Below are 530,396 nucleotides of genomic sequence, written 5' to 3' on the forward strand. Positions count from 1 at the left end.
TAAGGAACGCTTAATAGCTTAAACTCAAATTAAAACACCTTGTCCAGTACTTGACCTAACCCACCCACCGGCAGAACTGAAATCCCCATGCCTGGGCACCCTCCTGTTCTTTAATTCTATTCCCCCCCCCAGGGGCAATGTAACCCTAACTGGCTCTGAGATTAACTTCAATTACATCGATTCTTTGTTTAAACGCCTGTTGTGCGTCCAGATCTGGACTTCATACTTACTTCGTAATAATTAGAATCACAAATTATTTACAATTATATTTTCAGTGAAAAGCCTGGGAGGGATCCCGGAGGAAGAAAGACAATGAATTGGAGGGTTCTCCAGGCCAAGCAGGTGAGGCCATAGAGGCCAAGAATATAGAGGCATGGGGGATGTGGCTCGGGATACAGAAGGCAGGTGGGCGTGGTCCTGGAAGGGCGTGGCTCTGAGAGCCAGCGGAGGTACGCAGGGGTAATTGAGAGGTGCCGCGAAAGGAGAGCGAAGAGGGCGGATGGTGCTGAGAAAGGGGAGGGGGTAGCTGGAATAGAACCTTCGAGAGGGCACTCTAAGCCTCCAGAGGGGGCGGAGGCCTCAGTGCGCTGGAGACACGCACAGGAAAGACCTTTTGCCTAGCTTGCCCTGCCTCACTTGCGATCCAGATGTCTAAGCTGTCCATTAAGAAACCTACCTCAGCCGCGTTTCTCCGCTGAATTCTAGGCTATACCAGAAAGGAACAGACGATGCCCACCCGAAGCCTGAGCCGCCGCCCTGGACCTGCGCAAGCGCGGAGCACTCCAGCTGGCCGAAGAGCACGCCCCGCCCAGGCCTGGGTGTCCTGCGCAAGCGCAATGTGTATAAACTCGGTGTTGGTAGCTGTACAGTCTTGAGACAGGGGTTTTCTCTAAGAGCTTGTCACTCAGCGCAAGCGCATTTTCAGTCCCTGCTTCCGGCCGGTCGCATTGGGCCTTAAGGCTGCAAGACGCAGGTGAGGAAGTGTAAGGATCGACTTACCGGGAGATTTTTGGGAAGACTGGACTTCGGGTCGGAGGCCACAGGTGGTGTAGACCGCGCCCCCAGCGGATTCGAACCAAGGCAGCAATTGGCAGGCTGAAGCAGGAGTGTGTACTAGTGCTGTCCTGAGTGTACCTGGGACTGCCGGTGTGTTTGATGCCCTTCTCCGAATGCCTAATAACCTAGTTTTGTTCTGAATCAGCTTCTGCAGAATGGGACCCCCTACAGGATCTTGGACCAAGTTTTGATCGTGGAACCAACATAGCTACTGAGACAGGAGACACACCAGAGCCCCCACATCCTGAAGATCCTGTGCTGAAGGGGTTGGGGGGCGGCGGGGGAGCAATGACACTGACATCAGGTGACCCTGAGCAAAGTTTCTTAAGCTTTCTCCACTAGCAATCCCATCCTACTCAGAAAGTTTTTCTGCGACTCTAGGTATCTAAAATAGGCATAAGAATCAAACATTTACTGATAAGTGAATCAGAAAAGAATTTATTGTAAAACTCGGCATACACACAATTTTACCACTTACTAGAGACAAAAGCAGATTTGCATACTAATTAGGTGGATGTGTTTGTCCAATATAATCTAGACACTCTAATACATGCTGAGGAATGATAGGAAAATATTAAAATTCTTTGTTTTCTATAATTAAACCATCATGCTTCCGTGCACGCAGTAGAAACACCACAGCTCATAACATAATCGTTCCAAACCTGCTGTGAGGCATCTCAGGGCTTGCAAGGCTTGTGCAAGCCACACCTGTTGTGCCAGTCCATCGGTGTAGTGGATTCCATTCTGCACAGTGAGCTGCAGCCAAGGGATGAAAAGTGTGTGAGGACCTGTCCTTTTTTAAAATCTGCCCAGTTTTCCATGTCCACCAGATGAGGAGGGCTGAAGCTCTGAGGCAGGATGCCACAGGTTGAAAAGAGTTTCCCACAGTCTTCCAGGGCAGAGAAAACTGTCCTCAGAGCCCCCAGTGTGGCAGGCCTGAGACCTATTCTTGAAAGCCTGCTGGTGCCACGAAGCTCAGGCTCCAGGCACTAGGATCCACCCTTGCTAACCTATCATAGGGTACCTGTGGTGGCTGAATGAAGAATGTGGCTTTGTGAGGGCTGGAGATGGCTTAGCAGTTAAGAGCAGTTACTGCTCTTGTAGAAGACCCAAATTTGGTTCCCAGCACCTATGTTAGGTGGCTCACAAACCACCTGTAACTTCCAGCTCCAGGGGACTCACTGCACTTGGGAGGCCGGGGCAGACGGCTCTCAGAGTTCAAGACCAGCTTGGTCTACGGGGTGAGTTTCAGGATAGCCAGAGAAACCCTGTCTCAAATAACCAGAAAAAGAAAATTCTTTTTGTAAAAAGTGGAGTGTGATGCCTGCAGAGTTGTCTCAGTGGCTAAGAGCACTGGGGCGCTTGCAGTGGACCGGAATTGAATTCCCAACATCTAGATTAGGCAGCTCACAAACACCTGTAATTCCAGCTCCAGGGGCTCTGATGCCCTCGTCTGGCCTCCATGGGCACTGGAATGCATGCAGTTATACATACAGCTAAGCAGGCACACCCAGGAGTTATTTTTAAAGTGGATTCTAATGCAGCTACCTTCCTTTTCATCCCTGGTTGGCTTGACAAGCTGTCTGTGAAAGAAGACACTGTAACCAAACGTGTAACGATATGCAATAAAGATAGAGATCTTGGTTAGTGCAAAACTACAGAGTACAACCGAGAGCAAGCAAAGGTATATTCGCCGCAGCAACTAAGGGGAGCACTGGAGTTATTCCCAAGGCAAGGACCACCCACCCGCCCCTGTCACACACCCCTCTCCTTACTCCCTCCCCTGAGAAACTGTAGGGATTTTACTCAAGGGGCCTGCAAACTTGATACACAGAAGCCCTTCAGAGACAGAGCACATTTCTGAGAGTGCACAGTTTAAAGTCACAGCACTGGGAAAGACAGTGGTCAAGTTCCTGGGCATAATTAGCCTGAGATCACGGCCCATCTGTGTATTCTAAGGTTAGGGTGCTGAGCAAGCGGTCAGGTGTGTGGCCATGCCTTTAATTCCAGCAGTCAGGAGGTAGAGGCAGACAGATCTCTGTGAGTTTAAGGCCAGCCTGGTCTACACAGAGAAAGCATGTCTTGAAAAACAAACAAACCCCTTACTCTTGCTCTCTTGCTTCTCACTTCTCTCTTGCCCTCTTAGGCTCTTCCCACCTCCCCTTCCCTTCCCCCTCTCTCCATGTGGTTGTAGCTGGCCTCTATTTCTTGCTCTCTCTGTCTCTCTCTGTCTCTCTCTCTCTCTCTCTCTCTCTCTGCCTTTCTCTGCCTCTACACTCTCCTTACTCCCCTCCCCATGCCCTGAATAAACTCTATTCTATACCAGAAGAAAGAAAGAAAAAAAAAAAAAGAAAAGAAAAGCAAACAAACGAAACAAGATGGACAAGCAGGAACACTTCTGAAAAGGTTTGATTTTTTCCGCAGAGTTTACCATGAAAGGACCCCACGAGCGTGTGCTTATATAAGTGTTAGCCACTAAAGGTGCCTTCCTTGCATGGCGGCTAACTAAATTCGGCATGGTTCCTGGGGCTTCGTTACAAGAACTCAGAAAATGTGTACCTGGTCTTCCTTAGATGGCCCTCACCCTCTGAGACAGCTCCGTGTAAAACAACCCAGCATGCTGAGACCACATTCCAGCCTTCCAACTATGTATCCTTCAGACCAACTCAAGTCCCAGGTCAGTAGTACCAGTGACCTCTGTTGACACTGTGTGGAGTAAGCCAGCCCAAATCTGAACTCCCTGAATTCATGAGATTTAATACAATGTAGTAGGGTCCCCCCCCCCCCACTCATCCACACATTTTGGGAAAGCTTGCAGCAATAGCAACTGTTAGTAACAATGTATGTTTCCTACTGGAGCCTGTAAGCCACTGGTGGCAAAGGTCTTTAATCATCTGACAGCTACGAGGAGAACTACATTTAACTTACTAAGTGGAAGACTTATGATTGATTACTATTTACGAGGGGCCCCGCAAAGCGCAGCGATATAGGCTACCATGGAGGTCATCCTACTGAATTGTCGAAAAGCTCTTAGAAAAAGTGAGGCTTGAGGATTCAAAGACAGCTCCTCTGTACTAAGCAATAGTGGTTCATTCGGCTCATGGTTCTGGAGGTGGGAAAGGCCAAGAACAACAGGCAGCAGGCAGCAGGCTTCCTGCTGTATCACAGCCGCAGGGGAGAAAGCTAGAGAATGCTGAATTCACTTTCATAACAAACATACTCTGGGAACACAAACACATCAGCAATACAGGCTCCAGTCCTTCCTTTCAGGGAAAAGAACTGTCAAGGAGAGCCACCCTTCCAGGCCCACCCTCGTACACATCTTCTCTCTTTTGGCCATTCTCTTTCTTACAGGACTTGCTTTAAGTAGAGAAAGAGGTTAAGGGCTGGGGACATAGTTTGGTTGGTAGAGTGTTTAGTGTTTGCCTAGCACTCATGAAGCTCTGGGTTGATTCCCCAGCAACTGCATAAAACAGGTGAAGTAGCTTATGCCTTCATCCTGGTCCTCAGAGGAGATGGGCTGGGCGGTGGTGGCACAAATAATCCCAGCCCTTGAGAGGCAGAGGCAGGTAGATCTCTGTGTTCTAGGCAAACCTGGTCTACAGAGTGAGTTCCAGGACAGTCAGGCCTATTCAGAGAAAACATGTCTCAAATAAATAAATAAATAAATAAATAAATTATTTTTTTTTAAAAAGCCAGGCGTGATGGCACATGGTTTTAACGCCAGCACTCAGAAGGAAGAGGCAGGAAGAAAATCTCTGGGTTTGAAGCTAGTCTAATCTGCTTAGTGAGTTCCAGGATAGCCAGGGCTATGTAAGGAAATCCAGGCTTACAAACAAACAAACAAACAAACAAACAAGATAGGCAGTGGTGGTGTTTGCCTTTAATCCCAGCACTCAGGAGGCAGAAGCAGGCAGATCACGATGAGTTTGAGGCCAGCCTGGTCTACATAGCTAGTTCCATGACAGCCAGGGCTACACAAACAAACCCTGTCTCGGGCTAGAGAGATGGCTCAGCAGTTAAGTGCACTGACTGTTCTTCCAGAAGTCCTGAGTTCAAATCCCAGCAACCACATGGTGGCTCACAACAATCGGTAATGAGATCTGATGCCCTCTTCTGGAGTGTCTGAAGACAGCTACAGTGTACTCACATATAATAAAGAAATCTTTAAAAAACAAAAACGGGGGGGAGGGTATGGGAGACTTTTGGGATAGCATTGGTAATGTAAATGAAGAAAATACCTAATTAAAAAAAAAACGCAGTTTTTATATGTGCTACTGGAGACTGGATCTAGGGCCACACATATGCTGGATCCCGTCAAGATTTTGTGTTAACAAGCAAGAGTCATCTTGGAAGACGACCATCAATTGATAAAACACTTACCATCATAAGTCTGCGGGCAGTTCTTGACTATGGATTGTTTGGGGAGGGCCCAGATCCCCGTGGGTGGTAGTGCTACTCCTGGGCAGACGGTTCTGAGGTCTATAGGATTGTATGAGTCAGACGATCAGGGAGTTTGCTGTGAGACTCTGTCTCCTCCTGATGTCAGAAGCTACACCCAGAAAGTCTCACCAACATGGATGCCCAAACATGAACTGAAGAAGGAGGACATGGATGGACATGCCGGAGTGGATGGGGGCAAGCCCAGGAAACCAGTCATATACAAAGAACAATAGACAGCTGAAGAAAGCTGGGAATGGGAGAAGTGGGCTATCTCAGGGAAGAGCACACTAACTGGTTGTCTAGTGTCCCGTGATCATCCCTGAGAACATACAAGTAACATTCTAGGGACTAAGTTATATTTAGAATATATCTTTATCTATATACATATGCAGGCAATAACAATTATTGAAACAAGAGGCCATGTACTTAAAGGAGAGTTGGGAAGGGAATATGGGAGGATTTGGAAGTAGGAAAGGGGACAGAGAATGGTAATTATATTGCAATCTCAAAAATAAAAACAAAAAGGGGGAAATGGGTTAAAGAATCCTATACCGAGAAATGATCTGTAGTGTTTGATTAGCTGGAGCTAAAGAATCAGACCAGAACCACTCCAGCGAAGCCTTTGTTTTAATGGGGACAAAAACTGATGCTGGTTAGCTGGGGTGAGAAGTTAGCAGTGATTAAGAGAACAGCATCATTAAAGTGAAATCTGGGGGTATTTCCTTAGGGTCAACACACAGAAGCTATGGTCCAGAGTGGGTAGTGCTACATCCTATGCTGTGGCTGAACTTGATATTGTGTAAGACTCACTCAGGCAGTGCTGGTAAAGGCATGAAGGGATCACGGAAAGCGGTTGAGGCATGGCACTGTGTGGTGGGCCTTGAGGTCCTGAAGAGAAGCCAGGAGAGGCCAATGGTAACGGTGAACTTCAACAGCCATGGACCTCAGCATATTGGAGATAGCAGTACAATGGGATGACTTCCAAGGACAGTGGCAGCCGTAGAGTGGAACTAGCCTGAGCCTGTGAGGTACGTGAGCTGTGGAGGGAGGACAGGGTTGAGGAAGCAGAGCTGCCCCAGGCCCTTTGGAGCACAGAGGATATGAATGGCTCCCAGACACCAAGCACAGAGCTTTTTATACTGTAGGACTGTAGGACTTTGATTTTGCTTTGGCCTAATTGTGACTGTGCCCTTGTCTTAGTTAGGGCTTTACTGCTGTGAGCAGACACCATGGCCAAAGCAACTCTTATAAGGACAACATTTAGTTGGGGCTGGCTTACAGGTTCAGAGGTTCAGTCCATTATCATCATGGCAGGAGCATGGCAGTGTCCAGGCAGGCATGGTGCAGGAGATGCCGAGAGTTCTACATCTTCATCCGAAGGCTGCTAGTAGAAGACTGGCTTCCAGACAGGTAGGATGAGTGTCTTAAAGCCCACACCCACAGTGACACACCTACTCCAACAAGGCCATACCTACTCCAACAGAGTCACACCTACTTCAACAGGGCCACACCTTCTAATAGTGTCACTCCTTGGGCCGAGCATATACAAACCATAACAGCCCTGGTTCTTCCTTCTTGAAGAAAGCCTTCAATGTATCCTTTATTTTATAGGGGCCCACAGTTGAGAGACCTTAGACTTTTAAAAAGACTTTCAAAATGACGCTTTTTAAAACTTGGATTTTTTTACATGCATTGGTGGTTTTACTTGTGCGTATGTCTGTGTGAGCGTGTCGGTTGCACCCCTTGGTGCTGGAGTTGCAGACAGGTGTGAGCTGCCACGTGGGTGCTGGGAATTGAACTAAGCTCCTGTGAGAGAGCAGCCAGTGCTCTTAACCTCTGAGCCGTCTCTCCAGCCCTCGACACGTGGACTTTTTAAAGTGTTGAAAATGTAAGACTATGGGACTTTTAAAGTTGTTTATGTTTTATATTGTGATGTTAATATGATACTGTGGGGAGAGACAAAACAGGAAGGGATATGGATTGATAGTAATGTGTTGGTGTACGAGACTAACAAGAGGTCAGTCATCCTGGTTAGATTTTTGTGTCAACTCAACACAAAACGGTGTCATCCTCAAGTGAGAAAAGTGCCTGTATCCATTAGCTTGATTATCAGTAAGTCAGTAGTTTAAAAAAATGTATCATTTTATGCATGTACATGTTTTACTTTCAGATATGTATATGCATACATGTGCACACTAATGTGTGTATATATGCACATATATATGCACATACATGATATGCATATATAGATACACACACATACATGTGTGTCTGTGCTTGAGAGCACATGCACATCACAAATGAATGCAATGCCTTCCCGAACAGGCTGTCAGATCCTAGCTACCATGTGGGTACTGGATATCAAATCGGGATGCTCCAGAATAGCAGCCAATACTCTTAACCACCCTGGGCATTTTATTAATGATTGATGTAGAAAGGTCCACTTCACTGTGGACGGTGCCACCTCTGGGAAGGTGGTCAATGGGTGGGCACTTTTAAACCTCCCTGTGGCCGGCACACACTTCCCTCCAGTATTCCTAACTTGACACCTTCTAAATCTATACTTTATCTTTGTTGCCCTGCTACCTTCTGGCCAAGCCCCCCCACAGAGTTCTTAAATCTGATCCCTCTGCCTGGAGTCCATTCACACACACACACACACACACACACACACCCCTTTGTCTCCTTGCCCAGTCATTGACTGTAAGGCAATTCTTTATTGCCAATAGAAGCTAGCTATGGGCAGGGACCCTCAGGTCTGGAAGGGGCTTTGGGAGCTGAATTCAGATAAAGCATTAGAACCAATTCCCAACACTGGGTTGGATATGAAAGCAGGCCGAGCAAGCCACAAGGAACAAGCCAGTAAAAAGGCTTCCTCCATGGCTTCTGCTCCAGTTCCTGTCTCCAGGCTCTTGCCTCGAGTCCCTGCCCTCAGTAATGAACTATTTCCTGGAAGCTCCTGAAATAAACCCTTTCCTTTCCAAGTTGCTTCTGGTCATGTTTATCACAGGAATAGAAACCTAGTAGGACAAGCTTTGACTTACAGCTCAGCCTTCTTTTTATTGTAGTTGTGTGTTCATGTGTGTGCACATGAATGTAGGGGTCAGTGGACAAACTCTTTGTGGACTCACCTCTTTCTTTTTCCTTTGAGACATTGTTTCGCATTGGCCAGGAACTTGGCTAAGTAGGCTAGGCTCTCCAACGCCTTCTCTAGTTTATTTTGAAACAGGTTCTTTCTTATGTGACCAGACTGGCCTTGATTTCATGATCTTCATGCCTCAGATTCCTGGGATCTGAGTAGCTGGGATTTCAAGACAGTGGGTGCCTAAAGACCCAGCATAAAAATCCTTTCTGTTCCCATACAGATGGGACATTTTTCTGGGTTGCAGTGTGCAGAGGTGGCATTACACCACAGTTGGAACGGGGACTCTAACGGAAGTCCCAAGCTCAGACCTTAGCTTTGACACTTACCAGTGAGGCAATGGAGTGATCGTCCTTTGAAACTCAGGTTTCTGCATGACAGGCCAAACCTATGACCTTCTTCCCCTGGCCAGGAAATGTCATGAATGCTTTGACAGACTGCACCATGAGTGCTTTGCTGCACTCTGGGTGCTCCTCTCTTAACAAATGGTGCAAAGCTCCCATGAGCAGCTTCAAGCCCAGGGATATGCCCATCAGTCACCATCTTTGTGGCTAGGACCTAGGGCTCTGCATTCCTGATCAGCTCTGCTGCCCTGATTGCTGAGCACATGGAGTTCCCTGCATCACACTATGCAGAACACTGGAGCCAGAGGTGGGGGGGGGGGGTCATCGTTACTCATGTTGCAAATTCAGCCTTGAACCTGACTTGCCTACTGGATTCAGTGGCCTGTCTTGTATCCCTACTGCACTGTCTAATGGCAACACACTCACACACACACCACATGCATTTAACATCCATAAACATATACACATAAACCACAAATGCACACAGGCGCGTGTGCACACACACACACTACCACCACCACCACCACCACCACCACCACCACCATCACCACCACCATCACCACCACCACCACCACCTCCATCACCACCACCACCACCACCACCATCACCACCACCACCACCACCACCACCACCACCTCCATCACCACCACCACCACCACCACCATCACCACCACCATCACCACCACCACCACTACCATCACCATCACCACCACCACCACCATCACCACCACCATCACCACCTATGACCCGGCACACAGACTGAAAGTGAAGCTATTGAAGTGAGGGCGGCTAAGCAAACATGTGACCTTTGTTATGAAGGCAGCAGGTGGCTTCTCTCTGGGAGAGTCAGCAGGCACTGGTGACTCTGATCCTTGGAGGATCCGAGTTTGTTTTAAAAGCTCCAATTACATAAAACCTGTCTTTGTCTGCCTCTGTGTGCTATGGCTCATCTAGAGGAAGCCCCCACACAGACAGGAAGCAGAAGGCAATGCTGTTCCAATGGGGAATGATGCCAGCCAGGGCCATGCGGGTATGACCCATGAGCTGAATTTAGAAATGTACAAAAAATCCTACTCAAGAAATCTTGAAGAATACTTCAATAGGTAAAGATTATATTAGTTAAATAAGCGACATAAAAATATTACATAAATACAATCAAAGTACATTATGTGCATGTACAAAAATGTCACAATGAAATCCATTGTATATAATTCGTATATGCTAATATACATCCTAAAAATTACATAAAATACATTCAGAAACACAATAATAACTAGTTTAAAATTCTGTGCGTGTTAACATGTCACGAAAATATACCAACGCACTCAGAGTTATTCCTTTAAACTTTATTGACCTTATTTTTTAGAGACAGTGTCTCACTAAGTAGCTCTGGCTGACCTAGAACTCACTCTGTAGGCTAGGCTAGACCAGGCACTCTGTAGGCTAGGCTAGACCAGGCACTCTGTAGGCTAGGCTAGACCAGGCTGGCTCTGAACTCACAGAGATCCACCTGCCTCGGCCTCCTGCATGCTGGGATTAAAAACATACACCACCCCGCCCAGCCGGCTACTTTAAATTTTAATCCCAAAGTCATTTGATTACATTCTCATTTTTCATTCATATTAACACTCGTTTGCACTGTTAGATTCTAGTAATTTTTTATTTAAATCTCTAAAGAAGGCCAACTTCTTCCCAGTTCCTGCCTTTTTTTCTTTTTTTTCTTTTTTTTCTTTTTGAGCTACATCAAAATCAAACTGTGGAAGTCTCAGTTTCCATCAACCCAGCAATCAATTGTTCACTTGGAAGGGTGCAGCTGACCGCTGCATGAGGTTCTGGAACCAGAGCATCCTACCAAAAGCGGGCAAAGCCACAATACTGTGTGACTGTGTGAAGAATAAAGTTTCCCATTCCGTTAAAAGAAAAACAAACAAACCAGATCGTTGAGCCTGAGGGTTTTTTCAACCTTAAGTTTGCCATGATTGGACAGCGTCTCCCAGAATTTTTTTGTTTGTTTTATGTTTTAAGAGTATAATTCAAACAGAAGCAGAGGAGTTTCACTAAGGCACAGTGCAGCTTGCCTTTCGATGGCTTCCACAGTATTGGCTCCAATATTTCTCTCACACTTTGAGAACTTTTATGAGTACCAAGAACACGAGGTGCAGCAACGGCTCACAAGGCAGCTTCATGTGACTGTGCCTTGTGCACACACACACCCACCTCCCCTGTCTCCAGAACTTAAGACGGTTCAGACACAAAGACAAAATCAATAGTCCTGTTGTTCTTGCTCCGGGCCCTTTTGTTGCCCTGGCTCTGTGGGTTCAGATAGAAGAAATGAAGAAACCGCAGGACCCTGCTTTCTGCTCCAGGCCGCTGGCTGCTCCTTTGTTCTTCTGGAAGGGTTTACTGACTTCCGAATGAAAACAAATGTTTTAGTGGGATGTGGTGTGGAGCAAAAAGAATAAACGGTGATACATGTTTACATGTGAGAAGACTCACATTCTATAACAATTTGCCAAAGTGTGTGGGGGTTGGGGGTGTATTCCTGGACTCACAACACTCAAATTGGGCCAATGACTCCGGGTGTGTCTGGCTCAGGAGGACGCTACTGTTATTTGTCCCTCTTTGCTTTCCCTGACTGAGGTGTCTAGATGGTCCCCGAGGTTCCGGGTTAATGACCATCCAGTGAGCGCACCAGGCACTTCATGCTGCATGTACGTCTGTGCCACTACATTGCACACGTGTAAATCCGTTTACTACTCAAGCAAACCCAAGTGGTAGCATGAGTAATCCGAGTCCAGCTCTGAGATGCTGTGGCTTGCCAGGCTGGGCAGTGGCTTCGTGCTGGTCCCGCTGGGTAGAAAGGCAGTTGGCTCTTGTGCTGACGCTGCTGGCTCTGCACACAGGAGGTTTTTGTCTTGTCCCCCACTTCCTTTAGAACACAGGTCCCCATTCTCTCCACCATGATCATCAGGCACTGTAACCAGCCTCATGAGCAGCTTGGTGGCGGGGCCTTTGTACGAGAAAACAATACTGTCTTTTCCTCCCGAGAATAGCAAGCCAGGGTAACCTCTTCTTCCAACTGAGCATATTCAGGAGCTAACTGTGTAGGGATGGGGCAGAAGGGAGGGTTGCTCTAAGACACCAGAAACAATAGTGGCAAAGGTGGCCGAGGCTCTGGGTATCCAAAGGAAGCTGCCTGCTGACCCAAGTCAACCATCTCGGTGGAAAATGCTGGCCCAGGAGGCAAAGTCTCTTTTCCAACATGTCAGACCTGGACTCTGTAGTCTGGGTATCTGAAGCCAACTTCCCCAATTCCCTGGGTCAGTATGGCCTCACTACCCAATCAGAGGTCATATGGGTTCCTTTGGCATCCATACATGTTGCAAAGCAAAGTGGGATTTGAACCTTCCTCATCATCTCCCAAACATCCCCCAAGTACCACAGACTGAACTGTGGGTTGGCTCTCAACAGTCCATGAGCGCGTGCATGGGACAACTCTGCTACGAGACAGCAATGCTCGATGGTCACTTTCTGCCCAATGCTTGCCGGTCACTTCCTGCTTGTCATTTCTCTACTTCTTGGCAAACACCTATGGTGAGTTTGGTTAGATCTCTAGCTTCTGGTTGGCACTTGGGCTCTTTGGCAATTTATGTAGCTGAAAAATAACATTTCCTTTACAAATGGGCTCTTTGGGTTTGCAATGTTTTCTTAGACGTGTTTGGGGAACTTTATATATTCAAAAAGCAACTTCACTGGTGGTTTCATGCCTGCCACATAAGACCTCAGAGTCATCCCTCAATCCACACAAGTGAGATGTAGAGCAATCAGAAACCACAGCTCCTCCAGACCCATCAAAGACATGAGGCTCAGGCAGAACAGGCATTGCAGAAAATGGCGACTTGGTGGTTAGGGGTTAGGGGGCTGGGACAAGGAGGCATGAACCACCACTGATGACCTCCCTCCTGGAAGCTTGCTGTGGAGAAGCCTGTGAGACAAAGGCTCAAGGGGACAATGGTAAGAACACAAAGCCCAGAGACATAGGCGAGCATGCTTGTCTGTGAGGGTTGGGGCCAGGGTCTAACCAGGCCACGGCCTCTTCCCGTCTGTGAATCTCTAGGCCTCTAACAGACTCCCCAGGTCCCCAGATTCCAGGAGTTGAGCAGGTGCCAGCCATAATTCTCATTTCCAAGGATGTGGTGGACAGAACACCAGACTTGAAGACATCAGAAGAGCTACCAGCAGCAGCATATTCCCCACCATATATATATATATATATATATAATGGGGCCTTTTAATAACCATGCCTCTCCTCCCTACCTTGTCAGAGCTATGCATTTCCTTCTGTAGAATTCAGGACACACACACTGGTCTCCATCACCTGGGGGTGGGGGGTGGGGGTATCTCACTACAGGAGTGCACTATGGTATATTCAGCACCTATATGAGATGAAGCCTCCCTTCCTCTGAAACCTATAAGGGGCCCCCATCACGGTGCCATATTGGCCCTGCTATGCTGTGTCCATCTTTGGTGTTATTAACTATTCTAATAAATCTCTTGTATGTAGCATTAATAACTAATCTCTTGCCTATAGCATTAATAAGTATGCTGATAAATATCTAACTCAGAAGGAGAATCTACCTCAGTGCCACTGGTACCCCAATCGTAAGCTCTCTCAGTGTCTTCTGACTTACATGGGCGGCAATTTGCCAGATACTCTTGTTTTCCTTGATAACCTTGGCTGAGGCAAACACAGGTTCTTCTATTTCAGCCTTAATGACTAATATTAACTGTCCGATCACATATTCCATACAATGCCATAAATATATATTCATATACACATTTATATAGATATAATTATATACACATACATTTATATAGGTATGATTGTATTATATACCATACACTAACTACCATCCCTTGGAACTAGAGTTACAGCTGATTGTGAGCCACTCAATGTGGGTGCTGGGAACTGAAATGAGGTCCTCTATAAGCATTACAAATGTTTATTCACTGAGCTATCTTTCCAACACACACACACATACACACCTGATACAGAATAGTTACAAAGAGTTAAAGATGTTTCAAAGAGGCCTAAGTTGCTAAAAGGCTAAAGCTAGGAAATGGAAACAAATGAAGTCTCTAAGGGGTATGATAACAACCCCGCTGGAGATCCATGGGCAAGCACAGCTACTGCTATTGTGCAACCCTGAGTCCCGCTGCAGAGGCAAAGGAGCAGGGCCAGGGCCAGACAAAGCAACAGCATGTATTGCAGGTCTAGGGGGTGGGCAGGAAAGCAGACAAAGAACAATTTGAGTAGGTCATGCCAAAAGCAGGCGCTAGAGAGGCTGAAGGCTAAGATAACGGGAAGCCACCTGGGATGTCAATAGCCCATACTCTAAAGTGTAATGGGAAGGACTAGGTAAGACCTGAGCTCTTGTATAGTTTTTGAAAGGCTTTGGTATGTGGGGATGAGGGGTGGGGGTGGGGGGTGTTTGTGTGGTGTGTGTGTGTGTGTGTGTGTTTGTGTGGTGTGTGTGTGGTGTATGTTTGTGTGTTTGTGTGGTGTGTGTGTGTTTGTGGTGTGTGAGTGTGTATGCAAGAACACAAGTATACTGCCTATTGAGCTGAATCCCCTGAAACAATAGTTATAATTGATTGTGAGTCACCCAATGTGGTGCTGGGAACTGAAATCAGGCTCTCTATAAACACTGTGACTTTTATTCTCTGAGTTATATCATTCCAACATATTTGTGGTTTTTTTGTTTTGTTTTGTTTTGTTTTTTGGGTTTTTTCTTTGTTTTTGTTTTTTGTTTTTTGTTTTTTGTTTTAAGCCCAGTTTGTTATCTGTTTTCTATTCTCAACGACTTTAGTATTTGGATATACTTTCATTCTAGGTGATTAAGACTATAAAGTTGTCAAAAAAACTAACTTTAAAAAAAAAATGTTAAGGGTGGCTTGGCTGTGGCAGTGTGCCTTTAATCCCAACACTTGGGAAGCAGAGGTGGGTTGATCTCTGTGAGTTCCAGATGAACCTGGTCTACAAAGCGAGTTCCTGGACTGCCAAGGCCACACAGAAAAACCCTGTCTCAAAACACCTAAATAAATATAAACAATAAGTAAAGAAAGAAAAATATAATAAAATGTTAAGGCCAGTTCCAGGGCAATCGATACAATCTGTAACTTACTTTCACTCCGTCTGCTGCCCGCATTCTCTGTAACTGGTATTTTCTGCCAGGGACCCTTAGGATCTCTACTTTCCTTCCAGTGGTAGCCATGTTGGTGTCCCTGCCTCATTTCTGTCTGGGAGCCTCAGAGGATCTCGGCTACTCTCACTGGGCTGTAGGGACTGCTTTTATGTCTCCTACTTCAGGTCTCCGGCTGCCAGACCTCGGCGGCCCATCTTGCTCTCTGTCACTTCATTTTCCTGAGTGTGTCTTCTTTCCAGGATGTAGAATTCTTTGTCTATTACACAGGACCCAGAGATGACCACCCTCACCCAAGACTCCTGTAACATTTGCAGGGGCTTGTCTGGGATTTGAAGATCAACACACACAGAGACACACACACACACACACACACACACACACACACACACACAGAGTAGAGTTTGAAGATCTCTACTTAAAGTCAGTGTTACTGATTGAAAAATGGCCAGAGAGGGGTTAGAGATGCCTTGATCGTCCAGTACCCTGAGCAACCTCACAAAGTGAGGTAACCTTCCCAGTCATGATTATCATGGTCTCCCTGAGTCTCCCTTTTATTGTCTACTGGGGACTAAGAAGAGTAGGGGACCTAATCTTTGGGAACCAGTGGCTTTGATCTCATGTAGATAAATGGTGAGTTGCCCCCTGTAATAGGGAGGAACCAGAGTAGGAGTTTATACCTCTGCCCCAAAGCTAAGAGACACTGCCCCCTTTCCTCAAGGAAAGGTTATACTCCCAGGTGGAGAAGCTTTACTCGAGCCCTAACATGTCTAGTCAACCTCTTGGTCTCTGTGATATTTGGGTGTCTTTTGTCATGTAGCTCTTCCCACAGACACTCAGAACACGAGGGGCAAAGGGACGTGTGACTAAGCTATCCTCTCTTGCTTGGTCAGCTTGGGCCATTGCTTCTGTGTGATTTGTCAAAAGGACTGCTCACTTCTTTTTTTATTTTTAATATTTTTATTACATATTTTCCTCAATTACATTTCCAATGCTATCCCAAAAGTCCCCCATACCCTCCCCCCCCCACTTCCCTACCCATCTCTTCCCATTTTTTTGGCCCTGGCATTCCCCTGTACTGGGGCATATAAAGTTTGCGTGTCCAATGGGCCTCTCTTTCCAGTGATCTTTAGATACATATGCAGCTAGAGTCAGACTGCTCACTTCTGATTTCTTTTTTTTATTTTTATTTTTTAAAAAGATATTATGTATACAATGTTCTGCTTGCATGTACACCTGTACACTAGAAGGGGCACTAGACCTCATTATAGATGATTGTGAGCCACCATGTGGTTGCTGGGAATTGAACTCAGGACCTCTGAAAAGCAGCCAGTGCTCTTAACCTCTGAGCCATCTATCCAGCCCAACTGCTCATTTCTGGGCAAGAGCGCACAATTGATGCCATTTGAAGCTCAGGTGTAGTGTTGCTGAAGATAGGCAGTTAGGAACACAAGACTGCTTCCTGGGGTCATTTTGTGCCTTAACAAGAGGTGCAACATTTCTTTCCGATGCAAAAAGAGCACAGCACAGGACAGGCATTTCTGGCTCTGACAACTCATAACCTTTGACCAGGGTAGGGAGAGAGAGCCCCAAGACAAGAGCTGGCAGGTCTTTCCCTAGGCGCAACAAGTACTAAGTATGTAACTAACTTACTGCATGCTGGTCCCTGAGAATACAGGGCTCAAAGAGGAGTCTGGGGGTAAACACTACCCAGCATCACCAGCCCCAGCCTGGCATACCTGCAGGAGGGGACCAGGAAGCTGGCAGACAAGCAAGATGTTCAAGAGGCCTCCTTAGAAGCCAGTCAGGGCCACACAGTCTCCAGCACTCAGCATGAGAAGTTTCCAGTTCTTGGCTGCAGACCTGCTGTTTAAATCAATTCACCCACGTTGTCTCTCTCCTCTTCCCAACCCCAGCCTTGCCTTTGGAACTGGGCCAATATTCATGTAATACATTTAAAAGGTACAGAGAAGCTGACTCTACACTTCCTACCCAACAGACCCGTATTCTTTCTAGATCAAGTCCAGTTGTGGCTGCCCAGTGGATCCCCAGGGTACCACTCAATGGGGCCCTGTATGCAGGCCTGGGTGTCTAACTCCTCCCTACCCTTGGCCCCCATTGGCAGCCTCAGCCTGCAGTGGACTGCGCCAAGCCCACACCCAGTTCTCTCTGGAGGAAGAATAAGAAGCTGTTCTGTCTACACTCCTGTTACTCGGACACTGAAGCCAGAGAGGACTCCAGCAGCAAAGGTGACCAGGAGGTGAGAAAGCCACTGACAGGACCCAAGAGAAAACCTGCTTTTTTCTTTCCTCAGAGGGTGAGGGGTGACAGGGATAGAATGGGAACTGAGCTTTAAGAATTTTTTTAAGAGACCTTTGGGGACGTTTGGTGGCATTTCAGAGCTGCTGATTAGGCTGCCCTTACTGTTTCCTTGTGACTTCGGTTGACACTGACTATGCAGCGTCTATGTTACAGCGGGGGATTGTCTTTGGTTTTGTTTTCATTAAGCCAGGGAAACCTTAGGTCATGGTTAGAGCTTCAGAATGACTACCGGTGTTTTCGGAGATGCGCACAGTGCTTCTTCTCTGAGTCCTAAGGGAAGGATTTCCTTGCCTGGAATAGGGTTACCCCAAATCTCCAACCGCAGCTCCCCTTTCTTCATGGCAACTTTTCCCGGGGTCCCTGGAGCACCCCTGTGAGCTTTTCCAGTTTTCCTATTCGAAACGCCAAGAGCTACATCTCCAGACACTGCTCAAAAAAGAAAAATCCAAAGCAGTTGAATCTTTTCAAATCATTATGAATTGGGACAGAGAAATGAAGGTTTGGGGGTGGCTCCTGACTTTCCTGTCATCCCTCCTAGGGAAGGGCGGTCTCTGTGGGGACCCCTCACCTTACAGGCAGTGCCATCCCAAGAAGCTCTAGCCCTGTGTTTCTTTATAAAGACTAATCCGTTTGTCTTAGAAGGCAGACAACAAACCAATGCTTCCTTAGTTGAAAGAATAGGGAGATTTTTGAATTTTTAATATAGTTATGAAAAAATAAAATTTTATGGAGTTTTTGTTTTGTTTTTTAGCCTATGGGATATGGTGTTTCACTATTTATTTTTAAGTCTTAGTCCTTATCCACAAAAAGATCATTTAGCTCTCCCTCCCCCAGCTGTTAGGACTTTGAGCAGTATCAGTATGACACAGAGTCTCTGAAGACTTTGTTTTTAAATCAATAACTGTGCTGGGTATGAGCCAACCCTTGGGAGAGTAGAGACAAGGAGATCATTATTTAGAAGAGAATCTGGGGACAGTGAGACCCCATCTCAATCTAAAAAGGAAAAAAAGGGCAGATAATTCTGTGCCTGTCCTCCCGGCCCCTCTCCTCCCTCCCCTCCCCATGGGACTAAACATATTTTCTTTCATAAAAAACAGACAAACAAAAACAGTAACCGGGGCTGTTAAGATGGCTCAGCCCAGCATCCACATGGAATTACTGACTGTAATTCCAGTTCCCAGTGATCTAACACCTTCTTCTGGCCTCTGCGGGCAGGCACCAGGCATGCACGCTACAGAGACATACCTATAGGCAAAACACCCAGACACATGGGATTTTCTTTTAGCTAAAAGACCAACAGTAACTAAAAACTCAAGTTAAGAGACTAAGAGAGAATATTCCATTTTGTCTATCTGGGTTGTTCTCCTTATATGAGGTACTTCAGGTGTCTTTGGAAAACATGAACAAACCAAAGAACCAGAGAGCCAATACAGGACAAAAACCTTCGTTTCTTTTGGGAGATCCTTAATAAAAATGTAAAAAGCTATGAAAGTTGTATTCTAAAATGTAACATGTTCAACCTGGAAATGACTTTTGAACCTTTGTTTAATTATGACAGTGCAGGTTCTGGTTTAAGGATCAGAACTCGAGGCTAGGAGCTGCCGAGTGTCTCTGCCTAAGAGGCTGGTTCTAAAATGATCCCAGAGCCACCCTTAATGGCTTAATGTTAATGAAGTCCCTCAGATAATCTAGTGGCCCTCCCCAAATCCCCGGGCTGTGGCTGTGGCATCAGGTGCCCACTGCAAAGGCTGTTTGCTTCTCTTAGGCATGCATGCCTGTTCACAAAGAAGCTACTGTACTCTGAGGCCAGGCCAATGAAGCAAGCACAGAACTCGGGGCTGGGCCTCCGTCTCCCTGTCAGGATGCCAGGAGAACCATATGACCTTGGAGTATGTGTTTCTGCAAGGTCACTTCACTGGTAGTTTTCAAAAACTTGGTACAGGAATTTTACAGTCTTTATTTATTTTTTATTTTTTTGGTTTGTCCCCCATCCCCCCCCCAAAAAAACCTCACTCATATTTTTATTTAAACATCTTAAACTAATATATTAATTCAAATGAAAATAAGCTCTTTGTTAGGGTTTTTATTACTAAGATGAACACCATAACCAAAAAGCAAGTTGGGGAGGAAGGGCCATTCAGCTTTGGCTTCCATCACAGATCATCATCATAGGGATTCAGGACAGGAACTCAAGCAGGGCAGGATCCCGAGGGCAGGAGCTGATGATGCAGAGGCCATGGAGGGATGCTGCTTACTGGCTTGCTCAGCCTGCTTTCTTATAGAACCCAGGACCACCAGCCCAGGGATGGCACCACCCACAATGGGCTCAGCCCTCCCTCATGGATCACTACTGAAGAAAATGCCCTAGAGCTGGATCTTATGAGGGCATTTTTCTTAATTGAGGTTCCTGTCTCTGAGAAAGGACTTTAGCTTGTGTCAAGCTGATATAAAACTAGCCAGAACATTCTTAATCTTGTTCCTCAGAATCTTTTGGAAGTACCTGCATTTTTCCTCCTAACCCCTGATATTATTGCTGTATGAGGATGCTGTTTACTGCATTTTAAAAATTGTTCACTGATACTCATATGTGTGTGTGTGTGTGTGTGTGTGTACAGGTAGATATTTACTTGTTACTAGTCATCTTAGTGTCTTTCTTAAATCCATCAGCTGATGGTATATCCTGGAGACCTCTGGGATTGGTGGTAGCCACCAGGAAGACATTCCCTAATGCTTTGTGTTAGCATCTTTGCTAGTTTCTCATTGGCCAAACCCAACCAGAAGCCAATGGTCTTGGAAACTTTGCTCTGTGGCCCGTGGGGACATAGAAGGGACAGGGTGGGCCTGGGCAAAAGAGGACGAACCCTGGTCAGCGTGGATCCCAGCCTCTCCCTGGTAGGCCTCTTTACCCCTCATCTGAGCTGAGGCCTGAGAACAACGTATCAAAGAACAGGGTAGAAAACATGAAAACGTATCCTTCCTCTGCAGCTCCCGGGATGTCCGAGCTGGAGAAGGCCATGGTTGCCCTCATTGATGTCTTCCACCAGTACTCTGGGCGAGAGGGCGACAAGCACAAGCTGAAGAAATCAGAACTGAAGGAGCTCATGAACAACGAGCTCTCTCACTTCCTGGAGGTAAGCCGTATGAGACCATCTCTGAGCTGCACTAGAAATGGTCCTTATGTCTGTTCCTGTCTCTGGATACCCTGAGTTGCTTCTGGATATTCGTTTGAATGGCTAAGCCCTCGGAGTATGAGCTCAGAGGGGCTGTTTCTGTCCCTTGAATCTAAGGATCCATGGGTAAGGGCAGCAGAAGAGAACAGTAAGCCACTCACAAGTGACACTTAGGATACGTCAGCACGCATCTATAGTCCTTGTACTTCAAAGGTGGAAGCAGGAAGCCAGCCTGGGCCATACAGGGATAACATCTCTCGAAACAGAACAAGGCCGGTGAGAACGCTTAGCAGGTAAATGCACCTGCCACCAAGCCTGATGAGCTGAGTTTGACTGCTGGGATCTACACGGCAAGACCAATTCCATGTGTGTACCATGGTGTGAATATACGTAGGCATGTACACACACACACACACACACACACAGACACACAGACACTTTTTTTCAAAGCATGAGAAGTTTCGGGAGGGGAAGAAATCTTTTTGCTTTGTCTAGCTGTCTGGTATTTCCTACAAAGAAATATCAGAAATTAAATAAACATTTAATGATCACTCAATAATTCAATATTTGAGATACAGGGCCTCACAAAGCACCCAACCTAGCATGCCCACGAGTGAATACTTGCCCGAGGCGAGGAAGGGCTCCCAAGAGCATATGACATCAGGGCCTAAGTTTAGTTTGGAGTCCACTTAGGGAGTTGCAGAAGAGTTCCTGGCAAGCTGCTCATCTTTGGGCACTTAATATTCTGGTAGTAAAAACACTCACTTCCTTACCCACTGTCTCCTCTGCCCTTGAATCAGCTTATTCTCGTTTCTACTGCCTACAAACCAAGTGCTCCCGTGGAGGTGAACTGTGATCCAACTGCCACCCAGTGCTCCCTTGGTCCCCTAAACCAAGGCTCACAGCACGCCTTGAACAATATGGAAATGCTGGTGGCATACAATGAATGTGCCCTGCCACCGAGAGCGCCCTTGGGTCACAGAGGAAAACCAGTCAGTGTTGGATCAAGTGCCAAGCCTGGGTGTAACTTGGGCACAGCCATGTCACATGGTAACAGGAAACCACACTCCAAGTTAACTGGGCACGTTGACTGGATGTCTGGCTGAGGTTGTCCTTTCTCCCATGTAGGCAAATTAATTGATGTGTAGAAAGGCAGTGGGCTTGTGGGCTTCTGGAGAAAATTTCCAATGGGATTTGGGGATTAACTCCTCAGGCATTCAGATATCGGGTGACAGGAACTCCGTATGCAGAGGCAGTTATAGTCCCATGCACTCTGCCTTTTGACTTAACAGAAGAGTCTGAATCTCTTCATCTTTCAAGAGGACTACACCGGGATGAGGTGGGCGGGTCAGGCTCTTCACATTTAGTGAAATCCCAGTTGATAACAGTTTAAGATATTTGCTACACCTATGATTTTATAACAGGAAAAAATTAGCCAGTAACGGCACATCTATAACTGATAACTCATGTACGATATCAAAATATCGTGCATGTTTGCTGGCCTGGTTCAACAAAAGCACTGGAGAAAATCAACTTGAAGGAGAGAAGGCTTATTGACTTATTTGGTTGGTTTTTGTTTTCTAATACAGGGTTTCTCTGCAAAGCCCTGGCTGTCCTGGAACTCACTCTGTAGAGCAGACTGGCCTCGAAGTCAGAGATCCACCTGCCTCTGCCTCCTGAGTGCTGGGATTAGAGGTGTGCGCCACCACAGCCAGGCAGGAAAGATTTATTTTGGCTCCTAATTTCAGCTAATCAGGCTCCACTGTTTGGGGGCCTTTGAGGCAGACCACCCCAGTGAGGACAAAGAAACAAAGGAAGGGGCATGGCTCAGTGATGCAGCTTCCTCCCACTCTGCCTGCCTCCAAAGGTTCTATCATCTCCCTGTGATGCCACAGATTAGCACCAAGTCTCCTACATATCAGCCTCTGGAGGCCATGTAGGTTCGAAATCAAAGCACCTGTGTTGCAACTGGGAGAACTACACTGCCCCCACCTATCATTTGGGAGATGTTTAAAAGCCCCAGTGAGCCCCTGGGAATCACCATCTTTTACATGGGAATCTTTGAAGCAGTTGGCTTGCCCACAGTGCTCTCCTGTCAGGGAGGTGGGGGGAGGTGTTAACTGAAACAGTCTGTCATGAAAACCTAAGCTCAGAGCCTGTACTCTTCTCACGGGTGTTTTGGGGCCTGCAACTGCTGGGGCATCCTTTAGGAGCTGGACTGTTCACATGCTTTGTGCATCAGTTGGTAGGAACAGCCTTACCATTCACCTGGCTCTGGCATCAGAACTGTCAGGGAAAAAGCCGATGACACTTAGGAAGTTACTCATGAAGAAAAAGAACAAACAGCAGCTCTGACACACCACCCACAAGTGTCATTTTAGTAAATGCTAGGATCCACGAGGCTCCCAAACACAGACGCTCAGGAGCGGGAGTTCATTTCTCTCACGTCACTGGCCCAGGCTGTCTGTTACTTCTTCATCTTTCCCCTGTTCTGAAGTAATCCAGGTCGCACCAGACCAAAGGAAAGAGGAGAACAGACTGCTTGCTCTCCACGTCCCTGTGGCTGACTGTCCCTGCGCACAGAAGGCTGTCAGGATGTCTCATTTCCTGAATCGGGACTGTTTCTGACGCAAATCAATCGGCCTGGTACTTTTAATAGCACTCTGACGGCTCCGTCTTATATCTAGAAAGATCACCCCCGCTCTCTCTTTTTCTCTCTTAGGAAATCAAGGAGCAGGAAGTGGTGGACAAAGTGATGGAGACGCTGGATGAAGATGGGGATGGGGAGTGTGACTTCCAGGAGTTCATGGCCTTCGTCGCCATGGTGACCACAGCCTGCCATGAGTTCTTTGAACATGAGTGAGACCAAAACAAAACAAAACAAAACAAAAAGTAGCTGAGCTGTTCCTGCAACAGAATGAGGGTCACAAGAAGAGACACAGCAAAGGCTCGTGGTGGGCTCCAAGGAGCTGGGCTCTCTAGACACATGTAACTACTTAGGAAGCTTGCTTTGCTTTGGGAATGAAACTCCAACCCCCTTCCCAGGGGCTGCTTTAAGTTAGCGCATCATGATTTCTGCTAGGCTAGGCATTCCTGTGAGCTGACTGGTCCCGGGAACTGTTGGTAAGGGTCACTTAGGGGATGAGATCAACGCTCTGTGGATAAAACACGTGTTACTGACCACCATGCCCCTGTAGAAGGGTCACCTGTAAGAATCAAGGCAGACTACCAACGGTACTTCCGTCAGTCAGCTTTCTTAGATGTATGCTTCCCATACATCTACAGACCCACAGCTAGATCCGCTGCCACCCAAAGAGGCTGCTCATCCTTACACCTGCTTGCCATCTGCCTGCGTAAATGATGCTCCAGAAAGTAGACAGACTGATCGCCTACACCCTCCCCCAGCTCAGAGGAGCACAGCCACACTTAAGTCTCTTCTTCCACAGTGTGCAGTGATTCGTTACAAAGTAAATATTCAACGCCAACAGTTTTAACTGGGGAAACAATTAGATCTCACAAACTAAGTATGGACATTCTAACTCAAGACGGAGAATCAAAATTCTGCTCGCAGACTTCTCCTTTCAGGATGATAGCTTTGTTCCTGGAGGATTCGGACAGAGGAGGGAATGGCCGAGTCTTTTTCTAGTTAGTTGTATCTTCTTTGCTCCCTCTGCTGTCCATAATGTGAGTGGCCGTGGAAGTTGAGATTCCATGGGAATGGGATTCCTGATGGGGAATGAAGGGTCTCTGAGGTGTGTCCTTTAGCTGCTGGGAGCCATGTCTGACCTGCTGGTGCCTAGGGCCTGCTTAACCCTTGGTGAGGCTGAGAGTCGAGGACTGTGGGAAGCTGGACTCGAGGCTTTCTAACTTGCATATTCAAATAGCAACGTTTCAAATAATCCAAGTTACATTTAAATAAAAACCGCATTGCAAATATTAAAAATTCGTTCTAGGAGAATTCTAAATTACCGTTACCCATCTCTATTTTGTTTTGTTTTGTTTTTAAGAGAAGAGACTTAGAAGTTCATTAAGTCAACTGAACAATGCCCTCGCATAAAATAAAAACCTTGTGAAAATTCTCCATCACCACTGAAGAAGAAATAAATATAAAGCACTTATGAGACAGGAACAAGGACTAAAAGTCCCTAAAGAAAGACTGCCCAGACCTCAGCCCGCCCTCAGGCAGAGCCCAAGGGTAGGTGAGAGACAGCTAGAACTGCCGGAGGCTCTACAAGGTTCAAAGGCTGCACAGAACCAGACTCACCCTGACTAGAGAGTAGGATGTGACTCTTGCTGGCCTGGCCTGGCTGGGTCACATGTTAGCTTCCTTGCCACTGTGACAGAATTCCTAACTTAACTAAAGAGGAATAAATATTTGCTTAGCTCATGCTCTCAGAGCTAAGCTCACTAAAGGGCAGGACCTAGAGCCCTGCCCATTTCCAGCAAATACAGTATCACTGACAGGTGGGTGGTTCATCATGGAGGGAAGAACATGGTGGAGGAGCTCACACTGCGTCAGATAGGAAGTAGACTGGACAGGACAGAAGACTGGTACACCTTCCAAGGCATGCCCCAGCCACCTACTCCTTCTGGTTAGCCCTCCTGGAGGCCAAGGGGCCTACCACACAAAGCTGTGGAAAATACTGAGTTTTTACAGGAGAACACTGAGGACCAGGAGTAGTATACTGGGCTGGACGCACATAGTAGGTACTTTGGGATACCTGAGCTAACAAGACAGAAGACGGGGGAGGGGGGCTATCTACAGGGGATCCTGATGTCCTTTTGTCCCCAGCCTCATGCCACAGTTTGACACACGGTCGGTCAGGCCATCTGCCTTTCCAAGCCTCCTGAAGCCCTGTAGGAAGGCAGACGTGGTGACTGACAGGAGGTTGTTGCCCATGAGCCATAGCGTGAATTTCACGCCAACGCAAGTTCTCCTGCTACAGATCATCCACCTGCCAGTGACACTGTGTTTGTTGGGCGTGGGCAGGACCTCGAGCCCTCCGGTGAGCAGTGCTTCATGTCCCAGAGGCTCCTGAGCCAACCCTGCTGAGAAGCTGCACTCTCAGCCTGGCCCTCTCTGTGGAGAAGCTCTGAGGTGGCCAGGCCTCTGCAGGAGTCCCGAGATCTGCTCCAGGAGCAGCTCAGGGAGGAAGTGCTAGCCTTTCACCATAGGTGTCCAAGAGGAGAACAGGAGAGGAGAGTTGAGCCCCTTGCCCAGCCTGGTGACCCTGTTAGAGGAGTAGTAACCAGTGCTGCTGGTGGCTGGGGCTGTGACCTCTCTCCCCTGTGGCCCTTCTGTGGGGTAATGGCTATCTAGGCACCACAGCCATCACAAACTCTGACCTACCCATGCTACAGGCAGAGCTGAGGCAAGGCAGACATGCCACTGTGGAAATCAAAGTAGGTACCAGGGAGGTGACTCACAGCAGGGAGGCGGTGCTGGCCCAACAGCCCAGGAAGGGCTGCATGCAGCCCTGCACAACTTACAATGTCATCATTAAGACATGTAAAGAATGTATGTAACAGATGCAAAAGTTTGTGTAATTTATTAAGTACAAAAGCGGATTATAAAAGAAGTATATGGTCCTAATTTTGTTTAAAAAATGTTTTAAAGGCTAAAAATCCCTGAGTTCTTAGCAATCCTAAGGCTGCTATTACTTGTAAGTAGGACTGTAGGGATTTTAAGTTTCCTTTCTAACACAGAAGTGTGTCATCTAGATTTCATACGATAAGCATAATTGTGTTTATACTTCTGAAAGAAATAATGAGTAATAAAATACATCCTATTTTGGGAAACTTTTAAAAACCCTTTCACACATTTCAAAATGCAGAATTAACAAAGTCAATAGCTTTTATTAACATGATATAAAAAAATTAGTGTGATATACAGAATTCCCAGAGAGTAACCTTAAAACATTTTAATATGATTCTTAAAATCTTAACTTACCAGATACGTTCTTACTGCCACTGAGTTTTCAGTACAAAAGTTTACAGGTGTTGTCTGATATAAAATGACAACATTGAGACAGTGGGTAGGTAGTTCGGGTCCCTTCTCAGCCGTCTACCCCAAACCCTACCAGTCTGCCACTAGACTCTGAGGCCAATAAGTTACATGGAGTCTGTACACAGTTATAACAGGATTATTACAGTTCCAGTATGTTTTAACATACTACACCACAGTTTGATACCATGAGCAACAGGGCTATGCCACGTCGTGTTTCCTGACGTGAGACACGAGAGTAGAACCAGTCAGCTGGACTCGCCGAAGCACGTGTCCAGGCTAACTCTAGAAAAAAATCTAGCTGTCTCTGTGAAGTAGATATGATTCATAAACGTCTCCATCCTTCCAAGTCCCTAAACCCCACCAACTTGATAACATTAATCTTTGATTAGTTATATAAAAATAATCTTAGATTCATGCTTGACTTCAAACTCTTATAAGTATCTAAAAGATTTTACATTCTCTTTTCTGACATAAGTACAATATTAGATCACTTGGATTTCAAGTTTGGATAAAATGAACTAAAAATGGTTTGGCCAAGTTTTATAGGCACATAACTCAAATGCAAAGCCAAGAGGCTGCAGCTATGTCCACCCTAGACAGACAAACTCCCATGGCGGCTCAGCTGTGTAAGAGGCCTGGCTAGCACAATGAGAAGACTGTAGGCTGCCACTCATGCGTCCAGATCTGCTCATAAAAATAACTCCACGGTGTGCTTCGTGAGAGGATGAATGCTGTGATGTCGTGAGAACTTGCAGCTTAAACGTCACTATGTTACAGGCTACAAAAGTGATTTTAAATCAAATGCTGGTTTATCTTTCTGAAACAGGATCTAACTAAACAGTCCAAAATGGCACTTGCTGAGCATTAGTGACGACACACACAGACGAGCAGGCACACCTGCTTCAGTAATCACACTGGACAAAGGAGGCTGTGCGGCTGCGTGGAGCCTAGGCTGTGGGCATGGAGAATGGGGCGGCTCTTTCCATCCGCCTTCCTGGGCAGGCTTGGCTCAAAAGTTCTCTCCAGCATAGACTTTACATATATGCTTGTTATTACAAGTGGGAATAAATAATCAGGAAATTATATATTTAGAAATCAGGAATAATTTTTTTTAGCCTAAAAAAAGTGCAAGTTTGCAGTATAGCGGAGAACAGCCACAGTGTAACACCAGGCCTTCCCTTCCCTTCCCTTCCCTTCCACCTATGTTTTGGTAGGTACACTTGGCAGATCCAAAACACTGGTTTAGCTGGTTCAGAGGATGTTCTAACGTGACATTCAGGACACTGCTGAGAGGAGCTGTGAGACCCCTCCCCCCAGGGCGGGAACCCTGCAGCTAGCTTTGCCCCACACCTCTGCTGGTTCCTACAGCCCGCTCTGTCCAGCCGGGCTCACATATTGTAGGCCACATAGATGGGGTCCAGCTGGTCAGCCAGGAAGCCATCTCGCAGGTGCATGCGTTGCTTCTCGCCCCGAGAGTTGATGGGGATCACTCCGGGATCCACGATGACCACCACGCCCACCACAAGGTAGTGCTCCTCCAGCACGACGTTGGTCACCAGGGCCACCAGGTCCAGGGCATCCTGCTCCAGCCCGTCCAGCTCCACCACCACAACCAGCAGGTTGGTCCAGGTGAACACGGCACTGGAGGGGAACAAACAGTCATGGAGACCGGCAGGCAGCGCTTGACAAACATCCCAGAGGCAGCAAAGACACCCGCGTATGCTATTAGCACAGTGCTGCTACTTAGCACCATAACTTCAAGGCCCAGCTAACTCTATCTTATAGGGATATCAGCTACAATGTTCTTGATAAGAACAATAACCACTTCTGTTGAGAGCTGTGCTTGTCCCAGGGCAAGCTCCCGACAGGGTGAAAAGATCCATGGTTTAAATGAGAAAACCACAAAATTTACACTAGAAATGCTCCAGGATGGGAACAGTGTCAGTCTCCTGTTTTACCTGGATGCCGGAGTCGACTGTGTGATTTAAACCTGACCGGGAAAAGAAAAAGATGGAGAGGCACTCTCTGGTACTGTTTGTAGAGAAATGTATTGTAGAATAGGTAGCTTGGGTCCTAAGCTCTGGGAGAAAGACAGGACAATCCAGCTCACCAGGGGCTGTAATTGTGTGGGCCTGTGCTCATGCTAGAACAGTGCCCGGTGCTGCCCTGTGTGCAGTGCTCAAGCCCAGGGTGGGGCTCACGGACAGCACAGGAGAGCCCTCCCTCGGCTCTTACCACTCTGCGATGCTCCTGTGTGCACGGATCACGGAGGTTTCTATGTCGATGGGGTGATACCGCATGCCTCTCAGTTCTAGCGTTTCATCCAGAGACCCAACGACATACAGTGCATCATGGCGCTCTGTGAACATGGGTATGTACATGCTGAGGAAGCGAGTCACACAGTGAGTCTGCCAGCCCTTTGTGTATGAGCGCCACAGTTGTCCTTTGCCACAGGGAGACTAACTGGGCTGGTGGAGATGCCAAAAACTCAGTCTTACCTCTGCATTGGTCAACAACCTCAGCGGTTACAGCAGTATATGCTAATACATTTTAAAATCATTTTTAGCTACAGAATGTTGCAGTGACCATAGGCTACAAAAGTTCTGACTTGAGCTGTTAGGCGTGGAGGGCCAGACTTTTGGGAAATGATCACAGTTTGGCTTCACTGGGGTAGAAAGGGTACCACACATGACTTTAGAACCATGCAGAGCACATCATGCTGATTAAAAAAAAAATGCAGTTCCTTGGATGGCTACATCACTTGGGAGGAGCCTCACAGCTCATGACCAATAGCTGCCATCCCTCTCAGCATCTCCTCCGCAGAGGTCAAGAGTGGACCGTGAGGGCAGCACCAGGAGGAGGGACAGTACCACCCAGAGAAGTGTTACTGGAGCCTGCTCTTCACCCCACATCGAGCAACACAAGTCACCACCGGTGGGGGACAATATGAGGTCACTCAGGGCTCCCCAAGCCTAGGGGCAAGGCCCACAGGCTACAGCAACCAAACCCCCAGCCCCTGCAGTGCTGAGGCTAGCCCTTCAACGAGGGGTTCTTACCTCCACTGGCATCTGTCAGCTCTGTCCTGCGAAGGAAGCCAAGGTAGCCAGTCCTTGCCCAAATGGTCTGGGTGTCTCCAAAGCTCAGCCGGGCACTGAAGTGGTCAGCATGAAGTGTCTCCTCCCCATAGACCGTGTAGTACCCAGTGGCATTGTGGGGACTGCTCACCCAGATCTAGGGGGCAGGGGTAGTCAAGAGGACAAGCAGACCACTAAGTGCTGATTCTGTCCTTCATAGTCTATGGCCCAAGATGACCTCAAGATTACACCCAAAGGGAAGGGTGGCATTTCAAGGATCTTATTTTCTGAACTAAATACAACTACACAGAGAGTAAACACAACCATGACTAATTACTATTATTCTTTCATTTTCTTCTTCCTTCTTCTCCCTTCTTCCTTCCTCTTCCTCCTTTTAAACAAGGTCTTGCTATATAGCTCAGGTGGCATCCAGTTTATAATCCCCAACCTTATATACATGTATATGCATACACACACATATATATCTATATATATGGGTGTATATCATCATGCCTAGCATAATCTCTTCTAAAACAAACTGTTCCTTTTTCCAGGAATTACCGGTATCTGTACGGTTCTGTCTGTCTGGATATGCTTCCACTTCCACCTATCAAGCGACAGTGAGAGAGAACAGGGAAGTCTGGTGTTCGTAACAGAGTCAGGTTAAAGCACACTCAGTGTGGAGAACTCTGTGTGTGCTCTCTCACTCCGGCCTAAACAATGTAAACAACACACCGGTGCCCACAACGACCCTGCGTACCTGTGCTCATGTGCATTCCTGCAGGATGCTCATATGACTTGATATGCATCCATGGATAGACCAAAGACGACAGGTGTGTGCCCCTAGACCTCAACAGTGTCAGGGGGCCCACCCAGAACCCATTGAGCTGCCCACACCAATGATGTCACACAGCAACTTCCAAAAGAGAAACAGAGAGGGGCAGCTACAGTGAAGAGCAATCTCCTATTCAGCTCAGACCTCCCAAGTCCTGTGTGTACTTCCCCTGGGGGCGCTCCTCGCCCTTCCCTGCTTAGTGCCTGTGAATAAGAGGCCTTACCTGCCCATTATCCATGTGAGGAGCCCTGTCTTCCCACTGTACACAAATGAGGGACCCTCTCCCCCCGGTCCCCACAACCTGCTCACTACTGTGAATGGAGGGCCTAACCTGCCACTGCCTGTTCCTGAGGGCCCAAGCTGCCCACACCCCATGGTGAAGTACCCCACCTACCCAGCGCCCATGAGTGATAGACCCACTTTCCCACTGTCTGGGAGAGGCTCCACCTACCCACTCTTCGTGGGTGAGGGACAGTGCCTGTTCACTGCCCATGAGTGAGTAGTACATCTACCTGTTACCTGGAAGCGAGAGGCTCTCCCCCCACCCCCAACCCCTGCTGCTACCCATGAGTAAGGTATCCTGATCACCCAATGCCTATGACAGGCCCTGGGTACCACAACTGACTCATATATGGCTGAGTTTTGGGGACACCAAGGATCCTGAGCCTGAAACAAAGTCCTGTGTAGTCTTGAACCTGGGGCCAGTGTTTGATTGCCATTGGGTCTGTGACCTTGGCTTTGATGTCAAGTCGATTTTTAAGGAGTGTCTGACCAGTTCTGTCCAAAGCAGGAGTTCCTGTTCTATGCGTGGCTGATGGGTCCATGTAACTCCCCTGGCACACCAATGCCCTCAGAACTTTGTTGGAGGGTGACCCAGGGAGAGGCCTCTTTCCCCACATACTGTGTAACCCTACTTCCTAGCAGGACCAGAGAGTTCAGGAGAGGTAGGGAGAGATCACTTATCGGATTCTTAAAATGTGGAAGTGGGAAGGCACTAAGAACACTTGCTGTTCTTCTAGAGGACCTGAGTCTGGCTCTCAGCACCTCCTCAGGTGGCTCACAATCACCTGTAGCTCCAGCTCTGGGAAAGATCCCAGCCTCTAGCATCCACAGGCCCCTGCACTTGTATGCTCACACCCACAGAACAAACTCACACAGACTGTAAAGAATAATAGAAATAAATTTTTAAAAAGACATATGAAGTTCCAAAAGGCTTAGAATTCCTAAATTCTAAGGGGATTCTGAAAGAAGGAGTGGGAAGCCAGGGTCCAGAAGGCCCTTGTTCTTCTGGGTCAAGCCCCAGCCTCAGGCAGCACTCACCTCACCCAGGTGTGAGTCTCCGAGGGGCCCTTTGGTCTCAGTGTGAGCAATGATGACCTTCACTCCGGGGAGGATCTGGAAGGGGGAAAGCTGCTCAGGCCCTGGTGACCTGGTGGTGCTGGCTAGACCCACGTCTCACACACTCGTCCCTATCTGCCACTGCAGAGCTGACTACAGATCAGGGCTTTAGACGCTGTCCTAATTTTGATCTGAATTTTAAAAGAAGGGACACTATCAGAAATACGTTGTGAAACTGAACAAAAACAGTCCAATTCCTGAAAGCAGGCACTGTATTCTTTACTGGGCGAGCATCTGAGATCCTCCAGCCATTCCTACAGGGGTTTCTCCCTGCGGAACACAATCCTTCTCAGGTTGTTCTCACCAGCAGCTACCAGCGAGAAGTCCTGCCCCTGTGAACTCCTCTGCACTAACTCAGGCAGTGGAGCGGCCATGTGCCCTGCTCAGCTTACCACATTCAGTCTGGGGGCCCTCTCGGGGCTTGGGTCAGATCACCCTGCTTCTGAAGTCCAGCCACACGCTCTGTGCCCCAGTGTCCCCATGAATAACACAGAGGATGATAACATGCACCTCAGAAAATGGAGGAGGGGCTGCAGGAACACATGAACTAATAACGGGTGCCAGGCATCTCCTAGCTCTAACCTGCTGAGCTACTTTGCGTCCTGGTACACAGATGGAGCCTCTACTCTCTCCCTCTGTGGCCCACCTAAATAAACCCTGAGAGCAAAGGACTCAGAACACAATTCCATCCGGCCCACGTTACTCCTGCAAAGCAGTTTGTAAAAATAACCATGGTGCAGCCATATAAGGACAAGGCGGGTACAGGTATAAACGGGATTCCTAAAGGATGGAAAACATGTCAAATAGCTATCTCTGATTACCTCCTTGTCTCTTAAAAAGCTATGGCCTGGGCAGTAGCCAGTGAGGTCTGCAGTGGCCAAACTCCAGTTCTTGCCTCTGGGGCTAAAGCGCACAGCCCTGGGAACCTCCGATAATCCTGGATGTAGCGAGGCTGCTATGAAGTTAGGCTCACAGCACATGCCCAGTCTACTGTATGCCTCTCCCCTACCTACTCATCCTTCCCTGACCTCTCCTTGCTTCCGAGGATGCTGGTCTCCCAGGATTTGCTCTGTGACAGTGGCTCACGTTTCTATTTGGCATTCGTGGGCAAATTTAGCCCCTCACAACTGCCTGGAGGTTTCTGGGACCTCACTAGGTAGGCCAAGGCTTACTTTGATGGCAAATGTCTGGGTATGCCCTGGTGGGGCCTGTTCTCTACTATCACCCTGGATTAGAGAACACCTTCTTCTCACCTTCAGTCTGGGATCAGAGCTGCCCTTTGTGACTGCAAGTGTGAGGGCCATTGATCCATCCATAGCCTACACACCCCACCCCCTGGCACTGTCTATAAAGAGGCAGTCTCTTCTCGCTTCTATATCTGGGTTCTACAGCTCCGGGCTCTATGCTCTGAGTATTCAAAGACCTAATCTCACAACTCTAGGCTTCAGTGGCCCAGCCTAGTCCCCACATATTCACTAGGAGTGTGCACCCCAGCACTGTCCACACCACAGGTGATAGCAGTCCAACTTCTACCTTTCCAGACTCCATCAATGGTAGACTATGTGGAGAACCCCGTTCCACCAGACGAACTCTAAAAATAGACAAAGAGAAAAGTTCAGAATAAAATTTACTCTGTAGTAATTCCTAAAGAGGCAAACCACACGTGTCCAAGTGAGCCCACAATGTCATTTCCTGGGTCTAAGTGCCCCTGCCCTGGCTAGCACCATTACCACACAGGATGCTAGAGATACAGTTTAGGCAAATCCAGCTTGTAGCCCTTAGTCAGAGCATGGGTGAACCATGCAGACAGGGCGGGAGCAATACCTGTCATGGCGCAGTGCCCGCATGTCCACGTAGACAGTCGTGGGGTCTGGGCCTGTTGTGCCCTGGAGGGAAAACAAAAGAGGACCTTCTTTCAGAATTCTCATGCTCTGCTCAGTTTCACAAGCATGGCTGTGTGGCAGCTGCTCCCAGGCCATCTGTGACACCCAGAAAGGGAGCCGTGCATCTTGCATCCAGTCTGCACAAGGGCTCATGGTCCCCACCCTAGGCAGAGTTGATGCTGTCCATCCAAACATCTACTTGGCCAGATGATCCTGAGCAAAACTATCAGTGAATGAAACATCAATCCTAGAATTTTTATGTCAGCTCTGGAAGTTTCTGTGCCTGCTGGCCTCTGCTGCCCTGACACAACAGTGCTGATTGGGACATTTCCACCCAGCGTCAAGTCAGGGCCTGGCATCTCACTAAGTCCACTGAGGACTAAGCACTGCAGACACTCAGCTGAGCCAGACAACTCGAGTGTCACCCTGTGTGGGCAGCATGTACTAGTGTGTCACTCAGCAGAGTTTATTATGATTACACATGTTTATCTGTGTTTGCGTGCACACCCACATGCCTAAAGCTCTTTTCCTCTGCCATGTGGGTCCCAGTGAGTGGCATCAGGTCAGGAACCATCTCACTGGCCTAGTATTGCTGTTTTATTGACAAGGGACATCAAACTAAATGGATACCCTGGTCAACAGCATTCTCTGAAGATTCTAGACAGCATAACCTCTCTCCAACCTCTGAAAAACTTTACATTTGGTTACAAAGGAGCTTTTGTAAAGTCAAATAATTCTCATTGTGAATGAACTAAGACAGCAAGAGAAACATGTATTCTGGAATCCACCGGAAGAGCACATGGACTCATAGAAGCGGGGGTGGGGGTGGGGTGCTGGAAGGGGGAAGACAGACATGGAGACACTAGCAAGGTTGAGGGCTAGGGCAAGGTCCTACCTGCTCAGCTAGTTTTCCCAGCCTGTTGGGCTGACAGAGGCCAGGGCGGCCAGCAGAGGGAGACAGGGAGGAAATAGCACAGGAAACAAACAGAAGGCCACAGGCCACATGAGAAACACGCGTGAGAGAAGAAGGCATCACTGTATCTTAAAGAGCAAACACAGACCTGTCGTTACAGTTCTGCCGCTGCACACGGCACTCACATCCTGACACAAGGTGATGCCCTTCCATGTATGGAGGTGGGACACTTTCAGAGTTAGAATCAGGTCTCTCTTAACTCAGTCACCAACTTGGCCTCTCAGGCACAGTGGGAACATCAAGCTATTATAGTACCCTCTGATCTCTCCTGGCTTCTCAGTCATCGCAGACTTAAAGCAGTACAGAGCCTTTTTGAGGTTAAGGGGACACAGGATGACTGACACCTTTTAGACAGGTATAGACTCTGGATCCAAGACCTGTCCTGTACATGAAGCCACCAAGAAGACAGGGTACATGCCGAGCACTGCTCTGGGAACCCAGAACGGGCACTTTGTGCTGTTTTCGGCATTTGCTATGTCAGTTATCTGATCAACATTTAAGCTATGCTGAGAAAGACGTGAAGTAAAGACTACTATAAAAACCAGAAAACAAGGGCAACGACTAAAAGAGACTGTGATGCTCACGTCAGTTCTAAAATATTTGTATCCCATACAAATTATCTTCCTTATTAGGGAACTTGCTATGTAAACACGGCTGGGCTCAGAGATCCACCTGCCTCTGCCTCCTGAGTGCTAGGTTTAAAGGTGTGAGCCACCACCCACAGATTACTACCGATTTCTTTAAAAAGCACCTTGCTTTGAAAAGTTAGCTGCCTTTACAGTTAACTTAGAGATGCTCATAGGTACAATAGCCACTGCTCAAAACCAAACTTCTTTCCTATCTAAATATTCTGTTCATCAAAACGAACAGAATATCTTTCTAAACAAAGCCCTCGTAGTCATCAAGGCTGAATGGGAAGGTCCATGTGGGAAGGTAACACCCACAGCTCCAAGGTGGAGCTAGAGGTAGAGCCACCTAGTGGCTAACTGGTGAGTGACTCCTGCCAGTCTACAAAGGCGTTACTCTCTGGTACAGGTGCAGGTGACCTTGGGTGCAGCCAACTTACCTGGAGGCAAATAGCCACATTGACCCTGCACCCAAAGGTGGTGCTCACAGCACGTGCAGGGAGGCCCAGGTCTTTGAACAGCTTGGAGAATGACTGTGTTAATGAGATCCGGGGCCGCTCCTCAGCCACTACCATGCATGTGCGCACACACGACAGGTTCACCCCCTTCATCTGTAGAAGAGCAAGAAGTTGTTCCACAGCACACACATCTGGGGCCCTCAGCACTGACTGTCTAATGGAAGGGTGTCTGTGGGATGTCCATGGGGTCTAGCTGTAGATCTGAGTACATGAAGGCAGGTTTGAACACAAATTGCTTCCTCCAGTTCTGCAATCATCTGGGGAATCCTAAGCACAGAAGCACTGCTGAGTAAGTGCCCTTACATCTATGGCCACCCCTGCCCTGCCCCCTTAGATACCCTCCTCTCTGGTTAGGGACCAGGGCTTGACAGAGGTGTATAGACTTGGAAGAACCCCATGGCTGTACAGGCTCGCTTTGCACTTACCCTAAGGGCGCCTGTCTGAGCACCCAGGCCCTTGGTGCACATTTCCATCACTGAGTAAGAACAGAAGGTAACTCGGGCCTTGTACTGGCTGACGGCAGACAGCCAGAGGGACACATTGCTCTCCAGCTCCAGTGGGGGAACGAGCACTGACTGGTGCCCAGAGTAGACGCTGTGGGGAGAGAGACAGTTGGAAAGGGGCACGGGCACAAGCTGCACACACCGGCTCCTTCCTGACACAGACTGTTTCTCCAGCTGGAACAGGCACCGGGGTGTTCAGAGGGCCACCGAGAGTTAGCAGAAAGACACTGTGGGCGGGGTGCCGGCCTCCACCCACACCTTCAGGAGCATCCTCGGGGACTATGTATGGAAGAGGTCTCTTAATTACAGAGGAAGCATCTTAGCATTTGACAGAACCACAAGGTTCTTCCCAACCACTAATAGTGGATAGTATTTGTATTTATTGGAAAATATTTTTCTTTTCCTTTTTATTATTGTGTGCACATGCGCACATGCATGTGCAGTGTGTGCAGTGTGTGTGTGTGTGTGTGTGTGTGCAGTGTGTGCAGTGTGTGTGTGTACATGTGCAGTGTGTGCAGTGTGCAGTGTGTGTATGTGCAGTGTGTGCAGTGTGTGTGTGTGTGCATGTGGCAGTCAGGAGACAACTTCATAGAGTCCTTTTATTTTCATGTGGATTCCAGGGACTGAGCTCAGGTTGACTTACATAGCAAAGTAGATGTCTTTACCTGCTGACAACTTTGCTGCAGCCCCTTCTCTCTCCCTTCCCCTCCCTCACTCCCCTCCTCCCTCCTTCTCTCCCTTCCCCTCCTTCTTTCTTTCTCTTTCTTTTCTTTTCTCTTCTCTTTTCTCCCTCCCTCCCTCCCTCCCTCCCTCCCTCCCTCCCTCCCTCCCTCCCTCCCTCCCTTCCTTCCTTCTTTCTTTCTAACAGGGTCTCATCTCAGTACATAGGCCTGGCTGGCCTCAAACTCAGAGGTCCTCTGAATCCCAAGTGCTGTGATTAAAGGAATGTCTCACCATGCCTGGCAATTTTTATTCTTTTATTAAATTAAAACCCAGACTCTAACCACCTAATCCCCAAACAGACACCCCCCCCCCCCGCCCATACTTCTAGTCCTCCTTGCTACTCAGGAAGCCATAGAAGAGTCTTAAATTCTGAGGAAGCACACAAGCCACCCAGGCCCCAGGTACCCTAACCCTAACCCTAACTCACCTGCACAGACACCACAGTGCAAACCCGAGGCCACAGTAAGGGTCCAGGCAGATGGCGATCTGCCGTGAGGGGTACAGCTCACACTGAAGCTTTATGGAACGGCACAAGGCACTTGTGGCTGCGTGTGACATCTGTAAGAGTGAAGAAAAGGCCTGCTCAGGGCTGTGGAGGAAGCAAGGGTTAGAGACCACATCTGCTATGCACTGTGGTTGGCTGGGCATGCGGCTCCACATTTCCACACACCAAATTACTTTCTAAGAAGATGCTTGGCTCATACCCCCATAGGCCTGAATAGTACCCATGGCAGTAAAGCATTCTAACCGCACTATACAAATGATTTATTTATTTATATGTATGAGTTTATGTACACCATGTGCATGGCTGGTGTTCATGGAGGCCAGAAGATGGCATGGAATACCCTGGAACTGGGATTCTGTGGTTGTGGGCCTCTGAAATGGATGCCAGGAACCTAGGTCCTCCCTCTGCAAGAGCAGAGAGTGCTCTTAACCCTGACCTCTCATGCATGCCACTGTAAGTGTCCTCTTAATTCACATTAAATAAACTCAGCAAAGTCACCTCAATTGAGAGACCAGACATTTCCATATACAGCAAAAGATGCAATCTGGGGCTTGATCAACATTTAACATATATTAAAAAAAATCAAACCAAACCAAACCAAACCAAACGTGATAATGCTGCTTTGTGCTTTGGACAAGAAGCATCGCTTAAAGTTACAGCCCACATCCTTCCCAGCGGCAGCCTTGCTCCTGCCCATTCCCTCAGAGTCCCCATGAGGTTAGAGCTAATGGGCGCTCTGAGGTCCTACCTTAACTCCAGCTAAGATCCCTGTCGTTGACACACTGAAGTCCAAGTATGCGAGCACGTCTGGGGAGGGCGGTCTGAAAATGCTAGCCACCTTCTTTTTTGGAATGTCATCTGTTAAACAGAAGATACCAGTGGCTAATGTCACACAGCCTGCACAAGGTAGAAGCTTCAACTTCCCCAGGCAAGAAACAGGCATGATCTGAGTCCTGAGACAGATCTGTCACAGAAGTCAGGCTACCAGCGGGCAGGAGGTGTATGCTGTTTACATGTGGGAAGGTTCTTTCTTTCAGGAGTGATCTGTGGTGCAGGCTTGCCACATCTATTCTGTGGGTCTGGAGGCAACAGGGAGAGTCCCTTCGCTGACACACTCAAGTTTATGAGGCAAACACTGCTGTTCCCTGCCCTACAAATGGGTGCAGGTTCAACAAGAGCCGACTGAGCTCAAGACTGAAAGACTCTGCCCAGCTGGAGCTCACAGCCTGACCCTTGGCCAGTGTCAGCTGCCCAGTACTAGTTCTTTATGCCTGCCGCAGCATCAGCTATTAGTCTCTGGTTTCCACATAAAACAGAACTTCAGATGTAAGGGTATGACATAAAAGGAGAGGTTCCTGCTGTTCCAAAGCCAGCACTCGGTCCTTGGCAGTACTGGGCTCCACTAGGTGGAGTAGTCTATATCTGCAGAGCTGTTCTCAGCCACCATGCTGACTCAAGCAGGGGCACAGCTTCTTCTCAGCTGAGCCGAAGGCATCTCAGGGGCATGATATCACTTACCAGCGAGAGTGATGGGGACTCTGGGGGTGGGCAGTTTTCACAATTGACAGGTAAGAGGCAGTGAAGAATAGGATTTCAGTCCCCCACACAAGAATGGAGACTGCTGATGGTGGGCACAGAGTGGAGAAGACCCCACATCCTGGCGAGGGGTCAGCTATGTAAGCAGCAGTGGTACCTAATGGCCCTCCAACAGTGTACTGCTCTACCAGGTAAACTCAAGAACACCTCTCACCATCTACACAAGCTGATCTGTTTATCCAAACAGTCATTGCTTTCAATGTTATTTTATTATGTATTTATGTATTATGTATGTATTTATCTGTGCACTGTATACATGTAGAGGTCAGAAGAGGGCACTGGCTCCCTGAGTACTGGAGTTATAAGCCTCCATATGGGTTCTGGGAGTCACAGCCAGTCCTCTGCAAGAGCAACAAGTACCCTTAACCACCGAGTCATCTCTCTTGCATGTCAACAACATAACTCCAGCAGCAGCAAGCCTACAAGAAAGAAAGCAAGAGTCTGCCCTTGCAGGGGTGGCTGCTGGAGACACATACCTGTATCTAGGATGGTTGGCCAGGTCCTGACATCTACAGCGGCAGCTGCCTCTTTGGACTTGAGCAGCCGTGTGATGGCCTGTGTGCTGAGGACACATGCAGATTTGCTGACCTATATCACATGGAAGCAAGAGCCCGAGTAAGCAGTGAGGCTAGCCCGTCATCTCCATACAACCCTGCAGAGACCGTGCGTGATAAGCACTAGGACTTCCCGCCCCAGAGGACAGGCATGGCCTGCCAGGAGGGTGAGCGTACCTCTACAATCATCTTCACAGTGGGCAATGTGGTGCCAAGGTTCTGGGGGTGTGGGGGTCGCACAGTGACAGGCACACAGCCGCAGTACAGGCAGCCATAGAATGCAGCAATAAGATCCACCCCTGGGGAGACAGGGCATGTGTTCAACACTGGGCTTCCGAGTGTAGGGAGATAACTTCAGGCCCGAAGAGGACAACTTTGAACATTTGTCCACGGAGAGAAAAGGGACAAGTGGGCATGATATCTTTTTAATACGGCATGGCTAACTCCAAATGATAGGTGTTTACCAAACCTGGCACTATAATAAGCGCAGGAAGGGGGCATCTCCTGCACCCTGGGAGGGGGTCTCAGGGGGAGCCATGGGATGTGGAGATAGGGACACACCAGATGCTCACATATTTCAGTAGGAAGATTCTTGCACTGTGCAGTAGACCTTTGTCCCATCAGACCCAGGAGCTAGCAGGGCTGGACAAGTCTGTCTATAGAGACCTCAGGGGATATCCTCAGAGACTAACTACTTGCAGTGGGCATCCTCCGGCCTCCACACCAAGGGGAGTCATTCCTTCAGACATCTACAAAGCCTTCTGACAGTCTATCTTAAAACATGTTAAATGCACTAGAAAATGATACTAACAGAAATTATAACTTTTAAAATATCAGACATTCTCAGGATACAGAGGCAGCGTGACAAAGCAGAAAACAAGACAGTCTTAAGGAAAAAAGTCAGGAATGACATTTACAACTCTGAGAGGGAAGAGAGCTAAGGGAAGAGGAAATGTCAGTTACTAAAGACAGAGAGAGAGAGAGACAGAGACAGAGAGAGACAGAGACAGAGACAGAGAGGCAGAGACGGGAGGAACAGAGGCACAGGAGGAAAAGCAGAGGCAAGAAGCACATTGGGAAGAGGGTCACTGGAGAAGGCTTCTTGAATTAAGACAGAAGACTTTTGTGTAAGGAGGACAGTGTGAAGGGGGAGCCGAGCTGTAGCGGAAGGGCATCTGCCGCAGCCCTAGGGAAAAGGGGGAGACAGAGTCTTGCTCAGCCTGTGCAAGCTGCCGGGTTCACTTCTCAGCACCATGAGAAAGTGGCTGGGGTATGAGTAAGCACACACCAAACACTTCAGCTTGTCCTTAAAATGTCGCCAAGGTATCATCGCAATTATTAGAGAATTCTGCGTGTCATGTGGAGTACCAAAAATGTGTGTAGTAACAGGACACGCCAATCTGCCTAGGTCCTAGAGTAGGGATTCTCAACCTGTGGGTTGGGACCCCTCGGGGAGGGAGACCTGAATGACCCCTTCACAGGGGTCACATATCAGACCTCCTGCATATCACATATTTACATTTCAACTCATAACAGGAGTAGAATTATAATTATAAAATAGCAACGAAATACTTTTATGGTTGGGGTCACCACAACTGAGGAACTGTATTAGAGGGGTCACAGCGTTAGGACAGTTGAGAGCCACTGTCCTGGAGAGTCTGGGGGTTTAGAGTGAGAAGAGGTTTAGTAAAACCCCACAGTTTGAACTTAAGTTGAAGGGACAGTGTGAACCAGGAGCTCTCTAAAGGACACAACTGTACTTCCAATTCCAGCTCTGCTCACAGCAGCCAGCAGCAATAGCTGCCCTTCCCCATCCCTTGATCTGAGATGCTGCAGCAGGGTGAGAGTCTAGCTCTAGAGTGAGGTGGATGGGCATGGGCACCTGCTACCCTGACAGCCAAGAAGCTGCCAAGTCCACTAGGAACAGAGGTCCTGCCCAGAGGGCTCACGGGGACAGGGAGGGGACACTGACATCACAGAGTAGGGAGGGCCTGAGCTCCTTTTCTCAAGGCCAGGAGAGGGCCGTGGGTGTGCGTTCACCTGGAGGGTACACCAAAGCCACATGGTCCCCAGCATCTAGCCGCCCCTTCTCAATCAGAGCGGCAGCCACTCTCTCAGCCCTTTTGTGCAGCTGGATACAGGTTGCAGTGCTGGTGACCGTGCCCTGGAGAAGAATGGAGTTCATTGGTGTGCTGACCTTCTAGACAGAAGAGGATCTGCTCTGTACACCAGGCTCCTGTGGTCTGCCAAGTGCCTGTAGTGGGGGGCTGGGCATCTCTGAGTGTCCCAATCTGAGCCTAGAAAGCTAAGTACTTCACTCATATATGTCAGAGCCAAAGACTGTGAAAAGCCAGAGGCCCTATGCCTGGGGCCCATCTGAATTCTGAATCCTTTCCCTGAGACCTGGTTTGCAGGCATCTGCACTTTGAGCCTGCAGGACATTGTCCTCTTGTTGCTGGCTAGAACCAGGGCTGCAGCACTCGGGATTCTCTCTACTCCACTGATCTGGGGGCTCTTTCCCACAAGCTGACTACATCTTTGTGGACGACTAGTCACTATCTGTCAGCAGGACTTACACAGCAAGATCCTGTCAGATTAAAAACAAATAAAAAGTACATCTTCCAAGGAGCAGAGAGCTCCCGGAATGAATTTGCATTGTCTAAGATCATGGTACCTGCTCTCTAAGTGACAAAAATCAAGGTATCTTAAAGCACATTTGGTGTAACTGACCGGGAGTCATACAAGGTTGTCACAATGCTTGGTTCTGTAACCTTGTGATGTGAGGGTTGCGGGGTCTCCTTTGATTCTAGGCATTCTTAGTATGGTGTAGAGCATTAGCAGACACTCAGACAATGTGACAGATCTTAGTCACAAAGGAGAAGCGGTTTGGAACAGCAAATAGTGTTTGTCATTTCAAAGATGTAAGCAAATGTACAAAGACTAAGTGTGTAAGTGTTACCATATAAATGTGTAAGTGTTACCATATAAATGTGTAAGTGTTACCATATAAATGTATAAGGATTACCATATACACATTTCCTTTTAGCTCAGAAACCCAAGAGCACTTACACAGATATAGTTCCTAACAAGAAAATAGAGCTGGTAAGAATTTTCCAGATAAATGCCAATCAACAGACTTTGTGTCCACTGTCTCTCCACAGAAAGCTGGCAGGCAGAGAGAACAATGCCACAGAGGGACCGATGGCATTCTACTCCCCACAGAAACAATGAGGACATGGAGGTGATCCCGAAAGCCCAACTCTCACCTTAGCATTCAGCAGCAAGAACAGAGGGTGGTCAGGAGTGGTGTGAGCCCGCCACTGCAGCACGTCTGCCAGGAACAGGAACTGCGCAGAGAGAGGAGCCTCGCACCTGCACAGTCTTGGATGCCACCTGCCCCCAGGAGATGCCCGGTACCTTGCGAGCCTGGTCACTGTCCTCCAGGTGGGCCAGCTCTCTCCCAGAGGCCTGTGCGATCCTTTTTCCAGCAACCAGGTTCCCAACAATCATTGAGGCTGGTCCAACTTCTGCAAACAGATTCCAAATGCCGAGCTGGGAACTTCTAATCCGTAATACCCCATGGCTTTACTTACATATATAACTGTTGTTATTTTAAAATGCACCTCAGTATTAATGCTTTTCTTTAAGTGTAAGCACTCAGATCACTCTCAAATATAAACTATGCCATGTACCATATTCTTGGGATGCTAACCAAATAATGTTTTATAGCTATGCTCTATTGTGTGTGTAAACCAGAATCCTTGAAGTGTGTTATACTTAGTGACATACTTATGTGTTCAGTAGTCAGTAAAAGAAAGCTAGCTTTTCCTAAATATTTACATATACAAATTAATAACAAACTGAATATGCTAGCTAAACTGGCCTTTATACTTATTTTTTTTGTGTGTGTGTTAAATCAGAAACATGAAATTAACCCTTGAGAAACTCTCATTCCTAAAACCCTAGTGGCTACCAGGGGCTTCTTGGATCCAGAGCCCACATCTCCTTGCAGACATTAATGTACCCTCGAATGTATCATTAAAACTGACTACCAGGAGGTAGGTGGGTACCAACAGGCAGCTGCACCAGCAGCATCCCATTTCGTGAGCCAGGAGCAGGTACACACACCCAGTCTGATCCTTAACTCAACCCCAGGCCCAAGGAGGTGGGGGTACTGACTCCTGCAAGATTCAATGCAGCTACACCCACTGCAGCCAGCCCATCAAGGCCAAGCGGCCTCACTGTTAGGTACTAACCTGGCTGTTTCTGGCGAGGCTTGGGAAGGTTGGTAACACACGTGTGAGGGCACATCAACACGTTACATGGGTGGAGCATCCCTTCCAGAAAGCGCTGCTTCGTTTCAGAAATGTGAATTCCTCCCAGAGGAGCCTTGGGCAAAGTGTTGGCGGGAACTAGGGCCAAACAGTACACACCCACCTGGTGGATGCTGTCGATGGCCTGGAAGGCAAAAGCTCTACTGAGCGTATGCTGCCAGCCTGGGCCAGGGAGAGCCAGAAGGGGACCCCACACAGAACAGAAAACTGAGGTGCAGAAGTCCAGGAGGTGGGTGACCTCTGACACAACTCCTCAAGCCAAGAAGACAGAGTGTACTTGCTTCTACCATGAGATACACAGAGTTTACACACACACACACACACACACACACACACACACACACACAAACCTATGGACCTGCTTGTGTCAAACCCACAAGGCTCAGGAGCCACAAATGCATGCTGGGGCCTCCATCAGGGAAGAGGTGAACCAAAACTGACAGAGGCTAGGTATCCTAAACTTGAAATTATGTTTATATTTTGAATAGAACCAACTTAATGATAAAATGCAATTCCTAACAACTGAAAGTGAAAAGAATGTATTGGATCAGAACTTAGCTAGTAGCACAGTTCAGGGCCTCAATTTAATGTGGCTTTAAACAGTCTTGCTAACTAGTGTCCAGGAAGAGGCGTGCAAAGGAAGAGAACTGTAAAATCATGTGAGCCTGTCTGGCTCCGCATGGATGGAGACCACACTGGGAGACACTGGGGCCCGGTGGCCGGAGGTCAATGAGTGATACTGCCTACTGTTAGCAACTACATTAACAGGCGGATGAGTTAAGTGGAGGCCCCATGTCTTGAGTTTGAATAAGAACTCTCATCATAAATTCAGAACACAGAGAATCTTACAAACAATTGAGCAGTACCATTCTCTCCTCTGTCCTCTGAGAAGGGCTCAGAGTGACTGAGAAATAAGCAGTAAGGTCAAGTCCACTATCCCACTTAGGACCACACAGGACAGGTGCCCTGTGTCTACTATGGCTTCAGAGACCCCAGGCTTTATCAAGGGGCTCCATTGAGCTCTGAATGATAGCAGTCATAGCTACAACACACTGAAACACAGACATTTAAACCCATTAGTTCATGATGAAACAAACAAGTCAACTTAGCGATCATCCCTAGGGATTTCATTAATCTGGAATCTATCCACCATCTTTTTTTCCCTGTATGTTCTAGTTAATGGTGAAGGATGGTTGAAAAAGTCACAGCATGACTTCCACAAAACCGACAGATCACAAGTGCAGATGTAAGAGCGGCAACAAACGGGAGCCCCAGGCTCCCAGCCATCTTCAAGAGAATCTTGCCAGAAAACTGGCCTGGTCCAAACAGGCCTCCAGATCCACTCACAGGAGCCACAGAAACAGCCACAAGACATGATGCACACAAAGCATGGTTGGGTGAGACTGGGGAAAACGCATGCTTCCTTCAGACTTGCCACAAAAGTAACGGGGGTATCTACAGGATAAAAAGAATGTGTCCCTACCAATCGTAAGGATCTTGTGATTCCGTCAAAACAACTAGAAAGTTGAGGTAATTTTAACAGTGGTCAGACACAATTATATTCATAAATTATTAATCTTAAAAAAATGCTAATGGTATTTACAGAGATACAAACTGGACATGAAGCCAAGTGACCAGAATGTAAACTAATATATTGTTTTGTTTATACGTGTATATCTGATTGCTCTGACTTTCCTGGCACACATATCTGACTCTCTTTTAACTACCTATCATCTGTAAGCCCCTGTGTGCCGAGATCAGCAGCCACAGCAGCATGCCCACCTGTAGCACACGGCTCATCCATTGGAAGCTGTCTTCCTCTGAAGCGTCAGGCCGCTGCTCAGCCACCAAGACAATGCGGTCATCGTGCAGCACAGTCACAGAGAACACAGCGATCCTGAGAGGGGACACAGGCAAAGTGACATCTCTGAGGAAGAGTGTCGGAGCCCTTCCTCTCTCAAGTCAGGCTATATGAACGTCACAATGATCTGTGGAGTAGACAAGACTACTTATTCTTAATACACCAGGGAGCCTGTCATTCTCTTCTCTAGTACTATAGCTAAAACAGTTTCAACTCACAAAAATAACAATTGCAGTACTAGGCACAAATTAAAAAAAATCTTAATAGACCAAATATTTCCAATGATGAGGCTTATTTCCTTAGGCTTATTTCTTCTACCTAACTTTACAAATTTCAACAAGTCCTCTTCCATCAAAAAAAAAAAAAAAAAGAAAAAGAAAATTCTAAGGCCTGAAGAAGTGGCTCAGATGGCTGCTCTTCCAGAAGATCTGGGTTTGATTCCTATTGCCTACATGGTAGCTCATGACCTGTCACTCCAGTCCCAGGGGCATCGGATGGCCTTTTCTGGCCTCCATGGGCACCATGCATACATGTGGTGCACACAAAATAAAAATAAGTAGATTTTAAAATGTTTTAAGAACTGGGTTTTCCCACATTTTCCTAGAGCATGTGCAGAGGTTAGACAGAAGCTCTGAGGCCAGTTCTCCCCTTCTAGGTAGGTCCAGGGTTAAACCCAAGTCACCAAGCTTGCTAGTAAGTATCTTTATATGCTGAGCCGTCCCCATGGCCTACGTCTCCTCCTCTTTCTCCCTTCCTTCCTTGCATTTGTGTGTGTACATGTGTATACTCACCTTTTTCTTGTTTATATATCTGCCTGTGTGTGCACATGCATCTTTTGTTGTTGTTGTTCTGGACTATCAAAACTAACAGTCTTCTCCCATCAAAGTTAAGAGGCTGGCTTTCCCCACCAAATCCTTTATACTAGAATGTCCATAGATACGCGTTCTCCTATCTTCTCTATCACCTGGTACGCCCACGCATTTCTCAACGTGGCATGTACAGCCCATAAGCACATTCTTTTATCCAGCAAGCTTTCTCGGTGTCTTTCTCCTGGGCGTGTCCTCCTGTAGCATTCCTAAATGTACTTCTCTGGTACCTTGTCCACACGTTTTTCAATATGGGATTTATTGTAACAAAACTTCTGAAATACATATGCCTGGGGTTCTACAAGTTAAGAGACAATGTGAACAGGCACTGTGCTGGTTAGGTTTCTGTCAGCTCAGGCTATCTGGAAAGAGGGAACCTAACTGAGAAAGTGCTCTACCTGACTGGCTTGAGGGTAAATCTGTTGGACATTTTGTTGATAATGATTGATGGGAGATGGCCTAGCCCACTGTGTGTGGTACCATCCCTAGGCATGTGGTCCTGGGCTATAGAAGAAAGCGAGCTGGACAAGACATGGACAGCAGGCCAGTAAGCAGCTGTCTTCTGTGGCCTCTGCTTCAGTTCCTGCCTTGAACTCCTGCCCCGGCTTTCCTGTGTGATGAACTGCTAAGGTGTAACATGAGAAAAACCATTTGCTCCCCAAGTTGTTTTTAGTCATGGTGTTTATCACAGCAAACTAGGAGAGCCATAACATTTAGGTTAGAATGTGCAAACATCATGCTCTGCCACCTTATCAAATCAGTTCCATGGTGGTTGGAAGTCTGTTCAGCATCCTCCTAGCTTACCAAGTAAGAACACCTGGCTCCAGTGTAGGGTATGCCAGCCTCCCATCTCTTTAGACAGCTCTTCAGCTCCATGCACACCCTCTGGAGCTGCTACCTGGATTCCCCTCCTCTCTCTCATCCTTTCTCCCATCCTGTCTCCCATCCTCTCTCCCATCCTCTCTCTCATCCTTTCTCCCATCCTCTCTCCCATCCTGTCTCCCATCCTCTCTCTCATCCTTTCCCCCATCCTGTCTCCCATCCTCTCTCTCATCCTCTCTCTCATCCTTTCTCCTAATTCCTTCCAATGTTCTGTTCCTTCTTGAGTAGCTTCTTAACCTGATTTTCTACATTTTCCCCTGTATTTCTCAAGTCCCTGGAAGGGACAGGCAAGCTCCTCTGTCACAGAACAAAGCCACCACACACAGTAAGTCACATGGGCTGGCCTGACCTTACCAAGGTACTTGCCTAGGGGGGACAGTAGGATATGAAGACACAATCTCCCCAACCTGTTTAAAAGCAGGGCGTCTATTTCCCTGACAAGTGTCCCGTGGACAATACTGCCTGCAGCACCTGAGTTTCTACTTCAAGGGACCACCCACTGGAAGGTGTCTGTGCCCACCTGGTATGACTCCTTAACTATTTCTTTAATGCATGTTCAAAGGCAGGGCCTGGCCCAGCTCACAGGTCCACACTGAAGGAACAAAGGCGTATACTCCCTTTAGAGAAGAATCAGACTTTAAAGGAGTTGGCTGGGCAGGCCAAGAGAAGACGAGCTTCTTCTGAGCTCGAGAGCTCAGGGCGGGGAGAGCTGGAGAAAATTCCTTCTCAGACCTTTCCCACGGTGTCTCAGGCAGAACCACAGGCGTCCATCCACTCACCTGAATGTCTAAAGTCCTCGCTTAACCAATGAAGACACTCGGGAGGACATTTTTATTCTAGGAGCAATGAAGTATATGATATATATTGCCTGCATATATATCTTATATCTTATGTACCTTGTGTGTGCTGGTGCCTGAAGAGACCAGAATAGAGTGTTAAATACCTTGGAAATGGAATTACACCTTCCATGTAGGTGCTGAAATTGAACCTGGGTCCTCTGGAAGGGTAGTGAGTGCTCTCAACCACTGAGCCACCTCTGCAGAGCCAGACCATGCTCTCTTAGAGACCTGAACAACTGCTGGAAATGAAGTAGTTTACCTCTGCTATCTCTGAGGCAAACATTATTTTTCTTTCTTTGTGTAACTTTTCTGGTATGCATAACATTTATACTACACAGACCTCCCAGATTTTGAGTACAGAAGAGATCTGAAAGCCAGGTACGGGGTCTCCCATGCATCACCTGCCTCTGTAGACAAACTTCATGGGCTCCACAGCCAGGGCAGTAGCCACAATGTCATCTGCATTGTGTCTGCGGACTCCTACGACCATCAGCCCGTCCAACTTGCCCACGACGAAGACCAGGTTATCCTGAGGAAAGGGTGTGTCAGGCCTCAGGAGAGGGATTGGAGAACACAATGAATACAGCACCTCACAGGGTCAACAAGCGACTGCACCCCTCAGTACACTCAGGTCGGGTGAAACAGATCACGTGGGTGAAGAAAGGGCAGCACTGAAGGGTGGGAAAGGGGTGTCAATGCTAAAGGGCTATAAAGTCATGGATGGGTGTGTGAACGACTCTGAGATGCTCCAACAAGGGCAAGGCCTCCTGACGTGTCATGTGACCCATGAGCTAACTATGTAACTACAGATGCAGCCACAGTACACTAGCTGGTACTAAGCAGTTCTGGCCTGCAGACACCCACAAGGAAGCGAGTCCCTCTCTGAGCTGTGACAACCAATGTTTCTGGGAAAGGACATACAAGCATCCACCTGAGAAGAGGTGGGCCTAGATGCTACAGATGTATTCATTTCATCATTTTAAATATCAAAACTGGAAAAAAATGATAAAAACAAAATCGCCCCCACTTCGTTTCGCACCCGGGGCCCACTGTGGGTCAGTGGCTGGAGAAACAGTACGTGCAGGTCAGAAGCAGGCCAGGGTGGTCAGCATGACAGGCCAAGGTCACACTGAGAACCAAGGACACTGGGGACAGGAGCGTGTCTACAGAGCAGCGTTCCTTTCCTCCGCCAGCGCTCTCTGCAGCTGGGCGGGTACAGGAGGTCACACTCATACTCACAGGTCCGATAAATCCCAGAAGGCCTGTCCTGGTGAAAGGCCGGTCAGAGACAGGGACTCCATCCCCAGTGACCGGGACGGTCTGCCAGAAGAGGGGAGAGGAGGTCAGGCAGCAGACAACTCACTGACTACTAGAAAGACAGGGCGGGCAAGCAGGAGGACTCAATAGTGGCCAGGCCAAGGCAGGCTCATGCCTCCAAAATGCCTCTTGGTGATGACGCAGGCTTCTTAAAGACAAAGCCCACTGTTACTTCAGCGCTCGAGGGGGAAGACATCTGTCAGGGAGCTAGAACATTCGGTAATGTTGTCCTCTTGCAAAGCTTAGCAGCGTTGTTTTTCAAATATACAACAGTTGCATTTTATTTACATTTCCTTAGTTGTTTCAATTTCAGTTTTAGCTTGCACAAAGATTTATTACTTTCATTAACATATTTGGACCACACTCCTGGTCACAGACAGCTCAAAAAGCATAACCAGGGTGGGTGTGACTGTTGAGGGTGGAAGGCTGAGACCTGTCTTAGCGGACACAAAATCGAGTTAGGGAAAAATGGCATTACTTTAGCCATTTCAAATACCACAAACCGCCTGTGCCCCAGGGTTTAGTGTCCCACAGGAAGAGACTCCCAGGGCACCTGGCCCTCCACAGACCATTCTCTCACCTTGTCTGCTCTGCTGAGTGGATATAGCACCTACCCAGGACTCCACCAACCCTCATCTATTTGTACACCCAGCTCCTGGTATCACCTGTCCTTACAGGACTTATCGTGAACAACAGGGATCATACAGTGAGCAGAGCTGGGATCCTATCGGTACCTCCTCACTGGCCGAAGCCATCTAAGCCTGTGGAGCATGTGAATCACTCTGGGTCCCAGTAGCTCCTCGGAGGCCTCCACTTCCCCCTGAACATTTGTGCCCATCAACACTCATGGGATTTGATTTCAAGATAAAGATCAGGAAGGGGATACGCACCTCAAATGTATTCTTCGTGATTCCAAGCAGTCCATAGTATGCTGTCCCAGTTGCAACAGAATTGACACAGATTTCTCCAATTTCATCAGTTTTACAGAGATAAGGGGCACCATCTACCTTCACAACACACACACTAGCTAAACAGAGAAAAGAATTCAAAATCATCAAGGTATATATTTAAACAGATCACTCACAAAGGTTTTCTTGCTCACATATTCGAGGGGTTTTTCATTTGTTTGTTTGTTTGTTTTTGAGAAACCGCGTAGCTCTGACTGGCCCGGACCTCTCTATTTGGATGGAGCTGGCCTGAGGAACTCACAGAGATCCACCTGCCTCTGCCTCCCAAGTGATGAGATAATAAGTGTGCCACCGTGCCTGGCACTGCTGCTATATTTGAAGTTATAGGAACAAAACATTACACAGGCTGCAAATTCTTATACAGAGAGTCATGGTGTGGACAGTGCTATTTAAGTACTTGCTATAAGCAGTGTGAGGGATACGGCTATAAGTGGTAACGAGCTCACTTAGGATATAAGGAGGTCTGGGTCCACTGCCCGTACTAGAAAGACAGACACAGACCACACAGACACACAGACACACAGACATACACACACACACACAGACATACATGCACACATGCAGACATGCAGAATGGGGAGGGTCAGATGTGATTAAAAACTAAACTACATCTATGTAATACTCTTTAAAAAAAAAGATTTATTTATTTATTTTATGTGTACAAGTAGACTGTAGCTGTCTTCAGACACACCAGAAGAGGACATCAGATCCCATTACAGATGGTTGTGAGCCACCACGTGGTTGCTGGGAATTGAACTCAGGACCTCTGGAATAGCAGTCAGTGCTCTTAACTGCTGAGCCATCTCACCAGCCCTATGCAATACTCTCTTGACTAACAGAATCTCATTTTCCCAAGTACACGGACATGAGTATTTACCTTCAGTGTGCACAGAGATGATTTAAAAGTCACAAAAATTGCTCAAATTACTACAAATTCACTTGATATTGTGTAAGTGCGAATGCTAGGAGGCCTGTACAGCACACTTCAGCACTGGGATAAGACTTATTAGATTTGACTGTGCCCAGAAGCCCAGTCAATTAAGCAACCGCCAAACGCTGGGAGGGGCCCCAACCCCAGAGAGAATGCCTAGGAAGTATGTGCACAATCAGCCATTGTATGGCCATTTCGTCAGAGGTGAGACATCTGTCTTGGACTGAAGCGTGTTAAGACACGGGATGTTTTCAAGGGAAGTGAAACATTCCACCCTTCAAGGAAACTTCACTAAATCCAAGAAATAAACAACTTAAAAGCTTCAGAAAAAAATCCCTAAAACTCAGCAGATTCATTAGGCTCTCTCCTCCCAAAGCTTGCATATAACTTGCAGTGAATCGGGAGATACATTCTCAGGGAAGTCCAGCTGCATAGAAGAGGCTCAGACCATTTGAGCTGCCTGAGCAAGCTCTCCAGCCTCTTACGCTGCCTGCAGGTTGTACAGCGTGTTCCAGGTCTCCAGCTTTTGTGAGCAGTCATCTAGGCTGGGGTTGGCTTTCAGTGATATGGCTGTCATGGGATCATTTCCACTCCTGAAGCTCACTGGTCCACTAAGTTGGATGTGGATGCTATCCTGACTTTGGGCTGTTATGGATTCCCTGTCAGGGGCGAGTAGATAGCTGTTCATTTGTTCTCCAGGGAAAGTGTCACAAAGCATGTGTGCACACATCTGGCAGACACATACACAGAGAAACACCTGGGAGCACATGTACAGACATGTGGGAGTGTGTGGGAGTGTGTGTACAGATATATGGTACAGAAATATGACTGGGCAGTGCACAACACAAGACAGGTTTGCATGCCTCAGAGCAATAAAGGAGAACAAGTGCAACTCTTGATGTATTCAAAATAAATAGTGAGGCTGGGGAGACAGCTGCTAGGAAAGTGGGTGCCAGGAAGCATGGGACCTAAATAAATCTCAGAGCCGTGCACAATGGGTTAGAAAGCCATGCACAATGTGTTAGAAAGCCATGCACAATGTGTTAGAAAGCCATGCACAATGGCATTTTTTTTTTAAGTTCTAGTGTTGGGTAGACAGATGGGCAGGTCTTTGGGGCTTGCTGGCTAGCCAGACTAGCCGAGTCAGAGAGCTCCAGGCCACTGAGACCCTATTTCTAAGTAAGGGTTAGAATGTCTAAGTAACACCACCGGAGGTTGTCCTCAGGCCCCTACGTGCACACGCACATACATGTGTCCCCTCCGCATACAAAGGAATGTACAAACTAAGTACTACTCACAATGCCCCCCCACACACACAATTTACAACCTACTTGAACAAGTAAAAAATCTTAGTGCATTGTCTGTTTTTATTTTATCATTTGGTTGTTGTTGAGACCAGGTCTACTAGGTAGCCCAAGCAGGCCCCAAACACAGGACTCCTCTGCTTCAGCGTCCTAAGTGCTGAGACTGTTGAGGTCATCCGCCATGCTTTTGAAAATGTTTTAACTACAAAGTCAAGCATTCCGCAAGACTGCTTCTAAGGGAGTCAAATTATAGGAAGAAATATAATTCCCATGAATTAAAAGGTGGAGCCAGAAACTCTAATTTAAACCTCTATGTTCACTCCAGTCAGAACTCTGCCTAGCCAGGGTCCAGTCTACCTGAAGCTTCTGTGTCTGGAGTTTAGCACCTGCATCAAGGCTGCCTGGGCCACAGACTGCAGCTTGAGGCCAGGACGCCAGGCAGCCAGCAGAACCCACACATCTGGCAGAAGAGGGGAGCACTGATGTTGAGAGTAACTGGGTATGAGAGATAGCACCCTACTTTTGAAACTAACAGGGTGTCCTGATTAGCCTTGCCAACTTGGCCCAGCCTACAGTCCTCTCAAAGGAGGGCGTTAAATCCCCCCAAGAGGCACGAGGCTAAGGACTAGGCCTGGTGTACAGCGAGTGAGCTAGCACTGCTGGTGCACTAATGCTCTTTCTGTTGTGTCAATCAGGGCAGGATACAGATGCACTCTGGCCGATTCTTACCTCCGGGCATCACCTGGCCGACATCCTGAACAGTGAGCACCGACAGCTTCTCCTCAGTGTCAACTCGGATCACGCCGTAGCTCAGGCCGTTCATTGACAGGACAGCCTTTCTTGGAGGAGGTCCTCCCAGATCTGGAGGCCTAGGCAACAAGAGCACCAGCAACCTGCTGACGAGGGCCATCACTCCAAGGAGCACTGAGAGTGAGCCTCGACTGACATTCAGTCCCTCACTAAAGCACCTGCTCTGTGTATGGCCTGGTCAAGACAGTGTACTCTAAAGCCATGTGCCTCTCTACAGCATGGCTTCAATACTATTATAAAAGGTGACTCAATTTCTATCTGGTTATCTTGGGACCTTAGCATAGAGTCCTAGGGTACCCAGGTGGGCAGACTAACTATTAGGAGGCCTCTGGGCTGCAATGGGCTGTGATACCATGCATGTGCAGATGGGGATCAGGCCCATGGTACCTTTATAACACCACCTCCCCACAGCAGATGGCCTGATAGAACCCTTCCCAAGACATGGGACGTTGCTTTTAATTCTATTATTAAAATAGTTACTTAAAGCTTAGATATTTGTAAGCACACACTATCTTTAAATTATAAGGAAAATGCATACATGACCAGAGCTGAGGCAATTCTGTAAGAGGATGCTGAGGACAGAAAGCTGAGGAGATGTCCTCTACTGTGAGCACATGGCCGGAAGCCCCACAGAATGGTGCCCAAGGGCAGGATCAGCAGTACCAGGAGTCTCGTGATCAGGGCAGGAAAGTGCCTTTGGGGCTAGCTGTGGTTTGGGAACAACATGCTGTGTGCAAGAAGTATAGGAAGGAACCCAGGGACCAGATACTAGGATACCTCTAGTGGGGATACCTTTTAGATGGGGTGGGGACTCTCAGGGCAACCTCAAGGCCCTACTCTACGTCCCAAGATGTGCCACAAAGAGCAGCTTGGGGTGCAGAGGTTATGGTGGCAGATGCTTCCCTTGGTAAGTTAAAGGTTCTCTTCAGGAGACCCACAGCCAGCAGAGCCTCTCACAACAAAGAGCTCTTGCTTAGTTATAACTTTTACATATGATCAGGCAGAAATAGCAAGCTCTTGATTTGGGAAGAAGCGTAAGGAGAACTAAATTGAGAGAATCCAGTGTAGTCCAGGAACCATGGAACTGTAGGCTGCACCCCCTCTGCTACCTGAGGGGACTGCGGCACTGATAGGAAGTCCTTCTTCAGGATGCCCAATAGTTAGAAATAGACTACAAACTTAGAGTCATAGGTAACTCCATCAAACATAGACTACTCGAATATGTGTTCACAAAAGGCAGCATGCAGCTCAGTTACCTGCGGATGGCTACTGTCAGCGCCTCAGGAGAACTGGCACAAGGACAGATGACCTCTGGCCTCAGACCTCTGGACTGGAAGACGTTGAGGAAGGCATCGCAGGAAGATATTGACCCTGTGTAAAGCATAAAAGGTGACTGGAGGGCCAGCAGGCCAAGAGCACACAGTGTGTAAGGCATCACACTGCTGATAGCCAGGCTGAGTCCTGGCTGCACATAAACCTGTTTTAACAAGATCACCACTACAATTTGGCAAAGCAGTCCTTCTTAGAGTAGCAGTGATCACCATAAGACACACACGATCATTCCCTGCTCAGCAACAAGTAAGAGTCTGGAAATCTTTCACAGGAGGCCTGGCTTTAGACTTGTGTTTGTTACTGTGGCTCAGCAAGGCCTGGCCTGACCACAGATGGCCGATGGGACAACAAGTTCAGCTCCTGCGAGTGCCTTTAGAGATGTATGATCTACATCTTCACTAAATATGTCCTGCCTCTCCCTTGTGCCCTCTCCTTTGGGTAGACTTCCGTCATTCAGTTATTCAAGGCTGGCAAGATGTAACAGATGTGTTAGAGAACTTGGCAACAAGGAGGCTCCGCCTGCTCAGGGCCCCAATAACTAGGGTTCTGCAGCCATGGTGACACTAGGGTTTCATTATAAACCTCCCCCAACACAGGTACATAGAAGGGAAACAGGCATCTACAGGGGCTCCCAGTTTCACATTCTTTGGGGGGGCAGGTATCCTTCTGTATGCCTTCTCCTAAGGAAAGAAGGCAACAGACTGTTCCGTGTTACCAAGACTGGATACGGCATCATAAAGGACCAGTAAGTGAAGTGCAAATCAAGGCCTGTGAAGGGAAGCTAGCTCTTTGGTACCTGGAGGGATGTGGATGGAGGAGACAGGGCAGAGCTATTAGGGCTAACATGCATCTCTAGAAAGAAAACGCTGGAAGGAAGCGATGTGCTCAAGTGACCACCGACTGCAGCTGAGTGCATAAGCAGAGAGCCAGGGCAGTTGTGGAAGGCTGTGGGTGGCTGTGGGCGGCTGTGGGCGGCTATGGGCAGCTGTGGGCAGCTGTGGGCAGCTGTGGCTGGCTGTGGGCAGCTGTGGGTGGATGTAGATGGCTGTGGGCAGCTGTGGGTGGATGTAGATGGCTGTGGGCAGCTGTGGTTGGCTGAGTGCATAAGCAGAGAGCTAGGGAAGCTGTGGGTGGCTGTGGGCAGCTGTGGGTGGATATGGCTGGCTGTGAGCAGCTGTGGGCAGATGTGGGTGGCTGAGTGCATAAGCAGAGAGCTAGGGTAGCTCTGGGTAGCTGTTGGCAGCTGTAAGTGGCTATGGGCAGCTGAGTGTATAAACAGAGAGCCAGGGCAGCTGTGGGAGGCTGTGGGCAGCTAAATGAATAAGCAGAAAACCAGACCAGCTGTGGGCAGCTGTGGGCAGCTGTGGGCAGCTGTGGGCAGCTGTGGGCATGAGAAGGCATGAGTTATCCATGGATATGGGAAGGAGACCTTGCTGTCTCAGATGTACACTAAGAGGATGAGAGGTGTTTAGGGGTGCTGTGTGCTTGTTCTGCTCTCCTGAAAGATGGGGTACAGAGAAGAATAGGGGTAACTATTTGGTACTGCAGAAGAAACCCCTTGCTCAACAAGAGGACACCCAATTCAGGCCTCAGGCAGTCCTGGGCCTAAGAAGTTCACGCAGCCACCAGAGCAGTTACAGCCCTGTTGACAGCAGCATCCTCACTGCTTAGGCAGATGCCACAGTCATTCCTCCAGGAGGGCTTGGAGTTGGCCAGAGATACATGGAGGAGGAATAGCTGGGTCCCTGTGAAGGAGGTTGGAGTTGAGAGCCACATCAAGGGAGCCTAACACCAAAGGGCAAGGAGTTCAAGAGGTCCCTAACAAATCAGAGATCCTATTTATAGCGTAATCCACTGACCTCTTAAAAGACAACGGTTCCCACTAAAGGTTCTGACAATTGTATTAAAATTGCTTGTAAATTTAGTCTTAATGAATACATATGCGACCCACCAATGGGTCACTAACAAGGGGTAGGTAACATGTCATAGAACGTTATAGGACACTGACGTTTCCTTATAGGACACTTATCAAAGTAGTGATAAAGCCTGAATTTTGTACAATAGGCTCCATCTCAACAGGCTGTTCAGTCCTCCTGGCAAGTCGAGAATCACGTGTGCCAATACCCCAAACCCACCCGTGGTCACCCAGCCTACTCACATGGGTTAGCGCCGTCTGCCACAATCAACATGCGCAGAGAGCTGAGACAGACATCTCTCTGACCTCGCTGCGCCAAGAGCGACCAGTGCATATCTCGGGACTTCACCAGGGCAGCCCGGGCTGCAAAGAGAAGAGAGTACCAATGTCTTAGTGTCACAGGGGCAGGCACGCCCACACTTCAAAACACTGCTGCACTCATCCTGTGCAGAGGCACGCGTGCAGAGGGTGAGGGACTGCTGCGGGGAACACACCCTTGTCTGTTTGACTACCATCTGTTATCTCGTGCGCTTCCTAACCCCTTCCATACCTTTTCTCCTTAAAACTTAATTTGAAGATGCAGTTTGGATATAAGATGCTTGGATCCACTTTCCGACCTTTTGTTTTTATTTTATATGTATGAGTGTTTTGCCTGCATGTATGTCTGTGTACCACAGGCATGCAGTGCCCACAGTGGATATAAGATGCTTGGATCCACTTTCCGACCTTTTGTTTTTATTTTATATGTATGAGTGTTTTGCCTGCATGTATGTCTGTGTACCACAGGCATGCAGTGCCCACAGTGGATATAAGATGCTTGGATCCACTTTCCCACCTTTTGTTTTTATTTTATATGTATGAGTGTTTTGCCTGCATGTATGTCTGTGTACCACAGGCATGCAGTGCCCACAGAGCACAGAGAGTGGCATAAGATTCCCTACAACTGGAGTTATAGAGATCGCTGTTAGCTGCCATGTGGGTGCTGGAACCCAAACCTGGGTCCTCTGGAGAATCAACCAGTGCTCTTAACCTGAGACATCTCTCCAGCCCCAGCCTTTTAAAAAGTTAATCTTTATTATTTTATTACTTTATGAGTATGAGGTTTTGCCTGCATATGTGTGTATGTACCATGTGTGTGCCTGGTACCCTTGGAGACCAGGAAGAGGACAAAGGATGCCCTAGAACTGGAGTTACAGACAGTTGTGAGCCACCAAGTGAGTGCTAGGATTTGAACCCAAGTCCTCTAGACACCAGTGCTCTCAACACCAGGGCTTTATCTCTAGTCCCTGAGACTTTTTTACTCTTTGAACATTGACTGTTTTCTCTTGGATGTGCGCTGTCCCTCCCCAAGGTGCTGACCCTTGTTTTGTGCTGCCTCATTGCCAGAACCCTCACATCACTTGGTCTGCAGGGCTCTGGCAGCCTCCGGATCAGGAAGTGAAATGAACTGGAATTTGAATGAGTGTGTAGAGCCCAGTGAATCCCACTGCCTTTGACCAGGCTTTGTCTTCCTCCATAAAACAGATGCCAGGCATTCTGTAACAGGAATGTTGATCTGGAGATGCTGGCAGAGTACAGTAAGTTAGTCTTAGTAGCTGCTGAGCTCTATTGCATAGGGACAAACAGATGCTGGAGCTGTGCAGTCACATGATCAGGTTTCCTGTTTGGTGCTGAGAGATACCCCAACCACTGGGAGGAAAGAAGAACAGGGGACAGGCCTCACAGATGGCCTGCCTCATTTATCCATCCTGCCTGTCACAGACTGTATCATTTGAACAACAGCCTTGTTAGAGCTTCAAAAACTCTAACCACAAATTAAAACCATCTCAAATAATATTAGGAACACTGATGTGATACTGAAGGAAACTTCAAAAGAATAGAATTAGGAGTGTCAGGTCCTTCAGTGAAGAGCCCAGCTATGCTGCTGCAGGTAGCGGTCCAGGCCCTGAGAAGGTCTGGACCGGCATGGCCTACAGAGACACCCCCAGGTAGCTCTACAGCCCACAGCTGCAGTTCTGTGTGTTGCCTTCATGTTTCCTTAGTTACTAAACATCGGTTTGTAGAGAATTCTTTAAAGCAAGACAAGGCAAGTGAGGGCAGGTTTCTGCTACCTTTATAGGAACACACTTTCTGAATCCAGGAGAGTGGGTTGACCTTCATCAGGGCATATGGGATGCTGATGACATGCATCCTATTCATGACACTCTGCAAAGAAAGAAATGGACTAGCTCAGAGGCAGGCAGGCTGAAACTATGCCGAACAAGCACACCAAACCTAACAAGCTGGAGCGTCAGTGTTCCACGGGTTTCGTTTATCTCTTGCTCCCACCCCAGCCACTAGCAAACAACACTCACTGTTAAGACTCCGTGCCACAAACTAGCATCCAAACAACACTCACTGTTAAGACTCCGTGCCACAAACCAGCATCCCTTTTGAAGTCCAGCACATTCGTTAACGTTTCGGCTGAAAGCGGACACAGAAAGTTAATACTGATGAACAGCTCTTTGCTAAGCTCTGCACACGTTGAGCGCGGTCCCAAGGTGAATACGTAACCAGCACACAAGAGCTTCAGGAAACAGACGGCACTTCCAAACCATGCACCGGTTAACAGGGAGCTAAGTATCTGCTCAGATGACTGGAAACACCGTTCTGGACTGGAGCGGAAGACCATGCCCATCTTCAATTCAAAAGCACAAGGAACACGACATACAGCAAGAACTACAGAAGGTCACTGTATGGTTGCACCATTGTGACGGGCTGCCCCTCAGAAGCAAGAGGCAGGATGACAAACTGCCATGGACACTCTTATTTCTCAGCTTCCTACCCAGACTCCCTCAGTTGTCACACCCACAGTGGGCAGTCTTGCATCATATTTGTACAAAGAAGTGACATGCATGCCAGGGATACTGTAGCACTCTGAATGACAATCTCCCTGTCCTTTAGCTGAAGAGCCAAACTAAAAGTGACATAAATTAAATGATGGCCTGAGATCGAAAGACCTCAAAGGACTTTGCTTTATAGAACTAACTTTTAAAATTCTTGGAAATACTTGAAAATCTCTACAAGGTTTGTATCACGATTGCCCACAAGCTAACCCTTGAGATTAAGCATCTTATTTAATATATATAATATATATAAATATGCCGCTCAATTTTACTTTCTAGTTTTGCCCAGTTCTAGTTCTGCAATGTAAGAAAACCACCATGCGTCCAAGTTTAGTACTTAAAATTATATATTTCCTATTGATCTCATAAGTATACACAATTACTATCTATCAATATAAGATAAGATTCATTTAAAATATTAATAGTCAATTGGGGCTCTACTTTATCAAAGATAATCTAAGATCATAAAGATTATACTTAAGCATTTCCATGCATGACTGCTCAAGCCACAAATACATTCACTGAAAGTGACAACGTTAGAGGAGAAGGATGCTCCAGGATGACTGTTCTCTACTGTTTATAATGCACACCGCACCGCCCTTCAGCATGCCAATAACTGATCCAGCCATTGTGCATAAACAGATCACTGGTGCACAAGTCTCACACTCCATAAAACCGTGTCAGTGTGACTTTATTGAAACTGTCCTAGGTGTGGCAGCCTAGGCTATGCAGAGAGGGACCTTCTCCCTAAGTCCTGCATAAGCCAACACCTTCTCCCAAGGATGTCAGTAGACAACTGCACCCACTGCCTGGTGCAGCTGCATTAAAAGTTAGTGCACCATGCACAGCAATGGGTGCAGCCATGTTCGTCAGATTCCTATGCAGGCAGTAAGAGCTGCAATCCAGAACGTGTGGCCTTACCTTCCGTGTACCCACACGCCTGGGTCAGGGCCTGGCACTGCGCCAGCAGGGATGAGTGGGATACGGTGACCCCTACTGTGCTGCCTTCTTTGCTGGTTTTATACTGTAAAATTTCAAGGGAGAAAAACAACAATGTATACTTCTGCACCACACCGGACAAGGAGGCTGAAGACTCTTAAGAAGCAGCTGCTGGCGTCATCCCTCCCCTTGCCTTTATCGTGGCTCTTAGGGGACCTGGGATAGTGCTAGAGGACAGCAGTGCACACAAACTGCATCTTAACTGCCCATGTCCTAGGAGGGACAGTCAGGGATGAGTAGGTCAGAGTAAATCCTGACATGACCCAATTACAGGTCTATAGGACACTATGTATATCTGGGATGGAGGTAAAAATTAGGAGAGCACTTAGCCTAAAAGGTATTAAGTAGTTATCTTTTTATAAAAACCAGGCCCGAGCCTGTGAGGGATGTGTCTGTGCAGTATTGAGGATGCCCTTACTTCAATGTACGCAGTCCTGGACCCTGTGTCCTGGGCCAGCGGGTACCAGTCCTTTGGAGGTCTCGTCAGATGCTTCCCATCAATCACCAGCCAGGCGAGTGGGGGCCAACCTGTGACAGCACATGGGATAAGTTGTGAAAGGCGGTCAGAAGGCTGTGCTCCACACATGTGGAACCTGTGCCCAGCAGGCACCCAGCAGCCCCAGGGAGCTGTGGGAGGCAAGCATTGTTTTCTTATCTTTTTACTCAAACAGAGAAGCACGGAGCATAAGAGGTAGACTGAATCAGACAAAAGCCCTGACAAGTATGTCCTCTGCTATCGACCCAGCAGCCTCTGTGGGTATAGTGTCTGGCACAGCATGCCTAGAAGGCAAAGCCAGGTAAAAGGCAGAGCCAGAGCACAGCCAGAACTGTGACCCAGGAGCCTCACCTTTGAAAGTGGCCACCTCGCCTGTCGGTGCCTTGGGCAGACCCTTCTGACAAGCATCTGTGGTCAGGGCCAGGGTCACCCCACAGCTGCCCAGGAGAAACCCAACCTGCTGGCTGCCTGCATCCTGCAGAAGACAAAGCAATGGAGGTAGAGGCGGAGCTGTGGCAGGGGAGCAATAGCCACACCCCAGCCCCTGGAGCACGGGCTGTGTAAAATTCTTCCACCCTTCATAAACCTTCTAAAACAACTCAGTCTCATTATTGGCAGGATACTCTATTTTCATGAAAATAAGACAAGTTTTTGAAATTTAGGGGGCACTTTTTTGTTTGGCTTCTTTATTCACAGTGAAATATAAAGGTCTGAATAGTGGACTAATTAATTTATTGCACTTTATTCTTACAAATGAAACTTGAATACATTTTAATGGACTCTAGACATAATCGTTTACACTGAGTCCTGACTGGAACCTACACATGACTCTGGAGGTCTGGCCTCGTCACTGTGCCACTGTGCACAGAAGCGCTTGCCCCCTTCTCAGATCCTCTCTCTGCATGTCCCTCAGCAATGTCAGTCACATAGCTTAAGGAACCCAGAGTTTGCTCTCTCAGAGTCACCGTCCCTGGAGAGGCATTGGTCTTGTTTGCAGATTTTACTTGTGAGATTCCTGAGCATTTGTTATTCATAGCACTCATGCTAATGACTATGTGAACACAGAAATGAGAGGGCAGGGAAGCCTGCTGTTCTAAGACACAGGAGTATTCTGCTCAGATATTTTTCAATAATCAGACTACTGATATTCATATCCAAACTGAGATAGCCATCTAGAGCAGCCAAGCCCCTCACATCAACAACTTATGAATGATAAACCTGCCCGCCCTGTAAGTGAACAGGAAATACATGAGAATATCTATCCCGTTTATTTGATGTTATTATTAATTTAATAAATAAAACCCAGAACAGCTTGCCTAGTCCAATTCTGTTCACTGGAATATAACGCACTCACGATTTCTTTTGGGAAATTCAGGCGGATGCTAGGACAGCTCTGCCCCGCTGGGGCTCGGCTGTGTCTGCAGGCAAACCCCATGGTGCTCTCTGGAAGGTCCTGGGAGGCCTGTTTGATGCTTGCCTCCTCCAGGGACCTGCTTACCCCTGTGAAGAGGGCACTAATCACACAGCACCTAAAGAGAGACACAGAGGGTGCCCACATCTGGGCCTGACCCACAGCTGTTACCTTTCTCGTTAGTGGTACTTCTATAGGGACAGGGACCAGCTCTGCCAGGAGACACCCGTAGAACGCAACCATGAACATGACAGGGTCACTATTTGGAAACACAAGTGCCACCTACATGTGGAAACAACAGCAAAAACTGTGAGGTTTCGGGAGTGACGGGGGCTTTTTGTCTTTTAGAATTCTGTTAATTAGATAAAGATGAGTGGGTTTTTTTTTTTTTCAAATTTAGTTGAAAAACATCTAATTTTGTTTAAAAAAAATCTAATGTTGGAATTCATTCTTTTATTTATACAATTTTGAATAAACAATTGTAGCTGCAGCCTTTACTGCACATGGAACAAAACAGTCCACAGTGGTAGGCTAAGGCCTTCGGATGCATGCAGACTGAGAGCCAGATCTAACACCCACCCACACAGACTGTCGCTATCAACAAACAGTCCCGTTGTCTGGTCTGGCGGCCAGTGCCTTGGCACACTAAGCAACCCTGCTGGCCCAATTCATAGATTTTGAAACACATATTTCCTTGCATTTGATTTTTAAAAATATTTAATGTCTTTTATTTCCTGTAATCATATGGATATTTATTTGGGACTACCATAATCCCAACTGTCAATTAAAAGCTACTCTCTGGCCAAATTCATAAAACTGTTTATGAGATAAAATTTTATAAAAACCCAAATATAGTAACTGGTGTTGTAATAAGCAATGAGCCAGAATAACAGTGAGAGCCCTTGAGAAGACAAACAGTGGTTTAGCTTGACCCTCCACTTCTAAGACAATACTTAAGCTATGTCTGTCTACTGATCTTCATTCTGTACCTCAGTTTACAAGCTACATGTCTAACAAGTTTATTGAAAAGAAAACCCTCTCTTTCCAAAAATGATTAAATAGTGGTTGCTTCAGCTGTAACTCTGAGACAAGAAGCCTGGTACAGAAGAGGGATCTTTAGCGAACGCTATGCAGGGATGGATTTATGCACTTTGTTGTTTTTTTTTTAAAGATTTATTTATTTATTATTATATGTAAATACACTGTAGCTGTCTTCAGATGCACCAGAAGAGGGTGTCAGATCTCATTATGGATGGTTGTGAGCCACCATGTGGTTGCTGGGATTTGAACTCTGGACCTTCGGAAGAGCAGTTGGGTGCTCTTACCCACTGAGCCATCTTGCCAGCCCCGGATTTATGCACTCTGTAAGTACACTATCACAGGAGTGTGATTCTTCCAGCAGACTGACGGCTCAGTCACTAAGAGCTGGTTCAACTTTCATATCCTAACCCTCTTTGTACAGATTCTCATGTACGTCAACTGTGAGAAGTCCCGAAGCCGCTGTGATGGCTGGCTCTAGGTACATATTATTCTCTATTCCCACCCTAAAGACCTTGGAGATGTTTGTCCCCGAAGTACACAGTTCTGCTGCATGCTCTGGCGTGGCTCTCCACACCCCCCTCGGCATGCACACTGTCCTGGTGCAGCGTGTCACTCTGCTCCTGCCACAGCCAAGTGGCTCTGCTTTCTGACCCACATCTTTTCTAGACTCACATCCATTGGGCGCCCAGTCTTGGGTGAGCCTGTAAATCCGTCCTGTTTCTCTCTCTGTATGCTGCACTCTCCTGCTCCCGTCTCTCCTGCCCCCTCCCCCTCCCTCTGTCATTTGTTAAAAGACTTATTTTTATTTTATGTGATGAAAGTGTTGCCTGCAGGTATGCCTACGTGCACCACAAGCCTGCAGAGAAAGCTGGACCCGCCCCCCGCCCCCGCCCCCGGAACTGGAGTCACACGTGAGTGCTGGGAGCCAGACCCAGGTGCTCCTTACCACTGAGCTATCATCTCTCAAGCCCCTCATTTTTGGTTTCCTAAGGCAAGGGATTCATTTGTGACCCAGGCTAGCCTGGAGTACAAGGTCTTCTGCCTCTCTAGTACTGGGACTGCAGGCATGCCCCAGGCCTGCCCACTCTCCACTTCCTGGTCTTTCTAAGTGAAATCCTTTCCCCATTTATGAAACACTTTAATTTCAGGCCTCAGGGGACATCAGTGCTTAGAGACCTTCCTTCTGCACCTGGTTGGTGTACAGCCCTTTCCTTTCGCCTTCCCTCCCACCCTTCCCTTTCCTTTGTTTTTGAATGGTTTTCCTTCACAGGAAGCCTCTTGTGGGCGGAGTCACATGAAGGTGTAAATCACAAAAGGCCCCTGGGAATTCGAGGCTATCTTATTCTGGGGACACTTTAGAACACCTGTTCCCAGGACACTCTCACCTTCCAGCCCGACTGCCTGGAGCACTTCAGCACACCAGAGCTTCCTCCATAGACGGAAACCCTCCACCCAACTGCATATGCAGTGACCCATTAGCCACAGGTGCCTGGCTGCTGGGTCCCTGGCTGGGCCACCTTAATTCTTACCACAACATTGTTTTCATACTAAGTAGCTTTCCGTTGCTAACTTTAAGCCTCTTGTGTCAGCACTGTAACTCTAAGCAACTGATAGGACATCAATTACAATAAAATATATCTTAAGGTCACAATCTGGCTACTTACTCTGTCTCCAGGGTTAAGCAGGGGCTCATTCTTACTGGTCAGTTTGTTAAGTAGAGTATACGCTAATTTTAGACTCCGACTCCAGAGTTTGCCTAAAACAAAACAAAAGTAATAAGCAATGTTAAGTTGTGAAAAAACTACTAGTTAACATGTGACATAGTGAGCATGTAGCCTCCAACAGACCTTTTCTCTATTGGTAGATTCAGTTTCCAACTGTGAGCTATTTAGTGCAATTCTACCAGGAACACCACAGCTTTCTCTCAAAAAATAACCTATAACTATTTTTATTTACACAAATAAGATTATATTACAAAAATCAGTCAGCAAAAAGGCCATACTATGTATATGTTGTACACGTGCATATGTACACACATGTAGAGTATGTATAAGTTTTCAAGGAACACGACCACATATCCAACTGGACGCTTTTTCCAACTAACACTGCATTGTGGATGCCGTCTTCTGATGTTAAATGCTCACTAATGACGTCACTTGAGTGGTGTGCATTCAAGAGCTGAATTACAGCTCCCACAGTTTACTTAGGAGAGCCGGCAACACCAGAATGGAATGTCTGCTCAGACTATGCTGGCCCTCGCGGCGAGCGGCTGCCATGCTTACACCTAGCCCTGGTGAGTTCTCAAAAGGAAAAAGCTTCGCTGAGAAAGAAAAGGACAAAAGAGAAGAGAAGGATGCAGGTGTGTCTGAGTGGGAGGCAGGAGGGAGCATGGGTAGAAATCAGAGGCCACTGGCAGCCTCACTGTGTCAGCTTCATTGTATCGCAGAAGAAACACAGATGCCTTTGGCCCCTTAAACACTGTGGCCCTTGTGGTGCATCTGGGGGGAGGGGTTGTTCTCTCTCTGAATGAATGCTCTCATGTAAATACTATGAAGCGGGTGCTGTGCTCACATGTGTTAACTGTGAGACCTGAAAAACCAGCAAGAAAAAAGATGAAAACCCGAACATGGTTTTAGCCTGCTTTAAAAGATCAGTTCTGAGCCAGGCCTGGTGGCACACGCCTTTAATCCCAGCACTCGGGAGGCAGAGGCAGGCGGATTTCTGAGTTCCAGGACAGCCAGGGTTACACAGAGAAACCCTGTCTCGAAAAGAACCCCCCAAAAACCCAAAAACAAAAAAACAAACAACCCGCCCCCCCCCCCAAAATCAGTTCTGGGTGTTAGAATCCATGTTTCCCAGCAGAATCTACCTGTCTGTCTCGAATGACGCTTTGTGATCAAGTCAGTTTTACCCCAGCCATACAAACTCTGGTACTGTCAGCACAATGTGCCATGTCAATGGGACAAAATGAAAAGCCAGGTAATAATCTCAATAGGTGGATGGAAAATAAATTATTCACAATTTTAAAATGACTATACAAGAACTGAGTCCTTACACTAGGCATAAAGGGAAACAAAGTTCCTTAACACGATAAAGGGTACCATTAAACCCAGCAGGAGGCATCACAGTGATGTAGAGAGTAGAGGCAAGGCCTTCAATGTCAGACTGAACACGTCAGCCAGAGGAAGGCAGAGAAGGCAAAATAACTGGAAATAAGACTGTTATTTGTGCACACTATGATTATGTACTTCGTGAATCGTTTACAAGTGAACTTAGTAAGGCTGCCAGATTTATCAACATATAAATGCCATCTAGCATAAAAGCTACAGTACGATTCATATAGCTAAGACTTAAGTGTCACAAGAAACACAAAAGACTCTCCATAGAAAGTTATACTTCATGGGCTAGCAAACTGGTTCAGTGGGTAAAAACACTTGTCGACAAATCTGACAACCCAAGTTCAATTCCCGGAACCCACATGGTATAAAGAAAGCAATGACTTCCACAAGTTGTCCTCTGACCTCTGTGTGAATGCCACAATAAGCATGTGCACACACATGCACACACACATTAAAAAGAAAGAACTATAATACGTTATTGACAACAAAACCTCATGAATGCAAAGATGTGCATTTGCACACAGATTCAAAGCAGTGCCCATCAAAATCTCAGATACAGAGATACCCAAACTATCTGAAATACATGGAGTGCAAACAGCTAAGATACCCTTGGTGACAAGAGAAGGTGCTCTAGAGTGTCAAAACTTGTCATATAAAGCGATGACATCAAAGTGTTGTGGTCATGCTGTGTGTAGTGCACACCTTTAATCCCAGCACTCCAAAGCAGAGGCAGGTAGATCACTGTGAGTTCAAGGCCGGCCAGAGCTACATAGTATGACCCTGTCTCAAAACAGAGACAAACAAAAACAAAGTCTGCCATGTGGCTGCAGTTTCCTGCTTTGCAATGTGCACCAAGCAGCGTGTCTGCTGTGGCACTCAGAGAACAGTGTAAGGTAGATCGGAGGCATGATGCTTTCTGCTGATACTTGCCATAGGTCAGGGTGCAGGTGGCTTTCCCCGCTGTGTCCAAGGCAGTCAGACAGGGGGCTTTAGGCTGTGTTGTGCCCCAGAGCTGCAGTGCAGCCAACAGAGACAGTGGCCCAGAAGTTCCCACTGACAGAGGCTCTCCCTTCAGCACGGCCATCTGATCCCCCTCAGGCTTGGGCTGATTCGGATCTGGTTGCTGAACTATAAGGCAACGAGACATTTCAGGGTGCCGTGTACACATCTGCTTGCTAACAGCTGTACTTTATGATTTTACTTTGTAGCCAAAATTATAAAACATTTATAATAAATAATCTACCTAGAGTCACAGACAGATTAAAGCGAGATCAGTTACAGATAATAATTTTGAGACAAAAAACTTCTCCGTTCTGTAACCCATAACCTCATATAAAGGCGACCCCAAGTCATTTCTACCTTCCTTCCTTGGGGATGCTCTCTGACATGGTGGTAGGTACTCCAGAGCTCCAAAGCAGGGGCTGGAAGGCTTTAGAGCATGAGAAACTGGTCCTAGAGACCAGCTCACTTAAGACCAACTGAGCAGAGCCACCTCTGAAGTCGGGCATCAAAACCACCAGCACAGGGGGCTAGCAAGACCACCAAGTAGTCAGAATCTATTAACTCCAGTTACCTTTCTGACCCCCACAGGTATCAACAACACAAATAATACATATACATATATGTAGACAAAACACTCGCACCTAAATAATCATTTGGGAGGACAACACGGAAGTCTATTTCTAGGGGTTATGCATCAGCTCTGTCACCGTGTCCAACAAAACTGCTCTCTAGGCTGCAGGCACAGCCAAGTGGTAGAGTATTCAGCTACAAGTTTGAGGTCCTGGCTTCAATTTCCAACTGTAAACAGCTAAGAAAACCGGCTGGCTGAGCATGGGGACAGCCATCTGCAATCCCAGCTCTGAAAAGGCTTGGGGAAGAAGACTGCAACTTGAAAGCCAGCCGAGGTTAGGACGAGCCCACTGCCCCCACAAGGCTGACATCTTGCTTTAAGAAACATACATACTGTGAACTCTGAACCTAAAAGGCACTGTCAGATTAGATAGGACAACCAGGTTCTAAAAACCAGACCTCATGTTCAGATGTAGAGGAGATGCCCATGCTGGCAACACTGCACAGAGGCAAGTGAGGATTAATTGTGTGGTGCCTGTTGTCTACACACACACACACACACACACACACACGAATGCACACATACATATATACACATATGTACACACACATATATGCATGCATACATGAACACATACACAACACATGCCTGGATATATACACAGGCCAGCACTGGCTTATTTCTGTGCCCTACAGGCTTTCTCTTACTCTTGCTAGTTTTCTTTAAAAGAAAAAAATTTTGCATTCTTTCTAAATATATACTCCTTTATAAATGAGAGGCGAGCATTTGGAAAAGAAGCCAAAGCTAAGTTAAAAACCAAATGTTTTAAAGCCATGGGATGACAAGTAGTTTGGACTTAATGTTTAAATCAAGATTTCAATAATCTAAATTAAATGAAACATCGAAAGTATTTTTATGAGGCGCTAACCACCGGACCGGATGCAGAGAGATGCTGAGTCACCTTACAATGAGTCGTATGGTTCCTACCTGCCCGTGCGCAGGAAGTGGTCAGCGGGGCTCCACAGTCACCACTGCACGTGGTTATTTTACTGTGTCACCGCATGTTGTGACTCACAGGAAATGCACATTTGCCTGTATTCAGACTCTCTTGGCCACAATATTCACCAAAACATGCAAGACCAAGTCAGGGTACTCTACCTTCCAGTAACTCCTCAAAATCATCCACAAAGAATTCCTTCAGAGGAGGGCGCTTTGGCCTCTTCAGGGTATTCAGTAGCTGCTGGATTTTGGAGGACACTCTGCTGTTCACAGGCACACCTGTCAAGGAGAGAACGGGAAGGACTGGGTCATGCCATGGCCACTGGAGCACGCGCCGGGCGTGAGGTCTGATGAGCAGCTGTTCAGTGGAGCAGACGCCACTGTAGATCCAGCCAGGTGCTGGTCCTATCGGTCGTGTTAGACTATGTCGATCCATTTGACAAGGATCTACTCGATATCTTTCAGGAAACAGGATTTGTTCTGAGCTAACAGTTTACAAAGTAATCCCGAAATCCTGTGGGGAGGAGGGTAACTCCACGGCTTTTCAGAGCACATGTCAAACTCATTGCGTGGTCTCATCGGAATGTAATCTGTGGATACTCGAGAGATGGTTCAGTGGTTAGGACACTAACTGCTCTTCCAGAGAACCTGGGCTCCAATCCCAGCATATATGGCAACTTAAAACCGTATATAATTCCAGGAGGATCCAATACCCTCTTCTAGCCACTGTGGGCACGGCATGTACACAGTGCACAGACGTTACATGCAACAAGCAATATACATAAAACAAAAACAGAAGGAACTAAAACCTTAAAAATGATCTTTAAATGGGAATATAAGATACTTTTTCTGCTCTGTGTCTGACAGCAGCAGACACCGGAGCCAGTGGTGGGACTATGATGCTTCTGTCAGGCAGACACCCACACAACAGCAACAGCAATGATGTCTACTATGGCAGAAATTCTTCCTTAATGTGAGATTTATGCCTACATGTGATGAATTCAATGCAATGAATTTACAGTATTTTAGTTCAGTGTAACCTAGGTGTGGTGACATACGCCTTTAATCCCAGTTCTTGGGAGACAGAGGCAGTAGATCTCTATGAATTTGAGGTCATCCTGGTCTTCATAGGGCCAGCCTTGACTACATAGTGAGACTCTATCTTAGAAGGAAAGGAGGAAAGAAAAGAAGAGAGGAGAAAAAGAAGAGATTTTTCAGTTTAATTTTACATTTTTAAAAAAAGTAAATTATTAGGGCTGAAGAGAAGGCTCCATGGTTAAGAGCACTGGCTGTTCTTCCAGGACCCGGGATTGCTTCCCAGTGCCCACGTAGGAGCTCACAAACGTCTGCAATTCCAGTCCTAGGGAATCTGATGCCGAATTTTGACCTTTGTGGACATAGTGCTGGAGCAGTAGCTAAAACTCTGCATCCTGATCTGTAGGCAGCAGGCAGAGGGAGAGGCAGAGGCAGAGGGAGGGGCAGAGGGAGAGGAGGAGGGAGCAGGCTTCTGAAACCTCAAAGCTCACCTCTAGTGACCCCCCTCCTAATCCTAATTCTTCTCCAACAGGTCCACTCCCTGCTGACTAAGCATTCAGACATACTAGCTTAGCTGGTAGGGCCTCTCTCACTCAAACTGTTGCACTATATAACAGATGAACTGAGAAAGACCTTGCCCTACTACACCAGTTCCATCTTGCTCCTCCTCTTAAAAGATGACCGTTTTGTTTGCACTGCTTTCTGGTTATCCTTCCTATGTCCTTCTACGAAGGAATACAGACGCAGTAGTGACTTCGTATCTTCTTTCTTACACAGATGTGGACGGCTACAGATGTCCTCAGACCCTGGTTCACTCTGACAAGTGCACGGTCCCCTGCAGTGTGAACCTATGACCTTTCCTGAGCCAACTTGTGAGACGTCAGTAATTTCATATAGTTTCTAACACAGTTAAAGCCAGTGCTGCAATGGATGACTCTGCACTCCATTTCCTTAGTTTTGCAGGAACAGGCTCAGACAAAAAAATTCCTAAATTGGTTCATCTGCTGCGTCTGTCTCTTTCCCTGCTGTTGTGACAAAATACCCTGACAAAACCAATTCACAGGAAAAGGATTTATTCCGGGACAGTTTAACAGGATACTTCTCATTGTATTGAGGAAGACTTAACAGCATGAGCTGGCTTCATTGACCCACAGTTTAGAAGCAGGGAATGAGAGCGGCACACCCTCGGTTGCTTTCTCCTTCCCATGCAACCCAGGACCCCAGCTCGTGAAATAGTGCTGCCCACGTACAAGGTACACCACCCCCGCCTCAACTAGCCTAATCTAGAAATCCCTCGCAGGCACGCCCAGTGGCGCAGGCACCCAGCGGCATCTTTAGAGCTGCATGAAGTTCAGTTTTTCTTTTTCCCCCCATGTCTTTGGTGTCACATCCAAGAAGATGCAATGTAATTACGTTGTTTCCCTAATGTTTCCTTTTGATGGTTTTATAGTATTAGGCCTTTGATCCATTTAACGTTTATATGTGGTGTTAGAAAAAGGTCTAAGTTCAGTGTTTTAATATGTATTTCTTGGTTTCCAAGCACCAATTGCTGAAGACTGTCCTTTCCTATCTAATGATCTTAGCACCCTTGTGAAAACTCATTGGTTAGCAGGAGGGCTCAGTGAGAAAGGAGCTTGCCACCAAACCCGATGGGCCAAGTTCAGTACTCAGCACTCATACAGTAGAAGGTTCTCCTTCCATACCTGACTGCACAAGTTGTCCTCTGACCGCCACATGTGTAGCATGGTATGTGCAAGCACAAGTGTGTACGCACTCATACAGAGTAGATAGATAGGCAGATAAAATGTGATTTAAAAAAACATTTGATCATCCACGTGAGGGCTGATGCATGAGTTTCTGTTCTGAGGACGTGGCGAGTTGTCTTCATGCCAGGCCTACAAGCTCTGAATGCCCCTGCCCTGAGGTCAGCTTTAGAAAGAGGGGCATCCCCAGCTCTGCTCTTCATTCTTAAGGTTATTATGAGCATGGATGTTTAGGGTAAGTTTATATTATGACCATTTAAGGTTCTATGAATTTTTACAGTAAGTTTATTTCTGAAAAAAAAATCACTGAGATTTTCACAGGGATTATATGATGAATTTATAGGGTGCTTTGAGTCATTTTAACTGGTTTTCTGTGATGGCTTTGTACCTTGCTACTTCACTGAAGTCACTATTGCTTCTGTGTTTATCCTTTGGTTTTGCACATGCACAATCGTACCATCTATAGAGAGACGCACTTCTTCCTTCCTAATTAGGACACCTTCTGTTTATTTTTTCTTTGCTAAATTTTTCTGGCTAGGGCTTCCACTTGATTGTTAACTAGAGGCGTGGCCACAGTAGGCATTCTTGCTCTGCCTTACCTCTCTGTGTCTTGATCCACTCACAGGACACTATGAAACTGCCTTCCCAGAAGCTATCCTTCAGCTCGCATCTCTGCTGTGTGTGCTCTATCTTCCGTGTGTGCTCAGTCTCCTGCTTAGTGTTTCTTTCCTCCGACCTCAGATTTACTTTGTTCTTCTTTTTCTACTTAAGAAAACGCTTAGAACACTTAGAACTCAGCCATTTTTAATTTCTAATATAATTATTTGAAGCTCTAAATTCTCTCACAGCATTCTCTGAGTCTGCACCAACCTTGTAGGCTGTGGAGGATCTGAGGTGTGGTACCCAGCTCACTCTGAGTACAGGAACTTTCCACAGTGGCCTAATTCCCCTCTCCTGTCTCCTAGCCCTCTCCAGTCACTCCTCTACACGATGCTGTCTATGGTAACATTCACTGCACACTGCTTTCTGCTGATGTGCAGGGAAGAATCATAGATGACGTGCTTAGCTGGAGAACAGGAGTGCATGGAAGGCCACGTTAAATCTCACAGAGACCTGCACTCTGCTGTTTCAGAAGAGAGAGAGGCGCCTCTCTTACCGTCCGCGGTCTCCAGCACGTTCCTGCCGTGCCCTCGAGGAATGCCTCGCACAGAGGCCATCTGGGGACGCTCATAGGGTGAGTGCTCCACAAGCCCAGTGGTGACATCTGGTGGGGCAGAGTGCAGATCTGGCGTTTGAGAAAACACACCCAAATAACAGTGATTAATTCAGCCGGCAGTGAGTTTCTATTCAGACCTGTCAGTCTAACGTTTCTCTGTCTGAGCCCTAAGCAGGGGATGAGGTGGCTCAGTCCAACTCCTCAAATCATACAGACCTAGAACTACCAAGTGCATCAGAAATGCACAGGAAACTTGCCTCTTAACAGGACTGACTAACAAGATCATAGTTGGAAAGTTTCCCTCAAGGAAACAAAAATTAATTTGAAATAAAATGTTAATAAAAGCTTTTTGTTACATTATGAAAAACAAACAACCTTCTAACTTCCCCTAAAGTAGGCTGGATATTATAAAGACATCATCTTTGTAGGCCTAAGAATAAAAGCACAACATATAGAGGATGGAGAGATGGCGGAGCAGTGATAAGCACTGGCTGCTCCTGCAGAAGACCCGGGTTCAGTTCCCAGCACCCACAGGCCAGCCCACAACTGGTAACTCCAGTTCCAGGAGGATCCAGCGCCCTCTTCGGGCCTCTGTAGACACTGCATGCTCATCAGGGCTATAGGCAGGCAAAATAATCATACACATAAAATAAAGATAAATCTTTTTCTAAAACAAAAGTACAAAACAGTCAGCCATTAAACATGCCTTTAATAGCAGTACCTCAGGAGACAAGGGCAGGCAGCTCTCTCTAAGTTCAAGGCAAGCCTGGTCTACGTATCAAGTTCCAGGGCAGCCAGAGTTACTTGGTAAGGCCCTGTGTCTGGAAAAAAATTTTAATTGAATACAAAAACTAAAAGTGTCCCACATGCTAGTTAAAAAATTTCTACAATGAGCCAGATGTACCATAAGTGCTGCACACCTGTAAGTCTGTTTGTGAGACATAGACAGAAGGGTCACAAGTTCAAGGCTAGCCTGTGTAGTTATAACACAACCCATCTCAAATAAACAAAATATTTTCTGTATTAAGAGACCACAGTCAACTTAATATATAATCAATGTTATATTTAAGGCAGATTGCATAAGATACCACTTGAATTATTACTTTCATGTTTTCAACATAATTTTTGTTTAATTTTTATGAAACAGGGCTTTGATCTGTTCCAAATACTAACTATAACTTGTTACTGAATTTTCACTACTGTTGGGCCTACTGCTATGAAAGGAATTCAGAGAATAACTGTAGAATGACGAAGGGAGTAAGGCGTTGTGGCTCACACTGCACGCACACTCGGTACAGCAAGCCCGTGTGATGAAGGCTGGTGATCTGCAGAATTTACGTAAGTGTGCTTCATATTCCCTTAAGATTCTGCCTATCTAAGGACTCTGATGCTTCGATTCTGACCATCTATCACTTCATTAACTTGAATCAAACTCAAAGAAAGATCTGAATATATAGGAAGAAAGAAAAAACACAGGAAAAAACACACACTTGCTATTTATATAACAGAATACACATTTTTGAAAAAAAAATCTAAAACTTGAGTGGCAGTTTTCACAGCCCATGAAAAGGCCTGGTGATGAGCAAGCTTTTAAGTATGACTCTCGGGAAGACCTTCCAGTTTATAAAGAAACATCCCTGTGCTTCCAAACAGAGCAAAAAGAACAATGATTGTAAGAGAATTTATAAAACTTAGGATAATAACTTATAATGATGATAACTTATATACTACAAAGTATATTATCAGCTACATAAAACTAAACTTTGCTTTACAAAACTATCACTATAAACACTGCTTTTGAAGGTAGATGTTTTATCTTTGTCAAAATGTTTAATGTATCCTATTTCTTCAATCCAAAACCTGAAACTAATACAAAAAACATACCTTTACCTAAAAAGTTACACTTCAAAATTTTTACCTACTATACTGTTCTTCCTATATTTTTCCTTCATTCAGCTGCAGAGCTATGTTAGAGTGAGAAGCTAAAATGGCAGCTTTGTGATGAGGACAGGGAAGCTGGGTACACAGTGAGCATCCCTTAGGCTGGCATCTCTGTGATGAGGACAGGGAAGCTGGGTACACACTGAGCAGCCCCTAGGCCAACGGCTGGGAGCTTCATAGTTCAGAAATCAGAGGAGTATAGATCTGGGACAGTCCCACACCTCACTAGTTAAGCACTCCTAACAGAAACTCTGAAATGTTCCAATGTGCTGCTCTAAATTGCAGACTTGAGATTAAGGAAGCTAAATCTGAATTCAGAAATCAAGTTAAGAGCCAATGAGACGGCTCGGCGGATAAAACTGCTTGCCGTGAACTCTGACCTCAGTTCATTCCCTGGGAAGGAGAGGACTGACTGCCACGTGCACACTGTGGCACATTCACACACACACACACACACAGTAACAAAGCTGGCTCTGCAGGTAAAGGCAATAACCACCAAGTGTGACAACCTGAGCCCCCTCTGCAGAACCTACGTGCTGGGAGGAGAGAACCAACTCCCACAAGCTTCCCTCCGACCTCCACCCATGTACCCTACACACACATGCACACAAAATAAATAACTTAAAATGCATTTAAAAGAATAAATGTAATTAAAAGAATAAACAAATAAAATTTAGAAATCAAACTAACTGTGCTCTTCAGTTATCCAGTAGCATATCAAAACTACACTTGCAGTAAGGTATTAGAATCCAAGTTGAGATCTGTTGTTTTAACTGAGTAGAATCAGCCAATGCTAGGCCAAGCAGGTCAGAAGGGAAAAGGGCCCTCATAGCACACCTGCAGGAGACAAGATGGATCACCCATCAGCACAGGCAACAATGCTACCTTATAAATACCTACAGCCACATCCTCTTCAAAGGATGAACACACCTAATGCCAACAGACACCAGGGTAAGTTCTTGTTAAGATATCCATAGCCTAACCATCAAAGCCCTGATGCTGTCTTACAGAATGCTGAGAGCCAGGGCGAGTTTAGCATGCTAAACAAGGAGTAACAGCCTGGCAGTGACAAGCCTTTCATGGTGTGTGCTCTTGGGTTCTGCCCTCTTTGAAAGAGCCTCAGACAGCAGAGACAGGAAACCAAACATTACTCAGAGGTAAGGGGTCATGCTCAGTGGTCTCAAGCCTTCATTCAGGACCCACGCAGGAAGCAGGGATGTGCGAGACTATAGTCGCAGCACTGACTGTTCAGTGGGAAGGCTGGCAGCCAGCCTAACTCCAGGATTATGGAGAGATCCTGTTTCAAGAGACAAGGGTAGATAAAGCAGGATAGTCACTGTTCTTGTCTAGCCTTCCAAAATGCCTGTAGAGGGGGTGTGTGTGTGCCTGCCTGTGTATGTGTGTACCTGTGTATGGTCACACACACACACACACACCACTAAACAAACAAGTAAACGTAGAACAAAACCAAAGTCAAAGCCTTCAGAGAAACAGGAAAGCAAAGCAATGGCTGCTTTCCTGCTCCAGACTGTCAAGATTCCTTAGGAAACGGAGACCACAGCCAACAGCCACACAGGAAACAAGCAAGCCACAGACCCTGGAGGCGGCTGCTCTAATGGCTACCTCCTCTTGTGGCTCCACTCTTCACACAGCATGGGCAAGAAGCACAATGTGGCAGAGGAAGCTCGAGTCTCCCAGGGACACACGCCGCATTGGAAAACAGATGTTCAGCAGATTACAGGAACTGTACTGACAGACCCCACAGAGGATGCTAACACAAGCCACAGGCTACCGGGAGAAACCCTGCCACTCACCCCTAATCCAGCCAGCACAGCAGACAGGAAAAGAACTCAGAAGATGGTCCTAGCACCACCTACTGTGGCTTGCAGGAACCCTTACTGCCTCCCCAGCCAGCCCTGATACACGGCAAGTGCTCGCCACCCCAGGTCCAGCAGAATGGAAGGAAGAGGCAGCAACAGCTCTGGTTCCAGCGCCCTCCCCACTAAGCACTGAGGTTCTAGGCAGGCTGACCTCGTTCTCTGTAAGATCCTGGGACACGGAGGTCCGTGGGCTTCACACACAGCAAATCACACAACCACTTATATGCTGGGTTTCAGATGGCCCAAGGCACCTTTCTAAGATGTCTGACATCCAAGAGCTTAGGAGTGGACTCGCATCTTGTTTTTAGGAAGACTATCTATAGGAAGAGAGTCAGATGGAAGCTATCACCTTAGCCCCCCCCCCCCCCAAGCAGGGCCGTGAACAAGGACAGCAGGCCGCCCTTACAGTCACATATGCAAAGCCCCAGGAAAAGCAGTGACAAGAGAGCCAGGTACAGGGTGGCCAGCACAACCACCTGGAGAACAGAAAAGGACCACAGGACATCAAGAGACCAGCATGATGCTGGGGCCTGGGACACACACCACCAGTCTGGAACTGCCAGGCCACAGGATTATAAAAGTGCTTCTGTCTCTAAAAGACACATTCCAGATAAGAAAGAGGTGGATCTGGATGGAGACAAAAATTTAGCAACAGAGACATTTTGTTCAACCTAATCTGGGTGCCAAGCCATCCGAATGTGACCCCATTGTGATCAGATGTGATTATTAAAAGCTAAAAGCAGCTGATATCTCAGGCAGACAAGGCACCATGTGACATCTGGATCATGACTGCAGTCACTTGACAGTGGTCCTCTGTCCAGGACCATCCTGACCCTTCCCCGTGAGCAGGGCTGGGCAGCTGTTACTGACCTATGTGGGCGTGGGCCGTGAGGCCTGCGAGCGCAGTGGAGGCACTGGGAGCAGCAGCAGGTCTCCCTCCCGGGTGGGATGAGGTGGAGGATGCAGAGGATGAGGTGGACGAGCCCTGAATGACCCTGTCGAGCCAGGGCTCGATGCCGGAATGGCTCTGGAGCAGAGTGGAGGTGAGTCGCCCAGGTCGCCGTAAAGAGCCCTCATCTTCTGAGGCAGATGACGTGTCTGTGGTTAAAATAATGATGACAAGCGTGATGTAGGGATGGGTCAAGAGAGGGAAAGGATCTCTCACTTGTCTCCAGGCCTGAAGCACAGTCCTAATCTGCACAGTAAGTGGGCACCTCGAAAGTCACTTCAGTTTAGAAGGGCACATAAGAAGTCCTACTTCTGGGAAGTGATCCCGTGAGTCCCAAGGTCCACAGAGAGGTCTTGGCCACTGGACAGCACACACGAGGAATGGAAACAGCTTTTGTCCCCTAAAGCTAAGAAGTCCCAACTGTGATGTGCCCTGTGAGCACCCAGCACTCACTGCCGTCCGTCCAAACAGCCTGGCACCACATCCACAGATCAGCACCCTACAGGGATCCAGCCACAGCCCACACCTCATGTCCTAGCCTGTGCATGAAAGCCGTAGCCCTGTGGTTGCTATGGGAGACTGCGGCCCTGTCTATGTCTATGTTCACAGGGAATACAGAAGTCACTCTGGAAAGAATTTCCTTCTTCAATATAATGGCTTCATCTCATAAAATTGTTTGTGATCTAAAGTCCCATCAAGTCAGCATGCCTGCTTTTTATTATGGGTTTACAGTTATTAAAACATTCTTTACTGTTGGCTGGTGCCTATAGCTTTATCAGCAGAAACAATAATGAGATAATAGTCCTAAAGACTTCCCTCCATCATAAGCTTTCCTTTAAAGGGAAGAAGCACACTACCAAAGCTACCAGGTCACCTTCAAAGCTTGGATGTCCCGGTCTTTACTGTTTTAATCATTCCAAATGTGTCAAGTCAAAAGCGATTGTCAACTTTTTTCTTTCTTTTTCTTTTTTTTTAACTCAGTAACAGGAGGGGCGGCTATGGACGTGCGTGGACGTGAAGCCGCCAGGCGTCAGCACTTGCTCCGGTTTAACAGGCCATTAGAAAGGACTTCAGCCACACATTTTCATTTCTAGTGGTGACATCATCAGTGACAAAATAAACGGTCCAGTGGGGCGGACTGGGAATGAGGTGAAGAGGCAAAGGCACAACAGATCAAGGGCAACACTAGAGTAGTTTTAAAATTCAGTTCGAGAACTCTGCACATTCCATTAAGCGCCTGGTTTTGGTTTATGTCCTTATTTAAAGTAAAAATCCAGACAAAAATCCTACTACGATACAAATATCTACTCAGATTAAAACAAAACAAAACAAAACAAAACAAAACAAACAAACAAACAAACAAACAAACAAAAAACCAAGGATACTAGAGATTCATAGGTAAGGACTACACACACATGGAAACATTTTTAATTTCTAAATTTCTCAAACCTGTACCATGGGCTATAAAGGATATTCCAGTTCAATGAAAATAAGTATTATACCAGCAGGCCTATGACATAGTCCTAAGAGCTCTTGCGGACACCATCTATCAATACCTGGAGGCGTGTAGGTCTCAACGGAGGAGTGCACAAGGGCGGAGCGTCTCTTTGAAGGCATGGGCATCTTCCTCTCCTTGTACTTGGCCAAAGCTGCTTGCACGGCTTCTGTGTGAACATCTGCACAGCAACAACAGGAGCAGTGGCTGGTTTTACTATATGGTTACAATCTGGTTTTCTGTTGGCTTACTCTGAGCAGGGAAAAAAAAAAATCGTCTGCCTGCCCACTTACCCCTATGCCTCAGACTTTCTCTAAATATTACTTTGCCTGAGGACTCGACTTTTGAACTTGATAAATACTTTTAGCTATAAGTTAAAAAAACAAAAAACTAAACAAAAATAAATAATAATTAAAAAAAAAGGGCTAAGGACTCCCAGAGGTTCACTGGCTAGGCAGCCTAGCTAATCAGTAGGTCAATCAGAAGGTTCATAAAGCAAGCAAGCAAGCAAGCAGCAAGCAAGCAATCAGTAAGCAAGCAAGCAGCGAATAAGCACAACAAAACAAGTAGACACATTTTTGAAAGCAATGGCCCTGAACTCAGTGTGAGCATCTCAGTCCTCAGGAGGTTCCCACTGAGGAGGTCTCAATGTTTATGGAACATATTATTTTTAAAAAGTAAGTGCATTGTGATTAAGGAAGACATCCAGCATCCACGCCAGGCCTCCACATACATACAAAGGCATGCACACCTGAATACACACAGCTCAGCTGGTAGAATGCTTGTGCATCATGTATGAGGCCCTGGCTTCCAACCCTGGCATCACATAAACCAGGCATTTTGGTGACCAAGCTGTTAGTCCCCAAGATGGAAATGAGAAGATCAGAAGTTAAAGGCTGCCAGGCAGTGGTGGCACACACCTTTAATCCCAGCACTTGAGAGGCAGAGGCAGGTGGATTTCTGAGTTCAAGGCCAGCCTGGTCTACAGAGTGAGTTCCAGGACAGCCAGGGTGACACAGAGAAACCCTGTCTCGAAAAACCAAAATGAAAAAAAGAAGTTAAAGGCTGTACTCCACTACATAGTAAGTTCCAGGCCAGCTTGAGCTACATGAGATTGAGAACTTGTCTCAGAATAAAGGGGGAGGGGGAGGGGATGGGCAAGTTGGATCAGCAAATAAAGGTACTTATGACTCCAAGATCCCTACATGCATCCATACACATAAACACACACACACAGCAAAACAGTTTTTAAAAGTAAACCAAAATCAAAGTAAATTTAAATATTATTTAAATATTCATAAAAAGTATTACCAAATAGTGGAAATTTTTAATTAATAGAAAATTTAAATTATATAGCTATGTCCATGTACACGGAAATCCCTGAGCTCTCCCAGTTTCTGGTGGAGAGGGGATAGAAACCGTAAGCGTGCTGTCCTGTTAGGCAGGAGGAGAAGGGTTCTCCAGAGACTAGAGAGATGGCTTAGTCAGTAAAGGACTTTCACTGCAAGCATACGGATCTAGAACTCCTATTTTAAAACTATCTGGGAATGCTTATAATCCCAATGCTAGAGGGGTAGAAACAAGAAGAGCACTGGGCTCACTGGCCAGTCAGGCTAGCCTACTTGGCAAGTTCAAAGCTAAAAAAGAAAAAGAGGAAAAGAAAAAGATGGCATCTGCACATGCATAAATGCACACACATGCAAACACATGCACACACACATGCATACATGCATATAACACACAAACTTTGCATGCAAGCAATATGTGAGAAAAGTGAGACATCAAAATAAACTATCTCAGCTGTGCCTAGTGGTGCACACCTTTAATCCCAGCACTGGGGAGACAGAGGCAGGCAGATCTTTGTGAGTTCAAGGTCAGCATGGTCTACAACTCAAGTTCCAGGATATCCAGGGCTACACAGAGAAGTCCTGTCTTGAAAAACAAACAAACAAACAAAAACCTATCTGAAGATACTGCTTTCTTGAACAACACGATGATAACAAGTGAAAAATAACTACTTCTTTGGTGGATATTCTAGCAGAGAAAATCCAACCAGAAGCCTCGGTGGTCAGAACACGAGTGTCCTGCCTGCTACTACCCACCTCCTGCTCCTGCGCTTCCAGAGCTAGGAACCTACCTGACCGGAAGCGCTCATCCCTGGAGTTGGTAGCCCGAGACTTCTGTGGTTTAGCTGTAGCTGCCGTCAGCAAGGGCCCGGGAATTCTATTCTCTGTCTGCAGACATGGGTCTACTCCTGAAACACAGTTTTATACCTTGTGTAAACAAATTGCTGTTTCCATTATAAAAAGTCCCATTTGAAACAGTGTGCATTTCCCTTCTATGGCCATACACATACATGCTGCACTACTAGTAGGGCTCTTAAAGCACAAAGAGCCTCTGGCTTGGGATTACGTGTCATAAACACGGGTCAGAGCAATGTCCGCATCCAGACTACCTTCTCCCTATGTCACGAGACCTAGTCTAGCCTCTGGTTCATAACTGGAATAACTACTCCCTCGGGATATCCTTGGCAACGTGGCAATCAGTTCAAGTCTCGTGTATCAGCCACAGCTCTCCCAGAGCTGGTTCCTGGATGCATGTAGGCTGTTCCATAAATCTAAAATGGCCTGTGCTGCCTGACACGATTATGGTCCACGGTGTCATTAAACTTTAAGTGAGAAACAGCCCACTAGCCATTCCTTGGTGGCCCTTAAATACAGGGGGAAAAGTGGAGAGGTAGAGAATAAAACACCAAGAATAATACTGAACAACTTCAGAGCACGGAACGCTCAGAGGCCAGAAACCTGGTTGGCGCAGACCGCTGTGGGCTCTGTCTTCAAATCGGGGACCGACAGAGCTTGTCACCTACAATCCACTCATCCTCAGCCAGTCAACGGCTCACAGTGATAGCAGCCACCCCCAGGATACACGGCAATGAGAAATAGCAGGGTATAGATACCACAGTCACTAAACAAAGCCTCTGGTCTCATTGCAATCCAAATCTGCTAAGACCTTCAGTTGAAACCTAGTACGAGTAAGCTTGATGTCTTAGCTTCATTTAAACATGCCTTGTAAGACCAGCTAGCAGACACTGCAATCTCACTGACTCCTCCTGTCCTAACCATACCCCCAGAACAAGCAGAGTCCATCCTGACATCCTGGGTCAGTGTCCCTCACAGGAACACAGCACTCCCTGACATCTAAGGCTGATCCCGTGAAACAGCCCATCTCACTCTACTAGGCTCAGCTTTGCCTATGGAGTCCAGAGTGCTAATCCTGGCACCAAAAAAGCCTTGTGGGAAAACAGGAAACAGAGGCAGATGAGCCCCTCGATCCCAGAAGCCAGAAAGGGGACCCCTCACAAGCCACCAACTCAGACTCAATCACTCGACTCTTGCTGTATCCACGAGTGCTGCTCTCTGAGCTGCTCCAAGCTGCAATGCAATAGGGCTGTGATGCTGTCTAGCAGGGCTGGTTATAGAGCACTTGAAAGAACATGTGCTTGAGAACAAGAAAGGCTGTTCTAGAAATCTGTGCTTCACTCTTCCAAGTCTGAGCACATGCACACACGCACACATATGTACATGTACATACACAGATCTATGACAATCCTGAACAGTGGCCCTACTGGGCAAAAGAACTGCTTCAGAGTTTCACTGAAGAACACTTAGTGTCAGACAGTCAGGATTTGGAAGTGGTACATACACAGTGATGTATAGACACCTTCCCAAATGTGGGTGCCTTTATCCTTTAGATAGATCCAACAAAGACAACAGAAACTAATCTGAAATTATTGCATAGAGGGAAAGATATTTTATTCATTTGGAGACAGTATCTCATTGTGTGTCCCTAGCTAGTCTGGACCTTGCTATGTAGACCACACTGGTCTGGAACTCACAGAATTCTCAAAGATCCACCTGCCTCTGCCCTCCTAAAGAGTGGGACTGAAGGATCACACCAGGTTTAAATTTGCTTTAAAGTATGTATATAAGGCATGGGGTGTGTGTGTATGTGTGTGTTTGTGGGTCTGTGGTCATGAGTTTAGGTTTTGTGTGTGTGTGTGTGTTTGTGGGTCTGTGGTCATGAGTTTAGGTTGTGTGTGTGTTTCTGTGGTCGTGAGTTCAGGTACCCACGGAGGCCAGAAGTCAGTGTCAAATCTCCCTGGAGCTAGAGTTAGAGGCAGTTGTGAACTCCCTGACGTGGGTTCTGGAAACTGAACTCAGATCCTGTGCAACAGCAGGCCATGCTCTTATTTGCTGAGCATCTCTCCAGCCCCAAGAAGATACACTTCTAATTGCAGCAGGAATCAAGAGGTAACTTCCCAGGAAGGCTGCAATGGTTCACACGTGTCCAAGCAATAGATGCAAGTACTGCATCCTCACACATGTCTCAGTGTGAGTTTAGAGAAAGCATGAGGATTCTTCTAACCTAAGGCGACAGTTCACTTTACTGTGCATTTCCGTATGTAGTGGTAAATCTGAGCATGATTTAGTGTTTATTACCCACTTACGCTTCCTGTTCTCTGAATTTCCTCCACCTAAGCAATTTATGTTTTTTTCATATTTTGGGATATTGGGTATTTCTTCTAAATATAGTTTATGATCCCAATATAGGTCCTTTATTTTTCTTGCTAAATGTATTAGTAGTTGACAATGTATTTTCATTTTAAATGAATGTTTTCTATTTCAAAATAGAAGCACTGAAAGATAAAAGCTACTAATGATCACATATTCTCCAAAGTTACAATCGCGATAAAACCAAAGCTCCTTGCTAACTCCAACAGCTACATAAAGCAGCCTTCCAAGCACACAGTAATGTCCCTGCACACAAAGGTTTTCTCTTCTCCAGTATTTACTGTTTTGTTTCCCACCTCATGTTATCAACAGTAACCAACAGAACTGTGGTGTGAGGAGAAAATCAGTATGCTTATCCCTCTGCTAGGGAAGGGAATGGCTAAGATACATAGTTGTTCTGGCGAATGGTTGGTAGTGACTTTTGGAAAAAATAGGCTTTACAGTTTCCTTCAATCCCAATTTTACTGTGGCCTTTATTGTTTGTTTGGCCGTCCTGGAACTTGCTATATGGACCACACTGGCCTCGAACTCAGAGATCCTCCTGGATGCTGAGGTTAAAGGTGTGCACCACCACACCCCCAATTTTACTGTTCTTGTTTTGAATGAACAAATATTAATATATAACCGGCATCTTCAACACTAGTGTCCTGCTATTTATCAATATGCAGACAGTATAAAGCACACACAGTTTAAGAAGTGTTACATAAGGGGAAATGTAGCCACTGCACTGTTTAAGAAATGAAGCGTGGGGTCTGGAGAGATGGCGCAGTGGTTATCAGTACTCGCTGTTCTTACAGAGGACCAGAGTTTAGTTTCCAGAACTCACATGACATCTCTCAACCACCTCTAACTCCAGTTCTAGGAGATGGACACCCACCTCTGGCCTCCATGGAGATATACACAGAAACACATACATAAGCAAAACACACACATAAGAAATAAATATGTTAGCTGGGCAGTGGTGGCGCACACCTTTAATCTCAGCACTTGGGAGGCAGAGGTAGGTGGATCTCTGAGTTTGAGGCCAGCCTGGTCTACAGAGTGAGTACCAGGACAGCCAGGGCTATACAGAGAAACCCTGTCTCGAAAAACCAAAAGAAAGAAAGAAAGAAAGAAAGAAAGAAAGAAAGAAAGAAAGAAAGAAAGAAAGAAAGGAAGGAAGGAAGGAAGGAAGGAAGGAAGGAAGGAAGGAAGGAAGGAAGGAAGGAAGGAAGGAAGGAAGGAAGAAAGAAAGAAAGAAAGAAAGAAAGAAAGAAAGAAAGAAAGAAAGAAAGAAAGAAAGAAAGAAAGAAAGAAAGAAAGAAAGAAAGGAAGGAAGAAAGAAAGAAAGATTTTAAAGAAGCAGCAGCATTAATTATTATGAATTATTTACAAAATATTGTTGTCATTATTATTAAAGCATAGGCTAACAAGATGAATCAATAAGAAAAGGTGCTTACTATACCACCTTATTATTATTATTATTATTATCATTATTATTATTATTATTAAAGCCTGGGCTAACAAGATGGATCAGCAAGTAGAGGTGCTTACTCTACTACCCCAACAAGTTGAATTTGACCCTCAGCACCCATCTAAACAGGCAGATGTAGTGGCACACATCTGGAACCCCTGCACACATCTGGAACCCCTGCATTCCGCTGGAGAGACAGGAAGCAAAACCAGGAAAATCTCCAGAAGCTCCCAGGCTGGCTGCCCTGGAGTGCACAGCACAGCAGAGACCAGAGAGACTCTGCCTCAGGGAGATAGAAGGACAGGCAACTCCAAGAGCTTTCCTCTTGTGTACATGCGCGCACACAAATACACACACACACACAAACACACACACACACACACACACACTCATTAAAGTTTAAAGAAAGAAAAAGAAACAACACTCTCGGGTGGCTGAAGATGATGTGTGCCCTACCCTGTCTGATTCCACTTCCACCGGGAATGCTGTGTTCCATTCTAGAAACTCCTTTCCTTTCCTTTCTTTATTCCTTCATAAGGGTCTCTGCTGTATTTTTTATCATTTGATTACTTGATTTATTATTATCACTACTACTATTGCAGACAGGGTCTCACTGTATAGCCTTGGCTATAACTCATTATGTCGACGAGACTGTCCTGGAACTGAGAGATCCTCCTGCCTCTGCGTCCCCAGTGTCTGTTTTCAGAGCTCATGCTGGTCACACCACTTTGTGGTGTCTTCAAAGCCGTCATCTCAGTGAGGGTCCAGATGCTCGGGCGATCTATGTCTGGGTTCTTCTGAGCAAGGCTGGTTGGAGGTCTTGGTAGTTTAGGGTCATGATGGACATTCTTGTGGCATCAGGTGACAGAGATACATCTACACTGACTCTAACAGGGATCTCAGGTTTTAATCTGCAATTCTCTGACTATCTGAGAAGTTAAGTGTTATCATCATCATCATCATCATCGCTGACTATTTTCTCCTATAAACATAGGAGAGACACCTATTTAAGACTTCGCCTTACCGGGCAGTGGTGATATACACCTTTAATCCCAGCACTTGGAAGGCAGAGGCAGGTGGATTTCTGGGTTCGAGGCCAGCCTGGTCTACAGAGTGAGCTCCAGGACGGCCAGAGCTACACAGAGAAACCCTGACTCAAAAAAAAAAAAAAAAAAAAAAAAAGAAAAGAAAAGACTTCACACAATCTTCTCAGCACATGAAGAAATCTGGACTCTTGGACAGGCTAGCCTCCTAGTGCTCAGTTGTTCCCATGCTAGCTCCCTCAGATGCCCGTCTGCAGCTGCAGAAAGAGCCACCAGGAAGTGCTGTCTATACACTCTGGGGCCATTTCTTACATCACTTGTATTGTCACCATCTGCCCCACAGCCTACAGCTTCTCGATCTCTTTGAGGTACCTTTTGATTTTACAAAGAGAAGCTATTAAGTTGAATGTATCCCAACTTGTACATCTTTTCTCGTATGTCGGCTGTGGTACCAGCTGCATCTCCAGCAACTGAAGAAACCTTTCTATCTAGAGATGGCGACACTCCCCCTAAGATCTTCCCAAGGCTCCACAGTCTCTGCCTCTGGCCCTTGGGCCTAACTCACCTGAAGCTAACTTTGGTGCCTTATTTTATATATTTTACATAGGTACTGGGATCTATGCCAACACACTAACCACATGCTATCTCTCCTAAACCAAGGCCATATGGGTGTGTGTGTGTATGTGTGTGTGTGTGTGCATCTGGGCCGGCCTTTCTGTCTCACTAGCCACCTGTCCTTGCAAAGTAACCTATTCTCAGGGATGATAGCCTGAGAAAACTCTCTCTTTTTAGATTTCTTCATTTTAATTGATTAATTAAATCATTTACATAATAATTCTTAATAACTAGCCAGACAACTCCTCCCATCATGCTTTAGATCTCTTGACCTTTTGTACTGATGACATACATTTTAGAATTAGGTCATAAAGTTCTATTAAAAATATCCAAAATAATGAATGTGCCAAATCTACAAATTAATGTGTAAAGAATCCAAAAATTTATAGTGTGTCCTTACCTACTAAGGAAATGTATGAGGCCACTCTGTGACCACAGAAATAGAGTAAGTGCTATTTGGGAGTGAGACCCGTATCAAGCCAAAGCTGTAAATTATAATCTATGCCTTTGGATTTTGTTATCTAAAAACAGACATACTATTCAGCCCTTAATAAAATATGAAATGTTTACCAATTTTAAAAATCCCAAATCAGTTCTTCCTTATTATCTTATTATAATCAGTTCTCTGCTTGCAGTGTTGGGAACTGGACCCAAGACCTATCCAGTGCTAGCAAGGGTTCTACCACTAAGCCACACCCATACCCCAGTATCAAGTTCTACAAGACAGTGTTTGTTATGACAACAGCAGAAGACCACGCTGCCCATACCTTGAATGAGGGGGATGTACCGAGCCAGCAGCTTTGCCCTCTTCTTCTCATATCCTTTCTGAGTGATGTCACCTACAACAACAGTGGGAAAAGAGAATTTTATCACTTGTTACATTCCGAAAACATCTGTGTGTATGTATGCACATGTGTGTGTATGTGTGTGTGTGTGAGAGAGAGAGAGAGAGGGAGAGAGGGAGAGAGAGAGAGAGAGAGAGAGAGAGAGAGAGAGAGAGAGAGAGAGAGAACATGCATACATGCAAGTGTGGAGGTCAAAGGTCAATCTTGGGGGCCTGTAACCATTCACCTTGTTTTATGAGAGGGGTCTGTCTCTCAGCCTGGAGCTAACCAAGGCTAGGAGACTGACTGGCCAGAAAGCCCCAGGAGTCCCAGGGAATATTTTCTTCTCTGCCTTCCCAGCACTGGATTTTAAGCATGTCCCATCACACGTGTCTTTTTGATGTAGGATCTCAGGATCCAACTCAGTGATCCCGAGATCCTGCTTGTAAAACAATTAAACTACCTCTCTACCAGTTTCAATTTTTTTAATGAAAAAAAGAAATGAGAATCCTGGGGTGGAAAACTGGCTCAGGGAGTAAAAGGTTTTGTGGGCGATGCCGAGAACCTGAATTTGGGTCCCCAGAACCTACACAAAGCGGAATGTAGTGCACACCTCTAATCCTAGTGCTCCTGTGAGGAATCGGAGACAGGATAGCCCCTGGAGCTCGCAGGCTAGTCTAGAGTATGCAGCAGCAAGCAAGAAGACGCCCTGTCTCAAAGGTCACACTCCAGGACTGAGACCTAGGACTGACCCCAGACCGCCACACATGCCACCTTGCCCCACTCCCTAGCACACTCAAGTTTTTTAAAATTTATAATCTAAAAACTACACATGGATGCCTCCCAAAGGAGTTACTAGGTAAGTAAGCTGGGATGAACCCAGGATGGAAGAATCTCACGTACAAGCCACTGACTGAAGGAAGCCTGGCTCAAAGGCTGTATACTATATATACATTATAGTATATATATATTATATATATACTATATACATATAATATATACATGTATACTATATATACATGTATATATACTATATATACATTATAATGACACTCTAGAGGAGGCAAAACCACAAAACAGGCACTGGTTGCCAGCAGCTAGGGAGGGGACAGTCAGAGGGGACAAGGAGTCTGGGATGGTGTAAGACTTGCATGACTCAAACCTAGCAGGAATTACACAACTGTATTCACCTGTCAGGAGATTACAGAACTCCACACTGGGAAACAGAATCTTACTGTACGTAAGTAATACTTTTATTTAAAAAAAAAAAAAGTGACCAACGTCTCCTAGAAACTTGTCAAAATGTAGACACCGAGGCTGGAGAGCCGGCTCAGCAGTCAATGAGTTTGGCCCGCTCTTCCAGAGGACCTGAGTTTGGTCCCCAGAAACCACGTGACATGCTCAGGCCTGATTACAAGTCCTGCTCCAGGGAATCCAATACCATCTTCTGGCCTCCACGAGCACACACTTGTAGTACACACTCATATAGACAGATGCACACGAACTCTTATTGAATCTTACAAAAGGCTCTGAGACCACCCCTCAGATCAGCAGATTCCACATCTGTTATTTATAAGACCCTTAAATGATAGTGTGCAGGTTGAAGTATCAGAAACAGCAGTAAAAGGGGCCCAGAGGCCCAGCCCTCACAACCACAGTGCCCTAGATGAGGTCTCAGGAAAAGGCCTGCTGTCTCCTCCGTCTGTACATATATTATCATATATAGAAGCTAAACACAAGCCAAGTCCACTTGTCAATGACGTAGGAAATGCCTTCACATTTTCTACTTGGTCCTGGTCTCCACGTCCCTGCACAGAACTGGGAGCGCTGGGAGCGGATCTTCAAGGTTTCCATGAAGATCTTACGCCACAAGCGTGCACTGCAGCAGGTTTTATTAGTTGTCTTCAGTACAAATGTGTATTAATACTGTTCTCACTACCACCAGTTTTTTCCTTTTTTGCATTTTTGGTGTTTTCTAAGTCCTCCTCCTTCTTCCTGTACTTTCTGCCAAACGAAAAAGTATTAGGCTGGAGAGTATCAGAAAATACTGCTGTTGAGTGTACAGCTAAGCAGTTCCTTTAGAAGAAGCCAAAATCAGGTCCTTTGGAGTGTCTGACACTTAGATTAAGCCTCATAAACATCCTGGGTGCACATGACTCCATAGCCAGGGGAAGGTCTGTGGGAGAGACAAGCAGCTGCCATAGTGTGAGCTGGGCTATCACAGAGCCCTTCCTGCTAGCCTGCCCTTTTGTCTAGAACCTGCTGGGTAACAGACCATGGAGGCAGGCAGGCTATCCTTCCCCATCTCACCATCCTCACGGGGTTCTGCCCTAGCCCTCACAAGCAGCTTTCTGTAGCGTTTAGTGTGTCCATAATAGAACATCTCCTGCCATGTGTGTATGTGAGTATGTGGGTGTATGTGGGTATGTGTGTATATGTGCACATGTGTGTGCATATGTGTGTATGTATGTGTATGCATGTATGTGTATATATCTATGTATATAAGTATGTGGGTGTGTGGGTGTGTGTATAAGTGAGTGTGTATGTGTGTGTTACATATGTGTGTACTGCTTTGTGTCTATATATTTTCACTTGACCAGAATTTGCATTATCCTATAATATAAATCTATTTTTCTTTTTGTTGTTGGTTTTTTTCCCACTAAATGCTCCATTTTAACACCAACCCACCCTCAATAATGAGCAAATCTGATTCGCTGCTCTACCGTAGGATACTTAAGAGGCACCATTCCCAACTCACTGGGCCCTAAACACACCACAATGATCCCCTGGAAGGGCACTATCATGGCACTGGACACTCAGACCTTGCTCGGTCCGCTTCACTATGACCACTGCAGCACAGAGGGCCATGAGGACCACCCTCAGCACACAGAGGGCCATGAGGACCACCCTCAGCACACAGAGGGCCATGAGGACCACCCTCAGCACACAGAGGGCCATGAGGACCACCCTCAGCACACAGAGGGCCATGAGGACCACCCTCAGCACACAGAGGGCCATGAGGACCACCCTCAGCACACAGAGGGCCATGAGGATGCTGATGCATGATTTCACTTAGTAACACTGCAACTTGTGCACAGGGCTAAAGCATAAGTATTTTAAAAACATCATATACTAATACTATATTTACTCCAGAATATATTCAAATGTGACTAAATCAAAATTTTTAAAAATTGAGGCAGGGTTTAACTACACAGCTGTGGAACTCACTAAGAAATCAGGTTGGCCTTCAGCCATGTGCCCAGCTATGGTCCTGTCTTAAATAGATTTTATGATGGTGAAGGTATCAAAGGGCACTGAGATATTACACAGGTCAGCTACCTGCTTGATGCTCACCATAAGATAAAGCAATCCCACTTTTATCAACGGAGGCATAGCCAGCCACAGATGGCTGTTCTCATGTTACAGCGGTATGCATCCCATGAACCCATTCTAAGTTTCATGAGTTCTGACTCAAAACTGCATTTGATACAGAGACTTCCAGCACCATACCTTACCCTGGGCTTTAAGCTCAGTAGCTTTCAATAGGATATTGTAAATGAATGTCACAAATGGCCAATCACTGGACTTGCAAAACTTGAGATCTGGTTGCTACTGAGTATGTATCACTTTTAAACCAACCTAAAGCTCAAAGATGTTGAGTGAAACCATTATGTCATTGGTCATCTGTATTCTGTGTTCATATGTAAACCAGCTGCCATTATTTTTATATGCCCAACATGATAGACATTGGTCCCAAGCACACACTTCAGAGAACACAGCCACATAGAGCAGGTAGGATCCCATAATGGAATCCTGGCACTGAGCTGGTACAGCAGGGAGGAGGGGACTCAAATGCAAGCTTTCTAAACCCAAGATCAATTCTTTCATGGGGAACAATAAAACACAAACAAAGAGACAAACAAGAGAGCCTTGTTCCCAACCACTACATAGAACTGGTGAGGCCCTGACGGAAGGCAGAGAGAGCTGTTTATGCCTGAACATCCAGGCATCTGTGAACTCTGGAAAGAATTGTGGCTACCCCTGAGCAGCCTTCTCTAGTGGTTGGAGGGCAGGTGGCTGCTCTTCCAGACTTCCAAGAAGGTACAACATGAAGCTGCAGCCAATCACTGCTGCTAGAGAAACAGACTTAGGAGTCGAGAGCCCATGAGGGCACTCACTCACCAAATGATGTCTAAAAACTTATTGTCAAAAGCACTTCATTACTCTACAAAGGTAAGACGTAAATGCTGTGGGTAATAGCCAATAACTGTGTACTGCCTAACTGTCCATCAGAAAAATATCCTGTCATGCATCTTTATTACAGACTATTGGCTAATGTAAAACGTCCTGGTACTTGACATGACTCATGAACTCCTACCAAATAAAGAGCAAGCCAAACAACAATAGAGAATGATCTTGCTCTGATAAAAGTAAAGGCACACACACACACACACACACACACACTCACACACACACACTCACATACTCTCACACACACACACTCACACACACACACTCACACACACTCACACACACACACACTCTCACACACACTCTCTCACACACACACACACTCACACACACGTCGATGTGAATTATCTGCATGTGCAGAATAGATTGCAGGGAGGAACACAACCCCACAGTCCTGCTTATTTGGCTCCAGGTAAGGTGTCAGACAGATTTCTATTTTCATTTCATACACTTCTGAACATATTCTTTAGCATAATAACCACATGCCCTTTCGTATGTGGGAATGTGTGGAAGATGATCTGGCAAGGCTTTGGTTACAGATGTTAGTGAAGAAAACTAGATAAATTCTATGTATTACTTAGGAAACTTCTTATGAACCTAAAATTATTTCAAAATAAAAAGTTTTAAAATATTTGCAAAAAAACTGTGTAGAATTAGCATTATTTCTTTTTAAAACTTACTTTGAGTTTATGTACATGTATGTTTGTCTGCATGTAAACATGTGTGTCATGTGTGTGTTTGATGCCTGCAGAAGAGGGCATTGTATCCCCTGAAACTAGAGTCGTGAACATTTGTGAGCCACCATGTGGGTGCAGAGAATCAAACCCAGATCCTCTGCAAGAACAGCCAGTGCTCTAACCACGGAGCCAGCTCTCCAGCCCCATGTTCCTTATTGTATGTATGTATGTATGTATGTATGTATGTGTGTGTGTATGTATACACACATACACACGCGCGCGCGCGCTTGCTGAGATCTGCCAGGAATACCTTGCCATCTGGAAGACTTATTTTCCAGAAGACACTTAAATTATAACTGCAATCTCTTTAATAGCTATGGGAGTAGTCAAGTCACTGCTTCATTTCACTGAGTCCGAGTGGTTACTGGTTATCAGAAATTTATTCTTTTTACCTGAGCTATTGAACATACACAGCATGCTCAGTCTCTCATCCGCTTAGCACCTGCTGGGCCCACAGCAACACTGCCGCTTCCGTTCCTGATATTGGTGATTGGTATCTTTGGCATAACTATAGATTACACAGCAGTAAAAAGAATGGGTCACAGACAGCTAATATGTGTGTATGTATGTATCATATATATATATATATATGACATTACACCAAATGAAAGAATCCATTTTCAAAAAGTGCATCTTTGTAACACTAAAAAAAAAATTGGTATGAAAGAGAAAATACCCACAATTGCAGGTGTTTGGGTTGTGGGACAGGACACAAAAGGGCGTCCTGAAGGCTGTTTCTAAACACAAGGTTCTAAATATAAAGACGTAAAACACAGAAGCAAAAGCCACCTTACTGCACAGTTTAAGTTCTTTATAGTCAACACCTAAAAGTGAATATCCACTATGCTCCCTAAGTGCTTGCAGGCCTATCTCATCCATTCTTAATTCAAAGCAGACTCCATACATGTTAAGCTTAATAATTATCTTCTTTTATCTCCAAGTTTTTGAAGACACGGGAAGATGTATTCACTAAATTGAATATTCACACAGGAGAGTTCCACTTACAGCAATAGCAGAAGTGTGGAGTCCTAAATGACCGCCCCACCTGCCCCACCAAAACAACTGGGAAAACTGGATTCTTAAAAGTTTTTTTTTTTTTAATCTGAGACATTATAAAATTAGAAAAGAAGTGACAAACCAGAGGTTAATTTTCTGCTGTAAGAGTCTGCCAATGAGGAAGTAGAAAGCAGGTCACTGGGCTAAGCAGAACTGTAACAGACACACAGCGCATTCTGAGCTCACCAAAGCACAGGAGCCCTGGGAAGTGCACAGACCATCTGCTGAGTAACTATACTTAAGATACGAATGGGCCCAAGCCTGGGAAATGGTTCACTGGGTAAAAGCACATGCCACCAAACCTGGTGACTTGAGTTTGACCCCTGGAAGCCACATAGTGGAAGAAGCACACAGACTTCTACAAACTTGTCCCCTGACCTCCGTATGCATGTTTTCCATGGCGCGCACACACACACAGAGACAGACAGACAAACAGACAGACAGAGACAGAGAGACAGAAACACACACAGAAACAGAGACAGAAATAAGTTGGGCTTTTTGGTTTAGAAAAAAGAATAAGGGCACTTTCAGGGGTCTGGTACCAGCTTTAACTCACATTACCACGAGCAGACAATGAGATCTTGGCTGGCATGTGCCCCACCCACATGCCAAGGCAAAAGTAAACCCGCTATGGAGAGAACATGGCATTAACTAGAAGCAAAATTCACACCACAGATACAAGGCCTAGTATTTGATTAGAAATGATTACACATATAGGGTAGTATGAAACTATAGCTTAAAAACCACGAAATTTAAATATAACCATGATCCGTATATTTTATGAATTAGTTAAAAAGCAAGAGGATAAATTTATATAGCTAAAATCTAGAATCAAAAGATACCATTGTAAATCCAAGAATCGGTTTAATAACTGGTGTATGTAAAACCATAAATCAAAAACATTGTGGCCGGGCGTGGTGGCGCACACCTTTAATCCCAGCACTCGGGAGGCAGAGGCAGGCGGATTTCTGAGTTCGAGGCCAGCCTGGTCTACAAAGTGAGTTCCAGGACAGCCAGGGCTATACAGAGAAACCCTGTCTCGAAAAACCAAAAAAAAAAAAAAAAAAAAAAAAAACATTGTGAAGATAAATTAAAGATGACCAAGGAAACATACAGCTATGTATCAAAACTGTAAAGATGAACAATGTCTTTAACATTAGCTATTTGAGAAGCTGTAGTAAGCCGGCCACAAGTTCAACGCCTACCTCAGCTACGCAGTGAGTTCAAGGCTAACCCCTCTGAGTGGACTATGGAAAAAAGAAAAAAAAACGTAGTGGGAAACTCATCAGGCCATCTTCTATTTGTTTTGGGATATACTCAGGAAGCTAGATGCTGTAGTGTGTGCCTGTAAGACCCAGCTACATTGCAGGATGAATGGGAGGAGGAATCACAGCAGCAGCACAGGATATACTTTCTACAGGAGTGGAGGACCAGGCGACGGGCACAGGGAGACTCTACCCCCTCGTGCTGTTTCCGTGAGGACACTTCGTCTGGCAAAGGCTGCTCCCTCTAGCAGATCAGCACCCGGCCCTTGAATCTCCTTTCAGCCTTCTGAGACCTACGTGCACGTCCACCTCTCTTGATAGAACTGGTTTGACCTTTAAGATAAAGGGAACCTAACAGACAACAGAAGCCCTCAGAGTGCACAGCCTGATCCACACTCCACTACCAAGGCTGACGGCCTGGCCTGCACAGACAACAGACTTCTCCCTTAAGAGAGAAGCCCCTGAAACAACACACTCCTTCCCCTCTGCCAGCAAGGGCCTGAAGTGAGACCCCAAGGCCGTCCAGGGGCCTGGCCAACACCATCAGAAGAGTATGTCAACTCTCTTCCAAGTCTAAGTCTGCCCTGAGGGAAAGATAAACACCGGGCTTGCTCCTGAAGACAAGGAAAAGGAGGGTGTCCCCGTCACATAGGAAGACAGCAAGCTGACGGTAGCTAGCTGGTTCCTCCGTTCTTCTAGTCGCTCTAATAGCAAGCTTTGTAACTAGCATGCAGGACCAGTCTAAGTCCAAACACCTTCAAAACTACCAACCACAAGCGACGTGACATGCGATGGCAATTTTCTAACCTTGCTGACATGTCACATACAAAGGACATTCAACTAACATATTGGATATGGTAACAGACACGTGCTCAAAACAGCAAGCAACTGGATAGCTGTTTTGGACACCCATATTAATTGAACCCCTGCTCTCGGCCTCTGGCCTCTTCCTGCTCTGCCAGTCTGTCTCATCATGGGAACAGGGTTTCTACACAAACACATACTAGAGAATTTAACTCTCTTCCTCTTAAAGTAAATGACAGTCCTGAAGGGGTTAGAGGGGCTGTGGAAGAGCCTTCGGCTCCTTCTGTCTTCCATGAACACGGTCCTCCTATGGAACAGGCCCTCACCTCTATGGGCTTCCTGCCTGAAGAGTCCTAAAGGAACCGTTCCCAGTTTAAATGTCACTCCTCCTTAAGAGCCTGTCCTGTTCAGCCTCAAGGAACCCTGGTCCTGAACAGACACGCTCACTCTCACCCCATCGCCCCCCATCAGCTCTCAACACTGGCCATGACCTAAACCCCCTTTTGATTTTACTAATATTACCGTCCCTCCAAGTCAGGGACATCCATGTCAGGGACAATCCTTCAGCACACACTTGGTGGCAACAATGAATGGAGCGTCCATCTGTGGCTCAAACCTCACTGCAGAGCTCAGACTGGCGCATTACAATTCACAGCACTTCTCTGGGGCTCTGTTCAGGCAGGTTCTTTCTCGAGAATCCTAACGTCTTCACATGCCTCTCCCCTCAAATTCTGCTGTCTGCGACTCTCTCCGCCTCGTGATTACACACCAGCACTGCAAAGCCCAAAGCCTTCATTTCTCGCCCTCCCTCCCTGCGCCCTCGTCGCCACCATCAGAAGCCACTGGAGGTCCTTCCGACTCTTCTGCTGCCTCGGCAGCCAGGGCTCTGTCTAAGCAGCCTTTCTGGTTCTGCTCGTTTTTTACTTTTGGAAATGAAGTCGGGTGTGGTGGCACACGCCTTTAATCCCAGAGGCAGAGGCAGGTCAATCTCTCTGAATTGGAAGGTAGCCTGGTCTACACAGTGAATTTCAGGCCAACTAAGGGCTATATAGTGAGACTTTGTCTAAAACAAAAGGTGGTAAGTGAAACTACTGGGTGGGTGTCTACTGTCCAAGGGTTGTCACTGGCTTTCACACATATGACTCGGCTTTAAAACGTTTCCTTTATTCTTGACAACCATACATATACTCAGTGAAGTATAGTCATTTCTGCCCCATTCCCCACTCCAACTTTATGTCTTTTTTTTAATAACCCGCTAAGTCCAATCACTGCTGCCTTGACGTGCATTGGTGTGGAGTTATCAACTGGATCACAGGAATCCAACAGTTCACATCTTCAAAAGGAATGACTCTCCTCCCCAGAAACTGCCAACTGCCATCAGTGTGTCACATTGGGGTGCGTGGCCTAGAGATCACCCACCCCATCTACGCCAGAATTTTGACTGGCTTACTCTTCTACAGGGCTTGTGCATGAGTGTCATGTGTGTACAGCCATGAGCAGACAGCACTGGAGTGCCATGCCTGTACAGCCGTGACCAGAAGACAGCACTACAAAGCACTCCGCCCTGTCTTTTGGTTCCTAAATTCTTTCTGCCTCCTCAGGCCTTATGAGAAAAGAAGGGAGAAGATGGGGAGAGATACAGATGTCTATACAGGGCTGAGCAATTCAGACTTTTAGTCTCAAGACTCTGACCAGTTATGAATCTCTCCACTGACTGCCACCCACTGCAAAAAGCAGCGTCTCTGACCAGCTAAGAGCAATGGATCTATGACTATAAACATAAATATTTAAGGGGCACTTTAGGAGTACCAGCGTTTGGCAGTTAACAACAGTCGGATCTACCCTAGGACCTGTGACCTATTCAGCTACGTGTTTTTTTATCAGGATTGTAGAAGCAAGCAAGAAATTTCCTCCCTTGGAGAACACTTCAAACCCAATTGTTATCCTATGCTAGACTATCATACCCAACAGGCACAACTTGACTGGCCAGTTGGTCCTGCAGGGTCCAGCACTGGGTAAGTCCACTGATGTCTTTTTCCCCTCAGTAGTCTGCCTAGAACCTTCTGGAACTATGAAAGCAAGCAGTTTCCTGGTCAGCTTGACATTGTCTTCTGTGTCCTACAACCAAAACATGTGATGTCTTCAGCAATGTAGTCTTACCATGTAGTCACAATGGGTGACCAAGAACAATGGAAATAACTTTGGTCACCTTGGAGACCTGTGGGACACGTGTCATCAGTAACTTGTAGGGAAGTTCCCATGCCTTACACCAAGATTTTCATTTAATAATCCATGTCCTCCAGGAGTAACACTGTCCACCCATGCAGGGATACTCTAGTCAAACCTTTTTAAAAGCTGTATTTTAAAATTAGCTTACAGGGGCTGGTGAGATGGCTCAGCGGGTAAGAGCACCCGACTGTTCTTCTGAAGGTCCAGAGTTCAAATCCCAGCAACCACATGGTGGCTCACAACCATCCGTAACGAGATCTGGCGCCCTCTTCTGGAGTGTCTGAAGACAGCTACAGTGTACTTACATATAATAAATAAATAAATCTTAAAAAAAAAATAAAATAAAATAAAATTAGCTTACAAATGGGCTTCCAGGGGCTTCTTCATGCGTTTTTGCTTAGCCTACCTACTACTTACTGTCCCTCTCTTTCATTCACCTACCCTGATCCCCATGTAATCTTTTCGCCTCAGTATTCCCTCCCCTCCTTCCAATTCATGCATCTTCCTAACGCTCCAACTACTTCTTACCTGGGTTGCTAGAGTTAGGTTGTTGGCTGAGAGTGTCTTCTACATGGACTTTTGCACACACTTCCTTTCTGCTCCCTGGACTCCCCCATTTTTTCCCCAGGCTCATCCTTGCTTAAGACTTTCCATTCCCAGAATTCCATCTCTCCACTTTCCTTCCACCTCTAAGCCACTGACCTGACCTTCTCCAGAGAGGGCTGCTTTCGCATCTCCTGGCTTCTGGTCGTGCACCAGGCTGGAGAGAGATCTGAGCTAAGCTCTGCATATGGGAGAGAAAACACAGCCTTCATCTTTCTGGGCCTCAGCTCGCTCTGTATAACCTTTTTCCCACGCTTCATCCACTTACCTGCAAGTTGGGTTATTTTACTTTTCCTTACAGCTGAGTAATATTCCACTGTGCATATTACCACATTTGTGCCTATCCATTTATCTGGATACAGACATTTAAGTCAGTTCCCTTTCCTAACTGCTGTGAAGACAGCAACAGTGAGCAGATATCTCTGTAGAAGGCATAAAACCTACTGGGTGTGTGCCCAGGAGTGGTATAGCTAGGTTATATATGTTCTTTCTCTCCCTCTCCCTCTCCATACACACTGCTTTTGCTGTCATTTGTGTTCTTGATTGTGACCATCTGACTGGGTTAACAGAATTTAAGTAGGGGTTTTTATATTCAAATAATTTGATGATGGTGATGATAATGATGATGATCGCTGCCCCCCTCCAGTCATCCCCTCCCACAAATCTCCCCCCATATCCTCCTCTTCTCCTCTTAGTGAGTGGGTGCCCCCCCAACACATCAAGTCACCCTCTCACACTGAGGCCACACAATTTTCATTTCTCTCATGGCTAAGAATGCGAACGCTTAAAAGTGCTACCTAGCTGTTTGTACCTCTTCTTTCTGAGAATTTCTGTTCAGTTCCTTGGCCTCATCTTTTAAAACCAGGTTGCTTATATTCATGATGTTTAGCTTTTTAGTTCTTTGTACATTCTAGTCATGAGCTCTGTGTCAAGTGACCGGCTAGCTGGCAAAGGTCCCCCCCACCCCCACCCCTTTCTGTGGCTGCCTTTGCTGTGTTTTGTGAGGTCCCATTTGTTAACTGTTGGTCTTTTTCTGTGCTACATCATCCATGCTTAGAAGTGGCTTATTTATTAGGGTTGCACTGCGGTTGTAGAGTACTTTTGGTAAGACAGTCATCTTCACTATATTAATGTTTCCAATCCATAACCATGGGCTGCCTCCTTCCCATCTCCTGGTGTGTTCTCACCTTTCTTTATCAACTCCAGTTTTTCATTGTAGACTCTTCTTATAAGCTGGCCATTTTTCCCCTAGGTCCTCATCTGTGGTGTGGCTACTGCAGAGAGGACTGTCTCAGTGACCTGGGTCAGCCATTGGTAATCAAGAAGGCTACTGATTTTTGTATGTTGACTTTGTGCCCCGCCACTTTGATGAGTGTCCTTGTAAGCTCTTAAGGGTTTCTTGGTGGAGTGTCTTTGGGGCTCTTCTCTATAGAGTCATAGCATCTTCTTTTCCTACTTGTATCCCTGTTATTTGCCTCACTTCCTATATTGTCCTAGCTAGACATCAATCACTACGTTGAGTAGTAAGTGGTGAGAGTAGCCTCCCTTACCTTGTTACAGGAACACTTTGAGTATGATGTTTGCTATAGGTTTGTCATAAACAAACTTCATTACACTGAGATATGAACCCTCCATCCCTAGTCTCTCTGTGACTTTTATCAAGAAGTATTGATGGATTTTTACAGGTTTTTCTCTATAACTAGAGTGGATCATGTGATATCTGTCTCTTAGTCCATTAATGTATTGAATTTCATTTATTGATTAATGTACACTGAGCTATCTCTACAGTGCTAGGATAAAGCCAATTTAGACGCGATAAATGGTCTTTTTCCCATGTGATGCTGAATTTCGTTTTGGGGAACTTTATTGAGGATTCCATGTCTTTCTTCATCGGGGAGGTAGGTCCGTGATTTCCTTGTTCATGCGACAGCTCTGTGTGGTTTTCGGTGTCAAGGTCATATTGATTTGGTCAGAGTTTGGAAGCTTCCCCTCCTCTTCCACTTCATGGAACACCTTGCGTAGCACTGGAATTGGCTATTTACTGTTCTGGTAGAGTTCTGCAGTCAATCCCCCTGGCCTCGGGCTTTTTCAGTTGGGAGACTGCTTCAAGCTCCTTGCTTGTTATACAGTTGCTCATTATAAGGTTCATTTACCCCATTTCTCTCATGACCATGACCCATAACCAGCCCACCTACTTAGGATGCCCTTCTTGTCACCCAAGCTGTCCACTGCCAATTTATGGCAACCTCCCCAAAGCCCCTCCCTCTCTACAAGGCAAAGGGGTGGACTGAACATTCCTCTCTTTGGGACAATGGCTCAGGTGTATATAATTGGGTGCCAGTGGGGGATTCTATTGCTTTTGTTCCACTCTGTTCCTTGGTTTTCCTGTATTAATTTATGTGTGTGAGTGTCTGGCCTGCATGTATGTTTGTGCACCACATGTGTGTCTGGTGCCCACGGAGGTCCGAAGAAGAGTGTTAGATCCTCTGGAACTGGAGGTACCATGTGAACGCTGGAAACTGGACCAGGGTCCTCTGCAGAGAAGCCAGTGCTTCTAACTGCAGCTGACATGTCTGTGCTGCTGTTGCTGCTGCTTTTGATTTATTTCAACATGTTCAAGTTTCAGGGCTGTTAAGATGGCTCAGCAAGGGAAAACGCTGATCAACCAAACTTGATGATCTGAATTCAACCCCTGAAACCCACGGTGGAATGAGAGAACGATTCCCAAACATTGTCCTCTGACCTCTAAACACAGACCGTGGTACGTGTACATTCATACCCTGCCCCCAACACACACATACAACATTCACAAACATACACACACACACAGAACCTACTCTGAGAGCCAACCCTTATCAACATGGTACATGATAAATACCATGATAATGTTGAGGAATGAGACCATGTTTTATGAACAAAAACAGAGAGGTGCTTCTTCTGTCTAGTCATTGATGACAGACAGTTGAGGGGAGAGCCACAGGATTTTCCAGATTGTCCAGGTAACACCAACTCTCCCCTGCTTGTGTGCAGCTGAGAGAGGAACACAACTTTCTAGACTGCCCAGGTACTATCTCCTTCAGCACTGTTTCCCACGAAGGCAGCCGCTTACCTGTATTGAGTTCTTCCCGTACCCACCAATGACAAACCCAGGTTGTAAGGAATTCTTCACTTAGACAAATGTGTGTATTATTAAACTGACATTACTCTATTCTAAACCAGCAGTTTTTCTCTCTGCCTTGAATATGGGGGTGGGGGGGAGAGAAAGTCCCAGGAAAGAGAGAATCCCATAGTGGCCCATGCCTACAAGCCCAGCATTTGAGAGACAGAGGCAGGCAGATCTCTGTCTGGTCTAAAGAGTGAGTTCCAGAACACCCAGAGCTACCCAGAGAAACCCTGCCATTTCAAAAGAAAAGAAAGAAAGAGGGCTGGAGAGACTGTTCAATGGTTAAGAGCACCAACTGCTCTTCCGAAGGTCCTGAGTTCAAATCCCAGCAACCACATGGTGGCTCACAATCACCCGTAATGAGATCTGATGCCCTCTTCTGGTGTGTCTGAAGACAGCTACAGTATACTTATGAATAATAGTAAATAAATCTTTGGGCCGGAGCAAGCAGGGACTGAGGGAGCGGGGTTGACTGGAGCGAGTAGAGGTCCTAAATACAATTCCCCACAACCACACGAAGGCTCATAACCATCTGCACAGCTACAGTGTATTCATAGACATAAAAATAAATAAATCTTTAAAAAGAAAGAAAGAAAAGGTCATGATCAAGCTATTCTGTACGCAAAAAAAAAAAAAATCAAAGTTAAAAGATACTGAAATACTCATTTTAGGACTATGACACAGTATATATGAAATACTCGTTTTAGGACTATGGCACAGTAATAACACATTCCTTTCGTTCATAAATAAAACACCTTGACTGTTTCAAACCACTTACACACACTGAGTAAACCTTTACAAAGACCTTGAAATGTCAGTAAAACGTTCACCTCCTTTTACGGCTGGCCAAGCCCAAGTTCAGACATGTTATAAATCAGTGGCTTGCCAGGTGACACTTACGAGATGCCAGCCTCTATGTGAGTTCTCCAAAGGTCTGCCTGAAACACAGTCTGTATCACTAGGCATCTCCGAGCCCAACAGGGACAGCTACACATCACAATAATCCCAAGCTCTAGGGTCCAGTGGTAAGGTGTGAAAGTTCTCTGAGAGCAGGGCCATGGGCAACCCTGCCAAAGTAATCATTTAACCTATGTGGCAAAATGAAATGTGCCAGACTAGAAGAGGGCAAGAAACTATGGTTACTGACTCTGGGGTTGCCGGCGCACTCTGCAGTCTCCTGCTATTAACTCTGAACTGTCTGCCCCCTTCCTCCACGTAAGCTGTTTTTTCAGATCCTCACCATGGCACACACCTTATACCCTTTCCTTACACAAACCCCATGTATGTCTAAACCAGTATCAGTATAAGTAGATTTAATTTACTTAAGAGGTACTTCTTCCGCTGATATACTCCAGTCCTGCCACAAGTTATGAAGTTTTTGCTTTGAGGAAATAATTTAATTAACTGTAAACTCCTAGCGAGCATTAAAAGCTATATAACCCTAAGGAACTGAAATAACTGATATTCTGGAGCCGTAATGAGGAGCAATCTGCAACAAAGTCTTTGATATGCAAAAGCCAAACTACAACTATGCGATTTCCCCTGGGGAGCCATATCAAATCCAGTACAATAGACCTTTTTTTCTCAGAATCATTCCCAACCACGCCTCCAAAGAGAATCAAGAATTCTCAAAACGGAGCTGGAGAGATGGCTCAGTGGTTAAGCGCACTGGCCGTTCTTCCAGAGGACCTGGGTTCAAGTCACAGCACCAACATGAATCTCTGGCCTCCAGGGAACACCAGGCATGCATAAGATATACAGACAAACATGCAGGGGAAATGCATATATTTAAAAGGAAAAAGAGAATTCTCAAAAATTCACTAAGCCTACCACAGCAAAGCTTAACAATCTAAATGGGGTGGGGGTGGGGGTGGGGGTAGGGGGGATGAATTCTAACAAGTTCTAACTGCATTTAAGTCTCAGAAGCAGAGTTAACAAGCACAGATGCTTTCCCACCAGGGTTGGGGGTCAGTTTATGGAGAACAGAACTCTTTTCTCAGGCGTCCAAATTGAGGGCGCCACTCCCCATCTCTGGAGTTCTATTATTTCCCTAGTCTGTTTCTAACAACCACTTATTTGACTTTTTAACTTTTTAAAAATCCTCACATAGAGAGGGCTGATGGGTTGGCCCGGTGAGCACTTGCCCTCTAATCTGACAACCTGAGTTCATTCCCAGAACTCACAAGGTGGAAGGAGAGCACCAGCTCCCAGCTCCGTGCATACTGACCTCTGACCTCCCCACGCAGGCACCATGACCCTTGCCTGTCCCCCACCTCCTCCCCCAGTGTAAAATACTTGTATCAAAATTCCGTAAAGGAATAAACCTCTTAAGTGTTAAACACGTTTTACATGTTTATAGGTTAATGCACTTCAGCCTCATAATCCACAAGGCGCAAGTGTACTTTTGCTTCGTTTTATAGATGAGGAAACTGAGGCTCACGAGGCAGTCTGAGGTTCCAGGGGTGGGGCTCGGCTTCTGCATCCCGGGCTTCCTGCTGGCCGACAGGCTGCAAGGCACACTCTGGAAGCCCGGACCTGGTCCGTGGCCTTGACGGTCGGGCAGCAAGAGTGCGCCTAGGCCCACCTCCCAGCCAGTCCCTCCCGGTGTCCTTCGGAGGCCGGGCACCCGCCAGTCTGCAGAAGCTGGCGGGCTCTCCGGCGAGCGGCCCAGGCAGGGATGCCGAGGGGAGGCCGGCGGGGATCCCGTATGAGGGTACTCGCAGGTTCCGGGGGTGACGCTCCCGGAGGTCTCTGGGCGGGGTCTCGGGCGAGGGTCCCTGGCGGGGTGGGGGGTAGGGGGGAACCCGCGGCTCTCACCTTCGGACAGCTCCAGCTCCAGCTCCGCCAGGCTCTCCAGCACCTCGGCGGGCAGCGGCGCCGCCTCCAGAGGGCATCCGCGGTCGGCCATGGCCGGTGGCTCAGGCGTTCCCCCAACCGAGGCCTGCAGACCCGCAGCGGCCGCCCGCAGCCGGCAGCGGGCGGGGCGCGGCCGGGGCTGCTTCGCAGGGGCGCGGGCACGGGCGCGAGCGCGGCTGGCTCCGGCTCCGGGAGCGCGCTGGGGACGCGCGTGCGCGGCTGAGGGGCGGGGCAACGCTTGCGCGGGTACGCCGGGCCGGCCCCGCCCAGCAACTTTAAAGGCTCGGTTCCATTGGCCAATTAAAGCACGCCGGAGCAGCCCGGAGCTTTACTCCCCTTCGGGGTGCGGGAGGAGTGGCGGGCGGGGGAGCTGGACAGAGGCGCCTCGGGAGATGTGCGACCCCACTGAGCGGACTTCAATGTCGCCCAGGAGACCCTCCTCCCGGATCCCCACCCTCTTCTTCCTCAGGAGCCCTGTTGGCACGCTTAATTCTGTCCGCGTTCCTGCTATGGTGTCAGCTAACTCTGGCGGGTTTTCCGCCGCCCTTAAAGTGTGTTTGCTTATTGCTTTTCACAATAACCCTGGAAGCACTCTGACATTGACCAAGAAGGAGCTCTGGCAGTGTCTCAGTCCTTGAGATGTCCTTGGGGCATGGAAGCATAGATCTGACATGTTGGAAACCTTAGTGGGATTTTTGAAGAAGCTATTACCAGAGTGGCGGTATATATACACATATACATATATGTATAAACATGCATATACACACACACATACATACATACATACATATATATACACGCACACACACAATTTTATTTCTAGTACTCATTAGCCACCCTCTTGCCACTGACTACATATATTAAAAATCCCAGGTAGGCAACAAAAAAGACCATTTTGGAGGCTTTCAGTGAGCCTAATATTACATCCACAAGGAACAGCATTGGAAGGTGTCCCCGACTGATTTTAAAACATCTGATCTGAGCTGACTAATCTGGTTATACAGGCAGGAGGTGTGGTATGCAAACGAGGGACTATTTATTTCCGCAGGTCACAGGTTTATATAGGAAGCAGTCACAAGCTTTGCATGAAAGCCGGTCAACACCTCTCACGTTTCTCCGATCAATGGTTTCTTCTAAGGAAGTGTTCCCTGTCCTCTTGAATGAATAATAGCTGCTGAAAGTTCACTGGTCGAGGAAAAAAAAAGCATGTGGGCTTCGCCTTTCGAGGCGGGTGCACTGTCTGGAGTGGGTGTGGCCAGAGCAAGGCTTCCTGAACCAGGTCTCCTGGATTCAATTGTAGTAGATTAGCTTGCTGCTGGAGTATTTTCACATTGACTGTAAAGTACGGAAAACAGCCACACTTGAAGGCATTCCAGCAGGTTGCTGGGGAAGGAGCTGCTTAGCTGACAGTCCCTCACTCTAGGCTGCCAGGAATAAGGAAGGGAATAATGTCCTTGTCCTTCAAAGAGCTGAACTTTTATTTATTGACGTCGGAACAAAAAAGTGTTTACAATAAAGACTTAAAAATTCAACACAAAACGTTTTAAGCAGCATTTAACAACACTTTAGAGCATTTAACAATTGTTAAGGTTTATTTTATGTGTGGGTGTTTTGCAGTACCTGTGCACCACATGCATGCAATACCAAAGAAGTCCAGAGAGGGCGCCAGATGCCCTTCAACTGTAAGACTGCCCTTAGCCACCATACTTCACCATACTACAAAAAACCCCCAGAGGTTTCTTCAAAAGCAACAAGCACTCTTAACTGGTGAACTGTCTCTCCAGTCCCCCATTTATCTATTTTTAAGCATTTAGCCACTGCTTTAGGGCTCTAGGGAGCATTGGATCCTTCTGTCTTTCTCCACAGCTCAACAGGCTGAACAGGGGTATAAACCCTGCATGGTGACCCAGTGAAACAAAATACCCAGCAGGTAAAATGGAACTTCTTAGTAAGAAACAGTGGGCAGATAATGGCAAACTACAGTCGATCAAGAGCCAAACCCTATGAAATTGCATGCAAAAAAAAAAAAAAAAAAAAAAAAGTTACCTGCAGTGGTATAATTAGGCCAGGAAGGAAGATCCCAAGTAACTCCAAACAGTAAAATGTGTAAATGAAACAACTCTCTGTAGCCATTGGGTCTTCTCTATGGTTGCCACAATTCCCTAATAATGACCTGGGGACTTACTTCTGAATTAATGCAAGTCCTTAAGCTAGGCTTGTTCCCCAACTGGCAGTACTCAATTATCCTGTGTAGACTATCCTTTATCTACACATGGCTAATTACCTCTCCTCGGGTTTATACATCCGACTTCCTCCAAGTCTGCAGTGAATCTCCCGCCTCTCCCAGAGTTCTACTCTCTCTACCAGGAACTCCCACTTCCTGCCTTTTCCTAATAGGCCATCAGCTCTTCATTGACCGGTGATACTTCCACACGGTGCACAAGAGATTACCCTACAATTCTCTAAAACCAAATCTGGAACCTTGTTTGAGGAAAAAAGCTGGGCCTGTGACATCTGGCTTGGAGGTGCCCGTGTATCTATTTTCAAAGATTTTGACCCCCTTAAACTGCCTGGAAAATTTTGCCTGTCCACAGACTAGGGTTCTAATTAAACCTAGCATTGCCTCCTCTTCCACTTGGCAGAAGCTAGAACCAACCAAGAGACACACCCATGAATGAGTCTGTGAGGAGAGGAAACTTTCTCCAGAGTGGGCTATGCCTTATAGTAGTATCTTGGACAAAAAGAGATGAATAAGCCGGGCGTGGTGGCGCATGCCTTTAATCCCAGCACTCGGGAGGCAGAGGCAGGTGGATTTCTGAGTTCGAGGCCAGCCTGTTCCAGGACAGCCAGAGCCATACAGAGAAACCCTGTCTCGAAAAACCAAAAAAAAAAAAAAAAGATGAAAAAAAAGAGATGAATAAAATCAGCTTTGCCTGCCGGCCTGCCTGCCTACCTTCTTGCTGGTGACTGCATGTAGCTGTTGCTGCTATAGGTCTTCTTATCATTCGTTGACATCAGAACCTAGGTCCTTCTTCCAAAATGGACTAACGACCAGTGACTGGCCAGGAATCCTCCGAGCCTTTAGCACCAGATCAGGAATCACAGAGACATCCAGTTTCTCAGACTGAGCAGCCATTGGCTCTTGGTCTCCCTGCCGGATAGCCAGTTTGGCTGCCCAAGTAATTGTGCTGTATATTCAATGCTAGCAAATCCCTTTTCAGTTTACATCCTATTAGGTCTGTACCTCTAGATAAACCTTACTAATACCCCACCTGCGGGATACTAGACATAGAATTATGGTTACTTCTGAGCATAATTCAGATAAACATGAGATTCAGAAGGGGTTAGGGCCCTGAGTCCCCACCTCTCCCTCCAAAAAGCTATGTGTTCCTTTGCTGCACAGTGGTAACGAAGGACTGGGAACCGAGCTGGCTCAACAGACAGTTTACCACACCAGAATTCTGGAGGCTCGAAGACAAGGTGTCAGACACGATCGGTTCCATACAGAACTATACAGGATAATCTGTTCTAGAGCTGTCTCCTGGCCTCTAGTGGCTGCTTCTAATCTTTGATGTTCCTTGCCTTATAGATGCCTCACCCCCATCCATGCCTTCGTGTTCATATGAGATTCTTATGTGCCAGTGTCTATCAGTGGACACCAGTCAAACCTAATATGAGAACATTCTAATTAGCTCACGTTAACTTAATCATCTGTAAAGACCCAATTTCGACTAAGGTCATAGTCATATGTACTTAAGGACATCCCTTTGGTGAGGGAACAGTTCAACCCATAAACATAACACACAGCCAACACGTAGACACTGGCAGGAGCTGAGGGGGCTACCTGAGGCTGGATTACTCCAGTGTTTAATGAAGCAAGCTGGAATGTCTAACTGGGTAGCAGGGTTCGTGGTCATATGAGGAATCTTTCAAGAATGCCTTCACGTCTGAAGAACCGTAGGATCAATCAATCAGTCAGGTGGGTCACATGGAGAAGGGGCTGGAGGCTGGTAATACACACAGTTGCTTCAGCGGGAGAGAGAAACCCTGCAAGAATCCAAGGGCTTGCTGCATCCTAGTCATTTTTAGGGTTTGGTGGTAAGGTGGTTTTCTATGGCATCCCAGAAGTAACAAACGTACCACACCTTCCGACCATCAGAAGCCGCAGGAGACATGGCCTGACAACTTCTTCCTGGAAACCTCCACTCAGGTGTAGCAAAGATCTTAGCGTGCCACAGACAAGAATCTTAGGACAGTTGGGTAAGAGGTCAATATAGAGGTGCGAGCTTGCTCTTTGTGGCTGGGATACCAAAAGGGAGACAGCAGAAATTATATCTGTGCTGAAGAGAAACTACTGAGAGCCGAACATCTGGAAGCCACAGCACAGTAGTAAATGGTGAAGGGGAGGAAAGTGGAGCCTTAGCAACAGATGCCCCTCAAGTTGGACCTTTAAAACAGGAGAGGAAAAATCCACACTCCGTGTATGAAACCACTACTACATTCAAACTGCGTGAGTCAGAAGGATCTTTAAATCAGGAGGTGAAAGACCACCGCACAGCCCAGCCTGTAAGACAGTGGGCAGATGGGGTTAGCCTGAATGACGTAAAAACAGAGAAATTGGGTGATGTAACTGCTAATTGGGTCGTTAGTCCTTGAGACAGATTGTGTGTAGTATGAGAAAAGAGGAGAGAGATCCTGATGGCTCAGCCCAAACAGGTCACTAGAGACACTCGCTTATCATCTGAGTTCCCCATGGATATCAGGGTCCGGAAGACAGTAGAGAGAGGGCGGGCATTATGGAGGGAACTGAGAAAGAAGAGATGTTCTATCTGAAGTCAGCTCACTGGGCCTGAGAGGACTGGGCTCACAGGAAAGGAGGAAGTTAGTCCAGGAGGTACCCCTGGACTGGCTGGGAAGGCACCTTGGTGGCCTTCCTGTACCCCAGGGTGGAGCATGGCCTAGATGAGAAAAGGCCCCGGTGGACCTGAGTGGCTGAGACCAGCATATACACCAATTCATACAGTGCTAAAGCAACTGACAGACGAAGGGGCTTATCCGGTCAGACACATGACAAGATTTCTGTTGAGCTGAAGCCTATTCGTTCGTTCATTCATTCATTCATTCATTCTTATTTGAGACAGGGTCTATGCGATCCTAGAACTATGTAGCCCAGGCAGATCTGAGTGCTGGGATTAGAGGCACGTGCCACCATGCCTGGCAAGCTGGAATTCTTAGTGTGGGACTGCACTGAAAGGCCTCTCCTTCTAAGTCTGCTGAGGTAGAATGGGTGACAACAGGCCTACAGCTATCAGACTGCGGTAGAGGTGTGTATGTGTGTGCATGTATGTGTGCTATAGGGGTGTGTGTGCTACAGGGGTGTATATGTGTGCCTCTAGCAGCGGACCCACCTCACCAGGACTTGGCCTTTGCCACGGGGGACTGGTTCTTTGAGTCCAAAGACAGTTTCAAAGTTCTTTGAGCACCAATATAGTGGCTCATCTCTGGGTTACTTTACCTTGTCTGTCTCGGCTCATCTGACAAACACTTAAATTCCTTCTCAGGCTGGAGAGATGGCTCAGCGGGTAAGAGCACTGACTGCTCTTCCAGAGGTCCTGTGTTCAAGTCCCAGCAACCACACGGTGGCTCACAACCATCTAGAGTGAAATCTTGGGCCCTCTTCTGGCATGCAGTTATACATACAGATACTCATACATTTAATGATAATAATAATACCTCAACAAATTCCTTCTGAAAACCTGCCTGGCTTTGTTTTTAGCCTGGGTGCTGACTGGTACACCACCACATATTTGATTTAAAGCATTTCTGGGCCAAACTTGAATTGAGCATGATCAACTTGTGCCCTTCTTATGTTCTGAAGAAGTCTTAAACAATATACCCACGAACTATATGTATGGTTTCAGGGACGTTTTGCCATGTTTCCTGAATCCATACACGCATGGGTGTCTGTGTGACACACCTGACCATACATTCATTGAAAGGTTCTGAACGAGATTCACCGCATGGTATGAATCTGAAAGCATTACAGAATGGCTGTAGCCGGGAGAAGCAAGTTTGACATAGTTTTATTTGTTTTGCCAATAAAAAGAATAAACTGAATGGATTTACAAAAACAACAACAATAATAATACAAGACCATTCATCCATCCATCCATCAGACAACAGTCCTTAAAAAATACATTCCTCTTTTCCTCTGTGTTCATTTGCAACTGACCTTCCCATCCTGACACGCTAAGAAAGCAAGCAGCTTCTGCCTAGGAGGAGGCAGAGAGCTCCATCATCAGGCACAGGACCCAGCACAGCCCCAGCTCGCTGGGCGAGGAGGAGCGCTGCGGGGAGGAGCGCGGTGGGCTCCCTCTATGTAGCAGTGTGTGGAGGTGGAAGCTCTCGGTGGTTCCTAGGGGCTGGTGTCACCACTCCCGAAGTGTGTGTTCCAGACTATACCATGGGCTTTCCTTAGGAAAAAAAGACCATCTTTCCTCAAATAGAAATGTCAAAGGTTAAGAGCCGCAAGGACTTTATTCACTGTTTATTCTTCTGGTGGCAGGATTTCTGAGTAGAATCTAAAATTAAAATAGAATAGAAATGTGTTATAAAACTTTTACAATTTTTTTTTTATAACTTCAGAACACCCTGACTGAGTTGCACTTTGGTAAAAATGTGAGTTATAATGAAAATAGAAGGTTAGGTTTAAGAAACTACTACACAAGCTGGGCATTGGTGGCACACGCCTTTAATCCCAGCATTCAGGAGGCAGAGGCAGGCAGATTTCTGAGTTCGAGGACAGCCTGGTCTACAAAGTGAGTTCCAGGACAGCCAGGGCTATACAGAGAAACCCTGTCTCAGAAAAACCAAAAAAAAAAAAAAAAAAAAAAAAGAGAGAGAGCCAAAAGAAAGAAAAAAAAGAAAAGAAAAGAAAAAGAAACAACTATACAAATTACATACAGGCCAAACGGTTATTGGTAATGATTTGAATGGGAAATATCCCTCACAAGAGTGTGTGTTTTAGCACTCAGTCTTCAGGTGAGAACACTGTTTTAGGAGGCTGTGCACCATTTAGGATATGAAGCCTCGCTAAGGGAAGTGATTTACTGGAAGCAGGAAGTGAGGTTTTTCTTTTTTAACAGCCTGGCCTCACTTCCTGTCCCTCCTCTGCTTCCTAACCCGCACAAGTGCAAGCAGCTACACGCATCAGCGTCCACTGGAAGCCACTCCAGGCGGCAGGCAAAGCCCAACATGATAATACTATTTTCTCAAACTGTGAACCAAAACAAATCGTTCTTGATTGCCTCCTATCAGTCATTAATTTTCTAACAGAAAACTGGTGCCAGAGAGCAGAACTCTTGCTGCGAGAACCTCGGCCACAAGCTTGTAAGGCCTCTGGCTGAAGACTTCACCTGAAGGATTTGGAGAAGTGTGGAGCTACAGGCTAGAGAGGCCCTAGCCACCCCAGACTCTGGCTCACAGCAATGAGAAAAGCAGTTAATATAATTATCGCTACATTCCCTAGCAGCCAGCGTAAGAGGACAAAAAGACCCCATCAGTGACCGAACCAGACCTCCCCACCACATACTGCCAGCTACACTGTTTACACCGCTGTGCAGACACAATTACTAACAATTAACAATTACTAAGCGGAGAGCAGAGGTTCTTTTGTTTTGTTCTGAGACAGCATATTACTCTGCAGCCCTAGCTATCCTGGGACTCACTTTGTAGCCCTGGCTAGCCCGGTACTCACTGAGTATAGTAGTCTGTTTTCAAACTGTTTGCACCCCTCCTGCCAGGACCTATCTAGTGCTGGGATTACTTGGGAGTACTGTCGTATCAATTTACTGGCAGTCTTTTCTATGTGGTTATGTCTCTAAGGTACAGTTTTTACCTGGCGGCAACCCCCCAAGTCTTTGCTGGATCATTTCTAAATGATGGATGTATTCTGTCAAGGAGTGCTCAGGATCCTGAGAAGCAGTTAGGGATCTTTCTAGCCTTGAACTTGGTGTCGAAGTTGATCTGTAAACAAAGAACAATATCAGAAGGAAGGAAAGAAGGAAGGAGGGAGGGAGGGAGGGAGGGAGGGAGGGAGGGAGGGAGGGAGGGAGGGAGGGAGGGAGGGAGGAATTAAGTTAACAGGTGACTATCCTCAAGAGTGCACAGGGGAGGAGCTGGGGTCAGCTGACCAATCAGGATGGGTCTCCATCAGAACTATTCTTTTTATGCCTGTTCTTTACTTCAAAGAAAAGGTATTTTTTCTTTACTTCAAAGAAAAGGTGTTTTTTCTTTGCCTAGAATCGAGAAGCTCATGAATACTAGGTAAGCAAGGTACCAACTGAACTATACATTAGCCCCATACAGTACTACATGGGTGTGGAGGTACACTCCTGTAATTCCAGGATTTGTGAGACAGAGGTAGAGATCGGATCTCTGTGATTTCAAAGCTAGCCTGGACTACAGAGTGAGTTCCAGGTCATCTAGGGCTACACAATGAGACTCTGTCTCAAAACAAAACAAATACCCAAAACAAAAACAAAAAATGAGATCAACTAGTATATCACACTTTGAAGTCGTAAGTGGCAATAATTATGAACTATTTAGTTCACTAAATTTTGAGATTATACTTGTTACAACTGGATACCTTAGCATCCTTCACCTGGTGACTGAAATGGTCTACCTATTATAGGCCCATAGATCCCAGGGCAAAACCCACCCTTGCCTAATTCCCATTGTGACTGTCCTTCCTGGCATGCCCCGTGTCCCCAGAGAACACCTTGTTCCTTTCCCTTTCCTTGAGCCAAGCTCCAAACCCTTCAGAGTGGGACACACCTCACGTACTGAACACAGGTTATCTTTTTTTGATTTTTTTCAAGACAGGGTTTCTCTGTGTAACCCTGGCTGTCTCAGAATCCACTCTGTAGACCAGGCTGGCCTCAAACTCAGAGGTCTGCCTGCCTCTGCATACTGAATGCTGGGATTAAACATATAAACCACCACTGCTTGGCTACATAGGTGATCTTGCCCTTCTGAGCAAGGCCAGGGTCCCCAGGCTCTTGCAGACTCTGCTGTGTCCCCTACCCTTCTCTGAGCCAGTCAAAGACAGAATTTTCAAACCAACATTTCTCTGGGCAGCCGTACAGGCTTCTGAATCTCATCGGCCTGATTTCTAGGGGAAAAGGCTGCAAGCAGCCTAACTGACCTTTCCTTGCCCAGTGAGACGGCTGCCGCAGATCTGGGGCTGTGCCGAGAGTCCTTGGTAGGCCCTGAGGAAGTGTCTCGAGTTGGCAGAGACGCCCTGGGTCCTGATGGAGAACGTTGTCTCTGGGATGTTCGGTGTCCTTCCCAAGAATGAACAAACAGCAAATCATTAGGAAAAGAAATTCACACTTTAGGAGAAAGTCCATCTGCCAAAACTTTAAGCTTATACAAACAATTTTAAGATTCAGCAAGGTGATTTCAAAATATATCAAGTTGTGATATTTTCAAGTTTTGATGACCTACATTTTGCTTGAATGACTCTGGCCCTGACTGGCAGCACTACTCGGGCAGCCCATGACTGGGGGAACCTTCGGGAGGCTTTAGGGAACGAGAGGTAAGCATTCCTGCTGACCTGAATTTGAAGGCACTGTCAGGATGTCGGGCAGCCAGTGGTGGCTCAGGCCTAGGCCTTCCATGTCCTCTAAAGTAGAAGGACAATTCACAGCTGCCATCCCTAGACACTAGGCAGAGACCCAGCAAAGACTCTCACTTGTCACTGTCCCCTCTGGAGTCCCCAAAGCCACTGTTATGCTTCCTGTGAGGAGGCAGCAGCAGAGAGCCCCAGAGACAAGGGGCCACTGAGGCTAAAGCAAGCATGACTGCTCACACTGGAGTGCAGCGGCACAAAGGAGAGCTCTCGTCGGTCAACACTCCAGAATCAGTGCTCGGCGTGCGCTCCCTCATGGACATTGGTCAGTCCGCGCTGTCCCCAGGGCTATAGGGTGGCTACCGACTGGGATTCCTAGTTTTCCTACTGTGCTTTAGGTCATTCCCACACCACAACGCTCAAGAAAATGCCGCCAGCAGCAGGCAAGGCAATGACCTGGGACCCACCGTGGCGGGTGCTTTTGGGGTGTACCAGGGCTCCCTTCCGATCCACTTCCTGCCACTTCTTAACCAAAAACCGCAACCTGCACCGAAAGGGGACAAAGCACGGTTAACATGAGAGCAAACAAGAAGGGAGGTCGCAGCAAACACTCCTGCTGTGACCACAGGCCACAGGAGACAGCCCCCACAGCTGTGTGGGTCCACCAACAAGCTGCCAACTAGCTGTGGACATAAGCTGGGGGTACCTTCATGCTGGGTAGGAACCTCCCACCTTCTGAAGAAGCCCCCTTTGGCTACGCCCTTGTCAACCAGCTGGTTCTGCCCACATCCACCACAGCTTAGCCACAGCCCATCCCGCTCCAAAATTCAGGGAAATTGGGGAAACACACCCCTTTTTTCTGGTTGCTTCTGATTAACCCAGAAGGGGCCTGTCAGCAGGACCATGCTAACAGTGTTGGGAAGGTGGCAGACAGGGTGACAGTACATGGGCACTTGACACTCCTTTGAGCATGGCTTTCCTGGCAAATGGCATGACCATAACTTTCCTCTTTGTGATGTGACAAACCATAGATTCTTCCAAAAAAGACCACCAGGCTCTGGAAACTTTTTCAGGCATTCTGATCCTGGGTCCCAATTATAATATAGTTCAGGCTAACCTAGAACTGTTGACCCTCCTGTCTTGGCCTCCTGAGGCCTGGGATGACAAGCCTGTGCCACCATACCCAGGGACAGCATGAATCTGTCTCTTTACTTGCATGCACACTTCGCCTGCATGTATGTATGCACACCACATGAACTCCTGACACCAGGAAGGTCAGTATGAGCCGGGACATCCCCAGGAACTAGAGTGGTGAACGGCAGTAAATGACCATGTGGGGTTGAGAGCCATCCCTCCAGGCCCCCTCCAGCCTGAACTCTTAAAGACCGGTTGTCACTATGTCTTCTTCACAGCCACGATGCCACTGATACTGAAGGAGAAAACACTGTCGTTTTAAGGACTGAAGCCACCACTGACACACACACATGCCATTGCCAACTGGCTTGGGTATGGGAGGGACTTTTACCTCAATACTGCGATGACCACTCGAACGGCGGTGCGGAACTTGGTGAAGGGACGTGACATGGTAATTTTCTTATCTGCTTTGGAAGGAAAGACCCCCAAGTGAGCGATCATGGAGAGCGTCTCCTGCTCCGAGTCCTGGAATCCACCAATCAGCAGTAAGAGATACTTCTTTTGATAAATCAGGGCTTTCCTAAAGCTCTCTGCTCTCAGGTAGTGCAGGTACAGCTTTTCCATCTGAAAGGAAGGCAGGCAGTAAGAACCGGAGGAGGGGACAGAGCCACGTTCCTGGTGTAGCCTGTTCAGTACAATAGCACAGTTAGGCGTTCATTACAAAATAAGGAAATTAAACCGAACGGCACTTAGCAAATTATCAGTCATCCATGCACACTGAAGCACTTCTCTTACAAAGGCACCCGAAGGAAAAACCTCCACAGCACTCACAAATGAGCCCCATGAAGACCATGAGATTTCGGCTCTGACGGGATATCTTCATGGGTTCCGCAGATGATGTGGGTGATGGGAAAAACTGAAACCAGACCTTGGATCCAAACCCTGAGAAGCACCTCTCCCTCATGGGCAAGTACAGGAAAGATTGTCTTCGCCTACAGAACCTGCCTCCTGATGCTCTGACCCATTCCTAGAGCAAACATGGTATCCACATACAACCCAACCAAGTCTGAGGGTCAGTTAAAGCTGACTGCCTTGCTCATAATGATCTGACCAGTAGGGCAGCAGGGCTTATGTGAAGAAGTGTGCTTGAACTATGTGTCAACAGACACACCAAGCTAACAAGAACCTTGTAGTAGTCAGGGAGGTCTTCCCACAGTGAACTAGCCCTGGCTTGAGATGCAGCTGACACTCTGCCGCCCATCCAGCATGTCTTACTTTGATATTGCAGGTGTTTGTGTCCCCACTTGTAGTCTGCGAGTGCCACTCTGGGTCTGGGTGCCGTAGAGAACTCTGCAGATCTGCCCCATCTTGCTTCAATGAAGACTTGCTTTGCCTCTGTTAAAAAAAAAAAAAAAACACAGCTGACAACTCTATAGAGCCTTTCTTTTACCGTGGGGGAGGGGCATAGGTGTGTACTTGCAGGTGAAGGTCAGAGGTAAACCTTAGGTGTGTTATTCCTCAGGATTTTTAAAGGATGGGGTCACTAACGGGGGCCTTGGGTTTACACATTAGGCTAGGCTAGTTGGCTAGTTAACCCCAGAGACCCACTAGTCTGTTTCCCCACGCAGGGATGGGATGGGTTACAGGTCCACGTGCCACTACAGCCTGCACGGTCTCACTGGGCGGCCCGTGCTCTCCTGGAACTTGATATCCAGCTGGCCTCAAAACTACCTGGCTCTGCCTCCTGACTGGTGGGATGACAGGGATGTGCCACCAGGCCCTAGCTCACATCTGTCTGCGGATGAGGGCAGGACCTCATGCTTGCACAGCAAGCACGTCACTAACCGACCCATCTCCCAGCCTTCTAAGGAGGTGTTCTTAAATAGGAACATCCTGAGAAAGATGACTCAGAGGACAGTAACGCAGGGGATGACTGCAGCATCTGTGCCAATCTGAAAGAAAAGGGCCATACTCAAACACGCCGTCTCTACCACAGCTGGCTGAGGACTACTGTGGGGTGGCCTGCCTCAGATGAGGGTAGAACTGGGAAAATGTCTCCCGAGGGCTGGAATCCAGGGAGGTATTACTAGCCATCAGCCACATGGCACCTGTGTTGTCCCCTGTCATGCTGGGCACTACTTCAGTTCTGCTCCAGTCTTCGGATCAGGGGAACACTCTTATTTACTGAGATATTGATGCACAACAGGAACTTTTTTTTTTTTGGTTTTTCGAGACAGGGTTTCTCTGTATAGCCCTGGCTGTCCTGGAACTCACTCTGTAGACCAGGCTGGCCTCGAACTCAGAAATCCGCCTGCCTCTGCCTCCCAAGTGCTGGGATTAAAGGCATGCGCCACAACGCCCAGCTCAACAGGAACATTTTAACAAGAACAAACAAGAAACAGTTGGGGGCACACAGAGGTGCCCCCAGGAGGAGAGTCAGAGGCTAAGGCGGCCAATCAGAAAAAGGAAAAGACCATATGATCTGGATGAGGTGTCAGTCACTGACAGAACACCTTGAACATGAAGAAGGGACTCCACTGGTTCATCTGCTGTCCCTCTTTAATCTACCCATCAAAGATAGCATTCTCAGCCAGGCATGGTGGCACACGCCTTTAATCCCAGCACTCGGGAGGCAGAGGCAGGCAGATTTCTAAATTCGAGGCCAGCCTGGTCTACAGAGTGAGTTCCAGGACAGCCAGGGCTATACGGAGAAACCCTGTCTTGAGAAAAAAAAAAAACCAACAAAGATAGCATTCTCATCTCTGTGCTAGCTAACCCTCAAGACCAGGTGCTACCCATAACTGTGACTAAAGCCCACAAAAAAACCCAAAAAGCCCAATGGGCACTCTAAACAAGGAGCCTTACAAGTGGGGCTCTGGAGTGAGGCTCTCACCAGCTCCCAGGCACGTCCTGGCCCTGCACACCCAGCATACCACGGGTCTGAGTCATCAGGCACAATGTCATGAGTACAGACTTTTCTTTACCTCGGTCTACTAACAAAATCTGAGAACAAAGGAATCCAGACACAACTGAAAGGAGAAACAGAATATCTACAACTCTGAGTGACAGAGCAAAGCAGAAATAAATCCAGTACGGTTGTGGACAAATTAAGCAATATTATCTGCACGTCTGTTGGGTGTAAAACACTCCTCCATCCCAGCTGGCTGCATGCCTGAGACACTCATTAAGAAAGAATAAAAGAGCTGGGTAGTGGTGGCACATGCCTTTAATCCCAGCACTTGGGAGGCAGAGGCAGGAGGATTTCTGAGTTCAAGGCCAGCCTGGTCTACAGAGTGAGCTCCAGGACAGCCAGGGCTACACAGAGAAACCCTGTCTCGAAAAACCAAACCAAACAAAACAAAACAAAAAAGACCACTGGGTCAGTTCAAAGGAGTTAAAGTTACTAAAAAGATCTGTCTCTGACAGTGATGGACTTGTGATCTAACACATAAGAGGATGGGAAGCCCTTCCATATTCGTGGAGTTTAAGAATTAATATTGTTGCTAGGTCTCAATCAAGCCCAGGATAAGTCTCATTTGGTACCCGTGGCTCCTCCCAGGACTCCTCACTCTATCCCCACCCTAAATCTCTCCCTCCCAGGGGCTGGACTTCCACCCCCCCCCCCACACACACACACTGCACTTGATCCATATATAACTCAGCCATTTGGGCTCCACTGCTCTGTTGGTCATCAGCTCCTCTCTCTCGCTCTCCCTCTCCCTCCCCATCTGCTGGCCATGCTCAGCCTGGACTCTTCCCTCAGCCTGCTTTCTCCCTTACACCTACACTAAAAGTCTCCTCCATGCTGTAGGGATGGCCATGTCCCCCCTTTACTTCATCCTTTCACTCAATTGTGAAACTGGCCATCCTACCAACAGCCAATGTGATGCCAATGGAACTCCCAGTTACAATCTCAGTCTTGAACAAAGAGAAAGAGAACAGATAACAGCAGGAAATATCACCACACCTGACTTTAAACGACACTATAGAACCGCAGGAATAAAAATAACATCGTGACGTAGTATCAAGGCCTTACTAGTAGAGTTCCTCAGGAAACATGCAGTCATACAAAGTACAAGTTAGCTAAAGGAGCACTGACTCCAAAATATCCCAAAGGTAAGTAAGTGGTGTGCTAGCCAGGCCTGTTAAGAGACAAGAGAAATTTAGGATACTAGGAGGTGAAAGATTAACCCGCCACTAGGCTCCACTCCTGCAACAAAGCAAACAGCCTTGACACACAAGAGACCTCTAAAGGGTAGCTCAGCAGCAGCACAGCCAAGTCTAGGGCCACCACTAAATCCTGTGTGCTCTTATCAGGAAAAGTATAATTCGCCATGTGGGCAAGATGACCAACCAGACCCAGACGACAAGTAATCAAAAGGAACAACATCAGGGTTGTACATAAAATAAGTCTGGCTATACACATTATCTTTTCTGCCTACATCTATCTGCTTTAAGCAGCCAAACTTGCAGTCTCCTCTCTCTGTTTACGTTTTTCAAAGTGTAACCTGGGCCTGGACCTGAAAGAGATTTAAGGATGCTGTGTTTATATTTGTGGCCGGCAGAAGCCTAAAATGTATATAAGTTAGTAAAATCTTCTACTAAAGGCTAGCTCTCCTTTGAGCCTTAGCCCCAGCAGGACAAAGGGCAATAAAGAGCTTCCTTCCATCATCTCTGATTTTCCTCAGGGAAGCTGTACTGTTTCTGTAACAAGAACACTGGGACAAAACCAGGTACTCTGATAGAAGAGAAGCGAGGACCCAGACACACACCCGTGCGATTACAGCTAAGACAGATACTTGATTTTTTTAAAAAACAAGGATGCCCAAAGTATAAAATAAAGAAAAAAAAAAATCTTTTTTTTTTTTTGGTTTTTTGAGTCAGGGTTTCTCTGTATAGCCCTGGCTGTCCTGGAGCTCACTCTGTAGACCAGGCTGGCCTCGAACTCAGAAATCCGCCTGCCTCTGCCTCGCGAGTGCTGGGGTAAGGCATGCACCACCACGCCTGGCTAGAAACAACATCTTTAACAAATGGTACTAAGCAACCTGGAATAATATCAACAGGCAAAAGAATAAAACTCAGTCACTATTTCACGCTTTGCCCAAAACTCCAAATTCAAAGACCTCTACAAAAGACTTGATACTCTAAACCTGTTAGAGGAAAAAGTTGGGTGTATGCTTCAACACATAGCTACAGGTAATGCTTTGCTGACTAGTACCCTATAGTACAGGAAAGCAAAAACAAACAAACAAACAAACAAACAAAAAAGGGCTGGAGAGATGGCTCAGCAGTTAAGAGCACTGACTGCTCTTCCAGAGGTCCTGAGTTCAAATCCCAGCAACCACATGGTGGATCACAACATCTGTAATGAGATCTGATGCTCTCTTCTGGTGTGTCTGAAGACAGTTCCAGTATACTTATTTATAATAATAAATAATAAATCTTTGGGCCAGAGCAAGCAGGGCCAGCCGGAGTGAGCAGGACTGTCACGAGCAAGCAGAGGTCCTAAATTCAATTCCCAGCAACCACATGATGGCTCACAACCACCTGTATAGCTACAGTGTACTCATATACATAAATTAAATAAATAAATCTTCTTTTAAAAACCAAAAACAAACAAACAAAACCAGACACATAGGATATCATGAAGTTAAAGGTTCTGTGTTACAAAAGAATGTGTCAATCAAGTGAAGAGGCAAGTCCACAGGATCAGAGTCTCTGCCAGCTATGGATGTGAGAAGATGGAGAGTCCAGAACAAAAGAACCCCAAAAACTAAACACCAAGAAAAAAAAACCCTGGCTAAGAATTAAACAAAGAATCCTCAAAAGAAGAAGAAGAAATAGAAATGAGTAGGAAACACTTTTCAATGTGTTTGACATCCTTAGCCCTCAGGGAAATGCAGATGAAAACCACTTTAAGATCCAGCTTGACCCAGAGTGGCTAGCATCAACAATACCAAGAACAACAAATATTTGGGTGGCTTTAGGAAAATGGCAGTCATAAACCCTGTTGGTGTGAGTGTACGCTAGTACTTCTTTGAAACACCATGTGCCCCAGATATCTGCACCACGCCTGGTCATAGAAACAAAGGATCCTCATACTACAGATACCTGCTCACCCACGGCCACTGCTGCTCTGCTCACAATAGCTAGCTAACGAACAAGTGGCTATCAACTGATGAGCAGATATTCAGCTTTAAAGAAAAAGAAACTGAAGTTTGCAGGGAAATGGATGGAACTGCACGAGGTAACCCAGGACAGAGGACACACACAGTGGTCTCTCGTGTGTGGATTCTAGCTCAAGCTCTTTAGTTCTACTTGTTAAACAGAGAATACCCGTAGAAGGAAGGAACATAGCGGGAAGGAGGGATACAGAATGCAGGTAAGCTGGGAGGGAAGCAGAATGAAGGGAAGCCAGATGGGAGACGGGGCTGCTGGGGAGCTCAGGAGTAATAGCCGAACAAAAAAGGAAGCCATCCGGAAACCTGCTGTCATGGAAACCAAATCAAAAATACAAAAAGGGAAAGTACTTTTTTAAAAGAATAAAATAAAAAGGATCAGCCTTAAATCAATAAAGGGCAAAGAACTATTCAATGGCTGGAGAGATGGCACAGTGGTTAAGAGCACTGACTGTTCTTCCAGAGGTCCAGAGTTCAATTCCCAGCAACCAGGTGGTGGCTCATAACCATTTGTAATGGGATCTGATGTCCTCTTCTGATATGTCTGAAGACAGCTACAGCATATTCATATGCATAAAGTGAATAAACAAATCTTTTTAAAAAATATTTTAAAAAAATAACCAGTCCATAGTCAATATCCTTTTTAACAGAGAAGACTTACTATGGACCAAGGCAGACAGACCAAGGCCATTCATTCCTACTTGGCAATGCACTGGAGATCCTAGGCAATGCAATGGGAGATACAGAGGGCATTCAAATTGAAAAGTGGCCAAGGTAATGGGGTACTGCCTGCCTGCAGTGGTTTGAACAGGTTTGGCCCCCATAGCTTTGAATGCTTGGCCCACAGGGAGATGTGTCCTTGTTGTAGTGGGCGTGGCCTTGTTGAAGGAAGTGTTTCAGTGTGGGGTGAGCTTTGAGATCCTTCCTAGCTATCTTTGGCTCAAGATGTAGAACTCTGAGCTCCTTCTCTCGTACCAGGTCTGCCTAGACACTGCCATGCTTCCTGCCATGTGAACCTGTAAGCCAGCCCCAGTTAAACGCTGTCCTTTATAGGAGTTGTCTTGGTCACAGTGTCTCTTCACAGCAAGAACACCAGAAGACACTGCCCTCGATGCTCCTATGCCAGACATCACTTTTTGATGACATAATCAATAGAAATGATGAAATCTTCTCAGACTGTGTCAGACCATGCGAATGTCTGTCCCTTAGTACCCCCTTTACCCTCCCGGACCAAGCGGCATTTATTTGGCATAGACAGCCACAGGCCTTCAGAGACCCTGCCTCTTCATATAATGCTAACCTTTACCGCTGTGCAGATTTGGAAAAGCATTTAGAAGGACTACAGAAAAATAGCAGCTAGTGAGTTTAAACCACTTTCCTACATAAGCTGGACAAGGAACTCCCATGAGCCATAAAACTGTTGAATGAAAATCCCAGTGCTACTGGTGGGCTATTTCCCTATGAGCCGTTGGCCTAGAAGGCCATAATCCATGCAGGCTATTACCATTACATTTGGGTGCATGCCAGAACTAGATAATAAAGACTCTATTCATGAAGGCACCATATAATCTGCTTGCAGGACATGGAAATACTAGGCGGGCACTGAACTGCCTCTCTTCCTGCTGGCTAGCATATGAAGTACCAGAGGTGCTATACAGGATGTTGGGGGGGGGGGGGAATTACTGCTAATAGTCCAGCCAAGGTCATGATCTTGCACATATCAACAAGCCAAGTAAGAGGTGCTTGCTAGTGCAATAGTAATATGACTGTTACATGCACAACCAACTGCTTTTCAATTAGACTTAAGGCCTGTTCCACAAGAAGGCACTTATATCTGGTACTTAGTCAGGGTAAAACTCTGTGTCTGGGGAGGTCAAAGGTACCCACCGGAAGGAAGGCCACCGGAAGGAATGCCATGGTTAATATTTTGTTAAACAGATAAGATGTTCCTGTCAGCTTGCCTTCAGCATTTATATTTATAGCCACAGATCAGATTCTAACCTCAATCATGAAGGGAAATATTTTTACAGTGGGTAGGCACTGCAAAGATTCATAACTGGTCAACTTACCAAGAACAAGTAAGTGGCTGTTGATTAGGCATAGTGGCCAAAGCTCAACAATAAATGAAAAAAAATCCACACATATCTCTATTACTCCCTCCAAAGCTGAAGGAACTCTGGGAGAAGAGGGGACAGAAAGAATGGAGTAGAAAGGGAGGTAGCAGGAAGAAGGGGTAAAATATATTATGTAACCATTTCTCCCAAATCCTAGCATTCTCTCCCAGACAGGAGAGAAAGGCTCATGCAACATACAAGGCTCAGGAAGTTCAGAAAGCTACAAAATTCACAAGGCTCCTTCCCAAGCCTATAACCCAGGAATTAATGGCTGGGGAGAGGCACTTATACTGCTAGTAGAGCTGTCTGTCTACAAGTATACAAGGAGCTCCGGGATACAGTGTTTGTTTGTGTGAGCTTCTCGGACAGGCGGCTACTTTGAGTCACCAACCATGAAACCATAACTAATCCCAATAAACGCACTGGTTAACCAAATGAGATTTGGACAGAACGGTTTCTTTGGTCTGTCAAAGACTGGTGCCCTAACTAGGACCAAGCAGACATCTGTTCACATCTCTTCAGGAAAAGCCACGCAGTATAAGACCGCATACATGATACGCAAACCATCATGGAGTTATATCCTTAGCTCTGATAAAACTATCTGCCCATCAACTGATGGACATTTGAATTACTTCTACCTTTTGCATAAGAATAATATTGTAGGGCTGGTGAGATGGCTCAGTGGGTAAGAGCACCCGACTGCTCTTCCGAAGGTCCAGAGTTCAAATCCCAGCAACCACATGGTGGCTCACAACCATCCGTAACGAGATCTGGCGCCCTCTTCTGGAGTGTCTGAAGACAGCTACAGTGTACTTACATATAATAAATAAATAAATCTTTAAAAAAAAAAAGAATAATATTGTAAAGTTTTAATGCATTTAACAAACTTCCATGTACAAGTTTCCTCCCTCGCCTTGGAGAAATACCCGAAAGGAGAATTGTTGAGAGACCTTTTGAGAAACTGTTAGACTGCTTTTGAAAATAATTGCACCTTATAGTCTCACATAATTCTGTACACGCTCATAGAGCTAATGAAATAGGAGTTTAAAACAAAAAAAGCAAGATTCTATAATTTTCTATAGAAATTTATAGTGAACTGCCAAACAGCTTGACAAAGAACAGAACTTGAAAACGGAGCAGCGGGTCTTGGATGCTGGAGTTCCAGGTCTCAGAAACAGTGGGTCTGGAGGGTGGCAATAGCAGCAGGAATGTATGTCAGTCAGCAGCTGAAGCTGAGCCTTGGAGGCTAGCGCCAGCTGAGTGGTATAGGGCCGCAGCCTGAGAGGCTGAGTGAGTTCCCTACCTACAGCACGAGCTGGCACACAGTGAACCACAGACAAGTACATTTCCTGCATCAATGTGCAATCCAATGAGTCTATCTGTCTGTCTGTCTGTCTGTCCTTCCAAGGATCTGCACAATCTGTGTTAGCCTTTGACTGGCTGAATGTAGGTGGCAAAAAAAGGCCAGTTTGTACCCAAGAGTTTCCATCAGTTTCTAGTTGCTATGGCAACTACAACCTGTGCTGCTATCACAATCTGTCAGGAACCAGGCCTGACCTTGTGGACCTCAGCCTGTTTCAGCCAACTGTAAGCAGAGCATGTTTTATGCTCCATTCTCTGCCACTGTGAGACGGCTGGGGCTGTCCACTTGACCTTGGAAAGGGGTTGTCAGATGCAATTTGCTCTCAGTAGCTCCTTGCCCTTAGGGATTGAGCCTCCAGGTATTACAAAGCACTGAATCTGAGACACCTCCAGGGCCCCTCTGACCCCATCACTCACAGACTCAGCATCAGAAAAACCCAGCAGAGAAACAGCACCATACACACAACTACATCCTTGAACAAAGGCAAATTCAGAGTGAAATCCCAGACCCCAAACTACAATTTTCCAGAAAGAACAAATTAATATATTGGATTCAAAAGCCTTTGCAAAGGAAATCATTCAGAGAAGCATACAGCACAGACCAGGAGAAAATATTTCACATTGAGAAAGGAGGTGACATACTAGGCAGTATAGGGCTACTTCTCTGTGAGTAGGAAGAGAAAGAAGGCCACGGTGAGAAATGCAAGGTGCTCGCATATGGCAATGAGAACAGATACTGGGATTATACGAAGATTAGGGGTTAAACACTGGGGAGGATGAATAACAAGGCTTATGGCGGAGCATGAGACCACCAAACTCAACAGGTTAAGAGGACAGAAAGGGTTCTGGTAAGTGATGCAGGCCAACTGGCCTCCATGAAACTCCCTTCTCTGAGGAACCAATGCACAAGGGTCTAACTCCTAATGTAGAAAACTGTGACAGATTAAACTGTAAGTAAGAAGAGCTGGAGCAATGGCTTGGCAGTGAAGAACACTGCTAGGCTGCTTCCCCAAAGGATTTCTGGCACCCATTTGGCAGCTCACACCTCTCCATAATTCCAGTTGCAGGAGATCTAATGACCTCTTCTGGCCTCCAAGGTCACCAAGCAAAGATGTGGTTCACAGACATATATGCAGGCAAAACACTCAAACACATAAAAATAATAAATACATCGTAAGTAAGGGTGAACTCCATCTACTTCAAGAACGAGATCCCTGACCATCCCCATAGATAGTTAACTTCAGTTACACCTACTTTTTAATAACCCTGACAATGAAGAGAGTTTAGTTTAATTAACTGCCCCTGAGACATCTCCAGGGTCAGAGGAAGGAACAGTTAGTGACAAACAGGTCAACAATGAGCAAGAGCCAGAGCTGGACAAGGGTGGGATGCTGGACATGTGTGCCTGAAGTAGAAAATTTGATGCTAAGATAGCAAAACACCAAAGAGTTGGGTACACAACTCGGCTGCTAAAGTGCTCGCCGTACAGACACAAGGACCTGAGTTTGGATTCCCAGCAGCAAGTGGGAATCTGTAGTCTCAGCACTGAGGAGGTAAAGACAGGAGAGTTTCTGGGGCCTGCTGGCCAGAGTGTCTACCTGAACCTGTAAGGTTCCAGGTTGAGACTTTGTTTCAAAAGACATGGTGGAGAGCGAGTGAGGAAGACACCTAATGTGAACTTCTAGTCTCAACCTGAACTGGGCACACAAGTACACAAACAACAGGTACACAGGCACACATGAGCATGCACGCACACAAACACCCCTCAAAAACACTGAACACTGGGTATGATGGCACATGGCTGTACTCTCAGCACTTGAAATGATGTGATAGGAGGATCAGAAGTTTGAGGTCAGCTGCAGTCACATGGGGAGTTGGAAGCCAGCCTGGGCCACCTAGGATTCTCTGACTCAATCCCCTGACTCCCCCACAAGAACCAAGCAAACAAAACGAAAGGAAACCCATAAAGCTTGGTTGGCAGTGCATATGTGCCAGTGGCTGAGTTGCGAGCAGTAACTAGCTAGGAGCCCCAGGGTCGACCAGGAAAAGTGGCATACAGGCCCATTTCTAGGAAGCAGCAGCCCAGTTCCCTGACCGACAGAATGGACAACTCTGACAGACCATCATGGTAAAGAGACGGTGGGTGGGCAGTGCTAGGCCGGGAAGAGGCACAGATACGCACATTAAGAACGCAGCCCTTCTGCGTGTGGTGCTTCAGGGTCTTCTCGAGCCGGGAGACGGTCCTGCACAGCTCAGCTTTCTCTCGGGTTGCCATGCCCACAGCTTTGGTGAGGGCATCGTTGTCGCTCAGCAGTTCATTCATGAGCTGGACCTGGAGTTCTGCAGTCATCTTTTTCTTCAAGAGGAGTAAACGAATTTATAAGAACTTTGTGCTTTATTTTTATTTATTTATTTATTTATTTATTTATTTATTTATTTATTTATTTATTTATTTGGTTTTTCAAGACAGGGTTTCTCTGTGTAGCCCTGGCTGTCCTGGAACTCACTCTGTAGACCAGGCTGGCCTCGAACTCAGAAATCCGCCTGTCTCTGCCTCCCAAGTACTGGGATTAAAGGCGTGAGCCACCACTGTCTGGCCTGTGCTTTATTATTACTGGCTGCCTTGGGGACTATAATTTTCAGAAGATTTGGAGTCTGAAACCAGGCTTGTAGTGCTGGGCAAAACAATATGGGAAGAAAACAATAGGCCAGCAAACCACAAATTTCTTTCCATCTTCTATAAAATAGCCCATACAAAACTATTCTGACACATAAAGTGATACAGGTCTGTTACAAGTGTAATCCTGATTTGAGTATTTCAAGAGTCCCATACCAAGGTGGTCAGTTGAAAGGGGAATGTTGCTGCTGTTGGGGGTGGGGTGCACACACATGTAATCAACTTACACGATGCCTGTGCACTTACAATGGGAACCTATAGTCCTACATGGAGAATTTTAGATCTTGGACACAAAGAGAGGGATGGGATAAACCGCATCTCCCTATAGCACTCGTTGAGTGGGGCAAGAAGTGGATGACATTGGTGGCACAGCTTCTCTAGTGTCTGATGACATGCTATAATCCATATCTACCACTGGACACTGGTCAGCAACAATGTCAGCATCTGGGACATGCAGGACCCGTGAGCAACCACAAAGGCTGCTACTCGCAGGGGGCTCAGAGCTGCAATTTCATTCCGGCTCTCAGCAGAAGCAGACCAGAAGCAGGCTGCTGTGGGTGGGTGTTCCACCTCCCAGGCATCTGTCCTCAGCAGGAGAACCCACCGCCTTCTGCCCAGTCTCTAGCTCTCAAGATGAGCCCAGGCCACGTGCAGTGAGCACTGAGTGTAGATGACCACAGAGTATGTGCAAACGGTGCAGCTGAGACCCCAAGATGTCAGAATCAGATGCTAGGATACCCACCAGGACACACAGGGTGTCACTCACTTGCCCACACCAACAATGGAGGAAGGAAGTGATGGTTAATAGACAAGATATAAAGAAGCCATGACATCCTCTACCAGCCTCACCCCACCCCCGAACTCCTCCCAAGACCACACGTGCTGGGAGCTTAGCTTCAGGCCACTCTCCGGTTAGAGCAAGTGTGCTGCACTCACGGAGGAGCCCAGACGCACCTGAAAGGAGGTGGGCATGCTCAGCTCAGACTTCAGCTCCTCTAGCGTGCGCATTAAGGATGACACTGCCTTCTCATTTGATGATGTCCAATCTTTAATTGTCCTAGGAAAACGAGCAGGTGTTTAAAAGGCTTATGTATACCCCGAATGACAGAAATCCTAAGCTATTCCATAATTCTTTGTTAGTGGCACAAAGAAAGTACGTCTGTGCAGCATTTTCTCTGAGAAAGCAAGCAGTCCAGCTCTGCGCTTCCATGTGGGTGTCTTGCCAGGCTGGTGTGTCACTTCACTCAGGGTTTGTGACAGTGGCCTAGGTAGCACTTCAGCCAGCATCCCTGCATCCCCACATCCCACTGCTTCCTGTTGGATTGATAAGAACGAAAGCATCCCCCTGGGTAGCAAGATGCCTTCGCTTGCTGACAAGCCTGACCACCTGTGCTAGATGTTGCACTTGGTGGAAGGAGGCAGCACACTTCCTCCACAAGCTGTCCTTTGACTCAAATGCATTCACCCACACAGACACAAATGTGCAAAAAAAAAAAGTAAATATAACAATAAAAAGCATCTAATTGCTGTCCTAAATGAGATCATGCTGTTCAGCAAATCAGATCTAGATATGGACAAGGAGCCATCTTAGCTGATAACAGGCTCCTCCCCGCTGGTAGGCACCCAGGCCTGGACGCTACACAGCTAGGTACATGAGAAACAAATGAACAAACAAACAAACAAACCTCAACACGACCTGAAACAATGAATAACAAGACTTTTTTGTAACATTAGAATGTAAAAATATGGTTTTCTTGGGATCCTTCAGAAGACCTTGCCCATTAGTTCAACTAAACTCATGGAGAGAGAAAACCATAGGACCCCTTTAGATGCAGTCCTGAAATCAAAGGTGTCCAACACTTCATTTTCTTGTCCACATAAAATAGCCTTGCTAATAGACCTTGTTGGCTTGGAACTCACTTTGCAGACTCAGCCAGTCCTGCCCTTGCGGTGGCCCTCCTGCCTGCCTGGTGTGGGAATTACAGGCACCGGCCATCCTGTGGACCGGTGGCCACTGAGGATCAGGTGCCCATGCATACCTGTCTACTGTGTGGTTGGTAAAGCTTGTGAGGAGGCCAGCTGCACACAGTAGCTGTTGTCGGATCTTCTCCAGTTCCTGTTGCTGCTCCTGGAACTGATCCCTCTCCAGAGAACCCCTGCCGGGGGAGCCCCAACAAGGGCCGTTTCCTCCGGGCGCCTCCTCTTTCCACCTCAGCTCCCTCACCAGACGCTGAAGCTGCTCGATCTTATGCTCATCACGCTGACGCTGTATCTCCAACTCTCGCTGTCACAACGGCAAGAACAAAGACAAAGACCATTACGCTGGGCATAATGAGTAGGGCAGGGGCATGCCCACAGCCAGCACTCAGAAAGTGGAAGCAGGGGATCGTGAGGTGATGGTCATGTGTGATGGACACAGTAGGTCTCACTAAGGCCAACCCTGGAAACATAGTAAGATTTCATCTCAAAACAAAACAAGTTTTAAACTAAGATCATCTGGCCAAAGACCAGCACTGTAATGCAGTACCACACAGGAGAACACCCTCCCCTCTGACCCCCAAAAAGCAACCACAGCACCTCAGAAGAAGGGGTTTACACGGTTTATTGGCCTCTACCCAGATCCCAACAATGAACACACCTAACACCCACCGTCAACACAGTCAGGCAAACTCCCATAGCAGAGTCTATACTGGAGTCTCATCTTAGGCTTCAACCAAGCCTAAGGCAAGCCCACAGGGTAACCAGCAGAGAAGCCTGTGAGGCTAAAATGGGCTGAAGTTCATTTATACACATATCACAACATACAAGTCAACAAAGGAGGACAACAACAGGTAAACAGCATGCCACTTGTAGCCCTGTGGCCTCTCAGCCTAGCCCTACAAATGAACGTGAGGTCATCTGTGAGTGCCATGGAACTGCAGAGCTGCTAGCCCAGGCCTGGGTAGAGGTCAAAAAGCAACCTGGACCCTCCCCTGACAGAGATGGAGTCACTTCACCAGGTAAGGGGAGGGGAAACAGAGGGGTCTCAGGGAAGGCCAAGAAGCCTTAAAGGGTAAAGTTGGATGGAGAGACATGGATCCACAAGTTTACTCTTTGACCTCCATGTGCCCACGTGACATGAATGTGCATGCAGGAAACAGAACACTCCTTTCTTAAGCCTAAGCTGGTGGTTCTACACTTCAGTGCCAAAACAATCAAAAACAAAAGGGCCTTGCTAGGATCTGTGAGTTCAATGGCAGCCTAGTCTACACAGCAGGTTCCAGACCAGCAATGGCTACATAATGAGGCCTTGTCTCAAAAAGACCCCAAAAACCAACCAAACAAACAAAAAACAAAAAACAAAATGGACCCTGCTATATCACCTAGGTTGATGTTAAACTTGTGATCTATTAACCTCTGCCTCCCGAGGGCTGGGATTACAGGCACTTGGGAGGCAGAGGTAGGCAGATCTCTGAGTTTGAGGCCAGCCTGGTCTAAATAGTAAGTTCCAGGATAGCTGGGGTTATACAGAGAGACCCTATGTCAGGGAAAATTAAATAAAGGGAGAACACTTCTCAGCCCAGCCTAACCCACATAGGTCTTAGCACTCTGATCTAAAACGAGAGATGTAAGAAAACTGCAGGCTAACATCCCTTCTGAATACAGATGCCAAGATTCTCAACAACACAATCACAAACTCAGCACAGCAGGTAAACACAACTGTTCTCCGTGGCCGGCTCACCTGCTGCAAACCCATCGCTGCAATAGTCTATCACAAAACCCGCAGGCGTGAAGAAAACACTGAAAAGACACCTAGCAAAAAATGCTTTTTGCAGGGGGAGGGAGCAGCGTTAGAGATATTTATGAGGCAAAACACTCCCCACTGAGCTATGTTCTAGCCCACTCCCTAAGTCTAATACTCTTTTGTAATTTAAAACAGATTTTTAAAAGACTGAATAACCAGAGATTAAAGAGAATTGCCTCTGACCAAGTGTATCCACAAAAATAAACACGGGTTCTAGGGAGTGATCCAAACTTCCTAAAACTACCAAAATTAACATCACACACAACAGCGGAGGCTGGATCTTCCCCAGGCGAGAAGGGAGACAAGTGCTCCCATTCTGCCCACTCTGGGCTGCCACACATCAGCCAGGGCAAGCAGCAAGATGAGGAGTAAAGGACCAGAGCTGGTAAAGCACCTCAGTGGGCAAAGCACCTGCCACACTAGTCTGACGACCTGAATCTGAGTGGGAGAAGCCTTGCCAAGGGAAGACAACCACACCCCAAAGTTCCCTCTCACCACACACACACACACACACACACACACACACACACACCACACACCACACACTCCAACAGAAAGACTTGAGCACTGAAGGGAGAGTTCAGTGTTCAAGAGCACCAGAGGATCCTCTAGAGGACCCAGGTTATATGACCAGCACCCACACAATGGCTTACAGCCATCTGTAGCCCTAGTTCCAGGGGCTCTGATGCCCTCTGATGCTCTCCACAAGCACTGCACACACACAAGCACGGACACAAATGAAGGCAAACCCACCAGATATAGAAAATAAAAATAAAAAATAAGTGAAATAAAAAATCTAAAAAGACATCAGACTGGACATGTGTTCACAAGTCAAGAGGACTTGAGACATCAGACCTCACAATGCAGCCTAGACAGCTCAATGCAGTTCCTGCCACATCAATGGCCAATCTTTAGCACAGCCATGGCTACATCGGACAAATCCATAGTCAGCATTGTACTAAACGGGAGCATCAGAGTGTTTCCTCTAAGATCTGGAATGAGGCAGGAGTCTCCACTCTCTCTACCACATTCAATATGTGCTTAAGTCTCAGCTACAAAAGAAATAAGTAAGAGGGTATAGGCAGAAATCAAATTAGTATTTCCAGACCATTTGATCCTACACTTGAAAGACCTAAAAACTTCACCAGAAAGCTCTTAGACATAATAAACACTTACAGCAAAGTGGCAGGATACATATAAACAAACATATATACACACGCCAAAGACCTCTACAATGAAAACTTTAAAAGACAATGAAGAAGCTGAAGTGGGCACCCTGAGGGAAAAACTTTGCATGAACTCAGAGAATTACTATTGTGGAGACTGGTCCTCACATTTAATAGAATTCCCATCAGAATCCCAATGACATTCTTCAGACAAGTAGGAAAAAGAGTCCTAAAGCTCGTATGGAAGCAGAAAGAACAGCGCTGGAGACAGCATCACCACTGACGTCAGACTGTATTACGGCACCCCAGTCATAAACCACAATAGCAAGGGCACAAAAAGAGCCACATGGACCAATAGATGGAACAGAGGACCCAGAAATGAGTCCACCTTGTTACAACCACCCAATCTTTGACAGAAATGACATATATCAGAAATAAAATACCCATTCTTTAGCAGTGGTGCTGGAAAAACTGGTCTCTCTCTCTCTCTCTCTCTCTCACACACGCGCACGCGCACACACACACACACACACACACACACAAGAGCAAAACCCTCCTAGTATAAGAGCTGAAAGCTGGGAACTCTAACTACTCCCTGGGACAGGGATAAGCCAAGGACTCCTAGGCACTAACAGCATCGGTCCCCCAGAGCCGACGATGACAGGAAGGAGCTTCGGCGACATGGGGGACAACGGAGTGAAGACAACACTTACAGGAACGGAGGGAAGACACTCACTGACTACACACACATGGGGAACGGACAATGGAGTGAAGACAACAGTTGCAAAACGGACGGAAGACAATCGCTGACTATACACACATGGGGGATTAATGTCTAGAATTAGTGAAGAACTGCAAAAACTCAGCAGCCAAATTACCCACTAATAAATGCTCTAATCCACTGGATAGGCAGTTTGCAAGAGAAGAAATCTAAGCAGTTAATGATCGTCCTGAACTGTTAGGGAAATGCTATTTAAAAACGCTCTGAGATTCTAGCCCAACACCATCAGAACGGCTACCAGTAAGAGAAAAATAAAGAATACAGGCCGGGATGAGGATGCAGGCCTCAGGATAATGGTAACTTGTACAGCTCTGTGGAAGTAAATCGGTGTAGCTCTTCAGAAAGCTAAATCTAAGACATAGTGTCACCGGGCTATAACTCCTGAGTGTACGCACACGTTAAGTATTCACGTCAGTACACCATAGAGACAGAGCCCTGCATCGCAATGATTAGTTCACTCTTCACAAGCCCAGGAAACGGAGCCAGCCTAGACGTACACCAATACAGGAGCAGATAAATAAACCGTGTTCCACAACACAACAGAATTGTGCGGTCATGAAGAAAAATGAAACCACGGGATCTGAAGGAAAAGGAAAATGAATGAAACTGGATGTCATTATATAGTAAGTGAAATAAGACACACTGTGGAAAATTAAAATTTACAAATATACCCGTGTGTGTGTGTGTGTGTGTGTGTATATATATATATATATATATATATATATATATATATATATATATATAAAACGTATATATTTATATGTACATGTGTAGTCTAAGAAACTGAAAGTGTAAGGAGATCCATGAGACATGAAAGTTGACTCCGTGTGTGGGGCAGGAATCCTGGGGAGAAAAGGCACCAAGAAGAAAGAGACAGAGAGAGAGTGAGTGAGCGCAAAATACCATGGCACACTGTGTGAAAACACCAGAATGATGCTCACCACACTGTCCGCTAACTGAAAAATTTGGTGAAAATTAAAAAACAAAGTAAATTTTAAAGAAGAATGAAGACGATCATTTTCAAATTCACAGAGAGCAGGGAGCTCAAAGAAGCGAGCGAGCGTGCTTGCACCTTTAACTTCAAAGCCTGTTACACAGCTAGGGTGAGCCACACAGTGTGGTGTCAGCATAAAGAGGAATGGGAGGGAGGCCAGGAACAAGTCCCTGAGAACAGTCACCACCTCCAGCCACTCAGGGGTGGTAGGTAAGGACGGAGGATCAGCTGCTGGAGGATTGCTCTCACCAGCGTCTCCTTGTCTCTCTGCCACTTCCTCTTGTCCAGATCTGCGCGGCTCGACTTCCTCTCCATCCTCCTTGCGTCCTTGCGGGCTTCTTGCTCTTTCACTCTGGCAGATAACTGTTCTAATTCTGCCTGCAACCAAGCTGCCTTCTCCCTCTCTCTCTGCAGACAGCATCCCAGCTCCTGTTTGTGGGTCCGCAAGGCGTCCACGGCTGACCTCAGGTTGCCACTTACCTCCTTCTCTCTCCTGAGCTCTACACAGCGCTCCTGAGCCTGAGCCTCCAGCTGCTGCTGGGTGTGGGCAGCCTGTCTCTGCACCTTTTCAAGCATGGCCTCCAGCTCCAACGCACGAGTCTTCTCTGCCTTCAGCTTTCGCAGCAGAGCATGCTGCGCTTGTGTCTCCTGGCGGGCACAGGCCTCCTGCGCGTTGCGGCTCAGCTGCTCCGTCAGGAGGCGCTCGTGCTGTAGGGCCTCCGAGAGCTCGAGTGAGTGGCTCCGCTCAGCCTCCAGGCTCTTCTGCAGCTCTGAGAGCTGGCCCTTCTCCTGCGCCAGCAACGCTTCGCAGCGCGAGGCCTCGATCTGCAGCTCCTTCTGCAGGTTGTCCTTGGCCGCACGCTCGTGTTTCAAAGCCACACACAGTTGGTTGTTTTGAGCAAGCTGCTTCTCCAAAGATAGTTTCAACTCCTACATGGGTGGGGAAAAAAACAAGATAGTAACAATTAATACTGATGGTTTTCTTATTTACACTTTTAATTCAGAAATGACAACTTTTGAAAACTATCCTATGGGTAAAAACCATACTCAGGACTATAGGGTGAAATACTATGTGGAATTAGTATTGAAAAAATATATGCACACATCTTTCTCCCTTTCTTAGAAATCCCAAAACACCAGAATGCTCAAAGACGTGGTGTTTACAGTCACGCACTGTAGCCGGAGACCATGAGCTACGGGACACGATGAACTCGGGGTACAAAGTCACCCCGTGTTTACCACATCTGCTTTATGAAGACCTTAGATGCTAAACATCATCCGGCTAGCTACAAGGAGGTTGTGTGACACTGGGTATAACAGCCACACTTGTAGAGAGACGCTCTTAAGCATCACCTGTCAATAAAAAAGCCTATGGCCAATGAGCTGAGGCAGGAAATAGGAGGTGGGACATCCAGGAATGAGAGAGAGGATTCTGGCAAAGAGTCAGGAAAGCAGGAGACTTGCCCCAGAATGCTGAGGAGATACACACAAGAAGACAAGGCAAGGAATCAGCCATGTAGCTCAACTCGGAAGAGAATAAAAGAAATAAGAAGTTAACAGCTACTTGGAGAACATAGGAAAGATTACAGCCTAAGCGCTTAGTAATAAATAACTAGTCTCAGAGTCATTATTTCTGAGAATTAAGTGACTAGGAGGAAAAGCTTCAGTGAGCACTACACTCCAGGGCAGGCCTCATGAGCAGGGGTAGTTGACCAAAACAAATCAGCCTCCATGGTTTTTGTTCTTTTTTATTTCTTTTTAAGAGAAAGAATATGATGTTAGGGTAGGGGGAAAATATAGTCAGAGATATTGTTTGAAATTCTCAAAAATTAAAGAACACTTTTACAAGTAAGTAAGTAAATAAATAAACAAATAAATAAAACCAATGGAAATGCAGAAGAACCTTAGCTGGGAACAATCAACAAGGCTGTAGACCATTGCCTTAAGTCAGATACCCACCTTCTCCCTTGCCAGGTATGGTTTGACTTAAATATTGCCTTGGCCCTGCTTACAATGTCCTTACAATGTTTGGCCACCCCTGCCCATACTGCAAGCTATCTCTAGGATTCTTCCAGGAGCTGTCTGCCTTACCTGCTACCATCCACAACGCCCTTCCATGTCACATCCTCTCCACCCCAGCAGATATCACACATCCTCTTTAGGGCTGAACCCATCAGTCTCTCTCAGCATCTCCATACACAATTTCTCTCCAGCCTGCCAGGTATAGCCCAGATCCCAGATCCAGTGTTCTTCATCTGGTAATTCCTGCCTAAGCCACAACCCTGATATAAGATTCTATCAGGACCCCCACCTACCTGCCACTACAAGGTCCCTTCTGCGCTGAATTCAAATGGTGTACTCACAGCCTTCTCCAAGGTCTAGATCTATGAGTCTCCCTAACCCTCCCCATTCACCCACTCGACCCAACCTTTGAGATCATACCTTGGCAGGTCCCACATCAGTGTCCTGCACTAACTAGTTTGACACCCTGCACAGCCACCAATCTCTATGCTTCTCACAGGATTCTATTCCCAAACCCACAGGTCCCTACAAACACCACTTCCAACTTTTTGACCCAGCCAGAAATACCCCACAGTCCAGGATTAAACCTGGAGGCACAACTGTACAGCAGCCCATTCCCCTCTACCCATCTGACTTCACATCACCCAAGCCATTTCCAGCCCCTCAGCCCAACCTGCCTGTGCATCTTGTCTTCCGCCCCTACCTACTTTATCCTGGTCAGACTTAGCAAGTCCACAGAGGCCCGATCTCATCACAGGAAAAGCAACAGTCGGAAATGTCAAGCCAGTGTCTTCTCTCCAAATTCTACCAGTCCTACAGATATGTTTGTCAACGGAAATTACCCAGAACCACAGAACAAGCTTTAAAAAGACAACCATTGACTTCATCTGAGAACTCAAAGAGTTTGAAGACACAACTCAAGGAAATGAAGGAGAAAGAACTTGAGAAGAAGAAATGCTGAGGGACACCCAGGAAAACACAAACATCCGGCTGACGGAAATGACGAAGGCTAGCAGGGCATGGTGGCGCACGCCTTTAATCCCAGCACTTGGGAAGCAGAGGCAGGCGGATTTCTGAGTTCAAGGCCAGCCTAGTCTACAAAGTGAGACAAACCATTTTCTTAATTAGTAATTGGTATGGAAGGCCCCAGAGCATTGTGGATGGTGCCATCCCTATACTGGTGGTCCAGGATGCTACAAGAAAGCATGCTGAACAAGGCATGAGAAACAAGCCAACAGCAGCATCCCTCCATGGCCTCTCCCTCCTACCTCCAGATTCCTGCCTGGTTTGAGTTCCTGCCATGACTTCCTTCAATGATGAACAGTAATGTTGGAAGTGTAAGCCAAACAAACCCTTTCCTCCCTAAGTTGCTTAGGTTACGGTGTTTCATCGCAGCAACAGTAAGCCTAAGACAGCCAGGGCTGTCCGAGAGACTCCTAAAACATCACAGGCTATTGCTATTGCCCTTGGCTGTTCTTCAAAGGGACAAAGGTAAGTCCCTATCGCTAAAACACTTCATACTTCACACACACGGTCTCAGTGGCCACTGAGCTGGAACTGACCCGAACATCTTCTCTTCAAGAACTAGCTTCCATCCTACCAGAGGCACTGTGCAGGCTTCCCATGGGTGAAGCAATGATAGTCCTAGCCGGCTGTGATGACCACTGACCACCATGACAACCAGCTTGGCACCACATCTTAAAGGGTGCAGCAGTGGCACGAATACCTTAATGGGATCCAAGGGCTTTCCTCTAATTGGTTCATGTAAATAGAGGAATATCTTGCCTGGTGCTGGAAACCTAACCAGATACCCAGGACTGGTGAAGTCACGGATCTTAAAGGAGAAAGTGCACCCTCTGTTTTACTAAACCAGCACAACCCCTACACTCTGTGCTATGTAGAGCATATCTAGAACTATGCTCTAAATATATGTCCTTAAACCCACAGGTCAGTGTGTAGCCTTCAGCCCTCAAGGGAACTTCTATCTGCAACAGATGGGGACACCAATTCAACTGCAGTGCCGGGGAACCCGGTTCCAATTGATACATCTATACAACCACACCCTACCCAAGGCTCAGGAAACACTGGGGAAGCGGGCACAGAGTATCTGAGCCAGAGATCAGAGTTTACTGTGAGACTGTGTCTCAGAGCAATCTCAGAAGCTACACCTCTAAAACCTTACCAACATGGCCACCACAAACATGAGCTGAGAAAGGACAACGGCAGACATGCCCAGGTGACTAGGGCTAGACCATACAGGCATGCCCAAGTGGATAGAGATAGACCATGAGGCCTCGACCCTACAAAAAGAGCAACCAAGCAATGCTAGGAGTGCGAGAAAGAGCCTTCCTCATAGAAGAGCCCTAATAACATATAGTCAAGTAACACCTTACAGATCGAGCAGGTTAAATTCAGGCCATGGATTTAAAAAAGAGCAAATCAAGATCTATGGAGGTTTCAAGGGAAACAGGTGGTAAGTGATGTAATTATTTTATAAACTCAAAGATAAAATGGATAGCCTCATATTGTCTTTAAGTCCTTCCGACTGAGCCGCCCACCACACAGAAGAACAAGAAAGGCAGTCACCTCCAGGGCCCTGGAGCTCTGGCCCTCCCTCTGCAGGTACCGCAGTTGCTGCTCCTCCTGCTGGGCCTGGAGAGCCTGCCCCTTTCCACGCTCAGACTCCAGCTCCTCGAGCACAACCTTCAGCTCCTTCTCCTTCCCGTCCAGCATGGCTCTGCGTAAGACACACAAGGGGACAGCAATGAGCTGTGTGGAAAGGGGACATCCAGGCAGGCGTCCCTCCCACCATGGTCACATGGAAATCCAAAGCCCCCACAGCACCTGCCGGCCGAAGCAGATGAAGTTCCACAGTAGGACCACGTCACATGGCCATACCTGAGCCGCAGGACTTCCTGCTGCACCTTGTCCAGCGACTCCAACAGGCTGGTGTTCTCCTGCTTACAGGCGTGCAGCTCGGACTTCAAGTCCTGGACGGCACTCTGCTCCACCACCAGGCGCTTGCGCACGTCGCTCGCCGTCTCCTGTTCTTTGCTCAAGGTTTTCTGTAACTCATTTGCTATGCACTTTTCCTGTTCCACTTTGTACGCCAAAAGTTCAACTGACAAGAATTAAAATGGTAGACAGCATGTTATCCCTGAGTCCGTAGTGTGCTGCATTAACTAAGGTACGTCATAAATGATTTCGATTTGGGGGACAGGAGTTCCTGTGAGTATTTCTGTGAACTGGAAGCCATTGTGTCTAAGGGAGCCAAGGCACTCAGGGACACATTCCTCTGACTCTTAGGTGTAACCTCCTGGTCAGGACACACTCTGTGACCTATAGCACCAGCCATCCTCACATACCATATTCCTACAACAGAGACAAACTAAGGTCCACGTGGCTTACTAAAAAATTCCCCCAGAACCTCAAAAGGACTGGTTCTGCACAGTCCTCTGAAAATCCAGAAGGGAATGCTGTGTGGTTCTTGCAAGGTCAGAGCTTTGCCAACATGAGAATTAAAAATAAAGGTTCAAGACTGCAGAGCAAGACTCTTATAAACAGACACAAATTTGAGTCTAGCCAAGACACATGCATGCACATGACCCAGCACAAGGGTGACTACCTGACAGAAACCCAACAGAAACAGAGACCCGTGCAGAAGGGAGAACACAGGACTGAGGGAGGCTGCCATGCTAAGACCTGATCAGTACACGGCCAGAAAGGAAACAGACCATTTGTTCACAGATGTCATGTCCATAAAAACCTTCCTAAAGGTGAAAACTTACATACAACAAGATCCTGAACTCCAGTGAGAGATTCCATACACTCCACTGAAAGATCCCGATCAGGGCTTCCTTTGCATCCAAGGGCCTGGCAGGGCAGGGATGGGGTGGGGTAAACTACACTCGGGGGCACCCACCTTGTCTTCGTAGCTGGTGCTCCCGCTGGCTCCCTCGGGCCTCTGTGCTTGTCAAGGCTGCACACAATTGCTGTAGCTTCTCTTGGTTCTGTAAGTGTGTCATGCGGAGCTGAGCACGCAGGGCCTGAATCTCAGCTAGCAGGCTGCTCCTGTCTGACAGACACAGGTGGTCCTGAACCTTCTGCGGGTCTCCCTAGAGGGCAGGGAAGAACACACTTGGGGTGAACGCTGGATGGTAAGCACCCAGAAGAGGAGGCAGAAGGCGGGCGTGCCTCATCCTGCACTACTGATCCTTTCAAACCCGAGCTTCCAGAGCCGCTGTGGTGAGTTTAATGGCTTTGTAAGGATGCAGTAGGTGCATAGGACCCAGGGCCTGGCCTCTGAGCACCTTCCTCATTGCCCAGGGCCTGTTGCATCGGTACCTCAGTCTCAAGTTTAGACTTCTCATCTGTGCCCAGGGACATGAACAGGATTCCTACTGTCCAACCATGCTAATGTCCTCTAGCCCATGTGCAGAGTGCTTGGTGGCCCGGGAGAGCCCAGGGCCCAGAGCTCAAAGAGTCTGCTCTTTTGCTAGGTGTGTCCCAGGGAGGAAGACTGAGGGACGAATCCACCAAGCACATTAGCACCTACACCTGACAGCATGACATTCCACAAGGCGTCCTCAGCCCATGATCACCACATTCCAAAGCTTGGAAAAACATGTAAGCCTCAAAGATGGACTCCCTCACACTCCCTGGAAGGTGGTAATCAAAGGCCAGGTTCAAGGCTGCTGCTCACCTGCTCTTGGATAACCTTCTCCAGCCTCTGGACCAGGGAGTTATAATCTCCTAGGTTTGAGCCATAAGGTCTAGGCTGCAGCTCAGCGTTCTCCTGCTCCCTGGCAAACACTTCTTGTATGGCCCGCAAAAGCTCCTCACTCCACGTAAGGTGTGTCTCCAAAGATTCCTGAAGGGGAAAACAGGAGAGCCAGTGCTGGGCTAGGCTGCAGGCTCTGTGGCAGAGGCTTGCCTAGCATGTGCAAGGCACCTGCTTTATACGCTCAACACACACACACACACACACACACACACACACACTCTATGTGCTCCTCAGTGTGCACTCAAGTGTGACCAACAAAATGTGTCTGTCCTACAAGTTCACATATCTGTCCCTAATCCTCACTGTGAAGAACAATGTACCACTCAGATGAACTGTGATCGTACAGTGGGGCTCCACCTGACAATGCTGTGATTAGGTATAGCTGTATGAGTAGAAACGGGAGAATACCTAAGGGTACGCATGCTCTCTGCTGTTCCAGGAGGAGGCAATTGCAAACTGAGTACTGGACTCTCACCAGAGCCCAGCTGGTGCTGAGCGCAATCGCCCGGCCCCCACACAGCCCAGCAGTAAACACCTATTGTCTAAACTGTTTGGTCTGTGGTGTTTTATCATGGCAGCCGAGAAGTCAGAGAAGAGCAGAAACCAGTCTGACTGAAGACTGGAATTGCTCAGCCTGACTCTATCACCAAAATACCGATACCAGTTCTCTGAGAGCACAGCACCGGTAAGTCGATGAAAGACCACTGTTACCAGGAAAGACCACTGTGGCTGTCTGAATGAAAATGGCCCCGGAGAGTTCGTAGGGAATGGCACTGTTTGAAAGGATTAGGAGGTGTAGCCTTGTTGGAGTAGGTGAGTCTTGCTGAAGGAAGTATATCATTGCGGTGGACTTTGGATTCCAAATGTCCAAGCCAGGCCCACTGGCTCTCTCTCTTCCTACCTGCTGATCCAGATGTAGAACTCTCAGCTACCTCTCCAGCACCACATCTGCCAGCTTGCTGCCATGCTTCACACCATGATGATAACGGGCTAAACCTCTGAACTTGTAAGCCAGCCCCAATGACATGCTTTCCTTTATAAGAGCTGCCGAGGGCTGGAGAGATGGCTCAGCGGGTAAGAGCACTCCTGAAGGTCCTGAGTTCAAAGCCCAGCAACCACATGGTGGCTCACAACCATCCATAATGAGATCTGATGCCCTCTTCTGGTGTGTCTAAAGACAGCTACAGTGTACTTACATATAATAATAAATAAACCCTTAAAAAAAAATGTATATTTAGAGAAAAAAATAAGAATTGCTGTGGTCATAGTGTCTCTTCACAGTACATATCCAAGAATATTTGGGCAGAAAAATTCATCTAGAAGAATAAATGAACACACACACACACACACACACACAGAGTTGGGTATATATAGAAAAAAGGTGATATGAACCTGAAAAAGAGTTAAGGATGGGGGTGAATATGATCAAAAATATATTAACTTCTATAAAATAATAATAACAACAACAATAGTTTAAGGCTGACGTTAGTGGCTGGAGAGGCAGGTCAGTGGTAAAGAGCCCCAGCTGCTCTTCCAGAGGACTCACATGTTAGCTCACTTCTGTGTGTAACTCCAGTCCCACTGGATCACACACCCTCTTCTGGCCTCTGTGAGCATCAGGCACACATGTGATATACAAACATAAATGCAGACAGAATACTCATACACATAAAATAAATTAATTAAAAAAATACTGATATCAGGGGCCAACCAGGTGGCTCAGCAGGCAAAGGCTCCTGTGCCCAAGACCTGAGTTCAATGCTCAGAAAACACCGTAGGAGGAAAAAACCAACTGACCTCCACATACGATACAGTAATCCCTCCACACATGCTACATAACAAACGTTATTTTTTTAAATATTTGTTGGTATCAGAAGTAGTGAGATGAAAAAGAGCAAAAAAGTAGTGGCTGGAATGAGAAGTGTCCCCCACATTTGAATACTCCGTCCCCAGTTGGTGGCTCTGTTTGCGGAGGTGTAGGTGGTTTAGCCTTCTGAGAAAGTACACCACTGAGTGGTAGGCTCTGAGAGTACAAAGCTTAGGGAACTTACAGTTTACTGTGCTTCATGCTTATGGCTGAGATGTGAACTTTAAGCTCCCTGCTCCTACCGGCCACACCTCTCCATCATGATGGACTCTATTCCTCTGAAACAAACCCTTCCTTCTGTGAGCTGCCTCAGTCACGGTGCTTGATCACAGCAACAGAAAAACCACAAATAGAATGGGCAACCTTTCTCTCCTTCTGCTACTGCTGCACCAGCTAGACCTGGGCTGGAAAGGCGCAAAGCTATATGGAGCTACCCTGCTGGGTACTCTGTGCTTCCTGGGGCTATGGTCAGGAGCAGGCTGGCTGTTCAAAGCCATCGCAGTGGTGTGACCATGTTATGGGCAGGTCAAATGGTTCCTTCTCATGTACTGAGCCAGCAGTCTCCTACCTTCTCTCCTTTGTCAGTTGTCACCTCCGAAAGGGTCTGACTGTCCCTCGGGAAGCCATCCAGGGGGTCACGTGGTTCACCCTTGCTCAGTGTGCTAGAGGGGTCCTGGCTTTCTGACAAGGCCAGTATCTGGTGGCTCTCATCAAACACCATCTGCAGCAAAGCCTACAGAAGGAAAAAACCATCAGGAAGCAGGAGGCGTCCCAGCCTGAAACCGTCATCCACACAGCCAACTACTACCACCTCAACTCTTTCCCCGAAAATTAAAACTTACTTTACTATTAGGCTGTTGCTTAGACAGAAAACATTAAAGACCTCTCCCTCCTGTGTTTTGTGTCATAAATAATTAAGGCACAAAGAATAAAGCAAAGATTAAGTGTACTGGTTGGTTTTGTATCGACTTGACACAGTCTACAGTCATCAGAGGGAGGAGCCTCAGTTGAGGAAATGCCTCCCTGAGATCAGGCTGTAAAGCATTGTCTCAATTCAGGGTCAACGGGGGAGAACTCAGCCCACTGCAAATGGTATCTTCCCTGGATGATGGTCCTTGGATCTATGTGAAAGCAGGCTGAGCAAGCCAGTAAGCAGCACCTCTCCATGGCCTCTGCCTCAGCTCCTGCCTCCAGGTTCCTGCCCTGTGTGAGTTCCTGTCCTGACTTCCTTTGGTGATGAACAGCAATGTGGAAGTGTAAGCTGAATAAACCCTTTCCTCCCCAACTTGTTTTTTGGTCATGGTTTTTCACTACAGCAACAGAAACCTTAACTAAAACTATCAAATCATTCTAATCTCTCTCTCTCTCTCTCTCTCTCTCTCTCTCTCTCTCTCTCTCTGTGTGTGTGTGTGTGTGTGTGTGTGTACACGCTCATATACATGTGTGTGGAGACTGTGTGTGTGCCAATAGAAGCTCTCTTCAGGAACCTTCAGCTACAATGGCAAACCCCAGCAATAACTATTGCTGAGATACAGATCTTATGTAAGTATTAAGATGACCCTCAAACCTTCATGTTAGTGTGGAATTTCTGGGAAACCCTCCAATCCCTTGGTTCCCATTCTGAAAGGAATAAAATAAAGCTTGCTTTAAACTTACTTTAAATTAATTTCAGAATTCTTAATGACATTAAAACTGTTTTATTTACTGGTAGACTGCCAGACAGGTGGTTCAACAATTAAGAACGCTAGTTGCTCCTCCAGAAGACTCAGGCTCAATTCCCAGAGCCCACAGGGCACCTCCCAACCATCTGCAACTTCAATATCAGGGGAGCTGACACCCTCTTCTGGCCACTATGGACAAGAGGCACACAGCGGTCCCCACAATCTCAGCACCAGGCAGGCCAAGTTAGAGGCCAGAATGGGTTACACCACGAGACCCTGTTACAAAACAAAACACTGTTTTGGGATACTGCTATTATTTGAATTAAGACGCCATACCGGCATGATACCATTGACTTACTCATCATGTTAACATCAATGTCTGTCATAAATGACTTAAGTGCTCAATAGTAATGAGTAGCTTTCTCCTTTCCTCTAAAGAAAACAGTACTCTCCCCCACAACCCCCGAGTTCAGACTCAACCAAAACAAGCCAGTTCTCAGAACCTCAAGCAAGAAGGTCCAAGGCCCTCAACCTAGGGGGTACACCACCACCTGGGGGACTGGCATAGGACCAAAGAGGAGGACCTTTAGTGGGACTCCTATACTGTGATGGCCCAGGATGAGTGTAGCCCACCAATGGGCTAAGGCTGACCATCGGAAGGGACAGGTTTTTCTGTGTCACTGGGGCTGCCAATTCTCTGGAACATTAGTACCTTCATTTGCTTTGCATGGATCTCCTTCTCCTTCATTGCTCCTGGTGACTGGACAAACCTTCTAGAGAAAGGAACAGCAGCAGCAGCAGCGACTAGGTCAGTGGTGGGAGTCTCAGATCCTTCGGAGCCCAGGGTCAACATCATAGCAATGTCTGGGCCATCACCTAGAAGCACACAGGGTCCGGGGTTGAAGCCACAGCATGTTTCCAGCTACAGTGACAGCAACTCATGGCACATAAAGCACCAGTTAGCACCAGGTTAAGGTGTCACCAATTTCCATAAAACACAGGTCAGAGGGAAAGGAGCAAGAAAGGAAAAGCTTACTTTGCATGTCTGACGTGCTGTCTGCTCAGGGTTATCTCAGCTCCTTACACGGCTGTACCTGCTCATCCCCACTGGCAACCACACCCCAGAAAGCACTGAGGGGCAGCCAGACAGTACCTAAGGCCTAGGTACTTCACACCCAGCACAGGGGTCAAGAATTCGGCAGACAGACAGGACACCAAGCCTAGAGACGGGGTAGGAGCAGCTGGGTGGACAGCGGTGCCTGGCTTGACCTGAGGTGGAATGGGGATGGGACTGCACACAGTCCAGTACCTGTGGCACTAGGCATCTAATGGGCAGGGGTTTTACAAGGCCTTGGGAGTCTAAAAGCTGGATCTTCAGGCCTACAGCCTGCAATAGCCTAAGAAAGCCTACAGGACCGTGCTGGCCAGTGCGGTACAGTAAGGGTCTGGTGCCCAGGGACTCAGCCTATAGAGGCAGCAGCCCTAGACCCACAGCGAGCAGAAGCATCAGGCCATCTCTACCCTTGATTGTGGTCAGTCTACATTCTCAGACATACAATGAAAGGATGAACACCTTTCATAATGCTGGGGAGAAAGAAAGTGCAGCAAATGGAAGGAAATCTTAGAACTCATACGTACTGAGGAAGCCCAGACCCTCATTCTCAAGCATGAGGTGGGGAAACGAGATGACACCCAGGAACTCACAGCCTTAACATGCTAACTCTTAGAAATGCGCCTGCCTCTCTTAAATCCAAATTCTGCGATTTTTTTTTAAAAGCTACTTAGTTGTTTATATAGGCACTGGTGTTTTGCCTGCATGTCTGTCAGTCTGAGGGTGTCAGATCTTGGAATTACAGATAGCTGAGGAGTGCCATGTGGATGCTGGGAAGTGAACCCCAGTACTCTGGAAGAATGGTCAGTGCCCCTATCCTCCAAACTAACTCTCCAGCCAATAAATGCTATTTTAACAGCAAATGTGATATGACAATAAGTTCTACTCAGGTGTCCCCACAGAGTCCAGCACAGGCCACTCAACTTTCCCCGCCATCCGCTCCATCTGAGTGTGAAGGGAAGGAACATTCACTGCACGTTTACATTTCTCGCATCTCATCGCTTCCAGTGAACTGCATGCTCTCCTGCTTCCAAACGCTTGAAAAAGGTGTTAAGCACTATGCTGGGACCTGGACCCGCCCCTCCCCCCCCCAAAAAAAACACGAAGACATTCTCAGGAGGCAAACAGAAGCACGTTGGCAACTCGTACTCAGGGAACAAGAAGGTGACAGTGCATTTGGACAGCAGAGGACCTGGTGGAACCTTTGTAGTATCCTGAACTCTAAACGTACACACACACACACACACTAATATATATAAAAGACGGACTCACTTTTCCTGCTCCCATCACTTCTTCTCGCTAACTCATGAGAAGGGGATGTTAACGATTCTTGAGAATCAAAAGATGTTACGATAAAGTCTTCGACGTCCTTCTCCTATTGGACAGGCAGATTTTTGTAAGGTCACAAAAACAGTAAATAACAACAGATGGTAACTTCCTAAGGTCAGAATATATCGTGCTGCACACCCATGCTGCCGACAGCTCAGTCAGCACTGGGGATAGTCTAAGGGACAGAGAAATGCCCAGTGAGTACAGGCAGCTGCAGCCACGCTTGACAACCTAGGTGTAAACTATGGGACCCCCAGGATAGAAGGCAGCCATTGCTCACAAGGCGTTCTCTGACGTCCATGTGCTGTAACCAAACACACATGCACACAAAATGAAATGTAATTTTAAAAACTTTTTAAAAATAATCTTTATAAAGCAGCCACTAGCAATATATCTCAAAAACTTTTAAATTTGTGCATAGATTATAATGTATGGTACCGTAGATAACATGTATACCCCAAAGTACCCTCATATAAAAAATACTTCAAAATAGAAAAATGCCAGGGCTGGAGAGATGGCTCAGTGGTTAAGAGCACCGACTGCTTTATCAGAGGTCCCACGAGTTCAATTCCCAGCAACCACATGGTGGCTCACAACCATCTGTAATGGGATCCGATGTCTTCTTCTAGTGTGTCTGAAGACAGCTACAGTGTACTCACATACATTAAATAAATTTTAAAAACCTTAAAAAAGAAAAATGCAATTAAACTAAAAAATAATAAATTGAAGTGTTCTTAAAATTAATCAGTACCACATGTACACTCACAGACAATTACTATAATAAATCTAGGGCTGTGGCTGCGCCTTAGTCAGCAGAGTGTGAGTCCCCTCCCCAGCTTCCCCACATAAAATCCCTGGTAGATGCTATGTCGCTACAATCCCAGCACTTGGAAGGTGGGGACAGGAAGATTCACGGGGCTTGCTGACCAGCCAGTCTGGGCCAAGCAGGAAGCTGTGTTTCAGTGAAAACCTCCGTCTCAAAATAAGATAGAAAGCAACAGAGGAACAAGAAACATTGACCTCTGATCTCCACATGCACACATACACATACAAAATCTAAAACAACTCAGACAATGAGGCCTTTTGTAAATTACGTAAGACTTATGACCGTGCTACTCAGAACTAACATCCATTAAGACCCACAACATAAGGTTCTGAGGAGTGCAATTATCCCTCATGTTTCAGAGGTGACTAAAACCATCTAAGGGTCCCTACAACAGTCAGCTGGAGGGCTGATTTCTTCTGGAAAGCCAGGCTCCTCAGCGACTCTGAGGCACATACTGTCAGATGAGCCAATAATAGCCTTGCTGTGATGCACCCTGCGAAAACACTGGCCCCCCCCCACAAATGTCTGCAGCAGGGAGTATGGGGAGACACTTACCGTGGCTGTCCTCTCCGCATGGTGCTTCCCAGCCGAGGGGGCCACTGCCCACAGTGGGGCCTGGCCTGATGCAGACTTGCCCGGGTAACAAAGCAGCCCCGACACGTCTGCCTGCAGCAGCGGGTCTGTCCAGTCTGGTGAGATGTCCACACTGTGCAGGCTCACTGTGCCCACGCCCGGGGTCAGGGGCAGGCTGTGCTGAGGCTCCAAGGATGGGTCCTTCCGGACAACTTCAGGGGAGCTCCAGGAAGACAGGTCCAGTGCCCTCACGGGGTCCTGCTGGGGCTCAGCCGCCTCCTCTGGGAGGAGGGAGCTGCTGTGCCCACCGGCTTGGGAAGAGAAAGGTCCACCTTGGGATGTTAACTTTTCTTGGGTGGGGAAATCTGGCATTTCAATTTGGACCAACAAATCCTGATTTTTAATAATATCAATTACATCCCATGTGGTTTTGGCAATATTAAGTACATCATCGGGAGGCGATGGCTTGCTTTCTTCACCGTTACAACAATGATTACGTGGCCCATTTTCCGACAGGTTTGGCTGCTGTAATTTACAAGTTTCCGAGATGGTGTCCCTGGAGGCCACGGAATGCACGTGGTGGTCCAGTTCCTCCTGAAGTTGTCTCACCTGGGCCATGAGATTGGCCTTGCCCAGGGGACAGTCTTCCAGTTCTTCCTTAGCCTGTGTGGAAGAATATGCAAATGAACAGGTGAGGTACAAGCCAATATTTCCCTAGTGTTTCTGAACTATTTTCAGAAAAAGAGTGCCTATAACAAACCTTCAAGACACATAAAATGTCAAGTTTATTTAATGGCATAGAAAACAGAACTAAAGCTTGAAAGTTAGGGGGTTTTTTTGTTTTTCATGGTTTTTGGGTTTTTTTTGTTGTTGTTTTGTTTTTTGTTTTTTTTGTTTTTTACCTAAAAGACAAAGATCATCATTAAGGGTTGTGAGGACTTACTCAAGATTTGGGGATTTTGCTTTGTTTTGTCTTGAGGGAAAAAGAAACTAGAAGGTTCTATGTGCACACACTGAGAGGCAGACAGCTGTAACTGCTATGAGAATGCAGAGCTTCCTTGTTGGCAGGCACCTGGCACTGTCTGTGGCGCCACAGGCAGAGTCTTCCTACAGTCACACAGAAGGAGCCATCATAAGATCACGGGGGAGTGGGCTGTAGCCCGCTCGTGAGAGACTTCCCAGAGCGTACTCCCTGAGGTGTCCGATGGGCTGGAGATGGAGACAAGCATCCCTCAGATCATGGCACAGGTCTAGGTCCTGCTCTTGGCCTAGGTCCAGTCAAGGTTAGTGTAACTCTGACCCTTTCCTGCTCTCAGACACAGGCAGGGGTGGAGCCTGAGTTTGGGGCCTCCACCTCGCAGCAACACTCAGGGCACGGGCGCCATCACAGAGTAATGGTTCCAAATGCCATGCGTGCATTGAGAGCAACCAGCTTTAGGAGTCTTTTGAGTCTTCTGAGTGGCTAAGGAGTCATGGGTTTGCTTTGTGAGCATCAGTGAGCAGGCCATGGGGCCTCACTCGCCAGAAGGATGCTGTTCTCATAGAGGAACTTATGACTGACACACGTAACACACACCTAGGGCGGGGAGCAGATCTGCAGCAAGGGCTGCTGGATACATGGGGCCTGGCAAGCCCTGCCACATGCTTCCTCATTAAATCCTGACCCTAAACAAGCCAAGATTCCCAAGGGACCCTTCTCTCCCAGAGTAAAAATTGACCCTTTCTTAGATTAAAAGATATAAGAAAAAGAAAGAGAGAGAGAGAAAGAAGGAGGGAGGGAGGGAGAGAGGGAGAGAAGAAGGAAGGAAAGAGAGAAGAAAATACAAGGCTCAAAAAATAAAAGAGTTCCAGCCTTTAATCCCAGCACTGGGGAGGCAGAGGCAGGTGGATTTCTGAGTTCGAGGCCAGTCTGGTCTATAGAGTGAGTTCCAGGACAGCCAGAACTACACACAGAGAAACCCTGCCTCCAAAAACCAAAACCAAAATAAATAAATAAATATAAATAAATAAAAGAGTTCCAAAGCTGGAGAGACACATTGGCAGGGACAATGGAAATCAATCATGGCTAAAAAAAAAATCTCAAAGATTTTTGGATTTGGAAAGTGGAGCAAATTGGTGTTCAAATGAACAGGAGTTACCTAAGCAGACTGCAGCAAACATGAATAAAGCTTGTAAGAGACTTCAGAGCGCACAAGGAGAGTCCATACACCTCCTTGTAGGGGGTTAGGGACTCCGAGGAGTCTCTAAGGAGACTTCTCACCTCTCACCTCAGAGAAGCAACCCTGTCATGATGTACCCGGCCCTCAACTGTAGAGCCTGGCCCAACTGAGCACGGGCAGGCCCAGCCCACCTTACCCCAAGCCCATGCACCCGTGTCCCTTCAAGAACCCTGCTGTCATCCTCTGTGCTCAAGGGCACCGCATTTCTCACTAAGAGCATCTCTGTTCCTAGCCGCCTCTGGCAGATTTCGAGCTCTGAAGTCATACTGTTGGCCTGTGGAGGTTGGCATCCTTTAGTGTCACAGGACTTCGGCAGACTGTAGGTTATCCTTAACCAGGGGAAACCAGAGAACTTCTACAGCAGTGCTCCTTGCCTTCCTAACACTGTGACCCTTCAATACAAGTTCCTCGTGGTGTGGTGAGCCCCCAACCATAAAATTATTTTCATTGCTACTTCATAACTAATTCTGCTAGCTATGAATCCTAATATCTGATATTGGTGTACCAACCCCCGTGAAAGGATCATTAGGCCCCCCAAAGGGGTCTTGCAACCCATGGGCTGGGAGCCAATGTTCTCAACTGGGTTAGTCAGGGACTCAGATGTGACTTGGCTGCTCCTCAGACCACCTGAGCAATAGAACTGCACCAAAAACAAGCAGAGACAATGGAGGGAAGCGCTTCTGGCTCTGCTCAATACCCACTGCCGGGCACAGCAGGTCGAGGACTTCTGGCTCTGGTAGAAGGATACGTGTGGTAGGGAAGCGCAGGGTGGGGCCGCTGGCAAGAGGAGCAGGTGGGAACAGTCAGGCAGCTAAACCTGCAAGCTCTTAAACTGGAACATTTTCAAAGCCAGCTTGGGTAGGGCCTTCGGCTCCACAATAAAGCCAGTAGGATTCACTAAGGGGAGCTACTGAGCCCCCCAGGCTCTCTTCTCTGCAGTGCCAGAAGCCAAAAGTGACAAGAGAAGACAAGTGTGCAGAATGAAAAGAAGTCACTAAAGATAAAAAGACAAGCAGAAGTCCCGATGCGGAAGGCTACCTACTGTATCCCCTAAGGATGGAGCCTACCTGTGCAGCCAGGCTGTGGGGAGCCAAGGCCAGCCTGTTGCTGACTCCCTCCTGCTCCAGTTCATCATCTGCACAAGGGTTTGCACAGCCAATAGATGCCACATGAGACTGGCGCTGGTACAACTCCATCCGGCACTTGAGGAAAGGCCGGTACAGCACTTGTAGCTGGTGGCTGAGGCGAGCACACTGCACTCGCAGCTGCCGGAGCTCAGGAGGCTCGTCCGGGGTGGCACAGGTCTGCTGTTCCAGAGCGTGACGGAAGTGAGCCAAAGCCAAAATGATGGCCTCCAGCTCCAGAGAATGGTTTACTTTCCACTTGTTCACAGCATCAATCTCTAAATCTCTCTGCTCGATGATTGCTTCCTTTGCCTTCAGGGTAGCTGCAAACTCCTGGATCTGAGAGGCCATGGCTTCCACCTCAGCCTCTCTGAGGGCCACACAGTGTTCTAGCTCAGCCAGGTGTCTTGCAGCAACCTCCTCTGCATCCTGGAGACGCTGCTGCAGGGCCTCCAGAGCCTGGCTGTGCCCATGGGCCTGGTCTGCCAGGAGCTGGCCAAAGACCTCCTTGGCTGCCTGTGCTGCCTGCAGCTCACTCCGTAGTGCCTGTCCACCCAGGCCTTCTGCCCGGAGGCAGGCCAGCTCACTGTGGAGGCTGCCAGCCTGAGGATCGCTGACTTCGTGCACCTTGGGCCCCATGAGGCTCAGCTCGCTCTGCAGCTTCTCAATGACTTCGTGGAGCTGCTCGATTTCCTCTGCTTTATCCTTCTGTAATTGCCTCTGGTTTTCCTGCAAGTTCTCGATGAGGCTTTTCAGCTCGTCAATCTCAGAGTTTCTCCTGTTGACAACCTAAAGAGGAGGCACAGGTCATGAGGTGACAGTCTCGCGTGAATTAGCCTGAGCGCCTCCCCTTTCCAGGACACAGAAGGCTGAAGGTTTGTCTCCAGAAAAAAACAAAGACAGGGACAGTACCCCCCCAACACACACACACTATCTTGATGATATTAAAGTTTTGTTTTGAGATTTATATGTTACAGAACATACAGCCTTGGTGACTTTCATCATCAGACATGCTGAACTGACCTGCCTGGACTCCTGATGTCTTGGTTTTCATCTGGATCCAGTCAGGACACCAGAGACAATCATTGGTGCGACCTTCTTAAGACCAACGAATTTTCCCATTTTCCCTACCTTTTCCCCTCTTCAAAAATATCCCAACGCCCATATTCAGCTTGAACAAGTTATGAAGCATCTTCGTCCCAGTTTCCTTGGCTTTGGGGCTGGGTTATTATAGGTTGTCTTTGATACTAAAAATTTTGAAGTACAAGGCTTAGACCCAGTACAAGACTTCTATTGCTGTTATTATAAACAGATCTGAGATGTTTAAGCCTGTTGAGTTAAGGGCCAAATAGAACATTCATGGCTCTAAGTTTATTGTTAGGGTGTTTTCAGTTATTTTAATCAGAATGGCTGAGAGTAGTTAACAGACAACAGTCTAGATTACTTCACATAGATAGTTGGTTTTCAAAAACATCAGAAGTCCACAGAATGTACCATTTAATGTTATTTATTCACTTGTTGTTGAGATCAGTCTGCTCCTGACAGCTTTCCCTGTCTCGGATTCAAAGAAGAAACTGAGCATCTGTGAGTTACTCCAGTTGTGGCAAAATGGCCACTAGGCAAGAATTGCCTCATTTCATCTACAGAAATAATGCTGTCCAAAGAAAGGACATAATTACAGGTTAGGACAGCTTGATTCTGCCAAGACAGAATAGGCTAGTCCTTACTATTCCTGTTTCTCTAAGTCTGTCAGACGACCCTGGCCAGTAGGCTAAAGACCAATGCTCCAACGTGTTGAAGTAAGGAAATGTCCAAGTGATCAGCAGTCTCTATAAAATGGCTAAATTTGGGAAGCTGTGTTAGGCTTCCTATATATTTTCAGTTAATATCTGTCGTTCTTGGATTTCTGATGGGGTTGAAAAACTACATAGTCTCCTAGCCAACCCAGGCTTTTTACTTTGAGAGGAACAGTTCTGAGAGGATGGTTTTCAGATGGCATCCAATCTAAAGCCAAGACAGCCAGATGTAGAATTGTAAGTCTTTTAAGTAAGAATAGATGACAGAGGTTCTGTTTAATTAACAAAAATATTGGACTGGGTATTAGGTCTCTTGTACTTTATAAATTACAAAATAGTTATGTGGGCATTAGGTCTCTTATACTTTATAAATTACAAAATAGTAATAGTTTTATGTTCAATTATACCTGAGATAAAATAGCCTTTTCAGAAAGGGGGAAGTATTGTGGATAGCCCTGGGGCTAATCATATTTGATGTCAATTCTGTTCTCCAGAGTGGTTGTGAACAAGGAATGAGTCAGCACTCAGGTGATTTCCTGGAAACCTGCTTCACAGCTTATTTGTAAAATAAAGGAGAGCTGATGATTGGGCAGAGAGGGGGACGGTGGAGCAAAAAGAAAAGAAAAGGAGGAAGTTTGAGAGAGAGAGAGAGAAAGAGAGGAGGAGGAGGAAGAAGAAAAGCAGAGCAGAAGCACATGGCCTGGAGAAACTGCAAGTTCTAAGGGGTCTCATGGATGTGAAAGATGGTAGAGTAGCGGCAGGTCTGCCCAGTCTAGGCGCACAGCATGCATTCATATTAACTGTGTTGTGTTTTCATTGCCCGGGCATATTTGGGAGGAGATTTACCGCAACAACACCTGCTCTTCAGGGAAAGGATGCCTGCCTATCTCAGTATAGCTCAACGCATGCCCTACCCTAAAGCCCTGTATCTCAACTCAGAAACGCTGAACTTTAATTCCTCTCCAGCCAAGGATGGCTATGGCTTTGTAGTCTTTTGTGCCAACTTTTGTGACACACCTCTGGCTACACTGAGACCCCTTACTCTGTTATCCTTTTAACTGACTTGTTTTCATTTTCCTGAAGCAGTAATTTAAACTTTGGGTGTCACACTGGCCGGGGGCTGAGTTATAATGAGCTGAATGACCCACAGCCGTTGTCCCTTCAGGCACCCAAGTGACCACTGGATCCATGGTGGCAGGCTCTGCGGTGTGTGACACGAACCCCCTTCACTAGGCATGAAAGCGCACACTCATGGCGTGCTGTGTTTCACCTAGTCCCCAGGAACTTTAAAGGAACCTAGATATGAAGTAAACCTACAACAACAGTTAGTGGGAACTTGGGATTGGTAGCCATGTCAATATGGCCCAACTCCATTCTCTGAAGACACCATCACATGCAGTTACCAAAACCAGGAAAAACCTAACTGATTCGTGTTCTAAAAGTTTTCAAATAATGAATGTCTCATACGTCGCTTTTGAAATATCAAGAGCCCCAAAACAACATGTTATTTGGCAAGCTCTATGTCATAGTTCATACACAAATACAAACAAGCCAGTGGGTGTGGCTAGGCATACACCTCTAATCCCAGGACTTGGAAGACAGAGGCCAGCTTGGCTGAGAATTGTCTTAAAAACCCAAAACCAAACCAAACTGAACCATGTAGCCCCCTGCCCCTCCTGCCCCCAATTTGGTTTGGATGGTATCAGCTATACACCACACACAGAGTACACTGGAATGTCATGCTCCATGGTTAACAGAAGGCTGGGTAAAAGACAAGATCCTCGGGGTGCTTCGAATGAGAATGGCTCCAGAAACTCATGTTAGAATACTGGGTCCCCAGTTAGTAGATTGGGAAGGATTAGGAGGTGTGACCTTGATGGAGGAGGTGTGTCACTTCGGCAGGCTTTAAGGAGTCAAAGGCACATGCCATTCCCGGTCTGTGAAGCAAGATGAAAACTCTCAGCTACTGCTCCAGAGCCCTGCCTGCCTGCCTGCCTGCCTGCCTGCCTGCCTGCCTGCCTGCCTGCCTGCCTGCCTGCCATGTTTCCAGCCATGATGGTCATGAACTCTAACCGTCTGATACTGTGAGCCCCAAATAAATGCTGTCTTTTCTAAGTTGCTTTGGTCATGGTGTCTTATCGCAGCAACAGAAAAGTAAGAGTCCTCTAATGCACAGAGAGCTCTGTTCTGCTCCCCTTTTCTGTGCGCTGCACATAGGCTCAGGCCAGTGAGAGGGTCTTAAGCATGATTCTGAGCACGTGTTCCCCCCACAAAAAACTATGCACGGCTCAATTTATCCACCTTATGAAAAATATAGTCTATCTGTAACTAGAACACCAAGCAAAGAGAAAATAGGGCAGGCCAAAAAAAAAAAAAAAAAAAAAAAAAAAACTTCAAGGAAGAATGGCTCTAAATTTCTCAATAGGAATTAATTTTCCTTGTTCTGTAATTAGTAAGGAAGTGAAAGGAAGATGCAATCAAACTGCAATAAAAAAGGTTAATCAGGCAGCTCCACTGAAAATTCTACTTCACAGCTGGGCACGAAAATGCAATGTCTTTAATCCTGGGCCAAGGACAGCAGAGCTCTGTGAGTCAAGGACAGCCTGGTCTACTCCAGGACAGCCAGGACCATACAGAAAGATCCAATCTCAAAAACAAACGGGCTGGAGAGATGGCGCAGTGGTTAAGAGCACTGACTACTCTTCCAAAGGTCCTGAATTCAAATCCCAGCAACCACATGGTGGCTCACAACCATCTGTAATGGGATCTGATGCCCTCTTCTGGTGTGTCATTAGAAAGCTACAGTGTACTCACATATATAAACAAATAAATCTTAAAATAAATCAAATAAACACAGATAAAAACACAAAATAAACAAATTTAACTTCACATTTAAGGATTAATACCAATCTTCAACTATCTCTTCTAGAAAACAGTAAAGAAGGGGAAAATTTGACTCAAAGAGGTCACAAGCTGACTGCTGTCCCTGGTGGGGACAGAGAGATAATATCACAGAACATCTGCACATGGAAGCCTACACCACAAGCAGGTGAGTGTGCGCTTGGGATGTGAGGCTGACTCCGTGCTTGAAAACGCCACCAACACAGTCCACCGTGTTAACATGGAGAACAAGGACGTGATTTAGCAACTCTAAGAAATATTGAAAGACACCGTTTCTGAAACTCCCTTGCGAGCAGAAACCTGGTGTCAATCACATCTGGAATTGACCTATTGCTACAAACACACTGGGAACTACAGAAATGCATGTGCAAGCTGGGAGATCTCTCTAGGCCTGGTCAGTACACTCCTAGTGCAGAAGAACCATGAGCTCATAAACACCTATGCAGAAAGGCCAAGACAGAGAAAAATGACAGCCTGCTCTTCATATACATCAAAAGAGCCTGAGTATATACAGAGTATATATACATTATATATACAGAATATATATAGGTATGTAATAATAAATAAAGGAACAGGTGATAGAGTTACTAGTCAAAGGTTAAGACTTATGCCAAGAAGTCTAACAACCTCAATAAATATACATCATCTTTAAAAAATGCACCTTGGGATTGCAAGCTGGAACAACCACTCAGGAAATCAGTCTGGTGGTTTCTCAGAAAACTGGACATAGTACTTACTACCTGAGGACCCAGCCATACCACTCCTGGACATATACCCAAAAGATTCTCCAACATATAACAAGGACACTCCACTATGTTCATAGCAGCCTTATGTATAATAGCCAGAAGCTGGTGTGATCATACCCATGGGTACTCACAGGACTTTCAAATCCCCAGTTCATCATCTCTGCTCCCACTGCCCCCGGGGACCAGTAGTATCAGCTGACAATCCCTTAGGGTAGGGAGAGCCAAAGCTGTTTGGTTTTTTGTTTGTTTTTTCTTTGTAGCCCTGGCTGTCCTGAAATTGCTAGGTGGACCAGAGTGCCCTTGAACTCAGAGATCCGCTTGCCTCTTGAGTGCTTGGGATTAAAGTCGTGTGCTGCCACACCCAGCTACTAAGTCATCTTTGATCTTCTCTAGCTGTTCTTTTAAGTCCAAAACCTTTCATCTACATGAAGAAGTATTGACATTCATATTTAATACTTATTAAAGTAGCTTTGGAAGGTTTCAAAGTCTAGGTATTATTGTCCCCTAGTGACAGAAACCTACAAAGTTACAAAGTATACACTCTGGCCACAGTGCTGCTGCCTGGTTTTGGATGGTGAGCCTTTATGCAGGAGGGCTCGGGGACATGGGGTTGCAGCTGGGCAGTGCCACCGAGCTCGTGTTGCTTACCTCCTTCTCATGCTGTAAGACTGCCCTCTCTGTTACATCTGGTTGGGCTTCCAGAACCCTAGAAGAGCTGCCTTGGGGAAGCATAGGACGCCCAGCTTCATCCAGCCCGGACCGTGATACAGTTGTTAGCGGTAAGTTACCCGTGTGCTCTTGCTTTAGTTTCTCTTTTTCCTATGGGGGAAGGGGAAATGAGTATGTTAGGCAAATCAAGGAATCAGGGACTTAAGGAATCAACTGTTATAAAGTCTAAGCCAGCATGAGGTCTCCTGCAGAAGTGGGTACGTTTGCACATATCTGAGCTTACCTGGGCATGGTTGCACTCACTGGACCTCCAGACTATACACTCTGGACAGAACCTAACTGAGATCTACTAGATCCACCTGGTAAGGGGAGTCAAAGAGGCGTGCCTAGGACTCTGCTATGAGAAACTCCTAGTAACCACTGAACAGCATCTGTAAGTGTCCACTGGGCTAGTGGCAATTATAAAAACACAGGGACACAGACAACACCAGGACAGGCTAGACGATATGTCCACGTGCTGAACATGAATTCATGAAAAAGGATCCAAGGAATGAAGAGACGGCTCAGCAGTTGAGAGCACTGGCTGCTCTTCCAGAGGTCACAGGTTCGATTCCCTTCACCCATACAGCAGCTCACAACCGTTTATAATTCCAGTTCCAGGGGATCCAATGCCCTGTTCTGCCCTCCAAGGGCACATGTGATACACGAACATAATGCAAACAAAACAGCCACACACATAAAATACAGCAATAATTCTCTTAAAAGAAAGGTTTCAGAGACCATTTACAGGCTCACAAAACACTGGGGAATAAAGAAACCAGCATACAATGTCAAGTGGTCCAATGTGAGGAGAACAAATGGGCATTCTCTCTCTCTTTCTCTCTCTCTCTCTCCCCCTCCCTCCCTCCCTCCCTCCCTCCCTCCCTCCCTCCCTCAAGTTCAGTGAGTTCAAGTCACAGAATAAGGTCGCCACAGCCCTGAGGTGAGCTGCAGGAAGTGAGGGCAGCAGGGTGGGAATGAATCCTGAACGTGCAGGTTGAACAGGAGAATCAAGAAAAGAAGGGGAAATTCAGGTTCCCACCAGCACTGCTGAGACCTCCACTAACCCCTTCAAGTGGGACTCCTGTCTCGCTCAAGCTACGGACTACTGAGTAGCATCTCTCCTTGGCTCTCACTTTTGTAACATCTGACAACAAAAAGCAAAGGAAAACTCCCAAGTTCAAGTCCTGACCTAGAGCTCAAACACAGACACAACTGAGTCTAGGCAATGAGACAGCCCTGTCTTGACAAGGCTACCCTGCTGCCCGGAGGTCACTAGGGACATCTGCCCAGACCTGCTATTGGGTTCAAGATACATGTCCCTTCCTTCATTTCAAGCCACATGCCCAAGAGATGCTACAGCTCTGTGCATGCCCTGCCCACACAGTCCATCCACATCCGACCATACCCAGCTTAGTACTGCGGCCCAGCTAGGAACTCTATCTACCTTTAATTCTTCCATGCTTTTCTTCTGTTTTTCCAGTTCTTCCTGGAGCTGGACCATTTGTCTTTGTATGCTGGCATTTGTCTCCTCGAGGCGCTTAATTTCTTCTTCTTGGATTAACAATTGTTGATCGGCAAAATCTTTCTTTATGACCAATTCATTAAACCCATCTAATTTTTCTCTCAGTTTTTCTTGTAACAACTCCACCTAAACACAGGAACAAATATATGAGGAACACAAAACTTCCAGATAAAACAGCCTGAGTCAGGCCATGCCCCTTTAAGCGCTCCCTGGAAGCAGCAGGAAGCAGTCAGTGCAGTGAGTGGACAGCTTTGTTCATGATGATGCCTGGTTCTTCTACCCCTTCTATCGTATGTACCATGTTGAACTACATCACGTGGTGTAAAATTCATGCCACCCCTACAAAGCTGTAAAGTTCTATCTTTCCGCTGTTCAGGAGACTCTTGGGGGGGCTGCGGGGTGGGGGGGCAGGGGGCTGCTCAGGATAAGGGACTCTTCTGCCTGCCTCATCACCTCATGACAACTCACCTACCTCACTTTTCTAAGTTTTTCAAATTTTACTTTTAAATGTGAATACACATGCTCTGCTCACATGTATGTAAAGTACCCCATGGGTGTGCCTGTGTCAGAAGAGTGTGTTGGATCCCTCAGAAGTGGAGTTACAGATGTTATGAGCCACCTTGTACGAGCACTCTCAAGCACCCAGGCATCTCTCCAACTCTTTATTCTCACTCTTTAAAAAAACAAAAATAAGAAGTAGGTACTTTAACCGCATTGGCTGCTCTTCCAGAGAGCTTAGGTTCGATTCCCAGCACCCACAGCTCACAACTGTCTGTAACTGCAGTTCAAGGGGACCTGACACCATCTCACAGAGACACATGTAGGTAAAATACCAATGCACATAAAAGTAAAAAGCAGTTTTACAAAAGAGTTGTGGAAGGAAGGAAGGAAGGAAGGAAGGAAGGAAGGAAGGAAGGAGAGAGACAGACAGACAGTCTGGACAGTGGTGGCACACTCCAGAGGCAGAGACAGGTGAATCTCTACAGATGGAGTTCCAGGATGCCCAGGGCTACACAGAGAAACCCTGTCTCGGAAACAAACAAAAAAGAAAAGCCAGGCATAACACTGCATGCCTTTAATACCAGCACTTGGCAGGCAGAGGCAGGCATATCTCTGAGCTCAAAGCAAGCCTAGTGTACAGAGTGAGTTCCAAGGCAGCCAGGGTTATGTCTCAAAAAAAAAGAAAAGAAGAAAAGAGGAGAGGAACATTTTATGTATGTATGTATGTATGTATGTATGTATGTATATATGTGTATATATATGTGTACACGTATGCATGTTTTGCTGACATAATGCTGGGCTGTGTTCCAGCCCCTACTCTCAGGCTTACTGAAGGAAGGCCCCTCCTTCCTTCTCTTTGAGGTCCCATCATGCTCAGTCTTCATACTCTATCTCCATATATTTCTCTCCAATGCTCTCCCCTACTCATGACCCAATCACGGCCTTGAAGCCTGCTCATCTATTAACCCTCATCCCTAAAGGGAATTACGTATTGTAAGTCAGCACCCTTCCTGGACCAGCTGCCACAGCTCCTGTCTTACATTTAACATACAACATTATGAGGCCAACAAACTTATGGGAAGGCATCAGGAAGCCTGTGTTACTGGGGGTCTGCAGGGGGGCCTCACTGCATCCCTTCAGTACAAGGCTGGACAGCAGAACTCTTGCTCAACAAGAACCAGTCTGTGCCTCACAACCTCCTGGGAGCCCATTCTTCCCTAAGTGTCACTTTTAAAACAGCACAAGCGACTCAACTACAGCTACGTCAGACAAGGGGTCACAGGCTTCCACAGCCCAAAATGAAAGCCCAGAGAGCAAGCGACAGGGCAGTGCACACAGCAGCCAACTACCATGCAGCCTAGGGCAAAGCTGTGCTCGGGAGCTGCAAGCCGCTGGCGGACAGAAGGGACCCAAGCAAGGAGGTGCCTGCCAGCCATCCTACCTCCTCGTCTAACTGGACGCACTGCAGTTTCCATGTCCGTGGAAGACAAATGTAAAACAAAAACAAAAACCAAAGCTTTAAAACGTTGCCATAAGCAGTCACCCACCGACACGGGACACCACAGGCTGACCTACCTGGCTGTCCCGGGGCCCAGGAGGCCGTGGCCGGGCTGCCTGGCGGAGCTGCCCCTCTAGCCTCTGGATCTCCTGCTGGAACTCTTCCCGCTCATGCTCACGCTCGGCAGCTTGATCCTGGAACAGGAGGCCATGTGTGAGTACAGGACTTCAGGGGGACATGTGCCAAAGCCAAAGAATGAGGCCACAACCACACATCACACATGTCTGCTCGCTTACCCAACAACCCCCCCCGCCCCCCCCCCCGCGCCCCCGCCGATTGTGAAGTTTTCAAAATGGAGCTAAAAGAAACAATCTGACGATAAATCAATCGCAAAGGAGATGTCTCACAAAGTCACAGTGGTTTCAAACTGCTGGGCGGGAAGCCACAGTAAGCCCAGGCAGCTCTGCCTTCTGTAGAGATAAACTATAGACACCTCCTGGGGCGACAACACGCAGTTCGACTGCCAGGACCGTAGTAGGAAAAGATATGGGTCAAGAAGATGCCAGAATATTCACTTAGAATCTTCACAAAATGCAAGTCCCTGCCATAGTCAAGGCGACAAGGCCATTGATAGGAGCATTTCACACTAGCCCACAACACAACAGCATAGATGCTGTTTGTGCTCTAGTTAAGTTTAGTGAAGTAAATTAATAAAAAGCAAAAAAACAAAAAACCTCCTTACATCCATGAACTGACGCTGGCTACGTAAGTGCTTGTCTAGGGCAGCCAGCTGCTGCTTCAGGGTAGCCACTTCCTCAGCCAGCTGGGCACAGCCCCGGTGCTGCACAAGCTGGTCCTCCAACTCAGACTCCAAGACGCGCATCTGAGAGAGTAGGGTGGCACGGTCCTTCTCAGACTGCTTCCTGGACTCCCACTGGGCTCTGGTAAGAGATTCCACCTCCTCCTGCAGTGCTAAGGATGCCAAGAAAACAGACATGGAGTCCTACTTCAGAGCATGGGCTGCCCCACGCAGGGCTCGTGATTGGCGGCTTGTCAGCGCCAGGCCCTGACAGACGACTGCTCATAAGAATCTAAACTGGAACAGCAGGGGACGGCTTAGGAGACAACCGTCACCACATTCCAGCCGCCCTACAGCTGGCGTGAGATTCAAGCATGATCCCCATGAAAAGAGTCAAGTCTCATGACCTCTCCAAAACCCTTTCTCCTCTGCACAGTTGTGACAACCGAAGCCTGAGCCAGCCTGTCTCCCATCAGACTGTAAGCCCACATCCTAGCATACCCACAACCCTGTGAGGTGATCTCTGAAAATACAAATTCCTTCTGAAAACAAAAGTCACATCTTTTAAGTAAAAACTGGCTAAAATTTAGAAGCCTAATGTGTGTCCTGAAGGCAGGGGTGGCGCACACCTTTAATCCCAGCGCTTGGGAGGCAGAGGCAGGTGGATCCCTGTCACTTCTGATCTACATAGAAACCCTGCCTCAACTGCCTTTCTGCTCCCAGGCCTCCAAAAAGGGTGTCCTGGTAAATCAGTGGTGTGCCATAATATTCTCAACAGGAAATCCATCGTGGGGCGTGGTGGTGCACGCCTTTAATCCCAGCACTCAGGAGGCAGAGGCAGGCAGATTTCTGAGTTCGAGGCCAGTCTGGTCTACAAAGTGAGTTCCAGGACAGGCCTGGGCTATACAGAGAAACCTTGTCTCGAAAAACCAAAATGAAAAAAAAAAAAAAAAGAAGAAGAAATTCATCGTGGGTGAAAGCCTTCACGCTACTGATAGCTTAGCGTCGGGGAAAATATTGGCTCTGGAGAAGAACTTGTAGAACTACGTCAGGACTATGACATATCTCAGAGACAATAAGTAGCATTTAGCAAATCAAGACATGGTTTAAATAACCAGGACTAGGGTTTGAATGCCTGTCCCTTGTAAAATCCAGGTTGAAATTTAATGCCAAAGTGAAGTGTTAAGAGAGGGCCTTTGAGATGTAACCAGGCATGTAGACCCCACCCTCATGAATGAGTTTAACTCCAGCCAAAGGGGGGAGGATTCCCTCTCTTAGCCCTTCAGCATCTTCAAGAGGACTATGGCTTCTGAGGCACAGACCTGCCTCACCTTGAACTTGCCAGCCTCCAGAAAGCAGTTTCTATTAGTTACAAGTGACACAGGCCAGAGCTGGGGGTGTGACAAAGGGGTTATCTGCCATGCTACAAGCGCTCATCGGTACCACAAAATAAACACACAAATAGTAACTCATTTTCAAGGATTTTAACAATGCAAATGAAATAAGACATGGATGGGGAGAGAGGGTCCTATCTGAATTGAAACTATAGATTAACAAACCTATTATTTAAAAGGATTCACTAGTGACAAATCCTAAGAGATTATCAAAACTCGGGGATATGAATTTAAGTAATTAATTTATTGGGTTTTTTTGAGACAGGGTTTCTCTGAATATCCCTGGTTGTCCTAGAGCTCACTATGTAGATACAGGCTACAGAGATGCGCCTGTATCTGCCTCTCCAGTGCTGGGATTAATTAAAGCCTGCGCCACTGTCCCAGTGAGTTTCATCAATTCTTACTTTCCTGACAAACTGTTACCACGAAAGTAACATTATCGGCAACTGTCCGTGCTAGGAAGTCAGCAGCTTCGGGAAACTGTCCTTAAACATGCAGCTGGAACAATGTCATTCACAAGCTTCCAGTAAGGGAGAAGGTCCAAAAGCTTGGCCAGTCGGCACGGCCTCGTCACAAAGAGACACGCAGGGTCCTTTAAGGCCTGGTGACACCACCTCCCATTGCCCTTCAGTGGTGTGGCTATGGCTTATAGGGGCTGTGGAGGTGAGGACTTCCCATCAGGGTAGTCAAACAAGGCACAGAGCCACAGGCAGGCCCAGCCCCTCCCCAGGTTCCCTGCTAGGAGCCCTGCACAGGGACCTGATCCAGCAAACAGCATCATGGTCACAAAGCATCAATTCTGGCAAGACAGCACAAACAGGACTTATAATAACTGGAAAGTCATTAGAGAAAAGAGTAAATACCACTGGGACACTAACAGGACAGTGCTGCCACCTTTTAGGAACGGTTATTAAAGGTTATATCATTCACTAATTTGCCGCCAAAGCTCTAAAGCACTTTCTCCTCTTAGTAATTTGAGAGATCTGATGCAAACATTCTATGTCATGCAGAGCTCACTCTTTACAAACCTGTGTCCTTGTGTGCTGGCGAGACAGGAGTGCCTGTGGTAACCAGAAAGAAAGCATCACCAGAGGGACACAAGACCCCGACCAGGAACAGAAGGATAAGCGAAGGCCGGCAGCATTCCAGGCTGTAGGTCCTACCCATCCACCACACCACTGGCTGCCCTCAAGTGGTCATAGAGCCCAAACGGGGGTTCGAGAGGTCATTTTAAAGAAAACAGGAAAAGATGATAACACAACATACATGTAAAGGATTGAAAGGAAGGCAGAGTGGGGTTCTCAAAGGCCCTAGGAAGCTGTTCCATATTCACAGGACCCCAGGTGACCTCAGGAAGCCTGTAGTCAAGGGAGCTGAGTGGTGGCCCAGAGCAAGAGAGGCCCAGTGCATAGGAGCAGACTCAGAACATATTCAGCCACCAGATGGAGAGGTAAAGGGGCAAGAATGAAAATTAAGGCTGCATAAACAATCCCAAGTGAGACTCCAGAGAAGGTGCAAGAGCTTGCCTATGGCAGAGAGCAATGGATACGAGATGCCCTGAGACCAGAGAGCCAATGTTCTTGCACTGGCCCAACCTCCTCCTGGGTCTCTGCCTGGAATGCCCAGGCACAGCCCAGCCATGGTGCTGCCCAGAACATCAGGCCCTACAAAGAATAGGGGAAGAGCAGTGGCACCCCAAAAGATTCCTAAAGAGAGCCAGAACACACATGCAGGATACTTCTCGGGTTGCCAGATAGTCCACGGAGACTCAGAGTCTCTTTCTCTGCTGCCTCATGTTAATAAAACACAAGGTGTCCAGGGACAGAACTCAGGTATGCACAAGAAAGGGCCAGCCACTGAGAACTGTCCCAGAATAGAAAAGGAGACCTAACAAAAAGCAAGACATTTAACTGAATGGTCTGGGAGCAGAGAGCTCATCTCACACAGACGTGGACGTAAGGAAGAACCAGCGGGGCTATGAAAACCAGCAAAGAGCAGAGTACAGTGGTACAGCTCACAGCCTCGGGGGTTGAGGAGGAGAAATTATGCACAATGGTTGTGCCTGCCCAACTATTTCCCACAGAAGAAAAACTGGACGACACAGAAAAAACACACAGGGAAAGACACAGAGGAAAGGGCACACACCGAAGCGGAAGTGTTTCTGACAAATCAAAAATGACCTGTTCTTCCAGTGTATGTGTCGAGTTTCATCCGTTTTCATTTCAACAGCTAAAATGTCTAAAAATATACTGTATATAATATAGAGCATGCTGGCACTCAGGGACACTGAGACAAGAGGACAGCTAAGACTGGCCTGGGCAACACAGGAAGGCTCTGTGTCTGCAGGAAGTAAAACCCTCTGATGAAAGTGTCTTATGGTTTAAACGGTGCACGTTTCGTCAAAAGCTCCTATGTACAAAGCCGTGTGCTCTGAGCCGGGGCCTGGGAGAGAGGCCCCCTCTCATCAGTGGATAAACCCGTTGGTAGAGTCACAACCTAATGGTTTGGGGGGTGAGAGCTTTGTTATAAAAAATGAGAGTCCTAGACTGCAGTGAGCTGAGTAGCTTTCCTGTCACACAATCCCACCATGACAGGCTGCCTGTCTACAGGTCGAAGACCAAGTGGTCCAAGGAGCCACGTCTGAAACCTCCAGGACTGTGAGCCAGAAGAAACCTCTCCTTTACGTTGTTATGGCTCCTCCGAGGCAGCTGGCGCACACTTACGGGACTAACACCAGACACTTATTTTCAGTATGGTTTAGGACAGTTCATTTTCCAGATCCCGATACATCAACCTGCTGTCTTAAAGGTATCTCCTTCCCTAGAGGCACAGCTCATTAGCAGTGTCAGCCATGAAGACAAACTCCCTCTGGCCCACTGCAGAGCAACTGGATGCTGCATCCTACCCATGAGCCCTTCCTGCGGCCAGCGCTTCCCTTACAACAGCCCACACGATGGGAAGTGCTCTCTGCACTTCTGTCTCTGGAAAGACCAAGTTCTCATGCAACCGGGGACCAGCCCACTCAGCCTCCTGCCAATCACACTTCTCACCAGCTTCTCTTTCTTTTGCTTCATTAGTCAAAGTTTCCTTCTGGTTCCACAAGACCGACTTCTCCTCCTTCAGAGTGAGCAGCTCTCGGGCAGCCTGCTGCAGCTGCTTCCGCAGATCCTCTAACTCCAGGATCAGCTGCTGTTCCGACTCCTCCTTTTTGCCCAGCGCCTCCTGCAGATCCACTTTCTCCACCTTGAATCCTTCGAGGAGGCCTAAAAGACAGGCCAAGCACAGTGAGATAGGGCAACCCGTGCAGAAGGGTAACAGAGACTGCTGGGGGCCCTGTGCAAAATGCTGATGTGGCCCGAGTACTGGAAGGTCAGAGCGGGTCACTCCTGGTGACCCTCAGAGAAGGGGCTTGGTTCTCTAGGCAAGGCCCGATGCCTGAAGAGAGCTGAGCAGTCCATTCATCTGTGCAGAGAGGCCATCTGTGGGACAGAATGGCTGTGGCTGAGAGGTGACATGCCACAGGTGCTCCTGTGACACGGACTCACAGGGCCAAGTGGCAGCACTCACTGCAGGACCCTTATAGTCTAATCACAGACCGATCACCAGTGTGGCTTCCTGGAGCCAATGCAACTTTCCAAAGAAAACTACTGAAGGGCAGACCTGGCACTGGCACCTCGCCCTCACAAGGTCAGGTTAGGCAGTTTGTTGTTAAAGACCCTGCTTTTCACGTTTCCAGTGGGAAGGTCATATCTGCTCCCAGGCTGAGCACGACTGAAGTAGGAAGCCTCAGCCTGGCCCTGCCACGTCGGTCGCACTCACCCTTAGCCGTGTGCAGCTCCAGAGCCAGCCCATCCTTGGCTGCACTCTCCTCCCTCAGGCACTCCAGCAACTCCTGCTGCTTCTGCACGGCCTGGGCCATCTCCTCCTTCCTGTGACGGAACTCTCTTTCAACACAGTGATGGAGCTGGCGAGCTTCCTCTAGCTGTTGAGATACATTTGAAAATCACAGCTACATACAAGAATATACAGAGGGGGCTGGAGAGATGGCTCAGTGGTTAAGAGCACTGACTGCTCTTCCGAAGATCCTGCGTTCAAATCCCAGCAACCACATGGTGGCTCACAACCATCTGTAATGGGATCTGATGCCCTCTTCTGGTGTGTCTGAAGACAGCTACAGTGTACTTAAAAAAAAAAAAGAAGGGGCTGGTGAGATGGCTCAGTGGGTAAGAGCACCCGACTGCTCTTCCGAAGGTCCAGAGTTCAAATCCCAGCAACCACATGGTGGCTCACAACCATCTGTAACGAGATCTGGTGCCCTCTCCTGGAGTGTCTGAAGACAGCTACAGTGTACTTACATATAATAAATAAATAAGTCTTTAAAAAAAAAAAAAAAAAAAAAAAAAGAAGATACAGAGGGTATGAAGAAGAGGAGGAAGGGAGAGAAAGAGGAGCTGGAGTGGGGGTGGGGAGCTTGTTAATATCAGTGTCAATGGGCTGGAGAGATGGCTCAGAGGTTAAGAGCACTGACTGCTCTTCCAGAGGTCCTGAGTTCAATTCCCAGCAACCACATGGTAGCTCACAACCATCCATAAGGAAATCTGATACCCTCTTCTGGAATGTGGATGTAAATGCAGTAGAGCACTCATACACTAAAAAAAAAAAATAATAAAATAAAATAATTCATTTCCCAACACACATACAGTAGAGGGCTGCCTGGGTCTGTGTTCATTCAGAGATGATGCACCTAACCCTCAAGAGACTGGAGGCCCCTGGGAGTTTAGAGGTCAGGTGGGATGGGGGTGGATGGATGCATCCACGTGAAGATAGGTGGGTGGGGAGGAGGAATGGGAGGTGGAACAGTCGGAGGATGGATGGGGGGGGGATAAAATATGAAGTGTAAAAAAATTAATTTTTTAAAATCATCCATCTCATCTAAAAAAAGGTCAGAGAGTCGCTGCCACTAGTGCTGGGTGGCAGGGCTGCGGCAACAGAGCAGCCTCTACATCTACAAAGCTCACAGTTCCTCCCGAATCTGGGTCTCAACTGGGGCTTCGAGGTCACTTAAGGAGTAAATGGGCCTCAAAACATGAAACACCTACACCCTACTGCCACCTCCACCACACCCCCTGCTCCCTGCCCCAGCAGATGTCACAGCTGTGAACTATGAACTGCTAACCTCAGAAAAAAATTTTTAAAAAGAGTCATGTGCTGCTTTCTCCATCGTCATGTTTCTATGTAGTATCTTTTCCAATTACCTGTTCTAAGAAATGAACAAATTCTACTTTTTAGTGATACTCTCCAAATACAAAGCATTACAGTATGCATTAAAGTGCAAAAGGTGGATTTGCAGGTTTGGGTTGGTAGTGGTGGTTTTGTTTCAAAGATGGGGTCGCACTATACAGCCCTAACTGGCCTGGACATTGCTATCAGACCAGGCTGGGACTAAAAGTACGTGCTCCCACACCTGGCCCTGCGCTCTGCTTCTGAGACAGGATCTCATTTATCCTAGGTTGGCCTCAAGCTCGCTGGTAAACAGAACATGACCTTGAACCTCTGATCCTTCGGTTTCTACCTCCTAAGTGCTGGGAGCATAGGCATGCACCGCCATGTCTGCTTTGCTGATCGTCAACTGAGATGGTACCTGTCCTCACTGCATGCTTCCTTGGAAATTTCTGTTCAGAAAGACTTCAACTAAAGCGTACGTGAAAGCTCACACAATCAGTTGTAAAAGATTAGCATCAACAATCAACATTAACATCCAACAGCCTTCCCAGGAGAGGTTAAGGGTTTCTGTCTCTAACCACAGGGTGGAATAAGGCATACTGGGAGCACCCATGAATTCAGATCTACCTGGAAAATGACGATATGTCTGCAGCCTGCAAGCTGGAATGAGCGTTAGGAACACCGCGGTGTCTGTGGTAACATTAACCGTCTATGCGGCCTTGTCGGTGAGTCATCTGTCTCACCCACCCCTTCGCCCAGCAGCCTCTGCCATGGGGCTTGGGCCTCACCTGTTTGGAGGAGTCCAGGGCCATCTCCAGGAGGCCCTCCACGGCCGTGCTGAGGCTCTGGTAGACTCTCCTAATCGGCTGCTCACAGTCCAGTGTGTTTTCAGGGCTGATGAAGAAGCTTTCACACACGTGACTGCTAATCTCACACACAGAAGATGTCTCTGCCCCTTCTGGCAACGTTCTGTCTACCTCCAGTAGACCCTCGTCTGACCACATATCGCCAAGGGCGGCAGCTACAAGACAAGCAGACACAGATGCCCACATCTCCAGTCAGTGAGCTCACAACCTGGGACAGGTGTATGGGAGGTGTGGGGACAGCACAGACGAACCAACCTCAGACTCAGAGCATTTGACCTGGGCCTGATCCTTGCTCCCCCAGAGTATAGGAACTGACAGGGAACAAAGATCCTGAGGGCGTTCTCAGCATAATGGCCCCCGTCCCAGTAAACACTGCACTAGCATAGACAACTCATCTCCGAGTATGCACCTGCTAACCGGGCGTCACTTGTATCTGCAGCATCCTCGTGGTCCAGGAGGAGCCCCGCACGCTCACTGATCCGGCTCTTTAGGGTCACAGCTGCCTTCAGTGTTTCCCCAAACAGATCGAGAAGTCTCCTCAAGGCATCTCGGAGGGCTTTCCTAAGATAGAAAAAAAAAAAAAAAACACCAATCATCAGAGCTCTTCTTGGCCCTTCACAAAATGCTAACCACATGCTTGCAAATGTTTCTATTTGGCAGCGGGGTGATGGGGAGGTGGCCATGATTACAGGGCTTCAGTTAATAGGACTTCAATAGCCAGGCGGTGGTGGCGCACGCCTTTAATCCCAGCACTTGGGAGGCAGAGGCAGGCAGATTTCTGAGGCCAGCCTGGTCTACAGAGTGAGTTCCAATACAGCCAGGACTATGAGAGAAACACTGTCTCGAAAAACCAAAAACAATAAATAAATAAATAAATAAATAAATAAATAAAAAATAGGACTTCAATAAAACAATAGATTTTACTGCTCTCTGGATGGGAGGGGCTGTGAAAGTGTCTGGGTATGCAGGTAGTTAACAGTGAATCATTAGGACTGGATGTCTCTGAGCCCAGGTTTCAATATGGACAGAAGCCCGGCAACAAGTGCTGCTGGCTGGGCAGCGGTGCAGGAGGGAAGCACTGACCCTTCGCCCTGAGCCAGCTCCAGGTCAGCCCTGAGCATGCAGATCAGCGTGGTGCCCTCCTGGTTCTCCCGCTCCCGCCTCTGCTGTAGTTGCTCCAGCTCCGCTCGGCACTCTTCTAACTCCCGGTTCAGCAGGAAGACCTTATCTCTCACCTGTTGGGAAAAGGTGGCAGACCTCAGTTACAACAACTTTGGCTGAAGCAAGTAACTGCTGGGAAACTCCATCACGATTTTTAAATTATGTTAAATAGAAAAATGGCCACGAGAAAAGCAAAGGTCAGAGTACTGTTCGTCCTTCATCGTTTCTTACTTACTGAAGTATATCTGAAGAAGGTCTACCTGTCCCCAATACACAGGAAATGAGAGGGCAGAATCATAGCGCAAATAATAATTCAAAATCAAAATCCCTGAGCCTAGTCCCTCCCCATGAAATTAATCAACGTACAGACACAGGTCCTTCTTACGTGTTTCTCTTCAAAAACAGAGGCAAGCCTGGAGCAGTGGCTCACACCTTCCATCCCAACACTCAGGAGGCAAAGGCAGGAGAGGATCTCTGAGTCTGAGGCCAGCCTGGTGTACATACTGAGTACCAGGACAGCCAGGGTTACATAAGAGACACTGACTCAAAAACAAAACAAAACAAAACAAAAGCAAACAAACAAAAGCAAGGCTCAGTGTCTGAGCCATTCAGGACAGGTAGCAGGCAGACCTGCTTCCCTGTTGCTGGCTACTCGGGCTTCCCATGAGGTCCTAAGCAGTAGCCACAGATCCCAGTAATCTGGTGTAGCTTGGCTTACAAAGGAAAGACACCACCCCATAGCACCATGAATCCAAGGGTCTTTGGCCTGGGCCAGCTGTGAGTGACAGAGAATTTTGGCATCTTCCAAATGAAAGAGAAAAGTACAATTACTACCACACATGTCCTTGGAGGCACCCGGCAGAACAAAGCAGTCATCTTCCTCTGGTCAAACAGAAGCACCCCTCCACCCCCAACACATATCCACATCTGTGTCAGAGCACAGGTCAGCCGATGAAGTGCTGACACACTCCAGGTCAGAAGGAAAAAGAGTCAAGGAGCCAAAGACCACTGGCCTCCAAGTAGAGACCCTGCACACTACCGAGCACCAAGCTGGGAGCTTACCCACCCGTGACATGAAAGCGCTACAGCGGGTCACAGTTGGGCCAGTGGCCCAAGAGAAGTCAATGCCCTAGAAAGTCCAAAAATTAAACTGGATATGCTAGAGAGATGGCTCGGCAGTTAAGAGCATTTGGGCAGCCATGAGGACTGCAGCTCAGAAATCAGCATCCGGGGCTGGTGAGATGGCTCAGTGGGTAAGAGCACCCGGCTGCTCTTCCGAAGGTCCAGAGTTCAAATCCCAGCAACCACATGGTGGCTCACAACCATCCGTAATGAGATCTGACGCCCTCTTCTGGTGTGTCTGAAGACAGCTACAGTGTACTTACATATAATAATAAATAAATAAATCTTTAAAAAAAAAAAAAGAAATCAGCATCCATGTAGCAACCCAGGTGTCCTGAACAACACATCACAAACCCAGCTCCAAAGGGTTAGAGACAGGAGGACCACAGTAGCACCTTGGATTCATGGTGCTATGGGGTGGTGTCTTTCCTTTGTAAGCCAAGCTACACCAGATTACTGGGATCTGTGGCTACTGCTTAGGACCTCATGGGAAGCCCGAGTAGCCAGCAACAGGGAAGCAGATCTGCCTGCTCTACCTGTCCTGGAAGTTGGCTTCCAGTTGAAGAAACACAAACATATGAACAGACATTCATCTTCTTAGCAATAAGGAAATGCAAATTATGGCAATGATGTCATAGCCACAAAGCCAGCAGGACGAGTTCGAGGCCAGCCTGGTCTACAAAATGAGTTCCAGGCCAGCCAGGGCTATACAGAGAAACCCTGCCCCCCGCCCCCCCCCCCAAAAAAAAAAAGAAAGAGGAAAAAGAAACACATTAATAAGTGTTTTTTAAAAAAACAACAACCTAAAAACACAGGCTGGACCAGCGAGCGGGTATGAACTCGTGGAGAAACACTTCTGAGGCCTGAGCTATGAGCTGCTTACTCCGGGTAGCAGGGACGTAATTATTTCTCACACTGGTATTTTAACTGTACCATGTAGAGTTTTAAAGATGCTAGTAAGACTAGGTCATGATGAAAACAGAATATTTGGCATGAGGTTTGCCTAAAGGAACATTGTCCTTCTCTTAGCTGGGGACACCACTGAGCTTCATGTGTAACTCACCAGCAAGTGGTAATGAGGTCAGCTCCCCTGGCTCCGTTAACAACAGATGCACCTGCCTCTGGGTCACTCACTCCACTGGCTCTCAGGCAACTGCAGGGCCAGCCCTTCCCTCTTCGCCTTTCTCACACACATCCAACAAGCTATGAGCCTCACTTCCCTAGGGCAGACCACCACATCACCTTCACAATTTCTTTATCAGTTCTCAGTTTAAGATTTCTTTCTCACTCTGGTAACTGCCTCCCCACTTCTTCTTGAGACAGGGTATCACTATGCAGCCTAGGCTGGCCCTGAACATGAGATTCTCCTACCTCAAGGTTTTACACATCTGCAGGTTTTTTTTATTGAGTGTGTGTTCGAGTGCGTGCTTGCGTGCGTATGCACACATCTTATGTGGCCTATCTCTAACCTGCGGGCTTTCCCATTTTCAGTATTTCTAACAACATGTAAATTATGCCTTTACACAATACTCTGAAAGGCTGCCGCTCCCTTAGGTAGCCCCACAGGTTTGGATCAGACTGTGCTCACTGTAGGCTTTGCTTACCCTGTTGGCCACTCACCTCCCTGTGCAGTTACCACATCAGTCCACTTCTCACACAACTGAGGGCTCCATAGTTAGGACTACGCCCCTCTGACCTGTTACTGCCATCAATTGTCCTGATCCCATCAATCACCCCAACAGACTATATAGTGCAGATAGCGGCACTAGCATTTAATAGCCATGGGATTTTGGAAATCACAAAATTCCCACGGACTTTTGTCTTAGTTATTCTAGCTCAGGTTGACTCTCCTGAGATTAAAGGTGTACACCACCACACCTGGACTGAAGCTTATCTTCATGTACCACTAGCTCTTCTGTCTCAGGTTGGCCTTGAACTCGGAGATCTGGCCTTATCTCCTGGGGTTAAAAGTGGGTAGGATCTTGCCCCAAAGTCCCACTCTCTTAATCTGTTATCTCCTAGAACACAGGATTCAGCTCCATTTCACTCCCTGGTGCCCCTTTAGAACTTGAAACACATTTTCTATATTTTTCCTTTCTAAGCTTACTATGCTTGTTCAAAATGTTCTTTGTGAGAGAGACCTAACCAGAGGCTGCACATCTGGCAAACCCTGGCTTTGCCCGGACCTTTCTCTCTTGAACCCAGTGGAACCACCATGTGAAGGGAAACTCCACACAGAGTTCCATTCACACAGAGTTCACAAACAATGGCAACTCAACCGCAAAAACTAAAACCTTACCTTGTAACCCCTATTAAAATCCTCAGGTGGCCAAGAGACTGGTTTAGCATACCCACCTGCTGGGCTTTTTTGAGACTTCCTTTGTCAATGTAATTAACATAAATCTCTTTACCTTAGCTTCAGGAGATTTTTTTGACAAGGGCAAAAAGCAGCTACATTCTCCACCAAAATACCACAAAAAACAGTCTCTATGCCACACACAGAAATTCTTCTCTGAAACCTCTTGGGCCAGGTCCGCACAATTTGAATCACTCTCAGTAACAAACTCTTCCATATTCCTACTGGGATGGATCATTAAGCCCCATTTAAAGCATTCCATGGCTTTCCAAATCCAAAGTCCCAAAACCATTCTTCCAAACCAAAGCGTGGTCAGGCCTAGCACAGCAAAACCCCAGTCCCTGGTGCCAGCTTCTGTCTTAGTTAGGGTTGTACTGCTGTGAACAGACACCATGACCAAGGCAGCTCTTATAAGGACAACATTTAATTGGAGCAGGCTTACAGGTTCAAAGGGTTGTCCACTATCATCAAGGCAGAAGCATGGCAGCATCCTGGCAAACATGGTGCAGAAGAAGCTGAGAGTTCTAATCTACATCTGAAGGCTGCTAGTGGAAGACTTGACCTCCAGGAAGCCAGGGGGAGGGTCTTAAGCCCACAGTGACACACCTACTCCAACAAGGCCACACCTCCTAATAGTGCCACTCCCTCGGCAGAGCATATACAAACCATCACAGTCCCAGTGCCCAGAGTTCAGCAAGAGCAAGAGATATGGACATGACAATGTGCTGTTGTGCTCAACAACTTATGTGGCATACACATACCGGCACAAGGACCCTGCCGTGTTACTAGTGAGTTCAAGCCCTGCATGGTAGCGAGAAGAGAGTTGTGATGCACTGAATCACTACAGACCAATTGTATGGAAAGGCATTTATACACACTATAAAGCCAGTCAAGTACAAAATGTGGAGAATGCTTAGCAGATAAAGATGTGTGTGTGTGTGTGTGTGTGTGTGTGTGTGAGAGAGAGAGAGAGAGACAGAGAGACAGAGAGACAGAGAGAGAGAGGGAGAGAGACATTATACAGACTAAGCAGGTTGTATTTACATATTTATATAGACAGATAAATACAATGTGAATAAAACTAAGCCTTCAAAACGGAAAAAAAAATGATATTTTTTCAAAGTTAGTTTTAGATTTCTTCTGCAGTAGACCAGGAGAGCCTACCAAACTCTCCACCTGTACTTGGCTGTTGGCTCTCTGTTCTTGCCACTGACTGTGAAGGAAGACAACAGAGTGGTTTCATGTAGGATCTCATTAGGAATGGCCAGTTATGGAGCAGGGACCCCCGCTGAACCCAGAGCTAAACAGGCTGACATTGGGCCCTCTGCCTTAGAGCAGAGCTGCAGGACCTGAGACTGGACACACAGCTCTGTAGTCTTCACTCTCCCTCTATCCCAGGAAGGACTTTAAGGCAGTTGACAAAAACACATAACAACGTGTGTGTCTACAAGGACATATGTATTTCATGGGAGGCAAGCAGAAAGCAGGCAGCCCAACCTCCCACCAGGCAGCAGAGCCAGCAGGCAGAACACACTGGTCTGTCCTAGGGAAGCCTTCAGCAGGATAAATAAACCAGAAGCATTCGACATGTTCAAGAATGGATGAGGCACTTCCGCAGGTCTGTGGCTGAAATCTCACAAGGTTTCACGACAGTCACAAAGCTGATGTGACCAGGTATGGCCAATATTTAAAAAAATGGCACTTTAGGGGCAGGAGAGTCGGATCACCAGTTAGAGTGCTTGCTGAACTTCCAGAGGACCTACGGTTGGTTCCCAGCTCCCATCAAGCAACTAACTCCAGTTCCTGAGGATCCAACACCCTCTTCTGGGAACACAAACACACACACACACACACTCGAGTGTGTGCACACATAAATAAAAAATAAAAATACATATTTCAAGAAATTTTTTAAAACTATACTCTTAGTTTTCTCTAAACATCCACAAAAATACACGAAAACTATTGCAAATGTTTTTAGAAAACAGACCAACCATGTCTGGGGAGACAGCACACAAAGGCCACCGCTTAAGAGTGAAGATGAGCATTGTCAGTAGTAAAATACAGACGTTCACACTACAGAAAGCGAACTACAGTCTCTTACCACTTTCAAGGGTTAGCCTGCGAACAGGTTTTTATATAAGAACATACGGAACAGCCCTGGACAATCAGCACTGGTCGCTCTGTAGCTACTTCTGGACCACGCTTCTTGATCAGGGTCAATAGCCAGGTAGACTTCTTCATGGGTCACGCCCTTCTATAGGGGAAAAAATGACCCAGCTTACGAAGTCAGAGAATGTTTTGTGCAACCAAACTCCAAAGGGCGGTCATCCTGAAAAGGCCCCGCCCGACCATGAGTGTTCCATTAAATGAGCCTGCTGAGAAGAGGCTTGGCTCTGCAGACAGGTGCAAGATATTTGTGGCTCGGCAGAGTCTGGGAGGCAGCAAGGACAGTGCGTCCCTGCTATTTTGGGACGCCAGCCCTGGCATCCCGGGGAACACTCTGAGAAGACACTGGAGGAAATGAAATGTCTCAAAGCCAAGGCAAGTCTGACAAGACTGGCCATGCTTACAGAACTGCCCACACGAACCCAGGGCAAAAGGTAAAAGGCTGACCGGCGCAGGAATGAGAGTTAAAACACTCAGTGCACACGAGGCCCTCCCTGTGCAGACCCTAACTCACACAACCACAGCCAGAAAGAGGCAGAAGTGTGAGCCGGAAACGGGATGAGATGAAGGGTGACCTGTTGCTGTGCCACGGCAGTGGGGGTCATGGAGAAGTTACTCCAAGGCCACTGATGTGCCAACGCTGGCATGCAGTCTGCGGTACAGAGGAGTAAGGCTTACTGAACTGTTCAATTTTGTGTATACTGAAGTCCACACTCTCCCTTCGCCGCCCCCACCCAACACCCCACATTAACACAAGGCTCACAGAATGGCTCAGCGGGCAAAGGCGCTCGTCATACAGACAATCCTTGAAACCCACAGGGAGGAAGGAGAGTGCACACTTCTGGAATTTGTCCTCTGACCTCTGCACCCAAACAATCTTACACACACGTGTAGAAATAATTTTTATTTGTTCTTTTTAAGATGGTTTTCTCTGTGCAGCCCTAGGTGTCTCTAACCACTGAAACATCTGTCTAGTGACACCCTTGGTTTCAAAAAGCATCTCAAAAGATGGTGTTTATAAACACAAATCATCTCAACAAACTGCTTATGTTTCACAGAAACACCTAGTTACTTCTGAGGCGATCAGACTCGGCTCTTTCCAGCCCCAGATGATTGTGAAACTACAGTCTTTCTAATCTAAGAACACCCAGGCAGGTGAGCTTCAGGGGTCCTCAGGTGACTGGGGGGAAGGGGGGGTTAGCCTACAGGTACAGAATGGAGAATATGTGCATATACTGTGTTCTATGTATATGTGTATATAAAAACGTATGTACTGTGTATACATGTGTGTGTTCATGTGCCTATGGCCCAGCAGGCAGGATTGGACTGGGAGACCATGGCAAAGAACAATCTTTTGCCCAGATGTAGAAAGAGGCCACACGGGTCACATGGACCCCAGCTAGGTCCCTCTGAAAGCTTCCCAAGTTAAAGGGCTCCTATTGCTACGTTAGTTATCTCAAAATCGCCATGTGATAGGAGAAGCCATTTAAGATGTATTCTGAAGAAGCCATACTGTGTGTAGTACAGACTTCCAAGTGTGTTCCGTCGTACTGTGTGGATAGTCACAGCCACACACAGCGGCTCGCTCCATCGTGGCCTCTGCAGGGGCATCTTCCCACGTGGAATCAGCAGGTTCACCTGACGCCCACTGTGTCTGTTGTTGTGAGCAGGCACTTATTAAACCCTGCTTTGAGACAGGGGAGATGGCTCAGCAAGTAGAGTTAGAGTACTCGCCCTAGGTATAAGGACAAGAGTTCAAAGCCGGGCGGTGGTGGCGCTCGCCTTCAATCCCAGCACTCGGGAGGCAGATTTCTGAGTTCGAGGTCAGCCTGGTCTACAAAATGAGTTCCAGGACAGCCAGGGCTAGACAGAGAAACCCACCCTGTCTCAAAGGGGGGAAAAAAAAGAGTTCAAAACCCCAGTACCACGTAAGTGCTTACCCATAATCCCAGTATGCAGAGACAGAAACGACTCCTCGGGCAACCTGGCCATCTAGACTAGTGAAACAGTGAGCTCCAGAGTCAAGTGAGAGACTCAAGTTCAATAGTAAGACTGAGTGATTTGGCCCACAGAATCAACCAAGCAGGGCTCGCAGGGACTGAAGTGACCAACACGGACCCTGTACGGGGCTGAGCTGGGTCCTCTGCATCTACCTTATGGTTGTGTAGCTTGTGTTCCTGTGCGACTCCCGATAGTGGGAATGGAGGTGTCTCTGACTGTGTTGCTGTTGCTCGGGACCTTTTCCTTGTACCGGGTGGATTCGTTCAGTTTTGATATATGGGAGTTTGTGCCCAGTCTTATTGTCACTTGTTAGGCCATCGATCTCCCTGGGAAACCTGCTCTTCTTTTTCTTCACTGGGATGAGTGAGGGGAAACTGTGGTCCGGATGTAAGTTATGAGAAAAGAAAAGAAAAGAAAAGAAAAGAGAAGAGAAGAGAAGAGAAGAGAAGAGAAGAGAAAAGAAAAGAAAAGATGGTGTGGGCTCAAGAGCAGACCCTAGCACCCTCGACCAGTGGCTCCGCTGTGCTCATCAACTGCTTGCCCTAGAGAGTACAACATCACCCCAAGTGCTACCGTGAGGGACTGACTGTCCAGGCAGTACTTACCTGTGCAACCTGGTCTTGCGATGCCTGCAGCTCCTGAGGTTTGGCCAACTCTGCTTGTGACTTCTGCATTTCAGCTGTGTGTGCATCTCCCAGCTCCTGAGGTCCAGCTTGGTGCAGCAGGCCCTCGGCGTCCACACTACCCAAGACTGCATCGCCATCCTCCGCCAGCAGGTGCCCTTCATTGTGCAGAGCCATGGCCGGGTCTTGCTGCTGAGACAGAGTTCCCACGGGGTCAAGCCAAGGGTGTACACATCCTAGATTTCCCCATCCCGAGGAGTATAATACATGCAAGTAGCCAAGATTCCAAATGCTTCCTGTAATTAAATTTTGCCACCAATAAAGCTTGGCTATGGTTTAAAAAGGAATTTGTGTGTGATCTGTATGTGTCTGCTTTTAAAATATTCTCTTAGAATTTTATTTTATTTTAAGATGTATTTTTTCTTGCTGTTGTAGTTCTTACTTTGTTTTGTTTTGTCCAGAGACGGGGTTTTCTGTGTAGCCCTGGCTGTTCAGGACTCTCTCCATAGACCAGGCTGGCCTAGAAGTCACAGAGATCAGCCTGCCTCTGCTTCCTGAGTGCTGGGATTAAAGGTGTGTGCCACCATGGCCAGCTATTTCTATTTCTATTATTTTTTCATTGTGTATGTTATGTGTTGTCTGTATGTGGGTACGGGGATATATATGACAACAGCTGTCCACAGAGGCCAGAGGCGCTGAGTCCCCTGGACCTGGAGTTCCAGGCTGAGCTGCCTGACATGAGTGTTGGAAGCTGAACTTGGATCCTCTGGAAGAGCAGCAAGGGCTGAAGCATCACCGCAGCCCAGAACTTGATTTCCTTTAAAACAAATGAATCAAGATGACCTCCAGGTTCAGTCTGTGGACTGGGAACAAGGTCCAGTCCCTTAACTGTACTGGTTTGTGTTGAATGCAAACAGAAGTCTACCAAGACCAAGGCTGCAGCTCCAGAGGACTGGTCTGAGTCTGCAGTCTCAAACGTTCTCCAAACCAGTCCAGAGAGAGAGAATGGATCAGATCTCTGGGCCATTCTAGACACTAGGACGGATGCACCGATTACAGTAAGCATTCTCCATTGCTCCGTGCATTACCACACAACAGCCTAATCCATTTCAAGAAGACAGAAGCCACCATCTAAGGTCAAAGGCTGTACAAAGCACACTAGATGGTTTTATAGATATAGCTTATTCATGATCACAGGCTCCCGAGTCCTGCGAGCAGACATAGGGCACCCGCCAGTTTGCCAGAAATTCCCTCTTCATATAAAAATTAATCTCAGGAAATTGCAATAGGAAGAGAACCGAGGCTTTGCATGTACAACAGAGAAATCAGATCCATCTACTGTGTATGGTCTCAGAACTAAGACTTACAGGAGGGCTCGGGTTGGCTTCAGGGAACTCCTGAAAGCTCTCCATGCAATCAGTACAAATGTGACCTGAGCCCTGAACAAACCTGACTGTTACCATATCATCTGTGAGGCTCAGATACACATAAATGAACACACCACACAGGGACACAGACAAACACATACACATGGGCATGGACATATTCACACACATGGGTATGTGCCAACACAGAGTTGTACACATATACACAAAGAGGCACACACAGGACAAGAGACACAGGTACATGAATACACAGTTAGATGTGGAACCAAGACACGCAGGTGTATATCCACAAATGCCCAGACACATCTAACATGCACGGGGCCCTGGCATCTTACCTGGTGTGCTCCTTGCAAGTCAGCGGCTGGCCCTTTCCCGTTCTCTATGTCCTGGGCACTCATTTCCATTCTCAGGCTATCTCTTACGGACTGAAGCTCTTCAGCATGTTGGAGTTTCAGTTTTTCCAACTCCTGTGTCAACATCTCTCTGTGACAAGACTCCTTTTTCTGTAGCTGTTCCTCCAGCTCCGCTCGCAAGAGCTCCAAAGCCTGTTTGTGCTCATCCCGAATAGTCTGAACGTCGGCCACGTAACAGGACTCTAACTCATCCAGGTTGGAGAGGTGTCTCTTTTCCAAGGCGCTAATTTCGGCATTGTGTTTTACCTGCAGCTCGGCCACGTGAGTCTCAAGGAGCGCCTGCTGCCTGCTCTCCAAGGAGGCGAGCTGCTCCGTGAGCTCAGAGCGGTGCTTGGTTTCAAGCTCCATCCTCAGAGCCAGGAGCTGCTGCTGGTGTCCCTGCTGGAGGAGCTGCAGCTCGTGGCTGTGCTTCTCCTGAGCATCTCGAAGAAAGGCATCTTGCTCCTTGGCAAACTTCTCCATGATCTCTTTCCGCTCTTCCAAAAACCTGAGACAACACTCAAGGAGAACACAGACAATAGGGCACATGGCCACACCAAACTTAGCCCCTCTGAGCCCCGAGATACACTTCCCACAGGGAGCTGCTGCCTCAATCCTGGATTTGAACCTTCCCTCAGAAAAACTCAGGGGCCACATGAAGCCTGAGTAACGCCAGGGCAAGAAACTGTAAAAGCCACAGAGTCCCCAACTCTTAAAAATACAAAGAAGACACAGCACCCGTAGGGAAATTGTACATACATCCCTACAGGAAGGACCTCAAATGGCTGGCTCAACAGCTAAGTTGTGACAGCATTTTACTCCAGAATCCTCTGTGCCGTGACAGGGAAAAATTACCTAAGGGGGTTAACAGCAAGCCAAAAGAAAAAAGAAGGCTTAATTTAAATAAGAGCAGTTGAACCCCACTGTGCAACTGTGACTAACCAAGGTCCCTGGCAGAAGTTAATTTCCACGGGAAGTGTGTCACGTTTACATACACATGAGTTCTGACTTGAGAACCTGTGTGTGTCTATGTTTGTGTGTGCACACATGTAGAGGCCGGAGCAGGGCAATGAGTATCTTTCTTTATTGATCTCTGTCTCTTTCCCTTGAAACTGAAACTCTGTTTTAGATAGGATGGCTGAGCAGTGAGCCTCTGGGAGTCTTTCAGTCTCCACTCCAAAGCAATGAGTTACAGGTGTGTGCAGCCATGCCCAGCTTTTACCCGAGCCAAGGATTCAAGCTCAGGTCCTCAATGCTTTGACCACAAGCTCTCTTACCCACTGAGGCATCTCCTAGTCCCAAGAGCCTTGCAACTCAGACACAGACGACTTTGCTGTAGGCTTTCTGTGAGCCAGGAACTCCAAGGTCCTGGGGAGTTGGCTATCTGGCCCAGACAGTAACGGGTCTGTATCTGAACTCAATCTCAAACCCAGGGAACTCCCTAGCATCCCCAGTTGGTGCCGAAAAGCTGGGGAAGATGGAGAAGCAAGTGGGGCCAAGCCACCAGCAGATTTAGCAGTCCCTTGGGAATTATACCTCAGCCTCTACAGCCTAAGGATTATGAACTGCAAAAGAGTTGGCAACAAAGGAGGAAAATAATCTCACTATGCCCTAAGTCTATAACTTCAAGGAAGTATGAGATTTAGAAGAAAATGTTTATTTTTTTAAAACAATATGCTTAAGTTGAAAAGACCCACAAAACGTTCATCCCAATGAAGGACATGTCCACATAAGATGTACTGGCTAGTTTTGTGTCAACTTGACACAGCTGGAGTTATCACAGAGAAAGAAGCTTCAGTTGGGGAGATGCCTCCACGAGCTCCAGCTGTAAGGCATTTTCTCAACTAGTGATCAAGAGGGGAGGTCCCCTTGTGGCTGGTAGTCTTGGGTTCTATAAGAGAGCAGGCTGAGCAAGCCAGGGGAGGCAAGCCAGTAAAGAACATCCCTCCATGGCCTCTGCATCAGCTCCTGCTTCCTGACCTGCTTGAGTTCCAGTTCTGACTTCCTTTGGTGATGAACAGCAATGTGGACGTGTAAGCTGAATAAACCCTTTCCTCCCCAACTGCTTCTTGGTCATGATGTTTGTGCAAGAATAGAAACCCTGACTAAGACATAAGACCTTGTTAGGGAGCTTTAAGATTCTGTTACTGAATGCCAGGCAGTGGTGGCTCACGCCTTTAATCCCAGCACTCGGGAGGCAGAGGCAGGTGGATTTCTATGGAATCAAGGCTAGCCTGGTCTACAGAGTGAGTTCCAGGACATCTAGTACTAGAGAATTAGAGTGAGACCTTGGCTTAAGGAAAAAAAAAAAATCCTGTCACTTTTCAGTGTGTGGAGAGATGCTGAGACATTACAGCCACAGGCTGCTGCACCCCTGCGCCCACAGGGCAGCTCCCAGTGGTCTGTGACTCCAGTTCCTGAGGAGCTGATGCCCTCTTCTGGCCCTCAGAGGTGACAGACATGCATGAAGGGCATAGACATACATATAGGCAAAACACCCATACACATAAAATAATTTTTAAGATCTTAAATACATAAAAAAGATGAGGAATGAAAAATTAAATTCAATTTATTATAAAAAATATATTGTCACTAAAATATTAAAACATGCACACACGGAACAAAGGCATAACTGGGTATAGTGTCTATGTCTATAATCACAGCATGCAGGAGACTTAGGCAGAGGGTTAGGAGTTAAGAGGCCGGCCTGGGCTATACACACAGTATGCGGCCATCAAAACCTATAGAGAACTTTTGTCTGTCTCAAAACAAAAGTTAGATGTACCTACAGCTACAGCATTTAGGAAGCTGAGACTAGGGGAGTACAGTGTATCTTTAAATCAGCTTAGTGACAAAAGGGACCTCTTCTCAAAAACAAGCAAGCAAGAATGTGGATGCTCAGGACACATGCAAACTCAGCTTCATGCAAGGGACTCAGGCTCCACGGGGCATAGGACAATGCTACTCCCAGCAAGCCCATCACAGAGCACACGGCTGTACAAATGCGGTCTATCATACCTTCTGCTACCTCCTTCCACAATTCCTCCCCAACCAAGCTCTGCCAGCACCTTGGGCAGGTGGCTCCACACCACAGCCACCGTCCCACAACCTCACCCACCTGTTCTGGGCCATCAGCAGCTGCAGGGCACAGTCCTCCTTCTCTCGGAGGGGCACACCATCCTTCTCCTCCTGGGCCATGGCGGGCTCCTGGCCACACTGGCTGCAAGGCAGGTCGTCTCGAGTGAGTTCTTGTTCCAGCTGCCTCAGGTGACCCTGCTGCTCCATCAGAGATCTCTCCAGGTCCAAGATCTGGGCGGCTTGCTGGTCCTGCAGGTGCCTCATGCTGGACTCCCGATGTTCAAACCTGCTGATTATGGACAGTTTCTCAGACTCAGCCTTTTCTCTCAGCTCCAGAAACATGGAGGCTAACCTCTCTTCAGCTTCTCTCTTTAGTTCCTCCCGGGAAAGCTCCCACTCGGCTTCCTTCTTTTGGAACTCCTCTTTCATTTGCTGAATCTTCTCCTCGGCTTTACTGAGTTTCATCTGACAGTCTTCAACCAGACTGTCCTGGACCTGTAAGACAACATGGTTTTATTTAAGAGGAGAGACATTCTCTTGATTCGGATGCAATGGCTCTAGTGCAGCCCTAACACGAAGACATCTATACAGCAGTGGGAATACATTGTGTGCTGTTGGGAATGGTAAGACTCTAAAACAAAGTAATGTGCTTTCCTCCACACAAACAACACCCGGAACTGTCGCAGGCGCACAGGCACACGCACACACACACACACACACATGCACGCACACGCACCCAACTGGGGCAAAGATGGACCTATAGGTCTTTTTCAAGGGGAGACCACACCCAACAGCCACAAGAGGAGAAACCCAAGAGAGAAAGTTTAAGTCACCTGATCTATATAATAAACCAAGGAATTCTAAAGGTCTCTTGAACAGGAAGATAAAAAGCTAAAGATGGGCAGATACCGAAAATTTCAAAACAGAAAAAAAGTACAGAATAAACTTGCCAGTAAAAAGCATAATCAGCATCGAAAACGGAAGTGGGGAGTGAGCGCCATCATCTGGTAAACAAATCTAGCCAGACCAACTGTGCCTGGTATGAGACCTATAAGCTGAGTACAACATCAGACATGGCCCAAATTCAGGCTGACCCCAAATTAATGCAAATGTAGGACAGGCTCCAAAAGCAAGCTGGCTAAAGCTAGAAGAACTGAACAGAGCATTCACCCTAAAGCAGAGATGGAGCGTGGAGTCTGGGTTCATCAAGATAACTGCCTGCTAAAGCAAAATTTCAATGCCCTATAGCATCCACTCTTGAAGGCTATGCCCAACAATATCCAGATTTAATATAACGCTAGAGAATGTAAAACAAACAAAACAAAGCAAAGCAAAGCAAAGCAAACAAACAAACAAACAGAAACTGTGACCCATGCTAACCCTAAAGAGATAATCCATTTCAGACAACCCAAGATGGCACAGATGATGAAACCATCAAAACAGGGTTTGAACAATAACTTTAAATCTTAACCAAAACAACAGAAATGTTTACTGCAGGCTATTACTGCAGCAAGGACATTAGGAAGAAAGCTGGGATGAAGCCTACTTGATCATGGTGGACGATGTTTTTAGGGTGTTCCTGGATTCGGTTTGTGAGTATTCCATTGAGTGTTTTTGCATCAGGGATGTTGGTCTGGAATTCTCTTTGTTGAGTCTTTGTGGTTTAGGTATCAGGGTGACTGTGGCCTCAAAGAACGAGTTTAGCAGTGTTCCTTCTGTTTCTATTTTTTGGAATAGTTTGAAGAGTATTGGTATTAGCTCTTCTTTCAATGTCTGGTAGAATTCTGCACTAAAACCATCTGGCCCTGGGCTCTTTTTTGGTTGGGAGACTTTCAATGACTGTTTCTATTTCCTTAGGGGTTATACAGCTGACTAAATAGTTTACCTTAATTTAATTTTGGTAAGTGGTATCTTTTTTATAATATATTGAATTTTTATTTTTTTCATTCTTTATCTTATTGTTTTCATGTATTTAAATTCTTAAAAATTATTTTATGTGTGTGGGTGTTTGCCTATATGTATATCTATGCCCTACATGAAAGCCTATCACATCTGAGGGCCAGAAGAGGGCATCAGCTCCTTAGGAACTGGAGTCACAGACCACTGTGAGCAGCCTTGTGGGTACAGGGGACCCCTTGTTCTCAGAGAGCAGACAGTGCCTCTAACGCCTCAGCATCTCTGTGATCTCAGTCACAGGATTTTATTTATTCTTTTTTTTTTTAGCTAGACCACCCACATATTTGTCACAGGTATGCAGCTTGGTCTTCACATGGGTCCCCTGACAAGCAGGGTGGGAACTGTCTAGGTCTCTGTTCCCGGCCATTGGATCCCTTCTCCTCTACCTGGAATGCCTGGTTGGGCCTCAGTGGGTGAAGATGTGCCTAGACCTGCTGGCACTAGATGTTGCAGGATGGATGGGGTGGTACCCAAGTAGGGGTGAGGGTCTCCTCTTTTCTGAGGAGAAGGGGAGAGGAATCTCTAAGGGTGGGACTGGGAAGAGAAGAGGGAGGGGGCTGTCTGTGACCAGGATGCAAAGTGAATTGAAAAAAATTTAATTAAAACAAAACAAAAAACAGAATAAAGATGGAAAAAAGACTTTAAATAGAAAAAAACTTGTGTAAAAGGGCCACACAATAAGAAATGCTGAAGAAAATTCTGACAATATGGAGAAATAATGAACACATGAACTCACACTGTCAGGGGGCTCTCCTGGGACTTTCTATGTAGGCCAGGCTGGCCTGGAACTCAAAGACTGCCTGCCTCTGACACCCAAGGACTAGGGTTAAAGGCATGCACCACTATGCCCGGCCACATTCGTTTCTTGAACTGATTCTCCAGATAAACATGCGACCTGGGAAACAAGCACCTATCATTTAGGAAACTCTGTCTTTAGTCCACAGTGTAGGGACAGATCATGGGCCACAGACCACAGACTGCCTGCAAATGGACAGATGCTGGTTTGGGCAAGGTGGCTCAAAAGGCTTTGCCCGAAGCTCTATTAGTTCCATCTTATCCTTAATTCTAAAGACAACTTGGTGATCAAAAAAAAAAAAAAAAAAAAAAGAAAAGAAAAAAATTCTTCTTAAAAAAAAAAAAAATCAGACATGTGATCAGACATGGTCACGTGCATGAAGAGACCACGGTTTAGTTACCATACAAGCAGCAAAAGACAGGAACTAGTTCACACTCCTTAAACGGCACTGGCTGTATAAGGAAGCCTTTTTGTAACTTTGAAGAAGCTAACATGTTCCAGTCTGTCCAGGCCCATGATGGTGTGGCCATGACTTTCTCGAGCTCGCATAATGTCTGAATTTCCCACGGTAGTTGAACAATCACCATGAAGGACGGGAAGAGTCTGGACAGACTTGAGGACAGTGGCATGAAGATCAGGAGAGTGTCAGTGCCATTCTGGGAGCCCCTGAAGATGTCTGAGCATTTCCAAAACTCAATCATGAGGCTCACAAGAGCTACAGGTGATAGAAAACCCACAGGCCAATGAACAGTCCAACAGAAGGAATACACATGAAGGGAGAACCTGGGATTCAAAGGCCTCGTGTAGTGTAAAAAAAGAGTGCAGGCAGGATGTGAGGTTCTCATACCCCAGATCATTAACAAGAGACAGAGGATGCAGCCATTACCAATGGGTATAAGTCAGGATACAGGGGGACTCTGTTACATCTACCAGAGCAGGGGAAACCAGGTATTGATAGACATATGGGCAAAAAAGATTCATTCCAAGAGCTGGAAAAAGCCTGTCATGGATTGAGCTGTGTTCCCCTCCCAATTTCACACGGTATTGTCCTAATCTCTAGGACACACACACACACACACACACAGATACAGACACACCACATGTGCATGCACACACATATACATGCACACACACACGAGTGCACCAACACACACGCCTATGTATAAACAGATGTCTTTTAACATCTTCACATCTGTCAGAATGCCAAAGTCAAGGCTGACAGGTGTGCAGACAGGTGGCAAAGAAGGCTCGAGGACAGCTGGGGAATGAGCAGGACAACAAGCAAGCAGGCCTAAGGGAAGGGAGGATACAACAGCCTCAGACAAGGTCCTTACTCCTTAAACAAGCCTGGATGCACACGTGAGGTTAGAGAGGTGTTTCAAGTTCCCCGAGGGACGAGGCAACAAGGACAGAACGCACTCTATGACGTGAAAGACGGCCAATTGCTAACTTAAAGACGATTGACTCTCAACCTCCTCAGATTAAAGCCACACAGCCTGTCACCTTCGGCTGCCCAAGCTGAAGATCAAGTGGATCAGGTGGCTCCTTTCCTTCTCTCCCAGATGTCTCCTCCGGAAGCACACAGGACGAACTAAAGAGAGAAGACATGTATAAAAGCTTTAGTGTGCTGGCTACAGTGGTTGCATACCTTGAATTCCAGCACTCAGGAGGCACACAGGCAATCGTATCTGTGAGTTCAAGGCCAGCCTGGTCTACACAGTGAGCTCCAAGACAGCCAGAGCTACACAGTGAGACCCTTTCTCAAAAACAAACAAAATTAAATATGATAAAAACAAAATCTTTGGGAGCTGGAGAGATGGCTCAGTGGCTAAGAGCGCTAGTTACTCTTGCAAAGGACCTAACTAAGTTCAATTCCCAGCACGGAAGGGTGGCTCACAGCCATCTGTAACTCCAGCTCCAGGGATGGCAATGGCTTCTTCTGACTTCAAGAGCATGTGATGCACATACATACATGCAGACAAAACAATCGTTCACTAAATTAATAAAGAGACTTAAGGTGTGAACCTTTTTCTCGCCCACTCAGTCCCTGTGTCTGACCACACAGAGGTAAGGTAGCTACATTAAGGAACAGATGATGCTAGGTCTCCATGCTGCTTAGCCAATACCATAACACAAGAGAAGGAGATTGACCACAGGGCCACACACTGATAATCCAGCAAAACCGTGGGTGGCAAACACACAGGGTTCTAGGGCCAGCCAGAAAGTACTGGCATAGCAATTCACATCTTTATTACCAGGTCTAGGGAGTCAGAGGCAGCTGGACCTCTGTAAGTTCCAGGCCAGTCAAGGCAACAACAGAAAACAGGAAAAAACAAAAAACAAAAAATAAAAAACCCAGCTCTACTGTACTTTATTTAGTGTGAGATCACAAACAAAAGTGCAGAACATAGCCCAAGGTCCCCTCATGGCAGAAATCCACTGAACTGGAACAACGTTTCCATTACCTGATTTCTGTAGACTCCAGAGAATCCTCCCTTGCCTCCTGCAGCCTTTGCTGGAACACAGTCAGGTCTTCTTGGTATGTCTTCTCGGCATCCTTCAACTTCTTCTCAAAATAGACCCTCAGGTGCTCCAGCTCCGACTCGTGCTGGGCTCGCTCTTGCTGCTGCTGCTGAGCGAAACCCGACCGCAGTTGCTCCAGCTCCTCCAGGTGAGAGGCTTGGGCCAGGACTGGATCCCATGACCCTTTAGTGGGAGAAGCATGTAAGCACCCCAGCAGCTCTCGGGAGAATGACCCTGTGCCCCACCCACAGCACAAGAGCTCAAGAGAGCTAGCCTCAGACTCCTCTGCCCAGAGGTGGCATAGTGGGAAGGAAGAGCCCTCCCCCTCTGACCCGTCACCACCTGTGGCAGGTGGGAGAACTGGCCCTGAAGTCATGATAGCAGGTGAACTGGCCAAGTCCCTTGCTGGCTGCAGCACTCAGAGTTAGCTGTGCACCTCTCCTGGTTAACACAGTGGAGCCACCCCAATGGGAAAGGCGCGGGTGAGCCATCCCTGAGGGATGAGAGCTGGAAAGCCAGCCCAGCCCCTCACAGCTGTAGCCCTTAGGAGAGCAGGCTCTGTACCCTGACCGGGCAGCACAGTGGAGCTGGCTCTGGAGGCCTGGGTGCAGGTGGCCAGCCCTGAGGACATGAGGACATGAGGATATGAGGGCTAACCTAGCAGGAGCAGTGTTGAGAGCTTGTCCTGGTGGTGCAGATAAGGGAGAGTCAGAGGGCTAACTAGCTCAGCTACCTCCCAGGCCTAGATCCAGGGCTCTGAGTTGGCCCATCCAAAACTCTACACCCTCTGTGAATGACTGACATGTGAAAGGGCTGGTCCTGCTATTCCAAAGCTGCTGGATCTCCATGACACAAGCTAACAACAGGATAACTGGGAGGAGTCCCAGTGAGGAGCCAATATTGATGACATCACAGAAGCCAGAGATCCCGAATCAGGACAATGTCTCATGGCAATGAACATTCATAAGTGAAGAGGTGTGGACAGAGGGATACACTGTGGGACACACCGTGACACACTACAGCTTCCACAATGAGATGTCTTCTAGTGAGTGTGTGTGTGTGTGTTTTATTTTGGGGAGCAGGTTGCAAGGGTGAATGGTGGATAGGAGAGGTTGGGGAGATGAGCAGAACTGAGGTACATGATATAAAAGTCAAAACTAATCAATTAAAAAGTTAAAAAAAATGTACAAGGACAATAGGTTCCAATATGCCACCTCAAAAACCACAAACAAACAAACAAACAAACAACAGTCTGCACAGCTCAGCCCTGAAGGATCAAACATCCCACAAAAGTCCTCACCATTCAGTTCCTCTCTGTTGGTTTTCATAGACTCAAGCTGGGACCAGAGGAGTCTGATCTCTTCTTGGGACTGCGCCTTTAGGTCTTCATAGGATGCCTGAAGGGTCTCTAACTGCGAAGAAGAAGAAGAAAATGTTTACATTAGAACCAAAGGAGCCGGGCAGGTGGCGGCCCATGTGTGGCTCTGTACTGTACACTGCCTCAGGGAGTCACATCTCAAAAGGAGGCATGAAGCCCACAGAGTAAGAGCTCAGCTCCTCGGCCTGCAGCTTGAAGGGCAACGAAGCAACAACCCAAACAAAGCAGTGTGAACAGCTTCCATCCACCAAGCAAGGCCAAGGGGCCTTCAAAAATCAACAGTCGTCCCAGCTAAGTCTGGGACAGAGTCTGAGGCAGAAAAATCTCTTGAGCTCAGCCCTATGAGGTCAGACTGGACAACAGCAATTACTCTCTCAAAAATAAGCATTAAAAGAATTTAAAAAATGAAGTGACTTTGTTCACAGTGCAGCTTCAACCATGCAGCCACACCTGCGAGTCACATGCCCCTTCCCTGCCTAAGACCTGAACTATAGCTGTATGTCTCTATACCATCTGCCCTGTGTGTGCTCAAACCATGGGTCCCCACGTAGAATAGGACTCGGTCACTCTGACACTACTCATGCAACTCCAGGTCCAACCTTACAACGGGTCCACTCCATGTTTACCTGGAGGACTCTCAGAAAACAGCATAAACCACACTAACTACCATTCACAAAATAAAGAACCTCCCTCATTTCACGTTACTGAAGTAGGTTCCTTCTAACCTTTTGATACATCAGAACACCCCATTGCAAAGAGCTCACACAATTACCGAGAACAGCTTGTGGAAGAAATCTGCAGGTGTTGGGAAGAGGATGTCACCAGGACCAAGGCCAAGGTGAAGCCCTGATTCAGGCTGATAGGCACCTCTAGTTTTCACACAAAGGCCTCCAGAACCAGCTGATAGCCGCACCTAGCAGTAACCAACAGCTCCAAAATTGGACATAGGGAGGGAAAAACATGTCTGGTACTAGAAACCAGCTACCTGGGGCTAGTGAGGCCATGGAGTTTAGAGGGCAATCTACTACCACGTTACTAGACCAGCATGATCCCTAACTGCCTTCCAAATACTCACCCTTATATCCACAGCTAAGTGTAACTCTCATTTCTCACCATCAGAAAAGCTTCTCCTTGCAGCAGACATCATCACAGAAAACCACAAGTGGGTAAGATACAGATGACTAAGGTTTGCGATACTCAGCACTAATCGATGCATCTATAACACATCGCCTACACCTAAGGCTCAGAGGACATTGCAGAAGAGACAGAAAGATCGTAAGCCAGGGAAACCAGGAAGTCTGCAGTGAAATTATGTCTTAGAAATGACAGGGATGCTTCCCTTAAAATGTCTCCATAATGTGACAGTCTACACAAGATCCCAACAACAAGGCTAAAAGGCATGGATGGGGAAGCCTCCAAGGGCCACACTACTAGACAAAGAACTGCAGGCAACTAAGGATTGCTGAGAGCCTTAGAATTAGTGCTCCCCAAGGCTGAGCCCCTTAATTAGTTATTCAATATCAGGCTGTCAGCCCTGAAATAATACACATACAAGCAACACTAAACGGACTCAGTAGGTTGTAGCTATACATTTATGTATATATAAAATATATATGTGGGACTGGAGAGATAGCTCAGAGGATACGAGCACTGGCTGATCTTCCAAAGGTCCTGAGTTCAATTCCCAGTACCCACATGGCTCATGAACATCTATATAAAGGGATCTGATGCCCTCTTCTGTCATGCAGGCGTACATGCAGCAGAGCGCTCATATACATTAAACAAACAAATAAATAATGAAATAAATATGCATACGTACAACAATAACCAGAGAAAAGGAGACATAAATTTGAGGAGTGTGGGCTTGGAGGACATGGGCGGGCTCAGGTGGAGGAAAGGGAAGGGCGGAAATGATACACTTTAATTCAAACTTGTAACATTTTTTAAATGAGTATTGCCTGCACACAGTCTGGTTTACGGTCTTCTTTTCAGGAACCTGTGCTCCAATTCTTTCTCAGGGCAATTTCTCTGTCTCTCTCTGAGCAAGGATACATGCTGCCAATGGCCAGTGGGGCCGCCCCTGCCCAGGGCTATACACGTGGTCAGGAAGGCTGGGCTGAAGGACCACCCTCACGTGCATCTCCTTGTGGGCAAACATAGAGAGACAAGGCCTTTGTGGGCTCCAGTTTACAGCAAGAGTGGCAGTGGCTGTGAGGTGAGCCTGCCCTGCTCACAGCTGTTGGAACAAAAGGTGCACAAAGCTCTTTTTTGTGGAGTACCATAAGGACATGAGGTCGGGACAGGTTAGACACAAGACTGGCCTCTGCATAAGGAGGGCACAGGCCCTGGACACCAGGAGGCCGGCCAGGCCTCCTGTGGGCCTCTGCATAAGGAGGGCACAGGCCCTGGACACCAGGAGGCCGGCCAGGCCTCCTGTGGGCCTCTGCATAAGGAGGGCACAGGCCCTGGACACAAGGAGGCCGGCCAGGCCTCCTGTGGATCTTAGGACTCAATACTTCCTCTGCTCAGAACTACTAACTGCAGCTTCTGACTCAATTTTCCCTACTTTCTTTTTTTTCTTTTTTAAGATTTATTTTATATATATGAGTACACTGTAGCTGTCTTCAGACACACCAGAAAAGGGCATCGGATCCCACTACAGATGGTTGTGAGCCACCATGTGGTTGCTGGGATTGAACTCAGGACCTCTGGAAGAGCAGCCAGTGCTCTTAACTGCTGAGCCATCTCTCCAGTCCCTTTTTCCTAATTTCTTGACCCGACAGTTTGATTCTTACGTTGGGTAATAAAAACACTTGAAGCCTCTGAGCAGGACATTCCCATATTCACATCTGACTTGTAGTATTTCACTAGGAAAACTGTCTAGAATACCTAAGCACCAGAAACAGCTTTGGTTACCCTGTTTTGGAACCTTCTTGCTTAATCACCTATGCTCAGAGGGTATGTGCTTATGTTCCCAGTGTCCAAAGCTTTTATAAATGTCTCAGGAACCTGTGTAGAGAGTAACGTATTTTCTGAATTCAAGATTAAATATTGAGGGGTTGGGAATTTCGCTCAGTGGTAGAGCCAGCCTGGTCTACAGAGTTCTAGGACAAACAGAGAAACCCTGCCTCAACAAAACAAAACAAAAAGGGGGAAGGGGGCCGGAGAGATGGCCCAATGGTTAAGAGCACTGGCTGCTCTTCCAGAGGACCTGAGTTCAATTCCCAGCACCCATGTAGCAGCTCACAATTGTCTGTAACTCCAGTCTAGGGGATCTGCACCCTCACACAGACATATACATGCAGGCTAAACACGTATGTGCAGAAAATAAAAAAATAAATAAATCCTTTTTAAAAACTGAACATTACTTTATGGGCCTGGCCTTGTAGCTCTATGCCTTTGAACCAAGAACTAAGTCTCTTAGAACTCAGCACTTAAGTTTCAGCAGACGTCAAAATATATAGTGTTCCAAGTTGTTCGCGAACTCCTCTAGTAAAGCTAGTAATTAGGTGTAGATAGTGGGTTGGTATACAGAAGGTGTAGGATAGTGGGTTGGTATACAGAAGGTGTAGGATAGTGGGTTGGTATACAGAAGGTGTAGGATAGTGGGTTGGTATACAGAAGGTGTAGATAGTGGGTTGGTATACAGAAGGTGTAGATAGTGGGTTGGTATACAGAAGGTGTAGGATAGTGGGTTGGTATACAGAAGGTGTAGATAGTGGGTTGGTATACAGAAGGTCTGCTACTCAAGCATGAAGACCTGAGCTCAGATCGGCCGGGTGTAACAGGAGGTCTGTGACGGACACCAGCGCTGGAGTATCAGACTCCAAAGGTTTACCAGCCAGCCAGTCTAGCCGACCTGTGAGCTCACGGGTCAGCACGAGATCCTGTCTCAAGAAGTAAGATGGCTTGCAATAGAGGAAGACACTGACACCCACCATGGTGTGCCTGTGAATCCACACATACCCTGTCCACCCCAGAAATGCAGACACACATACCCCATCCTCATATACAATCAAATGACTCAACGTTATGTTTGGGCCTACCTCCAACTCTTTTGCTTTTTCCTTTTCTCGGAATTTCTGCTCTAGATCTTGTAAATACTGGCAGTGCTCTGACTGCAGGTCTTCTTGCAACTTCGTGATGGCCGCCTGGTGCTGAGCCTCCAGGTTCTTCAGGGAAACTAGAAAGCAGCACAGAGGTCGCCTAGTTTATGAAAACTTCAGTAGCCGTTACTGATCGGCATTTCACAACAAATGCACGATTTACACGCAGAATCTTATGCCCACCATGTTTCAATCCTGGACACCCAGGATTGCCTGAAAGAGGGATGTAACAATGGCACAAACAATGGCCTCAGGAGCCAGCCTATTCTTCCCACGGAGGGAAAGAAGAGGCAAGCAGACATACTCAACTCACAAGAATCACCACTATGTTACCTAACATCTGTGGTACCAAAAGTGAGCAGCCCCCAAACTCCTTCTGCAGGGGGAATTTAGTAACTGACAGTGCAAGAGGGCTCTATGAACACCCATGCTCTTGTATGTCTGTCCTCAGCAGCTTACGCTGGAAGCAAAGGCGGGAACAGGCAAGTCCAGTTGCAGACTCTAGCAGGCACTCAGCGCCCCGTGCCCCAGATATGCTCGCTCTATCTAGTCAGGGGCTCACCTTCAGCCTCATATTTGGCCTGGAAAATCTTCTCCAATTCAACCTTCTGTTCTGACAATTCCTTCTGAAACTGGCTCTGCAAACCATCCATCTCCGACTGATGCTTCAACGACAATTCCTGGCGGAGGTTTTCCAAACATAACTCTCTTTCGGATTCCCAATCTTGCTTCAGGGTCTAATTTCAAAGAAAAAGCAGATTGTGGTACAACCCAATCTCTGAAGGACACGGACCACCAAGAATTGACTTCCTCCCAGCACATTCCAGTTCCCTGGACTAACTGTATCTGCATCACGGTGGGGGTGGGGAGCTCCGTGGGATGTGAATGTAAAATGGAGTGCGTGCAGAACTGTATTTCCAACCAACCACACACCTCGATCATCTGGGCGTTTTTCTCCATTTCTGACCGTAACTTCTCCTTCAGCTCAGCTGCAAGACAAAACATAAGTCGGTCAGACCACAGGATCTAAGCTTTCAACACAATCTCGTTACCCAGGAAACAATGGAGCTCAAGTACCCACTGTCCACTTGTGGGAAGTTGCCAATGCACACAGGACGACAAGACAGCCAAACGGTAGCCAGTTTAAGTTAAGAAACGCACTCACATCAAAAGAAAGAATATTGAGATTTCCAGGCTCTCAGGTTCTCCTAAGAGCACAGCTCAAGATCAGCTGCTGGGGTCCCAACACCTCCAAACCCACGTTAACCCTTAGACAAGAAAACTGCAGTGCACTTTAGTTCATGTGCCCACTGGGCCAGGGCCAAGGTAAGCTTAATATTAAGACACAAGAAACTGTCCTACGATCCAAGAGCTCCCAACTCAAGCAGGGAGAGGGCAAGAAGATGGGTTCCAGCAGGACTTCCCAGGATGGAAAGGTCAACAGAGGGTAGGACTGAAGAAGCAAGCAATGGCAGGAGGCAGGAGGCAGGCAAGGCAGCAGAAGACAAGTCGAAAAGTAGCTGAAAGGCTGGGATCCATCATTAATGAGCCATGTACTATATCCCAGGGCACAAGAGAGCCCTTTGCTTTCTTTCCCTAGGGCTACAGCCTAACCAGGGGCCCCAGGGAAAGGGGCCTCTGCAAGTGGAATGGGAAGCATAAAAGACTAAAGAGAGAGAGAGCTTATATTGGACAAGAAAACAAAAACATGTATTTATTTGATTTCAAAGTACCGAAAGACATATAGAAAGCACTGGGAAAAGAAACCTGGTCTTTCTCACTGAGGGGAGAGCCAGGCAAGGGAGAAGGCTTTCTCCAGCAGAGAAAGATGCATCTGGGGCCTGCCGGTGGACTCTTTAACCCCAGCACTTAGGAGGCAGAGGCAGATGGATCTCTATGAGTTCGAGGCCAGCCTAGTCAATATAGAGAGTTCCAGAACAGCCAGTGCTGTTACACAGAGAAACCGTGGGGTATGGTGGGGGGAGAGCAGTGGTGACACCCACCTTTAATCCCACCCACCGGGAGGCAGAGTCAGGTGGATCTCTGAACTGGAGGCCAGCCTACAACCAGGGCTATACAAACAAACCCTGTCTCAAAAAGCCAAAAGGAAAAAGAGAGAGAGAGAGAGAGAGAGAGAGAGAGAGAAAGACATGCTTGTCACAGGGATGTTGGTTGGGAAGGCAAGTAGAAAAGCAAGCCTTCTGGGGCTGGGGAGATGGCTCAGCTGGTAAGAGCACTGACAGCAAACACACATGATAGCCATGGCAGACTCCCAGCCCCACATGTCCACATGTGACCCTCCATTTGCTTGGGGAATGGACTCACAGAGAGAAGGCAGGAGAGGCAGGTAATAGATAGCAACAGGGAGCTGGAGAGATGGCTCAGCGGTTAAGAGCACTGACTGTTCTTCCGAAGGTCCTGAGTTCAAATCCCAGCAACCACATGGTGGCTCACAACCACCCGTAATGAGGTTGACACCCTCTTCTGGTATGTCTGAAAGACAGCTACAGTGTACTTACATATAACAATAAATAAATCTTTAAAAAATAAGAAAAAGAAAAAGAAAAGCAAGGCCTCTTCCCAAGTAGTGAATGTCCTCAATCTCCACTATGGAGCTACCTACAGAACTTGAGTCTACCAAACTGTGCTGCTTATACATAGAGACTATGTGACAGGGGAATTACTTCTCAATAAAGCTGAAACTTATATAACAGAAAATGCTGGGCTAAGGAGATGGCTCTTAACAGTTAGATGGCTCCAGAACTTCTAGACAACCTGGGTACAACCCCAGGACCCACATGGCAGCAGAACCATCTGTAACTGAAGCTCTGGAGGGACAATGCCATCTTCTGACCACCACAGGCACTAGACATAGATGCAGACATAGATGCAGACAAAACACCAATACTTAGAAAATACTAACTACCTAAGTAAAAGCAGATGGTCCACCAAGGCTGCTCTATGGGCAGCCGGCAGAAGACTAAGAAGGTATTGGATCTAGCACGCAGACCTGCAATATGACCATATCTAAGATGAATAGCCAGGCCAACTCAAGAACTGTCCAGCCAGCAACATAGGCCCAGTCAAGTTTGCTTGTACTTGCAGAGGGGGCAAAGCTGGAACACTAGTAAGGACTTGCCAACAGAGAGAACCCAGTGGATGGCTTCCTTCCCTCGCAGAAGGCCCACTAGATGGCTCACCTCCCTCCGAGGAACAGAAGAACAAAAAAGCAAAACATGTACTTAAGTAAAAGTGATTTGGAAAATCAGCAGGCTGCTTCAAGTTGTGTGTGTGTGTGTGTGTGTGTGTGTCCGTGCGTGCATACGCATGGTGTGATTGGGGGTAGGGGGAAGAGGTCTGGAAAGATGACTCAGCTGTTAAAGGCTAAGCAACAACCAGAAAAGAACAGGTGGGAACACAAACACACGGTCCGTGACCTGTCCTTGCTTAGTACCTGCTTCTTGCCCGCTGTGGAGCGCCATCTCTTCCTTCTCGCGGGCGTGCTGCTCTCGCAGCAGCTCCAGTTCGCACTGCTGCCGACTTTGCAGCAGGGCCAGCTCCTGTGCCCGCCGACCATTGAGCATTTCCCGAAGCTCCGTCAACGCTGTCTCCTTTTCCTTCTGCAGGTTGGCCTGCGTCAGCTCCAGCTGTGCTGTATGCATGTTGTTCAGGCTCAAGCGCAGTGCTTCTAGCTCAAGGCTGTGGGCTGTCTGCAGGCAGAGAGGAGCCAGGCCTGATGAGACCCAGGTCAGAAACCAGGGTGGCAAGGGCAACGCCAAGCAGAAATTGCAAAAGAATGAGGGGGAGAGAAAGGTGCTTGTAACTTAAGAGGGTGCCACCCCGTCTCTATGCTGGCATGTAATTGACAGCAAGGGGGTACAACCCCAGCTCTATGCTGTCGCATGACTGACAGCAAACACACGATAGCCATGGCAGACTCCCAGCCCCACATGTCCACATGTGACCCTCCATTTGCTTGGGGAATGGACTCACAGAGAGAAGGCAGAAGTATCAAGGCAAAGGAGGAGATGGCAAGCCACTGCCCCGACCTGTCTACTTTGGAATGAGTCTCTCTGACCTGTCCCCCAGCAACTTAGGACCCACTGTGCCCTGGTAAAATTGGCAGAGCACTGGTTAAGACCCTGTGAAGGCTGAGAGTCCTGCCGATCACCTGGGGTGGCTGTGTCTGTGTCTGCTGCTGTCCCAGGTCAGTCACATCCAGTTCACAGTCTTCTTGTTCCTAGAAGGAAAGCAAAGGATGTAGCCTAGAGAATTCCCAACTACTTCAGTCTACATTTGGTGGAATTACCAAGGTGACCTTGAATTTAAAAAGATCCACCTTCCTATGCTTTAGGAATACAGGGATTAAAGGTGTGTGCTACCGCCATCACCACCTGGCAAAGAAAAAGATTTTAGATATTCCCAAGGAAAAAGAATAACCACAAAGAGGTTTTTATAAAAGAAAGCCAACTAGAAAGGAACCAGATAATAAATCAAGTTACAAAATGGTGACCAGAAGCCGGGCGTGGTGGCGCACCCCTTTAATCCCAGCACTTGGGAGGCAGAGACAGGTGGATTTCTGAGTTTGAGGCCAGCCTGGTCTACAGAGTGAGTTCCAGGACAGCCAGGGCTATACAGAGAAACCCTGCCTCAAAAAAACCAGGAAAAAAAAAAAAAAACTATCTGCAGGTGGCCAAGTCACAGCCCTGCCAGAGCACGAGGCAAATCACAGTCAGCTACTGCAGACAATCTGAAGCAGCCCCGTATCCCACACCTGGGATTAAAATCAAAACATTCTTAAAACATTTCTGTGTTTATAATGAAACCAAAATTCTCACTACAACTATACATTATGAGCTTCTCCTCAGAGAGCCTGAGGAGACACACAAAACAGCAGCACAGCCAGACAGCTAAGCAGGGGCCGGTTGGCATGGCCTCTCGTTTCTCGACCACTGAGAGATGCTAAGGGGAAATTACAGTGAATGGCAGCTAACAGCCAAGCCAGGCCCACAGAACACAGAGCAGAGAAGGTAAGCCGGGCACAAGCATGCACCCCTAGAGAGCTCCAGCTTGCCAGAACACATGGAGGCAGGCACCAAAGTAACGTCCCGGCATCTTTCAAAAGAAACAAAATCCCGAATTTGCAGGTAGATCTCACATCTGGTATACTGGCAACGATCATATTTTCTTCTCAGATAGGGTAGTCAGACATACCACTGCTTTCAGTGAAATTTTGCCCTTGAAATTCTTTTCTGGTTAAGATAAATTTCAGTTTCCCAACCACAGCTGTACATATCAAGGGCCCTCAAGATTTCAAGGCCTTATTTACAATCCGAACAAGAGTTCCGGGCAAGTCCAATTAGGAGTAGTCTACAGGACTGGAGAGATGGCTCAGTGGTTAAGAGCACTGACTGCTCTTCTAGAGGTCCTGAGTCCAGGCTCACAGGGATCCGATGCCCTTTTCTACAGTGTCTGAAGAGAGTGACAGTGTACTCATATATAAGATAAACGAAAAAGTCATTTAAAAAAAAAAAGAGTAGTCTGCAGGGTCAGGGAGGTGAGGGAGTCACTGGTGGGGCACAGGGGGTGGGGTGCTCCCACTATTCATAGAACTAAGCAGCCAGCGGCCAGCCAGCTCTTTCCACCACACACAGTTTTTGCCACACCTTCTCCCTTCCCCTAATCACACTGGTGCATTCAAAAGCAGATGAAGGAATGTCAAACAGAATGCACCACACCCACAGCGCTCTCAGTCCCCTTACCAAAGCAACAAACGGACATTCCTCTGGACAGCAACAACTGTCCAGAAACTCTTCAAAAATCATATTAAAGAAAAGACCCCGGGCTTGTAGATAAAGCAGCTGCCACACAAACCAAGCAAGCATCTTAGGTTCAATTCCCAGAAGCTACACAATGGTGGAAGGAGAGGACTTTCTCCACAAAGTCATCAAAGTCCACAGGAGCGCCAGGACACACACAGTAAGAAACAAAGTCAGCTGTAAAGAGGAGCCATCTATTCATGGGAAACCTATCTACTCACCTTTTACAACGAAAATCCCTCTTTCCCCGTTTTTGAAAGGCGAAATCAGAAGGCCCCTTTTAGTACATTACTACGGCAACAAATGGGAGCTAGACAACATGTTAATGTAATGATGAGGAACTCTACCTGAGCTGCAGATGCCCCTCTGATCCCCTCCAGGGTGTTGCTGCATGATGGGCTTTCAAAGACCGCCCCTCCTTGGGGGAGCTCGCTGTTGGGCGTGGCTACCGAACCCTCCTCCTGGACAGACGCATGGACAGCCGAACCCTTCCTCTTCGCCGTCTTTTTCTTCGAATTCGGACAGTCACCTTTTGTTTTTCTCTGTCGGAAGTTAGCAAGCTGCGGAAAAATTGAGAGCAGTAGTAGAAGCAGAGGTAAACCAGGAAGAAGTAACAAAACCACAAGGTCACAACACTTGTGGGGAGCATGAGGTTCGCACTAGCGCCGACCACTCAGCCGCACCGGGCCAAGCGACCGCTTTCCCGGAAAACACTGCCTTCACTGACATCTATGCCCTTGGCATTAAGCTCAAAAATGATATGGAGTCTACAAATGGCTATTAATGATGCCTACAAGCAGACAAAAAAAAAGCAATATGGCTGGGTGAAAGATTGGCTGTTGTAAGCCTTGTATAGTTTATAACAGATTTAAAATGCATCGATTTAACACACTGAGAGCTTAATTAAGTCATATTCAAGTCTTAAAACTATGAGATGAAGCGAGATCATCCCCTTCTTGCCCCCATTCGTCCCTAATGGAAGAAATCCATCGCCCAGCCAAAACTTCTTAGCCATAGACTCTGAGACGAGGTACAGAAATAGCAAAAACTTAATTAAGCCAGGTCAATCTAGCATCTTCCTGTGCAGAATCTTGATGCTCTACTTCTGACACAGCACAGCAAAGCACTAGGGAGCATCCCAGAATGTTGCCTGCCAGTCAGAGGCACAGCGTAGCTCCTTTCCGTCCCTCAGATACAAGGCTTTTTGACTGTATTCATACACAATCTCCTCCTCGTACCCTATTCAAAAAGGCAAGCGCTGGTGTGCCAAAGTCTCACGGGGGTGGGGTGGGGGGACATCTATTCCCTCAAATCACAACCAAGGCCACCCAAACAGATGTGCCCCTGTTGATGAAAAGAAAAACGCACAGTTTTGTTGGCGGAGGAAATTAACAAGGCCACTTATCTGTGGGAAGAGAAATTTGAAGGGCACTGCCTACTGTACCAACTCTTTTCTAATCTCTTGCCTTCTCCACTGAATGCAACTGTCTGCCTCAGAGCTCGCCCTCTGCAGCATGTACTTGGTCTCTGGCCATGGACCTTCAATGAGTGGCCTCCTGGTTCTTCTCATTAGCCTCCATCTCCCTTAAGGACATCTAATGGGGTTCACAAACCCACCCAAGTGCAGACACCAGTTCCCCTGGTGAAGTACTAAACTTCACACACCCTCATTTCTCAAGTGTCTATCTACATGTGCCCAGCTTATACCCCATAAGGGCCACAATGGCTTCTGGAGGGCACCTGTAATCTGACATTGCTGTGCTCTCATTTCCACTGTGTATTTTGCACGTTTTTGCGAAGCGGGCGCAGGGTGATGGTGGTGGTGGGGTTGTTGACACAAATGAAGAATTGCTGTTACTAGGCGAAACACAAAATCAACACAGCCCTTTCATGAAGGCTATAACTATATTGTTCTGACAGTACAGGGTAGGGAAGTCATCCTCTGGTTCCACAGCCATGATAGCTAGCCAAAGATCCACTTTCAAAATGTTTGCACCTTCTCTTCCTCTGAATCCCCATCACCTTTCAAACAACTATCTTGCCGGGCGGTGGTGGTGCACGTCTTTAATCCCGGCACTTGGGAGGCAGAAGGATTTCTGAGTTCGAGGCCAGCCTGGTCTACAAAGTGAGTTCCAGGGCAGCCAGGACTATACAGAGAAAACCTGTCTCGAAAAACAAAAAACAAAACAAAACAAAATAAAAACCCAACTATCTTAACAGCCACAAGTGTTCCCAGGGTAGAGTCTCAAACAAATTCAAAATCTGAGGCAGAAGGAGGTGAGAAGAGGACCCTCGGAAGTATGGCAGTTGCGGGGCCGGGCCAGAGAGCGAACAACGAAATACAACAGAACACCACTAGGGAGCAAAGCTCATGGTTCCCTGGGAAAATAAGGTCTGAAGACGGTCTTTAAAAAGCCTTGGACAGTTTGGTGCCAGGAAAGTGCCTGAGCACCGGAAGCACAACAACTAAGAATGCTAGGTGACCAGGACCCGCCCACGGCGCTCGGACCCGCCTACAAGTCGTGCATCTCGGACGCTGATTGGCTGTGGCTGTAATAGGGCGGGGCGACACAGAGGGCGCTGGATTCAAGATGGCGGCGCCTAGGAAGTGAATTCCGCAGAAGCGGCGGGAAGGACAAGCGCCCGGCAGCTCCCACTGCTCCGCCGCCACTGCTTGTGTCAAGCGGCAGTCTGAGCACCGGAACCGCTTTAGGATTTCTTCCCCACTGCAAAGCGGAGAGAAGGATGCTACCGACTAACCTTGGCTCTCCCAGCCTCCACCTTCCTGCGCCGCTGCTCCTGCTCGTCTTCCATCTCCACCTGGGCTCCCGGCGAGTCGCTCGGAGGTGACAGGGCGGCGGCGACACCGCCTTCGCTCTATTTACACTCCCTCCCTTCACCCACTCGCCTCCCCACCCCCCATAGACACAACTGTCAGCTTCGCCCCGCCAATCCGGAGCCCCGTGTGGCCTTGCGCACGCGCGCTCCGGTGACGCTCCAAGGGCGGAGAGCCATCTCTCTGGTCCCCAATTGGTACGCCGACGCTCCCCACCCTCTTCATCCACGCCAATGAGCGAGGCGCGGCGTTCCCGGGGCTCGCGGGCGTTCGTCGACTGAGCGGCGGGAAGGTTTGGGCAAACCGTTTCCCCGAGGCGGTGCTACCTATCGCCCTCTCCCGACAGGAGGAGGACTTACATACCAGCGGCTCTCCATGCCTCCGGTGCGTTCTGGGCACTCTCTACCGCAGACTTTGCCAAAGTCGTTTTCTCTGTCGCCATGTGTTTCTGCGAGCACTGGGGCATCCTCTAGGGTCTATCATACCCCACTTTTGGTTCACAGGTGCAGTCAACTGAGAGTCCTGCTTCCCTTCTTTGACCACTTCAGCCCCTCCTGAACACGGTCCCCTGTCTTCAACTCAAATCCAAAGAACAATATAGCCAGAGTTACTCATTTATTGACACCTAAAATTAGACCGCTGTCCCCAGTGGACCCCGGAGTTGCCACCCAGGGCAGTTCTGCATTCTCGCACACGCTTCAATTGTACAGAGTCGCTGTGTGTTCGGGCTCCTGACTCTCACTCCATCCATCACCTCTAACCAGGAAACAGTCTTTCTGCTGTAAGGAAATAAAGAAACTATGGTCCATTTGTAGTAAGAGGCGCGTTTAAAGCTCATCGGTGGATTACAGGTAATTAGGAGGATTGGGCCCCTGGATTCCCTAGCCGGCAGCTGGTTTTTGGTTTTGGTTTGGTTTGGTTTGGTTTTTTTAATAATGTTTTTACATTGTTCGTTTTTTTTTTTCTTCTTCTTCTTAAGATGTATTTATTTATTATATGTAAGTGCACTGTTGCAGTCTTCAGACACTCCAGAAGTGGGCATCAGATTACATTACGGATGGTTGTGAGCCAACATGTGGTTGCTGGGATTTGAACTCCGGACCTTTGGAAGAGCAGTCGATGCTCTTAACCACTGAGCCATCTCACCAGCCCAGCTGGTTCTTTCTTGCCTAGGCATTTATTAATTTATCATTGGGTTAAAAAGTTGCAGGCTGTTAACATGACTAACATAAAAGGAGAGGATCTGAGCTCCAGGATATATGTCAAGAGCTTTACACAGGATAGGGATGCTGGAGAGAGGGTAATGCCTGTAAAAATGAATCCTCCTGAAGAACTCAGTAGTGTGGAATTTGGGAACAGGGAAATGCCGTAGGGCTATAAAACCTTATTTTATACCAAATCTGCATGACAGCCGTTTTTGCCTTCTCTCTAGGCTGACACCCAACTTTACAAGATCTGAAAAATAAATTGTTTCACTTTCATGACTCAAAAGACTTCAAGCCTCTTAGGAAGTGTCTCTTGCACTGATGAAAACACTGAGTTGGTGGGGGTCCCTCTGGACTGACCTATCCTCTAGGATATGTTGGTCTCAGTCTTTGAGCCATGCAATATTTAAGGAATGTTTGAAGGGTGGCCATGTTTTACATATCAAAACTTAAAGGACTGGAGAGATCAGCAGTTAAGAGCATTGGCTGCTCTTCCAGAGGACCCCCAGTTGATTCGCAGCACCCAATGGTGGCTCACAACTGTTACTCCAGTTCAGAGGATCTGATGCACACCTCTGGCTTCTGAGGGCACCAGGAACTCATGTGGGGCACATACATACACATAAGCAAAACATTTGTACCCATAAAATAATTTTTAAAGTATAAATAAATACCTAATAATATTTATTTCTTTGAACTATGAGTATGTTTGTGTCTCTGTGTGGAACTGGCAGGTATCCTTAGAGGTAAGAAGAGGGTGTTAGATGCCCTAAAGCTGGAGTTACAGGCAGTTGTGCGTCAACAGATGTGGGTTCTGGGATCTAAATTACCCCCTCACTCACTAAGGAAATCCCTGCTTCGTATAGTGGCACGTGTCTTTAATCCCAGCACTGGAGAGGTGGGTCTCTGAGTTCAGGGCCAGCCAGGGCTAAAAAGAGAGACCCTGTGTAAATATAAAATAAAAAGACTTGCTTGCTTAAAGCCCAATCTTATGAAGACATTTTCTGCAGTGGGGTTCCCTTCTCTTAGAACCAGATGTGGGTTCTGGCATCTAAATTCTCTCAGATGACTATAACTTGTCCCAAGTTAACAGAAAACTAGCAGCCAGCATTGAGTGCATACTGCTCTTGCAAAGGACCAGAGTTTGGTTCCTAGCAACCATGTCAAACAGCTCACAACTGCCTATAATGCCAGCTCCAGGGGGGATTAGCTGCGTCTGACCTTGTCAGTACTGGCAACCACATGCAAATACTCATGTACAGACACATACATACACATAATTAAAATAATAAAATATCTTTAAAATATAATTAAAAATAAAATTGGGGGGCTAGAGCAATGCCTTGGGGTCTAAGGGCACTTGCTACTCTTGAGGAATGCTATATAAGAGTCTGGGATAAGGGGTGGTCATCAAGGAGTGCCACCCAGCTCAATCCATAGGCTGGACAGAGAGCTGGACACCCTGGGAGGAAGACCAACGTGGAGGTGGGGCAGGGAAGAAGTGACCCCAGCAGCAAAAGGCAGCTGCTCTTTGTTTTGTCTGACATCCTTTTTTATTGTTTGATTTTGGTTTTTTCTTTTTTTTTTTTTTTTTTTTGGTTTTTCGAGGCAGGGTTTCTCTGTATAGCCCTGGCTGTCCTGGAACTCACTTTGTAGACCAGGCTGGCCTCGAACTCAGAAATCCGCCTGCCTCTGCCTCCCAAGTGCTGGGATTAAAGGCGTGCGCCACCACCGCCCGGCTGATTTTGTTTTTTTCAAGACAGGGTTTCTCTGTGTAGTCCTGGCTGTCCTGGAACTCACTCTGTAGACCAGGCTGGCCTCGAACTCAGAAATCTGCCTGCCTCTGCCTCCCAAGTGCTGGGATTAAAGGCGTGCGCCACCACGCCCGGCTTATCTGACAATTTTTTTTAATTCTATATGCAAAACTTTTAAACATACAGTAACTATCCGATCACATAATCAGAACAAGGCATTCTACTGGCAGTCTCCCCTCCCCCAACCCCACTCCCCCATCCCCCAGCCATCCCAAACAGACTTAGGTAAAGCTATGTGTAGCACTCCACGGGCTATGAAAACTTAAAGCTTTGGTGTTGATTCCATTCTGAGGCTACACACAAACAGTTCAAAACACTGCATTAAAGTGATACGTGGGCAGAAAGGCTTGAGTAATCAGATGTGAGTTTTGCTTGAGTTTGAGCAATAATGAGAATGGTGGGTATTCCCGTAGCCCTCTGATGCTCCAAGAGGGCAGCTGGTCATTTAGGTGACCAATAATGAGGAAACAACTGCTGTGACCAGCTGGAGCTTCACCAAGGACTTTGCGCCTGCCTTTGGATCCCTGCTTCAGCGTGTGATCAGCCAGGGAGGTATCTTCCCTTGGTATGGAGGTGTCTGTGTTTTAATGACCAAATCTTCCTCTGCTCTCTTGACACTCACCCCTGTGGAGGCTAAGGAGCTGGAGGCCATTGCAGAAAGGTAAACAAAAGTTGTAAACCTAGCACTCAAGAGCTTCCTCTTGCCATCTCCTTGAGTCTGCTATCTCATGACATCAATGCTAGGTCCAAAGTGGACTCCTCCCTTCCCCCCAACATGGCTTTACCACTGTCAATGCCATAAATGACAGGCCCGGCTCAGCCTGGCCTCTGACCAGTAAACAGGAGGATTGCTAGTGGTTTAAAACTTAAGTCACCTTAAGTCACCATTGCCCATTAACTTGTGAAGCAGGTTTCTGTTTGTCTGGAAGAACCATTGGTTCCCTTATCTGCCCCTCCAGCCAAACCCCAAGTGATTTGGTATCTAATTCCCCATTACTGTGTATCTGTGACACCTATCACAAGCTCCCAGGCTCTACACCCCCAAAGCAACCCAGACCCTCTTCTCCCCCCACTACTCTAACTTCCTCCCACTGCAAACATATCCCCTTAAAACACACACACACTCACACACACACACACTCAGGCCTCACACAGAGGCTGTGAATAGCATGAGTGGGGACAAATGGGTAACAGGAAATACCAAGCAAGCAGTTGCACTGAAGTTATCCGCTAGAGAAAGTTTCAAAGTCACTTGAGAGGATATTGAGTTAGTTCTCTAACTGGCTCGCTTGTGCCTAGGAAGACAGAGACAACGGAAGATACGGGTTTTTTTGTTTTTAAGTCAAAAGTCTGTAGCCGCATCACACCTACTGCAGCAGAAAGGGTCTTTGCAAGTAACCTTGGCTACTGTGCACATCATAGGTGGCCCCCCTCCAGACTGTCCTTACTATTAGGAGCCTATCTCAACGGGGAAGGAGGGTCCTTCTTGTGTCAGAAAACACCCCCCCCCCAAGACAGGGTTTCTCTGTGTAGTCCTGGCTGTCCTGGAACTCACTCTATAGATCAGGCAAGCCTCGAACTCAGAAATCTGCCTGCCTCTGCCTCCCAAGTGCTGGGATTAAAGGCGTGCGCCACCGCCCGACGGAAAACACTTTATCAAGTGAAATCAGGAGCCATTTGTTTATTGGCAAATATAGTTCCTAAGGGAAGGAGGTGTGGGGTCAGGATAACCTGGCTGTTCTTAAGCTATTTGAGTATCTCTGATGGTTTCCCCATGTGGAGAAGGGTCAACACCCCCAAAACTCAACCATGCTGCAACTCTGTCTAGGGAAGCCAGTAGGATAGCCCAACTCCCTCCCTATATGTCTGTAACTAGGAGGTGACATGGGAAGAAGGATGGAGGGGAAAGAGGACAGGCCTGGGCATGTTCTTCTTATCTTTCTTCAGATAAACCCCACAATCTGAATGCACCACATGCCTTCTTGACAGCAGATCAGTGAGCTCTGGGGGTTCTTTGTTCTGTTTATACCTACCCCCACACCTCCAGTTGAACATGGCTTGTTGTAGGCACAGGACCAGGACGGGGAATGCATGCTGGCCTTAGCTCCCTCTCAGAGTAAAAGCAGTAACAACTCCTTCCCTTCACTCACAGGAGTAACACTTTATCAAAGGTCAGCCTCAGGATAAGCCATGTAGCTAAGTGACCACAACACAAACAAAAAAACGTCAGAAGGTTTGACATGCCACAAAGTAGCATTCCTCCCCGGGCTCACGGTCCTCTCTGACAAGTAGAGACTTCTTGAGTCCCGGATTCAGAATTGGGTGTTTTGTGCAAACAAAAGAGGGAGTTAGGCTCCTTAGATAAAGGGGCCAGAAAGATAGCAAGATCAGACTTCCCGAGAACCACCAGAGCCCAGAGTCACACCTGAGTCTCAGGTTTTATGCAGTTCAATTTCTTACAACTGGCACGGGCCCAGCTCGCCTGTGCCAACATCCTCAGAAAGTTCTTGACATGGAATCTTGAGAGAAACTCTGTAAGTGTAGTTCTTGGATCTTATTTCAATTTATTTTTAGTACTAAAAGCTGTCGACGTAAGGAACACAGATATTCTCTCACTGTGCTCCCTACTCTAAACATTTACTGCCCCTAGCAACTGCCTACCAAGGAGGACGGGATGAGGACAGGCATTTCACAACAGAGAAGCCAGTTAGCTCCTTTTAGGCTAGGGAGCCAGGGTCAGCATCGCAGGGGTAAGCTGTGTTGATAGATCGTACCTTCAATGCTGCATGATAAGAAAAGCACTAATTCCCAGAAAGCCCCGAGCCCAGTCAAACCGAGAGAAAATGTCATTGGTGTCCCAGCTGAGCACAGCATCCCCTTTCCTTTATTGGCCCTGTTTAGATACCCAGTCCCAGGCTTTGCTATCTCTCCTAGCAATGCCTTCTGGGACCAAGTAGCCACCATCTCAGGGAGTCTGCTGTTGCGTTCCTTATCTACATATGTCCCTCTAACTCTCATTTGATCTGTTGCAGTTTCCAGGGTTACCTAGGCTCCAGGGTGTCAACCCTACCCTGGTTGTTTCATAGGTTCATAGGGTGATTGACTTACATCCCATCTGGTTTAAAACCTCAACTCCCATATATCCCCCCCCCCTTTTTAATTCCTGTCTGTGTTCTCTATGCCAGTGCATTCTCTGGCTCAGGGTCCCCTTAGGCACTGCCCTTGACCCCTCTCTAGCCAAAGTCTCTGCCACAAAGAGTCTCCTGAAACCCTCAGGGAGCTCCTGTCTGATGGTCTCCTGGGTATGCAGCCACATTGCCTTTTTACTTTGAGGGTTCCAAGGAAGGACAAGAGTGGCCTAGAGGCAGTAGCAAGTGACTAGAATGGTGTGGTGTGGGTCTGGGAGCAATGGAGAGTCTTCCACGAGTCTTCTAAGCTATCTCCCCAGGGTAAGCGGCATCTGGAGGAATCTGAAGTATGTCTTCCTGGCCTTTTACCTCCCCACTGATCCGTGCCTGGCAACACCCGTGAGTCAGTGTTTACAGGTGACCCATTTGGAGACACAGAGGCAAGAAAGGACTCTCAGAGGTGTAGAAAGGACTCTCAGAGGTGTCCTGGCAACTCAGGACCTCCCTTTCTCACAGGCTAGCAACTGTCACAGACTTCAGGGCAGGCTCTAGCACTGTGGTCCAGGGAAGGGACCAGTCAGTCTCCCACTTACCTGTCTTGAGGCACCATGATCCCTGAGGGGGCTCTTTGTTATATATAACGAAGGGCCAAGGCAGAGTGAAGACTTTCAGCCTCCTACTACTCTGCAGGCCCCTTATTCAGTTGTCATGACGCTGGACTCCTCGATGGCGGATCAGATGACCCGGCTGAGGTTACGACTCCTGGAACAGGTAAGACAGAGACAGCCTCTCCACTACTGTTGTTAATCCCTTGCTTCACTCAAATCTCCCTCCTCTGCAGACAGCCAGGAGAAGTCCCTGCTTCTAGACCCTGCAAACCCTTTCCCTGCGTCTGGCTTCCTAATGAACAGCTATGGCTTCTTGTTTGCTTTGTGTGTGTGTGTGTGTGTGTGTGTGTGTGTGTGTGTGTGCATGTGTGTGTGTGTGTGTGTGTTCTAGCAGTTTCCAAAGTCAGGAGGCAGGCTGTGCCCACCAGCAAGTGTACTTCTAGGGCACGGCCCCATGGAGCTCCTGCACCTTCAGGCTCCAGTGTTTAAAGGGATACTCCTTACTGTGGAGACTGGGCCCAACTTCCCGGGGAAAAAGCTGGCCATGCCCAGTCTTCTCCATCTTTGCAACCATCGATGAAATTTGGAGTGATTCACGATCAGCAGCGTACCTGCCTGTGCACACAACTAAGCTTAGTTCCTATAGGCAACGTCTCTGTACACGCTGCCTGCATTGCTCTTCTTCTGTGGCTATCTATTTTTTAAAAAATCAACTATTTATTATATGTGAGTATACTGTAGCTATCTTCAGACACTCCAGAAGAGGGCATCAGATCTTGTTACGGATGGTTGTGAGCCATCATGTGGTTGCTGGGATTTGAGCTCAAGACCTTCAGAAGAGCAGTCAGTGCTCTTAACCACTGAGCCATCTCTCCAGCTCCCTGTTGCTATCTATTACCAAGCCCGGGAATCCCAAATTCAGGGCCCAGGTGGCCCTGGATAGGCCCTGAGGGTAGTCTCTGCAAGGGTTGCTACTCAGCAATCTGTCCAGAGCATCTCTCTCTCAGGATCTTCAGGGTAATCCTTGGGATTCATAAAAGAGCCCTCTTGTGGACCATCAGATCGTCTATCTTGGTTCCCATCACTGTGTCCCCATTGGGCCCCAGTAGGGAAACACTTTGAGGCCTATCAGGCTGTGCATCAGGATGTCCTACCTGTGTTGTGTCTCAGCAGAGCATCACCTTAGGTTTCCTCTGGGTAGCATCGTCCCTCTGGGTTTAGGATGGAGAGCGTGCATTACGTTTGAGAATATTACCAGAATAATCCTTATCAGAATGGGGACCTGTACTGGCTATTTTTGTGTCAACTTGACACAGCTGAGTTATCACAGAGAAAGGAGCTTCAGTTGAGGAAATGCCTCCATGAGATCCAACTGTAAGGCATTTTCTCAATTAGTGATCAAGGGGGAAAGGCCCCTGTGGGTGGGATCATCCCTGGGCTGGTAGTCTTGGGTTCTATAAGAGAGTAGGCTGAGCAAGCCAGGGGAGGCAAGCCAGTAAAGAACATCCCTCCATGGCCTCTGCATCGGCTCCTGCTTCCTGACCTGCTTGAGTTCCAGTCCTGACTTCCTTTGGTGATGAACAGCAGTATGGAAGTGTAAGCCGAATAAACCCTTTCCTCCCCAACTTGCTTCTTGGTCATGATGTTTGTGCAGGAATAGAAACCCTGACTAAGACAAATTGGTACCAGGAGTGGGGTATTCCTGTGACAACCTGACCATGTTTTGGGGAGGACTGTGGAAGGACTTTGGAACTTTGGACTTGAAGATCCATTCGTTGTTAAGAGCTCTGTCAGATGTTGTATAGGAGCTTGGAAGATAATGTTGAGAACAGTGCAGAAGATGGAGGTCTGGTTTGTGAAATTTCAGAGGGAAAATTAAAGACTCTTTTCAGGGCCGTTGCTGTTTTGATTGTGAAGATTTTGTAGTTCTGGTTAGCTGGGGCTGAAGAATCAGCTGTGATTAACAAGATACCAGAACTACTAAAGCAAAAACTTTGCATTACTGGGACTATTGATGCTGGTTAGCTGGAGCTAAGAAATTAGCAGTGATTAAGAAGAGACCAGCATCATTGAGGTGACATCTTCTGGGAAGTGTTTTCTGAAAGCACAAAGAGGCTGTGTTCCAGAGATAGGCAAGGTTGTACTCCTTCTGCAGCGGGACTTGGTAATGTGTAAGGGTCACCCAGGTGGTACTGGTTTTGAAGGCATGAAGGGGTCATGCAGAGCAGCTGAAGCTAAGCACTGTGAGAGGCCATGGAAGGCCATTGGTGAAGGTGCAGCCTCAGTTGTAATTGAAGGCCCAGGACTGAAGGGGTCATGCAGTGTTTTGGAGATGCCAGTACCATGAGATGACCACCAAGAGCAGCAGCAGCAGTGGAGTACAGGCATCTGGAGCCCAGAGGACGACGTGTGTGCTACAAAGGGCATGGCTGGAGAAGTGACCCTAGCCCTTGGAGGAGCCCAGAAGATCGTGAGTTGGATCCCAGACGTTGGACAGTTGGAGACTGATTTTTGCTTTGATTGTGACTGTACCCTGATATTTTCCCTCTTGAAGGAAGAAACTGTTTTAGTGGAGCCCACATTTAAGAGACTTTTAATTGTAAAAAGACTTTGGATTTTAAAAGAGATGGATATTTTAAAGAGATTGAAATTTTAAGAATATGTAAAGACTGTGGGACTTTTAAAGTTATTTAGATCTTGGGGATGAATAAGAATGTAAGGGTTGAGGCTTACTAGTGATATGTTTGTGTGTCAAGTTGACAAGGGGTCAATTGTACTGGCTATTTTTGTGTCAACTTGACACAGCTGAGTTATCACAGAGAAAGGAGCTTCAGTTGAGGAAATGCCTCCATGAGATCCAACTGTAAGGCATTTTCTCAATTAGTGATCAAGGGGGAAAGGCCCCTGTGGGTGGGATCATCCCTGGGCTGGTAGTCTTGGGTTCTATAAGAGAGTAGGCTGAGCAAGCCAGGGGAGGCAAGCCAGTAAAGAACATCCCTCCATGGCCTCTGCATCGGCTCCTGCTTCCTGACCTGCTTGAGTTCCAGTCCTGACTTCCTTTGGTGATGAACAGCAGTATGGAAGTGTAAGCCGAATAAACCCTTTCCTCCCCAACTTGCTTCTTGGTCATGATGTTTGTGCAGGAATAGAAACCCTGACTAAGACAGGACCCTTGTCCCCATCTACTCATTTTTCCAAGTGCTTCATGTCTTCCATACTTCCTTTTGGGTACTGACCCCCCCCCCCCGCAAAGCTTTTGGCACATCAGCTACCTAGGCAGGTGGGCAGCGTAGACCCCACTCACCAACCTGGAGACGAGTCACCATCACAGCTTCTCCCTCTTAGATGCTGGAGCAGGAACGGGACAGCATGGACAGAGCAGGTAAGAGCTGAAGACGGCATGGGCACATCCAGGGAAGAAGGGGAGCAGACAAGAAGAGAGGCAGGCAGAGCAGGCTAGAACAACACACGCACACACGCATACACCGTTAGCCAGCAGGCTCCTAGAGGGAGTGCATCTTGTAGATGAGGTCAGGTGACCTACCTCAGGTTGTTCAGTGCAGAAATTCTGCCTGTTAACTCAGACTTGCATTGCTCGGGTTGCAGGGGTGGGCGGGGCCTCAAGCTTATCCTTCTCAGTCCCTGGGACCAGCGTCTAGGTTCACAGACATCTGAGTGAGGATCTGAAGCCAGAGGAGTGTGTCTTGTTCTTTAGAACATGTAACATCACACTTGGGAGGCAGAGGCAGGTGGATTTCTGAGTTCGAGGCCAGCCTGGTCTACAGAGTGAGTTCCAGGACAGCCAGAGCTACATAGAGAAACCCTGTCTCAAAAAAACAAAAAACAAACAAACAAAAAAGAACATGTAGCATCCACGGCTATGAGTAACACTGGGACCCCTGAGGGCAGCTGACCAAACCCGGGTGCCTCAGACCTAGATTGAAAATGGCACACCAGGTCATATGGCCTAACCACCCAATGGCCACAAATGTGCCCGAGGGTATCTCAGGTAAAGCTTCCAGAGAAACCTGCCCAGGTACCATCAAAATCCCAGCTCCCATTGGATGTCAAAGCAAGCAGACCCTCTTCCAGAGCTTTCTCTGGAGCGAGACCCTCTCCTTCCAATTGGTGAGCACGCCTGTCCTTCCCAGGCCAGGCTTTGAAGCCAGGGCTATGGAGGTATGACTGGGCCTGTGGAGGCCTCCTGTATAGGATGCTACAGCATCAAGGGAGATCTATTCTACTGACCAATGCCTTACATGACCAAGAAAATCCTCTAGGCTGACTCTAACCAAGTCTTTCCCTCTCTACCATAGTCCCTGCTCTCCCTGCCCCTGCCCCAACCCCGGCCTCTCCTTTAGGATGGATGTTTATGAGAGACCTGAGCTCAGGAGCTCAAAGACTACAGGCTACTCTAAACCCTAGGGTTCAGGGAAGTTGGGGCACTCCATCAGAGCCACCAGTCAGGTTTATATACCTCATTGATATGTGCCTTCTTTATGCAGGACAGCAGGAAAAGTCAGACACAGCCCTCCAGAGTGCTTTGAGAAGAAGGAAGGACCTTCTACAGAGACTCTGGGTAGGCCTGCACCCTCTGTCAAACACAGGCCTAACTCCCCAAGGTCTAACACACAGGCCAGCATACGCCAACAAAGGCGCTCTGAATTTACGGGGCCAATTAGCTAATGTTTGCAAAATTGAAGATGGTTAACTGAAGTGTTGAGCATTCAAGAGACCGAATACTCCCACCCCATCACTTCCCTGAGGAAATCAGATAAAGTACAGCATCAGGATAGGCAGTGTGTAAACTCAGAGACTGCTTAGGTAGCTGGCAACAGAGAAGGCAATGAGTTAAGGCCCTTTTCCTCCAGGAAGAGCTCATCTAAGCTAAACTGGCCTCCAGCAACAAGTGGCCCTACCTGGAAGCATCTCGATGGGTGTTATCCCAACACTGCCACGGGACAGGAGGCTGGCTCTTTCTACAGTGAGGTAGATGCTGAAATACATGAGGAACCATTAGATAGTTGGCTAGGAAACACTAAGGACAACCAGAAACTCAACAAGTAATTGGTATGTGCTCAGAGAAGAGGATTTCTGAGTGCTTACCAAGGCACACTATTGAACTTGGGGCCATAATCTGTGCCCAGTCTGGCCACCCATTTACAATAAGCCAATTAAAAGGCAAGTCAATGGGCTGGAGAGATGGCTCAGTGGTTAAGAGCACTGGCTGCTCTTCCAGAGGTCCTGAGTTCAATTCCCAGCAACCATAGGGTGGCTCACAACCATCTGTAATGGGGTCTGGTGCCCTCTTCTGGTATGTCTGAAGAACGCAATGGTGGTGTACTCATATGCATAAGATAAATAAATAAATCTTTTTTAAAAAGTCAACAGTAGCCAGGCGTGGTGGCGCACGCCTTTGATCCCAGCACTTGGGAGGCAGAGGCAGGCGGATTTCTGAGTTCGAGGCCAGCCTGGTCTACAAAGTGAGTTCCAGGACAGCCAGGGCTACAGAGAAACCCTGTCTCGAAAAAAACAAACAAACAAAAAAAAACAAAACAAAAAGTCAACAGTAAAAAACAGAAGAGGATGGTTTATTGACTATGATCACATTGGGAGAGAGACAAAGAGACCCCTAGTTCCAGGGATTCCACACTGAATATTTGGGTGCCATATTCCCTGGCAGGGGTGAGGCATGGTAAAACCACACTGGTTAGGGGCTGCTCACACAGTGAAGCTCGTGGGTTAAATCAGTGACCTCTGCTGATGGCTCTCCAGCCAACAGGCTCTCGTTGTCATTTTAGGAGCAGCAGCTGATGGACGAGCACTCCCCAGCCCATGCCTGGAGGATGCACGGAAGAGCCGCAGTGCCAACCCTGAACCCAGAGGTGCCTCCCACAGATGTCTTCCCTGCTGCCTCCCCACCTTTGCCCCAACCCCCAGAGCCACCAAGGATCATCCAGCACCCGGTAGGGAAGACTCTTGGGGAAAGGCAACTTGTGGTGGGGTGGGAGAAGTCACCACAATGCAGAAGGGCACTGTGTTGCCAACAGGCCATCCAATCATCAAGACCAGAGGCTTTTCTCTCCCCTCCTACCTTCCAGGGAGGCCAAAAACTAACACTCACTCTCTCTCTCTCTCTCTCTCTCTCTCTCTCTCTCTCTCTCTCTCTCTCTCTCTCTCTCTCTTTCCAGGAGTCCCTAGCAGCAGGGTAGCAGGGTGCTAGTCCTCTGGAGAGGTCCATTCTGTTAACAGACAATAGCAGCTTCATTTGCTGTCCATGATACCTTGGGTCCTCTGGGGGAAATACATAGAAGACCAGCTTAGGGATGGTCGACTCTCAGGACAGACTCACCTCCTGGTAGACCAAACCTAACCACTGCATTGGAAGAACTAGGGGAGTTTAGCACCAGTGGTCCCTGAATTCAGAGAAGCACTGCCCTTTAATACTTCACAGTGACCAGGGATGATTAAGACGCTGACTTAGGGACAGCGGAGTATACCATTCTGAAAACTTTACATGATGTGTGACCTACACACTGCATCCTGAATCACGAGCAACAGAAACCAACTGACCTCTTGAGCAAATGATATACACATTTCAAATTGTATGTGTTAGTAGTGGTGTGTGCATGCCTTAGGGTTTCCACTGCTGTGAAGAGACACCATGACCAAGGCAACTCTTATAAGGACAACATTTAACCTGGGCTGGCTCACAGGTTTGTTATCATCATGGCAGGAGGCATGGCAGGATCCAGGCAGACGTGGGGCTGCAGGAGCCAGAGGCAGAAAGAAGGGCTTCCAGGCAGCTAGAAGGGTCTCTTCTGCATAAGGAGGAGCTTGAACGCCAGCAGACCTCACACAGTAACGCACTTCCTCCAACAAGGCCACACCTCCTGACAGTGCCACTTCCCATAAGTCAATCTTAGTCAAACTACGACAGTGTGTTCAATACATATGTGAGCCTCATGCACACCACAGCGCATACATAGAATTCAGAGAATCACATTGTGGAGTGACTGTCATCTTTCCATTGTTATATGTGTTCTGAGGATCAGGTTGCCAGGCCACCTGGCAAACACCTCTACTCGCTAAGCCATCTCACTGGTTCAAGAAAACAATCTTCTAAAGTAGAGGAGGTAGGAGGCCCAGGTGAGGTCTTTGCCTGGGACTCGATGTGAGGGAACACAGGAAGTTGAGGGGAAAAGGCACAGGGGGATCTAGAAGACATCTGTCCTTTGGGCAAGGAAACAAGGAGCCATTCATAGCAGAGGGAATGGATCTCACAGAATTCTTTCTGCTGGTGAGCTATCTGTACCTAGGTTCCAGGTTCTCCAGCCGTTGTCCTTTCCTGTTGTCAGGACCATTGTATTTATCATCATCATCATCATCTGTACTTTGGTGCTTTGCCTACATGTATGTTCATGTGAGGTTTCATATCCCCTGGAACTGGAATTACAGACCATTGTGCGCTGCCATGTGGGTGCTGGGAATGGAACCCAGGACCTCTGGAAGAATAGCCAGTGCTCTTAACCACTGAGCCACCTCTCCCATCCCCAGTACCCCCATTGTGTTTGTTTTTAAGATCTGGTTGGTCTCACCATGTAGTCCTGGCTGTCCTGGCACTCACTATACAGACTAGACTGACCTCAAACTCACAGAGAGCCTCCTGCCTCTTGCTTCCCAAGTACTGAGGTTAGAACCATGCACCACAATAGCTGGTGGCCGGTTTCATGTTCTTAAATGTTTGCTGAAAAAGTAGAGGGATAATACCTTGTAATACAGGAAGATGTACAACTTGATTTTCATGAAATAGTTACTCATAGCAACACATGTTCACATCTGTTGGTGCCTGTTCTTATTTATTTTTATTTTTTAAAGATTTATTTATTTTATTTACATGAGTACACTGTAGCTGTCTTCAGAAGAAGGCATCAGATCCCATTATAGATGGTTGTGAGGCACCATGTGGTTGCTGGGAATTGAACTCAGGACCTCTGGAAGAGCAGGCAGTGCTCCTACCCGCTGAGCCATCTCTCCAGCCCTACAAATACTTTTTCTATCCAATCGTCTATGCTAACTTCCAGTGCCGACCATTAACCTTCTCTTCAGATGGATGCTGACGGGGAGGGATGGACAGACGTGAACACAGACAGGTAGACGGATGGGATGTGCGGACAGATCAATGACAGGGTAGATGGACAGATGGATGGACGGTTAGTCAAGTGTGCAGGTAGATGGTGGGGGATAGCTGCAAAGACCCTGCATCCAGATAGATAACCAACTTGCCTCTCTCAGGTCCCCCAGGCTCCTGCCACCATCATTCAGCAGCTACCGCAGCAGCCACTGATTGCACAGATTTCTCCTCCTCAGGCCTTTCCCACTCCGAGGTCAGGAAGTATTAAGGAAGGTGCGTATGTGCTCCATATTGATTTTGCTTTCGTTTTGCGAAATTAATACTGAAAAGGAAAATATGTCCTAAATAGGTGTTTTCCTAATGAGAATATTTTCTAAGTAGGTGTCTGTCTTAGTTAGGGTTTTACTGCTGGGAACAGATACCATGACCAAGGCAAGTCTTATAAAGGACATTTAACTGGGGCTGGCTTACAGGTTCAGAGGTTCAGTCCATTATCATCAGGGTGGGAGCATGGAACAGGTGTGGTGCAGGAGGAGCTGAAGGTTCTACCTTTTCTTTTCTTTCTTTCTTTCTTTCTTTCTTTCTTTCTTTTTTTTTTTTTTTTTTGGTTTTTTGAGACAGGGTTTCTCTGTGTAGTCCTGGCTGTCCTGGAACTCACTCTGTAGACAAGGCTGGCCTCGAACTCAGAAATCCACCTGCCTCTGCCTCCCGAGTGCTGGGATTAAAGGCGAGTGCCACCACGCCCGGCTCCTCTTAATTTTTAAAAAGGATTTTTGTCTTGTGTCTGTGATTGTTTTGCCTGCTTGCGCATCACTGCCATGTTCATGCATTGCTCTCAGAGGCCAGCAGAGGGCACCAGAACTGGATCCTCTAGAACTGGAGTTACAGATGGTATGGATGCTGAATCCAAACAAATCAGCCAGTGCTCCTAACCACAGGGCCATCTCTCCAGCCCCATATTTTATTTTTAATTACTTTTAATTAGCCATGGGAGTGGGGGCCATGTATACACAGCGCAATGTATGAGTAGAGGCCAAAGGACAAGCCAGGTAGCCCCTGGTGATAACAGACTCAATAATAATCCCCCAAACAACTGTCCTTTACTCTCTGGAAATAGAGGGTATATGAAAAAGCAAATAAAAAATAACCCCTCCCCCCAAAGACCATAGTTCCTTCATAGTCAAATCCAAAGATAAACAGTTAAAATTCTGGAACAGAATTCAGAAGCCTAGTTAGCTTTCTATAACCGACCTGTGGTGACTCCCCCGCAATCCCAGCACTTGGGATCTAGAGGCAAGAGAGTCAAAAGTTCGGGGACATCCTTGGCTACATAGTGAGTTTGAAGTCAACCTGGGCTGCATGAGGCCTCATCTCAGAAAAGAAAAAAAAAAAAAATAAGCAAAACATTAAAACAGACAAAACAGCAGCGGCTAAGCAGTACACACCTTTGTTCCCAGGGCTGAGGAGGCAGAGGTAGGTGAGCTCTAGGAGTTCCAGGATAGCCAGGGCTATATGAAAAGACCCTGACTCAAAACAACAAAAAAAAAGCCGGGCGTGGTGGCGCATGCCTTTAATCCCAGCACTCGGGAGGCAGAGGCAGGTGGATTTCTGAGTTCGAGGCCAGCCTGGTCTACAAAGTGAGTTCTAGGACAGCCAGGGCTATACAGAGAAACCCTGTCTCGAAAAAACCAAAAAAAAAAAAAAAAAAAGACCCTGACTCAAAACAAAATATAGGACACCCGAACTATTTGTTGGATTTCAATGGTGTGGAGTAAATGACACTGTTGTACTACAAAGTCTTTTGTAAAAGCATTTAGTTTTTTTTTTATTCTTATGTATAGGCATGTTTTGCTTGCATATATGTATGTATGTTCGCCATGTGCATGCCTGGTGCCCAGAGGGTACAGAACAGGACATCAGATCCTCTGGAACTGGAGTTACAGATGTTTGTGAGCAACTGTGTGTGTGCTGGAACCAAAGCAGGGCTCCTCTGCAAGGTCTGCAGAGTGTGCTTAACCCCCAAGCCATCTTTCCAGCCCTACAACATATGCTTAATATTTGATCTTACAGCTTTGAAAAGACTGCATAGCCTGAAAGTCTTCACCCACAGTCCCTCTAACCATGATCTTTTTCTTTCTTTCTGAATTTGACATGTTTGAGTATGTAGCTGGAGTCATGTATGTGACTTCTGTCTTTCTGTGACTGTCTTACTTTGGTTAATATAATGTACCTAAGGCATATCCATACTGTAGTCAGCGACAGATTGAATGGCATGGCAGAGGATGGGTGGCCACATTTGGTCTCATACCTAGTTGTCTGGTATGGGAAGGAAGCCCAAAAGCTTGACTTAGGAGAACCCTGCCTTTTGGAGCACCTGCCACTCCTGCTGTTGGGTGGAGCCTCGTCCAAAGCTCCTGGAGTCCCTGTCCAGCCTGGGATTGCCATTTGGCCTCTTGACGCTGTCTCACAAGGGAGTTGCAACAAAGGTCGGGCTTCCTACCTTGCTCCTATGGCCTGGCTTGGGCTGACCAGTTCCTGGTGCTTCTGTTTGAGCCCCTCTGATACTCTGGGCTTGGTTGTTTGACTGAGAAGGTGGCCTTGGGGGATGTTCCTTTAATGGGGCTGGCAAGAGTTCTGGCACTGTTTGCAGAGTTTAGCTGCTGTGGAAAAACTGCCTTTGTTTGTCCGTCACACTGTCAGAAATTACAACCTTGCCAGGTACCTTTGTTGGTGAGTGATAAACGTGCTAGACCTATGGCAACAAAGTCCCCACTGTGGGTGGCCTAAAACCAGTTCATTTTACTAGAGGCCAGACCTGAAAATCCAGTCTTCCCCAGCTACAATATTATTTTATTTTATTTTATTTTATTTTATTTTATTTTATTTTATTTTATTTTATATACACTGGTGCTGTCTTCAGACACACCAGAAGAGGACATCAGATCCCATTACAGATGGTTGTGAGCCACCATGTGGTTGCTGGGAATTGAACTCAGGACCTTTGGAGGAGCAGTCAGTGCTCTTAACTGTTGAGCCATCTCTCCAGCCCTCTGCTCCCGTTTTTTTAATGAGCAGCTAATGCATGAATAAGTACCCGCCTCGCCTTTTAGACATGGTGGAGATGATGCTGATGCAGAACGCGCAGATGCACCAGATTCTCATGCAGAACATGATGCTCAAAGCCCTGCCCCCTGGGTCCACAGGCCCACGTGCTGCTACCCTCCAGGTAAGTTTGGGTGCTGAAATGTAGCCATTGGCTGGGGGGGCAGGGAGGGGCGTGATGGCTGGGGGAGGGGCTTGCTCCAGAGACCCTGTGCAAGGATTTCTCCAGTTTGTGGTGGAAGCAATGTTCGCCAGTCCTCTGCAAGAGGAACAGGTAATGCAGCTGGGGCCCAGAGAGCTCTAAGCCCATGTAGGGCCCCCAACACATTCTGCTGCCTTTCCTACCACTTTGGGCCCAGGGAAAGGATGTTGAAGTCCTGATCTGGTTGTGTGCTCTGCCAGGACCAACGATGGATGCACCACGGAGTCCTGAGAGCTGAAAAGCAGAAGCCACCCCCGGTTCACCACCACCACCACTACGCGCCCACCACTCAGCTGCCGGCTGCCTCCACAGCTGGTGCCCCTGCAGGTTATGCCACGTGGCCTCCAGTGGTCGCAGCCACTGCGTTCCCACACGCAGCCAGCTTCTTGCCCACTGTGAGCCACCTGACCGAGGCATCAACCTCCCATCCTATCTACCCTTAGCACACAAGTGTGGAGGGAGAAAGCTAGTGTCTTGCGCAGGTAAGCGGAAAGATGGACCTGGTGACTTCTTTTCGCCCACATGCCAAAGAGCACATGCATGCACTCTGTGGTCAGGCCAATGCACCGTGGCTATTTTGAAAGAGCCAGAAAAAATTTCAGTCTACCGTGGGGTTGCAGGTGTCAGCCCCAGATGCCAGACCACGTGGGTCTTGGTCACTCTCTGGGAAAGTTATGCTTCAGGTTTTTTGTGATAGCCCAGCAGGACTGGTCTCACAGGGCGTCCATCCCAGAGGGGGAAAAAAAAAGTGATGCTTTTCGAGGCGTGCTCAGTAAGCACCGTGACCTTGCCAACCTTGGTTACTCTACAGGGCCATCAAGGAAGGTCAGGAGAATGAACGCCTCACCTGGGCGGAATACAAACATTTTGTTATGAAAGACTAAAGAAAAACTACCCAAGATCAGAATAGATCATTATGGCTACATATACACTTTGACATTCCTATGGAAGGCTGGAATAAAAGTCAAACAGGCTGGAGACATAGCTCAGACAGTCTGAGGCTCTGTGTTATACCCTGGATGGGTGCTACCCCCCCCCACACACACACATAGAGCAAGGGAAAGTCGAACATTGTAGCTGGGGAAGACTGTGTTTGTTGGCCATACCTGGAATGACTTCATTTTTAATGTGAAAGAAGCAAGATGAAGAATTTGTGATATGACTTCAGGGCTGGGCTCAGCAGTTAAGAGCGCTAAAGGCTCTTCCAGACCTCTTCCAGAGGTCCTGAGTTCAATTTCCAGCAACCACATGGTAGCTCACAACCCTCTGTAATGGGGGATGGGATGCCCTCTTCTGGTGTGTCTGAAGACAGCGGCAGTGTACTCACGCATGAAATAAATAGATATTTCTAAAGAAGAAGGTGGTGGAGGAGAAGAAATAATAATAATAATAATAATAATAATAATACAGGGCATATTCAGGGCTAACAGGATTTTTCAGCAGGTAAAGGTGCTTGCTGTCAAGTCTGATAACTGAGTTTTATTCTCAGGATATGGAGGCATAGGTGGTGGTGGTAGGTGACCAACTTCTACAGGTTGGCCTCTTGCCTCCATTTTTGCATGGGGTGTGCTTGGACCCCAGCCCCTATGGCTGGTTAAATGTAATTAAAAAGAAAATAAGAAACTAGGCACGGTGGTGCACATCTTTAGTCTCAGCACTCCAGAGGCAGAGGCTGGCAGACCTCTAGTTCAAGGCCAGCCTGGTCTATAGAGTTAGTTCTAAGCCAGCCAGAGTTGCACAGAAAAACCCTGTCTCTAAAAACAAACAAACAAGCAAGGGCTGGAGAGCTGGCTCAGTGGCTAAGTGTTAGGGCGCTTGTTGCTGTTGCAGAGAACCCAGGTTTAAGTCATAGTGAAAGAACCTAGTGGGGAACCCCCCCCCCCACTCAATTCCTGAGTCGGCACGCACCCAAGGAATCACGAGACTGTCTTGATGCAAACACATGAGGTAGTTTAATGACGGAGCTCTGGGTTGACACATATCTCACACAGGAGATTGCGGTTGTCAACCACTAGGCTTGAAAGCTAGGGGTTTGGGGCTGGGGGAGGAATTGGCGTGGTTTCACATGATTGATTCATTTAAACATCAGCAGACTGTACGTGCAGATCGAGGTAACAGCAGAGCATCTGGTTAACATTTAACCCACACCAGAAGGGCGGGAGATAGGGAGGCACCAGGCCAGTCCAGACATGTCTTTGCATTCTCTTTATTTTTATGGCCAAGCAACCTCAGGCATGTCTTAACGACAATGGGCCTGCCTGGGCATGTCCTGGCCTGTTCTGCTATGTTCTCAGTCCCAGGCTTCAAAGCTCACAAACAACTCTTTGGGCTATTACATGAATCACAGGTCTCAAGTTTTATTTTCTTTCAATAGCACCACATGGCAATCTACAACTCTCTGTGACACCAGTTCCAGGATAGTCAATGTCCTCTTCTGACCTCCAAGGGTATCAAGGAGTGCACATGCTGCACATAAATACACACAGGCAAGACACTTATAACATTTTATAATCATAACATGAGGTCCACATGCATGCACGTGGGCACTGCAGGCTGTGTAAGTATGGGTGGATGCACACACTGTTTACAAAGCACTGTTCACTCCGGGAGGGTTGGATGGTTGCTCTCTCTCCTCCATCTCCACCCCAGCCCATCAGGTAGAGAAGAATTCATAAACGTGTGCATGCCTCCTGTATTTTCTGGTGTCTCTTTCTGCCATTTTGGTAAAGCTCATTTCCTTTCTGGTTTTATTACTGCTTTTGAGCCCAGGCTGACAACATACTACAGTCCTTCAGTTTTAGCTTGCCTGATGTTAGGGTTAGACTAGGAGTCACATCTGACTCCTTGTTTGTTTGTTTGTTTGTTTGAGACAGTCTTACTCTGCAGCCCCTACTGGCCACATACTATGTAGACCAGGCTGACTTTGAACTCAATCTCTGAGCTCCACCCGCCTTTGATTTCAGATACAGACAGCCTAAACACGCCTAGCTTCTTTGATATTTTAATGGATTTTGTTTGTTTTTGTAGACCAGTCAGGTTGTCCCAGAAGTTCCTGTGTAGACCAGGCAGGCCTCATGCTAAGAGATCCATCTCTCTCAGGCGAGCTGGAACAGCTACGCCTGGCATAATGTTTTATTTTTAAAGATTTATGATTGTGTGTGTGTGTGTGTGTGTGTGTGTGTTATGGGATTGAACCCAGGCTTTCTAGCACACCAGCTAAGTACTAAGTTAGAGCCACAGCTCTCATCACTTTGAGACAGCACCTCACTGAGTTGTTAAGGCTGGCCTCAATTCTCCAGCCTCAGTCTCCCTGCTAGTTGGGATCCCTGGAGTGCTACAAGACAAGTTATTTCTCCACTTTGAAATGAGCCAATTCTAGCCAGATTAAAATATACATAAATGCAGGTTTGTTGGGAAACCACTCTTGGATAGGAGAGTTCACTGGCCCCAAGGAAGGAGGCCAGGGGAGTTGCCATGGGGAAGAAAAGAGGAAGAGAAAGAGAAGGAGCATGCGCAGAGAGAAAAGGAGAAGAGCAAGGAGATCAAAATATCTCTGTAATATAATAAGCAAAGAGCCCTTGAAGGAAAGGCAGCCCAGCCAGATCGTGGGCTGCAAAGGCCAGGTTTGGGAGTGAGGTATGCCTGGTAGGGACTGAGGGCTGCTGGGAGAACCTGGAGGCCAGGGTATTCTTTGCTATGCAAAATATGCCCCCCCCCTCCACAGAGAAACCCTGTCTCGAAAAACAAAATAAATAAATAAATAAGCCCCCCCTACCCCTTGTCCGGGAGTCTGAAACCAAATACTACATTCCACCTGCCTTTATAGAGGTCCCCCACCCCCGAGAATTATAGTAAGCTTTCGTTTGCTTGAGGTTAAGTTTTTCATTTGCTAAGTTCCTCACCAAAAAGCTGGTCTCTATTTCAGAATCCCTGGGACCTTACAGATCGGAGGCAGGACAGCTCAGAGTTGCCAGTTAGCCCCACACGGACCATCCCTGTGACAGACCTGGCTTACGCTCCATGAAGACAGTGACATGATGCCCATGTGGATAAACAAGCCAATGCCACACACTCAAGGGTGCTTCAGGGTGGCGCTGACACTGCTTCCCACAGAACTGTCTTTCAGTGCGCCTTGGGATGTGGTTCCAGAGAAACTTGGTTTTGTTAAAAGCGCCAGTTAAAGAGCTCACACAATTTCCTTTCTAGATGATGTTTCTAACATGATTTTCCTCTCATATGATTATTGATCTGATAGAAGGAAGATATTTGGCAGATGTTTTATATCGGATGGCCTGGCAATGCTGGGCTAACAAAGGAGGAAGTAGCCTGGGAGCATCCTGGCTCTGGGAGCACCATCAGCCTCTGGAAGCTATGGGAGTGCACATGGACCCACCCTCACACACAGTCTTCCCAGTCCCTTTCAAGCCTACTGTCTGAGGCCCACCCGTGGGAGACTGAAGAGTCTGAGCAGGCCCTGTAGTGGGCTTAGGGGTCCCCAGTGACTCCGGGAAACGCTTCTCCTGGCCATGACCCTTAACAGTGGTGACAGGGACTGCGCCACTGTGCACAACTGTACTCTGAGAAGATGCACAGTGCGCCCCAGAGATTTTAAAGATGGCTCAAGTGTGTAAGCGGCCAATCCACAGAGTCCATGAAACTCTCATCAAGATCACAGGCCCCAGCTGGAGAGATGGCTCAGCGGTTAAGAGCACTGACTGCTCTTCTGAAGGTTGAGCTCAAATCCCAGCAACCACACAGTGGCTCACAACCATCTGTAATGAGATTTGATGCCCTCTTCTGGTGTGTCTGAAGACAGCTATAATGTACTTCCATATAATTAATAAATCTTTGGGCTGGAGCGAGCAGGGCCGGAATGAGCAGAAATCCCAAGTTCAATTCCCAGCAATCACACGATGGCTCACAGCCACCTATACAGCTACAGTGTACTCATACACATAAAATAAGTAAATCTTTTTTAAAAATTAAAAAACATCACAGGCCCTTCACTTCGGACGAAATCTGGAATAAACACAAAGTGAGAAAGCCCCAAGTGGGGATGCTGTGCCTCCTGGAACTGGGCAGATAGTGCCCCCTCAGGCTTGGAGTCATCATGACAATGTGGCTGGACTCCAAGACAGCTGCTGACCAACCCACAGATTTAGGGCAGCTGAGCAACAGGCTGGGAATGTGGCAGAGCCTTGCCAAGCCTGACAAGACCTTGGATTCCATGCCCAGAGCTGCAAAGTCAAACCAAACCAAACCAAAAAAAAAAAAAAAAAAAAAAATCCCAAAAACCCCACCAAATTAAGCCAGAAATACCAAGCAGAGGAAAAGGGAAATAGAAAAAAGAAGGGCACACAAGCAGTCATTTCTTAAGGATGCTCAAAGGCGAGGAACCAGTTAGATGGCCGAGAAGAAGGGAACAGGCTGGCATAGGCATATATGCGGGTACACCCAGCAGAGGGGTCAGGAAACCCTATCTAGGTTCAAGGTCACTGGCTACCTGCTGGGAAGACTCCGGATACAGATTTGCATAGACATTTGCATGTCGCTTTGAACTAGACTTCAGGTCACCCAGAATTCCATGTTCCAGGCCTTGAGCAGAACTACCATGCCTCTAACAGCCAATAGGGGGAGCCCCAGTGGCAGGAATACAGTGGCCCGCAGGATGTCAGTGGGATGGCAAGGCTGACAACCAGAGTTCCATCTCTGGGGCCCACATAATAGAACGAGAGAGACATCTCCCCCCCCCCCCAGATGACCTCCCCCCCCCACGCAGTGGGAAATGTGTACCCACACACCAAATAAAATCCATTTTTTTTTTTTTTTTTTTTTTTTTTGGTTTTTCGAAGACAGGGTTTCTCTGTGTAGCCCTGGCTGTCCTGGAACTCACTCTGTAGACCAGGATGGCCTTGAACTCAGAAATCTGCCTGCCTCTGTCTCCCAAGAGCTGGGATCAAAGGTGTGCGCCACCATTGCCTGGCTCCAAATAAAATAAATGTCATCTAAAACAATTACAAACAGCAACACAGATGGGGGACACTCCTGACTCTCTGGCCCCAGGAGACAAGGTCTGTGGGCTGTCTCGTGGTGTCTGCAGCTAACAGCTTAAGAAAGGCGAGGGCACAAGGTGGCTCTCAGGAGTGAAGAAAGCGAGGTTCAGGTCTCAGAGTGCCTGGTTGAGAACCTTGTCCTTTTGGGCTTGCTGGTCTGCAGGCGCCTATCCTCTTAGGAAGAACAGATTTCAGTGTTCTGGCACGCTCCTTCCACTTGAGGGAAACAAGGCAATCTGCCCAGACTCTACAGCTAGAAACTCAAAGAAGCACAAGAATGTCCATGTTTCTTCTCTTAGAATGCCTGATTCTGCTTATAATAGAGTCCGCATAGATTTCTAATCAGAGTAAGGGCTGACAGGCACGTCCTTGGTACTTGGTCCACTCACAGAATGAAGCTGTAGTGTGGGCTGAGGCCCTCCAGGGTACCAGGACCAGCAGAGATCCACTGTGGAGGTAAAAAGGTCAGCTCAGGAAGTTTGGGAAGGTCATGAAACACTTGCCCCTCAGGAAGGGAGAGGCTAATTAACATTTCTCAAACCTCAGGGCAGAACTGACCTGTGGGTGGGGACACATCCTGAAGGACACCTTCAGACAAGGGAAGTCCCTGTCACTTCATTCCCTAAAGACCAATCAGTTTAAAGGGTGCACTGTTCCACCAATCATGTTGTGCCTAGTTGCTGATGCTCTCTTCTGCCCCTGGAAACCATATAAAAACTCGCTGAATGGGTTCTGGGGGTCGCCGCCTCTCCTTTGGGTCTGGGAAGACCCCAGTGCACTGGAACAAAAATTCCTCTTGCTTTTTGCATCTATTCCGACTCCACATGGTTCACTCAGGGGCTCCCTGGTAAGCAAAGGCTCCCTGGAGTCTTGCAGAGGGACAGGACTCTGTCCATCAAGTTCTGTCTCAAAGCTCTGTGGCATCAATAGAGTCCCCTGCTCAGGGGCTGGAGCCTAGCTCCCGTGTAGCGGCTCAGCTCCTCCAGCACCAGCTTCTCCTGGTTGTACATCTGGAACACAGCAGTGCACAAGCTCTGGAGGGACTCTGGGGACCTTGTCCCAAGGCAGAGTCCTCCCAGGGTTCACCTCCTTCTGAAGCCTCCCTAACCGCTCCCCCAGGCTCTGCACAAGTCTATCAGCAGCACCTGAACAGAGACTCAAATTGCTGTAGGTAGATGCAAGATACAAAGGACAGGACAGCAGGGAGTGGGCTCCCAAAGGATGGGGGAGAAGCTGGGGTGCACATGGGGCCCAGGGAAGTGTGGGGCAGGGAGGGAGTGGGCATAGACAGGGCTGGGTGGTAGCAGAAGCAGATGGCAATCTACTTTTAATTGGAAAAAAAAAAGTTCTTTCATGGGTGCTGGAGACATGGCTCAGCAGTGGAGAGCACTCATGTTCTCACAGATCGCCTGGGTTTGGTTCCCAGCACCCATATCAGGAAGCTCACAACCACCCGTGGTTCCAGTTTCAGGGGATGTACTCCTTCCTCTGGCCTCTGCAGATAACCAGCACACACACAGTGCCGATAAACTCATGAAGGTACACACCCATAAGCAGAACATCTTAAAACAAACAAACGAAAATTCATTCCGAGCAATAGACTATTACCTACAAACGTAACCCAAGCCTGTTGGACAACATGGTGGGCTTTAAGTGTGGTACCCATTGGCCGTTAGAAGAAATAAACCATGACTTAGCATTATTTGTTGCCAACTAATGGGTAAGGGTTTTTTTTTATTTTTTATTTTTTGTATGTTTTTCTGAACATTAAGTGTCCCTTGACCCTCATCAATAATAGCTAGCATTCGGGGAATTTAACTTTCATCTGCCTGTCCAGGGTGCCTTTCAGGAGTGAAGTATCATGAGGAGCCAGAGCCTTCAATACAAGACCTCACCTTTCCAGGCAGGATGGATGGAGGCTGTAGTTCAGCCTCTTGCCATGGGGTTTCGAGGTGGGGGAGGGAAATGCTGGGCAGCAGCCTAAGGGTTAAGGGTGTATCTGGGGTAGCACACAGCCCCTTGCTCAGGTACCCCTCCTACCTTTTGCCACTCGGCCTCGGAGCTGTGGGTGAAGCCCAGCAGGTGACAGAGTCCATGGGTGGCTGTCACCTGTTGGAGTAATTGACAAGTCAGCTCAGGGGATGATCTACCAGATGGCCGCCCCTTCGGGCTCACAGAGGACCCTTGTAAGACTGAGTTGTCCTAGGCCAGAACCCTGGGGCAGGATACACAGTTGCTGCCCTGGGTTGGAGTTAATGCTCAGTTCTCTCCTGTCTAGGCAAGTGCTACCAGTGAGCTACAATCCCAACCTCTGTCGCCTCCTGTCTAAAACGGAACAATTCACTCAGTTCACTTCATTAGTGTGGAGCAACACTGTTTGGGGTTGAGCCCAGGTAAAAAGAGTTGATTGTCCCTGGCGGTATTGGGAATCTGACTAGATAGAATTAAGCAAGGGTGGATCAAGGTTGTAGTATCAGTGGTCTAGAAGGTTGCAGTGAAGTATTGATTGAATCCAAGAGTTCAAGACCTGGGTGGTATAGTCTACATCTTTTCATGTGTTTACTTATTATTTTTAAATTGTGTTTATGTGCACCTGAGTACAGACATCCTTGAGGCCTGAAGAGGACATCTGATACCTTGGAGCTGGGGGCAGGCAGTTGTAAAATACCTGACACAGATGCTGGGAAGAGAACTCGGGTTCACTAGAAGAACAGTGGCTCCTAATAACCACGGAGCCATCCCTCTAAGCTGTGGCGTAAAACAAGGTCAGGGCACCCATGCAGAGTGGGCATGGTGGTCAGGCAGAGACAGGACAGGACTCGGGTAGGTGGAGGGAGAAGCTGGACGCAGCAGAATCAGTGTCGCCTGCTTCTAACTGCAGACAGGATTGGGCTACAGCCCGCACAAGAAGGGGTAGAACAGAGTCCAGCAGAAGGCACTGAAGATCTACAGCAGATCTGAAGAGGCCACAGCTAATGAAGAGCCCAGCTAATGAAGAGCCTGCATGATGTCTAGCTTTGGCTGACCAGAACACCAATATTTATGGAGAGGACTACTGCAAGCTAAGCTAAAGTTATCTCTAGCAATCTTTAGTACCCTCTAATAACCATTTACTACCAACCTTGGGGTCTGCCCTAATATCCTCATGTTGAGCAGACCACCTCTTGGAAAGCATGGTTAGTCTGACACACTTCTAGCCTCCGCCATCCCTAAAGCCAGGGACACTCAGCAGTTGTATGGGAAACCTACAGAATTGCCACCACCTCCCTGTATACTGTCTAACGTCTGCACCGAAGTCACCGGTGACATGTGCCTTTTGTCTATTCTGGGACTATGAGAGTTCACACAACTCCTTCCATGTTGTACAGTAACCCAAATCTGTTCTTTGGATTCAGTAGCCACCCCTATTTGGCTCAGAATAAACTAGTTTCTTATTTCCTTTAAAGCAGAGGTGTTATTTTATGTCAACTGGCAGTGCCGCTGCTGGCTCTGGGCCACTTCCTTCACAGCAGAGAATTATAACTTTCCCAACTCTGTTTAGCATAGGCTGCACTATCTGAGATCAAGAAGACAGTCAAGGCCAAGGCCTTAACTCTGGGTCACCTCCAGGGCCTGCTTTGGGTCACTCTTCAACTCTAGGAGGCCCACAGACAGCAAGGCTGTGGTTGTTCTGCCAAAGTGGAGTTCTTCTACTGAACACTGGTACATTGCGTCTCTTGTTAGAGTTTCCCCCTCCTGCCTTCAAACTCTGAAGTGTGGAGGCTCCTGTTCTGTTCTGGGTAGTGTAATAAGAAGCCAATCCAGCAAATTTCAATTAGGCAAACATGGTCTCATTTCTAGAGATAAAAGCAGAAGTCCCTGGAACACCCAGGCTTCCCCCCACCCACCCCCCAGTGTGTTCTCCTTCCCAAGTCTGGAGCTTCCTGTCCCATCAATACAAGTGGTATGTGTGGATGCTCATGTGTACACAGGAGTCTCCTCCTCCACCTTCTCTAAGGTTCATTTGAAGTTCGTTTGCGAGCGATCGTGTGTGGCTCCGCATCCGACTGACTTACCATCAGGACATCACAGTAATCCTCACGTTCTCTGCAATGCTGGAGAATGTACTCCACCCCTAGGAAAATGTCTCCCAAATTATAATCATCTGGTGAGTGTGGCTGAGGAAATTCGCCTGCTTTCAGATTCTGAAAAGGAGAAACAGTAGCCAGGTTACAAGGTCCTGGCTCACTTGTTTAGCAGAGAGCACGGGACTCATGACCACAGGATGCTCAAGCTGCATAATGAAGGCTAAGGACCATCAAAGAGTCTGAGGGGGTGGGATGCATAGTTATCACACAGTGACCCTCACATGCTGTTTTTATCAAATTATCTACTTGCCCCCCCACCCCCAGCCCCTCTCAAAGTCACATTCAATATCATTGTATTGGCATATGGACACAATCACACTCTTTCCCCACTTGTGTGCCTGCCATTTTTTTCCTGTTAAGGGAAACAGGCTGGAGAGATGGCTCAGTGGGTAAGAACACTGACTGCTCTTCTGAAGGTCTGAGTTCAATTCCCGGCAATCACATGGCGGCTCACAACCATCCGTTACGAGATCTCACGCCCTCTTCTGGTATGTCTAAAGACAGCTACAGTGTACTTACATATAATAATAAATCTTTGGGCCGGAGCAAGCAGGACTCGAGTAAGCAGGACCAGAGCGAGCAAAGGTCCTGAGTTCAAGTCCCAGCAACCTTATGAAGGCTCACAATCATCTGTACAGCTAGTGTACTCATATACATAAAATAAATATTTTTTTTAAAAAAGAGAGAAGCAGAAAGAACTTTGCTTTGACAGGGGAAGAAACATGTGTATGCTATAATCCACTATATATACAGGAATAAATCCTTCATTAGCTGTGGCCTCTTCAGACATGCTGTAGACCTCTGCTGGACTCTGTTCTACCCCATCTTGTGCGGGCTATAGCCCAATCCTGTCTGCAGTTAGAAGCAGGCAACACTGATTCTACTGCATCCAGCCTCTTCCTCCGCCTACCTCGAGTCCTGTCCTGTCTCTGCCTGATCACCATGCCCACTGTGCACAGGTGCCCTGACCTTGTTTTATGCCACAATCACAAGGCTTAACTTTCCAGGGTTAAGCCTGCATCCTTGGCTCTTTCCTTCTCTTTTCTATCCTTTGAAGCACCATTTACTACCAATTCACTCCCCAAAAGGATTATTCCCATTTCTTCTGCTAACAATGGGGGAAGCTATTTAGACAATGTGGTTCCTTGTAGCTATCTATCGCAAGGGAATCTGTTGATAATGCTTACCAGTTTTTACTTTTCTGTCCAGGCATTTACTACTGAGGTACACTTAAAACTGCAGACACTCTTATTTGAATTTCCTAAGGGCACGGAGTTAGTGAGAGTGGTCCCTGTATAGAGGAATTGTGATGTTTAGGGCTAGACATAGTTAATGGATATATGTCATATTGCTTCATTTCTGTCTTTTATTAGATTGTTTTTTTTGTTTTTTTTTTAAAGATTTATTTATTTATTATATGTAAGTACACTGTAGCTGTCTTCAGACACTCCAGAAGAGGGCGCCAGATCTCGTTACGGATGGTTGTTAGCCACCATGTGGTTGCTGGGATTTGAACTCTGGACCTTTGGAAGAGCAGTCGGGTGCTCTTACCCACTGAGCCATCTCACCAGCCCCAATTAGATTGTTTTTGAGATAGAGAGGATTTTTTTTTTGACCGAGTTTTTCTGTGTAGCCCTGGCTGTCCTGTCAATCACTCTGTAACACCAGGGTGGACTTGAACTCAGAGATCTGCCTTTCTCTGCCTCCCAAGCATTAGGACTAAAGGCGTGTGCCACCACTGCCACCCGGCTGAGAAAGGGGCCTCTTATGTGGATCTTGTCTGGCCTTCAACTAACCAGGCAGACCAAAGGTGGCTTAGAACTCACAAAGATTTGATTGCCTCTGCCTCTTGGATAGATGGGATTAAAGGCATGCACAGTCACACCAGGCTAGACTTCAGTGCATTTCCGGAAAACTTCAAAATCAAAGATAACCAGATCTGCAATGTAATTAACAGGAACTATTCTGGAAGGAAGGTAAGCTGTACGAGAAGAACATATATATGTATATATATATATATTTTTTTTTTACCTCATAAAATGGGAAAGAAAGCACGTCAGTTGGGACATTTTTATTCCTGTAGATCCTATTTATGTTCTGAATAGTCTTGTTGTCAACACAGATGATCCCCAGGTCAAATTTCTTCACTCCTAAGATACTCCTGACTAAATCCATCTTCCTGCGAAGTGGCACTCTTCTGATGGGGACCACCCGCTGCAGATTCTTAATCACCAAACTCATTTCGGGAAGAACACTCAGCCCTTAAAAAAAAATGGTTGGAAGGAACCTGTGGTTAAAGTTCGAGAAAAGACCCGTAACTACTAGAGAGGGATAAGTTATATAAAAACACACACGCGTTCACAATAAAACTTTATTTGATGGGATTTATCTGGTGGCAATGCTAAGGGAAATCACCTTTATTTACGCTAGGAAACTAATAAACAGGGTAGACTGGGCACAACGGGCAGAATAAGGCAGGTGGTTTGGGGCCGTTGCAACGGTGCAGGACCAGGTGAGGATGAGTGTGGGTGAGCAATTGGGGTCGCTGTGGGTCCAGCGTCTCTCCGGCACTCAGGCTGGAGGATCCACGCACGAACGAGGGGCTTCCATGCCGCACAAGGGGGGATCGCCGCGCACTTACCAAAGCCGACCGTGAAGAAGGTCGGGGGTCCGGCGGGCCGCCTGCCGGAAGATCAACAGCAGCACACCCCAGAGAGCGGAAGCCGGATGCGGAGGACCGGAAGTTGGTCCTACGAATTTGATGTCCGTAGTTCACACCCAAGAGCCCGCTCCAGAGGCCGGTGTGTTGCGGTGCCGTGAGCCCGGTAGCGGCTGTACGCAGACTGTGGGCGAGCACAAGCGCTGGCGACAGTGGCCGTATCTGGTGGACCTGCTCCTCCCTCCGCGGCCTCCGCTGTCGCCTGTGTCTTTGCCGAGTTGCTGAAGGCCTGCCTTCACCAGTCTTAGCTTGAAGGCGTCTGTTAGCCTAGCGGCCGGTTTCCGGAGTGTTTAAGCGTCGGGGATAAAAAGCTATTATTTCTAGACCAGGGCATCGCAAGTTCGAGTTACTGGGAGAAAAATGAGATGGTAGGAACCCAAAGCAGTAACATTTTAAATTACGGGTTTTTTTGTTTGTTTGTTTGTTTGTTTTGGCCTTGGAGATAGCAAGAATCTGGTAAGTGATGTGTTCCCGTCTTATTACTGAGGTTTGTTTTTGTTTTTTGTTTTTTTCCCTGAGAAGGTATCAATTGAATAAAATGCTTTGAATTTTTATTTTAATCATAACGGATCAGGTTTCACCTAAGCCTGATGGAGCACACCTGTGGTCCCAGCAGAAGGGAGACCGAGGCAGGAGAAAGGAACTTAAGGTTATGCTTGATTGTAGTGAGCTTGAGGCAAGCCTGGGCTAAGCGAGACCTTGTCTTTAATGAAAAGAAAAAGAAAAAAAAAAAAAAACCAAAACTTTAAACCTCCCTTACACCATAGTTCGTTTCTAATACCCTGTGTCTAAAACCTGTTGATCTGTGAGTGGTCTGCGGTCCGTTGTGCCCTTGCCTTTTAAATAATTGTCCTTAGAATTTCTGTGATTTAAGAGTTGGAGGGAAATGTGATGTCCTAACCTTTTTTTTTCAGGTCATCCTGAGGATGAAGGAGAGCTTCCCCAGGCAACAGATAATTTAAAGAGGAGAGCTACTTGTGTATAGTCCATATTTATTGCCTTCAGATAATTGGGTCAAAGATGCACCCGGTGAACCCCTTCGGAGGGCAGCAGCCCAGTGCTTTTGCGGTATCTTCCAGCACCACGGGAACATATCAGACTAAGTCACCATTTCGATTTGGCCAGCCTTCCCTTTTTGGACAGAACAGCACACCCAGCAAGAGCCTGGGGTTTTCACAAGTACCGAGCTTTGCAACACCCTCTGGAGGAAGCCATTCTTCCTCCTTGCCAGCATTTGGACTCACCCAAACCTCAAGTGTGGGACTCTTCTCTAGTCTCGAATCCACATCTTCTTTCGCAGCTACTTCTGGGCCTTCGAGTTCGTCTGTGCCCGGAAATACGGCATTCAGCTTTAAGTCAACCTCTAGTGTTGGGGTTTTCCCAAGTGGCACTACTTTTGGGCCAGAAACTGGAGAAGTAGCAGGTTCTGGCTTTCGGAAGACGGAATTCAAGTTTAAACCTCTGGAAAATGCAGTCTTCAAACCAATACCGGGGCCTGAGTCAGAGCCAGAAAAAACCCAGAGCCAGATTTCTTCTGGATTTTTTACATTTTCCCATCCCGTTGGTGGTGGGTCTGGAGGCCTGACCCCTTTTTCTTTCCCACAGGTGACAAATAGTTCGGTGACTAGCTCAAGTTTTATCTTTTCGAAACCAGTTACTAGTAATGCACCTGCCTTTGCCTCTGCTTTGACTAACCAAACTGTAGAAGAAGAGAAGAGGGTTTCTACGTCAGCGTTTGGCAGCTCAAACAGTAGCTTCAGTCCTTTCCCCACAGTGTCACCAGGATCTTTGGGGGAGCCCTTCCCGGCTAACAAACCAAGCCTCCGCCAAGGATGTGAGGAAGCCATCTCTCAGGTGGAGCCACTTCCCACCCTCATGAAGGGATTAAAGAGGAAAGAGGACCAGGATCGCTCCCCGAGGAGACATTGCCACGAGGCAGCAGAAGACCCTGACCCCCTGTCCAGGGGCGACCATCCCCCAGATAAACGGCCAGTCCGCCTCAACAGACCCAGGGGAGGTACTTTGTTTGGCCGGACAATACAGGAGGTCTTCAAAAGCAATAAAGAGGCAGGCCGCCTGGGCAGCAAGGAATCCAAGAAGGAGAGTGGCTTCGCGGAACCTGGAGAAAGCGACCACCCGGCCGTCCCAGGAGGGAGTCAGTCTACCCTGGTATCTTCCCGCCTTACAGCTGGGACTAAAGAGGAAGAAGCAGAAGGTAGAGATGAGAAAGAAGGTGCGTCCTAAACATGTGTGTGCCACAAAAGGGTGCTGCCGAGCTCTTGTGTGGTCGGTCCCTCGTGGTCACTTGATTTTAAGTCCCACGATCTTGGCTCTTTATCCCGTGGTGGCTCCTTTTGCCTGGAAGTGTTGTCTCTGACAGACTTATGTGTCTGCTCTCTAAATTCCAGATTCTCTCAGGGGAACGTCTGTGCGCCAGAGTAAGCGAAGAGAGTGCATCTACAGCCTCGGGGGCGTGTCTTCTTTAGAGCTCACAGCCATCCAGTGCAAGAACATCCCCGACTACCTCAACGACAGAGCCATCCTGGAGAAACACTTCAGCAAAATCGCTAAAGTCCAGCGGGTCTTCACCAGACGCAGCAAGAAGCTCGCTGTGATTCATTTTTTCGACCACGTGAGTACTCCCGAGAACTTGCTACCTGTCGCTTTTTCTGCATTGCAAAGAATTACACCCAGGGCTCTGAGCAGGAGATGCAAGCTCCTCACCTCTGAGCCTGTGTTCTGAGTCCTCAACTTGGTCACTTGAAAAAATAATTTTTTTTAAAAATTATTTTTATTTTTTGTGCATGTTTGTCTCTGCACCACTTGCATGTCTGATGCCCCGTCGAGGTCGGAAGAGGGCATCAGATCTTCTGGAACCAGAGTAACAGATGGTTGTAAGCACCATGTGAGTGCTGGAAATAAAACGCAGGCCTCCATCTGGAATTGCAGCAAGTGCTCCTGCCTGCTGCCTGTCTATCTCTCCAGCTCCAACGTCGCGGCTTGCAAACTCTTCCCTTTTCAGCCATAAGTCACTTGCTTGATAGATGGTAGGGAAAGCACTCACGTAGCTTTTCTTTTCTCTTTAAATAGCTCATTCTAGGTTCAGAATTAGTTTTGTGTGACTGTGTGGGGTATGGATCATGATAGAGAAGGAGTATGAGAGGAGGACGAGATTTTAAAGGGGAGGTTGATAAAGAGGATAATGGACATGTGATGTGGAAACAGAAGGGAGACTGGGGATGTAAGGGTATAGGTAAATGGCCAGCAGAGGCCCGGGGCATGATGTAAGGGAAAGGAACCAATTAGAGTGAGGTATAATGATACATGTGTATGAAATGCCATATGAAACCCATTCCTAGGCATGCTTGCTAAAATTACTATTTTTAAATTTTTTTAAACTATTTTTAAAAATGAGTACACTGTTGCTGTCTGCAGACATACCAGAAGAGGCTGTCAGATCCCATTACAGATAGTTGTGAGCCACCATGTGGTTGCTGGGATTTGAACTCAGGACCTCTGGAAGAGCAGTCAGTGCTCTTAACCACTGAGCCATCTCTCCAGCCCCCTGAAATGATTTTTTTTTTTTAATTTTTTCGAGACAGGGTTTCTCTGTGTAGCCCTGGCTGTCCTGGAACTCACTTTGTAGACCAGGCTGGCCTCAAACTCAGAAATCTTCCTGCCTCTGCCTCCCGAGTTCTGGGATTAAAGGTGTGCACCACCACCACCTGGCTTGCATAGTACTTTTTCAAACTTGAATTTTCTGCTTTTGCTTTTGTATTATTTGGCTAATGTCATGGTTAGTCTAAACATTCAAACAATACAGAGAAAAAAAACTCATGATCCTATTCCCTAGAAAAAACTGTTGGGTTTGTAGCATTGGCTCTATGATTTCACCTTGTGTAAATTTATATCTTTGTTATTTTTCTAAGTATTCATACAGAAAGAGGAAACTACATAAAAAGAAACTACTTAAAAAGGAGAGATCATGTTCTCATAACTACTTTCATTTTTGTGTGATGTGTGTGTGTGTGTGTGTGTGTGTGTGTGTGGTGTGTGTGTGTGTGTGTGTGGTGTAGGGGCAGAGGCATATGTCTGGAGGTCAGAGGACACCTTGGTGGAGTGAGCTCTCTCGTTCTACCTTTTTTCGGGGTCTGGGTATTAACCTTGGGTCAGATGCTTCACTCACTGACAGGGCTTGCTACCCCTTCTTGCTGTTGTTTGCCAGTACGTGTCGTGTCTGGAAGGGTCTGTATGTCGCCCGTGCTCTGTCCTGCTTCTGCCTCCCAGGCCCTGGGAGAGCAGGCATGGGCCACCATTCCTAGCTTACAGCTCCTAGTCTGATTTACCGCGTTGTTATTTAGAGATAGGGTCTGGTGGCACACGCCTTTAATCCCAGCACTCGGGAGGCAGAGGCAGGCGAATTTCTGAGTTCGAGGCCAGCCTGGTCTACAGAGTGAGTTCCAGAACAGCCAGGGTTACACAGAGAAACCCTGTCTCGAAAAACAAAACAAAACAAAAAAAAAAAAAATAGAGATAGGGTCTTGCTGTGTTGCCCAGACTCACTTGGAAGTGCAGGGCCCTTACCTCAGTCTTTGGAGGAGTTCAGGATGAGAGGCATGCTGCATTCTATCCAACTAATTGTTGCTGTTTTCTGCAGTGAATAGGAAGCCTGTGATTACTAAATACTACAAAGTGATTTCGTCTGTCTTGTTTATTTGCTTACTCAGCTTTCTCTGCCTTTTGGGGGTGGGGGTGGGGGGTGGGTTTTGGGTTTTGCTCTTGAGTCCTCCCCTGCTTCAGGGCTAGGGATTGAACTGTGGGCCTTGAGCATGCTAGGCACATGCTGTCCAGCCAAGCTGCATCCCAGTGCTCGCCACCCACCCAACTCCAGTAGGTATGCTAGGATGTGGCGTTGCTGTGTAGCTGATGGTCTATGGCTTGGTGTGTTGCCCAGCTTAGTCTTGAAACTGTGAGCAATGTCAGCTTCCCAAGTGCTTCGGTTGTATGTACATATGCCACTGTACCTTGCTTCTTTATTTATCGGATAGTTTTTGTCCTTAGTACAGATCTCAGAGAACAACGTTTTTGTGCCAGAATGTATTCAGTTTGAGGGATTTTATTGTTTATTTCTTCATAATAATTAAAAAAATGAATGGCTTTATATTCATAATTATGTACATTACAGTCACTTTTTTGGACACAAATTCTCTAGCCTAAGCTGGTCTAGAACTTGAAAACATTTTGAATAAGTTATTATTTCTGTATAAGTATTTTGCCTATGTGTATGTCTGTGTACTCCGTATATGCTTGGTGCCTGTGGAGGAGAGAAGAGGATGTTGAATCCTAGAGCTGGGGTTATGGGCAGCTGTGAGCTGCCATGTGGATGCTGGGATCTGAGTCTGGGTCCTCTGGAAGAGCAGCCAGTGTCATAACTGCCAACTCATCTCTCCAGGCCCTGGCCTAGAACCTTTGGCCTTTTCCTTCCCTTTCCTGAGTGGTCTGATTAAAGGTGTGCACAGCCATGCCTGGTGACCATAAAACTATCTATTTCCAGAATGTTCTCATCAGACCAAGCAGACATTCTGTAATCAGTAAGTAGCATCTCTCCACTCTCTGACCAGCCTTTGGTTATCTCTCTTTTTCTATCATTATGAATTTGCCTAGTCTAGGTATTTCATGTATGTGGAACCATACAAGTTGTCTTTATATGTAGCTCATTTCACTTGGCATGTTCTTTCTATATAGTTATATGGATGAGAGCTTGATTCTTTTTGATGGGTGAATACTGTTCTGTTGGGTTGTCCACTCTTTGTTACTATTGTTACAACACGACTCTTGTGTTGTTGCAGTGGGCTATTGTGAATGCTTGGTGTATTGGTATCTGTTTGCAGCACTGACTGCTGTAATTTTGTGTGTGTGTGTGTGTGTGTATTCTTGGCCATAGAGTTGCTATATTTTATGATCCACATTTTTAAAAAAAATGTTATATATGGGGCTAGAGAAATGGCTCAGTAGTTAAGAGCACTTGCTACTCTTATAGAGGGCTGAGGTTCAGTTCCCAGAACCGAGATGGTGACTCATAACCAGCTGTAACTCCAGTCCTAGTGGATCCAGGTAGTACATGTGAACTGCACCCTCAAACCCACAGGCAAAACACTCACGTGCAAAAATTAAAAATAAGTACAATCTAAAATGTTAGTGTGTATATATCTGTGTGTATATTTTAATGCTTGTTGTTTTGGGAGACAGTTTCATGTAGTCCAGGCTGACTTCAAAATTGCTATGTTGCTGACAGTGATCTTAACACACACTCACTCTCTCTCTCTCTCTCTCTCGCTCTCTCTCTTTCTGTTTCTCCTCCTCTTCTCCTCCTCCTCCTCTTCTCCTCCTCCTTCTCCTTTTTCTCTTTTCTTCCTCCTTCTCCTTCTTCTCCTCCTCCTCCTTGTCCCTCTCCTACTACTCCCCCCCCCCCATTTTCTTCACAGGGTCTCTCTCTCTCTCTCTCTCTCTCTCTCTCTCTATATATATATATATATATATATATATATGTGTGTGTGTGTGTGTATGTATGTGTGTGTGTGTGTGTGTGTGTGTGTATGTATGTGTGTGTGTGTGTGTGTGTATATATATATATATATATATATATATTCCTGGCTGTCTTAGAACTTTCTTTGTAGACCAGGCTGGTCTCACACTCCCAGAGATACACCTGCCTCTGCCTCTGCCTCTGCCTCTTGAGTGGTGGGATGAAAGGCATTGGGCTTCCACGCTGTTGTGGATTTGTTACACCACACCTAGCCTTTTTTTTTTCTTTTTTTAAGTTCTGTGTGTATGTGTCTATGTGAGTATCCTTGAAGGGGAAGGGGGTTGGATCTCTTGGAGCTGGAATTACAGGTGGTTGTGAGGCATCTGTCTGGTAATGGTGTTGGAGACCCAGCTTGGGTCCTCCAGAGAAGCAGAGCAGCAAGTTCTCTTTAACACTGAGCCATCTCATTACGTCCTAAGGTTTACATAATCATTTTCATTCTGTGTGTTTGTGCATGTGCGTGTGTGCATGTATAGGTGTGTGCATGTAGGGGCAGGGGCATCGGTGTACCTCTGTAATCATCTGGAGGTCAGAGAACAACTTTTGGAGGTCCATTCCTTCCACTCTGTGGGTACAGGAGATTGAACCGTCTTGTGGCATGGTGCCAGGTTCCAGCTCAGCCATCTTGCTGGCCCTCCTTTTATTTTTGAGTAGCTGTTCAGTCTTTCAGCATTTTAACAGTGTCTGGTCTCTCTGTGTCCTTAAACTTTGTGTTGTGAACTGTTTTTCAGGCATCGGCAGCCCTGGCTAGGAAGAAGGGGAAAGGTCTGCATAAGGACGTGGCTATCTTTTGGCACAAGAAGAAAATAAGTGAGTTTTCCACTCTTGTGTTCCCAGTCTGATGCTCTCTCTGTGCAGGGCCTTTGACGTGCAGGTGTGGGCTCTTATCCTAAGGGCAGCGGCGGCGCAGCTAGCTCCAGCTGCATCTCGGATCTCATAGCTGCTTCTTCGAGTTTTACAAACCTTGTTCTGACGCTTGTGTCTTCAGGTCCCAGCAAGAAACTCTTTCCCCTGAAGGAGAAGCTCGGGGACAGTGAAGCCAGCCAGGGCATCGAGGACTCCCCCTTTCAGCACTCGCCTCTCAGCAAGCCCATCGTGAGGCCTGCAGCCGGCAGCCTCCTCAGCAAAAGGTAGGACTCCTCTTCCCAGTACCTGTTGATGGAGGAGAAGCCGGGGAGAGCTCTGACGGTGAACTATGGGCAGGCGATGAAGAGCTGCTTTTGAATCTCCGCCCTCACAGTGCGTGGGTCTTCGCCGTTGCCAGCGTGATGGTGACTTGGTTTACTCTGAAGTCCCCCAGGCCCTAGGTCTTTGAAAAGCCCTCTTTGCAGTGGCACTAACGTCAAGCAGATTTTTTGTTTTAGGGAAAGCCTTATCTCAAAGCTGCAGTTTCTGCTCTAGTCCTTCATTTATGTTTTAAAAAATGTAATTGGGTGGTGGTGCTGTCCACCTTCATCCCAGCAGAGGCAAGGACTCTACCAACAGACTAACATTTCTCATCCCTCATCTCAGTGTCTGTAAGACTTGAAGGATTTCAGATTTACTAATTGCTCACTGCTCAGCCTAGATCACTCGCTCAAGCAATCCTGTGCCAGCCTTGTTAGGGCAACATCTCATTTATTTAGGCTTTGTGCTTTTTATTGTTTTGTTTTATTGGGGGGAGGGGAGTTGAGACAGGGTATTAGGACTCTGACTGTCCTAAAACTCATTATGTAGACTAGGCTGGCACTGAACTCACAGAGATCCACCTGCCTCTGTCTCTCTTGTGCTGGGATTAATAAAGTCACGTGTAACAACGCCTGGCTGGCTTCTTTAGTTTTTAACTCTGTATTTTCTTAACTTTTGAGGACCAAAATGCCTTGAAACATTAAGAAGTGGAAATGATACAAAGGCCCCAAATGTGTTGTCTTCTCCATAGCTCTCCAGTGAAGAAGCCAAGTCTTCTGAAGATTCACCAGTTTGAGGCCGATCCTTTTGACTCTGGATCTGAGGGCTCCGAGGGCCTTGGTTCTTGCGTGTCATCTCTTAGCACCCTGATAGGGACTGTGGCGGACACATCTGAGGAGAAGTACCGCCTTCTGGACCAGAGAGACCGCATCATGCGGCAAGGTATGACAAACAGAGACATAAGTTCCAGATTCCCTGGCAGGATTATATCAAGGCAGTTTCTAGGGAGCCACAGGGGCTCTACTACCGCCAAGTCTTGGGATTTCTGAGATTCTGTGCCTGGTATTACTGCACCCTGGTCTACTAGAAATGTGAGCTGTGTGTACTAATGTGTGATGACTACATATGCTTATATGTGTATGGAAGGATGCAGGGGAATTAACTGATTATTGGTAGAGAGGAACAGGTGTCTGAGAGGCAGAAGGGAGAGGGGATGCTCCATTTCAGGCACTGTTCCCCTTCGGAATGTTAAACCGTGAATGCGTTGCTCTCAGAGAATGTTAAATAACGTTACCAGTATACAGAACCCATATGGAAATCCATGGACTCATTTACAATTTTTTAAAATATTTATTTATTTATTGTTTTTGTTTTTGTTTTGTTTTGTTTTCAAGACAGGGTTCTCTGTATAGCCCTGGCTGTCCTGGAACTCACTTTGTAGACCAGGCTGTCCTGGAACTCAGAAATCCGCCTGCCTCTGCCTCCCTAGTGCTAGGATTAAAGGTGTGTACCACTACCGCCTGGCTACAATTTTTTTTTAAAGATTTATTTATTATTATATGTAGTACACTGTAGCTGTCTTTTTAGACATACCAGAAGAGGGCATCAGATCTCATTATGTATGGTTGTGAGCCACCATGTAGTTGCTGGCTGGCCTCAAACTCAGAAATCAGCCTGCCTCTGCCTCCCGAGTGCTGGGATTAAAGGTGTGCGCCACCGCACCCGGCACAGTCAGTGCTCTTAACTGCTGTGGCATCTCTCCAGTCCTCATTTACAATCTTTAAACATTCATTTTTATTTCCCTTGCATTGGTGTTTTGCCTGCATGTCTGTGCGAGGGTGTCAGATCCTCTGGATCTGGAGTTATAGACAGTTGTGAGCCACCATCTGTGTGCTGGGAATTGAACATGGGTCTTTGGAAGAGCAGCTTGTACTCTAGCCTCTAAGCCACCTCTGCAGCCCCTACAGGTTTCTCTTAAGTTTCAGCTGTATGAAATGTCTTTATAGCTATTAAGCCCATACTAGCTTTGAACGTACAGGGCTCCTCTCTCAGCCCCCTGAGATTGTATATACCTAGCACACCTGGCAGGATTTGCTATGTAAAGCTGTGAGTTAGTGTACCAATCACAGAGCTTTCTCAGCATGATGATGAAAACTGTCTCTATCATTTATAGGCTTGGTGATTTGTACATTTCTAATAAATTTGTTGTCTTAGGGTTTCTCTTGCTGCCATGAAACACTATGACCAAGAAGCAAGTTGGGGAGGAAAGAGTTTATTCAGCTCATACTTCCAGACCATAGTCTATCATGGAAGAAGTCAGGGCAGGAACTCACACAGGGCAGGATCCTGGAGAACAGGAGCTGACACAGAGGCCATGGACAAATGGCGCTTATTGGATTGCTTCCAATGGCTTGCTCATTCTGCTTATGGAACCCAGGACCAGCAGCCCAGAGATGGTACCCCCACTGTGGGCTGGGCTCTTCCTCATCAGTCACTGATTGAGATGCACTAACTATAGGGCCTACAGATGGATCTTATGGAGGCGTTTTATTGATTGAGTTTCCTTCTTCTCAGATGACTTTTGTTTGTGTCAAGTTGACATAAGAATCTCCACAAGGAAAACCTGGCTCAGTCACACATACCTCCACCCAGCACCTGGCCCGGTTGTAGCCTAGTGCTCTAGTGGAAGCAGGACAGTCCGCTGTACACAGTGAGCTCCAGGATAGCCTGAGCTGTGCTGTGGTACCCTGTCAGAAAACCAAAACCAAAAAATTCAAAGACGCTTATACTAAGGCTTAAAATTTCTAAAAGTGGAACTAAAATGTGTATATGCTGTTTGGAGGAGTTTCGCTTAAAACCTTTCATTCTGTGAGTAAAGAGTGGTCTGCTTCCTGAGGTAACAGGTGTTCCCAGTAACGGTACTTAGGTAACTTCATCATGCAGTTCTGAACACTTAACAGAATCCCAGGAGACTGGGGTATTTTACCCCTCCCTACCTCAGGGTTTCTCTGTGTATTGTAGACCAGGCTGGCCTTGAACTCACAGAGATCTGCCTGCCTCTGCCTCCCGGAAGTGCTGAGATTTAATGAAGGTGTGCGCCACTGTCGTCCAGCCTGCAGATGTACTTGTTGGTTACACTCCTGCATCATTATTGTGATTTCCCACCGAGGTCATGAGAATCACAGAGTGCTGGCAGAGCACACTTGTTTAAGTGAAAGTGATGTAACGCTCCGTCTGCTTCTAACATTTGAAACTTTCTTTTTATTTTGTGTGTATGAGTATCTTCTCTACATTTATGTCTGTGTACCATTTGTATGCCTGATGCCAATGACGGCCAGATCCCCTTGGACTGGAGTCATAGACAGTTGTGAGCTGCCATGTGGGTAGGGAATTAAGCCTAGGTCCTCTAGAAGAGCAGCTAATATTCTTAATCACTGAGCTGTCTCTCCAGTTCTGTCTTCCTTCCTGAGTCTGTAGTGAATGTGTTTGATTATTAGAGAGGGGGGTAGCCTTGGCTAGGGGCTTTTGTGAGCCAAGGTACCCATTGGCTGGCAGGGTGGGCTACGAGGCCTATCTCAGAGGCCCAAAGTTTAAGAAACATTTCTTTTCATGTGTGACTGTTCAGGGGGCAGTGCACAGATGAGACAGGATCTTATATATTCTAGACTAACCAGAACTCATTATGTGGCCCAGACTGGCCACACATTTAGGATCCCCTTGCCTCAGCCTCCTGAGTGCTGGGATCACAGGCTGATTTTTTTTTTTTTTCCCATTTTATGAAAGTATACTTCGTGAGTTCTTAGTACTCCTGTGATGCACGCACCCTTACCTTTGGCTTGGTGTCATTCAGCTCGAGTGAAGAGGACAGACTTGGACAAAGCCAGGGCATTTGTTGGGACGTGCCCTGACATGTGTCCCGAGAAGGAGCGGTACTTGAGGGAGACCCGGAGCCAGCTGAGCGTGTTTGAAGTTGTCCCAGGGACTGACCAGGTAGAACTCTGTGTGTCCTAATGATCTCTGCTTTTTTCCTGTTGTTTTGATTTTGACTTTTAAAAATGTATTTATTTACTCTATAAGTGCAAATGTGTGTGCGTGTAGTGCATGTGTGCCACAAAGACTAGTGTAAGGGTAACTTACAAGAGCAGCTTTTCTCCTTCCACTGTTCTGACGACTGAACTCAGCCTTGTGTTGCGTGCCCTCACCCACACTGAACAATCCAGCTGGGCTCCTATTGTTTTGTTTCTGGTTTTGGATTTTGGAGACAGGGTTCCTCTACATATTCCTGGCTGGCCTAGAGCTCACTGTGTGACCAGGCTGGCCTCAAACTCAGAGATCTGCCACCTCTGCTTTTGACCACTGGGATTGAAGGTGTGTGCACCGACACCACCACTCAGCACCATTTTTGCTTCTAAGTTGTTTTCTTTTCCCAAGATACTAACTATTAAATGAGTGTGTCGAAGGGCATGGCCTCCCTCACCTGAGCTAGAGTGCGTGTTCTGAGTTGTTTGCCAAGAATTTGCACCAGTCTGCATTCTTGTGCCCTTCAGATTTGCTCGACCCAGGGTCCCCAGCCCAGCAACATGCCTCACCATAGACCCAGGACTGATCCACAGAGCAGCCAGCAGATAAGCAGGGACCTCATCTCTGCACCTACACACGTTTGTTATCTTTTGTGTCTGTACATTCCTGGGAAGTTGCACCTGCTCCATCAGGCCTTGACCCACAGAGCTCTGCCCTAACCCTTTCTGGTCTTCACTCCCCATCTCTGGTTTATTTATGGTGTGTTGGTTTAACTTGACACTTGAACACAGATGAGATCTTTCCTGTTGCCTGAGCCCCTTTACCTGTCACAGCTGTGCTTTGGGCGGGCTGACGTGTCTTCACTTAGATTTCTGTTCCTCTGGATGCCTTGTTATATTTGCCCGACTCAAGTTTCTTAGCTTACATTGTCCTTGAAATGTCTCAGTTTAACAGAGCATTCTCATCTAAGAGTTACATTCTCAAACATTGTTCTCATTGGGATGTATGTCTTAGGGTTTTACTGCCTTGAAGAGACACCATGACCTAGGCAAGTCTTATAAGGGACAATTTAATTGGGGCTGGCTTACAGGTTCAGAGGTGCAGTCCATTGTCATCAAGGTGGGAAGCATGGCAGTGTCCAGGCAGGCATGGTGCTGGAGGAGCTGAAAGTTCTATCACTTGAGAGTTCTATCTTGATTAGAGGGCAGTAAGGAGAAGACTCCCTCTGTAGGCAGCAAGGAGGAGGCTCTCTCCCATACTGGGTGGACCCTGAGCATAGGAGGCCTCAGAGCCCACCTAAGCAGTGACACACTCCTCCATCAAGGGCATGCCTCCTCCAATAAGGCCACACTTCCTAATAATGCCACACCCTATGGCCAGGCCTTCAAACCTCCACAATGTGTGTGTGATTTTCTCCTGCATCTTAAGGTCCAAAAACTGCCATAAAGCAGTTTGTCCCTACTTCTTGCCCGTAGGTGGACCATGCAGCAGCCGTGAAGGAGTACAGCCGGTCCTCTGCAGATCAGGAGGAGCCTCTGCCACATGAGCTGAGACCCTCAGCAGTTCTCAGCAGGACCATGGACTACCTGGTGACCCAGATCATGGACCAAAAGGAAGGCAGCCTTCGGGATTGGTATGACTTCGTGTGGAACCGCACCCGGGGTATACGGAAGGTAACTGCTCCCCACTCAGATGACGGAAATGCCTGTAGATTTACAAAGTGAACTTCTAACTTTTTGTTTTACGTGGATATTTTTATCTGGAACAAAAATATAATTTTATTTGAGCCATTATAAAACTGTATTTCATTGTTTCGTTGCGTTTGTTTCAAGTTGAAATGTAGTTCAACTCATAATCATAATTTTTTTCTCAAAGTTGACTCTGCATGGATCTTGTGTTTGTGTCTTCTGTGTGTGTGCTCAGTGCATGTGTGTGTAGGTAATTCTCCCCTCTAACCTTGAACAGGACATCACACAGCAGCACCTCTGTGATCCCCTGACAGTGTCTCTGATCGAGAAGTGTACCCGATTTCACATTCATTGTGCCCACTTTATGTGTGAGGAGCCTATGTCTTCCTTTGATGCCAAGATCAACAATGAGAACATGACCAAGTGTCTACAGAGTCTGAAGGAGATGTACCAGGACCTGAGGAACAAGGGTGTTTTTTGTGCCAGTGAAGCAGAGTTCCAGGGCTACAATGTCCTGCTTAATCTCAACAAAGGAGACATTTTGAGGTATGTTTTCAGATTCAGAAGTTGGGCTTTGATGTATAGAAGTTTTGTAGTGCAGTTGGCAAATTGAGTCAGGTGTAAACATTGGGAGCAAGTACTGAGACCCGTGTGCTCTATATAATCCCTCCATGTTCATTCCTGAGTGGGAGCCTCCCAGGGATGCAGGAGGAAACGAGGCACGTAAGTTGGGAAGTCCCTTAGAGTTGTTGGCAGTTCAGCTTTCAGAATGCTTTGTTAGAAATACTAGAAGGATGGGTTAAATGAAATCAGAATAGATCAGTTACTGGAAAGAATGGATTTGAAATGCAGACCTGACATTTCAGTAGATATATAGATGAGAAATACAGGGAAACTAACATGGAAAGTGATGCAGGAAGATGCCAAACACCCTTTGGCCACCTGTGTACATATGTGGGTGCACATAAATACACACAAGTTATGTTTTCTGTTCTGCTGTTTTGCTAACAGCTGCCAATCAATTGGCCAAATTATTCTTTACTTGTTTATCATCCTCTTAATTTGTCATTTTATTTATTTATTTATTTTGTTTCTTTGAGACAGGGCTTCTCTGTGTAGCCTTAGCTGTCCTTGAACTTATTCTGTAGCTCAGACTGGGATTAAAGGCACATGCCACCATGCCCAGCTGTTTATTATCTTTTTAAGATTTTCATTTAGTGTTGTTTTTAATTGTGTATAGTATGTGTCTGTGTGTAAACATATGGAAATGAATGCAGGGTCCTGTCAGGGCTGGAAGAGGGTGTCTGGTATCCTGGAGCTGAAGTTGCAGGCAGCTGTGAGGCACCTGACATGGGTGCTAGCAGTCTAACTTGGCTCCTTTGCAGGAGAAGCAAGTGCTTTTAACCGTTGAGCCATCCTTCCAGCCCCACAGCTTATTACCTCTTTAAAGAAACACTTTTAAAACCACACATGTAAACCTATTAGAAGTTCAAAGCCATCCTTGTGAACTACATAGTGAACTTGAATTTCACCTAGGATACAGAAGATTCTGTCTCAAGTGAATGGATGGCTGGATGGCTGGGTGGCTGGGTGGGTGGGTGGATGGGTGGATGGATAGATAGATGGACAAACGGATGGACAGATGGATGAAGACTGTAGAGTACCTGCTGAGTGTGAGAATGGCAGCTCTGGTTATGGAGCTTATGGTTTGTGTCACCATTCAGACTTGCTGTCACAGGACTGCTGAAACCTAGTTATCATCAGATTGATTAAGACCAGCGGCCTGACCCTCTGCCTTCCTAACTTACAGAGAAGTGCAGCAGTTCCACCCTGACGTTAGGAACTCCCCAGAGGTGAACTTCGCTGTCCAGGCTTTTGCTGCATTGAACAGCAATAATTTTGTGAGATTTTTCAAACTGGTCCAGTCAGCTTCTTACCTGAATGCGTGCCTGTTACACTGTTACTTTAATCAGGTAAGTAGAGCCCCTGCTAGCCAGGTAAGAACAGGAACAATAGCTACTGTAGTGTTGAAGTGCTTCTCTGTCCTATACTCTTCCCTCTGGGCAGCCAGCTGTCAACTCATGTGACCTGGCACAGCCCAGCGAGGTGTTTCTGCTTTAATCTTGTATGATGGGATACCATGGCTCTCCACTAGGAGGGGCCATGCAGTGCAAACGTGGCTCTGTGTCTCACAGAAGCCTTTGGAGTGACAGGTTGAATTCATGAAAGCAAACCCCAAACCACAAATCCTATATTGTACAAAAGCCTTAACTTTGAAATCATTAGTATTAATAACATTTTTGAGAGAACAGTAGCATAGAAAGACTTTGGAAAAAACAGTTTTGGGGAGTGAGGCTGAGCTGTGTTTCCACTCTGCCCTGCTGTGCCTTGGCATGACAGAGGCCTTCAGAAGACCGCTTGCTCCTCTGTGGTGAGAAGTGAGCAGCAGCAGCAGCAACAGCAGCAGCACTCTGCCTTCCCAGAGCTTGCCCTGCTTGGGAACATGCTGCCTCGGGTCTGCAGGTGTCTGCTAGCAGGAAGAACTGGGAGCTATTACAGCCTCTGATCACACCAAGTCCTGGAAACGCTGAATGTTAGCACAGTCATAGTCTAGGCAAAGAATTCATTTTTAGGAGTTGTATTTTTTTTTTAACTTTTTAGTTTTTGAGATTATAATACAGTTACGTCATTTATCTCCTCCCTGTCCTCCCTCTAAACTCTCCCATGTTCCAGTCCTTACTCCTTTTCAAATTCATGGCTTCTTTCTTCATAAATTGGTGTATATGTGTCTATGTGTTTATGTATTAGTGCATCTGTCTGTCTGTCTACACACACAACACACACACACACACACACACACACACACACACACACCCCTTAATATAAGGACACCATGCTCAGTCTGGATAATGTCTGTAGATTTTCGGGGCTGACCACTTGGTGAGCTCTTCCCTGGGGAAGACTGTTTCTCCCACACTCAGCGTCCTTTAGCTGCCTGTTGTTCTGTGTGTAGGGTTGGGGCCTGCGGGGCTTTCCCCTGTCCGCATTAGCATGTCTGTTGCTGGTGTCCTTGTTGAACTCATGCTTAGACAGTCATGCTGGTGAGTCTTCATGAAGGTAGTAGCTTCTGATTCTGACACAATGTTATGACAAACCTCCTGGCCCTCTGGATTCTACAGCCTCTCCTCCCCGTCTCCCACAAGGATCCCTGAGCCTTAGGTGTGGAAGCCGGGTTGTAGTTGCACCCTGTGGCATTGGGTCCAACAACTCTGCATTTTGGTTGGCTGTGGTTTTCTAGAATTGTTTCCATCTTGCAAAGAGACGTTTCCTCGATGAGGGTGAGGACACAGGACAGCTATGTAGTAAAGTGGCAGTTACAGGAAGGTCCATAACTTCACCAGCCTGGGAAGGCGGCCAGGTTTCCTGTACCAGGAATTGATTGCCCTCTGTCTGAGCAGGCCTTAAGTCTAGCTGGAGAGCTATTGGTTACTACCAGGCTATGTGTGTCACCAACACACCTGGAAAGGAGGTTGCCACTGGGGAGCTCTGCATCTGCTTCTCTGTGTCATTACAGTTTATGTGTACCCATTTGCAGCGTGACAGCGGAGCAAGTCAGGGCAGCTTCTCTCACTCTCCAGCAGCAGGCCTGCCCTTCACAGCCCCAAGCCTCTAAGCTTTCCTTGTGGTCACTTCTGTTTCCTGTCTCTCAAGTCTGCATAATCCAGAGAATCTTAAGTCAAGCCAAAGTCATTTGTCTGTCCATTGCCCAAATGTTTTCAGTCCAAATGACATCTGGTGTTGTCTTGTACATTGTGGCAAGCTTTTTCCAAACTTCTGTCTTCTATACTGTTGCCTTCTCAGGGTGACAGATGTCTGTCACCCTGAAGCAGATGGTTAGTCATGAACTTCCTGGTCCAGAGCAGTGCTGTGTCATATTAGTGGTTGTCCTCAAGCAGCTAAGGAGGGAGAGAATAGTATTACTCATTTTTAAAGGAGTAGTATTAGTATATTATTGGCTACTGTAGGTAGCTTCAAATAAGTAAAATTGGGATTTTTTTAAAGAATTTTATATGTGGATATTTAAAGACTTATTTATTTTATGTATATGACTGTACCGTTACTGTCTTCAGACACACCAGAAGAGTGCATCAGATCCTATTACAGATGGTTGTGAGCCACCATGTGGTTGCTAGGATTTGAACTCAGGACCTCTGGAAGAACAGTCAGTGCTCTTAACCGCTGAGCCATCTCTCCAGCCCAAACCAGGATTTTTTTTTTTTTTAAGAAGACCTTTCCACTGGTGGTGGTCTCCCTCGTCCTGAGTCTTAGGCCCCTTCCCCTTGCTCTTTTGGCCCAGCTCTAGCTGCCACAGTGCCTTTCTATTTCCTTACTTAGCAAAGCTCACCCTGATCTCTCTCAGGCTCGTATGCCCTCAGACTGCCTTTCTTCTTTGTTGTATATAATTATTTTTTAAGATTTATTTATTTATTTATTTATTTTATGTCTATGAGTACACCATTGCTCTCTTCAGACACACCAGAAGAGGGTGTCAGATCCCATTATAGATGGTTGTGAGCCACCATGTGGTTGCTGGGATTTGAACTCAGGACCTCGGGAAAAGCAGACAGGGCTCTTAACTACTGAGCCATTTCTCCAGTTTGTCTATAATTTCTATTAAGTGTTCTTTACATATTTACCATCATTGCTCTAGTCTCTTCCCTAGCATGCCAGTAGTGTGGACATGGGAACTTTGTTGGTTTTGTCTGCATTGTACTCTGAGCATTAAGAATACAGCCAGGCATGTACACACACACACTCTCTCTTTCTCTTTTTAAGATTTATTTATTTATTATGTATAAGTACATTGTAGCTTCTTCAGACACACCAGAAGAGGGCAACCAGATCTCATTACAGATGGTTGTGAGCTACCATGTGGTTGCTGGGAATTGAACTCAGGACCTTCGGAAGAGCAGACAGTGCTCATACCCACTGAACCATCTCTTTAGCCCCTTCATATGCTGTCTTGAGTGTTGTTGGCAATTAATGACCACTGGGAGGAAACAGACAGCATAAGCGCCCAGAGGCCCCGAAACCTAACCAGACTTCCTTTAGGATTTTCCCGTTTTCTTTGGTTGTCTTGATTTCATTACACTGCTATGAATCCATTTTGTTTTCATACTTAATTTAATGTCTTGCATTTTTTCCCCTTGCATTCCATAGATTCCCATAGTTTCATTACCTCAGCTACTTCTGGCTCAGGGGATGTTGGACACTCGGTTTTCATGCCCTTCCCTTGGTAGATGCATGCTAGTTTTTCTTACAAGTAAAACTTTGCATACCATCTTTTTCTTTGGGGCCATTTTCACAGTAGTCTTTCCTGAGCATCTGAGTGTCTGTAAGCTCAGGCAAGAGCTTGAACGGGAACTGAGCTGTAGCAGGGGCTCATGATTGTGTGGCCGACTATCTGTGGCTTTTCTCTGAGCTTGCACTGACACGCTTCTTTCAGATCCGCAAGGATGCCCTCCGGGCACTCAATGTTGCGTACACTGTAAGCACACAACGCTCTACCATCTTCCCCCTGGATGGTGTCATCCGCATGCTGCTGTTCAGAGATAGTGAAGAGGCGACAAACTTCCTCAATTACCATGGCCTCACTGTAGCTGATGGGTAAGAGCTGAGACTGTACCTATGTCCTTCCGTCTTTTCTTCCCCCTCCCCTCTTTTCCTTTTTCCTTTTCTGATAAAGTCTGCTTGCTGGGCTCTTCTGTGTGCAGCTTTCCTACTGTGAAACTAGGGGCATTCCCAATGGACATGGGGCCAGACCAAGTTCATTTTTGTTTAAGATAGGGTCTCCCTGTGTAGTCCTGGCTGGCCTGAACCTTGTGTGTAGACCAGGCTGGCCTCACTCAGACTCATAGAGATCCACCTGTCTGTGCCTCCTAAGTGGTAGAATTAAAGGTGTACATACCAGGGATTTGGGAATAAAAAACCCAGACCAACTTCTTTCTTATTCCCAAGTCATTGTTTTTCATCAGTTAGCTGAGAACCTAAAGATAAAGATTAAGTCTTTTCTATTTTCTTCATTGAAGATTGACTTTGTTCACCCATCTTTGGCCCCTGCACACCTGATAGAGGAGCTGGGTAGGCCAGTAGGCAATGGCAAGACCTTCTGTTCCTATAGTCAGGGTGAGACTGGTGATGCTCACAAACTGTTGTCCCAACAAATGGCACCATTACAGTTGGCATCCTCTGTTTCCTCGGCCCACCTGCAGCTCTTCCCTCTCACTCTATCCTCAGGGAGTGCTGTGGCTTTGAATGAGTGGGATGCCATCATTCAAAAGGAGCCCTGGGTCACGATTCCCTGAGACTGGACGCTTTTTCATCTGATACCCGTCCAGTCTTGCTTTGATCAGGGGGTCGAGTAGTTTTGTGTGAGGAGGCTTAGCCGTCTTCTTTCCCTGCTGACTACTTTCTGTGCTCTTTGTGGTCTGGGTAGCTGTGTCGAGCTGAATCGGTCAGCATTCTTGGAACCGGAGGGATTATGCAAGGCCAGGAAGTCAGTGTTTATTGGCCGGAAGCTGACGGTGTCAGTTGGGGAAGTTGTGAATGGAGGGCCACTGCCCCCTGTTCCTCGCCACACACCTGTGTGCAGCTTCAACTCCCAGAATAAGTACGTTGGCGAGAGCCTGGCTACAGAGCTGCCCATCAGCACTCAGAGATCATCTGGTGGAGACTCAGCAGGTGAGTCAAGTTGTATGTTTTCCCTCTTGGAAGCCTCCCTGTCTCTTGAAGTTTCTGTCTTGGCCAGATGCTTAAATATCTCTTCCTTGGCCTGGATCTGGAGTTTTGAAGCCCCTGTTAGAGCTTGTGATACTACAGTGCCGTTTCCCTCTGCTCCTCACACTACAGATAGCTGTGTCCTTTTGTAGAGACTGTAGTTATGTGCTCTGCTAACAAGTGTCTTCAGCACCTGTGTGTCTTTCTAGGTGGTGGCAGAGGAGAGGAGTATGAGGCAGAGGTGGACGTGCCAACATTGGCGGTCCTCCCACAGCCGCCTCCTGCATCCTCAGCCACGCCGGCGCTTCACGTCCAGCCACTGGCCCCAGCCGCAGCACCCAGCCTTTTCCAGGCCTCCACGCAGCCTGAGGTGCTGCTTCCAAAGCCTGCGCCTGTGTACTCTGACTCGGTAGGGATCGTGCATGTTAAAGCTTCATGAAGTCTGTAGCATTCTGTGTAAGGGTGCTGTGTTGCTTGGTCTCATTAGATAGGAGCCGGAGTCAGGAGGGTGAGGGGGAAAGGCTGGATCTACTCAGTCAGAGCCTCAGGTGGCTGAGGTAGGGCCACTGCCTTCAGATACCGACAGGGGCCCATCTTCATCCTAGCAGTCAGAGCTACACTTGAGTGCCTCCTCCCATACCAAGCTGGACGATGCATGACTGTTCTGCTCATGTGCGACACCCAGCAAATGGGCTGTCCTGGGCCTGTGGGTCACGACACTGCTTTGTACCTGTCGGCAGAGGGAGGCTTTGGTTTTGAGCAGATCTTGTTTGTTGCACAAGTGGGGACTTGATTGTGTCTCACTGGCCTCTCAGGCAGATGCTGGACACTGACCCTACTGGAGGGTCAGAGGGTCTAGAGGGAAAGTCCATAGGTCACAGGGATTGAGGACGTAATGTGCACAATTGCAGAAGTGGCTGAGGTAATGAATAAAGGTGCTGTGGGGGCCACCTACAGGGCAGTCCTCAGCAGGCTTGCTTGCCCTCACCTCCGTGGAAGGCATCTTTCTGTTGTCCAGAGTCTTCCTGAAGCCCTCTGCACTAAGGCCCCTGTGCTTTGCTGGGAATACCTTCACAAATGTCACTAAGAAGTCTTCACCCAAGATGTCTGCCTGATGTGACCCCATGCTGCTCTCTCCTTAGGACCTGGTACAGGTGGTGGACGAGCTCATCCAGGAGGCTCTGCAAGTGGACTGTGAGGAAGTCAGCTCTGCTGGGGCAGCCTACGTAGCTGCAGCTCTGGGGTGAGTGATGACTAGCGTGTCAGCCTTTCTTGCTTGGCTGACGGTTACTTTCTGGGCACAGTCATGTCCTTCCTAATAAGGCTGTTCTCTCTTACCAGCAAGTCCCAGTTCCATGTGCTTAAGATCCACGGTGACAATTTCAGGGACTTTGCACCTCTCTGAGGCCTAAATGTTTCCTCTGGTCTCCAGGGCGGTACGGTTTCTCCTGTTTCTGACCTTTAGTTCTTATTAGTATGTAATCATTTGTGATTCCTTCTTTAAATGGTTCAAGTCTCAATTATTTGATTGTTTATTTTATGTGTTGAAGGGTTTTGCTTGCAGGTATATGTGTACTCCATGTATACCCAGTACCTGCAGAGGGCAGAAGGCGGCATCAGCTGATGTTACAGATGGTTGTGAGGTGTCCTGTGGGTACTGAGAATCGAACTCAGGTCCTCTGGAATACTCCGTGCTCCTAACTGCTGAGCCGTCTCTCCAGTACTACCCTTTTATTTTAGTGGGGAGTTGCTTTTGAACCAGACACTGTGTAGACCGTGCTGGCCTCCAGCTCCTTGAGATCAGCCTGCTTCTGCTCCCCCTAGTTCTGGGGCTGAAGCTATTCTTCACCATCCCAGCCTGTAGCCTTGAACTCCTGACCGCCGCCCCTAGCCTCCTGAGCACCAGGATTGCAGGCGTGCACTGCCAGTCTGTCCATCCGTCTGGGAGTGGTGGTTCTCTGTATCCCATCCCGTTCTTTGTGACAGGGAGTGGCATCTCACTAAAGCCTGACTTGTATGTCCCTCATGACTGGCGGCGGTGCTCTTTTTCTGTCCTTTTTGCTCTTCTATGTTTTCCTGGAACTGTAAGTAACTTGTTGGCCTTCTACTTGAGCTATTTGTGGTCGACTTGTAGGAGCTTCCTTATATTCTGGATGTTAATCTCTTATCAGACACAGAAGTGCATGTATTTTCTCTCATTCTCTGGGTGGTCTTTTTTCCTGTTTCAGCCTCCACCTCTCAAGTACAACCTGGCAGGTAGCCACGCCTGACGCAGACAGCACTGAGGTGTGAACCTTTGGGCCTGTTAGACAAGCACTCTACCAACTGAGCCACCACCCTGGCCCCTGACCCCTGACCCCTGACCCCGGCTTCTCTTCTCGCCTCTTGTAACGTCTCTAATGCATACAAGAGTCAAACCTTTATGGAGTCTAATCATTCTAATGTTTCTTTTGTTACCCGGGCCTTTAGGGTCTTACCTAGGAAATTACTGCCAAATCCAATGTCATGAAAATATTCGTGTTTCCTTCTACAAGTTTTATAGCTTATGTTTTTTCTTTGCTTTGTCTGTTTGTTTGTTTGTGCATTTGTTTGGACGGTGTCTCAGTTTGGGGCCCTGGCTTACCTGAACTCAGTGTGTAAACCAGACTGTCCCGGAGATGCTCAAATGACCAACAGGGCCTGGAGTTGTAGCGCAAACTGTTTCTGTCCTTACTACTAGGGATTCTCTCTCATTCCTGAATCTAAGCAATATACTTTGTGAAACTAGTTTACCATTTCATTTACAAAAATAAGATTATTTACGATAAGAGATATGATAAACCCACTCCTGTATTTTTTTAACTTAGTTTTTAAACTTGATTACTCTTGAACTCCATTGTAAATTATATCTTTTGAACTATATAATTGCAAAAGTCACAGAATCATCATGTATATGTGTATGTATGCATGTGTGTGTACATATGTATATATATATATATATGTATATATTACTATATATATGTACAGTATTAGTATTAAGACGATTGCAGCTTTGTGAGGTAGTAAGTATAGTTGTATTTCTTTGCTGTAGATGCTTTTTTAGAAGAACTTTAATTTTGTTTATTATTAATTATTACTATTATTCAGGTTACCTGCTAGCACAGCATGGCAGCTTTACAGCTGAGCCGTCTTGCCCACCTGTGATTGGTTTCATGTATTGAGGTCTCTGCCTTCTAGAGACAAGTCTCCCATGGCAGGAGAGAATGGTGGCTCGCTGTTGTCTGGGTTTGAATGCCGTCTGCTTTGTTTTGTTAAGCGTTTCCAATGCTGCTGTGGAGGATCTGATTACTGCTGCGACCACGAGCATTCTGAGGCACGTTGCCGCTGAGGAAGTTTCCATGGAAAGGCAGAGACTAGAGGAAGAGAAGCAACGGGCTGAGGAGGAAAGGTGGGTGTGTCTTGCTCCTATAGACGGGCATGGAGGTCAGTTTGCCCCAGCCCTGACCTCTGACTTCTGATAGCCCTTCTGTCACCTGACCCTGTTGGACCATTCACCACCCTAATGATTTGACTAAGGGAAGGGTGTGTGTGTGTGTGTGTGTGTGTGTGTGTGTGTGTGTATTTATGTATGTGTGTGTGTCTGTGTGTGTGTGTGGTATGTGGTGTGTGTGTATCTGTGTCTGTGTGTGTTGGGGGATGGATGGCATATTGTTGTGTGTGCAGGTTCCTCTGGAGGCCAAAAGAGGGTGTTAGGTCTCTGGAGCTGTAACTACAGACAATTATGAGCAGTGCCATGTGGGTACTGGGACCTGAACCTGCAAAAACGCTATGCGTTCTTAACCACTGAACCATTTCTCCAGCCCGCATCGATTTTTATTATTCTTTAAGTATTATCTTTGTGCTTTTCTTCCGTTTACCCCTAGGTTGAAGCAAGAGAGAGAACTGATGTTAACTCAGCTGAGCGAGGGCCTGGCTGCAGAGCTGACAGAACTCACGGTGACAGAGTGTGTGTGGGAAACCTGCTCTCAGGAGCTAAAGTGAGTGACATACTGTGTCCTGACTGTCAGGAGGAAGGAGGGACTGTGGTCAAGCTGGTTGTAATAATGGGTATGCATATCATGGTCTCTCTTTCTAGTCCTGGCTGTCCTGTAGACAGGCTGGTCTTGGCCTCAGACACGGAGAGCTCCATCTGCCTAGCTTCCCAAGTACTGCATCAAAGGCTTCTAGACAAATGTAGTGTGCTGTTCTGATAGGGAGGCCCTCTGAGTCAGTGTCCTTATCAGGAAGCATGAGATGTGTCTGTCGGCAGATTTACTAGAGAACCTTTGTATAGTAGGCCATATGCCATTATTCTTCAACTAAGGGAGCCTTTCTTTCTTTTCTTTTTTTCCCCCCTTCCCTTTCCCCATCTTGCTCTGGTCCCCGAGAGCGGGGATAGGGATTGTTTGTTTATTTATTTGTTTGTCTGTTTGTTTGTTTCTCTCTCATTACGGATGGTTGTGAGCCACCATGTAGTTGCTGGGATTTGAACTCTTGACCTCCAGGAGCCCTCAGCGCTCTTAACCGCTGAGCTATCTCACCAGCCCTAAGGAAGCCTTTCTAAACTTGTTGTGTGTGAGGCTTCCTTGGCCTTTCCACTTGAGAGCTGTTGAGCTTCAGGAAAGGAAGGAAGTGTGCTGTTGAGGAAGGTCTGCCCTGTGCTTCTGTCCTGCTGAGAGCATTCACTGGACGGAGCACAGTGCACGGCACAGGGCCCACCGCTCAGAGGCAGTGTGTTTGCAGTCCGTGTTCTTCCTAGTCCGAGACTTGGGAGCCTGTCTCTCCAGTTGCTATAAGGAAGAGATTTCACAAAACAATGTCAAATGTCCATTCTCTGAGGCAGGATCACACTTTGTAGCCCAGAATGGCCTAGCACTTACTATGTAGTTCATGTTGGTCTTGAACTTGGGTTATTCTCCTATGTGAGCCTCCCATGTACTAGATTAATTTAGTATATCATTTGTTTTGTTTTGTTTTCTGAGACAAGGTCTCACTATGTAGTCCTGGCTGGCCTTGAACTCACTTTGTTACCTGGGTAGTCTTGAAAGACTCTAGGACTCCCAAGGGGAGACACCCACTCAAGCCTCGGGACAGCCGCGCACCCAAGAAGACACTGGGACTAAACTTAAGATGTAGAGAGTAAGATTTAATACAGCAGCAACAAGAAAGCACATAAAAAGCACATAAACCAGAGCTCTATAAAGCAACAGCAAGCAAATACATGAACTAGAGCTCTGGGGTCGAAACCCACACACCCAGCATGGTGTAGAGGAGATTCGACAACCGGCCCAAACTTTTCACAAGCTTTTATAGGAAGGAGGCAAGGGGGGAGCAGGGCAGGGAAAATACAGGTTTTACGTCACTAAGAGATTCAGCCAAGGGTTTTTTTCAAAGTGCTTTTCGCAACGCGTCCCACACTTTGGCCATGTACTTGATTCATTGGAACTGAGGTTTTTACTCACACCCTTATCTCAAAAATGTCCCTGGAACAGTTTTCATTTGAGAGGGGGTCGGACTCCGGTGTGAGAGTTCAGAATGTACTCTGGGGTGAGAGTTCTGGTGGTCAGTAATTTTCCTCTTTCATTCCCCACTCCTTCTAGTGAGTAATTCTAATCTTAGAATTTCAGAAGTCTATATTTTTATGCGGAGAATACTGCATTTACTCTATTTTAACATGGGAACAAAAACAGAATAAGAAGCATTAGTAAACAGAACTAGGCAGGGGCCCTTTTAGCGAGGCTTGAGGGTCTGGGCATGATGTAGGTGCACGTAGATCAGATCTCTGGCTGGAACTGGTGAGATGTCCTTGGGGTACCCAGCTCGTTTACTGTCTCAGCTGTTGGGATCCCTGGAGCAATGTCGTCCGCGTACTCAGTCCAATTTTTCCCAGTTGTGACCAGACCACCTGCAAGCCTTTTAACTTAGCATACAGATCATTATTATAACAACATAGGTTTAAACACATCATTTAAGACTATAATGGGCATAGGAGTCTCATAAAGGATAAAACTGAATCAAGAGGAAGTATTTCTAGTACGTTTAAGTAGGGCATAGGGAAGGAACACCAAGTCTGTGCCAGTCTCCATGATTAATTTTTGTCAAGGTCTGTCATAGAGTTTTAAACTAATTTATTTTATCTGTCCTGAGCTCTGAGGTCTATACACACAATGTAATTTTTATTTGACCTCTAAATGCTTGGCCACACCCTGACTTACCTGGGCAACAAAGCAGGGCTATTATCTGACACTATTGCTTTTGGCACTCTGAACCTTGGAAAAATTTTCTTCAATAATCTTCTTGATGACTATGTGAGCAGTCTCATTTATCCATTTTGAGAACGTTTTTTCTCAGTAAAGTTTATTTCTCAGTTGATGTCAGGTCTGTCTTTTCAAGGGAGGACTAGTTTTCTTTCTTTCAGTTTTTACCATTTTATACAGGGTTTCTTTTACCAGTCTTAATTTGTCTATAACTTGATAGTCTTCAGACTGCCAGGATCATTGCTCTTTGGGATGCCTGTTTTTGGCGGTTAGATCTGCCATCTGATTTCTTTTGTTCACAGCATCTTAGGTCTTTTTCTGTAGATGTCAACAGCTCTCTTTGTCTGAATATTGTTCCATACAGTGGCAAAAGCATACCTGCTGTCAGTGTAGACTTTTATAAAGCTTGTATCAAAGCCACAAGTTTAGCTTTTTGGGCTGAAGTCCCTTTAGGGAGGCTGCTGGCCTAGATCACTTGCTTTTTGTCCACCACTGCACTGCTGTCCCCGCCTTCCGCTTACCTTCAATCGTGAGGCTACTGCCGTCCGTGTACCAGCTCAAACTCTCAGGCCAAGGCTGATCTGATCTTTACTTGCCGAGGTAAGTAGCCCCCTCTGTTGGTAGATGGCCCCATGGATATGAGCTGCTTTTCATCAACTACTGCTGCTCCTGTGACAAAGCTGCTGCCATCTGTGTACCAGGCAGGCACACCTGGCCAAGGCTGATCAGTCAGATCTCTCCTTGTTCCAGTTTCCTCAGCCAGGACATCAGCACATTGATGTACAGGAGTGGAGTCATCCGCCAAGGAGCAGTAAAGTCTGGTAGTGGGTATAGTCACATGCTGACCCAGAGTAAGCTTGTCAGCGTCTTTAACAAGCAGGGCTGCCTTTATGCTGTCAAAGGCTTTTTGGTGTTCCTCAGTCCAGGTGAATGGGACTTTTTCTTTCTGCAAAAGCCCGCCGTCCCCAGAAACTCACGTACTTAGCGCGGGGTGGTGGGGGTTGGGATCAGCATCACAGTCTTTTTTTTTCTGGCCTCGGTGAGCCACCACTTTCCTTTCCGGAGGGTGTACCCTAGGTAGGTCACCTCGGTGCGACATAGCTGGGCTTTACCCCAACTCACCCAGTCCATTCAGGAGCTTCTAGGAGGGCCAGAATTTCTTCTTTGTTTGTAATGTCTCTGTCTTCAGCCAACCGCAGGGCTTGGGTTAGTGCCAGGAGTTCAGCCTTCTGAGCCGAAGTTCCTTCCGCCAGAATGTCAGAGCAGTGATGAGTAGGTGAAGACTCAGCAGATTAGCAGGGGAAGCGAAGGTCACTTGTTCTGTCAACAGAAAGCTCTGATAATGTGTCCATCAGTCAGGGGAACGATTGGATAATGTTTTTCAGAGCATTAGTCAGCCATCGGTCAGGGGGCTGAACCACACTTTTAGGGCATGTGCCAAGTTTTGTCTCAGAGTCAGTTTATCTGCGTCCTTGACCAGAAGCCACTATGTGCAGACAAGCAGGTCATCTTACAGTCACCAGGTCTAATTTTCACAAGTATGCCACCGGTCTTTTTCAGGGTCCCAATCTCTGAGTAAGAACCTCTTTGGCAATACTTTTGTTCTTAGTCACATCTAGGAGTCCCAAAGTTAGGGACAACATTAGGGCAGTCTCAATAGCATCTAAGGCCATCCAAGGTTGTTCTTTTTATTTTTTTGTACGAAGGGCTGTTTATCTTTTTAATTCAGCAAAACCTGGAATCCACAGTCTGCAAAGGCCTGCAGTGTCCAGGAACCTTTTAAACTTGCTTTGCATTGGTCAGTGGAGGAATATGAAACACAGTCTCTTTTTAGCTGCTTTTAACAGGTAGGCCACCGGTCTCTTTTAAGGACTCAGCTTCTGTGTTAGCACCCCTTCTGTTATCTCTTTACTTTTAGCCACGAACAGGTGAAGGGTTTTGTCATGAGGGGGGCTCCTCTTCTTCTTGTTAGGACAGTAAACACTTTGATCTTTAGCCAAAGGCTTTTGTTGCCAGGTACTAAGTTTTCTAGTTTCCCTGACGTTTGTGACCAGCATTTTATTTTTCTTATCTTTTTTAAAAATTTTCTGGCTCCCTGTTTTTTAACTGCAATGGAGATCTCATCTAATGTCTCTCTCTCTCTATATATATCTTTTTTGTTCCTCTTTTTTGTCTTTGCTTACTTTGAATGTTATTTAATTATTACATCTATATTCTGTCACTTAACTTTTTTCATAGTTTACCTCTTTTTACTGTTAACCTATTTCTTTTGAGTCTGCTGAAGCTTTGCTCTCAGTTCTTCTTTGCAGACCTCTATCCTTCATCAGAGCCTGGCAGTTAGACTCGTAGGTGCTCCTTACCTTGTATGTCTCCCTCACCGGAGCCCAGAACAGACTTACTGCCAGCAACTCAGGGCAGTGCCTGAGAAGAGAAAACACATGGGGCAGAGAAGGGAGTGCAGTTCTCACATCTAGCTACACCAGACCACTGATATTTCAAAATGAACACAATTTTTTCTGTTTACAAGAGACAGGATACAGGGGACAGGAGAATGAGCCTCTCTCCCACCCAGGAGGCAGGCAAAGGCTGAAAACAGATCCTTTGATGTGAAGAGCCCAGCGCCGAGTCTCCGCTGCGCGCCGGAATGCGGTGTAAACTCCTGGGAGTGGCAAACAAACGCTGGCAGGCAGAGGCAGCAATTTAACTATTTAACTACCTGATAGACACCTGGTGCTCTCTGCACTGCACTGTCTTTGGGGAGGGAGCACGCAGCCAGGCAGGCACAAGGGAGTGCGGGTAGACTCTGGGGGGGCCAAAGGAGGGACGGCGGCTGTAGTCGGCCCCTCCCCAGCTGTGGCAAGCTTCACGGCTAGTCCAGGGCGCCAGGCGGCACCGGCAGGCTGCTGCATTCGCCATTAGCATCTCGCAACTCGCTCACGGGGCACAGACAGCCTCTGCTGCTGCTGTGCCTGCAGAACTCAGAACCTCAGCGCCACTGTTGCTATTAAAGCCCTAACTGCGCCGCCAAGGCCGGAAATTTTTAGCCCAGCTCTGCATTTCAGAGCTCTTTTGAGCAGTCTGGGACTCACCAGCACTGAGTTTTTTTTCCTTTTAAAACCATTGCTGACAAATTCTGTCCTGACGTCAGTCCAAGTCTACAGTCGACAAAGGGTTAACACACACACACAGTCTGTCACGTGACAAAAACACAACCAGCCAAACGCCACTTTCTGAAGGGGTCAGATTCCACATTGACTCCTTTTCCTGACGGGGGTGGGATTCCACATCCACTCCCGCTCTGGCAGAGAGAACACTCTCTCTCTCCTTCACCCTGCCAGGCAACAGCCAGGTCTTTTTGACTGTTCTGTACCCTGGGCACTCCTTCCAGGGTCTCCCTTGGAACATCTTTTTGGGGTGCAGACTGTGAGGCCATAGACAGTCGTCCTCCCACAGCCACTAGGGTCCTTATGGTCCACAGTGGCAGCTGCCAGAATAAACCCACAATCTCAGAATACACAAATGCAGCAGTTCCACACCTACACACCCAGCAGATTGTCCCATTTCTAGAATAATAGCAGACACAACAAGAGCAGACACAAGACTTGAGACAAAAAGAAAAAACCAAAGCACGAGGTGGGACTCGAACCCACGATCTCGCAACCTGAAGCACGAGGTGGGACTCGAACCCACGATCTCGCACGGGGTCCACTAAGCGTCCTTAGTCCTCCCCTTGTCCTCCTGGGACGTCTCCCAGGGCGCACAGACGGTGGACACCTGGACACGTCTGTCCTTGTTCACACCCTACGCTCCTACCCGGAGCGCGGTCTCACTGTGCACATTGCACACTGAGCGTCTGCAAAACCGAAACTGCGATCGCACCAGATACAGAACAGCCTACCTGGCCTCTCAGAAACTAACAGAACACAGACACCAGACCAAAGCAGAACAGTAAATCTTACTTCTGAGTGGGTCCAGGACTTCTGGGTGGTCACGCTGATTCCCGGCCAATGCACCAAATGAAAGACTCCAGGACTTCTGGGTGGTCGCGCTGATTCCCGGCCAACGCACTAAATGAAAGACTCCAGGACTCCCAAAGGGGAGACACCCACTCAAGCCTCGGGACAGCCGCGCACCCAAGAAGACACTGGGACTAAACTTTTTTTTTTTTTTTTTTTTTTTTTTTTTGGTTTTTCGAGGCAGGGTTTCTCTGTGTAGCCTTGGCTGTCCTGGAACTCACTCTGTAGACCAGGCTGGCCTCGAACTCAGAAATCCGCCTGCCTCTGCCTCCCGAGTGCTGGGATTAAAGGCGTGCGCCACCACGCCCGGCGGGACTAAACTTAAGATGTAGAGAGTAAGATTTAATAAAGCAACAACAAGAAAGCACATAAAAAGCACATAGACCAGAGCTCTATAAAGCAACAGCAAGCAAATACATGAACTAGAGCTCTGGGGTCGAAACCCACACACCCAGCATGGTGTAGAGGAGATTCGACAACCGGCCCAAACTTTTCACAAGCTTTTATAGGAAGGAGGCAAGGGGGGAGCAGGGCAGGGAAAATACAGGTTTTACGTCACTAAGAGATTCAGCCAAGGGTTTTTTTCAAAGTGCTTTTCGCAACGCGTCCCACACTTTGGCCATGTACTTGATTCATTGGAACTGAGGTTTTTACTCACACCCTTATCTCAAAAATGTCCCTGGAACAGTTTTCATTTGAGAGGGGGTCGGACTCCGGTGTGAGAGTTCAGAATGTACTCTGGGGTGAGAGTTCTGGTGGTCAGTAATTTTCCTCTTTCAGTCTCAAACTCAGAGAAAGCCACTTACTGCCTCTGCCTTCCAAGTGCTGTAATTGGAGGTGTGCCACTGTGTCAAGCTAGTGAGCTTATTTTTATTTTTTTAAAGGGGAGGGAAGTTTATGCCCGTTTCTTTTCAAATATTTATCTGCATGAGTACACATTTGTTGTCTTCGGACACAACAAAAGAGGGCATCGGATCCCATTACAGATGGCTGTGAGCCACCATGTGGTTGCTGGGACCTGAACTCAGGACCTTTGGAAGAGCAGTCAGTGCTCTTAACTGCTGAGCCATCTCTCCAGCCCTGTGAATTTATTTTTAGTCCCAAATAAAAGCCCAGGGCTTGCTGACATGTGAGGTAAGTGCCTGCGGCACTGGGTGTCTGAGTCTGGCTCGGTCTGGAGTGTCTCTGGCACTTGCAAAGGTGGGTTATTGGGAACGAGTCTCCTCTGCTTAGGGTTACTTCTGCTTTAATGGGATAGGGTTTTGTTTTTTTGTTTTTGTTTTTGTTTTTTAACTGCCTTATTTAGTAGAATCCTTTTATTTAAAAGTTTCTCTTTTTGGGTCAGAGAAATACCTCAGTGGTTAAGAGTGCTTGCTAAACCCAGAGGTCCTGAGTTTAATTCCTAGACCTACATCAGGTACTCACAGTCATGAGTAACCCCGCCTCCCGGGCCTCTGCAGGCTGCCAAACACAGGTGGCATACCACATAACACTGTTTCTCTTTGTATCTGGGTACAGCAGTACTTGCCTGTCATCCCAGTACTTGTGAGGCTGGGGGAGGAGAACAGGTTTTAGGCCACCTCAGACTACAAAGCAAATTCTGGGTCAGCTGGGGTTAACTAGTGAGACTCTCTTTGAAAAAGAGAAAAGTCTGAGATACAGGTTTATCTGAGGGCAACTAACGTGTGACCAGAGGAAGCCATTCCTAGTAGCCACTAGTGTTTAGCGTGTGTGGAAGGTACTTCTAATTGTAGATACCACATATTGCTGGTAAGACTTTGAAGTTGTCTAAGTTGTCATTAAAAATAAAAATTCAGAAGCACTCGCTGCCGAGCTTAGTGACCTGGAGCCAGTCTCCAGAACTCAACTCAGTGAAGTGAGAGAACATTGTCCTGCAACCTCCACATGTACCCACGGTGCACTGGGGCCCCTCCCCACCGGACAGAGTAAAGTTTGTGTGTGGCCTCTTGTTATGTTAGGTTCAACTGCTGTGCTCAAGTGGTACTCTCACCTCAGGCTCCTGGGCATTAGGGTTAGGAAGTTTATGCAGGCTACCATACCTTTGTGAGTTAAACCTTTATTTCTGGATTGTTACAGTGGCCTGTTTGGACTTGATCTGGCACCCCGTATGACATTTTTCTCTTTTCTTCCCAGGTGTTCTGCTTTTAAGTAAAATAAAAGTCTTGAACTTCTTCTTATAGTGGAAATGTTATATATGTTACTGTATTTCCATAGGAAGTCAGACTCCAGCTTTTTCTAGGGTGGGTGCAATAGTCAGAACCAGGGCCTTACACATGCTAGGCAGATACTGTCCTAATTTGGTTTTCATTGCTGTGATAGAGACTGACTGAAAGCAGCTTGGACAGCTGCCATATCACAGCTCACTATGGAAGGAAGTTGAAACTGCCTTACAGACTTGCCCATTGGCAATTGGATGGAGGCATTTTCTCAATGGAGGTTTCTCTCTCCATATAACTCTAGCTGTGCCAAGCTGACATTCCCGACCCAGACGCGCATTCTTAAAGCAGGCTGTGCTCTTTGGTGTAGCTGCTTCTATGGTCATTGCTCTCTATTTTAGGAGTGCAGTAGAAATAGACCAGAAGGTCCGTGTAGCCCGCTGTTGTGAAGCCGTCTGTGCACACCTGGTGGATTTGTTTCTTGCTGAGGAAATTTTCCAGACTGCAAAAGAGACACTCCAGGAACTCCAGTGCTTCTGCAAGTATCTACAACGGTTAGTGCTGTGTTCCTACAGATAACGTTCACCCACACAGGAGCTTTCATCGCGTTCATAATATGTGAGCTGTCAACTCCATTAGCCAGACATGAAAGGTTCACAGATTCATAGGAATGGAGAGCTGAAGTAGAGTTAGAATATCTTGTATGTGAACAGATATTTATAGAGTACTTGCTTTTTATTTATTGTTTGTTTATTGGCTGTACTGGATACAGGGAAATGTCTTTGAATACATTAAATAATTCACCATGGCTTCACTAATATGAGTGAATCTTTCAAACTGGTATTCTCTTACAAAAATCTGATATTCTCTCTAAAAACAAAAAATCAAAACCATGCATTTTTTTAGATTTATTTATTTATTTATTTTGGTTTTTCGAGACAGGGTTTCTCTGCATAGCCCTGGCTGTCCTGGAACTCACTTTGTAGACCAGGCTGGCCTCGAACTCAGAAATCCACCTGCCTCTGCCTCTCGAATGCTGGGATTAAAGGCGTGTGCCACCACGCCCGGCTTTAGATTTATTTTATTATCTTTTTTGTATATAGTGCTTTGTCTTCATGTACGTATGTATGTGAACCACGCGCGTGCCTGGAGACCAAGGATGTCAGAAGAGGTGTCACATCCTTTGGCACTAGAGTCATAGACAGATGTGACCTGCTACAGTGCTAGGAATGGAACCTGGGTCCTCTGCAAGAACAACACGTAGCCACAGCACTAACTCTCCAGCTCCTAATGGCGACACTTTTTATGATGGTGTCCCCCGTGGTGACTCATTGTGAGCTGCAAATGCATTTACTACCCCTGACCTTCCCAGTACCATAGCTCAGCAACAGAACGCACTTAGCAGTATTGGGTGACTGCTTTCCGGGCTGACTGGGCAGTAGCTAGGTGTAGAGGGGTCTCTCATGATATTGAGAGTATTGTGTAGCATATCACAAGCCTAGGACAAACTTTCTTGAATGTGAGTTCTGTAACTGACTGTGAGGGTTGCAGAGAAATATAATGACAACAGTAAAAGGCTGTGAACGTGCAGTGACCAAGGTCAGTTCACAATCCAATGTGTAATGACTCTGACACGTCACTGCAGCTGGAGACACAGCTAAGGATTCTCCACTGCTGTGCCCCATCTGAGTGAACATTGTCTGTGACTCAAGACTGCTCTTTCTATAGAGGACCTAAAGTGCCCTTACTGTTCAGACAAAGCTTTACCTTATAGTACTAGAATAGTTTACTTAAGGAAAAAAACAGAATCTTGATTTTTTTTTTTTTTTAAGATTTACTTATTTTATGTGTGCCATGTGCATGCAATGCACAGATAGTGTAGAAAAGGTCAGAGGAAGACTCTCATCTCCTAAAACCCAAGTCACAGACTCTGGGAGCTGCCATGTGGGTGCTGGGAACTGAACCCTGGTCCTCTAACTGCTGAGCCATCTCTCCAGCCCATGAAAAAGTTCCAGAGACATAATATTTTAATATCATTATCCCTCAGCAGCTATCAAATTGGTATAATTTTGAGTTACATCATGTTAGACAAAACAAGCATATTTGTGTCCTTAGTATGCAAATTTACATTAATATTCAATATATGATAGGATTATATATATATATATCAAATTGTTGTTTTAAGTAATTCTCTTTATAGCTATCAGTAAATGTTTGATTTCTATATTTTATATACCTATATACCAGGGGTTATATACAAATTTCTTGGGTGAAAAAGGAATTGTAAATAGAAAAAGTTTAAGAAATCTTAAGCTAGGAAATTAAATTTTAAGTCCATTTTTTAAAATGAATTCATATCACTTTGGTGATGTCATAAATTAAAAAAAAAAGTTCAGGTATTAAGTTTGAGTTTCTCTCTCCATACTAGAAAATGATCAGTTTATGAAGAAATATATACAAACAGTATATATCTAAACTAAACAGTGTAGCCCATTTCAGGGTGGGTAATGGTGAGCGTAGTCCAAGCATGGTGGGGGCACAGAGATGCCCATGTATCGCTGTGGCCTCTTAGCAGTAAGGGGCACCCAGTGTGTGCTACTTAGGCTCACTGTTCATGTAGTATGTGTGCAGGAGGGTGATCCATTTTATACTGAAATTTAAAGCAAGTGATAATGGCCTTGATGGTAACAACAGTATTAAAAGGAACACACCCAGGAGAAAACTTCCTAGGACAGACCACTGTCCTTCAGAAGTAGCAGCTACTGGTACCCTTCAAGAAACTGTCCAATAAAAGGTGGAGGCCCGACCTTTGTAGCATGGTGTTAGGTTCTTCTGTTACTGTTATAACAGTGTTGCAGTATGCTGTTGGGAGTGTCTGTGCTTTAAATGACTGGCCCTCTAGTGACTGTCACATGGCTCTCTGTGGCTGTGGCAGTGCCTTAGCGACCTCTCTTTTATTAACATTTTACATGTCTGTTCACACACGTTGTTGGGACCTACATTCCTGGTTGCTGGTCTGAAGGATCACTATACTATTAAATTTGTGTCCAGATTGCTTTTCAGAGGTAATTCAGTGTTTGTACTTACGTCCAGCAGCTCACAGCTCACCGCTTTTGTTTTTTTATCACACCCACATTTTAATTGAGATTAATTTTCATTTTAAGCACTCTTGCTGAAGAAAAAAACTTAAGATTGTCAAAGCCACACTATTAGACTGGAGAGATGGCTTAGTGGTTAAGAATATCTGCTGCTCCTGCAGAGGACCTGTGTTCCGTTCCCAGCACCCGCTTGGTGGCTCACAGCCATCCGTAGTCATGTACAAGGTGCACATACATGTATACATGTACTCACATACATGAAAATAAAATAAAGAAATCTAAAAAAAAAAATAAATAAACAAAACCGAATTTCCGTATTTATACACTGCACTCTGTTTTTCCCCAGTGGATGAGCCTTAAACACACCATCCAATAACCGCATGCTGTTTTGTCCTCTAGGTGGAGGGAGGCTGTTGCAGCCCGGAAGAAATTCCGGCGTCAGATGCGGGCCTTCCCTGCAGCGCCGTGCTGTGTGGATGTGAATGACCGGCTGCAGGCACTAGTGCCCAGCGCAGAGTGCCCCATTACTGAGGAGAACCTGGCCAAGGGCCTTTTGGACCTGGGCCACGCAGGCAAAGTAGGCGTCTCCTGTACCAGGTCAGTCCCAGTGGCGTGGCCTCAGGGCTTCATGCCCAGCAAGTTTTAGCTTGAGTTAGACTGATGACTTTGCTGCTAAAGATGGGTGGAGCCAGAAAGTGAGGACTGACACAGGAATGCATCTTGAAGGCTGTGTTTCCCACAGTTCTGAGCCTGTGACTCCTCTACCACTAGGAAGGGAGGCTCAAGTTCTGCATGACCTTGAAAGGCTTAGGTTCTGTTGGTAGCCTGCCCCGAATCTGCTTCCAAACACTGCTCCTACTGTGCTCCTTTCACTGCTCCATCCACCTCCATCTCCTCTGGCAGAGTCCCTTCTTTCTGTGTCACCCCCATCCAGGCCCTCGTTGCTGTTCCTCCTAGTTTCCCATTCAGTGCAGTTCCTGAGGCCCAAACTGTCCACTCATAGCATCTCGGGCTTGGTGTTTCTCTGTAGGCACAGTGCCAGTGCTGTTTGTTTGTTTGTACAGGGAGCTTTCACAGCTGTCCTGCCTCCCAGCGGGCAGGCCTTAGGGGGCAGTATGGAGGTGTCGTAGGCTTACCCTGATGGGGTTATGTCTCTTCCTCTGGTCATCACAGGAGGTTCTCACTGAGCAATTTCTCCTAAGGTTTTGTCTGGTCAGTTAGATCCCCAGGTCATCTTTGTGCTGTATGTAACTAGAGATTATAGTCAGGCCCATACTCTGAAGTCAGGGGTTAGGGGCCTTACTCTGACCCATGACTGTTATGACACAGTCTGGCTTCCTGAAGTCATAGTTAACTTTGGTTTTGTTTGGTTGGTTGGTTGGTTGGTTGGTTGTTTTTTTCTGAGACAGGGTTTCTCCATGTAGCCTTGGCTGCCTGGCCAGCCTTCAACTCAGAGATCACCTGCCTCTGCCTTTCAAGTGCTGGGAATCAAAGGTGTGCATCACCATGCCTGGTATGTAGGCATGTTCTGTGAACCACACTAGCCGGCACAGAGGCTCTTCTCTTCCATGAGAGCGTGCTCTAGGAGGGCAGGATTTTGTCTGTTTCTCATAGCCAGCTCACAGTGAATAGTGCAGCAGACATTTGATGGGGTTGGGTGACCCATTATTTTATCAGAGTCTAAATATTCTCCCCCAGGAGACATTGAGCAATTACTTTTCACTTAGAAATATCAATAAATACTATTTATTACTTATTTTAAATTTTTTCATACAGTATATTTTGATTGTGTTCTTTCCTCTCCCCTAACTTCTCCTAGATTCTTTCTCTCTCTTAAAAACAAAAGATAACAATAACAAAACAAACCCTTGAGGTCTGTTTGTATTGGTCAGCTACTGCTGAGCATGAGACGTGAGGTCTGTAGTCCATTTCTGGTACTGGGGAAGTAAATACTACTCGTTTCTTCCCTTTTGTAGTCCTTGTCTTTCTTTTTTTGTTATTTGTAGGTTGAGGCGGCTTAGAAACAAGACAGCTCACCAGATAAAGGTCCAGCACTTCCACCAGCAGCTGCTGAGGTCTGTCCGTCATTCTCACTGTTTGAGTTGTTCCTGCTTGGGTACTGCATATTGGCTCATGGTGATCTGCCCCTTCCAGGAATGCTGCATGGACACCTCTGGACCTGCCGTCCTTTGTGTCTGAGCACCTCCCCATGAAGCAGAAGCGAAGGTTTTGGAAACTGGTGCTGGTGTTGCCTGATGGCGAAGAGCAGACTCCCGAGAGTCCTGGCAGGTCAGCAGTTTCCTGTATGGGGAGTGGATACTGATCCGGAGGAGGATTGCGCTGTTGAGAGTTGCAGGCAGGCAGGATGTTTGTGGGGGTGGACACTAAAGGCTTGTGTCTCTGTACTTTGCTCATGATCTGTATTTAGATTTTTATCATTTTTCCACGTACTAGGCATTATTCCATGTAAGTCTAAAAGCTTTAAGAGTTGAGGATTATTTAAACCTATGTATGGTATTGTGTCCTGATTAGTATCTACATTATTTAAGATTCTGGCCGGCATGTATATTTGTGCACCTTGTGCTTGCAGTGCCCATAGAGGCCAGAAGAAGGCATCAGATCCTCTGGAGCTGGAGTTAGCTGCCCTGAGTTTGCTGGGAGTTGAACCCAGGATCTTTGTAAGAGCATCCAGTGCTCTTTACTGCTGAGCCATCATCTTTCTAGCCCTGAGGAATATTTGTTTGTTTGTTTGCATGTGCCACAGGGGAGAAATCTGCTCTCAAACTTCCTAGTGCTGTGACTCTTTAGTACAGCTCCTCACACTGTGGTGGCCCTCAACCATAAAACTTCTAATTGCTACTTCATAACTGTCATTTTGCTGTTGTTAGGAATCATAAATATCTGTGTTTTCCAATGGTCTTAGGGACCCCTGTGAAAGGATTGTTCGGTCCCCCTAAAGGGGTTGCAGCCCACAGGTTGAGAACCCCTGCCTTACACCATCTGCATTCTAGGGGTAGAACTCAGTTGGCAGCGTGGCCGCAGTGTCTTTTATCTACTGAGCTGTCTCACTGGCCCAGGATCACAAGTTTGATTCTGGAAAATAGTTCCGTGGTGGTGGCGGTGGCGGTGGCGGTGGCGGCGGTGGCGGCGGTGGTGGCGGTGGTGGTGGTGGTGGTTGTTTTGAGACAAGGTCTCACTCACTATGTATCCTGACTGGCCTGGAACTTGCTACGTAGATCATGCTGGCCCCAAACACAGAGATCCAGCTGCCTCTGCCTCCCAATTGCTGGCATTAAAGGTGTGCACCAACTCACCTTACTGAAATGGGTATGTGTAACTCCAGGGATAGTTTCTATTGCTCGGGTCCTTTCCTTTTCAGCTCACAGTTTTCAGTCTCATTAGAATGAGCCAATTTCACGACTGTCCTTTCCACTTACCCAAGTAAATAACCCAGTAGAGGGCCAACCTCCATTTTAAAATGATAACCTGTTTTGTGAGCTTCACAATTAGATTTGGTGTCTGGGACCCTGTATCCATATGGTATTTCTCTTGTTTTCCTGAGGATTTCTGTAAGTCATTTTAAAATTAGACATTCCCTGAAATGTTACTTTCTTTCATCTACAGAATACTAGAAAACTGGTTAAAGGTCAAATTCACAGGAGATGACAGCATGGTGGGTGACATAGGAGATAATGCTGGTGATATCCAGACCCTCTCAGTCTTTAATACACTCAGTAGTAAAGGGGATCAAACAGTTTCTGTCAACGTGTGTATAAAGGTGAGTGACAGTCACTTCATGTACGTATCTCTAGGTTTCATTTTCTATCTTCAGATGTCTCTGAAATTATAAATTACTATTTATTCTCAAAAGTGGTTTTCAATGACTCTGAGATGATCAGAAGTAAATGCCATTGTCTGTTTTTCTTTACATCTTGATGAATATACCACAGCCATCTACTTGGTGTAAGGTTTTAGTACAGATTCTGGGAGAGCAATGTACTCGCTCTCTGTCGTGGTTACAAATAATAATATATAATATTATCCAGATATAATCCATTTTTTAAGAGGGGAAGCTTACTTTCACTCATAGTATTGAAGGTTTTAGTCCATGACTGATGCCCTTGTTGCTTTTCTGAAGACGCACATACAAGAAGAAAAATGTACACTTGACAGCCAGGACACAGCTGAGGAGGTTGGCAGCCCACAGTCCTTCAAAGGCATGTCCCCAGTGACCTCAGATCTCCACAGATCCCACCTCTTCAGTATCCCTCCATCTCCCAGTCGTGCCAAGCTGGAGGCCAAGCAGTAAATACTTGGCTCCTGAGGGCCAGACTACAGCAAGCACTGAGCCTTGGCTGCCACACACCTCCTTGAGAATGTGATACACTCTACAGTACTCCCTTCTACTTTATCTTTTGCTTGACTCAAGCTGCAGCCTCTAGCCAACAGCAGACCTTAGGCCCCTTTTTGTTTTATTGCGAGCACTCATCCCTGTTAATGTCATTTTGATAGCTCTTTGATTTTGACAGGTTTCTTAGCCCTTATTTCATTTAAACACAATATTCCTACTAATTAAAGTTCCCAACACGGTGTATTTCCTTTGCTAGGGCTCTGCTTAGTAGGCCCTTGGGTTTGAAGTAAATTTGTGCATATGGTCTTGGAACAATGGCTAGTGCTTGTCTGATGTTGGTGTTGGTGATAGTAACAATACCTTTTCTTGGTTTAGCCCCTTGCCTGACATGTGTCCTTTAGATGATTCTGAACAAAGGACATGGAGGGGGAAATTTTCTGATTGCTTTCCTCATGAAAGTATACTTATCTTATATTCTCTCTCTGCTTTTTCTTGGTTTGGTTTGGTTTGGTTTGGTTTGGTTTGGTTTGGTTTGGTTTGGTTCGGTTTGGGTTGGGTTGGGTTGGGTTGGGCTTCTCTGTGTAGCCCTCACACTCACTGTCCTAGAACTTGCAACGTAGACTAGGCTGCCCTCGAATTCAGAGATCCACCTGAGTGCTGGGACTAATGGCGTGTGCCGCCGCCATGTGTGGCCCGGCTTTGTCTTTGAAGGACTGTCCAGGGCACAGTGAACGCATGGTGAATGGAGCTCTGCAGCTCTGCTGAGGCAGACTGTCTCCTGTGTTGTCCTCTGGTACATTCACCCTCACATCTTTGATTTTGTTGCAGGTGGCTCGTGGCACCCTTAGTGACAGTGCCCTTGATGCTGTGGAGACCCGGAAGGACCTGTTGGGAGCCAGTGGGCTCATGCTGCTGCTTCCCCCAAAAGTGAAGAGTGAGGATGTGGCGGAGGAGGACCTGTCCTGGCTGTCGGCTTTACTGCAGCTCAAGCAGCTTCTGCAGGCCAAGCCCTTCCAGCCTGCCCTGCCGCTGGTGGTCCTCGTGCCCAGCTCCAGAGGGGACTCCGCGGGCAGGGCAGTAGAGGACGGTGTGTGAAGGAAGCCCCGTTCCTGATCCCGCACCTTTAAGAAGTGGGTGGGGCTTGAGTGTGATGGATGGCCGGCAGAGCAGTGTGGGGAGCTTTGGGGTTAGTGCCTTATTTGTTGTGTCCACAGCGCAGGGCCACGGCTAGCTTGGGATGTGTCGCATGTGCAAATGAGTATTATTACATGGGGCTTCCTGTTTCTCTTCAAGGTCTGATGTTGCAGGATTTGGTTTCAGCCAAGCTGATTTCCGATTACATCGTTGTTGAGATTCCTGACTCTGTTACTGATTTACAAGGCACACTGAAGGTACGGTCTCACCTTGTAAAGGTCTGTCGGGTACTTGTTGACTTCTCTTCTCATCCGTCTGCAGTGCTATGTACGTGGTTGTTCTTTGGATTTTGAGACGCTGGCATGTAGGGCAGGCTGACCTCAAGTTTGCTAGGCAGTCAGGGTAACCTAGAAGTGATGCTTCCGCTTCCTCTTCCTCCTCCTCTTCCTCTTCCTCTTCTTCTTGTGTGAGAGTATAGGCCTGTACCGTCCTGTCCAGCTTATATTAGTGATTTCCATTTTAATCTTATGTTTTATACACACACACATTTCTAAAGATACAGGCAGGAATAAAAATAAAATTTAAAAAACACCCATAGTATGGTTTCAGTAATATGTTAAATAAGTTTTTTGGCTTTGCTTTGTTTTTTTTTTTGTTTTTTGGTTTTTTCGAGACAGGGTTTCTCTGTGTAGCCCTGGCTGTCCTGGAACTCACTTTGTAGACCAGGCTAGCCTCCAATTCAGAAATCGGCCTGCCTCTGCCTCCTGAGTGCTGGGATTAAAGGCGTGCACCACCACGCCCAGCCTTGGCTTTGCTTTTATGAATTTAAAATGACCATTTATATATTACATCTGAAGGTCAGATTTATCTAATTATTTTTTAGAATGAAAGCTTTTACAAAATATAAAGAAGTAATATTACCTGAGACTTCCTGGAAAGGTCTGCTAAAAATGGTTTAGGAAAGAAGTGTAGGGATTACATGCGGCCAGAGGATGTAGCTCAGGGGCACAGTCCCACTTGACATGTAAGAATGTCCTAGGTTTTTTTTTTTTTTAATTTTTAATATTTTTATTACATATTTTCCTCAATTACATTTCCAATGTTATCCCAAAAGTCCCCCATAGCGCCCCCCACAATGTCCTAGGTTTTATCTCCAGCACTCGATGAAAGCCAAACCAAAGCTGGACAGGAGGAGGTAATGGCAGAGCATGAGGAAGCTGCCTGGCGTTCAGCGACGACGCTAGTTCTAGGAATAAGATGGAGTGGCTCTGCTCCTGTGGGTGGTGAGGAAGCCCTCATGAGGTCCTTGGTCCTTCCAGGAGGGCTCTGCAGGCCCCACTTACTAGTTAGGTAAGACTCGTGGGGCCCTCTGTGGTGCCTCTGGGAGACATATCCACAAGGCTCTAGAAACCCAGACTCAGGCACGCAGAGGCCTTGTGCCCTTTCCTGCAGCGGCTGAGATTTTGTTGTTGGGGCATTTTCCTAAAACAGCCATGGGCAGAGTGCTAAGCCCCTTTCGAAAACTACTTTTTAAAATGAGTGTGACTTGTTTGAACAGATCTCTCCCAATTGTCTTGACCCTCAGGTTTCTGGAGCAGTCCAGTGGCTGATCTCCCGATGTCCTCAAGCCCCAGACCTTTGCTGCCAGACCCTTGTTCAGTATGTTGAGGATGGGATCAGCCGCGAGTTCAGTGGTCGGTTTTTCCACGACAGGAGAGAAAGGCGCCTGGCTAGCCTGCCCTCCCAGGAGCCTAGCACCATTATTGAGTTGTTCAACAGTGTGCTGCAGTTCCTGGCCTCTGTGGTGTCCTCTGAGCAGCTGTGTGACATCTCCTGGCCTGTCATGGAATTTGCCGAAGTGGGAGGCAGCCAGCTGCTTCCTCACCTGCACTGGAACTCACCAGAGCATCTAGCATGGCTGAAGCAAGCTGTGCTCGGGTTCCAGCTTCCACAGATGGACCTTCCACCCCCAGGGGGTATGTACCCACCCTGAGGGAGGAGTGGAGGGCTAGCCTCCTCTTCTCCTTGTTGTAGAGACACTATACCAGGGGGTGGATTCCAGTGTGAAGTCTGCAGTCCACTTCTACTGTGTACCTATCTGCATCAGCCTTTGGGTTTCTGGGTTAGGATGAACCAGGATTTTATGGGGTGGGAGCTGTTGTCCTTTTCCCCAGGACAGTCCTGGGACTGTCCCACGGGTGCTGCTCACAGAAGAGCTAGGCCAGCTGAAAAGCATGAGACTTCTGTGACTGCCTCTGAGCTGCTGGCCCTGCTGCTCTGACAGCATTTAAGTGCTAGTGTAGGTCACTGTTCCTTTAAAGCCTGACTGTGCCTACCGTGCCTGGGGGATGAGGCCTCTGGGCTGTTTGATGCAGACTCCACAGATAGCCAAGGCTGACTCAAACCTGGTGCTGCAGGGGCTGCTCTTTCCTATGTTAATGGCACTGGGAAGGAGGGAGCCTGCTTACTATTCACCTGACAAAGCTTGTGGACTTACCCACAGTAGCCCTCTACCAAGAAAACAGCATTAATAATATTTCGTGTTCACTGATTGTTGGTCACACCTGTAACTCTCTCTGCAGCCCCCTGGCTCCCTGTGTGTTCCATGGTCATTCAGTACACCTCCCAGATTCCCAGCTCATGCCAGACACAGCCTGTCCTCCAGTCTCAGGTGGAGAACCTGCTGTGCAGAACATACCAGAAGTGGAAGAACAAGAGCCTCTCTCCAGGCCAGGAGTTGGGGCCTTCTGTTGCCGAGATCCCGTGGGATGACATCATCACCTTATGCATCAATCATAAGCTGAGGGACTGGACACCCCCCAGGCTCCCTGTCACATTAGGTAGTTGTTGTTCAGGGTTTGGGGACTGAAAGTCATGAGACTTCCCTAGGCTAATTTTACCAAAAAGGGGGCGGGGGGAGTGAGATTTTAGTTAGTTAGCTAGTTAGTTAGTTTATTTTAAATAGGGTCTCATTGTGTAGCTCTGGCAAGCCAAACAAAACCATCTCCACTCTTTTGTTTTAAATTAGACCAGAATAATCTTAGAAACTTTTGAAGCACTAAGGTTTGACTGGGCATGGTGGTCTATATCTTTAATTCCAACATGCAGGAGGATCTCTTGTGAATTTGAGGCCAGCCTGGTTTACCTAGCAAGTTATGGGATAGCCAGGACTATATAGAGAGACCCTGTTTAAAAAACACAAACAGGGCCAGATATGTTGTGCATGCCTTTATTCCCTGCACCAAGGATGCAGAGGCAGGCAGGTCTCCGAGTTTGAGGCCAGCATGGTCAGTCTGTAGAGCATGTTCCAGGACAGTCAGGGCTGCACAGAGAAACCCTGTCTCAAAACAAACAAACAAAAAACCAAGAAAAGGTCTTAGGAGAGCACAGCCTGCCTTCCCTGGAATAGGCCTCCTAGGTTAGCTCTTAGAGGCACAGCTCTGCGAGTTATTCCTATCCCTTTACAATCTACACGAATGCATGTCCCATCCGAGCACGGAAGTTACATTAGTGAGGTTTGCCTTTAAGCGAATATCAAGTGGTCATCTGTTACTCCATATATCTATATCTATATCTATATCTATATCTATATCTATATCTATATCTATATCTATATCTATATATATATATATATGTGATTTCTAAAAATATGTTCTTGTACTGTTTTCTCAGAGGCGCTGAGTGAAGATGGTCAAATATGTGTGTATTTTTTCAAAAGCCTTTTAAGAAAATACCATGTTCCCTTGTCATGGGAACAGGCCAGAATGCAGACGCAGCAGGAACTGCAGCTGAGTCATGGACGGTGAGGCCTATGTTGAGTGCGTTTTCTGTCTCTGTTCTGGACCAGAGCCCCTTCCCTGTCATAGACCGACTCTGGCGACCCTGCAGAGTGCGGGGTGTCCCCACTGCGTAGACACTTTAGAGCAGTTGCAGGCACCTCTCTCCATTTATCAGATGAGCTCAGGCCAACCCTAGTTGCAGAAGGCAGATAAAAGAGCTGGTATCTCATCTCATAAACCCAGTTCTATATATACCCAATGCAGCACCTGTACATATTCCCCAGTAGTCCTTCTTCCAGAAGAAACAGCAAGAGAACTCTATTAATATAATTTGCTGTTGCAATAGAAAAGCCAGGTGATCATTTCAGTACGTGTTGAAATAATTTAAAATGTTTATTTATTTTATATATATGGTTGTTTTGCCTACATGTATGTCAGTGCCCCACTTGTGGGCCACTGTTGTATTCCCTAGAACTGGAGTTACAGACAGTTGTGAGCCAACATGCAGGCGCTGGGGAGAGGGTTCTCTGGAAGACCAGCAGCCAGTGCCATAAACAGCTGACTCAGCTCTACAGCCCCAAAATGAACTTTTTTTTGTTTGTTTGTTTTTTGAGACAGGGTTTCTCTGTGTAGCCCTGGCTATCTTGGCACTCACTTTGTAGACCAGGCTGGTCTCGAACTCAGAAATCCGCCTGACTCTGCCTCCCAGGTTCTGGGATTAAAGTGTGTGCCACCACGCCCGGCTCAAAATGAACTTTTTAAAGCTTAAGTCAGAGTCAGATGGATGGCTCAGCGGGTGGGAGTACTTACTGTTCTGGCCTGGCAACCTGAGTTTGATCCCTGGTATCCACTGAGTTGGAAGGAGAGAACTGACTCCACAGAATTGCTCTCTGACCTCTACATGTACACTTCCCATGGCCCTGGGCTACTGTCTTAGTTTCGTTTCTAAGTTTTGCTGTATTGGTAAATTGCTCTGACAAAAAGAAACCCAGGGGAAAGGGTTTGAGTTTCTCACTGGGAAAATCAGAGCAGGAACCTGAAGCAGTTAGTCACAGTCCAGAGCGAATAAAGCTCACCTCAATAGAGAATGGCGGCCGCATAGGGTGGTTTGAGTCTTCCCTCAACTACTGATGTCATCCACAGTCCTCCACAGGCATGTCTGCAGACCAAGCTGATCTGACGACAGTCCCTCATGTGCCTGCCTGCCTTCCCAGAGAATTCTGCATGCTTTCAGCCCTGACCACTAAAACTAGCCACCACAGCTACCTATCATAGATCTATTAAAACAAAAATGCAAAACACACCCCAGTAAAATAAAAGCAACAACAACAAAGCATCATGTTCTTCCAGAAAGCATAAGGCATGAAGGCCAGCACCAGTCGGTGCTGCCCAGGTTGTCACTGATGTTGCCTGATGGCCACTGACAACGGGGCAGATAGGCATAAATATCAAAAATGAGAATTTCCACAGGGTACAGTGCCAGCTTAGAAGAATCAGCATTGTAGCCCTGGTTATGGTCCAGGGTTCAGCAAGGTAACTATCAGAAGTTCCTAAAGCCTTGAAATACAGAACCAGTGGATGAGAACACTCGCTCTTGCAGAGGACCCAGGTTTGATTCCCAGCACCCATGTGGTGGCTCACAACCACCCATGACTCCAGTTCCAAGGATCTGGTAATCACTTCTGAACTCTTTGGGCACAAGGCACACATGTAATACACATATACACATACAGGCCAAACACTCGCATGTAAAATAAATCTTTAAAGTAGCAACAACAATAAAGATGTACTTAGTATGTAGAGCTGAAGAAATGGCTCAGGAGTTAAGAACATTTGTTGTTCTTCCATTTTTTAGGGATTTGATGCCCTCTTCTGGCTTCCATGGGCTCGTGTATTCTTGTGCTACACATAAGTTCATCACAGGCAAACATTGCATGCGTAAGATAAATCTTAGCATATACACATGAGAGACAGAGACAGACAGACTGGGATAAGAAACAAAGGCCTGATTTAAAGCAGCTCTAGTGGAACATTTGGAAGCAATAGCTGTCTTTGTGTCTGTCTGTCTGTCTCCCTTCTTCCCTCCTTCCCCCCACCCCCTCTTCCTTTCTCCCTCCCTCTCTTTTATGTTATGTATCCCTGGCTGGCCTGGAACTCACTATGTAGGTCAGGCTGTCTTTGAGCTCACAGAAATCTGTCTGTCTCTGCCTCTGCTTCCAGGATGTTGGGATTAAAGGCACATGCCAGCAAGCCTGACCAACAAGTGTCTCTTGTTTTGTTTTGTTTTGTTTTGTTTTGTTTCGAGACAGGGTTTCTCTGTATAGCCCTGGCTGTCCTGGAACTCACTTTGTAGACCAGGCTGGACTCCAACTCAGAAATCCGCCTGCCTCTGCCTCCAGAGGGCTGGGATTAAAGGTGTGCGCCACTACTACGCCCGGCTGTTTTGTTTTGTTTTGTTTTGCCAACAGTGTCTCTTGATGTGTGTGTGAGAGTCACTATATAGCACATAATATGAGAGCTGCCCTCTCTTGTTGCCATAGTCTCTGACTTGAAGGAAGTCAAGGCAGGCCCAGGGCCTGACATGGGTATAAACCACCCACTAGAGCACTTGGATCTTGAGGCTTTTGTTAATGGAGTGAACACGTGTCCAGCTGTGTCCGTGTGCTGTGCACAATGTTGTCATCTTCTCTCCCATCTTTCTTGACTGTAAGAACTTCCACCCTTGTGCTTCCAGTTCGGGGATGAGGTCCTTCCATCCTCCTACAAGCACTTTTCCTACTCCATTGCTTCATGTGCACCAGAAAGGGAAGAAAAAGGAAGAGAGTGGCCAAGAGGGGAGCCTCAGTACAGAGGACCTGCTTCGGGGGGCTTCTGCAGAAGAGCTCCTGGCACAGAGTCTGTCCAGCAGTCTGCTGGAAGAGAAGGAAGAGAACAAGAGGTTGGTCTGTCTGTCCCCTTCCTGGGTACTCATGCATTCTTTCTACTTCCTGCAAGAGGAAAGTCAGGACAGCCAAGGCTAGGAAGGGGCGGCTGGGCTGGCTAGGGTTATAGTGATGAGACTTTATTTAAAAAGAAAAGAAGGAAGAAGAGAGAAAAGAAAAGAAAGGAAGTGAGACATTGATAAAGTGTAAGTGTGGGCTGGAGTGCTTGCTGAGTTTCCAGAGGACCTCACTTTGGTACCCACATCCATAGCAGGTGGCTCCTAAGCACCTCTAACTCGAGCTCCTCGGATCTGACCCCTCCGGCCTCTGTGAGCACTCGTGCACCTACACAGATGTTCACACACACATCTATACATAACTAAAAATAACTTTTTAAAAGTAGAAGCCCTTAAGAGACAGATTGTGCTCTAGAAAGAATATTCTGAGTTTTATCATTTGAAATTGGCTTCATTGCTTATTATTTTAAGTCTTCTAGAGGAGGGACTGTGTGTAGCTAAGTACATAGCTTGGTCTACCATGGCTGACCACTGCTTCTTGGCCCTTGTGAAGCTCAAGTCTTCAGTGGGTCATTTCTTACTAGGTGGATAGGAGCTAGTGCAGACCCTCCTCTGCTTAGCTGACTTCCTTTCCTTTGTACCTTCCTCTTCTGGTCATTCACACTGAGAAATAGAACAGGGAAGACAGAACTTGGTCAAGGTTGTCTTCCCACCATGCTGGTGTGTCCCTCCTGATGCTAGAGAGGAGCATTGCATTGTGTGCTTGAGGTCAGCTCTCCCCTTGGGGTGCAGTGTCACCTCCAGCCTACACACAGTGCTCCACCCTTAGGGCTCTCCTGAGACCATTAGGACATGAAGGTCAGCACACAAACCGCAGCCATACTGACACATGCTCCTGACTCAGCTCCTTTGTCTCCAGTCGCCACTCTGGCCCTCAGCAGCCTGCATGCTTGAGTCTGCTCACGAGTTCTTGTCCCTGTCAGTGACCACCAACTTCTTAGCCTTGTTCTGAGTCCCTGAAAGGATTTAATAAATCCAAGAGCACCACAGAGCGTCCTCTGACGTCACGTGGGCATCCACATCTGTTCACGGACACTCAGGACGAGGAGTTAACAGCACAGGGGAGGGAGTGCCGCTTAAGCTCTGTCTTCCTCACTTTCTGCTCTCATACTGTTTCAGGTTTGAAGATCAACTTCAGCAGTGGTTATCGCAAGACTCACAGGCATTCACAGAGTCAACTCGCCTTCCTCTCTACCTCCCTCAGACACTAGTGTCCTTTCCTGATTCTATCAAAACTCGGACCATGGTGAAAACATCTACAAGTCCTCAGGTGAGAACGAGTACCCTTGCCATTTCCCGAATTAAAGACAGGGAATGCGCCAGCCTCAGTGGACCACACCTTTAATCCCAGCACTCCATGAGTGTGAGGCAGCCTGGTCTACAGAGTGAGTACCAGGACAGCCAGGGCTACACAGGAACCCTGTCCTGAAAAAATGAGGGAGGGGAAAAAAAAAGAAAGAAAAAAGAAAAAACAAACTAAAAACCATTTTAAATACCTTAAAAGTTCTGTCTCTTTAGAATATCCAAAAGTTCACTCTTTCTCTGGCCTTATCCTCTCTCTGCCTCCCCTCCTTCTCTCTCCCTTCCCCCTCTGCTTCCCTCTCTCCCTTCCCTCTCTAGCCTCTCCCCTACCCCCTTCCCCCCCCCCCAGTGTTCCGTGGCCCGCCTCTTCCTTCTCTATCACCTTTTTTTCTATGTCCATGTTCCCTTCTCACCCCTGTTCTCATGCCCCAAATAGATGCCCTTTTATTCTAAAAAAAAAAAAAAAAAAATATCCAGGAGTTCTTTAAAATATCCAGATTCTCTGTAAAATATCCAAAGTCTCTAAAATTTCAGTGTCTTTTTGAAAGTTAAAAGTCTCTGAACTGTGGTTACTTGTAAAATAAATAAGTTACATAAGTTCTTATTCTAAGAAGGGGAATAAGGGCACAGTCACGGTCAACTTGAGAGCACCCAGAGTCCAGCAGTGTAAAGCCAGGTGTCACACCACTTCTGTCTGACACTCACTCTCCCTCTTCTGGGCTCCTTCAAAATGCCTGGTGGCTGTCTGCTGCACATGCAGCTTGTCCTCTAGGCTCAGGCTGGCTGCATGCCACAGCTGCTGCGACCCCTGGTGGTCAGGTCACCATGGTACTGCCATGCCCAATGCTTGAGTCCCCATTGCAGCTGGGCTGCTCCTGGGACAATAACATCTCTCTGGCTTTCTTCAGGGACTCTCCACCCCTGCCACATGATACCAAGCATTATATCGCCCCGACACCTTCAATTCTGAGCCTTCTACTGCAGGGGGAGCATCCGTGGTCTGGCCTGGCCTGGCCTCTCATGGTGCCAAAGCCTCAGCTGATCTTCACAACCCCTATATGCCTTCAAAACCAGTATAGGGAGAGCCTTACACTACCAAGTTCAGATGCCAACATGAGGTGCAGCCTCAGCTCCCTTTGGGCCGTGAGCAGAATTCTATGTGCTCATCCTGAATAAACACTTGAGAATAATTTACCTCAGTGCTGCTGCTCTCCTAATCAGGGCTGATTCTGCAGCTCCCAGCTGACCAGTATCACTTGTCTCAGCCTTAGAGTACTTGAGAGACTCAAGACTTCTCTCTCAAACATCACAAGCCAGGCCACCACCATCTGCACTACTCTTCTGTTTTGTTTTGTGTTGGTTTTGTGTGTTGGTTTTTCGAGAGAGGGTTTCTCTGTATAGACCAGGCTGGCCTCAAACTCACTTTGTAGACCAGGCTGGCCTTGAACTCAGAAATCCACCTGCCTCTGCCTTCCGAGTGCTGGGATTAAAGGCATGTGCCCCCATGCCTGGCTGGCACTACTCCTACTTTCACCATTTGCTGTGTTCCCACAATTCATTAAACTCTGAACACTCAAGTGCTTTTCTAGTCTGAAGTTCCAGAGGCCATGCACAATCCTCCAAAATACATTCTCAGGTCTGTCACAGTAATGCCCCAAGGCCTGGTAACTAATTTCTTAATTAGAGCTTCTATTCCTGTCATAAAACACCATGACTATAAGCAACGAAAGGGTTTATAGTCCATCCAAAGAAGTTAGGACAGGAACTCAAGCAAGGCAGGAACCTGGAGGCAGGAGCTGAGGCAGAAGCCATGGAGGGTCCTGCTTACTGGCTTGTTTCCATGGCTTGCTCAGCTTGCTTTCTTATAGAATCCAGGACAGCTGGTCTAGGGGTGGCCCCACCCACAATAAGGCCCTGCCACCTTAATCAGAATTGCCACAGGTTTGCCCCCAGGCCAGTCTTATGGGGGCATTTTCTCTATTGAGATTTTCTTTTCCACAATACTACCTAGCTTGAAACTAACCAGCACTGCTAGGCGGTGGACGCAGCTTCAATTCCAGCACTTGGAAGGCACAGGCAGTTGAACTTGAGGCCAGCCTTGTCAACAAACCAAGTTCCAGGACAGCCAGGGCTACACAAAGAAACTCTGTCTCAGAAAATAGAATAAAACAAAAACAAACCAGCACACACAGGAACAGTAGCTCTTGTCTGTGGGGCCACATAACTATCTGAACCTTGACCAGACTCCGTTCTGGGATTAACTTTCCCTAAGGAAAATTAATAAGGGAAGAAGATGAGCTCACAGAAGTAAATTTCACATTAGAGTAGTATTTTCAAAGCCAGATCATCCAGGCCCCAGAGCGCCTCTATGTTTTTCTTGGCGGATAAGGAAGCAGAAAGAGTTTATCTGAAGGATCATGCCGTGGGGCAGGGGCAAAAGGTGTTTCTGGAATGGCTTAGGAAATCTCACAGAAGGAAGGCAGAGTACGACAGCATACTGTTCCCATTGATGAGTTTGCTTAATCCTTTAAAATACTCTTCTCTCTGACTTATTGTGAGGCATGGTGGTGTACACTCGTAATCCCAGCACTTGGAGATGGATGGAAGCAGGAAGATCAGGAGTTCAAGGCCAGCCTCTACTATGTAGCAAGTTTGAGGCTATCTCAAACTATATTCCACCCTTTTTCAACCCCACTCTACCAGCTCCCCAAATTTATATTCTGACTAATTCTCTCTAAAGACATTGCCAGATAGTTAACAAAGTTTAATGTACAAAAGTCTTCACAATGGAATTGATTATATGTCTAATCAATAAATGACTCAAGGCGGGAACTTGGTTAAGCTCCGTAGAATACTGGCTATTTTTGTGTAGCAGATTAGGCTGGCAAGATGGAGGCGAGGGTTCTGTTGAGCCCAAGAGGCTCTAAGGGTGTGAGCATGGATCTGATGTGACTGCCGCCACACATGACTACGTCTTGCTTCTTTTTTACTCAATTAGAATTCAGGGACAGGAGGAGAGCAGTTGAGGTTCTCAGAGGCATCAGATTCATCCCTGACGGAAAAGCTGAAACTCCTGGAAAGGCTGATCCAGAGCTCAAGGGCGGAAGAAGCAGCCTCCGAGCTGCACCTCTCTGCACTGCTGGAGATGGTGGACATGTAGCCGTCTGACGGGAGAGGGATCTCCAATTCATAATGCTTTGTCTGTATTCAATTGTGTTATAGATGCTGTTGGAAATGCGACTATTAATTATGCAAATAAACTTTTTGAATCATTCCAGAGCCTTCTAGTTTTATGACTGAAGGCTATGTGATGTCTTTAGTAGTAGTTTTTTTTTTTGGTTTTTTTTGGTTTTTTTTTTGTGACCTTAGATGTTTTTCTCTCACACACACCGGAAAATACTCAGAGGGAGTTTTTGTAACTTTCTGGTTTTCCGTATACACATATTTTGAGACTTTCATGTGTGAGTGTACTGTAATCTGTAATTAGATCATTTCTACCCCTCCCCCTCCACACTCTGGGACTCATGACCTATTCTTCTATAATTGTTACATATACATACGTCTACTGAGTCTATTCAATGTTGCTTGAATGCATATGTACTTAGGGATGGCCATATGGGATTGGAGAACCTATCAGAGACCTACCTGGAAAAAACTGATTCTCCCTCCCTTGGTAATCCATTGACTGCTTATTCTGTTTATAATAGATAATTCTCTTAGTAAAGTCACTGTCCCTGGTGTCTTAGCTATCAGAAATGCAGGGACAAGTAAGACACAGGGTCCTCACTGCAAGGTCAACTCTGCTCATCAGGAGAGCCAACATACATACATACATACATACATACATACATACATACAAACAAACAAAATACATATATACATCGTAGTAGTATACATAGAATGTAGTACATACATTGAATGTAGTAGTGTCCATGAGAGGGCATGATGAACGCCTTGAGGCACCAGTTGGTTGTGCGACCAAATGGCTGGCGCAGGCCAGCAGGCTCTCACTACCCTCAGAGGGCCATGGGGATTAGTTGTGGAAAAACATTAGAAGTGACCTGATCCTATTTTCTCTTCAAAATAACACGTGGAAGAGGTTGGTGAGATGGCTTGCCACATTACACTTGTTCTTGCTGAAGAACCTGTGGTTTCCAGAAGACCTGACATCCTCTCTTGACCTCTGTGGCACCACACCTGTCTGTGCACTACAGGAATGCAGAACACCCATGCACATAAATATATCAAATGGCATTTTGCAAGGAATGGAAGATGTACTAATAAAATTAGCGACGGTCACTTCTCTTAAACTGTGCACTAAGCATTCCCAGACTACTGTCCTGTAGCCCCCGAGTCTGTTCAAGAGGAGTATGCAGGATCTCTGGTCCTTGTTCAGCTCACTGTGTAAAAAGCCCCGAGTCTGTTCAAGAGGAGTATGCAGGGTCTCTGGTCCTTGTTCAGCTCACTGTGTAAAAAGCCCCGAGTCTGTTCAAGAGGAGTTTGCAGGGTCTCTGGTCCTTGTTCAGCTCACTGTAAAAAGCCCCTGAGTCTGTTCAAGAGGAGTATGCAGGGTCTCTGGTCCTTGTTCAGCTCACTGTGTAAAAAGCCCCTGAGTCTGTTCAAGAGGAGTTTGCAGGGTCTCTGGTCCTCGTTCAGCTCACTGTGTAAAAAGCCCCGAGTCTGTTCAAGAGGAGTTTGCAGGGTCTCTGGTCCTTGTTCAGCTCACTGTGTAAAAAGCCCCTGAGTCTGTTCAAGAGGAGTATGCAGGGTCTCTGGTCCTTGTTCAGCTCACTGTGTAAAAAGCCCCTGAGTCTGTTCAAGAGGAGTTTGCAGGGTCTCTGGTCCTCGTTCAGCTCACTGTGTAAAAAGCCCCGAGTCTGTTCAAGAGGAGTATGCAGGGTCTCTGGTCCTTGTTCAGCTCACTGTGTAAAAAGCCCTGGAAGAAATCTGCTCTGGCCATCTTCAAAACTACCAGTAAAGCTTCCCGCTACCCGCCCTGTGACCCTCCAAATACTACATCTTTTAGACTTTACAATTTTTTTTGTCCTATGTATGTTAATAACTTTACGTTCTGTATGTGTATGGGCAAGTGTGTGCCAGTGCACATGTGAAGGCCAAGCTGTCCTCTGACTTCCATACATATGAATGAGGAAGCACATCAGGAAATTTCCGGAGTCAGTTCTCTCCTTCCACCATATGCAACCGGGAACTGAACTCACATCATTGGGCTTGGAGGCAAGCAGCCTTACCCCCTGAGCCAACTTGCTGGCACAAATCTTTGTGTGTGTGTGTGTGTGTGTGTGTGTGTGTGTGTGTGTGTTGTGTGCGTTCTTGCATCCATGAAGGGCTTAGAGAACAACTTTTAGACTTCTCCCCTTCCATCCTCATTGAGGCAGGGTCTCTCATTTATGTGCTGTACAGTATATCTCAGGCTAGCTGATCCTTGTGCTTCCAGCCAATTATTTTTTTTTAAATTCATTTTATATGTCTTGAGTGTTTCACCTGCATGCACACTTGTGTACCATGTGCATACCTAGTGCCCATAGAGGCAGAAGAGGGTGTCTGATTCCCTGAAACTGGAGTTATATAGAGTTGTAAGCCACCACCTGGGTATTGAGACTCAAACCCAGGTCCTCCAGAAGAGCAGCTAGTGTTTGTAACCACCAAGCCAGGTCTCCAGTTCTTCCAGTCAATTCTTGTCTCTATCTCCATTTTCATATTAGGAGTGTCAGGCTCACAGGATAGACACCACTGCTTCCTGTGTGTTTGCGGGATCACACACAGGTTATTAGTTGTGTAGCATGTACTTTTACCTGCTGAGCCATCGCCCCAAGTTTTTCCCCTCTTCAGTGGCTCACTGTTTATCAAGAAAGACTTGATGTTATTTTAAGCATTTATTTATTGCGTGTGTTACTTTTCTGTTGCTGTAATAAGGCACCATACATAGTACATACATTTATTGGGGATGTTTAGAGAGTATGTAGGATGTTTGGGAGTATAGCAGGCAGTAGGAAGGCAGGCATGGTGCTGGAGTAGTAGCTAAGGGTTTTCATCTTGATCCACAAGCAGGCAACAGAGCTAACTGGAAGTAGCCCAGGCTTTTGAAAACTCACCCCCCTCACCCCAGTGACACACCTCCTCCAACAAGGCCACACCTCCTCCAACAAGGCCACACCTCCTCCAACAAGGCCACACCTCCTAATCCTTCCTAAACAGTTCCACCAACAGGGGCTCAAGTACTCAAGTGCAGAAGTCAAGGGAAACTGCAATTTTGTCCTACCATGTAGGTTCTGAATTAGCCTACGGCTTTTATGGTTGGGGGCAAGCAGTTCTGTCTGCTTTGTCATCCTGTAGGCTCCTTAACCTTGTTACTCCTTAACCTTGCTTTAATAGTGACATTCTTTTCCTGCCTCCAGCCTCCCAGCCCAGAGAGGGTAGTGGTGGAGTCACAGAGTAGGACTCTGGTGATGGCTTTAGTCTGAGGTCTTTCCAGCTCTCTATCTGGACTGAAATGCTGACAATAACTTCTAAAAGGTCCTAGAAACTTTCTTGCTTTTTGAGGGTAAAAGACTTAGGTGATTAACACCTGTAGCCTAACAGTGGAGGATTAAGCAGTGCGGCCTTTGTTCTATCTCAGCAGGAACTGCTGGGCTCTAATCTTCAGCCTGCTAGTCAGAAGTCAGGAAGAAAAGGGGACACTTAGAAAAGTGATTATGGTACTTATTACTAAGTTGTAAAAAGTTTCCTATGAAAGCTATCTAAGGGGAAAAGCAGAAAGATCCTAATCTGGGAAAGGGAAAAATTCTTCTAAGTGAGGAAAGGCAAAAAATTCTCCTCTTTTGATTCTCTTCATCTCTTTGTCCTCAGTACTTATACACCTTTCAGAATACATGATCACATGTCACAAAGTTCATCACCAGGTCACATACAAAATCAAATCATAAATTGAAATAGAAGTTTACAACAGCAAATGTTTCCATGCAGCCGGGTGTGGTGGCGCACGCCTTTAATCCCAGCACTTGGGAGGCAGAGGCAGGCGGATTTCTGAGTTCGAGGCCAGCCTGGTCTACAAAGTGAGTTCCAGGACAGCCAGGGCTATACAGAGAAACCCTGTCTCGAAAAACCAAAAAAAAAAAAAAAAAAAAAATGTTTCCATGCATATCCATTAGGAGTAATTATCTGGCTAAACATCCACCACCTGTCTCAGCTGCACAGGTTCACTGGAGGTTTAAAACCATAACTAAGTTATTAGTGAAGTTTTGTATAGATAAACCCAGTCAATATTTTATCTTCTGTCCTAGCACCTATAATAAATCATTAGTTCTATTTTTATGGCCTTTGGTTAATTGTTTTATAACCTCTTGGAATATGCTCTGAGTAGGAGAAAGTCTGGTTACTAAGAGCAATTAACTGGTGCCACTTGGGAGACTGGCAGAGTTCTCACTGAAGTTTTGACTACCAGAAAAGGACCTGATAGCAGTCCGCTATAAAAGAGCTTAATAATCACATATAATTCTAGGAATTCTTTTTTTTTTTTTTTTTTTTTTTGAGACAGGGTTTCTCTGTATAGCCCTGGCTGTCCTGGAACTCACTTTGTAGACCAGGCTGTCCTCGAACTCAGAAATCCACCTGCCTCTGCCTCCCAAGTGCTGGGATTAAAGGCGTGCGCCACCACTGCCCGGCCAATTTTAGGCATTCGTATGAGATCATCATTAAGACTTAAGTCATCTATTTGTTTATATAGCATCACTACAAGACAGTAGGGTCTGCAGAGATCTGCTCCAAAGGGGTGTGCTACTACTTAGTGATTGTTATATATATTTAATAATAACAGGAAAAGCATATTAATAGCAGGAATCTTTCCTAAAATAATCCCTTATAGCCTTGTTTAATAAGGGTGTACCTGTCACAGATTATATAATAATCCAAAGCAGGCCATTTCAGGATGATCACCTGCTAGTTATTAGCTTGTCCCATTATGGCTCCTAACATTTTCCTACAATAAAAGTACTATCTGTCCTACAATGTATATCACACATACATATATGCCTATATTTTCTCTACTACGTGTCTTTTTCGTCAGTTCAATGTTGGCTGAATTCGAAGTTCAGGCTGACTTTATGTTTCCTCGTAGCAGCTGAATCTGTTACTGATTCATGACTTAATTTCACTCTGGTGCAATTTTGGCTTTCCCTGCCTTGTTTTATTCTATGTTCTTGCCACTACTTCACCCAAACTCTCAGCCCACCGAACACAGCCTTGTTTGTAAGGTAGAGTTCTAGTTCCGTTTTCTCATGACCACCCTCTGGGAACCATAGCTCTCTGTAACGGCTTTTGCATCCAGAATGTCTTTATTTCTCCTTATATTTGATTCAATATTTCAGTGAGAGTAACATTTTAGATTGGCAATTATTACCTTTTAGTCTTGTTTCTTGAAAAGAGGTTTAAAGCCGGGCGTGGTGGCGCACGCCTTTAATCCCAGCACTTGGGAGGCAGAGGCAGGCGGATTTCTGAGTTTGAGGCCAGCCTGGTCTACAGAGTGAGTTCTAGGACAGCCAGGGCTACACAGAGAAACCCTGTCTCTAACCCGCCCCCCCAAAAAAGAAGAGGTTTAAAAATATTTAAAGTTGGGTGGGTTGGTGAGCAGGGGGAGGGGGAGAGGATAGGGGGGGGTTTGGAGGGAAAACCAGGAAAGGTGATAAAATTTGAAATGTAAATAAAGAAAATATCTAAAAAATATTTAAAATTATTTTTTATTCCTCTGTGTGTGTGTGTGTGTGTGTGTGTGTGTGTGTGGTGTGTGGGGCATGCATGCCACTGAGTGTACATGGAGATCAGAGGGCAACTTTGTGTAGTCGATTCTTCTACCCAGGCTTGTACATCATGTGCCTTTAGCCATGCCCACTAAGCCGTCTTGCAGGCCCTTTCTTGAAATTTCTAAGATCATTTCTGGGGCTGGTGTGTGGACTTCTAGAAATTGGGGCACAAAGTGAGGATGAGTATGATCAAAACACATCATATACATTTGTGAAGTTAAAATTTAAAATACTGTATTACATCACTTCTGTCCATGGTATTTTCAAATGTCTCAACTCTCTGCCCTCTATTAGGTTTTTTTTCCCTAACTCATATTACTATTAAACAAACTTATTCTAAACATAATAGCTTTAAAATGAGGAGTCCCCTGGGCAGCTTTTTCTTGGCACTTGTCTTGTAGTTTAGTGAGGTAATGCCAAGACACAGACGTCTGATGGTTCTGTTGGGCTTCATGTCCATGGGTGGGCAGAGGGGTTCTTGCTGGGTTTCCCTCTACTGCTTGCTCATGCATGCTGACAATGGAGCTCTGAATCAGGGAGCAAAGTCTACCCACTGAGGATTTCTCTAGTTTTTCTACTAGTCCCCAATGCCTGGAGGTCTTTCTTCTTTTTGTGTGTGCATGTGTTCATGTGAGTATGTGCATATGTGTACGTCTGCATCCTTACATGTATGAGGGTTAGATGTGGACCATGAAGTCTTCCTTGTTTGCTTTCTGTTTTTGGAGACCGGGTTTCTCACTGGCCCTGAGCTCATCATCTCCTTTAGCCTGGCTGGCTAACGACTTGTTCTGTTTCTGCTCCTCCAGCACTGGGTCTGTAGAGATGTGCTACTCGGTTTGGTTTACATGTGGATGGCAGGGAGCCAAACTCTAGTCCTTGAGCTTGTGAGCTAGGCACAGAAATGAGCTATCTCATCAACGCACTCCCTGCTCTCCCCCCTCCCACCTCTGTCTTTCCCTCTGGTGATCATACTATGTAACTCGGGCTGGCCAGAATCACAATTCTCCTGCCTCTGAAGTGTTGAAATTATACCCACGTGCCACCATGCCCAATGCACTACAGACCAGTTGCCTTAGGGAAATCTTGACTCCTGTCTCAGGCTAGCTGTTGGAATGTGAGAGGGAGGACTGGATTCCCCCTATGAATGCAAATTTTCAATTTCTCTGGTTTTGATGATATCCAGCTATGCCTCATCTGCCTTTTACTCAGCTGCTCCAGGCTTCCACCCAGTCAGAACACTAAAACTATGATAATGGGGGGTTGGAGAGATGGCTCAGCGGTTAAGAGCACCGACTGCTCTTCCAGAGGTCCTGAGTTCAATTCCCAGCAACCACATGGTGGCTCACAACCATCTGCAATGTGATCTGATCCCCTCTTCTGCTGGGTCTGAAGACAGCTACAGTGTACTCATACATAAAATAAATAAATAAATCTTAAAAAAAAAAAAAAAAAAAAAACAGCCGGGCATGGTGGCGCATGCCTTTAATCCCAGCACTTGGGAGGGAAGCAGAGGCAGGCAGATTTCTGAGTTCGAGGCCAGCCTGGTCTACAAAGTGAGTTCCAGGATAGCCAGGGCTACACAGAGAAACCCTGTCTCAACCCCCCCCCCCCAAAAAAAAAACAAAAACAAAAACAAAACAAAAAAAACCCAAAAAACAAAAAAACCAACCTATGATAATGTTCCTTCCAGGTTTTCACTGCTCCCTCCAGATTCTGTTAATTCAAGGGTTCGAAGCCGGGCGTGGTGGCGCACGCCTTTAATCCCAGCACTTGGGAGGCAGAGGCAGGCGAATTTCTGAGTTCAAGGCCAGCCTGGTCTACAGAGTGAGTTCCAGGACAGCCAGGGCTATACAGAGAAACCCTGCCTCAAAAAAAAAAAAAAAAAACAAAAAAACAATTCAAGGGTTCGTTCCCTGGCGAGAACTGTCATTTCTTGCTGGCTTTAGCTACACATAGAGGTTTCCATTTTCTCTGACTTGCTGAATCAGTCATTCCTCCATCTACTTCTAGTCTTTATAATTTTCTTTAACATATTTTCTAAAATCCAGAGCTTCATACATGCATATTGTGTGTTTTGAGTGAGTCCACCCCTCATTCCCTCCCTTCCGGATCCTCTCCTATCTCCCCCGTTCCTTTTCACTTCTGTCCTGGGTTTTTAATGTCTTTGTCTTTGGACTGGGACGTGGGCAGGAAACAGAAATCAACATCTATGTCCAGCCTGGTGTTTTTAAACAGAAATATCTTTCTTTTCCTGTCGTCTCTGACTCCTAAGGCAGCTCCTAGGTCAGTAACTAATCATTCCCCCACGTCCAATCAGCAAGTACCGCAACCCCATTTTGTAATCTCTTCAGAGCCTGTAATTATTTCCCCCACAGGGAATCAGCAAGTACCAGCAACCCCATTTTATAGTCTCCCCAGAGTCAGTAGTTAATCACTTCCCCCACATCTAATCAGCAATTGCCACAGCTCCATCTTGGGCTCCCTTCAGGGCTTCAGTGGGATGAGGTCTTCACTTGCCTTCTTTGACCCTATTCCCTTAGTTTTCCTCCTCGGTGGAGCAGGAAAGTCGAGCTTCTCTGTTCAGTTTCTAGTCGATCTTATCGAACCTCATGATTTCAAATGCCACCTGATGACTCTCAGATTTCTTTATCTAGCCTTGTTCTCTTTTCTGAATACCAGTCTCCTTAAAACTACTTAAACTCAGACGCCTAATATTTGTCAAAATGAATTCTCAGTGAAATTTCCAAGCTCCTCTGATCTTTCCTAACTTCTACATACAGATAAGACTTTCCCCCTTGGCCTGTCTTGAAACCCTTAGGCTCCAGGGTTTCCCAATCTTCATATAGCTAAGAACATTGCCTTCCTGGTCAATGGAAGCTCACTCTACACCCAGTTGTCCGGGTCCCAAACCCTAGAGCCTTCTGTATTTAGTTTATAGAATAAGCTCAATATGGTAAAAGTCGTGACAAACATTTCTTACAACTGTCTCTAGAAATCAACATATGTGAATTAGCAGGTGGAGTTCACACTTTTCTCTCTTAGATATTAGAAAGCATATTACTTTATTCATAAGATGTCTAGTCCAGGAAAATATCAACCTAACTTCTTTTGCAGCTGATAGCTCTGCCATCTGTCTAGCTTTGCCATTCAAGTCTGAGGTTCCGTATGGACCAGAATTCTTTTTTTTTTTTTTCCCAATTTCTCATGTTCTGACACAAAAAGGACTTCCCTGGAAAACACTCTAGCTTTTTTCTCCAGGGAAAGAGAGTGACTTGTTTAGTGAATTTGGGAGAACAGCATCCAGTGTGCTAGGCTTCCCTGGGCATCTTTTTTTGGGTCTTCTTATTGGCATACTATGCTTACATGGTTCTTGGTGGGTCAGCTCCCAAAGGCTTCAGTTGTTCGCCTGGCTTAGAAGCTGAGACATGTGTAAGGGAAAAGAAGTCATTATAAAGCAGTTAGCCAGCCCTGTTCAAACTGACTTTTCTTTTTCTTTTTTCTTTTTTCTTTTTTTTTTTTTTTTTGGTTTTTCGAGACAGGGTTTCTCTGTATAGCCCTGGCTGTCCTGGAACTCACTCTGTAGACCAGGCTGGCCTCGAACTCAGAAATCCGCCTGCCTCTGCCTCCCGAGTGCTAGGATTAAAGGCGTGTGCCACCACGCCTGGCTCAAACTGACTTTTCTATTGTGAATTTTTAAAACTTAATGTGTACGGGTGTTTTAACCAGCATGTATGTATTTACATCTCACGCATGCCTGGTGACTGAGGAGGTCAGAAAATGGCATTAGATTCCTTGAAACTGGAGTTATAGATGGCTGTGAGTCACCATGTGGGTGCTAGAAACCAATTCCAGGTCCTCTGACAGAGCAGCGAGTGCTCTTAAGCACTGGACTTAAGTATTGGGCTCCAGTCCCCAAATCAATAGTCTGAGGCAAGGCTCAGTTAAAATGCCTTGTCTTATATCTTTATAAGTTTCTAAACTGGGCAAAGAAGTTAAGTGTTCTTGACTAGCCATCTAAAATTCGATTTTCCATCTAGGGAAGGTGTTGGGTGTTCTTTGCCTCTTCTTCCTTCTCTGATTTATGGTTCATGGCCCCTTCCTTGGCAGCGTTTTGAGGGCTAGGTGTAGGGAGGCTAACGGGTTTAGGTAGTTGTAAGTAGGTCAGCACTCTGTAGGACACACTGTACCGCTGGGAGTTCTTGGAATTATATTTTTCCCATCTCTGGTCATCATTCCTGCATGCCAGCAATGCTTCTCAAATACTGTCTATTCAAATGTTCTCCATTGCACGTCTCTAGTAGATTCTGCCGGCATACCACAGGCTTTCCTGCTTCCCTCTCTACTGTCAAACATAATCAAGGCTTTTCCCCCTTTAACTTGTAGGACCCCAAGCTCCAGGTATCCTAAGAGTAGTCTTGTGGCTAAGGAAGTGGAATTCTACCTGCTAATGGGAGTCAGAACACAGCCCTCCGCACACTCTGCAGCTGCTCCCTGTGAGGAGCCTGTGCTGGCTTTCTGAGAACACTACTCTGACCCTCTTCCCAACCACGTGTCATCATAGATTCCTCCTCCCTTCACGCGGGTCAAGGCCCCTGCCCCATGATGGTCCATGTGGTGCCTCGGATCAACGCTAGTTTCACCTCAGGTCACTCATGCCTCTTCCGTACTTCTGAAGCACTCGTGGTTTCCGCGGCCTCTTTCCTGCATGTCGGAGGGGCTATTTTTCACCAACCCTGTAGGTATCCCGGCTCAGAACACCCAGACCAGAACTCCAAGGCTGTCATCAATAAGGATCTAGAGGGGCCGGCCCCGCCCCGCCCCCATCCCGCCCCGCCCCTCCAACAGGCCTGCCCCTCCCACAGGCCCGCCTCTCTCATAGGCCCCGCCCCCAAAGCGCTTCCCGCCCCCCCAGCCACGCCCCTTGGTGCCCTCGCGGCGTCGGGCGGCCCTGCGCTCAGCCACTGTGGTCGCGGTGCGTCTCTCGTGCGCACCTGGTGATGCTCTGATTGGCTGAGCTCGCATCGGCCCACCCAGCTGTTCCGGTCGGCCGAGGCTCGCGCCTGCGCAGTGCACTAGGCTGTCAGGTAAAGGGCTGGCAAGCCGGTGGCAGAGAGCAGTGCTATCATGACTGAGGGCACGTGAGTTGCGGACCCTGGGCCTCCCGCGGGTGTTGCGAGGGACGCGGCAGGGCGGTGGCAGGGAAGGTGTCTGGACAGCAGGGTGGCATGGCTGGTGGCTCTGCATGCCTGGATTGCAGGCATCCCACCTGGGCGGAGCCTAAGGAAGGCTGCTTCCTCTCGCTGGTCCCCTCAGGTGTCTGCGGCGTCGTGGGGGACCCTATAAAACTGAGCCCGCCACCGATCTCACCCGCTGGCGGCTCTGCAATGAGTTGGGTCGGCAGAGATGGACTTATTATCAAGCGGAGGACGACCCTGGTCGAGAGCAGACCGGGTTAGAGGCCCACTCTTTGGGACTGGACACAGTAAGTGATGTGATTCTGAAAGCACCATTCCATCCCAAGACTGGAAGTCATCACTGATCAGCCTACACCGTGCCTTCCTGAGCCAGAGCTCTGAAACAGTGGAGAGCCTTATTTAAAAAGCAGGCAACCAGTCAGTAATATATGCATATGTGTAAACCAATGTATATGTGGGTATAGTGTGATATGAGGAAAAGCTGACTATAAGAGGATCAGGAAAGTTCACGAGTTATGTAAGAAGATGTAAAGCTGCCTTTCTAACTCTGTCATGGGCTTTGTGGTTTGGGCGATGGATTAGTGCATAAAATATATTGGGTACTGAAAGTACAACATTTTATGGAAAGTTTCACAGTTTCCCTTTTCAAATGCCAAGGTCATTAAGTTGAGTAGACTTTGTGTCAGGTTAATTTTGGCGTGCGATGTTTTTATTAATTTGCAGGTTTCTTTTTATTTAATAAGGCTTATAATTTTTTTTTTTTTTTAAAAAACAGGTGTGAACCTGGGCCTGGCAGGCATATCTGTAATCCTAGCCACTGAGTAGGTTGTGACAAGGATAAAGTTTAAGATCTGCCTGGGCAGCTTAGTAGCTTGTCTCAGAAAATAAAGAGGCTGGGCATGGTAGGGCTGGTCTTTAATCCCAGTACCCAGGAGGCAGAGGCAGAGGCAGGCAGATCTTTGTGAGTTTGAGGCCAGCCTGGTCTACAGAGCAAGTTCTAGGCCAGCCAGGTCTACATAGTGTGACCCTATCTCAAAAATGATAACAAATAAATAAGCAAAGAAGAGAGCTGCTGATGTGGGTCAGTGTTTGTGAGTGTTTGCCTCAATTCAATCTAAACAACAACAAAAAGTGTGGTACCTCCTTCCAGAGACAAGAGTAGAAACACCCCCATTATTTAAGTCCCTCCACCTCAGAGACCTGTGGAAGAAGTTGCCCTAATTTGGTTTCATTTTGAGCATTCCACTTTGATATTTAACTTTTGATTTGTAGGAGAATTACAAAGATGGGTGTGATTTTTGTTTGGATCCACAAGATGAAATACTTAGGACCTGATTTTCTGGTTGTGTGTGCCCACGCATGGATGAAGGACAGCTGATCATGGAGCAGTTAGTTAGCTCACAGGCTTCCTGTGAGTCTCTGAGCAACCCCTATGCTATTGTGTGGGTCCTTTGTGAAAGAGTCCCAGTATCAGTGGGGCATCACTACCCTGCCTGCCCTGTGTTCTGTGCTGGGCTTAGTTAAGATGTCTTGACGTTTTGAAGAGATTTATAGATCAATGGCTGGAAGGGAAATTGTGACAACATGGAATTGCTTTTTTATTATACATGGGGTGAAATTGTCCTACCCTGTCTTGTTTCAGATCAAAACAGTTGAAAAATTTAAAGTAACTTAGAGTCACCACTTTGACTTGGCTTGTGGATGACGAGGGTTCCTTGGAGCAGCGGGCACCCTCAACTCTCCTCTCTTCCCTCTCTTCACAGAGAAGTTATTTCACGGACTTACCAAAAGCACAAACAGCCCACGAGGGGGCCCTGAACGGAGTAACTTTTTATGCCAAGCTGCAGGCTGAGGATGGACACTGGGCTGGTGATTATGGTGGTCCGCTCTTCCTCTTGCCAGGTAGGAGGAGTGTGCTACCTCAATTCAAGGGAAAGGCTGTTCTAGATTGTTAGGGCATACACACGGTGTGTGTGTGTGTGTGTGTGTGTGTGTGTGTGTGTGTGTTGTGATTGACCTATCCTGGTCAGGCAGGTTAAAACCCAGGAGCTTACTGGAAAAGCTCTAGGGGAGGGTATCCCAGTCATCCTGCTGCCAGGATTTAGGGAACAGTGGTGCAACACAGCTAGCCCAGGCTAGACCGGTAAGTACTCTAATCGTGGAAGCAAAGCATTTTCGAGACGAAGGGGATGGATGGGTGGATGGGTGGATGGGTGGATGGGTGGATGGATGGATGGATGGATGGGTGGATGCTTTTGAATCCCAGTACAGATGGAAAGGGTACTGTAAGGTGGAAGGCCCAGCCAGTGCCAGGGTGTTTGCCTCCGGAGCATGAGGCAGTTGGTCATAGTGTGCCAACAGTTAGGAAGCAAAATGAGACCAAGGCTGGTACACAGATTCTTTCCTTCTTTTTATTTAGTCTGAGACCCCAGCCCATGCAATTGTAGCACCCACAAACCTGGAATGGTTTTTCCCACCTCAGTTTACCTAGAAACTCTCTTGCCGATAATAAGCCCAGCCTGGTCTTTGTTTCATGGAGATCTAATACACCATCAGTTTGATGATCAGTAGTCACGTGGTCTTGAGTCGTCTAAGTAATCCAGCTCTTGCCGTCCTTTGGGCCTTCGACTCGGCTGCTTCTTTGCTCTGGAAATGTTTCCTCTCCTTTGATTAAATTCGATTGTAAGAGGTTGAGGATGAGGCGCTGGTACCCACGCATGTGCAGTTGGAGAACTATGATATCCCTTGTGGACTTGTTGTCAAAGGATGGCTGAGGGAGTTCTGGCCAGGGAACCACAGGTCCAGGTTGGTGATTGCTAGAAGGAATGTATTTGAACACACTAGTCTCTGATCTGGTTAGGTTAGGTAAGTAAGGCTCTTTGCATCGTGGATTGCCTGGTTTCTGAAGAAACCCGTATTCACGCCTCAAGACCCTTTTCCACATTGAGTTGTAACTCTACTATATCAGTAGCCTGAGTTCTTAGGAGCATATGGGTTTGTTTCTGTAGTAGCTGCCCTCTGATACCCTTCCTGTGCCATGCAATGGGTGGGTGTATGATAAGCAGCTGCTCTGGGTGATGAGGATAGCCATGTGCCCAAAGACCAGGCTTGGAAGGAAGATTTCTTGTGTAGTATCATCTCTCCCCATATATGCAAAATAGCACATACATGTATAAAAGTTTATAAAACACCGCAGTACAATCTAAACAATAACTGTTATCCTGGCTGGGTGATGGTGGTGCACACCTTCATCCCAGAACCTGGGAAGCCAAGGCAGCTGGATCTCTGAGTTCAAGGCCAGCCTGGTCTACAGAGTGAGTGTGTAGTCAGGGCTACAAAGAGAAAGCCTGTCTCGAAAACAACCAACCAATCAGTCAGTCAATCAACTAAACAAAAGCTATTATCTCGCCCAGGATTACCATTTTAGTATTCCAGTCCCAGGCAGGTGTTAAAGCAAGCTGCCCCGCAGTGAATCCACTGATCCTAAACTGGCTCTTCTTAGTCCTTCAGGGCATGTGTGGGAGGCCTCTTCAAGGCTCTGCAGTGTCTCTCTGACCCAGACTATGGGATTTGTACCAGGCATAACCACTCGAGCTCTGCGGGGGCCCAGACTTGGAGTGTTAGCTGAATTCTTCTTAGTGTTCCCCTAAGCCCTGTTTCCAAAGTCACTGATTTGGCTTAGGAAGAATGGCCTTCATGGGCTTGATTGCACGGGAAGGAACGCCACAGAGCTGCTCGGTGTCAGGAAGAAGGTCCTCAGAAGAATGGCTTGGGTTAGCAGTGCTGATACCATGACTAGTGTGGAACATCCTTCTCACCCCACAGGTCTCCTGATCACCTGTCACATATCACACATCCCTCTGCCAGCTGGATACAGAGAGGAGATGGTGCGGTACCTGCGGTCAGTGCAGCTCCCCGATGGCGGCTGGGGCTTGTGAGTATGCTTAACAGCAGCACATATATACATGTGTATGCTTGCGTGTGTTTTCTGTAGCTCATGCTTGGGTTTTCAGGCAGCTGTTGAGAAGTGTGGTGACTGTAACCATGGACTTAGGGTGGGGTGGGCGAAAGCCTGGTCGGAGGAGGGTAGCCTGGTACCTATGCATAGCCCGGCCATGGTTTGACCTCTGCTGTGGTGAATGAGTCTTGTGGTTGGCAGCCTCTTGAGACTCGTGCCAAGTTAAAGCCATTATATTTTAAAACTCTGGAGGCAGCAGAGATGGCAGCAAATGAAGGGGGTCCCACAGTCCCATCTCAGTCTGCTTTCCTGATGTGGAGCAGATAGGTAGGGCAGGCCCTGCCCAGATGGTTTTGGAACAATTGGACATCTTCTGTTATGTGACCAAACTTTCCCTGGGTGTCCCTGAAGTGTGCGTTTGGTGTTGTCATGGTGGTGGGAGGTATTACAGCAGTCTTCTCTAGGTAGACTTCATTGCCAGTGTTGTTTCATTTCTTAGAAGTAGTGACAGATAGCAGAGCCCTTCCCCACCAGTCTTTACTCCCACTAGGCACATCGAGGACAAGTCCACAGTGTTTGGGACCGCCTTGAACTATGTGGCTCTCAGAATCCTGGGTATTGGGCCTGATGATCCTGACCTTGTGCGCGCTCGGAACGTCCTTCACAAAAAAGGTACGTCCTGTATGGCACATGCAGTTTTCTGTGGTGAGCACTGGTAAATGGGGATTAGTAAGATGAACCTCTCATTGGAACACTGGGAAAAACATGTGAGTAGGATGGAAACTGATAATAGATGTTAATTTTAACTATTTGAGAAGAAGTATTAATTTTTATGTCTCCGGGTGGTTTTGCTTGCATGCATGTCTGTGTACCACATGCATGCAGCGCCCATGATGGCTAGAATGGGGTGTCAGATTCTCTGGGACTGTAGTTACAGACACTGGTACTAGCCACATCGTGGCTTCTGGGAACTGAACTCAGATCCTCTGCAAGGGCAATATGTGCTTTTAACCTCTTGAGCCATCTCTCCAGCCCTAATTTTATTATTTTTAATTAATTAATTAATTAATTAGTGTGTTTTGTGTAATGGGTGTACAGTTAGCCTAGCTGCAACCTGAGTGTTTTTTTGCTTTTTTGGGTTTTTGTTTGTTTGTTTGTTTGTTTGTTTGTTTGTTTGTTTGTTTTGAGACAGTCTCACATAGCCCAGGCTGGCCTTGAACCCACAGTGTAGCTGTGGTTGGCCTTGTCCGCCTGATCCTTCTGTCTGCACCTCCGGAGCGCTGGGATCACAGACACGCACTACCACGCCTGGTTTGTGCAGTGCTGGGAATTGAACTTAGCACTTTGTGCCTATAGAGGAGCTCTCTACCAATTAAGCAAATGCTTAGTCTAAAACAATGTGGTCGTTTATATTCTGCTTTGTCCATGAATTGGTAAAGGTTTAAAAGCAACACGCTAATACAGTGCCTGTGGGACTGTCCATGCAGTCTGCCTTTCGGGGCAGCCTCAGTGAGGGAGTTCTGCTCACCCCCTCCTTCCACACTTGTCATCCTTGAGCCTGGGCACCATTTCTCCTCTCCTCACCTGTGGGCCTTAAGTCCCCTCCAGCCCTCAGCAGGCTCCACGGCCCCCATGGCTCTCAGAACAAAGCTCCTCTTGTACTGCTTCTCCGCAGTACCTCCTGTTGTCCTGTACGCTGCCCCTCCAAGGCCTGTGCTCCTGGCTCGCTCTTTGCTGCATGCTCCAGGGCCTCCTTTCGTTTTGTCAAGGTGGTTTCCTGCCTCAGGGCTCCTGTGCACCATATCCCCTTCCCCCACTTTCCACCTTCACCTGGCTGTCTTGGAAACAGCTCTTCGCACTTACGATGTGTCTTCCATTTCACCCTTTCAGGGTTTCTTTCTGACTTCCCAGGCTAGGTGAAGTGTTCTGTATGCATTATGAAAGTCTGCAATCTTCTTTCACGGCTCTGCCCCTGTTGTGACTAAGTAAGTCATCATCGGCCTCTGACGTTTTTGATCACGTACTTTCGCTGTTACCTTCTGTTCTGTTGCTCAGAGGAGGAATGTGCTTGCATCACACTTTAGCTGGCAGCTTTCTCGCTCTCTCGGACTTTGACACACTTGGATTTAGGCCAAACCTCATAAAATGTGTAGCAATCAGTGTTGCCTGTGCTCCACAAGACTATTGCTTGATAGGGGCCGGGAAGGCTCTGAACGTGGGACTGCATGTTAGACTGTCCATGAGTCACTTGTGCTAGGATACCTGCTGAACGGAAATCCACAGATAAGCAGCAGCTTGGGCTGGGATGGAGAAAGAGCAGCCAGGCCACCTCCCCTCTCCCTCTTTCTCCAGGCTCCTAGTGCCATGTATCTAGGCCCCCCCCTCTCTCTGAGCTACCTGTGCAAGTAGCTGTCTTTATGTGCTTCTGTTTGGGGCCAGGGCTATAAACAGCTCTTTGCAGTTTGGACACACTTGTTCCTGGCTGCTGTTTCTACCCAGTGGCTGTGGTGTCTTGGGCAGCTGTGAAAAATGTCTTCTCATCTAGAAGTTACAGGACCCATGGAAGGCTGACCTTCGTTCATGCAAGGCGGGGCCCAAGAGAAAGCTACAAGCCAGTATTCATTGTAATTGTTCCTTCTCTCTTTGCAGGTGGTGCAGTGGCCATCCCTTCCTGGGGGAAGTTCTGGCTGGCTGTCCTGAATGTTTATAGCTGGGAAGGACTCAACACCCTATTCCCCGAGATGTGGTATGCCTGCCCTCTGCCCATTGCACTTCCTTCTAGTACACGGATGAGACCTAATGGGGTGGATCAGCATCTTACTAGAGGCCCTGATGTGTTCTGTAGATATATAGAAAGGGGACTCTTTTAGGCAAAAGCATAGCATCAGACCACCCAGCTCTGTAGCAGGCTGTGGAGCCCTGTAGGGTAATTACAGAACCCATTGTGTGGCTTGGGCTTTGTGGGAATAGACAACAGATCATACCAGGTAATTACAATACCTTGGAGTATATATAGGAGTAAAGGAAAGGGCCTCTCCCATCCCTGTATCTCTTTTTCTTAACTAATTTATGGTAAATGTTTGGGAAGTCCTAGATATTATTTCACCAATGAGCATTTACATGTGCATCTTTAATTTTTTTTTTTTCTTTTCAAGACTGGGTTTCTCTGTGTAACCCTGGCTGTCCTGGAACTCACTTTGTAGACCAGACTGGCCTTAAACTCAGAAATCCATGCCCGGCTAAATTTTTCTTTCTTTACTAATATTTACCCAGCAGAGTCAAAGCCTATTCCTTACTAACTGACCCTATGCTCAGTGTCTTTTTCTATTTTGTGAATATCTTATAAAGCATTGGTGCCATATGTAATACATATGTAATTGACCTCCAGATTATACATACTGGGCGGTAAGATCCCCAGAACTATACAGAGTTCATGTAGAGCCTTCTGTCCTCTTGAAGACAGAGTTGAGGGTTCCTGTGCTATAACTTTCACATGCCGAAAGACAGGATGCAGGAGGCTACTTGGGAAAGGACAACAGGGCCATAAAACAAGAACTAGAAGGCTTTGCTCTACAGCCTAGTTGAGTGGGAGAAGTGTGTGGCAAATGGCTGGCTCAGCGAGAGGTGTGGACAGAGCTTTCCATGTGTGGGGCAGGGTGGGTGTACTGTTTACTTGACGTAAGGAGGTATACTAGGCTTGTGCTAACATCCCGTGGTCCGTCGTTGGCGGCTCTCCTGGCTAGGGGCTAGACTTGCCTTGGAAGATGCAGGCAGAAGAAAGCCTTGCCAGGGTGGAGTGGGGTGTGGAGGCTTGGTGCTTCTGGCCCATGTTCCTACACTGTAGGGCTCCTCACATGACCCCTCATATATGTAGCACTAGTTCTAGTCACTTGGCTTAGTATGTAGATGCAAGTGTGCACACACATGGAAGAATGCACTCATAGCAGCATGTTTGGAAGGTGCCCAAGGCCTCAGGGCGGTAACAGTGTTGGCTTATGTTCTTCTGTCCCTTGGACACCGCCTGTCTCTTCTAGGCTGTTTCCTGAATGGGTACCAGCGCACCCCTCCACTCTCTGGTGTCACTGCCGGCAGGTCTATCTGCCCATGAGTTACTGCTACGCCACTCGGCTAAGTGCCTCAGAGGACCCACTGGTTCAGAGCCTCCGCCAGGTAAGCCTCGTGATCTCTAGGGATCTTGTGAGGAAATGACACACAGTTGTTGGGGTCTTGGGCCTTGGAAGCTTAACTGCTTCTCAGTACTGTGGGGGGCCCTGAGGAGTCTCTGCCTTCTTGCCTGTAAGCAAACATAAACTGCTCAGAGGGGTCTGTGTCGTGGGAAGGGCATCTGCCATTGTGCAGTGTCCCGGTGGGACCTGGAGAGTTCAGAAGCTGCAGTCCTAGCTTGTGCTTGCAGTGACTGTTCTTGGGAAATAGCCCTGAAACGGGCTTTGGGAACAGGGTTTGCACTGGAGTGGGACCTAGGCAACTTGAGAGCACTCCTGGCTAGTCTAGCTTCTGTGGCTGCTGCTGCTGCTGCTGCTAGGCACTCAGGTCTGCCCTGCCCTTTAGGAACTCTATGTGCAGGATTACGCCAGCATCGATTGGCCAGCGCAGAGGAACAACGTGTCCCCCGATGAGATGTACACGCCACACAGCTGGCTGCTGCATGTGGTGTATGGTGGGTGCCTCCTGAGGGTTGGGAGAGCCCGGGGAGTACACAGTTAAGATGTTGCTCAGCTCTCCACATTAATTTGTCCACTCTGTCAGGGCAACAAATGACCTCTGTGCTGGGGCCCTGGAGTGGGAGCTGGAAAGACATATGGTTGCTCTGGTTCCCCAACAACAGCCAACTGCTGCTCAGTGATACCCCCTCAGCATCCCCTCAGCAGGGCAGGACATGGTGGGAGGTCTGAGGCAGTCTTTCCTTGATGGGAAGGAGGAAGCACAGATGAAGCAGTGATCGGGAGGAGGGATCCCAGGGGGAAAGAGAGGTCCAGATGCTGTGCTGTGGAGGACCCATCCCCGTCTGAAAGACTAGGGTGCAGCCTGCCCCACGTATCTCTCCTGTTGCCAGGTGTCCACTAATGTCTTCTCCCCCGCAGGACTCCTCAACCTGTATGAACGTTTCCATAGCACCAGCCTGCGGAAGTGGGCCGTCCAGATGCTGTATGAACACATTGCAGCTGACGACCGTTTCACTAAGTGCATCAGCATCGGCCCGGTCAGTGCCCTTCCTCTCTGGTCCCTAGAGCAGCTTTGGTGGCAGTGGGGTCCTCTCGGATGTCCTAAGAGCTAGGCTCTGTTGAGCTGGGAATGAGGCAGGCTTATTTCCCAGATCCCGGCAGGCACATCTGTTTGGGTCAGTACATTTGAAGCCCCGCCTGTATCCATTCTCTGCTCCCAGTGAAGCTTTTCCTTCCGTTGCCCTGCCTGGCTCTTGTCTGAGTCTGAATGTTTCCTGGAAGACTACTTCCTGAGCTTCCTGGCCAGCTGGGGGGGAGTTCCCTCTACTCACAGATCCCACCCTAGAGAATCCACCTTCCTCCCTTATAGGTGCCCTGGGGTAATGAGAACAGTAGGACGCTCATATTCCGCTTCCGGTCTCTCTTCCATCTGGCTGTGGATGCCAGGCCTCGAGTTGCTGGCTTTGCTTTGCTTCCTGGGCATGGCCAACTTCGTACATGCTTAGGGACCTCGAGGAGCATATGGCAGAGGCTGTAGTCAGAGTATACTGGCCAGAGTTACTAGAGACCCAGTGAGGAAGCTGTCCTCACAGACGAGAGACAGTCAGGATGTGGGTTGTGGTACTGATTTCTGTACTGTGGTGGGCTGCCCATAGGTTCTCTGGATAAACTCAGCTAGCACTGAGCTTCGTCCCTTTTCTCTCTCTGTGGATGCACGGTCCTTATTTGTCACACCCTAAGCTCACCCAGAATCTTATTAGCTTCAGTTTGAGTCTGTTCCCAGGGACATGAATGTATAGAGAATATTTAGGAAGCTACTTTTAGGACAGGTGGGGCCCCATTCCAGGGTAAAGTTGCGTGGGTCCTGACAGCCACATTACCTGCAGATCTCAAAGACCATCAACATGCTTGTTCGTTGGTCAGTGGATGGACCGTCCTCCCCGGCCTTCCAGGAGCACGTCTCTCGGATTAAAGATTACCTCTGGTGAGAGTGGTTAAGTGGTGGCTGGGTGTGGTGCAGCGTGGTCCCCGTGGAATGCAGCTATAAAGCTGGGCCCTATGGCTCATCTACTTAGGGGGCAAACTGTCAAGCTTCTGAGAATGTTTTGTGAAATCAGGAGCATTGCCAGTTAGATTGTCTTGGGAAGTAACTAGCAGTAACTATGCGTGATTCCCAGAGTCAGAGCCAGGAAGCCTAGAGACAATGTGTCCAAAGTAGTGACCATCACAGGGGAAGGAAGCCTTCACTTTTAGAGGCCATCTTCTCTCTGGTGGTGGTGTGAGATAGGATAGCTAGGTAGCTAGGTGGTGCGGCTCTAGAAGCCTATGGCACAGGCCAGTGCCCCTGGGTAAGCTGCTGTCTTGTTTCTGCTGGATGTAGCCCTTGTGCTTGTGAGCCCAGCTGGGTAGCACTGAAGTCAGCATCGAGGGAGGCGGGTATGGATGCTCCCGGGGGATCTGGATGTGTGTGTGTGGCTCCTGATGGACAGCTGGAATTCCAGCTTACACCTTCCTGACATCATCTTTTCTTATCCCCATAGGCTAGGCCTTGATGGCATGAAAATGCAGGTAAGGGCACAGAACGGATGCTGCTGGCTCTCTTTGTGACCATCTCTGCTTACTTATTTTGAATCCGTTTAGAGTTATTATGATCCAAAAGTGACATTCAGGCATACCTGTAGTGCCATCACCCAGTCGATTAAAGCAGGAGGATTGAGTTTGATACCCGACAGTGGTATAGAAGCACGACCCTGTTTCTGAATTAAAATGGGACGTGGGGGTGGAGCAGGAGTGACAAACCATGAAACCAAAGAAAAAAATTACTTCCCCACAACATTCTTGCAGTAAAAGAGGAGGAGACTTAGTCACCCTTTAATCCTCATGTCTATGGGGCCATGGGGTTGTGGGCACCTCCTGGTCTCTGTGGTTGCTGTATGTTCATTCTCACATGACCCTCTGCAGTCATTCTTCAGAGCAGACTAAACCATGACAGGTCCAGGCTTGGCTCAAACCTTCCAGAAACCTTCGTCCTCTCACTGTGATGGAGAACTGGCTCTCGGTGGTAATGGCCTCTCTATCAGGACATCTGGAAGCTCCTCTGGCAGGCCACTAAGAGCTGTGTGTTCTCAGCTCGCAGGGGAACCCTAGACATGACACTCTTTGGCCACCCATGCGGGAGGGGTGAGAGAGGTGGGCCCAGGCTTTCTGTGATACCTAGTGGTAAAGGACGGCATATTTGCCGTTGCTCAGAACAAGCAGGACGTGGTTTGCTGGAGATAGAATGCTGGCGATGGTGCATGGTGTGTGGTCGGTTTTCCCTAGATGCCTCTAGGGCTCTAGCCAGAGGGTGGACAGTGGATGTGCTTCTTTCTGGGCAGGTGGTTAGCTGGGATCTTTAGCCCCTACAGAGGTGTGATCACCCTGTAGGGTTGGGAGTTGTCAAATTTAGAGATTTCTGAACACACCCGCCTGTGGACTGGATCATCTATTTCCTACACTGAGACCCAAGACTTGTTCAGAAAACCAGATATCTAGGGTGGGATTTGAAGGGACCTTCCTTGCTGTATAAGGGCCACAGTAATATGTCATCTGGGTCCTTGACGCCTTAAGCATAGTTGGAGATGGAGGGGATACCATGCTGTCATGGGGTATGGAGGATTCTTCAAGGGAACATATGGTTCTGGGTATGTCCTAAAATAATGCTGTTCTTCCAGGGCCCGAAAAGGCAGGTGGGGCTCTATACCTACATCTGCCCACAAGATTCAGTGTTCATTCATTCCTTTGTCAGCTACTAGGGTGCATAAGGCTCAGAATCTGGTATAGGGTATTGACTGGGTGCTCTCTGACAGGTTGGATCCTAGGGGTCAATGGATGGGGTTGCTCTAACAGCTTGTTATCTGTGAACAGGGCACCAATGGATCACAGATCTGGGACACTTCATTTGCTATCCAAGCACTGTTGGAGGTATGCGGCTGTATTTCTCTGTGCAGCCTCCACGTGATCTTCCTGTGTGTATGAGCTACACATGCACCCTGAGAGAAAGGATACTGCTTACCGTGCCTTCTGTCTCTCGAGCTCCTCTCTTGCCTGTCTTCCAGTCCTCTGGTGATAATCCTAACCTAGGGAGTGAATGGGCAGGTGGTCCCTGGACTGGGCGGGCCTGAGGCTCTTAGAACATTAGCTGCTACCTGAGCTAGAGAGAAAGAATGTTCCTGCAGGTGGGGTGACAGCAGTGAAGTCCCGAGGGTATCTTTGGACGACCCAGGGCCTAAGCCAAGTTGAGGTGCTGGAGGTAGGGGCCTGTCAGAACAATGGGGGCCTGGTAACTACCCAGGGTGCTCTTTTCTGTCCGTTCCAGTCTTTAGTCTCGTCTCATTGTCTTTTCCCTTTAAAGCAGAGAACATTAGGGAATCCTAGAAAACTCTTAAGATGTGTCAGTTTCTGGAGGTGGGGGTGGGGTGGCAAGATGTCGCCAGGACACCGGAGAACTGGCTCAGCTGTGCTACCCTGCTGTCTTCTAGGCAGGTGCACACCACAGACCTGAATTTCTGCCCTGCCTGCAGAAGGCTCACGAGTTCCTGCGGCTTTCACAGGTGAGGCCCGTGCCCTTTCCTCATCTGTCCTGCCTCCCCGAGATGGCGTTCTTAGCTTGCTTCCATGCTGCTCTGCCTGGCCCTAGACCAACCATGTTGGTGTACCTAGTCAACCTAAGGTAGCTCTGGCCATGGCCTGCACTGGCACGTCACTAGCTGGCAATTTCTGTTCCTCATGCCAGAACACCTGTGTGTGGAGGGCCAAAGCTAGCCTATGGCACAGTCAGGAGTTGTATCCTTGAGTGCCATAGCCTGTTCAAATCCTAGCCATCTTTGAGGTGCCTCGGACCTGTGGGTGCCCTCCCAGAGGCCATGTGTAGCAGCCACCTGGCCTGCCAGATCACTGTCTTTATTCCTGCCTTCCAAATCCACCTCAAGCCCCCATCATGTGCCGCTTTTTCAGACTGGCCTTGCATACCCTGCTGCTGCACACACACTGGATGCCGCAGGCCTAGATCCCATTGGCATCCTCCTCTGAGTGTCCTCATGTTCCTGTCGCCCTGTCCTCTGATCCCCCTGGGATGTAGCTTCCTCGGATCCTCCATGCGGCTGCTGCCCGTGTTTGTCTAGGGTGTTAAGAGCGAGTCAGCACTGTCTTCCCTAGCAGAGCCTGCTCTAGGACATCACTGAGTGACGGGCCTTTAGAAGCCCATCAGAATGGACCCCACTGCATGTGCATGCACATGCAGACCTGTTTGTTTGCTGCTTGAACTGAGTCATGCAGCTCAGGAGTAGTGAACCCATGAAGCTGGGTGCAAGAGTAGGTTGTTCACCCCTCTGTGAATGATCTAATTTCCTAGTAGCGATGAGGCCATGTGGGGCTCATGGGTGTCATGGTGCACTGACTGGCTCGCAGTAAGTCTGTCTCCCAGATGGCAGCACAGGATCCCAGGCACCAATATATTTCTGTTTTCCACATATGCTCCTTGCTGCTATCCAGGTCCCAGAAAACTGTCCTGACTATCAGAAGTACTATCGCCATATGCACAAGGTATGTATGGGCAGCCCATCCAAGCCCAAAGCTCAACTGTCTTCCCTTTGAAGAGGGCTTTCTGTTGCTGTAGATGCCTCGTGTCAGGGGCTTCATTATCCCCCGAGGCAGCCTATACCTCTGTGGCCATGCTTCAGGGTCGTTCAGGTGTGTAGCACACACAGACGCTAAGTAGACAACTGAGCATTGAGCTGGAATGTTGAGCTCAAGGCAGAAGGTATGAGGGACTCAGCCAGCACCAGCCTCCTTTGCTGTAAGGGCCTGCTGATAGATGCAGGTTGTGGAAGGAGACGTCGACATAGCTGCTGCCTTTCCTTAGTGGGGTCCCAGAGGTACACGCGCAGCTGTTCAGGTTCCAGACCCAATTTATTGCTGAGATCTGAGGGCATTCAGGCTGGGCATGAAGTCCTAGATAGTCCCTGTGCTGAAGCTGAAGTCTGCTCAACTACGCCCAATTTAGGTACCCCTGTGCGGTGGTGGCTAGGCCTTGCCCTGACTCTTGCGGCTCTGTAGGGAGGGCACTGTTGCACTCTATCTCTGTAGGGCGGTTTCTGCTTCAGCACACTGGACTGTGGCTGGATCGTTGCTGACTGCACAGCCGAGGGTTTGAAGGCCGTGCTGCTCCTGCAGAATCAGTGTCCCTCCATCACTGAGCATATCCCCCGAGAGCGGCTGTGTGATGCCGTGGATGTGGTGAGCATCTTCCTTCATCTTTGCTTCTGTGGTTATGTCTTAGCAGACTCAGACTGAGTCGTACGATGTCAGAGTCCAAGAGTGAATAAACCCTGGGATAATAGTTCCTTAGAACTTTGGTTGGGTACGAAGGCTCTGCACTATAAGATACAGTGCCTAGCCCGTTCCAGAAGTTATGAGCAGGCCGTGTAGTCCCCAAGGCTTCTCTTCTTAGTTTCTGAGGCTCAAGGAACTGCCCATATTTGTGATGAGTTTTCTGCAGGTCTCATTTGGGAGGTTTGGTGGTCTTTGCTGGGTATCCAAAGAATTGGAAATGTCTGTTGTTCTTTGTGCAAAGTCCTTTGGGCATATCTGCTTCTTGTATATATTTTCCCATGGAATATTGACCTGATATTAGAGTATGTCTCCAGATGTTGTGCAGCTGCATTGGGCACCTACCACATATAGAAACTGGCTTCTTATCCCTCATTCCTGTCCTGTTGGCTGTCAGTGGTGCTTCAGCCGAGCCATGCTGTCCTTGTCCGCTCAGTTGTCTGGGTGCCCTCTCGTTCCAGTTACTGAGCATGAGAAATGCTGATGGAGGATTCGCTACCTATGAGACTAAGCGTGGCGGGTACTTGCTGGAGCTGCTGAACCCCTCAGAGGTCTTTGGTAAGTGTGTGTTGACCAGGCCTGGCATACAGGCAGGTCCATGTAGAGCCCCCTATGAGCCCCAGAGTGTACAGTGCCTGCATTTGTCTGTCTCCGGCCATGGAGACCTTAGGCTGGGGTTGCTGTTTATCTACAGGGCCTCATGCTCTGTGGAGATTTCCACGTGCCCTTCATATGCTCAGTGGCCCCCAGCACATGTAAGGACCTATGTCAGGGACTGTCTGGCCATGACTGTTGTCACTAAAGTTCTAGTCTGTCAGGGCAAGCTCTGTCTTCATGGACCCTGGCACCTGCTCTCCCTTCCCTTATGCCTTCTAATTATCCTGTCATACATGTGGGGGTTTGGGGTGTGTGTCAGTGGGAGTAGCCCAGCTGTCTTGTGTGTGTGTCATAGCATAGGTGTGCAGGTCTCACTGTGCCCATTGTGGCCACACTGCTCAGGTTGATCTTGGGGTAATGTCCAGGTGTGAATCCTGCATGCTTTAACACCCTTGCTCACCACACTCTGGCCTGAACCATAGTGCAGCTCAGGTACCTTCTTTTCTCCTTTTCTAGGAGACATCATGATTGACTACACGTATGTAGAGTGTACCTCTGCCGTGATGCAGGCACTGAAGCATTTCCATGAACACTTCCCAGACTACAGGGCAGCAGAGGTCAGGTAAGGCAGGGCTGAGTAGGCCCACAGCTCAGCGTTCCCTGACAGCACACTGTGGGTTTTCAACAAGATAAGTGGAGACACTGGCTTGAGTAAATACAGGGACAGTTTCAGATGCTTACAGATCCATCGTGTGTGTGTGTGTGTGTGTGTGTGTGTGTGTGTGTGCGCGCGCGCGCGCGCGCGTGTGCGCCATCTGTGTCTGTGCTTGAGTCTCCGTGTATAGGTCTGAGAAAGACAGTACAACTGTAACGTAACAAGGGGTTATTTTTCCTATCTTCTTGAACATGTTTTAAAATGGACATATATACCTCGCTTCACCACCAGTGTCCAGGTAAATAGCCGCTAAGTGTTCATTCATGTTGAGAGCCAATGAATGGTCAGAAGCTCTTGAGATTGTTATATGGGGACCCTGACATTACCTGATTTACAGCCCATTGTCATTCCCCCATGAAGGGACTGCCCTTCTGTCCTCTTAGTCATGGATTGTTGTTGCTTTCTTTGAACCTGCCTTGAGTCCCGCACTGGCATGTGTTGGTTCCTTTTACTGTTAGTTCTGTGGAAGTGCACGGAGCGTTTCATTTGGTGGAACTACTACGCAACAGTCCATCCCTTCCGCTGGTTCCTGCAGTCTTTGGATCTGCCTTGTTTGTGATGTTTCTTGAGTCTTGGAGAGGTTGTGTAGCTGTTCATTTTCTCCATCTATGGTTGAATATTGGACCATTCTGACATAGCAACAATTTCTTTGTCTCAGGAGCTTGACTGGTTATGAGTCTTCGTGGTACACCTCTCATTATTAAAGTTTCCATCCATGACTAATGACAGCCGAAGGCGGCAGTGACGTTAAGGCGCAAACACAACGTTTAGAAGTGGCACATCATACCTATTTAATGCAGTTGCAATGGCCTCCTCAGGGGTTGGCCTTTGCCCGGTTTACAGTAACATGAGTTTCTTCCTGTGGAGGGGGCCTTAGATCACAGCAGAGAGCAGTAAAGTTGCATTTTCTTAACTATCGTGTTCATGTGTTAATATTGTATTAATGGGCATTTTCTTACCTGGTGTTTCTACTGTAACAAGCAGGGTCCATAGCTGAGCTGGACTGTTGGAGACAGTTCTGCACCAGCAGCTTGCATGCTGTCTTCAGTATTATGAAAGCCAGCTTGTAAGGAAGTACTTTCTACTTTAGTCTTAGCCTATCTTTGCAAAAGCAAAATCTTTAACAGTAGCGACTAGTTTTGTTTTGCAACAAAAAAGCGCGGCTTTGAGGAGCCTGTCGAATAGCTACTAAGGAGGTAACCCACTCCTAGCATTGAGAAAGTTCACCAAAAACCCATAAGTAAAACAATATACTAAAAAAACGAGATAAAGCATGGAGAGATGGCTCAGTTAATAGCGTTCAGACTGGTCTCACTTGTCCCCGGGAAACAAGGCGTGCTCCTTCTCACCCTCTGGGACAGTAAGCCCCATTAAACTCGTTCTCGGGTAAGTTGCTTGGCTGTGGTGTTTCACCACAGCAACAGAAGAATAGCTAATTCAGAAGCCGGTACGGAGAGAGACTGCGAGAGACCTAAGCGTGTTTCTGGGGAGGATGTGGACGGCTTTGTAAGGCTGGACTAGAAAAGTAGTTGAATGCTGTTAGTAAAACTGCCTCTGTTGCAGGGAGACCCTCAATCAAGGCCTGGACTTCTGCCGAATGAAGCAGAGATCCGATGGCTCCTGGGAGGGGTGAGCAGACAGGAGGTGGGAGGCTGTGTGCATGCAGGGGTGGGAGGAGTCTGCCCTAGGAGGTGGGAGGCCGTGTGCATGCAGGGGTGGGAGGAGTCTGCCCTTACTGCCTTCATCCTGGGATCCTCAGCTCTATAGCCTGCGATCACCCTCCCTGCTGTACCAGTTCTTGTGTGCCTTGGTTGGAGGAGGCTGTGGCTGAGCCAGGTGAACAGTGCCAACTTCAGCAGGTCACACTCTCCCTGCCTGGGATGTGTGTGAGAACTTCTTATACTAACTGCCGAAGTCCCTTCCTCCCCCTTTCCTCTCCTTTCCAACCTTCCATCCTCTTTCTGTTTCTTACTCTCTCTATGGTTTTGTGAGACAGGGTCTTGCTGCCTGTCTCAGGCTGGCTTTAAATTAGCAATCCTCCTGCCTTAGCCCAGTGCTAGGAGTATAGGCATGTATCCCCATGCTTGATCCAGTTCTGCCCTCTCACTGAGGTTGTGCCAGTACCTGGGTAGAGTACCTGTCCTCTCACTTGGAGTGAAGAGCAAGGCTGACGTTCTCTTCTGTTCTCTCTAGCTCCTGGGGTGTTTGTTTCACCTATGGCACCTGGTTTGGCTTGGAAGCGTTCGCTTGCATGGGGCATACCTACCAAGATGGGTAAGTATGGCTTTCAGGCTGATGGCGGTTAGGGCATTGCTATGGTCACTGTTCTGTTCTGTTCCTGTACTGTGATAAAGCACTGACCAACAGCCCCTTGGAGAAGAAAGAGGTTACTTTAGGCTTATACTTCCAGGTCATGTCCATCACTGATGGAAGTTAGGGCAGGAACTGAAGCAGAAACCATGAAAGAAACCCTACTCAGCCAACTCTCTTACACAGTGGGCCGGACTCTCCCAATTTCTTCCACTGATGATCCTGTGTTGACAGTAAAACTAAGCGGACCAGTAACGCTCTGCCATGGTGGTCTTTTTTCTTTGATATTTGACTTTATTTTGTTTAATTTTTTTTTAAGATTTATTTATTTATTATATGTAAGTACACTGTAGCTGTCTTCAGACACTCCAGAAGAGGGCGCCAGATCTCATTACGGATGATGGTTGTGAGCCACCATGTGGTTGCTGGGAGTTGAACTCTGGACCTTCGGAAGAGCAGTCGGGTGCTCTTACCCACTGAGCCATCTCACCAGCCCTTGTTTAATATTTTTAAACAATGGGATAAGAGTCTAGGAACTCGGGAAAAGAGGGGTTGATTCAAGTCCTGTCTCTGGCTGCACTGGCCAGTATATCTAGATCTAGTGGGTTTGGGGAGTTAGGGATGTTGTGCTGAGGCAGTTGCAACCCAGGGATGCCTAGTTCTGTTTCTGTGTACCCACATTCCCAGCCTGCATGTGTCTGGAGCTGCAGAGGGTTTTCCTCTGTGCCCAGCAGCTCTGTGAGACACGTGCACCCATATCCACTCACTTCTGCAGGCCCCTCCCATGACCCTAAGGCAGCCTGTCAGGGTAGGATATAGAGGGCTTAGATCCACCTAAGGCAACATGTTCCAAACCCCCCCCCCCTCTCTCTACAGGGCTGCTTGTGCAGAAGTAGCTCAGGCCTGCAACTTCCTCCTGTCCCAGCAGATGGCAGATGGAGGCTGGGGAGAGGACTTTGAATCCTGTGAACAGCGGCGGTATGTGCAGAGTGCCAGGTCTCAGGTCCATAGTACCTGCTGGGCCCTGATGGGTTTGATGGCTGTCAGGTAAGGGCAACGGGACCATCCTTGGAAGTGTGTGCTAGGGACAGTCAGCTTTGAGGAGGTAGCCTAGGGTATGGATAGATGTGGGAAGATGTGAAAGTAGCCACAGGACTGAGCCATTATCCCTCTGTAACTGTGGATGGAACCACATACCCTATTCCTAGGCTAAGTGGCAGCCCGTCTGGATGAGTGGTACCTACAGAGAGACTCATCCTTAGAAGTGGTCTACCTGTCCATTGGTAGTCAGTACTTGTTGGCAGAGCAGAAACAGCGGGGCCTGTGGGGCTGTGGTGGGGAAGGGAAAGCGCTGCCTCAGGATCCAGAGCTCAAGGCTACTGTGGCTGCTTTGGCTCTCTCACGTCCATGGCTCGTATTGGATTGACACACATGTATTGCACCCGTGTACACAGACCCACATATGTATCTGGATGCACATGCATTTGCATATATATGTTTAGGTATATACATGTGTATTCACACAGCTGTAGGAGTACACACACACACTGTACATGCTGTCTTAGCCTGTGTTGCCACAGTACACTTGGAGCCATTTGGAGATCTTCCCGAAATCCCCTTAGTCAGTGTATACAGGGAGCCCAAGGACATGAGAGTCGTCAGTCTGTCCCTACTCAGTCCCCAGCAGGTGTCTTAGGGTTTTACTGCTGTGAACAGACACCATGATCAAGGCAACTCTTATAAGGACAACATTTAATTGGGGTTGGCTTACAGGTTCAGAGATTTAGTCCAGTATCATAAAGGTGGGAGCCTGGCAGCATCCAGGCAGGCATAGTACAGGAGAAGCCGAGAGTTCTACATCTTTACCTGCAGGCCTCTAAGAGAGGACTAACTTCCAGGACAAGGGTGTTAAAGCCCATACCCACAGTGACACACCTACTCCAACAAAGCCACACCTTCCCATGAGCCTGAGAAGCAGAACATGTGTAAGCATGGGGAGTGCACATTTGGTTGCCATGACATGGCTGGCACACGGTGCTGATAGATTCCCTAGGGAAGAAGACAAGCCTTATGCCTACCCTGCTGTGATGGTTTGTATATGCTTGGGCTAGGGAGTGGCACTATTAGGAGGTGTGGCTGTGAACAGACACCATGATCAAGGCAACTCTTATAAGGACAACATTTAATTGGGGTTGGCTTACAGGTTCAGAGATTTAGTCCAGTATCATATAAAAGACAACGTTTAACTGGGGCTGGCTTACAGGTTCAGGGGTTGTTCAGTCTGCTATCATCATGGCAGTGTGCAGGTAGACACTGTGCTGGAGAAGGAGCTGAGAATGCTACATTTTGATCCTCAGGCAGCAGAAGGGGATTGTGTGTGTCACACTGGGCATAGCTTGAACACATAGCCTCAAAGCCCCTCTCCCCAGTGACACTTCCTCCAACAAGGCCACACCTTCTACTAGTGCCACTCCCAGTGGCGGAGCATTCAAACCCATTCCTGTTCAAACCACATCTATCATTGTCATGGGATTTGGAGTGTTTGTTCTTGTCCTGGGATGCGCGAAGATGCCACACGCTAGGTATGCTCACCTTGTCTTCTTGCCCCTCAGGCATCCCGACGTCACTGCTCAGGAGAGAGGGATCAAATGTCTGCTAGGGAAGCAGTTCCCCAATGGAGACTGGCCGCAGGTGTGTGAGGGGTGGGCACTCATTCCCACATTGATTCCCAACTTGTCCGTTAGTCTCCACATGCTTTCCTATGCCTATGTTCCTCTGAGGGGCTTTGGGGACCTGGGATAGGGACACTGCCCAGCAGAGACTTGTCCTGCTTGTAGAGCTAAGATGTATTGAGCACATTTTGCTGTGTGTAAAGGAAACTGGCTGGGGGAAAGGACTGGAGAGCTGAAGTTTTCTGCACAACCTCAGCTCTACCGTGTGCTGTTCGTGTGTGGTTCATCACTCACAAGATGTGCAGCTGGGTTTCCATGTGTCTCCGTGCTTATGGGGATTGTTAGAGACTACTAGTCTAAGGAAGAATGTTTACTTGAAGCTAGAGTCTCTGAGCAGGATTGCTGCCAGCATCTGCTTCCCTGTCTTTGCTTGCCTGTCTTTGGTTCATCAGCCTTTCCCAAGCAGTCTTGTCCTAGGGCTGGGAAATTCAGTAGTTAGGACCACCATCCAGGGACAAGTGCCTTATTGCTCATTTTTTCCATGTCTTTCCAGGAGAACATCTCTGGGGTCTTCAACAAGTCTTGTGCCATCAGCTACACAAGTTACAGAAACATCTTCCCCATCTGGGCCCTAGGCCGCTTCTCCAACCTGTATCCTGACAATACCCTCTCGGGCCACATTTGAACACGTATGTGTCTGTGCTGTACCTGGCCAGCATCATCACCATCCAGGTCCTGGCGAGCCCATGTCTTGGCTGGGTGATAAGAGCCTTCTTAGCCCTGCTTAGGCCTCGTTCTCTATTTCTGTAGACAGGAGGCTGGGGATAGGGTCAGGGTTGGTGTCTTTAGACACTTGTCAGTGTGCGCTTAAAGTTCTTGGACTAGCTTCAGTGAGAAAGGGAAGAAGATGAGCCTTGAGATCCAGAGAGGCACAGTGGATGGACTTGGAAACTCCTGGGTATTCGTTCTCCCTGAGGGAGCAAGGCTACAGAGCTTCTGTGATCAATGACTTCCCTGTGAGGGAGCAGCTGGCTTCTTCTCTGCCTCCCTTGTTGACAGTGGAGTGGGCACTTGAGCATCTTGTGTTTGCTGTGCTGAGGGAGTTAGAGCAGCCCTATGGTGCAGGGATGCTCAGAGAAAGACTCAATGGCAAGTGAGGCAGGTCCCTTGCTCATTGTGCCCTGAGCAGTGTCTGGTGTCCCCAGAAACTTGCCACCCATGACTACACTACTATATGAAATGCCAGTTATCCAGAAAGGAAATACAAACTGGCTTTGTACCAGAAACGCTATTAAAAGTCGTTTGAATGATCACCGACTCCCTTACTAAACAGACCCTGGGCTGATGACCCCGTAGTAAAGAACAGCGGCTGCTCTCTCAGAGGACCTGGGTTTGATTCCTGGCACCCACCTGGTGGCTAACAGCTTGTAACTCCAGTTCTCAGGGAACCCAATGTCTTCTGGCCTCTGTGGGCACTGCACACATGGTACATAGACATACATACACTCATAATACCTATACACATAAAATAAATCCTGAAAATAAAATATTAAAAACAACCACCTGCCTTCCTGAGACATTTCATCCTGGAGCGTCTATGCTGAGTCTGTGTGGCAAGGAGCCAGATGTAGCATCCAATTCTGCCCCTAGATTATATGCTTATACAATTGCATTGGTTTCTGCAAGATCAGTGTCCTGATGTCCAGGCTTCTCAGTCCTTGTTGAGAGAGAGATGCACGTATGGGGAGCCATTAGGGTAGATAGTGGTTGTAATGGTTTCTGCCACGGAACAGTGCTGGAGCAAGGACAGCTAATCAAATCCAGCTCGCCACTTAGACACACCGAGACAGCCAGGAAAATGCCCATGACACCCAAAGATCGTTATCAGCCCATGTGCCAGCTGTGCTTTGTGAGGCCAGTGAGGGCCAGATGTCTGAGGCAATCCTTTCTGGGTGTGAGCTCTTAGGTTCCTGATTGTAACTGTGTGTCTGGGCAGCCAGTCAGAGTCCAGGGTGGAAGCTATGTGTCTCCTTGAAGTTACTGCTTTTCTCCCTGGCCATGGTGAGCCAGGTCCAGCTGGATGCCCCTTTAGTTAACTCTCGGCATCTGTAGTGCTTTCTGCACTGGTATCTCCAATCACTCCCTGGCCCATGGTCTTCCCTCCGACAAGCAGAAAGCTGTGTCTGAGACCCTTTCCCTGTGCAGGACCCTCTAGGGTGCACTTTGTGCCCTCTGCCTGCTGCCCAGCTCCCACCATCGACACCTTGTGCTGTGACTCAGGGCTTTCCTGCCTTAGATAGTGGCCCGTGCTGTTCACAGCACTGACTTCCTAACCTCTGCCAGGAGTAGAACCGGTGAACTCGGCTAGATCTGCTCCTAGCAGCAGCAACCATCCCTTGGAATTCCCGGTCATGAACCAAATCACTGTACATTCCCTTAATAAACAGACCGCTGGTGAGATGTGCTTTAGGCTGTAGTGGGTCATGCTGTGGAGTTCTCAGGATGTGCTGGCTTACCGGCCCCCAGTTTAGGGAGTTCTCCGGGCTCCTCGGGGGGTGGGGGTTGGTGGGGGACACTCATCAGATAACTGTCCAGAACATGGATGCTTAAAATGAAAGTTTGAGCCTGTCAGGAATAATTTGGAATGCTGACGACTTTTCCTGTGGAGTCACAGCACATTTCCTTGGTTAGCTGTGATGTGAACCTCACAGCTGTTTTGAGGGATGTTTTGAGGGATTCTTTAGTAAGGAATGTTGACATTTCTGCCCCCCTCCCCCACGCTGAAGCAGTTTTCCTGTGTGGTACTCACTATGACATGATCTTCACTATGTAGTCCAGGATGGCCTCAAGCTTGAGGGTAGTCCTCCTGCCTCCACCTCCAGAGCGCTGGGATACAGGCGTGTGCTACCATCCCCTGCTGAAGGGCTTGATGGTTAAGTCTCTCTGACAAAGTATTTTTTCCTTTTAAAATATGACTTACTGCTAAGTAGAATTGAATTTACTAAGATGTTTTTCTTTTAATAAATTTTTGCTGGATGCTGTTTTCTCATGATCTGTTTTAACAAATACAACTGTATGGTAATATATAGTTAATCAAATTGATTTATTTTTAATTAGTTAATTTATTAATTGGTTTGACACAGGGTCTCACTGTATAGCTCTGGCCATCCTGGAACTCAATATGTATGTAGAGCAGGCTAGCTTCCAGTTCACAGAAGTTCACCTGCCCCTTCCTCCAAGTGCTGGGATTAAAGGCATGCACTACAATATATGACTTTCAACTTGACTTTTTCCATCTTAACTTGATTTTATCTCTGTATTTTATGCAGATACTACTACTATCTGTTTTTCTAAAGCTTCAGATGTTTTTATTCAAAGGTTTACAAAAGAAATAAAACAGAAAAAGCTAACAATGTGATCAAATGTACAGTTCCAAAATGGCCTTTGGGGCTTTAACAGTGAGTCCTAGGAAGGAAACTGCAGTCATCCTGACCTGGTAGATAAGTCTCCTGGCAAGGGTGTAGTACCCGTAGAATGCTAAGAATTAGCTCTTGATCATGTACTTCACTATGAAAATCTTTTTTTAAAAAATTGTACAAAAGGTCTTTATAAATCAATTTTTAAATAATGGACATCCACTATGTGATATGTAACTGACTTTTGTTTTATGTATAGAGGTTATATTTCCCAAATCTGACCCAGATGAGTATGGTACTCAGTTCAGACATAGCTAACAGCAGATTTTCCCCTTCCCTTCTTGACTGAATTATCAACTTCTTGTCTGAACTAATGCAAAAACAATCCAGCAGTGAGAGACCTGGAATGATAAATGTGCTAGGTACACGATGGAGAGGTGTTCAGTGTGGACTCCCACAAAGCTGAGTGTCTAGAATGTGTGGGCCCAGTCACATCAACGCTTCTTAAAAGGAAACAAGAACAAAACCACATTTCTCTTACGAGTATAATTTTCACTAGGATCTACACTTCCCAGTGCAGCAAGGATGCTTGAAATGATGAAATGCCAATGATATCCATTATCAAAGACAAGCAATCAAGGCCAGGCTTGGTGGCTCACGCCTTTAATCCCAGCATTTGAGAGGCAGCGGCAATGGCAGACGAATTTCTGAGTTCGAGGCCAGCCTGGTCTACTACAGAGTGAGTTCCAGGACAGCCAGGGCTACACAGAGAAACCCTGTCTCAAAAAAACCCAAAACCAACCAAACAAAAAAAGACAAGTAATCAAATTTAAGAACTAAAGTCCTCGAAAGAAAGAACTGCTTAGCTCTAGCTCTGGAGCTAGGGAAACTTGCTTGACAGAAAGAGGGCCAGCAACCTGTCCTAGCACAAAAGAAAAACAGTCTTTGAGGTAGATAACTGATCATACACAGCCAACCAAGCGCACAGTTTTGGAAAACAACATTGCTTTTAAGAAATTGTTTTGGGTCTGGATTCATGGCTCAGTGCTTAAGAGCACTAGCTGTTCTTCCAGAGGACCCAGGTTCAATTCCCAGCACCCACATGGCAGCTCACAACTATCTGTAACTCAAATTCTAGGGGATCTGACATCCTCACACCAATGCACATTAAAACAGTTAAAAAATTATTAAAAATTGCCTTAATAAAAAGTTAGTGAAGTATCTCATGTTCTGAAGTAGAAATAATTAGGAATGAGCAATGTTTCAAAATTGTTTTCTTTCTCTTTTCACTTGAACACTACAAACATTATGCAGCAATGACATAAATAAAGTGTGGCACTGCTTGGATTCAAGTTTTCCTTTCGTATTTTTTGTCTCTGTGTGTTCATACATCAATTAAAATTATAAAACCTAACGTAAAAGCACAGAAAAGGCACATACATTCTCCTAACTGCAAACCGGCCTGGCAAAAATAAAAGAGTGGAGAAGATGCAATGCCGAGACCAGGTGGACCTGCTAGTGACTTTAAAAATGCCAAGTAGAGAGAGTGGAAGCCCGTGAGTCAGCAAGCAACCCTTGATGGTTCTTGCCACACTTCGACTGTAGGGTTGCTTGGTCAGAGGCAATACTATGTGGAATAAACAGACCAACCTTTTCGCCATTGCTTTCGAGTTCCTGCCTTCCCTCAAGGACAGTGACAGGAAATTATAAGCGGAATAACATCTTTCCTCTCTTGCTCCTGGTCAAAAGTGTTTTTAATCACATCCACAGAAATCAACTTGGGACAGCCTGTTAAGAACAGGTTCTTGTATCAACCGACAAAGCTCATTGGCATTTGTGAATGCTTCCTCTGAAGCCATGGAGACTTAACACACTCAAGTTCTTCATCATCGTACATCATGCTGGGATGTGGGACTCTTCAGGAACCGAAAAGTATGTTCTTGGGCCATAAATGGAGTTCAATAGGAAATGAAGGGGTTTGGGAAACCCCCAGACTTGGGAAATAAACAGCACACTTCTAGCTAAATAATGATGATGAAAGATGAAGGCTAGAACAGAGTTCACTGACATTACTTGTATTGGGGTATTTGTTTGTTTTACATCCTGACTATAGTTTCCACTTCCTGTATTCCCAGTCCTTCCCCCTGTCCCCTTCCCTTCTGCTCCTCAGAAAAGGACAGGCCTCTTATGGCTATCCACCAGCTCTGACATAAGTTGCAGTACACCTCTCCTTAGAGTGAGGCAAGACAAGGCCACCAGTAGGAGAAAAGGGTTCCAAAGGCAGGCAACAGTCAGAGACAGCTCCTGCCACTGCTGTTAAGAGCCTGACAAGGAGATCAAAATTACACAACTATAACATATGTGCAGAGGATCTATGTCAGTCCTATGCAGGCTCTGGGTGGCGGTTAGCCATGGATAGGGGTATTTCTAGATTATGACTTTGGGAAGGTGAGCTTTGGTGATGTGGCTAATAGTTGTCCCATTTGTAGTCTTACTCCTCTCAGCCCTTTGATTTGGATCTAGCTGATTACATGTTCTGGCAATGCTGTACCCAAAACAACTAGTGTCTAGTTGATTGGCTTTAATTTCTATTTGTGAACAACATAATGTTTCTGCTTTTTTTTTTAAAGGGTACTTATAAGTTTATAAATTTGTCTCAGTTTTATCAAAAAATATCCTATTTTTAAAAGATATGGGGGCTAGGGAGATGGTTCAGATGGTAAAATTACTAGAAACACAGGCCTGACATGTGAGTTTTATTCCCAGAACCCAGGTAAAAAACCAGATGCTGAAGCATTCATCTGTAATTCTAGCACCCTAGACAGCAAAATGGGAGGTAGAGGCAGGAGAATAACCCTGAAACTTGGTCCAGCTAGCCAGGATATGCAGCACAGTAGCAGAGGGGGAAGGTAGGGGGAGGGGGAGAGGGAGAGGGAGACCCTGTTTCAAAGTAGAAGGTGAGAACCAACTCCCAAAAGTTATTGTGTGATCTTCATGGGTGCACAGGTATACACACACATACACACATACACACACACACACACACACACACACACACACAGAAACACTAAAATGATAGGGGAACCTTTATATGAACATCGGGTTCATACTGCATGAATCCAGCTCTGGCAGGGTAAAGGATAAAGCACACAGGCTCCTCAGGGCCATGGAAACTGCTCTGCAGGACACTGTAGTGGGCAGATTGCCACCATTATACATTTGTTTTGTCCAAAACATACAGAACACACAGCTCCAAGAGGGAAGTGGCATGAACATACCCACCGGGCACTAGGGACATGGCACGTTCAACAATTGGACCCTCAGGTGCAGGGCTCTGACGGTGGGGAGAAGGTATGAATATGTGGGAGCAGGGGGTGTGAAGGTGATCTCTACCTCCTAATCTGGTTGTAAATTTGAAATGTATTAAAAGAAAAATAAAGGCTTTAAAAGAAAGTGATGCTGAAAGCCCGGGAGAAATTCAAGCTGGACGAAAATGACAATGATATCAGAATTTGTAGGCTGCAGCTAAAGCATGAAGTGAACATGAATTTAAGACCAGGAAGCTCAACGATGATGTGAGGAAGCCAAAAACAAGTGTAAAGAAGGAAAGACTAAAAGGAGCAAAAGGTTGAAAAGGCTGATCCTAATCCGAAGAGTAGGGCTTTGGAAAGATTAACCTGACTCTAGTTGGCTAAGTTAAAACAAAGGAAACGACTTGTATCATAAACAATAAAGGGCCCATCATAGTGGTTCCCGATCTGTGGGTCAGATATACTGCCTATTGGATATTAGTTCACAATGAAATAACTTTATGGTTGGGGGTCGCCACGACATGAGGAACTGTATTCAAGGGTCACGTCGCAGCCTTAGGAAGGATGAGATCCACGGGCTATCACCACAGGTCCCAGAGATGGCAGGTAAGTCTCTGTCCACCTTGCTTTCCCAAGCTGCTGCTCAGCCTCGCCTGTACACTGCACTCCAAGCCTGTTCTGGTTGCTTAGCTCCCAGTTCTTCTACTTGCTGTGCCCTGTTAAAATCCCTGCCACCAAAGCTCTTCCATATTGTTTTTATTTTCCCTCTTTGGCTCCATCTGTTTGTGGGAGATTGAGACCTGCTGGGTACCTTAAATTAGGCTCCTGAGGATAACTATCCAACAGCTTCCAGGACTGGTTGCAAGAAAGACAATGGTCACACAAAGCAGGTATGTTAAGTAGCTTTGTATCCCTTAGGCAAGAGGAAGAGTCTCAGGGTAGCCTAGGCTACATAATGAGATCCTATCTACATATTATCTTTCCTGTTTCATTTCATTTTAAAGATTTAATTATAAGTTTTAAAACATCCCCAGAAGACAGCTAGACCTATAGCTTTACTGGTAAGTTCTATCAAACATTGCAGAAAGATACTTTAATTAATAATTTAAATAATTTTGCATGAGTCAGGACACTTAGCAACTCACTTTGTAACATGATGGTGTAAAATCAGGTCAAGATGCTATTAAGAAGCCTCTGAGATGCCTCCCTGGGTAAAGCTGGCTGCTGCCAACCTGATGATCTAAATTTGACCCCCAGAACCCACGTAATACCATGAGAGAGCTGACTCCAGAGAGCTGTCCTCTGACTTTCACGTGTGCGATATGTTATGGGTGTGCACCCCCACAAACACACAAAGGCATGGAAAGTCACTAAGGTTTTCAGGGGCTGGAAAGATGGCTCAGGGATTAAGAGCATCGGGTGCACTCCCAGAAGACATGGGTTGGATTCCCAGCACCCACATGGTATCTCATAACTGTCTGTAACTACAGTTCCAGGGGAACCTAACACCCTTTTCTGGCATGCACGTGGGACACAGACATGCATGCATGTAGAACACCCAGACATAAATTTATAATAAATAAATTGATAAACTTTAAAGGCATAAGAAAAAGTGATTCAGACCACATCTGTTACAAATGTGGAATTAAACTTAAGACTAATAACAAATTGAGTCCAGAAGGCTTTTTCTTGCCTGGGAAAGAAGTGGTCTTTCAGTGTGGTTAGAAGCTAGTGGAGGGGACCAGATAATGGTAGTACACGCCTTTAATCCTAGCTCTTGGAGGTGGAGGCAGGCAATCTCTGAGTTTGAGGCCAACTGGTTTACAGTGTGAGTTCTAGGACAGCCAGGGGTACACAGAGAGAAATCTGAAAAAAATCACACAACACACACACACACACACACACACACAAAGCTAATGGAAGGGAAAGCCATTCACGCACCCTGATCCCAGAAATTGGGAAAGGGGAATACCTGACTGACCTCTGATCAATGCTTTTATGTGCTCCACTCGCTGTCTTTGAAGGCTACTGAAAGCTCTTAGTGGCTCTCGTTCAGGTTCCCATTGCCCTTGTTTGAGGAGAGAGGCCAATTGACCCAGCATTTGATGTTTAGAATCTCTTTTCTCCATAAAATCTGAGCTTGCTGCACTTGAAATATTATACTAACATGACTGCCTGGACTGAATATAAAGATTTGTACCCAGGAACCATGCCAATGTCTGCACAGGGTGACCCAGACATTGATGGTGAGCCCCAGACATCGGCAGAAGAGGCCCTGATAGAAGATGGATTGCGATTTTCTGGTTGCATCCTTTCTCATCAAGAAGAACCAGGCAGCAACCCTTGGTGTCTCTGAGCAGCCAGTACAAGAAGACCTGATTCAGAGTAGAGCTCATTCATTCACTTAGTGCAGTAGGAAGAGCAGGGTGCCCAGGTGAGTTCCCAGACAGTTACATCAGTGGACTACCATAGTACCGCCCATCTCGTGATCACTGGTTCATAGGGCCTCATCCCTACTTAATCTAGTGTTTGGCATGGAATCAGACACCCAGCACTCAGTGTGTGCGGTGGACACAAATGTGCTGCCTGAAGTCTTTTCATGAGGGAAGTGTGACATGATCAGTAAGTGGCCTCCATTTCCAGCCCTGTAAGGGTTCCTCTAGAATCTCCCTGAGACTGTGGGGCAATCATAGGGTTTTGCCCTAGACTGATCATCTCTTCTTCTATTATGGGCCTTTCCTTCCTTAAGTATAGGTTCCAAGGGTGAGACTCGAAAACAGCATCCCATATCTCCTGTAGGATCTGGGAGTCCCATTGGCCTATGGTCCTGTGGAACCAGGTAATGAGAGATTAACCTCATAGGCACATGTCATGGGAAGAGCAGCCATTGAGACGACAGCCAAGTCACTACTGTGGCCTATGGGCTTCACGTGGTGTGGACACATGCCCCCTCCCCATGCCCTGTTCTGGCTGCTGCTGGAAGGTGCTAGAAAGGTCTGTCCTCCCTGTCTAGGCTGCCTTCTAGAAGGTCACTCTCCTTACTTCACAGTCCAAAGACAAGCCAATGTTATGAACACTTAATCCCTCTAGTTTGAGGCACATGCCTACATACGTGTATTCATCTGTGTATCACCAGGTCCAGGTTGGTTGAGAGATGTCTGGGAGCAGAGGAGCAGACGAGCCGACGAGGAAGAAGGATGTTCCTTGGCTTTGTGGCGCCGCCTCTTTAAGGGTAACGACATCACAAGGCTGTGGAAGGCCAGGCAGTGTGGAACTCCGTGGCCTTCGGCTGTTTCTGTGGGGTCTTCGGGCTCTGTATTTCCATCTCCATGGGGCCACAGGCCCATGTGTGAGTACCTGACACCATGGCAGAGGGTAGCGAACTGATGAGCAGGCTCATGAGTGAGAACGCAGACCTGAAGAAGCAGGTGCGCCTCCTGAAGGAGAACCAGATGCTGAAGAGACTGCTCAGTGAGAGCTGCCAGGAGAGCTGTGGTCGAGGGAGCCGGGACCTACTCTATCCCAAGGTCCCTACCTACCCTGAGGCCTGCTCCCCAGGGAATGGAGGTGAGGTGCAGGCGTAGCCAGGACAGGGCAGCTCTACCTGGGAAGGGTTGTAGGGCTTAGATTGGCTGGTGGTTATGCTGGTTGGTAATGTCTCAAAGCACAGCCACCTGGCTTAAAACAGGCAGGGTGTGATCCCAGGGCTCCGGCTGCTGATGTCCTTTCTGTTTTGCTGGGCTTGGCTGGGAGGTTTCACCCCGCTCCCTGTGTTTCTTCCCCTGCTTTGTAGCAGCTTGTCCCATATAGTCTTGTCTTGCAGAGGTGCAGGTGTATCTACTGATGGAGACAAGCTGACATTCATTTGCCATCGGTTGAAAGAGTCACTCGGTTGACAGGAGAGGGGTGCAGCACCCACCCCAGAGGGAGATCCTGATAGCAATTCTTGGATGTCAGTAGAAAACAATGCTTGTTGGCGGGGCTGTGCTCACCCAACTGGATCACACATGACATCCTGCACATGTGTGACGTTTGTAACATGATGTGCTGTAGTGGTCACATAAACCCAGGTCTCATTGCCACTAACCACTGTCAGTGACTGACAAACCCCATGCCACCCGACCATGTTCCAAGGGCATGAGGGAGGGGTCAATCTCTAGTCTTGTACTTTCTTTTCTTTTCTTCTTTCTTTAAAAAAAAATTTTATTATTTTAATAAATAATATAATAATTATTTAATGTTATTATTTAATATTATTTAATAAATAAATATTTTATGTATATGAGTACACTGTAGCTGTACAGATGGTTGTGAGCCTTCGTGTGGCTGCTGGGAATTGAATTTAGGACCTCTGCTTGCTCCGGCCCAAAGATTTATTTAATATTATACATAAGTACACTGTAGATGTCTTCAGACACACCAGAAGAGGGCATCAGATCTCATTACAGGTCGTTGTGAGCCACCATGTGGTTGCTGGGATTTGAACTCAGGACCTCTGGAAGAGCAGTCAGTGCTCTTACCCACTGAGCCATCCTGCCAGCCCTAGTCTTGCACTTTCACATGTAAAATGCAGTTTCCTCAGAACCATTTGTTGAAGAGATTGTCTTTTTTCAGAATTCTTAGGTTTTGGTTTATGGGCCCACTTTGGTTTTCTGCTTCTAACCGAACCGTTGGACACCCGTTCCAAGAAAACATTATTCATGTTTCTAGCTGGTGTACAGCCAGCTGTACGTAAAGATCTTTGGTGCTTTGAAGGGTATATAGATAGGCAGGCCTTCAAGGACGGATGGGTCTTACAAGGGCAGACAGAGAGGTGTAGCATCTTGCGGGTCAGGTGTTATGCTTTGTTCTTATAAAACACTGTTGGGACAGAGCAGTGGTTCCTGCCTCTGCACATTTTAAGGTATGATTTTTGATAGGCTCTAAAAAACACTTTCTCAAGTATGCTTGCTTTCTTTCAAAGGGAACCAGCTTTTAGGAAGTAGATAAGAACTTGCAAAATCAAAGGATGGATAGATAAGTTACATTTGATGGGGACTGAGAAAAAACCACGGCAGTCCAAGATGCACACACCCGAGCTTAGGTATGGCTGCCAACGGGCTCCATCAAGAGCAGGGAAGCACACCCAGAGATGCTGACTACAACACATAGTTTTTTTTTTTTCAAGTACTTGAGCTTTGAACTCAGGGCCTAGCCCATCTAAGCAAGTGTCCTACCCCTGAGCCACCACACTGAGCCACCGCTTTGCTTTCATGATGAAATGAGGTAGAAAGTTATTGGCTGGGCGCATGGGCCAGTGGACAGAGGGACCAGGTGATTCACGGGTGACTGGATATGGGTAAATCCGAAGATTTACATTGCGGAAAAACTTAACAGGACAGTGCCGTGTGTGATGAGTTTGAAAAGCGTGTGGACATCACTCTAGTGAGTGTGGCTGAGTTCAGGAGGCAGGGAGGTGTTCCCTCTATCTCCAGGTGAAATGCCAGGGGTGGGGGGCGGGGCACCACTCTGGTTGGGAGCCATACTTAGCATCCACAACTTATGGCCCTTTTCTTCTCCATCCCAGGTCCAGATTTTGGAAGGTTTGCCGGTGTCCCTGACACGCCCTCCCAGCTACCGACATCCTCCCTGGAGGACCTACTATGCTCCCATGCCCCACTCTCCAGTGAGGACGAAGCCTCCCCAGGCTGTGCAACCTCCTCTCAGATGCCTTTCAAGTCCTTCCTCAGCCCTTCAGAACTACACGCTCGGATTGCCGACAGGAAGCTGTCCCCGCTCCTGAGTCCCTTGCAGGACTCCCTGGCTGACAAAACCCTGCTTGAGCCCAGGGAAATCTCGAGACCTAAGAAGGTGTGCTTCTCGGAGAGTAACCTCCCCACTGGGGATAGGAGCAGGAGGACCTATTACCTCAATGGTATGGTACACACAGGTGGCCCTGGGTGGGGAAACCACGTTTTAAAGACTTGGCTCTGGCTAGCTTCTCCAGTGGTGAAGAGTGGGAGGAGCTAGGGTGGGCCTGGGTCCAGGATTAGGTCTGTCTTGGCCTTTTGAAAAAACGTGGAGATGCTCATCCTTGATATTTAGCTGAAAAAAATTTTTTTTCATGCGGTTTCATATCTAAGTCCTTCTGGGATTATGTTTCTTCGGTATTGCCTCCCAGCCTGAGAGTTACCCACTGTCTACTGTTTGGCTGGGGGCAGGGTGAAACTTGAATATAGTCATGTAGAATTTCCTGAAAGCTTTCTTTTACAGTCTGTGCTTTTGGGTGTCTACTTTAGGAAGTCTCTGTGAAGCCCAAGGTTATAGATGCTCTTTAATCTTTTAGAGTCTCGTAGCTTTAGGCTTTGGATTTAGGTCTCTGACTAGGATCACGTGTTTGGGGTTTTGTCTGTGGTGTGAGGTTTGCTTGTAGAAGCTATTCCAGCGCCATATCCTCAAAAGATCATATGACCCAGACATCCTAGGGAACAGAAACACCTGTTCACACAGAAACTTTGACAATGGTGTCCATCAAGGCTTCATTCATAATAGTCCAAAGAGGCAAGCAACCCAAACACCCATCAGCTGACAGGCAGGTGAATACAATGTTGCTTGTTTATATGACGGGGTATTATTCAAACGCCAATAGAAATAATGAATCGCTGGCATGCTACAAGGATGGGCCCTGGAAATGTTATGCTAACTGGATGATGTCAGATGTAAAAGGGGGCCCACTGTGTAGCTCCACCTATGTGGCATGCCCATCCGTGATAAATCCATGAGAATGGTAGTCACAAGGGCTGGAGATTGAAGAGCGACTGGGAATAGAATCATTTGCTTTGGGAGGTCTTGGAAACTTCCGGCAAGAGATAGTGGTGATGGCTGTAAGACTCTGTGTATAATAGTGACCATAGAATCAGCTGCTTGAAAGAGGGGGGGCTTATAGTATATAAGTTGCGTACTGATAAAGGATTTTTAATTGACTGGGCAATCAGGTGACCCCAGCCTCAGCTGTCCTGGATTCCGAGGGTCCCTCTGAGGGTTCTCACATGGGCGAACCGACTGTTCCAAAGTTAAGAAATGAAAGCAGAGTGCACATCTGAGGGCTGTTAGCCTGGCTGCTTGCCGGTTTCCTATGCTTGGAAGGACACTACCTGTCACGAGGGTCACTTTGAGAGCGATCTCTTCTTCCAAGTAGCTGAGCCAAGGTCCCAGAGAATAGCAAAGTTCACTCTCTCTACTGGTCTACGCCCGCTGGGTATTTTCCCCAGAAGACGCTGGAGAGAGTATAGCTGTGCAGGTAACCGAGAACCCAAAGCCTTTGGCTTCTGCCACCTGGGACTCTGCAGGAGGGCAGGAGATGTGTCCTCAACCTCTCTGAGCTGTCTGGCAGTGACAGTGCTTCTGATCCTGCCAGGGAAGGGCCAGCTGATGCAACTTCCAAGTGCCCAATTATATAGAACAATGGTTTCTCATCTGCCCTGATCCCTATTCTGTGAGCCCAAGTTGGAGGTTCCTGTTTTTCCTGTCTATCTGGGTGTTGAGCGATCATAACTCACACAGGACCTGAGCCTGTGGCATTATTCATACACTATGGGAGCCTTTGAGTCAGACGCACAGGACCTTCCAAACTGACATTCTGTCAGGGGTGTGAATCTCAGGTCTGGTTGAGTGTTAGCATATTGTCCTCTGTCTTCTGTCAGAATGGATGTGTGCAGCTCAGTCAGGGGTAATGCCTCTAAATGAGATCAGCATGTGTGTGTGTGTGTGGGGGGTGCAGCACGTGGGGCTCCCTAGGCTAAGTCACCTGTGCTGTCATCCTGGGCTCTGTAATGTGGGAATTGAAACAAGAGCTATTGTACAGCTTACACGCATCCAAGTGTAAGTGGCCAACAAGGATCCTGTAGATAGAAGAGTGTTTTCTACAGGCCTTTTAAAATCAGATGAGGTTCATTTTCCAAAGAGCTCGTTTTCAAAGGCTATGGATACGGACTCCATTGCTTAATAATGATTTCTATGACGACACCAGAAGCTGTTGTATAGAGAGGGGTTTGGGGGAGCAGTTTTTAGGGGGGTGCAGGGTAGTCCCGAGAAGTCGAAGAAGAAGAATAAAAAGAGAATCTTCTGTCAATCCATCATCCTCTCCACAGACATGGGCGAGATAGGGCTGATACTGACCTTTCAGACATTGGCCTGTCTTTGGTGGCAATGATGTAGACTGGAAGAGGCTGGCTCTTTCCAGATCCAGGCTGTGATGTCTCCTGCTGTCCTCAGAGAAGGCTGAGTTGGTGGGGTGGCAGAACAGCATCTGAGAACAACAGGCGAGAGCTCCACTCTCTCTGGATAGACTTGGGTACCCTCTTTCCCAGGGGCCCCACTGTCTTCTACAGTTTCACATGACTTTTGGCTTCTCAAACAGAGACAGAGAAGGAGCTATGTGCCCAGGTCCCAGGGGAACATGCTGAGAGCAAACAGAGAGGGATGGTCCTCTCTTCAGGTCCAAATACCTCAGCTTTTTAAAGATTTTCATGTACTCTGGCAGTGGGGGTGGGGTAGGGGAAGGTACTTTGGTACCTTGAAATGGTCAGGATGGCACTTGTCTTACCCAGAGATCCAGAGTTTTTCGGGTACTGAGAAGGATGGCCGAATCGTTGGGGAGATCGCGTTCCAGCTTGACCGGCGTATCCTGGCCTATGTGTTCCCAGGGGTGACTCGCCTCTACGGTTTCACAGTGTCCAACATTCCTGAGAAGATCAAGCAGGTACACTTTGTTGCCCCAGCTCAGGTCTGGTACTTGGGGTAGGCACATCCTGGTGCTGGCAAGTCCGTGCAGACCCTTGACTCTTCTTGGGTTCAAGTGTAACCTCCCCCCTATATCCACTAGGGTTAGAGACTTTTCTGACCTGGTTCCTTGTTTCCTCTGCTCCGTGTCCCACAGACATCTATCAAGTCGCTGGATGGCTCCGTGGATGAGAAGAAGCTGCGCGAGCTGACGCATCGCTATCTGACTCTGACGGCACGGCTGGAGAAGCTGGGCTACAGCCGCGAAGTGCACCCGGTGTTCAGTGAGTTTCTCATCAATACCTATGGCATCCTGAAGCAGCGTCCAGACTTGCGGGCCAACCCATTGCACAGCAGCCCGGCTGCCCTGCGCAAACTAGTCATTGACATTGTGCCGCCCAAGTTCCTGGGTGACTCCCTGCTACTGCTGAATTGCCTATGTGAGCTTTCCAAGGAGGACAGTAAACCACTCTTTGCCTGGTGAGCCGCTTGCCTCACCCTTCCGGCAATAAACGTGTTTGTTCCAAACCCGGGGGCCACCCGCGTCCTCCCGCATGGAAGCTGTCTGCCCAGCTACAGTGGGGAGAGGCCTCCTCCACGTCTGCGCTTGCCCAGGGCATCCAGCCGCCCGGGCTGCGCACAGCCAACGGGCACCTGTTGCCTTATTAAAAGCTTATTTATTTGTTTGCCTTACCTCTGGCTCTTTGAGGGCGTGGTGAGGTGTCTTGGTCTCTGCAGACCTGCAAAAGCTGTGGGTTGGTGTTTCTGAGCAGAACCTGGGGCTCAGGCTGAATGCTGGGACCCTTCTTAGCACAGCATCCTTGAAAGCCTCCGTCTCCCCCTTGAAAGGACCAGTAAGTCCTTTTCCAATTTGGGTGTCCCCAAATGCAGAGCTGCAGGCAAGATAGTTGTGGAACCCGCAGAGTCTATCAGAATGGAAATAGCCCTGTGGTCAAAGTTAGGGACTTTGGACTATGACCGCAGATGGTGTCAAGTCCGTTTGGCCTGATTACTGCGCATGTGCGGAGCCCCTGGGATACGCTCTGTGATCAGCAATTACAGAAGTGGCAGCAACCTAGGGAAGAGGCCTCAAAGAGATGGGGCTTAGTTCTTGGGACCTAGGAGGCCTATTCTTCTTGGACATTGGCCAGAGTGGCAAGGTTACTGTGATTTCACACCAATTCCAACCCAGCAGTACCTCTTGTGTGCACAGACACAGCTCCAGAGCCAGTCCTACAACAAAGGGATTGAACTGTCCATGAATCGCTAGGGTTGAGACTGGGGATCCAGACACAAAGACCCAGAGTGGTATGACACTTGGCAAGTTTGAGAGCAGAGGTGGCTCAGGCAGTACAGGTAGCTGCCCCAAGCTGGTTTCTGGGCGATCCCCTGAGTTCTGAGTAGGACTTCTGTCTAGGTCCTCCAAATTGTTGGACCCGGGAAAACTAAGCAACATCCTTGAGGGACCCTTCTCTGTTTGGAATAATTGTTCAGTTCTGGGATGCCTATTGGTTGAAGGGAAAGGGTGAAGCCTGATATCAGGGTGGGCTCCAGCCAACCTGGAGTTGCCTAAGCCCTTGAGAGGGCCTGGCTGAGAGTTACCATCAGCACCCCCCTTTTAGAGTCACTTTTGGGGTGATTAAAGTGAGGCAGTGAGCACACTGCCACCCATACAACATGCAATAGGAGCTGCTAGACCACAGGCCTATAGCTATGTCCATTGTCTTAGTCAGATAGGCCACAGTCACTTCCCCTTGAAGAGCAACTGGATGCTTCCTGCAAACCTGAGGTAAGGAATAAAGGTAGATCTGTCCGTAGATTTGCTGTTTGTACAGCAGGCTGCAGACATGGAGTGAGAGGAGAGAAGGATGCTCGAGTAGGAAGCATCCCCTGCTGCTGCACCAGGCTGTGTGGTGGATGGGCAGGATGCTTCCAAGGAGCAAGAGGGGGAGGAAGAAGGGAGAGGAAGAGGATGGAGGGGGGAGGAGGAGGGAAGGAAGAGGAGGGGGAGGGGAAGGAGGGGGAAGAGGAGAAGGGGGAGGGGAAGGAGGGGAGGGGAAGGAGGGGGAAGATGAGAGGGAGGAGGGGGGAGGAAGAGGAGGAGGGGGAGGAGGGAGAGGAAGAGGAGAGGGGGAAGAAGAGGGGGAGGGAGGGAAGGAGGAAGAGGGGAAGAGGGAGGATGGGGGAGGAGGAGGAGGGAGAGAAGGAGGAGGAAGGGGAGGAGGGTAGATAATCAGGAACAAGAATAGGAGTGTTTAACTTCCACAGGCTTGGACTATGATAGATTGTGCCTCTACTGACCAAGTGTCTTGCCCTGTGTGGTTTGGAGGGCAGAGACCCTTGACTTGGATAGAGTTGAAGAAGTAGGCTTTGAGTTGGTTCTTTTGCATAACAGACATGTGTTTATATACTAGGAGTTGCTAGCTCACAGTGGAAAGATTGTTTTTTTCTAACTAGCAAGGTACCCAAGATGTCACAGTGTCATAAAAGAATAAACAGAAAATTAGCACAAGTTAAAAAAAAAAAAGTAACCCTGGGAGCGGAGGGACAGAGTGACTTGGATCTCAGGCTTCAGGCTCTGAAGAATCGGGCTCTTGGACTTGACTGTGAGTCTCTGTAGCTTTCTGTCTCTATGGCAAAACATCTGAGAAAGTGAGTTTAGTGAGGAAGGATTTACTTAGCTCACATGCAGAGGTTTCAGGCCATGCTTGGCTGGCTCCATTGTTTCCGGGCCTATGATGGAGCGAGACATCCTGGCGAGCTGCTCATTTTAGTGTCCAGAAAACAAAGAAAGAACACAGACATGGGACAATTATACCCTGATCAAGGGCAAACTCACTCCTAGTGATTTACCTCTTCCAACCAGCCCTGTCCCCCACAGTTCAATAAGAACTCATCAATAGCCTAATTCATCCAAGAGATCAGAGTCCTCAGGATCCAATCATGTTCCCGAAGCCCTCTCTCTTAATATTGCTATTGTTGGGACAAAGCTTGCAATAAGGAGCCTTTTGGGAACATTCCAAACTCAAACCCAGAGGACATTGGTGTATGGGTGTCCTCAAGCTCTTGAGCTCAGCTCTGCATGGTCCCAGGCTGTGGCCTGTCCACTTGACTATCCTCTGTGCACAGAGTGGGCCCAGGCTTGGAAGTGTAACTAGAGATTAGGGACTTGTTTGGTGTGCTGTTTGGAAGGTTCGAGAGTATCCCTGCATGGAAAGCAATAGGGAGTGGTGAAGGATGTGTGTGTGTGTGTGTGTGTGTAGTGTGTGTGTATGTGTTTATGTTTGTGTGTTTGAGGCAAACTTTGATAGTGATATAATTTGGCCAAGTCCCTTGGAGATGAGTACAGGTTGTAGGACTGGTTACCTATGGCCACATCCCGCATTAGAGCGGTGGAGTCATGCGCTACCTGCCCAGGGCTTGATGCCTGCACAAATGACTTGGGATGCTTCTACATGGAAAATTCATCATTTATCTACGGACTCCTGGATATCTGCTCTGCATTTGTGCCTGGGCCCAGCACTTCACTTCCAGTTGTTCAGCTTTGTGATACCTTCAATGGTTCTTCAGTCTTTCCAGCTGGCCACAAGGAAGACTGAGTCTCTATGTCCACATGAATCTCTTCACCTGGGCCCAGCGATGCTATGGGGAGATATATCTTGATACTCTGGTACCCCAAAAGCTTTGAATAGGGGACATCTCTGTGAAGTATGTGGGTAATGAGGGCACCTGGGAAGGGGGCTGTCTCTAGGACAGGGATGCTCATGTTTGTCCAGGTCTGTCATTAGATCTGTGGACCACATACAGAAGGGATACATCTGCCTCTACCTAGAATTAGTAAGAATTGGAAGAAGGCATCTGGGAGTTGGAGCCATGATCTTGATCTTGCCATTCTCGTGCAACTGGGGCTATCAATTTTCAGGAGTTTTGGCTCTAGAATTTGTCACCTGCCTGCCCTCGGGAGCTCAGTACTACACAGCAACATCATACACAAGAGCACTACCTGCTAGACGCTCTCGCCGATTACCGCGGGTACACTCACACCTACACCCGCCCCAATACCGATTACCGTGGGTACACTCACACCTACACCGGCCCCAATACCCATATGTTCATGCAGCATCAATGCAAACATGTGCATATATTATATATATACACAAACATTAACATCCATACATGAACACTCCTCCCAATGCCACACACGCTAACACTAACACTGCACACATACTAATCACACAACAACATATACATTATGCTGGTTAGTTTTTTATTAGTGCCTTGGCACAACCTAAAGTCCCCTTGGAAAAGACAACCTCAGTTGAATGATTGTCCAGATGGGATTGGTCTGCGGCCATGTCTGTGGGGAATTGTCTTAAGTTTGTTTTTTTAGATTTATGTGTGTGCCTATTTTGCCTGCATGTATGTATGTAGACCATATGCATGCCTGTGCCCACGGAGGCCAGGAGAGGGTGTCAGATCCTCTGGAACTAGAGTTACAGATGGTTGTAAGCTGTCGTGTGGGTGCTGAGAATTGAACCCTCTTAACTACTTGAGCCATTTCTCCAGAGCCAGAAGTTGGCTTGATTTTATTGATTGCTGTAGGAGGGCCCACATACGTACATGCAGGCAAAATAGTTCTATTATGGATAGAACTATTCCCAATGGACTGGGACCTAGAAGTATAAGATGAAATAAACCCTTTCCTTCCCCAGGTTGCTTTTGGTAAGAGCTTTTTATCATAACAACAGAAAAGCAAGGACACATACACATCATAGGTTTGTCCACATCAGCATCCATCTTTCCTACATTATGGTTGATGCACACATTGACATCCATCCACTTGCAAATGCCAGCATCCACACACGTGCCTACAGCTCCACAGTGCATATAGTCTAACATCTACTTATATATATATGTGGGGTGGTGGGCTATGCACAGATAGCCTGGTCCCCAGTTGAGCATAGGTCTGGAACCCCGGAACCCCGGAGCCCCGGAGGGCGGAGATTTCCACCTGCATGGGATGGCAGGAGTTCGGCCATGCCTCCTGGGCACCTGGCTCCTGTCAGTCATGTAGCTACAGCCTCTCACAGCCCCCCTGCAGAGAGGTATGGGCATCAACCAAGTAGTAGCTGCACCAAGCCCTCCCACATGCAAATAAGGTTTCCCCAAACGCTCAGTCCAAGCCAATGAGAAGTACCTGCCGTCAAACCCTGAATCATCCCCAAAACTGTATATAAGTCCGATCCAGGGAATAAAGATGTGCGAGAACTACTCCATCATCTGAGCCTTTGTCCTAAGAGCTGTAACACTTGGGGAGAGATCTGTTCTCCTGAAGAGCTGCCTGAGGCCCTGCCACACTCCTCACTGGCTAGTCGGCTTCTTGTCTGCCCAGCCCGACCCGACTTAGTGCAGGGCGGCATGGAATTACAGCATGGCAGAGATGGAGGTGGAGCTGATTGACCAACAGTGCAGCAGAAGCAGGGAAGTGACTTCCCCTCCCTGCCCGCATTCGCTTCTCTTCGCAGGAACCCTCGCACCAGGCCTGGCCAGAGATCTCCGTGGAAAACCTTATGCCCACATATATACACATTAGCACCCTCATGCGTATTCACACCAACCCCTACATGTTCCCATATGCCCTTGTATACACTCACGTACACATACACACACTCACCTACTCAGTTCACCCATATGTACATCTAACCCATGAACTGAACACATAAACACTCACACATAAATCCCCATGGTCAAACATTCTTGCTTCCACCCCACGCTCTCTCCTGCCTCTCTGAGCTAAGCTGACTTCTGGGGAGGACCAGGCTTTATGCTGGGCCTCACACATGGCTTCTCCTCCCCCTTATCCCTGAGGACCAGGCCCGACATGAAGAGTTACTAAGCCAGAAGTCCCATGGAGCCTTTTCCAGAAAGGCCACACTCTGAGGGCAATACAGGGTCACCTGGATGGTCAATAGGCAACCCTGGCCCAAGCTGGGCCTTGAGCTCAACTTGGCTTGATGCCCTAGCCTGAACTTTGTCCCTCTAGGCCTCCTGGGGTCCTCGGCCTGTGCCCCTCTGACGCTGTTCATGTGCTTTTCGTCAAGCTCATCCCAGAGAGCACCCCTGCATTCTTCAGCTCCCATCGCACTGTCCCTGGTTAATAAGAAACTAACTGTGGGAAGGTATAAAGGCCCCAGGGCCATCAGAGTTGTCACTCTGTGTCCCTCCACAGCCTCTTGAGAGGAACCTCTGGACTCAGGTGCTGGCCATGTCCCAGTTGGTGGAATGTGTCCCCAACTTCTCAGAGGGGAACAACCAGGAGGTGAGGCTCCTTCCAGGGCTGCGTGGGTGCTCTGGTCCCAGGAAGGGAGTGAGTTTGGTGTGGGAGAAGATTGCTTTCCTAGAACAGGCAGCTATTGGATCCCTCTCAGGAGCCATTTCTGTCAGCTCTGGAACACTCTGGAGGAATGGCAGGGGGGCCTGGGGATTTTGGAGTGCTCCTGGTAGGGGCCTAGTGAATCCTTTGACTGCAATGTTCCTACCTGAAAACGAAGTACCCTGAATAGAGAGATGCAGAGGGCAGAAGTCACAGGAAAGGTCACCCCCACATATATATTAACTCCTTCCTCACCCCTGAAGCCTTGAGAGGCAGGCACTATTATCAACCCCCTTACATGATGGAAAAACTGAGGCACAGAGCAGTCCTCAGGATAGGGTTCGGGCTCTGGGCCCCAGTTTTGACCTCTCAGCTCATCTGGCTTCTTTCTCATATTAGCAGACAGTCCCTACCCTGGCTGTCCCCACCAGAAGGATGTGACTCCGTCCACCTTCTCTGAGTATCTGGGTGTTGGCAAAAGGCCCATTATTTATTTTTCTGGGCCAACCTGAACCTGGGGTGATCATGGCCACTGCCACAGGGGACCTTCCTTGTTGTGCCATGTGGGTTCTTGGGCTGAATGAAGGTCAGCTCTTTGGGGGAACTGGTCAAACTACCTGCTTGAGATCACACTCGGGTGTGGGTTTACAGCTTTTCCAAGTGGGGACTGAGGCACGGTGTCCGGCCTCTCTCTTCAGGTGATTGATGCCATCTCTCGAGCCATCTCCCAGACCCCGGGCTGTGTGCTGTTGGACGTCGATGCCGGACCCTCCACCAACCGCACTGTCTACACTTTTGTGGGGCAGCCAGAGTGTGTCGTCGAGGGGGCCCTCCATGCTGCGTGTACGGCCTCGCAGCTCATCGACATGAGCAAGCACAAGGGTGAGGCAGCTCAGGCTGAGCCCGGGCTCTCGTGGTTCAATTTCCAGGCTGAGCTGGTGCCAAGGCGTTCTGGTTGAGGGGCAGGCCCAGGGCATGCATGGCCATGCGGTGTAAGTCAAGCGTGGCCTTGGTGTCTATTCCCAGGAACAGGTTGGGGGGAAGGCAGGGAGACAGCCTTAGGACATAGGCTATGGAGATCAGCTGCCCTCTAGAGTGGGTACCTCTCTTTTTGGACCCAGTGGTTCTATGATCATCTACAGGGGCTCCCTTATCCCAAGGTCTTGACTAGACTAAGGCCTAGGGGAGCCAGAAGAGGACAAAGAGCTGGGAAACAAATGTGTCAACTGCCTCTAAAGCAAACACAATGGCGGGGGTGGGGAGGGTGGGGGTGGGGGTGGGTGGGGGTGGGGGTGGGGGTGGGGGGTGGGGAGTGGGTAGAGCCAAAGGTTAGTGGACACACCGAGCCTGGCAAAAGGCCACAACCTCTGTCCGTTCTCTGGGAGCGGCTTTCAGAGGTCGCAGTAAGGAATAGATAACAGGTTTGTCAAGGTTAAGAGGAGCCAGGCACAGTGTTCTGGATTGGGAGCGGATGCTCTGCTACCACGGAAGGCGGAGGCGATTCAAGGCCTGATACTTTCAGCCTGGCAAGGTCTCACTAAGGTTTTGTGATCCTTTTGCACGTTAAAAAAAAAAGATTTATTTATTTATTTATTTATTTATTTTATGTATGTGAGTACACTGTAGCTGTACAAATGGTTGTGAGCCTTTATGTGGTTGTTGGGAATTGAATTTTTAGAACCACTGCTCACTCTGTTCAACCCCACTCGTTCAGGTCAGCCCAATTCGCTCAGTTCCTGCTCGCTCCGGTCCAAAGATTTATTTATTATTATATATAAGTACACTGTAGCTGTCTTCAGATGCACCAGAAGAGGGCGTCAGATCTCATTACGAGTGGTTGTGAGCCACCATGTGGTTGCTGGAATTTAAACTCAGGACCTTTGGAAGAGCAGTCAGTGCTCTTACCCACTGAGCCATCTCGCCAGCCCTTGTGATTCTTTTTTTTTTTTTTAAAGGGAAATATATATATATATATATTCCTTCTCTTGCCAGCCACATACTGTGGCATCCCTGATAGCCACCCTGGGAGCAGTTGCTACTGCCAACCACTTGAGGCTGGCTGCTCTCTATGGTCACTGTGGTCAGCTGTAAGGATGACAGCCCCGCCCCCTTTTCCGCAGGTGAGCACCCTCGAATGGGCGCTCTGGATGTGTGTCCCTTCATCCCGGTGAGGGGCGTCAGCATGGAAGAGTGTGTGCTCTGTGCCAAGGCATTTGGGCAGCGGCTGGCAGAGGAACTTAATGTACCAGGTGAGTGTCCTGGGAGGACTGATGTTGGTGCACCTCCGGATTCCAGTCTCTGACACGCTCTCTGGTTCTCTGAGTGCCACACCTTTTAAGAGTGCAGATCACGCCTAGCATGGTGCTGCACACATATCTTTAACCTCAGTGCTAAGGAAGCAGAGGCAAGTAGATCTCTGTGAGTTCAAGGCCAGCTTGCTCCATAGTTTCAGGACAGTTTGGGCTACAGAGAGATATCCTATCTCAATAAAACAAAACAAAATAAAACAAAAATAATGCAGATTATTACCAAGAAAGAAGCCCCATTACCAGCCCTCTTTCTTAGACAAGGAAGCAAATACCAGACGGAGTCACAACCACAGCAGAGTATAGGCGGCATGTCCGGTTCTGCTTGCAGGACATTGTCTGACCATGTGATGAAGCAGTTTAGCTTGCTGAGCCTGGAGGGTAAGAAACCCATGCCTTGTCAAACAGAAAGAATTGAGGGGCTGGTTCAGTGGTTTCGCTGTTTGCCACTCAAGCATGAGGACCAGAGGTCAGATGTCCAGGAACCTCCATAAGTGCCAGATGGGTGTGGTGAACCACTTGTAATGACAACCTGAAGAGACAGAAGAATTTAGTAAGCAAGACTAGCCTTACATACCAGGGTGAGAGATCACCCCAGTGAATAGAGTTGGAGAATGATCAAGGGTTATCCCCGACGTCAACCTTGGGTCTCTACATTCATATGTACATGTGTTCATGAGTCTTTACAAAGGCAGGAATAGGCATACAGAATTGTACACTATACATATGTGAAAAATGGGGGAGGGTATTTTGGGAAACTAGCTAGATCAAGAAAATGATCTTCGGGACAAACTAGACACAGACTGCATAGCACAGTCTTGTTGGGAGACACCAGGGTAGGCAGTCCACACAGCAGCATAGACGGGGTCCAGCCAGGTCCTGTTGATTCCATAAACACAAGCTAACTGAGGCCAGGCCCCACGTATACAGCAAGCTCTGTCTTTTCTCCTCCGAGGACAGGTTTATCACACAGTCAAAAAGCATTTTTACGATTTATTTATTTATTTTATGTATGTGAGTACACTGTAGCTGTACAGATGGTTGTGAGCCTTCATGTGGTTGCTAGGGATTGGATTTTAGGATCCCTGCTCACTCTGGTCAACCCTGCTCGCTCCAGTTGGCCCTGCTCGCTCAGGCCCAAAGATTTAGTTATTAGTGTATGTACATGAGTACACTGTAGCTGTCTTCAGACGCACCAGAAGAGGGCGTCAGGTCTCATTACGGGTAGTTGTGAGCCACCATGTGGTTGCTGGGATTTGAACTCAGGACCTTCAGAAGAGCAGTCAGTGCTTTTACCACTGAGCCTTCTTGCCAGCTCCCCCAAAACATTTTAAAACAGAAACCTGAGAGTATCCCATCAGCGTTCCCCACACATCCTACCTTAACTGTAAGTATGTGCTCTACAGCAGTACTGGTTTTGGGTAAGCCAGAGGCATCTGAATTGCAATGCCCATTCCAAGAGTATGGAGAAGGTGGGGCTCCCTAGTGAGTAAAGCCAAAGAAGACCTACCCCCAGCTGAAGCTAGAAGGAGCCACCTTGCCTGGGTCCCTGTGGGATTGAGAGTACTGAATTCTACCCAGCTAAGCACCTGACCGGTTGGGTTTCTTTGCAGTGTATCTCTATGGTGAGGCAGCTCAGACGCCCAGTCGTCAGACCCTGCCAGCCATCCGGGCTGGAGAGTATGAGGCCCTGCCTGAGAAGGTGCTCCCCCACACACGTGGCTGGGTGTGAGAGGGTGGCCTCCCTGCCATTTCCCCCCTGGGGAGAGTAGGTAGGTACAGGGCCCCTCCTCCTCACCCCCAGGTAAATGTTTCCACAGCTCAAACAGGCCGAGTGGGTGCCAGACTTTGGCCCTAGCTCCTTTGTTCCCAGTTGGGGTGCTACTGTCACGGGTGCACGGAAGTTCCTCATTGCATTCAATATCAACCTGCTAAGCACCAAGGAGCAGGCCCACCGTATTGCTCTTAACCTGCGGGAGCAGGGCCGAGGGAAAGACCAGGTGGGTAGTTTCCAGTTTGCTGTCTCATCCCTCCAGGGATCTTCCTCAGAATCCCCTGGGAAGATTGTTTACCTTAGTGTGTGTGTGTGTGTGTGTGTGTGTGTGTGTGTGTGTGTGTGTGGTCTCAGGATCAGAGTTCACTGTTTGAACTTGAGGAGCCCCTTAACAAATATTTATTTGTGTTTGGCCTGCATGGCAGAAATCGTACTGTGTCCCTTGAGTCATCTATGACTATAAGCCACCATGTGGATGCTGGGAATCCAGCCCAGGTCCTCTAGAAGTGCAGCAAGTGCTCTTATCCACTGAGCCATCTCTCCAGTCCCAGAAGCCCTTGTTTTTAGCAGACATTTCCGCAGAAGCAGACAGGGTCAGGCTTCTGTGTAGACAGCTGCCTAGCAGTCCCAGAAATCTCCACATCCCCATGTCCTTTTAGATGCAATAAGTTATTCTTCAGACCCCACCCCGACCCACCACACAATGCCTCTGTCTGTACCAGGTCTGCATAGAACTCATCAGCTAGCCTGAGCATCCCTTCCCCAGAGTCCGTATCAGACACAGGGGACACAGATATACCTGATGAAAGATGGAGGGATCCCCCTCATCCCATCTGACCCAATCTCCAGTCTTAGCAAGCAGGGAGGGTCCAGGAGCCTGGCTTCCTGCAGCATTGGCTATCTATAAGCACAAAGTGAAGAATAGTGACCTTGCTTTCTTCCAAAGGCGAGCTCAGATTCCTGCCTTTGGTCATCAAAGAGAGTGGATCAGAGTGACTGATATAGCAAGTGGGTGGGAGATGGACCATAGCGGAGTTGGGACTCCCCGGGGCCTCTGACATCAGCATTCCTAGGTCTCTAGAACATGATGTGGTCACAGAGCGGCACCAAACCTGGCCTTTGGGGCCTCAGTTTTCATGTGGTTTTGCCTCATCTCTCTAGCCAGACCAAGGAAGATAGAAAGAGCAGGGAGAGTCACAGTGTCAACCCAGCTACCTGGGGTCACCTTGCCTGACTCATCTGGCTAGGGAACACAAGTCACAAAGGAAGCTGGGGAGCAGGGGCCAGCCAGAGATGAGATTCTCAGCCTACGCCTGGGGATGCATCTCTTTGTAGCCTGGACGTCTGAAAAAGGTCCAGGGCATCGGTTGGTACCTGGAAGAGAAGAACCTGGCTCAGGTGTCCACAAATCTCCTGGACTTTGAGGTCACAGCTCTGCACACAGTGTTTGAGGAGGCCCGCAGAGAGGCTCAGGTGAGTAAGACCATGCATCCCACACCCTTCTGACACACCCGGAAACCCTGAGGCACTGATCTCACCTCTGTCTCACAGGAGCTGAATCTCCCAGTGGTGGGCTCGCAGCTGGTGGGCCTGGTGCCTCTGAAGGCCTTACTGGATGCCGCAGCCTTCTACTGCGACAAGGAGAAGCTGTTTGTTCTGGAGGAGGAGCATCGGATACGGCTGGTGGGCCATGTTACTTTTTGTGGGGAGCTGTGGAGGGAGATGTCAAGGGAGGCCTGGAGGCTGTAGGAGCTGTTTTAGGAGTAAGCTGATAGTTCCAGAAAGGCCCACCCCAAATCCCAAACCGGCATGTGCATGTGTGCGTACTCTTGTGCATGCATGCGTGTGACACGGTCTTTCACTGGCTGGAACTCACTAAGTAGGCTAGGCCTCTTTTCTCCACTTCCCTGGCACTGGAATTATAAGTAATGTCCTTGCCACCGTGACAGGCTTTTACGTTTTTCTTCTCTTTTCTCTTCTCTTTTCTCTTTTCTCTTTTCTCTTCTCTTTTCTCTTCTCTTTTCTCTTCTCTTCTCTCTCCTCTCTCCTCTCTCCTCTCTCCTCTCTCCTCTCTCCTCTCTCCTCTCTCCTCTCTCCTCTCTCCTCTCTCCTCTCTCCTCTCTCCTCTCTCCTCTCTCCTCTCTCCTCTCTCCTCTCTCCTCTCTCCTCTCTCCTCTCTCCTCTCTCCTCTCTCCTCTCTCCTCTCTCCTCTCTCCTCTCTCCTCTCTCCTCTCCTCTCCTCTCCTCTCCTCTCCTCTCCTCTCCTCTCCTCTCTTCGTCTCTTCTCTCTTTTCTTTTCTTTTCTTTTCTTTTCTTTTCTTTTCTTTTCTTTTCTTTTCTTTTCTTTCTTTTCTTTTCCCCTTCTTTCTTTCTTTCTTTCTTTCTTTCTCTCTTTCTTTCTTTCTTTCTCTCTTTCTTTCTTTCTTTCTTTCTTTCTTTCTTTCTTTCTTTCTTTCTTTCTTTCTTTCTTTCTCTATTTATTTACTTCTGATATGGGTCCTGGGGAGCTTACTCAAGGTTCTGCGCTTGAGTGGCAAGCACTTCATTGACCAAGTTCTGCTGCCAGCCCTAGACTTGTGATTAGAAGAGTTTCCATTTTCATTGTCCATTTAGAAGAACATTACCCCAGCTTCCCTTGTGACTTGTACTATATAAATGTTATGTTCTCTGCTTCCTAAATCCCGGGCTGACTGCTCCTGTGAGGAGCCACGTCTGCTGGAAAGTTCCTTATACCTCTATACCTGACAGTTTGCAGATTTGGATACATATGTCTTTTTTTTTCAATTTTTTATTAGATATTTTCTTCATTTACATTTCAAATGCTATCCCGAAAGTCCCCTATACCCTCCCCCCTCCCTGCTCCCCTACCTATCCACTCCTACTTCTTGGCCCTGGCGTTCCCCTGTACTGAGGCATATAAAGTTTGCAAGACCAAGGGCCCTCTCTTCCCAATGATGGCCGACTAGGCCATCTTCTGCTACATATGCAGCTAGAGACACGAGCTCTGGGGGTACTGGTTAGTTTATATTGTTGTTCCACCTATAGGGTTGCAGACCCCTTTAGCTCCTTGGGTGCTTTTTCTAGCTCCTCCACTGGGGGCCCTGTGATCCATTCAATAGCTGACTGTGAGCGTGTCCCAGGTGTATACCTCCCCTGGTCCCATCTTCCAGTGACTCTCTTTGGAAGACTCTCTGCTAACCTATGAACCTTTGCTCAATTCAGTGAACCTGGGATCTGCTGGGGGTGGGGTGAGGTGGGGATGTATTTCCCAGGAAATTGTTTTATCCACTGTTTTCAAATTCTGTGTCCCAACTCTCGGGTGACATTCCTTATCCATTTCTATAACCACCTTTGGGGTGGGGGGTGTCCCCGTCCTGCTTTTAGAACGTGAGGAATGCTGATGCTGTTCTATGGCTTCATAGAGGGCCGAATGGTCTTTGTTGGGATGAATTCTAATCTTAAAAGGGACAGTTTTCCTCCTATTTATGTTGAGGTAATCAAAGCTGTCCCTGACTGTCCCTGACTGTCTCTGACTATTTCTGACTGTGAGACTCTATTAGATTCTGAGTCAGATTTAAAAAAAAAAAACAATTTCTTTTTATTTATTTATGTATTTATTTATTTTATTAGTCATTTTATTCATTTACATTTCAATGATATCCCCTTCCCAGTTATCCCTCCACAACCCCCTCCATCCCATCCTCCCCTTTGCCTCCACCCACTCACCCACTCCCGCCTCACCCCTTTCCAGATACATATATAGAAGAGTTAGACTCCTGTCCCAAGAAGAGGGTTTAGCTGGCCCCTGTCCCTCCCATGGCTTTGGAGGCTCCTCAGGAGGGAAGAGTAGGAGACCTTTTCTCTCCCTTGTTTTCCCTGGGAACATGGGGTGTTTCTGTGTGTTATCTCAACCTGGCAGGAAGCGAATTGGTTAGGTTCCTGGGAAGGGAGTGTGGGCAAAACTTGTCAAGGTGAAGCAAAGCTAAGCATTGGCTAAGGTGGGATGCCCGCTCTCCAGGTGGTGAACCGGCTGGGGCTGGATTCGCTGGCGCCCTTCGACCCAAAGGAACGGATCATCGAGTGAGGCCTCCTCACGTCTCTGCCCCAAATCCTCCACTCTGTTCCCTTCCTGCCCGTTCTTTACCTGCTTTATCACTCTTCCCACATCTACTTCGTCCTCATCTTCACAACTCTGGTCCCCATACCTCAAGTCCTCATGCCTGATGCCTGATCCCTCCACCCCCACCCCCAAACCCACATGCTTCAGCCCCGCCCCTTTCTGCCTGTCCTCATTTCTTCTCTCCCGGCTCTTAGCTCGGGGCTTGGGGTAAGATTGTCTGTCTCCCCTTCTTTAAGTCTCTCCCACTGGGTAGGTACCTAGTCCCCGATAGTGGACCAGAACAGAGCCTGTTGGACACTTCGCTGCGCGGTTTTGTTCGGGAGGTGGGAGCCCGCTCTGCTGCCCCAGGAGGAGGTTCTGTAGCAGCAGCGGTTGCAGCTCTGGTGAGCACCTGAGGGAGGAGCTATAGAAGGCAGGACCCAGGATGGGGTGGGGCTTGCGGGGGCAGAGTAGGAGATCCTGGAGGGCAGGAATCAGGTTGGGGGACTCCGTAGTGGGGGACCCTACAGGCTGAGACTCTACAGTTCATCTCCATGCACTTGTTCCTCGCTGAAGGACAGGGCAGCTCCTTGGCCAGGTTCTGCCACCGCCCCCCCCCATCTTTCCCCTTATCAGGGTGCAGCCCTGGCTTCTATGGTGGGCCAGATGACCTATGGCCGGCGCCAGTTTGATCACTTGGATTCCACAATGCGACGCCTGATCCCACCCTTCCATGCAGCCTCTGCCCAGCTGACTTCATTGGTGGATGCTGATGCCCGGGCGTTTGCTGCCTGTTTGGTGAGTGTGCAGAACTACTAGGCCTAGGCTGGCTAGCCACAGTAGCCTGCAAATCTGCAACCAGAGGCCAGGGGCACTGGGGAGGTGTCATGATCTGCCTCTATCCTAGGAGCCCCTACTTTCTGCAAGCTTGAGGGTCCAGTCCTGGAGAGCATGGACATTGTCCCAGAGAAGGAAGCTTTGGAGGGTAGAACCCCAGAGTGGGAGGACCCTGGAATTGGGGATCCTGGAGGGATAGAGGCTGGTAGCCTTGAGTGCATGCGCAGATGCTTCTCATAGGCTGGCCAGCCGGAATCTTGGCTTTCAGGCCAGTGATGTGTGACAGCTGAACCCTAGATTCTAAGACCTGCAGGAAGGAAGCCTACTGCCTTTAGATCATCTGCCCCACAATGGAGGCTGGCACTGTACTCTGGTAAGGGGCAAGCTGCAGGGGCTGCCCCACCCCCTGTCCTGACCACCTCAGTAGGCCAGAGCTCCAAGGAGGTCATAGAACAAACTTGGAGACTAGAGCCTTAGACTGGAAAGAATCCCTCAGCCTTGTGGATGATAGGAAACATAAGGGGAGTCTGGAGGTGGAAAAACCATCTTGAGAAATAATGACAGGCTGTGAGCAGATCAGAGGACGTGGCGAGGATCCAGGGCCCGACTCTGAAAAGATGAAAGAGATGCTTAGAAGCGGGAGATACACATATCCAGACTGACATAGAGAGATACAGAGACAGAGACACACACATAAAGAGATACAGAGTGCCGGGCGTGGTGGCGCACACCTTTAATCCCAGCATTTGGGAGGCAGAGGCAGATGAATTTCTGAGTTTGAGGCCAGCCTGGTCTACAGAGTGAGTTCCAAGACAGCCAGGGCTATACAGAGAAACCCTGTCTCCAAAAACCAAAACCAAAACCAAAACCAAAGAGAGTGAGAGAGAGAGAGAGAGAGAGAGAGAGAGAGAGAGAGAGAGAGAGACAGAGACAGAGACAGAGACAGAGACTGCCACACATAGTGATAAACACACAGAAACAGAGATGTACATAAACAGAGACACAGGTGGAGGTAGAAACAGAGAGATAAGAACTGAGTGACAGAGACAGAGAGAGATGGAGACACAGACAGAGACACATAGAGATAGAGAGACACAAACAGAGATGTAAGCACACAGAGAGAGAGACTTAAAGAGAAATAAGTTTTGATACAAATATTAGAAATTCAGAGACAACTCTCACATTACAAATTAAAAGTAAGAAATAAGGTGGATACTCAGAAAGCCAACTATTAAAGTCAGCTTAAATGAAAGTTGATTGAAAGCCAATACAGAACAGAGTCAATAAACGTCAAAAGCATACGAGAAGATATAAAATAACATGAGATGAAGTTTGTGTAAATCCCTCGTGAGCAGCAAGAAGATGGATTTTCTTTTCTTTTTTCTTTTTTTGGAAATAAATAAACAAACGAGGAAAGAGCCACAATATATGGAAGAAATTTCTAGAAGCAAAATGCTAGATCTGTATGCCTTTCTCATCAAAATCAAAACAATTTAAAAAAAGCAAAAAAAAGAGAAAGAAAAACATAATAAAACTCATAATAAGTTGGGAAACAGAGCTGACTAGGTGGGCTGTTGGAGGAAGGTCATGGCAGACACGAAGCCAGCTTGAGTACCACATTCCCCACGCAGGAGGAGAGGTGTACTGTGACATAGTGACAAGTTAGCTGGGGACACTGTCTGCTTAGCCTCTGCTGTCAGCCATGGCTGACAGAAGGGCCACTGATAATGACTTCCTGGTGATCTGTATAAATAGGAACAATAATGGCTGTACCTAGTCAGCTGCACCCATCCTGTCCCGTCCTGCAAGATGGAAGGGGACTGTGTGGGAGGGTTGGGTTTACAGCATTTGTCATGCACAGAATCCCTTCCTGTGACACTACAAACCATACCTGTAGCCATTCAGAAGAAAGGCGAAGTCTACCGATGGCCAGGGCAAGAGATATTGGCACCACAGCAGTGAAGGTCTCAGGGCTTTAGCACCAGCGTCACTCCTGTGAGTGACAAAGTTGTTAGCATCATTTTAAATTGGAATTTGCACCAGGAGAGCCTGGTACTGTGGACGAATGCTGGGAAGAATTTGGGGGCCTTTATTGGGGATCTTTAAAGGATCTTGGCATCTTTTCCTAGAAGCAAGGTTCCCAGAGAATGCCACACACCTGTCTCCTCCAGGCAGCCAGGTGGGCTTATGACACCCAGACCCTGGTGCCCAGGCCCACAAATCACAGACACCAACAGAAACACCATCCCCAAAGAATGCATCCTTGTCTTTGGCCTGTAGCACACAATGTACATGCTGTGGGGAAACGCCCATGCTGGAGGCTGTGGGTAAATGCTGCCCATGTGGCCCTCAGCTGTCAGCATGGCCAGGGGATACACAACCCCTCATGGCTGCTCGATCTTTTTTCCCCCATAGGAGGCAATAAAGCTGCCCAAGAACACGCCTGAAGAGAGAGACAGGTAAGCACATTGCATTGGCCAGGCATCCCTGCTGGATCCTCTGGGCCATGGGTCTCAGTGTCTAAGGAGCTGGCACAGAATGTATTCTGTCTCCCTAACTCACACATCGCTGCCTGGGTTCTAGGCGTGCATGTGCTCTGCAGGAGGGGCTGAGACAGGCGGTCGCTGTGCCACTGAAACTGGCCGAGACTGTGTCCCAGCTATGGCCGGCGCTGCAGGAGCTGGCCCACTGTGGGAACCTGTCCTGCTTGTCTGACCTGCAGGTAAGATGGTGGTGCCAGGGAGTCAACAGTCAACGCTCACAGTCTTGTTCAGTGTCCAGTTGAAGACAGAACACCCATATCCCTCCATACTGGGGAGTACCTGGGGCAGTCCACAGAAGTAGACATCACTCAACTATGTCCAGTGTGGGGGATGGGACAAAACAAAGCCATACACTGTGACTCCTGTAGCTAACCCAGAAACCCTACAGTATGCAAGGTATTTCAGCATTTAGTTCTGAGGTCCTAGAGAAATGATCCTCTATTCTGGGAGTGGCCCTGCTTTTTGGACAGACAGCTCCCGAGGGCAAGTTTAGAGGGGTTGACAGCTTTTAGAGCATACATCCCACTTTCACAGCTTCCTCAGGCCTTCCGCAGCTGTATCTTCAAATTTGTAGAGGATTCCTTTTTCAGGTTCATGTCTCAGGCCACAGTGACCACGGTTAGCCTGATCTCTGTGGATAGGGTCAGGTCTGATGGTATAGAACATGAAGGTGTGCATGGAGTCCTTGCCTGTTGGGCAGTCTGTAGGAGGGGTCAGCTTGCTCAGTCTTGACACGAGGGGTGAGACTTTCAAAGGGTGCGGAGGCACTGTGGGTCCAGAACCAGCCCCTTTGTCTGGTGTCTCTTCAGGTGGCAGCCAAAGCCTTGGAGACAGGTGTGTTTGGTGCGTACTTCAACGTGCTCATCAACCTGAAGGACGTGACGGATGATGTATTTAAAGAGAAGGTGGGCAGATGTGATGCCAGGCTCCACCCAGGGATCTTCCATGTCTACTGTGGGCAGGGTTGACTCTTACTAGTCACCTGAAGGAACGGGCCCTTGCTATCTGTCTATCTGTCTGTCTGTCTGTCTGTCTGTCTGTCTGTCTGTCTATCCATCCATCCATCCATCCATCCAAGGACCATGGGGACAGAGTGACCAGATGCCGGATGGAATACTTTGATATTCTCTTTCCCATAGGTCCAGCTTGGCTAAGAGTTGTTAGATAGCGTCCCAATGCCCACATGACATTCCCTGTTCTATGTAGAACTGAAATTTGACCACTTCAGGTTGGCGCCCCTTCTTCCCCCTACAAACACCAACACTTAGGGACTGGAAAAACAATAACTTTAAGAAATGAACTGAACCTCAGCATTCATAACAGTCACGTGACAATTTTATTGTAGTATTGAGGTAAATTCTGTGGAGCACACAAATTGCAATTTTAAAGGATACAACAAAGTAGAGTTTTTTTTGCACATCCATAATAGTATATAGCCACCACTCTAGCAAGTTTCAAGGCATTTCTATTGCTTTGAAGGAAGTCCCTGTCAATCAACAGACACAAGTGTTCCCGGTCCCATTCTTAAGCATCTGACCCATGGATATTTCAAAAACACCTTTTTAAGGGCTCAGTTCTTATATGGGATGCTAGCAATTGGATATCTTTTGGGTCCAGCTCCTCCCTGATTGACTTAAGACAGTATGAACCACGTGAGTCCTGCCCCTTTGGGTCTTATGGACACAGCTCTACCCTTTGCAGTCTGAGGAGAAGCAAAAACAAACAAACAAACAAACAAACAAACAAAAAACAAACTTGGATAGAAGTCTATGGAGTGTCAATGGTTGTGGCTGTCCTCAGAGTTCCTACCCACACTGAGAAATCCAGGAGTAGCTGTCCAAGATGTCCCTAGTCACTGTGAGGTGGTTATGTCATGGAGAGGGGGCAGTGTGAACCTGGGATTACTTTGTCAGGAGAAGCAAGCATGGAAGTTGTAGGGTGACATATCCCTTTTTGTCTGTCAGACACACCATCGAATCTCCAGCCTTCTGCAGGAAGCCAAGACTCAGGCTGTACTGGTGCTGGGTAGCCTAGAAGCCCGAAAGGAGTGAAGAGACCGCCCCCGGTGAATGGTCCAACTTCCAGTATTCCTTACCTATCTTAAGTGGCCCAAGCCTTGCTTGGGGGGAAGAGTCAGCCATGACACCAGCAGGGCCAGGTTGGGGCTCTACGCACAGCTGTCTATGCAGGATCAGAAGATGTGACAGAGGGGGTTTGGGGTAGGGTATGGTAGGGCCTTATTGGTGGTGGTATCCTGATACCCTCTGTTATCCATGGTTTCTGGTAAATTCTGAACACAAGTCTTCCTGGTGTGCTTGGGTTTGGGGCCCATAGTCAAGGACTGAGACTGCAATTGGGAGGATGGCCAGGGAACCTGTTGATCTGTGAGCAATGAATTAGAAGCCCCAGCCCCAGAGTTCCCAGGTGTAGGATTATGCACCCAGCACTGGTATACTCTGAGCACTGGATTCTTAGTTAGGATTACCATTACTCTGATGCAACACCATGAGCAAAAAAGCAAGTTGGGGAGGAAAGGGTTTACTTGCCTTACGCTTCCACATTGCTGTTCATCATTAAAGGAAGTCAGGACAGAAACTCAAACACGGCAGGAACCTGGAGGCAGGAGCTGATGCATGGGCTATGGAGGGATACTGCTTGCTGCCTTGCTCTTCATAGCTTGCTCAGCCTGCTTTCTTATAAAAATCCAGGACCACCAGCCCAGCGGTAGCCCCACCCACAAAGGGCTGGGCCCTGCCCCATCAATCACTGATTAAGACAATGCCTTACAGCCAGATCTTATGGAGGCATCTTCTCAATTGAGGTTCCCTCCTTTCCGATGACTCTAGTTTGTGTGTCAAGTTGACATACAATTCACCAGCACAGCCATGTAGCAAGGAACAGAGATGTCTGGTTTCTAAGGACTGTGAGGGCATTCTCTTCCTTCACCAGACAGTCTACATCTACCTTCCATACCACCTTTAAGGGGGCTCACCCCATCCTCCATCCTCAGAGGTCGTGTTCGTCACTTCCTTTCTCTCTAGTCCCTATTACTAATAAACCATCCCAATGACTTTCGGATGTCCCAGTCCATGAAAAGCTCTCCCGAATATGGTTGTACTCATTAACACAGGCTATAAAAAGCAAACAGTGTGTGGCACATTCTCCCTAAGTGAGGCAGGGAATCTAAATGCCTTTTAAAGACAGATGGGCTATCCGAAAATTTAAGTCATTTGTTTCTGGGAAGGGGACATCGTCAACCGGGGGAAGCCACGCAAGCAGACATTTCACATGTGTTGCAGGCTAAGGGGTGGAATCCTTCATTGTAGGAAGTTCATACAAAATAGACTGTACTTAACAAGGTGCTTGGAAGGGCCGGGCCAGTAACGGTGAGGGGCTCTGGCCAATTTGAGTATTAAAAAATGCCAGTGCTTCTGCTGGAGACGGGACAAAGATGACCACCATGACTCAATGGGTTTGCCCCTATTGCCCTCCGAAGAGTGTTTGCTTAAGCATCTCTCAGGGCTCATTCTCTGTCCTTCACAGTAGCAAGTTGAGTCTCAGAGGACGAGTGTGTGTATGTGTGTGTGTGTGTGTGAGTCTTGAGTCCCTGAACTCATGCCTATAGAATGGAGGTACAGGACCCTAGCTTTGGAAGGACTAGGCTGAAAAAGGCTGATGCGGTACCAGCACAGGGGGATTGCTCCTTTCTGGAGCTTAGTATTCCAAGAAACTTCAGTAGTGAAGGTCATTGGCTCAGAGCTTTGTGGGGGAAGCCTTCCACAGTTAGTATGCAGAACTATGCAATGGCGGTGCTTGCAGTTGGGAGAGGACCACGGAGGCTGTCTTAGTCAGGGTTTCGATTCCTGCACAAACATCATGACCAAGAAGCAAGTTGGGGAGGAAAGGGCTTATTCACCTTACACTTCCACATTGCTGTTCATCACCAAAGGAAGTCAGGACAGGAACTGAAGCAGGTCAGGAAGCAGGAGCTGATGCAGAGGCCATGGAGGGATGTGTCTTACTGGCTTGCTTCCCCTGGCTTGCTCAGCCTGCTCTCTTATAGAACCAAGACTACCAGCCAAGGTTTGTCACCACCTAAAAGGGGCCTTTCCCCCTTGATCACTAATTGAAAAAATGTCTTATAGCTGGGTCTCATGGATGCATTTCCTCACCTGAAGCTTCTTTCTCTGTGATAACTCAGCTGTGTCAAGTTGACACAAAACCAGCCAGTACAGATGCCATTGGTATATCGCTGTGTCCCATGGAATCTCTCATGGCTGCCTGAGCTGCTAGTCTCACATGTGGGTCCCACGCAGGGTTGGGGCTGTCTTGAGAGGAAGCAGGCAGACAGATGAGGCTCCTGTATTCTTCTCCTAAGGCCCAGGGACATTGAGGGTTGAGGAGGTTAGTACCCAATCCCAGCCTAGCCTGGGTTTTGCACTTTACACAAAAGAGCCACACAAAAGTGGCTCAGAAGACTTCTCCTTCCAGGGCACAGCTTCCTTGATCTCTTCCTCAGGCTGAGAGGAGATTCTGATTCCCCTACTGGAATTAGGTCCCAACCCTAGCCATATCCCAATACCGTAACCCAGAAATAGAGTAGCAACCCAGAGCGGCTGCAGGATGGCAGAGAAGGTTGGATTAAAACTCCTCCCTTCAGTATGTCTATTGCAGGAACGTGTAGGCGGAGTGGCGAGGCATGTTATCATTTTCAGGAAGAGGCATCCTATTTAGTTTGTCTACAACCAAGAGTCATCTGGGAAGAGGGAGTCTCAGATGAGTGACTGCCCAGATCAGATTGACCTGTGGCTGAATCTGTGGGGAATTGTCCCCTTGATTGTTAATTGATGTGGGAAGACTCTGACCACTGTGGGCAGTGCTAATCCTATGCAGGTGGTCCTGGGTTATATAAGAAAGCTGTCTGGGCATGAGTCAGAGGGAGGGAGCCAGGAAGCAGCATTCCTCTATGGCCTCTGCTTCAGTTTCTGTTCCAACTTCCCTTGATGATGGATTGTGACGTGGAAGTGTAAGCCAAGCATGTTATTTCCTTCCAGAGTTGCTTTTTGTCCCTGTTTTATCAGAGGAAAGAAAATTAACTAGAGCGATAGCTATGATGACCCCAAAGCAGGGTGGGAGATTGGCTGTCCACACTGTGGTGGGGAGAAGTCTAGTATGGTATAGCCAGCATCCTTGGAGCATCTGAAAATGTTGTGTGCATTTGGGGGGTGGGTTGGGTCAGGTTATTACCTATTTTGTTACTGCACATATCCTTGAACTCATGACCCAAGCCAGTACCATAGAGGTCTAAAGGCCCATAAGCAAGGGGACACTGGAAGGACCACAACAGCAAGAGTAAGGCGGTTTGGTCCTATTTGTGAGGGGTTCTCTTGGGGGGAAATATGAGTGGTGATATTGGTGAAGGGAAGGTGGGAGTGGATCCTGATGAGGTCAAGTAGTGAGAGGATTCTGATGAGGGGACTGGGGTGGGGGGAACTCAGTAAGGGGGCGGTACTGAGGGAAAGGTGGTGATCGGAAAGCCATGATTGGCAGATGCCGAGGGGGATGAAGTGAGTTGAAGGAAAGTGATGGTAAGGGGAAGAGCATGAAGAGAAATCGATAGAGGCATGGTAAAAACATGCTGCTGATGGGGAGAATTTGAGGAGGGACTGTGGGAGGGGATGCTGGTGTGGGGGAAGTAGGTCGCTTCTGTCCAGAGGTAGTGGTATCATTAGGCTTGTGGAGGAGTGTGTGTGTGTGTGTGTGTGTGTGTGTGTGTGTGTGGTGGGTGCTGTGGTGAGGAGATCTGGTGACAGGACAGCTGTGAGAGGTTACTGGTAGGAGCACAATGGTGAAGGAATTTTGGTTTGGAGCTGTTTGCAACAGATATGGTTGAGAATATAGGACTGTGGACACTGATGGAGGTATATTAATGTAGTGATGTTTGGTAGATCTCATGAGATGTTAATGAGTACATGGCTGTCAGGCAGTGTTGACAGGAGAGTGTTGGTAAGGAGATGCAAGGAGAATGTTGGTAAGGGTGTGATGGTTGATGCTGATAAAGGGCTGTTTTCCAGGGGACTGTGGTATGGGCATATGGAATAGGGGATGCTAGTGAAGGTGCTTTGGTAGCAACTGTGGTATGGAACAGCTGCAGATGGACCCCTCTCCCACATCACTGATGTATGAGAAGTCCCTTCTTCAAGACTGGCTTTCATACACCACTCTGGGGCTGCTGCAGGGACTTGTGACATAGTGAAGGGTGTTCATTTCCTCTAAGAGGACGCTGTTATAGTCCTGTGCTCTAAACTCCCGTGAATGGAGAGAGTTCTCCATGTCCTCCCACATTCCCCGCTCCTGGAATTACTAATGAATGTATATGGCAGAGGTGGAGTGTCAACCAGTAGCTCATGACATGCTGTCAGAGTCATATAGAAGGGATGCTTATGTGTGTTGACCTCCAAAGCCCCATACTTCAGAGTATGGCCCTACATGGAAAGAAGCTCTTTGTGAATGTCACTCATTGCAAAGAGATTTTTACTAGAGTAGAGAAAGCCCCAACCCAATAAGATTAGTTTCCTTTTTAAAAAGGGCAATTTGGAGTAAAGCAGGCAGCAGGGAGACAACAGCAAATCTCCAGTGGGTATAGGCTGTGGAGTAGCTGTCCGAGAGGGACACTGCCTAGTTTCTTCAGGATCACAACTGAGATCCACTCCTTGGGAATCGTTGGTATTAGGAAACATTAATATGCAGCCAAGGATGCTAATAAGAACCATGTGATGACAGCCTGTAAAGATCTTTTTAAAGCAAGTATTGTGAGTATACCCAAAGCATTCAGTGTTCAGCGGGTGAAAAAGCATGGTCTTAATGAAGGTAAACCAAAAGAAATGGGAAAGGTCCACCCAACGGGAAAAAAATCTAAAAAGGGAAGATACAGCCAGTGGGTCCCTGAGAGGGAGATGTTTGCTGCGCATACAGGAATGTAACAGGAAGTGGCTGGTGTTGATACCAATATCCAAACAAGTTCAAAGACACCAGGTCCTTGTCTTTAGGTTGGAGCAGACAGCATTATCAGAGGCCATCAGATGTTGGCATGGCATACCTGTGAACAGGAGGGCACAGGGTGTATATGGGAGGGGGGAAGGCTGGGCTGGAGAGTGAGCCACAAATGGGCAATGGAGAGAGGGAGAGGACGGCTTGATGCCAAGATTCCACCAACACAACTCACTTTTGAAGGGGAATTAGCTGCTATTGATTGGAATGGCAGGGCTTTGGACCTACAATATCAGACAGAGTGGTAAAATCAGCCCAGATCCCCGGAGGACTAGTTAGAGCTTGCTACTATAATAAGGGAAGAGTCAGGGGAAGACCCAAAGAGTCAACACCAGTTTGCTTGATCCAATTTCTGGGAATCAGAAGTCCTCCTAAGCTCTGGGAGTTGAAAGTATGTCTCTAGATCTGTGTAAAATGCTACAAAGTAGCACCATCTTTCCTATCGCCTCATGTCAGAAACTAAGAGGCTCCGTAAAAATTTATCTATTTTTGAAAAAAAATGGAAAAGGGGCAATTTGGACAGATGAACACAGAAAGAACATCTCATGGGGACTACTGTGACACTGTCTGCCACCAAAGACAAGGAGATTTCTAACTTGGAGCCAGACCTGAGGCTGAGGATAAACCCTCCGTGATGCAGGCAGATGTCGGCTCCAGCCCTACTCACACCTCACACCTGGCCTTCTGTCTTCCATGTCTATGAACCCACAAGATTCCCCCTTTCTGCCTGACTTCTAGTTCTTCTTTGGTCTTTTCTCCTGTCTTCCTGTGCTAGGTTAAAAGCTAGGGTCTCACGAATACCAGGTAAGCCATTCTCTCTGAGCCATAATGTAACCCAAGATGGTATATTCTAGACACTGGGTCCCATGCTTTGTCATGGAGGTTGAACACAGCACAGTCCCTGTCCTGGAAATCCCACAGTTCTGTGTGGCTTCCAGGAGCGTTAGTGTGGAATACCTGGGACATGAGCAACCCCAGAGAACCCACATTGAAGTAGACTATCTTTTGATGGCCATTTGTCCCACAATCCATTATTCACCTATCCTTCCATGAGTGTCTCATTGAAGCCACGAGGCAGTCTAAGATAACCCTGCCCCGATCGGAGGCTTGAGAGACAGCTCACAATCACAGGGTGGCAATTTTAGCTGGACATTCACTGGCCAGAGTGGAGTCCCTGTTGAGGCTCCGCTAAATGTTCATTAGAGACAGTGTAGCAAATTTTGCAGTACCTGTCTCCATGAAGGGTGGCCTGGGGCTCAGGGACTGATTATTCTGGTGAGCGTGTAAATAGCTTAAGTGTCGTCTTAGAGTGAAAAAGAGACCCAGTGTGGTACCTGCCTGGGGTAAGGCCCTATTGGGCATAGACACTGGGGACCTGGCAGCAACAGGGAGGCTCAAAACCTTTATTGGGCCATTGGGCATGTGACATGGGGCTCTCAGGTCTGATCTCCTGAGATAGGAAATACGGGCAGAGAAAGAGAGAGCCTTGGGCAGGACTGGTGCAAGCCAGCAGACAGCCTTCAGAAGGGACTAGCGGATGCATGAAGGGGGAAAGGGAAGTGAGGGGCAGAGGCTGTGGGAAACAGGCAGTGGGAAGACTCTGGGGTCCTCCAATGCTTGAGGGCAAGGTATAGGTAGGATGGAGACTTGGGGTAGGGGAAGCCAAGAGAGCTGAAGGTAGGTTAGGGGCTTTGGGTTCAGAGTCCTTCTGTCCTGATTTTGGGAGAAGGGCTTTCACTTTCTAGAAAGACCCAAGTGTACCGTCTAGCTGGGACCGGCAGGGCTAGGGTCCTATTAGCACCACAGATGGGATGGAGAGGTGGCCAAGCATGGCGGTGCTAACAGATCCAGCGGATGAACCTGTCGAAGAAGCTGGGCTGGGCCAGACTGTCAAAGTCTTTCTCCCGGAAGATGGCTGCCCTGTCACCCAGGCTGATTTTAGTAAGCACATCCATGTCCACGTCGCCGCCCACGGCGACCACGGTGGGCACCACATTCTGCTTACGCATAGAGTGCACCGACTCCTCCAGGCTGTCATTGCCAGTGACACCGTCCGTGAGGAAGACGAAGGAGAGCTCTGCGTGGCGCCGCGCCCCACCCCGCGCCCCCCGCACCACGTTGTTGATGGCGTGTACGATGCCCGTGCCCACGTGGGAAAAGGAATTGAGGTAGGTGGCCCTCTCCAGGGCCTCGTGGATGGTGGTCACGTTGTAGGTCAGTGGGAAGGCCACCTGTTGCTGATTCTGGCTGCCATACTGCAACAGAGCCATGCGGGCGTTGAGTGGGTCATCATCCCTCCGGGCCAGAGTCAGGCGCCGGGACACATCCTCCACGAAGCGCCGCACCTTGTGGAAGTTCTGCTCGCCCAGCCGCTCCGAGCCATCCAGCAGGAAGACAATGTCCACGGGGCGTTGTGTGCACTGGGCCACATAGAGCTCTGCAGGGAAGATGTAAGGTGGGGGCCCAGGCAGGCAAGGGGCTGCCAGCTTGAAACTCATCCCATTTCTGCATACAAACTGCTTATTGGATTCCCGGTCTTGGGACTTTGGGGCTTCACTCACAGCCACCAATGGAGGCTTCAACAGCGCAACTCCTTGGGAGTATGTCTACTGCTCCCCGGGAATTTTCTTAAATGCCCCCAAACTAGAGGACTAGAGATCTAGCTAGAGGCTAGAAGATTCATCTTTTTGTCACCAAGCATGGTCTCAGCCTCCATCAATCACCTCTGGGACTCTCAATAACCCCAAATCCCTTACTCAGCCCATGTTTCAGTTACTCACATAGAGGTTATTCTCTGGTGGGAGGGTTAAGATAAGGCCCCTGGACCTGACTCTCCTCACGGGCCACTTACTTCTGAGTCACCTGGGCTGTTTGAACCACATATCTCCCAGAAAAAGGAAGAAAGGGTCCATGTGTCCTGACACTCACTGTAGCCTTGGCATACTGCTATATACCAAATGTATAGTAGTGTATACATGGTATGGCCGAAGCAATCCAGGTAGGCCCATAGTGGATTCAATACTACCAAGCCTTCTGCTGGTGGGTAGTCACCAGCCCAGACACACAGCACTATGGGAGCTAAGACCACACTTCACACACAGACATAGACACACACAGACACAGACACACAGACACACAGACACAGACACAGACACAGACACAGACACAGACACACACACACATACACACACACAGGTGTCAGAGACCACTGGCTAGGGCCTTGCTACCCAGTCACCAGACATCCATCTCTGCTCTCCCCCGGGGAAGATATGTTCAGCCAACCTATGTATGCTGCCATAACCCAGGATTTGGAACCCCAGGGAATCACACTAAGAACAGCCTTACTCCCATCATGTATGACCAAGAATGTGGAGGCAGGACCCGGCTGCCAGCGTACCTACCCCACCCCTACCCCATCTGTGCCTCACTCCTCCCTCCCCCTTGACTCCAGTTGTGTGTGAGAGTCTATCCCAGTGTATGCTAGCCCAACTTACCATTTGACCACAGCAGTGCATAGTTACAGGCTTCATCTTTTTATAAAATGTTTGCAATTGCTCACTACCTCTGAGTCTGAGCCCCGAGTCAGGTAGTGCCCCTGGCAGGCAGGTTCTTTCTTACCGAGCCTGTTATTGATCACCTTTATTAATCACCCATCATCCCTACAATCTGCTCAGGCTGCCCAGAAAAGTTTTGGGAACGACTGGATTTCCTAGCTCCTCATAACTGACCGCCCCCTCACAGTTATTACCACAAACCCAGAGGCAGACAAATAGTGTGGGCTGTTGGCTTGAGAACTTTCCCTTAATAGCAACATCTACAGGGCCTGGAGGGGACCAGGGATCTCTGGTGAACAATACAAGCAGTTGGGAGTTTGGGGACTCGGGGGACTCTGTGCTCCATTTCTGTGGGGTTCCCTTCTTCTACCTGTGACCTCACAGCAGGGAGTCTGGCCCCAGCCTGCTATGGGATGTCACCCTCCCAGCAGGATATGCCTTATCCTGGGAGAGAGGGGGCACAGATGGGGTCAAGGACATCCATCCAACCTGCTGAGGTTCCTTGAGCTCAATCAGAACATGCCAGGCTCATGAACTTGCCTTGGTGGCTAGTGACTTTGCAGTGAGTCCCTTGCTATTCCCCATATTGGAAGAGGATGCTTTTATGGTTCTTGGTCATGTGGCTGAGGGTATCAAAAGTCCTGCCTGGCATATGCTCTCCTCATGATGCCTTCAGATACAGAGACCAGGCTGGGCCCACAGCCTGGTGTTTGAGGCACACTGGGATTTTGACCTAGTGGGTATGACAGTTGCTGAGACACATTAAGGCCCTTGTTACAGTTCCATGGTTTGTGTGAGCTATGACCACACACCTGACCCCCAACATGGGGCTCAGACAGGACCAGGACAGGGAGACCTCCCCAAGCGTTCAAATAGCACCACCCCTATCTGTGCTCTCAAACACAAGACTGCTCAGCAGGACAGAGGTGGTGTGCTCTGCTGAGAGATGCCCAGAGGTTTACATCTCAAGAGCCTTAATATAACCCTGATGGTACAGTCCTTTGCCAGATGTGACTGAGCTTCTGGGGCATAAAGTGGGCCTCCAATCACTGAACAAAGTGGGGCATGGCAGTGCACACCTTTAATCCCAGCACTGGGAGTGTCGGGGCGGGGCAGGAAGCAGGAGGATCTCTGTGAGTTCCAGGCCTACAAAGCAAGTTCCAGAACAGCCAAGGCTGTAATACAGAGAAACCTTGTCTCTAAAAACAAAATGCAAAACACAAGGAGGAGGAGGAGGAGGAAGAGGAAGAAGAAGAGGGGAAAGGAGGAAGAAGAGTAGGAGGAAGAGGAGAAGGAAAAAGAGGAAAAGGAGGAGGAAAAGGAGAGAGAAGAGGAGAAGGAGGAGAAGGAGGAGGATGATGATGAAGAGGCAGAGAAGAAGGGGGAGGAAAAAGAAGAGGAGGAGGAGGAGGAGGAAAAAATACACAGGCATACAAAGAAAAGTCTGTGGGAAGATAGAAGTGATGCTGGAGAGGTGTGCCCACAAGCCAAGGATGGAAGCTCTACCAGAGGCTGGAGGAAGTAGGAGGGACCCTTCAGAGAGTATCATATTAAAGACATAAGATTCTAGACTTCTGGCCTCGGGAATTGGGAGGACAGGTCCCTAGGTTCCTACTACCTAAGGTTCCAGCTTGTGGTGGCAGCCCTGGGAATCTATAAGAAATGAGGGGTTAGCTCTGGCTACCTTCCCACAGTGACCCTGAGGCTTTAGCAGAGTGCCAGCACGCTCTCTGGGTCCCCTGTGATATCCCTGTGCACCAGTTTAAAGGTGTCAATGAACAGCTGCATCCAGTCCTGCCGCTCGACCCCTGTGGAGAACTTGGCCCTCTCGGCGGTGTAGACCATCACAGCCACCAGTTGGGAGTAGGCAGCTGGGTTCTGTGTGAACTCCGTGGCGTTTAGCAACTGCTGGATCAGGGGGATGGTCTTGGGGAAGGTGGGGTCCGGACCCTCTTCCGTGCGGAGGAAGGTGACCGGGGGCTTGTTCCCAGGCCATGGTTCATCTGCAAGGGAGTGGCCAGAGAAGACTTTAGGAGGTCCAGTGGGTGTGGCTGGCCTCCAGCCCTCCTTAGGCTTCTGACCATGGACAGTAGTTAGGACCAAAGGGAATAAGCCCAGGGAGACAAGTAGGAGATGGGAGGATGGAGTGGGTGGTGGTGTCTGGTATAGGCAGGAAGCTAGCGGGGCTAAAGAAGCTGAAAGCAAGCGATAACAGCCAAGGAGACAGGCCAGTAGCAGTTTTGGGGAATCCACAGAGCTCTAAAGAAACTCAGCACAGAGCATTAGTGCCCAAGCCCAACTGAGAGATGTGCACAAATGCTGTAAACTTCTCCAGGTCAGTTCTACATCTCTATATCCCTAGGAAGAGTCAGCTACGGACAGTGCTCACAGACAAAACTACAACGCTAACCTTTTGGTCCCAGAGTTATGATCTGCTGTTCTAGGACCTGTCCATGAGGGTCTGAGACTGAGTGGTACAGGTACCAAGGAACAGCAAGATCCTCCCTGTCTCCCCCTCCCTCCTCTCTCACTCCCTCCTCTCTTCTTCCTTCATCTCTCCTTTTGTGTCTCTGTCTCCCTCCCTTTCTACTTCTGTCCTCTCCTCTCCCTTTCTCTCTGGCTCTATTTTTCTTTCCTCATTTCTTTATCCCCCTCTCCTTTTCTGTCTGTCTGTCTGTCTGTCTGTCTGTCTGTCTGTCTGTCTGTCTGTCTTTCTCTCTGACTATTCCCTCCTTCCACCTCACAGTGTCTACTGGAGTGGAAGGGTATGCCTATGACTCAGTAGATGTCACGACCCAACTCACTCCCTTTTCTCTGGTAACAAAGGACACATGAGGAAACTCATGTGTCCATCACAGGGCCAGGACCTTGAGCCTCTCTGGGGATGTTCTAGAGCAGTGGTCCTCAACCTTCCTCATGCTGAAACCCTTTATACAGTCCCTCATGTTGTGCTGACCGCCAACCATAAAATTATTTTGGTGCAGCTTCACAACTATAATTCTACCTCTATCGTGAATCATAATGTAAATAACCTGTGTTCTCCTATAGTCGTGGGTGACCCCCTGTGTAAGGGTCATTGGTTACCAAAAGGGTCATAACCCAGAGATGGAGAACAGTTCTAGAGGCTCTTCTTTTTTCCATCTTCATAATTCATGCTCAGGTCTCTCTACAGTCTTTGGTACTGTGGTCATTACTAGTTTTCTTCCTGTAGTCCTGAGCTTCTCAGGCACACTCAGAAGTCCCTAATGAGGGACCCCATTCCTGGCCTGAGGTAGGCCCAAGGTAACCAGGTAGACAGATGGGACTAGTAGTCACTTGACTCAGAAGGTCAGGGCTAGGTCAGAGTTGGCAGTGTTGTTGACATCATACTCATCTCAGAAATGCACTCAAGGATGCTCTCCCAAGACCTCATTTATAAAGACACCATCTAAGGTCACTACGCAGCCCTTACCCCATCACCATGTCTAATTTACCTTGAAATTTCATAGAACAGTAAATGCAAATGTGCTTTATGGTCAATAGAAGGGGGTTAGGGAGATCCAGAATGTGGAGAGGACCTTGTAGGGACCACTATGCTTTGTGGGATCCTATGGCCTCAGAGTAAACTGAGATGCCCATTTCCTCTTGATCTTGCCACCCTCCAGAGTTGGTCTATCCAGAGGTGGAAACTGTCTGACCTTGTGTCCCATTCTGAAGTCTCTATACCTTATCATCTAGCATTGCCCCATACAAGCCAGACGTAGACGCCACTAGAAAGGAAGATGCAGAGACAGCTCTTTGAACACAGAAGTGTGCTCTCCATAAGACACGAGGCACTCAAATTTAGCAGGCATCTCTGGTAGCCCATGAGCAAAGGGCTCTGCCTCAGAGACACAAGACACAGGGCTTACTCAGTAATAGAAAATCAACAAAATTGACTGTAGCTTTCATAGCTAACAAAGCCTCACAAGTCATCACCAATAGAGCAAGCGCGTGACAAGATCCAATCAATACCTTTTCTTCCCTGATACCATCTAAAAGGGGAACTTGCTACTCCATAAAGACAGCCCCAGCAACCCACAGCTGCACAACTTGCTGAGTAGAAACTTGAACCTTTCTGACTGTGATCAGGAGCAAGACTCAGGGATCAAGGTCTGGCTTCTGTGCTGGAGGGGTGGAGCCATCTGTGGAACCAGCCTCCCCTATACAAACCTCACTTAAGGCTTTACAATACCGGGCTGGAGTTGGATACCATCACCCACCAAAGTACGGCTTCACCTAATGGCCCAGTCAAGGTGCCAGGAGCCAGGGTTGAGGGTGTAGCTGTAAGGTCTCACTGCAGACATGACCTCTAGTCTTTGACAGATACCAGAACAGGCAACTTGAAGCCAGTGCTCGGAGCCCCACACAATCCTTCCCAGGTAGCTACACTAGGTGGCTGAGGCTAAGGCTTGCCTCGAGAGCATTTTCTTGGTAGTGATCTCCGTTTGAACAGTGTGAGACCCTGACTCCCAGGCAACACGGTCCCTTCTGTCAGGTGGGCTCTGAGCCTGTGCACATGTTCAGTGGGCCGCCTTGTCTTTGGGAGGGAATCAAGGAACAGCTGAGGCTTTGTAGGGAGATGTAGCTGCACAGTGCAGGCTATGAGGACTACCTGTGGCCCCATCCCCACAGTAACCCCACCATGCAGAACTGGCCCAGCCCCTCCTCAACACTCCTGGATGACTAGGGCTTGCAGAGGGGACTGAGTGGCCCCGGAGGTCCCGGGACAACTTCCTGAGGCTCTTGCCCAGGCACTCTGCAGCAGCATCTTGGGGGGAGGTATTGTCAGGGACCCTCAGCACAGCAGGGACACCTCCTACCCTCCCTTGGGAGTAGCAGCTCTGGTTTCAGCCTCTTACTATGAAGGCCACAAAGGCAGCTGCAGGGTTAGAAGCAAAGCTATCAACTGCTGGTGGGTATCCCTGTGCTTATCGCCAGATGTCCAACACCAGCCGTTCCGCCCATTGGTTTTAGGGCTTTATCTTTTGAGCAGAGCTTGCCAGGTCTTGGCAACTGGATGGCTCTAGCTATGTCTGCCCACAACAGAGCCCCTGAAAGACCAGGAATGAAGGGAATGCAAGAGAGGGCCTGGCCCTGTGGACCAAAAGGAGAGCACCCAGTGGTAGGGAGACTTGGGATTCTTGGGAGAGACTCCTTTTGTGCCGAAATGCCTTTTTGATCAATGGTCAAGAGCCAAGCACTGCCAGGCCAGCAGTCTCTGCCCAGATGGTACCCTGCAGGGGCTTAGGATGATACTACATGCTCTCAGGAGCCAGTTCTCACCCTGAACCTCTGACTCTACCATGCCAGGGGTGAACTTCAAGGGTTTCTCCCTAAGGAGGTGCCTCCACATTGACAAACCCTTGAAGTTGCACAATTCCTGTTAGAACAGGAAGGATGCTGGGTTGCTCTGCTTGTCTGGAATTAGGGTTTCAGGTACCCCGGTTACCTGTTTGGCAGGGAAGTTCTGGACACACGATCTGGGGGTCTAGAAGAGAGAAAGAAACCAGGTCTCTATTAGTTCCTGCTGGGTTCTCAGTGGTCAGCTTTCTAGGGGTAAAGGCCTGGGTCCTGTCACTCACCTGGACAAAGGACATCTTCCATGTCATCGATGAACTTCTCGGCCACCAGGTCAGAGAACAGCGTCATGTTGCGCACCTGCTGTGGCTTGTCGCAGGCAATGGAGTAGAGGTTCTCACTCTCATGAGTCTCGTGGAACATGTCACCGATGCCGATGGCTGTCACAGTGACATCTCGGTCACACAGTGCCCGAAGATTGAGGTCATCATCTCGGGGGTCGTGGCGCCCATCCGTGATGACCACTGCAAACACCCGGGTCTTCTGGCGCCGGCTTTCTTTGATGAGCTGATTATAGGCGAACTTGAGGGCAGAGGGCGTCCAAGTGCCACCGGCGATCCATTCAAGGTTTTTGACAGCCTCCTTGAAACTGGACAGGGAGTTGACTCGCTCATCATCCAGCCGGATGGCCTCAAAGGTGCCCTCGTGGCTGTACTGCACCACACCCACACGTGTGCCTATGAGAGAAGATCAGCATGAACAGTGTCCACCATGACTGGGCCACCTGGAATGAATCATGGGGTGTGTAGCAGAGCCATGATCCTGGCTAGAGGGAGGGTTCTGGTTTCTACCTTGGGGTCCTCCTAGGTTTTCACTGACCTGTTTCTGACTTGGGGTCCTTGGCAATGGCACCCAGCCTGTTGACCACATTAATGACAAAGTTCTTCTCCAAGGTGAAGTTGGTGTAGCCAATACTCTCAGAGCTGTCGATGACGAAGACCACATCCAGGGCACCACAGCGCTTCTCACAGTCTGGAAGGGTGTGCAGGATGACAGCATTAGTGAGTTGGGAGTGTGAAGATATTTAGGGCATGGGGCCGGAGAGACTGTGCGTGATCCATCCCCTCTGGCGGCCATGCACACATCCTGATGTGCTGGGCCAACTCACCGCAGCATCCACAGGTCTCCCTCACATAGGTCATGACATCACATTCCTGAAAGACAACCCCCATGGGTACGTTTAGGCAGGGCACACCTACTGTTTCCTCTGGGCTTCCATAGGAATCCCTCACCCTGTGTCTGCTGAAGTCCATGCCCATACATAGAGTAGAGCTGGATACACACATCTCCAACTCTACCCTCTGATCTTACCCATGCCAACTACACCCAGTGACTCCTCTCCTATGGCCTTGTCCTTACCAACTTGACCATGGCTGGCTTTGCCCTCTGCACTGGACTTAACCTTTGCCAACCTTGATTCATCTTCTGACCTTGTCTCTGCCAACATCAAACCTGTTGACATTAACCCTAGTCTACTAACTTTGCTCTCTGAGCTTATCCTCTGACTTTGTCCTAGCTAACCCTCTGTACTTGAAGCTCTTGGTCTTTGATTTTTAGAAGAGAGAAGGACACTCATGAACAGGATCCTGATTCCACAATAGGTGACACCTACCGTGAGACCAGGGTCTCCTGGAGGGCCGGGTTCTCCCTGGAGGACAAAGGACAATAGTAAGGGGTGAGGCTTCTGAGTCCAAGTTGCTCCTGGTACTACCACCCAGTACATGCTGACCCATGGGCCCACTAAGGGCAGAACCAAGAGGCTCAACATACATTAGCCTGGCTGGCTCAGGAGCTATGGACTAAAGGAACAGAGGTGGACTTACCTCAGGTCCTGGGATTCCTCTTGGCCCCCGAGGGCCAGGTTCACCAGGGGGACCAGGATCAGCCTGAGGAGAAACAGGGAAGTAGGTTCAGTATGGTCCTGGGAGGTCTCTCTGCTCCATAGGAGTGTTGATCCCCCGGTCTCTATTAAGAGTCTAAAGGGCATGAAGTACTGCATCACTCACTTCATCCCAAGTCTAGCACTGCCCTAGCAATGTCTTGAGCAGTCGCTATCAGAGTCTTGTAGGCAAGAGAGAGTAGAAGGCCATCGAGGAACTCAGTACTGGGATAACTCACACTGAGGTATCCAATGGCCATCTGGGCATACTCATGTGCCCAATCTGCCTACCTATCGATCCACTACCTGTCTGTCCACCTACCATCCCTTCACCGAACTGCCAACCCCACCCATCTGTCCACCCACCTCATCTGCTATCCACTGTTATATGTGATGTCTTGCCCTCTCTGTTCTTCATGGTCCCACATGACCATCATGTGCCAGGGACTTGGAAATGAACATGACATGCATCTAGCCTGTGCCACTGAGCCCACAGGGGTGCTGGCTGAGGAAGGTATGTAGAACAGAGGAGGTTTTTGAGCCTGACCATTCCCTTCAAGGGCCTGGTGCCAGGGAGGCTGGATGTTTCTTCAGAGATCTTAGGCCCTCCTCATGTGCCAGCCCATTGCCCAGGACATAGGATGGTGACACTCACTGGCTCCCCTTTGTCTCCCTTCCGTCCGGGTGTTCCTTTCAGACCAAAGTCTCCTCGGCCTCCCTGTGACATAAGACATGTTAGCTGTGGGCAGCGGGTAGCACACACACGTGTGCCCCACACTATGAGACCGACCTTCCTCAGACAAGCAGGGATTCAGAAGTGCCACAGAAACCATATGCAGAGTTGAGCATCTGTTAAGGATGCTGGACATTTTCAGGGAAGCCCTGGGTTTTGCTTGGAAAAAGACAACACAGGCTACCACCACCTAAAGCCCATTCAGGGGCCTATGTAGCCAGTCCTGGGGCAAGGAAATGACCAAAAGATGGTTCCCATAGTGGAGAAGGCATGCAGGACTTCTACAACCCCAGCAGGAAAAGGCTGATTACGATAAAACATCTGAGTACCTCAGGGCCTGGTGGACCGGGCTCGCCTTTTTCACCCTGTGAAGCAAGCAAAGGCTTGTTGACAAGTTGCTGTCACAGACCCTAAATCTGTGACAGGCAGAGAAGCCCACCTTGGAGCTAAGATCACCCCTCATGATTTCTTGGATATTAGAATTCATATAGGAGCTCACACACACCTCAGTTAAAGGCCACTGAGCCCATACATGCTGAGCCATGCTGACCCAATCCTGGGTTCTGTCTGACCCCTGGTATATCCTGGTGCTGGCTGGATTTACCTTTGCACCAAATGACAGGTGACTCCTATCCCCTCTCTATTCCTAGTCCCACATGGAGGGACTTTAAAAGCCTTGCTCCTTCTCTGCAGGTTTTCCCTGGGAGTTCTTGTCCCCTGCCAGACTTACGGGTGTCCCTCGAGGTCCCGGGTAGCTGAATCCAGGCCTTCCAGGATCGCCCTGTAGGGGAAGGTTGAGTTAGTTGGAATGGATGATGAGAAGGAAGTATCCAAACAGTGCAGGGTGTTTGGTGTAGGGTGCGGGGCAGAGGCTGTGAGCCTAGCCTTGCCTGCCCACCTCTGGAATGAAGTGTATGTGAACGAAATACCAGATAACTCAGGGCCTGTGGCACACATTAGAAGGCCACGGGCACCATGCCGTACCCATATGACTGTCCATCCCTCAGGACCCTGTCATCTTTCCAGGCAGGTCATTGCTGAGGAGGGCAGAAGAGAGGCACGTGGTCTGTTATTGCTCTCCACTCTCAGAGGCCCAGCCTCGATGCCCTGGCCGGTTCTTATCAGGAGCTGGGAACAGGAGGCCCAAGGGAGGTCTCTCTCCTCCAGGCGCCCAAGCTTTGCCTGCTGCCCTCTTGGAGGTCACCTCCACAGGTAACTGCCTTGGACCCCATCCTGTATCGTCAAGAGGAAGGACATACCTTGGGGCCCGGCTGTCCTGAATCCCCTCGAGGTCCAGCATCACCAGGGTCTCCCCGAGATCCCTGAGGGCAAGAAAGGAATCAGAGGTGGCCTAGTCACCTGAAATGGTGGTAACCCTAACTTGATTTGACCAGCTCTGAGAAGATGGCAGGTCTGGGTAGCAGGGCCACCACCTTGCCTGGGGCTAGGAACTGGGAACGGTAGGGAGTAGGTAGACAAGGGTTTGTATTAGGTAGGATGGGGAGTGGGGTACGGGGTCTGGGGCAGAGTGGGGGTTGATGGAACAGGGTTGGAAGTGGGAGGGACTTTGGGAGGCAGGGTGAAAAGCGGGTGGTGAGAGGGTTGGGGGTCTAGGGTAGAGTGTGGAGTGGGTGGAGGGTTGGAGAGAGAGGAGTGGGGAGATCAGGAGGCAGGTGAGGAGCGGATGGGGATAAGGGGTAGGGTGAGGAGCTGATGAAGGATTAGGGGAAGAGGAAAGATGGAGAGTCATGGCCAAGGTAGGGAACAGGTGGGAGGGGTGGAGGGCAGGGTGGAGAATGGTTAGCGGTTGAGAACAGGATAAGGGGTGGATGGGAACCCAAGGATAGGGTGCTCTCATGGCCTCAAGGCTTCAAGGGCCCCGATACTCACCTGCTTTCCTGGCTCCCCAAGAGCCCCCTGGGGGCCTCTGGGTCCAGGCAAACCTCTGTCTCCCTGCAAAGAAAGGAGATGGGGGTAAGAGGATGGGGTGCCGTGGCTTAACACTGCACCCACAGACTCCTAACATCAGCCCTGTGGGTGCTATGGTTCAGGGCTGGGATCAGGCTGCACTGGACCCACTAACCTGCCATGGACTTGCCTTGGTTGGGTCTGAGAGAAGGTTAAGAGAGGTACTGGGCACAGATCCCTTCAGCTCCCTTCCTCCACACACTTCCCGTCCTGGGTGTGGCCCCCTCCATCCCAGCCTTTGCTACCTCCTGTCCTGGGTATAGCCCTCCTCCCTGGCATCTGCCACCTTCTGCGAGCCTACCTTGGCTCCTTTACTGCCAACTTCTCCAGCCAGGCCTCGCGGCCCCTCAGGACCAGGGTCTCCCTGAGAGAAGACAGGTCTGGTGAGATTTAGGTCAGGGAGCAGTTCTGAATCATCCCATCCAGAAGCAATATCAGAGGGTGGGTGAGGGCAGGGTTAGAGGGATAAGTTATTCAGCCCCTCAGAACAGTCATACTCTCCAGACCTACAGCCTCGGTCCTCCTGAGGCCACTCTGTTGTAGGGACCCTAACTAGCTCAGAGGAAGGCTCCTCCACCAGCGATCTGTGGCAGTGACAGCCTATAGGAATGCGTATGTCTGCAGTGGGGATGCTGCAAGATGGAGCAGTGTGCAGCCTCTGTCGCTATACACAGCAGGCATTGGATGGGCGGTGCCCTTCCAGAAGCCTCAGGGACAGCTGGGAGTGGGAGCCTGCCTGTCTGAGGCTTACCCTCTCGGACAGCGCAGTGAACCCCACCCCATCCTCATCAGTGGTAAGACCACAGAGTTTTATTCTTCTGGGGGGATGAAGATGGGATCAGCCCACCAGCTTCATGGAGACATTCCAGAGTAGAAACCCTTGCTCCTTAAAACACCTTACCTTCTCTCCCTTTGGACCATCGCTGCCCGGGCCGCCCTTGGTCCCGGGGTCTCCTCTGCGACCCTGGATGAAGGAGGAATGTCACTGCTGGGAGGGCCATGTGGGTCACTTCTAGCCCTCCCTTAGGACCCTGAGCCTGGTAGTCCCTCCTGATATCCGTCTGGGGCTGTGGCTCTATCTTCACACTGATATTATGTTGGTTTTTGTCCCAGTCAAAGACTCAGGTGTGTGTAGGTGTTTCTGGTCAGGCTGTAAGCCCTGGCCAATAACTGGGACGGATCGTGGACTGTCATGTGGTCATTCCTGCTCCCTCCCTGACTGGGCCTCCTCAGACTGTCTCTTCTAAGGATTAGCCCTGGGGTGAGGTCCCTACCCTGAGTTTAGCCTTGGGGGAGCCTTGTAGGGGGGGGCCTAGGGAAAGGGTTGGTTGTGAATAGAGGGTTCTGTGTATCTCAGTGCCATTTGTCAAAATGGCCTCTCCTCAACTCTGCTGGTGAGGCCTGATCTAGGCATAGAGGTGTGTGGGTGCAGAATAAACTCACAGGCTCTCCTTTTGGTCCACGGGGGCCAGGTCCTCCCTTGCCTCCTTTCACTCCCGGGCTTCCAGGGGCTCCGTTGTTGCCTTGATATCCCTGTGTAAGGCAGGGACAACTCAGCATGGCTGGGAGTGTGGCTGAGTAATATGCAGGATCCAGTGTGCAATGGCTCCATTAGCCTGGGCTCCCCATCCCTCCCCAATGCATAAGGGCATAGGACAGTGTCAACGGTATCCTGGGCAACCGCAGTGAGCAGGCCAGGGACTCACCTTGCTTCCTTTGTCTCCAGGATCTCCTGGTGGTCCCCTGCGTCCTGGGCGGCCAGAGTCCCCCTGGAAGGGTTGAGGGGGGTGACATCAGCTTTGTTTTATAGACAGGGACTGGGCAGTGGGGCTGGACCATTTAAGTTCTCCTATGTTCTTGGCCTACACAGGATTCCAGGTATAATGGGGAAAGGCCTTGCCAAGGTGCCCGAAAGACCAACCCATGAGCCTAGTATAAAGTCTGTTGGACTTTCTGGGAAATGAGCCCTTTGTGAGGGACTGGTCAGAGTGGGATGTAGCTTAGGTAGGGGCTCAAGGGAGAAGGGACAGGGACACCTACCCCATGGCTAAAGGTCTAGGGCTATCAAGGACAAAAGGGTCACCAGGGCCTCAAGGACTAGGAAATGCTGTGAACAGTGACTAGAGCATCCTTCAAGGTCTCTGCAAGCTTGGAAGGGGAGGTGGGCGAGCTGTAGTACACGTGACCTGCTTTTAAATAGTGAATGCGAGGCCAGGACCTCCCTGCTAGGCTTCACATCCTGGGGTGTCCTCTCACCCTAATCTAAGATGGCACAGGGACCCCCAAAGCAGGGATTCCTGAGGGTGGTAACCCAGCCGGCTCTCTAGAGCTGTTTCTGGCCATGTCCTTACCTTGGCACCCTGGTCTCCTCGCTCGCCTGGGCTTCCAGCTTCTCCAGGGTATCCATCGGGGCCCTGTGGGAGGTGAGAAAGGCTGTTGGGCCATTTGAGTCCCCGCTAAGTGCTGCCACAGGTAGGCTGTGCTCCCCTCAAGCCAGGAACACTGACATGGAGTGGGGACCCCAGAACCTGTGAGATCCTGGCTCAACAAGAGCTATGTCTAAGTCTGGGCATCAAAGATTCAGAACTCCCCAGCCTCAGGCCATGAGCTTAAGCCTGGCCTGGTCACCATACATGTCCAAGGGTTGGCTCATAGGCTCCTAAGGGGGTGGGTTGTGACCCCAAGACTAGCAGAGCTCCAGACATGGGTGAGGGTCAAGCAGGGAGAGGTTGGCCAGAAGAGAGAATCCAAAGACTTGCTTCTAACTCTTCCTGGTAGCCATATCCCCTGAATGACTTCTCATGTCATGTGATAGGCAGTGAGGATGGGGGCGATACTCACTCGACTTCCGGGGTCTCCCTTGCAACCAGGAGGCCCAATGCGGCCCAGTTTGCCCTGAAAGGAGAAGGCGGAATATCAGAGTACAGATCTGGGGTCCATGCAAGTCAGTGACAGATACCACTTAGGCCCTTGTATGACGATGTCTAGGTTGGCTGCACCCTAGACAGAGCACAGGGAGGTGAGGTGATTCTCCCATCTTGCTTCATTCTGTCTCCATGGAGACAGAATCCTAGGACCAGGCCAGGTTCATGGGTGTGGAATATCCTCAACATGCACGTGTGTATATGTTTATACGTCTACATCCATGTGACTATAATTATGTGCATGTGGTGGGGGCACAGAGGTATTTGGCCGCTGGGGTGGGGTTAGTGACTACCTTCTGTCCATCTGTTCCGTTCTTGCCAGCTAGGCCGGGCGCTCCCTGGAGAAGAAAGAAAAGACGCTTGGTTAATCTCGATCCTTGTTCCTTCTGAGCAGCAAGGCAGGGCACATCCATCCTTTCAGACTTACCTTCCGACCATCCGATCCAAATTCACCCTGTGCGGGAGGAAAGCAAAGTGTTGGTTGAGGTCCCAAGCGTCACAGACACTGCTGGCTTTGGGGTGCAAACAAAGACACTCAGCCCAAACAGGAGGACAGAACTAGACCTAGGTTCCTCACTGCAGCGAGGAGCCTAGGTCTGCCTCCGGGAGCCGCTGACAGGTTGCTGGGCTATCAGGTGCATGGAATGGCTATCCATGTCCTGGGCCACATCATGACTTACCTTCTCTCCCTTGAAGCCAGGCACACCCTGAGGGCAGAAGGAGAAGACAAGAGTGTTACCAAGGACAAGTGAGCAGGTCCAACGAAGCCCCAGATAAACAGATTTGAAAGGCAGCCAAGACCCAGCATTGAGGGTGCACACCATGGCTGCGTTATGCCTGGAACATACGTGGGTTCTGCAAACATGCGTGACAGAGGAGGGGTCAGGATGGATACATAGTTTTGGGGTGACCTTCAAACTGTAGAGGTGTTGCTCTTCTTTGGCAACTGGGGCTGGGCTGTGAATACCCCCAAGGGCAGGCAGCAGGAGGAACTGACCCCAAACTGACCTCCCTCCCTTCCCCTTCCCCCATTGCAGCCCTGGGTAGGGAACTTGCCTTTGGTCCCGGGAATCCAATGGGACCTTCGATGCCGGGGTCTCCCTGTGAAGAAGGAACAAAGAACCTTGGGTGTGATTCCAGCCCTGGGTGCAGGGAGGGTAGTTAGGGGTCAAGTCCAGGGGTCAGGGGTCAGAGGCCATGCTTGGACCTTACCTGCCGTCCTTTCTGTCCAGGCTCTCCTGGTTCACCCATGTTGCCCTTGGCACCCTAAAAGCAGAGGATGGGGAGAAGACTAAATTGAGGCACGGGAACCCTGTCATCTCCTGAGAGAGGTGGTATTGCAAAAGCCGTTGGTTCCTCCCCAGGCTGAAACATCTTGGAATGGGATCATTTTCCCCAGAGGGCCCCAGTGGCCGCAATCAGGCTCTGATGAATCTCTGAGCCTTGATAGACAGCTCTCTATGATGCCACTTTGAAAATGGGCAGAGCAGCTTCTCATCGGGGGATGCTGGTGCTGGGACCTCTGCACCACAGCCCAGACCACACTCATGGGGCCATGAATTCCTCAGGAAAGGGATGGGCGTGGGTAAGGCGTGGATTGAAGGAACTAGAAAGATTGGGCCTTTGGAAAACCACATAACATTAGACTCCCTAGGAATTTAAGTTTTAAGCTTATATCCGGACCTTACTAAATAAATGCGCTTGCTTATTAATATTCTTTCACCTTAAATGCAAAAGTATGGAGGAAAAGGAAAAAAGAAACCATGAGGTAAAAGATAGAGAAGCGGGAGATCAAGCAGAACAAGTGGTCAGATATCTTAGTGGGTCCCAGCTGTGCTCTGCCCAGAAGACCTTGTGGCATCACCTCCCAGGGCCCAGACCACCGCTCTGCTGTATGAGTGGTAAGGTAGTGGCAACTTCATTCCCAACTGTTACAGGGTGGGCATTCTTGTGGCCAGGAACAGCTAGTGCAGAAGACATCTCACCAGCCACCTACTGCTTTCGAAGCCCTCAGTGCACTAGCAAAAACCACTCCAAGTGACTGGTCTCAGCTTCTTCCTACCCTTCAGGTTTCTGACACTCGAGTCTATAGTTTCAGACACCGTGGTAGTGAAGTTGGAGAGGATTTATTCTACTCAGCTCTGTTGTTAGAAAAACATCAGGCAATCCAAGCAGAGTCCTTAAAGCCTAGCATCCAGTCAGCTGCCAAGTGGATGCCCAACTGTTTCACTGACAGAAATGTATTGTGTGTACTATTTCCCCACATGAGCATGCTTGCTTACTTCTCAAATGTATTTTAAGTGGCATATCTTAATAGTTTTTTAAAAAAAATTTCCTACTTCTCTTAAAATATCATTAAAAAGGAAACGGATAAAATCGAAATTATAGTCTCTCCAAGTTTGGAAGTGCTGAGGCCATCCACGGCCAGCTGGCCTTTAACGTGGAATTTATGCAGGGGCTTCCTGAAACAGAAGCCATGTGGTCTCCAGGCATCTTACCTTCTGTCCTCGGTAACCCTTGGGTCCGTGGGGTCCAGGAATCTCCAGGCAGCTCACCTTGTAGCACTGAAATGAGGTGGAAAGACAGCAGGTCTGGTTAGAAGGACAGGTCCCCACTTGGGTATGGACTGGGAACAGGTATAACCTTGGATTCTCAGAGGAAGTTCCTAAACACTCATACAGACAAGGAAAGCTGGAATGAAGGATCAGATACTAGGGTACTAGACAAATGGGAGCCAGCATTTAGTTAAATCATCTAGCCACATTCTGGATAAGTGAGGCCGAGTCAAACAATGACAGGGAGTAAGAAGAACCAATGAGCTCTAGCCATGGCTGTGCACCACTTATATTATTTGGATTGATTTGCCATTCTTTTAAGAAGCTGTTCTAGGTTAGATGTTTCCACAGAAGGAGTAGGGAGGGACTTTGGGTACCTCATCCCTTTTCCCACAAGGACACAGTACCTTCCAAGGCTGTAGGACCCCCAAGACAGGCACATGGTTTCTAGTCTGGATTGGATAAAGCTCCCCAGTCTGGTACATGCCTCAGTTTCTTCAGAAGTCATGTGATTTGTAGATAAAGCTATACCAGCCGCCCCACCCCCACCCCCACCCCCCATCCCAGGGAGGAACTAAATTGCCTGGGTTTGACTGGATGAGACTGGAGTTCCACCCAAGCTCAAGAGTTTCAGGCCTGACAGAGCAGGGACACTTCAATCCTGCTGCTGCTTTGGTTTGTTCAAGCAAGGCCCTGGGGAGCCAGGAGTGGGGCATTGGTCCTCCGCTGGGTCAACAGTCTTGGTTGGCACCAGGTAGCATAGGTTGTGTTGTAGTGACAGGGGAACTCACCTCTCCATAGGCTTCATGTTTCTGCAGAAAACAGAGAGACCCAGATTAGCTTGAGCCTAGGGACCTGTGTGCCACCTCCTGAGTCTGGGTGGGGATCATGGACATGAGAGGACTTGACCTCAATCTCCCTTAACTGACATATTCACATAGGGACACACTGAACTCTGACTGGGGCCACCTTGGTGGGTGGGCAGTATCCTTAGCCTCTGCCTGAACCACAGATGCTTACCATGACCTTGATGATGCGGTTGATGGTGTCCTGGTCAATCTCGGTAGAGTCGGGTCGCATGGTGGCGTAGTTGTTACGGTAGAGCTCATGTGGAGAGTTAGCGATGTCCCTCAGGCCTTGTTCATTTAGGTTCCTGTTAGGGGCCACAGCGAAGAGCCGGATGCCCTCTTCACGGGCACGCTCAGCCTGCATTTTGATGCCGCCACACGGACTGCCTGTGACGTGGCCGTCGGTGATGACCACGGCAAAGTTGACCACCCCCTTGCCTACGTGCTGCCGGATCTGCTGCGTCATGTTAGCCAATGCACAGTCAGTGAAGGTGCCCCTGCGGAAGGAGCGGATGCCTTGTAGGCTCTTAGTGAAGGAGGCCCGGTCACTGCCTGGTGGGCTGAACACCTCCACTTGGTCTGAGAAGTGTAGACCACCGTAGCGCCAGCTCAGGGCCACCTGGTCCAGGTAGAACTCGTTCTGCAGCTGGCTGATAAACTGCGGTACGAACTGCTGCATATGATAGAGCAGGCTGTCTGTCGGGGACTGCATGGCCACGCTCTCCGAGGTGTCCAACACGAAATACACGTTGACTGGGCAGTCGGCCTTCTCTGGAGGTGGGGAGCAGGGTAGACATTGGATCCATCAGGGTATGCCCAGTGGGGGCTAGGATGTGAGCCCACCCTTACCCTATGAGTACCACTCTCTCCCATCCAGGTACCTGGACAATTGTTGTTCCTTTCAGTGGTGGAGATGTCCGGTGAGACGGCTTCCTGCTCCTGGGGTGAGATGGCTTCCTGCTGCTGGGCATGGAGGACCCCCAAGAGCCCCCCAATCAGGAACACAGAAAAAGGACCCTGGAGCATCTTGATAGTAGTCATGTGCCCTGGTGTCCTGCAAAAAGAGAAGGGGCCATTATAGACCCTCCCCCAATATACATCACTGCCCTTCCAGCATGGGATGCACATAGCTTGTAATCCCTTGAGGAAATAGGGGCCTCCATGCCCCATGTGGTTGCCCCCCACCCACTGGAGAATCATGCCTTTCCAACTCTGTTGTCTGCAGAGCTCAGTACTAGGCTGGATTCAGACAGACAGCTCTTCTCTCTTCCCTGAAGTTGGGGTACACATAGATGAGCCCGTTTGTGTGTGTGTTGGGGACACTAGGAAGCAGTGTCTCTTCACACATCCTGCTCCAGGATCTTCACTGGGAACAGGAGGAAGGAGACACATGCCCATTTCGCTCAGGCAGTCCTACCCTCAGTGCGGGACCCTGGGCATATCCCTCTCCCTGTAACCTGGTTCCCCTCTACGTGGGGCATTAGTATGGACTGAGTGGAGCCAGGTCTAGTCAGACACACTGATTTATTTATTTTTTGTGACTTCCCATCAGATGCTGGAAGATTGACGGCAGCTCTTTGCCCACTGTGGGTGCAACGAGACCACTAGACAAGAAGTAACACAGACACTCTAGAGTGATGGTGACTATGCTCCTGGAGAGACTCTGTCCAAACCTGTTATCTGGGAAATTGCATCAGCAAGCACTTCAGATTTCACACATTACATTACTATAGTGGAAAAATGAATGGAGCCAGTGAGCAGTGTATTTGATATTAAGGATGGAAGAGATCAGGTGAGACACACACACTTGCAATCCCAGCATTTGGGCATCTTAGACAGGAGTCACGAATTGAAGACCAGCTGGGCTCCATAGCAAGATCCTGTCTCAAGCAAATAAGTTTATTCCAAAAAGATGAGATAAACTATACCGGAGTGATTGTTGATACAGATGGTAAGAACATTCAAGGGACAGAGAACAGACTGTGGAAAGCATTACAGACAGTCACAGAGAAGACAGGTGGCCTCAGGAGAAACCAAGAAATGACAGAGGGACCTTGTGTGGAAGATCATGAAAGCCCCTTACCACCAGGAAAACAGAATTAATTAGGCACACTCATGTGAAGTATGTGAAGTCCACCAGTTGGCAAATCTAACTTGTAATAAGAATTCTAAAACTATCTGCACAGGGGAAAAAAAAAGCAACAACAAACTTTAGGAAACACCTAAAGGAAAAGAAATGGCAGTTACAGAGGCAGCCGCAGTTGTTCCAAGATAACTTCCAATCTTCACCACCTGGTAGTCATATGCTAACGGAGTCTTCTCACAACAGACAACGCTGTGCTGCCTATGTTGGTGATCTCAGCAGACTTGGGAGATGGAGTCAGGAGGAGTTCGAGGCAAGCCAGAGCTGTAGAAAAAGGCCCCATCTCGTAAAGCAAAACTAAAGTCACCAACATTTTGGTGGAATATTACTGGGTGGATAGAATCCTAGAACTGTGATACCCATGAGGTATTGAGCCTCCTATTGATAGCTAATGGCCTTCTTTGTTTCTTATTTTTAAATTAAGGTCTGCTTTGTCTGATGTTCGCATAGCTCCCCCTTCTCCCTTTGGCTGTTTGCATGGGATCTCTTTTCCCATCATAGCACTGTTAACCCTTTTTTTTTCTTCTTTAGATCTAAAGTGAGTCTCTTGCAAAGAACATGTAGTGGGGCTGTGTTGTTTTTGGTAAAGTCCACTCTGCCGATCTCTGTCTCTGGTTTGCAGAATCCAGTTTTGTTAAAAGAAATTATGGACAAAGGGTGTCCCCCAGTTTTGCATCCATTTTCTCTATGCCATACACATTTGTGTTCCCGAATTTTCAAATTACCATCTATGTGTGTTGTTACCGTCTGGTTGATTTTTTTGTAGCAAAGCGTTAAATATTCTTCTCATTTCTTTGGTATTTGTTTACTTTTTCTCTTGGTGGTTGCTGAGAACACTGTATTTTGGTTCTTAAAATCGAAACTGTTTGAATGTGTACTAATTTAATGACATAAAATGTCTCCACCTTTAATATCTCTGTCCCCACCCCTTTCAGTTACCAGTATCATAAAACTCCACCCCAGGGTTGCAGAGACTGCTTGGTGTTAAGAAGTTGTACTGACCTTACAAGAATACCCGAGCGTCTATGTTAGGTGGCTCAAAACTTCCTGTAACTCTAACTCCAGCTCCAGAGGATCTATGCTCTTTTCTGGCCTCCATGGGTACCTGCACTCACATGTGCATGCACACACACACACACACACACCACACATACACACACACACATACACACCACACACACACATGTACACATACATGTACACATACATACACACATATGCACATACATACACACACACCACACACACATACACACACATGCACACACATACATACACTTGCACACATCACACACATACACACACTCATACACATACATACAAACATATACACCACATACACATACACACCACACACACATACACACACATACACACACATGCACACATATACACATACACACACACACACACCACACACAAATTTTAAAACCCCATTTTCACATAAGTGTCTCTCAGTATCTGGATCCAGGACCTCTCCTAGACACAAAAGTCTGATGCTTAAATACCCTCTATAAAATAATATAGTTATTTGCATGTAGCTTATGCATATCCTCCTGTATACCTGAAATGATCTCTATGTTGCTGTTAATGTCAATTACAATGGTAATTCTATATAAATATGTGTTATGCAACATTTTTAAGGCACCAACAGGGAGCAAAGGTCTGTAGATACTCACTACAGGCACAGCCTTTATTTATTTTATTTATTTTCAATCTGTGATTAAATTTATGGATGTGGGAAAAGTGAATACAGAAGGCTGGCCATATATCATTTCAAAACATAACTAATATATATTCTTTTTTTTTTTTTTTTTTACTTTCGTTTTACTTTATGTGGATGGGTGTTTTGCCTGCATAGATGTATGTGCACCACGTGTGTGCCTGGTACCTGTGGAGGCCAGAAGAGGGTGTTCAATCCCCCGGAACTGGAGTTTACAGACTGTAATGAGCTGCTATGTGGGTTGCTGGGAATCGAATCTGGGTCCTCTGGAAGAGCAGCCAGTGCTCTTAGGCACTGCTAAGTCAACTCTCCATCTTCACAACTAACATTTTAATATATCTCTTTCTTAAATTCTACAGCAAAGAAGCTTTGAAATTACACATCAAACAGTAACACTAGCTTTTAGGCCAATAACTGTTTTTCTTTAAAACTTATTAGCTTTTCAAATCATGTATAGAACAAAATGCAGAGCTACCCTCCATTGTTACAGTAACACTAGCTTTTAACAGTTGTCCACTGTGTTTTCCTTGTCTGAGATACTCCTGTCTTCTTGTGGCTGTGAGTTATTGTCCGTCACCCTCCATGGTGACCCTCAGGATTTCCTGTAGCACTCTTCTCAGGGCAGATGCTTGTGATGATGAATGGCCTCAGCTTTGGTTGACCTAGTAGTGTCTTTGTTTCTTCTTTTTACATTCAAGGAACAGTTCTGCCAGGTAGAGGCTTCTTGGTTGATACTAGTATGCCTTCACTACTTTGCCTATATTAGTTAACCCTCTGCCTCTGGATTCAAGCTTTGAAAGGCAATCTGCCAGGAAACTTATCAAGGATGCTTTGTATTTGACACACCACTCTTCTTACTGCCTTCCAGATTCTGTCTTTGGGGTTAAATTGTAATGGGTTTGAGTGTAGGCCTCTCTGAGCTCATCCTGCTTGGAGTTTAAGCTTCTTGGGTGTTTATATTCATTGATCAAGCTTGTGCAGTTTGCCCCCCCCCCCCGCCCCAGATATTATTTCTTCAAGCTCTCTACCCCCTTGGCTCCTTCTCCTGAGTCTCCCACAGTGCACATGTTGCTCTTGATGATGCTCTGTGGTCCTCTGAGGCCTTATTCACTTTTCTTGAGAATTTTCTTTCTGCTCCACAGACTTGACAGTTTTCCTCGTTCTGACTTAAGTTCACCGAACCTCTCTTCTGCCTGCTCAAACATGCCTCAGACTCTCTCTCTAGTAAGACTTTCATTTCAAGTCTGTATTTTTCATATTTTGGGTTTATTTTTAGGTTTTTTTCCTGGCACCTCATCGACACTTTCATTTTATCCATAAATTATTTTCCAATGTCCTTTATATCTTCCATTAGTTCTTTAAGCATTTTAAAGTCTTTGTCTAGTAGACCTACCAATGGGCTGTTCTCATATACAGGTTCTATTGATTTATTTCTTCTCTTTATTAGCCAAGCATTCTACCATTGAGTCATGTATCCACCCCTTCTTTCTTCATCTCTCTCTCTATATATATGTGTGTATTTATTTATATATATATATATATAAGTACTGATTTCTATATATCTACTGATATATAAATCTACTGATTTCTTTTTTTTACTGATTTCTATATAATCTACTGATATATAAATCTACTGATTTTATATATATATCTACTATATCTACATATCTATATAGATATATAGATATATACTATCTCTCTCTATATAAATATATAGATATGTACTACACACACACACACACACACACACACGACAATTCTTTTCTCTTCCATTCTGGATGACCTGTTCCTCTTCTTTCACATTCTTTCTGATGGTTTGCTGAAAACCAGAGATTTGAGCCTAATAACGGAGTAACTCTGCAACCCAGAATCTCTGTCTTTGTGCTGATTTGAGGTTTTAAAATTTTGACTCTGATGGCTACAGACAGCCTCTGTGACAAGAATCAGCCTGAAGTAGAACTGTAAATGTGAGGTCTTCCTGGGCTCTTTCCGAGATGACCCTCCCTGGGCATACACAGCAGCTTTCCCATTTCCTGTGGTTCCATCACTGCTTTTGAATGAATGACTCCAACATGGAGATAGAGAAAATAAAGCAGAGAATGAAGTTCCAGCCCTTTCAGTACTCGAGAAGTCACTTCATTGAGAGGGGAAGCAATGGAAGATACAAAAATGCACAGACACCCTAAAGAACATCTTAGATCCCAGTGGAGCCAACCTAGAGGTTAGTAACAAGGGGAGACTGGGACCTCATAGCATTGTGGAAATTAAATACCATGCTCTTAAAATAACCAACAAGTAAAAAAAAAATAAAAGGGAAGTAAGAAAACACTTGAAACGAATAAAAACTAATAAAAAATTTCTAAAACATAGCAGAATCATTTCTAAGAGGAGAAGCTCACAGCTTCAGAGAATGAAGTTCCAGCCCTTCCAGTACTTGAGAAGTCACTTCATTGAGAGGGGAAGCAATGGAAGATACAAAAATGCCCAGGTCATTCACAGCTTACACCAAAACCAAAAAGAAGAGCTCAGATCAGTAACCTAGTTTACAATTGAAGGGACTAGAAAAGATTCAACAGATAAATCCATGCCTGTCAGAGAACAATAGAGATGAAGAAAGGACACACAAGACACAAACTAGAAAAAAAAATGGAGAAAGTCTATGAAATGAAACCCCATAAATAGAAAACATAAGTATTTGCCTAGCAACAAAAACTTTTTTGAAGAAAACTCAAATTAATTACAGGTGAAAGTTGAAACCTAATAGCCAGTTTGATACACCTATTTAATATTAAAAACAACTGCAGCATAGGATTGGGGGGTGTGGCTCAGTGGTACAGCATTTGCCTAACATGTGCAAGTAAGTTGAAACTTGTCTTAGGTTTGAATCTGGGTGCTTGAGTGCGCGCGCGCGCGCGCGCGCGCGCGCGCGCGCACACACACACACACACACACACACACACACACACAGCATGAAACCAACCAATTAGAAAATGACAAGCAGTAGGGATATAAAGGAATTTGGGATCCTGAGCACAGCTGATGAGAATGTAAGCTGTCGACATTGGTGTCAGAACCCTGGAGGCGTCTCCAAAGATTATAAACAGAACTGCCAAATAATATAGCTCCTCCATTTCTGGGTACATCTTTATGTATTCAGAGAATATATATGTATATATACACACACACGCATATATATGTACGTATGTACACACACACCCACACACACCCACACACCCACACCTTTCCCTCCTCTCCAGGGTCTCACCACATAGCCAAGTAGAACAAACCTCAAGCATTGCACACCACAATGGGTAGATCAGCAGAGAGCCAGAGAGCAGATGGCATGCATTCTGCCCAGCTTCTCTGGTGGGTAACGGGCAATGACTGGAACCTGGGCCCCTCAGAACAGAACTCCCCACTCCTTATGCTATTTCCCTGCCGCATGGACTAGGAAGCTGCCCCTTGTCTATCAGGCATTTGTGTCTTGGATCTCCAGTGGGCACTCATGGAGATGCTGCCCAGTTTGGACCAGCCAGTATTGAGGGCAGAGGCTGGGCTCCTAGGTTTGCTCATGTGCGGTACCCCACAATCCCTGACTTTTTGTGGGGGTTCTAGACTCTCAGATTTCATGAGTGGGCAAAAGAGACACAACGAGGCTGGCTGGATTCTGAGAGTCATATCAGAGAGCCTCCGATGCCCGTAGCTTCCCATGTTCTGCCAAGAGACCTCCTTAGAGGCCTCCCCAAAGAAGAGCTCACTGGATTTGCTGGCAAATCTCTGCTGGACAGGAAGGAACCCACCCTCCAGCACACAAACTGCCCAAGTGGCAGTACTCTTTACTACTTCTTCCAAGGTCCGTGCTGGCTCCCCAACACCATTTCACTGGGAAACGCACTGTTCCCAAGACTGAAGCACAGCTTTCAGAATGGATGCTCTAAACCCCTATGTTCAACCCCTCCCAATTGGTATCACCTGTTCCCTGGGACCCTAGGTCCAAGCCCAGTCTCTGGCCCCACCTTTTCCCTCTAAGGGATCCCAGACACCTGTGTAACCTCCAGTTTTTGTGAGATAAAGCTGCAAATGCCCTTTTTCTTTTTTTTTCCTTTGCTATGTGTGTGCTAGTCTCAAGAGCCAGAACTATTTAACTGGGGTGGAGGGGAGGAACCCAGCAACTTAATCTGGACCTTAAATGTCCCTTGTTGGTACCTTGTCCCTCTATGGCACTTGGCTCCATGTCCTCAGGTGGGTATGGAGGTACCCCCAGAATACCTAGGCTTCACGAGGGGGCTGTGTTGCTGTCTATAGGAGAGGTGTCTCTGAGGTTGCCCACTGGAGTCCCCAAGGGACTGGAGTGCCCAAGGGAGTCTCAGGGCTAGGATAGAGCCAAGAGGGACAGACTTTATTATTCCTGGGTCCACCCTCATCTTTATGATTCCTACCTGGTCTCTCCTTAAGCACAGTGGGAGTACCTCGAGATGGCCAGGTGTCCCCTTGAGAGCACCTGGCTAGCCCACTGCTGGGACCTGAGACTCCCTTCTCTGCCTCCCACAGAGTACCCTTGAAGTCCATCTGAGGAACTAGTTCAAGTGGCTCTGTTACCTTCCTTCCCCATGAAGACTACCCTTCTTCCTTAGGGCCTACAGAGAGGCTAACAACGGACTGTGTCCAGGTTCAAGTCACAGCGTATCTTCCCATTGAGCCATTTTAGGTTCCTTAACCCTTGGGAGACAACTCAGACCTACTAGCAATAGCCATGGGTCTGACCAGATGTGAGACACTTTGAGGACTGGGGAAGGAGCGGGGATCTGGTCTGTCAGTGGTGAGCAGAAAGCTGTGGAGTCTAGAGTAAGAAGCCTGCACCCCAACCAGGCTCTGTCGAACAGAGGCCTAGGGGCCACCTGGAGACTAGAACCTGGGGCAGGACCCTCGGTTTGGGTAGAACGGTGCTCACCTTAGACCCCTAAGGTGCAGCCCCTGAATCCTGTTCCCCCCTTTCCCCGCGTGTCCCAGCTGGACACCATGCGAAGAAGCTTACCTGGCTTGGAGAAGTTGCCTGGGTACTTCCCGAGGACAGCCCGGGTCCTGACGGCCCGAGGTGCGGGCGCCGAGTGGGTAGGAGGGAGGGGACCCAGGCGCGGCCCGGGACTGAACAGGAGGGGACCTAGCCAGGGGCCTCCCACTTTAACTCTGTCCCGGGCGGGCGGGTGCCTGGAAAACTCGACCGCTGGGGGGCGCTGCGGCCCCGCGGATGGGCGGGGTCAGCGGGTGGGGCTGCTGGACAGACTAAGAAGAAGCAGGGGAATGAGCTGGGGGAGGGGAGGAAAGGAAGGAGAGGGGAGGGAGTGTCCAGGACACGCAGCAGGGTTGGAGCTGGACCATCTCTGTGCTGTAGTGCCTGGTGACTTTTTTATTTTTCCTTGCAAGCCTCTGGACTCCTAGGTCTCCCAGACCTTTGCTCAATCTCCCTCCTCCTCTACCTAAAGGAAGGAACACCCTCCCCCCCCCCCCCCAGTAGGAGCTACTCTCATCCTGTTGGGCCAGGACTCCCTCCCCCGCTCCCCCCGCCCCCCCTCCCGAGTATTCTGACTGAAGTTGGGTGGGATGTGGGGTTGAACTTCAAAGTGCAGTGAAGCGATACAAAGAACGTATGACTTTGGGGTTCAGCGAGCCCTGAATTGTTATCGAGGCTCCTGGAAGTTGATAGGGCCCTGAAGAGGCAAGAGGACCAGGCATAGATGTAGGAGCCCTGGCATTGGTATATAACCCTTTCCTCCAAGAATCCCAGAGGGCAGCTTTGAGTGGGGTCTGCTCACATCCCTGGCAGGGTGCATAGGCTATGGCTAGGGCCTTACTTTCTAGCCTGGTGTAGAACTGGCTCTGAGAAGTACAGGCAGGGATAGGGAAGGGGCTCAATTCGGGGCAGTACTCAAGGGTGCAGGGTAGTGGGGGTGAGGAGGCTTGCTTCTCATACAGCTGAGTAAATCTCTGATCTAGCCCCTGACTTCCAGTCCCACTCTGTGTTCTCCCCCTACCCCCTTCTGTCCAGGGAGGAACTACGTTTGGTAAGCCCACATTGCTGGAGGTCCTTGTCCTTAGGACCTTCCTGCCTCTGCCCATTGAAGCTTTGTCATCTCTTTCTTTTGATGTCTCACACCTGAGAAGTTGGCTCAAGGCACCTTCCACAGTGTCTTGGGTCCTTGTGCCTAAGAAGTAATTGAGGACCAGTGTCTCTTCTAAAGAATAGGAAAATGCCATTAAGGTGACCTCTTGGGAGCTGAAAGCTGTCCCTACAGGTCCCAGCCTGAGAGATACCAGCCTGTACCACTTATCACGTGCAGTCCCTAGGACCTGGAGCCCTGACCTAACTACTAGCAATGCAGCATCAGTACCAGCCTTTCATGGGCAAGTGCCAGCTATTGCTGTGTGCTGTGCTCTGTGCTGGAGGTCTTTTGAGAGGGTAGGGAGGGACTAGAGCCAGAGGTGTAAGTATGCATGAGTGTCTTATGTATGGTATTTGCATCTCTCTCTCTCTCTCTCTCTCTCCCCCTCTTTGTCTCTTTATCTCTCTGTCTCTGTTTCTCCTTCTCTGTATCTTTATCTCTCTGTCTCTATCTCTCTCTGTTTCTGCATCTCTCTGTCTCTCTATCTCTATGCCTCTCTCTATCACTGACTCTGTCTTTTTCTCTCCGTTTCTTTGTCTCTCTGTCTCTATCTCTGTCTGTCTGCCTGTCTCTGTGTGTGTGCGCGCGCGTGTGTTTGTGTGTGTGTGCATGCGCTCCTAAAAGAGAGCATCTGTCTGCGTCACGGTGTGTCTGTGTGTGACAGCTGCATTGGTGCCTATGAGCAAGAGACTCAGGCTTGTGCTCCAGCCATGCCAGACTGCAGCTGACCTGGCCATGCCTCAGCTTTTGTATTCTTCCTGTCTTGTCTGCTCTCCAGCAAAAGGACGCTGACAGATCCCAAGATCTGAATCTTTCGAGGGATTAGTCCTCCAAGACAATTTAGGAGTGACAAGGCTGAAGTTTCCCCACCAGCTCCTCACAGGGGTCCGTCTCACCAGAGGCTCCAATGCCTGTGGCTACCAGCTCTCTGTCTTCCCAAGCATTGCCAAGTATTGAGTTGCATCTGATCCCTGCTTCTCAGAGGATTTCCATTAGCATCCAGAAGGGCAGCAGGGGTGGAGAAAGAGGCAACAAAGTAACCATTCACTGGCAGAAGACAACAAGACAACACTGCCTTGATTGGGGGATATTGTCTGTAGTACAAGAGCGCAAACTGTTGGAGGCTTTACCCTGGGGTAGACCAGGGGACACCTCAAAATGTGGCAAAATGGGAATTTGAAGGTTGTGGAGGACAATGGGGTAGGATGGTTACTCTTGAGATGCGTTGATGTCCTGTAGAGGGACAACTGGAGACCAAGACACTTAGCCATCAGGGAAGGACTCCTTCTGATACCAGAGGGCCTCTTAGTGTCTCTCTAATAGCTAAAGGAAATTGTGCCTTGTTCTGAGATGACAGGGAGGCCCACTTGGCTCCAGGCACATTTGAGAGACACCTGGGTTGGACATCCATGGAAACTGCATATGTGGCCTTGTGCACCCCTGGTTCTTGAGGCCTGCAGACAGGGTGATCTATTCTTTCTAAGTCAGCCATTCCCTCTAGTGATGAACAATGCTTGAGGGCGTGATTAGAGCCCCACTGGAGGCTGCCTGAGGACTGAGGAGAAAGCCTAGTGTGGGGATGTGTAGGGATTGAGCAGATGAAACAGAATCTGCATTTGATAGAGTTGGAAGAGCTAGCTGGCACATATTCATAGGACCAGTGAGGAGAGCCCTGGGGACAGGATTTTGAAGCTCATACAATGAACAGACAGAATGGACAATCAGGCTATTGACTGTTGCTCATTTGGGTGTTTGTACATTAGGGAAAGGGGATGCTAAATCAACTTAAGGATGATTAGACCTTAGGTCTGAGTGGACGCTTTCCTGGAGGCACAGGATGTCATCAGGATTCCCTTCTGGAGAAAGGATTTGGGATCCTGTATAATTATAAGGAGTCGTGGCTGAAAGGGTGGTCATCAGAGGTTCGGGTGGGGGAGGCAAGTACATGCCCCAATTCTCTTTCTTCTGGTCCAAGAATGTGATTGTAGTTCACACAGTCGATCCATGGGTCTTGTCTTGAGGCAGTAGCTGACTTCATGCCATAGCAAGGATTCTAGACATCCCATTTTTTTCTTTTCAATGAAAATCTGCTTATGTTGATGAGGGCTCTGGAGGGCTGAGCCTTTGGCCTTCACTGCCTATGGAGGAGAAGAGGTCTGCTCACATCCCAAAGCCACAGGAGGACTAGCTTGCCTTCCTCGTCCTCCTCAGCTCCATTTCCAAGCTGCTCATCTCTCTGTAGTAGCTACTGAAGGCTCTACTGAGCTGACATGAGGCAACCCAGAGCCATCCCTGAAAACGCTGTACCTTCTGAGTGCCAACCCATGAAGGGTCCTGAGAGATTGGCTACCTGCTCAAGGATGCCCCCTAGTTAAGTGTCATTCCCTGCCACCAAGGAGAATGTAAATACCAAAAGTCACAGGACTTTTGTTTGTTTGTCTTATTTTTTGTTTGTTTGGTTTGGTTTTGATCCTGTTTCTGGGAGATGCTAGGACAATAAACATCATGTGTATTCTTTACTGTCTGGGAAAGCAGAGAAACAAGACATGCATGAGTACCCTGTCACAGTGAGCAATTCTGTCACTCCTTCTACCTATGTTCTTAGGCCCTTGAAAGACTGCAGTAGCTCTTGGAAGACCATCAGTGGCTTCCTTATGCTTGAGACATCTGTGGGAACATTCTAGATCCAGGAGTGTTGCTTTTGGCCCTGGATATATTGATTATATTTCAAAGGATGGTTTTAGTTCCTTTTGCTCAGGTAGAGTCAACACACCAGTAAGTTCCCCAACTCCCAGAGCTTCAATTTCCCCATATCCCTTAGAGTTTCACTATCTCCAAAGACAAAGCAGAAACAAAAACAAACAAACAAAACCATCACAAAGGCCCCTGCTGTGGGTGACCACATGAGCTGCTCTGTGACAGCACCTGATTATTCAGAGTTGGTGGTAGAGCTATAGAGGTTTCATCTTTTCAAGTTGGTGATACTCCCGTATCCTTAATTAGCTCACAGATAACTGCTTTTGTTTTCAGTTGGTCTGGGAGTAGAGGGCTGGTTCTTAGGGTCCAGTGAGAACGAGGATGCCAGGTGATGGAGGCACAAATGCCTCAGAGGAGTATCTCAAGAGCATTCAGGAGAAGCCCAGTCAAGGACTTGGTTAGGTAGTCTTTGAGTTCCATTTTGTGTGTGTGTGTGTGTGTTGGGCACACACATTTATCAGGGAGTGAAGCCAGTTGTTGCTGGAGCCCCCCTAGGGGACCCTGTGTCATGAAGGGTAGGCAGGAGAGGCCACTCTTCTCACTGTGGGAAGAATAAGGCTCACTGAAGAGGCTGGAACAGGAGAAGGACATTCTGACTGTTTCAACTTCTGGTCCAGTGGTATTGATTTTCTCCCCCTCAACCACTCTGAGTACATCTAAACTACATGCAGTTAGATTACAAAATACTTCACAATATTTATATTCCGACAAAAGCTTCCCCTTCACCAGATGTGCTGTGCTGAACGAAGGGGTCACTCTAATGTCATGTACTCCAGCTCTGCGCCGGCCTGATGAAGCTGTGTTGACAAACCCCATTCTGCCTGGCCTGACCGGATGTAAGAATGCTAGCATAGGGCTCCTCTGGGGGGCGTCAAGTCCCCCAGGTCTAAGGAAAACTTGGACTATGAGTAATTTTTTTTGAGGTTAAAAACCCATAGATTTAACTGGATTCTCAGACACAGAGACAGACAGACAGACAGGCAGGCGGGCAGGCAGACAGACAGACACACACCACACCACCCCACCTCCAAAGATAACCATGTTGAACAAAGATCAAATTTTCATGACAACTCAGGGGTTCAGAATCACTACCACCAGTACCATGATCCTCTTCATTGACCATCTATATTCTGCCCCCATATTCACAATGAGTACTATGTAGGTACCATCCAACATCCTCACCATGGTTACTGGCACCACCATCGATGTCATCCACATTGTCTCTTCCACTACCGTTGATATCATCATGATGCTCATCTGCTTCACCATCATGGCCATGATGGTGGCTTGTTGAAGAGAAATGTTCCCCATAGGCTCAGCTCAGGCATTGGAATACTTGGTCCCCAGTTGGTGGTGCCATCTGGGGAGGATATGGGAGGATGTCTATACCCTTTCTGGAGGAATGCACACCACTGGGGGTAGGTTCTGAGGATTTATAACCACACCTATTTCTAGTTTGCTCTCTGCTTCATGTGTGGTTAAAAGATGTGATCTCTTAGCCAGGCGTGGTGGCACACGCCTTTAATCCCAGCACTCGGGGGGGCAGAGGCAGGCAGATTTCTGAGTTTGAGGCCAGCCTGGTCTACAAAGTGAGTTCTAGGACAGCCAGGGCTATACAGAGAAACCCTGTCTTGAAAAACCAAAAAAAAGATGTGATCTCTTAGCTTCTCTCTCTCTCTCTCTCTCTCTCTCTCTCTCTCTCTCTCTCTCTCTCTCTCTCTCTCTCTCTCTCTCTCTCTGGAGCCACAAGATCAAACAAATTCCTTCTTAAGTTACCTTTGGCCAGGATACTTCATCACTGAAACAGAAAAGTAACTACTGCGGCCACCATGACTACTGTCACCTCTGTCACCAGGGTCTCTGAAATATCTCCACCATTCTTCTCTCCATCATCACCTTCACCACCACCACCATCATCACCATGATCATCCTTAACCCATCTCCATCACCAAGTTCTCCATGTGCCTGTAGCAAGCAACAGACTCCATGGGTCCCAAACACAAATTTATTACAGGAGCCAGTGCCTCATATCCTACATAGAAACCCCATCTGCTCAGAGTAGGGAGTATGTAGAAAGAGAGGTAACAGAGAGGTGGGGATGCAACAGATGAGACACAAAGAGACAGGTAGTGCTGGCAAGAAAGGTGGAGACCCAGGAGAGAGGACCCCCCCCCCCACTTGTATAAGCTCCCTTCAGAAGTGACCATCTGTGGCTTTTGCCATTATCTACTCCTTAGAAGAGAGCCATCAGGTGTAGTCACGCTCAAGGGGAGGTTCTACACAAATGGCGACTGGAGGTGGAGTCCTTGGGGGCCACTTTAGACTCTGCCTGCCACGGTACCCTCAGCTGAGATTTGTAATATGGGTCTGCTGGACACCAGTGTTTCCACTTCCAGTTGTCTAAACAACTTTTTATTTAGCTTTCAGCTCTGAAGGATATTTCCCTAGATAAGGAGTCCAGCTTAGTAGTTATTTCCTCTCTATGGCATTCCGTTGTCTTCTGGCTTCCAGATGTGTGGGGAAGCCGGTCTTTGAAGAAAATAAGCTTTCTTCCTCTGGTTTCTTTGAAGATACTCTTATTGGGTTGTGACAGCCTTGCTCTGATGTCTCTGGGTCTAGTTTTTGAACACAGCCTCCTTTGCATGTGCAAGTTTTTTTTTTAATTGATGGTAAAACATCTTTTTAAAATTGGTTTTAGCAATTAACTTCTAAAATGCTGCCTCTGCCTCATTCTGTTTTGTTCTCCTCGGTACCTTGTTTCCACACCTCCCTCTCCTTTCTTTTGCTGTTTCTCCTTTGCCTGGTCTTCCGATTCACTGATTCCTTTTCCTACCGTGTCTAACCTGATGCTAACCCTATCGGGTAAGCTCTTCATATTTGCTATTGCACAATTCATTTATATTCTTTCCCTGTTTGTCTTATTGTGCATGAATGTGTGCATGTGCACGTGCATGCCTGTGTGTGTGTGTGTGTTGGTCAAAGGTCCATGTCTTCCTTAGTTACTCTCTACCTTTTAAAAACTGTTTGATGCGTATGGGTGTTCTGCCGGCAGAGAAGTCTGTGCACCACATTCACGCCTGGTGCCCACAGAGGCCAGAAGAGGGTGTTGGGTCCTCTGGAACTCAAGTTGTAGTTGTAAGCCACTATGTGGGTGACACTATGTGGGTGACATTATGTGGGTGACACTATGTGGGTGACACTATGTGGGTGACATCCCTGGATCCTCGGGTTCTCTGGAAGAGCAGAGACTTCTCTTTAGGCTTCCATCTTCTTATTGGAATCAGAGTTTCTCACTAGAGCCCACTGATTTGTCTGAACTGCCTGACTAGTGAGTTCCAGGATCTGCTTCTCCACCCCACCCCACCCCACCTCACCCTCAGTGCTGGTGTTGAGGACACACGCACACACACACACACGCACACACGCACACGCATGCACACAAAGCTACGCCTGGCTTTTACATGGGTTCTGGAGAATCAAGCTCAGTTCCCATATTTGTACAGCGAGTACTTTATAGACTAAACTATGACTTCCCCACATCCTTTATTTTTAGAATGTCTGCTTTTCCTTCAGGGTGGTTTGCAGTTCTCTCACACAGTCTTTTTTTTTTTTTTTAAAGATTTATTTATTATATGTAAGTACACTGTAGCTGTCTTCAGACACTCCAGAAGAGGGCGCCAGATCTCGTTGCGGATGGTTGTGAGCCACCATGTGGTTGCTGGGATTTGAACTCTGGACCTTCGGAAGAGCAGTCGGGTGCTCTTACCCACTGAGCCATCTCACCAGCCCCTCTCACACAGTCTTACCTCCTTTCCAATCTCTTGAGGTGCTCTTGTCTGATAACTCCGAAGTCAGGGCTACCCCTAGGTAGTTTCGATTATGTATTTTTCCGCACAGTTTTGTGATTCCATCTTTTGATTTGTCTGGTAATTTTTGATTAAAGGCCAGATAATATTATGAAACACTATTCCTTGTCACAGAATCTTGGACAGTCAAGTAGCACAGCTCTCGTTTTCAAGTGTCCTCTTCCTTGTCATAGGATCTTGGTTGGCCAGGTAGTACAGGTTGGCTCTTGTTCTCAGAGACTGGAGTGACTCAAATCTGATCACAAGTTTTCTCTTATTCTTCAGTGTGCTTCTCAAGGGGCCTCCACTGAGAGCTGAGGTGTTTGAGGAGGGCCCTCTATTCTCCCATCACCTCTTTGGCATTAAGAGCCTGCCAAAGGCTATGATCAGTTTTTTTTTAAGGCCTTATTGAGGCATATTTAACATGATATCAAATTCACCCTGCTCCCACAGGCCACTCAATAGTTTTTAATGTGTAGTCCTCAGTTTCAGAGCACATTCACTAACCTGCTAAGGCCTCCACCCTCCCTCCCCACCCCAGAAAACTCAGGTACGTTTTGTGGTATGGGATTTGTCTTTGGGCATTTCATATGAGTGGGATCACACTCTGTGGCCTTGTGTGTCTGGCTTCTCTTCTCCTTAGTGTTGCATTCTGAGGCCTCCTTCATGACAAAGAGATGCCACAGGAAATCACCAAGGGGTAACTTTATTTTCTTGAATAAATGTGCTTTAAATCGTTATAACATTTTGCTTAAGTCCCAGAACTTTGAAAATGGGCTTTTGATCATTTTGACATAATCACACCGATTTTAGGAGAGGAAAGGTTGATGGTGAGACACTTGCTCTACTCATTTACAATCTTGCCATATATGTAATATATATAATGTGTGTGTGTATGTGTGCCTCTCTGTGTGTATGTGTGTGTCTCTGTGTGTATGTGTGTGTGTATGTGTGTGTATGTGCGTGTCTCTGTGTGTGTATGTGTGTATGTGTGTGTAGATATGTGTGTCTCTGTGTTTCTATGTGTGTGTGTGTGTTTCTGTGTGTGTATGTGTGTATATGTGTGTGTGTCTGTGTGTGTGTATTTATTCTGTGGCTTGCTAATTCACTCACTGGTTATCATGGCTTAAGAAAGCTAGGTTCTAGCAGGGCAGTGGTGGTGCACACCTTTAATCCCAGCACTTGGGAGGCAGAGGCAGTAGGATTTCTGAGTTCAAGACCAGTCTGGTCTGCAGAGTGAGTTCCAGGACAGCCAGGGCTATACAGAGAAACACTGTCTCAAAAAAACAAAAAAAGGAAGAAAGAAAGAAAGAAAGAAAGAAAGAAAGAAAGAAAGAAAGAAAGAAAGAAAGGAAGGAAGGAAGGAAGGAAGGAAGGAAGGAAGGAAAGGAAGGAAGGAAGGAAGGAAGAAAGGAAGAAAGGAAGAAAGGAAGAAAGGAAGAAAGGAAGAAAGGAAGAAAGGAAGAAAGGAAGAAAGGAAGAAAGGAAGAAAGGAAGAAAGGAAGAAAGCTAGGTTCTGGGACTGGGAAGATAGCACTATGTAAAATGGTTGCCACGCAAGCATGATGATTTGAGTTCAGAACCCTGCCACCCACGTGAAAAGCTATGGTATGGCACACCTTGGAGCTCTCTGGCCAGCTAGGCTTGCCAAATAAGTTGGCTTTAGGTTGAGTGAGGGACCCTGCTTCAAAGATAAGGTGATGTTGGAACCCATAAGCGGGTTTCCCCAGCATCATACCACTGGCCCGATAGTGTGCAAACCACATATAGCCGAACCCAAAAAGCATGCTTAAATCCCATGATTGCCTAAAGACAGGCCATAGCGAGAAGCATGGCGCTCATGCAGCCAAGGCATGTAAATGGATGCTCTTGGGAAATTAGGAGGACTGCTCACAAGGGGCCCTAGAGCCCCCCTTGAAGTGGAAGGGTGCTGCTGGGTCTTCCCATGAGGCTTCGGACTTTGGGACTGGCTTATCTCTCTCGACTCTGTGGTACTAAAATCAGAAAAAGCAGGAAGGACATTGTAGGATCGCATTTCCTTTTAGGTCCTCTGGAGTCTAGGTCCCCTGATAGCTGCACAGCATCTTTGACTTGCTCCCACGCTGCCTTCCAGCCTGTCCTCTCCGTGGGCTGAGGTTCTGGAAGATGCTTAGCAATATCAACCACAGAGAAGGGCCATTTCCCTTTGAGGAGCAGCTTCTTGGCAGGAAGAAAAATGTTAAACCGTCTGACAAAATTGAAGCCCTAAACAGAACCAGCTTGTCTGAGGTCTACCCGCCTCGAGACCCAGAACAAACGAGTGGTATTGGAGTGCCTCTGGACCTGCACTTAGAGGGTGCGTGGTGCTGAGGACAGGAAACCGAGGGATTGGAGAGCTGGAAATGACTTCAAAGGAGTCTGGCTCCAGGGTTCAGGCACTCATTGGGTTTGGGTTTTCTGGAGTGATTTGAACTGCCACAGGCCCTCTTGGATTCTCTGTGAGGTCAGGGACTCTGAGGGCTGATGCTAGCCTCCTGGGCACTGCTCTGTCCGTGGAAGCTATAGCTGGAGATAACCCAACTACAGCAGTGCAGATGCTCTTTACCATGAGCACAGGCCCTCAGTAGACAGCATCAAGAAAAAAGCGAACCAAATGACCACTTCTCATCCTCAGTGCAGCCAGGTATGGATCAGGATATGGTGCAGGCATCAAATGGTGGTCGTTGGTTTCTGTTCCTGTCTGGTCTCTAGTTACATACATTTCCTGTGCCTTGGCATTGACCTTTGCTGGACTTTCAGCCTCTCAGGGTCAACGATCATGACTAGAAACAGCTTCTCCTTGAAAGGGAGCCTTAGCACCTGCACCTGCATAGTAGATAGGGTTTGCTGTTTCTTTGCAGAGGCTCTCAGAATCTGTTCAGTGAATATGTCCTCTGACCACCCCACTGTTGCATCACAGGGAAATGACAGACAGAGCCCCCCCCCCCAATTTATTAGCTATTCTACCTGGGTCAAGTCACATGCTCCCTATGTGTACCAGCACTCTCCTGCTTGTGGGATGGACTTATGTGTTGTGTGAGTTTGGACATGGGGTGCAGCTATTCATGGCTATCAGCGATTCTCTCTGACTTATGTGTGATGCCTGTCTATGTCTGATGACATTGGTGATATCTAGAGCTGCAGGATTACTTCTAGTGGTCAGTCCTGACAATGCTGGTCCAGCTAAAACCATCAGCCCTTGAGGTTGGGGTGTATGTTCTTTTAACCCATGTGTGTGTGTGTGTGTGTGTGTGTGTGTGTTTACAGCCCCCTTACCCTACTGTGGGCAGCTAGCAATCCAGCAGGCCCTCGAGATCCCGTAAGTGACAGAGTTTCATTACTCAACAGAATGTTCCAGAGATGGCCAGTCCAGGTACATGAGTCACACACACACATTTCAGGAAAGACCTTGGGCTTCTAGTGAGTAACCGTAGTAACAGTCAAACACAGGTTTTCTCCACAGCAGACTTCTGAGTCTGAGCTCAGAGGGAGCAGGGTTTGAATCACGGAGGAGACAAAGAAACTTCACAGGCATCTAGAGTGTCCAGCCCTACCGGCTGTCAGGGATTATTAGCACTTTCCCCAAGCAGCCTGGAGGTTCTCTGGTTTTTGTGGACTCACACTGCCTCGTGGTTTCCTCCCGGCCAGCATTCAATTCCCTCCTGTAGCAAGGGAAGTCTGCTTTAACCTTTGTAGTGTGCATCGACCAATTCCCCCTTGCCGCCCCCACATCTTGCTGCACGGGGCTAAGGTTGCCAAGTAGCTTGTCTTGTGAAAGGGAGTTTTTGTCATGATCGCAAGAACTCCACAGCATCTCTGGTGGAGACGTCTGAAACACCTGGAGGACCTGATGTGAGGGGCTGGGGTTTGGGTTGCTGAGAGGACACCAGGGCCATGTGGGACAGAGCTGAGTGGGGCCCTAGCTCACAGCTATCCAGAAGACAGCCCCACAGCTGCGAGTAATCTTGAGAAGCCTCTCAGACCATGAACATCCCCTAGTGAACTCAGCCCAGGACCCTTGGCCAGAGGGACTGTAGCAGAGAAGCAGAAGTGGCCGAAGCTGCTCTCTGTGGCCGTGTGTTATGCAGGTAGAGCGCTCATCACTCCAAGGGCCCCACCAGCCCCCTCTATCCCTCCCTGGGTTCTACAGCTACCTTTCCTTCTAAGGCCACCTTATTGCCACCGCTCTGCGGGCCAGTTACTATTTTAAGATCTGGCTGCATGTGCCCCAGGACTTTGCCCACTTGCAAGCCAACTCTCCCCGATCCCACTGCTTGGGCTTCTCAGTTCAGATGAGAAGCCCTGGGACTCTGAGCTAGGAAGCTGCAAGTCATGTAGGCAGGACGATGTCTGCTCCAGGGAGCAGAAGGGATAGGGACAGGGTGCTGCTGGGTAAACTGGAAGCACAGATCAACCTTGGTGGTCCCCACATACATCCCAGTAAGCAGCAGGGGTCAGCCACAGAAGGAGATCAGAGAGGACCCTCCCTAGGTATTCTGCAGGGTCCAGTGTGGACGGTACCCTCCCAGGGTTGAAACAGCACACACGCCCAACTGAAAGGGCTGATGCCTTTAGCTACACCAGGATTGATTGACAGCATTAATCCTTGGCTAAAGACATCCTCACTGGGGATGTCTTTCTCCAAATGGGCTGGATCCTTTGCAATTCGAGTGATGTAGAACATCACTGCTGTAGATGTAGAAGACCTCCTGGAGTTCCTGAATGGGCATGTGTAGGATTTTGAGATTCTATGCCCAGGACAGCCATCCTGTGTGTGTGATTATGCATGTATAAATGTGTTTGGGGTGTGGGGATGTGTATGTGTGCATGCATATGCACCTCTGCATATGTATGTATAAACACACATGTAAGTATAGCACACATTGGCACAAACATTTACTTCAATGTATATGCGTTGCATACAGATGCAGAGTTATGCCTGTGTGGGCATGCACATGCACACACACATACATATATTGCATATGACAAACATGCAAATTTCCATGCATATGTGTATATAGTGCACATATATACACTCTACTCACATAACCTCTTTCTAACACATGTGTGAATGTGTGTACATATAGGCTTGCATGTATGTATGTATATTCAATCATGTACACATATGCATATCCATGTATATGTTCATTTACACACACACACACACACAAGTGTGTGTGTTTAAGTGTGTCCAGATGCTCTTGACTTGGACAAGCCATCCCAGAATTGGACTGGATGTGTGTGGGAAATGACTTTCTAGAATACACCAGCCAGATGAAATCAGCTGTGCGGCCAACACATGTCAGCCAGGCAGAGCTGGGGGCTCACAGGAAGCTAACCCCCTTCTTAGAAATCCTCAAGGAGGGAACAGGATGTGCTGTGGGAGCGGGCAGGGCGGGGCTGGCTCTTTCTGAGTCACACACTCAGGCTGTTTCCAATTATGTGTCCAGTCAGCATAGAAAATGTCATGTGGGGGCCTCACAGTCTGCAAGAGAGCACTTATGGCTTTACCTACTCCTCAGACCCTAATTCACAGAGCAGCACGGACAGCCCAGGAATTAGCCAGGCTATGGTGTGGCTGTTGTGCCCAGAGCCATGGCCTCCTGGCTCTGACCCCACATTTAGGATTGTCTGACTAAATACTGGGGACTTGGGATGCGTTGGTGGCTTGGTGGCTGCTCCCACCATGATGAACAGGAGATTATGAGTCCTGGGGTGTCATCTGCATTCCCCAGGGCCTGCTCTGCTCCATTCTCCGTGGTGATGGGATATGTTCTTCCTCATGTCCCTACATCTCAATTAGTGGTAGTTATGCCTCCATCCTTTGGCCAAGGGTGGCTTGATCTGCTCTCTGAGGACTCTTCCAAGTGTCTGCAGAGTACTCAGGGGGTCTTTGCCATCCAGGTATTGAGATGTAGGGTCTCTGGCTAGGCAAATCCTCAGCTTCCCAGAATTATTTTACTACCACTTCTGGGGTCCTTCGGGGATGGCAGGGATACGATAGGTAGTCCTGCTAATAGGACATAAGCCCTGCTCACCTTAAGGCCACCTCTCCCGTGTTATTACCATGTCACCCTCCAAACCACCATCCCAGGCTCAGTCTGCAGAAAGACAAGAATCTTCCATACCTGCCCAGGAACCTTCTATTCTCTTCCTAAGACTTCAAGTCATGAAAGTTGACACAGGCCTACTTCTTTTCTCTTGGAACTGGCTAGAACCAGATGGTAAGGTGCAGTTGAAGAGGTTAGAAGCAGAAAGACTCCAGGGATTATGGACCAGATACCACAGGCAAGGCAACAATCTATATAGTGGAGTCATAGACTTCAGTTCCCTCTCTACAGAGCAGGCACTACCCATGTGGTTTGTATCCATGACTGACTCACGCACACGTCCCTGACTATGTCCCCTCTGTCCCTTCCTCTATCTAAGTCCCATGGGGTTCATGCTTCTCTCCAGGCAGAGGGTGTGGTGATGGCTAAGCCGCCATGTGTGCCAGTCTGGAAAAGTGGTTCTCACCCTATGGGTTAAGACCCCCTTGGTGAGGGCCACATGACAGATACCTTGTATATCAGATATTTACATCGCAATTCATAACAATAGCAAAATTATAGTTATGAGGTAGCAATGAAATAACTTTATCTTGGGGAGGGGGGTCACCACAACACAAAGAACTGTATTAGAGGGTAGCAGCATTAGGAAGGTTGAGAGTCACTAGTCTAGAATGTCATTCTTCAGAGAGATCCTTTGGCTGGAGGGCTCTGACTGGTGGGTCTTCCTCCTCAGCACACTCAGGGTTCATCCTTTGCCTTAGGTCCTCTGGTTCCTTTGAGGAGGCCACAGTGGGATAGGTACCATTCTTTGTGTGTAATCTGTGTTTGGCATTCTGCACGCTGACTGTGTTGTTTGTGGACTGTGGCAGGATTTTCCCTGTCCAATTAATTTAAATATCGGTGCAGCGGGAGGCCTGTGATTGGACAGGGAAAAGGGAGGTGGAGCTAAGAGTTGCAGAGACAGAAAGTCACAGGAGAAGGGAGAAGGTAACAAGATGGAGGCTGAACAGGATGATTCAGATTCCCCGTGGCTTTAAGTAGCCACAGGTAGATACAATATCATATAGGGATAGAATAATTGGGGGTAACTTGTCTAATCTAGGTGATCAGTTTGTATCATCAATTGGCCCTGAATTTATTGTGTGGGTATCTTGTGAATTGAGAATTTATTTATATATAAACTTGACTGATTAATTATAAGCTTCTAGAGTTCTGATTTTACCGGGTACTGGGTATTGCGACATCTAACTGCAAGGTGGGTGGTCATTGCATGGGGCTGGCATGGCAGTAACCTGCCAAGGAAAATTAGCTAGTTGGGTGGGGACGTCTTGGAAGCTCCAGGCCAGAGTGTCTGTTGAGATGAGAACACCCCGCTGGAGCCATGTGGCCCACCGGTGCCTGGCGTAGCGTGGGAACGTGCCATTCTGTGACAGACTTGATCCTCTTTTGGGAAGGATTGTGGAAGGAATTTGCAGCTTTGGATTGGAGAAACCATTGGGTGTTCAGATCTTAGTGAGCTGTTGTGGGAACTTAGGAAATAAAGGCACACACCTTTAATCCAAGCACTGGGGAGGCAGAGGCAGGCAGATCTCTGAGTTCAAGGCCAGCCTGGCCTACTGAAGGAGACCCAGGACAGCCAGGGCTACACAGAGAAATCCCAAAAAAAAACTAAGAAAAAAGAAAAAAGAAAGAAAGAAGAGAAGAGAAGAGAACAGAATACTGGGGTCTTGGAAGAGAAGAATATTGGAAGAAGCGCAGATGATAGGGGGTCTGGCTTGTGAAGAGCCAGAGAAGAGTTTGGAGAAGGCCTCCAAGACTCTATTGGGATGCTTTGATATTTTGAATTAGGATTTTGTGGGTGCTCATCAGCTGTGGGTGGAGAATCAACTGTGACAAAGAATAGACCAGAATCAGAGAGGCAGAATCTTCAGAGAAGTGTTTCTGCTGGGGCAACACACAGAGGCTGTGGTCCAGAGGAGGCCAAGGCTATACCTCATGCCAGCAGCTGAACTTGGTACTGTGTGAGAGTAACCAGGTGGTATTGGTTTTAAAAGGTTTGAGGGGGTCATGGAGAGCAGCTTGGCACCATGTGACATGGTTGGAGTTTCTGCAAGGAGGCCGGAAGAGGCTCGTGAAGCACCAGAGAAGAGTTTGGAGAAGGCCTCCAAGACTTTATTGGGATGGTTTGATATTTTGAATTAGGATTTTTGTGGGTGCATGTCAGCTTGGTGTGATGCTACATCATTGGTGAAGGTGCAGCCCAGGTTGCAGTCAAAGCCCCACCTCAGGACTGAAGTTGGCTGGGGGCCAGGTGGGGGAGGAGTCTAATCTTGTCACCATGTGGCAGATTGGTGTCCTGGAGGAGAGCTCAGGAGATGCTATTGGAGAAAGTGCAACCCAATTGCAGAAGAAGATGCCACCATTTTGGAACTACCGGTATCATGGCACAGTCACCAAAGGACAACAGAAGCCATGGTGCAGAGCAGGCCTGAGCCCACGAGACATGATGTAAAAGCTGGGGCAGGCAAGGCCTTTGGATCTAGAAGACCCTGAGTCCCAGACATTGGACACTGAGCTACTTAGCACGGTTGGAGTTTGGTTTTGCTTAGTTCAGCACTCTGAACCATGTCCTGCTTCCTCCCTCTGAACCATGTCCTGCTTCCTCCCTCTGAACCATGTCCTGCTTCCTCCCTCTGAACCATGTCCTGCTTCCTCCCTCTGAACCATGTCCTGCTTCCTCCCTCTGAACCATGTCCTGCTTCCTCCCTCTGAGCCATGTCCTGCTTCCTCCCTCTGAACCATGTCCTGCTTCCTCCCTCTGAACCATGTCCTGCTTCCTCCCTCTGAACCATGTCCTGCTTCCTCCCTCTGAGCCATGTCCTGCTTCCTCCCTCTGAGAACTAGAAAGTGTGTAACTTGTCTTTTTTTTTTGGCGGGAGCCCACAGTTGAAAAGGTTTTGGAGTTTTAGAGAGACTTGGGATTGTTTAAAAGGACTGAATTTTTAAAGTGTGTGGGACTTCTAAAGCTATTTATGTCTTACACTGTGATATTAATATTGAGCCCTTGGGGGTGAACAGCAAAGGGGGAAGGTTGTGGATTAATAAGCGATGTGTTTGTGTGTCAAGCTGACAAGTGGCTAACGGTACCTGATGAAAACATAGACATATCCCGGAAGAAGAATCTTGAGAAAAGGCCTTCATGAGATTGACCTGTAAGAAGTCTGTAGGAAATTTTCTTAATTAGTGATTGATAGGGGGAGGGGGGACCTGCCTGCTGTGGGAGAGGCCATCCCTGGGCTGGTGGTCCTATAAAAGAGCAGGCTGACCAAGCTATGAGGAGCAAGCCAGTAAGCAGCATCCCTCCATGGCCTCTTCATCAGCTCCTGACTCCAAGTTCCTGCTCTGCTTCGGTTCCCATCCTGGCATCCCTCAGTGATGGACTGTGTTGTGGAACTGTAAGCTAGAATAGACCCTTTCCTCGCCACGTCGCTTATAGCCGTGGCGTTTCATCACAGCAATAGCAACCCCGACTAAGACGCAGCCTTTTGAAATTCTTCGGAAAAAGAAAGAGTCACCAGATTTCTTCAGATATCCTTACTGAAAATTTAGACTTTGGTCAGTGGTTTCTCCTTCACTTTAGCTAGGTTTATACTTTCTAGTCAGCAATGCATTTGAGAGTTCTTTTTTTAAAATCATTTTATTGTAGTTACTGTCTTTCAGGGAATTGCATTCTCTACTTTGACAAAATAGAAGCCCCTGGCTGATCTTTTAAAAATGTAAAGCTTAGGACTGGAGAGATGGCTCAGCGGTTAAGAGCACTGACTGTTCTTCCAGAGGTTCTAAGTTCAATTCCCAGCAACCACGTGACAGCTCTCAACCATCTGTAATGGGATCTGATGCCCTCTTCTGGTGTGTCTAAAGACAGTTACAGTGTACTCATATATAAAATAAACAAATCTTTAAAAAAATATAAAGCTTATAAATGCATACTTTACATCCTTAAATTATACTTTTTTTTAAGTTTGGCAAGTTTGACAAAGGTAGACCTTTGCAAACAGCACCAAGTTAAGACCTGGACACCTAGCATGGCATATGGTGCCAACTGGTAATCCTAGAATGTGGAAAACTGAGGCAGCTCTGCCTGTACTTGAGGGTTCAGCCTATAGCGCCAGGGGTCCTGGATCCCCCTATACTCAGGAAAAGGCCAGGCATTTTTTCCCAGAGAAGACCAGGAGTCCCTCATTGAGAGTAGCAATCCCAGTACCTGCCCAGGACATCTGTACCTGCATGAAGAAGCCCTGTTACCTGGAAAGCATGTGGCTTGAGGGAGCTGGGGAAGCCTGGGTCTACTGACTGGATGTTGGGTCCCCTGGGTCGTGAGCACCCTGTGTCTGCCCAGAGCTCGTCCAATCAGTGCTTAGAGAAGCATCTATGTCCATCTCTGCTACCTTTGCTCACAATCACTTCCCATAACTCTCAGAAGAAAGGCAGGTAGACTTTATAGCATGACTCACGAGGCCAAAAGGTGGCCCTGCCTGCATGGAATTCTATTTAGCCACAAAAGGGAAGAAATGTTTAAATGGAGTGCCACAAGAGAGGACCGGAGAGCTATGCTGGAGGACCCTGAAAACTACAGATCATGTGACTCCACTTTGTTACTTGTCTAACACAGGTAGGTCCAGAGATGTCCTCACCTCCCTGTCCAGTGTACATTTGTCATTTCTTCATTCCCTTGCCACTCCAGTTAGAACATTTTTTAGAGCCACATAAAATGCACCATGGATCTCTCATGGTTTGTGCACACACACACACACGCATGCAGACACCCCCCCACACACACACACGCACACATACACACATGCACATGCATACAAAAGATGGGATTCGGTGGTCTGGACTCTCATGAAGCCACAGCACTCTAGAATAGAAAGGTGGGGTCATTGCACACAGCTGAACAATGAGGCAGGCTTATTATACAGAACAGAACAGGGAACCAAGGTTGTTATACAGAGCTGAACAGGGAGGCAGGTTTAGCTAACCTCCTAGGAGCCGTCTTTGCAGGCAATAAGCATCCCATGGGCAGAAAGCTATGGTGGACATTTTCTTCACGCACTATCAGCATCTATACACGGACAAGAGGAAGGCCTTACCATCACCCCTGAGCCTCACCCAAGGAAACATTGCTACTCTTGTGGGTCCCTGACACAGTTGTGGTCACGTCAGATGATCCCCATTCACTTGATTGATTCACTGGCTCACAGCCAAATGGGCACAGGGCAGGGAGGTTGGGGAGAGGGCATTGTCTTAAAAGCTGGCTTTGTCCTTCTTGTCAGCTTTGCTTTCCCGTACTTTCCCCCACCCACCCACAATGATGATCGGTTTGCCTGAGGATCACAGCAATGTAGCCAAGGGACCAGGAACCAAAACCACTGACACCATGAGCCAAAAAAAAAAAAAAAAAGCCTATCTTCTTTTCAGTTGACTTTCCTGGTATTTTGCCACAGCAGTGGATACTGACTAACAGAGTGGCCGGGAGCTGAGTGACTGCCCAGGGTGACCATCAGCAGAACTGAGCCCACGCCTGGCATTTCCTGGTCCCTGAGTAGATGGCATCTCCAGAACCTGGTTAAACGGACCAGCCTGACTCTACTCTGCCAGAGAGAGTGCGCCAACAGTGCCTGGCTTTGCAAAAGGGCTAGTGTTAGATTCTGTGGAAAGGACTGGAGCCCCAGTTGGCATTGACATCTGGCCCTCTGCCTCGCCTTTAAATTTGAAGACTCCTCCTTTCCGGCCCCTAATTCCCGATGTTTAATGTATTAGTAAGGACCCCTCCCTCCTATTTATAGCCCTGAGTGAAGCAGTGTCCTCTGTGGTTGGTTTTGTTGAATCTACTCCTGACCTAATGATGACAGTCAGTGTAGTTTGTCCCCAACCTGGACTGGGTGTGACCTCAGAGGTGGCACAGCTCCTGGCCCTGAGATACAGGCTGCCCATTTCCACATGGAAAAAAATCTCCTGGCTTTTCTGTCTCCAGTGTGGGGAGTGGAGTGGTTAGAGGGGTGGAGTGGGTGGGGAATGGAGTGGGTGTTTCAGGTGGGTGGCATGTGCCAAGCAGAACAGAGCCCAGGGTTTCTTCGGTCTCCATGCACAGACACTTTTGAAGTCAGTTTGGATTCTTGTGGAAACTTCATTTCTTATTTTTTCCCTCCCGTTTCTCTGGTAACTCCCAAACAAACCCACACAGCCATGTCACCTGGCTCCCAGCTGCATTTCCCAGCAGACACCTAAGGCTGGAAAACTCAGCAGGCTGTGGGCGCCAGCAACCAGAGCGAGTACTGCCTTATCCCTTAACTCCTTCAGTATGGGTTTCTGAACTCTGGTCTTAGGTCCCTCCTGGGAAGGTCTCCCGCAAACCCAGGCTAGGCCAGGGCTGCTTTCCCACCATGCAAAAGAGGCGCCTTCTTGCTGTAAAATTAGAAAACCCTAGAAGCCAAGACAGACCACACAATGCATTAGTGGAACGGGGACCTCCGCCCGGCCTTCCCCCCCTTATGTGGCCCCGTGGGGGCAGGGAGGTTCTGGGGGAGGTGGCTGCATGTGTTGTCTGGCTGCTTGCTCTGCAGGCCTTGGGATCTGGCAGCTTCAATCTTTTTTTTTTTTTTTTCTGCTGACTTGTTCTATCTTTTTTCTTTTTTCTTTTTATCTAAACAAAGAATTCCCGATTTCTATCCAGTTTTTGAACCTAGCACGTACTCTACTCTGACAGCACAGGGGCATATCATGCCTCAGAGCAGGGATTGTCAGGTTTCCCACACAGAGGGTAAGGCCCTACTCAACACAGCTGGGTGTACAGGCGAGTGATATGAAGATTGCTGTTGCAGGCACTGCCGCCGGCCTCAGGGACAGACTCAACTCTGTGGCCTTTGATGGCGAGAATTCCTGTAGTTTTGGCTTCTAAGAAACCGTCTCTGTCTTGTTCCTGACCTAAAGTAGAATATTAGACAGTCATGAAGATCTCCAAGGTCCCAATGCCCTGGGTTCCTGTGGTGACTTTTTCATCTGCTCTGCTGGGTGGTTTTTGATGAATGGTTAACTGTTCTAACCTCTGTTGGAAGAAAGATAACCAAGACTGGGATTGTTTTATTGTTGTCTAAACAAGCTCATCCTCATGTGTGCTCTGCTATTCTTAGGGAGTGCATACAAAATTAATTTACAGTGCCCCGTAGCTCATAATTAAGTCTGGGGGGAGGGAGAGTTTCAGACGAAATAGTTATTTGAAAAGCCGTCCCTAAATCTCCCATCCCAGAACCCTTTCAAATACATCTGGACTAGAAATTCCCCACCCTCTTAAAAAATGTACTCAGGACAGAAGCCAGGGAAAGCTGGGCCCTGGCCCAGAGAGTCCAGCCTTTGTACAAATGATACACTAGGCAGGGCCAGCTGAGGGATGTCTGCCGCTGGCCCAGGAGATACAGCCAGGGTCTTGGTGGTGGTGAGACCCCAGATTGCTGCATCTGTATAGAGGCGGTAGCACTGGGAGAAGCCAGGACTCTTCCTGGGCCAGCAGCCCTTGCTTGTGGTTCCTTCTCCTTCCAGTCTGCTGGGTTCCACTCTTGTGGCATCTCCCACTAGTCACACACCTTAGGGTGAATCACTTTTCATCAGCCTGTGAAGGAATACAGATGAGATAACCCTCTAGTCCCAGACAGGCACCTCCTCAGTTCCAAGTTGAGCATAGGCATCAAGCCACTGGGGCAGAGTCTTCCTCCAAAAGTACAAGAGAAGGAAAAATCATGTGACTTTGCTGTCCAATAGGAAGAGATGAGGCATTACATCAGCTCTTAGAGAAGCAGGTGTTAACCCAGACTAGGTATGTCTGGGAAAGTTAGGGGGCAAGGAGCCACAGGGGCACAGGGATGGGGACTGAACTCAGGAGCAGAAATGGTTCCAACAGACAGGTAGGAGTTCTTGAGCAAAATTGGCCCTCTGTGGGTTCTGTGGCCCATGAGAGTAGGATCCGTGTTTGTCATGGAGAGACTGTTGTGACCATGGGGGTCAGGGCTGAGAACTGCTGATCAGCCTTGCTGACACTCATTGATCTCTAGTGGGGTTCATGTCTCCTCTAGAGTCCTGGAATTAGATTCCCATGATTCTCAAAGGGCCCTGAGAAGGGCATAGTGGGTGAGCTACTGCCATAATTCAAAGGACATGATTTTCTGAGGGGAATTCACCCTTGCTCACTCCACCTGACCAGATTGAGGTCAGCAATGTGGCCAACCAGTGCATTTAGGATCCATAGCTCTCTGGACAGAGGTAAGAGAAATTTCAGAACTGGACACACAAAAATGAGCGTTTTATCATTGCTGAGGTGGCAGATGATCTCTAAGAGTCATTCCAGTCAGAATAGGAGGGAGGGCGTTTGCCAAGTCAGTAGCCAAATGCTCTGGGGCCTGAGATCTTGTGGTGGATGTACTCAGAACTGGATCTGAGGAAAGCTATGGTCTCACCCTAGATCTGTTCAGTTGCCCTGAGTAACTGTACAGAGTGAGTCAGTGCTTCCATAATGGAGGAGGCAGCCATGTTGGAGGAGGCGGCCATGATGGGTCTCAGAGCGTCAGAGTCTGATGTGTGTCTAGTAAACCTCAAGTGCCTGAGCCTTCCCTCCCAGTCCACAGGTCCCAGCAGGGAGGGGTGGGAAAGGCTGGAGTAATTTCTTTCCTGTCTATCAGTCTGCTCATGTGACACAGATGAGGGTGCAGGTAATGTACTTTCATACTGTTTGTGGGTCTAATTCAGCTCCATGAAGTTCACTCTCCTCTCCTTTTCATGTGTAAGCCATAATTTCTTAAGACCCGTTGAATCCTTTTGTTTGTTTGGTCCTCATTTTTGGGGGGTGGGGGGCGGGGAAGGCAGTTTCAGAACTGTTAGTATGAATCAGTACCAGAAAGTCACCCAGAGCTTTCTGATCCACAGAGGGACTCAGGGGACTCACCCCACAATGCTACCCCTGTACACTGGTGAGGGATGATGGCATTGCTATCCAGAGGTCAGTGGTGGAACCTTCTGTGGGCCAAGGCAAGAGGAAGAAATCAACCACAGAATCTGTAACACGTTGAGGCTCCCAAACGAGGAGACACAATAGAGGCAGGCATATGCAGGGCAGCTCGTAGGTGCCAGGGCCAGGTTGTGGTTGCTTTTGTGGTTGGTGAATCCACAGCCCAGCTCAAGGCACCCATTCCCAGGGAATAACAAAAGGACTTGTCTTAGTGAGAGTTTCTATTCTTGAACAAACATCATGACCAAGAAGCAAGTTGGGGAGGAAAGGGTTTATTCAGCTTACACTTCCACATTGCTGTTCATCCCCAAAGGAAGTCAGGACTGAAACTCAAGCAGGTCAGGAAGCAGAAGCTGATGCAGAGGCCATGGAGGGATGTTTCTTACTGGCTTGCTTACTCTGGCTTGCTCAGCTTGCTTTCTTATAGAATCCAAGACTACCAGCCCAGAGATGGTACCACCTACAAGGGACCCTCCCCCTTTGATCACTAGTTGAGAAAATGCTTCACAGCTGGATCTCATGGAGGCACTTCTTCAACTGAAGCGCCTTTCTCTGTGATAACTCCAGTTGGTGTCAAGTTGACACAAAACCAGCTAGTACAGGACTCATGAAACAGCTGCCCAAGAAGTGTGGGAGTACAGAGGCGAGGCAAGTTATAGGATGGCAGAAGGGCAGGGAACAAGTCTTCGTGGCCCCACTCAGAGCAGTTCTTAGTGATTGTCCTACGAATATGTAATAGCCGAACGAAGTAACTGTTGGAAAGTTCAAAGGGCCTGTAGATGCCTGTGTGTAGGGAGATGATTGTAGCTTGGGATATAGGTCTATAACCATTAAAAATGGCACATTAAATTGAACCACCATGTCAAGACTAGCTCAGTGATGGCGAGGGATACTTTTTGGGAAAATGAATAAGGATTCTCTCCCAGTCTAATTTAACTCGACGTGGCTTTGAGAACTCAGGTAAGCCTAGAACCTCCACACTTCTGAACCGGAAGCATATTTTCTTGCTAATCCAGGTGTCTGGAATATAGCTGGTGTACTGCTAACATTGAGGGGAAGGCAAGCTTGCCCTTAATTTGGGGGTGGGGGGGGGTAGGTACCAGGACTGCCAAGGTAGACCAGATAGTCTACAGATTGTCATGTGGTTCAATGTGGTTCAATAAAAGGTCAAATGCCTTTTCTATTGAACATGTGCTTAGATCTTTCTTGTCCATGGATCCTTCAAGCCCACTGAATTCTTCATTCTCTAGATTCTTCATCCCTCTTGGATCCTGTATCCCCTCCAGACCCTCATCCTACTAGATCCTTCATGCCCACTGGATCCTTCGTGCCCACTGGATTCTTCATGCCCACTGGATCCTTCATGCCCATTGGATCCTTCATGCCCACTGGATTCTTCATGCCCACTGGATCCTTCATGCCTATTGGATCCTTCATGCCTATTGGATTCTTCATGCCCATTGGATCCTTCATGCCCACTGGATTCTTCATGCCCACTGGATTCTTCATGCCTATTGGATCCTTCATGCCTATTGGATTCTTCATGCCCATTGGATTCTTCATGCCCACTGGATTCTTCATGCCCACTGGATTCTCCATCCTTCGATCTCCCAGACCCTCTGATCCATCTGTACTGTGAATCCTTCATCCTCACTGTGAGTTCTTGAGACACAGATCTCTAAAAGCTGTGCCTCTGTGTTTACAATCCCACATTAATGAGGGACACCCATCCCGGGGTGGGAACAGAGGTTGTGGCTCACAGTAGGTCAAGATGGCTGAGGGACAGGATCTGTGAGGTGCAGAGGAGGGCAGTCGTTAGCACCCTCAAGCTAGTGAGCTCAGAAGTCCAGATAAAGGAGAAGTGAAAACAAAGCCACCCAAGTTCCCAGACATTTTAACCAATTAAAGGGCCTGTTGGAGATATTTAGCTAAACCATAGTGGAAACAAAGCTGATAAACAAGCAGAGGAAGTAAATCAAATGTATGGTATACTGCCTAATAGCTTCTCATTCATCAACAGACCACACACATGGAAATGGTCCTTTGCTCTGCAAGCTTACTGTACAAATCCATCCATGGATACATTTCTTTTTTTTTTTTTTTTTTTTTTTTGGTTTTTCGAGACAGGGTTTCTCTGTATAGCCCTGGCTGTCCTGGAACTCACTTTGTAGACCAGGCTGGCCTCGAACTCAGAAATCCGCCTGCCTCTGCCTCCCGAGTGCTGGGATTAAAGGCGTGCGCCACCACGCCCGGCATGGATACATTTCTAAGTCTGTATCTCCACCACTTAATGTAACCATGTAGTTAAGTATCAATTTCTTCTTCCTCTTCCTCCTCCTCTTCCCCCTCATTTGATATTTCTGAGATAGGATCTCTTGTAGCCCAGGCTGGCCTTGAACTCAATAGAGACCAGCCTGCTTCTGTTGCTCCAATACAAGGATTATGGTGTCTGCTGCCATACCTGGTACAAGAATTACCTTTTATGGTTTGCCTGCAGACTCCATCCCCCTTCTCTATTTTTACTGTCTTCAAAAGAAGAAAATGGCGGTGATCTTTACTAATGGCTACGATTTGCAGGAGACCTGCTGAAGCCAAGTCATGGTGAACACATGAACACCAGGACTGGGAATTTTTTCTACATGCACAAATAAAAGGAAGATAGGTAGATTTAATCTCAAATATATCTATACTCATTAAATAGATTAAACATTTTAACACTCTAGTGTGTGTGTGTGTGTGTGTGTGTGTGTGTGTGTGTATGGGGTGGGGTGCATGCATGCCTGCACATATGTGTAGGTCAGAGGGCAACTTGCAGGACGGGGTTTTCTTTTACCATGCAGGTCCTAGGGATCCACACAGGTTCACATTCAAAGCATTTTAAATATTTACTTTATATGTATGAATGTTTTGCTTGAATACGTGTATGTGCACCATATACTTGTCTGGTGCTGTGGAACTGATATTACAGGCCACTGAGTCACCATGTGGGTGCTGAAAGTGGGACATGGGTCCACTCCATTAAGTGCGTTTGACCACTATGTCGCTAGTCTCTTCAAAGCAGTCTTGACATGTTTGCAGTTTTACAGTGTGGGCATGAGAAAGATGCTCATGGGCCTGGCATGAGCCTAGGTGGACATACTCTGCTTACACGGACCAGAGAGTCAGCAGTGCAGCCTGGGCTGGACGCTTTCTGCCAGTGGGTTTTCCCATCTCCAGTCATGCTCCCATGTTCTATGTCCAAAAAGTACCTCTCGCCATCGTTACCCACCCGACTCAAGACCTGGAGTGGATTTCTGCTAAGGTCTCTTCTCAGCTCCGGGATGCTGCACAGCGTCTGGAAACGGTTCACACAAGCTTGATGAACACCTATTTCAAATGGATTGAGTCACACCAACTTCCCACACTCCTTCCCTCTCTTTGAGTCAGAAGTTGGCTTTCTACAGAAGGTTCCCGCAGGACCCAGGCTGTCCAGCGTGACTCACTGTGGTCACCCTGTGACCCACTTTCCACTGTGAGCTTTGGCACAGTGGATTCCCAGGGCACTCCTCTGTCACCACCGCCACTGCCTCCTCATGAGAATCGGGGCTCAGTGGAGTGAGCCGGTGCGGACAATGTTGAATTTGGCCACTATGCCTTTGGGCGTGGATGGAGGGGTTAGTGGGAGAGGCAGGCCCTTCGGTTCCTCAGGGTTCGCTGGATCACTCCCATCCGGGCTAAGGTTGCTTCTGCAAGTTGAGCATCTGGGAAGAGGGGAGCTGGGGGTGAGCGGCTGGTCCTAAGGCTGAGAATGCATCGGGTGAGTCTAGAACTGGAGCCAAATTGCCTGCCTCTGAGTTAGTGGCTTGCCACCCGAAAGGTTAAGCATTTTCCTTTACAAGACCATTTTGAAAATCCTTAAATGGGTAGTGTTTTTAGCAGTGTTTTTTGCCCCTGGCTCCTTTAACATGTAGGGATTAGGTGAGGAGCTCTGGCTACTCAGAGATTGACTGAAGTCAATGGTGCTCCCAGCAGTGAAGGGTTTGACTTTACCACTGAGCACAATTAAGTGCTCCCTCTACACAGAAATACACAAGGGAGAAAGTACCAGACATAGGACTCTGCTAAGCAAGGGTCGTGGGTGATGACATTCTGTTTATTGTCATGTGGTTGGTTACCTATGAGCTGCTAAACAAAACAAAACAAAACAAAAACAAAAACTAAGAGGAAACAAGCACGTTACCTGTCCCCATAGATGCGAGGATGGGTGCCCAGGTGGGGATGCTGTCCTGTATACCTGCTTGCAACTTTCCATTCCACGGTAACAACGAGGCAGAGAGGCGAGGGATGGGTCTTTTCTGCATAGCTCTGGGATAGATTATTATGGGCTGTGCCAGTCAGGAGATCAGACTCTGCTGTGAGTTCATCCTGTTTGGACCAAAAGCATGTTTTTTTTTTTTTTAAGTTTCTGAAAAGTTTTACTTTGACACTGATGACGCGTGTCTTTTGTGGGCATCTATGGACACAACAAGGCCATATCCATCTCTCACATGCCAGACAACCTCAAAATCGGCCTGCAGCAAGATGAGCCTGGCAAGTCTTTTCGTGGTATCTCCTAGGTACTGGGCATCTGTCAGACTGTGATGGGGGCTCAGGCCTGCTCCTGCCTCCATCAGAAATGTTTGAAGCCTGGCTTTCCCCAGTCACAGGCATGTACTTCTTAAAGAGAGTTGTGATCGTAGCCAACAGTGTTCCATTAGTGTCCCTGCTATGTGTCAGGTGCCCAGGGTGAGAAATGTGATCTGGATAAAGGGGTCCATGACAGTGTCAGTCCCCGAGGGTGCTGAGCAGCCTTGGGAACTAGATCGTTGAGGACAGACCTCTAGACACAGTGATGTCCAGGAGCACAGGCTGCCTCTGATGGAATGTGCTCCGTGGTATGTATGTGTGGGGTTAGTGCCGGGCTGTATCCATAAGGGATCATGTTGTACCTGTTCATGCAGAACCATCTGGACTTCGCATAATGTACCTTTGAATAGCATTCATCTGGTTAAAATACTGACCAGCAATGTCTCCAGTCCTTACCTTGTGCCACCCTTTCCAACAGGCAGGTGGGCCCTGCCCCACCATACATCTTTGGGCATCATCAGACAATCAGAAAGCAGAATGAAGCAATGACTGGGCACATCAATGTGGATTCCCCAAGAACTTCAGCGTGTTCTCTGCACGGCCCCAATTGTTTATATGATCCTGGCAACGGGACAGGCAAAGCCGAATGTGGACCCCACCTGAGCACTGGGGAATGTGTCTGTTACGGTCAGCTGCAGCACAGCCCCTCTCAACTACTTCCTTCAGCCCCCTCTGACTCTGGCTGCATTTGAGAGAACCCGGACCGCTCTGATCACTTTAAGTGTTCCCATCTGTGTGGTCAAACCGGGATGAATTCTAACCATAAATGGCAACGTTCAGAAGGGGCCATAGGCAACACCAAATGATGAACAGCAGGGAAGGAACACGGCCAGCAGGGACTCTCTGGGCTGTTAGATCAGGCAGGACGACCCTGTTAGGAAACTCTATGGTAACAGCCCCAGCCGTGACTCCCTCCTGGCTTCTTAGCCTGTGCTCTCTAGCCAAGGTGGGCTGTGAAGAGTCTCAACTGCTGAAGAGGAAGTCTCCATTTTCGCCTCCTCAGAGTCAGTTAAAAATTAATGGAAAAGGATTTTCTTTTCAAACTTAGGGCTGACTAATGCTGGCAGGAAGTCGTTCCCAGGCTGATGCAGGCACGGCACGCAGGACATGTAGTGCATACCACAGACCATCAGTACCCACAGACTCGGTTAGCTTAATAAAAACCAGGCACCAGAGATAAGTATTTAGAGATTTTTTAAGTTTTGAATCTATTCCTAGTGAGTTCCGTTTTGAGTTTAAGATGGCTTTCTTTCTTTCTTTCTTTCTTTCTTTCTTTCTTTCTTTCTTCCTTCCTTCCTTCCTTCCTTTCTTTTTTTCTTTGCCACCGTGGCACTGAACAGTCACGATATTGTCATAAAAAAGAAGCCAAGAAGAAGTGTCACAAGAAGAAAAAAATATATCATCAGATACAGAAGGAGCACTGGGGTTTTGTGGGGAGAATGTACCTGACTCCTGGTGGGATCACAGGGGTTTCTGGCATCTGTAGATGCGTGGAATGTAGATGGTTAGGTACACTAATGGTCCCAGCCCATCATCCCTGACATTGGGCTGTCATATCCTGGTGATCTCCATCACTGAGAAGCCTCAGGCATCAGGCCCTTCTGAGAATCAAGATGGAGCCACTCCTACCTCCACACCCACAGACAGGAAGGATATCTCAACATCTGGAATCTAGTGTCCAACCCAGTCCCAGCCGTGACTCCTTCCTGGTTGTATGAACCACAGTGAGATGCCTTTCCACACTCAAGAGTATCCAAAAATCAACGACCCACAAAGCCAAGTACCAACGAGTCATGGAGTAACAGGGACATACAGGAGCTTGGAGAGCTGCCAACTTTATAAAATTATGTTTCTGCCTACCTGCTAACCCACCCACCCCTTCTACTTCCAAGTGTTTCCTTAAGAAAATGAAAAATGTCCCTGACGGTTGATGCAAGGATATTCACAGCCACACCCATCACCTTCAAGCAGGGGGTGGGACCGTAAGTCCTGCATGTGAGCAACAGGAACCTGTTGAGTTGACACAGGCTTCCTACTTGCAGCACAGAGGGAGGAAGCCAGGCAGGGAATAGAGGGGCAGGGGTCCAGTTCTGGGAGCATCTGGAACTAGCAAGATCAGTCTCACAGGCCAGGAGCTGGTGAGTGTTGCTGAGAAGGTACAGGGTAACCCTCCTAGTGAAGAATCTCACCCAAGAGACAGATTCCACGGCTTGACTGTGCTATGCTCACAGTGTGTGTATTTGTTTAAAGTCATTAAAGTGCATGATCAAAATGTACACTCTTCCCATCTTCTTTTTCTTCTTCTTCTCCTCCTCTCCCTCCTCCTCTTCTTCCTCTTCTTCCCCCTCCCTCCCTCCTTTCCCCCTCCCCTCCTCCTCCTCCTCCTCCTTCTTCTTCTTCTTCTTCTTCTTCTTCTTCTTCTTCTTCTTCTTCTTCTTCTTCTTCTTCTTCTTCTTCCTCTTCCTCTTCCTCTTCCTCTTCCTCTTCCTCTTCCTCTTCCTCTTCCTCTTCCTCTTCCTCTTCCTCTTCCTCTTCTTCTTCTTCTTCTTCTTCTTCTTCTTCTTCTTCTTCTTCTTCTTCTTCTTCTTCTTCTTCTTCTTCTATGTGCAATGTTCAAATAATGGGTTTCAAGATGACATTGTATTCCAGTATGTCAGGTGCTTGAGAATTTCACTCCTATTACCATCTCCTGTCCCCCACCCCAAACAGTGCTTCTTCTGTTTGCCATATGTGTATGCCATGTAGTCATATGTATGCCATGTAGTACGTGCCCCAAGAGAACTAATTATAAAAGATTATAAGAGATACCAGCTACATGGATTCTGAATGGCATTAGGTAGGTTCTGTATTATCCAGAATGAAATGTTTCAGAGCCCTGTATCCTCATGACATTGTAGGCTAGACTGCCCTGGGATTCACAATTCACCTGCCACAGATGCTCAAGTGTCGGGGCTCACAGGTGTGTGCTATCATGTCTGACTGTGATCTCAAAGTTATATAGTGTCCAAAACTCAAGATCAAGATGTGCTGGGGCTGCTTTCTAGTGAGGCATCCTTCCCTGGCTCATAGCTGGTTCCCCTTCCTCCTGCTCTTCCTCCCTTTCCTTCTCTTCTTTCTCCTCCACATCCCACCACTTTCTGTTCTTGCTCCTCATTTTTCTCCCTTGTGGTACCCAAGGAGGATCAAACAGGGCTTCTCGTCAAGCTCTCTGCCACTGAACCACTCTTTGGTCATTTAACGGGCTTGCCTTGCTATACCCCCACAGAGACAGAGATGGGGAGTATACTCTTGCCTCGCTCTCTCCCCCTTCTTTTAGGACTCAATCCTCCAGGATCAGATCCACCTTTGAAACCCCAGTGTACCAACTTGACCCATTAAATCCACCCTTTCCCAACACCGTCATCTTGAGGCCAGGGTTGCCACAGTGATCTTGTGGAACACAGTCCACTGGCACTGGGCAGGGTGAGGTGAGTCACGGTGAGGTCTTGTCTCTGATGCGAGAGGTACACACTCCTTTTTTCCATAGGGGCCGTGAAACTGCTAAGGGGGAGAAGTCAAGAGTGGGGGGAGGTTGGCAAGCCCTGAGGGATGTGAGGGCAACAGGCCAAGAACATGGCTGGGTGGTACCACTGTGTGGGAGAGAAGAGCAGGCATAGTTTTTTCTTCTTGGAGAGGGGGGCGGTAAATGCTGAGAAAAACCCCAGATGCATCTGTCAGGACTCCCTTATGTGTTCACATTGGCACAAACTCTAGACATGGGAGTCTCAAGCTGAGGGGCCACCCAGGGGACAGTCACCCAGAGACCCAGCCTCCAGCAGGTAGGCAGCTGTCTCCCTTGTGGCTGAGGGCTTCATTCCACTGTTCTGGGTTATGGGAATTTGGAAGAGCTCTGCTTACACAATCTTACATCCAATCGGCATTTATTGAGTCAGAAATTAAAAGAGGGATCCAAATGTATTTATAGATTCAAAATTAGCAAGTGCAAGCTCATTACATATTAAAAGAGTTTACTTTTAATGAAAATATTAAATTATCTCTTTTTTCCCCCCAAAGCAGAAAAGAAATGGAGAAGAGCAGCCTCACTGCACATTCTTACGGACTTCACTGCTGACTTAATGGAAGACAGCTGCCCAGTCAGCGCTGCTCTATTCCAGCTGTGGTAAAAGGCTGTTGAGGGTAAACTGGACCTAGAGCCAGGGAGGGAAAGGGATCGGGACGGTCTTAGCATCTTCCAGTGTTCTTCAGTGTGCCCCCTGAATCTCAGGGGAAGGCCTTCTGAAACAAGCAAGGAGGGTTTTGTACTTGATCCATTACTAAGAGAATGATCACGAAGAAGATCATGAAGAAGATCAAATCAGTGTGGCCTCTCAGACTCTGAAACATCCCAGGACCCCCCCCCCCCATTGGTCTTCAGACAAACCTCCAAGAACTGTGGTGCTAACTCCTTAGAGGGTGGAGTGTCTGGGAAGACTGGTAGATGGGGTCTCACAGCTTCATTGTCCTGTAGCTTTGGGACTTAGGAGTCGGGATGAGGGAGCAGGTGATTGTGGGACAGTGGTGGGGCCAGGGCAGAGTAAATGGGGAGAGACAGCTGTCACTATAAGAGACCCTGGAACTATCACATCACTACTGACATTCCTATAGCTATTCATTTTCTGGATCCATAATTGGTTTCAGTGTGCAGGTCCTGCCTTCCTCTCTACCTTCTTCAATAACCAATGGCCTTCCTCAGGGTCACCTCATATACTATCACTGCAGCTGCCCTTTTGTGTGTGTCCCAAAAGAACAGTGAGAACCTCTGGGAACTCCTAATAGAGAAGCTAGCCTGCAGGGAGAGGGCTGTTGCTGTAGCCCACTGGTCCTACAATGCCTCCCTCCCCCCTTCCCTGCCTGGGGACTGAAGGGTCCCTGCCTCCTGGCCTGGATGGGAGGCTCCCTGTGCGCACTCTAGGATAGACCCAGACCCCTCTGAGGCCCCACACTGTCCACAGCTCCCAGTTGGGCCCTGAGGGGCCCTGAGGCCATCTTGGACCACAGTGAGCTGTCTAGTGGGATGACAACCCTGATCTCCCTTGCTGATGCTCAGCTGCCTTTGCTGCATGCCCATGGCTTTGGATGAGGTGGATCTGGCTCCTCCAGGCTGAAGTCCAGAGTAAAGGAGTGAGCTTGGGCTGGGGCAGGGCACAGCAACCAGCGCTCTGCACCAGGCATACATGCCAGCTGCCTGGCAGGCACTAAGTGGCTCCAGATGCAGCTTTCATGATTCAGAGGCAGCTCGTTATCCTAGAGAGCCTGTTCACAGGGGAAGATGGCTGTCTTATCTACCTCATTTGTTTAACAAGTCACCAGTATCAATGGCCTCTGAAGTCCCAAGACTTAAAGCTAAACTATCTATAGGAGGAGAGATGGGGAAAGGCTGCCAGGCATCCCTTTTCCCCCTACTTTCTAAATAGTTTAGTTTGACACAATTGCAACATTTCTCCACCTTCTTTCCTTCAGCTAAACCCATATACCCTTTCCTGGTTGTCTTGAAATTCATGGCCTCACCCTTTATTAGTGGTTAGGTGTGTTATGTGTGGTGTCTTAGTCTGGGTTTTACTGCTGTGAACAGACACTATGACCAAGGCAACTCTCATAAGGACAACATTTAATTGGGGCTGGCTTACAGGTTCAGAGGTTCAGTCCATTATCAACAAGGAGAGAACATGGCAGCATCCAGGTAGGCATGGAGCTGGAGGAGCTGAGAGTGCTATATCTTTATCTGAAGGCTACTAGTGGAAGACTGGCTTCCAGGCAGCTAGGATGAGGGTCTTAAAGTCCACACCCACAGTGAAACACCTACTCCAACAAGGCCACACCTCCTAATAGTGCCATGCCCTGGACAAAGCATATGCACACCATCACATGTGGTATGTATGTATAGATACCCTAAATATAACCTTCTCAGCCTGTATGATTTTACTTGTATGTATGTTTTCATGTTTTCAGGGATGAGCATTCAAAGAAAGTTATTTTAGTACAATATATTCTGATGACAGCTCCCATCCCTCATTTCCTCTAAAATCCTCTCCACCTCCCCACTTCCCCCCCCCCGCCCCCCGCCAACCCATGCCTTCTTTCTCTCTCTTCTTAGAAGACAAACAGGCAAATACAAAAGAAAAACAAGGAGAGAAGAAAATGACCAACAAATGAAAAAAGGAAAGAAGGAATAAAGGAAGAACAAGAGACACACACATGCAGAGACATGCACACAAACAGAACCCATTAAAAACTCAACACTAGAATCTGTGATATACAAACAAATATGACAGTTACTACAGAAGAGTAAACATTACTTTTACATTGGTTGGTGGTAGAAGCTCCAGTCTATGTACCCATCTTAGCAACGGTCCTCCATCTGGTTTGAATCAGTGCAGGCCCTATACAACCAGTCTGTGGGTATTCACAGATGCATCCATTCTGCTGTATCTAGAAGACATGGCGCCATCCATTCCCTCTGGCTCTCATAATCTTTCCATCTTCTTTTTCACATAGTCCCTAAGCCCCGAGGAGGGGATTTTGACAATGAGATCCTATTTAGGACAGAGTGTTCCTAGGTCTTTCATTGTCTGAACATTGTCCAGCTGTGATCCCCCTACTAGTTTTCATCTAGTGCAGTAGGAAGCTCCTCTGACGGTGGCTGAGCAAGACACTGGTTTATGGGAAGAGCAGAATGTCTGTAGGGGCCATTGTATTGCTGTGTTCTATCAGCAGAATAATAGTATTTGGTTTTCCCCTAGGTCCATGGCCTATCTAGGCTTGGCCACTTGGGCAGTGTAAGGCATGGGTGCAATCTCATGGAATGTGCTTTACGTCCAGTCAGAGAGTAGTTGGTTGCTTCCACAACCTTTGTGCCAGTATTGCAACATCATCATGCAGGCAGGACAGCACTGGAGATTGAAAGGTTTGCAGGTGGGTAGATGTTTACCTCTCTCCTCTGGTCTCATGCACAGTGTCTTCCAGTACTGTGTAGTACTGGACACCAGTCAGTAGGACTGAAGGCTCTAGGTAGGCACCAGCTGGACTCCTCCATTCTCAGTGAGATCTATAGCTGTTGTCTTCAGCAGTAGGGCCTTACCATCAGTTTGTGAGGGAGCAACCGGTAGCCTTGACAATAGCCTGAGTTGTGTAGGAGTTTCTGTGGGACGTGTTTGGCCAGAAACTCAATTCGATGTAACCCATTCTTGGCACTGGAGGCTTGGTCTACTTGGGGCTTTGTCTTCCCTGTTATTTGGTGATTCCATTTAGATTTCTTTCCTGTATGTATGTATTCTTAAGAAGCCTCTACTGTAGTAGGCTTCTGTGTGACCCCTCAAATGGCTGAGATCAGCTGTTCTTCCTCACGTTCCTTTCTTTACTGTCCCCCACTCTACTCTTCCTGTCTCCCCCTTTTTTTTCTCTATGTATTCTATTTCTCCTTCCTTGGGGGATCCTTCCTTCTCACAAGTTTTTTTTTTTTTTTTTTATACCTAACCTCTGTGGTTATTCTGTTAGTATCAAGCCTACTGAAGGCTTAGAAGCTAACATCTACATATAAGAGAAGATGCATCATCTTTGTCTTTTTGGGTCTGCAATAAGTCTCTCGGGATGATTTTTTTTCTAATTCCATCTATTTATCTGTGAATTTCATGCTTAGAAATAAAAATAAAGCTGACTAATGTGGTGTATTGCATAAACCTACCACATTTTCCTGTTCCAATGGTCCATACATAGATGGACATCTAGGCTGTTTCCATTGTCTGACCTTTACAAATAGGGCAGAAATTAAAATGGTTGATTGTTTAGTAGTAGATAAAGGAGCCCTTTGGGTATATGCCCAAGAGTGGTGTATCTGGGTTTGAGATAAGTCCCAGCTTCCCAAGGAGCCATTGCACGGATTTCTATAGTGGGTATACAAATTTGCTGTCCTACCAGCAACAGATGAGATTCCCTGAGCTAAGAATGTTGAGCATTTCTTAAGCGCTTCTTCTTAGCTATTTGTATTTTATCTTCTGAGAATTTTCTATTTAGATCAGTACCCCATTTTTAAACTGAGTCATCTGTTTTCTTGTTGTTCAGTTTTGAGTTCTTTATATATTTTAGATATTATCCTTCTATAGGATGTGTAATTAGTAAAAACAAAACAAAACAACAACAAAAATCCCTTTTCCCATTCTGTCACTGCTTTGTTCAAAAGATGGTGTCCCTCCACAGGAAGACCAACAGAATCAACTAACCTGGGCTCTTAAGGGCTCCCAGAGTCACCAACCAAAGAGCATAGCTAGACCTAGGCCTCTGCACACATGTAGCAGATGTGCAACTTGGTCTTCATGCGGGTCCCCCAACAACTGGAGTGTGGACTGTCCCTGACTGCTGCTTACCTATGGATCTTGTTTCCCTAACTGAGCCGCTTTATCTGGCCCCAGTGGGAAAGGATTTGCCTAGACCTACAGTGACTGGATGCCAGGGTGGGTTGGTACTTAGGGGGAGCCTCTCCTTTCTCAGAAGAGAACAGGAGAGGGGATGAAGGGAGGGACTGTGGGGGAGGGGGCTGGGCAGAGAAGGGGGGCTGTGATCAGGATGTAAAGTGAATAAATAAATTAATTGATAGGAAAAAAGAAAGAAAGATGGTGTCCCTTGCTATACAGAAGCTTTTCAGCTTCATGAAGTCCTATTTATTGATGTTCTTTGTGCCTGTACTGTTGGTGTCCTGTTCAGAATCTCTTTCCTGGGCCAGTGTGTTCAAAACTCTTCCCTACTTTCTTTTCTATCGGATTCAGGGTATCTGGCCTTATGTTGAGTTCCTTGATCCATTTAGAGTTGAATTTTTTGCAGGGTGATAAAAGTGGTTCTATATTTGGATTCTTTTACATACAGCTTTCCAGTTTGACCAGCATCATTTGTTGAACATGCTGTCTTTTTTCAAGTGTGTACAAAATCAGGTGCCCATACATGTGTGGGCTTATGTCTGGGTCTTTAATTTGATTCCACTGACCAACGTGTCTGTTTTTACACCAATACCATGCTGTTTTTACTACTATCGTTCTGTAGTACAACTTGAGATCTGGGAGGGTGATACCTCCTGCAGTTCTTTTATTATTCAGAACTTGTTTTAGCTTCTTGTTTTGTTGTTTGTTTCCATATGAAGCTGAAAAGTGTCCTTTTCAAGTTTTATAAAGAATTGTGATGGGATTTTAATGAGGATAGCATTGAATCTGTAGAGTGCTTTTGGAAGAACGGTAGGATTTTCTCCTATATTCATCCTACTGATCCATGAGTATGGGAGGATCTTCCCATCTTCTGAAATTGTCTACAATTTCTTTCTCCTGTGCCTTAAAGTCTTTATTATACAAATCTTTCACTTCCTTGGTTAGAGTTACCATATACATTGGGCTGTTGTGAAAGATGCTATTTCCCTGATTTCTTTCTCATGCTGTTTATAGGAGGGCTCCTGGGTTTTGTGTGTAAAGTTTGTATTCTGCTACTTTGCTGAACGTGTTTCTCAGCTGTAGAAGTTTTCTGGTGGAACTCTAAGGGTCATTTATATATAAAATATTGTCTGTAAATAAAAGTGCTTCTTCCTTTCCCCTTGATCTTCCTCAGTTGTCTTATTGTTCTAGCTAAGACTTCAAGTACTATATTGAACAAAGAGTGTACTTCTGTCTTAATTAGGGTCTCCATTGCTGTGAAGGACAATATTTAATTGGGGCTGGCTTACAGGTTCAGAGGTTCAGTCCATTATCATTATGGCTGGAAGCATGGCAGCATCCAGGCAGACATGGTGCTGGAGGAGCTGGGAGTTTGACATCTTGTTCTGAAGACAAACAGGGGAAGACTGGTTTCCAGGCAGCTAGGAGGAGGGTCTCAAAGTCAAAGTCCACCACCAAAAGTGACACACTTTCTCCAACAAGGCCACAACTTCTAATTCTGCCACTTACTCTCTGGGCCAAGCATATTCAAACTACTATAGCATCCTGAGTTTAGTAAAAACTCTTTGAGGGTTTTTTTTTTTTTTTTTTTTTGTCTATTTAGGTTGATGTTGGATGTTGCTTTGCTATAAATTGCCTATATTATGTTTAGGTATGTCCCTTGAATCCAAATCTCTCCAGAACTTTTATCATGAAGGGATGTTGGACTTTGTCAAAGGTCTTTTCTGTATCTAATGAGAAGATCATGTTGTTTTTGTCTTTAAGTCTGTTTAGATGGTAGATTGTGTTTATCGATGTGCGTTAAACCATCCCTGAATCTCTGGGATGAAGCTTACTTAATCATGGTGGATAATTTTGTGATGTGTTCTTGGATATAGTTTACAAGTACTTTATTGAGAATTCTTACGTAATTAATTAAGGCATCTTATGTTATTGTTCTACTGCTGTGAAGAGACAGCATGACCAAAGCAACTCTTACAAAAGAAAGCATTGGCAGCCTGCTTACAGTTTCCCAGGATTAGTCCATTATGATTGCTCATGGTAGTGTGAAGAAGACAGGGGTGGCACTGGAGCAATAGCTGAGAGCTTTACATCTGGATCCACAGTCAACAGGAAGTGAGAGAGAGAGACAGAGACAGAGACAGAGACAGAGAAAGATAGACAGACACACACAGAGACAGACACACACACAGACAGAGACAGAGAGATAGACAGACAGACAGACAAACACATACACACACACACACACACAGAGAAAGAGAGAGAGAGAGAGAGAGAGAGAGAGAGAGAGAGAGAGAGAGAGAGAGAGAGAGACTGCATCTGGCATGGGTTTTTGAAATCTCAAAGCCCACTCCCAGGGACACACCTCCTCCAACAAGGACACACTTAAACCAAGAAGGCCACACCTCCTAATCCTTCCAAACAGTTCAACTGGGGACTAGAAAATACTCAACCATATGAGTCTATGTGGTCATTCTCTTTCATACCACCATATAAGGGAAACTGGTCTGTTACTTTCTTTCTTTGTATCTTTGTGTGGTTTAGGTATCAGGGTAATGGCAGGCCTTGTTAAAAAAAAAAAGAATTAGGCCATGTTCCTTCTCCTTCAATTTTGTGGCATAACTGAGGAATATTGGCATTAATTCTTCCTTGAAAGTCTGATGGAATTCTGCACTGAGTCCATAAGATTCAGTGGGCTATATTTTTTTCCTGGAATACTGTTAACTACTGCTTCCATTTCACTAGGGATTATGGGTATGCCATGCATTTCAAGAAACTTATCTATTTCTTTTAGGTTTTCCAGTTTGGTTGAGTACAGAGTTTTAAAGCATGCCCTTATGATTCTCTGGATTTCCTGGGCATCTGTTGTGATGTTCTCTTTTTTGTCTCTAATTTTATTAATTTGGATATTTTCTGCCTTTTAGTTTATTTGGATAAGTGTTTGTCAATCTTATTAATTTTCTCAAAGAACCAACTCTTCGTATATTGATTCATTCTTTTGATGTTTTTGTTTTGTTTTTCTATTTTATAGATTTTAGCCCCGAGTTTGATTATTTTTTGTCATCTACTCCTTTTGCAAGTTACTTCTTCTTGCTCTAGATCTTTCAGGTGATGCCATTAACTTGTTAATTTCAGATCTCTCCTATTTTTTTCAAATGCAGTCTGTTATTGCTATGCTCTCGTCTCTTAGAACTGCCTTTATTGGGTTCTACAGGTTTGGGTATATTACATTTTCATTTTCATTTTCATTGCATTCTGAAAAGTTTCAAATTCCCTTCTTAATTTCTGTCTTCACTCAGTTTTCAGTTGTTTGGCTTCTGAGGGCCTGTAGACTTGCCATAGTTTCTGTCATTGATAGCCAACTTTAAGTCATGGTTGGCCAGGCACTTCGAGTGTCAGAAGCGACACCCATAAAGTATCACCAATGTGACTACTTACACAGGAGCTGAACAAGGACAGTAGACATGCTAACATGGGTGGAGGAAGTCCCAGGAGGCTTCAGCCCTACTCAACTACAGGCAAGCTGAGAGCCGAAGAAGGCTTCCCAATGGAAGAACACACCAACTGGCTGTCTAATACTGTACTGGCTAGTTTTGTGTCAACTTGACACAGCTGGAGTTATCACAGAGAAAGGAGCTTCAGTTGAGGAAATGCCTCCATGAGATCCAACTGTAAGGCATTTTCTCAATTAGTGATCAAGGGGGAAAGGCCCCTTGTGGGTGGGACCATCTCTGGGCTGGTAGTCTTATGTTCTATAAGAGAGCAGGCTGAGCAAGCCAGGGGAAGCAAGCCAGTAAGAAACATCCCTCCATGGCCTCTGCATCAGCTTCTGCTTCCTGACCTGCTTGAGTTTCAGTCCTGACTTCCTTTGGTGCCGAACAGCAGTAGGGAAGTGTAAGCTGAATAAACCCTTCCCTCCCCAACTTGCTTTTTGATCATGATGTTTGTGCAGGAATAGAAACCCTAAGACAAATACCAAATGCTCATCCCTGAGTACACACTCACAGGCAACATTAAAAACACTGAGCAGGATATACATAATATAACAATGTACATAATACATAGCCTAAATACATATTATATATCAATTGTATATAAAATATAATGTATCAATTATATATAATATATACAACATATCAATTATATACCTATATAATATTTCAATCATATATCTATATAATATACAATGTATCAATTATGTATCTAATATATAATGTATCAATTATATATTTTATATATAGTATACAATCTGTCAATTTTATATTTTTATATATTATATATCAATATATCAATATATTATATATATCAGTTAATGAAAAAAGAGGCAATGAATTTGAAAAAGAGTAAGGGAAAATGATATAATTTTATTATAATCTCAAAAAATTAGAGGGATAATCAAAAATATAAGCACAGTGGTCTTGCAAACTTCACTAGAGGTCTGTCAGTGATTTACATATTGCATGATGTCTCCTGTTTGAATTGGACATGTAGAATCATTTTTTTATTTTATGGCAATTGACAGTCCTAATAGTTCTGATCATTTGAAAGTAACAACCTTGCTATGTCAAAGAAAAAGCAAATGACAATGCATTCAGTAAATGTCGGGGAAAGCAAAGAAAACAAGAAGACTTGGCCACTCCTGTGAGGACTCCCTGTAGCTCAGAGCTGCCCAGAGTAGACTTGGGGCCCATATGCTCGGGGGTTGGGGGTGTCTCTTCCATTTTTGCTCTCTGTACAGCATCGTTGGCCTGGGCCAACAATCCAGCTCCCTGATACATCTCAGGTGGATGTAGGAGTGGAGGCAGAAGCCCCACCCACTTCAGCCAGAGGGTTCTGTTCCCTGTGAAGGACCACTGATGATCCCCAAGTACACTTTCTAAAAAGAGGACTCTGTAAGGAGGACCCCACATTCCTTCTGTTTGCTCTCTGGTCTCTGCATACGCTATGTACCAGAGCCTGCTCTTTGGACCTACTAAGTGTCTCCAGTGGCTCCTCATTGCTGCAGGAGCCTAGCAGAAAGAGCCAGGGGGAGCAATGCAGAGCTGGTGCCCTGCTTTCTACATCCAGCAGGCCTGCCTCCGCCCTACTTGTCACGTGTCCTTGTCTTTGCTGTCCCTCCACATTCTTCACTGGGCTCCTCTACTTCACAAATGCCTGTGTTCTGGGGATTGGAAAATAAAATGGTGTTCTGGCGATGTTGTCCTCTCAGTTGAGACCTGGTCGATTTTGTGACCAAGCCCCAGTGGCCTGATCTGAGTGCTATAGACTCAACCTTCAGCCACGATTCTTCACAAGCTACCCCAGTTCTCAGGATGGCTGGATCCAGGGCTGGTCTTCTCACTGAATCTGCTCAGGTCCCTCCATGTGTGGAGTCGCTGGGTCGGGAAGGCTGCTGACCCCATGGGTAGCCAGGTCACACTGCTGAGAGAAGAGCAAGCTGTTGTCTAGTTGCTAAGTCTTTAAGAAGGAATGGGGGAGGGGCTTCCCAACCAGCTGCTCGATAGAGTTAGTCACTGCTCATTTTACCCAATAAAAATCTCTGGGTACTGAGCAAGCACTTCTGCTGCAGGGACAGATTATCTCTCGGGATGCAATTTGAATTAGATAGTTTTTGGCCTGAGAACACACACACACACATACACACACACACACACACACACACACACACACACACACACACACCTCTGACTCTCCGGAAACAAGCATAGACTACCTGGGAAGAACAGAGTACTTGGAAGAGGAAAGAAGATACATTAATGTCCCCTCCCTGCTGGGAAGGTGTGATGGATGGTTTGGCCAAAGCATGTATCAGACAAGATGTTCTTGGGAGAGACAGTTAAAGTCTGTAATAAACTGTGAACCCAGTTTTTTGGCTCCCCCCATCCAGTTTCTCTGGAAGTCCCAGAGGAAGAGCTAGCTATACACTGTGTCAGGTCAGAGGGAAGGAGGCCACTGAACCTGGCTTGGGTTTCTTCTGAGCCATTCCCCACTGCTGAAACCTTGGCAGAGATTTCTCCAGATTTGGATTCCACTGTCCTCTGGTTGTGCAAGATCCTTCCCAGGCTCAGCCAAGAGGCTGCCTGGAGGGGGAGGGGCGAGGGATAGCTTGGGAAGGAGCTGTGTGTGATGTGGCTGGTATATCCTGGCTCCCTGGGGTCAGGTCAGAGACACAGTAAGGAGGGGCAGTAGTCCTTGGCCAACACTGTTTCCAGAGAATCACCCTGAAAGTTTGGATGCCTCTCATCATTCCTGGGCTGTCTTCTCTTATGATGAGCAAGAGGGGGAAGGCAGATAAGAAGTTGCATCCAAGTTGCCCATGTGGCCGTGGAACGGTGGTGGGTGACAGTCACAGTCCTCTTAGCATCGAGTAAGAGTATTATGACTGTGTAGCATCTTTAAAAATCCACTTCACCAGCTGGGCCTAGTGGCATATATGTCTTGAATCCCAGCACTTGGGAGGTGGAGGCAGGAGGACAACTGTGAGTTCAAGGCCAGCCTGGTTTAAAGAGTTCCAGGACAGTCAGTTACATAGCAAGACCCTGTCATGAAAACAAACAAACAAGCAAACAAACCCACTTCACCAGGTCCCTTTCACATACTAGAAGAGGCATCTGTCAGGGAGTCTGGTTTGGGGGATTTTTTCTGAGTTCGTGTTAAATGTGGTAGAGAACATAATCACTGCTCTCGAGCCCTCGTACTGCAGACCCGAAGTCACTGACTTGTCATTTGAAACTGTAGACTCACTTTGCTGTATGCTAATTCCATGTAAATAGAACAATGCAGGCCCCACTGGATTCTGTGTAATGCCTTCCACCTGCATCCAAATGCATTACAATCTGCGGGTTCGCCCACGCGTGAATGGCATTTTTCGAGTCCGGGAATTGGCTGTTTCCATTTTGGGGTGCATTGTAATTAAAGCTACTGTGAGTTGTCCTCTGCAGACTTTGGGAGGATGTCTTTGTCTTTCTAGTGAGTAAATTCATACAGTGGAATAGCTCATTATAAGCAAGCCTTATGCTTAATTTCCTAACAGTCCTCAGTGTCTAAAGGCACTCGCACCCGCTCTCCTTCCTCCCCACTCTCTGCAGACACCTGCTCTAGCAAGTTCCTTTTAGCTGTCCCTGTGGGTGTACAGTGGCGCCCAACCATTTTAAAGTCAGGTAATGGTGCCCAGTACTATGTCATGAACCTTCCTGTGTCTGTGGACCTTCATTTGCAGAAAGAACATTAGTAACATTTACCTCCTTTCTTCTGTTTCTGAGTTTTGAAATCATTTAAAAGCCCCACAAAGACATCCTCCCAAAGTCTGCAGAGGACAACTCACAGTAGCTTTAATTACAATGCACCCCAAAATGGAAACAGCCAATTCCCGGACTCGAAAAATGCCATTCACGTGTGGGCGAACCCGTGGATTGTAATGCATTTGGATGCAGGTGGAAGGCATTACACAGAATCCACTTGCAGTGGAAAACATGACATCCTTAAGGGGACTCTTCCATAAGAACCCCCAATGACATTATTTTACATAACAAACATCAAAGTGAAAAACAGGTCTGAACCCAGAGACCACCTTGCTAACAAAGTGACCCTCATGTCTTGCTCAGGTTACACAGGCTACTTGACTGTCAGGAGTTTACAGCTGAGCAGCTGCAGTCAGGATCAGAAAGGCTGTCCCCATAGTCACCTGGAAACTCCTTGTTCTATGCTCTCAGACTGCAACGATGGATCTCTCCATCTCTAATTTTATTTCAAAAAAATCTAAACAGAACTTTGGGCTGACCTTTTCCACTCAGCTCTACACACACACACACACACACACACACACACACACTCACCATCCTTATCTATTAACAGTGAGCTCTTGCTGGGTCAGAGAACTCTGCTGGTGTGTGGACATATTGTGACTTATCTACCTCCCATCCATTGAGAGATGCTGGAATTCGCAGGAAACTCAAACATGGGCTTTGATCATTGGTTTTTCTATTCTGTTGTGCTTGACTTGATTACATTGTATCCGTATTGTCTCCTTGTTCACAGACGCTGCTCTGCTGCTTTCCTCTTCTGTGCTGTTCTTGCAGGGTTAAGTGTCTAGTGGCTATGACCTCACAGGGTCACTGGGGAATGTCCTTTCTATTTCCTGGAAGACGGCAGCCATACCAGGTATTATCTCCTCTTTAACATTTGCTGAAATTTACCACTTAGACCTGCCGAGATATTTCTGGATATATTTTTGGGGGAAGGTTTCCCTTCCCTTTCTTTATGAGATACAAACTTGTCCAGACTGTCTGTCTGCTCTATGCTATGGTTGGGTGGTTTACAGTTTTTAAAGAATGGACTCATTCCACTCTAGTTGTCAAGTCTGTGTAAGGTCTGTTCAGAGGATTGTGGTTTTCTCTATTGTAAACCATGCCTTTAATTTTTTTGTCTTGTCTTGTTGTTTTTCTGGAAGGTGGTAACTTTTTTTTCTTCTATTTTTTTGGTTATCTTTGCTGATATTTATTATTTTAACTGTCTCAGACAGTGTTGGCTCCTGTCAAATGTCTGTCACATTTAAGTTCATGGCTTGTTGATCTTTTATTGTCTTTCTCTCTTCCTATTTACTTTAGATTTATTCCTCCCTTTCAGGATAGCTTTAAAAAAAGATTTATTTTATTTATATGAGTACATTGTAGCTGTTTTCAGACACACAAGAAGAGGGCATCAGATCCCATTACAGATGGTTGCGAGCCACCATGAGGTTGCTAGGAATTGAACTTAGGACTTTTGGAAGAGCAGTCAGTGCTTTTAACGGCTGAGCCATTTCTCCAGCCCTCAGGATAGCTTTTTGAGGTGGGACTTTGGATTATTCTTTTGAGACCTCTCTCTCTCTCTCCCATAAACAGCATTATAGGTTTGCTTCTCCCATTACAGCATACTATAGATTTTACAGGTTTTTTTTTCATTTTAGTCAAATTAAATAATATTTTCAAATTCCCTTGAGGCTTTGTCATAGGTTATTTAGAAATATGTTACTTCAAAATTGTAACTTTGAAATGCTCCTCTTGTCTCTGTTGGCACAGCATGCTCTGTAGGATTCAACTCATTTAAAGTGCTTGTGACTTTGCATTGACCTTGGGCATTGCTTGTTTCTGTGCACCGCACCAAGGTGGACAGTGTGATCTACAAATGCTGGTTAGACCTGGCTGGCTGAAGGGGAAGGTCAGCTGTCTTGTATCCTTGCAGGCTTCTCTTTGTTCTGAAAGATAAAGTCTCCAGCTAGAATTCGGATGCCTTTGCCTCTCCCCTCAGCTCTGACTTCATGGATTTGGGTCACACTGGGTAGCTGTGTTTCCATTGCATGTGCTCTTTGGTCAGCCTCCGTAGTTAATTGATCCATTTAACATCATGTAATTTCCCCCTTTACTTCTGATTATTTCTTATGAACTCTGTTCCTATATTAATTTGATCACACTTAACTCTTGCGCGCATCCGACTCGCCAGCAAGAATGATCCTTCTGCACACGTTTATTGGGAGAGCTTAATTGCAGAGACAAAGAGAACCCAAGCCCAGAACTGGTGCTGCTTATATAGGCCTAGGAGAGGCGTGTCTCACACCCGGATTGGTTGTGCATTCTACCTCATTTGCATGTTCCTCATCTGATTGGTTATTCTCTCACAGTACCTCACAAAACCTCATTAACATAACTCATTTGCATGTCTCACATTTGATTGGTTAACTCTCTTAGTACTTTGCAGAGCCTCATTATCATGCCTGGGCCAGGCAGTGTTTTGGCGAAAAAACTTTACTGCATAAGTACGCATTGGTTGTTTGCCCAAACTTATGTGTGGTGGCCAGCAGTAGCCTGCGCCACCCTGCGACGGCACATGTGGCTTCCCACACTTAACTATTTTGTTAATGTTTATATAGCAATCTTCTCCCATCATTTTTATACATTTCTACTGATGCCTTTGAATTTAGTTTCTTGCAGGCAGCATATGGTTGGGTCATTTTTTTAAAAAATGGATGAATAGCTTTGAAAAATTTGGTTGGGATATGCTTATCTGTGGATATATGTAGATCTTTCCCTGTTAAAAGAGGGCTCCCTTAGTTTTGTGAACCGTAGGACAAGAAGCTAATGTCTGCCTACGACACTGGCAAGATACCAGCACAGACTCTTTTATGGTGTCTCATGGGGAGACATTATTGGGTTTATAGTAAATAGTAACAGGAGCCTACTGAGCTAGTTTTTATTTGTGTGTTTTCAAGGTGAGACTTGGCTATTTAGTAGAGACTGAAGAAATGTCAGGGCATGGTGCTGCTATATCTCAGGTTGGGACTAGCTCTTGGTCTTTGTTTTCTGGCCCCTGGAATCACACACAGGCTTGAGAAGGAACCAAGTTTAAACAGCAGAAGCTGGTAGATCATGTAGCTGATTTCCCCTGTACTCGTGAAAGTGTATGAGAGAGATTTGAATCATTTGATTACATGTAGATGAGATAGGTCTCGAAAGAATGAGGTGGGAGTGAGAGGGACTTCAGGGATGGAGAAAGGGGACATGGAAGTTTCAGACTTCAGGAACAGCTTTGATGATTCTCTGGTGATAGAAAGGACAGCTTGGGGCTGTCTTGGTTGTTGGAAACTAACTTCCTGGGAACTCTGGGAAGAAATGTAATAGGAGAAGAGAATGTGGTGGGCCAGTTCCTGTAGGAAAGTCATTGGGGAGGGGGCATTGACACAGCTACAAACTGTCTCACTTAGCAGTCAGAGGAGTTCCCTTAATCTTTTAGGGATCTTGACTTGGACCAGGCCAGGATTCATGGCTGTGATGCAGAAGGAATTTCAGGGCCAGCCAACATAATGCAGAGTTGGAAACTGTCTTAGTTTGTTTTCCCACTACTGTGATAAAATAGCCTGGCAAATGCAACTTAAGAGAGAGAGGGATTGTTTCAGCTCATAGTCCAAGGCACAGTCCATCGGAGGAGGGACATCAAGGCAGTAGGCTCTTGAAGCAGCTGGCCACATCAATCAGGAGCAGTAAGCATTACATGCATGCTGCTGCTGGGTCTCCTGTCTTTACTTGTTCAGTCCAGCATCCCAGCTGAGGAGTGGCATCACCCAGAGTGGGTGGGTCTTCCTACTCAATTAACACAATCCAGATGATGTCCCACAGGCACTCCCAGGTACCCTTTCCCCAGGTGGCTCTAGATTCTGTCAAGTCAGCAATGAATGCGAACCAGCACAGAGATTCTATTCAAGGCCTTAATAAAGAGTGATCAACAAGAAAACAATAAAGCATACACAGGAACACAGATCTGAGTTTCAATAGAAGAACAATCAAGACACACCCAAGCGTGGGCACAAGTTCTTCAAGGAATGGCAGCAACAAATTGTCTTTGCAATAGGCATGCATACTGCGTTGGCTGCTCTCTCGCTCTCCAGTTATATCTCAAAAGATTTCAACATCACCCTCCCCACTCAGTGAGTGAGATTGCAGAAAGACTCTGGAGGTATCTTCAGTGCAATTAGTCTGATGAGTTAAAACCAGGAGCCACAGAGGAGTTGCACAGAGGTTCAGTATGTGTCCTTAGCCCCACCAATGGAGTTTCTGGTGAGATTCATCGAAAGTTGCAGGTTTATAACTGGAAAGGGAAAAGACCTTAAGCAGTTGTTAATTGCACAAGAATTCTTGTCCCAGCTGGGAAAAGGCTTCAACTAGACTCATGGGTGAAAGGCTATTTCCTTCTCATGTCTCTGTCATTTTTCCTGCCTCTACATTCTGCTTGAGGTACAGCTCAAGCCCTGCTCCCTGTCCTCTACATCTCAGCTAAGCTTGCTTTTCCTGGCCTGGGGACCAAGACGACTCAGTTCCCTCGACTCTGCTGGGCCTAAGGGACTATGTTCCTGGAGGGAACTGATCCAGCAACGAGAGAGTGGTCACTGGGTGTCCTCCCCCTTCCCCCATTTTCAGACAGTGGTGGTGCATTCAGAGAGGACACACCCAAGCAAAGACTTAAAGGGAGAAACTCTGTGGGAGACAGCAGATCTGAGGTGGAGCCCTGAGCACGAGCTAGTGTCTAGAGAAAGCCAAGGATGTGTGGGCACACCAGGGCCTTCAGGGTGGCACCCAATGTGGGCATTAGGGGCTAGAAGATGAGGGCACACTGGGACATCAGGGGCTGGGGTGAATCATGTGGCCTTTCTGCATGGATGCCGCAGACATATTAGGGGTCTAGATGAGGGTTATTGGTCTCAGAGGGAGGAGCGTATGGAGGAGCAGTAAGTATATATGGAAATGGAACAGTGATTTCTGATCAGGGGACCCTGCAAGAGGAGTGCTATAAGGGAGCTTGGTAGGCCATGATTGTGAGAAGGATCCAGGCTCTGTCTACTCCAGGCATAGCAGGAGATAGAGGAGTCTGTGGGAGCACAGACCTCAGCAAAAGGTAGCAGTGGGGCAGGGTGTGGGGAGCTCTTAGCATGTGTGGGCTTACACACACTTTTTTTTTTTAAAGTGATGGCTGTGCTTAGCAACGGACTCCCAAACATTTTGAAAAGGAAGATCTTTGTGCACGCTTGGGGTGCCTGGTGTATAAGGGTGGGCTGGGCCTACATCTGCTGTGTCTGAGTCACGGGTTCCCCCCTCTCCCTCCTGATTCATGGGTTGGAAGCCATCCCACCAGATGGCTTGACATCCAAGAGATGCGATTTAGTGCTGCCTGCTCCCATCCCCAGAGCACCCCCTCCAGCAAGCCCTCTCACCACAAAACCACAAGTCCGCGTGGGAGCCGTCTCTGAGGAGGATTCTGTGGCATGATTGTTTGGGAACGGCTCCCTGTGGTCTCCTGGGAGGTCAGCAAGGCCCAGGAGACAGAGCCAGGGAGTTTTCCAGTCGGGAAATGGAGGAAGAAAGGATCACAGATAAGATACAGTTCCCAGGGGCTTCATCTTAAAGGCTCTCTCTTCAACTAGGCTCAGCCTCTTTAGTCTCTATGATCTCTTCCAGTAGTCTATTAAATTCTGGGCACATTAATTGACTAATCCACAGGTCATGTCAGAGCCCTTGTTATCCACTCCCCCTAAAACCCCATCTCTCATCATTGCTGCATTAGGGACCAAGGCTTTAACGCATGAGCCTTTGGGGGACAGCCTGGATTCAAGCTCATGTCCATTCCAGAATGCAAAATCCACTCAGACGATCACCATGAGCCCCATGGTCCGTCAAAACACGCATTATGTAGAAGTTCAAGTCTTTCAAAGTCTCTTCTGAAACTCAAGGCAACTTTTGGCAGCGAGACTCTGCAAAGACAACAACAAAAACCAAGTCACATAACCCCAGTGCACTATTCTCAGACTCAGGGTCAGAGGTTCAGTCCTAAAAAAGCAACATCTCAGAGAGCAATGTTGAGGTGAAGGGAGCTTCATTCTGTCACGAGAGGATAAGGACATCCCTGCCCATAAGCCAGCATCTCTATCCCTGGGGACTGACTGACTACAGAGTCAGGGGAGACAATTAGGGAGAGGAGGGTGGTGTAGGGGATTGTCTTACTTTCTTGTTTTGCAGGGGGAGTTGGTAAAAATCTCCCAGGAATTCAGTTGACCCCTTTCCCTCTCTCCAGTCTGGGATTTTTTGGGTTTCTGATCATTGAGACTGGAAGGTGTCTTTAGCCTGGAAAGGCAAGAAAGATGAGGCAGGTCTGGAGCCAGCTCATTTGAACTATAGTCTTAGACAAGGTGTTTCTCGGCAATCAGCGTGGTCCACTCAGAGATAAGTAGAGACCGACTCAAGGGACTAACAACACGAAGACAGGTTACCAGCGTTCCCACTTGTTCCAACCACCTGGATAGGATGCCAGCCTTCCTGCCCACTCTAGCCATTCATCAGACATCTGTAGCCAAGTAAAGAGCCAAGGTTGGCGGGAAGAAGTGTCCCTGAACAGTCACCCAGGCAACTGTTCCCACAAACAATAGCCAATACGTTAACAGCAGTCAGGTCAATGGGGGAGCTAATGAGGAATGCCCAGGTCTGTGATCTCCCAGTCAGTGGTTTCCAAGTCTGAGTGAGTGTAGCTGAAAGATCTACTTAGGTTCTCCTTACCCAGTAGGCCAGGATTGTCACTGTGACCAAGCAAGTTTCATAGGACAGTTTTTCCCACGTAACTCCAGTCTCATAGGCCTTGAGAAGAGGTGGACCTGGGCCTGGGAAGCCTTTGCAATGTGTGTGGGTCTCCCTTTGCCCCTCCCTCAGTGGGCAGGACACTCTAGCTGGTCACTAGGGGAAGCCCTCAACAGGTCCAGTGACTCTAAGAGCCCTGTCCCTTCATGCCGACAGTCCTCTTGGTTAACTAGCTGATGTCAGCTCCCTCATGACTGCACACTTCATTGTCAAACTGATGCAACTTAGGGTCATCTGAGGAAAACGTGCCAACTGAAAAATTGCCTAGATCAGATTGGCCTGTGGATATATCTATGGGGACGCTGTCTTTAGTGCTAATTGATGTGGGAATGCCCAGCCCACTGCTGTTAGTACTAGCCCTAGGCAGGTAGTCTTGGGGTGTACAAAAGAAAAAGTTAGCTAACTATGAGTCTGTGAGTGAGCCAGTGAACTAGCCAGTGGGCAGTGTTGCTCAGTGGTTGCTGCCAACAGGTTCCTGCCTTAAATTTCTACCTTCATTTTCCCCAATGAGAATTTTCAACCTTGAAGTAGAAACCAAATAACTCCTCCATGTGTTGTTTTGGTCTCAGTGTTTTATCACAGCAACAAGGAAAAAACTAGGACCAAGCTCCCGGAAGGCAGGCGATGACCTTGGCTCATGAGGGGTGGTATTTCCTCTTTTCAGCCCTGTGAAGGGTCTGCTGGCTTCTTCACTTTCTTCATAGGACTTGGCCCTAATTAACTCTCTCTGTTCCTCAACTCATTTGCTTCACTTCACCGTAGTCTCTTTTTGTCTCCATAGATGGAGGTCATGCTACAGAAGCACTCATGCATATGGCTGTGTGTGTGTGTGTGTGTGGTGTTTGTCTCCATCAGATTTTCAAAAGATCACCTGACCCAGATCTGAAACACCCTCAATCCTTTTAGCCTGAGCAGTGACAGATGTCATCTAGAGCTACTCCCAGCCCCCAACACTGGCTTCCTGTGCTGGAGACCTCTGGCTTTCTGTAGAGATCAAAGGATCTACAGGCCATACAGGGACTCAGATGCACCAGAGCACCTATACTTGGGCCTGCTGAGGATTGAACCCAAGTTGTGCTAGCTCTAAAGTCAGGACTTATGTCTTCAGAAGCCCAGATGCTGTCCTGTGTTGTCATCCAAATATGCCCTGCCCTTAGACCTCATTGAAGGTTTAGCTTGTTTCAAAGGCTGCAGGCACAGAAGGGACCACATGGTGCCTAGAAGACAAGGTGAGGCCCCTAGCCACATGCTCACCTGTGCAGTGTGGAGCTTCTCCTGAGATTCTTGCTGGAGCCAACCTTCGAGGTCTTTCCTAACTTTCTTTGCTGGGCATTGTCACTAACCCTTGAATGTAAGATTGAATTCAATCTGTGTTGAGCTGGCTCGCACAGACTCGAAACCCCCTGCTTTCCCGCAGACAGACACTGTTTCTGTGCTTTGAGGAGAAACATCTGGATAGTTTTAAAGTGGGGTCCCTTTTTATTTAAAATTGTGTTTAAAATTATTTTTAAACTTCCACAGAGTCAATAAATGCATCAAGCTGTGTGGTTCCCACCGTAGCAGCCGGGCACACAAAGGCTTCCTTAATCCCAAGAGTCTCCCAGACTGTCCCATTATGGTTAGGCACCGCTGCCTAGCCCCAGAAACCCTAAATCCCCTGGCTCTGTCCCTGTGGCTGCAATCTCCTAAGCATTGCACTCTGGTTTTTGTGCTTGGCATGGTACCTGTGCCCTGTTACGACTGCATGACATCGCAGCTCACTCTTCACTCATCTATAGTTTTTCAGCACAGGCTGTGAAAAATCAATGGTTCTCCTCTCTCTCTCTCTCTCTCTCTCTCTCTCTCTCTCTCTCTCTCTCTCTCAATTACTTTTATTTTATTTTTTTTTATAGTTTAGTCATTGTCCCCCTCCTGGTTTGCCCTCCCACAGTTCTTCATCCCATTCCTTCTCCCCTCTGTCTCCAAGAGGATGTCTCCACCCCACCCCACAAGACCTCTCCACTCCCTGAGGCTTCAAGTCTCTCAAGGGTTAGGCGCATCTTCTCCTACTGAGGCCAGACCAGGCAGTCCTCTGCTGTATATGTGTTTGTGGTCTTGGACCAGCTTGTGTATGCTGCCTGGTGGGTAGCTCAGTGTCTGAGAGATCTCAGGGGTCCGGGTCAGTTGAGACTGCTGGTCTTCCTATGGGGTTGCCCTCCTTCTCAGTTTCTTCCAGCCTTTCCCTAATTCAACCACAGGGGTCCCTGACTTCAGTTCAGTGGTTGGGTGTAAGTATCTGTCTCAGTCAGCTCTTGTTGAGCCTCTAATGGTGGCCCTTTTCATAATTGAGTGACAGTGGTCATGCTATGGAATCACTCATGTATATGGCTGTGTGTGTGTGTGTGTGTGTGTGTGTGCCCCTCTAGGGTCAAAACCTAGGAGTGGGCTGGGCTGGGTTGCCAGGCAGGCATGTGTTTCTAGAAAGGATACAATTCCCCACCAACCACATGGGCTCTCTCAGTGTTCTGCATCCTTGTCAGCACCTGTGTTAGCTACCTGTGCTGCTGTGGAAAAGAACAGCATGTCAAAACAAAGTGAGGATGGAAGGGATTATTTTTGGCTCACAGTGTAGGGTACAGTCCATCAAGGCAGGGAAAGCATGGCAGACATTGAGGCAGCCGTCACATATGCACAGTCAGGGAGCAGAGGGAATAGGCTGGTACACAGCCTCTTTTCTCCTCTTCATGTATTCCAGGACCCTAGCCCATGAAAGGATGCTGCCGTGAAAGTTGTGCCCTCCTGCCTCGGTTAACCTGATTTAGATCTTCACAAGCATGCCCAGAGGCTTGTCACCTGTGCGATTCCAGACCCTGTCACATTGGTAATATGGACCATCCCAGCTCTACCCATTGTCAATTTGATACCCAGACAGATCACTTTTTAAAAAAGATTTTATCTAGTTATTTTATATATGTGACGAGTACACTGTAGCTGTCTTCAGACACACCAGAAGAGAGCATCAGATCCCATTACACATGGTTGTGAGCCACCATGTGGTTGCTGGGAATTGAACTCAGGGCCTCTGGAAGAGCAGTCAGTGCTCTTAACTGCTGAGCCATGTCTCCAGTCCCAACCAGATCACCTTTAAACCAGAGGACCTCCCTTTCCTCGTCTGCACAGGTTCGTGACCATCTTATTATGCAAATGAATTCAGTCCTATCTCAAAAGATCCCATAATTAAACAAGTCTACTGCTGTTTAAAAGTACAAAGTTCTAGGGCCGGCAGGATGGCTCAGTGGATAAAGGAGCTTGCTGCCAAGCCTGACAACCTAAGTGTGATCTCCAGAAACCAAGGTGGATGGAGAGAATTTACACCTCAAAGTTATAATCCTGACTTTTGCAGATTTTCCTCTGACCTTTACCTGCATGCTGTGGTGTGCACTATTCTCACCCACAAAATAAACAAATAAATGTAAAACAATTTTTAAAAGGATCATAGTCCCGTATTAGACTTAAGGTAATCTCTTAATTGTGACCTCCTGTACCAACAGTTCTCATCCTTGTGGGTCTCAAAGTCTGAGCCATCTTTCCAGCCCCATAACTCGGTCTTTCTAAAGACCTTTTACATTGTAATTTTAGAAATTCAAATGTTGTACTTATTCCTTCCTTCCTTCCTTCCTTCCTTCCTTCCTTCCTTCCTTCCTTCCTTCCTTCCTTCCTTCCTTCCTTCACTTGTGTGTGTGTGTGTATGTGTGTGTATACACTTGCCATGGTGCATATGTGAACAGAGGACAACTTGGAGGGGCTGATTCTTATCACTTGGGTCTCAATTGTGGGGTTGTTGGTCTCAATTGTGGGGTTGTTGGTCTCAATTGTGGGGTTGTTGGCAAGTGCCTTTATCTGCTGAATTGTTTTGTTGACCTTAATGTGTGTTCTTTTATTATTATGATTAATTTGTTTTGTGCACGTAAATGTTCTACCTGCGTGTGTGTCTGTGTTACATGTGTCACAAGAAGATCAGAAGAAGCCGATTCCCTAGAACTGGAGCTATTCTGGTTGTGAGCCATCAAGTTGCTGCTGGGACTTGAACCTGGCTTCTCTTCAAGAACAAGTGCTCTTAACTGCTGAGCCATCTCTCCAGTTCCTTGTGTGTGTTCTTTAATTTGAAAGAATCTGTGCTTTGTAATTCTGTAAGAATCAATGACGTTGAGTAACTCACACACTTATTTGCCATCTCCATTCATTCTTTGGCAATATGTCTTTTTAAACCGCTCACTTTAAAAGGTTGTGCCACTCATTCTTAGAGTATGGCTGGGCATTTCACCTTTTCCTCATCTCGAGAGTTCTCAGCATGGCTGAAATCCGACTCAATAGTTCTTAGAGGTAGCGCCTTTAGCAATGTTTCTGAAATGTGTTGCCTAACACGAGCTGTGATTTTTCTCATATGTTTCCTTCAGATGGCTGAACACTTCAGGTTGTTCATTGGATACACAGCCCTCCCTGAGTTTGCTTGCATAGTGCAAAGGAGAAGTCTCCCCTGTTCCTGCTGATTGAAAAGAGGAACTCTTCCTCCACCCATGCACATCCTTGCTTATACCAGAGGCTCTGTTATCTGAGAACACAGAGGTGTGTGTGTGTGTGTGTGTGTGTGTGTGTGTGTGTGTGTATGTGAACAAGCATGTCAAGGCTCTGAGGAGGACTCAATCAGTCAGATTCAGGTCACATGACCTCCTCCCAGAGAGCAGTCCAGCCTGATGTCACTCCCAGGTATGGATGGGAAAAAGGACAAATAGGGTCCTCCGTCCTCTTTCCGGCTATCTACCTACCTATGTTCTCTAGGCATGTGCTATGTGCTCAGGGTGGGTTGGGAGGCTCCATCCCTTTGTATAAGTCCTCGCTCCCATTAAGACCTTGTGCACTTGGCGATATGGCCCTGGAAGTTCCCTCACCTCGAAGGTAGGGGATGGAGTTCTCCAACTTGACTCCCACACCAGTCCTGGTTGTTTGGAAACACCTCCCTTCCCCCAGCCTTCCACAACCCACGGTGCTTCAGCAAGCATGAGCTCTCACAACTTTGGATGTTTACATGACTTCCAAAAACTGAATAAATATTTACATTTTGAGTAATTGATAGAAATCCCTAAAAAGAGGAACTGGATTTCAGGAATGAACTGTTTGTGGATATTTGTACCCTCATGAAACTCAAGAAGAATGAAGACAAAAGTGTGGACACTTTGCACCTTCTTAGAATTGGGAACAAAACACCCATGGAAGGAATTACAGAGACAAAGTTTGGAGTTGTGACGAAAGGATGGACCATCTAGAGACTGCCATATCCGGGCATCCATCCCATAATCAGTTTCCAAACGCTGATACCATTGCATACACTAGCAAGATTTTGCTGAAAGGACCCAGATATAGCTGTCTCTTGTGAGACTATGCCAGGGCCTAGCAAACACAGGAGTGGATGCTCACAGTCAGCTATTGGATGGATCACAGGGCCCCCAGTGGAGGAGCTAGAGAAAGTACCCAAGGAGCTAAAGGGATCTGCAACCCTATAGGTGGAACAACATTATGAACTAACCAGTACCCAGGAGCTCTTGACTCTAGCTGCATATGTATCAAAAGATGGCCTAGTCAGCCATCAATGGAAAGAGAGGCCCATTGGACTTGCAAACTTTATATGCCCCAGTACAGGGGAATGCCAGGGCCAAAAAGTGGGAGTGGGTAGGTAGGGGAGTGGGGGGGGGGGGGAGGGTATGGGGGACTTTTGGGATAGCATTGGAAATGTAAATGAGGAAAATACCTAATAAAAATATTTTAAAAATATGTGATTTTTATTGTCAAATTGGTGTGGTGTGGTGTGATGGTGGTGATGGTGGTGGTGGTGGTGGTGGTGTGTGTGTGTGTGTGCATGCACACACATACACATGCATGCACTCATGCACGTTCCCAATGAGCTCTGTCAAGGTCAGAGGATGTCTTTGTTGGGGTTTCTATTGCTGTGAAGAGACACCATGACCAAAGCAACTTTTATAAAGGAAAACATCTAATTGGGCTAATTAACAGGGGAGAATGGTCTCCTTGTCTTCCTGTGTCCTGTTGCTGTCCAAAGCTTTTGGTTTATCCCTTCTTCTTCTCTCCTCAAAGCAGCCGTATGACACTGTCCTTTTCCATGACACCACACCCCTGGCCTTTGCTTCCACCCGTGATCTTAGATAGCTTGCAGTCACATTGGATCCAGTGGAATGGTGGTGCTTTCTTTGTCCTGAATGAGCTGACTCCACTTCTTATCAAGATGAGGGTTTCCTTGATTTTGATGTGCCCGGAACCTCATAATATCTTCAAGAGTGGAAGAGGGTTGGCAGAAAGGTCAGAATCAGGAAGTGTAGGCATCAATGTTTCCTAACCTACTTTAATAAGGGTTCAACCTCTCTTCTAGCCCACCTACTACCAAAAGTAGTGGAAGAGAAAAGTTACTAGGATATGGGAGAAGTGGACCTGTTTGCCCCTAGAGCCTAGAGCAGAGTCTAAGTTCAGATCCCTTGTAACCATGTAAAAAGCCAGGCAGGGAGGCAGGGTAGAACCAGGGAGTAAGCGACAGGCAGATCCCTGGAGCTAGTGAGTCTAGCCAGAACAATGAGACCTAGGATCAGTGAGAGACACTGTCTCAAAAACTAAGGTGACACTAGTCAGCCAGGTGTTGACCTCTGACCTTCACAAGCACACACACACACACACACACACACACACACACTCACATGCACATACATACATTCATGCATGCACTATAAGATGCTTCAAAAGAGGCCCGTTGGCATCAGCTTTTGTGATCTTGGATTCACAAAAGCACAAGCTACAATAAGAAAAATCTGAGAAATTAGACATTATCCAAGTTCAACATTAAGAACATTTAAAACATAGTCATACACGGGAGAAAATACTTGCAAAACAAACAGATTAAAATAAGCTAAGAAGACATAAGTTCAGAATATATAACATATTCAGGATATAAAATAAGTTCAGAATATATAAAGAGTTCTTATAACTCAACAATTAATGACAAATACCCAGTGAAACTGTACATGAAGGACTGAAATAGGTCAGTCTCCAAAAACATCCTAGTGACCAGTAGGCTTATGGGAAATTATGGAAACTGTCAGGCACCAGGGAAAAGTAAATAAACAATATCTGCAAAATGTGTACAGAAATGTGTTGCCACATGACTCAGAAATGACTAAAATGTGGAAATAGCCCAACTCTCAGCAACTGACTGATGGATAAATAGATTTTTTTTTTGAGATAGGGTCTCATGTATCCCAGGTTGGTCTCCAACTTCCTTTGTAGTCAAGATGACTTGAATTTTCAATCTTCTTGCCTCCTCCTCCCAAGAGCTAAGATTACAGGTGTTGTCAGCAACTCCAGATTTGCAGACTGGTATATCATCACAGGGAACTGCACTCCTGTCACAGACACACTGCAACTTGGATGGCTGTGAAGATGCTATACCAAAGCCAGTCACAAAGGCCATGTGTTGAGGGTAGTACTGGGTTCTGTAAGAAAGTAGGCTCAGCAAGCCACGAAGAACAAACCAGGAAGCAGCGCCCCTCCATGGCCTCTCCCATGGCTTCTCCCATAAGCTTCAGACTCCAGGTTCCTGTCCTGTTTGAGTTCTTATCCTGGCCCAGTAAGCAGGATTCCTCCATGGCCTCTGCATCAGTTCCTGCCTCCAGGTTCCTGCCCTGTTTGAGTTCCTGTCCTGACTTCCTTCTGTCATAACATCACTATGGAAGTTTAAGCCAAATAGACCCTTTCTTCCTCAAGTTTCTTTGGTCATGGTGTTTCACTGGAGCAATAGTAACCTTAACTAAGATAAGTTGGTACCAGAATAGTGGGGTATTGCTGTGACAGACCTGACTGTGTTGTTTTGAGGATTGTGGAAGGACTTTGGAGCTTTGGGCTGGAAAAGCCATTGGCTGTTGAGAGCTCAGTGGGCCATTCTTAGGAGTTCTGAAGATAAGAATCTTGAGAGATGGAGGCCTGGCTTGTGAAGTTTCAGAAGGAAACAAAGACTAGTTAACCTTTTGTGTGAAGAATCAGTGGTCCTGGTCAGCTGGGACTGAAGAATCAGCTGTGATTAAGACGAGACCAGCACCACTGAGGTGAAATCTGGGAAATGTTTCCTTAGGGTCAGCACACAGAGGCTGTGTTCCAGCGGTGGCCGAGGTTGTACCTCCTGATGGCAGCTGAATTTGGAAGTGTGAGTCACCCAGGGGGTGCTGGTTTTGAAAGCACGAAGGGGTCATGGAGAGCTGCTGAGGCTTGTCACTGCGTGGCAGAACTGGAGTCCCTGGAGTGGAGTCCCTAGCCTGTTGGTGAAAATGTAGTCCAGATACTGAAGACTCCACTATTTTGGAGATGCCAGTACCAAAGAACAGCAGCAGCCTGGCATGGATCCAGCTGACACCTACAATACAAGCTGTGTGTGCTGCAGAGGGCGGAGCCAGAGAAGTGACGCAAGCCTCTTGGAGGAGCCCAGAAGATGGCGAGTGAATCCAAGACACTGGATATGGAGTTAGTTACACTTTTGGAGTTTGGCTTTTCCCTTTTAAGATTACGTCTGTGTCTTCTTCCCTCTAGAAGTAAGAAATTATTTATTTTTAATTTTACAGGAGCCTACAGTTAAAGGCCTTTAAATTTTAAAAGACTTCAGACTTAAAAAAGAAAAGACTGAATTTTTTTAAAGTTTTGTTTTAAAAATTTTAAAAACCATGAAAAAATTTAAAATTGCAATGTTTATCTTAATGTGTGATATTGGGAAAGAACAGGAAGAAAGGGCTATGGCTTATCTGTGATGTGTTTGTGTGTCAGATTGACAAGGGGTCAAGTGTGTTGGCTGGTTTTCTGTCAATTTGACACAAGCTGGTGCTATCTGAATGGGGGGGGGAACCTCAATTGAGAAGGCTTCCATAAGATCCAACTGTAGGGCATTTTCTTTTTTTTTTAATTTAATTTTATTTGTAATTCATTTTTTATACTCTATATTCCATTCCCTGCCCCTCCCCATCCACCATCTGACTGCTCCACATCCCACACCTCCTCCTGACTCCACCCTGTCTCCATGTGGATGCCCCCATCCCCCACCCCACCTAACCTCTAAACTCCCTGGGGCCTCCAGTCTCTTGAGGGTTAGGTGCATCATCTCTGAATGAACACAGACCTGGCAGTCCTCTACTGTATGTGTGTTAGGGGCCTCATACCAGCTGGTGAATGCTGTCTGTTTGGTGGTTCAGTGTTGAAAGATCTCAGGGGTACAGATTAATTGAAACTGCTGGTCCTCCTACAGGATTGACCTTCTCCTCAGCTTCTTTCAGCCTTCCCTAATTCAACAACAGGGGTCAGCTGCTTCTGTCCATTGGTTGGGTGCAAATGTCTGCATCTGACTCTTTCAGCTGCTTGTTGGGTCTTTCAGAGGGCAGTCATGATAGATCCCTTTTTGTGAGTGTTCCATAGCCTCAGTAATAGTGTCAGGCCTTGGGACCTCCCCTTGAGCTGGATCTCACTTTGGGCCTGTCGCTGGACCTTTTTTTCCTCAGACTCCTCTCCATTTCCATCCCTGTAATTCTTTCAGACAGAAACAATTATGGGACAGAGGTGTGACTGTGGGATGGCAACCCCACCCCTCACTTGATGTCCTGTCTTCCTGCTGGAGGTGGGCTCTATAAGTTCCCTCTCCCTACTGTCAGGCGTTTCATCTAAGGAGTCTCTCACCTCCCAGGTCTCTGGTGCATTCTGGGGGTCTCCCCAACCTCCTATTCTCTGAGGTTGCCTGTTTGCATTCTTTCTGCTGGCACTCAGGGCTTCAGTCCTTTTCCCTCACCCAATACCAGGTCAGGTTTCCCTCTACTCCCCACTGCCCCCACCCCACCCTGTCCACTTTCCCTCCCAAATCCCTCCCTTCCTTCCTGCCAGTCCATGGGGATGGTGCCATCCCTGGGCTGGTGATCCTGGGTTCTATAAGAAAGTAGGCTGAGCAAACAATGGGGAGCAAGCCAGTAAGCAGCAGCCCTCCATGGCTTCTGCATCAGCTCCTGCCTCCAGGTTCCTGCCTGCTTGAGTTCCTGTCCTGACTTCCTTTGGTGATGAACTGAGCTGTGAACCCTTTCCTCCCCAAGATGCTTTGGTCATAGTGTTCATCACAGCAACAGTAGCCCTAAGGCAAATGGCTACAGAGAGCCTAGAACCTGGGTAAAAGGTTGAGGTCCCCCTCCTGGGTACATCTAGCATCCCTGGTACCCTGCAATGTTTTTGGCTTGGTCCAGGGCTCCTGACTTGACTGTGGCCCCAGAAATCCAACAGTCAACGACTTTGAGAAATCAACAGGAGGGGGACAAGTTAAGGAGACAGTGCTATAGGGGACTTTTTTTTTCTTTGCTACTTGCAGCAAGCATCCTGGAGAACAGAGACAGGATGCTGGCGGTCTCTAAAAGGAACCTCTCTGTGTACAGAGGTGTAGTTTCAGCAACACTGGGTGTGCATAGCTTAAAGATGCATAGCTCTCATTCCCCAAGAGGAGGGGGGAGGCAGTGCTCTCATCCATAGCCAAGGCCAGGGCCAGGAGGAACCAAATCCCAGTCTTGCCCCATGGAAGAGCCCGAGGGGAAGCATGCCCACTGGCTTCTTCCTGGATCACCTTGGACCCTGGATAGTGGCCATGCTGTGAAAGACAAAAGGAAGAGAGAGAAAAACTGACAGAGAGACAGAGACAGACACACAGAGAGAAGACAGACACACACACAGAGACAGACACAGAGACAAAACACAGAGACCCACAGCAAGAGACCCACAGAGAGAGATAGAGAGATAAACAGAGACACACAAGACACATAGAGAGACACAGAGACACAGAGAGACAGAGAAACAGACAGGAAGAGAGAGACAGAGAGAGAGGGAGAGAGAACAGGAGAGCACAATGGCTTAGTTGCTTCTCCAGCAGCCCCTACAGCAGCCCCCCACCCAGGACTTGGCTGACTACCCTGGGCTGCCTGCCTCCCTTTCACTCTAGTTCTGAGGAGGCCCCTGCAGACGTGCTCCTTATTGGGTTTATTTGGAGCTTTCTGACATGTTCCAAAGAAGGGATGAGTCCTAGCAGGCAGGAGGAGGGTCAGCTTCCTGTGAGGGGAGGGCCTGGAAAGGCAAGGGGCTCAGTTGAGGGGATCTCCCTGTGACTTTGGGCTGGCCAGAGCACGTTCTAATATTCTTAGCAGTTTTCCCTCTTGCTTCCTGAGGATGGGGACATCAACTTGGGCCTCATCTGTGGGTGGCTCCAGAGATGTGCTGCCAAGCACAGGGTAAGCTCCTAGCTCTTTCTGGTCTCCTGGGAATGTTCTCTGAGACCCAGGCTGGAGCAACCATGCTGTGCAGACCATGATATGAGCCAGGCCTCAGTCTCCTTTTGCAGGACACACCAGGTAGTGCAAAGCATCCCCGCTCTGCAGGCCAGTACTATGACTCCTAGCTGATGGTCCCAGGTACGGCACATCTCCATAGCTCTTCCTGTAGCAGGCAGTCCAATAACCTTATCTCAGGCATTCCTACTATGCAGACAGTGCCTGGCTAGGCAGGAGCCCCAAAGAGGTCCTGAGGAGGTGGTGTTTTGACAGCAGAGGTAGTTCACGAGTATGAGGTTTCAGTCAACCATACTGACATCAAGTGTCGTCTGAAAGAAGCAGAGTAGGATGAGCAGGTCAGGTGTTTGGCTTGAGGGGGATGGCAGAGAGACACCCAGTCCCCACCTTCTAACTGCTCAGGCAATGTAGCTATAGATGTAGGTTTCCCGTTCCCTGGGTCCTATATCCTGTACTGAGCCCCTTCTCAGGCCTTGGCTATGTGAGCGGCTCAGACAAACTGACTCGCTTAGAGGGAGTAAGGACCCTTGGGTAGGGAGAGAGATGGTTCTTGTTTCTGAGGCGTGGCCGGCTTCCACCGTCAGCAAGGAGAACCTCAGACACAGTTCCCAGCACTTCATCTTTAGGGGTGCAAGGTTGGCCCATACTAGTGCTAGAGCAACAGATGTGGGGTCTCTTTGAGGGTCATTTGTCTTCACAAAATACAGCCTTTCTTGGCTCTCCCCTAGACCATAGGAAGATCTGGAATTCCCAAGTTGAGCTTTCCCCCATATGTCTGGGATGGTGGCCAGGCAAATGTGTGACTTCCTGACTTGGCTCCCTTGGGTCCTTCCCCTCACCCTGAAGAGCAATAAACATGGTCCAAAGAGGCTCACCAAGGCACGGGCCGCCCTGCCCTGGGTCAGAGATGTGGCTACAATTCAGGCAGGCAGGCTTGCCCAGGGCACAGTACAGCAGCTGTGTAGAGGGTCTGCGCCACATATTCCCTCCAGATGGAGCTTCTTAGGGACAAAACTGATCTTTTCGCCACTTCCTCGGGGAGCCTTAGAGCCTGATATGTGAGCTCTGCACTGGGGACTGGTAGTGGGGATGGGGTGGGATCTTCTGTGTCCTTAGCTGTGGGTGTGGCAAGTCTGCCTTCTTCCCAGAGCTACCTTTGTTGTCTGCATGCTCTGCCAGCCTGCTGGGTGTCTTTCTACTGTGTGTGTACCTCTTACTTGGAGTTACTGCCTTCCCTTGCCTATGACATAGTAGGTCTCTAAAGCCTTCTATGCCTGAGGCCATAGGTATTGGTCAGCAGAGAAAACCTGTTTCATGGAGGAGACAGAGCTGGCCATGGAAGCCCAACAGAGCCTGAGCTTTAGAACCAAGGGAGCACAAGGAAGCCCACAGAGTGGCAGACAGTGGCTGAGGAGTGGGGGAGGGGGCAGGACCCCGACCTGCGCCTGACACGAGGCAGGCCGAGCATCCTCTGTTCGTGTTGCCTGGCTTTCATTAAAACCATGAGGCGTATGTAAACTATTTTCCTCGGTTGTCATGATGCATTTAAAGATTAGATGCTTAAGCCTTTTTTAAAAAAAAATTCTTTGAGTGAATTCTGTGACCAGGTAACCAGCAGACGATAAAGCTGGATCTTCGGCTTCTCGGCGTCCCCACTGTCTCTGCCTCGGCTTCCTGCCCTTCAGGCGTCATCGGCCAGAGCTGACCTCACTGTGGTCGCATCTGCAGGGAGGAGAGGGATTGAAGGAGGATGCTTGGTTTTCATCTGCTTAATTTCTCCTCTCAGTTGCCTTTCATTTCATACTCTCTACCACATCTTGGGAAACCTTGAATGATTTTTAAATGCTATTACTTTGTATAAAGTCAACATTTGCACTTAAACATGGAGAAACAGGTACACAGAATCCAGGGAACTGTCTAAGATCTGGACCTGCCTCTTCCCGTTGGCAGGTGGTAGTGTTTTGTTCTGTTTGTCCTGGCCCTCCTGCGTTTCCTTCCCCCATTTCCCAAAGAGAAAGCCCTTACCCGAAATAAGGTTTATGTTAACATGAAAATATGTACCGACTTTGTCAGCCCCCAGGGACAGATCGAAAGAAAGTCTACAGAAAAGTTTTAATTGATCCAAAAGAAAAAAATAGCATTTAGTAAAATCCAAAATTCTCTCAGAACATAAAAATATTGCAAGCAGAAATAGAAGGACCTGTTCTGGTTCTGATCATGGAAACTTATCCATAGTTCATAGCTATCAGAAAGCTGGTAGGGGCAGTGGCATTAGCATCGTCCCAGGTAGCTGGAAGCCTCACTTTGCAGAGGGTACCAGGTCTCCCCTGGGAAAGGTGAAGCCCAGCTCAGGGCTCTGGTGACCTAGGGGAGGGGTGGTGTGGGGACAGCAGAGCAGATGGACCTCACCTCTCGCCTGGTGGATTCCTTTAGTCTCAAACACTACCTTAGGCAAGCCATCTGTCCTGTCTGTGTTTTCCGGCCCTGTCATTGTCTTTGGCCCATCAGTGTCTTTTAGATTACCTCATGTGAATGTGAACTGACCCTTCCATCTTTAACTTCCAAAATGTGAGTTTCCTCTACTGACAGTCATTGTAATTTCTTACACATTTTGAATCTTGTTTTTTAAAGCCACTTTCTGCTTTGGGGATTATGCTTTATTGGGGTTTAGCCACCCCGATGCCTTTTTCTTTTCTTACTTTTTTATTTCTCAACTGTTGATGGATATGTTTTAAAATCTATTTTGTCCTTTTGTATCTGATTTAGAAACTGAGCGCCGCATCTCTGTCCCTTCCCACTGACCGCCGTTATCTGCCGTTATCCCCGGCTGCTTTCTGGTGTAAGCTCACCCCAGCATTTGGCTTCTCCAGAGCAGAGTCCATCAATCTCTCATCAGCTTGCCTTTCCAAGAGATGAAACTTCCCACATGTCTGCATGGCGGGCCGACACGTCCCACACGTCTGTATTCCAGTGCCTGCAGTTTGACCATTTTTCTTAGGACTTATCTCTTGAGACTCCTCTTTCTAGTTGTATATGCAGCCATTTGTTATTATTAGTAAGCATGGTCACTGGGGCTTGGATTCTGCTCTGGTTTACATGTCACCACACAACAGACCTGACTGAACACCACCAGGTGCCCTGCTGGCAGGCCACAGAGATGGCGTCTCTTAGGACGTTTGGGGTCTGGGCCAGCTCTCTAGACAAAAATGGCTCACATTCTTCCCCTGAGACCTCCCCAGTCACTCCGTGGTGACGGCTTCATTCTCCTGTTCAAGGCACTGGTCCCCCATCAAGTCCACGGGTGAGCAGTGCCTGGCTAAGTATCTGGTTCTGGATACAGCTCCTCTTGGTCTGGGACATTTTGAGAAAAGAAAAGAGGCTATCTTCTGCCCCTTCCAGTACAGAGCTGTGACAGGAATAGGAGACTCTCTGCAGACACCCTTAGGGGACACTGGTGCCCCAGATTCTTTATTTTTTATTTTTTTATTTTTTTGTTTTTTTTTTTTTTTTTCGAGACAGGGTTTCTCTGTGTAGCCCTGGCTGTCCTGGAACTCACTCTGTAGACCAGGCTGGCCTCGAACTCAGAAATCCACCTGCCTCTGCCTCCCGAGTGCTGGGATTAAAGGCGTGCGCCACCACGCCCGGGATACCCCAGATTCTTGATTGGGTTCCCCTCGGCCCCTGAGATCCTTTTCCTGCCTTTCTGTTCTGTCCCTGAGCTCATTGGACCTCCTGGGCCATGCTACTTTCATAGGAAATAGCTAGAACCTGAGCCAAGTTTGAGGTGTCCAAGACCTGTGACTTAGTGCATCTGCTCCTTCAGTCTGCACACGGACATCTGAGGAAAAGCCTCACCCAACAACTCTGTCCTGTCTGTAGCCCTGCTGTGACCTGCTCTAGGGTCTGGACTTCAGCATGCTGCTTTTATAGTGCTTCTGGGAAGCAGACCTGAGGGTATCACTAGAGAACTCTGAACTGGATGGCCTCCAGGCAGAGCCCTGGATATTTCTGGGCCAGTCTTAGTCTGGTTTTGCTGCTATAACAAAACACCAGGAACCGGGTAGTTTACAGAGCATGTGGACACCTCCCCAGTTTGGAGGCTACAAGTCTGAGACCAAAGTATGGCATCTGGTGAGAGTCAGCTTGCTGTGTCCTCAGGTGGCAGAAGATGGCGGCGGGGAGAGAGATAAATACTGTGTCCTCACATTGTGGAAAGTAGGGGGTGAAAGGGAAGAGACATTCTATCTGTGATGATGGGGCTAAAGATTGGAGGAGAGAATACACCCCTTTTGCTGCCATTACAGTGGTGCCAAGTCCTCTCCAGTCTAATTCTGAGGAGTCTGTCTGCAAAACCGCTGTCAGGATTGTTTCTCCCCAATCCTGCTATGATGGGGACATGGGGGCTATTACAGAAGCTGCCCAATATAACTAGGGTGTTAGTTGGCCCCATCTTTACTACGAGTCCATTCTGCCCATTCGGTGGCTGGAATCTTCATCCCACTCCACACTGAGATGACAGCGATGGCCATGCCAGAAAAGGGGACGACTGGTCCCCCTCTGCCCTGAAGCACGTCCCTGGCTGGCAAAGTGCCTTGGTCTGCTGACTCCTGAGTGGACTGTATTATAGTTCCTGGCTGCCTCTTGTCATATTTTCCAGGGGCGGAGAAGGTTTATAGGAGGAAGAAAGCCAGATTGTAGCCCCCACCTTGCTTTGAGATTTTTGTTCCAGAATCTCCAGTCAGTGTTTTCCAGAAATGTCTGGCTGGCACCACTGTGGGGAAGCTGGCTGTTGAGGAAGCCAGGGAGCCGCCTTCAGGACTGAGATGAACAGGGTGAGTCGGGCACAGCAATAAACGTGAAGGCCTCAGCGCCTCAGTGTCGCTAAAAACAGCAGTCCATGTGTGCATTGAAAAGACATTCCAAATTCAGCCCCTTTGTGATGAAGGCTCAAGAAGACAGTTGGCTCATCTACTGGCTAGTTTGGGGTCAACTTGACACAAGCTAGAGTCATCAGAGAGGAAGAAGCCTCAGTTGAGGAAATGCCTCCCTGAGATCCAGCTGTAAGGCATCCTCTCAGTTAGTGATCAATGGGAGAGGGCCCAGTCCATTGTGGCCCATCCCTGGTCCAGCCCAGTCTATCCGTGGGCTGATGGGCCTTTTTTTCTTTAAGAAAGCAGACTGAGCAAGCCAGTAAGTAGCACCCCTCCATTGCCTCTACAACATCAGTTCCTGCCTCCAGGATCCTGCCCCGTTAGAATTTTTGTCCTGATTTCCTCCAATAATGAACAGCAATGTGGAAGTGTAAGCTGAATAAGCCCTTGGTCAATGGTGTTTCATTGCAGCAATAGAAACCCTAAAATGAGACAGGTCACTTCAGCATCAGTGATGTGGAGCTGTCCTGCTAACCATCTTTATATGCTAGTTATCCATGCTGGTCTGTGGTCGTGTCACAAATAAAAGCTGAATACAAGACAGCAGAAACAAGGAAGCATGTGACTGGGAGCAAAGGAAAGAAGCAATTCTCTCCTTAGAGCCGGGAACCCATCCAACCTCTCCTCCAGCAGATTCCCCAGGAATGAGAGCCATTTGTGAGCAATGCCAGATGCTGGGTTGCAACCTGCAAACATTCTCTAAGATAACCTTCCAGAACTGGCCACGTTTGGCCTGGAGGCCATGCAAACACTGCCCATTCAGGGCTGGACTCAAGGGTTCACATATGAGGGAAAATAAAACGGTGGAACGTCCAACGAAGGACCACAGAGCATAGGTGCCGCACACCATCGTGGGATTGTGAGCGACTTGCGCATGGCTGGTCCCATCCTCACCAACACTGGGTATTGGCAGCCCTTTATGCTTTAGCCCTGGGCTTGAGTTTGAGTTGCCCTGTCCCTGGTGTGGCCATGCTGGTCACTGTGTGACCATCAGAATTTGTGGATCTTCTGGGAAGTGATTCTTCAAGTTGTTACTTCATTTCCTTGAGTTATCTTTTAATCTCTGTTGAATTGTAGGACCTCTTATGTACTATGAATATGCTATTTTATATATATAGTATTATTATTTATTATATAATAACATCTACATAAACACATTATAATAATTGTTGTATATTGTACCTTTATATATAATAACATTTATACACACATATACATATATGTAAATTATTTATTAGTATTTGCTCCAGGACCCACAAGATAGAAGGAAATAGTTGATTCCTAAAAATTGTCCCCTGACTTCCACACATGCTATGGTATAGATGCATCAACAAACAAATGTAAAAAAAAAAAAAAAAACTCCTAGAGAGAGCCATTATTCTGGTTTCTAGTCCCATAGACTTGGCTTTCCTGTTCTTGGGCTTAATCTAAGCAGTAGTGTGAAACACATACTATTGTGACTGTGGCTTCTTTTAGTCAAACAAAGGAAGCCTTTGCAAGTCATTCATGTTGTCTCTTTTTATGATTTATTTAATGTACATAAGTGTTCTGCTTGCATATATGTCTGTGTGAGGGTGTCAGATCCCCTGGAACTGGAGTTACAGACAGTTGTGAGCTGCTGTGTGGTGGATGGGAATTGAACTTGGGTCCCTTGGAAGAGCAGCCAGTGCTCTTCACCACTGAGCCATCTCCACAGCCCATGTATCTCTATGATTTATTTTTAATTGTTGCATAACATTCCACCCGTGAATTATGCTAGCTTATTTATTCATTTTCTAGATGGTGAGCAGTTGAGTTGCTTCCTGCCTTTGGCTTCCTAAAATGAAGCTATTCACAGGGGGTGATGGCACACACCTTTAAACCCAGCCCTTGGGAGGCAGCTCCAGGCCAGCTTCATCTACACAGAGAGTTCTGGGTCAGCAGGGACACACAGTGAGACAACGTCAAAGAGGAGGAGGAGGAGGAGGAGGAGGAGGAGGAGGAGGAGGAGGAGGAAAAGAAGGAAGGAAGAAAGAAGGAAGGAAGAAAGAAGGAGGAAAGAAGGAAGGAAGAAAGAAGGAAGGAAGAAGGAAGGAGAAAATGAGAAAGGTGAGGAGGAAAAGGAAGATACAAGAAAGAAGGAAGAGACTAGAGAGGAGAAGAAGGGTAAGGAAGAAGGAGGGAGAAGAGAGAATAAAGAAAAAGAAAGTTCTTGAGTTCTTTATATATTTTGGATATTAACCCTCTGTCAAATGTAGGGTTAGTGAAGATTTTTTTCCTAATCTGTAGGTTGCCGATTTGACCTATTGACGGTGTCTTTTGTCTAACAGAAACTTTCCAGTTTCATGAGGTCCCATTTATCAATTGTTGATCTTAGAGCCTGAGCCATTGGTGTTCTGTTCAGGAAATTTCCCTCTGTGCCAATGAATTCAAGGCTCTTTCCCACTTTCTCTTCTATTAGATTCTGGTTTTATGTTAAGGTCCTTGATCCACTTGGACTTGGGCTTTGTTCAAGGAGATAACTGTGGATTTATTTTCATTCTCCTACTTTCAGACTGCCAGTTAGACCAGCACTGATATTGAAGATGCTTTCTTTTCCCACGGTATGTTTTTGGCTTTCTTTGTCAAAGGTCAGGTGTCCATAGGTGTGGAGGTTTACTTCTGAGTCTTTGATTCTATTCCGTTGACCAACCTATTTGTTTCTGTCCCAAAGCCATGCAGTTTTTAATCACTATTGCTCTGTAGTACAGCTTGCAGTCAGGGATGGTGATTCCCCTGGAAGTTCTTTTATTGTTGAGAATTGTTTTGGCTATCTTGGGTATTTTGTTTTTCCATATGAAGTTGAGGATTGCTCTTTTCATGTCTGTGAAGAATTGTGTTGGAATTTTGATGGGGATTGCATTGAATCTGTAGCTTGCTTTGGTAAGATGACCATTTTTCACTATGTTAATCCTACATATCACGGAGATCCTATCTATCATGGGAGATCTCTCCAACTTCTGAGGTCTCCTTCAATTTCCTTTTTCAGAGACTGAAGTTCTTGTAACACAGACCTTTCACTTGCTTGATAAGAGTTACACCCCAAAAAACAAATAACCCAATTGAAAAATGGGGTACAGAGCTAAACAGAGAATCCATAACAGAAGAGTCTCAAATGGCTGAGAAGCCCCTAAAGAAGCGCTCAAAGTCCTTCGTTACCAGAGAAACGCAAATCAGAATGACCCTGAGCTTCCACCTCACAACAATCAGAATGTTCCTCAACTGAAGAATAGATGCAGAAAATGTGGTTCATTTACACAATGAAATACTATTCAGCTATTAAAAACGAGGACATCATGACTTTTGTGGGCAAATGGATAGGACTAGAAAATATCATCCTGAGTGAGGAAACTCAGACTCTAAAGGATATACATAGTATGTACTCACTAAGTGGATATTAGCCAAAAAAATACAGAATACCTTGTAGACAACCCACAGACCATCAGAAGTCTAACACACAGAAATGTTCAAGTGAAGAGGCTTCAATCTCATTTAGAAGGGGGAAGGAAATTATCACAGGAGGCAGAGGGAGAGAGGGACCCGAGTAGGAGAGGGAAAGGGTAGAGAAAAAAGAAACAGGATCAGGTATTGGGGGGGCAGGGCAGGAGAGAAACTCAGAGGGCCAGGAGAATGAATGGAAAAAGCAGCCTTGTGGGATGGGAAGTGGGGGACCCTCTAGAAAGTACCAGAGACCTGGGAGGTGAGAGACTCTCAGGACTCAATGTGGGTGACTTTAGCCAAAATACCCAACACACAGTGAGGAGAGGGAACGTCAAGAGTCCACCTCCAGTAGATAGACAGGGCCTCAACCTGAAGTCAAAATTTCTCACCCAGAATTGTTCCTGTCTAAAAGAAGTGCAAGAACAAAAATGGAGAAGAGACTGAGGGAAAGGAGGTCCAGTGACAGGTCCAACTTGGGATCCACCTCATGGGGAGGCTCCAAGGTCTGATCCTATTACTGATGCTATGATGTGTTTACAGACCTAGCAGGGCTGTCCTCTGAGAGGCCCTACCAGCAGCTGAGACAGACACAGATACTTAAACCCAATCATTGGACTGAAGTTGGGGAACCCCTATGGTTGAATTAGGAGAAAGACTGAAGGAGCTGAAGGGGAGAGCAACCCCATAAGAAGATCATCAGCCTCAACTAACTCAGACCCCAGGGAGCTCCCAGAGACTGAGCCACCAACCAGGAGCATACATGGCCAAGCTGAGAACCCTGGCACAAATATAGCAGATGCCTGGTCAGGCTTCAGTGGGAGAAGATGCTATTAATCCTCGAGAGCCTCAAGGCCCTAGGAAAAGGGGAGGTCTGGTGGGGAGACAGCACCCTCTTGGAGGTAAGGGAGAGGAATTGTGGGATGGGGGTAACAGCTGGAATGTAAATAGATAAAATAATTTTTAAAAAATCAAAAAAACGAAAGCACCGGAGTAGCTAGGGCGCAGGGTCGGCTGATACTCGCCAGCTACCCACAACACTCGCCACAGGATCTTAAGACTTCTGGTGAGTGGAACACAGCTTCTGCTCCAAACCAATTGCGCGCGGGACCTGAGACTGCATTAGTTAGGGAAGCAGAAACCGGCCTGAGTAGGGCCACAGGCCTCATCCAGCCGGACCAGCACCGGGGTAGCTAGAGCACAGGGTCGGCTGACACCCGCCAGCTACCCACGACCCCCGCCACAGGATTTTGAGACTGCTGGTGAGTGGAACACAGCTTCTGCTCCAATCTTTAAACAGTGACAACGACAACAACTAACCCCAGAGATTACCAGATGGCGAAAGGTAAACGTAATAATCTTACTAACAGAAACCAAGACCACTCACCATCATCAGAACCCAGCACTCCCACTTCGCCCAGTCCAGGGCACCCCAACACACCGGAAAAGCTAGACACGGATCTAAAAGCATATCTTCTGATGATGGTAGAGGACTTCAAGAAGGACTTTAATAACACACTTAAAGAAATACAGGAGAACACTGCTAAACAGGTAGAAGACATTAAAGAGGAAGCACAAAAATCCCTTAAAGAATTGCAGGAGAACACTGCTAAAGAGTTACAAATCCTTAAAGAAAAACAGGATAACATAATCAAACAGGTAGAAGTCCTTAATGAAAAACAGGAAAACACATCCAAACAGATGATGGAAATGAACAAAACCATACTAGACCTAAAAAGGGAAGTAGACACAATAAAGAAAACCCAAAATGAGGCAACACTGGAGATAGAAACCCTAGGAAAGAAATCTGGAACCATAGATACCAGCATCAGCAACAGAATACAAGAGATGGAAGAGAGAATCTCAGGTGCAGAAGATTCCATAGAGAACATCGGCACAACAATCAAGGAAAATGTAAAATGCAAAAAGATCCTAACCCAAAACATCCAAGAAATACAGGACCAAACCTACGGATAATAGGAGTGGATGAGAATGAAGATTTTCAACTCAAAGGACCAGCAAACATCTTCAACAAAATTATAGAAGAAAACTTCCCAAATCTAAAGAAAGAGATGCCCATGAACATACAAGAAGCCTACAGAACTCCAAATAGACTGGACCAGAAAAGAAATACCTCCCGACACATAATAATCGGAACAACAAATGCTCTAAATAAAGACAGAATACTAAAAGCAGTAAGAGAAAACGGCCAAGTAACATATAAAGGCAAGCCTATCAGAATTACACCAGATTTTTCACCAGAGACTATGAAAGCCAGAAGATCCTGGACGGATGTTATACAGACACTAAAAGAACACAAATTCCAGCCCAGGCTACTATACCCAGCCAAACTCTCAATTAACATAGATGGAGAAACCAAAGTATTCCACGACAAAACCAAATTCACACATTATCTCTCCACGAATCCAGCCCTTTAAAGGATAATAACAGAAAAAAACCAATACAAGGACAGGAACCACGCCCTAGAAACAACAAGAAGGTAATCCCTCAACAAACCTAAAAGAAGACAGCCACAAGAACAGAATGCCAACTTTAACAACAAAAATAACAGGAAACAACAATTACTTTTCCTTAATATCTCTTAATATCAATGGACTCAACTCCCCGATAAAAAGACATAGACTAACAAACTGGCTACACAAACAAGACCCAACATTTTGCTGCTTACAGGAAACTCATCTCAGAGAAAAAGATAGACACTACCTCAGAATGAAAGGCTGGAAAACAATTTTCCAAGCAAATGGTATGAAGAAACAAGCTGGAGTAGCCATTCTAATATCTGATAAGATTGACTTCCAACCCAAAGTCATTAAAAAAGACAGGGAGGGACACTTCATACTCATCAAAGGTAAAATCCTCCAAGAGGAACTATCAATCCTGAATATCTATGCTCCAAATACAAAGGCAGCCACATTCATTAAAGAAACTTTAGTAAATCTCAAAGCACACATTGCACCTCATACAATAATAGTGGGAGACTTCAACACACCACTTTCACCAATGGACAGATCATGGAAACAGAAACTAAACAGGGACACAGTGAAACTAACAGAAGTTATGAATCAAATGGATCTGGCAGATATCTACAGAACATTCTATCCTAAAACAAAAGGATATACCTTCTTCTCAGCACCTCATGGTACCTTCTCCAAAATTGACCACATAATTGGTCACAAAACAGGCCTCAACAGATACAAAAATATTGAAATTGTCCCATGCATCCTATCAGATCACCATGGACTAAGGCTGATCTTCAATAACAAAATAAATAATAGAAAGCCAACCTTCACGTGGAAACTGAACAACACTCTTCTCAATGATACCTTGGTCAAGGAAGGAATAAAGAAAGAAATTAAGGACTTTTTAGAGTTCAATGAAAATGAAGCCACAACATACCCAAACTTATGGGACGCAATGAAAGCATTTCTAAGAGGAAAACTCATAGCTCTGAGTGCCTCCAAAAGGAAACTAGAGAGAGCACACATTAGCAGCTTGACAACATACCTAAAAGCACTAGAACAAAAGGAAGCAAATTCACCCAAGAGGAGTAGACGGCAGGAAATAATCAAACTCAGGGGCGAAATCAACCAAGTGGAAACAAGAAGAACTATTCAAAGAATCAACCAATCAAGGAGCTGGTTCTTTGAGAAAATCAACAAGATAGATAAACCCTTAGCCAGACTCACTAGAGGGCACAGGGAAAGCATCCTAATTAACAAAATCAGAAATGAAAAAGGAGACATAACAACAGATCCTGAAGACATCCAAAACACCATCAGATCCTTCTACCAAAGGCTATACTCAACAAAACTGGAGAACCTGGATGAAATGGAGAAGTTCCTAGACAGATACCAGGTACCAAAGTTGAATCAAGATCAGGTTAATGATCTAAAGAGCCCTATATCCCCCAAAGAAATAGAAGCAGTCATTAATAGTCTCCCAACTAAAAAAAGCCCAGGACCAGATGGGTTTAGTGCAGAGTTCTATCAGACCTTCAAAGAAGATCTAATCCCAGTTCTTCACAAACTATTCCACAAAATAGAAACAGAAGGTACTCTACCCAACTCATTCTATGAAGCCACAGTTACTCTGATACCTAAACCACAAAAAGACCCAACAAAGATAGAAAACTTCAGACCAATATCCCTTATGAATATTGATGCAAAAATCCTCAATAAAGTTCTTGCTAACCGAATCCAAGAACACATCAAAACAATCATCCATCCTGACCAAGTAGGTTTCATCCCAGGGATGCAGGGATGGTTCAATATACGGAAATCCATCAACGTAATCCAGTATATAAACAAACTCAAAGACAAAAACCACATGGTCATCTCGTTAGATGCGGAAAAAGCATTTGACAAGATCCAACACCCATTCATGATAAAAGTCTTGGAAAGATCAGGAATTCAAGGCCCATACCTAAACATGATAAAAGCAATCTACAGCAAACCAGTAGCCAACATCAAAGTAAATGGTGAGAAGCTTGAAGCAATCCCTCTAAAATCAGGGACTAGACAAGGCTGTCCACTTTCTCCATACCTATTCAACATTGTACTTGAAGTCCTAGCCAGAGCAATTCGACAACAAAAGGAGATCAAAGGGATACAAATTGGAAAAGATGAAGTCAAAATATCACTTTTTGCAGATGATATTATGATAGTATATATAAGTGACCCTAAAAATTCCACCAGAGAACTCCTAAGCCTGATAAACAGCTTCGGTGAAGTAGCTGGATATAAAATTAACTCAAACAAATCAATGGCCTTTCTCTACACAAAGAATAAACAGGCTGAGAAAGAAATTAGGGAAACAACACCCTTCTCAATAGTCACAAATAATATAAAATATCTTGGCGTGACTCTAACTAAGGAAGTGAAAGATCTGTATAATAAAAACTTCAAGTCTCTGAAGAAAGAAATTCTAGAAGATCTCAGAAGATGGAAAGATCTCCCATGCTCATGGATTGGCAGGATCAACATTGTAAAAATGGCTATCTTGCCAAAAGCAATCTACAGATTCAATGCAATCCCCATCAAAATTCCAAATCAATTCTTCAACGAATTAGAAAGTGCAATCTGCAAATTCATCTGGAATAACAAAAAACCTAGGATAGCAAAAACTCTTCTCAAGGATAAAAGAACCTCTGGTGGAATCACCATGCCGGACCTAAAGCTCTACTACAGGGCAATTTTGATAAAAACTGCATGGTACTGGTATAGTGACAGACAAATAGACCAATGGAATAGAATTGAAGACCCAGAAATGAACCCACACACCTACGGTCACTTGATCTTCGACAAGGGAGCTAAAAACATCCAGTGGAAGAAAGACAGCATTTTCAACAAATGGTGCTGGCACAACTGGTTGTTAACATGTAGAAGAATGCGAATCGATCCATTCCTATCTCCTTGTACTAAGGTCAAGTCTAAGTGGATCAAGGAACTACACATAAAACCAGAGACACTGAAACTTATAGAGGAGAAAGTGGGGAAAAGCCTTGAAGATATGGGCACAGGGGAAAAATTCCTGAATAGAACAGTAATGGCTTGTGCTGTAAGATCGAGAATTGACAAGTGGGACCTCATGAAACTGCAAAGCTTCTGCAAGGCTAAAGACACCATCAATAAGACAAAAAAAACCATCAACAGATTGGGAAAGGATCTTCACCTATCCTAAATCAGATAAGGGACTAATATCCAATATATATAAAGAACTCAAGAAGGTGGACTCCAGAAAGTCAAATAACCCCATTAAAAAATGGGGTTCAGAACTGAACAAAGAATTCTCACCTGAGGAATACCGAATGGCAGAGAAACACCTGAAAAAATGTTCAACATCCTTAATCATCAGGGAAATGCAAATCAAAACAACCCTGAGATTCCACCTCACACCAGTCAGAATGGCTAAGATCAAAAATTCAGGTGACAGCAGATGCTGGCGAGGATGTGGAGAAAGAGGAACACTCCTCCATTGTTGGTGGGATTGCAAGCTTGTACAACCACTCTGGAAATCAGTCTGGCGGTTCCTCAGAAAATTGGACATAGTTCTATCAGAGGATCCAGCAATACCTCTCCTGGGCATATATCCAGAAGATGTCCCAACCGGTAAAAAGGACACATGCTCCACTATGTTCATAGCAGCCCTATTTATAATAGCCAGAAGCTGGAAAGAACCCAGATGTCCCTCAACAGAGGAATGGATACAGAAATTATGGTACATTTACACAATGGAGTACTACTCAGCTATTAAAAAGAATGAATTTATGAAATTCCTAGCCAAATGGATGGACCTGGAGGGCATCATCTTGAGTGAAGTAACACAATCACAAAAGAACTCACACAATATGTATTCACTGATAAGTGGATATTAGCCCAAAACTTAGGATACCCAAGATATAAGATACAATTTGCTAAACGCATGAAACTCAAGAAGAATGAAGACCAAAGTGTGGACACTGTGCCCCTTCTTAGAATTGGGAACAAAACACCCAGGGAAGGAGTTACAGAGACAAAGTTCGTAGCTCTGATGCAAGGATGGACCATTTAGAGACTGCCGTATCCAGGGATCCATCCCATAAGCAGCTTCTAAACGCTGACACCATTGCATACACTAGCAAGATTTTGCTGAAAGGACCCAAATATAGCTGTCTCTTGTGAGACGATGCCGGGGCCTAGCAAACACAGGAGTGGATGTTCACAGTCAGCTATTGGATGTATCACAGGGCTCCCAATGGAGAAGCTAGAGAAAGTACCCAAGGAGCTAAAGGGATCTGCAACCCTATTGTTGGAACAACATGATGTACTAACCAGAACCCCGGAGCTCTTGTCTCTAGCTGCATATGTATCGAAAGATGGCCTAGTCGGCCATCAATGGAAAGAGAGGCCCATTGGACTTGCAAACTTTATATGCCCCAATATAGGGGAATGCCAGGGCCAAAATAATGGGAATGGGTGGGTAGGGAAGTGGGGGGCGCTATGGGGGACTTTTGGGATAGCATTGGAAATGTAATTGAGGAAAATATGTAATAAAAATATTAAAAATTTAAAAAAAAATCAAAAAAACAAGAGAAGGGAGGATGAAGAGGAGGAGGAGGAAGAAGAGGAAGAGGAAGAAGCAGAAGAAGCAGTTACCATTAATGCTGTGTTTGTACACAAACATGTTTTGCTGTTGGCCATTTGCTTGTTTTTCACATAGGATTAAACAGCTGTGTCTTAATGTTGTTCAGGACTGTATTCTGAACCTCACTGATGCATTTTCAGGATTTTAAACCATAGGGGCAAAGGAAGAAGAAGGGAGAAAATGGAAAGGAGGAGGAAGAGGAGGAGGAGGAAGAGGAAGAGGAGGAGGAGGAGGAAGAGGAGGAGGAGGAGGAGGCAGTATCCAGCCATCCCTCCCAAACAGTGGTGTAAAGTCCCACCCTAATTGCTTGTGGCTACACTACATCAGTACATAGGTGGGGAAGTCCTAGCAGAAGAAGTGATGTCTGTACAGTCGTGGAGAAGTTATCCATGCTGACCTTCCAGTGTGGCTGTGTTAGCATCATCTATGCTCCTTCCCATAGCCTCTCATCCATTGCTCTGTTAGTAAGCCTAATAAAAGCATTGGTTCCCCAGAGCAAATTCTAGTGGAGTCCTACCTTGGTCTGAGATGATTGGAGGAAGACATGGCCTTCTTTACTTCTTCCCCTGAGAAGGAGGGGTGGAGCTTTGCATCTATAGTCATAGCAGAAGCCCCCTGTCTCCCCTGTAGAACCATTCTTCTGAGCATGGGCGAGATTCTAGCTGTTTGACATCCCCACTGACGTTTGCTGTTGTGGATCTGTTTATACTTCTGCGGGTCTGCTGCTGGGTGACAGTTTCCTGGAGTCTGTCTTGTGCCCCCCAGTTCCATGGCTGAGCGGCATTCTCCAGCATGAATGTGCTAGAGCTCACCCAGACATTTCTAGGTTGATGGACGGCATTGTGCTTGAAAAATATTGTCTTATTTTAGACCACTTGCCCTTCCTGAGTGCCAGCATGCAGGAGATTTCTGGTCGTGTCAGGGGGCCATTTGCTCTGCAGAGCAAAGCTCCAGCGGACTGGTTGTCTGTCAGAGCTGGCACAACCTGTCCAGCTCTCCTGTGGCAGTCACTCTGAGACATCACAGAGATACAGGAATTTTCTTGTGTGGAGCTCAGGCCCTGTCCTATGCTACTTGTTCACGTTCCTGCCTCTGCAATGTGGAGCCCAGGACCCCACCTGACACTGCCCCTGGATCCATTGTTCCTTTGATGCCAGCGTGGACACAGTGTATCCCCTGGTGCTCCCTCTTAGCTGCCTTTTAGACAGTACATCCTAAGGCAGTGGGTCACGATGGTCTCCTAAGACCATTGGAAAACACAGATATTTACATTATAGTTTATAACAGTAGCAAAATTACAGTTATGAAGTAGCAATTGTTGGGGGTCACAACAACACTAGGAACTATATCAAAGGGTCACTGCATTAGGCAGGTTGAGAACCTAATTGTGTTTTCCTCTCTTATCACCTCAACAACAGACCAACAGCAGAAGCTCACCCATGAAGGGGCTCAGCTCTTGAGATCTTGGTGACTCCAGGTCTTGCTCTGTTCTCTGCTGTTGAAATGGGAGTTGGCAGCTTCTTGTTCTCCTTTTCTCGTCTCACTGGGAAGTTGTTCCTCGCTGAGGCCTTCTGAAAGCTTCCCTTTTAGAGTCCCTGATGTTGAAGAAGCTGATTGCTTCCATCTAAACACAGGACTCGAGAGGATGAAGATGAAGGGGAAGCCTAGAACTATCCTGAAATCTCACCCTGGCCAAGGGGATGGTGTAGAGGGTGTGAGACACAGTCCACTAGGATTTGCCTAGGCATCCACATGGGACATCTTTCCTGCCATTGAAATGAAAGGACAGGATTTCTGGGGGGAAAGCCCTGGGAAAGGTGATCCTTCCAGACAAAAGAAACAGGGCAGAACAGCATTTCAGAACCCTCAGCCTGAGGCATACAGAGTATGACCCATGTCTTCATGGGGTATGAACAATGACCCTACTAATGCGAGCTTCTTCCATGGGGTATGAGCCTTGTGATTTGAGTGGTGGGGACAGTGTCCTTGTGTGGTATCCCCAATCACTGATGTCATTAAGACTTTTATTCAACATGGCTGAATAAGGGATTAAGCTATGATGATGGTGGTGTTGGTCTCAGGTCACATTCATCCTGGCCTCTCATTTCTTCGCTGTTGAAGGCCCCCTCCCATAGGGTGAGTGCCAGTGATTTGGCTGTCATTGCTTTTGCTGCTCATATTTCCAGCAAGTCCTCCAATAGCCTTCCAGGAGGCTCGCCATCTTGTTGGAGATGCTCCTTGCATGCAGAGGGAGTGGCTCAGTGATGCCCGAACACAGAGCCATATCTGGTGGTTTCTGGGTCCTGGGAACATATGAGGAACGCAGCTATGCAGATCTGAGGTCCTAGACTTGTCTCCAAGGCTGTAGCTGTTGTAGAGATGGCTGGTCCTAAGAGCTTCAAGGGTCAAGGACTGGATTGAGCCTGGCATCAGAATCTTTATAAGCTCCTTCCCACCCAAGCACCACCCTCTACAAAGAGCCTCTACTCTACATCCTGACTGGGCTGCCTGAGCCCTCTGTATGTGTGTGCTTGGTCTGAGCAGCCATCTCTGTAGGGGCAGGGGACAGCTGGACACAGGTCTGGAGCCTCCTGTTTAATTGTGTGCTGGGGCATCTCACTCCAACTGCCCTATCTTTGCCATCCCACCTCAGAACACTATCTTCAGTGTGACTGTGACCTCTACCACATTTGGGAGCTGTCTTGGGGAAGAGGTCAAAGACAAGCCTGTGGGCAAACCTCATTATCCCCAACTATCAGAAAGATCTGTGGAGCAGGAGACAGAGTCCTTGGTAAAGCACAGAACCATCATGGTATTATGATGGACATCTGCCCAAGGGCTGGTAGGCAGGCAAGATGGGGCACTTCAGGAGCTTGAGGTGAGGGTCACTCTTGGCTTGCTTCATCTCACAGTTGTGGGCAGACCAACTCTGGGTTGGTTTGCTTCCTGTGGTATTTTCTTTTCTGAGGGGTGCCTCCATGCAAAGGTATCTCTATGGGTGTGTCCATCACCTCTACATCAGAGGGACTCAGCCTTGGGTTGAAGAGGTGGCCTCAGACAGGTGCTGTCTTCCACAACACCACCCTGCTTCACATGGTGGCCAGGCTGAGCCTGAAAGATGACTCATTTCAGTGATTCAGATACGGAGGGCTCTCTTAATTCCTAGGACTAAAGCCAATCCTGCCCTGTGTCCCCATGATGGGAATTGAGTTTGTCAGGACTCCTCAGAAGTGTCTGTAGAACTACCCAGGGAAGGGAACAGGAAGAACCAGGTATCTCCCCAGATGTTCACTCCCTACCAACTCCATACTTCTCTCTCCTAAGTGGCCTCCTTCCCCTGAAGCTCAGGGGCCTTATGGGTCACAGAGAAGGGAGCAGATGAATCCCTGATTGCAGTCTCTCTCAGTCTACCAGGAGTTTCATCAAGCTTTATCCCACAGCTGAGACTCTCCATTCTGAGTCCCATCCTGGATCTCAGTTAGGACCCTGTCCTACAGAGAAGTTATAACAACAGGACTGGCTACCATGTGGCAGGTGGCTCACCACTCACAACCTGAGTTGCTGAGGGACTCTGGCATCTCTTCAACAAGCCTGGGAACCTCTGCTGCTGCTTCCCGCCCCTGCCCAGGACAGAGAACTCCATTCTACTTCATAGCTGCACAACCATCAGTTAACTTAGATACACTTGCAATTTCCTTTTTGATTAAGCCTGTAAAAACCCACCAAGGCTCCAAAACACACACACACACACACACACACACACACACACACACACACACACACACACACACAGGTCATTTTTGGGTTGGGCTAGGATCAAATGAATTTATGAATCAATGTCTTAAAAATGAAGTTTGTTTCTGCTCCTCGGATCCTGGGTATGGATTAGATAACTAACCTTGGCTTCCAAATACAGATTCTTCTGCAAAGCCTCAGCTGGAAAGACTTAGGGGACCCATCTTAGCCAGCCTCCAGCTCCCAAAGACCAGTGGATTTTATATCCTACTCCAGTTAGGACATGATGCTCCTCTCTTGGGAAATAACATTGCAATGGACATGTATTTTGTGGATCTGAGCAATATGGCTGAGGGATGCCCTTAGCTTATGGTCTATAAGAAGAGGAAAGTTGCAAGTTAAATGTGGATATGACTAGTTAATTTTAGAGACTGTCAAGTCTGTGTCTGGGCTCCCTAGGAAAGCCACATGATTTTAGTTAAAGTGGCCTACCATGTTGTTGTTGGGCTCAGGGCTAAGGCTGCAATACTAGCCAGCCTTGTCCCCCTCCAGTGACCCCACAGTCCTGTCTGGGATTCCACATGACAAGCCCCTGTTGGAAGTCACATAAAGGTGCCCAGGGCAGGAAGGAGATAACATTCCTCTGGGTCTGGGAGGAGCACATAGTTCCTTGTCCTTGGCAGAGAGTCACAGCTGGATTGTCTCAAGGGCCAATCACGATTTCCAAAGAAGCTGCTGGCTGTAGACAAAGACATCTGCTTTATGTAAGAGGCATCGTTCTGCCTTGGCTAAAAGAACTGGTTTCTTCAGAGCATGGCTTTTGGATATCATTTGTTTTCAGAAAGTGCTTTTTCAAGATAAAGAAGGGATACTCTGTATAAAGGGTTTGGGGTATGATGTCCACTCCCCTGCACCTGAACTCTGAACAGTCCCCCCATTTATCTTCACAGGCCAGCCCAGGGTAACATTCAAAACACTCAACCCACCTTAAGCTAGCTCTAGAACTCTCTCTAGCATCCAGGCCAAATATCAACTGCATCTGTTTTTTATAGGATTTTTTTTCTTCTAAGTTTTATGAAGGCTTTGAGCTTCCTCCAGACAGCTCTGTTTCCGTTGCCCTTGGTGTGACGAGAATCCTGAGAGTTGGGACTTGTGGGATTTATGTGAACCACAGATTTCAATTTATGCATTTCAACTTGTTCTTACAGCAGGACATCTCCTCCTATAAATTTCATTTAAATGTTCAAGTACATAAAACTTGACCTGACCCAAAAGATCAGAATTAAAGAGTCCCCCTGCCCACTCCTTGTCTCAGAAGGAACTTATCAGTTTCTGGGAAACTTTTTAAAAAACAGCAACAATATTTTTATTAATTCTTTGAAAATGTCTTCATGTATTTTGATCATTTACTCGCCCCCAATGCTCTACCTAACTCTTTCTTGACCCACACTCAGCCACTCCTAACTTGGCCCTTTAAACAACAACAAACAAACGAACAAACAAACAAACAAACAAACAAAGTGCAGTCTGTGCTTCTCACATACTTGTGGGTGCAGATTCATCCATCAGAGCGCAGTTGATCTACTGGGCCGTATACTTAAAGAAAATCGACTCTCTAGTCCTCAGAAGGACCCACAGCTATCAATAGCTCCTTAGTAGCAGTAAGGGTTCATGAACCCTTCCTTTGAAATTCTTTTTGTGATACTGTGGTAGCTGTGTTTATGTTGATTTGATACAAGCTGGAGCCATTTTGAAAGAGGGAACCTCAATTAAGAAAATAATCCCACCAGAATGGACCACAAGCCTGTGGTCCATTCTCTTCATTAATAATTTATTTGGGAAGGCCAAGATCACTGAGGACAGTGCCATGTCTATGCTGGTGATTCTGGCTGCTGTGAGACGGCAGGCTGAGCAAGCCATGAGGAGCAATCCAGTAAGCAGCACCCCTCCAGGTTCCTGTACTGCTTGAGTTCCTGTCCCAGCTTCCTTCGATGGTGGCCTGTGGTGTGGAAATATGAACTGGAATCAATCATTTTTACCCTAGGATGCTTATGGTCCTAGTGTTTTAACACCAGCAATAGAAAACCCTATTGAAGACCAAATATTAGTACCAGGAGTCAGGTATTGGCTGTGTCAGACTTGACCATGTTGGTTTGGGAAGGATTGTGGAAGGACTTTGGAGCTTTGGTCTGGAAAGGCCAGTAAGCGTTGAGTCCCTGGTGAGCTGTGGCGGGAACTTAGGGGCTAAGGAGGCTGACAACGGAGCAAATCATGGAGGCCTGGCTTGTGAATGTGCAGAGGCAAGCAAAGATTGTATCGGAGCCTGTATTCCTGTGGTATTTTGGATTAAACATTTGCGGAAATGTCTTTGCTTTACCAAGAGAATTGATGCTGGCTAGCTGGAGCTGAACAAGTACCAGTGATAAGGAAGACTCCAGCATCCATGGGGACAGTAAATTTGGGAGTATTTGCACAGAGCTGGCACCCATGCTGGCAACAGAACTTGGTAGTCTAAGTCACCCAGATGGTACTGGTTTTGAAGGCATGTAATGGTCATGGAGAGTAGCTGAGGCTTGGTACCGGGTGGCAGGGTAGAGTCCCTGAAGAGAGGCCAGAAGAGGCCATTGGTGAAGGTGTAAAGTTGTAGTAGACAGCCTGTGACTGAAGGGGTCATGGAGAGGAGCTGAGAATGTCGTGCAGATGTGGACATGATATGATACAGTCATCTGCATCACGAAAAGAACTTCAAAGGAAGGGTTCACAAACCATTACCTCTACCAAGTAGCTATTGATAGTTGTGGGTCCTTCTAAGGACCTGTGCATTTTGGAGATACCAGTAGACTACTACCAAGGTCAGCAGCAGGTGAGGCATGGAGCCAGTCTGAGTCTATGGAACAAGCTGTATGTGCTATGAACGGTAGAGCCAGAAAAGTACAACTGTCCAAGCCACCGGAGCCCAGAAGATTGTGCACAAATCTCCGACATTGGATGCTGAGTTATTTAACACTGTTGGAGCTTGGCTTTGCTTGGTTCAGATCATGACTGTGCCCCGACTCTTTCCTATTAGAGTAAGAAAGTATATATATATATTAAACAGGAGGCTACAGTTGAGAGATTTGGGAGTTTTAGAGAGATTTTTGAATATTTTTAAAAGACTTTGGATATTGTAAAGAGATTAAATTCTTAAAGCGTTTGAATTTGTAAAGATGGTGGGACTTTTTAAAAGTTGAAATGTTTCATATTGTGATCTTGGGGATAAGCAAGAAAGCAAAGGTTGGAGCTGAACAGTGATGTGTCTGTGTGTCAAGTTGATAAGGAGCCCGTTGTGCTGGTTGGTTTTACGTTAACTTGACACAAGCTAGAGTCAGTTTAGAAGAAGGAACCTCAATTGAGAAAATGTCCCCACCGGACCTGCCTGCATTTTCTTAGTTGGTTATTGGTGCTGGAGGGCCACGCTCACTCACTGTGGGCAGTGCCATCCCTGGGCTAGCAGTACTGGGGTACTATGAGAAAACAGGCTGAGCCAGCTATAAGGAGCAAGCCGGAAAGCGACACTCACCTGTGGCTTCTACATCAGCTCCGGTAACCAGGTTCCTGCCACATTTGATTTCCATCTATGATGGACTGTGATGTGGAAGTGTAAGCAAAATTCATCTTCTCCTCACCAAGTTGCTTGTGTTTAGGGTGTTTTATCACCAGCAACTGCAACCCTAGCTAAGGCAAGCACCTTTTGACACAAGATGAACTCAGTGATATTTTTGGAGACTTTTGTTTTATAATGCTTCATTTGGGCTTTTTTTTTTTTTTTTTTGCCTTGTCTTTTGATTAACTAGTGTGTTTTCCATTTTTATGTTTTTGTGGATTTTGTGTGTGTGTGTGTGTTTCCATGTGTGTGTGTGTGCATGTGTTTCCACTTGTGTGTGTTTCTGTGTGTGTGCATATGTGTGTATATGTGTTTCTGCATGTGTGTATGTTTTCATGTGTGTGTGTATTTGTTCATGCATGTGTTTCTGTGTGTGTGTGTTTGTGTGAGTGGTGTGTGTATGTATTTATGTATGTGTGTATATGTGTGTGCATATGTGTGCCTATGTGTGTGGTGTGTGTTTATGTTTACATGTGTGTGTGTATTTGTGTATATGTGTGTGCATGTATGTGTGTCTGTGTGTGCATGTGCCTGTGTCTGTGTTTCCACGTGTGTGTTTCCATGTATGTTTCCGTGTGTGTGTTTCTCATTCTGTTTTTTTGTTTTGTTTTTCTCTGTTTCCTTGTTTTATTTGGTTTGTTTTGTTGCCTTGTTCATTTTCTAAAGAACGAGAGACAGGAGTGACAGGGTTGGACAGGCAGAGGGAGGTAGGGAGGATCTGGGAGGAACCAAAGAAGGGGAATTTGAAAGGGGAAACAGTGATCTGAATATATTGTATGGAAAAAAATCATTTTCAATTAGAAACAAGAAAGAAATGAATCTGGAGTCATAAGAAAATTACCACCCAATTCAAACTATCTTGTCAAGGCAAAAAGGTTTCCCCTCTACAGAAGGACATGCAGCTTTAGTAGACTGATAAGGAAGCAGGCACACCCATCGGGGGCCCTGCTATGATTTTACTCCCACAGAGGAGTCCTGTGCCTCATTCCGCCTGATACTCTTATACTAACGCTAGTTTAAAGCACCACACTTGATAAACAGAATACAATTTTGAGTGCCCAGTTGCAATTTTGAACCTACATCCTGATTTCAGGAAACAGAAACCCTGGAGGAATTTGAATTTCTTCAAGGCAGCTTCCTTACAGATTTTTAGGTGGTGTTTTGTCTTATTTAACCTTTCTCATAGAAAAGACAGGACATTTTATTTATGTTTCCCACAAGGGGAACAGTCAGAGTTTGTGAGGACAAGTGGTGCCCCTTACTGGGGCCTTGTTACTTCTCAGTGACCAGTGGTATCTAGACAGGGCTCCCCAAATCCTTACAGCAATGTAAACTATTGGGGCTTCATCAACCCGAAGGGTGAGAATGAGTTTGCATCTACCCAAGTCCAAGCAGCGGCACTACATTTGCTTGGGTGCCAAGGGTCCCGGCAGCCATGTTCCTGGAAGGCTTGTCTGTGGCTTGCCCTACTCCATCTTTACTTTTTTCACTCAGTGTTTCTGAAGACTCTTCTTACCAAATGGATCAGTCTCTGTGACAACTCTCGGGGGGTCCTGACTCACGGCCCGGACATTTCCTCTAGTCATATAGAACCTTACAGAGTCTCGGGAAGGGATTCCTGTGCCCTGGTTATGAGGCAACTCTCAAGCCGTTCCATGCTCATATGGTCCATAGTTTATTTCTGGTCTCTGATCCACTTGGAACTTGTCCTAGAGTGACCATGGAGAAGCTCGTGTGGCCCTGGCTGGAAGCACTGCCTGCTCTACACACCAGTGCTGCACTGTTGGCTGTGGACGGTTTAGAGTATTTATAGCATCTGTTGGGAGCATCCCCACACCCGGGGATTGCCTAATTGTTTCCAGGGTTTTCTGGACTCTTCCTGCTTATTTTTCGTATGGGTCTTAGAGTAAACATGTCTGGAGGCTCCTGTTACCTTCATGTTTGTCTGTCGTCTCTTTGAGGACTGTGGACTCCCATCGGTTTTCTGTTTTGTGCCCTTATAATTCTCCTTAGTCATTTGCCTTGTGTTTATAAGAGCCACAGTTTACACTGGAGACAGCCTGCTTCTTCCTCTCTCATCCCCACATGTGTAACCACCTCAGCAGATCTCTCTGAGGGTGTTAAATGTATGGGTACCTGGTCTCATCTCCGGTATTGATGGGAATACCACACTGTGCCCATAGGATGTCATCCTGGCTGTTTACTCTGTGGGTGAATCCCCTCTGTGTAGGGTGGTAATGACATCTATTTTGAAGGTTCCGAAGGGCGGCCAAGTGGAGCTTGGGGTGTGAGGAGGGGCGGTTACAGTTTTACTGAGTAAATCTGCAGAGACTTCCTGTACGACATGGGCTCTTGTCTTTCAGGCATGTTTTCCCGTGTTTTGTCCTGAGTTGCTGTCATCTCCCACCTACCTCTCCCCTCCCATCACCTAGCCCCTCTTTTCAGATTTGTGTTATATCATAGGTGATAGTTTTATATGTGTCATGGCTTTGCTTTGGATGGGTGCCTGGGAGGGAGGGGATCTGGATTAAACTATTTGGTGACATTTTGTTGTGGCCCAGCTTATGACTAGCTTCACATCTGCTCTGCATGTCCTGTAAGAGCAAACCCTCGTGTCTGTCTCTAGGGCTGGACCTGGGGAGAGCCAGGGCCTCTGCAGTTGGTGTTACACCCCTGCCCAAGCTTATCTAGGGGCCTCTGTTGGCTGCCAGTGTGTGTTGTTTCCTGATCTCCCATGTCTCTGCTCAGCAGCTGCTGCCATGTCCTTCAGTGTACCACCTGCATGGCCAGGATTCTGTCACCGAGAAGAAAGGCTACAGTCTGCCATTTTGCACTTTTGTGGTGCTTCTTGATCCAGTGTTTGTCCTGAGCAATAGAAGTTCATAATCCCTGGTATTTTATTCAAACCAACACTGTCGAGACAAAGCTTACATGTAATGAAGTCATGAGCCCATTTAAGGTATATAATCAGATGTATCTTGACAAGGCAGGAATGCTTGTGTCCTACTGGAAGAAGCTGCCCCCTCCCCAGGAACCCTCAATGCCAGACAGTGAGGACTTTCTATGCTCTGGGTCAGACCAGCCTGTTCCGGGAACAGCGTTGCATCTTAGAAGGAGCAGTGTGTATTTCCCACTTTCTGGTGTCTGCCATTTGATACTAGGATCTCTAGCTGTCTGCTGTCCGCTGTTTGCTGTCCACTGTCTGCTGTCACAGGTGGAAGATCCTGCTCCTCTTATTACTAAGTGGCATGTCCCTGGGATGGTGGCCCATCTTGAACATACAGAAGGCACATGGACTTGTCTCTAGGTCTGGGCTTATATAGGTGAAGCTGCCACAAGTTTTTCTAAGCAGGGCTTGGCTTAGACCAATGTTTTTATTTCTTTGAAAACCAAACCAAACCAAACAAAACAAAACAAAACTGAGAGAAACTGATGGTTTGTAGCAGGGAGACAAGCTGCTGCCAAACACATTAAGAAGCCATTTTTCAAAATGTGTATGAGGCAGGAGCTAGCTCACAGTAAGGGAGATGAGTCATTGGTGAGAATTACAAATTGCTCAAAAATGTTACAGCAGAAACAGATTCTGGGTAAAGGAGTACTAGGACCAAACCTGTGAAGTCGGGTTGGGATGAAACACAAGAGCAAGCCAAGCTGACTTGCTAGGAGGACAGACAGGGCTCTAAGAGGCAAGGCCAGTGTGGACAGGTTGGCTGGCTGGATTCATGGGGACTCCCTGGCGGGGGCAGGGAACATATATATTGATCACTGTTGTCTTTTTGATGTAGGAGAAACTTGCAGTGGTAAAGTTAAAAGGATTTACTAACAAACCTGCTTAAGAAAATTAAGTGACCCAAGAAGAATTTATTTAGCTAAAGAAGGGTAGCCTCTACCATAATGGGAAGATCGGGAAGAGCCGTAGGGTGCTAACTGGTCTTCTTAGAAACAATGAGAAAGACAGGTTTCTGTCATCACTGAAAATAGAGGTTGCTGAGAAAGCATGTCTGTGAGTGTTTATTCGCAAGGTTAGGCTCCTGTTAGGCTCTGTTCCCTAACGAGAGGAGGTAACCCTGACTTAGAGCAAGCCATTGGGCCCATCCCCATAGCAGAGAACACCCCCTAATGAGCAGCTCAGCTTGGAAACTCTCGCTGTTCTTGGGAAAGCATCATTCTGCCATGTGGGTGAGATGACCCGAGGTGATGACTCTTCCAAAACAAATATATCTCCTAAGCACTGGTGTACTTTAGAAATAGTTCTGGCAATGTCTTTTGCTGTGTAAACCTCCCATCTGCCCAAGTGGTCAGACTTGTAGTCTCCTGTCTCTGTTGAAACTGTTCAAAGTGTAACCTGGGCCTGGGACCTGAAAGATTTAAGGATGCCATTGTGCGTGGAATGTGTAAGCCTTAAATCTATACAAAAGCTGGGCAGTGGTGGCACATGCCTTTAATCCCAGCACTTGGGAAGCAGAGGTAGGTGGATTTCTGAGTTCGAGGCCAGCCTGGTCTACATATTGAGTTTCAGGACAGCCAAGGCTATACAGAGAAACCCTGTCTCAAACAAACAAACAAACAAACAAACAAACAAACCCTATAGAAACTGGTAAAATTTTTCTTATAAGCTTAAAGACTATGGTAAAAATTTTCTGTTCAAGGCTGGTTCCTCTTGTGCATTAGCCAGAACCTGTCATCATGTGTTATCATTTAAGAAGTTTCTCCCTCATTAATCTTTACACGAAAGGAGTGATTGCTCACTTGGAAAGCATATTAGTTCTGTAACATCTTCACACATGCCTGCTGCTGGTGTAGCTAATCCTCGAAGACAACCTTGTAAGGGCTTCAAAAAAATTCACCTGCAGTATGGATGCTGGAGGGCATCCGAGGGCTCACCAAGCTTGTTCTATGGAACAGATAAAGAATTGAATGTTTGGAAAAGACAGACCACCATGCAGAGAAAGCCAAGGTAAGTCCTTTATGGAAGCAAGGGAGCAGTTTCCTTTGGGGTGGAGGAGGCTGAAAGTCTACTAATCAGACTCTGAGATGGGTGTTATACAAGGTCTCTAGGTCATCCCCTTTACCCTGTGGGTCTTGTTGAGATAGTAGCCCCATGTGTTCTTGACATCACTTCTTGCAAAGTTTTCAGGGGCTAAGCAGCTGCCATTTGAGGGGGCACTGTCACTTTCCTGGTCTACCTATGACCCTCTAGCCCTCCCTCACATCTATGCCATGAAAGAGACCCCTAGATTGTTCAACGGAAATCCTAAATGTAAGATAATGAAAGAAAGTTGAAACTATATCTTGGTAGCTGTGATAGGAAATCTACAAGCTGACCCCATACCAGAGAGAAGAAACAATAGATTGACTAATAGCCAGAAAGATACCCACCAGATTGGCACTGGCCTAGGCTAACACCTAGCATAGGAACCACAGTCAAGAGTTAGCAAAGCAACTCAAATATTGGGGCGTCAAAACATGGCCACCCCTGGAAGGTGTGAGCAGCATGTGATTATACCCCTGATTGGACCAGGAATACATGCGGGGCCCACTTACTGAACAACCAATGTCCAGTGTTTGATACAAGTCTTTAACCTTCGCTGTCATGAGACAACGACTATCTTAGGTTGACTTTGGAGGTTTTATTTTGTTTGGAGAGATGGAGTCTCATTACGTGTCTTAGTTACTTTTCTGTTGGTGTGATAAAACATAGTGACCGAGGCAACTTATAATAGTGTATAATTGAGCTTACAGTTTTGTAGGATTAAATTCCACAACGGCAGAGGGAAGGTATGACTGCAGGACTAGCTAAGTGCTCACAGCTCAAAATTCCTCTCAGGAGGCAGAGAGAGAACACTGGGGGCAGCAAGAGACTTTAACGCCTCAAAGCCTGCCCCCAAGGCCACACCCCCTATTTCTTCCCAAACAGTTCCACCAACACATGAGCCTATGGCTGTTATGCTCATTCAAACCACACACTATATAATTCTAGCTGGCCTGGATATCTCTATGTAGACCAGGCTGACCTTGAACTCACAAGACCCTCCTGCCTCTGTCTCTCAAGAGCTGGGATTAAAGGAACATTCCACACTTGGTGTTACAAGTTGATTTTTAACAGCCATTGGGTGCTCAGGATCTAAAGTCTCTAGGTCAAGTAAAACTGGAATGAGAAAAGTTCCTTGGCACTTTCAAAATGATGTCATTACTTGATATCACCACCCTAGGGATGCACAGTAGTTACAGCCAACTCCTCCCCATGGCTTCTAGATGCTCGGATTGTTCATCACAGCCCATGAATAGGCCTGCACTTTGTTTTTTATTTGCCTGCACTTGCTGACTTTGTGCCGTCCACTGTGACATGCCTGCAGCTCTCTCTGTTGCATCCCTGTGCTCTCTATAGTTCTTCCAAACGTGAATTTACAAACTACTCACTGTCTCCAAACTCCAGAACCATCTCAGGGATCAGGCAGCCCAGAGAACAGCAGCCTCTGATTGAGAAGAGCTGAAGGGGGGGGGGGACAGGACCTCTAATTCCCCCAATCTTGGAGGGTCAAATTATGGGATCAGATAACAGAGATAAATTGCTCAGACCCTGTGCCCCCAGCATTGCAGATCCCAGTGATCTGAGCCCAGAAACATGTTAAGAGATCTAGTTTGCTAGGACACACAGTTGTAGTAGTTGGTCTGGTGCTGCTATGTATCCAAATCCTAAATACTGTATCACAAACCTGCTTCAAGATAATCAGATCCTCATGTCTACCAAACCTTGCCCTCGCCCACCATGTTATCCATTATTGGTTGTAGTGGTTATTCCTGGTTGTCAACTTGACTATATTTGGAATGAACTACAACCCAGAATTGGAAGGCTCACCAGTGACCTTTATCTGGAGGCTTGGAGATAGAATCTGATCTGGATCTTGGTATGTGTGTGGTGTGTGGAACACACCTTTAATCTGGGCTACACCTTCTGCTGGAGACAATATAAGGACATTGGAAGAAGGGAGTCTCGCTCTTGCTCCTTCGCTTGCTTGCTGTGTGAGACTGAGTAACTGCTAGATCCTTGGACTTCCATTCACAGCTGTGACTGAACCATTGTTGGGAATTGGGCTGCTGACTATAAGTCATCAATAAATACCTTTACTATATAGAGACTATCCGTAAGTTCTGTGACTCTAGAGAACCCTGACTAATATATTGGTTAATAAAGATACCTACAGCTTGGGATGGGCAGAAGAGAGGGGGCAGAGCAAAGGTTCCTGGGTTTGAGGTCTCAGGCAGGGACCATAAGGAAGAGAGAGAGGAGGAAGAAGAAGTTACCATGGGGTAGATAGATTGTGAGCACATGGCCATGAGGGCCAGCCTGTTGGAGTAGGAGTGGCCCAGGTGGAACATGGCAAGTGATATATCTGGGTTATTGACATGGAAGTAGACGAAATAGCATAGGTGGTTGATATCTGCCTAGCTCTCTTAAGGCCTTTAAGGCTTATTATGAATATAAAGGTTTTGTGTCTTTTATTTGGGAACTAAATGCCTAAGGTAGGATAGAAACCAAAAAAATAAAAATATACACAACTCATGGTCCCTCAGAAACCCTGAGGGGCTCATTTCATTCTCTTATGAATAGGAGGGAAAGTAACCACATGCACCTACAGGGAGAACCAGGTCCAGGTGCTGTCCTCTCAGCTCTGGTGACGGTGGTAAAGCCTTCTGACAATGCCGACTTTCTCACTAGCCCTGACTTTTCCATGTAAGCCAGAGAAAGGAGGGAACGTGGGATCCCCGTATCACACACTTAGACAGGCAGTGTGGTCTGTGGACAACTCTATGGGTTCCCTGCAAGTATTTCCAGGAGTTAAGGACCCTATCTTCTTAGGGAAAACCCATGTATCTGGTTCCCACTATCTGGGAGAATTTTGGGCTGGTTTGGGTGATGCCACACATAGCAGCAGAGATTTTTGTTCTGGGTCCTGTGCGGGGGAGGGGTGGGGCAAGAAATGGGAGATGAGTACGTGGATACAGTAAGAGCCTCCAGATGTTCAAGAGGACAGCTGAAAGGATCTCAACAGAAAAGGGTGTGGGAAGTTAGGCTCAGTCATCCACTAACCTGAAGCCTCTATTATAGGCACCTGGGGCTGTCCTAAGTGTGCAGAAGAGGTGATTAAAGAGTCATTGTGTAAGGCAGGGCATATCCAGGCTTGTGAGAAGCTACTCATTGCTGTCTGGTCACCAGTATAGATGAAACTTCTAAGAAAGAGGTTCATATAGCTAAAACACAAGGAATAAGAGATTCAGACAGACTCAGGTTTAGGCATAAATGGCCAAGAGTCCTGACTTGAGAACAGTCAGCAGTTGGTGTGGCAGCAACCATGGACTTATTGTGGCGATGGGGAAATCCCTCGCTGTCTCTCAGGTTCTGAAGTTAATTCTAACTATGAGAGTAGAGGTTTCTGCTGGGCTCCAACAAGGATCTGTGATGACTGGGCCCAATAGACCCATTGTCCCTCCTACCTGGGGTCTCTGGTGACCACATTAAGTAGCTGTGACAAGGGAACTTGTGGTAAAGAGCCACAGAATGTGTCAAGACCTGGATGATCAAGTCCCACTTGGATCTGGGATGTGGACCTGGAGTGATTAGGCAGTCGAGGTCCAGTCTGGGCAATAGGGAAAGGGGTCTGCAGAAAATACCTTCTGTGCTTACTCTCCACTCAGGATGGTTACCATGCCCAAAACTAGCGTTTGGTCCTCCTCCAAGCTCCCAGGCACAGGGATGAAGGATGTGATTGGTTCTTCCAGGTGGCCGGGTGCCAAGTGTTACTAAGCTAGTTTGTGGTACAGAAACTAAGGAAACAGTCGGGCATCTGAATGGAGATATATGGTAGCCAAGGCCAGCAGCCTCTCTGGGTTCCCCACTGTGTGCCCCTCCCTGGCTCCTTCCCCACTTTTCTCTTTCCAGTTCTGTTTGAATGCCTACCCTCTGTCAGCAGAAAGACTCTAAGTGCACTGGTTCCCAACCATCCTAACACTGCAGCCTCTTAATACAATTTCTCATGTTGTGATGACCCCCCAATCATAAAATTATTTCCATTGTTACTTTGTAACTGTAATTTTGCTATTGTTGTAATGTAAATATATGTGTTCTCCTATGGTCTTAGGTCACCCCTGTGAACCCACAGGTTTAGAATCATTGATCCAGTGAGTTTGTTGTTGTCGTTACTTTCTCTGTGCATTTGTTTGTTCCCTGAAGTAGGTTTTTATGACTGTGTGTAATGGACTCTACTGTGGATGTCTCCACACCCTAGGCCCACACCATTGCCTCTGGGCCAATCATTCTGCTTCCTCTCCTCACAAGGCAGTGGGGACTCTAATGGATGTATGCCACTTGGCCAGATCTGCATCTGTAGCCCCTACCCTGCAGGAATGCTTTGCAGAAGCCATAGGCCACCTCCTGGCCAAGGCCACAGCCAGCACCATGGTAGACTCATGGTAGCACCTCATTCTGAATATCTAGGTACCTTCTTCAGCTTCCCTTATGGACTTTTGGGGGAGTGATCTTAGAACCAGATCTAGTAGACACTTGTCTATTTGGTCTTCATCCAGTTGGATCTGACTTAATCTGGTTGGAGCTAGTTTTATCTATTTGGACATAGATTGGGCTAGTGTAATATGGTTGGATCTAGTTGGTTCTGGATCTGAGTTGGTCTGTTATTATCTAGTATACTCTAATCTGGTTGGATCTGGTTTGGTCTGGTTGGGTATGGTTTGAACTTGTATAATCTGTTTGGACTGGCATATTCTAGTTAGGTTTAGTTTATTCCAGTCTAATCTGGTTAGATCCCATTTGTTCTAATTTACTCTAGTTGGGTCTGGTTCTGTTTATTTTAATCTGGTTGGATATGGTTTAGTCTGATTTAATCTGGCAGATTGCAGTTTGGTCTAGTGTATCTAGTTGAATCTGATTTATATCTGGCTCGTATTTGTTTGGGCCTGGTGTCAGATCTCACTGGGATATGGTCTAATCAGGTTATATTTGGTTAGGTCTGGTGTAATCTCATCAGACATCATTTGGTCTGGTTATTCTGGTTGGATCTGGTTTAATTTGGTTGAATTTTGTTGGAACTAGGATAAAACTGATTGGACCTAGTTGGGTCTCGAGTTATCTTTTTGGGCAAGCCATCAACCCTAAGTGTCTCTCCATTGTGCGCTGCAGGGCGCTGTGTTCCTCAGTGCTACAGCTTCCTGATATGGGAAGGCCTGTAGGCCTCTGTGTTCTTCCTCTCAGAAACAGATAGGCAGTGTCCATGGGCCAGGGCAGCTTCTCCTCTGCCCTGTGGTATGTCTGGCATTGACTTCTCTTTCCAAGTGTGTTGGGTAATGTGTTTGTAGATAAAGAGGCACGGAGAAAAATGGAAACCTTTATTAGCAGAGATAGCTGGCTTGGATCAGATTATGGGGAATGTGGGGGAGCCTTGAAGAAACTAACTAAAGGGGAGCCTTTGGGGAACAGGGGGAGACAAGTCACTAGTTTGAGGGAGAAAGCTCTGGATTGGTTCTGACAGGACACTTGAGTGTTAACTGTCCAAGCTAAGCCTCTGGGTGTGTAGAGAGAGCCCTTACAGATAGATAGCACCTTTGCTTTCAGAGTGGAAGGACTAGCCACTAAGGACCAGGACCAAGATGCACGTAGGTCACTGACAAGCACCTGATGAAGAGGAGGGGTCTCCTCCAAGTTTGTGTTTGGAACTCCTCCTGTGTTCAATTTTCTAAAAGCCATCATCCAGCAAGCTGAACTCATGAGGTCTGCTTCATGTTGAGTGTGGAAGACAGAACACAGACGGAAACTGCAGGGATGGTGTGAAGACACCACGGATAGGTTAGGGGCAGTGAGGAAGAAGACGAGATGGCTGGATCCAGCCCAGATGGGGGAGGGGTCAGCAAGATGGCCGCCATGATGTACAAACCAAGGGCGGGATCTAGATAGGAGCTCAGGTGAGCCACAGGGGACATTACACAAAGCAAAGAGCGTGTATCTCAGCGTTCCCTTTAAGACAGTTGAGTTGACCAGTTGGGTCACATTTCCTATTCCTGTTTGGTCAGTGGGAAGGGCGGGAAGGCCTGTTGAAATGTGTCTCCATGCCATGTGTGTTCAGCCACGTGTGTGTCCCTCTAGCCCAGTGCCACCTTCCTGGAGACTGTCTGGTAGAGTACGCCACGTAGCAGGGCCTGGTAGTTTGGTACACGAAATAGGTGGCGCTCGCCAAAGGCCACGTCATACTCTGCAGTCTTGCCAGTGACAAGCACACGGATGTGGGGCTCATTCACCTGGGGTCCCACCACCACCACAAAGATCTCAATGCCTGCACGCTGGGCCTCCTGCACAGCCTTCTCAATGGCCTCTGCTGTGGCCCCCTGTGAGTTGCCGTCTGAGAACAGCAGCACTCTCTTCTTGGTGGCACCTGACGAGGCTTCCCGGTAGAAACGAGTCACGTAGCTCAGAGCATCGTTGACATCTGTGGCGTCATTGATGAAATCCATGCTGTCCACAGAGCTGGCCAGCACTGTGTAATTCTGTAAGAACTGAAGAGCCGCCCGACCTGGCTGTTGCTGCCCCTGGCCACTATACTGTACCACGGCCACCCGCACATCCTGGGAAGGATCTGCCCTGCCTGCTGACAGGAATCGCTCAGCTAGGCGCTTGGCGAAGACCTTGGTTGTTTCGAAGTTGTGGCTGCCGACACTGGCTGAGCTGTCTAGCAGGATGGTGATGTCAGCCGGGGAGGAGAATGTGACTGTGGGGCAGAGAGGGTGGCCTGAGACTAGGCAGACTGCACAGGCCAGAGCGTACCCAGATTTTCAGAGCTGCCAAGCCCCAGAGGAGAGTGCCCAGAGCCCCGTGGGACCCTTAATCAGGTCCTGCCTTCCCTACCCTGTCTCAGCCCATCCTTGTACTCACTTGGACAGGTATAATCCGGACACTTCTTATCTGTAAAAAAAAAAAATACAAAATAACCTGAATAAGCCCACCATCATGTGAACCATCTGAGTTCTGCTTTGGTCAGCTGCCTATGATGGACGGACAGACAGACAAGCGGTGACCTAGCATCATTTCCTGGTCCTGGCTCCAAAATACTGAAAGGAGGAGTCAGGCCCTTGGCCTCCTCTTAAAAAGGGGAAACTGAGTCTCAGAGGGGAAAAGGTAGTTTCCGTGCCACTAATCAACTGCCCGCCATGAATGTGGCACAAAGTGCACCCCTTGACCAAGCTGCCCACAGCATGGAGTCAGACCAGTCATAAGGCTGACAAACAGTGTGCCCATGGTGTTGGGGGCAAGGGCTTTGTCCCATGCGTGTAGCATGAGAACAGCTGTCCTCATGTTGCTCTGCTAGGCCAGGGGTCACCCTGGACAGTGCCATACAGCCAGGACACAATCTTTCTCGAGGTAAAAGTGCCAAGCACATTGTGAGGACTGTTTCTAGCCCAACCGTCCCTGAAAGCAGAGGAGGCATTGCCCATTCAGCCTGTTGATCACCAGCACCCACCTATACAGATCTGGGCTGTTATGTTCTTCAGAAAGCCGTCATCGAGAAGCTCTGCATAGTTCTCCTTCACCAGGGAGATACCTGGCCGACCTTGCGATAAGCCTTGGCAGGAAATGACGTTGAGCTGGTCGGAGCCCGCCACAAAGCCAAACACATCCTTGATGCCCACAGAAACTACCTGCAGAGGACAGGGTTGCATGGGTCAGCTGATCCTGGACTTCCCCTCCCCTGGAGAGCAGCCCCCACCCCCACCCCGTGCTTGCAGGAGCACCCCGCTCCCCTCCCCCGTTCAGCCACTGCTGGGGTTATGCAACTGCCCACCTGAATGTCTGCGCCACAGAGCACACTGAGAGGTGTTGTGTCCCGTTGAGTGTCAGAACGTCCATCCGTGATGACCAGGGCAATTCGGTTGTTCTGGGTGGGTGGGAGCAGCCGGTCCCGGGTGTACTGCAGCGCTTCTCCAGTGAATGTGCCACCAGCCATCCATTGTAGCTTCTTGACGGCTCTACACAAGCAGATAGGCAGGCCAGGGTCAGAGCCATGGTCAGGGTCCTGGCTAGGCCAGCCTGCTAGAGGCCCGGGAATGGGGCAGAGATCTTGGGGATGCTCTTACTCTTTGAAGTCCTGGGCGTTGCGGACGTTGGGGCTCCGCATGTCCACGTGCTCTTGCATCTGGTTGTGGCTGTACTGTACCACGCCTGCATGAGACTGCCCTGGCTCAAACTGTAAGAATGACACCGTTGGGTCTGGAGTCCAACACCGCTATGTCTTAGAGTCCCAGCCTTCCAAGGACCTCTACCCCGAAGCCAAAGACCCCTGCTCATTCACCCAGAGCCCTCCATAACTACTCCCCAGATCCACAAGCCTCTGTACATGGCCCTCCAAGGTTCTGTCCTTAAAGGATAAGCTCTGGACCCACTATCAGGATTCTCTGTGTGGTGAGAATACATATTGTGTGTGTGTGTGTGTGTGTGTGTGTGTATGTGTGTACATACATACATATGTATGTACATATATGTGTGTATATGTAGATATACATATACACACATATATGCATCTTCCATATATATCTCTACCATACATACATATATATCTTCCATATATATGTGTGTGTGTGTGTGTGTGTGTGTGTGTGTGTGTGTGTGTGTGTGTATACACTATATATATTTCCATGGACATTAAGGATGAACTGTTTGACTTTGTTGAAGGGTCCGGTCAGCTCAATGTATACATCAATCAATGTATACAGTGGTGAGCCTAGAAGCTTTGGTGGAGGGGACCAGCTCTCTGTTGGCCCTACCTGTGGTCCCAGGTTGGCTTGTACTCACTTTGACCAGCTCATCCTTGCTCAACCGGTCAATGACCTTGATGATGAAGTCTTTGGCAATCTCAAAGTTCTGTAGGCCAATGCTCTCCGAGCTGTCCAGCACGAAGAGGATGTCAATGGGGCCACATGTGCACTCTAGGGAGGAGGATGGGGCAGCACTTAGTGCCCTTCTATGGGCTTCCCTCTGTATTCCACAGTCCCACCCCTGTGTCCTGGGATCCGCATGGTGGATCATGACTCCTCTCCCATGTCTCCTTGGGAGCACGTGGTTGAGTGCCTTGCAGGGCTGCAGCATGGCTGGCCCACTGCAGAGCCAAGATGGGTCTACTTAACACTGCACAGGAACTCCCAAGAGTGAAGAGACATCACTCACCACAGCAGGCTGAGGAGAGAGGAGAAAAGGCGCTAAATAGGACAGCTCTGTCATACAAGGTGCCCTGTCCTGCTCTGCCTGGCTTCACCTAGCTCTGGCAAGGTTCTTAGCATATTAGACTCTGAAATCTCAGAGGGTGTGTAGCCCAGCTCTGGTTCTGGAGTGGGAGACCTGCCAATTTCAGTAGAGCCTAGGCCCTGCCCACCTATATCTCCCAATTTCTGAGACCCTTCTGGAGCAGAAGCCTGGGCCTTGTAGCTGGTAGGAACTTGCTGGCTCTTTAAAAAAAAAAAAAAAAAGCAACCTGCGATCCAAATACTCACAGCACATTTTCATGATGATATCCAGGATCTCACACTCCTAGAGAAAGAGATGAGATTGTTAACAAGGCTTGGGCTGAGGCCATTCCTGCTGGTCCCTGGGCACCCCTGGGGATTGAATCTATCCAGGGACTCCTCCCAGCCTAGAATGTTCCTGACTTTACCCCCTAAAAACATAAGCTATGATGCAGTTACCAACACATAGCTGCCATGTGTTCCCCCATGGCCAGATGTCTCCCACAGTTGTTACCTGTGTCCCCTGAAGTCATCACAAGCCTCAACTGTAGTTCTGTATGTCTGTAGCCTGGGTACAAGGCTTCAAGCCTCTGTTCCCAGCTGCCCCCCAGCTGTCCCCAGCTGCCCCCCAACTGCCTCCAGCTGGGAACAGTTTTCATTAATGTTCCCATTCAGATCCATGGTCATAGCAGTCAGCCCCAAGATCTTATTTACAGACGCTGTACTTACATCTGGCCCAGGTGGTCCCACATGTCCTGGAGGTCCCTGTCAGAGCAAAAGCAGACCAAGACTTTAAATGGGGAGTTTGGATCAACAGAGCCCATGGATTCTTAAACTATATGTCCTCTGGGGACCTCAGTGTCCCTAATTGCCCTTGGGGCAAGTCTGGTCCCTTTGGCCTTTTGTTTCCTGCTTCTAGTTACTTTATACATCTTTTCTTTGCTTCTAAAGAACCCAAGCCCTCCAGCTATATCACCTACCTGGGGTCCTTCTGGGCCTCGGTATCCCTTTGCCCCTTTGACCCCACGGGGTGAAATGTCGTTGTTCTGGAAGGAAATGGAATGGGGTCAGCAGGAACAGCCATGTATATCAGTTGCCCAGACTCCAGCCCAGCTGCTCTGGTCCCTCAGAGGGCATCTCCAGCCTGCCCTTTGCCACTGTTCCAGCGAGCAAAGCCTGCAGGGTTGGAATGCTAGAGAGAGTCTTCCCCTCACCCCGCCCCACTTACATCCTCTCCTGGGTCTCCAACTTCACCCTCATCCCCCTTGAGGCCAGGGTAGCCTTTTGTGCCCTGCAGGAGACAACATATATTGGTTAGTGGGATCTTGGGAGTAAAGGAGGCAGAGAAGGTAGATGTGATATGGTGGGGGTATTTCTGAAGTCAGTGGTGCAACCTCAGGGTCACATGTAAGTGAATGTGCATGATGCCTGGTGTCATGTGGGAAGGTGCTCACGGAGTGTTGATTGTGCCTGTGAGCAGTGTGGACCTACATACATGGCCTGTCAGAGGCACGGTTGAGATACTCACATTTAGCCCAGGAGGGCCTCTGTTGCCTGGATACCCCTGTGAAGGAGGATAGGATGGTTATACTAAGCTCCACTGGAGAGGGCAGCCAAGTGAGAACAACAGGTGGATGTGCCCAGGGTTGGCAGAATCCCAGGTCCAAATGCCAGGACTAACTGATAGCTCTGGTCTATCCCAACCATCCAGATGTCCAGCTTGGTCCGAGGGATACCAAAGGAGGCTTGATAAACATGTCTCTGATACTCACAGGGAAGCCAGGGAAACCTTCTGTGCCGTTTCCTGGTGGTCCATCCTCACCCTGAAAGAAGGTAGAGTTGCTGTCACCATGCCAGATGGCAGCAAAATGGCTGGGGACAGATATGTCCCCAGAGCTGCTCCTGTCAGTCAAGGAGCAGCCCCATCCCCGGGTCTACCCTGAACTGAACCTTTAAACAAGAGAGTCTTGAATGAGGCATCCTTACTCTTGAGACTCAACTGTAGATGCCCCTCAACACCACTCTCAGGGGCAAGTTATGGCAAGTCTCAGCTGCCAGAGTCTCTGATGAACAGCAGTAGCCCAGCAGGGTTGTTCTCCCAAATACTTACTCTCTCACCCATCAGTCCGGGGTCTCCAGGAGGACCAACAGGTCCTGGGGCTCCTCTGAGGCCCTAAAGGAGAGGAACAGGTAATTGCTAGGTCATAAAGAATGTAAGTTTGGGCTGCACTATCCTTCTCTGGGACCCTCTTAGGGCAAGAGAGAGAAGACCAGGTGTAAAGAAATGGGGTGGGGGTATGGGAGATACTGCAAGACTAGGGCATTCCTCAGGGTGACACTCAGGGGTAGCCTAGGTGAATAGCAGAGAAGAGAGGACAAGTTCTTACCTCAGGACCTGGAGGACCCTCATCACCTCGGTATCCTTTAGGTCCAATGGGGCCAGCCTCACCCTAGAAGATTAAGAACTATGAGAGCTCAGCTCACCACCCCTGGGCCACATCTGTTTGCCTTCCCTGAGAACTGTGAGTCCCAGGCCATGGGCTCCATCGTTGTCACCTAGGGCCCTGGGCACAGGGGCATAGGACCCTCCAGGCCTCAGGACAGGTGTGGCCAGTGGCCAGTGGCTAGTATGGGGTATGGTCAGGCCGGGCTCCCTGCATGTCTTTCTAGTATCCATGCAGGAGCCTTCACTTTAGGTGTCAGGGTGTGTGGATGTCCCTTTTGTTCAGGGGACCTTAATGGCTGTACTTTCCTGGGAAGTACCTCTGGCCCTGTAGAACCTCCATATGAAGTGGGTTCTCTCACCAAGATTTCCACCCCTTCCCTGCTAGACACAAGCAAGGTCAACTCCAGACTCAAGCTATGTCTGTCCCTGCCTCGTTCCTTCCAGATGGCTCTGAGGGGTCCTGGTGACCTGAAGACCCCAGTGTCTCTAGAATGGGCCTGACTGCCTCCCAGGGATGCAAAGAGCTCACCTCCATTCATCCTGTAGCCTAGGAACTCATATATCGGTCCTCACCAACCTAGTCTCCCTCCCTGTTGTAGCCAGGTCTTTATTACCCATCACTCCCCCCCCCCACACACACACACACTACCAGGCCCTGTGAACATAACAGCTCAAGGTCAGAGATCTAAGGTTATGGCATGGAGCCTACAAGTGCCTGCATTGCACGACCTCCACTACATTTCTTGGCCTCATGCTAAGCACTGACACACATTCATGCCCAGCCAAAACAGGCTAGCATAGACACATGTCTATAGGAGGAATCCCCTCTCCCCCACCATGCTGAGCCACTGGGAACACTTCCTTTGAAGACCCGAGTGAAACTCTTGGCTTAGTTAGGCATCATGGCTCCCCATAATGTATCAGGCTTCCTACCGAGTCTCCGGGGATGCCGACGGGCCCCTCTCTTCCTTGGTCACCCTGTGGTCCAGCTTCACCCTAGGGAGAAATGAGCCAATGAGTGTAGAGGTAGAAGTCATGCGGCTACCAGCGGTTTGCTCTAGGAAGAGCCACTGTCTTGGTGGCGAGCAATTGGGGCACTCTAGTGAGGGTTGCCTGGGTCTGCTGAACTCAAAACTGGAGGCCAAGGCTGGCCCTACCTGTAGCTTCTCCAGATGCCCACTAATGAGCAAGCCTCTGACAGGATTTGGATTGATGTCCTACCTTGGATGCCCTGGCAGAGCCCTGGCAGTTCCAGCCCTCCATCGGAAAGCAGGAGAGCTGAGGCATAGACACCTATAAGGTGGCATGGCTGGCCCTGCGGATCTATGCTCAACTCTGTCCAGCCTCAGTGTTCCCCCTAGACAGTCCCAAGGCATGACTCACCGGGTCTCCTCTTGGTCCCCTCACACCAGGGGTCCCCCGAGGTCCTCTTTCACCAGGGCCACCCTGTGTGAAGAGAAACAGATGTGAGGCTGCCTGTGTTCCACTGTTAGGAAGGGTGGGTGGAAGAAGCTTGAGAGCTAGGCCTTATGATCTCAGCAGCTGTCTCTGTGGTCATGTGAGACCAGCCCATGGGCGGGCCTCTGTGTTCCTCAGGCCACCTACCTCCAGAGATGCCCCAAATGACCCAAAGGACAGCACACAAGGTGAAATCTACAACGCCTGGCGTCTGGCTTCCCACCTAGCCAAGGCATGTACTAAGGACCTCCCGGGACCAGGCCCAGGCCAAGCTCACACAAGCCTCTCCTGGCAATAGTGAAGACAGCAGCGACAGTACCATCCAGCCGACTCACCCTCTCTCCAGGGGCACCATCTGGGCCAGCATTTCCCTGGGACAAGGAGGAATAGCTCACATTAGTTTGTGCACTAGCCTGCACTCAGTCTGTATGTGGCGATGAAAGCTGGGGCAGAATAGAGATAACTCACTTCATCACCGGCCTCTCCTTTTTCTCCAGGGGGGCCAGGCTCTCCAGGATCACCCTGGGGGAGGACAAGTTGAGAATGACCACAATCCCCAGTGTCCATGAGGCCGATCCCATCTCGCCTCACGCCACTCCCTCTCACCTCATCTCCAGGTGACCCTGAGTTCCCTGGTCTCCCAGCCTCACCGTCTGCTCCAGCTTCACCCTGGGGAAGGTCAGGGGTCAGGGGTCATGGGTCCATACAGTGAAAGCCACATCACAGCTTAGTGACTATGCTCTATTACCCTAACCTTGGGCCACCACAACCAACTCTGGAAGAGTTCTGACCTCCCAGGATCCTCCAAGTCACCCACCCACACAGCTGCAGAGCACAGTCTTGACCATCACAGCCTCAAACCTTCTCAAGTTCAGACCTGAGATGTTGGGTAGTGAAAGGCAAACTTGAGGCTGCCATTCAAGCCTTTATGGCTTTGCTGCTCTGAGCCAGGTTTGGTCCTCACACTGTGGGTCCCAGGAGGAATGCTTGACCCGGGACACCTGTCACTTACCTTTTCTCCCTTCATCCCAAAGGCACCAGCGTCACCCTTGGGACCCGGGGGTCCTTGAATGCCCTGGTGGGAAGATGGAGAAGCAAATTGGAGCTAGCCAAGACCCTAATGGGCCCCAGACAAGTGGCCACCCTCAGACTGAGCAAATGAATCAAATGACTCCATGTAGTGCTCTCTCATTGGGAGGAGTCAATATAGCAAGGGCTGGACCAAGTTCCTAAGAACCCACAATTCTGAGACATAGGGGTAGAGGAGGTAACTTACATCAAATCCTGGGGAGCCCTTGCAGCCTGGTAACCCTGGGTATCCCGTCTCTCCCTGGAAGGAGAAGAAAGCGTCAAAGTTGGAATGGGTGAGTGGAGGCTAGAGTTCTGTTCATCCAAGCCCCTCCCAGGAACATCAGAAGCCCTCTGAGATCAAGTCGCTCGCTTGGGGTTTACTAGGACCTGGGTCTTGGCAGGAAACATCACCGGGCTCACACCTCCAGGTTTCCCAGGAAAGCCTGCTATGGGATCTGCACCCATCCTAGATAGCACACCCCACCCTCCCAGCCCTCCCGCCTCAGCATTACCTTCATGCCGTCGACCCCGTCGATTCCACGCTTGCCTTTCTCGCCCTGTGAGGCACGGAGACACAAGAAGGTTAGATGGAAGCCAGATGTCACTAGCACTGGCCCCGTGGAGAGCATCTACGTCCTTGGCCCGACCACACTCACCTTGTAACCTTTCGGTCCCCTGGAGCCCTGTGGAAACAGGAAGAAGAGGGTCAGAGGGCAGCGCCCACCGCACCTCCATTCTCCCATTAGGTGGGATGGCGACACCACCCCCACCAACCCAAGAAAGCAGTGGAATTGGAGATCAGGGACACAGGGTAGAATGGGTAGAAAAGACAACAGGGTCTGTGTTCTGAGGGTCTCCAGGAACTGTCCACTGAGGTAACATGACACTCCCCACCCCCATCCTCTCTGACCCAGGTGGCCTGAGGTGGCAGCAGAACTCACCTGGTCTGTCTCTAAAGACCACCCACATTCCCCCAGAGGCATAGAGAAGGCAAGGAGGGTCTTCCATTTCCCATGCTCCCCTCTGACAGGAACACCAGCTGCCTCCCCCTGATGCTGTCACTCAAGATAACGCTCTGTACTCGGAGGGACACACCCGAAAGCTGGCCCTCACTCACCTTCTCTCCACGGCTCCCCTTTTCTCCCTATGAGCCAAGCAGAAAAGGAAGGGATCTGTTATTGTTGCACACGGCAGCTTGGGCCTTGCTTCCAAAGCCTGATCCACCCCACCCAAGAGAGGCCATTGGACATTAAGGACACGTACCTTCATACCCTGGTACCCGACTGGTCCAAGATCCCCAGGTCGTCCCTGGAACACAACAAGAGATAGTCAGACATCCCTGGATAGCACTGGAAGGTCCTTCTCAGCCCACCTTACCCCTTGCTACAGCTAGACCCACACAGAATCCTTAAGGGACCTGCTGTGGGGCCCCTGTAGGTCAGGAGGGAGCCCAGCACACCCAGGATGGAGGAGAGGGTATACACCACACCCCAGAGGAAAGGGAGGGGGAGCCAGGACACCCTGGGGGGGGGCGGCTAGAAGGGAGAGAGATTTGCCAGGAGACTTATCATGGCTGAAAGCAGAGGCCCTCAGACTTGGTCAGCCTGACCCCCGGGGTACCTTTCTTCCCCCAACAAAAGACAGGCTGTGTGGTCTCTGTGCTCAGAATTATGCTTCTGGATGTTTTTACAGCTCTGATGCCCAGCCTCAGGCTTCTCTGCCTTTGTCCCCACCCTCATGCAGACAGTAACCAATACTTACAGGGTCTCCAGCTTCTCCCTTCTCTCCCGGAAGACCTGGCTTTCCTCGTTCCCCCTGGAAGGCAGAGGAAATCAGCTCAGGGAAGACCAGGTCAGGAGCCACAGCCATCTGCTCTGGAAAGCTGGGCAAGACCCCTTGTGCATGAAAAGTTTCTTCAGAGCGATTCCATCCAGGCTCCAGAGTCATCCTGGCCTTGACTTCTGGACCTGCCTGGCATCTGGGAGTCTTACCCACCAGGGTCCTTATGCTGTGTCATCATGGCTGGATTTGGGCTTAGAGTTGTGCCTTTGCCCGCAGGTGCTCAAGGCTGAACTGATGATATGCTGCTCCAGGCCCAGAGGAACAGGGAGACCCAGCAGAGAGACTCCCCAGAGGGCCATAGCAGCTCTGTGGATGATGGCCATGTGGTAGGAAAACCATCCTAGACCTGACCTTCTGTAGGAACCAACACCGAGTGTCTCCCTCAGTGTTCAAATTTGTGCCACGTGAGTCACGCCAAGAGTCCCAGTTTCATTCCCAACTCCACCGGGAATGTCAAACAGATGCTGAGCTGACACTTAAGTCTGCAGGCAACCTTCTGGACCACAAGAAGCAGGCTCTGCAACCCCAGCTCTCACACCCCAAACCCACATGAATCCTGGACTTCCTCCCTGGATAAGGGCAACTGACAGCCAATGTTGCATGTACCAGATGCCCAAGGAGGTAGGCACAGAGCTATGGCGTCCACTGTGGCCTGTCCCAATAAGAGTTATTTCAGACACTCAGTGTATGCATAATGATTATGTGCACGGTGTACAGGTTATCCATCCTTGGCTTATTCCAATGCTGATTTCTCTGTCCCTAAATCTTGTTTCAGTGTGGACTTGGCATTATAAAGCTTAGGTCAAGAATCTCCTATCTCAAGTTTGTATAAACAGTTCTTACCATTTACTCTCTGCCTTGTCAATAAATGCTGAACACCCAATGGCTGGCCAGAAGAGAGAACAGGGCAGGATTTCCACCAGCCAGGGGAAGGAGATGGGGTAAGAGAGTCAGATGGGTCAAGAGGATGAAGAGAGGTTAGAGCCACAAGGGAGGGGGCCAGAGAGAGGTCATAGAAACACACCTGAAGCTCAAAGAGCCAGACTAATAAGAAGAAGCAAGTATATTGGGATCACGGCTGGGAAGTCGGCAGGTCAGCTTAAGAGGTTAATATACATCACTTAACTGCCCGGGTATTGAGACGCAGGTTGAAAGAAATCTTGGTTTCTCTGTGAGGTTATGGGGATTAGTATAAGGTGAAGAAATAAAGCCATGGATGAATTCACTGCTTCCACCTATATTAAAATAATTCCATTGACAACTTACCTCATACCCAGGGTCGCCTCGGGGCCCTGGAGGTCCTCTGGCAGCCTGAGGGAAACAAGAGAGACATTATTAACCCCAGATCCTAGACAGAGGTCCCAGGCCAGCAGAGAGGGTGGACCACACTTACCTGGCACTCAAAAGAACAGCACTGTGGAAGAGAAAGATAGGAGAGCAGTCAGAGACCAAACATGGAGAGGGAAGAGCCTGGACACCGTCCCCACCCCAAGAGCGGGCTCACAGCTAGAGCTAGGACCTGTGTGAGACTCAGGCCCTGACTCAGGTCTCAGAGGGAAGCACTTACCACTTGTTCCACGTTATTTTTCTGAAATGAAAATGAAAGAAAGAATTACTCTCTTCCGTGGGCATAGCCCTCCTTCCCCCCTACTCCTGACCCCTGACCCGGAAGATGTCCATGCTCACAATCATGTTCACAATGGTGTCAATGGTCTGGCTGATGGCCTCTTCTGCATCGCGGCTATGCCCCCAGTCAGCTGCCGTGAAATTGCGCCGGTATGTGTGGTCTGTGGCGATGATGCTTAGCCGTGGCTCCTGAGAGCACAGGGAAGGAGAGATGAGTGAGTCACCTCCACAAGGTGATACACGACTGTGAACTGGGTAGCAGTTGTGGAACCCACACAGGATACCCATGCTCCTCCGCTTTAAGGGCTAGGACTGTCTACTGGGGAGTCTTCGCCCCAAGAGACACACCAGGGACCCAGCAGGTGGGAGGCCTTGAAACAGACTATGTGTACTCAAACAGTGACAGAAGAGAGGATGCCAGTGGCTCTGGGGCCCAGGAGGTCAGAGGCCCTCCATCTGTGTGTTTGGTATAAGGGGAGGAGGGACTCTTACCAGGTGGTCAGGTGTGATGGCCACAGAAAAGACCTTGATACCCAGGTGTTTGGCCTCATTCACTGCATCTTCCAGACCCCCGCATGGTTCCTTGTAGCCCTCTAGAGGATGCCCGTCGGTCACCACGATCAAGTACTTGTTCTCCTTCAGGTGGGAGCCCCTGGAGAGGCGAGCATGGTGGGGAATCCTCTCTAGGGCTCAGAGCCTGGGAACCAGAGCTGAGACCCCCAGAGCTGAGGCCCAGGAGAAGAACCCAAGGCAGCTCTGGGCATGCTGTCTGTCCCCTGTCACCCAGGGACCAGGTTTTACCACTGATCATAAATATAAAGTATCCGGTCTCATGGGGTAACATGTCTGCAAATATCACTTTGAGACACACACTTTCAGGAAAGACACCGGCCCTCAGCTTGCAACCCCTAAATGGGCATCATCTCAAGATGCCTTGGACCCCAAATCTCTGAGAACAAGAGGCCCAGGGGTGACCCTGGGCTACCTGGGTAGTCCTGTGGACGGTAATTGGTGTCAGATCTAGGGAGACTCAGACAGCCTTTGATTTTGTTTCACCCTAAAAAATGCAGTGGGCTTCCCCAAGGAAGAGGCCAGAGTGAAGCAGGGACCCAAACAGACAGACATGAGGTCTTTTCCACATGCTGCAAGCTATACCACGTGTATTCTAGAAAACCCGTCTTCATGTTTATTCAGTGGGTTGCATGACGTGGCCAGGCTCTGAATTCCTAGGCCCCCAGCCCAGCCACTAGCTTTCTTGCCTCATAAAGTTACACGAGCTGAGAGCTAGGACCTGCCATCCCAGGCAGCATCACAACACGTGGGTGTTGAGTTGGATTCGCTAAATGAACCTTGGACCAGCACTTATCTCGGCAGCCATTTAAAGCTGGAGAATCTCAGCAAAGCCACAGAAGGGAGGAGTCATGAGGAGGCAGGTATGGCTCCCCTGTGCTGGATGTACTGGGCAGCTGATGCTGAGGGGGGTTGGGTAGATATGCAGCCTGTGCCTACCGGACTGGTCATGGGCACCCTGTGAGCACAGAGTTATAGCCACCCCTTGCCCATCAGCTCAACACCTTGGGCCATTATGGGAAGGCATCTAGCCAGGTGAGGAGAGATCCTCAGACCCATGCAGGATAGCAAGGGAGACAGAAGCCACGCCCCCTGCTGCTAAAGGACATCAGCTGGGTGGTCCCAGGGCTGGACTGTCATAGCCGTTCTGCAATAACTGGTTTCTCTCTGTGTATCTCCCATGATCTCTCTCTGCTTCTCTATCTCTGCTGCCTCTGGGTGGTGACTGGGGTCCTTTAGTCACGAGAGACACATGGATGTGTGGTGATCGGGGCATGGCCCCGTGGTCCCTGCTGAGGTTTGTGGCTGCAGGTGCATCACTCCCTCAGGCAAATTCTCTAGCCGTCGGCCCAGTGCTTGATGGGTAACAGGCAGCCTGCTGGAAGTTCACCTGGCCATGAAAACGGGCCAAGGAGGCCCTGTAGTACACAGGTTTAAAAGGCCTATAAGTAGAGAGCCACCTTAGACTGTCCCGGCTCACAGACACAATGGGTCCAGATTTGGCCATTGTGATTGGCCCTCCTCCACTCACCCTATGAGCAGCTCCTCCAGCCCCTTCTTAATGGCGCAGTCGGTGTAGGTGCCTTTCCCGAAGTACTTGACCGCATCCACACTGGCTTTGAGCTCATCACGGCCACTGGGCATGCGCGTGAGCCCTCGGATGATCTCCACCTCGTCACTGTAGTGCAGCGCACCGGCGTTCCAAACCAGGTTGCGGTCACACCGGTAGTACCTGCGAGTTGTAGGTGAAATGAGGTGAGGGGAGCCCAGAGCGACCTCCCCACCCCCACCCCAAGGACATGCTAACCCTTGACCTTCATGAAAGAACTTGCTGTCCCACCACCCAAGGGTACCACTGTGTCCCCATCTCACAGATGGGCAGGTGACTCGGGGTCCCGTGACAGAAAGGGGCGGTCCCCGTCCTGGAGCTATACAATGGGTATGGTTGTACAAACCAACTGAGTCTCAACTGAGCCTTAAAGGTGACCCCCAGCTGGGGGTCCCAGACCACCACACACTGCAGAAGACTGGGTGAGACTAGAGTCAGGCACAAGCCAGATTTAACTAGAGCATGGTGGTTTCTGAAGTTGGTCCGAGTTCCCTCTACCTTGCTCTGTAGCATCTGGCCCCACAGCTGTCTAGGGTCTGAGATGGGGGCCCACATATGTATTTTCAAGAGACAGAGTGACCAAGGCCTGTATAGTGAAGCTAATAGAATTATATGTAGTTTCACCCCATTTTACAGGTGGGATCCTGAGACACCAGAAGCTAAGTACAGGGATGGAGGAGACCCACTGTTATCTACTTCGATCAACTTTTTCCTCCCTACAGCCACATTTTCCCTAAATTCAGGTCCCCGAGGTGGACAGCCTTGGGGGTAGCTGGATCACCCCAGTCTGTCCGAGCTCACTTATCTCCATGGGCAGAGAGCCCCGGGCCCTGGATGGGTAGTTAACATGGTTGAGGCCTAAGTTAGCATGTATGGGCTAAGTTCCTGTCCTCGCAGTGACTGACTGTGGGGACCCTGCTAGGGGAGGAGACTCACAATCTGCATCCTTCCTCAGGGCCTGCCCCCAGCCACACCCTCTGCTCCCAGTGCCCCATTGAGGAGGGAGGGAGGAAGGAAGAGAGTGAATGGAGCATGCTATGTCCCACAGTCCCCTCCTTCCAGGCCCTGTGATGAAGACACTGGGGATGTTCGGCCCAGGACTTAGGTGAAGGCTCTAATGCCCATGTGGGCAGGTGGGATCCAGCTGCAGGCGGAACTCTGGGCACCAGGCATAGCTACACATCTGGCAGACTCCTCAGACCCCTGTCTGTGTGTTTGGAGTATGGAGACCTCACAACTCTATACTCAGAACTGTCTTCTCAGCTCTGTTGACAAGGTGACTTCCCCCTCTCCCCGCTGTCCCATCTCCCACCCACTCATCCTCCCTCCTGTCCCTCTGAGCTGCAGAGACATGGGATGGACCTCTGGACAGCTTCTGGAATGTGGAGTTAAGGCTCAGCTCTACCTGCAGGTCCAGTCCCCCACCCCCACCCCCACCCCCACCCCAGGACCACAAAGCTTACAGGACAGGCCAAGGCAAGCTCACTCTACCTGTCTTTCAGGTTGTCAATGAAGCGCTTAGTGAAGGACTTCACCTTGTCCACCAGGGCCCCATAAGGTTTCAGCCTCAAGGCCACACTCTCCGAGGTGTCGAGCACGAAGAATAGATCCACAGGGCAGTCTGAGCCAGAGAAGGTCCCATGAGCCATGCCCTGAGCCCCACTGGGGGAACAAGGCCCCATTCACATATTCCCATTCTGGCCAGGGGCTTCCTGGCCAGACACCATCCATTCTCACCAGCAGAGTTCCGAGCAGGTGATCAGAGCAGCCCCAGCCCCTCACCTGCCTGGTGGGCAACACCCAGCAGGGTCTGAGTGAGAGCCAAGTCTCAGGGTGTCCTGTCCTTGGACAGAGCCTTGCTCAGTTACAGTGGCCTTGGCCAGTTACAGAGGGCAGGGGCTGCCTGGGAGAACTGGACTATTTCTCCTTATGGTCTCCAAAGCCACCAGATCTATGACCTCCCCCTGAGTTGTGAAGAGGCAGGTTACCTATGCTGGCTATCAAGCAAAGAGAGATTATCAGTCATTCACTCAGGACAGAAATGGACCAGGCTCCCCTTGCTGCTCGGTCCCTCTGGAGTTTACCAACCTGTCATCTCCCTAGCATGGCAAGATTTGGGGTGACAGGACTCCGGGGCCTTTCGGCTGGGAGCCGGGTGTTATAAGGCTGCTTCAAGATGGGAACCAAATAGAATGCAGGCTTGGACAAGGGTCAAGCCCCCTTCTCAGTGGCTCTCCACAAGATTAAGACAAGGGGGGGGGAGGTGGGACACGGGACAGTACCTTGTGGGGTATTGAGCCCCATCAACTTTCAGGCCTTCAGGCAGCTAAACACAGCACACAGGGAGCACGGCCAGTCCACTCACCTTGGAAGGCAATCGCTTTGGAGCCCTGGATGTCCTGTGCGGCCACCCAGCAGGCTTGTAGCAGCAGGGGCAGCAGAGCGTGGGCCAGCCTCATGTTTCTGGCTGGCCTGCGAGTCACCTTCAAATGTGGGCCAGGGTCAGGGTGGGCGCTGGGAAAGGCAGAGTGAGAGGTTGTCTCTGCTTGCTGCAGTCAGAGCCCAGAGCTGAGGAGAGAGCCAGGGAGGGTGGAGGGAGGGAGGGAGGGAGGTGCAAAGAGGGGAGGGATCAAGAGAGGAGGGGGAGAGGAAGGGGAGGGCCTCAAAGCTGAGTGAGTCACAGCATCAGCATCGGGTCTCTGGAACCTTGAAGAGAAAAAGGCCCCCTCCTCTCGGGTACTAGGCACCAGGACACTCCTAGGCTGTGGACTTCCTGTTGCTACGGTGTGTGGGATGTTTACCCACTCAGAGTCAACTGTCCAGCGTAGCATAGAAGAAAATATAGGGTGAACAAACTCTGTGATTCCCAAAAGAAGTTCCAGGAAATATTTCTGGTTGTTTCATTCCAAATACCGCCTTTGGGACTATGCAGCCCAGCTTTCTGGTGTGAGCCACAAACGTGGCTTTCTCGGGTGCTGGTGATTTCTGTGTAGCTGTCACTTTGGTTTAGTTAAATACTTAACTTGCAAAAGATATTTGATCTTTTGATCTTTATTATGGAAATCCAAGTTGTCAACACTAACCACGTGGATGTATTTGTATAAGAGTCTTTTTGTTTCTCTCTCTCTCTCTCTCTCTCTCTCTCTCTCTCTCTTTCTCTCTCTCTCTGTGTGTGTGTGTGTCTGTGTGTGTGTGTGTGTGTGTGTGTGTGTGTGTGTGTGTGTGTTGATAACGTCTGGGCTCCAGATAAAGTCAGAACCATCCTTACCCAGAGAAAATTCCAGAAGAGTGGTATAGTCGTTATAATACAAAAACTTGGTTACAAATTTCAGCGTCCTTAATAATAAAAGTCTGTAAAGAAAAGCAAGTGACAGTGAATCCTAGGACTTCGTGAGACTGTGTCCTTTGTCCTCCTCATGCCAGCCCTACAGAATATGTCACCATGGTGGACACATGTTCTTCCTGGCAGTAATCTCATGCCCACCCACCGCCCCAACCTGAGCATCAGGCCATTGGCTTTGGGCTGTGGCTTCATGCTGTACATGTGGCTTTCTTTCTTGGCCTTTGGAGCCTCCACAAGCTGAGCTATTTCCTTTATAGGGTGGTTGCACAATAAAGACAGCTTAAACCCTTCAGGACATGGCCTGGTGTGTCCCTGGGTATAGATGGATACCCTGACGGACACAGGGATAGACACACTGGCAGCCATGATTCCCATGCTGGGCTTTCTAGGATGTGCTCTTCTGGGCCAAAGAGCAGGGGCCTGTCATGTAGCAGATGCATGGTATCACACGGTGACAGTCATAGAGGTCTCCCGGTTGGGTTCAGAGCCATGCCCTGTCAGCAGGCCTGGAGGGTCTTGGGGTGATGAATAAAGGGTGGTCAGGAAAATACACAGCACCAGTGCTCCAGTCTGCTAACCCCCAGCAGGCTACATAGCATTGGCTGACTCTGGACCTAAGTGACCCTGATTTACTTAGCCTATATTCCCCAGGATGGGTAGATGATACTGCAGATGCAGCCTCAGGATGGGGGAGGGGGTGTAGCCCAGGTAGAGCAGTTGGCTGTGGCTTACGGGTGTTCTAACCAAGGAACTTGGGCAGACCCTTCACACAGCTGGCTGTATTCGTCCTTTTCTAGCTGGTCCGGTGCCAGCTCATGAGCTTTATACAGAAGGAGCAGGGTCTAGTGCTCTGGAGGTCTCAGCCCAGGGATACATCCCTACCCAGCCGCCCTTCCACCACCTGTGTTTCCTCTCTTCCAGTTGCCTCTGTGTAGAGAGAACACACGCTCTTTCCGGAGAATCCCCATCTCCGGTGTGTGCCACACACAGCCCTCCCACCTCACAGCACCCGCTGTTCCTTCAGTCTCCCCCTAGCCTCACCCCATCCCTCTCTTTGCCTCTTTGTGTTTCTCTGTCTCTCTCCTCTCACCCCAGAACTCAGGTTATCTCTGGCCAAGCTCCTTGCTCTTCACTCCCGGCTCAAATCTTGGCCAAGCTGCGGGTCACTTTCGTACAAATCCCTCCTGGACAGAGAGTGCTCCTGAACCAGCCTGGACTTCAGTGCTGAGAGAAAGCTGCCCTACGGTGTAGCCACGGGAAGATTAGGGCTGGAAAAGTGTGGCGTCCCAAGGACCTTGAGAATCTTTCCTGTGTGGGTATAGATACCTAACTTCTCCTGTGGGCGTGTCCGAAAGGGGCAGAATAACAGGGAGCCCACATCTCTCCATGACCCGAAGTTCTCTCTTCCCTTGCAGACTAGTAAACAGTCCTTGGGAGACTTGGGGCCAAGTGACCCCTGGCCCTGAAGTTCCAAACCAAGCTCCAGAGGTTTTGCCAGGAACCCAGGGTCAGGGATCCATGTAGGCAGGAGCAGAGAGACCCACAGGCACAAGGCTGCTAGGCAGGAAGGTCAAGCCTGAAGGGGGACAGAGGGGCACAGGCTGGATGCCCGAGGGGCTCTTCCCTATTTCCAGCTCCTCTGTAATGGGGTGGAGGCGGGGCGGGTCAGCCTTTTTACACACCCGAAAAAGTGAGCAGACCCTGTGAAAAAGAATGAAAACCCACAAAGGCCTTGCCTGCCTTTGTCAGCCCTTAGGTAGCCCCGGAGGCTCTGGAGTCTTGGGCGTGGTCGGGAAGAAGGGCAGAGCCTCCGATCTCCATGGAACAACAGCGCCCCCTTTGGCTGCAGATGACCAACCCCTTAAGCTCATAGCCTTCTTTTAAAAGCATCTCTTCTTCCAGCCCTTTGAGGAAGGGAAAAAAATGTTTTAAAGCCAGCTTTGGGGAGGTAGGGGTGTTTAGCCTCATTCAAATCCTGCTCCGGGTATGCAGCCCCAAGTATCATAAGGCACCACGATAGGAAAGATTTTTGTGTCTTACTTAGAAACATTTTAGAAAACTCAAAGACAAAAAACCCATAGCTGCCTTTGCTCTAAGAACTGCAGAACTGTGGTAAGGCTCGAACTATGGGTGGCAAGTCCCTGCCTCTGTGGTGCCTGCCCGCTCATGCAGGCATACATACATACATACATACATACACACACACATTTATACATACATGCATGAGTCCTACCAGGAGGGGACAGGCTATGACCCAAGGGCTTTATGGGGGGTGGGGGTGGTAATGGAGCCTTCATAGAAGAGGACAACAGATAAGAGAAGCCTAGGCAGACCCCCTTGTACTCTGGCCTTGAGCCTGGGTGCCCTGGTGGCCCCCATTGGCGAGGGTCCACTGTCCCTGAGCCCCACAGGTCTCAGAGAAGGTCTACCTGTAAAGAAGAGCCCTATAATCTGTGGTCCCAGTAGGTGTCCACCAAGCCACTCAGGGTTTCCTGGATATATCCTGCTGTCTCTCCGTGTCTACCCACAGTGGTAGACAACAAGGACCCCCACAATATGCCCTGTTGTGCCAAGAACTTACAAATAGGGCTGTAACCCATTTCACCCAGCAGCCAACAGTACAGTACCAGGCTGTGTTAGTTCAGAGTTCAGGCCCATGGATAAGGGCTTTTGCTGTGAGTCTTGAAGGCTGTGTAGTTCAAATCCCTGGTACTCTATGGTTGGGAGGGCACTGCAGCTTGGGAACAGAGTTCCCTTGAGTAGAGCACTGGGCTTACCTTCTCACACCGAGTTTCTGGTTTTAATGGCTCATTCTAACAGTGGTACCAAGGTTTTAGCCCATGTCTCACAGTTATCCATTCTGACGGAGTCTGGGAGGGCTCATTTGTCTAGCTGAGGTGTGTGGCTGATACGTGGCCTAAGAGATAGATTCAGGCTTGGGATTCTGCTGGTGCTTGGCCCTGTGGGTAGCATCTTGGTCACCTCCCTGCCCTCCCATGGCAGCTCAGACATGGATTTGTGCCCTCTATGGGCTCTACCTGACAGAATTCATTTGAAAAGGGGCCACAAAGGCTGTAAGCTCCTGGGTAGAAAACAAGTGTAGAATAGTGTTCCCTGACCTGAGGGTTTATGTCACTGTCAAGAGGGACTGGCTGGGCCGGGCGTGGTGGCGCACACCTTTAATCCCAACACTCGGGAGGCAGAGGCAGGCGGATTTCTGAGTTCGAGGCCAGCCTGGTCTACAAAGTGAGTTCCAGGACAGCCAGGGCTATACAGAGAAACCCTGTCTCGAAAAACCAAAAAAAAAAAAAAAAAAAAAGAGGGACTGGCTGTGTGCTACACACAGACTCCAAGGGCTGCCTGTTCATAGATGAAGAGACAAGGGGTGCTACACACCTGGCACACAGGGGCACTACTGCTTGCTGTTTTTACATGGCCCCAGCAGTTCCTGATTCCTCTTTAATTGGAGAAGGAGTCTGTTCATCCTGCATCCCCCAGGGAAGGTGGGAAGTAGAGTGATCTGGGATTTTCCAGACACACAAAAAGACCACATGCCTTCAGAGAGTGCGGTGACAGAGAGCCCAGTGGGACAGGCACGGAATCCAAAGGATGGGGTGGCCCAGTGTTCGAAGAACCCACTTTGGGGGTTTTGGGGTTTCCGGAATGTCTTCAGCTTTTCCCAGGGTGTGGCCTCTGGAGAGCTTCCTTTATTGCCGACACCAAAGACCCAAACTCTCTTCACTTCTTTTGCAGATTTGCTGAACAAAGACGAGGCTGTTCTCTTTAGTGCCTCAACTGTCTAGTGAACTTTCCTCCCAACTTAGAACATGATTCATCAAAGAAAATAATGTTTTCCATGAGCTGCACTCTGTTTCCATGGTGCCTCGCTGTGGATGTTGGAACCAGCAGGGGTGCCTGGCAGCCATGCAGACCCCACCCACAGGCCCCACACAGGGGACTCCCCTGTTCCCCAGTCCTGTGCCTCAGCATGGATGGCAATTCTCCTCCATTCTAGGGAGCCCACATCCCTGCAACACTGGTGCACAGGGTCCTATGCCCTAACTGGGGCCAGGCTGGGCTACATGCCTGAGGTACATCATGGACAGAGTAGCTCCTGTCTCTCAGCTCCAGTTTACCGAATGCCAAGTGAGTCACCTGGGCAGGGATCGGTCATGGTGAGACTCACTTCTCAGGCAGGGCGGTACTGGGTGTCTGCGTTTCCAGAGCCACTGATCCGAGAGATGTAAACGTCCCGCCAGGGATGACCATCATTTGAGCTGTGGGCCCTCAGCGACCGCTTGGTACCAGTTGACAAAGAACCTCTCACCGGTAACCAGACAGGAAGGGCAGTGCTCTTGGGGCGAGCTTCACAATAATATGTGGAGGGGACATCAATTTGCTCATGATGAGAGGATTAAACCCAGCACTCTGCATGGCAGGTTGGGGACAATATACAAAGCTGTTAGCCCCATCACTGTCACCAAAACAACATTGTCCCTCTCAGGGGATGCTGGTGAGCAGGGTAACTTGGTAGCATCTACCTAAGTGACATACGCATTCACAGCCAAGAATGTGCCCTAGAGATAGGGTGTAAAGTTATTTCACCACATGAGTCTGCACGGGTCCCACGACATTATAACATCAGCCTCCATCTGTAACACATGGAGCTACAGCAACAGAGGCTGGTGGATAAACCACCAACTGACAAGAGCCCTAAGGCCATGAGACTGAGTTGGGTACGCTCTGGAGTATAGCGTGGTACCAGGATCCCAAAGGGGATACAGAATGGAAAGTTTTGAGGTCCCACTATAGAGTGAGCTAGGTGGGTCCTGTTTTGCACAGGGGTGGTCTCTCATTATAGGGCAGACAGGCAGCTCACTATTATAGGCTGTGCCTGTGATGTCCCCCAACTAATTGTTTTGTGAAGGCAGATCCCTCCACTAGTCCCCCACCACCCTCCCTGCTCAGCGACTCCAGCTGATGATGTGGCTCCCTGGCTGCACATTAACCTAATTTATTTTTTTGTTCTCTTGTCTGAAAACTTGAGAATTTTATTTTCTGGTGAGAAGCGGACATGGGAGCTCTGGTCGCGTGCCGTCCTTTGAAAGAGACACTACAAAACTAACAAAATGAGTTGTGTACACGATACCCAGAGAGACCAGCAAGGCAGAGCCAAGCAGCCAGTGAGTGGGTAACTCCAGGCCTCCCTGCTCTTCGAGGCTTGGCTGGGAGGCTCAAGGACACCGTGACACAGATGCTGGCAACTTGGCCTGAGGGGCTCCAAGGCTGTTTGGAGCTGGCCCAACACCCACAAATCTGAGGCTGGATATTCTGGGAACCCTAGCTGGCAGTGGAGCCAGAAAATCCACATAGCGCTAACTCTTTCCTCTTCTCCTGAGGAAGGAGTGATTTCCCCCAGAAAAGCAGCTGACCCACGCCACAGGCTGCAACACAAGGGTGTCCTGTGGAAATCTTGTCTCTAGACTTGGAGTCCCACTGCCAAAGCCTCATCCTGGGAGTGTGACCCTGACTCCCGAGGACAAGCAGAAGCTTCCCCAGGGGCAGAAGCAGGAAGCAGACACTTTACCAGGACACTCTATGCCAGCTGGAGCCAAGGCTTAAGCACAGAGAAAAGCATTCGGAGGACGGGCATCTTTGGCGCTGCAGGCGGAGGTTTCTGCTCTAATCTGCTTCTCTTACATTCACCCCCCAAACCCCGGTCCTCACCGCCCAATCTATATAGAGCCTCTGCTCACTGGTCCTTTCTGTGGAGGTAGAGGGACCCAAGGGATGCACAGATAGCTGGGGCAGCTGCACAGGTCACCAGAGAGTGCCATAGTCACTCTGTGCTTGCTGGTGGTGGTCTCTAGACCAGAAGCCAGTGGGCAGAATGAGTCATATCTCCTTTTCCGCTCCAAGATCTCTTGCAACCTTTTGGTTCCATCAGCTAAGTTTCTAACAGCCCCCCCTCCACACACACACAAGTGCACAATGACTCCCTTCTCTCTGGGAGCTGTGAACCTGACCTTGGGGAGGTAAAGGGCTCTGAAAAGTGGGTACCCTTGACCCTGGGGATAGTTGAGAAATGGCTACATGCAAAGCAGGGATTGGGTACATGAATAGCAGGCCCATGCTGAGCACAGAGTTATCCACTGAGCCCGCTGAGGGCTGCAGCACCCCAGAAACACTTGGAGACTTCTTTACACAAAGGGTCCTTGGGCTCTTATCCTTTCTCACGGGACCCTCTCCATCCAATTGCCAGCTAGCATGGCTGGCTGTGAACACAGTGACTGGGGGCTCTGGTTCTGGACGGGTTAATCTTTCCTATTACCTCATACTGGCCTCCTGCCTGTAGAGAGAGAGAGCAACATCTGGCAGAGGTATTTCTCCAGCAGAGCCTGGGCCTCTGGAGGAGCAGCCTGGCTCCTTACCAGAGGCCAGCTGCAGGCTTAGGCGGAACTCCAGGGAGGGGGCTTCCCGGGAAAGGATAGCCACAGTGGTGCCGCACCACCTGGGTCCCCGAAGCCCATCCTCAAGGGCCTGGAGATGACAGCCAAGCATTCCTGTGAACAAGAGTCACTTCCTGTCCTGCTAACCCTGGGAAGATGCTGGAGCTGCGGTTTGGGGGGCTGGGCTAAGCATTACCCCAGACGTTTTGAGGGGCTAATAGAGTTCCAAAATGAGATCTACTACGACCCCAGGACCGTGTTGGAGATCACCAGGTCTGGGGTCTGCCCTCCTTGTCTTTATCCCCCAACAGCCACAAAAGCAGATCCCGCCCCTCCCACCCCCAACCAGAGTCTGTATGTGATACTCTGGGGATCAGACTGCTGATCAACATGCAAAACTGCTGCCTTTCTCAGCCAGAGGTGGCGCTGGGGAGCTGGGGAGCAGCACCAGGCATGCGTCCTGTCTCTGCAGAGCCCCTGGGACTTGGAGTGTGGGTTCCACTGTATAAGCCTCGCGCTGACCTGTGATTGATATTTCCCAGCTGCTGCCAAGACTCTTCGTGGAAAGCTGCTATAGCCTGACCGCCTGAGTTCTAGCGAAGACAAGCTCATTCAGAGAAGTCTTCCTCACCCCACCCTGCTGTGCCCTTGGCAGGGAGCCAAGAAGGGGACTCCAGGCCCAGTTCACTATTCACCTCAGGTAGCCAATTATTGTCACAGCGGAACAGCAATATATGCAAGGGGCTGCTAAGACCCTTGGTCTCTTCTCAGCCACACTGGAGCTTGGAGACTCTCCAGCCTTCTGCTTCAGGGTGGCCTGGCTGGCAGCCTTGTCCTCTCACCCTGCCTGGCCTCATCCCCCAACCATGGAAGCCCCTCATCCTTGGTACTCTCTGAAGATGTCGAGGAGACCGAGGGACCCAAGATCAGACAGGGCAGCAGGACAGGCTGCATGCAAGCGGTGGTCAGGGGTCTTTTCTAGCCTCTGTGCTCTAGGCTGGGGACATAGGAACCAGGGACATTCAGATCTGGGCTGTTTCCTGCTCTGTCATCTACTAGTTCTGTGACCTAAGGCCAGAGAAACAAGCCAACATTGTTTTGCCACATCTTCAGGAGATACCCCTCTTAGTATTGGTTAGTGAGAGTTTATGATGGGCTATTAATGGCAGTGTCGGAGCAAGACAGTCTCAATTCTTTATCAGGAGGCCACCGTCAACAGGTCCCATGTAGACTCTGTCCAGATGTGCTAGAACAGTGATTCTTAGCCTTCCAAATGCTGTGATGATTTAATATAGCTCTCCATGTCGTGCTGACCCCCGACTATAAAACTATTTCATTACTGCTACTGCTAAGAAGCCGGGCAGTGGTGGCGCACACCTATAATCCCAGCACTTGGGAGGCAGAGACAGGTGGATTTCTGAGTTCAAGGCCAGCCTGGTGTACAGAGTGAGTTCCAGGACAGCCAGGGCTATACAGAGAGACCCTATCTTGAAAAACCAAAAAAAAAAAAAATAAAAAAAAAAATAAAAAATAAGAATAAGAAGAATCGTACTGTAAATATCTGATATGCAGGATATCTGGTATGTGACCCCTGTGAAAGGTCGTTGAACACCCCCACCCCAAAGGGAACTTGATCCACCGGTTCTAGGAGGTGCCCTAGGACCTTCTATCTGGCATCTGATTCCACAGCCCCGGCTTCTCTAAGGAGGCCTCTTGGCAGTCAGATGTGCACCGTGGGTCACATCTGGGGTTCCTAGGAACGGCTACAAGCCTGCATGATTTTTCTGATCTACCAAACTCTGGAGCAAGAGATGTCTCTCGCTGTTCTGTGGAAAAGGGCCTCATTCTTGCTCAATAGTCTCCAGAGACTGAGGGGACATTCAAGCACTTCCATGCAGGGGTTAACTTTAAAGAGAAAAAGTATTGTTGACATTCATAAGCCAATAAAATCAAGACCCACAAGAGTGAGAGGTAATTAAGCCTGTTCAGCGCCTGTCTAGGATCCCTGGGATTCAGGTGACTGACTCAGATATCTTCTTCCCTTGTTGGCAAAACTCCCCCAAATTCAGCACTAGGACTTGGGGTACACATGTGCCCTGGGTTATTTATGCCAGTTTCTTCCACTGTACAGACCGGAAATCTCATGTTCTGGTGGTTAGTGTAGGAAGGGGAGAGAATGGACATGCGAGCCCTGTCATGAGGGCAGGTCCAGAATACTAACTGCTTGCGGTGGTGCTCTGTGGCTGAGGCCACTAAGGTGACCAGCATTTGAAGTTGCAACCTCTCTGAGAAGGGCTCAGGGATCAAGTCCAGGAAATCCTTCCCTGCCAGGGCAGGCAACCTCAGTGTCTCAGATTAGCGTTCAAGGGCACCAAGATGATACTGCTGACAGGCTTGGGACTCCCGTGGCTCTCAACATAGCCACCAGCAGTGTGTAGCCTTCTGGAAGCACAGGCCAGAAAAAAAGCATCATAGCTATGCATAGGCAATACATGACGGGGTGGGGACAATGGGAATTATATAGCACCCTGTTTCCACATCTGGGACCCTGCCCTCCAGCCTCCTCTCCTCTCATATAGAACGTGGAGATACATAGGCTGGAAGACTAAGGCCCAGATGGGTTAGAGAGATGGCTCAGTGGTTAAGAGTACTGACTGCTCTTCTGAAGGTCCTGAATTCAAATCCTAGCAACCACATGGTGGCTCACAGCCGTCTGTACAGCTACAGTGTACTCATAAACATAAAATAAATAAATAAATGAATAAATAAATACATTTTTAAAAAAAGGATTAAGGCCCAGAGAGGCTCTCAGGGGCCAATATGCTGGGCTTGAGCGCCCTCTGCTGTCCATCTGGGCACTTTGCTGGATGTTCACGGACAGAGACAGAGCAGCTGCAGAATGGTAGTCATCACTGCCTACCTCAGGCCTCTGGCTTGCTGGAATAGATTGAGTCTAGGAAGCATTGAAGTCAATGAAGCCTCTGGGGAGATTCACAGTGGGTTCTCCATTTATAGCCTTACTGAGGCACAGTGTGGCCTCAGTGTGGCTGCCCTAGGTTGCCCTGTCTCAACAAAGGTACTATCCTACCAGAGGCTGGCCCCTGTCACTTGGTAGGCCCAGTCCCAGATACAGAACAAGTGAGCAGCCTCAACTCTGTGACTAGCCCAGCTGCTTCCCACCTCTGCTTGCCTGTTTCGGAAGTTTCTAACCTTCCCGAAGCTGGAGCTCTCTGTAAAGAGGGGAAGGCTAATCCTAGGATGTCTTAGGCCTAGGAATCCCAGAGCCTGGCCCCATAACCCTGTCCCATAAGAGTGTTTTCTAGGAGCTTCGTGTATATCTAGACATCAGTAGGACTCCCCATGGTAACTCCTAGCCTCAGAATTAGAGTCACAACCAAGGGGAAGGAATCTGGGTTAGGGTTGAGATTAGGTTAGGGTCAGTTCCAATGAGCAACTTGTTCCTATCAGAGACCCCACATGACATAAACTACCACTAGGCATACACCCACATTCAGTTCCAGGGGCCACGTCAGTGAAAGGTGTCCACCACTGCTTAGAGGGTTCCCCAAAAGGTGAGGGCAACTCCTTCAATCTTCCTCCTTGAAGGCAAATGTCTAGTGCCTCAGTAAGGTGATCAATGCTTCAGGGACACAGGTTAGGACCTGTCCTTGCCCCTTGTCTGCCCACCTGGTTCTGAGATATCGGAGAGTAGAGGCCAGCAGGTGGAAACGTAGGCAGGTCAGGCCCTGGGCAGCAGTGGCTATGAGTTCTTTGGGGATTTCCTGAGCAGCAGAGCACTCAAGGCAGGCATGGCAATGCTTGGCTTCTGGTTGTACGCTGGTTCCTGGAGGATGAAGGTTAGCAGGGCCTGGATACCGACTGCCATTCTCCCCAATTAGACAGCCAAAGATCACCAGAGTCAGGACGCCTGACGTCATGGCAACCCTCGCCACTGCTGTTACCATTTGTGTGTGTGTGTGTGTGTGTGTGTGTGTGTGTGTGTGTGTGAAATCACACCAGCTGGAGGTAGAGAAAGCTACCCTGGTACCAAGGTCCAGGAGTCATGTGCTCAGGAGTAGAGAGAAGCTGAGGTTCTGACAAATGGAATTCCACTGATAGAAATAGTGGCACCCAACACGTAGACTGTCTCAGATATCAATACCGTCCTGAATTCTACTGTATTATCCATGACCTTAAAACCTTAATGGGATTGTGTCCACCATTAATACTCTCTGAATTCTGTTCATTGCCAGCTGCTTATTCTTCTTAGCAGCATTGCTGCCATTGTCGTAATTTGTGTATATTTTTATTGATTCGGGTTTGTAGTATCATAATGGAGTGGTGTTATATACTTTCCAGTTCTAATCCTCTTAATTTCACTTTCCTATCTAATCCCATTGGCTAGAACCTCCAGCAACGCTAGGAATCCAGAATGCTAGGGAAAAAACCCAAAGGGACCCGTGCCCCACTCTTGGAAGCTTGCACCTGCACTCTGAGGGAGTCTGACCTTCTCACAGATGCCTGGAAGGCAACATCACCCGGGGCAGCCACGGCTGCGACTGATGGGGGCATGATTGTGGTGACAAATCCCCTTGACTCATGAACCTGGATGCACATTGTCATCCATGCTCCAAAGCTCTCTGAAATCAAACTGAGAAATCTTCAAGTTCTCCTTAAAAGCAGGGGTGTGCTCCTACCCACGTGTACTGCAGTGATCCGAATGGAAGATTAACAGACTCAGTTTATTACCCAATCTACAAAACATAACCATAGGCTACCTACTGTCTTACCAATGTTTTTTATGGTAAAAGAGGAAACACGTTTAATCTCAGCGCTTGAGAAGTGGAATCTTTACTACTGAGGCGTAACATTATTCTTGGAGAGAGATGAATAAATGTCTGCTCACCCCAGATAGGGGACTGGTGACAGACCACCAGGAAAGATACCACCAAAGTCCAACTTGGACTTCTTAGCTTTTTGTTTTTAATTTTTTGTTTTTTTAAGGCAGGGTTTTTCTGTGTAGCCCTGGTTGTCCTGGATCTTGCTAGGACCAGGCTAGCATTGAACTCTTAGGAATGACCTGTCTCTGCCTCCTGATTGCTGGATTAAAGGCATGTGCCACCATTATCCAGTGAAGCAATGGATTTTAATTATCAGGAATATGAGTGAAGGGTTACTTTACTTATAAGATCATAAATTATCTCAAAGACAGCTTTATCATCAAAGCCTACCCAGCAAGGGCAATGGCTTATGAAAGCTGGGAACCTAATATTCTTTGCAGCATAGAGGCAGTTCAGCAGGCTGGAGAGTGCCTTTCAGTAGTCTTTTCTGCTTGGGGTGGGAAGATTTAATTTATCTGGTCAGTTTCAGGGACTTCCTGAAGCCTTTGAGTTGTTGTCTCCTGAGCTTTACAGACTTCTGTGTGGGAACATCCAATATCTTCAGCTTCTCACTCAGACAGGTTATATTTTGATGAAACTGCCACACAAAAGGTATATGGGGAGAATCTGTCTCAGGAAACACACACACATATGCATGTATACAGAGAGAGAGAGAGAGAGAGAGAGAGAGAGAGAGAGAGAGAGAGAGAGAGTGAGAGAGAGAGAAGAGAGAGAGAAAGAGAGACAGAGAGAGAGATCTTTTCGGAATGAAAGGTCTATAATATTTGTATGATACACATGTAATTGACTAATACTATGCCTTACATTTACATTTGTACATATGTTCCATGCCTGGGTGTACATGGGAGTGTCATAGTTTGTGCGAGTCATAGGACACACAGCCTGAGAGTCAGTTCTCTTCCGCCATGTGGGTTCCATGTATTGAACACAGGTGTCAGGCTTGACAACAAATGCCTTTCTTTACCAGCTGAGCCATCTCACTGGCCTCATGAGTTTTAAATTAAAGATGTTCACTTTGAGGTTTTGTTTTATTTTGAGACAGGCCTTGGCTGGTCTAGAAAGAACTTGCCATGTAGATCAGACTGAGCCTTCAACTCAGAGAGATCAGTCTCCTCTGGCTCTTAGTATTAGGATTAAAAGCATGCACTTCTAGAGTCATTTGTTGTCAAAAACAGCTTTGAGTGGTAAAAATAAATAAATAAATAAATAAAAGGAACAAAGGGAATATTGAAAAAAGTCTTTCCACCTTTCTTTGTGGCTTAAGTCTGTCGTTCTAAACCCCCAACCCCAAGCAACAAATGTTACCAATTAAAACACTTTTTAAATTACATATAAAAAAGAGAGAGATTAAAAAAAACACATAATGTCTATACACATCTCCTCAATCTCCTCCTGTTTCCACAAGAGGCTCTGTGTTAGATACACCAAACTAAAGAGTCAAAGCTAGAATCCTCACAGAAGAGAGAACACCTGGCATCCATCTTTGGAGGTTGGGTTACCCTATTCATATTTTCTTTGAATTCTGTCTATGTCCCTACATGATTCCATGATTTGGTTTTTCTTTAAAGCTGAGTAATATTCCATGGTGGGTATGTGCAGCATCTTTACCATTCAATCAGTAGGGCACTAGGTTTCTTCCATTTCCTGGCTGTTGTGAATAGAATGCCAACAAACGATCTTTATCCCTGCATCTCCTGCAGGCAGGACAAATTTGCTGGTATTTTATTGTGTGTTTGCGGACAGGTGTCTAGCATAACTGTCATCCCATCTGCAAATACAGAAGAGCATCATTGTGTCAGAGGTAGGCTCGCTCTCATGGCATGGGTCTCAAGCTGGGCCAGTCATTGGTTAGCCTTTCCCTCAATTTCTGCTCCATCTTTATCCCTGCATCTCTTGTAGACAGGGCAAATTTGCTGGTATTTTATTGAGTATTTTTGCATCAGTGTTCACAGGGGATATTGGTCTGAAATTCTCTTCCTTGGTTGAATCTTTGTATGGTTCAGGTATCAAAGTAACTGTGGCCTCATAAAATTAATTTGGCAATGTTCCTTCTGTTTCTATTTTGTGGAATAATTTTAGGAGTATTGGTATTACTCTTCTTTGAGGGTCTGGTAGAATTGTACACAAAAACCATCTGGCCCTGGGCCTTTTTTTGGTTGGGAGAATTTTACCAACTGCTTCTATTCTCTTAGGAGTTATGGAACTGTTACGATAGTTTACCTGCAGAGGCAGGCAGATTTCTGAGTTTGAGGCCAGCCTGGTTTACAGAGTGAGTTCCAGGACAGCCAGGGCTACAGAGAAACCCTGTCTTGAAAGACCAAAAAAAAAAAAAAAAAAAAAAAGTTTACCTGCTATTGATTTAACTTTGGTAAATGATATCTATTATGGAAATTGTCCATTTTGTTTAGATTTTCCGATTTTGTGGCGTACATGTTTTTGAAGTAACACCTAATAATTCTTTGGATTTCCTCAGTGGCTGTTATGTTTCACTTTTTCGTTTCTGATTTTGTTTGACTATTCTCTCTCTGTCTTTTAGTTAGTTTGGCTAAGGGTTTATCTATCTTGTTGATTTTCTCAAAGAACCAACTCTTGGTTTTGTTGAGTCTTTATATTGTTCTCTTATTTCTAATTTACTAATTTCAGTCCTGAGTTTGATTCTTTTCTCTTGTCTACTCCTCTTGGGTGTGTTTGCTTCTTTTTTTGTTCTAGAGCTTTCAGGTGTGCTGTTAAGCTGCTAGTAAAAGATCTCTCCAGTTTCTTTATGAAGGTACTTAGCACTATGAATTTTCCTCTTAACACTGATTTCCTCATGTCCCATAAATTTGAGTATGTTGTGCCTTCATTTTCATTGAATTCCAGAAACTCTTTATTTATATTTTGATCCAGTGGTCATTGAGTAGGGGTGGTATTCAGTTTCCAAGAGTTTGTAAGATTTCTGTTGTTTCTGATATTAAAGGTCAGCTTTAATCCATGGTGGTCAGATAAGATACATGGGGTTATTTCGTTTTTATTATATGTGTTGAGCTTTGCTTCATGACTAAGTATATGGTCAATGTTGGAGAAGGTTTTTATGAGGTGATGAGAAGAAGGTATATTCTTTTGTGTTTGGGTGAAATGTTCTGTAGATATGTCTGTTAGATCCATTTGTTCATAACATCTATTAGTTTCATTATTTCTCTGTTTACTTTCTGCCTGGATGAACTGAGTAGGTGTTGAAATCCCTCACTATTACTATATGGAGTTCGATGTGTGATTTAAGCTCTAGTCATGTTTCTTTTATGAATGTGGGTGCTCTTACATTTGAGGTGTAGATACTCAGAATTAAGACTTCATCTTGCTAGGTTTTTCCTTTGAGTATGAAGTGTTCCTCCCCATCTCTTTTAATTAATTTTGATTGAAAGTCTATTTTAATAGATATTAGAATGGCTACACCAGTTTGCTTCTTGGGTCCATTTGCTTGAAAAATAATTTTCCAGCCTTTACACTGAGGTAGTGCCTATCTTTGTTGCTGAGTTGTATTTTTTTATATGCAGCAGAATGATGGATCCTGTTTAACACAACCACTCTGTGTCTTTTTATTAGGGAATCAAATCCATTGATGTTAAGAGATATTAATGACCAATGATTGTTATTTCCTGTTATCTTGATGGTGGTGGTAGTAGTCATGTGTGTGTGTGTGTGTGTGTGTGTGTGTACTTCCCTTCCTTTGGTTTGCTGGTGTTTAGTTATTTTTTCCCTTTGTCTTCTTGAGTGTAGTTATCCTCCTTGTGTTGGAGTTTTCCTTCTAGTACCTTCTGCAGGATTGAGTTTGTGGATATATATTGCTTAAATTTGGTTCTGTCATGGATTATCTTGGTTTCTCCATCTATGGTGATTGAACATTTTGCTGGGTATAATAGTCTGAGCTGTCATCTGTGGTCTCTTAGGGTCTGCAAGACATCTGCCCAGGCCCTTCTGGATTTTAAAGTCTCTGTTGAGAAGTCAGGTGTAGTTCTGATAGACCTGCCTTTATATGTTACTTGGCCCTTTCCCCTTATAGCTTTCACCATCCTTTCTTTGTTTTGTGCATTTAGTGTTTTGATTATTGTGTGATGGGAGAATTTTCTTTTCTGGAGCAACTTATTGGTGTTCTGTAAGCTTCTTGTATGTTTATAGGTATCTCTTTCTTTAGGTTAGGGGAATTTTCTTCTATGATTTTGTTGAGAATAATTTATGGACCTTTGAGTTGGGAATCTTCTCTTTCTATTCGCATTATTCTTAGGTTAGGTTTTTTCATGGCACATACCCCAGATTTCCTGGATGTTTTGTATCAGGGACATTTTAGATTTAACATTTTCTTTGACAGATGTATCAATTTCTTCTCTTGTATCTTCTACACATGAGGGTCTCTCTTTCATCTCTTGTATCCTGTTGGTGATGATTCTATCTGTTGTTCCTGTTCTCTTACCAAGGTTTTTCATCTTCAGGATTCCCTCAGTTTGTGTTTCATTTACTGCTTCTATTTCCATTTTTATGTCTTGAACAGTTTTACTCATTTCTTTCACCTGTTTGATTGTATTGTCCTGTATTTCTTTAATGGATTTATTCAATTCTTCTTTAAAGGTCTCTATCATTTTCATAAGTTTTGATATAAGGTCATTTTCCTGTGCTTCAGCCCTGTTAGGGTACCCAGGGCTTGCTGTAGCAAAAGAGCTAGGCTCTGGTGATAACGTGGCTGATGTTGACTTGTGTTCCTACTCTGACCTTTAGCCTTCTGGGTTTTGATGTTATTATAGGTTTAGATGTTATTATAGGTTTAGAGCTTATCTTTGTTGGATTAGTGGTTTGGGGATTTTTTTCCCCTTTGTTGTCTGTCTCTTCTCAGTCTTCTGGCCTGAGTGGCCGGCCTGCAGTTCTGGTGACTAGTGAGTCTTTAGTTATATTGAAGTGTCTCCCTTGGGGTTTTTGTGGCCTGCATGGCCTCTGGGATTTTGGGTGCTAACCTTGCCTCTGCAATCCCTAGTACCAGTGTAGCTTGGCGTCCCTGGTAATGGAAGGACTTTTGGAAAACAGGCAGAGTTGTGGGGCATGAAACGGAGCACAGGGTTTGGGGTACAGCTTATCTCTGTTGGATGTGGTTTCAGGAGATGTCTTTGGAGTTTTAATACAAGGGTTATACTATCTTGATATCTTCCCCTCCTCTCTGTATCTCCTCCCCCTTCTCTTCCCCCCTCCTCTTTCTCTTATCTGTGTTTTAACTTTAGAAATAGATTATGTGGTATGCTTGATTCAAATTGGTTCATCAGCAAATTCCCATGTAAACTTATTTAAAATTAAAATAACTTCCAATGCATAGTACTGAACTCTAAGAAATAATTCAATTTGTTGGTAAGAATAAACAGCCATGTTTTCAGGACGGTGGACATGTTTTGCTTTTGTTGTTTCTAGATATTCAAAACATAGTGTCCATATTTGCTATGTTTCCTGGGATTTCATTAAATGTTTTATTAGGAATTTTTTTCTAATATCGAGAAAAAAATCCAAAAATATATCCATCAGGAGGAAGAGATGTACAAAGCTGTAGGTATACAATGTAGTTTTGATAAAGAAGGTTAGAGAGAAAGTAAATGCGTTAGCTGAAAAGGGGACTCTGTGGTAAAATAAAATGTTGCCCAGCAGGTGTTTTTCTAAAATTAAAAAGGGGAAATAAGGAAAAAATGGAGATGAATGTATGCAATTGGAAATTACATAGAAGATCATATGTGTGTGATTATGTTGACTATAGTTAGAGGTTATTAAAAGTTCCTTCTGAAACCCAACCTGACGATTAGATTTCACGCAGAGACTGCCCACGGAAGGGTGTAAATGGGTTTTCTGTTCAGTTTATATTTACTCGTTGGATTGAAGTTTTCTTTTGTCAGAAAGCTACTGCTTAGGGGGAGGAAAAAGTTTGTGAGGATTAATCCTGTTTTAGAAATTGCTGATGAACTGTGTAAGTATTGAGAAATTCATCTTACTAGACAAGGTTTTAAATACATTTGTAAAACTTGGCCTGTTACATAGGATTTTCATGGTGCCCACAACCTCCAGGCCTCTGGATTGGTTGAATGGGTGAATAACTCTGAAAAAAAAATCAGTTGGCAAATTAGCTGATGTTTCCTGTTTCCTTAGCCAAAGGCACTGTCCTCAGTTCTCCTAAGTCTAAAATTCACTTTTCTTGAAAACATCAATTATCTACTTACAAGATGACCACTGAGCATCCTGTGAGAACGGACAAAAAACTGAATGGGGCTCTGCTGAATAGAGATAATATACATGATTGTAAAGAGCTTAAGAAACAGTAACTACATATTCAAAATTGGTTATGGAGTCTTTCCACAGTGAGTGCTTGTCATCAGAGGAACTCCTGAAGGGAGGTGGGGCTCTGTCTCCACCACACAGTCTCACTGGGAAGAGTTAAATGAACAAGATAAAAAATGAGTGATTTAACCAACTGGGAATCATAGGATATAAGGAAAGGGGGACATGGGAAGAAAAAGGAGGCTTTCACCTTTTATTGAGAAGGCATAATTTTTCAAATGTTCTATATATTAAAAATTTATAGCAGAAAGCAATTTTTAAAAACATCCTAGGAAAAATAATTCTAGACGTGACTGAAACTATCTGGGACTGCACTTAAATCCCTATTTCTTAAGCTGACATCCTGAGGCAGTAGTCTCTGAGGTTGGGTGGGCGGGTCCCCTGTTAATGGACTCAGCAGCATCTGTTTGGAAAGTTCTGGGAACCAAACAAGTGAAGTGCCTTTTGCTTACACTCCTGTGTCTACCCTCAGCATCTTACTATCCGTTGCTGAGCCAGACGCTTCTGCAACAGCTTCTGGTCTGGACGTCTTTCCTCAGCTCTTTCTGTAGAGCGATGGCAGGGGGTGCAAGAGGCAGGGCTTGAGGTTGCTTGGAGCCCAGGGCCACTGATTCCCACATATGAGCCAGGTACCATCTTGATGTGAGGGGGGGGGACCTCTAAGAGGTGTTGGCTGTGCCCTTGGATTGGCCACTACCCTCCCCCTCCCTTAGACTCCTGTGGATTCACTTTCATTTGCTCTAATGAATTTAGGATAGTTTCTCAATGTTATTATAAATGTTCTTTGTTATTTTAAACAATTTTTAATTTAAACATATTCTGATTATGTTTTTCCCTCCCCTGAGTCCTTCCCAGTCCTCTCCCCTTCCCTATCCACCCGACTTTATGTACCTCCCCCCCCAAAAAAAAACAAAGAAAAACTCAATACAATGATGGAATCCCCCAAACCAAGGAAATGAAATAAAACCATGCTCCAAAACACACCACACACACACACACACACACACACACACAAGCGCACACACACTTGTGGAATCCATTATATGTTGGTCATCTGCTCTTGTACTTGAGGCTTGTCCTAGAGTGGTTGGCATACCCAGTGTCAGTCCATTGGAGAAAAGTGATTTTCTCTCTCCTAGCAGGTATAAATGACAGTTCAGTTGTTGATCTTTACCCTAGTGGCTAGGTTTTTCATTAATTAATTACTTCATTCATTCATTTTTTTTAAATGTAGCAAAACAAAATATGATAAGACAAAACAAAACCCATTACTTCTGAGTGCACAAGACCAACCAACAGAAGGAAAGGAGCCAAAGAGAACACACAAGAATCAGAGACCCACTCGTTTGTTCAATCAGAAGTCACATAAAAGCGCTAAACTCGAAGCCGTATTATATACAGAGGACCTGGTGCAGACTGGTGCAGGCCCTGTGCATGCTGCTTCAGTCTCAGTGAGCTCACATGGACTTTGCCCATGTTAAGAGGGTCTTTATCCCTTTGTGTCCTTCTCTGGCTCTTACACCCTTTCTACCTTTTCTTCCATGTGGTTTTCCTGAGCTCTGACAGAAGGAATTTGATGGAGATAGTTAGGGCTGTCTTCCAAGGTCACTCTGCACGTTGTCTGGCTGTGGATCTCTGCATTTGCTCTCATCTGCTACAGAAGGAAGCTTCTCTGATGATGCCTGAACAAAGGCATTGATCTATGAGGACAGCAGAATGTCACTAAGAGTCATTTACCACACACTTTTTCTTTCTCTCTTTCTTCTTTTCTTTCTCTCTTTCTTTCCTTCTTTTCTTTCTTCTTCCTCTTCCTCTTCTTCTTCTTCTTCTTCTTCTTCTTCTTCTTCTTCTTCTTCTTCTTCTTCTTCTTCTTCTTCTTCTTCTTCTTCTTCTTCTTCTTCTTCTTCTTCTTCTTCTTCTGTATTTGGTTTTCTCCTAGGTCCCCAGGTCACCCAAGCAGTGCTGGGCATTGGGTTACATCTTGTGGAACAAGTCTTAGATCAAATCTAAGATTATTGGTTGGTTACCTCCACAAGCTTTGTGCCACTATTGCCCTAGAATATTTTGCAAGGAGGATGCCATTGGAGATAAATGGTTTGTGACTGCATTGGTGTTTCTTTTTCTCTTTTGAGGGTATACATTCTTGTTCCCAAGATGCCAGAACACGGAGTGAAGGCTCTATAGAGACACTGGCTTGGTATCTCCATGCTCAATATCGGTACTTTCTTCATCAGTGGGGTCTTTCTGTCAGTTTGTGGAGAGCAACTTATAGTCTTTGCAACAGCCTGAGTTGTTTGGGGACTCCTATGTGGCTTTTTTGGCCAACGACTCAATTAGATGTAACCCAATCCCATATAGAAAGTATTTTGGGTGACAAGAGATGACCAGTTGGGATTCTGTTTCCCCCATTATTTGGTGATTTCCTTTAGATCACCTTCACACACACACACACGTGGAAGGGGAAGGGGAAGGGGGAGACTGCTCCTCCATTGCTGGTGTATATATATATATATATATATATATATATATATATATATATATACACACACACACACACATATATATATGTATATATATATATATATATATGTTTCTACTGCATTGTTTCCAAACTACTCCACAAGTGCCCCAAATTTCAGTCGTCAGTTCCTGTATTCCCTCCCACAAACCCCTCTTGATTCTCCTTCCTCACTTGATCCTCCCATTCCAGCCCCACCCCATCTCATTCATATTTATCTACTTTATTTCCTCTTCCTAACGTGATCTATCTGTTCCTTCTGGTCCCTTACCCTATACCTTCCCTCTGTGATTCTGTGAATTGTAGCTTGGTTATCATCGACTTAACAGCTAACATCCACATATCAGCAAATGCATAGCCATATTAGTCTTTCTGGATCTGTGCTACCTCACCCTGGATGCATTTTTCCAGTTCCATCCATTTGTCTGCAAATTATATGTCATTTTTTAATGGCTGACAAATATTCCACTGTATAAACTTACCACATTTTCTTTATTCATTCTTCTGTTGAAAGGCATCTAAGTTATTTCCAGGCTCTGGCTATTATGAGTAGAGCAGCAGTGAATATGGTTGATCAAGTGTCTCTGCAGTAGGATGAAGCATCCTTTGGGCATGTGCTCAAGAGTGGTATAGCTGGATCTTGAGGTAGACCGATGGCCAGCTTTCTGAAGAACCACCGTGCTGACTTCTAAAGTGGCTGTACAAGTTTGCACTCCCACCAGCAATGGAGGAGTGTTCTCTTCCTTCCACATCCTTGATGGCATGAGCCTTCCCTTGTTCTGTTCTTGGCCATTCTGACCAGTATAAAAATGAAATCTCAAAGTAGTTTTGATTTGTGTTTCCCTGATGGCTAAGGATGCTGAACAATTATTTAAGTATTTCTCAGCCATTTGAGTTTCCTCTAGTGAGAATTCTGTTTAGATTTTCACCCCATTTCCCCCCTCCTCTGGCACTCTATTTTAAATTGTGTTATTTGTTTTTTTGATATCTATCTAGTTTCTTGAGTTCTTTATATATTTTAATTAGCAGCCCTCTATCAAATGTGGCAGCAGTAAAAAACATTTCCCATTCTGTAGTCTGGCATTTTGTCCAGTTGATGATGTTGTTTGCTGTGCAGACATCAGTTTCATGAGGTCTCATTTATTAATCTTTTATTTTAGTGTCTGTGCTGAAAGTTTTATGTTCTGAAAGTCTTTTCCTATACCAATGCACTCAAGGCTATTCCCCACTCTCTCTTCTATCAGGTTTAGTGTATCTGGTTTTTGTTGAGGTCTTTGATCTATTTTGAGTTGAGTTTTATGGAGAATGATAAGTATGAATCTATTTGCATTCTTCTGTATACAGCCAGGTGTGGGGCACACAAGGATGCACAGGATTTCACATAGATAAACTGCAGCTAGGAAGAAATGGTTCACGGTTGTGAAAAACACAGCTAAAAATGCAATCAGGAAAAAGGATGGATAAAGATAAAGAAAAGGGGAAACCAAGAACAGAAAACAAATGTTATCATTTGGTAAACAAAGGCTCCACCTCATAAAAGCTAGTGCGGGGAGGCTAATTTTGGTTATCGACTTGATTGGATCTGGAATCAACTAAGAGACATGCCTTTGGGTGGGTCTGTGAAAGCAGGACCTAGAGAGATTATGGGAAGGGGAAACACATTTTCCTCCAGGGCAAGCAGTAATTTCTAGGAGTGGCCTGGATACAAAGGTCTCAGGAAGAAGCAGAGGTGATTTTGCCTTTCTGCCTTCCCTCCCTGCTGATGAGCACATCTACTCCGCTGTTGGTGCTGCTTCTTTTGTCGTCCCTTGTGGACCCTGGACCTGGGCTTCTTTAGCTTTCTGGTATCCACTGAAGACCAGCAGGTCTCCAGGAATCCTCTAGGCCATCACTACTGAATTGGGACTTCTGAGACACCAGCCTTCACGGATTGAGCAGCTGTGTTCTCAGCCTTTGTTGTGCACAAATATAAGCCAATCTAGTAGATCCCCTTTGTAATATACACATTCTCTAGATGCTTGAGAACTCTAAATAATGCAAGATGTTTATTAGCACAGTTCCAGGGTGGGGGGCAAGGACCATTAGGTTTGAAGACAAACCACGGTAACAGAGGTTAATCTTGAGCGGAGGTGCTGGAGTGGGCAACAGGCCATAAAGGGCTATCAGGCTCAGAGTTCTTAGAACCAGATTTTTGTAGACAGCAGACTCACACATGAGAGCTTCTTACACAGAATCAAGGGTCTTGGTGGGAGCAGAGCTGCCATCTGCAGTCATGGATAGATAGATGTAGCCAACAGATCCACTGGGCAGAACCCAGACTAGACTCTAGGCCTGCTGGGATGCCATGTGAGGTCCATTTGGAACGTTGAACTTACAGCAGAGCTGATACCACTCTCTGGGCTCCTATGCTCCCCACATAGGCCTCCTCTGTGGGGTTCACTGCCTCATAGGCCATTTCCTCCCCTTGAAGCCTCTCCTCTTCTGCTGTTGATTTCCCAGGGCTCTCTTCACAATTTCTCCTTCCCTGGTCCTCTTTATCCATCATGGCATCTCTACCTCTGTGATGGGCTCTCTCCTCCATGGCTCTGTTCTTCATCGCTCTCTCTCCCTTCAATGCTACTCTTTCCTTTCCAGGATCTCTTCACCATGGTTGTTTCACAGGCATTTTCTTTATGAACTCTATACATTTTTTCAAACGTTATCTCTTATATGCGCACCACGTGGGTTAATTTATTTTAACCCAGGGTCCCCATGTAGGGATGACACTGCTTTCTGAAGGTCCCTAAGCTGAGGTCTTTTTTTTCCCCCTTGGCCCCTAGAGAAAATCTCAAGGGTCACAACAAATTCCAAGTCTTCCACTTGCCTTGGGGTCTGCCTTCATGGGTCTGTCTTGTCAAGAGTGATGGGCTGGGGTCGGTTTGGTGCAGAGCCATGGTAGAAGTCCTCATAGGAAAGGCTATGGCCAAGCTTGGCAGGAACATGACCTAGGGCTCAGGACCTGGAGCTATGATGCTAAAAAATACCTGTGAGCTTGTGGCAGAGGCTCTAGGCATCCTCCACAAACCTCCTGAGGGACTTGTGTCCAGGGCCTCAGCTGCTATTGACTTCAGCTGGTGGCATCCAGAACCATTGTAGAGCAGGACATGAAGGCCAGAGGTGATCACACACCTCAACCACCACAGGACCAGCCAGGAGCTGAGTGTCACAGACTGTCCTTCAGTAGCCCATGACCGTCCGTATACAGAGGCTTTTGGGGGCATGAATAAAAAAAAAAGATACCTTCCCATAGAGTTTTTTGTTTGTTTGTTTGTTTTGTTTTTTAAATTTTAAGTATTATTGCATTATGATGAGAAAAGATACATAATTTCAATTTATCTGAATTTGTTAACATTTAAAAACATATTTTGAGTAAATAGACTTACATCACATTCTTCTTTCCCTTTTGTACCCCAACTCCTCCTGGAGACACCCCCTTCAATACCTGTCATACCTTTCATTTTTTATCATATTCTTTAAAATTCATAAAATATTGTAACTAAAAATGAGTACTATAAAAGTTGTTTGATAGCCAGGCGGTGGTGGCGCGCGCCTTTAATCCCAGCACTTGGTAGGCAGAGGCAGGTGGATTTCTGAGTTCAGTTCGAGGCCAGCCTGGTCTACAGAGTGAGTTCCAGGACAGCCAGGGCTACACAGAGAAACTCTGTCTTGAAAAAAACCAAAAAAAAAAAAGTTGTTTGATATCAAACAACAATCAATTAAACAGTCTTATGTAGATGTTTGTCTACAGCAATACTGAAAATACATACGTTTCTCTCAATATAAATTTTAAATAACTCCAAATATATGAACAGTATGTTATTTTAAAATAATATATCACTATTAGTTTTTTAATGAACATAAATAGATAAAATCTTTTTGTTTGTTTGTTTTGTTTTTAGTAGAGCTTAAAATCTTGGCTCTTACTGTGGTACACACACAAAATAAGAACAGTTTTTGGACATTGGAGTTCGTTGTAATAAGGCTGTTCTTGAATGTCCCTCACATCACCAAAGGATTTTACCTCCATAGTAGCTAAGCTAAGAGTTGACAGTTCTGCTGAGCCAAGGAATAAATTGTAGGCATGATTTTTGGATACTTCCTGCTACGGTCAAAGCTATTTAACTTGAGTGATTGTAATCATTCTCAGCCCACAAGGAACAGGTTACATTCATTTAAGAAATGGTGTGTGTATTAAGATGGTCTATCCATGAAGTCATTCATCAACTGTTTCAATGAACAATAGTTCTGCTTGGAGGGTGGCACAGATGTTAGGTGAGGGTAAGATTCTGGTTCATTGGCTGTGATGATTTTGAAAGGCATTTATCTCAGAATAAGAGTAACTTATAAAGTCTTCTTCAAAATTGATACAGTAATTATAAATATCAAGCAAAGCCTTCAGTCTCACTCTTTGCTGTTCTCTTACAAGCCACCTTCCAAATTGTCTACATTTCTGGTGTGCTGGGATATCCAGGACTTGTTACGGTGGGAGAATTGGGTTCTAATGATGCCAAGTAACCTTGTTTTCTGTTGCTTATGTTCTTACGCTTGCCTCTCGCTATCTGATTATCTCTAGTGCAAACTGCCCTGGCTATGTCTGATTGGAGCCTGTCCTTCCTGTGATCTCGGGTGTGTCAGAACTCCTCCAAGTCAAGCTGTCTTTATGATCCTGAGATCCTGGGAGTCAAGCTGCTTTTGGGACCTTGGGATCCTGGTGTGAGCAAGCTCCTGGGATCCTGATATCCTCTGATCCTGGACATGTTAGAGCACCTGGGAGTGAAGCTGCCTCTAGGTGTTGGGCTGTGGAGTTTTCACCCAAGGTCTGCTCAGAGCACCGGCCCAGACAGACTGGAAGGAACCCGTGCCACTGGTCTGGCAGAGTTCCTGCGTGCCTGGGTCCTGCTGATCCGTTACTCCTGGTGTTGGGGACAGATGTTATGTCCTCCTCACCTCTGATCCTGGGTGCGTTGGAGTGCCTGGGAGTGGAGCTGCCTCTGGGTGTTCTCCCATAGAGTTTTATAGAGTCTTATAAGTTGAGTCCACATGAGCCCAACTGTCATGTGGTTGTATTCTTGAGGCCATAGGAGGTTAATTCTGTTGCTGCTGCCTGGGAATGCAGCCCTGTTGCCTCCTGGCCTGCCTCCTTAATGTTCATAATTCTCATCATGCTTCAGGATAGACTATGCACTATTTACTATGAGAATGTCTACCTTTCCTTCTGTATATGGTCTATTAGCTCTATTAGCTAAGACTGCATACAGTCTGTAAGCTAATGTCATGAGAGCAGCAAGGCAGAAAGTAAGGTTCAGGAAGGGCACACAGGTGACAGGCCACATCACAGGTGTGCCACTATGGGCCTAGGAACCCATGCTCCTAGAGACAGCAGCCTCTGGCAACACAATCATCTCCAATATGGTTTTTGTTGTGGATTTTTGTACTAGGTCTCAAGCCTAGAGTATGGCACACACTAGGAAAGCACTCTATCACGGAGCTGTATTCCCAGCCTCCCATAGGTCTTTGCATCCTGCCTGGGCCAGGAACAGGAAAAGGGTGTTTCCCAGCTCAACAGCCCTCTAGAGCCTGGGCCCTCAAGGCCTTAAACTTGTTTCTCATCAGAGGCAGTGCTCCAAGTGAAGTTCTAAGAGCACAAGGACAAGTTTAGTTCATGTTCCTCTTGACAGTACTGTGCTGAAGGCTGGAAGCAGGCCTGCTCTGAGCTCCCATGGTGCTGGAATGGATAACCTGTGAGGGGACCTTGCTTCTGGGTCCAGAGGCCTCAGTGGCAGGAGGGAAAAAAATTCCCAAGAAACCTAGCGTTTTTGATTTCTTAAAAGTATGAAGCAATATAGAACCACCAAGAAAAACAGCTGTAATGTATGGTCATGAAATCAGTAAAAGCCGAAGAGTTGCAGATGGGCCAAGAGCAAGGAGGATTTCATTCATGGAAAGGTCTGGTCATAGAGAGGAGACCGCAGGAAACCGGGAGGGAAAACAGTTGAGAGTCGGACAATCAGATTTTAAACTTCTAGATAGAAAGGAAAAGGTATATTTCTAACAACCCCAAACTAAAACACTGTTCCAAGGAGAGGGGGTACTAGAGAGGTCAGTGAACTGCATGCATTTTACAAATAGCTACTGATACGTATAAGAAACCAACAGGTATAAGTATTGCATTAAGAACAGTGTGTTTAATGTATAGCTGGCAGGAGAATTCTATAATTTCAATGAAAATTGAAATAGAGGAAGTGTGACATGGGAAATATAAGACAAAGAGCTGAAGTTCTAATATTATAGCAAATATATTAAACTTTCAATAGAAATACAGAGAATCTTGACCTTAAAACCAAGATTTAATAATCACTTGGAAGAAAATTGTACCCAAGCCTCAAAAAGTTGAAAATAAAACAGGAGGGGAATAAGATAGCAGGCAAATATCCTGCAGCATCTAATGTGGTTGGAACAGAATTTAGAATTAACAGTCTATGTAGCAGAGATGTCCCCTATGAATATTCCATAGGGGAACAGAGGACAGCCTGAGTTTCTACCCCATGCCCAAGCTGAGGTGACCACCAATACCAACCGTCAGCATGCGACACACCTGTGACTACAGGGCCTTCTCTATTTCCTCATGTTTGCCACTCTAGCTTTCTAGTCCCTCATGCATCTGGACAAGACAAATTAAAAACCTGTGTGCCTTCTGCCAAGAGCCTGTGCCCTAGGGTAGTGGTACTCAACCTTCTTTTTCTTTTCTTTTTTAAAGATTTATTTTATGTATGTGAGTACACTGTAGCTGTCTTCAGACACACCAGAAGAGGGCATCAGATCCCATTACAGATGGTTGTGAGCCACCATGTGGTTGCTGGGAATTGAACTCAGGACCTCTGGAAGAACAGTCAGTGCTCTTAACCGCTGAGCCATCTCTCCAGCCCCAGTGCTCAACTTTCTTAATGCTGCAATGCTTAGTCCTCCAATACAGTTCATGTTGTGGTGACCCCCACATAAAATTATTTTCGTTGCTATGTCATAACTGTAATTTTTGCTACTGTTATGAATCATAATGTAAATATCTGACAGGCAGGATATCTTGTATGTGACCCCTGTGAAAGGGTCCTTTGACACCCCCCCGCCCCCCACCTCCACCTGGGTCTCAATTCATGGGTTGAGAACCACTGCCACAGTGGTCAAATCTCATGTCACCTCTACCTATCTCACACCCAACAGAGGCCACTTTCCCTTGGTTCATTCTACCCAGCTTCAGAGCAGCCCAAGTCCACCCTCCGTTTCAACCCATGGCTGGGTGTGACCTTCTCAGTCAGCCTCCCTGGTCCCTTTTAATAATCTAATGATTGAACTGGAAAATTCACTCACTTGGGAAATTCAGGGTTATCTCCCTAAAGTCAGCTGAGCAGAGACATTCACACTCCTGGCAGTGGGGTGTATTGTGGGAATCACCCCAAACTCAGGCTCCCAGAGACAAAAATAACCAAGGATGTTCAAGACGTGGCCAAACGAGGTTGACTTTCTCAGCAAGTGTGTAGAATGTCTGTTCCAGCAGACGGGTGATAGAGACCACACCACAGGAGATGGTCCCAAAGTGTCAGGTTAGGACATGATGGATACATATTGGGGCACACTCAGTAAGGGAGGCTCGTGCACGAGCAGTTAACGTTTTACTCAAGGGCCTTTGCTAAGCGGGACTCTTGAGGGAAATGACAAAAGCCCAAACTAAATGATAACTGCCATGTCTGAATTCACGAGACACAAAGTGGCACCCAGAAACCGACAGACAGCCTTAACAAGCCAGGAGAGGACAGAGTCTCGGATGCCGAGTGATGGAGGGAAGGCCAGTGAAACAAAGCAAGTACCAATTAGAGAAAACATTCCAACAAAAAGTAGTGAAGTGCAGAATCAGTACTGTTAACAGCAAAACCCAAAGGTGATACTTCGAAAAAGATCCACGAGATGTATTGATTTTTAACAGTACAGAGGAGAGGGAAGGCGGGGGGCGGGGGGAAGATTTATATAAAGAGGCTGAAAAAGAGAAGCAACTATAGACGGGCAGAATTGGCACCCCTGGGAACCAGAAGTGCAGGGAGCTGACAAAGAGATGGGATTGATTTGTTTGTTTGTTTTTGCCATAGCAATGCAGACTTTGAGCAACCCAAAGATCATGTCTTTGATGCTTTTGCTTCTGAAACTTATCCCTATCAAAATGGCTTTGGGTAATGTTTTGTGATTTTTATAGCGTTGTGCATTTTAGGATCATTCTAGGATGTGGGTCGCCTGTCTTTATGGCAGTGGCAGTCAGGGCGATGGCAGTCAGCTTGTATCTTGGCAAAACCTGTTGATGTATGGTGATTATTTGCTATGGCTCCTGACCAAGTCAACTGTGTACCTGGCACCGAGTACTGGGCCTGCAATATGGTTCCTCAGTCTCCCTATCCCACTATCAGGAAGACATCTTGCTTGTCTTTCCAGATTGAGGTAAAGCCAGGCCAGTCAGAGCTGGC

General features: G+C 47.5%; 12 protein-coding genes and 1 long non-coding RNA gene across 34 annotated transcripts in view; 6 read left to right on the forward strand and 7 right to left on the reverse strand.

The window, feature by feature from the left end:
- Prmt2 (protein arginine methyltransferase 2) overlaps positions 1–812 on the reverse strand; it is a 29,793-nt gene extending 28,981 nt beyond the window's left edge. For both annotated transcript variants that reach the window (XM_029482901.2, XM_021173876.2), the window contains exon 1: positions 677–812. The gene's annotated coding sequence lies outside the window, so the exon portion shown is untranslated. The remainder of the gene's footprint in view (positions 1–676) is intronic.
- Positions 813–17,330: 16,518 nt separating this feature from the next.
- On the forward strand, positions 17,331–24,694 carry S100b (S100 calcium binding protein B). The gene is made up of 3 exons (XM_021175126.3): positions 17,331–17,448; positions 20,496–20,641; positions 23,403–24,694. The coding sequence occupies exons 2-3, from the start codon at positions 20,504–20,506 to the stop codon at positions 23,541–23,543; spliced, it is 279 nt and encodes a 92-aa protein (XP_021030785.1). The 5' UTR covers positions 17,331–17,448; positions 20,496–20,503; the 3' UTR covers positions 23,544–24,694.
- A 1,537-nt stretch (positions 24,695–26,231) lies between these two features.
- On the reverse strand, positions 26,232–105,651 carry Dip2a (DIP2 acetate--CoA ligase A). Of its 3 annotated transcripts, XM_029482676.2 has the most exons (39): positions 105,471–105,651; positions 88,489–88,560; positions 82,174–82,290; positions 80,098–80,217; positions 78,463–78,690; positions 73,712–73,840; positions 69,917–70,036; positions 68,116–68,313; positions 65,731–65,822; positions 63,197–63,307; positions 61,966–62,089; positions 61,537–61,646; positions 61,041–61,143; positions 59,633–59,697; positions 59,346–59,439; positions 57,478–57,597; positions 55,244–55,358; positions 53,907–54,046; positions 50,865–51,001; positions 49,897–49,977; positions 49,059–49,186; positions 45,992–46,106; positions 44,132–44,333; positions 43,293–43,402; positions 43,142–43,222; positions 41,916–42,039; positions 40,053–40,174; positions 39,798–39,909; positions 38,474–38,583; positions 37,648–37,778; positions 36,420–36,588; positions 35,917–36,087; positions 34,773–34,802; positions 33,819–33,880; positions 33,528–33,585; positions 31,917–31,991; positions 29,744–29,918; positions 28,923–29,046; positions 26,233–28,328 (listed from the first exon to the last, which is right to left on the reverse strand). In XM_029482676.2, exons 1-39 carry the CDS (start codon positions 105,559–105,561, stop codon positions 28,076–28,078), a joined length of 4,719 nt encoding a protein of 1,572 aa, XP_029338536.1. In that variant the 5' UTR covers positions 105,562–105,651; the 3' UTR covers positions 26,233–28,075. The 3 variants fall into 3 exon arrangements, with proteins under 3 accessions (XP_029338537.1, XP_029338536.1, XP_021030250.1); XM_029482677.2 differs by lacking the exon at positions 82,174–82,290 and having other exon boundaries at positions 26,232–28,328; XM_021174591.3 differs by lacking the exon at positions 34,773–34,802.
- Positions 105,652–111,581: 5,930 nt separating this feature from the next.
- Pcnt (pericentrin) lies at positions 111,582–204,556 on the reverse strand. Of its 13 annotated transcripts, none has more exons than XM_085842903.1 (43): positions 204,426–204,556; positions 202,013–202,225; positions 200,018–200,086; positions 199,301–199,556; positions 196,780–196,835; positions 196,409–196,583; positions 195,787–195,923; positions 191,663–191,774; positions 190,305–190,545; positions 189,343–189,430; positions 185,128–185,582; positions 181,953–182,517; positions 180,215–180,421; positions 171,887–172,038; positions 171,213–171,364; positions 170,726–170,958; positions 168,534–168,696; positions 167,765–167,977; positions 165,743–165,775; positions 163,264–163,493; positions 162,599–162,715; positions 162,465–162,485; positions 160,445–160,648; positions 158,938–159,108; positions 152,790–153,635; positions 149,486–150,166; positions 148,048–148,150; positions 146,377–146,540; positions 144,572–144,736; positions 142,056–142,223; positions 141,276–141,468; positions 140,252–140,474; positions 139,940–140,090; positions 135,812–136,261; positions 130,646–130,890; positions 129,561–129,663; positions 128,112–128,285; positions 117,550–117,669; positions 116,666–116,898; positions 115,608–115,684; positions 114,715–114,853; positions 113,407–113,534; positions 111,582–112,090 (listed from the first exon to the last, which is right to left on the reverse strand). In XM_085842903.1, exons 1-43 carry the CDS (start codon positions 204,477–204,479, stop codon positions 112,050–112,052), a joined length of 8,721 nt encoding a protein of 2,906 aa, XP_085699029.1. In that variant the 5' UTR covers positions 204,480–204,556; the 3' UTR covers positions 111,582–112,049. The 13 variants fall into 13 exon arrangements, with proteins under 13 accessions (XP_085699029.1, XP_085699030.1, XP_029338316.1 ...); XM_085842904.1 differs by having other exon boundaries at positions 135,581–136,261; XM_029482456.2 differs by having other exon boundaries at positions 135,581–136,261; positions 140,198–140,474.
- A 73-nt stretch (positions 204,557–204,629) lies between these two features.
- Positions 204,630–227,181, forward strand: CUNH21orf58 (chromosome unknown C21orf58 homolog). 2 transcript variants are annotated; one of them, XM_085842905.1, is made up of 10 exons: positions 204,630–204,885; positions 205,005–205,352; positions 211,339–211,419; positions 214,602–214,638; positions 215,762–215,835; positions 217,058–217,222; positions 219,552–219,663; positions 222,501–222,616; positions 222,895–223,176; positions 226,950–227,181. In XM_085842905.1, the coding sequence occupies exons 3-9, from the start codon at positions 211,357–211,359 to the stop codon at positions 223,135–223,137; spliced, it is 810 nt and encodes a 269-aa protein (XP_085699031.1). In that variant the 5' UTR covers positions 204,630–204,885; positions 205,005–205,352; positions 211,339–211,356; the 3' UTR covers positions 223,138–223,176; positions 226,950–227,181. The 2 variants fall into 2 exon arrangements, with proteins under 2 accessions (XP_085699031.1, XP_021030991.1); XM_021175332.3 differs by lacking the exons at positions 204,630–204,885; positions 205,005–205,352; positions 226,950–227,181 and adding an exon at positions 226,620–226,878 and having other exon boundaries at positions 211,107–211,419.
- A 1,359-nt stretch (positions 227,182–228,540) lies between these two features.
- On the reverse strand, positions 228,541–235,607 carry Ybey (ybeY metalloendoribonuclease). Of its 3 annotated transcripts, none has more exons than XM_029482597.2 (5): positions 235,516–235,607; positions 234,906–235,135; positions 232,803–232,931; positions 230,788–230,856; positions 228,541–229,195 (listed from the first exon to the last, which is right to left on the reverse strand). In XM_029482597.2, exons 2-5 carry the CDS (start codon positions 235,113–235,115, stop codon positions 229,133–229,135), a joined length of 471 nt encoding a protein of 156 aa, XP_029338457.1. In that variant the 5' UTR covers positions 235,116–235,135; positions 235,516–235,607; the 3' UTR covers positions 228,541–229,132. The 3 variants fall into 3 exon arrangements, with proteins under 3 accessions (XP_029338457.1, XP_021030865.1, XP_085699032.1); XM_021175206.3 differs by having other exon boundaries at positions 228,541–229,757; XM_085842906.1 differs by lacking the exon at positions 230,788–230,856 and having other exon boundaries at positions 228,541–229,757.
- Positions 235,608–235,630: 23 nt separating this feature from the next.
- Mcm3ap (minichromosome maintenance complex component 3 associated protein) lies at positions 235,631–288,238 on the forward strand. 2 transcript variants are annotated; one of them, XM_021173990.3, is made up of 29 exons: positions 235,631–236,049; positions 236,508–237,826; positions 238,002–238,225; positions 242,911–242,989; positions 243,168–243,309; positions 244,098–244,288; positions 247,197–247,336; positions 248,842–249,039; positions 249,332–249,600; positions 250,865–251,027; positions 254,561–254,721; positions 255,551–255,795; positions 256,041–256,240; positions 256,974–257,074; positions 259,127–259,258; positions 259,734–259,847; positions 268,701–268,853; positions 271,797–271,994; positions 273,404–273,472; positions 273,552–273,686; positions 275,022–275,175; positions 276,577–276,835; positions 277,042–277,139; positions 278,468–278,858; positions 279,465–279,722; positions 280,555–280,684; positions 283,396–283,599; positions 284,779–284,929; positions 287,960–288,238. In XM_021173990.3, exons 2-29 carry the CDS (start codon positions 236,614–236,616, stop codon positions 288,119–288,121), a joined length of 5,934 nt encoding a protein of 1,977 aa, XP_021029649.1. In that variant the 5' UTR covers positions 235,631–236,049; positions 236,508–236,613; the 3' UTR covers positions 288,122–288,238. The 2 variants fall into 2 exon arrangements, with proteins under 2 accessions (XP_021029649.1, XP_021029647.1); XM_021173988.3 differs by having other exon boundaries at positions 235,631–235,961.
- A 10,589-nt stretch (positions 288,239–298,827) lies between these two features.
- Positions 298,828–321,336, forward strand: Lss (lanosterol synthase). The gene is made up of 22 exons (XM_021173716.3): positions 298,828–298,915; positions 299,091–299,259; positions 300,736–300,874; positions 302,798–302,906; positions 303,481–303,602; positions 305,580–305,676; positions 306,965–307,100; positions 307,500–307,608; positions 308,033–308,151; positions 309,001–309,098; positions 309,655–309,682; positions 311,021–311,077; positions 311,635–311,706; positions 312,647–312,697; positions 313,241–313,390; positions 313,945–314,041; positions 314,597–314,702; positions 316,359–316,424; positions 316,989–317,069; positions 317,982–318,152; positions 319,718–319,796; positions 320,331–321,336. The coding sequence occupies exons 1-22, from the start codon at positions 298,902–298,904 to the stop codon at positions 320,460–320,462; spliced, it is 2,202 nt and encodes a 733-aa protein (XP_021029375.1). The 5' UTR covers positions 298,828–298,901; the 3' UTR covers positions 320,463–321,336.
- Positions 321,337–329,869: 8,533 nt separating this feature from the next.
- On the forward strand, positions 329,870–335,832 carry Spatc1l (spermatogenesis and centriole associated 1 like). 2 transcript variants are annotated; one of them, XM_021175068.3, is made up of 4 exons: positions 329,870–330,071; positions 332,071–332,418; positions 335,093–335,244; positions 335,422–335,832. In XM_021175068.3, exons 1-4 carry the CDS (start codon positions 329,870–329,872, stop codon positions 335,746–335,748), a joined length of 1,029 nt encoding a protein of 342 aa, XP_021030727.1. In that variant the 3' UTR covers positions 335,749–335,832. The 2 variants fall into 2 exon arrangements, with proteins under 2 accessions (XP_021030727.1, XP_029338706.1); XM_029482846.2 differs by lacking the exon at positions 335,422–335,832 and having other exon boundaries at positions 332,071–332,354; positions 335,093–335,194.
- LOC110303845 (uncharacterized) lies at positions 332,801–336,209 on the reverse strand. The gene is made up of 5 exons (XR_002378966.3): positions 335,959–336,209; positions 335,387–335,519; positions 335,089–335,227; positions 334,662–334,791; positions 332,801–332,964 (listed from the first exon to the last, which is right to left on the reverse strand). It is a non-coding gene; the product is annotated as an uncharacterized LOC110303845 (long non-coding RNA).
- Positions 336,210–341,464: 5,255 nt separating this feature from the next.
- Positions 341,465–356,267, forward strand: Ftcd (formimidoyltransferase cyclodeaminase). Its single transcript, XM_021173939.3, has 14 exons — positions 341,465–341,583; positions 342,336–342,519; positions 343,758–343,886; positions 345,557–345,645; positions 345,764–345,943; positions 347,053–347,190; positions 347,269–347,400; positions 349,736–349,797; positions 350,091–350,220; positions 350,453–350,614; positions 353,069–353,112; positions 353,237–353,375; positions 354,006–354,101; positions 355,161–356,267. Exons 1-14 carry the CDS (start codon positions 341,530–341,532, stop codon positions 355,245–355,247), a joined length of 1,626 nt encoding a protein of 541 aa, XP_021029598.1. The 5' UTR covers positions 341,465–341,529; the 3' UTR covers positions 355,248–356,267.
- Positions 356,268–361,635: 5,368 nt separating this feature from the next.
- Col6a2 (collagen type VI alpha 2 chain) lies at positions 361,636–389,110 on the reverse strand. 2 transcript variants are annotated; one of them, XM_021173769.2, is made up of 28 exons: positions 388,988–389,110; positions 380,968–381,140; positions 380,259–380,857; positions 380,030–380,050; positions 379,182–379,247; positions 377,896–377,949; positions 377,740–377,784; positions 377,364–377,390; positions 377,111–377,137; positions 376,977–377,021; positions 376,601–376,654; positions 376,111–376,173; positions 375,466–375,528; positions 375,203–375,292; positions 374,661–374,723; positions 374,061–374,123; positions 373,682–373,744; positions 373,051–373,113; positions 372,522–372,572; positions 372,121–372,156; positions 371,714–371,776; positions 371,003–371,065; positions 370,792–370,827; positions 370,288–370,333; positions 369,999–370,151; positions 369,404–369,856; positions 369,271–369,309; positions 361,636–362,683 (listed from the first exon to the last, which is right to left on the reverse strand). In XM_021173769.2, exons 2-28 carry the CDS (start codon positions 381,125–381,127, stop codon positions 362,085–362,087), a joined length of 3,105 nt encoding a protein of 1,034 aa, XP_021029428.1. In that variant the 5' UTR covers positions 381,128–381,140; positions 388,988–389,110; the 3' UTR covers positions 361,636–362,084. The 2 variants fall into 2 exon arrangements, with proteins under 2 accessions (XP_021029428.1, XP_029338677.1); XM_029482817.2 differs by lacking the exon at positions 361,636–362,683 and adding an exon at positions 363,736–365,803 and having other exon boundaries at positions 388,988–389,069.
- A 94,674-nt stretch (positions 389,111–483,784) lies between these two features.
- Positions 483,785–500,879, reverse strand: Col6a1 (collagen type VI alpha 1 chain). Its single transcript, XM_021174917.2, has 35 exons — positions 500,666–500,879; positions 499,792–499,921; positions 498,223–498,423; positions 496,614–496,773; positions 496,182–496,310; positions 496,063–496,083; positions 495,889–495,909; positions 495,762–495,806; positions 494,415–494,468; positions 493,917–493,961; positions 493,771–493,797; positions 493,310–493,336; positions 493,166–493,210; positions 492,859–492,912; positions 492,595–492,657; positions 492,189–492,251; positions 492,051–492,104; positions 491,918–491,953; positions 491,508–491,570; positions 491,058–491,120; positions 490,066–490,128; positions 489,789–489,851; positions 489,451–489,501; positions 489,207–489,242; positions 488,907–488,969; positions 488,659–488,724; positions 488,408–488,443; positions 487,946–487,982; positions 487,623–487,631; positions 487,251–487,384; positions 486,536–486,645; positions 486,244–486,427; positions 485,923–486,100; positions 485,337–485,366; positions 483,785–485,172 (listed from the first exon to the last, which is right to left on the reverse strand). The coding sequence occupies exons 1-35, from the start codon at positions 500,757–500,759 to the stop codon at positions 484,550–484,552; spliced, it is 3,078 nt and encodes a 1,025-aa protein (XP_021030576.1). The 5' UTR covers positions 500,760–500,879; the 3' UTR covers positions 483,785–484,549.
- Positions 500,880–530,396: the final 29,517 nt, after the last annotated feature.

This window comes from Mus caroli, unplaced genomic scaffold (assembly GCF_978045245.1).
Source record: "Mus caroli unplaced genomic scaffold, Mus_caroli_1 scaffold_9, whole genome shotgun sequence".
NCBI lineage: Eukaryota > Metazoa > Chordata > Mammalia > Rodentia > Muridae > Mus > Mus caroli.

Coding starts and splice junctions, on each gene's coding strand:
- S100b (XM_021175126.3), top strand. CDS start 20,504: ATGTCCGAGCTGGAGAAGGCCATGGTTGCCCTCATTGATGTCTTCCAC. Junction 20,642..23,402: donor AGCTCTCTCACTTCCTGGAG/GTAAGCCGTATG, acceptor TTTCTCTCTTAG/GAAATCAAGGAGCAGGAAGT.
- Dip2a (XM_029482676.2), bottom strand. CDS start 105,561: ATGGCCGACCGCGGATGCCCTCTGGAGGCGGCGCCGCTGCCCGCCGAG. Junction 49,187..49,896: donor TTCTGGGATTTATCGGACCT/GTGAGTATGAGT, acceptor CCCTTTCCTCAG/GATAACCTGGTCTTCGTCGT. Junction 29,047..29,743: donor GCTGACAGATGCCAGTGGAG/GTAAGAACCCCT, acceptor CCATGTTCACAG/AGCGCCATGATGCACTGTAT.
- Pcnt (XM_029482455.2), bottom strand. CDS start 204,479: ATGGAAGACGAGCAGGAGCAGCGGCGCAGGAAGGTGGAGGCTGGGAGA. Junction 170,959..171,212: donor AAGTGACGCCCGGTTAGCAG/GTGCATACTCGG, acceptor CTTGTCTTGTAG/CTGCCGCCCTTGGCGATATG. Junction 163,494..165,742: donor GCCAGCACACAAGGACACAG/GTTTGTAAAGAG, acceptor TGGCATCCTTAG/CACTGCAGGAGGAGGTGGAA.
- CUNH21orf58 (XM_085842905.1), top strand. CDS start 211,357: ATGACGCTGGACTCCTCGATGGCGGATCAGATGACCCGGCTGAGGTTA. Junction 211,420..214,601: donor GGTTACGACTCCTGGAACAG/GTAAGACAGAGA, acceptor TCTCCCTCTTAG/ATGCTGGAGCAGGAACGGGA. Junction 217,223..219,551: donor CAAGGATCATCCAGCACCCG/GTAGGGAAGACT, acceptor TGCCTCTCTCAG/GTCCCCCAGGCTCCTGCCAC.
- Ybey (XM_021175206.3), bottom strand. CDS start 235,115: ATGAGTTTGGTGATTAAGAATCTGCAGCGGGTGGTCCCCATCAGAAGA. Junction 230,857..232,802: donor ATTACTGTGATGTCCTGATG/GTAAGTCAGTCG, acceptor TTACTCCAACAG/GTGACAGCCACCCATGGACT. Junction 229,758..230,787: donor CCGAGGCCGAGTGGCAAAAG/GTAGGAGGGGTA, acceptor GCTGTGTTCCAG/ATGTACAACCAGGAGAAGCT.
- Mcm3ap (XM_021173990.3), top strand. CDS start 236,614: ATGCACCCGGTGAACCCCTTCGGAGGGCAGCAGCCCAGTGCTTTTGCG. Junction 254,722..255,550: donor GGCCTCACTGTAGCTGATGG/GTAAGAGCTGAG, acceptor TGGTCTGGGTAG/CTGTGTCGAGCTGAATCGGT. Junction 259,848..268,700: donor ACCTGCTCTCAGGAGCTAAA/GTGAGTGACATA, acceptor TCTCTATTTTAG/GAGTGCAGTAGAAATAGACC.
- Lss (XM_021173716.3), top strand. Junction 305,677..306,964: donor ACCCTATTCCCCGAGATGTG/GTATGCCTGCCC, acceptor TGTCTCTTCTAG/GCTGTTTCCTGAATGGGTAC. Junction 319,797..320,330: donor CCAATGGAGACTGGCCGCAG/GTGTGTGAGGGG, acceptor ATGTCTTTCCAG/GAGAACATCTCTGGGGTCTT.
- Spatc1l (XM_021175068.3), top strand. CDS start 329,870: ATGGCAGAGGGTAGCGAACTGATGAGCAGGCTCATGAGTGAGAACGCA. Junction 330,072..332,070: donor CTGCTCCCCAGGGAATGGAG/GTGAGGTGCAGG, acceptor TCTCCATCCCAG/GTCCAGATTTTGGAAGGTTT. Junction 335,245..335,421: donor TTCCTGAGAAGATCAAGCAG/GTACACTTTGTT, acceptor CGTGTCCCACAG/ACATCTATCAAGTCGCTGGA.
- Ftcd (XM_021173939.3), top strand. CDS start 341,530: ATGTCCCAGTTGGTGGAATGTGTCCCCAACTTCTCAGAGGGGAACAAC. Junction 345,944..347,052: donor AGGGCCGAGGGAAAGACCAG/GTGGGTAGTTTC, acceptor ATCTCTTTGTAG/CCTGGACGTCTGAAAAAGGT. Junction 353,376..354,005: donor CCTGCTTGTCTGACCTGCAG/GTAAGATGGTGG, acceptor GTGTCTCTTCAG/GTGGCAGCCAAAGCCTTGGA.
- Col6a2 (XM_021173769.2), bottom strand. CDS start 381,127: ATGACTACTATCAAGATGCTCCAGGGTCCTTTTTCTGTGTTCCTGATT. Junction 371,777..372,120: donor CCGGTCCACCAGGCCCTGAG/GTACTCAGATGT, acceptor CTTATGTCACAG/GGAGGCCGAGGAGACTTTGG. Junction 362,684..369,270: donor AGAACTTCCCTGCCAAACAG/GTAACCGGGGTA, acceptor TCTTCCCTGCAG/AGCTCTATGTGGCCCAGTGC.
- Col6a1 (XM_021174917.2), bottom strand. CDS start 500,759: ATGAGGCTGGCCCACGCTCTGCTGCCCCTGCTGCTACAAGCCTGCTGG. Junction 496,311..496,613: donor CCATCACACCTGACCACCTG/GTAAGAGTCCCT, acceptor CTGTGCTCTCAG/GAGCCACGGCTAAGCATCAT. Junction 493,798..493,916: donor TCGGGTACCAGGGTATGAAG/GTACGTGTCCTT, acceptor CTTGGCTCATAG/GGAGAAAAGGGGAGCCGTGG.